At 38.1% G+C, this 576716-nt stretch overlaps 2 protein-coding genes across 2 annotated transcripts; one reads left to right on the top strand and one right to left on the bottom strand.

The window, feature by feature from the left end:
• Nucleotides 1-25164: 25164 nt before the first annotated feature.
• Nucleotides 25165-110275, top strand: CD226 (CD226 molecule; the record flags this gene model as incomplete). Its single annotated transcript, XM_082668278.1, has 6 exons — nucleotides 25165-25225; nucleotides 25519-25857; nucleotides 86513-86860; nucleotides 102606-102708; nucleotides 107311-107368; nucleotides 110162-110275. The coding sequence occupies exons 1-6, from the start codon at nucleotides 25180-25182 to the stop codon at nucleotides 110273-110275; spliced, it is 1008 nt and encodes a 335-aa protein (XP_082524404.1). The 5' UTR covers nucleotides 25165-25179.
• A 21138-nt stretch (nucleotides 110276-131413) lies between these two features.
• On the bottom strand, nucleotides 131414-539546 carry DOK6 (docking protein 6). Its single transcript, XM_082668201.1, has 8 exons — nucleotides 539466-539546; nucleotides 400334-400441; nucleotides 371378-371492; nucleotides 289857-289976; nucleotides 270234-270423; nucleotides 221266-221404; nucleotides 206421-206538; nucleotides 131414-131638 (listed from the first exon to the last, which is right to left on the bottom strand). Exons 1-8 carry the CDS (start codon nucleotides 539529-539531, stop codon nucleotides 131499-131501), a joined length of 996 nt encoding a protein of 331 aa, XP_082524327.1. The 5' UTR covers nucleotides 539532-539546; the 3' UTR covers nucleotides 131414-131498.
• Between the last annotated feature and the right edge of the window lie 37170 nt (nucleotides 539547-576716).

The raw sequence follows: 576716 nt of genomic DNA, 5'->3' as shown, positions 1-576716 counted from the left end.
TATTAGAGTTTGGAGAAGATACCTAGAAACAGAGAGAGAGTGATACCAAGCAACACAAACATCTTCAAATTGACTACTTAACACCCTGTTCAGGCTCCAGCATTGCTTGGGCTTGGATACCCTGCGCTGGGCGGGGCTGTGCTACTGTGCAAACGCTACCCCACGTGGCTCGGGCTCCAAGGCCACAGGCAGGGCTGCCCTGATCTCGGGTCCTGTCACCTTGCTCTGGGCGGTGCTCCACCCACCTCCAGCTTGAATGTCCACTGGCTCCCACACGTGGGTATTTCTGATTATACAGTGATCCTTCACCTAATTTTACATTTGGATGCCAAACAGTAATCACCAACCTCACTCCCTGAAGCATTTGAATTATGTGTTATTGTTCTCCAATCCAGTGAAGTTAAAGGTCTGTCTCCTCTCTGCTTAGAGCTGATACGAGCACAGATCAATTTAATACACTTATTAAATTGAAAAGAAAACAACTGCTAGTCTGCTTTTATTCCATACTTAGAGAATCGTATATCCCAAGTTCTCGGGCAACAGCCACTAATTTCCTTCCCTCTGCTCGATTAGTAGGTAAGACATTTCATATATCTGAATTCAGTATGTGTGCCTGTGTCTTGGGGACCCCTAATATTCTTCTTCTAGCATCTTAAGATGGCTAAACTTTTCTTATTTAGTCTTCAGACCTCCTTCTTATTTAGCACACCTTGTTGGTGCTCTATTTTATAGAATAGAAATGTTATTATTTATTGTTAGCTATAGGATGATCACTAAATTGAAAACACTTGTGGCAAGGACTTATGTTTCACTTTTACCTCTACTCAGTGATGAGCTAGTTCTCACTTCTGAGAATTTGAACCCACAATAAGATCTGTCTTCTGATCTTTCAAGGACCCTTTAGAAATGTAAGGTTTAGGGTTTGATTGGTGTTATTTTTGCTTTAGTTTTACTATAAACATTCTTCAGCTCTTTCTCCTGTGTACTTTCCCCAAGATGTCATATCACCCCTCTAACTTCAGTTATTACCTCTACTGGGAAGACCCTGGCTCTGCTTGTAAACCCTCGTCTCATTCTTACTGTTCCTTCTCACTATCCATATGCCTCCCTATCGGCCTGATTTCTCAGGTCCTTTTAGATCTAAGTGGCCGCCCGTCCAAGAGGAATTAAAGTTTCCTCCACATTCCATGCACTACATTGTGGAATCATCCAGTGGTTAACAGTTCCTCTTTGTCACTGTAACTGCAGTTTGTTCAAGCTGACATGACAGCAGTCACACAACCAAGGTTATTGACAGTCTCGGCAGGACATGTGCAGACTGCAGAGGATCGTGAAATGTAATATGGGGAAATTTTTGGTGTTCTTATACAAAAAATTTTATAATTATGGTAATTAAGGAATAATAAAGAGATAAATGATTGGCTTTGAAAAAGAATAAAATATCCTACTAGAAACTCATATTTATCTCTTCTAAAAATGTTTCCAAATTTTCAACAGACTACAGTTTTGCTCTTTCATATCCACTGACCTTGTCAAAATTACAGCATAACTGAGTGTGCTTTGTGATGGCTCCAACTACAACACTCTCAGAAGTGGTCCCTTCTTTACTTTCCACTCCCACTTCCTCTTCAAGGGCCTTAGATCATTAGATTCAGAAAACTGACCTGACCTCATTCTGCTGGTGGCTAAAATAAAAGGCATCTCAGTGCCCAATTGTGTCATCAGATCTATAATGTTGCTAGTATATTCATAGCTGTCCAAAATACTATAGGGAATGAGATCTAGAAACCAAGCTGACGGGGGTAGATAGGCTTGTGCTTGGCCACTCAGCTGTCACTGCTTCTAGACCCTTTCGGTGGACAGAGCCAGAAAACTTATTTTTAAATTTCATGAGTTTACACTGATAACTTTAATATTAGCTTAGGAACACAGAGTTCTTCTCCTTTTCCCATTCCATATTTGTATATCTCTTTTTCACAGTGAGAGCCCTGGTTCCCTACAACATCAGAATGAATATATCTACTCAGTTCCTCTATCCTCCAACCCCAGCAAAATAGTTTCAGAATCACTACATGAGTGATACCACCACCAACAAGTTGGTCCTACTTTACTGCTAAGTAAAGTTCAAATATTTTTGGGTTTTTTTTGCAACTGCAATTATTTTGTGTTTAGAATATAGCCTTAGTATTAAAGTTTATAGTCAGAGAACTGAGTTCCAAAGTGGCTGGAATTAATTCTTCTTCTTCTGTGTGGTTATATATTAGATGTACACTTAGGTTAATTTTTTTGTAGTCAATTTTAGTTTGATTTTTTAATCCTTTCATTTAATTGTTTTCTTTTGAATATGTAAAACATACATAACTCAAAAGTCAAAATCATATAAAGAGGAATAGCCAGAGAGGTCTCATTCCTATCCGTTTGCCTCCACCTGCTTCCCACCAACCCTACATATAACTATCATCCCTGGTTTATAACTTATCCCTTCTGTATTTCTTTTTGCAGTATATATATATATAATTATTCCTTCTTTCTTACAGAAAGGACAGCATGCTGTACACACTCTTTTGTACTTTTTTTTCATTTAAAATATATCCTGGAAGTCACTCTGCATGAGTTCAGAGGGCTCTTCCTCATTCTTGGTACTCCAGTATATAGATGTACCATACTTTATTCAACCAGTTTCCCATGAATGAGTATCAAGTTGTTCCCGATGTTTTGCTCTTATAAATAATGCCACAATTATTAAAAACCTGTTCCTATGTTGTTTTGTACTTGTAGAGGTGTCTGTTCAGAGCAAACTCCTAGAAGTAGAATTTCCAGATCAAAGCGTAAATGCAGACACAGTTTGTTGGCTCCTTCTAAATTCCTTTGTTGGGGTACCGCCTTGTCCTCCGCCCCACCCCACCGGTCCCAGGAGTGTATGTGAGGCCTTTCTCCCCAGAGCTGCTGTAGGAGATGCCTAATTTCTGGCCCACGTCCCCCCAGCTCCCCTGAGTCCTGCAGCTGCGATAGACAGTTTCCAGATCACTGACAGCTGCCCACTTCCAGCACCTGTGTCTCTCTCCTCATCCTGAGGGAGAAGCAGTTCACTAAACCCAGAGGGGAGGCCCGTTTCAATGTAAAAGCACAGAGGTTGAAAGAGAATGCTTTGTGTGAAGAACAGCTTGAAATTAACTGCTATGAATGTGACTGGAGTGTGTAATTTGGAAATTCATAAAGATCCATTGTGGACAAATTGTGAACGACACCGTATGCCATTTGCAGAGCACAGACTCAAATGAGAGTGTCTGCTCTGTGTGGGACCTGTGTTCAGAGTCCCATGGTCTAAATAAACTGCTTTCAATGCATTTTTATCTCTCTCAAATTGACTTTAGCAATGACTTTCTCTTCCTAAGAATCAAGCACATTCATATACTTTTTGTGCTCACCTATTTTCATTCAGAACATATTCAGGTCAATCAATACTTATTGAAGAGTTTGTCCGTATTTTCGTGGATTGTTTTACTGTAGTGGCTTATACAAGATTTGACTGCAGCACTTATTAATCCATTCAATAAATAATCATTCATTGCCTTTTTCATTTAAAACGTTCTTGTCTAATAATAATAATAATACGTTTTCATATGAAATATGTAAAATAAAGAGGTTCATGAATAAAAATATAAAGATTGCCTTTAAGGCACCAACCCACATAACCACTGCCATTTACATTGTGGTATCATTTTCATTTATTTTATCCCCCAATAAAGTAATTCCCTAGTGACAGGAACAATGGCACATTCATTAAAAAAATAATTCCTCCTTTATCAAATGAAGCCATGCTCATATTGTAGAGAAAAAAGAAAATATCACTCCTGTTCTACCTCCTACTCTATTCTTTCTAAGCATAAAGGAAGAAAATAAGACCCTTGCCACTGTTGTACAACCTGGTGTGGCGTCTTCTTTCACCTGTTAGTATTACCTAAGCTCCTGTATGCTGCCTAGATAATTCCCCTGCTTACCTTAAAGTTATGGGGAAGAGGGAGCTGCAATGTTTAGTATTTCCTATGCTACTTTATATCTATATCACAGTCTGTTAGAGGTGGGAAAATCACAGGCAGTGCATGAAATGTAACTGTCAAAAACCAAGTTAAATACCCTTTTTAAAAAAAAATTTATATTGTTTTTTTATACAGCAGGTTCTTATTAGTCATCAGTTTTATACACATCAGTGTATACATGTCAATCCCAATCGCCCAATTCATCACACCACCACCACCACCCCGCTGCTTTTCCCCCTTGGTGTCCATATGTTTGTTCTATGCATCTGTGTCTCAATTTCTGCCCTGCAAACCAGTTCATCTGTACTATTTTTCTAGATTCCACATATATGCTTTAATATACAATATTTGTTTTTCTTTTTCTGACTTACTTCACTCGGTATGACAGTCTCTAGATCCATCCACGTCTCTACAAATGACCCAATTTCGTTCCTTTTTATGGCTGAGTAATATTCCACTGTATATATGTACCACATCTTCTTTATCCATTCATCTTTCGATGGGCATTTAGGTTGCTTCCATGACCTTGACATTGTAAGTAGTGCTGCAATGAACATTGGGGTGCTTGTGTTTTTTTGAATTATGGTTTTCTCTGGGTAAATGCCCAATAATGGGATTGCTGGGTCATATGGTAATTCTATTTTTAGTTTTTTAAGGAACCTCCATATGTTCTCTATAGTGGTTATATCAATTTACATTCCCACCAACAGTGCAAGAGGGTTCCCTTTTCTCCACACCCTCTACAGCATTTGTTGTTTGTAGATTTTGTGATGATGCCCATTCTAACTGGTGTGAGGTGATACCTCATTGTAGTTTTGATTTGTATTTCTCTAATAATTAGTGATGTTGAGCAGTTTTTCATGTGCTTCTTGGCCATCTGTATGTCTTCTTTGGAGAAATGTCTATTTAGGTCTTCTGCCCTTTTTGCATTGGGTTGTTTGTTTTTTTAATATTGAACTTCATGAGCTGTGTATATATTTTGGAGATTAATCCTTTGTCTGTTGATTCATTTCCAAATATTTTCTCCCATTCTGAGGGTTGTCTTTTCATCTTGTTTATGGTTTCCTTTGCTGTGCAAAAGCTTTTTAAGTTTCATTAGGTCCCATTTGTTTATTTTTGTTTTTATTTCGATTACTCTAGGAGGTGGATCAAAAAAGATCTTGCTGTGATTTATGTCAGAGTGTCCTTCCTATGTTTTCCTCTAAGAGTTTTATAGTGTCCGGTCTTACATTTAGATCTCTAATCCATTGTGAGTTATTTTTGTGTATGGTGTTAGGGAGTGTTCTAATATCATACTTTTCCATGTAGCTGTCCAGTTTTTCCAGCACCACTTATTGAAGAGACTGTCTTTTCTCCATTGTATATCCTTGCCTCCTTTGTCATAGATTAGTTGACCATAGGTGCATGGGCTTATCTCTGGGCTTTCTATCCTGTGCCATTGATCTATATTTCTGTTTTTGTGCCAGTACCATATTGTCTTGATTACTGTAGCTTTGTCGTATAGTCTGAAGTCAGAGAGTCTGATTCCTCCAGCTCCTTTTTTTTCCCTCAAGACTGCTTTGGCTATTCAGGGTCTTTTGTGTCTCCATACAAATTTTAAGATTTTTTTGTTCTAATTCTGTAAAAAATGCCATTGGTAATTTGATAGGGATTGCATTGAATCTGTAGATTGCTTTGGGTAGTATAGTCATTTTCATAATATTGATTCTTCCACTCCAAGAACATGGTATATCTCTCCATCTGTTTGTATCTTCTTTAATTTCTTTCATCAGTGTCTTATAGTTTTCTGCCTACAGGTCTTTTGTCTCCCTAGGTAGGTTTATTCCTAGGTATTTTATTCTTTTTGTTGCATTGGTAAATGGCAGTATTTCCTTAATTTCTTTTTCAGATTTTTCATTGTTAGTGTATAGGAATGCAAGAGATTTCTGTGCATTAATTTTGTATCCTGCAACTTTACCAAATTCATAGATTAGCTCTAGTAGTTTTCTGGTGGCATCTTTAGGATTCTCTATGCATAGTATCATGTCCTCTGCAAACAGTGACAATTTTACTTCTTGTCTTCCAATTTCTATTCCTTTTTTTTCTTTTTCTTGTCTGATTGCCATGGCTAGGACTTCCAAAACTATGTTGAATAAGAGTGGTGAGAGTGGACATCCTTGTCTTGCTCCTGATCTTAGAGGAAATGCTTTCAGTTTTTCACCATTGAGAATGATGTTTGCTGTGGGTTTGTCGTATGTGACCTTTATTATGTTGAGGTAGTTTCCCTCTATGCCCACTTTCTGGAGAGCTTTTATCATAAATTGGTGTTGAATTCTGTCGAAAGCTTTTTCTGCAACTATTGAGATGATCATATGGTTTTTATTCTTCAATTTGTTAATATGGTGTATCACATTGATTGATTTGCATATATTGAAGAATCCTTGCTTCCCTGAGATAAATCCCACTTGATCATGGTGTATGATCCTTTTAATGTGTTGTTGAATTCTGTTTGCTAGTATTTTGTTGAGGATTTTTGCACCTATATTCATCAGTGATATTGGTCTGTAATTTTCTTTTTTTGTAGTATCTTTGTCTGGCTTTGGTATCAGGGTGATGGTGGCCTCATGGAGTGAGTTTGGGACTATTCCGTCCTCTGCAATTTTTTGGAAGACTTTGAGAAGGATGGGTTTTAGCTCTTCTCTAAATGTTTGATAGAATTCACCTGTGAAGGCATCTAGTCCTGGACATTTTTTTGTTGGATGATTTTTAATCACAATTTCAATTTCCTTACTTGTGATTGGTCTGTTGATGTTTTCTATTTCTGCCTGGTTCAGTCTTTGGAAGGCTATACATTTCTAAGAATTTGTCCACTTCTTCCAGGTTGTCCATTTTATTGGCATAGAGTTGCTTGTAGTAGTCTGTTAGGATGCTTCCTATTTCTGTGGTGTCTGTTGTAACTTCTTTTTCATTTCTGATTTCATTGATTTGAGTCCTCTCCTTGTTTTTTATGATGAGTCTGGCTAATGGTTTATCAATTTTGTTTATCTTCTCAAAGAATCAGATTTTAGTTTTATTCATCTTTGCTATTGTTTTCTTTGTTTCTATTTCATTTATTTCTGCTTTGATCTTTCTGATTTCCCTCCTTTTAGTAACTTTGAGTTTTGTTTGTTCTTCTTTCTCTACTTCTTCTAGGTTTAAGGTTAGATTGTTTATCTGAGATGTTTGTTGTTTCTTGAGGTAGGATTGTATTGCTATAAACTTCCCTCTTACAGCTGCTTTTGCTGCATCTGATAGGTTTTGGATTGTCGTGTTTTCATTGTCATTTGTCTCTAGGTATTTTTTGACTTCCTCTTTGATTTCTTCAGTGATCTCTTGGTTATTTAGTAATGTATTGTTTTTCCTCACTGTGTTTGTGTTCTTTACGTTTTTTTCCCTGTAATTGATTTCTAATCTCATAGCGTTTTGGTCAGAAAAGATGCTTGATATGATTTCAATTTTCTTAAATTTACTGAGGTTTGATTTGTGACCCAAGATGTGATCTATCCTGTAGAATGTCCCGTGCGCACTTGAGAAGAAAATGTAAGCTGCTGTTTTTGGATCGAATGTCCTATAAATATCAATTAAATCTATCTGGTCTATTGTGTCATTTAAAGCTTGTGTTTCCTTATTAATTTTCTGTTTGGATGATCTGTCCATTAGTGTAAGTGAGGTGTTAAAGTTCCCCACTATTATTGTGTCGATTTCCTCTTTTAGAGCTGTTAGCAGTTGCCTTATGTATTGAGGTGCTCCTATGTTGGGTGCATATATATTTATAATTGTTATATCTTCTTCTTGGATTGATCCCTTGATCATTATGCAGTGTCCTTCCTTGTCTCTTGTAACATTCTTTATTTTAAAGTCTATTTTATCTGATATGAGATTTGCTACTCCAGGTTTCTTTTGATTTCCATTTGCATGGAACATCTTTTTCCATCCCCTCACTTTCAGTCTGTATGTGTCCCTAGGTCTGAAGTGCGTCTCTTGTAGACAGCCTATATATGGGTCTTGTTTTTATATCCATTCAGCAAGCCTGTGTCTTTTGGTTGGAGCATTTAATCCATTCACATTTAAGGTAATTATTGATATGTATGTTCCTATGACCATTTTCTTAATTGTTTTGGGTTTGTTTTTGTAGGTCCTTTTCTTCTCTTGTGTTTCCCACTTAGAGAAGTTCCTTTAGCATTTGTTATAGAGCTGGTTTGGTGGTGCTGAATTCTCTTAGCTTTTGCTTGTCTGTAATGCTTTTGATTTCTGCATTGAAACTGAATGAGATTGGTAGAGTAATCCTTGCTTGGTAGAGTAATCTTGGCTGTAGGTTATTCCCTTTCATCACTTTAAATATGTCCTGCCACTCCCTTCTGGCTTGTAGAGTTTCTGTTGAGAAATCAGCTGTTAACCTTCTGGGAGTTCCCTTGTATGTTATTTGTCATTTTTCCCTTGCTGCTTTCAATAATTTTTCTTTGTCTTTAATTTTTGCCAGTTTGATTAGTATGTGTCTTAGCATAGCATGTTTCCTCTTGAGTTTATCCTGTATGGGACTCTCTGTGCTTCCTGTACTTGGCTGGCTATTTCCTTTCCCATGTTAGGAAAGTTTTCAACTATAATCTCTTCAAATATTTTCTTGAGTGCTTTCTCTCTCTCTCCTCCTTCTGGGACCCCTATAATATGAACGTTGTTGCATTTAAGGTTGTCCCAGAGGTCTCTTAGGCTGTCTTCATTTCTTTTCATTCTTTTTTCTTTAGTCTGTTCCGCCACAGTGAATTCCACCATTCTGTCTTCCAGGTCACTTATCCGTTCTTCTGCCTCAGTTATTCTGCTATTGATTCCTTCTAGTGTATTTTTCATTTCAATCATTGTATTGTTCATCTCTGTTTGTTTGTTCTTTAATTCTTCTAGGTCTTTGTTAAACATTTCTTGCATCTTCTCGATCTTTGTCTCCATTCTATTTCCTAGGCCCTGGATCATCTTCACTATCATTATTCTGAATTCTCTTTCTGGAAAGTTGCGTATCTCCACTTCATTTAGTTGTTTTTCTGGGGTTTTATCTTGTTCCTTCATCTGGTACATAGCCCTCTGCCTTTTCATCTTGTCTACCTTTCTATGAATGTGGTTTTTGTTCCACAGGCTGCAGGATTGTTGTTCTTGCTTCTGCTGTCTGCCCTCTGGTGGATGAGGCTATCTAAGAGGCAAGCTTCCTGATGGGAGGGATTTGTTGTCGATAGAGCTAGGTGTTTCTCTACTGGGCAGAGCTCAGTAAAACTTTAATCCACTTGTGTGCTGATTGATGGCACTGGGTTCCCTCCCTGTTTGTTGTTTCACCTGAGGCAACCCAGCACTGGAGCCTACAGGCTGTTTTATGGGCTAATGGTGGACTCTGGGAGGACTCACGCCACAGAGTACTTCCCAGAATTTCTGCTGCCAGTGTCGTTGTCCTCACGGTGAGACACAGCCAACCCCTGCCTCTGCTGGAGACCCTCCAACACTAGCAGGTAAGTCTGGTTCTGTCTCCTATGGGGGTCACTGCTCCTTCCCCTGGGTCCTGATGCACACACTACTTTGTGTGTGCCCTCCAAGAATGGAGTCTCTGTTTCCCCCAGTCCTGTCGAAGCCCTGCAATCAAATCCAGCTAGCCTTCAAAGTCTTATTTTCCAGGAATTCCTCCTCCCTTTTGCCAGACCCCCAGGTTGGGAAGCCTGAAGTGGGGCTCAGAACCTTCACTCCAGTGGGTGGACTTCTGTGGTATAAGTTTTCTCCAGTTTGTGAGTCACCCACTCAGCAGTTATGGGATTTGATTTTATTGTGATTGTGCCCCTCCTACCATCTCACTGTGATTCTCCTTTGTCTTTGGATGTGGTGTATCTTCTTTGGTGAGTTCCAGTGTCTTCCTGTCTATGATTGTTCAGCAGTTAGTTTTGATTCCGCTGCTTTCGCAAGAGGGAGTGAGAGCATGTCCTTCTACTCTGCCATCTTGAACCAATCTAAATACCCTTCTTGATGGCACCTAAAAGGTGAATGAGTCCCCAGTTCTGACTCTTCACAGAAGATTCCTGGCAGTGGGGCACCAAAGAACCATAAATGTTATGTTATTGCCTTCTCTCTTTATTTTCATTGAAATTTCATTGAGATAATTGTAGATTCACATGCAATTGTAAGAAATAATACAGAGAGACTCCATATATTTTTACCCAGTTTCCCCCAATGGTAGCATCTTACAAAATAGAGTACAATATCACAGCCAGGACATTGACATTGGTGCAATCCACCTACAGTATTCAGCTTTCCTCAGTTTTACTTGTACTCATTTGTGTGTGGGTGCATGTGTGTTTTAAGTTCTATTGTATTAAGCTGTATAAGATGCATAAGTATATCATGTTAATACAAGAATAATTGCATTAATTATATTAAGATCTCTACAGTGTTGTCCCCTGTGTAAATCTGCATATCTCCCACCACAGTCAAGATACAAAACAGTTCCAACATCATGAGGATCCTCTGTGTTGCCTGTTATGACAAATATTTCTTTCCCACATCACTCCCCATTTTTAACCCCTGGCAACTTCTAAGCTTTTCTAAAATTTCTAAATTTAAAAAAATTTGTCATTTCAAGAATGTTGTATAAATGGAATACATTCACTATGAAACCTTTGAGACTGGCTTTTTTTTTTTTTTTTTTTTACTCAGCATGATTCCCTGCAGATTTATCCAAGTTTTTGCATGTATCAATAGTTTGATCTTTTTTATTGTTGAGTAGTATCCCATGGTAGAAGTATACCAGACACCTAAGTCTTTTATTTTATTTGGAGTGATTATAAATGGTATTATGTTTTAAATTTTAGTTTCCCTATGATTATTATTAGTATATAGAAATACAGTTGATTTTGGGGTGTTGATCTTGTATACTGCAAACTTACTGAACTCACTTATTAGTTCTAGAAGATTTTGTAGATTTCTTGAGTTTGCTACATAAACAATCATGTCCTCTGCAGTTTGGCCTAGTTTTATGTCTTCCTTCCCTATCTGTGTGCCTTTTATTTCTTTTTCTTGCTTTTTTACAGTGGCTGGAACATCTAGTACTATGTTGTACAGCAATGGTTCAAGCAGACCTCCTTACTTTTTCCCCAGTCTTAAGAGGAGAGCATTCAGTCCTGGCTGTGGGTTCTTTGCAGATGATCTTGATCAAGTTGAGGTAATTCCCCTCCATTTCTAACTCATGGCTTTTATTGTGAGTGGGTGTTACATTTTTTTATCAAATGGTTTTTCTGTGTCCATCAATATGATCACATAATTTTTCTTCTTTAACTTGTTGATATATTGAATTACATTTATTTTTGATTCTCAAATGAGAAGTGACTTTGGACAGGTGAAGAAGGGAGTACACTATGTAAGACTTTGAAAATGAAGCCAAGGTGTTTAGATGTGAATCTATTGCACACCATTTTCCACAGTATGTTCTGATACGTATGCTAATAGAGGATACATAAAGATGTAATTTCACAGTCAAACTAGTTTGAGAAACAGTGGTTTAAACTAAATTCAGTAGGCTTCTTCGTTCCTGATTTTCTCAGAACCTTTAATATGCTGCATTGAATGATATCTGTATTTCCAAAAGGGGATTAAAGAGTGTAAAGTTTCCAAATCCAGTTTATCCACAAAATGCACATTTTCCATAATGTCTATGATAATTGGAAGATGCACTTTGGGAAACATTGCCATACGAAATAATTTTTTCTAATGAAAATTTCTGACCTGGGGAGTACCATAGAAGAAAGGCAGTGTGCTGCATTGGCTCACACATGGAACTTCAGGAAGGTTTCCTACCTGCTGAAAGTCCACTTCATTATCTGTTGAGTGGGGAAAAAACATGACTCCATGCGGGGGCAGTAGGATGTTGAGGTAAAGAGTGTGTGCTCTACAGTCAAACATCTGAGTCCAAATCCTGGTTTTGCTACCTAAAAGGTGTGGGGAACATTGGGAAAGTTACTTAATCACTCTGTGCCTGTTTCCTCACATGTAATGTAAGAATAGTAACAATTCCTACTTTCTAAGATTTTTAAAAGGTTTAATGAATAAAACATGTAAAGCCTTAGAGAAGTGTCAGGCAACTGGTAACCATTTAATAGTCATTACCTGTGCTGTTTATAGTTGAAGGATTAAGTGAGATGATCAGAAAAATACCTATCAATTTTATTACTCAGAAAGTAGTTATTAGGAAAGTAGATCCAAGGGCAGTTGTAGGATAAGTTAGAAGCAAGTGAATCTATGCTCCCATGTTGGATGCTTTGAGGACTAGGCCAGTGAGAGCACAGATGTAGAGATTGCTTTTTTAAATACTTTCTTTAACTCTGTAGCATTTGGTGATTGAATATGAGGGGTTGAAAAAGATGATCCAAAGGTGACACCAGTTTTCAGCCTCGGCATTAGGGAAATGGATATTGTACCCCCCATGAATGAAGAGTGTCCCGGGTATTAACATGTCAGCCAGATAATTTTAGCATTCTCATTAAAAAATAATAGATATTTTAATTTCTGGTTTTAATAAATGCAGGAAACTAAAGAGTTTCAGCCTGTTTATGCTAAACTATGAAATCTGATCCATGTTGGTAAAGGAACAATTTGATTACATAGCTATACTACAAGGAAAATTATGCCCGTGATGCAACTTTGAACTTTGAGGACATCTCAGCTTTTTATTTAGAGCACTGAAGTGGCAGAATGGTTCCTCAGAGGAAATTAAGAGAGAGAAAGGCATGCTGGTGCTCAGAATAGCAGAGAAGATTGAAATAAATGGGAAACGTGGTAAAATGACTGAAAATAAGCCAAATATATAAGATAAAGTTAGATCATAGTTATTGTTTATTGAACACCTGCTACATACTGGCCATCGCTTTTGGATTGGCCATCGCTTTTGGGTACAGTTAGTTACAACTGCCGAAGCCTACCTGGAACTGTCCTGGTTTTAGCACTGAAATCCCATGTCCTGGGAAACTGCTTGGCCTCAGGCAAACCAGGACAGTGGGTCACACTCAGCACAGCAGTGAACAAGGCAGTCTTTGCACTCAAGGAACTCACATTCAAGCTGGGGGATCCAGAGACAGACGCAAAGCAGATAAAAATAAGACAAAAGGCACAGTTTTATATATAGTGCAGCATCAGGTTAGAAGGAATGTAAACTATTTATATATTGGTTCATCTATTCATTTTGAAAAAGGAGCTGGCTCCTTCTATATCTAGTGTGGGAAAGAGAGGGTCACCGCAGGTCATAATTTGACTTTCAGAAGGATCACTGCTTACCCCCTCAGAGTGGATACACATGAAGTGGGTAGGCTCCCATTGCCCTGAGGGAAGGGAATAGAAGGACTGTTTTTCTGTCTGACCCAGCTTGCCCTTCACAGGACCTGGTGGAAAGTTTTCAAAGAGGCCACATGCACCGGGGAGAGGAGGATGGAGACTCTGGCCCTGCCTCCTTGAGAGCCAGCAGTGTTAGAAGCTTTATGATGGATAAGGGTAATCCTGATTGAGGGCTGGGTAGAAAAGACACCATAGCCTCCCAAGGTGACCAGGAGCTGACCAGGAATGAAGATGGGCTGGACCCAGCACCAGGACCCAGGTGGTCTTTGTTACTGCTGTATAAGTGGAGACCAACTATCCTGATTTGTCCAGGACTGAAGGGTTTCCTTGCTCATGGGACTTCAAACCCACAGCTAACTGAGGTGGCTTTTAAGATGACCTATTATCCAAACCAAGACACTTTTTTTTTTTTTTTTTTTTTTTTTTGCGGTATGCGGGCCTCTCACCGCTGCGGCCTCTCCCGTCGCGGAGCACAGGCTCCGGACGCGCAGGCCCAGCGGCCATGGCTCACAGGCGCAGCCGCTCCACGGCATGTGGGATCCTCCCGGACCGGGGCACGAACCCGCGTCCCCTGCACCGGCAGGCGGACTCTCAACCACTGCGCCACCAGGGAAGCCCCCAAGACACTTTTGATAATGAAATGGGAGGCTGTTAATAAACACACCAGTTCAACCAGGTGTATGTTGGAGCCATTCTGGGGAGCTCCAGAGAGAGATGGGACCCTATCTACATTAGACTACATTTATTCTGGATTCAAATTACAGGCAGATGTGGGGCCTTGTGTAGCTGAGGCAGCAAACCTTCCCTTATCTAGTTACCCTGCCATGGTGACAGGCTATGGGGACAATGACCTTGGTGTAATTGTTAACCAAACAGCTCAAATATAAGCTCCATTACTCGACTGCAGACAAAACTGTCCTCAGGGCACCAGCAAAGAAGAGGGACAACTATGACAACAAAAATAAAAGTTCAGAAATTTGCGATAACAATATCTATCAAGGACCTAATTTAAGTATGTATATGGTTTTTTAAATTGAGGTGTAGGTGATGTACAATATTACATAAGTTTCAGGTGTACAAGGTAGTAATCCACAATTTTTAAAGACTAGATTCCATTTACAGTTATTATAAAATATTGGCTATATTACCCATGTTGTACAATATATCGTTGTAGCTTATTTATTTTATACATACTAGTTTGTAACTCTTAATCCCCTACCCCTATCTTGCCCCTTCCTCCTTTCCTCTCCCCACTGGTAGTCATTAGTTTGTTTTCTGTTTCTTTTTTGTTACATTCACCAGTTTGTTTTATTTTTTACATTCCACATATAAGTGATAATCATACAGTATTTGTCTTTCTCTGACTTATTTCACTTAACATAATATCCTCCAAGTCCATCCATGTTGTTGCAGATGGAAATATTTCGTTCCTTTTTATGGCTGAGTAGTATTATAGTGTATTTATTTATACTACGTCTTCTTTATCCATTCATCTTTTGATGGACACTTAGGTTGCTTCCATATGTTGGCAATTGTAAATAATGCTGCCACGAACACTGGGGTGCATGTATCTTTTTGAATGAAGGTTTTGGGGGTTTGTTTTTGAATACCAAGGAGTGGAATTGCTGGGTCATATAGCAATTCTATTTTTAGTTTTTTGAGAAACCTCCATACTGTTTTCCACAGCGGCTGCACCAATCTACATTCCCACCAACAGTGTGCAAGGGTTCCCTTTTTTCCACATCCTTGCCAACCTTTGTTATTTATGTTCTTTTGATGATGGCCATTCTGACAGGTGTGAGGTAACATCTCATTGTGGTTTTGATTTGCATTTCCCTGATGATTAGCAATGTTGAGCATTGTATTCTTTGGAGAAACATCTATTCAAGTCTTCTGCCCATTTTTTAAAATTCAGGTTGTTTGTTTTCTTGAGTTATATAAACTGTTTATATATGCTGGATATTAATCCCTTATTGGTCATATCATTAGCAAATATTTTCTCCTAGTCTGTAGATTGTCTTTTCTTTTTGTGGATGGTTTCCTTTGCTGTACAAAAGCTTTTAAGTCTAATTAGGTCCCATTTGTTTATTTTTGCTTTTATTTCCTTTGCTTTAGGAGGCAGATCCCCAAAAATATTGCTACAATTTATATCAAAGAGTGTTCTGCATATGTTTTCCTCATATATTTAGGTCTTTAATCCATTTTTAGTTTATTTTTGTGTATGGTGTTCTGATTTCATTCTTTTACATGTAGCTATCCAGATTTCCCAGCACCACTTATTGAAGAGACTGTCTCTTCTCCATTGAATATTCTTGTCTCCTTGTCGTAGATTAAATGACCATAAGTGCATGGGTTTATTTCTGGGCTCTCTATTTTGTTCCATTGAGCTATGTGTCTGTTTCTGTGCCAGTATCATACTGTTTTGATTACTGTAGCTTTAGTAGTATACTGTAGTATAGTCTGAAGTCAGGGAGTGTAATACCTCCAGCTCTATTCTTCTTTCTCAAGATTGTTTTGGCTATTTGGGGTCTTTTGTGTTTCTATACAAATTGTAGGATTATTTCTTCTTGTTCTGAGAAAAGTACGCTTGGTATTTTTTTTTAATTTATTTTTTTTGGCAGTACATGCGCCTCTCACTGTTGTGGCCTCTCCCATTGTGGAGCACAGGCTCCGGACGCGCAGGCTCAGCGGCCATGGCTCACGGGCCCAGCTGCTCCGTGGCATGTGGGATCTTCCTGGACTGGGACACGAACCCATGTCCCCTGCATCGGCAGGCGGACTCTCAACCGCTGCGCCACCAGGGAAGCCCTATGCTTAGTATTTTGATATGGATTAGATTGAATCTGTAGATTTCCTTGAATAGTATGGTCATTTTAACAATATTATTATTCCAATCCACAAACACAGTATATCTTTCTATCTGTTTGTGACATCTTCAATTTCTTTCATCAGGGTCTTATCATTTTCTGAGTACAGATATTTTACCTCCTTAGGTAGGTTTATTCCTAGGTACTTTATTCTTTTCTATGCGATTGTAAATGGGTTTGTTTTCTTAATTTCTCTTTCTGATAGTTCATTATTAGTGTAAAGAAATGCAACATATTTCTGTATATTAATTTTGTATCCTAGCACATGTATGTTTTGTGCTGTTTTGGAAAGTAAAAAATTTCTTTAAAGTACCTGGGATGCAGCAGTATTGAGAGTATAAGAGGCCGAATAAAATATTCAGAGCTTTGTGTCTGAAATTCCCCATCTGGGTGGAGGGCACTTGGCTGGGATAACATGAGGGTGGGGTTTGCCAGCCTGGGTGCTCCACTGGGGCTGGCAGGGTCTTTGCTGTCATCAAAGTCCTGGGAGCTGGAGACCCCACGGCTAGTCCAAGATGGATCAGGATTTGAACATAAGTCTCTTTGCAAAGCCCATACTCTTGTTTATAGGGGAGTAACTCTCACTCTCTCTCACTGACTAACCATAATGCAGGGGGAGTGTTATCACATAGCAGCAGCACAGAGTAATGTGGGATGCAGAGGAGAAAGGAATGAGCTCTGTCAGGGGATGGCTGCAGAGAAGAGATAGTGAATATCTGCAAGTGCCCATCCGTCCATGGACAGTGGCTGTCTGCTGCTTCCTGGGGTCTTTAGAACCAATTCCCAAAGAAGAACTTAGTACTTACCCGGGCCTGATACTCAGGGCAGGAGTCCTGAAAGTGTGTGTGCAAGTATTTATTTCCTTGAAACCTTGAGACCATCAGGAGAGGGAAGGTTGATAAACAGAGGAGGAAGAAGAAGACAGTGGCCAGTGGAGTCCTGGGTGCTGCCTGCTGGGCCCAGCAATGCCACACCAGGTGAGGAGAGGGTGAGGGCTCCCAGTCTGGGTAGAACTTTTCAGAATGGCTCATTTGCTGTCTTATTTTTATGAGTGGACGTGTGTTGAAAAAAGTTCTTCACTTGGTATATTACAGACATTTTGCATGTCTAAATATAGATCTGCGTAACCATTAAAGAGCCGCAGAGCATCCCAGCCTATGGACTTAGTACAATTAATTGAGCCAGTCCACTAGAGAAAGGCATGCAGATTGTATCCTGTTTTCATTAATAGAAATAATGCTGTAATAAACATTTCCATTTTTAAACACAGATCTTTGCTAAATTTATTATTCTTTAAGATAACTATCTTGTGGTGACCGTGCTGGGTCAGAGGATACAATAAGTCAGATCTCAACTCTTCTGCATAGAAAATGTGTACCTGTGTGCATTTGCACTCACAGCATATGGCATTTGTGTTTCCATCTGCTCTTGTTAACAGTGGTCACTATCATTCTTTTCATTTCTATATTTACATATTTGACATGCAAAAATTAATTTGTCATTGTTTTCATTTTTATTTATTCATTCATTTCATTTATTACAACTGGTGAGATCAAATAGCTTTTTACATTTTTCTATCTCTAGTGCTTCTTATGTGAATTGATGTTTAGCATCCATTGCCTGTTTTCTATTGGGACATTTGTGGGATTTCTTTCTGTCACTGATATTTAAGTACTTTGTACTTAGAAAATACTGTACTTCTATGTCATCCCTCTCCCGACTGTCCTGCCTTTTGCTTTGTTAGTGTGTGATATTTGTCACGCCAGAGTTTTAAGTTTTTATGTAGGAAAAGCTGTCACATTTTCCCTGGCTTTGGCATTTTATATGTATGTGTGTATATATATATATATATATATATATATATATATATATATATATATATATATATATACACACACACACACATATATATATGCACATCTTAAAATGTGTACCTTAATATATTTATATATATACATTCTGTATGTATTTAATCTCAAAACCAAAAATCCATCTCTACCCTCAAGCTTATAAAATATATTCTCCCCTTGTTTAGAATATTTTTCTTTTTCAAATTATTAATACCTTTGAAATGTGTGCTGCTGTGACAGTTGAGTGTAGTGATCAGGGTCCTTAGTTGTACCTTTCCAAAGTACTTCTGTCTAAGGTGAGAAGGAAGCAACTTGAAGGGACGGGGACGCGGAGCAGGTCACAGAACGAATGGGTGTGAGTTGGGGGGCACCGGCTCCGTGCCACTAGGCCGGCCACAGTTCCCCCAGGGCCACCCCCGCAGGCCTGCGAAGACACCCCTGCAGCCGGCACAGGCCCTGCCGCCACTCCACGGGGACACCCAGCTCCCCTGCTGCTGGCAGAGCCTGTGTGCTGCTGTCTTGGGCATTGGTAGGGCCGCAGCCCTGCTGCCGTCTGGCCAGAATGGGCCCTGGGGCCCTGCTGATCCCCTGCTTTGACTCCTCAAGCTTTGGATTTGGATTCCGATGGAATAATGTGTTGGCAAGAGTCTAGGTCCCCCACCCAGGCACTAGCTGTGCGGGCCCTCTGGTGGGCGTGGGGAGGTCCTGCTGCCCAGGGGGTGGATGCCGACTGCAGCTTTTCCCAATAGGCAGTCACTTTCACTAACACCCTACAGTAGACAACGAGTTCTTTCCCTGCTGTGCTGAAGTGTCACTGTTGTCATATGCTGAACATCGGTAATTCTGTTTTTTAAACCCAAATTAATTCTGGGTTTATTAAAAAGAGGCTGACAACCTGACTTGCAGAGCCACCATTCACTGTCTACTCATTTCTGAAAAACCATTTTCCATGAGACCTGATTACACTTTATTTGATGCAACTTAATTACGGGAAAACATTTTACACGTATGTGAAACATCTACCCAATCCTGACCGACTAGAGCATTGGGTGACACAGGAGTTTAGATGTTAGTGTTGAAAAGATGGTAAACCATTCCCATAAGACAAAGAAAGCCCTTTTAGTGAAGTAAGAGAGTATTTCATGTCTCACAGTTGCTCAGAGCATCTTCTTCTCCTCCAGGAGGCCTCTTCCCTTTGCTCAGCCATATCCTTGATATTATTCCTCAGTGAGGTTGACTGACTTCTTGCATGAGCCGAGCTTCCGCCACAGATCTGGTTACTTCTTTCACTAACTCACTCTTTAGCCAGAGGGAACTCTGATGAAAAAGTTCTGTATTGGTTTCCTGCATGGTTTGTTGCTTATTATTATTTCAAGCCTGATTGTATCAGAATGGCAATGCCTGTGCAGATATTCTTGCTGTTACGAAGGAACGGAGCAGATCCCCCTCTGGTCCCAGCAGAGGTACATTTGTTTTGAAATCTTTGAAGGGATCCTGGTTTCCATTCAGAGCTGCTCTCTGGGCTGCATGAGATCAGTAAACCACCTTCATTTTTTAGGTAAGCAGCACCTTTAAGCCCAAACTATTAGGTGGGTCTGGAGTGAAGGAAGGGAGTGAGCAAAGATGTAAGATGTAAGACAGGAAAAAACAGCAGAGTTCAAGTGTATCTGGCCTCGTAAGTCAGTAAGAAGTTGGATATTCTTTTGAGGATGGTGAGGCCTTGAAGAGAGTGACACAAGTCAAGCAGGTGTTTTAGGAAGCTTCCTCTGTCCCACAATTAAGTGCTCAAAAGATATTTGTGTGATGCAAGGCAGCACTTCAAGGTCTTTTGCATGCTTTCAGGCATACACAGTGTGCAGAAGAGGCCAGCCCGAGTGTGTGACCTGTCATTCAGTGTTTGGGGCAGGTTAGCCCCCAGCAAGTGGCTTCTCTTCTGTCAGATGCCATCTTTTCTCCCCAGTATTTCCACGAATTGCATGAACTCAACTTCAGCCACAGCCCTTCATGGTGGTTTAACCTCCATTCCCTAGTACATCAAAAGGATGAGTAAAACTAACTCTGCTGTCCTCTGGAACAACCTAGAAACTATTTCATGTCTGGGACAAAGAAGCTGATAGACTTGCGGGGACGGTTCTTAGGAAACCACCAACTTTGTGTGCTTTTTGTGTCAGAGAATCAGAGAGTCAGAAAACAACACCGTATCTAGGAGGTAGGATTCAAATGCCCTGAGATATGGGCAGAGATAAGCTTCCTGCACTTCAGAGACTTCTGACTCTGAAGTGCTTTGATTGGCAGGAAAGCAGATGGGGAAGAAAAGGCAAAGTAACCAATTTCAAGTTTTTTGTGTGTAGTTTCAGTTCAGAGTTAGAACATTCACAGTGAAAGTATATCCTTTCAGACTGTAGAAGCTTAGGTGGGGCAAAGAGAAGGACAGAAGTATATCTGAGTTGGGAATGAGTCTGAGAAGCTAAAACGGTAAAGATGCTTCCAGAAGCAGGGACACTTCTTGACTGGTTTTAATCCTCCTTAGTGAAATATTAGTGATTTACTTCAGCTCCAACCTGAGGGAGCTCTGGTGGAGAGGGCATAGGACGAACGCCCCCAGCTGCTCCCAAGATGCAAACTAGGGGATGAGCACAGCCGGGGAGATGGCCTTGACCAAAAGGGGGTGAGGCCAAGAGGCCATGGTAAACAGGAAGCCCTTAACCAAGACACATACCGGGAAAGAAGAGTCAGAGCGAGCAGGGCGCTCACATCTCAAGGTCAGTAACCTTCTAGAAAAAAGACTGGGTGTGACCACGTTCACACTTTTAAAATTATTAGTGGGCAGGGAGTCGGGCTGTGGATACAGGAGGATGACCAGTAGGGAAAGCAGGAGGAGAGCTGCGGGGAATAGCTTTAATTAATTCGCAGAATGGTTGATCTCTGTGAACCTGTACGTTTACTGATGGGCATAGTATAGTAAAAGGGTGTTGCATAAAGTCCTTTTTCTCAGTCTGTTCCTGGGAAAATCTGGTAGTTTGGGTCTTGAGAATAAGAAAATTTAGCTCTTTTACCAGTGTCGGGCTATCAGGCTTAAACTACCTTCCTTCAAGTAAGCCTGAGCAGGGATGAACTTCAATAATAAAGGTTCGCTCTCCAGGTATAAATAACCCTAAGCAAGGGCTGGTGAACTTTTCTGCAAAGGGCCAGAAAGTTAATACTTGTGGCTCTGCAGGCCACGCGGTCCCTGCTGCAGCTACTCATAGTGGCACGGAAACAGCCACTGTCTACGTAGACACGTAGACAGACGGGCATGTCTGAGTTCCAGCCAAACTATTTCCAGCAATGGGACAGTGGGCTGGCTTTTTCTGGAGGATCCCCCTGAGGCTGAACTAAAATCTCTGCTTTGAATGGAAGTAAGTTTTTATGGCCCCTCAGCGGCAGTGGAACCTGTCCTGGGGGCAGGTCTGTGACTCGCCACAGGCCCTGGTTGGAAAGATTCTCTTAAGAAGATGCTGTGAGGCAGGGAGTGGAAACCTGGACCACCTGCACCCCCTGGAAGCAGGAGCCTCTGAGCAGCCCAGACCTCCCAGCCACGGGCACCATCAGGTCTGCCTCTAAAAACAAGGGAGGGGACTAAGGACCACACAGCTGTGACCCTTCCAGCCCAGCGGCTTGTTCTCAGGGCTTAGCCCAGATTTTCTCTTTCACAGGCCTCGGCTCCCCAGCATGTGGACAGTTGTCCAAGCTAGGGAGGAAAGATGTGGGAGCAGGAGCGGGCTCCCAGACACAGCAGGAGTCTCAGTGCGGGCTGGGGAATGCTGACTTGGGGAACCGAGTGGAGACTAGGATCCTCCGAGTTTCAGAAAGGGCCCCGGCATCCGGGAAAGCAGAACATCTCACAGAGGGCAGAGCAGTGCGTCTGAGGAGGTGGGGAAGGTCTGCAAGGACAGCCAGCAGAGGAAGCAACAGGTCTGAAGAGGGGCACCCAGCCCAGGCCACCTAGGGGCACCCAACCCAGATGAACTTGTGAGCAAAGTCACTTCTGAGGTTTGCTGAGACGTATTAACAGTAGAGAAATCCAGGAATATCTTGATTAATGTCATCCTTGAGGATGAAGCTCTTTTATACAGACAGCTCTAATAGAAGAAAAACCTTGAGCCAAAATCCCTTCATAAATCATGCAAAAAATGTCTGCCTACACAACAAAAATAGCTCCGGGCCAGTCTCTGTTTGCCTTTGGTTAGACGTTGATAAATAGGGCTCATCCTTAGCAAAGTTGTAACAGCTGAACTTTATCTTCAGTCCAGTGTCTTTCTGCACCTTTCGTTCACATCCGAGACCTCTAGGTCCTTTGAGTTTAGACATATCAGAATGCAAGTGCCCTTCTGCTTTCTTCATCCTTTAGCTACGCTGACTTCGGTGCCTTGCGAATGAAGGGGTTACTACTAGTTATTATCAATGAGCACCTGTTTTCCAGTAATCCTCCCACATTCCTGAGTCCTTACTCCCAGTGCGGGGGGCAGGCATTCACTGAGGGTCTTTCTGTCTTTCTGACGTGAAATATAATTTCCTTGACTCTGATTGGATCTACTCAGTCCACGCTTGGCTTCTTCACCTCCAGCCCCTGAATTAGTCATAGTTGTCAGTGGAATAGCTCAGATTTGTCATAATATCCCGGTGGTGTGGGAGAAATGGATGCCCAAACCAAAACAGGTTTTTGTTAGGAGTGAGGAGAGGGAAATGGGTGATGCTCAGCTCTCTAAGAATTTAAATCAGGTCATGTAATTCTGGTGCCTAAAAGCCGCCAACAGCTTCCACTTGCTCTTAGAATTGTATCAGAAAATCTTCATCCTATCTATCTACACAGTCTAATCTCTTGTCATTGTCTGTCCCCATCTCCTCTCAATGGCTCCAGCTACAATGATTTTTAAAAACAAGTTCCTCCTAGAGCTGTTATTGTTTATGCCATAGACACATGTCCCAGGAATCGTGCTTGGTGCTGGAGTGACAGATGTAAGCAAGATGTCAAGTTTCGGGGCTTCCCTGGTGGTGCAGTGGTTGAGAGTCTGCCTGCCGATGCAGGGGACGTGGGTTCGTGCCCCGGTCCAGGAAGATCCCGCATGCCGCGGAGCGGCTGGGCCCGTGAGCCATGGCCGCTGAGCCTGCGCGTCCGGAGCCTGTGCTCCGCAGCGGGAGAGGCCGCAGTAGTGAGAGGCCCGCGTACCGCAAAAAAAAAAAAAAAAAAAAAAAAAAGATGTCAAGTTTGAACTCCCTTATGGATGTTATTCAAGACAATTTCAAACAAGACCCAATTTCATTTTTGTCCCCTCCCACCCACTAGATGGTAATCACATCATTTCCTGAAAATGCCCCGTGTTTTGCACCTTTATCTCCTCTTCTTATTTGTCTGCTTGGAATGTCTCATTCAGGTTGGAAGGCCCAGGATGTGGTACACTTGCCTTTTTTTTTTTTTTTTTACAAAATGTTCCCCAAATCTGTTAGAATGAATTGTTCCTCTCTGGGATGTTGTAAAACTTGATCAAAGAAATGATCTAGTTTTATTATAATGAATTGCTCCTTTAATCTATCTGACCCAATACGTCATGCATGACTAGAGGGCAGAGACTGTGTCTTTCTCATGCTTGTGTCTCCAGGACCTAAGCAGGGTACCTGGTAGAGCTCAGTAAAATTTTCATCAAATTGCTTCATTAAATTACTTACAAGACAGAGATGAGAGTTACTTCATCTGACTATATCACAGAGCTGTTATAGGCACAGATAATATAGATGTGAAAGGTTTTGGAAAATAGAATGTTCTGTAACCATAAGGCAGCACTATATGTTATTATATGGACACATTATAATTTTGTTCTGATTATCATTACATTTTTTATTTCATATTTGATTTCATGTTTCCTGAGAAAGTTCCCACATTAGATACTGATGTTAAGGAGAAGACACCTGCTGGTGAACTTTGGGATGGAATCACATAGGCTCAGAGTCAGCATCAGGCAAAGTTGTCTTTAGTGGTGCCTGCCCCCGCTTTTCTCAATTTTTACCCTCTTTTATTTTGAACCTCTCATCAGGGGTCAGATGCATTCTTACATTGTTGCCTCTTGTTACAGAGGCAATAATATATTTTTATGCTGACGTGGTTATACGTTCCCAGCAAGTTCTTAGGCAACTGAACTGTTATTTTATAAGAGAGGGAAGGGAGCAATGACGTACCTACTAAGATTATATAAGACAGAACCATGGGGGAAATTAGGTGAAGGGTACACAGATCCTCTCTGCAGTATTTCTGCAAATTCCTGTGACTGTACAATTATTTCAAAATAAAAAGTTTTAAAAAATCAACGATAATTGTGGATTTGTATATTCCCTGAGCCACGATACTTTGGAATCTGGAGGGCCTTCAGCGGTCCCTTCATCACTCCCTAAGCAAATGCCTGAGGTCAGCGAAGAGGCAGAGGGGACAGGAAGGCCATGCCCCATGGGCCGTCCATGCTGGTGGAGCTGCAGGCCCCTTCCTGTGCCCTGTAGACTCTGCCCCAATCTCACATTCTCAGTGCAGACTTCCCAGCGCTCCTATCCATGGGGGAACACTACCACGCCATCCCGGTCCTGCTTTGTTTTTCTTCATGCACTTACCACCTAACTCTATTTTGTCCTTCTCTATTTTATTTTCTGCCTCCTCCCACTAGAATGTAAGTTCCATTATGGCAAGGATATATTTTTTTAATTAATTGCTGTATCCTCATCACCTAGAGCAGAGTTGGGCCCAGAGCAGGCACTCAGAGAATGTTTGTTCGAATGAATGAATCTTTGTAGAAAATGAAAGCTTGAAAATAAGCTATTTCCCCGAGAGAGAAGTAACTCAAATCTGCCCATCTTTGTACGAGAGCAAACCTGACTTTGAAGCTAAGACCTTTTTCCTGTGTTCATACTTCAGATAAAGAAGACACTGCTGATAGGATCTGAGAGGAAGGAAACAGTGCATCGTGCTGGGGCTCTCAATGTGACATTATAAATTGTCTTTCTGTAGACTGGCCTCCCAAACAGGTTCCAGAGATGGATTACCTTACTTTCCTCTTGGCTATTCTTTATGTATACAAAGGTAAAGATAATGTCTTCATTTAAAGAATTTACTCCTTTTTTAGTCTTATAGTGTGACATGTTCAGAATTTATAATGCCCTTAGTTGGCTTAGATAATTTCTCACTTGTTCAGAAAAGCTACAAGTTGTAAATACCAATTATCAGCAGTGGAAACCTTTTTAGACTAAGGTAGAAACTGTTAGCCTCAATTTTACTATCTTGCTAGGTCTAGAGTAAGCTTCAGATGTCTGTTTGATGTTTCAATCATCAGGTCTAATTGAATTCACATGATCACATTATGGTGTGTCTTTCAGCTGGATGTGAACAGATATTTTGGGACACAACTGTTAAACTTGCTAAGAATATGGCCCTAGAATGTGTGTATCCATCAAAGGACACTTTAACCCAGATGGAGTGGTTCAAGATCAAGACACTGGAGAGAGAGTCCATAGCCATTTTCAACCCTACTTACCGTGTGATCATAAGAGAGCCGTACGTTGATAGGGTTTACTTTTCAAATTCAACCACGGCCTCTAACGATATGACCTTGTCCTTCCATAATGCCTCTGAGGTGGACATTGGCTTCTATTCCTGCTTTCTTCATACTTTCCCACATGGAACCTGGGAAAAGGTGATACAGGTGGTTCCATCAGGTAAGTGAAATTTTTATTTACCTTTTTACCCATCTACAATATTTGTTTCTGTAAAGACCAAGTAGAAACTGTGAAATGCTTTATCATATTTTTGTGCCATTTTCCAATTCCATTTCTAGATTCTATATTATTGTTTCAAAGAAATTATACTGTGAATCAGTTCCATTTTTCTTAATGTGTTATCATTTCTGGGTAGAAGAAGCGTCTCATGAATTCGAATGTCATGGGAGAAAGCATAGGTTTTATCTTGTCTTAATGAGAACTTGAACCTAGATTAAGCTGATGTTGGCAATGTTTGGGTTCAGAGGTCAGACACCTCCTGTGACGTAGTCCCATTTCCTTTTGTTTCCAACCCTGCTTGTTCAGAGTCCTTTCTGTAACACCAAATCTGGGCTTATTAGTGAATCCTAGGCAGAGTTCAAGCACTGACTCTGTTTTTAGCTTCATCCAAGTTTCACTAGAGAAGATGCTTCAGAAATTGCAAGCTGTCATCTCAGAAAGAATCGAATGATCTCTTGAAGTATTTCCTGCCGTGTCTACCAGTGATTGTAGTTTGAAGCTTAGTTAGTTCTACAAGTAATAGCCACATGGATTGGGTGTGGTATGTTGGAAAAACTTGGGTTTTATAGCCTTTACTTCCTTTATAACCTTATATTAGCTGCTCAGTCCCTCTTAATCTCAGGTTCCTGAATAGTAAATTGAGTTAATAATACCATTCTCTTTGTTGAATGGTTTAGGGATCATATATGTAAGGAACTTGGCCCATGGTAGTCGGGGAATGGTAGGTATTATTATTACTGTCACTGTTATTATTTCCTAGTCTTTTGATACAAAATGACTAGTGATGAAATTTTTAGTTGTCAGAGATAGTCTAGGGAAGGAAATAATTTGGGACTGTGTGTTTCTTGTCTGGTGTCCCTCAAATTATATCCCAAATAGACATCCAGCAGAGCACATCATATACCACCTGATATAGTGCTTTCTTTTTAAGAAATCCATATTATAAAAGAACAATTTAAAGTACTATATAAGGAATATCTAATGGTCAGGAAGTAAGAAAAATTCCCATGTGTTGGTTTTCCCTTTCTGTTTAGGTGTAGCTAAGCTCAATAATAATTCTGTGTATATGGGTGAGGCTTACGGAGTGTCAATTAGCAAAATCTCTTTAGTTAAATACTTACTTATTACAGACTCCATTTTGCCAGGCAAGATCTCATTTGCTGTTGAGTGCAGCCACCTGTTAAATGCTGTTTGCAAGTCTTCAGTGTATAGTCCACTCTGATTAGCCATGCAAGTGACGGAGAGGATAGGAAGGGTCTTAGGGGTGAGCTGTTTGACACATGGCCTGAGCCACCATGGCCAGAAATACATGCCCTTCCCCACCCTGCCTCGTGTGGTGAGCTTTTGTAGTTTCGGTCCCAAATCAGGTTATTCCGATTTCTGTAAAGAACAACCAATTGAAAACAGGTACACCTGAAACTAACACAACATTGTAAATCAACTATACTCCAATAAAATTAAAATATTAAAAAAACAAAAATGTCCATCATGGCTAAAGAAGATATTGTACATATATACATATATACACTAATATGTATAAGATAGATAACTAATAAGAACCTGCTGTATAGCACAAGGAACTGCACTGTACAGTAGAAACTAACAAAACATTGTAAAACAACTATACCCCAATTAAAAAAAAAAAGAAGAAAAAAAGAAAACGGTAGAATGGTGGCTACCAGGGTGGGGAGGTGGGGAACGGGGGAGATAGATGTTGGTCAGAGTACACAGTTGAAGTTATGCGGGATGAACAAGTCTAGAGACCCAACGTACAGCATGAAGACATTAATGATAGTTAATATCATTGTCTTGAACACTGGAAATTTGCTAACAGAGTAGATTTCAGGTGCTCTTATCACCAAAAAATGGTAACTATATGGGGAGAAGATGTGTAAATTAGCTTGACTATAGTAATCATTCCACATATCATTTTGTTGTATATGCCCTAAACATAGGCAATTTTTATTAAAAGCAAAACAAAACAAAAACAGGTAGCTTGACCTCTTGTGAAGATTTAGGATAGAGGGTAGCACTAAATTATTGAGAACTAAATTATGGTTGCCACACCAAAGTAGGATTTTTAGCATCATGTATGAATGATTTTGGCAATATTTTCTTAATTTTATCATCCAGATTTATTTCTCCTGTTATTATTTTGAGGACAGGAAAAGGGAGAGCTCTGCCTCATGGGGCTTTTTCAAAAACAGTGGTGAGATTTTCAGTCAGTCACCAAGAAAGGGGCGGCCAACTCTCCATCTAGTTCAGATTAGAATCTGATGGTATTCAACATATTTTGCTGTTGTTTTTGATCGTTTATATTTTTAAAGAATAGATTGCATTAACCAGCCAGTGAGAGCATTTCATTCACTTTTGAGATTTGGAGAGCTTCATATTTTTTTAAAACTAAGAATGATAGTGAATTTGTAAAATATAGTAGCTGTATTTACATTAAATATACTTAACCTTAAATATACTAAATTAACCTTAAATATACTTAAATTCTTCCATTGTGCTTTATTAACAACATATTAGGATCTACAAATATCACATGCTTGTATAACATAAAGGGGGAGTTGATGATCTATCTAACAGTGAAAGATTGGACTTGGAATCCAGAAATCTTAATCTGTATAATAGATCGTTAAGATCTTCAAAAAGGTGAAGGAATTGAGCCACATGCTCTCTAAATATACTGATTTCTCCTGTGCACTGAAAGCTGATGATGTGTGAGGAACTTGATCAGTACCTTATCCAGGTCTTCTCGTTTAACGCCCCCTGCACACTTGACTGTGGACGTAACCTTGATTTTCGAGTGAGAACACTGAAGGGACGTAAGGTCCCGTAATCCGCTCAAGTTCTCAGACTTCGTTTGTGTCCACTGGACAGAGCTGCGATTACAGGATGGAAAGTGCCGGCCTGGGGGCATAGGAGCCGGCGGGGGCCTTGAATGAGGAAGCATCCATCATTGCTTGTCCTTTTGGCCTCCCTCCCCCTTGAGCTTTCAGCCCAGAGTTGAAGAGCAAATTGGATGTCTTATTCTGGATAAATGATACTGTTAATGCAAAATTATGGTAAAACATGAGTTACCTTCAGAACAGGCATTTCTTAATCAGTAGCTGATTTAGAGCATTTAATGGCAAGAATGGCTGCATTTATTTCACTGCCTCATGGAAAAATAGCTGAGGCGACTCGAGAGGTGACATTTCAAAGGCAGCCCTTTCATGGCAGAGTTTGTGGTGGAAGTGGGGTTGTGGAGAAAATTACCGTAACCCATGTGTCTCTGGCTTTACTAGTCACTTATGGCAAACGTAGTTATATTTATGGAAATGTCCCCCCAGATGTATGACGCACCCCCAAGACTCTGCTAGCTAACTCTGATTAGGTGCCTACTGTGTGTGAAGTAAATGCCTGTCCTCTCGTTTAATGCTTGTGAAACACCAGGCGGGAGATGAGCGTGCTCACATTATATAGCTGAGGAAACTGAAGTTCAGGGTCATTAATCAACTGAAGGTTGCTGAGCTGCTGAGCTGCTGAGCCGCGGCACCAGGATGACACCAGCTGGTGTTTCCAAAGAGCCAGAAATGAGAGGGAGGGGAGCTTGACACCAGCAGGGTGAACGTGAACAATTAAAAAAAAAAAATGAAGTAGAGTTGCTGTGCAGTATTATATAAGTTACGGGTGTACAATGTGGCGATTCACAATTTTTAAAGCTTATACTCCATTTATGGTCATTATTGAATATTGGCTATATTCCCTGTGTTGTACAATATATCCTTGTAGCTTATTTAATACATAATAGTTTGTACCAAGAATTTTTTAGCATCGAGAGACGGGTGTGAGGGAAGAAGAGAAAAGGGCGTCTCCAGGGGTACTGGTGGTGTGGAGAAGGCATGAGGAAGTTGGTTCACGCAGGGGACAGAGACTGGATGGTGTGCCTGGAGCACGGAGCTCTAGGAGGGGTAGGTCTCACCCGGGCTCCTGGGCCCCTCACTGCCTGAGAGGCAGCCTTGAGGGTGAGGAAGAAACTGTGACAGTGGGACCCTCTCTCTGCTCTTACAGCAGAGGTGCTCTGGGGCCCCAAGTAAGGTTTTATACAGTAGATCCTATGTTTAAAAAAGAAGCCGAAGCCCATGGGGCAAGAGAATGTCGGAGAAGAACTTGGAAAGATGGGACGGCCCCATGTTGCTGAGCCCAATGGGGTTGGAACTTGACCCTGCAGTGTAGACTGTGGGAAGTCTCTGAATGTTTTCAGATGCAGACACATAATGACCACTTTTTTTCACCACCTAGAAGCTTAAACTAGTTGCATCCTTACAGAAGGGGAAGAGTTTAAGGGGCAGGGTGAACAACTATTATTTTATGGATTGGAACACTTACCCACTGCTAGTAGGAGTGTACGTTGGTGGGTCTACTGTATTATTGGTATTGGTAATATTCAGAGTTCTCCAGAGAAACAGAACCAATAGGATGTGTCTGTGTATAGAAAGACATCTATCATGAGGAACTGGCTTATGTGATCATGGAGACTGCCGTATGGGCCAGCAGGCTGCAGACCCAGGAAAACCAGTGATGGTGTCGATGCAGGCGGAAAGGAGGCCAGGGAGGCCAGTCTTTTTGTTGTATTCAGACCTTCAGCTGATTGGATGAGGCCCACCCACCTTATGTAGGCCAGTCTGCTTACTCAAAATTCACCATTTTAAATGTTAATCTTATCCCAAACCACCCTCCAAATTAATACCTAAAATTAACCATCACATCTATTTTGGAAAATGACACTGCATTCGCTAGCTAAAGAACCCCATTCCTAAGACCTAATCATTCTCTCTATTGTATATTCTGGGGATTGCCCACATGTAGGAGAAATGCCTGAGAATGTTTAAGGCAGCAGATCACTGTGTTAAGGCAGCAGATCCAACAAATGAATGACTGCTCGCGAGGCTCATCAACAGGGATGAATTTGGGGAACGTTGTGTGAAAGAAAAAAGCAAGTTTCAAAACAACACGTAGGGGATGATTCCTTTCCTTTAAAGTTTAGAGACATGCAACTAAACAATATGCTATTTATAGATACAAACGTGTGGTAAAACTAAGGAAAGCAGATCTCCGAAGCACAGGCAGGAAGGAGATAGAACCAGGAAGGAATACAAGGGTCTTCCAAGTTCACAATCAGGTGTTTTTCTTATACAGGTGTTTTATTTCCCATCTGTCTTAAAAATGTTTTATGAAACTTCTCTCAAGTCTGTTAAATTTCTAATAAAAACAGTGAAGAAGGATACAGTTGCAATTTTGAGCAGTTCACAGGTAATTATCTAAGTTAAGGGTAAGATCTTCATTCTGATTTGGCTTGGAGGTCTGGAGGAGGGAAAACAAGGATTCCAAATTTTTATGATTCAGGGACTGAAAAATGATGGTTTCACTTAAAAAGATGGGAAATTAAGAGACCGGTTTGGCTTGGAAGAGAGTAAATAAGTTCAGTTTCAGATGCATTGAGTTGTAAGGTAGCCTTTGACCAGCTCACGGCTGAAATTATGGAATGACAAACGATAATGAGGTTCAGGACTGAAAATACCAATTCTGGAGTCATCTGGATGATCACCCAGCACACGTGAAGAAGATGGTTAACTAAGAAAGTACATGTACAGGGGACAGAAGCTGAGGCCGTGGCATTGAAGGGTGGTCACATCGAAGTGGGGGGAGCATTCGTGTTAAAGACTGGAGAGGGCATAGCGAGGGGAGGGAGGGAAGAAGCGGGGGAGACTCGAGATGCAGGACGGATGCGTAACTGGTGTAGGAGCCAGATGGGTTTCCTCCTAGCTCGTGTGTACAGGAGAGGGTTAGATGGTCCCCTCCACACATTCTGGTGCTCTGTGTTGCTGTATCACATAGATTTCTCACTCTGTGATCTTCCACACTCCAACCCCCTCATCTCAACTTTGACACGGGATGTTCCTCACTGTCTCCTTTTTAAGGTTTCATTCTTTCCTGGATGGGATGGGGCTCCCTGTGTGTCATCCATGCTCGGTCTTAGATGGGTCTTATCTCTATTCCCGTCAACGTCAGTATTTGCTTTTCTCTTGCCAGTTACTTTTTTTTTTTTCTGATGTTGGGGCGATCTCAGGATTTAAATTTTATTTAAATCTGGAAATGGGGGAGTGGCCCAGATCTGGCTGTAGAAATGGGTGTGCTGATTTGTGGGACCGAATTCACTTATCCATTAATTCACTCATCCAGTCTTATTGAGAACCTACTATATTCAAGATAATGTCTGTGGTGGGGAAGCTAGAAAGACATGATCTTAGCTCTAAACAGAATGCAGAGCTTTAGGGGAGGTAAAAGTTGTATATCACAAATTATAATGTAAAGCAAAGAGTAAGTGCTATTGTAGTTCAGAGGATAGAATTTACTTTCAACCGGGAAACTCAGGATAGATTCCCTGAAAGGGGGGAATTTGAAGTTTACCTTGAAGGAGGTAAGTCAGAATATTTGGACCTGGAGCTGGGCGGAGTAGCATTCAGGAGACTTGCTTTAAATATTATCTAAGAAATAGATAACTTTGGCTCTGCTTTAACGTACTGTGCAAGCCAACACATAGGACTGATCAGCAATGAATGCAGTTTATTCGGGTTTAAAATTCATGGTTTATTTCAACATGTTGACTTAATGCTTCAAAGGCATAGGGACCCAGATGGGTTATGCAATTATATTCTGCAACGTATCTTGAGAATATTTTCATACTCTCATTTCAGCTTGTGTGTTATCTATCCCAAATTCAGAAGGAAAGAAGAAAACTGCACTACCTTATATATTAGTGAAAGGTGCAAAAAGATGGAGGGGAAGCCTTTGTCTAAAAGCCTTCTTTGCCTGTCAGTGGAAATTCCAAACAGGGCTAAGAGGCCGTGGAAAAAGAGTCTTTCCTACTCTCCTGTTACATGGGTCACCAATACATACCAGCATGTTTCGTCCCTGCTGGATTCTTTCAGCTTTGCCCGTCAGATGCTTCTCTTTTGCTTTGAGGTTGGGTTTGTTTTTTGGGTTTTTTGCGGTTTTTTTGGCGGTACGTGGGCCTCTCACTGTTGTGGCCTCTCCCGTTGCGGAGCACAGGCTCCGGACGCACAGGCTCAGCGGCCATGGCTCACGGGCCCAGCCGCTCCGCGGCATGTGGGATCTTCCCGGACCGGGGCACGAACCCGTGTCCCCTGCATCGGCAGGCGGACTCTCAACCACTGCGCCACCAGGGAAGCCCTGTTTGTTTGTTTTTAAGTGAGGTAGAAGAATAAGAAAAAAATTCTTTCATATCTACTGTTTGAAGAATTAATAAATAATTATTAATAGATAACAATAGGTAATATTAATAAATAATAAACTCTCTTAAGGTCCATTCTTACAAGCTTAGAAATAAGTCATGAAAGTTTCCCCATCTGTATAACTGTGTTATACACATACATATATGAGAATAAAAAAGGGTTCTGTGAAATGTTACATTTCAGCAGTTTTTCATTTAAGGAAGAGAAAAGATATTAAGTAGTATCAATAAGAAATAGCCAACTGATGAAAACAAAAACAATTTTTTTTTTTTTTTTTTGCGGTACGCGGGCCTCTCTCTGTTGTGGCCTCTCCCGTTGCGGAGCACAGGCTGCGGACGCGCAGGCTCAGCGGCCATGGCTCATGGGCCCAGCCGCTCCGCGGCATGTGGGATCTTCCCGGACCGGGGCACGAACCCGTGTCCCCTAGCATCGGCAGGCGGACTCTCAACCACTGCGCCACCAGGGAAGCCCCAAAAACATTTTAAAGGCTGAGAAATCTCACTCCTTAATTAAATAAAATAGTACATAGAGAAGGCAAATGATAAAGAGCATTTTAAGACTCGTGGAAAGCAAGGTTATGGTCACTGCACTTCTCAAGGGTGAAATTTATGGGAATCTGAAAGTGGACTAGTTACCAGAACCCGGGCCAAGGTTGTTTTTATTGACTTGCTTTTCGTTTGCTAAGCCAGGGAGGAGATGCATGAGAGCACATATCACCACGAGATTCAGTGCTCAGGCTTTGGGGTAAAGCTCTGTAATAAAAAATCAGAAAGGGAGACATAAAAAACAGCTCTGAAACAAGGCAATACTGGATTGATATACAAAATTAGATTCAACAATTGAATGGCAGGTAAAGTTTAACGTACAGGAACAAATACCCATTTGGGTTTGGTGAGAATAGTTTTTTCTGCTTGTCCACCTGAGGGCACAGGCCTGTGTCCGCTGTGCTACCTCCATGCCCTGCGAGGCCGCCCAGGCTTTCCCACTTCTCAGCCGGGTCAACATCCAGAAGAGGACATTTTCCCTAGACCTGTTGGGAAATCCACTCAGGCGGTCCAGAGCAGGGGAGGCACCTGGCTGTGATCTTTGCCTGTGGTGGTTTTGTTTACTTCCACAAGCCCTACCCTTCCTTGAGCAGCTATTGTTATTTCCAAGATGACCATAGCGTAAGGGTGGCTTTGGCTCGAGGATGAATTACAGCTGAAGCAGGAGCCCCGGCTCCCCTGTGGCCCTCGGAGATGGTCTTCGTGCAGCGGAGACACACAGTTCTTGGGTTTTCCTCCTCCAGCCCTCAGCGATCAAGACAACACTTGTGACCACAAGTGTTCTATCACTGGTGACCACAACCCCCCTCTCCCCAGCACTCGGGCGGCTGCCAACCGCGGGCTCTGGAACATGCTTCCTCTGCAGAGTGGGTGCTGCTGGCCTGTGGTGTGAGTGCAGGGTGGGGATCGTGGCTTTGTGAGTAAGAACCCCTCCGGGTAATCGGAACCTGCTGGGCCCACGCACACTGAGACCCTCCCCTGGACCATCTCGGCTTCTAGATTCTTTAAAAAAAAATTCCTCTCATCAAAGGTTGAGAACAGCCCCGATGGAGCTGTGTTCACCACATCTTCTCTCAGAAACTTCTCGTAGGATTAGGGAGAGGCGTCAGGGACCTTCAAAGAGACCTTACGGGGATGTGCATCCTGACAGATCACAGTTCTGATGGAGGGTAAAAATGATAAAAAATTTTGTGAGTTAAAAATGCTGGATTTGGGAAATTTAAAAACGAAGAAGCGAAAGGAAAATAAATAACTGAAGAAAGAAGGAAAAAGGTCAAGCTCTCAGGACCAGAAGCTTAGGGCTGTGCAGCCCGCTTTCTCTTTGAGCCAATGCTGTCCAGGGGCAGCTGGTTTAGCGTTTATAGAAAGAAGACTTGTCTCTAAGCTCTGCTCTTGGTTGCTGGTTTTTGTTTTTGTTTGGTTTTTATAGGGAGTAGAGGTTGCAAACAGGATAGCTTTTCTGTTCCTTCGAGAACATTTCTGAAGACATTTAAGATTTTGAAACCGTTAAGAATTTTAAGACTATCAAGCCCATCCTTCAGGGATCAATGAGAAATCATTCCCCTGCGCACCATCTCTCCTACTTACTCCACGATAGTTTTAATTAAATAACTCAGCTGATGGGGCTTCTGGCACTTCCCTTGAGAGATTACTCACAATCCAATAAATCTCAATGTGAGAAAATTTTCCCTGACTTAAGCTATTTAACCAACCTACATTAAAAAAAAAAAAGTCTTCCGCATAATCTGCCCAGAGAGAAAGACCTATGTTCTGTAGAAGATTGATATAGAAAGCTTTCTAAGGATGGAGATGTGAGATGCAATATTCACATTTAATAGCACTGTAAATAGCTATACACGTCATACCTGCTGGGTTTAGTAGGGCCAATAAGGATGATGTCTGGGCATGAATTCTGTGAGCATTTATGTGCATTTAACTAGCAGAATACTTAAGAAACTTAATATTCTCATTTCAGCAAATTACCCCTTAAGAACATATTTGTTCCATTTCTTGACAGGCTACATGAAATCCTATATGCTACCAGCACTGACGTTTCCAGAACAGCTTACTGAAGGTGTATGCATATGTTTAGGATATTTCCTTCTTGACATATAAAGAACCCAAAACTTCAGAAAATTTTAAGTCATCCACCTAATTCATTCCACTAATGGAGAGAGGACATTTATTTCTCTTTACAAACTGGGTGCTACAATTGAAAGTATGTATACCATTTTTCATTTGAGAAACAGCCAGGGAATTCAATACTTGTCTCTGAGGCAGAGCTCAGTAACATTAGTGTATGTCCCCAAATGAGACCGTTTTGTGTCCCATTAGCTTGTGGCACCACAATTCTCAAATTATGTCCCTGTTATCTTTTAAAAAGCATAGTTGCTCATTTAAATAAGTCAGTAAATATAAATAAAGAGTATTTATTGAGCATAGGACTTGTTACTTCTTCCTCTTATTTTCCTTAAATCCTACAAATGGTTCCTAAAAGAATGAACATTTAATAAGATGGAAACATTTCCAATTACTGGTATTGTGTTTCTTTGAGCTGACAGTGTTTGAACTTTTATTCTTAACACAGTCTGACTATTATGTTTTCAGTGAAAATAGCAGAACTGAACCAAAGAGCAAATTATTATACCTTATTGTTCAAATGACACTTGGAGATGTTCTAGTCTTTTATTGGATGAATGTTGATAACAGTAATTAAAGAATTGTAAGCCCTTTCTAAATACATTGAATAGACATTTACAGTTTGCTATGAGGAGAAGAAGAAATGAGTAAGAAGGTCACTGTTTTTGAGACGTTTATAATCTAAGAGGGGAGGTACGTACTATACATTATGTAAACATGAGGACTGAGTAACCGTGATGTACAGTGGAACTTGATAAGTAGCATAGAACAATGTCTGGGGAGTTGAGAGTGGCAGAGGTTACTTCCGGTTTGGGGGACATTGAAAGGTGCCTGCACCAGGCTGGAAATCTAGGTATGATTCCAGAAAAAAAATGCTTCATGGAAAAAATCCCATGAAAGGGAAATGCTCTTTGCATTTGGGGCAAATGAAAAATACATTTGGTCACAAGCTTAGAGGAAGGGCAGTGGTGGAAGGTCTAGTTTTGAACTTCCTTGGTGGTTAGTAAAGTTTTCAAACAGCGGAAGTCACATGGTCATGTTTGCAGCCATTATTTGGAGCCATTACTCTAGCAGCTGCGTGTGGGATGATTTCGAGGTGGGGAAAAAGAAAGATGGGAGACTAGGAAACAAGGAAGAGGGAGCCTGCAGCCCTGAAATGCAGCCGGGGCACTGCCTCCAGGGCATGGCCCACCAATGCAATCTTCACAAAGTCTCTGCTTATCTTGCTAAATCACAGCCAAATGAAGCTTCCCCCTCCTCAAGGGCTTCCTTCCCATCCACTCCTAGCTTTCATTCAATAAACAGTTAATGAATGCTGGCTGTGTGCCAGGGGGCTGTGTGAGGTTGCGGGTACGTAGACACGTTCCAGTCTCTGATCTCAAGCTGAGGTCTCATTTATAATGCCATTCAATGCATGGGACAGTTGCTGGTTGCGATAGGATGGTGGTGGCGGCAGTGCGTGTGCGCGCGCGCCTATATGTGTGTGTTGGAAGAATGATTGTTTGGAGCGGGGGGGAGGTCATTACGGAAGCTTCAGAGAATAAAAGATGCTTGAGCTTACTCATAGAGGGAGATGCCAAACCTCCTGGGTTGAAGGATGATCATGCTGTTGGCGGGATGGCATGCCTGCTAGAGGGAACTCATGCTAATGCTACAGAAGCAAAGTGAGTCTGGTGTGCTTAGGAGCTAGCCTGCTGGGTAAAGCCTGAATGTAAATTAGTTTAAGTGGCTAGTGGTGCCAGGTGGCGAATCTGGAGGGTGGAGAGCAGAAAAGAACTTCATTATGCTTTCTACAGGGGCTCCAGATTTTTGCTGGGGAAGGGTGGGGTCAGTTTTCGGAATACTCGACTTGGAATTGTGTTTGCGTAGCAAGGCCTTATTCTGACTTAGATCGCATTTTCTTTGCAGTGGGGTGGGAGCTAATGTCCCCTCTAGTTCCATTTTGTGTCACAACCGTACACCATTCTGAGGTGATTTTACTTTATTTTAGGCAATGGGGAGCCATTAAGAATTTGGATTAGGTGAATGGTTTGCAATTTAGAAAGAGCAGTCAGACAAGACTCTACAAGGGGATTAGAGGTGAGGGACAAGTGACGGAAGTCCAGAGGCTGTTATGGGCTGAGTTGTGTCCTCCCAAAATTCATATGTTGAAGTCCTAGACCCCAGTACCTCAGAATGTGACTGTATTTGGAAATAGAGTCTTTAAAGATATAACTGAGTTAAGATGAGGTCATTAGAGTGGACCTTAATCCAATATGACTGGTGTCCTTATGAGAAGAGGACATAAGGACACAGACGTATACAAAGATAAGACCATGTGAAGACACAAGGAAGAGGTGGCCATCCAGAAGCCAAGGAGAGCGGCCTCAGAAGGAATCAACCCTGCTGGTACCCTGACTTTCTGCCTCCGGAATTGTGAGAAAATAAATTTCTGTTGTTTAAGCCACTCAGCCTATGGTACTTTGCTATGCCAGCCCTAGCAAAGTAATACAAAGGCTATAGTAGTGGGTCAGACAAGACAGGCAAAAGAATTAAACTGAGGCAGCACAGTGGGGATAAAGTAGAGAGGGGGTATATTCAAGATAGAATCTCTTTCTAGCGTACTTTTCATTATTTTGATTTCCTCTCCCCCCCCCCCCACAGATTCAGAAATTATATAAAAAACCAGTACAGTTGCCAGCACTTTGGCTCAGAAATTGCTGGAGCACGGCTCCCCCTGCCTTCCTGCTTTGTTGGGACTTTGTTCACAGCCACTCCTGGCTCTCATTGTCTCTCTATCCTAATTTACTCTTTTCAATGCACACCCTCTCCTCTCCCCAGACTAGGTACACATCGTTGTTTTATAATCTATGTCTGACATTCTAATATCAAAAGGCTCATTTCTAATATCTGTTTTCCTGCTGCTGATTCTTCCTCTTACTGCTTTATTTCCTTATGTTCTTGGCTTTTTTTTTTTTTTTTTTTTTTTTTGCGGTACGCGGGCCTCTCACCGCCGTGGCCTCCCCTGCCGCGGAGCACAGGCTCCGGACACGCAGGCCCAGCCGCTCCGCGGCACGCGGGATCCCCCCAGACCGGGGCACGAACCCGCGTCCCCCGCATTGGCAGGCGGATGCCCAACCACTGCGCCACCAGGGAAGCCCCATGTTCTTGGCTATTTTTGACTGTGTGCTGCACATCCCTCTTCATAAAGCATTTCTGGTTGTTCTTTGAGGCCCAGAATAAATGGACCTTCATTCACAGAGGCGTTGTCTTGGATTACTTTAAACTTAGGCTTTATGGAGCACCCCTGCTCTGGGAATTTAGACTGTAAATTCACATGAGAACTGACTTGTTCTTACAGCTACTCAAGGATTTTCTTTCTTTCCATGGTCTCCTAGGGATGTGAATGAGGGCAGGTTTACTTCCATTTCATCCTTACCATGAAGGTGTACCCCCAGATGTCTCAACAGGAAGAGGGTCTTCTCCTCCATTACCTATCGCAGGGAGGCCCTGGGCCTTGACACCCATGTCACTTGTGCTGTGTGAGGCTCAGAATCAGAGTTCAAGTTTGCTGAGATTGGCCAGGTGTGCTCAGGGCAAAAGTGGCTTCCCTCCATGTTCTCACCTCCCGAGTTTGTCACTTTCTCTTAGATTTCTCCTGGTGACTCCTATGTTGTCTGAAATTTGATGCTTTTAAATTGCTTTTAAGATATTTTAAATTGTTTAACATACATATTTAGTTGTTTTCTTTTAAACATCTTTATTGGAGTATAATTGCTTTACAATAGTGTGTTAGTTTCTGCTGTACAACAAAGTGAATCAGCCATATATATACATATAACCCCATATCCCCGCCCTCTTGCGTCTCCCTCACACCCTCCCCATCCCACCCCTCTAGATGGTCGCAAAGCACCGAGCTGATCTCCCTGTGCTATGAGGCTGCTTCCCACTAGCTATCTATTTTATGTTTGGTAGTATATATGGCCATGCCACTCTCTCACTTCATCCCAGCATATTTAGTTTTTAATAGGAGGTTTAGTGCTAATAACGGAGCCTGGTATTTTACTAGAAATGCAAATATCTACATTTCTAAACGATAAATCCACCCCCGCACACAATCTGTTCTGCGCCCAGTCTCTCTCATTTGAGTCAATATCCCTGCTTCTCAAAACCATAGAAGTCATTCTTTATACCTTGTTTTCTCTCATTCTTCCCATTTAAGTGGCTAGACTTTCAAAATAAATATCTCATCCATGTTATCTCAGCCTATATTGCAAAGCACTATTGTTTCTTACCTCTATGTATTTTTTAAAAAAGTTTATTCATAATCTAGATGCTTTTACGTGAAAGTTTGATCTGAGTAACATAGCCCATCAACCACCCAGAAAGACAACATCTGTTGCTCCGGTTTTTGGACTCTGGACCTGGTAGGACTATGTTTCTAGTTGTCTGTGTTCTACGTGCCGATAATAGGTGCCTGATTTCCTTCATTGTTGATCATCCCCTGATAAGGCAGGCAGTCTGCTCAGCTTCCACATTTCTGGGAATGGGCTCCAACAGTGATTATACAGCAGGAGAGTTGAGAGAGAAGATTTCATTTTGTATTGGGTGTTGGGTGTGAAGTAGAAGGAGGATTCAAGAGTGGTATCAGGTTTTTACCTGGGATCCTGGGCAGATGGTGCTATCATTTCCTGAACTGGGGTGTATGAGGTGAGAGGAAGGTCTAGGGTGGAGCTGAGTGGTTTAGTTCTGGACATCCACATGGAGCTCTCTCATAGGCAGGAGGATTTTTGAGTCTGAGCCCAAGAGGGAAATTGGGGTGGAGTGTAAACGTGCAGTCGTGAGTGTGCACTCAGAGCTTTGGCTGGTGGTCTTTTTTTTTTTTTTTTTTTTGTGGTACGCGGGCCTCTCACTGCTGTGGCCTCTCCTGTTGCGGAGCACAGGCTCCGGACGCGCAGGCTCAGTGGCCATGGCTCACGGGCCCAGCCGCTCCGCGGCATGTGGGATCTTCCCAGACCGGGGCACGAACCCGCGTCCCCTGCATCGGCAGGCGGACTCTCAACCACTGCGCCACCAGGGAAGCCCTGGCTGGTGATCTTTTGCATCAATAACTGTGGTTTATTGAACGTTTATTATGTGGCAGCCTCTGGGCAGGATCTTAAAGGCTTTACATGGATTCTTTTATTTATTCCTCGCAATACCCATATGAAGTAGTCTTATTAATACAGAATTTCGAAAATACATTCAAACAGAAAGTGAAGGACAAACCATGAGAGTGGAGGGAGAAAAAGAACTTAGCACATAAGGGTGACTTGATAAAACAGTGTTTAGTGGGCATGAAAAAACCAAGATGAAAGAGATGCTATTGGACCAGGAGAAGCCTCACTACCTAAACCAGCATTGGCAGGCCAGTTCTGGCCCCTAAGGACCACTCCACTTGAGCAGCCCATTTTCAGAACATTGGAAGGACTGTCGACATGGACCTGACCTTTCTGTTTGGCAGCCTTTTCTAGGCTGAGTAGCTGCTGCTTTTCCGTGAATGATACATTCGGAAGTTCTCCACAGTTCCCACTATTCCCTCTCGTTCCACCTTCTGGCTTCTGTAATTTCTGTTATCTTCCTGGAACCTCTGGGAATCTGACATTTCAATCCTTATCTACTCAATTCAGCCTAAATCTTGAAAAGTGCTTTTCCAGGCCTTCTAAGATTTGGTCCTTGTGTACATTCCAAGCTCGTCCCTTTGTGCATCCTTCTTTCAGCCAAAGCAGGTTAAGTTTTAATTCCCTAAACATCCTCTGTATTTCTGAATTTCATGTCTTTGTGCCTTTTCTTTCCCTTAAATATTCTTTCACTCCATACACTACTCATCCTTCAGGGCACGTCTAAGGAAACGTTGGCCCGTCTCTAAAATGGAAAACAGTGTCTCCTTCTCCACTCCCCAGACGTTGTTTGTGACTACTTTTAAATTGACTATAGGCTGGGACTTCCCTGGTGGTGCAGTGGTTAAGAATCTGCCTGCCATTGCAGGGGACACGGGTTCGAGCCCCGATCCGGGAAGATCCCACATGCCATGGAGCAGCTAAGCCCATGCGCCACAACTACTGAGCCTGTGCTCTAGAGCGCGCGAGCCACAACTACTGGTTCCACGTGCCCCAATTACTGAAGCCCGCGCACCCTAGAGCCCATGCTCTGCAACAGGAGAAGCCACTGCAATGAGAAGCCCGCACACCGCAACTGAAGAGTAGCCCCCGCTCGCCGCAACTAGAGAAAGCCCGTGTGCAGCAACAAAAACCCAACGCAGCCAAAAATAAAAATAAATTTTTTAAAAAAAGAAAAGAAACTTAAAAAAAGTTGACTCTATGTCATTTTCTTTGTATTCCACCTAGTGGGTACCATGCCAGTTTCTTCACTGCCTCCCCCATCAAAACCCTCAGATCCCTCCATTGAGGACCATCCCCCATCCCCCTCCCCACGATCCCAGCACACTTGGACACTGTGCTTTGCGCTTAGGAGTCATGACTCAATAAAACAGCAAAAAGGTGGGGGTGAAGGGAGGGGGGTGAATCTTCCATAGAAAATCGTCAGCATCAACCCCTGATCGGTACATAGGAAAGGTGTTATTTCCAAACACAATTAAGTGGAACAGAACAACCTCTTCTGATACCTTCCAGGAAGTGTAAAGTACTTTCCTGGGTGGTAAACAGAGATTTATAGCACATTATATACAAAATATAGTTTGAAGTATTTTTTGGTGTAGTTTTTTCCCCTAAATAATTTAATTATTTATACCTAACTTCATTCTAAAAGATAAGTAGAGGAGATTTTTTTTATCCCCTAAATATATTCCTTCCATTGGGCATTTATTAAAATGTACCTAACCACTTTTCTGCATACTTCACAGGTTGCTGAGATACCTTGGTAATTCACCCCACTGGTTTGTTATTTCACCACACAGAATGGTTTAGTGGCATTTGCAAGGTTTTGCTATGGATGTCTATTAGCACATTATTTGGGAATATATTGTGAGCTTAGTACACCAAGTTCACAGAATCATTATTCATAACAGCCAAAAAGATGGAAGCAATGCAGGTTTCCACTGAGGGATGAATGGATAAACAAAATGTGGTAAAGACACAGTAAATACTATTCAGCCTTAAAAAAGGAAGGAAATTCTTACACATGATATTATATGGATGAACCTTGAGGACATGATTCTAAGTGAAATGAGCCAGTCACAAAAAGACAAATACTGCACGATTCCTCTTATATGAGGTCCCTAGAGCAGTCAGATTCGTAGAAGCAGAAAGTAGAATGTTGGTTGTCTTGGGGCGAGGCCAGGGGATGGGGGGTGTTTAATGGGTATAGTATAGAGTTTCAGTTTTGCAAGATGAAAAGTTTTGAGGATTGGTTGCACAATGATGTGGCTGTACTAACACTACAGAACTGTACCATTTAAAAATGGTGAAGGTGGTCAATTGTATGTTAAATAAATTTTTCCACAATTAAATATAAATATAGAAAAAATATATATTAAATATATAATAGTGAGCTTAGTTACAGGATTAATTCATGGGAGATTTACACTGTTAACAATTTTCTTTTCAGAGAAGTTCTTGCTATCTATTGTGTTGCTTTTTGTCGTCATGACACTGAGAACAAAAATGGATTTGTTGGCAGAGAACTTTGAGTTCTGGTTCTGCCCTTCTTCCTAATAGTCTTGTGACATTTGGAAAGTTCCTTCATTTTTATCGAGCTTCAGTTTACTCATCTATAGAATGGGAATAATAATACACACCTTATGGGCAGGCTTGAGGATTAATGAGATAATGTATTCAAGACCCTATGAGGTCATAGCAGGTGCTGGGTACATGGTAGCTGCATTGGATTCCCTTTCCACGCTCCCTAAAAAATTGGATCTTCTTGTTCTGTGTCGAGAGTATTTCCACAAACACCAAGTAAGCAGTTACTAGTTGCCAGGCAGTCTATCAGGAACCTGAGATATTATGATGAGTGAGAAGATAGAGCTCCTGCCCTCATCCCTGTTATATACTAGTAGGGGAGAGAAATAGGTGGTACTATATCACAGTATGATAGGTGCTCTGAAGGGGATAAACGCCAAAGGGGGCCATCAGAGCCCTTAGGGTGACCCTTGTCTTTCCTTATTGTGCAACTTGTGGGCAGAGTGTCTGACAACTAAAGGAGGGCTAAGAGTTGGCCAAAGAAGGAGCCGAGTAGATGTATCTTCCACAGTAGGACCAGCACGTGCAGAGGTCCAGAGAACAAAGAGAGTGTGAGGTGCTTGAGGTGGGAGCCCATGAACCTGGAAGGTAAAACATGAGGTAGGGATGGGGACAGGTAAAAGGGAGAGGCAAGCAGGGGCCGTGCACTAAGTGGTTCTGTGTGCCATGCCAGGGACAGGGAGGTGATTGAAGGGCTTGGCCAGAGGAGAGAGAGTAGACTGACTGTGTCGTGGAGAGTAGTTTGCGTGGGACCAAGACTGGAGGGAGCTTGGGCCGGAGGCTATTTCAGGAACACAGGCTGGAGGGGGTGTGACTGGACTAGAACAGAGCAATGGGGATGGAGAGCAGGAGACATGTTTGACAGATATTTAGAAGGTACAACTGACAGGATCTAGCCACTGATTGCGTGAGCGTGTAAGGGAAGAGAAATTCAGCATGACACCGGGGCTCTGAACAGTGGGGAGAGTGGGATGGAGCCTTCTTGGAAAGGGGAACGTGGCTTTGCAATATCTGTGAATAGAAAGTGGAGAAAGAAGTTCTGGAAATCTAGATAAGTGTATCCATTGGCTCTCCTTTTCCACATCACTGTCTACTTAAGAAATTCTAGGAGGTGAGTTAGGTGTTGTTTCTCTTTGCAGATATCATGATGTAGTGTCCTTTCCCGTTTATAGCTGGTTAGGAACTAAGTGCTGTTCCAGCATATCCTCCCAGTTTTCTGGACAAGAGTGAGCCTCAGTGTAGTTAATTTTGTGACCTATCTAGAGCCCCCCTGTTGGATGGTGCCCACTGGAAAGATACTTGTTCTGAAGCATGGCCGCCATTCGTAAATATAAGATGCACGTTTTGTCAAACAAGCCTTCATCGAGCATCTGCAGAGAAACTTGAGTGGAGTTTCCCTATTCTTGGGGAGGTCATTTTTGTCCAGTTCCTGCGTTTGGTCAAGTGCTCATCATTTCTTTAGAGTAACATGTTACCTCTCTGTTCTAATGGGAAAATTTGGGAATTCCCTAATAGCTTCCATAAAGATGGAATCAGATCATTCCTTAAGTGTCCTTATTCTCGTTCTCTTTTTGTTCTCTGAAAAACTTGTTGGGGGTGCTATTTTCAAATGCTATCAAGTTTCTCTCACTCACTTTCTCTCTGATGTATTTTAAAACTTTTTGACATTTATTTTGCGGTCTTTTGCAAGATGGTTTTCAAATACTCTTTTGGCCTCATTTGTGCCTCTGGGCTTCAGCACTCTCTCAGTTGAATGATCTTTTGTTTTTTGGTGAGGCCTTCATCCTACAATGGTGCTTTCACTTTGCCAGTCTAACCATGAGTGGTTTTGTTTTAAACACCCAGACCTTTAGATCTGTAGCACTTACTTTCCCTGGACTTTCAAAAAGGTGTTTTTCAGTAGTTTTGGGGTTTCTTCTGGGATTTTTACTCTTTCAACTATATCTCTTATTTTTTTAACCAGAAAACATGCATTTTATTATCCTTTCTACATGTCATTATACAAAATTTCCAATTTTATTTTTTTACTTTGCTTTCTAGTTAGAATTGCCTTTAGTCATTTGGATCATGACAGGTGCTTCAAAGCACATAACATGTATCTATTCCATTTCACAATGTGATATAAATTTCAATGTATCTTTATTTCTTGTGGACTCACGGAACAGTTACATGTACAACCAAAGTGCAGGGGGTCAATAGTGTTTTCAGAGGGGGAATTCAAGATACAGTGTAGATAAATTTGAGTTCACCAGTTTAATTTTTCAGTCTGCTCCATTTTGCATAATATTTTCCTCAGAGTTTTATAATATTGGCTAGAAGGTCTAAAGAACAACCCAAGCTAGTGCCCACTTTGTAAAAATTTTAAGTTTCTGTAGCACTTGTCTATTTAGACAGTTTCTGTGTATGCTGTCCTTTTATACATGATGCTGTATCTATCTTCTAGAAACATTTTCTTTTGTCCAAAGGCACAAGACTCCATTGATTTTTATTGATTAACCTATTTCCACCCTGAATCAGATGTGTCACTTATATCAAGCTTGTCACTTTCTTGAAAGTTTCCCATTAACCCACTTAATTGTTTTAGGCCTCCAGGTTACATGGAGATAAAGTGATGGATTCCTATTGGTCAGTTCCCAGATAAGGGGGATAGAGATTTCACTAGGCAACAGCACATTTTAAGAAAGGCCAGAGTTGATGGGGCAAGGCAGGGATAAAGGAGAACATGTTGGCAGTTGCTGCTAAGAGACTTGAAAAATCAAGTGTTTGGTGGGGTTTGAATCAGTCAAAGCTGAGGTCCTCCTGTATCTACCAGCCCCTCATCCTCCAATCTTGTCTTCCTGCAACTTGACCCAGCTTCTCCAACATTATGCTGTATTTTGCCATTTTGCTACCATATTTCTGTTTCAAAACTACTCTCAATGCCTCTAACTTAAAACTGCTTGGAGGTGGAGGTGGAGCTGGGGGATGGGGCCGAGAGGGGCTCCCTTCCCAGGCTTTGGTTTTCAGCACTGCGTGTCCTAGTTTGGCCTAGGTCTGAGTTTTCTGACTTCATGAGATTAGTGCAGAGAAGAGTGTGAGGTTCTGTTGAAGTCTAACGTTTCTACGTTGGGTCTTGGGCTCTTTGACACCAATTGTTCCTTTGACCCTAGTCTATGTTTAGTGTAAAAACATGATAGACACTCAGCAAACACGCAAGGACTTTCATCTTGACAATGAAATGATTTCTCAATGAAATGATCCTTATTAGGCCTCTATTAATATTTGAAAAAGACTATCCTTTTTAGTTAGAACAAATGTTAAATTTTGCAATATATTTGCCGCATCTCCAATGTTGTTATTAAAAACCTTCTGAATGTTTACTTTTCCAGCTTTGTATACACCTTAGTGCTTCATTTAGTAAATGATAACTTGTTATTTTTCATGGGGAATTTCTTTTGTTTGATGGACCTGGTAATGATGGGTACTAAAAACAGTAAGGATTCTTAGTACTCTCTTAAGTGTAGTCATCCAAAGATGGAAATAGGATCTTGTTTTTAATTTACACACACACACACACACACACACACACACACACACACACACACACACCACCCAAACCAAACCAAAACCAAAAACCTGAAGAAAAGAAGTCTCTACGGTAATAAGAATAAAGAACATCATGGAGACAAATTATTCCAAACGGCACTGGGTACAATGTAGAGTGTGCAGGACATCTAATGTTTGTGTCCTTCACTTTGATGTACAGTTACATTGACTAATGAGCAGACAGGTCATGTGAGGTCATACTCAAAGATAAGGTAAAGCGAGGAAGACCTCATGAGTCTCCCCACCAGGCACACGTTGAACTTGACGTTTTCACAGGGGCTCAGCCTGGAGGGTGGGGTCGCTGGCATATTAAGGAGATTGGGTGGGTCGGTGAAAAGGCTGGTGCCCTCTGGTCTCACTGGACCGGAGTGGCTGAGGCCATTCCTGCCCTGGAGGTGCTCACAGTGTAGTGCACAAGAAGGTGTGTTAATTTCTGACAGCAATGTCTAGACGGGTGAGATACCAAGGTGAAAACTACCTGTGCAGTGAAGGCGGAGAAGGCTTTACAGAAGATCACCGTGGAAGAGGTATTCAGGAGGGTTCCAGCGGACAGAGCAGCCTGCACGAGGTCGCAGGGGAGTGGCTGAGAGCGTGGGCACAGAGGCCTCGAGTGGCGTGGTGAGGACGGAGATTACAGCCGCGGGTGGACTTGGTGACGAGGCGCTGAGGGCAGAAGAGGGACGACAGACTCTGCTGGCCCCGGGGGGGCTGAAACTGTGGGTTCGTGTGGCAGAGATGGTCGCGATCAGACTGACAATTGGGAAAGACTGCACTCTCGGGAGAAAGATGCATGTACGTCTCCATAGCCTCCGCGTGAAAAGCAAACGCATCTGAAGACGACGGTGACTGAAGATAGGAGGAGGGCACGTACAGCTGATTTCCACTGTGCACGGGGGCTGACGTTTTTATTTAAAAGAGCTCCAGAATCAGTAGTTTGTATAGGTCAAAGGAGGAACTATGGGACTCCCCTGGCAGTCCAGTGATTAGGACTCAGTGCTTCCACTGCGGGGGGCACGGATTCGATTCCTGGTGGGGGAATGAAAATCCCAGAGGCCGCACAGCCTGGCCAAAAAAAAAAAACAAAAAACGTAGGAGCTATGATGTGCTGTAAGATACACACCTACTATTCTGGTCCATAATGAGCCTTTGGTTCTTTCTGTTAAGAAATTGAATCACGTTTCAGATTCAAATACTGACTGTAGATTCAGTAGCCGCGACTTTGTTACCACACCTTTAAAATGAGGATAATAATAGTACCTTTAAAATGTAGGGTGGCTTTGAGATTCAGTGAAACACTCCGCAGAAAGTGTCACGTCTCAGGTCAAATTGTAAGTACTGAGTACCTGTTAAATATTATGATCATTAATTGGCCAAATGTACCACATCAAAAAGAATGCACCAAAGTTGTTTTCTTTTGAAGAAGAGTTACGGGTAGTGCTGTGTAGAGTGAGAGATACAGAGAACATATGTTCATGAAAGTAAAAGAGAGAAGGGTCAAGATTTTTCAAATAATATAATAAAAAAAGAAAGGGATGCATTCGTAGGACAATAAGGGCTGATATTCTTTTATCTCCTATCTGAATTGACATTTGAAAGTAACAGGGGTGTGTTTCCTGTGGGACATTCCTGTGTTTCAAAACGCAGGAAGTGAAGGTTCACAAATATGAAGGACAAGGAGACCAGGCCGCCTTTAGTCAGAACCAGTGGGGGGAGAGAGATAAGTTCACTCGCTGTATCTTTCCTAAGGCAAGGGAGACAGTGAAGATCACATTCCACGTTTGCCCGTTTGGGGTTAGAGTCTATGAGGGAAGAGTGAGAACAGAGCAGCTGAAGGTAAGGGGATAGTTCATGGTTCTCAAGATAACGAGTTGGATCTTTTCTGAAAGAACTTCATTTTTAAAATCCTCATGCAGTGTCTGCTACTACTCTGCAAATTACACATCTTGTTACTAGTACTGACCTATCAGTCATGATAAAACAGTTCTTTGCTGTTAGACTTGATGGTCCTGCCTTGCATTGTTCAGCAAAATAAGATAAAAATATGCTTTGCAGAATGCCATTTACTTCACACAGAGATAATATGCTTTGTTTCTTCACCATCTGTTTATTCCTAAAGTTTAACCTTCTTGCCTTCAGTTCTTTCAAAAAGTAGAGTCATGACTTTTCTTTTGCTACCAGACATTGGTTGAAGGGTTTTATCTACCTTCCAAATGGCCCTTTCAATTATTGTGGTGAAAATGAAATGTTTTTTCCTATGTGATAAAATTTCCTGGTTCATGGCTTCTTTTGTAATATTTTAGATATTCTACTTTAGTCATATAAAAGGTCAAGTTTTTTTCTTCTGTGTTTGAAAAACTTTCCCCAGCAGCTTTTCTGGAATGTTTGAATTACTCAAGTTTCTCCAGTATTCTTTCTCACCTTGAGCATGATGGAAGCAGAGAGGCCACAGCCAGTGTTGGGTCAGCCCTTGAGAAATGAAGCGGCAGACTGGCTGAGATAATATCCAGTACTCATTCGGTGCAGTGGTCGCAGCCTCTCCCGTCAAAACATTTACTATGTAAAGTTTCAGCCTTTTTGTGTGTTTGACATTTCTCTCCCCGTTGCTCTTTTCTCTCGTTTTGGTTGCCAGATCTTCCTGAAGCTACATGATTCCCAAGTCCTCCTTCATCTTTCAATTTCTAAGCCCTGGACAGGCTCTCCACCACCTCCTGCCTCCTCTGATGGCTTCCTGTGTCCAGAGAACGGCATCCAACTCACTCTCCTGCAGTATCACTACTTTGCCCCAAACATTCCATCTACAAAATTCAGCGTAAGCACACATCCAACATCCCAGGCCATTTTCAAGGTTTGAATCCAGGGCCTCCCGGCAATTATCAAGCTCTTTTGCTCCTTTTCAGAGTGTATCCAAACTACTCATTTTTTTTTTTCTTTCACTAAACCTTTCACCTGTGATCTCAAAGCATAGTGAGCAGTGGATGAATTATTACACTGGAGCCTCAGTCTTGGATAATTTTCAGTGACATTTTTTTTTTTTTTTTTTTTTGCCAACAAGTTGTATAAGGAATCAAAGATATGTTTATACGCAAAACTCAGGGCTTACCTGATGTTCTGAATGATGATAGAGAGGTAAAAGCCACAATTTGGGAAAGTGTACTCAAACTATCAAGACAAAATTGGGTAAGAAAACATGTAAGTCCTTCTGTTTTATTTTTAAAAGCCAACAGCTATAGCAGAAGCGTATCTGAGAAGCAGCACTGTGAATAGAGAGATAAATGTAGGTTAAAATATGGGCATAAACTGAGGGAGGGTGGTCTAATCTAGCGAGAGGAGTGCTACAGAAAAGCTTAACGGAAGGCTCCGCACCTGACTCCCAAGGCGGAGGCACAGGCAGGGCAGGAGGGGAAGGAAGGATGGAGCTGAGGGAGGGGCTGACCTCGTGTGTGCGGGGGATGGGAGGACCCAGAGCGAGCTCAGGGACAGGTGGGCAGTGGACCAAAGTTGAAGGTTGGCAAAACCAGGCCCATAAAGACTATGGGGATGCATTCAAGACTTTTAAACTGAGATCTACAGGGCCAACTTTGTGTTTTACCAAGATTGCTCTGACTCTATGATAAGGGATGGATGGATAGAAGTGGGCATGAATAGGGAGAGTCAGTATCAGGCTATTGCTACAACCCAGGGCAGTGGGGACGATAAGAACATGTAAGAGTGGGATGCAGGGAAGGGGCAGACTGAAGGCTTTTAGGGAGCATGAGTGACTGAACTTGGAGGTGAGTTAGATGAGAGGAGTAGGCAGGGGGATATTAAGGCTGGCTTCTACTCAGGTAACATGGCATGTGGTGATGCACGTACCAAGACAGAGACCATCAGGAGGATACCATGTCACAAAGGTTCAGAAGTTACATGCAGGAAGTAGGACTGCTCTTTTAACATCTCTTAAAGCAAAACTGAGACTATAATGAATGGTCATTAGGGACACATATTGAGTATAAAAATCTTCCCTGGTGTTCTCTTATACACAGATGGCATACACATCGTTCATGCCCTTAGGAAGTTTATACTTCAGTTGATGAACCATTTATTCATTCCAGAAGATGAAGCTAGATCTCTAGTTCCCCAGAAATGACTCATTACAAAATATTATTTTGTGGTTTGACTTTTGTCTAAAAATCAAGAAAATATACTTTTTGTATTATGCAATGAATCAAACATATGATGACTGTTTCTGGTTGAGATGATAAATGCTTCGAGTCATAGCTTTCTGGAAAACATTTTATTTCATACAGATTAGTCTGACAACCTAATTTTTTACCTTCTATTTTTAATTTTTTCAGAAGATATATTTCATTTTCAGAGTTGAAATAATATTTGGGGAGAGGGCAAGTGGAGAGGGTCAATGCCATACTAAATTATTCCCTAGGGCTAGCATATTCTTAAATTCTATTATTTAAAATTGGTTTTGGTTTACTTATCCTATATGATTTTATAAGTAACTATGCACTAAATCAATCTTTTCCTGAAATCCGCAGTGAAGGTTTTGGTTTTATTTGTGGTGTATTGCAAATAGCTCACAAATCATCGTCTTGGTGGTTATTTCTAGTTGCTTAAGCCACCAGCAATTTATTTATGTGCATCACTTAGATGCCTAATTTAAGCCCATGAGTAAATTATTTTTGCAGCTGAATACTACTGAATCTATTGACAGGCAAAAAAAGATGCTTTATTCTCCTATCTGTTACTCTACCTGATATACCTGTGAAATGAAATAACACGACTGTGATAAACCTCACCTTGATCGCAACACATTAGGGTATATTAGTAATCACCACCACTGGCTCTGACACATCCTGTGATTAGACTCAGATCCCCCAAGTTTACAGCTTTTTGTTTTGTTTTTAAAAGGCAAACCCGTAAATGTGATCAATGTAATTCCAAGATAATGGAGTTAGGAAGGCATCACTGAAGGCAATTTTAGAGGAAAATGGGAAGTGTAAAATGATGACTTTAAAAGATTTAAAGTTACAGAAGTAGAAATTAAATTGCAGACTTTGGAGGGAAATGTGTACTGTGCGGGGAAAAGGGAAGTCACCCCTAACTTAGAGGAAGAGTTTACAGCAAGACAGAAAAGCCAGGGAGATGGCAAACACGGAGTTCAGATATAACCATTTCAATTAGTTTCTGCTTTTAAAAAGTGACATGTAGCAATAGGACATACACATTCATAAGAGGCGTATTTATATGAGCTCTTTATGACCTTGTTTCAAACAGTGTGTTTGAGAACTAATGGTAATCTGAAAAAGAATTCTGGTTTTTTTTTTCTAGTTCATCTCTGCTTCCAGTGTTTACAAGTTTAATGTAGCTTTTAGATGAATTCTAGTAAGTGGAGAGTCACGGCACAACAGAAGGCACCCAGGGTCTTTGGTTAGTGACATTAACAGTGGATTCACTTATTAGACTGAAAAATACATCACACAGGCTCTTTGGTCACTTACTAACATGCCTATATGTGTCTATATATTTCCACATATTCTACTAATAAATTAAAGCAAGTAGCAGTGATTCTAAACCCTATTAGAGCCAATCTTCTCTTTCATAATCAATACTTTATAAATCCCTTTAACTATTTTGAAATCATATTCACAGATAATAAAACCTACCTACACATACAATTTCAAAAGAATAAACATAATGCTTTAAGTATAATTTCAAGGAGAAGTAACAAGAAATTAATTTATTATAAGTCTACATTTAAACATGTAAGTGTTCAGGCTTTGTTATGTGAAAAGACAAAAAGTGGTCAAATGTGTCCACTCCATCTAGAATCACTGTGAACCATGACAACATGTGCCATTGAAGATGCAATTACCCTGAGTGGTACTGTCACCAATGATGCTGTTTTCAAAATGAACAACTCCTGGTGAAGTTTTGATACTTCAAGGTGAAATCCTCCCCCATTTAAACTGACCAGGAATAGAATTCCTAAAACAAGTCAGGATATGCTAAAAGAGTTCAGAAATATTTTGTGGGCCTTTTCTTGTACCAAATTACTTTCAGATGAGTCAGGACCTCTTGCATTATTAATTGTAATTCCTTTGAAGATTGTTAGGTTTTGCCTCAGAACTCAAAAAACATCGTATTAAATATAGTAAGTCCTCAATTGATGGTTATTTGTGTGTTAGTTACTTTAGAGTGTGAACATTCCTATTTTATTGGGAGTAACAATGACAGCTGAATGCAACTGAAATGGTTTTGGTTGTCATTCTCAATTAGAAGAAGGGCCAAAAGTCTGTTCTGTCTTGCCCTTCCTTCTTTTTTCCAATTTCTTTGGGTAGAAATATTTTTCTAAAGGAGTGATGTATAGGACCTGGCACAAATATTGAACTGTACAGCTCTTCAGTGAGAAAATTGGAGACTGAAAGAGCCATTGCAAGGAATTGCCAATTACAGGTTCAAATCAAAATTGGAAAAGAAATCTTTTGCCCTGGGTCCATGGACACGATGAATATATTGATGTAGGATGTACACTGTGAGTTTCATTTCTTGTAGTGGTAATGAATTGGAACTAAGCTCCACTGGTTCTTCCTCTCATTGCCAATGGCACTAATATAAGGTGGTCAGAAACAGTTCAGGAAGATCTCATCAAACTCCTCGGAAGGCTCAGCAATGCAGTTGCTCTCAAGGCTTCTTAGCACATGCTCACCTAACACACTAAGGGCCACGGAGCTGTTTGAAATGTGTTGTATGGAATATTTTTGTGGAAAGGTAGGATTTCAGAGCCAGAAAAATTCTACTTCCTGATATATTTACAAACCCAACTCTTGGACAGTATTATAAATAATAGACACTTTGGATCATTGCTCTGAAATAACGCTAAGAAAATATGATCACCATAAGACAGATTTCCAGATTTTGGAACTGTCTCTAATAACAGTGATGTATTTTCCCCAACTTACTTTGTTTTCGGAAGCTTCATTAGGAACACTAGGGATTATAGAGAAGGCATGGGATGCCAGTTTTTTCCTCGCACACTTTGATAAGGAGCATCTTCTTTCCTTCCCTCTCCTTCCTACGGGTGGTCTATAACCCTCAGTTCTCTTAGCCTGTCTGAGGTTTCTCCTGTGTCCCTGGGGACAGTTCTTTGTTTAATGACAAGTATTTGACTAGGACACCTGAGCCGTGGGAGAAGCATTCTCTATCCACAGTGCCTCCTTCTGCCTCTGAGACCTGAGCTGGCAAAGGGATCATAACCACAGAGCAAGACAGGTAGAGGTTTACCAGTTTAGCTCTAAGGTGATCTTTTTTGTTGAATATTTACACTTTAATGCACAAGCATAGATTAATGAAATTCTGAATTTGCTTCTGGAAGTTTTCCATTTTAGAAAATAAAAAAAATTTTTGTTTGTTTTCCCGTTGTGGCCAAGCTAGTCCTTCTGCCACTTTGAGAAATGAGAAACTTAAATGGCAAAATAATCTGATCTGTGATCTATGACAATATCAAATCCTTTACGCATCTTCATCTCAATTAAGGCCTTGTTCTGTGGTCAAAACTCTGCCACTCTACTTTATAAAACGTCCTTATGTTCCTTTTTCTTTCTGTGATATCCTTGATATTCTCCAGATCTCTCTCTCTCTCTCATTTCTCTACTGCTTTTGAAAAGGTCATGAGGTGGAGGCTGGGAAGATGATTCTGTGGGTCCAGATAAGATGTTAGTGGTGAAGCTGGGCCAACCTTAAAGGCACGTCTGCAGAGGCAGCATGTACCACCTGCTGTGTGAGGGGCCTTTACCCATCAGATGTGATCTTTTCTACTGCTTCTCCTCTTAAGAAGCAGAGTGTCACTGAAGCCTGGGAGTACCTTATTCTAGTTATAAGAAGCCAGTGAATGTGACTCTTTGTTGAGATTGGTTTCTGAGACGCTCTCCATCTCCTAGCCTCTTCTTGTGCTGTATATGGTGACTTGGGAATATATTGCATTTATTACGAGTGGTAAGTTCAAATCCTGCCTCTTTCCCTTACTTTTCTGGCCTTAGTTTCATCATCTATAAGATGATGCTAATAATAAGGTATGTATATACCTTATTGGATTATTGTAAACACTAAAATGAAATACTATATGAAAAGCATTTAGCATAGTGACAAGCCAATAAGAAGTACTCTAGAAAGTATGGCTATTATTATTATTATTAGCTCAGATCCAGAGATTACATTATTATCAACCTTCTTGACAGGGATCAGGAAACATAGCCGAAATGCTCAGCAAATCAGGGTGACAATTGTAGCTCCAGTGGGGAGGATTTTTTATCCCAAATTTTAAACAATTTTATACACTAGCTATCTCAGTTTCAAAATTTATAGAGTTTTATTTACCCTTTCTCCAGACTAAGAAAGAAAGAGACATGTGGGTAGAAACAAAGAAAAAGTATAGAATGGGCACTGTTTTAAAAGTAGGCCGTTATGTCTGTCACGTCATGGTAACACCTCTGATTTTTGGGGGTCTGCTGGGTTTGCACAATATCCTTCCCATAACAGGGCTTGGCCATTTTATGTTGAAATGAAGAAGCTCCAAAAACACTTTGAATAAGCATAAGGAAATGAAGAATTTACTGCATTCAACTGAACAAAAACTTAAGAAGTTCACAGCTAAGAAATATGATTAAGAGATATCCTAATTAATATACTGGGCAAAAATTATTTGTTCAGTATATTCCTGAATAATTTCTATTTTATTTTGAGAAAAGAATAAAAGACACAGAAATTTTCAAATGTATGCCAAAGTAGTTACCTCTTTATCTTGATATAGTGATTTGGAAATAAATGAAAAACCAGACTGAGCAGTATGAGGAGTAGGTGAGTAAGGCGTGAAGAGCAGATGCCCAGGAGGAGATGGATCTGAGGCTCGTGGCTGCACTTCGAGTGGCAGCAGGTGATTTCCCAAACCCGGGTGGATGTCCTCATCTATGATGTTGGAGACACAGTGACTTGAAGGAATAGGTGCGATCATGACTGGTGGGCTGACAGCTCTGCCTCTCTCTACAAGCACTGATTTTAAGGCTGTCCTGGCACTGGGTTGGGAGAGACACTTATTTAGGGGTTATTTCCAGTTTGTTTTGGTCCCCGCTTCCGAAAAGGGCAGGCTCTAGCACGTGGTGAGCTAATTGGCTTCTAATAACTCATTATTTTAGTTGGATAAATGTCAGTATTTGGGCGAAAGATACTGGAGCTCAGCTGATTTCACTAATCTGCTCTGTCCTGCAGAGCCCAAACCTATCTCACTGAAGCTCTCTCTGAATTTTGACATTTATTACTTACTTTAAAAATTAGGACTAGCCCATCCTCAATGTGGTCATGTCTCAGAAGAAACAGAGAAACTTGTATTCTTAGTTAACAAAATGTTGGGCAGTTTTATTTTTTTTAATTTTTATTTTTTATCGCGGTATAGTTGATTTACAATGTTGTGTTAGTTTCAGGTGTACAGCAAAGTGATTCATATATATCCATATATATATCCATTCTTTTTCAGATTCTTTCTCCGTTTAGGTTATTACAGAATATTGAGTAGAGTTCCCTGTGCTATACAATAGGTCCTTTTAATATAATGTTGCTTTGTGTATACCAGCTTGTTGTGCTGACTCACTTCACCAACACCCAGTTTATTTCTGTCTGTGGGTCCACCTGTATCTCGTCATCATCCCTCTTTCTGAACCCCCTGAAGTGCAGCCCCAGTGCTCCCACTGTATTTACTCAGTTTTCCTTGTCTCACTCTAGATGATATTGGAAAAATATTCCTCTGCTCCACCATCAGTCTTGTCTCCCTTTCCTCTTCTAGGTTCCCAAATCCCACCCCTCTCTTTCTAATAAACTTTGATTTGGGAGTATTTTGGGGTTTACGGGAAAGTTGCAGAGATAGTCCAGAGCGTTCCCATGTGCTCCTTACCCAGTTTCTCCTTGCTAGCATCTCACATTACCGTGATATATTTGTTAAAATAAAGAAAATGAAATTAGTTTATTACTCTTAGCAACGCTCCAGATTTTACTGGGGTTTCCTCACTTTTACAACAAAGTCCTCCTTCTGTTCCAGGGTCCAATCCAGGGCACCATACTGCATTTAGCCGTCACGTCTCCCCAGCCTACTCTGCTCTGTGGCAATTTCTGTCTCTCCTTGGTTTTCATGACCTTGACAGTCTTGAGGAGTACTAGCCACGTATCCTGCAGAGTGTCCCCCATTTGGGCTTTGATGTTTTTCTCATAATTATCCTGGGATTTTCGGATTTTGGAAAGAATACAAAGAGGTGAGGTGCCCTTCGCATCAGATCATATCAGGGGTATCGGATATCCACACACTACTGGGAATGTTACCCCCATCCCTTGGTTGAGGTGTGTTTGCCACATTTCTCCACCAAAAAGTTAATCTTCTCCCTTTCTATGTTCTAGTCTTTGGACATGAGTCACCAAGGTTAGCCCACCTTCAAAAGGGCTCCCCTTCCTTTGAAAATAATTCCTTACACAACTCACCAAAACGATCAAAACAATATTTACAGAGGTTTTAGAGCATGAAAAATAAATAAATAAGAGAGCTCAAGATCCCATTCTCCTGTTTCATCTTTCCATTTCCTGTTCAATTCTTATTCATTGGCACACATATTTTATAATTTTCAGCAAAGTGCAGATGGCGTTAATACATTTTTTCTCTTTACATTATATCATAAACATTCCAACATGGATGCACTGACATCTTTATTTTTTATAACGCACTTAACCTTATTATGTTGCTGGATATTTAGACTTTTTCCAATACCCACTATTTTTTTTAACATCTTTATTGGAGTGTAATTGCTTTACAATGTTGTGTTAATTTCTGCTGAATAACAAAGTGAATCAGCTATACGTATACATATATCCCCGTATCTCCTCCCTCTTGCATCTCCCTCCCACCCTCCCTATCCCCCGCCTCTAGGTGGTCATAAAGCACCGAGCTGATCTCGCCGTGTGATGCAGCTGTTTCCCACTAGCTGCCTATTTTACACTTGGTAGTGTGGATATGTCCATGCCACTCCCTCACTTCGTCCCAGATTCTCCTTCCCCCTCCCCGTGTCCTCAAGTCCATTCTCTACGTCTGCATCTTTATTCCTGTCCTGCCCCTAGGTTCTTCAGAACCTTTTTTTTTTTTTGATTCCATATATATGTGTTATCATGCAGTATTTGTTTTTCTCTTTCTGACTTACTTTACTATGTATGACAGACTCTAGGTCCATCCACCTCACTACAAATAACTCAATTTTGTTTCTTTTTATGGCTGAGTAATATTCCATTGTATATATGTGCCACATCTTCTTTATCCATTCATCTGTCAGTGGACACTTAGGTTGCTTCCGGGTCCTGGCTATTGTAAATAGAACTGCAATGAGCATTGTGGTACATGAGTCTTTTTGAATTATGGTTTTCTCAGGGTATATGCCCAGTAGTGGGATTGCTGGGTCATATTTAGTTTTTTAAGGAACTTCCATACTGTTCTCCATAGTGGCTGTATCAATTTACATTCACACCAACAGTGCAAGAGGGTTTCCCTTTTCTCCACACCCTCTCCAGCATTTATTGTTTGTAGATTTTTTGATGATGGCCATTCTGACTGGTGTGAGGTGATACCTCATTGTAGTTTTGATTTGCATTTCTCTAATGATTAGTGGTATTGAGCATCCTTTCATGTGTTTGTTGGCAATCTGTGTATCTTTGGATAAATGTCTGTTTAGATCTTCTGCCCATTTTTGGATTGGGTTGTTTGTTTTTTTGATATTGAGCTGCATGAGCTGCTTATATATTTTGGAGATTAATCCTTTGTCAGGTGCTTCGTTTGCAAATATTTTCTCCCATTCTGAGGGTTGCCTTTTCATCTTGTTTATGGTTTTCTTGGCTGTGCAAAAGCTTTTAAATTTCATTAGGTCCCATTTGTTTATTTTTGTTTTATTTCCCTTTCTCTAGGGGGTGGGTCAAAAAGAATCTTGCTGTGATTTACGTCAAAGTGTGTTCTTCCTATGTTTTCCTCTAAGAGTTTTCTAGTGTCTGGGCTTACATTTAGGTCTTTAATCCATTTTGAGTTTATTTTTGTGTATGGTGTTAGGAAGTGTTCTAATTTCATTCTTTTACATATAGCTTTCCAGTTTTCCCAGCATCACTTATTGAAGAGGCTGTCTTTTCTCCATGTATATTCTTGCCTCCTTTATCAAAAATAAGGTGACCATATATGCGTGGGTTTATCTCTGGGCTTTCTATCCTGTACCATTTATCTATATTTCTGTTTTTGTGCCAGTACCATACTGTCTTGATTGCTGTAGCTTTAGCACAGTCTGATGTCAGGGAGCCTGATTCCTCCAGCTCTGTTTTTCTTACTCAAGATTGCTTTGGCTATTCGGGGTCTCTTGTGTTTCCATACAAATTGTGAAATTTTTTGTTCTAGTTCTGTGAAAAATGCCATTGGTAGTTTGTTATGGATTGCAGTGAATCTCTAGATTGCTTAGGGTAGTATAGTCATTTTCACCATGCTGATTCTTCCAGTCCAAGGACATGGTATATCTCTCCATCTGTTTGTATCATCTTTAATTTCTTTCATCAGTGTCTTATAGTTTTCTGCATACATGTCTTTTGTCTCCCTAGGTAGGTTTATTCCTAGATGTTTATTCTTTTTGTTGCAATGGTAAATGGGAGTGTTTCCTTAATTTCTCTTTCATATTTTTCATCATTAGTGTATAGAAATGCAAGAGATTTCTGTGCCTTAATTTTGTATCCTGCCACTTTACCAAATTCATTGATTAGCTCTAGTAGTTTTCTGGTAACATCTTTAGGATTCTATATGTATAGTATCATGTCATGTGCAAACAGTGACAGCTTTACTTCTTCTTTTCCAATTTGGATTCCTTTTATTTCTTTTTCTTCTCTGATTGCCGTGGCTAAAACTTCCAAAACTATATTGAAAAATAGTGGTGAGAGTGATCAGCCTTGTCTTGTTCCTGATCTTAGAGGAAATGGTTTCGTTTTTTCACCATTGAGAACGATGTTGGCTGTGGGTTTGTCATATGTGGCCTTTATTATGTTGAGGTAAGTTCCCTCTGTGCCTAGTTTCTGCAGGGTTTTTATCATAAATGGGTGTTGAATTTTGTCAAAATCTTTTTCTACATCTATTGAGATGATCATATGGTTTTTCTCCTTCAGTTTGTTACTATGGTGTATCACATTGATTGATTTGCGTATGTTGAAGAATTCTTGCATTCCTGGGATCAACCCCACTTGATCATGGTGTATGATCCTTTTAATGTGCTGTTGGATTCTGTTTGCTAGTATTTTGTTCAGTATTTTTGCATCTATGTTCATCAGTGGTATTGGCCTCTATTATTCTTTCTGTATGATATCTTTGGTTTTGGTATCAGGGTGATGGTGGCCTTGTAGAATGAGTTTAGGAGTGTTCCTCCCTGTGCTATATTTTGAAAGAATTTGAGAAGGATAGGTTTTAGCTCTTCTCTAATTGTTTGATAGAATTTGCCTGTGAAGCCATCTGGTCCTGGGCTTTTGTTTTTTGGAAGTTTTTTAATCACATTCTCAATTTCTGTGCTTGTGATTGGTCTGTTTATATTTTCTATTTCTTCCTGGTTCAGTCTCAGAAGGTTGTGCTTTGTCCATTTCTTCCAGGTTGTCCATTTTATTGGCATAGAGTTGCTTGTAGTAATCTCTCATGGTCCTTTGTATTTCTGCAGTGTCAGTTGTTACTTCTCCTTTTTCATTTCTAATCCTATTGATTTGAGTCTTCTCTCTTTTCTTCTTGATGACTCTGGCTAATGATTTATCAATTTTGTTTATCGTCTCAAAGAACCAGCTTTTACTTTTATTGACCTCTGCTATTGTTTCCTTCATTTCTTTTTCATTTAGTTCTGATCTGGTCTTTATGATTTCTTTCCTTCTGCTAAATTTGGTCTTTATGATTTCTTTCCTTCTGCTTTAGGTGTAAGGTTATGTTCTTTATTTGAGATGTTTCTTGTTTCTTGAAGTAGGATTGTATTGCTATAAACTTCCCTCTTAGAACTGCTTTTGCTGCATCCCATAGGTTGCACTGAAACCATAGGTTTTGGGTAGTCGTGTTTTCATTGTCATTTGTTTCTAGGTATTTTTTGATTTCCTCTTTGATTTCTTCCGTGATCTCTTGGTTATTAAGTAGTGTATTGTTTAGCCTCCATGTGTTTGTATTTTTTACAGATTTTTTCCTGTAATTGATATCTAGTCTCATAGTGATGTGGTCATAAAAGATACTTGATATGATTTCAATTTTCTTAAATTTACCAAGGCTTGATTTGTGACCCAAGATATGATCTATCCTGGAGAATGTTCCATGAGCACTTGAGAAGAAAGTGTATTCTCTTGCTTTTGGATGGAATGTCCTATAAATATCAATTAAGTCCATCTTGTTTAATGTGTCATTTAAAGCTTGTGTCTCCTTATTTATTTTCATTTTGGATGATCTGTCCATTGGTGAAAGTGGGATGTTAAAGTCCCCTAGTATGATTGTGTTACTGTCGATTTCCCCTTTTACGGCTGTTAGCGTTTACCTTATGTATTGAGGTGCTCCTATGTTCGGTGCATAAATATTTACAATTGTTATATCTTCTTCTTGTATTGATCCCTTGATCATTATGTAGTGTCCTTCTTTGTCTCTTGTGATAGTCTTTATTTTAAAGTCTTTTTTGTCTGATATGAGAATTGCTACTCCAACTTTCTTTTGATTTCCATATGCATGGAATATCTTTTTCCATCCCCTGACTTTCAGTCTGTATGTGTCCCTAGGTCTGAAGTGGGTCTCTTATAGGCAGCATATATATGGGTCTTGTTTTTGCATCCATTCAGCCAGTCTGTGACTTTTGGTTGGAGCATTCAATCCATTTACATTTAAGGTAGTTATTGATATGTATGTTCCTATTACCATTTTCTTAATTGTTATGGGTTTTTTATTGTAGGTCTTTTCCTTCTCTTGTGTTTCCCGTCTAGAAAAGTTCCTTTAGCATTTGTTGTAAAGCTGGTTTGGTGGTGCTGAATTCTCTTAGCTTTTGCTTTTCTGTAAAGGTTTTAATTTCTCTATCAAATCTGAATGAGGTCCTTGCTGGGTAGAGTAATCTTGGTTGTAGGTTTTTCCCTTTCATCACTTTAAATATGTCGTGCCACTCCCTTCTGGCTTGCAGAGTTTCTGCTGAAAGATCAGCTGTTAACCTTATGGGGATTCCCTTGTGTGTTATTTGTTGTTTTTCCCTTGCTGCTTTTAATACTTTTTCTTTGTATTTAATTTTTGATTGTTTGATTAATATGTGTCATGGCGTGTTTCTCCTTGGACTGATCCTGTATGGGACTCTCTGTGCTTCCTCGACTTGATTGACTATTTCCTTTCCCATATTAAGGAAGTTTTCAGCTATAATGTCTTCAAATATTTTCTCAGTCCCTTTCTTTTTCTCTTCTTCTTCTGGGACCCCTATAATTTGAATGTTGGTGTGTTTAATGTTGTCCCAGAGGTCTCTGAGACTGTCCTCAATTCTTTTCCTTCTTTTCTCTTTATTCTGCTCTGTGGTAGCTATTTCCACTATTTTATCTTCCAGGTCACTTATCTGTTTTTCTCCGTCAGTTATTCTACTATTGATTCCTTCTAGAGAATTTTTAATTTCATTTATTGTGTTGTTCGTCATCGTTTGTTTGCTCTTTAGTTCTTCTAGGTCCTTGTTAAACTTTTCTTGTATTTTCTCCATTCTATTTCCACGATTTTGGATCATCTTGACTATCATTACTCTGAATTCTTTTTCAGGTAGACTGCCTATTTCCTCTTCATTTGTTTGGTCTGGTTGGTGTTTACCTTGCTCCTTCATCTGCTGTGTGTTTCTCTGTCTTCTCATTTTGCTTAACTTACTGTGTTTGGGGTCTCCTTTTCGCAGGCTGCAGGTTCGTAGTTCCTGTTGTTTTTGGTGTCTGCCCCCAGTGTGTCAGGTTGGTTCTTTGGGTTGTGTAGGCTTCCTGGTGGAGGGGACAGGTGTCTGTGTTCTGGTAGGTGGGGCTGCATCTTGTTTTTCTGCTGGGCAGGGCTGTGTCTGGTGGGGCAATGCTTTTTTGAATAGGACACCAAAAGCACCAGCTGGCTAGCAATTTGGTGCTGGTTGTTGGTTGGAATCCTCAGTTCATGTACATATAAGCCTCTCCTAAGGCTGCTTGAATGTCCTCATGACATGGCATCCGATTCCTCTGTAAGCCTTGGGAGACCAAGGTAACGAAACAGGGAGAGCACAGAAGCACAGCAGCAGCCCTTCAGAGCTTTAGGAGGACCCCAGTATTTTAACTAATGCTTGATAGCCATCTTCATACATATACTTCTTTTAAAAGATTACTGCTTCCTAGGATTGATTTGTATATATTTTCTCTGACTTAGAAAGAACAGAAATTAAATGCTGAATACATATATTATTATCTCCTTTTACTACTAAACTTATCTTTTATACACATCCCAAATTCCCTTTTAAATCCCAAATAAATGACATAGGAACTCCTTGTTTCCCTCGTGCTCCAGTTCTCTCTGTCTCTTTCCTGGCTTCTTTCTTTTCTGGACAGATCTGGTGACTATAGCCACACTCACACTGTCTTTTCAATATTGTTAAGTCTTTAATTGTGGCTTGAATGACATAATTTCAGCCTCTCCTACCTTAACGGGTTGTGAGGAATACTGTTGCTCTTGCTGTGGTTGGAAAAGCACATGCAGCCCTTTGGTGAGAAGGTATTAAAGCTGTAAATACTGTGGTGCTGCTTGGTCTCAGTGATGTGCCAGGAGGCACGGCTCCTGTGTGTTCTTCCACTTGGCAAATCTGGGAATGAAGAGCCAAACTCATGGAGGACCTGGACTGGAAGATATTACCTTAGGTTCCTGGGATCTTCTGCTAAATTTATAATGTGTTGCCATCCTCAGAGATGGTTTCACACCCGTTTATTCTACAGCATTTATTGAGCAAGTTCACATGCCTGGCATTGTGCTGAGTGGGTGTGTTGAAGACACACTGTCTAAGGCCTTGATGGTTTCATATGGCAGGGTGAAAGAACAACAAATAAAAGACGGCACAATAGCAGGTAGAGAAGTAAAACAGAGGAGGGTGTGCTTTGTCTATCTTATGATGATCCTCCAAGAAGCTCGTGTCACTGTTGAGTTTTTCAGGGTAAATAGCGATTTTCCTCGAATGGGTGGAAGGAGTGTATTAAGCCATTTCAGGAGACGAGGTAGCTGGTGCAAGATCATTAAAGTGAATGCTGTTCTTGGGGGAAACTAGAGAGTTTGACAGATTCTAGCAGGAGATGAGACTGGAGATAAGAGCAGAGGGAAAATCATAAAGGATTTTGCTAGAGAATATGTTTTTGTCCTATAGTAGCAACAGGAAACATCTGAACCTTTCAAAGCAGAGATGTGGCATAATTTGCATTTTTAGCTATTGCACAGATTTCTCCAAGAACATGCTTAACTGCTACTGATGAAGTAAATGAATTAGCAAGTGTTTATTGATCATCATATATGTGTAAGATATTATGTGAGGTGTTTCCAGAGATTAAAATAAGTACAATTCATGGTGCAATTATGTTGAAAACTCTTGGAACCTGGTGGAGAAACAAGCAACAAACAAATATTCGAAAGATGATTTTTGCTTCCAAAGAACTCAGCCTAACCGAGAAAAGCAAGGTATAGCCACAAAAACAGGAAGCACAGCAGTTTCTATTTTGCACATGTAGTAATTTGTTACTAGTTAAATAGACGTGTGGAGTGAGAGTGGAAGCTGTTGGACTCTGTGGTGGAGAGGTTGCTGTGGGGAGTGGTGAGCAGGCCCTTCAAAAGGAATAAGACGAGCAGGGCCGTGAAGGGGTGATGGAATCAAACAGTGAAACAGTTTTCATCAGCTCCAGCCACGTTCCCGAAGAAGTCTTTTCGGTGGCCTCCTCTCCTCACACTGGTATAAGCTCAAATTCTAGGCTCCAAGTAAAATTTTGTAAAGTTCTGAAACCGTGCGGGCCTCAGTGCAACCCCTGAGGAGGACAGTGAGTGTGAAAGAAACCTGTTAGGAAGTGTTCCCAGGGAGAACACCCAGGGGTTGGTGTGCCCTCAAAGGGCAGAGGGGTCCCAGGGGATCTGCATGGAGTGCTGAAATCATGTGCCAGTGTCCATGTCAACCACCGCCCCTTCTCAAGTTTATAGAGCTCCCTGCATTGCAGGGGCTGTTCAGAACTCATTGCTTGGAGAGACCCAAGCAAGCAACCAGATCTTTCAATTCTCCCCCTTCATCATTTGCTTTTATCCCTTATGGAGGACACAAATGTCTGAAAGTCTAAGCTCCCCCAGAAACCCTAGCCTTTCTCAGTGATGGCCAGATACAGCATACGATAGTTTTCCTAAGTAAAATAGACTTATATTCAGATTTTCAAAAGAGAGCTGTAAGAGTGAACTTTCAGCTTGCTTTTCTTCAAATGCTGTTGCTATTATTAACTGGAGATTTTTGCAATGCCGAGGGAGACAAAAGGGCAGCAAGTTCCCCTTTCCTTATTTAAAATGTCTTCTGTTTCATAGATCAAGTCTTCTGGCTGTGGAATTTTGCAGAAATTGCTTCCACTTTCTCAGAGAAATTCTAATTGGATAGGAATCACGTTGGCAAAAACTGTGAACTCCCAATTTTCTGAGCAGTGTGTTTTAAAACTTAGTTGTGCAATTCAGTTAATTTTATTACATCTTTTCTTTCTGTGGCAGTTGAAGTAGGTGAGCCCTCAAACACGTGTTTATGTGATGTGTGTGTGATGGGTTGTGGGGATGTGCGTGTGTCATTTCTTCTTTCCCCCCTTTTAACATTATATCAATCGCTCCTTAGCCATTTTTCATATGTCATTCAACAGAAATCCTTTTTATTTGTTCTCCACAAAAACAACCGGAAATATTAAAGAAATGTAATGAAGTAGATACTAAACTAAATACTGTAAATAGTGATGTGCCAGAAAATGTGCAGTGAGGAAGGAAATTGAACTTGGGGTAGATGCTCTAAATGCATGAAGCTTAGTTAATCAAGCATCTTCCCTTTCACGTCCTCAGCAGATTTTCTTAGGGCAAATAACTTTGCATTTGGTCAAAGAAACTTTGACACATCTTGGTGAGTCCAGAGTCAGCCTACAGAATGGCTTTTAGTTGGCTGGGAACCAAAATCACACCTTTCCATCCCAGGGTTTCTGCAGACACAGAGCTTCAACGGACAATTTCCAGAGGCTCTGCTTGTGCAGTGACCTAGTTATGTGTTTCTCCACCCACTCAGAACTGTACCTTATTTGTCTTTTTTTTTAATCGAAGTATAGTTGACTTATAATGTTGTGTTAGTTTCAGGTGTACAGCAAAGTGATTCAGTTATACATATTTATCGATATATATTATTTTTCAGATTTTTTCCATTATAGGTTATTACAGGATATTGAATATAATTTCCTGTGCTGTACAGTAGGTCCTTGTTGTTTATTTATTTTATGCATAGTGTGTATCTGTTAATCCCAAACTTCTAATTTATCCCTCCCCCTTTCCTTTTCCCTTTTGGTAACCATAAGTTTGTTTTCTATGTCTGTGATCTGTTTCTGTTTTGTAAAATAAGTTCATTTGTATCATTTTTTTAGATTCTACATATAAGTGATTTCATGTGATATTTGTCTTTCTCTGTCTGACTTACTTATGTATGTCACTTAGTATGATAATCTCTAGATCCATCCATGTTGCTGCAAATGATAATATTTCATTCTTTTTTATGGCTGAGCTATATATATGTGTGTATATATACACATACATACATATACCACATCTTCTTTATCTATTCATCTGTCGATGGACACTTAGGTTGCTTCCATGTCTTGGCTATTGTAAATAGTGCTGCTATAAACATTGGGGGTGCATGTATCTTTTTGAATTAGAGTTTTCATCTTTTCCAGATATTTTCCCAGGAGTGGGATTGCTGGATCATATGGTAACTCTATTTTTAGATTTTTAAGGAACCTCCATTCTGTTCTCCACAGTGATTGAACCAATTTACATTCCCATCAACAGTGTAGGAGGGTTCCCTTTTCTCCACACCCTCTCCAGCATTTATTATTTGTAGACTTTCTGATGATGGCCATTCTGACTGGTGTGAGGTGATACCTCATTGTAGTTTTGATTTGCATTTCTCTAATGATTAGTGATGCTAAGTATCTTTTCATGTGCCTGTTGGCCATCTGTATGTCTTCCTTGGAGAAATGTCTATTTAGATCTTCTGCCCATTTTTTGACTGGGTTGTTTTTTTGATATTGAGTTGTATGAGCTCTTTGTATATTTTGGAAATTAAGCCCTTGTTGGTCGCATCATTTGCAAATATTTTCTCCCATTCCACAGGTTGTCTTTTCATTTTGTTTATGGTTTCCTTTGCTGCACAAAAGCTTATAAGTTTGATTAGGTCCCATTTGTTTATTTTTGCTTTTATTTCTTTTGCCTTGTGAGACTGACCTAAGAAAACACTGGTATGATTTATATCGGAGAATGTTTTGCCTATATTCTCTTCTAGGAGTTTTACAGTGTCGTGTCTTATGTTTACGTCTTTAAGCCATTTTCAGTTTATTTTTGTGCATGGTGTGAGGGAACATTCTAACATCATCGATTTATGTGTGGCTTATTTATCTTTATGTGAATAGTCAGTAATCTTTGTTGAATGAATGAATGACAAAATAGGTAAAATACCGTTGCCTCCCATTTGTTTTGTTTGTTTGTTTTTTGCGGTATGTGGGCCTCTCACTGTCGTGGCCTCTCCCGTTGCGGAGCACAGGCTCCGGACGCACAGGCTCAGCGGCCATGGCTTACGGGCCCAGCCGCTCCGTGGCATGTGGGATCTTCCCGGACCGGGGCACGAACCCGTGTCCCCTGCATCGGCTGGCGGACTCTCAACCACTGTGCCACCAGGGAAGCCCATTTGTAATCTGTCTCCCTGCTTATGTCTCCACCCGCCCCTTCCCTGCACTCACAGGTGCACCCTCTCCGCTGCCCTTTGCCCCCCCGGGAACATCATGGCCTGTGCCAGGCTGGCTCCTACCTCTTCTCAGTGTCCTTTGCTACAGCCTGCCTGTTTCAGGCCACTCACCTGCTTTCCTTCCACTCAGAAAGCAATCTAATGGACGATTTCACACCGTGTGTTGGCGCCTGCCAAGAGCTGAGGTTGTTATGTGCATTTTAACAAGGACAAGTAAAGAAACTGATTTCTAATTATAGGGTTTAAGGCATCATAAAATAAGATATTTAGAAAGAAGGGCTTCCTGGGAGCCTATTTTGCGTCTGTGCAATCTAGCCCAGTTGCAGGGTGGAGAGGAAAACTCTGAGTATCACATGTAGACCCTTCCCAGAGATGAGGGCCAGGGCGGCTCCATAAACCCCTGCCCGGGGGTCGGGGGGGACTCCCTTCTGCGCTGTCAGCCAGCTGGGAGACTCACCTCTGATGGCTGGTCTGAGGATTAAATGTGTTAGCACATGTCATGCATTTAGTGTGGACACATAATAAGGACTCATTCAAGGTTTATTATTTTGCTTTTAAAATATGTTAAAAATGTTTAAAGTATCTGAGACCAAATGCTTTAATGTAGTCTAGACAATTCACTAACGTGACATGTTCTCTAGTAAGGGATGATTAGGGTTAGTGTTAATCTCTGATTCTTTTTCTGTGAAACTCTGCCATGCAGAAACTCTACGTTAAATTTCCAAATCTGGGAGGTCAATTGCTAACATTTTAGCAGAAAACAAGCCAATACTCCTGGGAAGTATTGCCATCTATTGGTTTTATAAGACCTTAGAACTAGACTGTTTAAAATTCTTATATCCCATGAGTCATTTCTTTTTCTAGTCGGTAGAAATTGCAGAGTTGCCCAAATTTTAAACTTTTTCAACAAACCTTGTGCTACTGCCTTAAATAAAAAGCATCATTCTCATTGTACCATGACAGAGAGATTGCAGTGTTGTTCTTTCAACAATTAAGACCCATGAGGGTTAATTGGGAGATTGGGATTGACATATACACACTATTATATATAAACTAGGTAACTAAGAACCTGCTGTATAGCACAGGGAATTCTACTAAGTACTCTGTAATGGCCTCTGTGGGAAAAGACTCTAAAAAAAAAATAAAGAGTGGGCATATGTATATGTATAACTGATTCACTTTGCTATATACCTGAAACAACACAACATTGCAAATCAACTATACTCCAATTAAAAAAAAAAAAAAAAACATGAGGAAAATTTACAGTGTGAGAAGGCATGGTCACCCTTCCCACAGACCTCCTGGAGCATCTAGGAGCTCCATGAGACTTCTGGGGGCAGCTGGGCTCTGGACTGGGTGCTACAGCCACAGCAGCTGCTTTGAATCACAGGGAATTTTAATCACAAGTCCTTCCAGGCTGAGTTGCAAGCCTTTTACTCTTCGATGCCCAGAGTGGGTCATTGCATTTTGGACATGTTGCAAACCTTGTCTTACTGTATATTTTTTGGGCCGAATCTCTGACTTGCTATCCAGGACACACCTGCCTCATTCTAGTTACTTCTTTTGTTTAAACAAATGGCCTCGCTGGGCCTGCCTCCGTGATGACTTTGTTGGCCTGTGTTTTTATCTCTTGACGCAGCTCTCATTCTTCCCACTTTATCTGTGCTTTTCCATCAAGCAATCTATTAGCTTATTTTTATCTTGTTTGGCTCCTTTACCTCTTATTTGCACTTTAAATGAAAGACACAAAACACATGGGGAGAGGAGTTGTGAAGACTGCCCATGTCCCTAACCTGACGGCCTTGCTGCTTCTGATCAGTTCTGGCAAGATCAAGATTGTACTGGAAATTCAGCCAGTGAAGTCCTCACCCCCAGCATTAGTCTGCTAGGGCTGCTAGAACAAGATAACTGGCTGGGTGGCTTAGACAACAGCAGTGTATTACCTTGCAGCTCTGGAGGTTGGATGCCTGAGATGAAGGTGTTGCAGGATTGGTCCCTCCTGAGGCCAGGAGGGAGAATCTGTTCCATCCTCTCTCCCAGCTTCTGGTGGTTTCTGGCAATCGTTGGCATTCCTTGGCTTGTGGACACGTCACCCTGATCTCTGCCTTCATCTTCACACAACATGCTCCCTGTGTGCAAGTCTGTGTCTCAATTTCCATCTTTTATAAGGATACCAGTCCTGTTGGATCAGGGCCCATCCTACTTCAGCATGACCTCATCTTAACTAATTACATCTTCAACAACCCGTTTCCAATAAGGTCACATTCTGAGGTGCTGGAGCTTAGGGCTTCAACTTAGGAATCTTGGGGGATACAGTTCAGCCCACACCACCTGCAAACATCACCTGGGAGGATTCCAGCTTTTTGGAGAAATGCCGTCACTACTTTCATTGCTTTCTACATTTGAAATGGTGACTTCACAGGAGTCTGTGGGGTGGTCGGAGTGTGTAGTCCATACAGCTCACTGTGGGTGCTCTATTTCTGTTCTGCTTGAAGCTGCTCGACACCTCAGTTCTGTGTCACTCTGTGCCTGTCGCAGGCGGAGCTGGGGGGAGGCAAAGTCATACGTGGCAATTCGGCCTTCGAGTCTGTGTTCCTCCTTCCACCCGCAGCTTCCTCCCCACGCTGCCTGTGCCCTTTGAGCCCCACAAGGGCCACTGCTCTTCTTTCTGAACCTTGTGGCCTGCTTGTGATCAGGAATTTGTGTTTCTGTTTCTTTTGCTTGCCTTTTTCGCCTTTAATGAATTGATTTAGTATTGAGGTATAATTGACATATAACATTGTTAACTTCAGGTGTACAGCATAATGATTTGATATTTGTATACATTGCAAAATGGTCACCACAGTAAATCTAGTTCACCTCCGTCACCCTATGTATATAGATAGAGAATTTTAAATTTTCTTGTGCTGAGAAATTTTAAGATGTACTCTCTTAGCAATTGCTTGCTATTTTTGAGAGCTTCATCTCAGGTCACTTTCGAATACTTCCACAGTCCCATGCAGCCAACATTTTATTTTGCATTTGTAGGGAACACCTTATATTAACGAGTTTCTAGAAAAGTTCTCACCTGAGCACATACATAGTCTAGGCACAGCTGGGAGTGTGCAAAGCTACTGCTCCGATCACTTCTCATTAGCTGGTGTAAAAGCAGTGCTCCTGCAGAAAGCTTCAGGCAACTCTGGCTGCTTAATTTTTAGCCTGTTTTAAACATCAGAAGAAGAAGGTGTTGTCTCAGGCTTTACCCTGGGGAGAGGTCGCACTGAGCAGGGGCTGTTGACTTGGCCTTCCTCTGGAGAGCAGGTGGGATGACCAGGGATGGGGAGTGGAGTGGGGGGGAGCAGTGGAGTCCTGGCGGAACGACGGCATTTTAAAAGACCAGCAAAGAAAGAGGGACCCCTAAAGGAGACCGGGGCAGGTCAGGAAGGACGGCGGACAAGCAGGAAAGTGCAGTGTCACAGAAGCCAAGGCGTTTCCAGGAGGGCAAGATCCAGTTCTGAATGTCAAGAACATTGGTGACGTTTGCAGTGCTGGATTTGGCGGAAATGGTGCTCATTGCACTGAAGCTCATGTAAGAATTGATTAGGCACATTCAGGGGAGCAATGGGTTCCCTGCAGAATTATGAACGGATGGGGAAGAAGAGAGAGAGTCAGTGCCTGAAGTTGGTTTTCAGGCCTGGGAGAGATCCTATTCAGTGCTGAGGTGTTTTGAGTCTTCCATATCCCCAGGGACTGCTTGCCAGGGTGTCATCTGACATATTTCTCTGCTCTTGGTACTTCTGCAAATTGGTCACTAGATTTTGAGGCTTGATCCAAGTCAGGTTTGATGATTTGGGCAAGGCTACTACTTCCAATGTGGTGCTGTGGAGACATGAGTGCCTTTTTTTGTGAATTTGCTGGCATTGATGATTGTTGCCCGGAAACGTTAATTCGTTTAGGCATTACAAATGTGATTCTAAACACATTTCTTAATATTATCAATGGATACACATTGCATATTGTCTGCCAAGTGAAACTGCAAATTAATTTTTTATTAGAAAAATAGTGATTGATGTTTTACTATATGTCAAGCACTGTTCTAAGTCCTAAGGATAGAATGATATATAAACATCTATACCAAGGTCTGGGTTTATGAAGTTTATAGTAAAAAAAATCTCAGGGTTTTGTGAATTTGATGACTTTTGTTGCAGAGCTGCTCAAACTGCATGCAGAGCCAATGACCAGTGAGGACTGTGAAGGAGGAAGTGTGAGCAGCTGGGATGTGACGGTGGGCTGGGGCAGTGGCGTGATGCACAGGGTACCCAGGAATGTTTGTAGTAACCAGGGACTGAATGATGCTTGGAAAAGGTGATGAAGCACTGAAATAATTTTCAAAAATGATCTATTATCTTGCCAGAAAAATCACATTCAAAGTACAGAGGATTTCGTCATGTTATTCTACAACAAAATATCATGTGAAAACAACACACAGACAAACCTATTAGAATGGCCAGAATCCAGAACACTGACAACACCCAATGCTGGTGAGAAAGGGGAGCGACAGGAACCCTCATTCATTGCTGCTGAGAATGCAAAGTGGTGCAGCCACTTTGGAAGACAGTTTGTCAGTTCCTTACACAACTAAACAACCTCTTGCCATTCAATCCAACAATCATGCTTCTTGGCATTTGCCCAAAGGAATTGAACATTTATATCCACACAAAAACCTGCACATGGTTGTTTATAGCAGCTTTATTCGTAAGTTCCCAAACTTGGAAGCAACTAAGATGTCCTTCAGTAGGTGAATGGTACTGTGTTACATCAGATGATGAAATATTACTTAATGCTAAAAAGAAACAAGCTATCAAACATGCAAACACAGGAGAATCTTAAATCTATATTACTAAGTGAAAGAAGACAATATGAAAAGGCTACGTACTGTATGATTCCAACTATATGACACTCTGGAAAAGGTAAAACTATGGAGGCAATAAAAAAATCAATGGTTGCCAGGGATTGAGCGGAGGGAGGGATGATTAGGCAGGGCCCAGAGGATTTTAGGGTAGGGAAACTCCTTTGTATGACATTGTAGTGATGGATACATGTCATTGTACATCTGTCCAAACGCATAGAATGTACAACACCAAGAGTAATCCCTAAGGTAAATTATGAATTTTGTGTGGTTATGATGTGTTAGTTCACCCTTGGTAAAAAATGTATCATTCTGGCGTATGATGTTGATAATGGGGGAGGCTGTGTGTGTGTGTGCGTGCGTGTGTGCGCAAGGGCAGGGAGGTATTAAGTAAATTTCTGTACCTTCCTCTCAGCTTTGTTGTAAACCTGAAACTGTTCTAAAAAATAGTCTTTCAAACAAAACACAGCACAGACTATTCTATGTATGTGCTGTGAATTAATATATAACTAAATAGAAATATAAAATTAACTGCTTTTTATTATTTTTGTTTCTGTTTTTACAATTAAATCCTAATCAAACTTTTCCTTCCCTATTAACGATGACATTTTGATCCCTATTTTAAGTAGATTCCCTTTCCAATTCCAAGCACCTCCAGATGCCGGGTCTTCTTGTGACATGCGGTCTCTCTGGTTGTTGTTTTTGGGGTCATTTCATGTCACTTTACACGTGCCCAGCAGGGGGATCAGGTGGCCTGAGCATCAACGAGCATGCAAGGCGAGGCAGGTACTGCAGACCTCAGCTGAGTCTGGATTTTCCTCTGACACCAGTCGGCTATTCTGTTCATCAGGAGAGGTTAAGTGGGGTTACTCTGTGCTTCTCAGCCACCTGCTCCTGGGGCAGGGCCTGCGGCCTTCAGGTCCAGTCTTCGTCTGTTGACAGGTGGCTCGGGTCCTTACACAGAGCCTGTGCTGTGAAAGCCTCCCCGTACTTGCTCCGCAAGGGACAGCTCCACCTGAGACCCCCGAGCAAGACCCACAGAGGAAAACCAAACCAAACAAAACGAAACAGGTGCGTTGGCCCTGAAGACAGACAGCAAAACTGGGGCAAGGGCAAGCCTGCCTCTTATTTTCCAGGGTCCAGCATGGCTCACAGAAAATTTTGTTTCTCCTTCTTGTTAAAATTCTGTTTATGTTCTTTCATTTTCCCAACACAGTGTCCCGTATCTGATTTCGCCTTTTATTTATATTGTCCCACAGTTTCCTTCTCTTTTCTCATACCTTCCTTTCCCTGTATGAATTTTAATTTCTCATTCGTTTCCTTTAAGCTTTTATTTTCTTACTTTTTCCATTTCTTATGAGTGTTCTCCCTTTTCTTCTTCTTTTGCCCTGGTCTTGTCTCACCTTACTTAGAGATGAAATGTTTTCTGTGTGCTTGTTATGTGGGTGAAGTGTTAACTTTGGTAAATAGCTGTAAGGTTTCGGGTTGTAAACTGGAGAGCTGTGGTTTCTCTTTCCAGCATTTTGTCACATGGAACCACTTGCTGAAGAAAGGAAGCTAGTTTTTGGTAGATATGAGACTCATAGACACAATATTGTAGTTTAACACAGATAGCACGTCTTATCGTATTTTAAAATAAATTTTTTTCAAGGATGGTTTCCCTTCTCTTCTCCTCTCCTGTCCTCTCTTCTCTACTCTTTTTTTTTCTTTTTTTGAAGTATAGTTTACAAGCAACATTATATTAGTTTCAGGTGTACGACACAGTGGTTCCACATTTATATTCATTACGAATTGATCACCACGATGAGTCTAGTTCATCTGTCACCATACAAAATTAATACAATATTATTATTATTTTTTTGACTGCACCACGTGGCTTGCAGGGATCTTAGTTCCCGACCAGGGATTAAACCTGGACCCATGGCAGTGAAAGCACTGTGTCCTAACCCCTGGACCACCAGGGAATTCCCAGTACAGTATTATTAACTATAGTCCCCATGCTGTACATTACATCCCCGATATTTATTTTATAACTGGAAATTTGTATTTCTTAATCCCTTTCACCTGTTTCACCTAACCTCCCATTCCCTTCCCCACTGGCAACCGCCAGCTTGTTCTCTGTATCTATAAGTCTGCTTCTGTTTTGTTTTGTTTGTTCATTTGTTTTATTTTTTTTAGATTACTCATACAAATGAAATCATATGGTATTTCTTTCTCTATATGACTTATTTCACTTAGCAAAATACCCTCTAGGTCCATCCATGATGTTTCAAAGAGCAAGATTTCATTATCTTTTAATGGCTGAGTAATAGTCCATTGTGTATATATGTACCACATCTTCTTTATCCATTCATCTGTTGATGGACACTTAGGTTGCTTCCATACCTTGGCCATTGTAAATAATGCTGCAGTGAATATAGGGGTGCATGTATCTTTTCAAATTAGTGTTTTCATTTTCTTTGGATAAATACCCAAAAGTGAAATTGCTGGATCATACTGTAGTTACATTTTTAATTTTTTGAGGAACATCCATACTGTTTTCCACAGTGGCTGTACCAATTTATTATGTTCCCACCAATAGTGCACAAGGGTTCCCTTCTTTCCTCATCCTCGCCAGTACTTGTTATGTCTTGTCTTTTTGATAATAGCCGTTTTGACAAGTGTGAGGTGGTATCTTATTGTGGTTTTGATTTGCATTTCCCTGATGATTAGTGATGTTGAGCATCTTTTCATGTGTCTGTTGGCCATCTGTATATGTCTTCTTTAGAAAAATGTCTATTCAGGTCCTCTGCCCATTTTTATTTATTTTTTTTGCGGTACACACGCCTCTCACTGCTGTGGCCTCTCCCGTTGCGGAGCACAGGCTCCGGACGTGCAGGCTTAGCGGCCATGGCTCACGGGCCCAGCCGCTCCGCGGCACGTGGGATCTTCCCGGACCGGGGCACGAACCCGTGTCCCCTGCATCGGCAGGCGGACTCTCAACCACTGCACCACCAGGGAAGCCCTCTGCCCATTTTTAAATTGAGTTATTTGCTTTTGTGAAATTGAGTTGTGTGAGTTCTTTAAATATTTTGGATATCAGCCCCTTATCAGATATATCACTTGCAAATATCTTCTCCCATTCAGTGGTTGCCTTTTTGTTTTGTTGATGGCTCCCTTTGCTGTGCAAAAGCTTTTTAGTTTAATATGGTCCCATTGTTTATATTTGCTTTTGTTGCCCTTCTTTGCTTTTTTAATTGGAAGACAAGAAAGTGGCTCCCAGACAAGCCCTGAACAAATTTGTGACACAGGTAGAGGCTGTGACAGACGCTCTCACCTTCCTGCATTTCTTATGTGGAGTCTCTGTGCTTTATGACACCGTTACTGTTCTTTTTACTTAGACACTAGGTCAGAATTCCTTGTTGGCAACTGTGAAGCTATCAAATTAAAAAGGTGTTAATAACTACTATATAGATAGACATGTTACCATTCTGGGCTATTGTAATTTTGAAAAATAATTCCTGAAGTTTATTCTCTAGATCAAGTTCTTAAACTGCTTGCTCTCAGGATCCCTTTATACTCTTAACATTTTTTTTATTGTGGTAAGACCATTTAATATGTGATCTAAATTCTTAACAGGTTTTTTAGTATACAAGCAGTATTGTTACCTACATGCACTATGTTGTACAGCACATCTTGAGAGCTTATTTATCTTGCATAACTGAAATTTAATACCCATTGATTAGCAACTCCTCATTTCTTCCTTCTCCCAGACCCTGGAAACCACTGTTCTATTCTTTGCTTCTATGACTTGACTATTTTAGATACTTCATATAAGTGAAATCATGCAGTATTTGTCCTTCTGTGATGGGCTTATTTCACTTAGCATAGAGTCCTCCAGGTTCATCCCTGTTGTCTCATATTGCACAGTTTTCTTCTCTTTAAGGCTGAATAATATCTCATTGTATGTATATTCCACATTTTCTTTATCCACTTATCCATCGATGGACATTTAGGTTGCTTCCATGTCTTGGCTGTTTGAATAGTGCTGCAATAAATATAGGAGTGCTGCTTCTGGATGAATACCCATAAGTGGTATTGCTGAATCACGTGGTAGTCCTATTTTTAATTTTTTAAAGTAACCTCCATAATGTTTTCCATAGAGGCTGTACCATTTTACCTTCCTACAAACAATATACAAAATTTCCAATTTCTCCACATCGTCACCAACAACTAATTTCTTTCTTCCTTCCTCTCCCTCCCCTCTCTCCCTCCATTCCTTCCTTCCTTCCTTTTATATTAGTCATCCTAACAGATGTAAGGTGATATCTCATTGTGGTTTTGGTTTGCCTTTCCCCAGTGATTAGTGACATTGAGCATCTTTTCATGTATCTGTTGACCATTTATATGTCTTATTATGTAAATCAAGTCTTTAGTCCATTTTTTAAATTGGGCAATTAGTTTATTTTGCTGTTGAGCTATAGGAATTCCTTATATATTTTGGAAATTAACCCTTATCAGATATAAGGTTTACAAATATTTCTCTTGTTCTTTAGGTGTTTTTTTTCTCTCTGTTGATTTTTTCCTTTGCAGTTCAGAAGCCTTTTAGTTTGATGTAGTCCCACTGGCCTATTTTTGCTCTATTGCCTGTGCTTTTGGTGTCATATCCAGGAGATCATTACCAAGGCCAAAGTCATAATATGTTTTCTTCAGGAGTTTTGGAGTATCAGATACTACGTTTAAGTCTTTAATCCATTTTGAGTTGATTTTTATGTATGGTGTAAGATAATGGTCCAATTTCATTCTTTCACAAAGTGTATATCCAGTTTTTCCAACTACATTTGTTGAAGAGACAGTCCTTTTCCCATTGTGTATTCTTGATACTCTTGTTGAAGATCAGTTGACCATGCATGTGTGGATTTACTTATGGGCTTTCTAGTCTCTTTCATTGGTCTGTATTTATGTCTTTATGCCAGTACCACACTATTTTAATTATTGGAGCTTTGTAATATAGTTTGAGATCATGAAGTGTGATGCCTCCAGCTTTGTTCTTTTCTGAGATTGTTTTGGCTATTTGTGGTCTTTTGTGGTTCCATATGAATTTTATAATTATTTTTTCCCTTTACTCTCTTAAAGTTATTGAGGACCCCAAAGAGTTTTTTGTTTATGTGTGTTATAACCATCAATATTTACTGTATTAGAAATTAAAATTAAGTAAAACTGAAAAGACCAGAATTTATAAGCACATACCCATTAGCCATCAGAGCCTCTGAAAACATCAGTATCTTCTTATATGAGTGAATTTCTAAGAATATATATATATATTCTTGTATGATAAGAGTTAAAAAGGTAAATTAAATCTTAATATAACTATTAAAATAAGTTTGATTTTGCAGGTCTCAGAGGGAGATACAGAAACTCCCTGGGGTCTTCAGACCACACTATATGAACTACTGACTTACTTAGCTAGTGAATATTTACTGAGTGCTCTGTGCTGGGTATTCTAGCTGTGGTGGTAGGAAGGTAGGAGAATACTGGATGACCTTCTTAGTATCCAGGAATTCATATCACATGTGGGTCCCTACCCTATCTCTGCATAAGACAACTCATATATCTGAAAAATAAGTTTATGTATATATTCAATGAAAATGATTTTCTCTCTCTTTTACGACCATTGAAATCTTAGTCGGTATGATAAAAAGCTGGATATTTGATACTTAAACACTCAGTGTTTGAGTCACCAGCCCAGCATTACCACAGAACAGTACTGTGAAATTCAGCCTCTTGATATGATCACTACCAAGAAAAGCTCCAGGGGGTTCAATTATGTTTCTTATTATACAGTTAACAGAGTAAAAATTGAAGGAATATGGGTGAACAGTCATATCCTCTTCTCTATTTATGTTCTAGCCTCTTTCAAAAGCCTTTTTCTTACATAAAATGTGATATAAAGATATTTACAATTAGTGAAACTATGTGAAATAACATCACCAATCATTTTTTTAAATTAATTAATTTTTTTAACATCTTTATTGGAGTATAATTGCTTTACAATGGTGTGTTAGTTTCTGCTTTATAACAAAGTGAATCAGCTATACATATACATATATCCCCATATCTCCACCCTCTTGCGTCTCCCTCCCACTCTCCCTATCCCACCCCTCTAGGTGGTCACAAAGCACCGAGTTGATCTCCCTGTGCTATGCGGCTACCTCCCACTAGCTATCTATTCTGCATTTGGTAGTATATATAAGTCCCTGCCACTATCTCACTTCGTCCCAGCTAACCCTTCCCCCACCCCGTGTCCTCAAGTCCATTCTCTGTGTCTGCATCTTTATTCCTGTCCTGCCCTAGGTTCTTCAGAACATTGTTTTTGGTTTGTTTTTTGTATTTAGATTCCATATATATATGTGTTAGCATACAGTATTTGTTTTTGTCTTTCTGACTTACTTCACTCTGTATGACAGACTCTAGGTCCATCCACTTCACTACAAATAACTCAATTTCGTTTCTTTTTATGGCTAAGTAATATTCCATTATATATATGTGCCACATCTTCTTTATCCATTCATCTGTCGCTGGAGGTTGCTTCCATGTCCTGGCTATTGTAAATAGAGCTGCATTGTACATTATGGTACATGACTCTTTTTAAATTATGGTTTTCTCAGGGTATATGTCCAGGAGTGGTATTCCTGGGTTGTAGGGTAGTTCTATTTTTAGTTTGTTAAGGAACCTCCATACTGTTCTCCATAGTGGCTGTATCAATTTACACTCCCACCAACAGTGCAAGAGGGTTCCCTTTTCTCCACACCCTCTCCAGCATTTATTGTTTGTAGATTTTTTGATGATGGCCATTCTGACTGGTGTGAGGTGATATCTCATTGTAGTTTTGATTTGCATTTCTCTAATGATTAATGATGTTGAGCATTCTTTCATGTGTTTGTTGGCAGTCTGTATATCTTCTTTGGAGAAATGGCTATTTAGGTCTTCTGCCCATTTTTGGATTGGGTTGTTTGTTTTATTGATATTGAGCTGTATGAGCTGCTTATAAATTTTGGAGATTAATCCTTTGTCAGTTACTTCATTTGCAGATATTTTCTCCCATTCAGAAAGTTGTCTTTTCATCTTGTTTACGTTTTCCTTTGCTGTGTGAAAGCTTTTAAGTTTCATTAGGTCCCATTTGTTTATTTTTGTTTTTATTTCCATTTCTGTAGGAGATGGGTCAAAAAGGATCTTGCTGTGATTTATGTCATAGAGTGTTCTGCCTATGTTTTCCGCTAAGACTTTTCTAGTGTCTGGCCTTACATTTAGGTCTTTAATCCATTTTGAGTTTATTTTTGTCTATGGTATTAGGGAGTGTTCTAATTTCATTCTTTTACATGTAGCTGTACAGGTTTTCCAGCATCATTTATTGAAGAGGCTGTTTTTCTCCATTGTATATTCTTGCCTCCTGTATCAAAAATAAGGTGACCATATGTGTTTGGTTTATCTCTGGGATTTCTATCCTGTTCCACTGATCTATATTTCTGTTTTTGTGCCAGTACCATACTGTCTTGATTACTGTAACTTTGTTGTATAGTGTGAAGTCCAGGAGCCTGATTCCTCCAGCTCCGTTTTTCTTTCTCCAGATTGCTTTGAATATTTGGGGTCTTTTGTGTTTCCATACAAATTGTGAAATTTTTTGTTCCAGTTCTGTGAAAAAAGCCATTGGTAGTTTGATAGGGATTGAATTGAATCTGTAGATTGCTTATGGTAGTATAGTCATTTTCACAATGTTGATTCTTCCAATCCAAGAACATGGTATATCTCTCCTTCTGTATCATCTTTACTTTCTTTCATCAGTGTCTTATAGTTTTCTGCATACAGGTCTTTTGTCTCCTTAGGTAGGTTTATTCCTAGGTATTTTATTCTTCTTGTTGCAATGGTAAATGTGAGTGTTTCCTTAACTTATCTTTCAGATTTTTCATCATTAGTGTATAAGAATGCAAGAGACTTCTGTGCCTTAATTTTGCATCCTGCTACTTTGCCAAATTCATTGATTACCTCTAATAGTTTTCTGGTAGCATCTTTAGGATTCTCTATATATAGCATCATGTCATCTGTAAACAGCAACAGCTTAACTTCTTCTTTTCCTATTTGGATTCCTTTTATTTCCTTTTCTTCTCTGATTGCTGTGGCTAAAACTTCCAAAACTATGTTGAATAAGAGTGGTGAGAGTGGACATCCTTGTCTTGTTCCTGAACTTAGAACAATGCTTTAAGTTTTTTACCATTGAGAATGATGTTTGCTGTGGGTTTGTCGTATATGGCCTTTATTATGTTGAAATAGGTTCCCTCTATGCCCACTTTCTGGAGAGTTTTTATCATAAATGGGTGTTGAATTTTGTCAAAAGCTTTTTCTGCATCTACTGAGATGATCGTATGGTTTTTATTTTTCAATTTGTTAATATGGTGTATCACACTGATTGATTTGCATATATTGAAGAAACCTTACATCTCTGGGATAAATCCCACTTGATCATGGGATCCGTTTAATGTGTTGTTGGATTCTGTTTGCTACTATTTTGTTGAGGAATTTTGCACCTATATTCATCAGTGATATTGGTCTGTAACTTTCTTTTTTTGTAGTATCTTTGTCTGGTTTTGGTATCAGGGGGATGGGGGCCTCATAGAATGAAATTGGGAGTTTTCCTTCCTCTGCAATTTTTTGGAAGAGTTTGGGAATGATGAGTGTTAACTCTTCTCTAAATGTTTGATAGAATTCACCTGTGAAACCATCTGGTCCTGGATTTTGTTCCTTGGACGATTTTTAATCACATTTTCAATTTCATTACTTGTGATTGGTCTGTTCGTATTTTCTCTTTCTTCCTGGTTTAGTCTTGGAGGGTTATACCTGTCTAAGAACTTGTCCATTTCTTCCAGGTTGTCCATTATTGCCATAGACTTGCTTGTAGCAGTCTCTTAAGATGCTTTGTATTTCTGCGGTGTCTGTTGTAACTTCTCCTTTTTAATTTCTAATTTTATTGATTTGAGTCCTGTCCCTCTTTTTCTTGATGAGTCTGGCTAATGGTTTATCAACATTTTTTATGTTCTCAAACAACCAGCTTTTAGTTTTATTGATCTTTGCTGTTGTTTTCTTTGTTTCTATTTCATTTATTTCGGCTCTGATCTTTATGATTTCTTTCCTTCTGCTATCTTTGGATTTTGTTTGTTCTTCTTTCTCTAGTTCCTTTAGATGTAACCTTAGATTGTTTATTTGAGATTTTTCTTTTTTCTTGAGGTAGGCTTGTATAGCCATAAACTTCTCTCTTAGAACTGCTTTTGCTGCATCTCAAAAGTTTTGGATCATTGTGTTTTCATTGTCTTTTGTCTCTAGGTGTTTTTTGACTTCCTCTTTGATTTCTTCAGTGATCTCTTGGTTATTTAGTAACATATTGTTTGGCCTCCATGTGTTTCTGTGTTTTACATTTTTTTCCCTGTAATTGATTCCTAATCTCATAGCGTTGTGGTTAGAAAAGATGCTTGATATGATTTCATTTTTCTTAAATTTACTGAGGCTTGATTTGTGACCCAAGATGTGATCTATCCTGTAGAATGTTCCATGTGCACTTGAGAAGAAAGTGTAATCTGCTGTTTTTGGATCGAATGTCATATAAATATCAATTAAATATATCTGGTCTATTGTGTCATTTAAAGCTTGTGTTTCCTTATTAATTTTCTGTTTGGATGATCTCTCCATTGGTGTAAGTGAATTGTTAAAGTCCCCCACTATTATTGTGTTACTGTCGATTTCCTCTTGTATAGCTGTTAGCAGTTGCCTTATGTATTGAGGTGCTCCGATGTTGGGTGCATGTATATTTATAATTGTTATATCTTCTTCTTGGATTGATCCCTTGATCATTACATAGTGTCCTTCCTTGTCTCTTGTAACATTCTTTATTTGAAAGTCTATTTGATCTGATATGAGTATTGCTACCCCAGCTTTCTTTTGATTTCCATTTGTGTGGAATATTTTCTTCCATCCCCTCACTTTCAGTCTGTGTGTGTCCCTAGGTCTGAAGTGGGTCTCTTGTAGACAGCATATATATGGGTCTTTTTTTATATCCATTCAGCCAGTCTATGTCTTTTGGTTGGAGCATTTAATCCATTTACATTTAAGGTAATTGTCGATACGTATGTTCCTATTACCATTTTCTTAGTGGTTTTGGGTTTGTTGTTGTAGATCTTTTCCTTCTCTTGTGTTTCCTGCCTTCAGAAGTTCCTTTAGTATTTGTTGTAAAGCTGGTTTGGTGGTGCTGAATTCTCTTAATTTTTGCCTATCTGTAAATGTTTTAATTTCTCCGTCATATCTGAATGAGATCCTTGCTGGGTAGAGTAATCTTGGTTGTAGGTTTTTCCCCTTCATCACTTTAAATATGTCCTGCCACTCCCTTCTGGCCTGTAGAGTTTCTGCTGAAAGATCAGCTGTTACCCTTATGGGGATTCCCTTTTATATTATTTGTTGTTTTTCCCTTGCTGCTTTTAATATTTTTTCTTTGTATTTAATTTTTGACAGTTTGATTAATATGTGTCTTGCATGTTTCTCCTTGGATTTATCCTGTTGGGACTCCCTGTGCTTCCTGGACTTGATTAACTATTTCCTTTCCCATATTAGGGAAGTTTTCAACTATAATCTCTTCAAATATTTTCTCAGTCCCTTTCTTTTTCTCTTCTTCTTCTGCGACCCCTTTAAATTGAATGTTCGTGTGTTTAATGTTGTCCCTGAGGTCTCTGAGACTGTCCTCAATTCTTTCATTTTTTTTTCTTTATTCTGCTCTGCAGTAGTAATTTTCACTATTTTATCTTCCAGGTCACTTATCTGTTCTTCTCTGTCAGTTATTCTGCTATTGATCCCTTCTAGAGAATTTTTAATTTCATTTATCGTGTTGTTCATCACTGTTTGCTCTTTAGTTCTTCTAGGTCCTTGTTAAACATTTCTTGTATTTTCTCCATTCTATTTCCAAGATTTTGGATCGTCTTTACTATCATTACTCTGAATTCTTTTTCAGGTAGACTGCCTATTTTCTCTTCATTTGTTTGGTCTGGTGGGTTTTTACCTTGCTCCTTCATCTGCTGTGTGTTTTTCTGTCTTCTCATTTTGCTTAACTTACTGTGTTTGGGGTCTCCTTTTCACAGGCTGGAGGTTCATAGTTCCCATTGTTTTTGGTGTCTTCCCCCAGTGGCTAAGGTTGGTTCTTTGGGTTGTGTAGGCTTCCTGGTGGAGGGGACTAGTGCCTATGTTCTGGTGGATGAGGCTGGATCTTGTCTTTCTGGTGGGCAGGACCACGTCCGGTGGTGTGTTTTGGAGTGTCTGTGACCTTGTTATGATTTTAGGCAGTCTCTCTGCTAATGGGTGGGGTTGTGTTCCTATCTTACTGGTTGTTTGGTTAGGGTGTCCAGCACTGTAGCTTGCTGGTTGTTGAGTGGAGCTGGGTCTTAGCATTGAGACGGAGATCTCTGGGAGAGCTTTTGCTGTTTGATGTTACGTGGAGCCAGGAGGTCTCTGGTGGACCAATGTCCTGAACTCGGCTCTCCCACCTTAGAGGCACAGGCCTGACACCTGGGCAGAGCACCAAGACCCTGTCAGCCACCGGACTCAGAGAAAAGGGAGCAAAAAAGAAAGAAAGAAAGAAAAGAAATAAATAAAATAAAATGAAGTTATTAAAATGAAAAATCATTATTAAAAAGTAATTAATAAAAGAAAGTAAAAAGAGAGCAATGAAACCAAAAATGAAATCCACCAATGATACACGTGCTAAAAACGATACTAAACAAACAAACAAATAAAAAATAGACAGACAGATCCTAGGACAAATGGTAAAATCAAAGCTATACTGACAAAAGCACAAAGAAGCATACATACACACACTCACAAAAAGAGAAGGAAAAAAATATTATATCTATATATAAAGAAAAAGGAGGAAGAGAGCAACCAAATCAATAAACAAATCTACCAATGATAATATGCTCTAAGTACTAAACTAACATAAACATAAAACCAGAAACAAATTAGATGCAGAAAGAAAACCCCAAGTCTGCAGTTGCTCCCAAAGTCCACCGCCTCAATTTTGGGATGATTCGTTATCTATTCAGGTATTCCACAGATGCAGGTACATCAAGTTGATTGTGGAGCTTTAATCCGCTGCTCCTGAGGCTGCTGGGAGATATTTCCCTTTCTCTTCTTTGTTCACACAGCTCCTGGGGTTCAGCTTTGGATTTGGCCCCGCCTCTGTGTGTAGGTCACCTGAGGGCATCTGTTCTTTGCTCAGACAGGACGGGGTTAAAGTAGCAGCTGATTAGGGGGCTGTGGCTCACTCAGGTCAGAGGGAGGGAGGGGTATGGAATGCAGACCACGTAACGTTGCACCAGCCTGAGGCTCGCTGCATGTTCTCCTGGTGAAGTTGTCCCTGGATCACGGGACCCTGGTGGTGGCGGGCTGCATAGGCTTCCGGGAGGGGAGATATAGATAGTGACCTGTGCTTGCACACAGGCTTCTTGGTGGCAGCAGCAGTAGCCTTAGCGTCTCATGCCCGTTTCTGGGGTCCACGCTGATAGCCGTGGCTTGCGCCTGTCTCTGGAGCTCATTTAGGCGGTGCTCTGAATCCCGTCTCCTCACGCACCCTGAAACAATGGTCTCCTACCTCTTAGGCAGGTCCAGACCTTTTCCCGGACTCCCTCCCGGCTAGCCATGGTGCACTAGCCCCCTTCAGGCTGTGTTCACGCCGCCAACCCCAGTCCTCTCCCTGGGATCCAACCGAAGCCCGAGCCTCAGCTCCCAACCCCGCCCGCCCCAGCGGGTGAGCAGACAAGCCTCTCGGGCTGGTGAGTGCCGGTCGGCACTGATCCTCTGTGCGGGAATCTCTCCGCTGTGCCCTCTGCACCCCTGTGGCTGTGCTCTCCTCTGTGGCTCCGAAGCTTTCCCCCTCTGCCACCCGCAGTCTCCACCGGCAAAGGGGCTTCTGGTGTGTGGAAACGTTTCCTCCTTTCCTCCTTCACGGCTCCCTCCCACTGGTGCAGGTCCTGTCCCTATTCTCTTGTCTCTGTTGTTTCTTTCTTAATTTGCCCTACCCAGGTACATAGGGAGTTTCTTGCCTTTTGGGAGGTCTGAGGTCCTCTGCCAGCATTCAGTAGGTGTTCTGTAGGAGCTGTTCCACGTGTAGACGTATTTCTGATGTATTTGTTGGGAGGAAGGTGATCTCCACGTCTTACTCTTTCTCCATCTTGAAGGTCTCCTCTCCATCACCAACCATTTTGATAGAACTTTCTGGGTGGCTTCCGCCTTAGCATCCAAGAATTCGAGGACCGAAGTATAATCATTTGCTTCTTCTTTTCAGACGGTTTTGAGACAGCTGTGCCATCAAATAGCCAGACAGTCTCAGAACCTGGAAAAAACGTCACACTCACCTGCCAGCCTCGAGCGAAATGGCTGTTACAAGAAGTTACATGGGAGAAGATCCAGCCCCATCAGATTGACCTCTTAACTAGCTGCAACTTGTCCCAAGGAAGAAGTTACACTTCAAAGTACCCAAGACAGATACTGAGCAACTGCACCCAGGGAATGAGGAGGGCCTTCATCACCATGCCCCACATTAGGACCTCTGACTCAGGACTCTACCGCTGTGGCTTCAAAGCCAGCACAGGAGAAACTGAAACCTTCATGACGAAACTGATCGTAACTGATGGTGAGTAGGTGACAGATGCCTTAATGTGTCAAAAATGGAAAAAGCCAGCCACTGTGGATTGGTTTATTTTGTCCTTTTCATGACTTTATTATTCAAAATATCTTTAATGATTGAATTTTGTAAGTTGTCAGTTAACGAATGTTAGTGTTTATCTTGCTAATCCATCAATCACAGATTTAACAATAATAGATGTTTCCCATTTTTTTGATCTGCCACTTTCCTAAAATTAAAAAGAAAGATTCAGTCAGTCTGAAAACTACATGGTATCAACAGCCTATAAGTTTCAGCTGTATAATTTCTTTTTTTTTCAGCTGTATAATTTTTAGTTTTCCAATTACTTTAAAACTTTTTGATGGTGGTAACTAGGTTTTATAATCCTCGTGTATCCTCAGTAACAATAAGGTGTTAGATTGGTATTTGCTGAATCAGCATTGAGTAAAGGGTAATAAATGTTTAATAGTGTGGTTGCTACTTTGTCAGATCAGAGCTTTGGTTCCCTCAGTTTTCTCCAGAGCTGGGAGCAGGAACAGACTGGCCTTGAAGCTTTGAAACTGACCTTCAGGGCCTCTCACCTGAGCTGGCTCCTTCCAAGGCCCGGTACTCACTTTGTATTAGTTATTTGTCTCCTGTGTCATGATGAAGCCCTAAATTGTGTAAGCTTCAGGCTCCACAAAACCTGTGTGAGTGTAAGGAAAAGTGGTATTTCAGCGACTGATGGGCAGATACAGAGAGGCCTGTGTAGACCTGCATTCCAGTTGAGTGGGAGGAAGTCTGTCTCAGACTGCCAGCTCTGCTTCCAGGCAAGTTTTCTCACTGCAGAGGGACCTGTCAGAGAAAAGAATCTATATTTACTGATGACAGAAATTTTATTTCACTTTACTCTCACCCTCTTCTTCCCTCCCTCTTTTCCTTCCTCCCTTCCTTCCTTCCTTCCATCCTTCCATCTATCCATCTACCCATCCATCCATCTTTCCTTCTGCCTTTCTTCTATATGCTTCTAGCCAACTCATGTGCCTTGGCCTGTGTGTAGACTTTTAGAGGCAAGGCTTCCTAGGATGTGGCTGCCCGTTCACAGACTCTGCTTATACCGCAGGCTGAGATTCCCTCCTGCATCAGGAAGGAAGAAGAGGAGGTTTTGTATGTAGGGCAGCCTCCACTGCTGCCACTGTAGCAGCTGTGTGTGCTAAGGAGGCCCTTTGCCAGAGGTTAGCAGCTTTTGTACATAGTCACCTCTCACAGCATCAAAGCTTTCTCTACTCCTCTTGATGACAGAGGGAGCTTAGAACTTGATGAAAAAGAGGGTTGATGGAATATTGGGGGAGAGATATTAAGAGGTTCTTCATGTTGACTCCATTCCTTCAGACACATCGAGAAAATATTTCTCACCTTTAAAAAAAAATACTCTTGCATTATAGAAGTGTTTTTAAAACCTGGCAGGAAAAAAAGAGAGAATAAAGGTAGTCGCTAATCTTCTCTCAGAGACCAAGGCAAGAAAAAGTTCTATTCAGAAAATGTCATAAAGAACCATTTTCAAACACTTCTGAAATAAAATCTTGTCCATTATATGTTGAAAAAGTTATTAAAAACACCTTAAATCATAGAGGAAATGGATTCTTGGAAATATAATTATTTAGCTCTTACTAATTAATAAAAATGTCTTTCAGTTACCCAAACATGGCTAAGTTCCTTGCACAAAGCTGTTTCTTTTCCTTGTACATAAGCTATAAACAGTGTCCAAAATGAAGGTGACAGTGTAATGGTCAGCATTCTTAGTGTTCAAGTGTTTTGAATTCTTGAAAAATGGCTTTTTGACATTCAACTGACAGGTTGAAAGAATATCAACTCGGCCCATTAGTAAAAAGTTATATTTGATAGAAGATGACAGCTGTTTACTGTATGTTTTGGTTTAATTCCTTTTTAAAATAATTATAAGTAAAGATTGAAGATAAAAAATCAGATGGAAAGCAAAAATAGATCACTTGTGTTTCCCTGATGTGGTTCGATTATTTCAAGTCCTGAAGCTGTTTGGTCAAAAATCAATGTAGGGATTAAAGCAGAGAGACAGGTATAAGATGTAGAGCTGATTTAATTTATTTCAACTATCAAGGGAAAGGTGACTGTGACACAGGTTTTATAAACCGCTGTGCATCCTTTTGTTAGCTCCCATCAACTTCTTTTACGGGATCCAAAAGCAAGATTTTCAGGACTATCGTATTCTACACACACACACGTGCGCGTGCACACACACACACACACACACACACACACACACACACACGTTCTTCCCCTGATTTTGCCTGCCTGTGTTCATCTTCAGACAAGTACCAGGTACTGGGAGGCCACTGAAAAGACGACACGATGTCAACCAATACATCGTATATCCAGGCCTTGACTTATTTTGAACAGAGGGAGAAAGTGGCAGAAGCATGAGTTGAACACAAGTTTACTATTGACTTTCTTTGCTGAATGAAAAGAAATACTTGACTCCCCCTGTTTGCACTCAAGACCTGGAAGTAGTGTAAAATGGTTCCAGACTGAGTTTTCTGAATTTGAAGGTTGTCTAGACCGCAGGGACCAGGAACAGGGGAAAAATGCATGCATACTGACAGTGACCAAAATTAGTTTTGGCCCTTAATATCCTCTGGATTTTCATTACTTATGAGAAAAGTATTTTAAGTTCTACCAAAATAATTTGTGAAGTCTTTTAATATTAATTTAATGATGTGCAAACTACAATTGTTCAACTGAGTTTATTAATTATAAAAATAGTGAGGATCAGAGAAATGAAATCAGTCCCTCAGAAAGTTTCTGGAGAAGACTAGTTTTTAACTATATTAAGAAGTATAGGGCTTCCCTGGTGGCGCAGTGGTTGAGAGTCCACCTGCCGATGCAGGGGACACGGGTTCGTGCCCCGGTCCGGGAAGATTCCACATACTGCGGAGCGGCTGGGCCCGTGAGCCATGGCCGCTGAGCCTGTGCATCCGGAGCCTGTGCTCCGCAACGGGAGAGGCCACAACAGTGAGAGGCCCGCGTACCGCAAAAAAAAAAAAAAAAAAAAAAAGAAGTATAGTTACTCATGTCTTTCCCCAGTCATCTTCCACCAACGAGGCCACTCATCTGAACCATCAAGTTTCAAATACAGCTTTGATGATCAGAGCAGAGCAAAGGGACAAAACAGAGTCCGGGGATGTAAACAGTAAGCACGGGGTGGGGCAGGGGAGTTGTGCATGGGTGATTGCACTCAAATGACTAGGTTGGTACAGAGATTCTGAGTTATGGATTAATATAGAAGGAGGTAGGCTCAATTAAGTGATAACTTGGTGAAATACTAGATCTCATGTAAGAGCAATGAAAGCCACTATCAGTTCTTGATCAAAGATGGCACAAAGTAGTATTTAAGGAAGTAAGTCAAATAGTAGAAAAAGAAATTTGAGGCAGAGGAAATTAACTAAGAGTCAGTTGCAATAATCAGTACATGAATGACTGAGCTCTCAAACTAGGCTACCACTGTCACATACTGGGTCTTTCGGCCACAAAAAAGGAGCCCACTTCAGGGAGACAAATGACAAATGGCAGATAAATTAGAAAAAAGGTGCCCCTTCCTCCACACTGATGCAGACCCAAGCTGATGCACAGGCTTGGTGATGGGCTACAGGTCCCCTACCCACTTGGCTGGACACACAGGTGGCCTGGAGAAGGGGTAGGTGTCGTTGGTCAGATTGGAACGTCAGCTTGTGCTTGTCACCAATGCCACGTTCCTACTTTCTCCTATTCCCAACCAACTTACTAATTTTCACCACAGTTACCTTCTTTCCTTTAGGGTTTCAGTCTGATCTTACCATCTTCACAATCTTTTCACATTAGCTCAAACTGCTTCCCTGACATCGAACCATCAAGCATCTTGAATTTCTCAAATTTTTATAACTAGGAAACTGATACCCTTGAGTCATTTAATAACTGCGCCTATTTGCAGTGGTCCTGACTCTTATATTAGAAATTACTTGAGATTAAGGATTATGACGTCTCTGCTTAGAGCTGTCAATATATCTTTCCAGAATGTGCTTAATAAGTGTTCTTGACCGATTCTGTGTATGTTAATATTTCTGTATGTTCTAGTAGGGACTGTGTCCATTTTATTTCCCAGTTTTCTAGCTGGATTATTTCTAGATTTTCTTCATCAACACAACATTTGAGGTTTAGTGATTGCTGATCAAAGAAACCTGAACTCTCAGAACATCCACCACAATGTTTGGGGAGAAAATTTTCATGAACTTTGTTCACATATGTATCTTTCGAAAAGGTGATTTCCTTTTTTTAGTTCTCTTGTTTTGCATATTCTATATAAATGGTGTATAATTGCTAGTCAATAGACGCGGAGGATGGAAATTATAAATGGAGATTGCAGAAGTTTTCACTAGGAAATCATGGGGCCACAACCAAGAGAATCTTCCCATATCTTTCTTCTGTCAGGTATGGGGTCGACCAAGGGGTAACATTGAGGAATAGATGCTATAGGTTCTAAATCTTGCCTGTGCTGGCTTGGTAGAGATTACCGCCTCTGGACTCTGTGCTCCTGAGTTAGACCATGAGAATATTATGGAGGAGAAATAAACTTCATTTCTTTCTTTGGCCTTAGTTTCTGCTAAAATTCACTCATTTTTCTCCCAGGTGATTTGGATTCCTAAACATTTTGAAGTTGTCGACAAAATGTATATTTTTAGGGATTTATTAATCCAGAACCTTCTGTCCCACTCCTCTGAATTTATAATAGATGCAACTATTGTAGGCATGGCAGTTTTCTGAGCTGGTATGTGCTGGGCTGCCAGATACGTACATTTCCATGACCCGGTGTGATGAACCTCAGCCTTTTATCATCTCTTCCTACATAGAAAATAATGTCCATGACAGTTAACTTATATGATAGAACCGTAGGACCGGAATCCCAGAGCACTGGTGTCACTGTCTGGAGGCTCAAATAGCCTCTACCGATATGGATCAAGTACAATTTTTAGCCCAATTTAGTTATGTTATTAAAATTCTGGATGATAACTGGGTATCCAGATGAAACATACTGTTTCCAACATCACAAGTGAGTTGATTGCTCAATCAGGGCCTATTATGTCGTCGTAGTTTTACAGTTGCCTCTGCCCACATCAGTTCTTTTATGAGACATCTAATTAAAAAAAAAAAAAGCAAGCAGTCAGTCATTCTGTTTGTTTTGTGAGCCCACATGTTGATTTATTCATCTTTCCTAAGGCACACAATCCTGGAATGTTTGCCTGCAGTCATTGTTTATACGTTACCATATTTGTGCAGATAAACAAGGTATTGGATTGACAAGTTATTAACAGAGAGAAGGAAATGTTGAAAATCTAATGTTAAGTGGATTTGATGGTGCTCTTACATAAGGGACACTGATGAATGTGTATTGCTATCACTACTATAAACAAAGTAAGCTGGTGGTATTAGAAAGCAGCTAATCCAGGGAACTACTTTTCTTCAAGTGGATCTTTCTCCTCAGCCCGAATTTCAAGTAATTTTCATGACACTTTCCTCTCCTTAGGAACTTAGAGTACAGGTAGGAGTTCAAATTCAGAAAAATGTACTGATTTTCTTCCCACTTAAAATCCATGACCACACTTGTGTGAGAGACCTGCCTAATGACTCCAAAGGCAAAATAGCCCTTTGGACTCCTTTGTCGTGTGTGTGCTTTTTTCGTTTTAAAGCATCTGGGAATTGTTAACATCTTGTAATTGTCTCTGAGAGCCTTATTAGAAACTGAACGTAGATGACTGTGTGAAGTTTTCCCCAAAGGCAAGTAGAAAATTACTTAAAATTAAAAAAAAATTAGTTCTTCATATAAGATTAATGGCATTTCATTCTTAATAGCAATTCTAGCTTTAAGTATTGCAATTCAATCAGTCAGACAACTACTTCCAACTTCAACTGAGGTATTTCAAACAGGTACTGACCTGACCCTTGACAAATATTCAAAGGTGACCTAGTAGGTTTGCAGAGGGCTATGTTATTTAAAAGAACAAGAAATGAAGAATAAACACGGATCTGTCATTTGTAGAGATACATCTTTGAACCCCCATTTGTATCTTAAAGTTATTTACACTGAAACGATTCAGGGGTTTTTAAGAGTTATTTATTTAACAGAGGAGTATGCTTGGATAATTTAATAAAATAAATATTTTGTAATTCTCATTGGTCACTCTAAACTTCATTTCCAGAGTTAATTTGATGTATTTCACTTTGCCTAAAACTCAAAAATAACTATGATGTTCATAATCTTTTAAGTATAAGAGTAGTGTTTTATTTAATTAACCCACAGGAAGAGATTCTTCCTTTCACGGATGTAAGGTTGAACTGTTTAAAGCTCTCCATTGCACTGGTGAGGAGAAATGGCTTTAGCTAAGGTGAATAGTGAGTGAAATGAAAAATCCTTATCAACACAGTGATAGACACGGGCAAGTAAAGAGTAAATATTGAGATGAGAAACTACGTTAACAAAGGATGGGATATTTTCTGTGGCTTCAAATCAAAGAAGCTCAAGGACATGATGGATGTACAAATGACCCCCAAATTGGGGCCACATAAGAGGTGACTTTACAAATATAAAAAAAATACAGGCTTGCAAAGTATAACCATTATTCTGATTTTTTCATGTTTTATATAGAGCACTGAGATAAATTCTTCACTCTTTTAATTTGTATGTGTATATACACAAATTTTGTGAATTAAGATTACTGTGAATATTGTTAGGTGGGACAATCTGCCATATGGTAAACATTCAGTAAATACATGTGCTTGTGGGCAATTTTACACTCACAAGAAACACGCAAATCCCACTTTAATCAAAACAGGTTGCTTTGCTTTTATGCTGGCTACCGTCTCCTCTTCCTGGTCTAATAAGTGAAGATATCAGCTTTGAAATCCAATCGTGCAATTCCTTTTTTGTAATCACTGGCTATTTTAAAAGTGGAGAGATCAGATGGATAATTAAACTCTAGAGCATAAAGCTGCAGGTTTTGCAATTATTACCAGAGTGCTTATTTCTTATAGCCAGGCATTAGGTTTCACATGTTTTGTAGAGCACTTACTTTTTTAATTAAAATGTCTTAAGTTGGATAGAATATTTGGAGGTAAATATTCAGCCCAAAGCTTGCTGTCTGTTTCATATTCTGAAAATATCTGTATGACATTTATAGCACATTTATATATAGGCCTTTATAAATGCCATATAGTTTGCAGTATAAAGTTTTCTAAGGACCCAAGGGAAAAGTTATAGATAGCAGTTATAAGAACTAAGTGTCACAGGGCTTTGTCTTGGCCACTATATGACAAACTCACACACTATACTTATGTTTGTGCCAGTCACTCTAAGAATCTACTGGTAATTACTCAGTTGTCACAACAGCTCTATTATTATCTACATTTTATGGATGAGGAAAGTGAGGCATGGAGAGGTTAAGTGAGGCATGAAGCCTTATCCAAGGCGTCACAGCTAGTAGGGAGAGGGGCTGGGATTCAAAGCCATGCAGACTGGCTTCAGGGTTCTTTTTCTTAACTGTGGCACTATATTGCTTCTCCAAGTGGAAGGAAAAAATCATTACTGCCGTCAACAGCAATATCACAAGGGAAGCTGGCTACTGTGGAGTTCCACGACCTTGTGTCCATCCTTTTAGGAGGTTCATAGGTGCAATGGGTTACCTACTGAACCAGCACATAGAGCATCTGTAGGCAAAGGAGCGGGAGTTTGATCACCCGCTAGTTTCTTCCAGCTCCACCTGCTGAGGTCGCCCCAGGTGCTGTGTCTGTGGGTTCCCCACTGACTCGTCCCCTTTTCTGGGGTTTGCAGGCATCCTGAAGTCACGTGAGGGAGGGTGTTCACACAGTCACATGAGGCACAAGCAAAATCAGGTAGTAGATGTTAGGGTCTGGAGGGGAGTGCTGGTTGCTCATAAGTCATGTCCATACCAGGCACAGGCTAGGGCAACCTTAGGAGTAGCCTCCAGGCAAAGGCGAATTAAGGTCCTTGCTGGAGAGAACCGGTGAGAGCTCAGCTCTCACGTGACTCATTGGCTTTGCCAACACCTGCCCCCAAGGTCTTCACCAGACCCGCCCAGCAGAATCTCCCTGTGAGCAAGCTTGCTCCCTTGAGCAACTGCCCTGAAACTGGCTCAGAGTTCCCGAACACGCCCTCCTTCCGCCTTAAGTCCCTCCTCCTTCCTCTCGAATCCGGCTCTGCCTCCAGTTCTGGTAGTTGACTAATGACCATTGGACACAGAGCTGCAGTTATTAGCCCTCAGAGTAAGGACAGCAAGGACTTAGCCTTCACAATCTACCACGAAAAAACAGAAGTCTATTTTCTATATTAAATATCCTGAAGAGTTATATTCTCTCACATTTATGGACCTTTATCTTGAACAGCTAAATAAATAAATAATTTAAATGGTATGTTAGGCCTACTTATGTTTTATTGCATGGGTAAAATGTTCATCTTGATTTTAGCGGAACATTTGAAAAATTTCCCATTATATCCTCATGGATAAGCATGATAGTGACACAGTAATGTAGAGTTACACTTGGTTAAACAACAGTAATAACAACAATGTGTTGGGGAATTAGAATGGGAAACAAAATCTCCTCCCTACCCAGAAAACTGCTCCACCAAGGAAGAAGGGAAAGAAAACAATTTTATTGTTGAATAAGCATGAAACCAGAATTGTGATACGCATCACAGGCAGTCCACTGAGACACTGCAAAGACAGAAGGAAATCTTAACCTTTTGTAAAGCCTGGCAGATACAACCCATTATATGCATGTTCTCAAGGTAAACAGTAACTAGTCCTCAAGTAGGAGGACTTGATAGCATCATTTGTCACACACAGCTCATCCTAAATTCACCTGGTATGACCATCTATGTTAGCTAATTGGCTTCATCCAAAGGAAAAATGAGCTGCTTACATCTTTACGCCAGGAGGTAGTTTTGCACCTCGGAGCAAGGTGCCTTTGGAAGTTAGGCTTCTACCTTCCCACAGAATTGGAAGATACAGGCTCTCTCTTCTTTGATGATTACATTCCAAAGATATGGCTTTGATTTATTACAGCAAAAGGATACAAAGCAAAATCAGCAAAGGGAAAAGATGCATGCGGCAAAGTCAGAAGGACTAATTCCCAGAAGGAAAGCAGGTGTTTAGCATAAACCACATTGTTTGTATCAACAGTTTAGACTCAATAAACCACCCTAACAGTTAAGAAATGGTGAGAACACTCTCCAAATCCAAGTTCCCACACACTAGCCAGGAGCCAACCTTGTAAGCAGGCCTTTCTAAGGCCAGCAGTCTTCGGGCTGCTACATTAACTCTTTTCTGCACACTAATTCACCACAGAAGTGAGTAGGAAGTGTGCAGGCCTTGACATTCTGACTTGTGATGCATAAATTACAATCTCCTTTAACAAATAATATCTCTTTATGAAAATGGAGAAATATTTTAAGAAATAGAACGTAAGACTAAGGAATACTTGGGTAGAAAGGTGAGACATCTAATATGATGGAGTCAGCCTTGAAAATTTTCTCAACAAATTACCAAATCAGAACGTTCACCATCCTTGTGCCACATATGCTGACATGGGTACCCTTACCGTACTTCAGTCGCTGTAGAGCACTATGGTCCAGAGTACAGCCAGTGCACATAGTGACACCAGAAAATGTAGCTACTGCAGTCAGCCTATTGAGTAGTAGACTTTACAGCCTATCTTAGACTATGTGTTTCTCAACTGATGTAAAGTTTTAAAGTGTTTAAGTCACTTGGGAAACTATTTTCCATCAAGAGAGGCAAAACCATTGCAGCAAAATGTGTACATAAGATTAGAAACTCGCTTCCTCATTGGCTTGCTCTGTAATTACAGGACAATTATTTAGATTCTCTGCACCTTATGTTTCTCAGTTAAAATCTAATAATACTTTTATTTTTTTAATTTTATTGAAGTATAGTTGATTTACAATATTGTGTTAGTTTCTGCTGTACAGCAAAGTGATTCAGTTATACATGTATATATATACTTTTTTATATTCGTTTCATTATGGTTTATTACAGAATATTGAATAGAGTTCCCTGTGCTATACAGTAGGACCTTGTTGTTTATCAATTCTGTACATAATAGCTTGCATCTGCTGACCTCAAACTCCCAACCCACACCTCCCCCACCCCCCTCCCCCTTGGCAACCAGAAGTCTGTTCTCTATATCTGTGAATCTGTTTCTGTTTCATAGATAAGTTCATTTGTGTCATATTTTAGACTCCACATATACGATAATACTTTCATTTTGAGTAGGAATAGTTACTATTCACTCAGAAGAAAAATTAGAGGTTGATGTCATGGCCCTTTAATTCTCTGAAAATGATTTATTCCCTAGGACCTTCTTGCTATAAAACAGGGAAAGGTTTCTGAACTGCAAAGGATATAAAATCGGTCTGCACAAAGAAAGTCGACCTTTGAAAACTTGGGATCATATTACCATGCCTGTATTTCAGGCATACAGGAACGTTCAACAGACTTCAGACTACCATTTCTTCCAGTGGTCCTCCAAAGCTACAACCATTTCATACATGTTTATCAACAGCACTTCCGCCTTTCCCCAGAAAGGTGAATCTAGTTACAGGAACAAGCATCCTCTGTTATACATGACTAGTGCAACGTGGAATGTCAACGTGAAAAGAATAGAAATTAGTTATTTAACTCTAATTTTGAATGTGTGCGGACAAAACCTAAGTTCACTCTTAACAGCTTACATTATGTGGTGCTTAAATATGTAAATAAAGCCCCCCTACATGTTTTATCTCGAGCCACTCCCATGGCCACCCTTAGATTGATTGCATCATCATTTTGCAGTTGCCAAAAAAGTGTCCAGAAGATCAAGTGATCTCACGCCGGGGTCTTCCAGGGAAAAGAATTAGAAGATAGGACTTAGAACTGAAGGCTTCTCTCCTCCCTCTATTTTTTTCAGCAAATCAGTGTCTAATGTGGGACGAAGATTGGATATTTGCATTATACAGTGAGTCAAAAATTGGAATCAACCTGATAGTGCTGAGTCTGTCACCTAACACACATCTATCCTGTGGGAACATACACAGTGTGTATCCCATCTGTACATAGAGCGAAATCAAATATTTCTCTTCTTTTTAATGAGGTAAGACAGCAAGAATAACTTTTACTGGTATCTACCATGACTGCCCAGGGCTGGGTAGAGGGTCAGGATCTCTGAGTTTTTCTCAGCATGTTTTTTGGTCCAGATATGTAGGTTCTAAGTTGCTTGGTTTCCCCAGTCCCTAACCCCACCCCAGACTCTAATAAAAGATAAATAGTAAACATCAATGCCTGCTCTTACCCGCCTGGCTCTGAGGCAAGGACCTGGAAGCATTTATATCCCAAGCCTTTCTAAGGGTTTATAACTCAGCTGTAAATACTTGTCATTGGCAGAACGTAGCCTGGAGGTTTGCAGTCCTCAAGTAAGTTACTCATTTATATATCTCATTGATGTGCTTTAAATTGTTTTAACTGTATTTACCTTTCTTTCCTTTTTTAAAATAAATTTATTTATTTTATGTATTTATTTTTGGCTGCATTTGGTCTTCGTTGCTGCACACAGGCTTTCTCTAGTTGCAGTAAGAGGGGGCTACTCTTCCTTGCGGTGCGCGGGCTTCTTATTGCGGTGGCTTCCCTTGTTGCGGAGCACGGGCTCTAGGCGCACGGGCTCCAGGAGTTGTGGCACGTGGGCTCAGTAGTTGTGGCTCACAGGCTCTAGAGCACGGGCTCAGTAGTTGTGCACGGGCTTTGTTGCTTCATGGCATGTGGGATCTTCCTGGACCAGGACTCGAACCCATGTCCCCTGCATTGGCAGGTGGTTTCTTAACCACTGTGCCACCAGGGGAGTCCTATTTATCTTTCTTGATGGGAGGGAAAATAATGGCTTTATGGTTCACGACACTTTTGTCCTCCTATGAACCAACACCGCATTGGGATGAAGGTTGAAAAAAAATCGGCAAAAAAATGGCTGCCGAGAAGAGACAGTAATTCTTTCTTTAAGAGAGGGGCTTGAGGGCTGACGTCACTCAAGCTAAGATCTGTCAAAAGAATTTAGGAAAAAGTGAAGGTTAGAAACTATTGATTAACTCCCTAAAGCACCCACACCCATTTGCTTTTCCATTTTTTTTGGTTTTAGCCGTACAGGGCCCAGCAAGTTGGGTGCTTACACCAGCCTGGTCCAAGTACTGCTGGTTCACAATAACGCAGCAGAGGGGTGGGAAGCTGAGAAGGAGGTAACAAGTAGGATTGGCTATAGGCTGGGATACTCTGGATTGTAAGTGAATCTCTACCAGACTCCCATGCTTTTTTGCGGTGCCCACCATTTCATCTCTAATGCCAGGTACACAGTCTGCCTCAACACTATGTGTTAAAAGATGAGTGAAGAAGATGGATGAGTCCAGCAGGTCACCCATTGCTAGAAGAGGTTAAAAAGAGGCAACATATGTCACATTAAGGAATGCATCTGAAATTTAGATTTTAAAAGTGAGCAGTGTGAAACAAATGAAGATACTTTTCAGTGGTTTCTACTTAATTCATATAACTGAGAGCTTAGCAAAGAATGCCATCTTAATTCTTAAGGATTCTGAGTACACTTCTGCAAAGATGCTCTCTACATCCTGCACTTTAAATATAACCACGAAAAACTGGTAGAGTATTCTGCTTTAAGCATGCAGACCTTTAAATTTGTGTACTATTTTTTTCCGATTATTAAAAGCAATACATCATTTAGTACATCTGGAAAATAGCAAAAAGCTTAAAGAAACAATTGCTTTTAATTCTATTCCCTGAAGATCATCACTTTAAAAATTTGGCATGTTGCTGCCTGGCAGGCTTTTTCCTCCTAAGTTCTGTACTTGATTGAGATATCATAGCATGCACAACTGTGAGTTCCGGCTTTGAAATTTTACTTAACTTTCTATCTGGAGTCAGCAGTTTTCCATTTCATTGGGATTCTTTACACCCATGATCCTAATGTCTATAGCTGTGATTCTCTAGGAGGTGGCCCCAGACCAGCATCACACAGGAGCTGCAAATTCTGGGACCCACACAAACCTCCTGAGTCAGAAATTCTGAGGGGGGAGCTCAGCCATCTGTGGTTTCACGAGCCTCCCCCCATCCCCCTGCCCTGTGATTCTAATTACATTTGAGACCCTCAGCTGTGTCGTCTTACTTTAGAGTGCTGCTGGGAAAGAAGGATTTTCTTTTTGCTCTTATAAATGTTCCACAAAACTCTTTGTTCACATTTCTGAGCATTTCTTTAGGAAAAAAGTAATTAATCAAATGTACAAGAAGCTCGTGAAAAGGTCTGACGCACAGAGAGCGATTTCTTCCCAGAGGCAGGTTGCGGCAGATTTCTCTCCCCAAATGGAGCCTGAGGTCGTCCATCTTGCCACCTTCTTCCTTTCATGCAAACTTGCCTTTAAGCACTTTTGGTTAATAAGTTGTTTTTTATCTTACTTATTCTCTTAACATAGGTTTTTCTTGACAGCAAAGGTATGTTAAAGATACTAATTTTTTGCCTTTACCTGTGATGATTTTGACCTACAGATATTTTTCATTTTGACCCAGTCAATCCTATGTGTTTGCTTATTTGTATAAATTGGAAAGTCGTTTCTCATTACAGAGATTAAATAATACTCACTTATAGTTTCTTCTCATGTTTACATTTAAACATTTAGATCTCTGCAGTCCACCCAGATTGGCTTTTTTTTACTGTAATTTTTTACTGTAATTAAGATCTAAATTTCAAAAAACAGGTAAATAATTTCCCCAAAATACTGTCAATGAATTTTTTGATCATAACTTTCATTTTTTTCCACCATGCCTATTTAATTTAACCTTAGCATCTACTGTATTCAAATTATGTCAGCATAGCAACTGCGGTCCTTTTATAGGCCTGTGTTATAATGCAAATACTTTCAGGTATTTTGTTTGCTTTTAATAATGTGCCAAGAGCTTAAAAACATTAATTTCATATTTGACGGGGAAAAAATATCCTTGTTCCTTTTGCAGTGGTGGTTCAATATATTTTTGTTGTTGTTGTTCAATGTATTTTTGTTCTGAATAAGTTTCGCTTTCCTTCTCCCCATCGTATTTGGACAAAACCCTATCTTAGACACTACATACAAGGTCTTTAAAAGTGTTCATATATTTTTTCTATCTTTATTCACCTTATAGGTTAACAAATTTAAAACATAAAAATAATGTTTATTTTTTGACTTAGTTTCTTTTTGCAGTAAAGCTTGCAAAAGAATGAGTGGAGTAGACTTTGAGCTCTTATCATGAAAAAACTCTCAGCTATAGTGGGTCAGGAAGGAAGAAATCGATTCTGAGTGAAGGATTGGGAAGAATGCTGTGAAAAGTATGGTTTACAGGTTGCTGTGGGATTCCAGATAGCCTGGGAGTCAGGGTACAAGCGTTCGAGCTTTTATTTCAAGAGAGAGGGAAGCTGTGCTGTTCTCTGCCATAGCTGCCCCTTTCCTACAAATTTCCTGGGAAATTTGCTGCCTAAAGATATAGAGATGGCCATAAAGATGGCGCCTCGGGGCTTCCCTCGTGGCGCAGTGGTTGAGAGTCCGCCTGCCGATGCAGGGGACATGCGTTCGTGCCCCGGGACGGGAAGATCCCACATCTTCCCGTCCCACGCGGAGCAGCTGGGCCCGTGAGCCATGGCCGCTGAGCCTGCGCGTCCGGAGCCTATGCTCCGCAACGGGAGAGGCCGCAACACTGAGAGGCCCGCGTACCGCAAAAGAAGAAGAAGAAAAAAAAAGAGGGCGCCTCGGTTTCAATTCAATCCTGTTTCCATCAACAACACATACTGATGAGTTTCTTCTTCTTGTAAGGAGCTCTGTGGGTGGCGGTGGGTGAGGTGTGCAGTGGGCAGGAGGACATTTGAAAGAGGAAATGGTCTCTGGCCTCATGGGATCTGGCTCCAGAGGTGAGCAAATATTTGAATATTGCCTTATTAGCCTCTTATCACAGCTCTGTGATGTAATTAGAAGTGTTGTCATCACTTGACAGTTGAAGGAAGGCTGGCAGAGAAGGTTAGGAATTTGCTGGAGGTCAAACAGCTAAACAGTGAAAGAACCAGGATGAGAATTTTAGATTCCCTGGCCATAGCCCTTTCCAGTTAATCGCTGAGTTGGAAAAGTAACATGCTTTTCCTGATTATTTTTATCATTAACCGTAATTGAGTAGACAATATTTCTTGAACAAAATTCCACTTATAAACATCAGAGTTACATACTGTTGTGTCTTGGATGTACTTAATGCAATAGAACTAAGAAGTAATCTTCATTTATATACTATTTTGATGTGTTTTTTTCCTACAAAAGATTTCGTGTATGTGATCAGGAGCTCATTAGAATGAAGTGATATCTGTCTTGAATGCTTTCTATTCTTGGTCTCAATAAGGTGTCAAACCCACCATTAGATCCAGGAACTAGTGAAAATCTGTGAGGAGTCAGAAGTATTTAGGAGACTGGAAGAAAAATCTTTTTCCCCTATCTCATCCTATTTTTTATTGGAATCTTTGTTTTACATTGTTACCCTATGATGATTAATATACCCTTTCCTAATTTTCCCACTTCCCTTTCTTTTCTGGCTTTAGCTGAATTTCTAATTCCTCCTATAACTTTGTTTCCTCCTAGGTAAAACCAATAACCAGTCCATCCTCTTCGTGGCCGCAGGGACAGCTTTGTTGTTGCTGTTGATTATCCTAATTACCACCGTCATTGCCATTCCTTATAAGAGGTGAGTATTGCTGCTCCTCCTGGATCTAGTTTTCCCTGAGTAATTCTGATGCTGGAGTTTCTCCATTAATAACCCAGTAGTTGGTCAAGCTGTCTTACGACTCAGGTACTGAGTCCATGTACTTTGAGCGCTGCTCTTGTACGTAGCAGAGAAGGAGTTAAAGTTGGAGGAGGAGGCTAGAATGACTCATTTCGGAATTAGTAGGAGTGGGCACTGCACCCCTGCACTAACAAAGCCAGCCGCCTGGTGCCTCTGCTCTGTCTGCTACCCCGTCTCTCCTCTCCTCCTGCAAAGGAAAACGGCTGTCAGGTGAGGGGGAGGTATGTGTGTGTAACAGAGAGAGAGAGAGAGAGAGAGAGAGAGAGATGGATTCTGAGAGAAGATCAGGGTTGAACAGTAATAATGCCTTCATTCATTCATTCATTAAATATTTATTGTGGCAGTGGTGACTGAGATATAGTGGCATGCATATTCTAATAAGCAAGCAACGTGATTTTAAATGGTTCTATATTCTCTGAAACAATCAGTGTAGGTGCCTTTATTACAAACCATTGAGAAGAAAGGAGTTGGGAGGAGCTGCCCTAGAGAGAGCAGGTGGCCATTGGCCTCTTCTAAAGTTTCCTACCTTTTACCGCCTGTGGCACACTTGGCAATTTTCTAGGCTGTTCTTGGTTAACTCTTCCCTTCTTAGCTGCCCTATGTTCATCAACTCACCAGTCTAGGTATTTGTTGCAATCTTAACTGTAGTCATATTGGGTTGGAATCATTCCTTATACTTGTGATCCAACTAAAGTATTAAATTCTTAAGGAAAGAAGGAACCAAACTTTTGATGTCTACGTTTTGAATGTCCGACACATGGTAGGCACTTACTGTATGTTTGTTGAGTGAAGGAATACATCCATCTCCACTCTTCTCCCCCAGTAATGTTACCACTCACGCATGTGCGCGCGCGCGCACACACACACACACACACGCACACAGTCCTGCGTGCTTATTGACGGGGTTTCCCATCGGTTTCCCCATCTCATCGCCATATCCTCTTCGAAGGCTCCCCTCACTGCTCGCCTGACTTCAGCGGTACTCCCCCTTTCTAACCCATCTGCTATTTTCCTGGTTCCCCTTCTAAAAGCTAGACTGGCCACGTCGTCTCCCTGTTTAAGACCTGTTTATTGTCTTTCCACTGGCACCAGGATAACGCTAAGCTCATTAACCTTGTGGCACAGGTGCCCTTTGTTCTGACCCCAGCCCAATTAATCTGACCCCAACCTAATATTCATTCATATTTTCTACTCTACTTACTCCCCTGATATTGACAAAATGTATTAAAACTACAGCTTTTATTCTGTGAACACGCCTGACTCTTCCCATTTGTTATGACACCAAAATGCTGATTTCCCCCATATTTGGCCTTAGAATGATCTGGTCCTGCAGACCATTCAAGGTGTGGGATGCGTGTCCCCTCTGGGAGGGCTGTCCTGCTTCTCCCTCCCTACAAGTAGACATGATGTCACCATCCAGAATCGTGTTGCACTTCTTAACCACCACACCTCGCAGCCTGCTTTGTAGTTTAATCACTTCCATGCTTGGCTTCCCTTCTATTCATAATGGCAGGGATTACGTTTTACTCATTTTTTAGTGTTCGATAGCATTTAGCGCTAATCTTTCCAAATAAGGATGGTCCATAAGCATTTGTCTAATTAAATTGAAACATGAAACTGTCGTCGTTCCTTTCTGTCCATCATGGGCTGCCCTCCAGTCTTTCCCTGGTCAGAAATTAGCAAATTGAGGTAAGGATGTTAGTGACACTGAGGATCTCTCTCTTGCTTCACCTTGGTTGATTAAAAAATGCACCGAGGGCAGATACGACAGCAGGAGCACATGGGAACACAAGGAATATGGCTAGGAGAGAGTGAGTGACAGGACAGACCTCGAGAGGGTCACAGATATTGGACAGAAAGGATTTAGCTTCATGAAAATGCATCAATTTTACATGAATAGCTAAATTGAACTGTAGAATATCTTGTCCCACTTGGTTAAATGTGATAAAAAGAAGATCAGTGGACTTGAATGCATAACCATGGCCAAACACCACACAGCAAAAAGCACTTGTTCTTTCTACCTTGTCATTGGTATTGATTTGTGGTCGTTACTTAGAATGGAAACGTCTTGAAAAATGTCCCAAGGGACTAAACAATGACCTTCTGAACTCTGTCTTAGCAACTGTTTAAAATAATCCTGCCGCTTCAGCTTCAGATGTGCTGACCTAGAGAGAAGCCAAAATACATCACAGGGTGCCTGAAGGAGACTGAATTCTTCCTTCACGCCCAGCACCGGGGAGCCTGTGAGCACGAGGCCTTTGGAGCACAGTTGGTGTCATTTCCAGTTAGAGACCAGAATAGTGACCGTATTCAGTGAGCATGCCTAGGGGAAGGCATAGCACCAGTAAGCGTGACAGGAGCCGAGATACAGTCTAGGGATTGACACCTGAGTCTGTAGGAAGAAATGTAATATTTAGCGAGCAAATGTTAGGCACTTTTACCTCTGTTGTCAGCTTCGAGGTTCACAGCAAATAGGGTGTCTTGGTTTGCCTGGGACTTTCCCGGTTTCAGCGCTGATCATTCCTCATCCCAGGGAAACTCCTTAGAATCAAGCAAGCCAGAATGGGAATATGTTTACTGTCTTTATTCTACAGGTGAGAGGACTGACCTTTAGAGATGCAAATCACTAGTCAATTGCAGAGCACAAGTTAGACGCAGATCATCCCACTCTAAACTTCGTGTTCTCGTTGTATGATAAATAAGTGCTAGGGATGCAATCTACGACGTGGTAAATATCAAATTCTAAGGGTTCTCGTCACAAGGAAAATGTTTTTTCTATTTCTTTACTTTTGTGTCTATATGAGATGGTGGATGTTCACCAAACTTACTGTGGAAATTGTTTCGTCATATATGTAAGTCAGATTATTATGCTGTACACCTTAAACTTACACAATGCTGTATTGTATCAATTGTATCTCAATAAAACTGGAGAAAAAAATCATCTTCTCTTTTCCTCATCACATTGTATATGCTAAGCTTATGTTAAAAGTATATTTGTTGGGGTAGGATAGGGAGGGTGGGAGGGAGACGCAAGAGGGAGGAGATATGGGGATGTGTGTATACATATAGCTGATTCACTTTGTTATAAAGCAGAAACTAACACACCATTGTAAAGCAATTATACTCCAATAAAGATGTTAAAAAATATATTTGTTTATATATATAACACACATGTATATATATATATATATATTTGGACCTACTTGGGAAAGTTAATTCTATATTATGATTGTGAAGGATAATTTAACAAAGGATCAAAAGTCATAAATCTGTGTCTGTTTCTTCACTTGCGAAAAGAGGATAATAATAGTGTCTGTATCATAGATTTCTTATGAGGAATAAATAATTTATATAAAAGATCTTAGAAATATGACTTGCACATAGTAAATTTACACATAAAGTAAGTAAATAATTTGTTTAAATAGTACTTAATAAGTAAATACATAAATGCACATAGTCTGTGATTCTGTTGACATGGTAGGAGGATTTCATAGCAACTAGAAGAGACCATCAGAGTCAACATTGATTATCTGAACAACCTTTCCATGGAGAGAGACTATCTTGCCAGGTTTTCAAAATTTCTGTGAAGTAATTATAACCTCATCTTTAAAAAAAAACTCTACATTTTTGTATTTGACCCGTCCCCTCTGTGGTTCAATAAGAATCTTTTCTGTAGGGGGATGAAAAGAAATAGTCACCATCTCCCCATGATAACAATTTCCATACACTTGGATATAGTTATTTCATCTTTGCATTCAATTACATTACTCTCTTCTCTTGTATTTTCTTTTCAAAGATTCCTCCTGAAGTTAGGCTTTTATAAGTTTTGTTGAAACTGTGGAGAGTTTATTGAATATATGGTTTCGGATGGCCCGTTTTCAGCTGCAGCAATGTGACTGTAGAAGCAGTGAGCCTGGTAGTCAGGAAGGAGGGCTGTGAATTCAAATCCCGATTCTACTGATTACCAACCATGTGATTTGGGGCAAATTACTCTTCCTCACAGTGCCTCAGTTCCCCAGTTCGTTAAATAGAGAGTTTTTGATGAAATCGGAATAAAGTAATCCATACAGGTCGTTTAGTAAAACACCCGGAAGATTCCATAAAGCTTAGTTATATTGTCATTGTCATCCAAGAAGTTGCACTGTTAGCATTTAAAAGGAAGTTTTAATTGTGGGAAATCTCTAAGTCATTTATGTATCAATAATAACCCACTCTGCACCATTCTTTAGTAAACTCACTGAGATTAATTACTAAGTAACTGGCTGCATATCCGTTTAGTTGCCTTCACCATCTGTGAGCACACTGGAGAAGGTACGAAAAATGAAAAAATTTAGGACAGTGGAATTTTGGGTGAGTATGTATAAAACCGCTGTGGACAGCTGCTTTAACATAATCACTAAGGGCATGTGGGCTGCGGGTACAGGTGAGGTATTATAGAGCGTCTGAAATAATGCTGGTGCTGGAGTGTCATTCTTATTACCTCTCTTGTACATGTTTTCCCAGAAGGAGAAGGAGACAGAAAAGAGGCCTATTTAAAGAGTACTGGGACACACAGAATAGGGTAAGTTTTCTCAGAATTGTCATTCCCCCCCCGCCCCGTTTTGTGCATCATAAATGTAAAGTCAGTCCATCTGCAGTTAGCAATCTTCTTTTTTATTCTCCTTTCAATAACCTAACCAGTGCAGTTGCCTGTTTTTCCAGTATCAGCTATTTGATGAAATGGTTATTTTCTGAACTAGTCTCCTATTATTAATACCTTTTGAAACTGTTTGTTTTACATTCACATAAATAAAGGAGCAATTACACTAGATAATAATAATCAACATTGCACATTACCAAAATCTGTATTAGTTTCCTAGGGCTGCAGCAACAAAATTACCACAAAGAGGGTGACTAGAAACAACAGAAATCTAGTCTCTCACAGTTCTGGAGGATTAGAGTCCAAAATCAAGGTCTCAGCAGGATCAGTTCCCTCTTGGGACGAGACTCTGTTCTGTGCTTCTCTCCTGGCTTCCGGTGGTTGTTGGCATTCCTTGGCTTGTAGACACGTCACTCCAGTCTGTTCCTCTGTCTTCACATGGCGTCCTTCTGTGTGTGTGTGTGTGTGTGTGTGTGTCTGTGTGTCTGTGTGTCTGTGTGTGTGTCTGTGTCTGTATCTCTTCTCCTTTTATAAGGGAACCAGTCATATTGGGCTAAGAGCCTACCTTACTTCAGTATGACCTCATTTTAACTAATTACATCTGCAGCAACCCTATTTCCAAATAAGGTCACATTAATGAAGGTCTGGGAAGGACAAAAATTTAGGGGGGATGATATCTGACCCAGTACAGGGCATGATAATATTTTTATGTCGTGAGGTTATTGTGAGGATTAAATTAAATGTAACTAAAAGCATAGCAAGCACGTAGAAAGATGCAATGCAGGATATTCGTTATTGTTACGATGTTTGGATTAATTTATTAATTAACGGACGTTCAGATTATAAAGCTAAAGACCTTTTTGTTGGGCTGCAGGAATCGAGTGAACTTGACATTGTCCTCCTTATTCTACGTGCCCCTGCCCCTTAATGTTTAATTGACAGAGGAGAAATTCCCTTCTGGGTGTGAAGATAAGAGGGACACTTATTTTCGTGCTCATTGTCTCCACTATAGGTCAGATAGTCTCTTTAACACATACTATTGTGTTTACAAAATTTTACAATAAAACATTTCCCTGAGTGTTATCTAAAATTACATCCATATCTCTTCAATTTAATTATTTGCCATTGAATGCTACATGGCCCAAACCTCAAGTACTAAAAAGTTTCCGACAATCCAATGTGTGTGCTTCAAACTTCTTAATAATCTATCAGTCTAACTTTCTTCTTTCTGTTAGGTAGTTACTTTTTTGCAAAACAAAAAAAATTTTTTTTCTGAATATCTCATGGTTTGCTTTTGGGCACCAGGTGCGAAGGCTGGAGAAGTCTGGCCTTGTCTGACCTGCCATGGCTGCACGCGAGGAAACCGTGTTCTGTCACATGCAATTTCCGGATCCCTTCTCTGTCCTTAGCTGTTGTCCATTCAAGCCAATCCAAAGCCACATTTATTGCTGTGAATTTCAGAGGAGGAAAGGCGCTTTGCAACTTCCTCACTAGGTATTCAACTCTTCCAGGCTTTTGCAGAATAATGATAATTTGAGTGGTGATTAGAAAGTTAGACAGTAAGCTGGTCTGTGAAGTTAGACCTACTTGATTCTGCGGGGTATGTTTTTAGACAAACTACGTAGAAAACAATAGCACTTGAATTTTCCTTTTACTTTCTCCTCGCAAACACTGAAACCACACTAAATTTTCAGACTACTCACCGAAAGACCCCTCTCTCTCCTTCTCTTCTCCTCCCTTCAATTCTGCCCGGCCCCCGCTCTCTCTCCTCCTCTGTCAATTATGCTTACGTATTTTCTGTCACACACATACATACAGGTGGTCAAAGTGACCCAATTAAGGTAGAGAAGATTAATGATTGTATAACATCATCTTGAAAGTGAATGTGCATTTATTTTTGTAATTTTAAAAAAATTTATTTATTTTATTTTATTATTTATTTTTGGCTGTGTTGGGTCTTCATTGTGGGCTTTCTCTAGTTGCGGCGAGCAGGGGCGATTCTTTGTTGTTGTGCACGGGCTTCTCATTGCGGTGGCTTCTCTTGTTGCAGAGCACGGGCTCTAGGCGTGTGGGCTTCAGTAGTTGTGGTATGCGGGCTCATTAGTTGTGGCTCACGGGCTGTAGAGCGTAGGCTCAGTAGTTGTGGCTCATGGGCTTAGTTGCTCCGGGGCATGTGGGATCTTCCCGGGCCAGGGCTCAAACCCGTTTCCCCTCCATTGGCAGGTAGATTCTTAACCACTGTGCCACCAGGGGAGTCCCTGTAATTTTTTAATTGTGTTCAGTTGCTTATTTTTAAGCCAGCACACTGTGTACTTTAAAAATATTTATTTTTCCATTCAACAGAAATTAATGATTATCCACTGTGGGAAAATACTGTACTAGACTTTCCATATAAAAAATACAAATAATGGTTCTCTTCGAAATAGCCTAACATCAGGAGAGGGAGTTTTACATTTAAACAGGTAATTTATATCACAATATATCAAGTGATAATCCAGGCTAGGTCTCTGTTGTATCTCACTCACCACCCTACAAATCAAGAATGTGATTTCTCACAGAAGTTCAATACAGTGAAGAGAATGTTTTATAAAATTAACTGTAATAGAAATTTGACCTGTATCATGGTTGAACTGAGGAGAGATTTATGTTTTGAGTGTCTTTATTAAGTGCTGAAATGCAGTGAATTATTAACATCCTTTGTGTTTGTCTTTCTAGGCAACCAACAACTACAGAAGTCCTGTCTCTGCCAATCAACCTTCAGATGGTGCAGGAGAGGATATTTATGTCAACTACCCAACCTTCTCTCGTAGACCAAAGACTAGAGTCTAAGCTTTTCCCTTAATCTGAGCATATTAATGATGACTGTTATGCACGTGGATCTTTATACAATTTCTTCCCACTATTTAGTGTCTACCTTGGATACTGGTTGACCAAATTTATTTCATTTGACAGGAAAAATACTGCCTTAACTAGAGAGCATTCTTAACAGAAATGTTTTAGAAAACCTGACTCTAATTAGCTTACACATAAGAGGAAACTTATTGAATCCTGTAAGGGAACAATGAAGGGGAGATCAAGCGTCAGGCAAGGGTTATTTACCAGGGCTTAAATATTATGTCTAGAATTAAGTATGGATATAAGACAGTTTCTGCATGCCCTTTCACAGTGCTGGATCCACTTCCGTGGTGTTAGCCTAACTCTCATTCAGGCTTTTCCCTTGTGTTTCCAAGATGACTGCCAACAACTCTTGGCAATTCATAATCCTTGTTTCTGTCTGGTAAAGAGTTTGCTCTGATAGAGCAAACACATTTGGTTACTTGTCCATCATAAAACAGTCCTTATGACCAGAAAGGATGAAATGGCTTAAGTCAGTTAAGGGCTCACCTCTAGAGCTAGGTAGGAGGGGGACCAAAGCACACTACTGGGAAATTCAGAGTTTTATTAGAAGAAGTAAAGGGGAGCCTGGAAGCTGGGCTGGTTGCCAACAAATGCGGACTCTAATGACCTTCCAAGACATCTTCTGTTAGCCAGCTAAAAAGAGTAGGAGGGCAGGTCTAGGTTAGCTCTCTCCCTCTTCCCACTTCTAGAACCTACTCTGCCAGCTTGGTCCAGAAGAGTACTTGGCAGTAGAATGACTAAATGGTCAAGAGGAAGATAAATGTGGCAGGGAAATCTCTTCCTTTGCTACTCTCAAATAAATTCATTTCTGATTTCATATAGAATTTCACTATCCCTGGTTTAACCTTATGAGCAAGAGTAGTAGATGATCCAACAATAACTTAATTTTTTTATATTGAAGTTGTTATACTTTTGAGAATTATTATTATTATTTTATTTTTTTGCGGTATGCGGGCCTGTCACTGTTGTGGCCTTTCCCGTTGCGGAGCACAGGCTCCGGACGCACAGGCTCAGCAGCCATGGCTCACGGGCCCAGCCGCTCCGCGGCATGTGGGACCTTCCCGGACCGGGGCACGAACCCACGTCCCCTGCATCAGCAGGCGGACTCTCAACCACTGCGCCACCAGGGAAGCCTGAGAAGTATTTTTAATATATAATTTCTCTCAAAAGAGTCAGGTACCTAGGCATTATTAGTTTTTTTAAAAATAATTATGTGAAATTTAAATACGAGAAAAAGAATGATAGTTGGAAGTGGTGGTATAGGGTGGTAGGGTAGAAAAAAGAGGGGGCAAAGCACTGGGAGGGAGGGTTAGGGAAGGAGGAAAAGGGATCAAAGAATAGGAAGGTACAAAGAAACTTCTGTTGCTTCAAAGTTTGGCCAAAGACACAGTTTGGCCTAATGTTATGACTAACAGGGCAATTAGAGACCGTGCCTGCCATTATCCAAATTCTAGATGCAGGCAACAATGAAAAGTATTTGTGAAACTCAATAATGGTCATGGTCACCTTGAAACCATAATGGTTTGGTAATGACCAAATATAATGATCGTTTGTGTCTCTAATACTTATCTTTAAAAGATTCTTATTTCTAGGCAGTTCCCTGGTGGCCTAGTGGTTAGGATTCTGGGCTTTCACTGCCATAGCACAGGTTCAACCCCTACTTGGGGAACTGAGAACCTGCAAGTTGTGTGGCACAGCCAAAAAAAAAAAAAGAAAGAAAGAAAAAAAAGATCCTCATTTCTAAAAGGTTCATCACAATAGCTGCATTTAGGTTTCAAAGTTGCAGACTTTTCATGATAATCTAAAGCAATCCCAAACCAAATTCTCATACTGTCTAGATAGATTCTTAAGCTGTAACTGACAGTTTTAGCAGGCCAGTGGATATTTTATGGTTTTATCTTTAAATACATGCACGCCACATAGTGAAGTTATCTGTGAATTACAGAAATTGTGAATGCCCCTACCTATTTCAGAAGGGAAAATGTAAAACCGACCACTCCCAGTTGTACTTACGTACATGCAATGAGAGTTAGCTCTCATTTTTATTTTGTTTGCTTATAGATCTTTACATCTGGATTCAAGAAGTGTTTCCACAAATATATTTGTAACAAAGTTGGAAGGCAGTTTTACAAGAAAACCATCTACTGTTTTGTTGACTATATCAGATCAATGAAAGTTTCCATGGCTGAATCTATCAATTTGCATGGTGAAGCAAACTTAACATCCTTTAAAAGATAAATGACTTCTTTTCCCTAAAAGTTAATAAAAATATTACTTTCTAGAAGATTCTGATAACCAAATCCTCAATGACTAATGTAGGTAAGAAGTAAAACATTTCTACCATTACAATATGGTTTCAGGGAAGATTTTTGTGGCAAACCCCTTACGTGTTGCAAAGCCTCCAGAACACTTGAAACTCATCTCTTTTTCCGTGGGTGTTTTAACCTTTTATAAAAATCTCTCACTCAAAATACTTATGAGAACTATTTACTCTGTCCCTTCTTTTCTATAAATTCTTCCTCTGCAGGGCTCAGAATATTTTCGGGGATTTGGAACCTTCCTAAGTCCTGCTGAAATTTCTCTGATCTCCTCTACTGATCCTGCTACACTGTCAGCTGTTATGCTGATGAAATTCCATTCATTCATTTTCTTTCTTTGGATAGTCTATTTAACAAATCACTTTCATTGTAGTCTCTTTAATATTATACCTAACTTGCTGGAGTTATGAACTCTACCTAATATATATAAAAGACTATGCTTGCTCTCTCTCTCTCTCTCTCTCTCTCTCTCTCTCTCTGTGTATATATATATATATATATATATATATATATACACACACACACTATGTATGGTATCTATAGTAGGTATATGGTGTATATATAGTATATGTGTATATATATATGTACCTACAAACACACATGTATATATTTTTTCCCTAATCTGTTGTACCTACTATTCCAGTTGTTACTAAGGAAACAGATCAAAACACATCCACTGAATGAAAGGTCAGACTTGAATTAAATTATGTTTTAAATCTTTTTTGCAAGGTGTTATTTAGGAAACAAGATGCTTCCTAAGATTCTTTTTTACATATATAATTTATACTGATACATAATACATTAAATAACAATCTGTGTTTCCTTTGAATGCCCTTATTTTAGTATTTACATTAAAGTAACCAGTTACAAGGAATGCTGTGTGATGACAAGGTAGGTAAGTTTGTTGAATGTCATTATAGAGTACACAGTTTTGTCAGGGAAAGAATACATCTTATTAACCTACAATGATTAGGGTATTGATTATATTATCATCAGAGAGCCCTTGGAACATTATTTAAAAGCCTTTATGCATGCTGAGAAAATCGCATAGGAATTTCATTAGCTTGTAATCATGCTTATATGGGTGGGAGGCAGGTGGATGAGGTTAGCGTTTTCAGTTAGTAAATATTCACATTTATTCACAGTTTATTACTAAAATATTATACATATAAATTTAAAATACTTTGATTATCAATTTACAAGATAAAGTAAAATAAAAATAATTTAAATAGGTTTACTTTTATTGTAAACATACAAGTTATGTTTGTTTGTATAGAACTATGTTAAAAAATAACTACAGCTACATTACAGTAATTTTCCAAATTGGTAGAGTCCACATCGTAATTAGAAATCACTGTAATCAAAATGCTTCTCCTTGATTTTTTTTTTCTTCTCCTTGATTTTTAATAACATGCTGTATTTTGTACTGCTGGTGTGAATGTCAACAAGATTGAAGATAATGTAGAATACAGATGCTTATATAGTGAGAATGAAGGTGCTAAACAGTGAGTACAAAGTTTAGCTTCTTTCCACAGTAGAGTTAAGAAAATATCTTTGAAAAATATAAAACAATAGAAACATGTAATACCATTATTTTATTCTCATCATTAGTTAGGCCACTATTAGAATGTAGTGTCTAGAAAGTATTGACCTTCACATGCAGGTTTTTGCATAAATTAATACACTTTTCCACTGGTTTGTTCATTGGATTATTCTAAGTCAAGTCTCTAGGCTCTTATACATTTATGAAGTAAAAATAAGCATTTTTTTAAACTTTTCTATTGCTAGTGATCCGATAGGTAGAACTATGGCTTCTAGAATTAACTGCAATGCTTTCTTAAAAAATTTTACAAGTCTTCAAGGTTGGATTACATATTATGTTTTTCGAGATTTAAAGCACTATGTTGTAAGGTGTTGTAAGAAAAGATCTAATTTGGGGGTATGGGTGATAAATGTCTGGAATAATCCCCATTTATTGCCTATTGTCCCTGTTTGAATGATAAGTAACATAGTCACCCTCTTTAGAACATTTTTTTCCGGCTTTATATGTAATTTCAGACTTGGGTTTTGTAAGGCATGCAAATGTTTACCTTGATATACTGTATTCTGTTGTTTGAATGAATAAAATGTAGAGCTCCACGACTGTTAGTTTCACTTGTTATCAAAGAATATTAGGGGAAAATTCCTACAGAATAATATTAACACGAAGAGTTAAATGCAGAAAAAAATCAAACCAGTGATCCTTTGTAGCTTCTATCTCAATGCAACATTCAGTTCATTTTATAAGTGCATGTAGTTCAAAGAGTCAAAGTGTGCTGTTCAAGGGTTTTTTTTTTTTTTTGCAAAAAAATAGTACCCTGTCCTTCACATTTTCCCTCCATTGAGACAACAAATTTCACTTCTGACTATTTTTTCTACTTTTCTGAATAGTATACATATATCATTACTAGATTTTTAAAAATTTTAGACATTCTTTATTGATTTAGTTGTCTTGCTCTCCACGAACTCACCACACATGTATACCTTTCCCATGTACCCATCCTTCCAAAATATTTATATTAAAATTTTGATTATTTCAGTATTTGGTGTTTATTTTTAATGATCTTGCCAATACTCTTAGTTGAATCCCATGGTAAAAATGATTATGCATTCTCTCCTACATAACTTTTTTTCCTACCTAGAGTTAATAATTGTCTCTTTTTGTAGTTTACTATTTTTGTATTTACCATAAATTTATCTCAGACTCTTCACCAATGGTCTAAGGGATCTTTCCAGATCCTCTGACATGCAATAGATATTTAGTCAATCTCCTCCTCCTAAAAAATTACCCTAGAACATTGACTTGGGCTGATAAACAGTGATTCTTTCTGCATAGCTGTCATCCTGATGTCTCTCTTCATCCAGAAAAAAGCAAGAGAGGACAGTACATCCTGGAGTCAATTCGAGAAAAGTTCCCAGTATAAAAGGATACGAGGTGCCAGATTACAAGTATTTAAGCAGTACCCAGAAAACGGCACAATAAGAAGCCTGTTTTATTTGGGTTTGTGTCTGTAAAAGTTGAGGGTACTGGTTTTAAGCATTAGAAGCAGATGCTGACTATGTTATAGAAAAAACAGTTAATTTATTTGAGTGATATGGGTGGCTCATAGCAGTTCCAGGACACTGATGGAACAAGTTTAGAAAACAGAGAAAAAGTGGCAACTCCAGTGGTCCACAAGCAGGAAACCACTTTGAGCTCTGATAACTTTCTTTCTTCACTCTTCAAAATTTAACCTCAGCTGATTTTATATTTTTCTGCTAGTTCATTCTTTTTTTTTTTAACATCTTTATTGGAGTATAATTGCTTTACAATGGTGTGTTAGTTTCTGCTTTACAACAAAATGAATCAGTTAATTGTTAATTGTTTTGGGTTTGTTATTGTAGGTCCTTTCCTTCTCTTGTGTTTCTTGCCTAGATAAGTTCCTTTAGCATTTGTTGTAAAGCTGGTTTGGTGGTGCTGTACTACTTAGGTGTATTTTTAACTAAATATGTACAGGACCTGTATGCTTTGTATCCTATTAACTTGTTGTATTCGCTTGTTAGTTTCAGGGGTTTTTTTTGGTGGATTCTTTGGAGTTCTCTGCATAGACAACTATGTCTTCTGCAAATAAAGATAGTTTCATTTATTGCTTCCCAATCTTTATGCATTTTATTTCTTTTCCTTGTCTTATTGTGGCAGCTTGGACTTCTAGCAAAATGTTGAATAGGGGTGATAAGATAGTCCATTCCTGCCTTCTCTCACCATTAAGTATGATGTTAGCTGTGGGTGTTTTGTAGATGTTCTTTATCAAGTTGAGAACGTTTTTCTCTGAATTTGCTGAGAGTTTTTAAAAAATCATGAATGCACGTGGTATTTTGTCAAATGCCTTTTCTGCTTCAATTGATATGATTATATTACTTTTCTTTGTTAGCCTGTTGATGTGGTAGATTACATTTCTGAATTTTGAATGTTGAACCAGTCTTGCATAACTGTAATAAATCCTAGCTGATAACAATAATTATTTTTAGACATTGTTGGATTTGTTTTGCTAATATTTTGTTGATTTTTTTTTATCTAAGTTTATGGGAGATATTTATCTTTTTTTTTTTGGCAATGTTTTATCTGGTTTGATATTAGGATAATTCTGACTTCATAGAATGAGTTAGACATGATTTCTCTGCTTCTGTTTTTTGGAAGAGTTGTAGAGAATTAATTGGTATTATTTTTTTCCATAAATGTTTGGTAGGATGGTACCTTCACTTTGGAAGTTTATTAATTTTTGATTCAATTTCTTTAATAGATGTAGCGCTATACAGTTCGTCTATTTTTCCTTGTGTGAGGTTTGGTAGTTTATGCCTTTCAAGGAATTGGCCCATTTTATCTGTTATCAAGTTGTTAGCATAGAGTTGTTCCCAATATTCCCTTATTACCCTTTAACATCCAATTGTTTCTTCAATTGGCTATCCATAATTATGATCCTTCTTTATTTATGATAGTGGTAATTTTTGTCTTCTCTCTTTTTTTCTTGACTACCTTTGCTTGACCTTACTAATTTTTTTTTTTATCTTTTCAAAGAATCAGATTTTGGTTTCATTGATTTTATTCTGTTATTTTCAATTTCATTGATTTCTGCTCTAATTTTTATTATTTTCTTTCTTCTGCTTGCTTTAGATTTATTTTGCTCTTCTTTCTCTAGTTACCTAAGGTGTAAGCTTTGATTATTGATTTTAGATTTCTCTTCCTTTCCATTCTTGGCATTTAATGCTTTAAATATCACTGCATCCCACAAATTCTGGTAAGCTGTATTTTTATTTTTATCTAATTAAAATATTTTTGGATTTTTCTTGAGGCTTCTTTGACTCATGGGTTATTTTAAAATGCTTTTTAAACCTCTCTATATTTTTGGATTTGTCTTACAGAGTTCTAATTTAATTTTGTTGTAGTCTGAAAACATTATTTGTATGATTTCTATTCTTTTAAATGTATTAAGGTGTGTTTTATGGCCCAGAATATGGTCTACCTCGGAGAATATTTCATGTGAGCTTGAGAAGAGTGTGCATTCTGCTGCTGGATGTAATATCCTACAAATGTTCAGTAGATCAAACTGACTGACAGTGCTGTTCAGGTCACCCTTATTCTTTCTGATTTCCTCCCTGCTTGTTCTATCACATGCTGATAGAGACATGCTGCAGTCTCCAGGTACAGTTATGGATTTTACTATGTCATTTGCAGTTTTATCAGCTTTTGCCTCGTGTATTTTGGTATTCTATTATTAGGAACATACACTTTTAGGACTGTCAGTGTTTCTTGGAGAATTGACCACTTTGTCACATGTAATGCCCTTTTTATCCCTGATAACATTCCTTGTCCTGAAGTCTGCTTTGTCTAAAATTAAACAGGTGCTCCAGCTTTCTTTTGAATTGTGTTAGCGTGTCCTATATATCTCCAGCTATGGGCTTGGACCATGGCAGACATTGGATTGGCCCCCAGGAGTCCTCACTGTGGCCCAGAATGCTCTGGAAGTGTACACACTCTCGGCCCACACATGTGCAGTACATACCCCCGCCCTGGCTTTGGTCAGTCCTGCCCCTGTGTGTCCTTTGGCCCAGAGCCTGGTCCCCACAGCTGGCTGTGCCTTTGGGGTGAGACTTCAGCACACTGTGATTCTGACTGAGGGTTGGGAGGCCTTGACAATGATTGGGGTTTGCTTGAAAGATGGCATGGACCAGACTGCATACTGACAAGTCTGGAATAAGGGCCTCTGGCAACTGGGGCGCCCAGGTGTTTCCCATCCAAGGACTCTCCATCCTCTCCCCCACCCCAGGAACTCCTGAGATCAGAAGACATCGGGCTCGTTCTGGAATGAATGCTCCCGGCAGCATCTTGGGCATTTTCTGCTGTCCTCTTAGCTGCTCCTGCCACTGAGCACATCCCAGCCGATTCTCTGCCTGAGCCTTTACCTGGACCTGCACTTTACTCCCCACCCGTACACAGCCACATTCACAAAGTGCATCCTGAGAGCTTCGCATGTGCCCCCTTCCCTTCCTGGGAGACTTCACAAAGAGCAAAAAAGAAAAAAGTGTACCAAGTACTCCTAGGTACTCCTCAGAGAGATTTTCCCTCTTGAGCTCTTTTGTCTGCAGTCTGCTGTGATTATACTGGACCCCTACCGGTGTGATGGCAAGTGGCGGGGGAGGAGGGTGTTCTACTACTGTATGATTCAGTCTCAGCCTATGACTTTGTTAAGTTCACAGATGTTTCCCTGGCGGAATTGCTTTCCCTCTTGCCCTCTACCCCAATCCCTGGCTGCAGAGTTTCCAGTCTACTTCCATGACAGCCTGGCCACTGTTAACTATGTTATTATGATTATGATTTTTATTTTTCTTTCTTAGGTGAGACAGGAAGGCTGCAGGAGCTGGGACTAGGTTTGAGAACTGTGCTCTGACAAAAGTCCTTTCCTCTGGAGTGTAGGTCTCTGTTACCGAGAAGGCTCTTGGCTTATTTCACAGTAGTGATGCTGCCCCTTCCCTGGCCAGGTCCATGAGGGAATCTTTCTTGAATCCTCATGGTGAGACTCTGGTGGCTTTCGGGGTCCCTCTTAGACTATGGTTCCCATGAGTTTCTCACGCTTAGTCCTCAGTTATGTTCAGCAATTCATCCAGCTCACCATTTAGGTGTTCCTATTAGTTGATGGCCTCAGAGCTTCTGCTCCAGGTGAGGAGATATTAGTTGCTGTAGCTGTCTGGATGTGTCTGTCTCTGCAGATTTTGCAGTGGAGGTCTGCCTTGTGACCTCAGTTCTCTGATAGATCCAAGGAAAGTCACTGATTTTTAGTCTGTTCAGTTTTTTCTTGTTGTAATCATGGCCACTGCCAAGCTCTTTCTATGTTGGCATTAAACCTGGAAGTCCTTCCCCACATACTTGTAGTATATGTATTTTCTACTGTCTTGGTTTCTGGCCTGTTTCTTTGTCCTGATTTTGTGACGCTTCACTAGGGTGGCCTGACATTGGATTCCGACCCATCTGACTCTCTCTGTTCCATACTTATTTTTTTTTTTTTTTTTTGCGGTACGCGGGTCTCTCACTGTTGCGGCCTCTCCCGTTGCGGAGCACAGGCTCTGGACGCACAGGCTCAGTGGCCATGGCTCATGGGCCCAGCTGCTCCGCGGCATGTGGGATCTTCCCGGACCGGGGCACGAACCCACGTCCCCTGCATCAGCAGGCGGACGCTCAACCACTGCGCCACCAGGGAAGCCCCATACTTATTTTTGTCCCACTTTCACGGGCCACAGATCCACGTGACAAAATATTTATTGTCTATGAAAATTGAGCACAAATAAAATATAGAATACAATCTGAAGATTCGTATGAGGTCATATGATCATACTCAGTTTCCCTGACTGTTCAGATCAACATCAGGCCTTATCAAATTTTTAGTCCAAAAAGAAGCAAACGGTAGTAAAGAGACATACCATCTCAAGCCACAAGAAGAAAATAATGTGTCAAGTCTACACAGTCAGCACAAACTAAGTCAGAGGAACTGTCAGTTACACCCATCCATCCCAGAATACAGTCTGAGGCACCAGACTTCATGACTTTTTTTGGATGATGCTAAAATGGAATAAATGCAAGTCAAAGGAAAGTGTTTCCCTGGCTACATGTATTCAGTATAAATTTATTTTAAAGATTAGTTGCACAGGAGGTAAATGAGAATCAGAAGAATGCATGGGTAAGAGGAAACAAGGCACTAACAGCATGATCAGGGTGTATATATACATACGAATGTTAGGCTTCAGTGGAAGAAAACACAATGCAAAGCAAGATAAACAAAACAGAATGGCAACTTGAGAAAGGAGGTCCACACATCCTGAGGGCCCGTTACACCGTGCTAGTTATATGCTTTCATAAATGTGTGAAAGAGTCACTTTAACATGAACAATGGATCCAAGTCAGAGTAGCCCTATAGCTTCTTCACTCCATATGGCCATAAACCAGAACATTGCAAAGCTTTTCTGAATAGATCGTTGAACAATTTCTTCTCAAACTCTAAACTCTTTCTCTTTACATGTTAATAGAAGCAGTGTTGAAGTTGAACATTTCTATTAAGTTAGACTAAGAAACAATCCATTACTGCCCGAGACCTGTTACCATCACTTCCAGATTAGGGAACATCGTTAATAATAATCACCAGTTATTATTGTAAGAATCCCATGTCATTTAAGCTTCAAGAAAAGATGGTGTCTAGACAGGAACCAAAAAAGACAGATATGATCTCTTTTACTCGAGTTCTCAGCAGTGACCTGAATTATTTGAGAGCTCATAATGTTCTGATACATTAAAAATAATGCCCCAAACTCTACAACACACAGTTAAGTATAGCATAAAAATGTTATTGTTTAAAATGTCAAACATAATGATATAACATCTCTTTTGGGGAATAGTGCCTCTTGGATATGTATACATTTTACATCTCTGTTGAAGAGTTGGAAAGGACAAATGTCACACGAAGGATGGAATAATTACATTTTGTTCATGTATGTAGTGAATAGTTTGTACTATATGCAATGTTGATTTTACCTGAGATATCCAATATCACCCCCAATCAGTCTAAGTTGTGCACAATATTAAAAGTAGCTGTGGACAATCTTTCCTATATAATACCTAGTCATCCCACTTACAATTTCTAAATTTATGATGATTCATTTTAGTTACATTTCTTAGCTCTCTCAATGGTCCATGCAATTTAGGATTTAGAATGCCAGCCTCTCTCAGTATTGAGAAAGAGGGCCAGGTGGTGGGGAAGGAGGGTGGGGGATGCGGAGCTGAGCAGAACGTTCACAGTATATCCTTTGCGGCATTTTTACTTTAGATTATTTTGCTGACAGTGAAGTGGCTGTAGTTAGAGTGAGTGAAATGGATTAGTTCTGCTAATGGCCTTAATATTTATTGTTTTGGACATCAAGCTCTATCTATTTAGGTCTCTGAAATAGAATTACATTTGTTAAAAAACTATAAACTTCAGAAACAGCAGGCTACCTAAAACATATGTTTTAATGGATATTGGAACAAGAAAGGAATTTATTAAGTCAAGCAACATTGGCTGAACAGCGCTAGACTGGATATACCTACTTCATGACTTGAAATGCATACTTTTCCTTAAATGGTGAGTTCCTTAAAGGAGAATCTAAGTCTTACTCACTTTTGAATTCCCAGCTCTTAGAAGATTCAATTAATGTTTTTTAAATTGAATTTTGAAATAGTATTTTTTTTTCTTTCAGCTACCTTATAATCAAAGTTTGCAAATATTCAGAAGAGTATAAGAGATGTAGAACAGGTTTCTGTAATTCACACGTACATAGACAGTGATGGCGAGTCCATATTCGTCTTATGTACACGTTTGTGTCGAGAGGAATAGGGAATTTTAGAAAAACGGGTTTAACAAAATTTATACAATAGAAATAGCAAGAGGTAATTTTGGAGTTATGTTAGACTATGCTGCCTAATAATTTCCTGTGATGAAAAAAAGTGAGGCCTAGCTATTCAGAAAGAGAGAGAGAGAAAAAGCGAGGGATTGAGAAAGAAGAAGAAGGAGGAGGAGGGGAAGGGGTGGGAAGGGGGGAAGGAGGAAGAGAGAAATGCAGAGACAGCTTCGAGAAAGGGATTTAGGAAGCTCAGGAGGTTGGTCTCTCTTCCCTCCCTCACTCCTTTATTTTTGCCATCTCAGGTCTTCTGTGGAAAGCCACACAGCCTTTTGCCATCAGAGTGCCCTCCTGGCACTGCTGTGTATCCAAAGTAATTAAAAGGAGGCCAGAACAAGGGCCAAGAGATACCGGGTGCCCTCTACTCGCGTCTTGAAAATATCAAGCATTCAGTAAGTATTCAGCCACTGACTAGCCTTTGAGATCATATACATCAGCAGCCCGGTTTCCTAAAACACCTAGATACTAGGATAATTCATGTTTCCATGAATATTTAGGTACTGTATCCAGTTCTTGCTCAAACATTGATTTAAAATTTTACCATATGGATATCAAAATTAGGTATATTTGCCTACTATTTTTCTTGAATAACTTAGAAATAAAGATAGTAGTTTTGCCATTTTGGGGACTTATTTGATTTTGCTTTTCTTTGTATATTACAAAAATAGCATAGTAATTGCTATTGGGCCGTGCCCTCTGACATGCATTTATTAAATATCTTCTCTTATGTCAGCTCTAAACTTACACAAACCTTGCACTTTTCTTAAGGACCCTTTGCCCGGTAAATATAATCCCTGTGATTTTAACAGTGACAGAAAGGAAAAGAAAAATCCATCAAGTTCACATCACCAATTTGTTATGAAATTAGCACAAAAATGTCATATCCAGAATAAGCTGTATTTCATTCAGCAGTTAGAAAGAATGAGTGTTTGCATCATCATTGCCACTCCCTAAGTATTTTCCAACCTTCTACCTTCTGCACAGAATTGAAAGCACTCATACATTTTTCATTGCTTTCTTCAAATTCATGACCTTGTCCAGACCTGGTTGGAGCAGGACATTTTAGCACTAGGACTGACTGCTTGACCCTCACCCGTTTTGATTTCTCTGATATTATGGAAGCCTCACCCTTTCTTTAAAGATATGACTCTCTAAAAGGAAAAATACTCCCAACTAATTTGGTAAAGTAATAAGATATATCCAGCTAATATTTAAAGATTAAGTTTCAGGAACAGATTCTGTGGTCTAAATCCAAGTGACAAAGGTTCTATATCATGGGATGGAAAATAATAAAGAAGCTACTGGTATCTAGTACAGTCATGACCACACACATTTCACTTTGGATATTAAACCTTTGTCTACCAAATGTTCATTTTTAATAATTTTCTTTTTTTTATTAAAGGGTGAGCATAGTTCCAGAGGAAAAACTTTTTTCTAGTTGTGTGACACTGAGAAAGCCACTTAAAAACTTTGGGTGTGACTTCACTAGAAAATGTGTTAACCACCAATGTCATTTTCAGTATTAATATTCTATGATTCCACCAAACCAGAGTCAACCTAATAAAAATTATATTCTATTATCATAAGGAAAACACTGAAAATGCATAATAAATTCTCAGTAACCTTACATTTAATAAAGGGCCTTCTTTTACTTTATTTTAAAAATAGCAAGCCAATAAGTAAAGGAATAATTGACATTTTAAAGGTTAGCAGAATATGATTGCCAGAATTCTGTTTAATTATATAGTTACAATTCATCATTCAATAACAGAAATTAAGGAAATCATATAATATTACAGTGCCAACAATATTAAACAACCCTTGAGTAAAAAACCATCAAGTTAGATATTCAAAGTCTCAATCATGCAAAGTTGTCATGTAAAGTAGTAGTTTTGAACGGCTTTACCTTTTTTTAAGTGATGGGGGAAACTTACTCTTGCACAGTATAAATTTTCCTCCTGGTAGCAATATCATTTGTAAATTTCTTAGAATTATGAGTAAGACATTAATAAGTTTTATCTATTAAGGATTGAGATATAGAAACTATGAATTCAGAAAAAGGTAATTCTTGAACTATGCATTTCATGTATTTTACCAAGGGGGATAATCACACAGACAGATTTTAAAATAATTTAATTTCCTAATTTTATTATTGCCACATTATAATAATATTTTCTGTTCTGCCAGAAATTCACATTTAGTTTCCAGGGGCAGCTATTTCTTTGCATTCCCTTCCCAAAGGTGGCCCAATGAGTATTTAAGTCCAGACGTCCCCCAACTATTATTTATCTGGGATAGATTGTGATTAAAAATAAAGAATGTCAAATCACATATTTTCCAATAGAAGCAAGTTTGCAATGGGTATTTTATTTCTTAACAGGGGCCTAGCATCCAAAGTTATTTTTATCAAAGTACTCATAAACAATAAATTTAATCAATGACAATTGACATTTGTTTACAATGTACAGTATAAGACTTCACAAAGTATATATAAATTAATTTAAAAGAATTTATGGAAAGTAGACATACAGCACATAATTTTAATATATTTTGAAGATTCATAGGGATAAGGATTTTACAAGATGGGATAATTCTATGTGGACCTAGGAAAAAGAGTATTACAGTGGAATATATAGTGTAGGTAAATAGTCAAAAGTGTGTGTGTGTGTGTGTGTGTGTGTGTGTGTGTGTGTGTGTGTGTGTGTTAGGGCTTGTGTGGAGAGAGTAATTGAGGCCCCTGCAGACCCTGGGAGGTCTCCTGTCATCTTCAGTAAAGGTGATTCTGGCTTTCATGTTCATTTATTGTCAAAGGGTAGACTGATTTGTTGCTGTGATTTATACATTGCTTACTATAACTAAAATTATAGTGTCTTATACTGGGAAAGAATCTTCTACTTCAGGTCATCACAAAAATTTGGAGTTCCATCTCCCCCAACTCCACCCACTTATATATATATTTTCTTTTAGATAAGAAAAAGCATTGTTCTTTGAATTATGCAATATATATGTAAATCTCAATTTTATTAATCAAATTATTTCATATTGACCTATATCATATTAATTTCTGATTCATACTTAATATCAAGATACTTCTGTCATTTTCTTCTTCATTTTCCCTGCCTTTCAGCCTCAAAGAGTTAACGATATTGAAACGCCATAAAAAGCCTCTCATAACTCATAATGTTTTCTTTGAGAGAAATCATGTGGTGACTTAAAAAAAATTATTTTTAAATCATCATCTCAATTTTGTTTTTCTCCTTAATTTGGGTTTTTAAATTTCTGATTCCTGAAAATAAGCGACTCTTACAAGGCTGTGGATCACTTGAGTGTTAAGATAACAATCAAATTCCAACATGAACACAACTACAGGGACAGTGTGGAGACCTTGCTCCATTTGACCCATGATTCTGTGTCTACAAAAAGGATTGATTTTATGTTCTCATTAAGTCTCAAATTGTCCTAAAATCAGGGAGCAGACTGAGGAAGTTACCTGCATCAACTACTAAACTTCCCAAAATAACTATTAGAAAATTTTAATCCACTCATTCTTCTTAAAACCAGAATATGGAATATGGACTAGGGTAGCAGACATAGAAGATGAGGTAAAATAAAAACTTATTAAGCTGAATTATTAGAAGGAAGTTGGTATATTTCAATTAAAAATGTATTTTTCCTCTCCTTTAAATCTTAACAAGACGTTAAAATCTTCAACTGGGAAAAATGTCCTAAAATCGCAAGTAAAATGTGGTTTTCATATTATTTAGTAATTTTAACTTATTTATCTAAAGTTCATTTAAATAATTTTCTACTGAAGTGTGTAAGAAAAAACTTGATGTGTAAGGTATTTTAATGTAAAAAATGCCATTTCCCAAATTTCGATTGAAAATGAAAGCTTTTTGAGTTCACATGGAAAAAAATGTAGCTTGGATATTATTATCTAAGTTGTGACAAATGCCATAGATAATTAAACGAAAGTGCTACAGAATGATAAAGATCCTCAAAATAATAATCACAATTATAATATGATGAACTAGCAGGAATACAAAACATAGACATCTACTTAATTTTTTTAAAGTTGTTCAACTATCGCTTCAGGATAAATAAATTTGAATTTCCAACAAAGAACTCGAAGACAGTGTAGGAGTAATAAAACTTATCCTAATCATTCATGACCTACAGCCAGTCTAATGAATTGCCTTATCAAGCCTTTCTATTGATATCGTGGTGATGAATCCAGGAAGAGTGAGGAACATCTAAAAAACTGGAAGAAACCCTTAAATGTACAAGGGCCTATTTATTTAGAGACCATGTGGTATTTCTCGCTCCCACCATGCCTAACTGGGAGATGACATGGAGTCAAGGAAACATTCTTGGATTAGAAGCCTGGAATGAGGCAAAACTATTCCTGACCATTTTCTTTGCCTTTGAATAAATTACAATACCCACGGGTTTTGGTTTTCTCCTGAGCAGAACATAAAGCGGAAATTTTCTTGTACGTGACTGCTTTCAGAGCTAGCTAGCATTCCATCTATTTAGAAAATGTGTCCAACATCTCATGATACTTCCCCGAGAGTCTGTGAACTATCCCATGCCTCACCTAGTTGTAATAATTGTAGAAATGATACAACAAAGATTTACATTCTTGAGTAAAAATGGAAGCATTTGTGGTCGTTTCAGAGAAGAAAAGTGGGTGAATCTTTCGAATACATTGATAGAGAATTCACATGTGAGGCTGTTGACCTCTTATTTAGTCCCCAGCCAGTGTCACAGTGTCAACATCATGTTGAAACTCAGATGAGGTTGACCATACGAAACTGATGCTCGTGTCACTGAAGAGACATTTAACCATGGGTGTTTTGTGATGATACATTCTTTTGTGTGCAATAATTTTCACTAAACTGAAGGAAGCATACTTGATATGTGTTGTCTTTCTGTGGTAACTTCAAAACCTGATACAACCTATGTCTTCTTTCAATTGCATACTTAGTACGAGGTGAAACTAGTAAAGAAGGCCATGTCTGTGACATAGAACTGAGGTCAGAATATGAAGACAGCAGAGTCCCAGTGTAACACTGGACACTTCATTGGAGTTTTTGTAATTTTATCTAAACTGTTGCCCTAATGACTAGTTCCCTTCCTCTTGCTCTACCCCCTCCATGGGAAGTTGCACTCCATAAATTTCATAGGCTAGAAATTCATTTGTGTGGTGTATCACCTACTATAATTATTAACACAGGTCTAGTGGCAAAGTTCTATCTATTTTGAGAAGGCCAAGTTTCCGGGATTATAAAGTATAGTTAATGATTGATAAAGCAGTTTGAAATTGCAAGGTATTGACAGACATGATAGATTTGGAGAAAATGTATAATTTTCACTTTGAGCAGTTTTTAGTATAATGTTTGCTATAAAACACAAAGTGTTAAAGGCCTAAGCTCAGCCCCACTGAGTGTATACTGCCCATTTATTGTGCTGTATGTATTGTAAAAATCAAATCTGGACTACAATGTTTTTACAAGAATATAATTTTCTTAGCTTGTTTTCACTGTAGCATTAATGGTCCATTTTAGTAAGTGGCTCAAATAATCAAGGGAGTAGTGTAATCATGCTTTTTTACAGAGTTTTCTGAGATATTGGCCAAAGAATGAGGGGCAGACATCAATTTTTATGAAGTTTTTAATATCTACTATAAAGATACCACATGCAATAAATTGGATTTATAGAAACTACTTACAGTGTAAAGTTATTTATCAGTCCACTGCTTCTATACTGGACAGAAAGAATAAGTGGTTAACCATTTTATAGGTGATAAATTATTTTCAAACATAATTGCCCAATGAAGACAGAGGAAAATTGTACAAGATACAATGACTAGTACTATAGTTACTACTTGTTGGAAAAGGTGAGGTTTACTTTTAATAAATACGTTTCACTTTATTTCACATGCTCTATCAAACCACATCTTCCTTAATATATAAGTAAATATATATTTCTTATTTCATTAAGTTCAAATTGTGGCAGTGGCCAAAACCTATTGATTCATAAATATTTATTGCATAAACAAATTAGTTCTGAGTGCTAATCATCATCATTGTTTGATGACTAAGAGAAAGAAGTGTTTTCTTTTCCCTCCCACCAGAATAGTAAACCATTGGGTCAAAGTTATTTTGTACTTTTCTACATAAATATAATGTCACGTGTACAACAATTAATATTATCAGAACAAAAAATCGGGGACATAAAAAATAAACCCCTTCAGGTAATCTTTCCATGAAATGTGTACGTCTTCCAGGCTTTCTCTGCTCTCAGAAGATCCTTTATGACTTGTGTTGGGTTCCTTGACCACTGCTTTCTTCCAACCTGATATGGAAACTGTGACCATCATCGTCCGCCGGTCTAAATCTGGATGGAAAGCTGACTGGGTCAGTTTCAGAAGGAGCCGGAAGATGTCTTTGGTTCATAGCAGTCACTCCCTCACAATGAAAAAGTCACATGTATATTAAAGAAGAACACAATTTCTGAAGGGAGAAAAATGCTTGCAAAGCGTAGAGGCATCTTCAGTCAAAAACCTACAAGCTCGAGTGAGTTGGATACACGCCTATGACCACTCTACTTACTCCACTGGTGCTGGTTTTATGACCTTCCAGCAGACCGGTTCAGTAAGTTTTCATCTTTGGTTTTTGCAGAATATTTATCTGCTTGTCACTGATTACAGTGTGCATTGCCTTATGCCAAGTATATTAGGTTAATGTAAATTCTATCTGGTCATTTAGCAATTTTGACTTAGCTGCAATTTTAAGTATAGTTAGAGGAGTATGCTAGAATAAATCTCCAAAAATTTATCATGAAATCTTTTACAGCATTATTCTCATTGTGATGAGATTGGGTTAAGGACATGGGAAGGAAATTTCTCTCTGACTCTTTTTTATGACATTATTTTCTGAATGAACCGGCCCAAGGTTATGCCTGATCTTTGGGACCCCGTCAGTTACCCTCACTGGTAATGATCACAAGCAAACAGTGTTCTGGAAACTACTTCATGCGGGAATCGTGTCTCCCACCAAACAGACACAAGAGCAGACTCGTCCAATTAGCAGAATCCGCCCCTGGACCCGCTGTCTGTGCTTGGGCACATTAATAAAGCTGAGACATATACCAGGACCCCTGAGGATCTGTCCCCCTAAGTTCCATGTAGAAACTTGTGGTCTGTAAGCAACAACTCGACCGAGTGAGCCACAAGAGGCTTGCTTTGAGCGTGGCACCACTGGGAGCTGTGCTCAAATGGTCTCAGCTGGGAGTTGCTCTGGTGTGTTTCACTAGCGGCATTTCAAAAGCAAATGCCATGTGCTAAAGTAATTCAGAGGTGTTCAACCCCGAAAGCTGGGATTTCAGGGAAGGCTGTATCGTCGTCAGGAACCAGTCGTCTGCTATTCTGCTGTGTCAGCAAAATTCACAGTGCAGAGCATTTGAGTAATTTTCTTTTTATCCCTGAAAGCTTAGGATAATTATTTTTCACAGCCACGTTAACTCTTATGATTAGCATCTTGAGGGCATTTTCAGACTTATCTGATGTGTGGAAAATCTAGGCAGTTGATATAAGTGCAAATTTATCACGGAGGGACTGAATACCTCTTTTACCACTAGTAACTCTCCACAATGAATTGTGACTCTGCATTCAAGCTATGGACATGGATGAAAAAAAATCCTTATCACAGATCAGCAAAAAAGGTACCCTTTCAACAGACTAACTTTGAAAGCTTAAAAAAATTTTGATATTGAAAAAAAAAAATCAGGCTTTCATCTTACATGACCTGGGCTCGCCGTTCTTTAAATCCACCTTTGGAGTCTTTATGAGCTGACCGTCTTAGGCACGTGGCATCAGATAATTCGGGCAGAATGATTTTTATTTTTACTTGAGTAAACTCCAAAACTAAGGGCAAAAATATCTATGTTGACCCAAATTAGCCAAACTTCCCCAGTTCACGTGGAAATCACCACGTCCCTTTAAATCTAGTAGGTTTGTCATTAGTCTCAGGAATGAAAAAAACTTTTTTTTGGGGGGGTCTATTTTCTCTTATAATCCCAGCCAACCCATATCCAGTAAAAGGGAAGTAAAGCCCAGCCAATTCTGGTTACACAGTAAATTACAAGCCCCTGATGGCTCTCTGGGAACAGCATCTGTGACACATAAAATGATACCTACAGTCCTGTCCCTATTGTTGGTCTCCTGACAGCAAAATGTCTGATTTCATTTAAAGTGTACTTTTATCTCTTTCTTAAACAGATTGTCATTTAGAGTGCTTCTTTTCCTTGAGGTTAAAGGAAAGCCAATCGAGGATCACACCCAATCTTCCCCACGTAGCTCAGAGGGGGCCAAAGGGAGAAACATCGTCACCAACAAGGGATTACTGAACAGAAAGACAGTGCAGTGACGTGACGTGCAGGACAGCCAGACTGGTTCCTTCGCTTCTGAAGTGGTCCCCCTTTTCACATCGTCACCTACGTTTCTCACAGGAGCAGACATGACTACATAAATACTTTACTAATAAGAAGCCTTTTTTTTTTTTTACAGCACTATTTTAAAAATAGCTATTCAACTTAACAATCTTAATTTTAATGCACCAAATAACAGTTTTCAACAATTTAAGTGAGCATATGCTGTCACTCTCAGCACACATTGATATATACTTGTTATAGATGGATACAGCAATATCCATATCTATATTTGTCTACAGACACACACACACACACACAACACACACACACAGAGCACACACACAGAATAGAGCTACAGGGCCCTGCTTAAGAGTGTGTTCTAAATTTCGTGGGCGTGTTCCCTTGTCACTGGGCTTATTTATATGGAAAGTTGTGATGCCATTTGTAGAGCTTACTGGATTTGTCCCTGTCGAAACCCTCCAAGCCACAGAACTTGTGGTGGGTCACCTTTCTGTCTAAGGACAGACCTCTCCTCAGGTGGGACGACTGAGCCAGGAGGACAGGGGCAATGCCTTCACCCAGGTATAGTCCAGCGTGGGCGACTTCTCACCCTGCCCAGGCTTCTGCTACTGTCAGACTCAAAGGATTTTGTTTAAATGACTGTTCAGACGATTTGGATTCTATTTTTGTAAAACATAGACTCCCCTGCAAGAAATTCAATAAATAAAGGACTTAGCCACGGAATCAAGGAAGCAGAACTCCAGTTTTTAACCTTCCACTGGGAGCGGGGATAGACCCAACCCATTTCAATGTTCCCTGCAATTGGTCCTCCGCGAGGCAGAGGGCGTGATGGCCCCCAGGCAGGTCCGGAGACTGTCTCTCTGGTCTCAGCATCTCTCTGGGTGTCATTGGATGAGGCTGGAGCTGTAGCTGAAGCCGTAGCTGCTGGACCGGGACAAGGACGGCTGTGTCTCTTCGCTCTGCTCCGAGGCGTAGCTGGGAAACGTCTGTGCGCGTGACATCTTCGAGGACCCGAACCCGTGACCTGGAGAGAGAAAAAGGAAGGAGAGCTGTACCAAGAAACTGACTCCGAAAAGCACAAGGTGAGTAGGTAAAAATGGAGAAACGGCGCTTGGTTCCTTGGTGAGTTAAAAATGTATGCAGGGCTCGATAGTTTCCTTAGTGTGTCTTCTCAAAAATTCTGGATGCCAGAGAGCTAGGGATCTCAGACTTGTACTCTACTTCAACCTTTGGAACAAAAGCACAAAAAGCTTTTCCAAAAAAAAAAAAAAAAGCTGTTTTTGCTGGAGAGCCTGTAAGCGCTTTCTTTTCTTTGAGACTCACTTTTCAGCGTACAGAAGCAAATGACATACTTATAAAAACCTTTTGAGCAGGCAGACTACATTTTATCCTAACCCGTCGCCATCAATTATCAGGAAGAATCTTTCACAATGATTGCGTTCCAGGCCCTGGCTTCACCTGGAGGGTTTGTGAGTAACTGAGCCCACTTCATGATATGGTTAACCCAAACGATAAACCTTCATGGTTACTAAAATAGCCTCAAAGTTAAGTCTTATAGGAAATTTATTTTTGTGATTTTATAGTTCAGATGCACCCCTGCGACGAGAAATTTGTTTAATGCAAAATCCAGAAATGATTACTGGAAAACTAGCAGAATGCTAACAACGTAGGGAGAAAGGATGCCTTCTAGGGCTTCAGGTGAACTTCCCAGGGGTCTCCCCATCCTTCTTAATCAGTCAGTAATTGTTCTTCACACGTGAGAATGATTATCTAATGGATGAGCTCAGTGGGGAGAGAAGAAAAAATAGATACGGTGTGCTCTGCCCTCTCAGAGCTATTTCACTCAAAGCAAGAGACTATTGAGTTTGGTTTATATTTTTTCTCGTCTCTGTGGTGAGGAATCCAGGGAAGATGATTAACACAGAAACATCAAACATCTCCTCAGGCTCCTCAGGTGGGGCTGGCGTTCGCAAGGTCATGCACTAAGCCACTTTTCATCGTCAGGTGTGTTTGGTGACTCGGAATCTATCCGGGTCGAGTCTGAAGCTTGGGATCCAGGGAGGAAATGCAAATGCATTGGGCAATAAAAAGGTAATTAAAGTGGTAGAACCTCAGTGTTAAAAAGTCGTGAGAGCAAACTCTTGCTTTCGAGATAAAAATCATGTTAGTTTCACTGTTGGCCTGGTTCTTTCATTAAGACTCAGCGGGAGGTCAGGGAGGAGCGGCCCTTTCCTACTGAGGCCGTGCTGTCTGCTCCTGTGCTTGGGAGGAGAGGCCTGGGCATCTCCTACTGAGGCCGTCCCAGTCTGCTCCTGCGCTTCTGCCACCCAGCCTCCTGCTTCTGAGTTTCCAGACCTTTCTGCTCCCTTCCCTCCCTCTCCCAGGGTCCAGAAACCCCATTTCCTCTCTGTGCTCCTTCAGGCCTGAGGGGGGCAGGGCTGCCTTGCCGTTGCCATCTCTCACATCTCCTTACTGATTCAGTAATTGGACCGACAGCTGATTCAAAGGTCCAGGTGAATTCCATCATCAAACTCTCATAAAATCTCAGCTAAGTGTGTCTTCTCTTTGCTGTAGGACCCTGAGGAGGCAATGAGGAAGACGAAGCTGGGGGTAGGCAGGAGGGTTCGGCCGTTAGAGGCGAGATCAGCTTGGGGACTTAGGAGTTAGAGCTCTGGGCACACGTGCTGCCCCTGTGGCTAACTCGTTGTAACTGATCTTGAGAGACTTATTTGGTCTCTGGGTTTCGCAGTTTCCTTATCTGCACATTCTGGATGACAATGATGGTATAATATGGTGCTTTTGAGTATTAAATCAATGTGTATCCATTAAATTCATACATGTTAAATGCATCCCCACAGCAAGAGACAGATGCCATGAGGGACTCTCTCCAGCACGGCCATCCATAGGGGGCAGTCCATGAAGGCTTCCCTAAGGAGGTGGCCTTTTGACATGATGCTTATGTGACAGGATTGTGATACACTAATCCGATATGGGGAACATCACTTCAAATTTTAACAGTTTGCCTCCTTATCTCACCATTGACTTGCTGAATGATAGTTCAGTTCCCGTAAGAGGAGAGACTGGCGTTCATGAGCACAAACCAGTTGGAAATACTAATATTAAGACCATGTTCCTGGCCTGGGTTTTATCCTGTCATTTTAAAAAATGTTAGAAATATCTGAAAGAGAGCAATGCGAGAGCACACCTTTCATTCACATGACTTGTGGTCTAAAGGCTAAGGTTTGAGTCGTGAATATAGAAGAGTCCTTGTCTTTGCACACAGAATCTAGAATCTTGGGGGTAAAACTTCAATCATGCAACTAAAATTTGCCAAGCATCTACTAAAATAGTTCAGGACTCCACAGGGAAGACAAAGTAATAGAAGCCTTGGTTCCTGAGTTTCCAGAGTTCACAGGCTGCTTTGGGAATGATCATCAGACAAGGATAGATAACAGTAAACATCAAATGAAGGGTCCACACAGCCAGTGCTGTATGGGATCAGAGCAGGACGCCAGCGGAGCTTAGAAGAGCTGGTTACAGAGCTGTACACTTCAGTTCAACAGTCACCAGAGACCTCTGCTCCACGGAGTGTGTAGACACCACCACCAAAGACTCTGAAATTGCTGAGTCCAAAATCCAGCTCTACCGTCCCTTTCTGAGCCTCATTTTTTTGCATGGAAAGAACATACTTTCCTAAGGTATTTTGAGGGTTAAACAAAACAACATACAGGAAGACACCTGGCATGGTAGGTACCTAATAAATGTTAGTTTTTATCCCTTCTCTCTATGCTGAATGTGTCCACACTCTTGTCCATTTTCTTGTTCAATGTCTATACTCTGTATACCCTCGCAGTACGCTGTTCTCACTGTGACAGGTTTGGAATATTATTTTCCTTCAAGGTCATCTTGAAGATTTCTTCATCTCCTCTACAAACAATTTCTAGTCTAATTGGAGATTAAATGATGTTTTTTCTTACCTCAACCATTTCTTTACAGACAGTTCACAAATGATGCTGTTTCTGCTTATCACAAAAATAACATACCTCGATCAGAGCTGAACATATGAAGGCTTAATAAGTGCTGTTTGATTTTGGCAACAATGAGTATGAGAACAAAAGAGAGAAGTAATTAATCATTTTCTCAACATTTATTTGAATTGTGCCCTTAGGCACCGTTGCTGAAAACAAAACAAAACAAATCAACTTTGTGGCTTAAATTAAAAACTCGCTGGACTAGACCTGTTCATTCCACTCAACAGAGACCCTATTTAAATCCTTCCTAAACTTTCCCCTCCGGACCATCCCCTGAAAGACAGACTCTGGGCATCTGGGGAATGCTGCAATTTAAAAGTAACAAATTTGTTCATAGCCATCAGTCTATCTTAAACGTCCTTTTGAATTTTCATTTCTACTCCATTGTATATTCATGTCTGTTTTAATAGAAAATAATATTTTCTACCCATATATTCAGGTAACATTGACAATCTGGGAGAGAAACATATCATATTTACCTGGTGGTTTGAAGTATACTCTGAAATGACACTTCATACCGTCCCCTACCCCCTTCCCTCCATGGCAAGTATATGAGCCCCAGATGGAGAAACATGGGTCCACTCCAAAAGGAAGGACATGTATTGGATACAGAGGCATTTAAGACATTTGTTTATTCTAACAAAATTACATAACTTCTCCTGGAAACTGAAGAGTACCACGTGACAAGAAAGGTGAAGTGACTCTAGCCATAGAAGGAAAACTTCCTGCCACATCATGAAAGATTCAAACCGGGAATAAACTAGATGGAACACAATGCAGTAGAAAATAACTACCAAGTCGGAATGCAGGACTAGAGATTCACATCACACCTCGGAGAAAAAGTGAGGAATGGCAGGCTCTTGTAGGTATCTTCTCTTTCCTGAGGGATAAAGCAGTACTTTGCTGCCTGGTACAGTTACCACTGCTCATCCTCTTTCTGCCAGCTTCTAGTTTTCCATACTTACTAACACCAATTTTATTCTTTACATAAAATATAAAGGAAATTGTTTTGGAAGGAAGTCAGAAGATTCCCAAAGCATAAAACTTGTGGTCATTAATTGGTAAGAGGTGATGCCCCAGTAATGCTACGTGAATTTGTGTGTTTTATTAGTTTGTTAGAATCTGGGGGACAGGAAAGAGTGTCGTCCCTTTAAATAATAAAACAAAACAAAGCAGGAAAAAGCCCCAAATAGAACAGTTGCCTCCTGAGGAAGGGAGCAGCCTGGACCAAGGCATCAGCAACAGTCAGGACTAGGTGGACACAGCGGGGATGCTGATTCCCGAGGCTAGAAACCCCTTGTTAGGAGAGGGCAGATGGCAGATCAGGCCCGGATGCTGGAGGAGGGAATGGAAGAATAAGTTGGGGTACAAAGCAGAGGGCTTAAGGGCTCTCACTGCAGTGAATCTGGGGCCAGCAGGTTTTTATGGGATGTTTAAAACTTGTATGTTTACCTTGCAGCCAGGTAAAAGGTGAGACCAGACAGGAGGTAGAAGCAACAAGGGCCATCTCCACTCTCTTAGTGAAAACCTACCATGTATTAGTCATGCTTGGAAATGCTCAGGACCTGTAGTCAGTGGCTCTTCTATAAGCTGTATTTGCATTTTCCTCAGTTCTAATTACAGTCCAAAGCGGACTATGTTTTGGTCGATCTTTGTGCTCTCCTAGGGGTGTGCTCCAGAAATGCCTGTGAGGATTCCAGGGTCCCAGGAGCTCCATGACCCTTGAATAGATTTGCTGGGGGGAATTGAGGCTCGGTTCAGTGCATCTGAACCAGCGGGGAATGAAGACCATGGGTTTCAAAGCAGACAGAAAGTGATTTGGAAACGAAAAGCCATGATGGAATAACTACTGTTCATTGAGCACATATTTCTATGCTAACTACCTTAGAAATACTATTTTTAAAAATCCTCATATCAATTCTTTAAGACTGGGTAGCTTAAACAACAATATGTATTTTCTCATAGTCCCAGAGGCCAGTATGAGGTCAAGGTGCTGGCAGGGTTGGTTCCTGGTGAGAACTCTCTCCTGGGCTGGCAGGGGGTCCTCACTGGTGCTTTCCTCTGTGTGGACTTTCCTGTTAGATCTGGGTCCAACCCATAGGATATTATTTAACCTTAATTGCCTCGTTCAAGGCCCGATTTCCAATACAGTCATATTTGGAGTTAGGGCTACAGCCTGTGAACTTTGGGGGACACAGTTCAGTCCATAGTCCATTCATTTTATAATAACTAAAATTAATCAGGAGACATTAATCAGAAAATGTAGGTGACACCTTTTCTTTTGTTAGGGATTATTATTTTCGTGACCTTTTCTCTGGGAGGTATTTGTACTTGCTAGTGAAATTATGTAATTTGGCTTAAGATTACATAAAATGATTAAACATGACATGTAATTTTTCATCCTTCAAATTGTCAAAAAAAGAAAAATTTTAATGGTGGTTTTATGCCACTGTTTCTGATATAAACTCAATTTGCATTGCACTAGCTTACATTCCCACTTGGAGGGTATAAGAGTACTTTGTGTCTTAACATTAGATGATCTGGATATTAATTAGACTAAAAATTTTGCCAGGTTGAAGGATGAAAAATTGCATCTTATTGTTTAATTTCCTTTTGCTACATAAAGTATTTAAATTTTGTAGTCAAGTGTTGGTGTTCTGATTTTGTGTCTTGAAATAAGTCTTTCTTCATCACAAGATTATTAAAATATTTTCTTGTAAGTTCTTTTTATATTTTCATAAATTTCTTTTGCTATCTTCAGCTTTTTAATTTATTGGGAATCTCTCTTGGTTCATGCCCTAAGTTAAGGATCCTGTATTGTGTGATGGTTAATTGTGCTGGCTCTGAAGGAGGACGACTTGTGTTTGAGTTCCCACTCTGTCCCTTTACTGTTCTGTCCTTCGAGTTCCTCAAGTGTAAAATGGCAATTATGATAGTTTCTACCAATAGGATCATGTGTTCAAAGAGTTATTTCATAATAGCACAGTCTAATGGTGTATTACATTAGTGTTTATACAATACAATATTAATACTAAGAGCAGGGGTACTGTATCGTGGTATATGCACACGAGCGTGTGAGCACTACACACACACAGCCCACTAGTTCATTTAATCTTCACAACCTGCTAGTGAAGTAGAAACAAAGCGTTTGCAATAGTGCCTGGCATTGATCCTTTGTTATGAGGTTCATAATGATGTGTCATGGTGTTAGTATTTTTCCAAATACTTTATGAGATTTTATTTTTCAATCAGGGAACCAAGGTGTCTCATTTCTGGGAAATACTTCTGGATTATTATTATAATTTTTGTTAATTATTTCCCTTCCACCATTTTTCTCTGCTCTCTTTCTCCCACTTCTGTTCTCTTTCTCTAACCATCTATTATTTATATGTTCCAGTGCTGTTCTGATCTTATAATTTTCCAATCTTTTTTATTTTCACTCTCTTTTTTGCTGCTTTATTTTGTGGGAGATTTGAGGTTTGCTTAACCTTCTCTTCCAAGCTTACTAAATTATAAAAAAGATTTTCCTGTTCTAATTTTAATTTGCAAAAGCTTTCTTTTCCCTGTTCCTTTCCCTCTCTTGTTCTCCTTTCTTTAATATACATTCATACATATATTGTTATTAATAATGGCACCTTCACCCCTAAAACTATGGACCTTTTTTGCTTGTTTCATAAGTGGACATCTAAGTATCCTTTACTCATATCTTTAAAAATTAGAAATGTTTGAATGGGAAAATGCATATTATTTAATTCTGTGTAGTACCCAGCCTCCAGTTATAAAGAGCCTGGTGGGTTAGCAACCGCATTCTAATACTGAAAAATATCAAACACAATATAGTTTATAATACTTTAATTTGTTTTAAAGATGGTTTAATTTGATTCACACAGAATTACATTTTTAATACCCATTTCATCAATTCTCTGGACTAAAAATAGCCTTCTATCTATTATTCTGGTTGATGTAGCATTCATTTTTTTCCTGTTGCTTGCATTTCATTTCTCATGTATTTTAATTACCTATTGGGATATTAATTTACTACAACTGTGATATTAATTTTCTATAACTGATCTCTTCACAAAACTTAGCTGAACTCTTCACTGTTAGCAGAATGCATTTGAATAGTTGTGGAAGGTATAAGCAATCTGTGGCAGCTACTAAAATGGTAAATATTAACATGGGATAATCTAAGTTGAAACTGAGTAGAGAATACATGAAATAAAAATTCATCAGTGTTGCTCAACAAGAGGAATGGGAAAATATAAAAATTCAGTTTTTTGAGGAATGGGAAAATCTCATAAAATAAAAATTCAGTTTTTTATTTAGTTTTTGAGCTATAAATTTTTCATTGCTATTTTCAAGGGTTTAGGTATAAAATTTTGAATATAATGTTAATAAAAATAAGTTATATATTGATACATCTTTGTTCCCACTTATGAATATATTATTTATAGAAAGTTTTAGCAATCAAGGAACTATTCAGGATCGTGAAGTAGGGTGTGCCCAGTTCAGGTTGAGATCCCCAGAACTATAATCTGAGGTATTTTAACAAGTTTACTGAAAAGTCACGTTAATCTCCTGCAAATCAATAACAAGAATACTTTCCAGCTGATCGTCCTCAAGATGGTATCTTAGGGAGAAAGTGGCAATTTTTATTTGATATAATTCTTTTCTAAAGATTTTAAACGAATGCATAGAAACACTTTTCCAAGAGCATGGCACTTCCCTATGTAATGTATAGTTAGAGATTTGAGTTACGACAGAAATGTTATAGAAAAAATATTGAACGTCACATAGGTTTACATAGGAGGACGTTTGTAAAAAAGACTATGAGGAAGATTAACAAAATTATTGAAAATTTACTGTCAGGTTTTCATAGAATGTAGCACAGTTTTATTCTGCGGTAGATACAAGGTTAAGCTTGCATTTAGTCTGAGGACCTCTGAAATGAGTTTGAGGATAAGTGTCCAAAAATCTGCTTAGCACTTGACACATCTGATTTCATCTCATTCTCTGTAGAACTTTACCTAGAATTTTTCCTTCTAGTAATGACTAGGTTGATTTTTCAGAGATCTGGGAAACATTCTGATAATCACAAACAAAATTTTGTCTTCTTAGATTTGTAAATATTTTGTTTGTCAGTATAAGACCACAGTGCCCAAATGGTCATGGCTTTCAGACTCTGTATCTCACCATCAGGAATTAGGCCCTCATGATGCCAATGATGAGAGATAAAATTCCAGATGGTGAGTTGCAGCAGATGAGATATGGACGTGGGGAGGGGACACACCCTGGAGAGTCTGTTATATCTTATGAAGCCAATTGGATACTTTTTTAATGGATGATAGAAAACTTTTGAATGATTTAAAGATGAGTGATTGGATCGGATTTGCGGTTCAAAAGCTCGCTCATTCAGTGAGACGACAGAGGAGCTGTAATCAATCTTTTCCCACCATCACACATCTGATAGATTAAATTTAGCCCCAGATAGAACAATTTCTCACAGAAGGCAGTGCAAAGATAAAAAGAAGCCTCTGGTTTTATGTGCATTTCCTAGGGTTTACTTATAATTCTTCCTGATTTTCTCCAACTCATCAGCATTCTTCCAGGTCCAGTGGGAGCGTTGGAAACTGCCAGTACCGACCTAGAGAAGGATGAGGCCAGAATGGTTGGGTGTGGTGAGGAGTTGAGGACATTCATTGTCATTGAGAAAGACCTACAAATATCTCTTACTATAGTTAAATTCAATATTCTGCGTTCTCATTACACAATCAATAAACTGCAGTAATTTCAGAAGCTGGAAATCTGAAGGCTAGATAGTTTCTGGTTAGTAGCACTTCCTGGAAGGTGTCTGTATTGATATTGAAAATATCCAGATAAATAGAGAATAGGAGATCTGAGATTCCTGAAAATGGAGTCCAGGAGTCCAGGACACAGGACGTGTTCTGTGGACATTTCTTCTGTTTTATGAGAAACTGCTGCAAAAAATCCAAATTACTTTTCTAGGCAGGTTGCAAAATCCTTATTAGGCATTTCATCACCGTTGTACCCAGAGACAGCAGTGAAAATCATTTTAACCCCCGGTTAGCTTTTAATTTTTAATTAGTTATCTTTATTTTATTTTTACTCTGAGAGAGATTGAAACATATTTTCATCAGTTATTGTTTAATATTAAGTACTAATGTCTAAAGGCTAGAAAATGTTTGTAGAATTATTGCCATTTTACAATGTCACGTTACCTGTAATGATTTCACTGAAAACAGGCCAGGACAGGGAAGGGTTGAGAGCACAGGCTCTAAGGCGGGTCCTAGCCTCACCAGGTGACCTCGGGTGGGATGCAATCATACATCAAGTATCCGAGTGCTTGACTCATGATATTAGCGTCATTAATACTGAGCACTAACAGTGTACCAGGAAGTGTCAGATGTTTCACTTATGTTGATTTACTTAATCCACCTGGCAGCCCTATAGGATCAGTCCTCTTATACTCTCTCTCCTGGGTGCACAGACACCAGTGTTGGAGTCCAGGCTGCTGGCTTGAAACTCTTCACTCACCCCAGAAGGTTAAGGCTACCCCACAGCACAACAGAGAAAAGGGCATGATTTGGCAAACAAAAACATATTTTAGAGGCAAGGGGGCAAGCAGGCCTCATAACTTTTTCCTCTTTTAATTCCCTCAGTTATATTGATTTTCAGAAGAGCACAGGATAATCTGAATTAACTTTATTTCATGTTACTTGACTGTGAGAATATGGATATTCACTGTTTTTTCCAAGAGTCTTTATTTCTTTATATGTTTTACTTTGATTTTATAATTGTGAAAGTCAGAAATGTTAGTTTCTATCGTTTCTTTTTTTAAAATATTTAACAATCACTTAATAGAATAGAAGGCTAACTCTTAGGAAGTTATGGTCACTAATCCATCTGGATTGTTCTTGGATTATGTCCACGACAGTGAGTTGGCCAGTGTCACCAAATTCACTCAATTTCACTACTGCTGTAGCGTGTAATATTTTTATGGAAACCGTTTATGTTTACATAATTCATAACATTGACTTAAATTGGTAAATCATATAAAAATTAACATTTCCTAATTAACTAAGTCAAAGACAGAAAAGCTTTATGTTTCCTTGAGTCTTTATGCCGCTACATAAGTCTCTAGTTCTATCAAATTTTAAAAATTTCTAGTACTGGGACATTTGGCCAGCTCTCTGAGGAGACATATTAGTTTATATTCTTTCTTACACGATATATAAAGTAGTTCGAATTGGGAGATAGGAATGAAAGCAGCTGAAGTTAAAGGGTCATTTGCCATTTTTTGACACCAAGTCGAAAAGAATCAAATTCTGAGTTTTAACTCCTCTAAAGCCGGACAACATTCAGTCCTGTGGAGCCTCAATTTTCATGTGACCCTGTCAGGAAAGTGTTTATTAGCTACCATTTACATGTTAGAGAACATTTCAGCCTGGACTGATTCACTGAGGGGTCATGACAGTGGTGGTGAGTGGGCTTGAAGTGGTCAGAAAACTATTTTTGTTAAAAATTTTATTATATTTTTACTTAAGACGACTCTGCCCAATGTGAGTACATTTTCTATGTGCTTTGGTTGGATATATCATATATATAGACATATAATACACACATATATACACACACATGCATATGTATATACACACATACGTATACATATATTTCAGGCTGGTAGTACTATCATCTAATGATTGCAACTTTTGATCTTCAGTCATATGTATTTTACTTAAAACATTTTTTTTTGGTAGACAAGTCGTTCCAAACATAAATCCAATGAAATGATAATGAAAGAATCTCTCAGTCAAGATGAGTGTAGCAACTAAGACAAAGAACAGGCATCTCTCAGGAGCTAGAAATTCGGAATTCTAGAGAGAGGACCAGGAGGGCGCTGAGAAAGAGCATTTTTGCTTGACCTGAGAATTTGGTACCAGTGTTATATGAATTCGGCCATAGCAAATAGGCCCTCCTGTTCCTTTCAATCAGGAGATTGGAAATGTAATTCTCAGAAAGAAAATTGGAGGAGTTTAGCTGCGTAAGAAATGTATTCCTCTCAGTTGTGAAAGAAGCGCCTGGTAGACCAGAGATGGGACCTTGAGAACCGCTGATTCTGCCAGACACGCAGGCTTTCCTAGCCTTAAGCCTTGAGCAGTTATAACACAGAGAATTTACATGGTTTCAGCAGGTTTAGAAACAAGACTGAGACGGCAAAATACTCCACCTTTTAGAAGCTTTGAAGTGAAATTGTATGGGGAACACAGGAACGTTAAAGAATATAATTCAGAGTCCTGCCTGTAGCTGAAGCCTGAGGTTCCTCTTTATCTGTGAAATGAGAACAGTCCTAGGGACTCCACCTGAGCGGTGGAGATGCAGTGGGACGGTGTAACTAAACCAGTGCAGGGAGTAGATCCCAATATGTTGTAGTAATGCCTTCGTTTTGCTTCCCTTTTATTTGAAATGGGTTTCTGGATATTGTTGAATTTACTAAATAACTAGGCTCTGATAAATTGAAGAGAGAATTTATTTCTAAAAATGGAGGAGGGAAAGGTGAGTCGTTTTGGGGTTCCCGTTTGGGAAAGCCCAGCAGTTGGAGATCTGATCGCTGCAATGTTCTCTATCACCTACAGACAAAGAATGAGAGGCTTTTAAAATGGGGAAAAGCTTTGTGCCTCTTCAACTTGGCATTCATCAATTAAACAGGAGAGCATGGCCAGAAAACAAAAACCTGTCCATTACTGACAGGTGGTATTTCAACACTGAACCCACCATTCTTCCCTGCCCGATTTCCTGTCCTCCTGTACTTACTATTTCAGTGAATGGTACCCATCAACCCAGCCCAGGTCAGAGCACTGTGAGCCATCCTGGTCTCCGTGCTTTGCTGTTATCTCCCCTCCTGCCATCAGCCACTAAGTCCTGCAGTTTCTACCTCTTCAAAACCTCTTGAATCCACTTATTTTCTTCATGCTCCCTACCTCTGCCCTGAATCTCATCAGGCTTATGGCCATAGCCAGCCAGCTGGTCTTCCTGACCAGTGGTGTCCACCCCGCTGCACACCTGTTCAGGGTAAATGCAAACTCTCCCGCATGGTACTTAAGTACTTAAGGTTCTCAATGGTGGTGACAAGGGTATAATTTGGGGGTTCTTTACTCGACCCTCATGTACAAAATCCATCAGTTCCACTCCTCTCCAGTAAAAAATCCATGTAAAAACATTGCTTTGCTTACAAATACGGTTTCAAGACAAATCCTCCAGGGCTTCCTTTTAACCACATTGTTACCCTTAAACTCTTTCCTATATATATGTGTATAAATATATTGGAACTGCCCCTAAGGACTCTGATTTGAACTGTGCTCACTTCTCCAGCTCCAGCTTTTTCCAGCCTCCACCTCCACGTCTGCTTTCACGGCCTCTTTCTAAAGGACACACAGTTCCCAGCTAAAGAGGCTCCCTGACCTGTGGCATGGGCTTCTTTCTCTGCTTGGAATGTCCACCCTCACGCTCCACTGTGCTCGGCTCTTTCAGGCTAATTCCTGTTTTTCTTGAAGACTCCATCTTGGAAGGCTGGCACCATCTCACCCAGCCTGAGTCTGCTGCGCTTTTTTTTCATTTTTATCTTGTTTATTTTTGGCGGCGTTGGGTGTTTGTTGCCGCACGCAGGCTTTCCCTAGTTGCGGCGAGCGGGGGCTACTCTTCGTTGTGGTGCGCGGGCTTCTCATTGCGGTGGCTTCTCGTTGCGGAGCACGGGCTCCAGGCGCGCGGGCTTCAGTAGTTGTGGCTCGCGGGTTCAGTAGTTGTGGCTCACGGGCTCTAGAGCGCAGGCTCAGTAGCTGTGGTGCACGGGCTTAGTTGCTCCGCGGCACGTGGGATCTTCCTGGACTAGGGCTTGAACCCCTGTCGCCTGCATTGGCAGGCGGATTCTTAACCACTGTGCCACCAGGGAAGCCCCTGCTATACTTTCTTAGCACCTCCTATATACCTCTTGCTCATCTCTTAACGCTTCACCTTGGTGTCTCTTCTGTGAGCTTTTACCCTGAACTTGAGGAAAGGAAGCTTATTTACCTTTGTCTTTGGAAGCTTGTAAAATGCCAGGCTCACAGCAGGAACTCAGTAAATATTAATGAATAAAACTATGAAAAATGCATGCAGCAGCTCACTCTGTGCAGATAGAAGATACAGAGAGGGACCAATATCTCATCGATTGCCTCGCACGTCTTTGATGGTCAATAATTATTTTGTTGAATCAAAATAATTTAATGATGTCTCCTGGTCCGGGCTAATGGGGAAATGACAATCCTTTTTAAAATTAGAATTTTAATAACAATGTAAGGCTAAATGTGATTGTCAAATGTATGCTATAGGTGTAAATAGGAGAATAAGGAAATGATTATTTTTAGTTTCATTATAATACACTGACCCCAACAAATGTACCAATTGAAAACGTTTTAAAAGATCTGAACAGATGCGAGTTTAGTGAAAAAATGAGGAAGTGAAAGTTTGTTGGTAGGCGATCCTCCATGAGCCTCTTGCATCTCTGCATGTTTGGTGAGCACGGATGGCCTTCTTCTGAAAAATGGAGCAAGTGTCTCTGGAGAAAAGGGAAGATTTGCTTATGTCCCATGAAGTAAGGATAGTGTCTCCCTCAGGGACAAAGTTCAGGCTGTATAATCGCCCACTATAAAATACTGGGGTTCCCTATGCTTGTGGTTCCTCCCCTGTAACACAGCCTACTTCATATGTGGGTGTCACCTGACCTTCTTTTCATCTCCCTGTAAGAAATGGGACTCAGGAAACCAACATAAATGCAGATACTCTGGCCAGTGCTATTGCTGTGAGTAATAAAAGGTCCTTAGTCTCTGATCCAGGGGTCTCTTGTGTTCTGCCAGCATCCATGAAACTGCGGCAGGCTTACTGGCTAGCTGGCATGTGGGGTGAAATCTTAGACTGTCCACAGTTCTTGACAATGTTAATAAATAGTGATATTTAATGATTCTCACGATAATGGCAGTGACTTCCAGTTTTTGTTGGATTTTTACAATGACTTATTATTTAGTAAGACTCTGCTAAGTTTCAGTGAAATTCTTCATCATCTGAAATACACATCATATCTTAATGAAATAATTTCATGATAGTGACCAGTAGGACAGTTTCATAGAGAGAGCTGAATAACTCCATGACATGTGAGAAAGAAAGAATGAATACGGACATTCTGGAATTCTTACTAGAGAACAGAAAATTAGGTAAGCAGTTCTCTTACCACTCAAATTCATAGGATGGATATACTTATTAATCAAAATTAATTTCCAGTACAGTTCAGTCACCTGAGAATTATCCAAATTATTTCTTATAAGGCATATAGATTTTTGTTCCTGCTATTGTTTTGATGGGGAGAGTCTCTTCTTCAGATGAGTTTTTTTTTTAAACAATAGCATGCTGTCAACATAAAAATAAAATGGAGAAAAAAATCAGAGCCTTCATTTAATTGTCACAGGGAAGAAAGAAACATTTATTTTAGGACCAACACAACACAGGGAAGATGAATGATTCCTGCGGTTTTAGAATGAAGCTTTCATTCTGTTAGAGCCTGTGTTAAAAACAGTGAAGCATGTTTTAATTCTGAATATGGAAGACTGTGCTCGAAGATTTGCTGCCCTTTAAAATTGCTCTAGAAGATTGCTATACCGCAATAGGGTACTTTAAAGATAGAAAATAAAGAGATTATAGGGTAAATAGCTTACAAGCTGTGATGGTTAACATTCAGGGGATGATTAACTGGTGAATATATCTCTTACCAGAGTTCTTTTGTTAAGATAGTTTCATTTTGTCTCCTGTGACAGACAGTTAAACTGAACTGAGAAGATGCAGTCTTAGTGTATTTTAGAATATCCTGTTACTGCTGTTAGAACGTGGGACGGAAAGCAGAGAAATGTGGCTGACACAGGAAGTATGGTGTGGGGGGTTTTGAGAAGCCAGTTGACAATCGGACACGCTCTGTCTTATTGATAACTTTCAATTACCGACTTGCCTCACTATTCTCAAGCATTTTAACCACTACGTGTAATTTTCACAGGATGGTTGACACGTGAGTCTATTGGGAAAAAAATGTGTGTAGAAAATGAATGGCCAACGATTGTTATTCTGATATTTACAAACTTCTGAATGGTTTGCCTTTTTACTTTAATAAGAATAGGTTCTGGCAGTGTTTACATATTGCAGCTGTATTTTTAAATAAGTGGAAAGAGATAGGATATAAAAACAGTAAATCGAAGGTTTAACATCCTCCTAATCTTCATTGTCTGTGCTAACCTGTGCCTGGTGGAGCTAACCCATGCACAGAGGCAGCTCCCTTATTGCTTGGTGTGTGTTGAAGTGTGTACTGTTGGGAAAAATTCATCAGTGACTTGCATCATTACACGTGTATTCTGCCTTTTGCTTTCTACTGACAATCACAACTTTAGATAGATTCATTAAGTCTGCATCTATCTATATCTATAAATAATATATGTATATATGCTATATTTAAAAAATATTATATATGTTTTCCTTTGTGGCAGAAACTACAAAGCACAATAATTTTTGTCCATTCAGGTACTTGAGACTTGGGAGCTTAGTGTGGGGATGCGTGTGGGACACAGCTGGTGGTTAAGATCATTGTCTGAAATCCCGTTCAGTCTCTGGATATATGGGCTGCACTGGAATGAGAACTGGTCTTGGACAAGCTGCAGAGCTCCTGGGGAAGGGACAGCTCACACGGTCTCACAGCCAGGATCACAGGGTGGTCAGGAGCTGCTCGCTGCTTTGAGGGGCAGCAGGTGCACTGTAGACAGTATGGAAGTCTGCATCAATGGGATAGTTTTGTCTAGACTTTTTTCTTCACTTCATGCATATTCCTCACTCATTGAGAAACATACATGCTGAAATAGATGGCTATCCTCCTGAGACTAAGATAACGATGCAGATTAGATTGAGTGGCACCGGCTAAAATTAAGAAACACGGAAGTCAACAAAAGTAGCAGAGATGCAAGAGTTTGTTCCTGGTGAGATGGTACTGCCTGATGCCCCTGTGTACTTGCAAGAATATTTTTTTTGCTTTTAGAATAACAGGCAGACATCCTCTGATACCAACAGTGCTAAAACCAAGACTCTGTTATATGTGTGTAAAACTTTTCTTTTTAGTATTTTTCACATGCATTGTTTCATGAAGCCCTCGCAGTAGAGAACTACACTCAGATTTCACTGGGGGTTACGCCGTGGTGCCCGACAGCCCTCTATAGGGCGAAGGGGACGCCTGCAGGCTGGGGAGTCTTTCCTGTGTGAACCTGGCCGGGCCACAGACCCGGTTTTTATCAAACACTAACTGAGATGCTGCTCTGAGGTGTTTCGTAGGTGTGGTTAGAGCCCAAAACTAGGGAGATGATCCCAGAGAATCTGGGTGGAGCTGATTCCATCAGGTGAAAGAACAGCACTGAGGACCTCCTGGCGAAGGAGCAGTGCTGCCTGTGGATGGCAGCTTCACGCCCCATCCTGGAGCCCCCGCCTGTGACCTTGAACTTGTCCAGTGAGCCCCCAGAAGTACATAAGCCGATGCCTTGCATTGTCTCCATGTGTCTCTCCAACTGCCTCTGCTTCTCTGCCTGCGCCCTGATGGATGGATGCATGCAGCGGGGTGTCCACTGTAACTAAGTTCTAGTCTCAGAGCACATCCCTCCTGCTTGAGACGCCCTGGGGTACAGGAAACTCTGTTGCAAGTGGCTCCACAAACTGCAGCGGGTCTGGGAAAGCCGTAGCTGCAAAAATGGCCAGTTCACAGGCTGGAAATGCTCCATGACGTGATGGCATTTCAGGCTTCAGGAGGCTCCAAGGTCTTCATAGTTCACTGGTTCTCAGCTTGCAGGGGGGTCTTCAGTAGGTATTTGTGGGGGAGGGCTGTATATGGTGTTTGGTTTTGGATCCCAAGGCCTCTTTCTGAGTTCTCAGTTCTCTAAAAAACTCCAAACCTCAGAATTCTGATTTTGGCAGCCTTTCTTAGCTTAAATATGCTCTTGCTTCGGTCTGGATTTAGAACTCATAATTGAGGTGAGGGTACCCACTGAGTTTCCCTGAGATGCTGACATTGGTGTGGACCAGAGGCGGGATTCTCATGGTGCATCTAGACTGTGATGGTTGGGATCCTGGACTGAACCCAGCGGTTGCAGGACTGCTGTGGACTGAACTGTGTCCCCCCCAGATTCACTTGTTGAGGCTCTAATCCTCAATGTGACTGACTTGGAGATAAGGCTTTTAGGATGTAATTAAGTTAAATGAGGTCATAAGGGTGAGGTCCTAATCAGTGAGCGTTGGTGACTTTATAAGAAGAAGAAGAGAGAGATCTCTCTCTTTCCACACTCACTGAGGAAAGGTATGTGAGCTCACAGCAAGAGGGCAGCCACCTGCAAGCCAGGAAGAAAGCTCTCCCCAATATCTGACCATGCTGACGCCCCGACCTTGGACTTCAGCCTCCAGAAGTGTGAGAAAATAAATTTCTCTTGTTTAAGCCACTCAGTCTATGGTATTTGGTTATGACAGCATCAGTAAATTCTGGAGTGATTGATTTTAGGGCCAAAGATCCTTAAGGACCATTTTTATTATTGTCTTATTTCTTTTCTTTTCTTTTTTTTTTAAACTTATTTATTTATTTATTTTTGGCTGCATTGGGTCTTCGTTGCTGCACGCCGGCTTTCTGTGAGCCGGGGCTACTCTTCGTTGTGGTGCACGCGCGGGCTTCTCATTGCAGTGGCTTCTCTTGTTGTGGAGCACGGGCTCTAGGAGCGGGGGCTTCAGCAGTTGTGGCTCGCGGACTCTAGAGCGCAGGCTCAGTAGTTGTGGCGCACGGGCTTAGCTGCTGTGCGGCATGTGGGATCCTCCTGGACCAGGGATCAAACCCGTGTCCCCTGCATTGGCAGGCAGATTCCTATCCACTGCGCCACCAGGGAAGCCCCTCTTATTTCTTAATTAAGAAGAAAAATGAAGCTTTGTCACTTAATAAAGAGGGAACACATCTGAAATGATCAGCAGTAGTGATCATCGATGATCAGTTCAAGACAAACATTCACTGAATGGAGTTGTATAAGGCATTTCATGAAAGAAAGAAATAGATGAGTTGGGCTCATATTCAAAGAACGAAAACCTACTATGCAGCAACAGTTAAAATGTAACACTTTTAAAAGTTTAATTTGCACGTCCTTTGGTGTCTGTGGAAGCTGTGAGTCTACTGACTACCTCATGGGCAACAGGGACGTGTGAGAATTCTGCTCTCGTAAATACTGTGGCGAATGCAGAATGTTTTCCCTTTGGGGTTTTCTTCAGGAGTGTACTGGTGGACGCAGCTGTAACTTTTGCTGGGATGCAATCCTGCAGCTCTTGCTGAGGGCCTCTGCTGTGGCCCTGGCCTTCTCTGCCCCTCCCCGGTCCTCCTGGCATAGCATTCAAAGGTCAGGAACGGTTCCTAAACCAGCAGCTACAAAGCTGACCTCCTCCAATGTGGACGAGTTCTCAGGATAGAAAGTACAGTCGTATAAGTTTACAACTGTGGCGATTGCTTTTCATGCAAATATATTTAATCAATGAAACTGACAATGAAACCAAAAAAGAATTTTAACCAAATCTTGGAAAGTCTCAGGTTACATTACCTATCTATCCATCTATCCATCTATTCCAAATAGAAAGATACGATTGAACCCTATAATAGTTGTTTTTAGGTCACAAACTGTAAATTATCAGAAATTTCATGGAGTTCAACCTAAAATATACATACAGAACTTTAAAATGTGATGATTACAGTTTTATGTCATCTGTCAGCTTCATTTGCTTTTATTTAAATGACTTATTCCTGTAACTGTATTCTTACGTTTTAATATAGAAAGAGCTGCAGCACGAATCATATGAACTCTGTGATTGCTTCAGACCTTATTCCTAGCCCCAGTTAATGGCTTTGATGCTATTTTTAGCACACAACTCCATAATATCGTATTGTTTTTTATTAAAATTTTTTTCTTTGATGTGTTTCCAATCACAGAAGGAATGCATGTTTGTTGTAGTGAGTGAGACCAGACAATGTGAAGATGAACAAAAGTAAAGTGCATCTTCCCATCTTCCTTCAAACCCGGGCTAAGGCGTGGCTTTCTCTCTGTGTTGTTTTCCCCTGGGGGCCTGAGATCTCACCTGCCGCCCTAGCAGTGTCACACCAGCCCCCAGGTTGTTTCTCTGAGTACCAAGTGGGAATAATACCTGCCCTTTTCTCAGTGCCGTTTTCAGAATTAAAATAAGCAATTACATGTGAAACTATCTGAAGCCTGAAACCAACATATAAACATGGCCTCCCTCCCTCCCTCCCTCCCGGTGCTTTTATTTCCTGCCGCCTCAGCTAGACTTCCCCAGGTGCCCCGAGGCCTGGGATTTGCACGGAGCACATCTCCTTTCTGGTCGCAGCGCCCGGCACACGGAGGCCAGCTCACGTCCACTTTCATTCTTACGGGGAGGGGATCAGACTTTCAGATTTGCCTGCGATGATTGCAGAATTATTAGAGAAGAGAAACTAAAACCCAGCCCCGCCTCCACTTCACCTCCCCCTGTCCGGCCACTCGCCCTGCCGGCCGCGTCCCCGCAAAGGGATTTTGCTTTGTTTACCACGGCGCCACCTTTTGTCCCCTCCCATTTCCCCCCCACTTCAGGGCCAGTGTAGCCTTAAAAACACACACTTGTTGTTGTTGAGCTGCAGCTGTGTGATCAGGAACACCTCATCCAGCCTCTTTCACTTCTCTTTCTGGTTGGTACTGGTTTCTCATTGCCGGCCCCCGTATTTTTATCGTCGTCCTTTACGGGTTTTCTCAAGGTCACCCAGCTCTAGGTCACCGTCTGTCCCTTCCTTTCTCCTGGGGGTCCCTCCTGTCACTCCCCCACCTCTCTGCGGCGGTGCCTCCCTTCCGGGTTATACCCTCTCGGCCGCGGGCCGCATGCTTGCCCAAAGTAGTAACATGTTTATATGTGGCTTTCAGGCTTCAGATAGTTTCACATGTAATTACTTCTTTTAATTCTGAAAACGGCACTGAGAAGTAAGAGGGCAGGTATTATTCCCACTTGGTACTCGGAGAAACCACCTGGGGGCTGGTGTGACACCGCTAGGACCGGCCAGGTGCGCGTGAGGTCTACAACCCAGATTGCCCAGTTCCTGGTTGTGTGTTTGCTTCCTCGCACTGCACCCTGGGTGTCCTCTGGGCTCTGCTTCGTGGCTTCTGGAACATCAGCTGTCTAATGACAAAACTCTTTCTAAGTCCCCCTTCCCCCATTTCACTCCCCAAATGAAGTCCAACTCTGCCACTAAAAAAAATGCAATCATCTGTATGAACGGTGTAGGATATTCTTAGGGAAGTCAGGAGCTCTGAGGTTCCTTCTGACTTTACTGTCTTGTCACTCATAAAATGGAACAAAATGGGGCAGAGTTGCTTGGAATTTAAGCGTTCATCAGAATCACCCCAAGTGTTTCCTAAATACGGACTCCTGGGCTCCGCCCCTAGAATTTCTGATTTTCAGTAGGTCTGGAATTTGCATTTCTAACAAGTTCCCTCATAATGCTGACTTGGGGACCACACTTTAAGAACTGCCGGCCCACATAATTTCTAAATTCTCTTAACTTTTAACCAGTTGTGGTTGGGAGTGACAGTGGTCACCGTCAGTAAGCTGCTGATAAAACCATGTAGCTTGGCACTTTTTTGAAGATGGGAAACTAAGATGGAGGATGCTTGTAACGTACCCACCAGCTTCTCCTGACCAGGTCTGCCTAAAGCTTGATGTGAATCCAATATTGGTTCCCTTTTCCATTTGAACCTATGATGAACTTGAATGGCTAGTGTTTATGTTTTAGAAATTTGTAGAGACATCAAAGCCAATCTGCATGCAATTGGATTTCTGAATGACCTTGTCCTTTAGCATAATAATGTTATATAATAACCTGCCTAGTGGTATGAACCTCCAATGACCTAGCCCGCCTTGTAAAATACTGATCCTTAAGGTTGATGATCATGGGACTACAGTGATTGATGAATGGGATTTTATACTGTAACTCTGGGTCTCACCAAAACGGAATGTATTGGGGCTGTATAGCTAGTTTCTAGTCAGGGCAGCAGCTGCACAATTTATGTTTCTTATCCTTCTGCTAGGTTCATGGGATCTGAGGGAAACAATCCTATTTTCCTGCTTAATAACTATAGGGTTAAACTCATTGATTACACTGAGATTAATCTGGCGTTTAGGGCAGACACTAAAATGCACTGCATTGAGTATCTGACCTTTTACAATATCAACAGGTGGAACGGGCTAAAATTTAACATACAGCACAAGTCCAAATAGATTTAGCAGTATGCTCCTGATAATTTTTATGTTTCATTCAGCTGCCTTCCAATAAGAATTTATAGGCAGCAAGACCATCTAAGAAGACAAAAATAAAACTAATTTTCTAAACTATGTGGATACCATTAAATATATAATTTATTATACTAATTATACTAGAACAAGTAATTTTTTTTTTAAATTTATTTTTGGTTGTGTGCGGGCTTTCTCTAGTTGCGGTGAGCGGGGGCTACTCTTCGTTGCGGTGCGCGGGCTTCTCATTGTGGTGGCTTTTCTTGTTGCGGAGCACGGGCTCTCATGCGCGGACTTCGGTAGTTGTGGCTCACGGGCTTAGTTAGTTGCTCCACGGCATGTGGGATCTTCCGAGACCAGGGAGCGAACCCGTGTCCCCTGCATTGGCAGGCGGATTCTTAACCACTGCGTCACCAGGGAAGCCCCAAGTAATTCTCTTTGATTAGGGCTTTACTAGGTTAGAGAACTAAAAAAAAAGCCCAGATAAGAAAGACATTTAAGTGAATATAAGGCAAATTTCAATCTAAAATTTTGAAATACATCCAAGAAATCTTGAAGGAAAAGTAAACAGTAAAGTACACAACCTTTTTTTTTTTTTAGCACACACACACACAAAACATAAACTCAGTTTCAAAAACCAAATAATAAGTAAGTGAAATTATTATCTCTTCCCTTAATAATAAAATGAAAAACTTGTTTGAAAGGACAGATACAATTAATGACTTTTCTTCAGAGTTTATTCATATGTTTGTACCCTGAGAAGTTTCAGTTAAGCCTGTGAACCTTTGGTCAAAGCTTCAGGAAAATGTGTTATTGCTTGTTAATTGACAGTTCTCAAACATTATCACATATGTGCTTTATGTTAGATCAGAATTTGTTTGGGAGAAGATCTATTTGGAAATACTGTGGCCTATTTGGGTTTCTTCTTTTTTCCTCCCCGTGTGTATGAGCGGTATCTTAACAGTGTTATGGTTCCCTGGAATATTGAAAGAAGATTATTAAACTGTAGAAACAAGTTCAGTCAAAATTATGGCACTGCCTGTTTTGCGTGTGGCTATGTGTATTGAAAAAGGGCTTTGTCTATTTTATTTTGCATCGATTATTTCATCAGTAGTCTTATTTCTTGGATCATTACTTCTCATCACTCATTTCTTCCATGAAATCTTTTCAATGGCCTTCATACTCCCACCTTCATCCTCCCCCAAAGGACATAACAGGTGAAATAAAGCCACCATCTAAGTGCTCATAAGCTTTCCTCCTCTGAGGTGAAAATACTTTCTTCGGTAATGAGTTTAATGTCTCACCAGCACATATGCCTCCCTTAGATTATAAACCACAAGTGCAGGAGCTGTGTCTCTTTATGTGCTGTCCAAGTTCTGACTTTTGACGGCACTTAATCATAAGAATCATTAAATGAGTGAGTGAGAAACTGCTCGACCAAACGCCTCCATTTTGGCAGTAAAAGGATATGAAATAGAGCTTGTTCTGAAGTGCTTCCCTGAAGTGCTTCCAGGATGTAAGGCCTCACCTTCCTTTCTGAGCAGAAATGTATTTTGACCCTCCCCCTGTCGCTAAACTTCTCCATTCTTTATTTTTATCCAACTTTGCAGTTACTCCCTTTGGTAGATACCCTGCACCAAAGTCAGAGTTAGAGAAAATTTATGACACTCGTAGCACCAATGCCAGTTGGCAGTCTGTGTTAATATGTGAGATGGCAGAGCAATCTGTGAGTATGAGAAATCTTGGCTTAAGATTTTCTGAGGAAGCTTAAGAGGTACTTTGGGTTCCAGCTCTAAGATAAATAAGTTGTGGGGATGTGATGTACAGCATGGTGACTATAGTCAACAATACTGGATTGTATATTGGCGAGTTGCTGAGACAGTAGACGTTAAAGGTTCTCATCACAAGAACAATAATTTGGTGTTTAATAGCAAAATAAAAAACCAAACCAAAAAACACAGACAGGAAACAGTCTAAATGTTTGACAGTGGGAGTTGGTTGTATCTATTAAACTATAGACCTACTGCTTAGACTATCATATGGCTATTCTAAATGATGATGTACAAGGATATTAATGATGTGGGAGAATGCCCATGATATACTGTTAAGGAAAAGGCTGATTAAAAAGTATTAAAGATGCACTGAGTAAAACAATCAAACTAAACAAAAAGGCTGCACGTATCTTTATACCTAAATACCAACATGATAGTCTCTGGGAGATGCTTTTAAACATTTTATTCTCATTTCTCACTTTATTCTTAGTTCTTCTTTCTTTCCCCAAATTTTCTTCAATTCCCATACATTATTTTAATCAGAAGTATATGCACTTAAAAGATAGATTTAAAATAGTAACTTGCTTGAATAAATATTCTTGGAGAATTTATAATTTTCTAATTATATTGTCCTAAAATATGCCAGATTCTGTTTATTGCCTTGACAACTGCCCATTTGCCCTTTTGTCCTTGTGATAAGAAGCCCGGGTAGAAATCTTTTGATCTCAGGGAAGTTAGGGTTTTCCCTCAGGCAAGGAGATAAATAATGACTAGTAAGCTCATCACAGCATTTCCTTCCACTTTGCCAGTTACTTACTTTCCCAGCATTTCCCAGTGCAGACAGAGTTACCCATAATGTCAAAATTCTGGCCCATGAAATAGAAGACATCTGTGTGGAAATTTGGAAAGATTTCCTTCACTGATTAAAAATTAATAAGCCTCACAGTGGAGAAACTTTGTCTCTTCCTTCTGATTTGTGTTTTGAAAGTAAATGTGATGCCTGGAGCTCTAGCAGTCATCTTGTGAACAAGAGTTACAAGCATGAAGATGGAAAGGAAGCTTGCTAATAAGCACAATAGAACAGAAGCATAGAAAGACCCTGGATCCCCAGTGACGTCACTGAGCAGCTAAATCAACAAGAGGAGCCAAATGAGGCTTTTTTATATGATAAAGAAATGGACTGTTGGTGTAAACCACTGTCAGTTGGTTTTTAACTTACTTGCAGCAAAAAACATTCCTAATTATTAAATGAGGTCCACTTGCAAAATTAGATGGTGGGATTGTAACTATATTTAAAAAAAAATACTATTAGAACCCCCTTACAAATCGTTTGGAAAAAAGAGAATATTGTAAACAATGTAATTTAACAATATTTGTTGTAGTGCAGTTTGGAGTAGGTTCTCTTTCCTTTTTTTTTAAATTAATTTTTATTGCAGTATAGTTGCTTTACAATGTTGTGTTAGTTTCTGCTGTGCAGCAAAGTGAATCAGTTATACATATATGTATATCCACTCTTTCTTAGATTTCCTTCCCATGTAGGTCACCACAGAGCAAGGAGTAGGTTCTCTTTCCTAATAGTGGTCACTAAGATGTGGTTTCCCTTGAGATCAAGCAAACTTGGGGCTAACCTCTTTTTGCAAGGGGACGGAGGACAGGAGTTGGATTCCTGCTGTCCTCTGGTCCCTGTGTCAGGAGACGCTGACTCGTCCAGCTGTAGCACAGTAAGCCTTAGGGGTGACACTGGCCCTACGTGTGCTGCCCGCGTGAGGCTCAGCTGCTAGCCTCCCCCTCAGGCTTGAACTTTCAACTCGTAAATAATACAAATGTCGGTTTCGAAAAAGTAAAAAGAGAAAACTTGAGTGGCCTTTCTTAAACTATGAAAAAATATTTGTCTTTGATAGTTTCTTGGCAATTCAATTCCCAACTAGGCGGTACTTGAACAAGAGTCCGGTATTCTCTAGCATAGAGGTGACCCCAACTGTGCAGTGTTCTCTATGGATTAGCCCAAAATGTGATGAAAAGTAGAACAGCCAGAGAGTCAGAGATGCGGTAATAGTTCTGGGCACTTCTGTATCTAGTCGGATGGCTGTTTCGGTTTCTTACTGCTGCTGTAACAAATGGCCACAAACTCAACGGCTTAGAACAACACAGATTATCCTCTTGCAGTCCTGGAGGCGGGAGTCTGAAATGAACGTCCCTGGGCAGAATGGTCAGCAGGGTCGCGCCCGCTCCGGACTGTTGCCTTGCTTCTTCCTGCTCCTGGAGGCCGTCCCCATGTTTGGCTCGTGACCCCACCGGCACATCACCTTTGCCCTCTTCTGCAGCCACATCCCGCTCCTGCCTCCCTCTTAGAAGCACACTTGTGATGACTTTTAGGGGCCCTCAAGTGATGGGCGTTGTTGGGGGACCATTATCCAGCTCACCACAAGAGCCTTAGACAGTTAAGTAAAAACCATACTGATACTAGTTGAACCCACATTGTGTTCCACACACTATTTATTCTAAGGCCTGGAAAACAGGAGAAAAAAGTGAATATTTAAGAGGAAAAAACATTAACTCACTTAATATTTGTATCCCTATGTGATAGTACTAAAATTATTCTCATTTGACAGATGAAGATAATAAAGTACAGAGAATTTAGTTTACCTGAGATCATAATGCTTGTAAGGGGAGGAGTCCTAAACAAGAACCCCTCTTCTTCCTCTCCATGCTACATGCCACCTTGACCTCTTGGGACTGGAGTTTCACGGGTTGTTGGGAGGGTATAATAGAACTAGATGCACTCTGTATTTCAAGTTCTAATGGATTCTTTCCAACCCAAGGACGTAAAGGTATTTTGCCCAATGAGAAAAATTCCAAAGGTATGTTAGCTGTAGCAACAAAATCATTAAAATAAATGTTTCAGAGTCATTTATTATGTTGTTTGGAAAGAGTGTAGTGTAGGGGAAAAGTCATATTTCTTAAAATACAAACTTCATCAAGATATTAGTAATGACATTTCTAAGCTGGCCAGAATGACTGAACTATTCAGAGGTTGAGTCTGAGAGGCCAGATCATATAACAGGTACTGTAAAAAAGATACCCCATGTCTTTCAGAGGCCATTTTCATAAATGAATTTTAAAAATCTAGCATTCTGAAACTATTATGATGCCAAAATAGAAAAAAGTCTGGAGAAAAGAAGATATTCATGTGAATATTTTTTTACAAAATTATGAATTCTGACAAAATAAAGTAACAAAGCTTTTTGTGTTAAGCTAGGTCTATTAGACATGTATACAGGCAGAGTGCATGGGATGAATCATGTTCAATAATAGCACTTAATATCTTTCCCAGAACCGTAATGGGTAATTTCTGAAGCATAAGTGATTTCTGAAAAGAGGAACTAAACAGAGGCAAAATAAATGTTGACATAATGTAACTTCCTTGTTATAAGCAATTTGAAAATACAGTGGGGAAGAGTAGAATGTAATTGTAATATAGAATCTATTCTAACATCCCATTTAATGAGAAGCCATTTGGTAGGTAGTGTACCTAAAGAAAAATATTAACATACTTTGAAATTAGGGAAATTCATAGATTAGTGGTTTTAGATTTCATTTACTGTTTCAATGCAATAGAAAAAGGAAGCCAAATTGAATGGCTCCAAATTTTGTGTTTTTATAGCACATGCAGAGATAAAGAAAAACTAAAAATTGTAAAAATAACTCCATAAAGATAAGCTGAACTGTAAATGTTTCTTTCCTGCTGATTTCAATTTGTTGCCTTAAAATTGTATATGCTGGGAACTAACTCCCACCCCTTGAAAGACAGCCATCATAATTACTTCTATTTGCGTTTATATTAAAGTCAAATGGCTTGGAGAATGAAGCTGTGCGGCTAAGTTTAGAGGGTTTCCCAGCTGATGATATCTGAGACCGAACCAGTCAAGTGTGAGAAAAATGTAATAGAGGCTTGGTCATCAGGGCATCGTGGAAATGATGGCCTCTCAGGGCAGAATCACATCTGAGATTTATTATGCTGTGTCTTCCACAAATGACTGAAGCAGCCTGATTATTCAAGACGTGGATTCTACGTGATAAAAACATCACATTTCAATCCCATGGCCAAAACTTGTTGTCAAAGTAGTTTCATTTTAGAGCTAACTAGCTTATTGAGAGCACTTCATGATCTTGGATGCCCGTCAAGCAAATATCGGAGACATTCAGGCAATGCTAAGGAAGTATAGGTAGCTTTCTTTTTATATGGAAATTGATGGAAAAACACTTCATACCTTTTCCGATCTTTTTCAGAATGAACAATTTCAGTGATTTCAGATTAAGTGCTTCTCAAAGCCCATTTGTTGCCTTTTGGGCCATAGGCAAGCCAGAGTTAATGACTTCATTTTTTTACGAAACGAGGTTAGGTGTTCTCAGATTTAAAAATACTTAATTTTTCTCAGCTAGTTTGCAGAATATTGCTGCTGACAAAAAAACTTCTAAAAAAAAATAAAGAGTTTCTAATTTTGTGGTATCTTAATGGATTTTAGATGAACAAGATAAAAGGGTTAAAAATTCAAATGAAGAAATGTTTCCTTTTAGCTCACAACTCCAATTTCTTGCTTGCAGGTCAATATATTAGTAATAATAGTAATAATTAGTAATAGTAATAGTAGTAAATAGTAATAGTAGAAAAATCACAGCATTAATTGTAAGTTTACTATGTACTAGGATTTATGGTTTCTTTAAACACATTAAATTCTGTTTACAAGCCAGTGACTTCCTAGAAAGCTTTTTAGTTCTATTTTGCACATTAGGAAACAGACACTATGGTAGTTAAGTTTTCTGCCCATGATTGCATAGCTAGTACTCCAACAAGGTTGGTTTGGCCTCAGAACCAATGAATGCCCTCATCCCCTCTAGAAGCTAAAAAACATGAAGTGAAAATGGTTCTCTATAACCTAAAAACATAGAAGCAACAGTAAGTGGAATATTTCTCTCTAAATTTTATAACATTAATAATATTAATAATGAATAACATGATACTATTGTTTTAGTTTATTTAAGAGATTCCAAAAGTACACAAAACAGAAAACAAAAAAATTCTGTTCTAAAATCTGGTAAGATCGACTTCTGGCATTTTAGATAACTTGAATTTTCACAAAGATTTGAAGACATATTCTAATGTCCAAGTGTTATGTAATTAATACAGTTAATTTTTAAATTATGATTTTACTCTTTTGAGCAGTTTTAGCTTCGCAGCAAAACTGAAGGGAAGGTGCAGAGATTTCCCATAAACCCGCTGCCCCTACACGTGCACATCCTCTCCCCCATTATCAACATCATCCACCAAAATGTTACATTTGTTAACAACAGATTAACCTACATTCATACATCATAATCACTCAAAGCCCATAGTTCACTTTAGGGTTCATTCATGGTATTGTACATTCTATGGGTTTGGACAAATGTATGAAGATATATATCCATCATTATGGTATCGTACAGAGTATCTTCACTGCCCTAAAAATCCTCCTTGCTCTGCCTATTCATCTTCCCCTTGACCAACTTCTGGCAACTACTGATCTTTTTACTGTCTCTCTAGTTTTGCCTTTTCCAGAATGTCATATAGTTGGAATCATAAGTACATAATCTTTTCAGACTGGCTTCTTTTTCTTGGTAATATGCATTTGAGGTTCTTCCATCTGTTTTTATGGCTTGATAACTCATTTATTTTTAGCCTGCAATAATACTGTATGGCTATACCACAGTTTATTTATCCATTCACTAGGTTGCTTCCACGTTTTGGCAATTATGAATAGAGCTGCTATTAATATCTGTGTGCAGGTTTTTGTGTGCATGTAAATTTCCAATTCTTTTGGGTAAATATCAAGAAGCATGAATGCTGGATTGTACAGTAAGAGGATGCTTAGTATTGTAAGAAACTGACGAACTGTCTTCCAAAGTGGCTGCATCACTTTGCATCCCCAGCAATGAGTGAGGGCTCCTGTCGCTCCACATTCTCACCAGCATTTGCTGTTGTCAGTGTTCTGGATTTTGGCCATTCCAGTGAGTGGAATCCTGTTGTTTTACTTTGCATAACATATAACATGGATCATCTTTTCATGTGCTTACTTTCCATCTGTATATCTTCCTTGGTGAGGTGTCTGCTAAGACTATTGGCTCATTTTTAATCGGGCTGTTTCCTTCTGTTGAGTTTGAGTTCCTTTTATATTTTAAATGAGAGTCCTTTTTGGATTATCTTTTGCAAATATATTCTCCCAGTCTGTGGCTCGACTTCTCATTCTCTTGCCATTGTCTTTCATAGAGCAGAAGTTTTTCATTTTAATGAAGTCCAGCTTATCCATTATTTCTCTCATGGACCATGGCTTTGGTGTTGTATCGAAAAAGTCATCACCAGACCCAAGGTCATCTAGGTTTTCTCCTATGCTATCTTCTAGGAGTTTTATAAGTGTTATGTTTTGCATTTAGGTCTGTGATCCATTTTGAGTTCACTTTCATGAAGGGTGTAGAGTCTGTGTCTAGTTAAACTTTTTTTCGTATGTGTGTGCATATGGATGTCCAGTTGTTCCAGCACCACTTGCTGAAAAGACTATCCTTGCTCCATTGTGTTGCCTTTGCTCCTTTGTCAAAGATCTATTTCTGGGCTCTCCATTTTGTTCCATTTACCTATTTGCCTATTTTGCCAGTACCAAACTGTGTTGATTACTGTAGCTTTATAGTAAGTCTTGTAAGTCTTGAAGTTGGAGAATGTCATCCTTCAATCTTGTTCTTTTCCTTCAATATTGTGTTATCTATTCTGAGTCTTTGCCTCTTCGCATAAACTTTGGGATCAGTTTGTCAATTCTATGAAATAAGTCACTGGCATTCTGAATGGGAAAGCATAGAATCTCTACATCAGTTTGGGAAGAACTAGAATCTTTACAATTTGAGTCTTCCTATCCATGAACATGGACTATTTTTCCATTCATTTACTACTTCTTTGATTTTCTTTTTTTTTTTTTTTTGCGGTATGCGGGCCTCTCACTGCTGTGGCCTCTCTCGTTGCGGAGCACAGGCTCCGGACGCGCAGGCCCAGCGGCCATGGCTCACGGGCCCAGCCGCTCCGCGGCACGTGGGATCCTCCCGGACCGGGGCATAAACCCGTGTCCCCTGCACCGGCAGGCGGACTCCCAACCACTGCGCCACCAGGCAAGCCCTGATTTTCTTTATTAGATGTTAATGTAAATGGTACTGTGGCTTTAATTTCAGATTCCACTTTTTCATTGCTGGTATATGGGAATGCAATTGACTTTTCTGTATTAACTTGTATCTTGCAGCTTTGCTAATTACTTACTCATTTCAGGAGTTTTTTGGTCAATTCTCCCAAATTTTCTGCATTGATGATCATGTCATCAAAGAACAAAGACAGTTTTATTTTTTCCTTCCCAATCTACGTACTTTTAATTTCCTTTTCTTACTGCATTAGCTACTGTACTACTTCAGTATAATATTGAAAAGAAGTGTAAAGGGCAACATCCTTGTCTTGTACCTGATCTTACTGGGGAAGCTTCTAGTTTCTCACTCTTAAGTAAGTGTGATGTTAGCTGTAGATTTTTTGTAGATGTTCTTATTAAACTGAGCAAGATCCCCTGTAGTCCCAGTTTACTGAAAGTTTTTATAATAATTGGGTGTTGGATTTTGTCAAAAGCTTTTTCTGTGTCTACTGATATACTCATTTGATTTTTCTTTTTTAGACTGTTGATGTGATGGATTGCATTAATTGAGTTTCAGTTGTTGAACCAGACCTGTATACCTAGGATATAAATCCTTGTTGGTTAAAAACAGATAATTTTTAAAATTATTTTTAACCATTTTATTGAAAAATAAAACATAGATACAAAAAAATCACGTGAAACAAAAGTATAGTTTACTGAATTATTATAAAGAGAACACAATTAAAATCATCATTCAGGTTAAGTAACATAACTTTGTCTCCCACCCAAAAACCCTTCTATTTGCCCATCCCAGTCACAGTCCTCTCTCTCCTTCCAAAATAACCACTATCCTGGCATCTATAGTAATCACTTCCTTATATTTCTCTATCGTTTTACCACTCAAGCATGCATTCCTAGACACTAGTTCATTCTTGCCCGTTTTAAAAACTTAAGTATATCTTCTATGTCTCTTTTAATCCACAGGTTCTCTCTTTATCACTTTATTGACCTTACAGTTTATCTGTTAAAGATACTGGACTGACCGACCTGTAGGGCTGAGTCGCCCACAGGCTGGATTCACTGTTGCACATTTATGGTGGTCAATATATTCTGCTCCTCTCTTTGTTTGCTGAAAATTAGGTGTATACAGAGACTTGATCAGATTTCAGCTTTAAAAATGATTTTTGACTGAGATGCCAAATCAACTCAATGGGGGAAATGAAGTTTGTTTTTGAACAGATTGTGCTTCAATAACTTTAGTATCTATATAGATTTTCAAAATCCTCTATTCCTACTTCACTCCATGTAGAAAAGTCAATTTGAGGTGAATCAAATACCTAAATGTAAAAGTGACACCCATAGAGCTTTGAGAAGAAAACATAGAAGCCTATCATTGTGTTCTTGAGGTAAGCAACTTTTTCTTAGGGAGGACTTAGTAAAGCACAAACCTTTGAAGAAAACAATGTGAAATCAGAGTTTTCCAAAATTAAAATTTTTTCTCCACAAAGGACTCCATTAAGAAAGTATAGAGGCAACCCATAGAAAGGGAAAGAATTTGCAATACTTTTTTTTTTTTTTTTTGCGGTACGTGGGCCTCTCACTGTTGTGGCCTCTCCCGTTGTGGAGCACAGGCTCCGGACGCGCAGGCTCAGTGGCCATGGCTCACGGGCCCAGCCGCTCCGCGGCCATGTGGGATCCTCCCGGACCAGGGCATGAACCCGTGTCCCCTGCATCGGCAGGCGGACTCCCAACCACTGCGCCACCAGGGAAGCCCTGCAATACTTATTTTTGACAAAAAACTTATACCAAGAAAATATAGAGAACACCTACAAAACAAAAATAAGACCTAAAACCCAGTTTTGAAAAGAGCAAAAGCCTTGAACAGACACTTTAGAAAATTAGATAGACAGTGGCCAATGGGCACATGGAAAGATGTTCAACTTTATTACTCATGTCAATGCAAATAAAAAAACGAGAGAGAACAACACACCTGCTAGTATCACTAAAGTTAAAATCTTGAAATACCAAATACTGACTAGGATGGGAAACAACTGGAACTACACTCCCATCTGAATGGCTGACATAGAAGAGACTGACAACATCAAATGTTGAAGAAGCAACTGGAATTCTCACAAGTGGTTGGTGGGAATGTAAAATAACAACGTTTGGGAGTTTCCTACAAAGTTAAACACACATCCAACTTATTACCTAGTGATTCCCCCCCAATAATTTAACCAAGAGAAATGAAAACATGTGTCCAAAAAAGACTTGTATGAGATTGTTTTTCACAGTCTCGCTCATGATAATGAAAACTGGGAACAATCCACAAGATGGTCAGTAAGAGAGAGGATTAACAAATTGTGGTATATTCATACAATGGAATAATATTCAATGTTACTGGACAATAATGGGACAGTATTCAGTAAACAGAAACAAAGCGCTAAACCACACAACAATACAAAATAAATGTCAAAAGTTTGTTGAGAGAAGGAAGCCAGACACAAAATAATATACAATGTCTGATTGCATTTTTAGAAGTCTAAGAACAAGTTAAATAGATTCGATGGTGATCCGAGTTCAGGAAGGAGTTGTTTGGTGGTGGAGAATTTGACTGGAAAGATTCACAAGCGAACTTTATGAGGTGATAGAAATGTTCTATATCTTGTTTAGGTGGTGGTTACATGAGTAATTTCAAACCTCAAAGACGTGAAATTAATGATCTATAAATATTTATCTTATTGTAGGTAAATTATAACTCGATAACAAGTTAATATGGGAAAACAAAAATAAGTCAATCAAGTTGGCTTATTATATGAGTCTGTATAAAACTCCAGGGTATAAGCTGTGATGAAAATCTGAGTCAAGAATCATATTTAAAGAGGAAAATTGCATGGAGGCAGCAACCTTATTTTTCTGGTTTACTAATGCCTGCTTTAATAAACATTTGATGAAAGAATGAAAAGAAGAAATGAATATAAGACAGTGATAGTCACTGTGAGGAAGTAAAAAGATACTGCCCCTAACTACTAGAGAACACACCATTTGTAATACAAACTATGAAACAGTGTCATATAAGAAAGAAATGTGACGGCAGTTCAAAAAAGGAAGAAATTATACCCAGTTGGGGGAACCAGTGGTACAGAAGGCCTTAGTAGAAGATAACTTATTTATGGAAATATTTATTAACAACTACTTGTATCATTTATTTTTTATATTCTTTTAAAAATTAGTATATTAAAAAATTTGAGCTATTTTTCCCCTAGCACTAACAAAATAGAAGATTCTTGCCCTTGTTTTGGTTTACATTCTTTTTTTGGTTTACATTCTTCCTTAATATATACAGGTATTTTTTAAAGGTTAATGTCATTTCAAGATGTTAGGATCCCAAGGTGACATTCTGACATTTTTATAGTTTTCCTGAATGAAAATAAAAAAGTTAAATTAAAGAGGCAACTTAGTAAATGAGACACGGCTTATATAGCATGTGGTAGTTTTCAGCTAAGTGGAACAAAAATGTGAAAAAATGAAAGTAAAGCAAGCAATGATACATATTTTCCTAATTGTTTTATTTTTTCACATTTAATATGTGGTTGGTGGGTGACATTATCTGACTACAGTGATGGTGGCATTTTATTCCTATAAAAAGGATACAACTCTTTTTTTAGAGAATCTTAGAAGCATTATACCACAGCAATGCCACAAAGAAAATCATGTCTTCTTCCTTTCAATTGCTGAGAAGACCTGTCCCTTGGGGTAGGTTTTGTGCAGGTGTAAAGCATTGGTTTCTAATTCATTTCTGGTAAATATAGGCAAGTCTATCAGGAGGTAACATAAAAATTGAAAATAAATCTCTATAAAATTACTGAATCAACAGGTGCAATTTCCAGAAAGAGTAATCACCATAGCCCAGCTGAGTTGTCATGAGACAAGAGCTGTTTTCAAGAATCTTACTAAAAAATATTCACACGACCCAGGATGCTTTTAATCTGAACGGTACCTTCTGCTCAAGACACCACCCTCAGGAGGAGTCATGCAACGTCGAATAGCTTCAGTAGTCTAGGCTGCCCCAAACTAGGCTATGGGGATGACAAGCCATTGCTACCCGGAGCCTTGTAGCTGGCTTGACAGTCTGGGGTTCTGACTAGGACTTCCTGCTCTGGAATAGTGCTGAGGCCCTATTTTGACATGTACATTTCCTAAGCGCATTCATGATGGGGAATTTCAACAAGTTGTCAGTGACTTTAATTTTTCTATAAACTTTATTTTGGGAGCAAGACGGGTCTGTTTTGAAGTTGATTTGTGCCATGTACTGTGCTTAGCAAATTCTACTTTTAAGGATACGTGTGTTCATATTTCAGACCCTCCCAGGCTGAGAAAGTTCCCTCAGAGATGGTGGTCTTACGTTGTAAGAAGGCTGGTGTACAGGTGAAAGCTGACAGAAAAGGCTGTCATTTCTGCCAGATCCACGTGTTAGACTTACATAGAGTAAAATAAATTAATTAGAAGTGAGGGAAAGGGTGCGTATCATCAGAGACAAATTCACAGTGACAAGTTTTTCATTATGGGGATTGGTAGGATTTGGATTAGAGAAACTGGGAATGTGGGTCCCAAACATTCCTGAAAAGCAAGCCATGCTCATTTGTGTGTTTCTAGGACCCTTCTCTGGATTTCTTCTCCTGCTTCCAATAATCCTGTTACGAGGGTCACCTTGAAGTGACAGGGATTCATCTCTGTCTAATCCACTAGTTGGGACTCTGGCCACAGCCAGCTTTCCCTACACTGTCCACCGCCCAGACGACTGCTGTGACATTCCCTTTCTCTTCTCTCTCAAAGAAATACTCAGGCAGAAAGTTCATTCTTCTAGAAAGTGCCCCAGGCCCTCAGTTCCAGGATGACTGCAGTTCACAGTTCGGTGACCAGCTCTTTCCCTACGTGGTCCAGGATGGCCTTCCACAGTCTGATTACTCAGAGGAAAAATAAGCCTGGGCAGATACATGGAGCTGTTTCTCTCTTCCTTCCCACTTGTTAGGAGGTAGTTAAAAGCAGATGAAACTTCTCATTAAAGACCTTTACTTTGAGTGCAGCAAGACTTTGTATTTACCCTGCCTGCCAAATGGGTAAAATTCCCAAACCGTGGTGTCATTAAGTGAATCAGTTTGTATATTAAGGAACTTCGTTATACAGAAGACCTGGCACTCTGCCTAGTGCACAGTCAGTGCTCAGTAAACATTTGTTAAATGAATATAAGCATTAGAGTATTGGACCCCTGTTCTCCCGTTGCTCAAGCGCAATGTTGTTCCGAGCTAGTTTATCTTTATTTCTGCTTTCTCTGGTGATCAGGTCGTGCTGTTTTTCGGTGGATTGCTATTAAATTTTGCAAATGTTTGTACCCGCTGTTTCATACTTAAGAATAACTTCTTAGCTCCAGGGAACTATCCCCATATCCTTCATCACACGTTTAAAGAGACTGAAGGATTTCTACAGCCGTTGTTAAGCATATTCTGAGTGAAGTAGATTGGAGGGCTGAGCACGCTAAGCTTAAATGACCTTGGCTACATCTGGTCCGTATTTCACAAGAGAACTCTACAGTTCAGAGAGGGTGATCGACTTGTCCAGGGTTGTACGAGAAGCTACGACCGAACTGGGATGAAAAGCCAGGTGTGTCGACCTCAACAGGATCTGATGACAGTAGGGTCAGAGAGTATTATGTTACTCAAGTTATTTCGCATACCTGTTCTGAAATCCTAGAGCTTACATCTCAGTCTTAAAATACGACGTGCTGTCACTACGTCTACTGCCAGTAATCTTAAGTACCTCATTTGAAGGAATGGTATCACTGGTTTTTAAAGCTGAAAAATCAAAGTGATGGGGAAAAAAGCATATTTTGGTGGATCTGAAAACAGACATTCACTTTCCAGAGAATAACTTTCTCCTTTGCCTAACGACGCGTACCTCTGCTAGGGAGATAATGCTTACTCCGGAACACCACAGAAAATAGATACTTTTGCAAAAGCCAAGTGAAAACGTATTGGATATCTGATAAAGCTATATGCTATTGAATAGTACTGGCCACGTTTGGGGAGCTAGAAACGAAGATGGAACCAAACTGATATGAAAAGTGGGCAGGAGCCCAGTAACCACAAGACAACCATCTCTTACTTCTTTAAACAGAACATACTAATGTTCAATGGAGACCATTCTAGTTTTTCTATAATTTGCATCATTTTAAAATTATTTCCCAGAAGGATTATTTACCAGATGATCAAGGAACACAAAACCTAAATGAGCATGTAATGTGTTGTAATTACAGAGCTCAAAGAATTGAGTGCTTTTATTCTTGACGGGTCAGAGTCCCTCGCATACCAGGATCTGGTTCACAAAGGCGATGCAGCACACCGCGTGACTGCACATATGCTAAATATAGACAACCAAGATCTAGATATCTTCCACATATTTTTAAAGGAATTTAAGACATTCTTACATAGAATGTGCTTCAGCTAGATAGCACAATCAGTTATAAACATGTTCTAGATTTTATAATGTAATTCTCAAAAACAACTTTTTAAATAAATACATTTATTTTTAAAAAAAGATTTGCATGCATGTCAACTCCTCTACCACTGTGCCCCCTCCCCCAGGGCAGGAGGCTTCTCTATATCCACTGTGCCTGGCCCAGGTGGAAAGTAGGACGTCTGTAAATGTTTTTTAAATGAACAAATCCAGATAGGGCATCCACCAGCGCTGGAAATACCAAAATACAAAATTAAAGGCACCACAGACAAACGGACAGATGTGAACAATGTGAACACCTTATGTCTACCATTGGCTCCCCGGTCCTCTGCTCCAGACACTTCGTTATCTAAAAGCTAGATGTTCAATGATCTAGGCCATGGCTGTCAGCTTGGTTCTGCGTGTGGAATGAAATAGGAGGGGAGAGAGAATACGGAGGCCCAGATAGGAGGGCCGTGGAAGGTTTGGGGACTGAAATGGAAGTCCCAGCCATCCAGGTTACAGGTTTACACAAGAGAGAGCCTGGCTGCCTAGACACCTGAGAAACAGCAACTGTTTAAATGGCAGAGGTGCTCAGTGCTTCTTCAGCCGCATTAGGAGACATCCTCTTCTTTGAGAGCATCCCTGATCACGGGTAACAGAGGGCTTGGGGTGTAACCTGTGCTCTGCTCAACTCTGAGGACATGGGGCTTGTCATTCCGCTGCAGCAGCAAAGGGAAATTAGTGGTGCATTTCAGTAATAGGCAGATTATTATGTCACAGGGGATGTGCAGTGTCTTTGCGTCTTAGAAACAGTCTCTTCAGACTCACACTGCAGCCTCTGCTGATGTGCTCACAGCTGTGTAGGGCCCTCAGTGGCAGAATACCTGCTGGATATTCAAATTAGGAAGAAAGTGTTGAAAAATTTATTTTGAACTTGAGATTCAGGTAGTGCCAGCTGAAATCTTAGTGTTTAGCCATAGTAGCTACATTTGGAAAAAACTAGGTTTAATATATTTAACCTGGTTGGATATTACTAGTAAATTGATACATATTTCAGCAAAAGAAATATTGCAAAGTACTTTTGTATAAATGTTTCTAAAAATGCTTTTTGCAACTCTGACAATCCGTGTGTGTTCAGTTGCACACCCCACCTCTACCACAGTGCAAAACAGGCACGGTTACACTTTCAGTTATAAAAGAATAAGTTTTGGGGATCTGATGTACAGCACGGTGATTATAGCTAACAATACTGTATTATGTACTTGAAAGTTGCTAAGAGAGTAGATCTTAAATGTTCTTACCGCAAAAAAGAAAGGCTATTTCCATACGAATTGTAAAATTTGTTCTAATTCTGTGAAGAATGCCATTGGTAGTTTGATGGGGATTGCACTGAATCTGTAGGTTGCTGTGGGTAGTATAGTCATTTTCACAATACTGATTCTTCCAATCCAAGAACATGGTATATCTCTCCATCTGTTTATGTCATCTTTGATATCTTTCATCAGTGTTTTATAGCTTTCTGCATACAGATCTTTTGTCTCCTTAAATAAAAGGTATGTTTATTCCTAGGTATTTTATTCTTTCTGTTGCAATGGTAAATGGAATTGTTTCCTTAATTTCTCTTTCTGATTTTTCATTGTTAGTGTATAGGAATGCCAGACATTTCTGTGCATTAATTTTGTATCCTGCAACCTTAACAAATTCATTGATTAGTTCTACTAGTTTTCTGGTGGCATCTTTAGGATTCTCTATGTATAGTATCATGTCATCTGCAAAGAGTGACAGTTTTAATTCTTCTTTTCCAATTTGTATTCCTTTTATTTCTTTTTCTTCTGGTTGCCACGGTTAGGACTTCTAAAACTATGTTGAATAAGTGGCGAGGGTGGACATCCTTGTCTTGTTCCTGATGTTAGTGGAAATGCTTTCAGTTTTTCACCATTGGGTATGATGTTTGCTGTGGTTTTGTCATATATGGCCTTTATTATGTTGAGGTAGGTTCCCTCTACGCCCACTTTCTGGGGAGTTTTTATCGTAAATGGGTGTTGAATTTTTTCAAAAGCTTTTTCTGCATCTATTGAGATGACTGTACGGTTTTTCTTCTTCAATTTGTTAATATGGTATATCACATTGATTTATTTGTGTATGGAAACACAAAAGACCCCAAATAGCCAAAGCAATCTTGAGAAAGAAAAATGGAGCTGGAGGAATCAGGCTCCCTGATTTCAGACTATACTACAAAGCTACAGTAATCAAGACAGTATGGTACTGGCACAAAAGCAGAAATATAGATCAGTGGTACAGGATAGAAAGCCCAGAGATAAACCCACACACATATGGTCACCTATTTTACAACAAAGGAGTCAAGAACATACAATGGAGAAGAGACAGCCTCTTCAATAAGTAGTGCTGGGAAAACTGGACAGCTACATGTAAAAGAATGAAATTAGAACACACCCTAACACCATACACAAAAATAAACTCCAAATGGATTAAAGACCTAAATGTAAGACCATACACTATAAAACTCTTAGAGGAAAACATAGGCAGAACACTCTATGACATAAATCACACAAGATCCTTTTTGACCCCCTCCTAGAGAAATGGAAATAAAAACAAAAATAAACAAATGGGACCTAATGAAACTTAAAAGTTTTTGTCCAGCAAACTATAAACAAGATGGAAAAGACAACCCTCAGAATGGGAGAAAATATTTTCAAATGAAACAGTAGACAAAGGATTAATCTCCAAAATATAAAAACAGCTCATAGAGCTCAATATCAAAAAAACAGTTCAATTAAAAAATGGGCAGAAGTCTTAAATAGACATTTCACTAAAGAAGAAGACATACAGATGGCCAAGAAGCACATGAAAAGCTGCTCAATGTCACTAATTATTAGAGAAATGCAAATCAAAACTACAATGAGGTTTCACCTCACACTGGTCAGAATGGCCAGGGTGTGGTGAAAAAGGAACCCTCCTGCACTGTTGGTGGGAATGTAAATTGGTACAACCACCATAGAGAACAGTACGGAGGTTCCTTAAAAAATTAAAAATAGAACTGCCATATGACCCAGCAATCCCACTACTGGGCATATACCCTGAGAAAACCATAAATCAACAAGAGACATGTGCCACAATGTTCACTGCAGCACTATTTACCATAGCCAGGACGTGGAAGCAACCTATATGTCTATCGACAGATGAATGGATAAAGAAGATGTGGCACGTATATACAATGGAATATTACTCAGCCATAAAAAGAAATGAAATTGAGTTATTTGTAGTCTATGGACCTAGAGTCTGTCATACTGAGTGAAGTCAGAGAGAGAAAAACAAACACCATATGCTAACACATATATATGGAATCTAAAAGGAAAAAAATGATACTGATGAACCTAGTGACAGGGCAGGAATAAAGACATAGATATAGAGAATGGACTTGAGGACACGGGATGGGGGAGGGGGAAGCTGGGGCGAAGTGAGAGTAGCATTGACATATATACACTACTGAATGTAAAATAGGTAGCTAGTGGGAAGCAGCAGCATAGCACAGGGAGATCAGCTCAGTGCTTTGTGATGAGCTAGAGACGTGGGATAGGGAGGGTGAGAGGGGAGGCTCAAGAGGGAGGGGATATGGGGCCATATGTATGCCTATGGCTGATTCACTTTGTTGTACAACAGAAACTAACACAGTATTGTGAAGCAAGTATATTCCAATAAAGATGTTTTTTTTAAAAAAAGGGTAATTATGTAAGGAGATGAGGGTGTTAGCCAATGCTATGGTGATAATCATTTCTCAATATAATGTGTATCAAATCAATACACACACCTTAAACTTTTACGATGTTATATCTTCATTATGTATCTCATATAAAAAATTTAAAACTAAAATAAATAAAATGAAAACAGGTGTACAGTTAAAATTGATGGTTTCTTATCTTCAGTCATTACAAGACGAGAGATAATAATTTAGTTTCTTAAAACTTTTAGTTACATCACACACACGCACACACATACACACCTGACCAAATATAATGGTCACACATCCACTGTTTAGAGTGTGTTTTGTGAAAACTTAGGGAGCTATACCAATGTAATGTAAGCATTTTTAGAATGGAAAAATTAAAATGGAACAAAAGAAAACTAAAAGATAGGTCCTATAAGATTACATGGTTTACTTATAAAACCAGATTATATATATATAATAAGTATAAATATATATATAATGTATTATTTGACAAACATTTAGTAATTTACATAAATCCTATTGATAAATACTATATAATTACTTGAGTGAATGAAGGGATTCAGAATCAGGAGGGTGAAAGCTGTACTGCCTTAATTTTTCACAACTGTCACATTCACTTGGACTTTTATGATTGTGTTTGTAAACAAAATATATGGGCTTGGGTTTTATTTGGCAGATTTTTTTTTAAATAGCAAAACATTATTTACCTTTAAGAACTACATCAAAGGTTGCTACTTCCTGTTTTAAGGAGATGTTTAGCGGGCATGCCAACCTGGTTCAAGTGAGGTGAAGTGAGGGACTCTACTGTATTATGAGTCACATTATTTCTAGACTTCAGTTATCCGTAGGAAAACATTTCCATTATTTCATGAGATAGCCTTAGCCTTGCCAGAAGTGAAAACACAGGGAAGCAAAAGCAGTTTTTTACACTCCTAATTTACAAATTGGGACATACTACCGAAGTAAATGAGATTGCTATTTCCGATCAAGCAGTCCACCTTCATCACCTGGCGGCGGCTCCGTTACCGACATGGGTACCCTGAGGAGGCAGCATGATCACAATCTATACATTCTGACTGCACATGGCGTGGAATTTTATGCCAACCCCTTTTGCCAGCGTTCTAAATGATCAGTTAGGACCCCTTGGACAGCTTTATTCACTGTTTCAGTGCCAAGTTTAAATGGATCATATGCTTAACATTACTTTAATGTTGGCATTTCTACCTACTCCTTCATTTATTTGCAGAACATTGGAAATTTCCATTCTACTCCTCTGTTCCTCTACACTATGTAAGTGGAACTGAGGCCTCTAATTTCTCATTACAAGGAGCCCATTTATGCTTGTAAGTTGTGTCCACCCCCCACAGGAGATCAGTCATTACTCTGTGTTTCTGAACTATGCGGTTGTTTGGGTGAGTGAGAGAAGGGCCTGGGAGACGTCTAGATTCCTGCTGATACTGGCACATACACTGGTCGTGCGTGGTTCTGCTCCCTTGGTGGTGGTTTGTTTAAATGGCTTTGGGAAGAGAATTCCACGGCACTCGTTTCAATTCAGGAGAGACCCAGATTACCTTCAGTTACTCCAAAACTCGTTAGCATTTTGGAGTGGAGAAAATAGAAGTACAAGACAAAGTACTGATGTTTTGAGATTTGAGGGGTCCAGACAAGGGTCCTCTCCCATTTAACCCATGTCCCTTTAGTGGGTCCAGGAGGGCTGTGCCACGGGAGGATTTCAAGATATCCTAGAGGTGCCTGGTGACGCGGCAGCTTCTTCAGAAACACTCCTTAGGATGCTAAACATCTGTTAATGCAATAAGTAAACGAGAACCAGGGTATGGATACCCTCAGAAGCAAGTTTAGCTCTGAGGCTGAACGTATTTAAGCTAAAATGCACATGGATTGAAAAGGGAGGAGAATAGAGATTATAATGTTTAAAGGTAATACTTTAGAGATACTTTGCTCTTTTACTGGGCTGATTTGCGTTTTCCCCCAGAGCCTGTAGGCACCCAGATTCCCTCACCTCTGCTCATGTGGCCGCCTTCTGCAGAAGAGTTTGAGAACAGGTCCTGAATGATACTGGAACCACTTTTCAGCTGGAGGTCAGTGAGTAGCATAGCCCAGGTTCCCACTACCGGCAATGATGGAGGAATGGGCGAAATTTACTTCTTGATTATAAACAACTATAAAAAGTAGACACACTATATAAAACAATTGATTTCGGACAACAGGCAGCACAAGGCTGTGACCCCAGGCAGAAGTAAAACCTGCGAGGCCCCCTGTGCATCTTCGTCTCTGCACATCGATTCCACTGTCTCTCTCACCTCCAGAGGTGGACCAGGGCAAGAACATGAATGGAGGCCCACAGCCCACCTCTCTAAATATTTAAAGGTTATGAATAAAGCTAATACGTTGTCAAAGGAAAGATGCTGTACCCCCCCTATTTTAATATACATCATTACAACAAAAGAAAAGTATATTGATCTTGCTGCTGGTTACAAAGGTATTTTCAGTTTGAGAAAATCAACAAGTCATACGTTATGATCTATGTAGTTTTCTAATTAGGTTGATTCCTATGAAATTGCTTTTGGGCTACAAAAATGGTGATCACGCAAATAAAAGTTTAAAGTATTTATAAAATGGTGATCACATGGTTCAACTTTGTATATATATGGTTTTTATATGAATAAATGTCTGCAAAGTATCGAAGTTTACTGATTTTAATGATTGAAATCATCCCAAGTATCTTTTAACACAATGTAATGAAATTAGGTATCAATAAGGTAATGAAAATGGGAAAATTTACAAACATGAAGACGCTAATGTACTCTTAAGGAGAGTGGGAATGAATAACAAGCTTGCTTTTTTAAATTGTTTATGACCTATTGTGATGTGTTTTTTAAAACAGAAATGGTTAAATGAAACACAACTTGATCTTTCATCCTGGTACAGCTAGCTTCTAAGATACTTTCTTCAGGGAGATGGATGAAGCTTTAGAAAATCTTAGAACACATGAAATTTCCAGATAGCTCTAGATTTAAAAAAATTCTCTAGCCATTGACAGGAAAAGAGGAGCTCACTCGTTCAAAATGTCTATTCTTTCTGTAGTCTCTAGGTGCATTTATTCTCTCTGTAATACCTCCTTTTTTCCCATAGTAATTAAGATGCTTTATTAACTCTGGACCATAATAAAACTGCTATATTATTCTTTCTGATCTCTTATTCATCCTAAGCGACTTCCATATCACAAATGTGAATAACACACTGCCCAATTCTGGAAAGAACTCTTTTTCTCTAATGAAACCTCTCTCTCCGGTTAGAAAATATGTAATTTTAATTATTTATAACAAAGTTTTCTTTCAAAGGTAAATACCACGTCAAGGCAGTCATTTAGATGAAAAAAGGTCATTTTTACTTTGATAAGTTTGCTTTTGACAGAGGCAATGTCACCATCCTAGAAATTTATGTTCCAAACTATTTTATTTGTATAAATTGACAGGATGATTTCAATCACATTTATCTGTAAAGTTCAATTGAAGTGACCATTACTATTAATATATAATCCCATGTATTACCACGTTAAGTGCACTTTTTTTCTTTTTTTTGTTTTGAATGTTTTAGTCAAACAAGGACCATTATTACAATAGTAAATTTAAGAACTATATACGAAACTATCCTAGTGCACTTTTTAGCCTAGCTTCTCCATCTGTAATGGAGTCATTTATTTGTAGAATACAAAAATATCTATTCAGTTACAGTGGTAATGGAGTATTTTTCATAAATTTTACCTATATTGTAGTTTTACTTTCGCTGAATAATCATATGTTTAGGTGATAAGTAAATAATAACATCAATAACATTTATTTCTTATCACACAAAACATATCTCTGATTAACAGTGATGATAACACTAGAGCTAGTTTATTTCAAGCCAGGGATAATTTTCCCAGTAAAAGTATCACCTGTGAACAGAGGGTGAGTGATGGCTTACATAACCAAGGGTATATTTTCTTCAAGAAATCTAGGCAAAGTCACAGGAGAAAATGTCAACAGTCAAGCTTACCCACTAAGACTATACTCCTCCTTTGGAAAACACATCTTATTTTCATAGCACTAAAGAAAACATTCTCCCATTTCATAGTGCACATTATTTAAGTTAAGGAAAATCTTCTGACATCCTGCTCTGAACATTCTGAAGAGGACAAGCAAATGATCAGTTGGAATTCGGAAACTATTCTCAAAGTATTTTCTCCCGTTAGCTGAAAGTGTTTGCAGGTACAGCAAAGACACAGTGCACACCATAATATTTCCAACAGACGGTCATCTGTCACATGAACAGAGAAATCCATGGAAACCTCACTTGGCTAAATTAATTCAAAAAGAGTCATGTACCACAATGTTCACTGCAGCACTATTTACAATAGCCAGGACATGGAAGCCACCTAAGTGTCCATCGACAGATGAATGGATAAAGAAGATGTGGCACATACATACAATGGAATATTACTCAGCCATTAAAAGAAACAAAATTGAGTTATTTGTAGTGAGGTGGATGGACCTAGAGTCTGTCAGACAGAGTGAAGTAAGTCAGCAAGAGAAAATGGGGAGGGGGAAGGGGAAACTGGGATGAAGTGAGAGTGGCATAGACATATATACACTACCAAACGTAATGTAGATAGCTAGTGGGAAGCAGCCACATAGCACAGGGAGATCAGCTCGGTGCTTGTGACCACCTGGAGGGGTGGGGTAGGGAGGGTGGGAGGGAGACACAATAGGTAGGGAGTATGGGGATACATATATACGTATAGCTGATTGTGTTATACAGCAGAAACTAACACAACAATGTAAAGCAATTATACTCCAATAAAAATGTTAAAAAAACAAATCCCATAGTTACCACATGTGGCTCTACAGTAGACAGACCAATAAATAGCCACATCTTTGTGGCGCCTGAAAAACAAACTGACCCGAAACACAGATCTTTTCTCATCCTTTTGTGCTTTCAGAAACACAAAACACAACTGCTTGGTTTTCAGTGGAAATCTTGGCTCTATTTTATAATTTTCCCTGACCATGGATTCAGTCTTATAATAAACTCTGATACATAACAGGAGATATGGTTTAATGTTCTGTGCTGTATGTAAACAGATTGTGTCTGCCAAAATTTTTTATTCTATATTACTGACACATAACCTTCATTCCTAATTATAATTTTAGAAATATGTTATATATTTAAATACAATTATAATACATATCAATATTAATAAAATATATATATTTCAGAAATTATGTGATATGTATTTTTTATTTTAAATGTAAAGGTGGGTCCACATTTTCATGTCCTATTATTTATACAATTATACAATCATTTGTACAATTCAGATTAAAATAAGCTATTTTTTCCCCAGTAAACAGGATGCTGCCACCGAATTCAGATTATTTTTTACAAAAATGTGAAAATATGAAAAATATGTCAAATGTAGATTCCCAAGACAGAAAAGGTGAAGTTCAGGTTTAAAGGACACTGCAGGAGTTACCAGCCCACTAGCATCGTGTACCGAGAAGAAAACCAGAAGGGCCTCCTAAATATGAAGTCAGGTGAACTGTGGTACAAGGGCAGGTTACACACACACACACACACACACACACACACACACACACACACACACACACACACACACACACACACACACACACACACACACACACACACACACACACACGGAGAGAGGGAGCGATGGGGAGAGGGAAGGAGTAGGACAGTGAGAGGGGGGAGTGAAACCGAGCAGGACTCTGTGGGGCTCCTGGGCACAGAAGCCTTTCCGTGTCCCCCATTTCTTGTTTGTAGGGAACAGCCTCCAGCCTCTATGACCTTCCCTGAGTTCCAAAGGGCATATGTGAACAGTTGCTAATCAGGGAAGGGAGGGGATGCAGAGATAAGGGAGGAACAGTCAAGAAACAATAGTTCAGGGGCAGGTCCTGGTTCCCCCTCAAGGGATACACAGAACAATATCTTCAAGCCCTGTACGGACCTAAAACCCCCAACAGATGGATGATGTCAGCATTCTCCATTCCAGATTAAAGGAACCAGAGAAGCCCTTCGATAACACCACCTGAGGCCAGATTAAAGGAACCACAGAAACTCATCAGATTACCTGAGACCAGATTAAAGGACTGCAGGCCCTGCACACACCCTAATCTAATCAGCAACCCCCTCCTTGAAGGGATTGCTGTCAAACTCCTCACCAAATCCCCCTGGTTGGGACACACAGATTTTTAGGGGCACAAGCCCACTGTGTCCCCCTTTGCCTGGCAAAGCAATAAAACTATTCTTTTCTACTTCACCCAAAACTCTGTCTCTGAGATTCGATTTGGCATCTGTGCACAGAGGCTGAGTTTTTAGCATCAAGAGGGAGGGAGAGGGATGGGGGGGAGGGATAGAGGGAGGAGGAGAGGGCAAGGAGGGAAACAGGGAAAGGGATGGGGAGGGAGAAGTTGGGGAAGAGGGGGGAGGGGGACAGGAGAGGGAGAGGGGGCCACTGCCAAATCACCTTTCACTTCTAAGAGCTGAGAATACAGCTGACCCTTGAACTACACAATGTTGAGCAAGTGTGTGTGTCCACTTAGGAGTTTTCAATAGAAGTACCAGGGTTAGTTGAATCCTTGGGTGCAGAACCGCGGATACAGAAGACTGACTATAAGTTATACGTGGATTTTCAACTGCGTAGAGGGGTGGTGCCCCAACCCCTGTGGTGTTCAAGGGTCAACTGTATTTTTAATTTTTATCTTACAAATTAGAGCCAAAATAACTTGGGCTGCATCTTCTCTCCATGGCAAAACTTCTGTCATCATAAGGCAACAGAATTACAAGAATTTAATGAATAGCAGCACGACAACATGGGAATTTCTTGCCAGAAACATACTGCTTTTCGTATAGATAAGATCAGCCCGAAAGCCTTTTGTAAGGCACTCTGCTGGGTAGGTACAAGGGAAAGCGAAGGTATTTTCTACTTTGACAACCTAGTGAGCAGGTAGGGGTCTATTTGGAGAAAGATACGATTAATTCACTTTTATCTGGACCTCAAAGTACACATAACAAAGTCACTAGTACAGACAGACGTGGAAAGGACGCTGGATGGAAGTTAGTACCGGGTTGGCCACAGCGTTTGCTCAGGTTTCTCCGTAGGAGATGGCAAAACCCGAATGAACTTTTTGGCCAACCCAATATTAAAAAAGAGAGTAAAAATGGGAAAGTGCATTCCCACTTGGGACAGTTACATCCCTGGCATGAGATTTATGGAGGGAGAAAATGCTGTAAGGATAGGAAAGGGCAGAATATGAAACACCATTACTATTGTTAAAGGAAAGTCTAAGATTACAGTGGCGCACAGGTGGGGTGCCACTCCAGGACCCTTTGTGTGAGGCCTCCTGTCCAGCAAACAATTGATGTCTCTGTCACTGTCTCCAGGCTCTGTCTTTGGTCTCAAGTCTGGGCAACTATAAGGCTTGCAGATCTTCAGCCCAACACAAGCACGAGGTATTTCTAAGCCAACGTCTTTTTTGAGCACATACAGGATTCTAAAATAAATACTCCAGGGCCATAGACAATGACTATTCCTCAAATATACAACAGAGAGGCAACTTCCCAAATTCATTTGGAAGAATGGGATTTTCTGACAGATGGAAGGATAAGAAGTGTAATTTCTCTCACAGAGTTGTGATGTCAGTGAGAACATTCTGTTCTAAAGTCACATACCTTTTATCTTTGAATATATACGTAAAAGACATATTATGTCATTTAAAGTTTGGCATTGAATTTCTTTTTTGCATTATGAATATTTAGACATATTAATAAAATGGAGGTTCTAAATTCCCTACCAAACCAATGTAACATAGCAATGCCAATCAAAAATTTCTAGGAACATGCCCAAACTATACTGTTCTTCCTGTGTTAAAATACAGACGTTAAAACATAAGTACATGTTTTAAATTCTTAACATAAATTTCTCTCATGTAACCACGCTCCTAAGTTTTAAAATACTGGCTGTTTGAAGTCTGAAGTAGCAAACACTGAGTTAGCATCTGTTATTCACAGGGCAGTGGGGTAAGTGCCAGAACTTCACTGAAGGCCACTTCTGGCTTAAATCTACATGAACTCTGCAGTATAACTTTAATGATGCTAATTTCTGATGTTTCTCATCTTTTCTTATTCTCCAATCATTATCAAGTCTCCAGATGTGATGCTCTCTGGCAGACAAAAAAAAAAAATAAAGGGGAAGATGTATGAAATACAATTTTTAAACCTAGAACTAGGGATTGGGTACATTTAGTTGAAGAGCCAGAGGTAGAGATGAGGTTAAAAAAACAGAAGTCAGGAAGAAAAATATGAGTGAATTTTCTCCTCTCAACGTTCTTCTATGTAGTTTATCATTTGTGAAGTGTAGCTTAATAGGCTCATTTCAAGGGAAGTGACATATGGTGAGACACCAGTGAGCCAAATGGTCCTGTGTGTGTACATGTGTGTACATATGTATGTGTGTGTACGTGTGTGTGCACATGCACATAAATACATGATGACAGCTGACCTTCTGTCATGGTTGTATTAACCTTTCCCTGAGCTAATGTTATGTACCATATTTATTCCCTACTGAATCAAAAGGAATATATTTTTTCCATAAAAGTTTGATCCATATAGAACTACATGTTACCTATTATATTTAGAAAATTGCATGGGGAAGCTTGATGGAGAAAAATCAAGTACAGAGACCAAGTTTCAGGTTTAATTAATTGTGTTAAGCTACACTTCACAAACTATAAACTACATAGAAGAACCTTGAGAGGGAAAAAAGTTCACTTGTATTAATATTTTTCTTCCTGGCTTCAGTTTTCTGAAATTGAAATTTCAATTTCAGGTTTGAATTAAAGAGAGTGAAGTGATTTGTTTGAATAAGGTCATTGTTAGATTATACTAATCCAATATAATATATGGAAACTCTGGGCCTTTTAGTAACTACTTTTATGCGTCTAATAGACAATGATTAAATGGCTGACTGTTGACATTTCACACTGAGTTACCTTCAGATTTTTCATTGTGCTATGTCAGGAGAACTTAATTAACAGTCTGCATCTTGGCTTTCATCTCTGGTCCAGCCATGATAAAATCAGCTTAGTAGTAATGGCCTCAAGCAAACCTGGTCTACCTGAGGAGAGAGGTTGGGGCCTGGTAAAGGAAGTTCTCAGGTTACTCAGGAGTCAGGGTGATGAATCAGCAAGAATTGACCTTGGGTGGGAGGGTGGGCTGTGGACACCTCTTCTACACTGAGCTGAATAAAGTCATTCAGGAATTTTGCAACTCCACGGACTGAAAAACAGTGTCCCGTTTCCCTTGGGCTACATGGACTGAGTGATGTAAGGCTTGGGAGAAGGGGTTCATCTCTTTAGGGGGCAATGTCTTGTTTATACTCACAGATGAAAGAAAAAAACAACTGAAGACTTAACCCTGACATTTTGCCTGACATTTTTTTTTCTTGCATTAAAAACGTAGGGTTTGGGGCTTCCTGGTGGTGCGGCGGGGTTAAGAATCCACCTGCCAACGAAGGGGACACGGGTTCGAGCCCTGGTCCGGGAGGACCCCACATGCCGCGGAGCAACTAAGCCCATGAGCCACAACTACTGAGCCCTCGCGCCACAACTATCAAGGCCCGTGCACCTGGGGCCCGTGCTCCGCCACAAGAGAAGCCACCGCAATAAGCCCGCACACAGCAACGAAGAGTAGCCCCCGCTTGCTGCAAATAGAGAAAGCCCCAAGGGCAGCAACAAGGATCCACTGCAGCCAAAAATAAAATACAATAAATAAATTAAAAAAAAATTCTAAAAAGAATGAAACAATAGTATGACTCAATTAAAAAAAAACCAACTTAGGGTTAGGTTTAGATTTAGTTTTTCTCGAACTTTAGAAGCTAGAAAACCATTTCTATATATATATATTTTAACATCTTTATTGGAGTATAATTGATTTACAATGGAGTGTTAGTTTCTGCTTTATAACAAAGTGAATCAGCTATACGTATACATATATCCCCATATTTCCTCCCTTTTGTGTCTTCCTCCCACCCTCCCTATCCAACCCCTCTAGGTGGTCACAAACTACCAATCTGATCTCCCTGTGCTGTGAGGTTGCTTCCCACTAGCTATCTATTTTACATTTGGTAGTATATATGTCCAAGCCACTCTTTCACTTTGTCCCAGCTTCCCCTTCCCCCTCCCTGGGTCCTCAAGTCTATTCTCTAAGTCTGAGTCTTTATTACTGTCCTGCTCTTAGGTTCTTCATATCCTTTTTTTTTTTTTTTTAAGATTCCATATATGTGTTAGCATACGGTATGTATTTTTCTCTTACTGACTTACTTTACTCTGTATGACAGATTCTAGGTCCATCCACCTCACTACAGATAACTCAATTTCATTTTTTTTTATGGCTGAGTAATATTCCATTGTATATATGTGCCACATCTTCTTTATCCATTCATCTGTCGATGGACAACTGGGTTGCTTCCATGTCCTGGCTGTTGTAAATAGAGCTGCAATGAACACTGTGGTACATGACTGTTTATGAATTGTGGTTTTCTCAGGGTATATGCCCAGTAGTGGGATTGCTGGCTCATATGGTAGTTCTATTTTTAGTTTTTTAAGGAACCTCCATACTGTTTTCCATAGTGGCTGTATCAATGTACACAATGAACCCACAGTGCAAGAGGGTACCCATTTCTCCACACCCTCTCCAGCATTTGCTGTTTGTAGATTTTTTGATGATGGCCATTCTGACTGGTGTGAGGTGATACCTCACTGCAGTTTTGATTTGCATTTCCCTAATGATTAGAGATGTTGAGCATCCTTTCATATTTGTTGGCAATCTGTACATCTTCTTTGGAGAAATGTCTGTTTAAGTCTTCTGCCCATTTTGGATTGGGTTATTTTTTTGATATTGAGCTGCATGAGCTGCTTATAAATTTTGGAGATTAATCCTTTGTCATTTGCAAATATTTTCTCCCATTCTGAGGGTTGTCTTTTCATCTTGTTTATGGTTTCCTTTGCTGTGCAAAAGCTTTTAACTTTCATTAGGCCCCATTCGTTTATTTTTGTTTTTATTTCCATTTCTCTAGGAGGTGGGTCAAAAAGGATCTTGTGTGATTTATGTAATAGAGTGTTCTGCCTATGTTTTCCTCTAAGAGTTTTCTAGTGTCTGGCCTTACATTTAGGTCTTTAATCCATTTTGAGTTTATTTTTGTGTATGGTATTAAGGAGTGTTCTAATTTCATTCTTTTACATGTAACTGTCCAGTTTTCCCAGCACCACTTATTGAAGAGGCTGTCTTTTCTCCACTGTATATTCTTGCCTCCTTTATCAAAAATAAGGTGACCATATGTATGTGGGTTTATCTCTGGGCTTTCTATCCTGTTCCATTGAGCTATATTTCTGTTTTTGTGCAAGTACCATACTGTCTTGATTACTGTAGCTTTGTAGTTTATTCTGAAGTCAGCAAGCCTGATTCCTCCAGCTCCATAGAAAACCATTTCTTAAAGCGAGATTTTTATAAAGTGCTTAGAACAAAATTCTTCATGCAGAGTGGAAACTCTATAATAATATTTTAAAGTTAACAACTACAAAAAATTGTAGTAGGATATACAAGGGAATCCCCATAAAGGTAACAGCTGATCTTTCAGCAGAAACTCTGCAAGCCAGAAGGGAGTGGCAGAACATATTTAAAGTGGTGAAAGGGAAAAACCTACAACCAAGATTACTCTACCCAGCAAGGATCTCATTCAGATTTGACAGAGAAATTAAAACCTTTACAGACAAGCAAAAGCTAAGAGAATTCAGCAACACCACACTAGCTTTACAACAAACGCTAAAGGAACTTCCCTAGACAGGAAACACAAGAGAAGGAAAAGACCTACAATAACAAGCCCAAAACAATTAAGGAAATGGTAATAGGAACATACATATTGATAACTACCTTAAATGTAAATGGATTAAATGCTCCAAACAAAAGACATAGACTGACTGAATGGATACAAAAACAAGACCCGTATATATGCTGTCTACAAGAGACCCATTTCAGACCTAGGGACACATACACACTGAAAGTCAGGGGATGGAAAAAGATATTCCATGCAAATGGAAATCAAAAGAAAGCTGGAGTTGCAATTTTCATATCAGACAAAATAGAGTTTAAAACAAAGACTATTACAAGAGACAAGAAGGACACTACATAATGATCAGGGAATCAATCCAAGAAGATATAGCAATTATAAATATTTCTGCAACCAACATAGGAGCACACCAATACATAAGGCAAATACTAACAGCCATAAAAGGGGAAACCGACAGTAACACAATCATACTAGGGGACTTTAACACCCCACTTTCACCACCAGACAGATCATCCAAAATGAAAATAAGGAAACACAAGCTTTAAATGATACATTAAACAAGATGGACTTAATTGATATTTACAGGACATTCCATCCAAAAACAACAGAATACACTTTCTTCCCAAGTTCTCATGGAACATTCTGCAGGATAGGTCACATCTTGGGTCACAAATCAAGCCTTGGTGAATTTAAGAAAACTGAAATCGTATCAAGTATCTTTTTTGAACATAATGCTATGAGACTAGATATCAATTAAAGGAAAAAAATCTGTAAAAAATATAAACACATGGAGGCTAAACAATACACTACTTAATAACCAAGACATCACTGAGGAAATGAAAAAATACCTAGAAACAAATGACAATGAAAACACGACGACCCAAAACCTATGGGATGCAGCAAAAGCAGTTCGAAGAGGGAACTTATAGCAATACAATCCTACCTTAAGAAACAAGAAACATCTCAAATAAACAACCTAACCTTACACCTAAAGCAATCAGAGAAAGAAGAACAAAAAAATCCCAAAGTTAGTAGAAGGAAAGATATCATAAAGATCAGATCAGAAATAAAAAGAAATGAAGGAAACAATAGCAAAGATCAATAAAACTAAAAGCTGGTTCTTTGAGAACATAAACAAAATTGATAAACCATTAGCCAGACTCATCAAGGAAAAAAGCGAGAAGACTCAAGTCAATACAGTTAGAAATGAAAAAGGAGAAGTAACAACTGACCCTGCAGAAATACAAAGGATCATGAGAGATAACTACAAGCAATTCTATGCCAATAAAATGGACAACTTGGAAGAAATGGACAAATTCATAGAAAAGCACAAACTTCCGAGACTGAACCAGGAAGAAATCGAAAATATAAACAGAACAATCACAAGCACTGAAATTGCGACTGTGATTAAAACTCTTCCAACAAACAAAAGCCCAGGACCAGATGGCTTCACAGGAGAATTCTATCAAACATTTAGAGAAGAGCTAACACCTATCCTTCTCAAACTCTTCCAAATTGTAGCAGAGGGAAAAACACGCCCACACTCATTCTACGAGGCTATCATCACCCTGATACCAAAACCAGACAACGAAGTCCCAAAAAAGAAAACTACAGCCCAGTATCACTGATGAACATAGATGAAAAAACCCTCAACAAAATACTAGCAAACAGAATCCAACAGCACATTAAAAGGATCATACACCGTGATTAAGTAGGGTTTATCCCAGGAAAGCAAGGATTCTTCAATATACGCAAATCAATTAATGTGATACACCATATTAACAAATTGAAGAATAAAAACCATATGATCATCTCAATAGATGCAGAATAAGTTTTTGACAAAATTCAACACCCATTTATGATAAAAACCCTCCAGAAAGTAGGCATAGAGGGAACTTACGTCAACATAATATAGGCCATATATGACAAACCAACAGCCAACATCATCCTCATTTGTGAAAACCTGAAACCATTTCCACTAAGATCAGAAACAAAACAAGTCTGCCCACTCTCACCACTGTTATTCAACATAGTTTTGGAAGTTTTAACCACAGCAGTCAGAGAATAAAAAGAAATAAAAGGAATACAAATGGGAAAAAAGAAGTAAAGCTGTCACTGTTTGCAGATGACATGATACTATATATAGAGAATCCTAAAGATGCTACCAGAAAACTTCTAGAGCTAATCAACGAATTTGGTAAAGTTGCAGGATACAAAATTAATGCACAGAAATCTCTGGCATTCCTATAAACTAATGATGAAAAATCTGAAAGTGAAATTAAAGAAACACATTTACCACTGCAACAAAAAGAATAAAATACCTAGGAATAAACCTACCTGATGAGACAAAAGACACGTATGCAGAAAACTATGACACTGATGAAAGAAATTAAAGATGATACAAATAGATGGAGAGATATACCATGTTCTTGGATTGGAAGAATCAACATTGTGAAAATGACTATACTACCCAAAGCAATCTATAGATTCAATGCAATCCCTATCAAACTACCACTGGCATTTTACACAGAAATAGAACAAAAAATTTCACAATTTGTATGGAAACACAAAAGTCCCTGAATAGCCAAAGCAATCTTGAGAAAGAAAAATGGAGCTGGAGGAATCAGGCTCCCTGACTTCAGACGATACTACAAAGCTACAGTAATCAAGACAGTATGGTACTGGCACAAAACAGAAGTATAGATCAATGGAACAGGATAGAAAGCCCAGAGGTAAACCCACGCACATATGGTCACCTTATCTTTGATAAAGGAGGCAAGAATGTACAATGAAGGAAGAAAAGACAGCTTCTTCAATAAGTGGTGCTGGGAAAACTGGACAGCAACATGTAAAAGAATGAAATTAGAACACTCCCTGCCACCATACACAAAAATAAACCCAAAGTGGATTAAAGACCTAAATGTAAGGCCAGACACTAGAAAACTCTTAGAGGAAAAGATAGGCAGAACACTGTATGACATAAATCACAGCAAGATTCTTTTTGACCCATCTCCTAGAGAAATGGAAATAAAAACAAAAATAAACAAATGGGACCTAATGAAACTTAAAAGCTTTTGCACATCATAGGAAACCATAAACAAGACGAAAAGACAACCCTCAGAATAGGAGAAAATATTTGCAAATGAAGCAACTGACAGAGGATTAATCTCCAAAATTTAAAAGCAGCTCATGCAGCTCAGTATCAAAAAAACAAAAAACTCACTCCAAAAATGGGCAGAAGACCTAAACAGACATTTCTCCAAAGAAGATATACAGATTGCCAACAAACACATGAAAGGATGCTCAACATCACTAATCATTAGAGAAATGCAAATGAAAACTACAGTGAGGTATGACCTCACACCAGTCAGAATGTCCGTCATCAAAAAATGTACAAACAATAAATGCTGGAGACAGTGTGGAGAAAAGGGAACCCTCTTGCCCTGCTGGTGGGAATGTAAATTGATACAGCCACCATGCAGAACAGTATGGAGGTTCCTTAAAAAATTAAAAATAGAACTACCATACGACCCAGCAATACCACTACTGCGCATATAGCTGGAGGCAACCATAATTCAAAAAGAGTCATGTACCACAATATTCATTGCAGCTGTATTTACAGTAGCCAGGATATGGAAGCAACCTAGGTGTCCATCGACAGATCAATGGATAAAGAAGATGTGGCACATATATACAATGGAATATTACTGAGCCATAAAAAGAAACGAAACTGAGTTATTTGTAGTGACGTGGATGGAACTACAGTCTGCCATACAGAGTGAAGTAAGTCAGATTGAGAAAAACAAATACTGTATGCTAACACATATATATGGAATCTAAAAAAATAAAAAAACCAATGGTCGTGAAGACCCTAGGGGCAGGATGGGAATAAAGACACAGACCTACTAGAGAATGGACTTGAGGATGGCGAGGGGGAAGGGTTAGCTGGGGCAAAGTGAGAGATTGGCATGGACATATATACACTACCAAATGTAAACTAGATCACTAGTGGGAAGCAGCTGCACAGCACAGGGAGATCAGGTCGGTGCTTTGTCACCACTTAGAGGGCTGGGATAGGGAGGGTGGGTGGGAGGGAGATGCAAGAGGGATGAGATGTGGGGATATATGTATATGTATAGTTGATTCACTGTGTTATAAAGCAGAAACTAACACACCATTGTAAAGCAATTATATTCAAATAAAGATGTTAAAAAATGTAGTACGATAGCATGCTTCCCTTTTCTGGGAAAGAAACTTCTTACTGCAAATTTAATATTGACAATGGTTAGTAATTATGGAATCTTTATACCTTATGTGGACGATCTTTAAGCGCTGTGATAGGTACCATTATCCTCGTTTTAGAGATCAAGAATATAAGGCTTAGAAAGATTAAGTAAGTAGCCCAAAGTCACACACGTTAGCAATGGTAAAGTTAATATTCAAACTCAGGTTTACTTAACTCTGAAACTCCCGATTTTAACCTCTGCAGACAGAGCCTCTTCACAATGACTGAGCCACCAAAATTTAGCAGAGCCACGGGGATAAAAACATCATTCAAAGTTGCTACCTCAGATCATCCAAACAGAAAATTAATAAGGAAACACAAGCTTTAAATGACACAATAGACCAGAGAGATTTAATTGATATTTATGAGACACTCCATCCAAAAACAGAAGATTACACTTTCTTCTCAAATGCGCATGGAACAATCTCCAGGATGGATCACATCTTGGGTCACAAATCAAGCCTCAGTGAATTTAAGAAAATTGAAATCATATCAAGCATCTTTTCTGAGGACAACGCTATGAGATTGGAAATCGGTCACAGGGAAAAAAACGTAAAAAACACAGACAGGGGGGATCTTGAAGATGGCGGAAGAGTAAGACGCGGAGATCACCTTCCTCCCTACAGATACACCAGAAATACATCTACACGTGGAACAACTCCTACAGAACACCTACTGAAGGCTGGCAGAAGACCTCAGACCTCCCAAAAGGCAAGAAACTCCCCACGTACCTGGGTAGGGAAAAAGAAAAAAAAAAAGAAAAAACAGAGACAAAAGAATAGGGACGGCACCTGCACCAGTGGGAGGGAGCTGTGAAGGAGGAAAAGTCTCCACACATTAGGAAGCCCCTTCGCGGGCAGAGATTGCGGGAGGCGGAGGGGGGAGCTTCGAAGCTGCGGAGGAGAGCACAGCAACAGGGGTGCGGAGGGCAAGGCGGAGAGATTCCCGCACAGAGGGTCGGTGCCGACCGGCACTCACCAGCTCTAGAGGCTTGTCTGCTCACCCGCCGGGGCGGGCGGGGCTGCGAGCTGAGGCTCTGAGGCTTGGGTTTCGGTTTCGGACGGAGCGCAGGGAGAGGACTGGGGTTGACGGCGTGAACACAGCCTGAAGGGGGTAGTGCACCACGGCTAGCCAGGAGGGAGTCCGGGGAAAAGTCTGCACCTGCTGAAGAGGCAAGAGACTCTTTCTTCCCTCTGTTTTCTGGTGCGTGAGGAGAGGGATTTAAGAACGCTGCTTAAAGGAGCTCCAGAGACGGGCGCGAGCCGCGGCTGAAAGCGCGGACCCCAGAGGCGGGCGGGAGACGCTAAGGCTGCTGCTGCCGCCACCAAGGGGCCTGTGTGCGAGCACAGGTCACTATCCACACCTCCCTTCCGGGGAGCCTGTGCAGCCCGCCACTGCCAGGGTCCCGGGATCCAGGGACAACTTCCCCGGGAGAACGCACGGCGCGCCTCACGCTGGTGCAAAGTCACGCCGGACTTTGCCGCCACAGGCCCGCCCCACACTCCGTGCCCCTCCTCCCCCCGGCCTGAGTGAGCCAGAGCCCCCGAATCAGCGGCTCCTTTAACCCCGTCCTGTCTGAGCAAAGAACAGACTCCCTCCGGCGACCTACACGCAGAGGCAGGGCCAAATCCAAAGCTGAGCCCCGGGAGCTGTGAGAACAAAGAAGAGAAAGGGAAATCTCTCCCAGCAGCCTCAGGAGCAGCGGATTAAATCTCCACAATCAACTTGATGTACCTGCATCTGTGGAATACCTGAAGAGACAACGAATCATCCCAAATTAAGGAGGTGGACTTTAGGAGCAAGATCTATGATTTTTTTCTCTTTTCCTCTTTGTGTGAATGTGTATGTGTATGCTTCTGTGTGAGATCTTGTCTATATAGTCTTGCTTCCACCATTTGTCCTAGGGTTCTATCCGTCCATGGTTTTTTTTTTAAATTTTTTCTTAATAATCAATTTTAATTTTAATAATGTTATTATACTTTACCTTCTTTCTTTCTTTCCTTCCTTCCTTCCTTCCCTCCTTTAGACAACGAATCATCCCAAATTGAGGAGGTGGTCTCTGACAGCAAGATTTATGATTTTTCCCCCTTTACCTCTTTTAGTGAGGGTGTATGTGTATGCTTCTGTGTAAGACTTTGTCTGTATAGCTTTGCTTCCAACATTTGTCCTACGGTTCTATCCGTCCCTTTTTTTTTCTAAATAAGAATTTTTTAATTCAATAACTTTATTATACTTTATTTTATTTTTACTGTATCTTCTTTCTTTCTGTCTTTTTTCCTTCTTTCCCTCCTTCCTTCCTTCCTCCCTCCCTCCCTCCCTCCTTTCTTTCCTTCTTGCCTTCTTTCCTTCTTTGCTTCTTTCTTTTCTTCCTTCCTTCCCTCCTTTCCTTCTTTCTTTCCTCATACTTCTACTAATTCCCTCTACTTTTTCTCCCTTTTATTCTGAGCCGTGTGGATGAAAGGCTCTTGGTGCTCCAGCCAGGAGTCAGGGCTCTGCCTCTGAGGTAGGAGAGCCAACTTCAGGACACTGGTCCACAAGAGACCTCCCAGCTCCACATAATATCAAATGGCGAAAATCTCCCAGAGACCTCCATCTTAACACCAGCACCCAGCTTCACTCAATGACCAGCAAGCCACAGTGCTGGACAACCTATGCCAAACAAGTAGCAAAACAGGAACACAACCCCACCCATTAGCAGAGAGGCTGCCTAAAATCATAATAAGGCCACAGACACCCCAAAACACACCACCAGACGTGAACCTGCCCACTAGAGAGACAAGATCCAGCCTCATCCACCACAACACAGGCACTAGTCCCCTCCACCAGGAAGCCTACACAACCCACTGAACCAACCTTAGCCACTGGAGACAGACATCAAAAACATCAGGAACTACGAACCTGCAGTCTGCAAAAAGGAGACCCCAAACACAGTAAGATAAGCAAAATGAGAAGACAGAAAAACACACAGCAGATAAAGGAGCAAGATAAAAATGCACCAGACCTAACAAATGAAGAGGAAATAGCCAGTCTACCTGAAAAAGAATTCAGAATAATGATAGTAAGGATGATCCAAAATCTTGGAAATAGAATGGCCAAAATGCAAGAAACAGTTAACAAGGACCTAGAAGAAATAAAGATGAAACAAGCAACGATGAACAACACAATAAATGAAATTAAAAGTACTCTAGATGGGATCAATAGCAGAATAACTGAGGCAGAAGAACGGATAAGTGACCTGGAAGATAAAATAGTGGAAATAACTACTGCAGAGCAGAATAAAGAAAAAAGAATGAAAAGAACTGAGGACAGTCTCAGAGACCTCTGGGACAACATTAAACGCACCAACATTCGAATTATAGGGGTTCCAGAAGAAGAAGAGAAAAAGAAAGGGACTGAGAAAATATTTGAAGAGATTATAGTTGAAAACTTCCCTAATATGGGAAAGGAAATAGTTAATCAAGTCCAGGAAGCACAGAGAGTCCCATACAGGATAAATACAAGAAGAAATACGCCAAGACACATATTAATCAAACTGTCAAAAATTAAATACAAAGAAAGCATATTAAAGCAGCAAGGGAAAAACAACAAACAACACATAAGGGAATCCCCATAAGGTTAACAGCTGATCTCTCAACAGAAACCCTACAAGCCAGAAGGGAGTGGCAGGACATACTGAAAGTGATGAAGGAGAAAAACCTGCAGCCAAGACTACTCTACCCAGCAAGGATCTCATTCAGATTTGATGGAGAAATTAAAACCTTTACAGACAAGCAAAAGCTGAGAGAGTTCAGCACCACCAAACCAGCTTTACAACAAATGCTAAAGGATCTTCTCTAGGCAAGAAACACAAGAGAAGGAAAAGACCTATAATAACGAACCCAAAACAATTTAGAAAATGGGAATAGGAACATACATATCGATAATTACCTTAAATGTAAATGGAATAAATGCTCCCACCAAAAGACACAGATTGGCTGAATGGATACAAAAACAAGACCCTTATATATGCTGTCTACAAGAGACCCACTTCAGACCTAGAGACACATACAGACTGAAAGTAAGGGGATGGAAAAAGATATTCCATGCAAATGGAAACCAAAAGAAAGCTGGAGTAGCAATTCTCATATGAGACAAAATAGACTTTAAAATAAGGACTATTAAAAGAGACAAAGAAGGACACTACATAATGATCAAGGGATTGATCCAAGAAGAAGATATAACAATTGTAAATATTTATGCACCCAATATAGGAGCACCTCAATACATAAGGCAAATACTAACAGCCATAAAAGGGGAAATCGACAGTAACACATTCATAGTAGGGGACTTAAACACCCCACTTTCACCCATGGACAGATCATCCAAAATGAAAATAAATAAGGAAACACAAGCTTTAAATGATACATTAAACAAGATGGACTTAATTGATATTTATAGGACACTCCACCCAAAAACAACAGAATACACATTTTTCTCAAGTGCTCATGGAACATTCTCCAGGATAGATCATATCTTGGGGCACAAATGAAGCCTTGGTAAATTTAAGAAAATTGAAATTGTATCAAGTATCTTTTCTGATCACAACGCCATGAGACTAGATATCAATTACAGGAAAAGATCTGTAAAAAATACAAACACATGGAGGCTAAACAATACACTACTTAATAATGAAGTGATCACTGAAGAAGTCAAAGAGGAAATCAAAAAATACCTAGAAACAAATGACAATGGAGACACAACAACCCAAAACCTATGGGATGCAGCAAAAGCAGTTCTAAGGGGGAAGTTTATAGCAATACAAGCCCACCTTAAGAAGCAGGAAACATCTCGAATAAACAACCTAACCTTGCACCTCAAGCAATTAGAGAAAGAAAAACAAAAAAACCCCAAAGCTAGCAGAAGGAAAGAAATCATAAAAATCAGATCAGAAATAAATGAAAAAGAAATGAAGGAAACAATAGCAAAGATCAATAAAACTAAAAGCTGGTTCTTTGAGAAGATAAACAAAATAGATAAACCACTAGCCAGACTCATCAAGAAAAAAAGGGAGAAGACTCAAATCAATAGAATTAAGAAATGAAAAAGGAGAGGTAACAACTGACACTGCAGAAATAAAAAAGATCATGAGAGATTACTACAAGCAACTCTATGCCAATAAAATGGACAATCTGGATGAAATGGACAAATTCTTAGAAATGCACAACCTGCCAAGACTGAACCAGGAAGAAACAGAAAATATGAACAGACCAATCACAAGCACTGAAATTGAAACTGTGATTAAAAATCTTCCAACAAACAAAAGTCCAGGACCAGATGGCTTCACAGGCGAATTCTATCAAACATTTAGAGAAGAGCTAACACCTATCCTTCTCAAACTCTTCCAAAATATAGCAGAGGGAGGAACACTCCCAAACTCCTTCTCCGAGGCCACCATCACCTTGATACCAAAACCAGACAAGGATGTCACAAAGAAAGAAAACTACAGGCCAATATCACTGATGAACATAGATGCAAAAATCCTCAACAAAATACTAGCAAACAGAATCCAACAGCACATTAAAAGGATCATACACCTTGATCAAGTGGGGTTTATTCCAGGAATGCAAGGATTCTTCAACATACGCAAATCTATCAATGTGATACACCATATTAACAAACTGAAGGAGAAAAACCATATGATCATCTCAATAGATGCAGAGAAAGCTTTTGACAAAATTCAACACCCATTTATGATAAAAACCCTGCAGAAAGTAGGCATAGAGGGAACTTTCCTCAACATAATAAAGGCCATATATGACAAGCCCACAGCAAACATCATCCTCAATGGTGAAAAACTGAAAGCATTTCCACTAAGATCAGGAACAAGACAAGGTTGCCCACTCTCACCACTCTTATTCAACATAGTTTTGGAAGTTTTAGCCACAGCAATCAGAGAAGAAAAGGAAATAAAAGGAATCCAAATCAGAAAAGAAGAAGTAAAGCTGTCACTGTTTGCAGATGACATGATCCTATACATAGAGAACCCTAAAGATGCTACCAGAAAACTACTAGAGCTAATCAATGAATTTGGTAAAGTGGCAGGATACAAAATTAATGCACAGAAATCTCTGGCATTCCTATATACTAATGATGAAAAATCTGAAAGTGAAATTAAGAAAACACTCCCATTTACCATTGCAACAAAAAGAATAAAATATCTAGGAATAAACCTACCTAAAGAGACAAAAGACCTGTATGCAGAAAATTATAAGACACTGATGAAAGAAATTAAAGATGATACAAATAGATGGAGAGATATACCATGTTCTTGGATTGGAAGAATCAACATTGTGAAAATGACTCTACTACCCAAAGCAATCTATAGATTCAATGCAATCCCTATCAAACTACCACTGGCATTTTTCACAGAACTAGAACAAAAAATTTTGCAATTTGTATGGAAACACAAAAGACCCCGAATAGCCAAAGCAATCTTGAGAACGAAAAAAGGAACTGGAGGAATCAGGCTCCCTGACTTCAGACGATACTACAAAGCTACAGTTATCAAGACAGTATAGTACTGGCACAGAAACAGAAAGATAGATCAATGGAACAGGATAGAAAGCCCAGAGATAAACCCACACACATATGAGCACCTTATCTTTGATAAAGGTGGCAGGAATGTACAGTGGAGAAAGGACAGCCTCTTCAATAAGTGGTGCTGGGAAAACTGGACAGGTACATGTAAAAGTATGAGATTAGATCACTCCCTAACACCATACACAAAAATAAGCTCAAAATGGATTAAAGACCTAAATGTAAGGCCAGAAACTATCAAACTCTTAGAGGAAAACATAGGCAGAACACTCTATTGACATAAATCACAGCAAGATCCTTTCTGACCCACCTCCTAGAGTAATGGAAATAAAAACAAAAATAAACAAATGGGACCTAATGAAACTTCAAAGCTTTTGCACAGCAAAGGAAACCATAAACAAGACCAAAAGACAACCCTAAGAATGGGAGAAAATATTTGCAAATGAAGCAACTGACAAAGGATTAATGTCCAAAATTTACAAGCAGCTCATGCAGCTCAATAACAAAAAAACAAAAAACTCAATCCAAAAATGGGCAGAAGACCTAAATAGACATTTCTCCAAAGAAGATATACAGACTGCCAACAAACACATGAAAGAATGCTCAACATCACTAATCATTAGAGAAATGCAAATGAAAACTACAGTGAGGTATGACCTCACACCAGTCAGAATGTCCGTCATCAAAAAATGTACAAACAATAAATGCTGGAGAGGGTGTGGAGAAAAGGGAACACTCTTGCACTGCTGGTGGGAATGTGAATTGGTTCAGCCACTATGGAGAACAGTATGGAGGTTCCTTAAAAAACTACAAATAGAACTACCATATGACCCAGCAATCCCACTACTGGGCATATACCCTGAGAAAACCAAAATTCAAAAAGAGTCATGTACCAAAATGTTCATTGCAGCTCTATTTACAATAGCCCAGAGATGGAAACAACCTAAGTGCCCATCATTGGATGAATGGATAAAGAAGATGTGGCACATATATACAATGGAATATTACTCAGCCATAAAAAGAAACGAAATTGAGCTATTTGTAATGAGGTGGATAGACCTAGAGTCTGTCATACACAGTGAAGTAATTCAGAAAGAAAAAGACAAATACCGTATGCTAACACATATATATGGAATTTAAGAAAAAAAATGTCATGAAGAACCTAGGGGTAAGGCAGGAATAAAGACGCAGACCTCCTAGAGAACGGACTTGAGGTTATGGGGAGGGGGAAGGGTGAGCTGTGACAGGGCGAGAGAGAGTCATGGACATATACACACTAACAAACGTAGTAAGGTAGATAGCTAGTGGGAAGCAGCCGCATGGCACAGGGATATTGGCTTGGTGCTTTGTGACCGCCTGGAGGGGTGGGATAGGGAGGGTGGGAGGGAGGGAGACGCAAGAGGGAAGACATATGGGAACATATGTTTATGTATGACTGATTCACTTTGTTATAAAGCAGAAACTAACACACAATTGTAAAGCAATTATACCCCAATAAAGATGTTAAAAAAATTAAAAAAATAAAAGGCAAGTTAGGAAAAAAAAACAAAAACACAGACAGATGGAGGCTAAACAATACGTTACTAAATAACCAAGAGATCACTGAAGAAATCAAAGAGGAAATCAAAAAATACCTAGAGACAAATGACAATGAAAACACGACAATCCAAAACCTATTGGATGCAGCAAAAGCAGTTCTAAGAGGGCAGTTTATAACAATACAATCCTACCTCAAGAAACAACAAACATCTCAAATAATCTAACCTTACACCTAAAAGGAGTGGAGAAAGAAGAACAAACAAAACCCAACGTTAGCAGAAGGAAAGAAATCATAAAAATCAGAGCAGAAATACGTGAAATAGAAACAAAGAAAACAAGAGCAAAGATCAATAGAGTGAAAAGCTGGTTCTTTGAGAAGATAAAATTGATAAACCATTAGCCAGACTCATCAAGAAAAAGAGGGAGTGGACTCAAATCAATAAAATTGGAAATGAAAAAGAAGTTACAACAGACACTGCAGAAATAAAAGGCATCCTAAGAGACTACTACAAGCAACCCTATGCCAATAAAATGGACAACCTGGAAGAAATGGACAAATTCTTAGAAAGGTATAACTTTCCAAGACTGCAACAGGAAGAAATAGAAAATATGAACAGAACAATCACAAGTAACGAAATTGAAACTGTGATTAAAAATCTTCCAACAAACAAAAGTCCAGGACCAGATGGTTTCACAGGTGAATTCTATCAAACATTTAGAGAAGAGCTAACACTCATCCTTCTCAAACTCTTCCATAAATTGCAGAGGAAGGAACACTCCCAAACTCATTCTATGAGGCCACCATCACCCTGATACCAAACCAGACAAAGATACTACAAAAAAATAAAATGACACACCAATATCACTGATGAATATAGTTGCAAAAATCCTCAACAAAATACTAGCAAACAGAATCCAACAGCACATTAAAAGGATCATACACCATGATCAAGTGGGATTTATCCCAGGAAAGCAAGGATTCTTCAATATCTGCAAATCAATCAATGTGATACACCATATTAACAAATTGAAGAAGAAAAACCATATGATCATCTCAATAGATGCAGAAAAAGCTAGTGACAAAATTCAACACCCATTTATGATAAAACCTCTCCAGAAAGTGGGCATAGAGGGACACCTACCTCAACATAATAAAGGTTACATACAAGAAACCCACAACAAACATCATTCTCAATGGTGAAAAACTGAAAGCATTTCCTCTAAGATCAGGAACAAGACAAGGATGTCCACTCTCACCACTATTATTCAACATAGTTTTGGAAGTCCTAGCCATGGCAATCATAGAAGAGAAAGAAATAAAACGAATACAAATTGGAAAAGAAGAAATAAACTGTCACTGTTTGCAGATGACATAATACTATACGTAGAGAATCCTAAAGGTGCCACCAGAAAACCACTATAGCTAATCAATGAATTTGGTAAAGTTGCAGGATACAAAATTAATGCACAGAAATCTCTTGCATTCCTATATACTAACGATGAAAAATCTGAAAGAGAAATTAAGACAACACTCCCATTTACCATTGCAACAAAGAGAATAAAATACCTAGGAATAAACCTACCTGAGGAGACAAAAGACCTGTATGCAGAAAAGTGTAAGACACTGATGAAAGAAATTAAAGATGATACCAACTGATGGAGAGATATACCATGTTCTTGGATTGGAAGAATCAACACTGTGAAAATGACTATACTACCCAAGCAATCTACAGATTCAGTGCATTCCCCATCAAACTACCAATGGCATTCTTCACAGAATTAGAACAAAAAATTTCACAATTTGTATGGAAACATAAAAGACCCTGAGTAGCCAAAGCAATCTTGAGAAAGAAAAATGGAGCTGGAGGAATCAAGCTCCCTGACTTCAGATGATACTACAAAGCTACAGTAATCAAGACAGTATGGTACTGGCACAAAACAGAAGTATAGATCAATGGAACAGGATAGAAAGCCCAGAGGTAAACCCACGCACATATGGTCACCTTATCTTTGATAAAGGAGGCAAGAATGTACAATGAAGGAAGAAAAGACAGCCTCTTCAATAAGTGGTGCTGGGAAAACTGGACAGCAACATGTAAAACAATGAAATTAGAACACTCCCTAACACCATACACAAAAATAAACTCAAAAGGGATTAGAGACCTAAATGTAAGACCAGACACTATAAAACTCTTAGAGGAAAACATAGGCAGAACACTGTATGACATAAATCACAGCATGATCTTTTTTGATCCACCTCCTAGAGAAATGGAAATAAAAACAAAAATAAACAAATGGGACCTAATGAAACTTAAAAGCTTTTGCAAAGCAAAGGAAACTACTAAGAACACGAGAAGACAACCCTCAGAATAGGAGAAAATATTTGCAAATGAATCAACAAAGGATTAATCTCCAAAATATAGAATCAGCTCACGCAGCTCAGTATTAAAATATCAAGCAACCCAATCCAAAACTGGGCAGAAGACCTAAATAGACATTTCTCCACAGAAGACATACACATGGCCAAGAAGCACATGAAAAGCTGCTCAACATCACTAATTATTAAAGAAATGCAAATCAAAACTACAATGAGGTATTTGACCTCACACCAGTTAGAATGGGCTTCATCAGAAAATCTACAAATAACAAATGCTGGAGAGGGTGTGGAGAAAAGGGAACCCTCTTGCACTGTTGCTGGGAATGTAAATTGATATAGCCACTGTGGAGAACAGTATGGAGGTTCCTTAAAAAACTAAAAATAGAATGACCATATAACCCAGAAATCCCACTACTGCACATATACTCAGAGAAAACCATAATTCAAAAAAACACAAGCACCCCAATGTTCATTGCAGCACTACTTACAATGTCAAGGTCATGGAAGCAACCTAAATGCCCACTGACAGACGAATGGATAAAGAAGTTGTGGTACATATATACAATGGAATATTACTCAGCCATAAAAAGGAACGAAATTGGGTCATTTGCAGAGACGTTGATGAATCTAGAGACTGTCATAGAGAGTGAAGTAAGTCAGAAAAACAAATATCGTATATTAACCCATATATGTGGAACCTAGAAAAATGGTACAGATGAACTGGTTTGCAGGGCAGAAGTTGAGACACAGATGTAGAGAACAAACGTATGGACACCAAGGGGGGAAAGCGGCAGGAGGTGGTGGTGGTGTGATGAATTGGGAGATTGGGATTGACATGTATACACTGATGTGAATAAAATGGATGACTAATAAGAACCTGCTGTGTAAAAATATAAAATTCAAACATTAAAAAAAAATGGAAAAAGAAAATGTAGATTCACCATAAAATAAAAGTTGCTACCTCAGAAGCTAGTAGAAGAAACAGGTTTATAAACACATAGATTGATATATTAAAGCTATACCTAAATGTCTGGGAGCTTGGCAGAGGGAGTGATGGATGATAACTGTGGGGTATGAAGGACATTTCACACTGAGAATATTTGGAGCGTCTTTTTGGTGTCTATCTTGGGGAAGCAACTGTTTCATTCCTCTCTGAAAACTGATATCCAGGGAGGCACTTTCTGCCTTTGTCTTCCCCTTCGTAAGGTAAGGATATGCAGTACATGTTCATAGAGAAGGTTTGATAGACACAAAGTGTTGATTCTAAAAACCGGCTCATGTTTTCAGGTTTGTTGCCGAATCGCCAGAAGCAGGGTCGGGCCTTATGGACAACGTGGGATGTATTGGCTGCTGTGGACCCACAGTGACCGATTCACCTGACAACATGTAGATCAAATCCTGGGAAGATGGGAGCGTGAACACGTGCAAGCTCCTTTTTACCACTGGTGCAGATTTCTCTGTGTGTGTGTGTGTTACTTGCTACAGGAGGCTTTTATTAACTTTGCAATTTGGAAAACATCATATCATGAAAATTTAAACAGAAGATCTCAATGGAAGCAATTTGAAAACCATGCGAACTTGAAATTAAACAGGCAGTAAAGAAGGACAGAGGGTCAGAGCTGAGCAAAGAGTGAGTAAATCCTTTGATTTACCTCCTTCATCTCCGCCAGAACTCTATTTACCGTTTTCCAAAGGTTATCTCTAATTCTAATTGCCTGTTTGCATCCTGCCCTTCTGAGAAATTGGAGCAGCAGATGCCCTTTCGGTGAACATAACATGCCTTCTGTGTAATCAGGTTGGCTGCTGTGCTGACACCGGGGGTCTGGAGCTAATTACAGATGTACCACGGGCGGAGGGAGCAGACAGTTCAGAGCTGGCATCTGAATATTAATCAGTTTAATGAAAGCAGAACTCCAAAAGTTGTCACCTTTACAAACGGCACCCCCAATCGTCCTTAATTCTGAGAGCGAAGTTGTTCAGGCTGTTCAAAAACGAGTCCCAGCCTATCCCATGTAGATTTGTGTAAAAAATAGTAATTAAATGTATCAGGGAAAGTTTAAAGATAACACACAGTCTCATAAGGCGGCACGTGGGGATCATTTCCAGCTCACATTCTCGATGCCCCCTTCTCATCACTGTAGCTTGTGCAAGAGCTCATCCCGGATGGAAGCATCAGGTGGAGAGGCAGAAACCCACCACCTCACAGTATCTCCTGTGCTACCAAAGGAAAGACCGGCAGCAGCAAGTGTCTGTGTTCACTAACAACAATCCTAAAGCAAGGAACAGACACGCCAACAAAGGCCTGAGCCTGTGCACAGAGAAGGGCTGCTGGGACAGTGGAGTGGACGTGGTTCCTTTCGCGACACTGGTTGAGAACTGTCCTCAGAGAAAAGAGTGGTCTCGACGCCATCCCCTCCTTGTATCCTTTATAATGCATTTTCTAATACATTTTTGAGTTCATTGAAGACTCACAAGTGCCTCCCGTGAGCGAGCTTTGGTACCACCCATGGTCTTTACTAGTTTGATTTGTCATCTTTAATAAATGCTCTTGTCATCTTCACAAATCCCACTTTAAAGACCCTGCTCTATAGTCCATCATCTAAATAAGTAGAATGGCAATTAAAAGTCAAGGTGAGAGCCTTAAGTAAGAAAAACTCTGACCTCCTTACTGTAAGCAGCTCCTTTGCCCCCTTTCTGTTTCTTCTTCCCTGTTTTCCTTAGACCCTAGTCATAAAGATGAATCAGGCAACATGTAACACAGCTCCTGGTTCCTGCTTTTCTAAATATACACAACACCTTACCTAACCTGTTGGTCCCTTTCCTGGATGAGAACGAGTAAGAATGAAGAATTAAGTAGTTAAAGAATGACTGACTCTCTACCCCTAGCTTCTTCCCCTTAGCAAATTTGCGGGTGGACCCTGCAGGGGCAGGTAGACCCCGTGGGCAAGACGCATCCCAAGGAAGATGGGAAGGATCAGCAGGCCTGCACACAGTGGAAAAATGATGAAGAATCTGACCTCCTGCCTTAATGATTAACTGAGATGGTTTCCCCTTTCTCCCTTTAAAAGCTGTCATGGCTGAGCAGAACCTTGGGAACTGGTCTCTGGACATGAGTCCACCATCTCCCCAGATTGCCGGCTCTTCTGAATAAAGTCCATCCTTCTCTACTGAAATTGCCTCTCGATTTATTGGCTGTTGAGTGGTCTTTTTCTTTCTTTTCTTTTCTTTATTTCTCCTTCCTCCCTCCCTCCCCCCCTTCTTTCTTTCTGTCTCCTGCTTTTTTTGACTGTTCCTCATCCTCCCAACACTTCTTCTGCTGAAGGCCTTGGAACTAAAATCACAGTTATATCACTAGTAAAACGAATGCTGTGTTTTGAGCATTCACTTTTGAGTCAAGAGTTCAAGATCATGTTTCCTTCCCTTTAACAGTTTATGTTTCCCTGAGTCTAGAGATAACATCTCTAGAATGTGTTTGTTTGTTTGTTTTGCGGTACGCGGGCCTGCCTCTCACTGTTGTGGCCTCTCCCTTTGCAGAGCACAGGCTCCGGACGCGCAGGCTCAGCGGCATGTGGGATCTTCCCGGACCGGGGCATGAACCCGTGTCCCCTGCATCGGCAGGAGGATTCTCAACCACTGCGCCACCAGGGAAGCCCTAGAATGTGTTTTGACACAAATGTTTTTCATAAATGCAGAAGTTAGAGAGACATAAATAAAAAATTACTTTCTAATACAAATCAATCATCCCGATTACCTGGTAAAAATCAAGAAAAGGAAAAGTCTTTATTAACGACTTCTCCAGGAAGAGGTGACATAACCCATCGCAGCCATTTAGGGATAGAGATTTTAACAGCAGCGGCCTCGTACTTAGCTAGTGTGTACTTGTTAAAGAGGAATCATTCTGTTTCCCAATCTTTTTGACTCCAGAGAGCTAGAGCACACTGGGGAAACCATAACAGCTCATACTCTCAGAGCGCTGTTCTGGGAGTACCATGGAGAGATCTGATATTGCACCTTTCTTCCAAACATTAGAGCAAACAAAACGCAGGATGTCAGTATTGATACGTCAATCTTTTACAGTGTATATTGCCTCTATGGTTATAGACTGGATGACAGAAGTGAATACAGTAAAACCAAGTAAAGTGCAGTTTTGAGGGTGAGTGGCAATTGAAGTTATGGGGAAGTCTTTATGTGTAATGGATTTGTTTGCACACCAGGAATTTTTTTTCTGTTCCACTACGTGTGCTGCTTATTAATGAATTCCAATCTATTAAACTCTAAGCATATAAAACTTTCCCCCCTTTACCTTCTGAATGAAAGCCTGTTGAATTTAATTCATATTGATCTCAGCTTCACAGTTAGAATGTTAACAGTATGGTGAAAAAATTCTAACGATGGATTTTTATTCCTCAATGCTACCTGCAGTTTACTTGATGATATATCACCCACCAACGCCAGAGTTTTCCTTTGACTCTGGAAGATCAATGATGATAGTTGCTTGACTATGTTCTCCTCTTTGTAAAGAAGAGGTGATGCCACTTCAAGGAGCACAACTGAGGGAGATGCAAAATAACCACTTTTAAATGTAGTTTAGTGAAAAAATGCACCTGTGCGTGAAGGGGTGATGAGGTGGTTTCTATTTTGATTTTTCTTGATTCAGTAGTTTTATTCTGCCCTAATTCCATGAGGGCAGAGCCTGAGGAGATTACACCCCAGTAAAAACCATGGTCAAAGGCTCTGCCCCTCCACCTCTCTCAGCAGAACAAAAGGAGAACAAAACAAATCATTGTCAAAGTATCACTAACAAATTTACATCTATATTGACCTATATATCGTCTACCTACCTACAATCTATTTATCTATCTGTATCTCTATCTATATGATATAACCATAATATGAGGGGTATATAAAATGGCAAAATGTATTGCTCTAAGAAGTATGCAACACAAAAATAAATGCACAGTAGAGTGAAATGTACTCTACATTGAGTATATTCTATATTTATCTGACTTACAGTAATGACCCTAATCAATGCATATTTTTTGTTACATAAAAACAACAACTAACGACCAAAGAAGAATGTGACATTGACATTGAAGGGGTTCGGAATGAGCCTCCCCAAAATGTGCCACTTTGGCGTGTGGATTATTTTGAGCTGAAGACAGTCAAGGTCCAAAAGACTCAGGAAGAGCTTTAACCTCTCACTTAATCGCCTAAAAGAATTCCGACAGGGGGTCTGGCTCAGACACAGAGATAACTTTATCTGAATGACCGATCAGCGTGGCAGGGCAAACAGTTAATTACCAAACATCTGCTCTTCTTATCGTCCTGTGACTTACCTTCCTCCCCTTGGAAGCCCCAGGCCCCTGTCCCTTCCCTTAGCTCAGGATATGCCATATAAGCCTCGGTTGCCAGACTTGCCTTTGGCTCTCATGGGACTCCCATGTATATATAACAAATTGTTTTTCTCCTGTTAATCTAATGTCAATTTAATCATTAGACCAGCCAAAGAACCTGGAAGGTTAGAAGGTAAATTTTACCTTGCCAACAAGATCATATAAATAAACAGTTCATCGTAATCAATAAGGCATTTGAAACCTGTAACTGGAAATTAATATTTGTGACATAAATCATAGAGAATTCTAATTAGTTATTGATTCTATTTTATTGTGTAAATCAATACTGTCCTCCAACAAGTCTCTGGCAATGTTTTCAGAAATTTAATGCATTCTGGTATTTTTTGTTGGGTGCTTATGACATTATTTCTGAAGTTGTCAGTCTAAATCTTAATGCTACCTTCGGAGAAAAGTTTTCTGTATGTTACCATGAAAACCACAGTCTTTTATTTGCTGGGATTACAAACCGACACCTTGTCAGAACCCAAAGTTTTCAGTACAGTGGTTCCAACCCATTTCCAATCTATTTGTATTAACATCTCGCTTTCTTTTTGCTTAGAAATTTAACTGTTTTTATTCTCTTATTCAAATATTCCATAGTTTTAGTTTTCTTCTATTGACTATCAATATTTACATATATATGTTTACGTTTAAATAAAAACAACCTTACGTTAAAGGCATATTTTCTAATTTTTCTAATCCCCGGAACAAGCAAGATTAGCTTCATAAGATCATGACTCGGGCGATTTTAGTGTGTGGTCACTGGCATTTGTGGACAGAAAAAAACAGAATGGAAGCACGTCTCCTCTTTCTGACAAATGAAACAGTCAAAGCAGTTCCCCTCCTTTTCTCAATCCTCTAATCCTTGTGCCATTAAAGATTTTCTCATACAAATAAATAATACAAAAAGATAATAAGGATCTACTAAATACAGGTAGTCAAGTTGGTGATAAGAGGGTTCATTTAAAATATCAAATGCAATTCTGTAAGTGACTAACGTGGTTCTGACTGCTTTTCCTTGCAGAATGTATCCTTAATCATTCATTCCCACTCATCAAATCCCATTATTCTAGCTTTGAAACTCTGGCAAGCAAATACTGCTTTAAAAATACACTTTCAGTTTGCTTGTTACAGAAATTTTTTCTTTTTTTGTCAAAACATTGAGTATTGTTAATATGAGCAAAAGTTAATGTATGAAAAGAAAAATATTCTGAAAGGTTATGATGGCCATTCCTTCACCAGGTGTTTATTGGGTACCTAGGATGTTCAAGCCTATTATGCTCAAAAAAGGTTTGGTGAGTGTTTTCAGCTGTGTTTTTTTAGCCTTATTTTTCCTAGTTCCTGCTTCCTCCTGTCTTGGTCAGCTGTTAGTTTCTTGCAGCTGAATATTTTATCTGAAGGTTAAGTTTATGAATTTAGGACAAAAGGGAAAAAACAGGAAGAAAACCAGGGAAACTGAGTTCTGCTGCTGTCGATCAAATACCTGCTCTCTGTTCCTCTGATTCACCTGCCAAGCAGTCAGTCAACGCCGTATCGTTAGGAAAACTACAGAAGCAACAATACTTACACCTGTCTCCTTCTGCCCCGCACCCTCCCATATGGTTTCTACGTCAAGGCTTTGGCTAAACCTTAAAACTATGAGTAGGTTCATGCAGCATTTCATCACAGAGCTGGAAGTCAGCCTCCTGAACTGATATTCAATCCTATTACGGCAACAAGATGCTAAGTAAGAAATCCTTTGTAAAACACAGCATGAAACAGACCCTGGTATTAGCTACTTTTAGCTTCTGATAATATGTTTTGTATAATGTTTTAGTCAAATTCCTGTGCGAAAGGAGGTCCTCAGCCCTTGGTGATCTTTGGGATAATTTTTACCATGAGTCTATGAAATGATACCTTTAGCAAAGCCACGGTAAATCTCAGAGCTCCCACTGTGGCCAGTGACAGCTGATAACTGGCAATGGAGGGAAAGCGAGCAATGCAAATACAAAGCAATTTGCGCGGCTGGTGGTCCACCTGCAGGAAGCTAAAGCAGGTGCTTTACGGTTACTTGCCTTGCAAACTGTAGATTTCCCCAACGCTGTTCTGACGGGTGATGTGATGCCAGTATGCACTGCGAGGAAGAGATATTGATTTGGATAACGTCATTGGTTCAGTCAAGCTTGTCTGAAGCTAAAAGAAAAAGATAACGTGTGTTAGGCTTTATTTAAAATAGTAAACTGAAATGTGTTCTTTTAAAAGTTCAGCGTTAAACGTGGGTGACATATGATATAATGTTACAGATTCCTGCATTACCTGCTGTTTCAAGATACCATTTTGGTTTTTTTGGAGGGGGGTGCGTGGTGCGCCGTGCGGCTTTCAGGATCTTAGTTCCCCGACCAGGGATTGAACCTGGGGCCACTGAAATGAAAGCTCTGAATACTAACCACTGGACTGCCACGGAACTCCTAAGATATCATTTTAAAAAAAGGAAAATCATGACTTAAAAAATATGAAATGAACACTTGTAAGCAATTCATCTCACTCATTAATTAAGAAGGGAACAAAAAGATGGTCGGCTGATTCCAAGGAGAATTCAAAGGGCTTCTAGCTGGTCAGGAATGCCGTAAACAGCCACAGCAATAATCAATTACATTCCATCAGACACGTTTATTTGCATTTCTGTAAGCAAGAATTACCTGCATTACTGATACTATCGGCTTTCTACAATTTATTGAATTGTAAAATAACTCAAAAAATGGAGGTGCAAGCCCTTTCAGAAACAGATACCCCCAAATGGTGCCAGACACAAGATACCATTTCTTTTTTTTTTCGGTACGCGGGCCTCTCACTGTTGCGGGCTCTCCCGTGGCGGAGCACAGGCTCCGGACGCGCAGGCTCAGCGGCCACGGCTCACGGGCCCAGCCGCTCCGCGGCATGTGGGATCTTCCCGGACCGGGGCACAAACCCGTGTCCCAAACCCGTGTCCCCTGCATCGGCAGGCGGACTCTCTACCACTGCGCCACCAGGGAAGCCCAAGATACCATTTCTTTTTCACCCATTTCATTGTCTGTTGGGCTGCACCCCACAAGCCTACAAGCCCTGTGCTTGCCCAGCTTCAAGACCGAAGAAAGAGCCCGGAGCTGGCAACAGAGACATCAGTGGTTTAATGGATGGAGGAGCTTACATGTCTGAAGCAAGGTCCTGGAGTGACACCGTACCATGTGCCGGCGCAAGCCAGGCAGGATGTGGCAGGACCTGGCGGCAGTCTTTGCTGTGGGAGGGGGATTGCCACTTATATGGGGATTGACGTCAGGTGGACTCATTAGTTACCAGGGAAACCAGCGGAGGGACTGCACCTCCCCGCCCCTTTGATAAGAACAATCACCAGCTGGGACCTGGGGCAAGTACGCAGGAAGGTCAGTCGTATGCATAGGGTGTAGGTGAAGCAGGCCCTGGTCGGGCAGGGGATAGACAGAGAGCAAGAGAGCAGCCATCCTGAGTGGCCTGAACATACAGCGTCTTACAGTTTTTCCTGACACCCGCTCCCACCCTTACCCAATGGCTCTTTCCTCAAATAGATCTTTTTCCTTGCTCCTGCAATAGGAGTTTGTACATATTAGAAAAAGTGTTTTCCCTGAGAAGTTCTGTGATAAAAGTGTGGTATGTTTTCTTATTTGAAAGATAAACTGTAAGGTTAGCTACAGAGATCCACACAACATCCCATCAGGTGATGCTCAGACACGTGATTAGTTCAAATAGAAAAATACTTTACATTGCATTTTCAAGAAAGAAATTTATTTTTACTGATTCACACTGTTTTTTAAAAAATATCCAGAAATGGTTTTGTTTGGCCTTCGTGCACATTTCTCTGATGTAATCTGAGAAAACGTGCACTTTCTGACAGTGGGCAATCCTCTAATTAATAACATCTCAGGGCTTCCCTGGTGGCGCAGTGGTTGAGAGTCCGCCTGCCGATGCAGGGGACACGGGTTCGTGCCCCGGTCCGGGAAGATCCCACGTGCCGCGGAGCGGCTGGGCCCGTGAGCCATGGCCTCTGAGCCTGCGTCCGGAGCCTGTGCCCCGCAATGGGAGAGGCCACAGCAGTGAGAGGCCCGCGTACCGCAAAAACAAACAAAAAACAAAACAAAAAAAATCTACACATCTCACAAAGCCCACAGCCCAAGAGGATGATTTTGGCCCCAAGTGTGCCCTATGGATATTCAGTTAATACCTTTATCTGAGCATCATACAGATAAGAGTTATGCTGTCTTCCAGTGGATAAGAAAGGAAACCCCAAAGCAAACAACCTCATATTTAGAAGACTCTTAAAGATATAAACAAGGGTTGGCAGCTTCTGCTCACTCCCGTTTAGGCAATATGTAAATATACAGATGTCAACATCTGATATGAGTGTACGATCTCAAAGAGGAGATCATTTCCTGCTGCAACCCGCTTCCCTCCCCTTCCCTAAACTTCAGAAAACTCTTTTGAAAACGTTTGGTTGAAAGGTAGTTGTTAGGAAAGAATTCTTCCTGGGCCACTCGTGGTTCTGCATTTCTTGTGACAACTTTTGTTCCTTACTATTATTTGCTTGTGCAGCAAACAGGCCTGGAAGAGAGTGTCTTTCTCCAGGGCGGAGGACATATTTGTTTCCTGACCAGGAAAATACAGATACTGTCTTCTTCCACGTTGAAGGCTGGGCAGGTTTGCTAGCGGCCACCTTATAAAATTAGGAGTTCCTATGAAACCAAGCAGGACCCTGTGGGGCCCTCCTGGGTACCAAAGCCTTTCCGTGTCTTGTTTGTAGGAAAAAGGCTTTCGGTCTCCTAGACATTCCCTGGGTTCCAAAGGGCGGATGCAAACGGTTACTAATTAGGCGAGTGAGGGAAGGCAGAAACAAAGTAAAGGCAGTCCAGAAACAACAGTGCAGCCGTTCCCTCTACCGAACTACCTAGCATAGGCCCTGTTTACTTACATGCACCTGGACAAAGACAAAGGACGATCTCATACCCCAATTTATTCAATATATCCACATTGAAAGGCTTTCGAGTTGTTTCTGCTCTTTTGATACTAAAACGAATAGATCCCAATATTAAAGAATTTTGAGAAACTGTAGAAAAAAACATTTCAGTCAGTATTCCATCCAAGGATTTAGTATGTACAAGTGGAGTTATGATCGTGGTTTCCCAAAGAGTCTCAGTGCTCCTAATATTATTTGACATTTACATTTTTATTTAAAAAAGCATCAAATTCTCTTGGAGCTTAAAAGGAATTTTGCCTGTTTTTTAAGTCCTTTCATGTCGCCAACTTACATACTTGGGTTTTAAAATTTATATAAAGAATTTATATTTTTCAGTTTTTCTTATATTTCCTTATACGTTGCTTTTATCCTAATTACCTTCCACCTTCTGTCTGTCTTGTTTTCTTGGTCTTTTCAATCTTTTCAAGTTGAATATTTCCATTTCCATTTTTATTTGTTTATTAATGAAAGCATTTCCTTCCAAATGCCACTTTGTCCACATCACAATGGCTTGTAAGTAGAATAAAAATCATCCTTTTCTAAATTATGTAATTGTGGTATTATTTCCTATTTTATATGGGAGATTGCTTGTGTACATTTTGTTGAGATATTGCTTTTTTGTGCATATTTTATTAATTTTCATTTAATAATGCATTGTGGTCAGATAATATGGCCTGAGTAGTTTCTATATATTGAAGTTTATTTTTATCTAATATATGACAATTTTTGTAAATGTTTCATAGGTACTTGAAAAGATGCACAATGAATGTAGAGTCTTCCTCTCTCTACACACACTATTCACTCAATTTCCTTCTCCATATATTCAAAAAAAACTAAATCTACTTTATCAAATATGAAGGAAAGTGTTAATTTCGAATTACTAATTAACATGTTTCTGTCCATTTCCTCTTGTATATTTAAGTACTCTTATAAAATAGTACTTAATGAAAACGGTATTTTATTGACACACAAAGCTTCCTGACTGTTTTATGGTTCTTTAACTTATTTTCCCATTTTTTAGCTATATTTTAAAACTCCACTTGCAAAAGTTCTCCCTGTCCCAGGGTTCAGCCTAACCTCCGTCTTTTCACCTCCACTCTTCCACATAAATGGGTCAGTAATCTCCCCTTCTTTCTTAGCACGTCTGGGCTTCTTTTCCAAGAAGTGGTGTTGTCCATCATCCATTCATCTCTCCTTTGTTTCATCTGCACTTGGTCTACTAGAAATTCCTAGGCATTTACAACATATAGATAATAACACCACTTCCCTATTTTCAGCCAAATTCAAATATTCGACACCTTTATCTTCTTTCAGTCATTTTTCCTGGCATTTGGCCCAGAGATCATTTATTTTATCTAGTCAAATCCTCATAAAATTTTTGGGAGACAGGAAAGGGATGAAATATCCCTCTTTAAAATGAGAGGGGGCTGAGGCTTTGAGGTATGACCTGACTTTTCTAAGGAAGTGGAAGCATGAGACTAGAATCGTGCTTCTGCTCTGTCCTGTGATTTTTCTGAGCATCAAGAGATTCTGTTTAATGACTTTCAAATGAAGTTTCATCATAAGTAATATTAGATACTGCATTATTTTTTGTGGAGGATTGAAGATGGCTTCAAATTCTTGGAAAGCCTGCATTCAGAAATAGGGCATCTGGGTTCCAGACCTTTACATCTGGGCTTCTGGACTGGTTGGTGACTGCTCTGATTAATAACATCTGGTAGACGTGACATTTTGTTTGTTTCGGCCATGCCCTTTGAGACCTTTATGGCCGTTTCTCCTTCTCTCCCTTGTTCTGAGTCACCATGTGAGTCACACTGCTCTGAGGCTGCCATGGTATGAGGAAGCCCAAGCTCACTGTGTACACTGGCCATGTAATTCGAGGTTAGACTCTTTCTTAGAGAATCCAGCCATTTTCATCTTACAGATGGAAAATCAAAATCCAAAAAAAAATTCAAGGATTTGCTCAAGGCAAAATCCTAACTCCAGAAGCTCCAATAGAAAACAGTCCCCTTGACTTTTGAGTCCACTGCTCTTTAGACTCCAATGCTGATCTCTCCTGGGAAGATGAGCTTCCTCCCCACATATGACAACGTGTGACAACACAGCCTTGTACTTTGACAGAACCTGTGCTGCCAAGAAGCAGCAGGAAGGGCCTGACAACTGCTAGAATTTCTGTGAACACACAGGCTACCAGCACCTCTTCTCGCTTTTACCACAATCGTTATCCAGGTTATGCTACTGCCTTTTGCAATTTCCCTTTGCTGTTTTGGGACTCTGCTGGCCCTTGTGATAAACCTTAATGCTAATTTGTGTTCACCTACATAAAATTCATATGTATTAAAAAAATGGTTCAAAAAAATCAATTCTGGGGAATTCCCTGGTGGTCCAGTGGTTAGGACTCTGCACTTTCACTGCTGAGGGCCCCGGCTCGATCCCTGGTCGGGGAATAAGCTGCGTGTTGCGGCCAAAAAAAAGAAAAAAAGTATTGAAAAAAATAATTAAAAAATCAATTTTCCTTTTGCTCTGTCTCTCCCTAATTATTGCCTAGAATTTAAAAAATCATTTTAGCACTCAAGACACAAATCTACATAATTGGGAGAGGAAAAAGTCAGCATTTATAGATTAGCGTTTATGAGTCATTCTCTATGGGCCTGGCCCTGTGCAAACTGGTTTCATAGGTTATCCCATTTAATATCCACATAAATTGTCAACACATATGCCATCTGAACTTTACAGACAAGGAAAATGAGGCTCAGAGGGGTCACATAATTTGTTCATCCTGCCATAGCCAGTGGGTAATGTTTCTGAGGCTCGGAGCCCATGACGTTCTTCCCTCTTTACCGCACTCACTGTAAAATAAATTATTGGAACCCTCTATTCAAAGAGCAGGTTAGGTGAGAATTACACCAACTGGGTCTATTCCACTGGATCAAGGCCGGAATGCGAGTGCCTCTTTGCTATGTTCAAGACAGAACACCACAATCTGTGTGGCAAAATCACGGAGTTAAGTCCATGGGCTTTGCTGTCAGCGACCTGTTGTCAAATATCAACCCCACAGCTGCCTAGCCTTCTGACTTCAGGAAAGGTACTTAAACTTTTTTTTTTTAAGATTCAATTTTTCCTTATCTCTAAAGTTAATATAATGTGCCTTAAGTGTTGTTATAAGTATTTTATAAGATGATGCTTTTAGAGTGAAAAGCACAATGCTTCTCATGCCTGAAGTGCTCAGTAAACACAGCTGCACCTTTCCTGCTGCTACTGCACAGAGAGGTGGCTTAGACCAGTGGTGTCCAAGGCTCCATGTGGTCAAGATGTGGAGATTTGTCCAAAATGAGCTATCAAAGGGACGACAAAGGAGGCAGAGGCATCTACTTGGATCTAAGTCTAAAAGCTTAATAGAAGTAAAAAAAACTAGTAATGTGAGTCAGGAATAGGTGGTCAGTATGGGCAGGTGGGAGGGGTGGAAGACAGAGGGGAGACAGGTGAGCAGAGTGCATGTATGTTTGCACATACGTGTACTATCAGCTGGGAAGAGACAGACACAGCTTTTCTGTATGAAGAGAGTTAAAGAATGCCTCATACAGGTGGATGTGTCAACATGGGCCCTGGTTTGTCTGAGACAAGAGAAAATGGGCTGGGAAACACACTGTAGGTAAGAAGCACTGCAAAAATACAGGTGGTTGGGAAATATGTCAATGTGACATGTGTGTCAGTGTAAGAAAAAACAGTGCTGCTTAATAAGGAAATGCTCAACACCAGTGCACTCCTGGTCGAGAACATTTAGTTTTACTTGTCTTGGAAAACAGCTCATGAAACTTGAAAACTGTATGGAAACAGAAGCCCAGGAGAGCATTAGCCAGCCAAGCTTGGACTGGCACTGTTTGGATTTGTTCAAACAGTCCTCTGAAGTTGGAAGGTTTATGGACAATTGGCTTCTCACAGACTTGACTTAATTTTCCATAGGGGACACCTTACACTTAATCTTCCATTTTATTCAAGATAAATGGAAAAAAAAAAAAAAAAGAAGATATCTTGCTGAGTTTGTACCAGACTAACAAATAAAATGTAGTTCATATAGTCATGTAGTGGAAGTTGCTAGGTGACATTTAAAATTGGACTTTGTAGAATATCATTTTCATTAACTTGAAACAAAACGGATGTCATTATTATATATTTTAAACCATGTATTGACCAAAATACTTTCATAGAGTGTGAAAAAAGCTGGATTTTGGAATAACATCAGAAATTATTACAAACATCTACATAAATACTTTAAGTATTAAGTACAGGTATATTCTTACCTGTACTCAGTAATGATTTTAAGAATATATATTCTCTATCTATCAATCATCTGTCTATCATCTGTAAGCAGATACATTTACAGAGACACCCTTTTAATATAAGGAACATGATGAATACATATTAAAGCATTAAATTTCATAAATAAAATTTTTGCTGTCATTTGATTTTGAAATATATAAATATCTAGAGGCTATAATAAGGTTTATGTAATTAATTTCCAATGTCTGCATATAATAAAAACTGGGATGAACTTTAGTGGTGGTTATACAATTTTACCCATTTAAAATGAAAGGTTCTTCTTTTGCCATTTTATGAATTAGCTAATAATTATTGACCTTTTACTAAAGACCAGGTGGCATTCTAACACTCTGAAGTAGATATTATTGATACTTCTTCCTCTTTTAAGAAGAGGTAGCTAAGGCACAGAGGAGGTAAGTGACTTGCAGGAGGTCACACAGCTCTGCTCGTCTTTCCCTAGAGTCTTCCTGCTTACCCACCATGCCATGCTGCTTCCACCTAATGTGTATGCATTCACTGAATACATCCCAGAATGTGAACTATGTTCACATTCTTTGAAAGCATTCTTAATTATCTTTCCATGCAATGCTTACATCAATTTCTTAGATTTTAGTTTGACCACTATTGGCCTAAGTGTTTCCCTATTTTACAGCACTATGCCAAAGAAGAGTCAGTCTGATTCTTTGGGTTGTATGTGTATATGTCATATATGTTTTTATGCTGAGTCATCTTGATTGACTTTTGACATCTGTTTTGTTTTTTTTTTAAGGAAATTATTCTTGTAATTGCCAAGAGCAGATTGTATGACCCTCAATAAATAAGATTACCACAGTTTAAAAGTAAATTTTTTTTTGTAATTTCCTTACTATTGTTCCATTCTAGCAGTACAAATAAAAGAAACAAAACTGTATTTTTTTTTTTTTTTTTTTGCTGTACGTGGGCCTCTCACTGTTGTGGACTCTCCCATTGCGAAGCACAGGCTCCGGACGCGCAGGCTCAGCGGCCATGGCTCACGGGCCCAGCCGCTCCGCGGCATGTGGGATCTTCCCGGACCGGGGCACGAACCCGTGTCCCCTGCATGGGCAGGAGGATTCTCAACCACTGTGCCACCAGGGAAGCCCTATTTTTTAAACATAGCAGTTGAAATTTTTAATGTTGGGCACTCATTTTCCTTATACATTATCAATTCTAATCAAGTTGATTAAATATTATACATAAATATTATATATTGATATAATGCTTTTTTTGAAGTGACATCTAGAGTATCCACAACAAATTTTAAGGGAAAAAAACATGATCTAAATAAAATATTTACTATTACACTGTGTCTCAGCAGCACGTATTAGAAAAATTACACATTGCCTTCTCGTCATTTCCATCTCATTTGTGTATTTATTGCAGACAGAAATGTATATTTTCTTTGTTCTTGTGTGTTTGTTTACAGACGAAATTTCCTTCAGTGTTCCGAAACATTAGGAACACAGGCCCACTTTAGTTATCAGCTATAATAACTTGTTCTAATTGAGTGAGCTTGTGTTAGTTTAATCAGTGTCTGTCAATCAGTAAAAGAAAATTTCACAAAAATGCTAATGGCATTTCCCAGCAGGGAACTGGTCATTGTCAGTAATAATAAAGGTCTTGTCTTTTGGTTAATAATTGATAATACTGAGCAATAGAATCAAGACTAGAACTTTGAAGGATGAATTCATTAACGGATATTCCTATATATTGGATATAACATACCACTTGCAATCACAAATCATACGTTTAAACTTCTCCTAGAATTCTGTAAACTTCTATGAATATACCTAGAAGAGAGACTGCAAGAAGTGTTAACATTTTCGTGTGTGTGGCTCACGAGATTATGATGTTTCCAAATTCTTCACCTTTTCAGTATGGGAAAACTAGTTTTGTTTGTTTGTTTGTTTTTTCCCCATAGCTGATAGAGATTCCTGTAAAATGTGGGTATGAAGAATGCGGTCACTCAAAAGGAAGCCAAACTACCTAGGATACATCCCATTCTGGAAGCTTTCTTATTCCTTCAAAAGTTATAAATGAGCACATAGTGCTCATGGTCTTGTTAGATATACTTGAAAGGAACTGAAAGATATAATTTAGCTACAGTTGGGAATAACAGCTTAGTGTCTTCAGAATACTCACAACAAGTATTATGGTATTTTATACACTCTAAGATGCCATCATTAGAAAGCCAACGTGATTTTATGTAGCACTACAAAAGAACAGTGCTGCTAATTAAACTGTAACTCCCATCTGACTAGAGAGATGTTAAACTGTGAAAAAGATGTGCATCTTGGAATTGATGCAGTGGAATAGCATTTCCTCGTTCATGCAACTATTTAGACAAAAAATAATTTCATAGGCTGGTAGCAGTCAATACTCGGGTAAGATTTACGATCAAGTATAAATCTAGAAGGGCAAATACGCTAATTTCGAGTCGCAGTCTAAGCTAGTTGTACATAAAGCCAGCTTTGTTCTCTCTCCCCCTCTCCTCTTCTCTCTACTCTGCCCTCCCCAGAGACAGGGAGGCATTAGACCCACCTCCATGCCTACAGGGCAGTAGGTAGAGTCAAACAATGCTGCTTCCTCACCAGAAATTTCTTTTCATCTTACATTATAAAAGGAAATAAGATCATTTGTTTTTAAATGATTACTGTTCAAAAGGTTTATTGTTTTGGGAACAGTACAAATTTTTTAGTTTGTTAAATGTGCGAGGTTACTTTTGTTTCTTGTATTTCTAGTAACAAGGGCAAGTAAAATGACAAATCTTAAAGAAAACAATTTGTTTTCCAGGGAAGAAGTTCTACGTGAGACTCTGCTATTTGTTTTTCTCCAACCACTAGAGCTTAGGAAAACCAAAGAACTGACTGACAGCTTTGGACAGCAGTGCCTTCAACAAGTCTTGCCAGTGTTGTTTTTTAGGCATTAGAAGTGGGTTTGCTATCTTGCAGGTGTTTCAATAACACTGAAGCTATTTGTCCTTAAATTGTGTCCAGAGCTTTTCTGGTGACCAGGAGGCAAGAATTACTGGAAACAGGTGCATTCCAGACACTATGCTTTTAAAGGACACACTGTAATTCTTGTTATGGGAGACCGTTCCCTTTCAAATCACTTACAATATTACAAAGGTACTAACGACCCCCTCCCCCACTTCCTTTACTTATTTTTGATAAGATATCAGGAAAAATCTGTGTTTTAAAAATTACATTTATGTCGTGGACCTGTGCCCTGTGGACATTTCATAATACTTGTAAAGCTTAAAAACATAAAAAGCAAATTAAAAAAGAAGTTTCTTTTGTATTATTTGTGTTTGTTTTTGTGTGTGTGTTTGTGTTGTGTGTGTATGTGTGTAGAGATCCACGGAAATCCAAAATTAAATTATTTCAGCTCTTGTTGAAGATGAAATCAGCCTCCACTCACCCTCAGGGGGCTAAGCCATGCTGGCACATTTGCAATGTGCTTTCTAATGAATGGCTGTTCACCAAGACAACGAAAACTTTCCTCGATAATGTTGCATGCAAGGCAGAGCACCTGTAAATGCTTTTGGCAACAGAATTCGAAGAACTTGGAGGGTTCTAAGAACATGAGCTTTATGAAATGGAAACAAATTCTAGACATGCCATTTGTTTAACTATCTAGTTTTAATAATTTCCTCAAATATTTGAATCTTAGTAATCTCAGACAGAGTTCCAGTTTAAAATTTATTATCGTGGCTTAATTCTCCCATGTACCCCCTTACAAAATTCTCTTTTAAAATAAGGCTAGTTTTGAGTTAGTAAGTAAAGAAAATATAGGACTATTTAAGATCACTCTCTGTTACTATCATGATCATTTTCCCTTTCTTATCTGGACTTAAGAGTGAGAAGCTGAAGCTTTACATCTGAATGGAAAAAGGAAGAGTGTCTTCTTGTACTGAAGAAATCATTCTCCATGGAGCTTTGACTGAGGACCTTCCAATAAGTTGATTATCCAAGAAATCAATCAGGCTCTACTGTCATGACAACATAAACAAGACCAACTGGTGTTTTTAGTATAGTTGAATCAAAATTTTGTAATGGCATTTCTTAACCATCTGATTTAATTAGTTACATTAATAAAGCATGGAAAACTTGAGATTTCAAGGAGTAAAAGGAAAAAGATAAGCTTACTCAAAATTACAAAATTTTGATCCCACAAAATTCTGGGCCACTTGAGAGAAGGAACATTGTTGTCCTTTTCTTGTTTTCCCTACCACCCCGCAGCGTTTTGAGCACGGAGTAATAAATGTATTATTTACAAACCTGTGAATGGAGTTAATAAATGGCCAACTTCTCCTTTAAAACTTCTTAATGGAGTCAGTTAATATTCATTCATTCTTTCAATATCTTTCTCAGTGAAGGAAGTGTAAGTACACACCTCTAACAGCCTTACCGATATAGCGATTCTTTTTATCCAGTTCTCCACAGTGCAAGTGAACTGTTTTATGCACAATGCTTTTCTAGGTATCAGATTCTTCAAACAAGAATAGAAACATTGCCTAACTCAGATTATAGAGATATATCAAAATATGTTTATTCATGTGTTCCCTAGGAAGGATGGTGATAAATGGGGCAAAACAAAGTTTTACATGCATATGATGCTGAAAGATATATTGAATTCTTTCTCTTATAGTTAAGAAACGGTTGTTGAGACATTATTTCTCATTCAAGTTTATCTATAAAGCCAGTAACTCTCTGAAATCATCTCTTTTTTAAAGGATGAAAGTAAATACTTCAGTTGCCTGAACGATGATGTTTGGGGGAATTCATTGCTTGTATAGCTTCTTGGTAATCTTGTAAAATCTTTTTAATAACATTAAAAATGTATAAACATTTTCTATCTGATCAATATTTATCTTCCACGGCTTGGTTTTAAAACTGGAAAGCCAATGAGCAGTGTTATCTTCTTATTTTGCAGTGAATACATAATAAACAAAATGCAACATTTTTATATCTTAGGTAGGTTTTCCGGTACTTTTCCAACTCGCAAGTTACACTATTGCCTATTTTATGGCACAAACCTTTGTTTTATTTTGTATAAATCAATTAAGAGTTAGATAGAGGGTATTTAAATTCTATTCCATACTTGTTGGAATTTCTTTTTTAAAAAGAGATTTGTGCATGTAGAGGAGGTCTCTTAAAAGAAAAAGAAAAGGTATCTGGGAGACCTGGAAATCTTTGCTTACAGCCCTAGAATTTGGGGAATTGGGGCAGTTCTCAAGTTGTGGTAGCATGCCCTTGGAAAAGCATCATTAGTTCAACTTATTCTACAGAATGGACTACCTATGGAGTAATTTAATTAGTATCAATATTATCCTTCAGAGAAAAGCATAGCTTTGCAATCACTGTTGAAATTAAACCAAAGACTCCATTTACATGTATGCACCAAGCTGATGGAGTCTCTGATTTTGTGATTTTCAGAAACATTTGGTTTCTTTGTTAAGCCATACTGAGCCTGCTATTTAAACACCTGCGCCCTTTCCCTTCCATCTCCGAGCACCCAGATCCACGGTGTACCCAAATCCTGGCTTTCCACTGCCTGAGATCTTAGTAGGTGGACCTACCATCTCTAACTCCTTCACAGCAATTGCTTCACTCCACTCCCTGGACTTGCTTCTTAGTGGCACAGGATAAGATAAACATACAACCACATCAAAAGCAAATGTAAATTGAATTTTGTTTTGCAAATGTTTTGGCACAAGATTGTTAGACACACTTGTAAAGGATTGGAAGACATTACGTAGCTATAGTTGGGAATAAAAATTTAGTGTCTTCACAAACATTGCAAGTCTTATCATTATTCAACATCACCATCATAATAATGAAACTTTCATAGTACTTTCTGAGTGCCAGGTCTGTTCTTAGCACTTTATATATGTTAATGCACAGATACCTCATTGCAGCCAAATAAGTAGAACTCTTGTATCCCCATTTTACAGATAGAGGAAAATGAGACATTTAGAAGTTAAATAACTTGTTCAAGATTATACAGACAGTGCGTGGTAGAACGGGGATGGGAACCCAGTACACTGAGTGCTCTCCTTACGGCAGACAATCACAGTTGCGTGAAAGAGCTCTTGAAATTCCCTTTATGAAATACAATTTAAATGACTCACTTATGAGCATTTTGCCCGTTCAGAACAACTAGAAGTAAAGAACTACCGCTGTTGACTAACAGCAAGTGACATCACAGTTGTTCATTTTGGCTGAAAATTAACATCAGCAGATTGTAAATATGGGCTGATAATGAATGTTCAAGATTCTGAAATAATTTGAAGTGTGGTAGTTACATTTTTTTCACCCGATTTAAGCCACTAGAAAAATGTCATATTAATTAGATAATTGTTACAATAATTTAAATTTAACCCAAATCTTTCTAGAAGACGAAATCATACCAACCTCCTACTGATGCTTCATCAATTAACCCCATAGTCTCATGTTAATAATCCTATTAACGTTCAAGTTACTCTTTCACCCCCACTGAAGGCCAGATGTAAGCCTGATTTGCACTTGCTGCCCTTAAGTATTAGGAGGACTTTTTAAACCATACCCTAGATAGAGAAAAATGTGTATGTAGTATTGACAAAATCTGAAATGTATTAAAAATAATGTAAAATCATTTGCTAGACTATTTTTTCTTCTTACATTTAAAAGATAATTTTATACTTCAAAATATTATGTATTTGAGAATTTTAAAAGTCAAAACTAAAATAATGCTAGATAGAAAGCCCCATAGTCTTAAAATGGAATAGAATTATGAAAGTTTTTCTGGGTAGTGACCCACCTATTTCCCAAAGCTCCACTTGTCCTCTCATAGATGGAATCTAATGCATCCCTATAAATTCTGAAGAAAGAGAATATTGACCTATTAAAATTAGAGCCGATAATAATTCCATTGTTTGCTTTTCAAAGAAGTTAGTAGTAAAGCTTATAATTTTTTTAAGCTACTTGTAAAATTTGCTATTTCAGATTCTTTATTAAATTATTTCTTAGCTTGACCCTGAAACTATAGCATAGTTCCATGACAGGATAACAGATAGCTGGTAAACAGTATAAGCTCCTTTTGCAAACATTTTAGTATCGACTCTGAAACACGGACAGAAAGAGCTGGAAGTTTCAGAGAATCTAGGATAAATACAAAGACAAAAAGAAAAGTGTAATCCTTTCTGGTAGAAACCTATTTTCCTCATTATTTTGGGTCCACATTTGCATCTCTGATTGTCCAACTACATGTGGAGAGATGCAGAGAGCACTGCTTCTTGTTTCACTCTCTGTGCACTCCACTCCTCTCTGGGTAACTGTGGTAACAGGTCATAGGTACATACACGAAGTGCATGGCTAGCGGCCACAAATAGCTTCTTTCGTCATATGCTGAAGAGGATATTAGAAAGATGAGGTTCAGTAACTGGGACAAGCTCTCGGGGCTGGGATGGGGTTGGACGCTGGGGCGCTGTCATGAAAGGACCCACATACACACGATGTGCATCAGACCTCGGTGACATTCATTTCCAAGCTGTTAGGTTACCAAGGAAGGAGCCTTACCCGGGCCTTCTGCTCCATTTCTAGCATTAATCTTTCATGTTGCTCAGCTATGGCCAGTGTCGCAGAATGGACCTTCTGATAGATCATTTCTCCTTCCCTTGTTTGAAAAGTGAATAGTCCTTCTCCTGTGTCACACATTCTGTGAGGATAGAGATAGGGAAAGAGATGGGTCTTCATGTGTTCAAGTGCGTAACAGTTCTCCATGTAAAAGATGCCCTCACCCTGTCATCCCCTCCACCTTGATTTTCATAGGAGCAAGTGAACCAGATTCATCCTTGACCAAACCAACCAAGGAACCAACCAACCAACGCATCTTTAAAAGGTGCATGAGAATGAAACTAAGGGTGGAAATCCATGCACATTTGGATTTTTAAAGATGAAGTGTTCACAACAGTGTGAAGAAACAGACAAAAATGCTGTCAGTTATTACAGTGCATGTCTTACCAATATTTAAAGAATCAAAGCAAATAGTTGTTTTCTTTAACAGCCTTCACTCTGATATCATAGCATTGTCTCCTATGACTCGATAGCTCTTGAAACGTTAAGAACTTAAGAAAAAATCTGCAATTTTATACTCATGTAGTAGGAACCAAGGAGAAGATTTTTTTAGTTTAAGGATTTGCATACATAGTTTGAAGCTTTTACTTAAACTGAGGAATCCTTATGTAAATCTCAGTATAGCCTAAGAAATAACATGGCAGAGAGGAGACTCCGTTTGGATGTGAGAGTATTTGTCTGAACTTGGCCCTGCCACTTACCAGCAGTGTGACCTGAAGCAAGCTAACCTGCCTGTACCCCCTTCGCACAATCTCTAACAGGAAAAATAACAGTACCCAGCTCATCAGATCCTTACGACAGTGGAGAGACTTGATACAATATTTATAGTGTTCCTTAGCAGATATTAAGTGCTCAAAAATGTTAGTTATCATTCTTTTCATCATAGAGAAAGTATGGCACTAATCTCAATATCCACCATAGAGAAGTGCTTGGCTTCAATATAATATTTTTATCTGATGGACTATTATACAACTGTTACTATGTCATTTCTGAGAGCATATAACATGAAAACATTTTTTTGGCCATGCCACAGGGCTTGCAGGATCTCAGTTCCCTGACCAGAGACTGAACCTGGACCACGGCAGTGAAAGCCTGGAATTCTCACCACTAGGCCACCAGGGAACTCCCTAAATTTCCTATAATGTAAATTCAAGAGGAAAAGAAAATCAGAATACAAATTCCTTTTCAATTATTTAACTATAATTACCTTTTAAAACATAGTCTTTTTTATTGGATTAAAGCCACTGACAATTTTTTATTGGACTAAAGCCACTGACAATTTCTCAGGCAACAGGATTATGGTTAAATTTTATTAATAAAGACATTCTAAAATAAAACATATTTTAAATTAATATTTTAAACCAGCTTTTAAAAATAATTGGAGGCCTTCAGAAAGACCCGCTGAATATCAACATGATGTTCCCAATCGGAAACTGGACCTTAACTGGACTGCTGTGTTGTTGTTTTCAGGCTACAACACCAAAAGATTTGCACAAAGGCCAACCTCATGAGGCCAACCTCTGTCTTCCAGCACCAAAAAGATTTTAGATTCTACCTTATGATTCTCCAAGGAGTTTTAGTAGAAAAAGAAGTGTCTCAAGAGGCTTCAGAAATTATAGAGGCTGTGACTGCCATCCCTCAGGGCTCCATAGAGCCAGCACTTAACTTCTGTGAAAGAGATCTTAATAAAATTCACAAAGCGTGAAATGGAAAGTCTGAGAGAAAAATGAAGAGTTTTCACAAAGTGAAACAAATGAGCTTTCTTTGTTGATTCAGAGGGGTAAAAAACTCCAACAGCGGGAGCAGGCAAATCATTGATGAGTGGTGAGCCCATCTTGTTTTAGGTTAAGTTTTGTTCATTGTTATCGGAAAAACACTCCTTATGAGCCTTCGGAAATGAGATAACGAAGACACAAATTGTTATTCCATACTCAGTCACTGAGTTGCAAAGGTCTAACACTTAGCACTTCCTGGGACTTAACTCTGCCCAGTGAAGGAGTCTGAAAGCTTACAGAAGGGTTTTATTTCCAGCCTCTGAAATAAAAACTACTGTAAACTTCGTCCATCGATCAAGAAACCAGGAATTAGAACATGCTAGCATAAAAAGCAAAGAACTTTTAGGTAGAAGGGGCTCTTTTTTAAACAATAGGTACCTAAAGCCAAGCTGAAATCAAACTTCTTCAGTGTAACTGGCTCAGATTTATGACTTCTGTCAGCAGTGTTGGAAGAAACAGTTTAGGTTTTTCCCAGTTATTGTTTAAAACATGTTCTCTCAGGAGTGGTAAGGAACAGATATCGAGATTTTTCTTATACGTCTAAAGAGTTTTGTGGTAGCGAGCCAGTACTAGAGAGGACAATGGGAGGAGGCATGAAATCATTCTGACAGCTATTGCCCCGCCCCTCGATCTGGTCCCCAGACCAGCAGCACCTGCACCTCTGGGAGCTGTCCAGAGTGCTGAAGCAGAATCTGCGTTTGACAATATGATTTGTACGCACATTGTAATTTGAGAAGTACTGGGCTATAGAACTCTTTCCACAGGTCACCATTTCATTCAAGGGAGTGGGAGATTATGCTTGGGACCCATAGGAGGACAAATTAGAAGCCATATTTGTGCAGCTTAAGACTTTGACATAACAAACTGAAGGTTAGAAAGGAAGAAATGTGACGAAAAGGACAAAAACACCTCTAGAAGAATCCTTTCCTTCATTTGGAGAGAGCTAAGATAGAGGTGCTAGTTACATTTGAATATCCTAACCCCTCACCACTAACATGCACATTCCTCAACTGCATTGACTTGAAGAATAAGTGAAAATATGGACAATGTATGTTTGTCCTGACTCCAAACTAGAATTTTATCGAAATGTATAGACAATTACAAATGATATCTCTCTTCATACTTAACATGGTATTTGCACAAAATTAATACTTCTTCTTATCTAAAATAAAATGTTAAAGAGTAGAATCTCTAAGGTCCCTTTCAGCTTTAAGGAATAATCTGGGGCTTCATAAAAATTCTAAGAAGTAGGACTGACACATTTATTTCCAGGTTTTTTTTTTTTCTTTTCTGACATTGTGATATAAGGGACATTATAATAGCATAGACTATAATAGTACAGTCAAAAGACTAAGGGTACAAATTTCAACAATCATGTTATGGCCTGTCATATTCATTTATCACATACTTATCTAGTACTATAAAGCCAGGCTCTGTCTTGGGCCTGGGGATAAAAAGGAGGGAACAATATACATGGCTCATTGCCTCTGAGGCTTTTTAAATGGTGGGGAAGATAAGCATTGTTCAGAAAATGACTCACTCACTGTGGTAAATGCTAGCAGGAAGAAGTACACGGCCAAGAGGAAGGCCATGGAAAGTTACTTCATCTATTTACTCCTCATGTACAAAATGGGGGTGACAAGACCTTGTCACAAGATTGTTTTTATTTTTCTTTTAATCAAATGAAGTAAAGTATGTGACAGTGGGCAGGAAAGGATTAATTCAGCAGGCCTGTGTTGCTCAAACTCTGCACATCTCGAAGAAAAGTCTGTTTGGGGGATGGTCCCTTGGAGGGTTTCTGGAATGCAACCCTGGAGCCTTTGTTATATTCAGTCTGATAAGAGTGTCTCTTGTGCCTGAGGCCTTGAGCCATGCTGTATCGGTCTGACCAGGTAAGTTTATCCTAACAAGGTGGTTCACCATGAATGCCTCTTTTGCTCTGGTGGTGGCTAGGGTCTGAGTGACTGAGGTTGTTCCTGGACCCTGAGGACACTGCATGCCCACCTAGCTGACCCTCAACCAAAACCTCAGACACCAAGGCTCGTGGGGGGCTTCCTGGGTTCACAACACCCTACGCTTACTGTCATGTATCATTGCTGTCCCCGTGTGACTGCACGGGAGGGTGTCTGGAGGCTCGTGCCTGGTCCTTCCTTGTCTGCATCCTTGTGTCTTTTCTCTTCGCTGATTGTAACATGTACCTTTCACTCTAGTAAACCGAAACTGTGTGCATAATAGTTTTTTTCTGAACCTTGCGAGTCTTTCTAGGGAATCATTGAGCCTGAGGATGGTCCTGGAGACTCCGCCACCCAAGACAGCCAGCAGGTGGTAGGTTGTTAATATATTTTGATATAATAAGAATATTAAAAATCCTAGTCTTTTCCTTAAATGGCTCCTTTTCAAATTCCATTCCTCTAGGGATTTAAGAGGGCATGCTCTCTTTCTTTATCCCACCTCACCATTCCCTTCCAGAATCCCTTGAAATAACAGTACTGCCAGTCTCGTCTCTACTGTGTTCTAACAAGTAAGAAATAACTAGAGTTCCCTGTGAATGTCTGTATTCAGAGGAAACTAAACTCCATGGAGGCACTCCATTATGTATGGGTCTCAAAGTTCCCTTCAAGCGGAGAAATAATCCTAAAAGATGGTGCCACGGAGGCAACGTCACTTGAGGAAAAGCCCCTACCATGTAATCGCTAGACCACTGCCCCCCTTTTCTTGTCCATACGTCTCAAACTTAGCGCTTTAGGAAGGACTGGCATCAGAATTCCAGCCTTTCTTCCAAATGGCAAGCAAAAGAAATTTACCAAGTGAGAAGTTAAGGAAACAGTTTAAGAAATGAAAATGGATACTTTAAAATAATTCTCTGGGGGTCTTTAGACATAATTTCGCTGCAGATGAATTTGTAAACCTCTGGCAATTTTGTCCGTCTTCACAGCGTATAATTTCACCCCTGCAGTGAGTTTTGCAGTTTTGTATGTATATTTAGTGATCAAATATTTATCCTCCACGCACATAGAAATTTTCAACTCTCAGCAATGGTGTAAAGCAGGAGCACTTTCCTGAAAGCCAGTGGTGTTTCTATTCATTATTTACAATTTAATGTTTAATTACAGAAAGTAATGAAATTCTTAAAAGCACAGCTCTTCTGCAGAGCAGTGAAACCCAATTAACAATTCTTTCCTGATAACAGTTTAATCTTTATTGTCATTTAACAATGCTAGCATTTTACTTTTTTTTAGCAGCTTTAAAAAGGCTGAAGTTTCTGTCTAAAGCTCTAGTGAGTCAGACGTTGATCTGTAGTAAAAAATTACAAGCAAAATGGACAAACAGACGAAAGCAACAGTAAAGCAAGTCCAGAAACAGACCCAGTTCATATGGGAGTTCAATATGTGGTGAAAGTGTTGTCTCAAATCTGTGAGGGAAAGCTGGACTAGTCAATAAACCGTGTTTGGACAACAGCCATCTGGAAAAATATTTGGATCCATGTTTCTACCTCCCCTGATATAAACTCCAGAGAAAGCAAAAACAAAACCAAAAAAGTACCAGAAGAAAGTAGGAAAGAATTCCTATATAAACTCAGAAAATGGAGGGGGTTTCAAGCTACGATCCAAGGCAAAATGTGACAAAAGATTGATAAATCTGCCTGTGAACAATGAACAAAATAAGTAAGAAATCATAAGATAGCAAATGGCAAATTCAAAACTAGGAAAAATATTTGAAACTCACAACACTGATAACTTCTGATACCTGTAAGTTAGGTATAATATCAGTACTTTTTTTCATTGGGTTGTTTGATCATTAAATGGATTAATATATGTAAATATTAAAACAGTGTCTGTAACTTATTAATATGAAATAGTACTTCTGTTATTATTACTACTACCCAAATAGTTAGATACCTAAAACATAGTGCTAAGCTAGTAAAAAACAAGGAGAATATAATGTATATAGTGTGCTAACAGTTTTGTAAAAAAGTATGTGGGGAAGAATTTATATACATCTTTGCTTATATGTACATTAAACTCCGGAGGAATGCACAAGAAACTAGTAACCGTGTTATTTGCTGGGGGGGAAGTGAACGTGACAGGTGGTCTATGAGTATGGGAGGGACACTTCTTGCTGATTCTTCTTTATGTAAACCATCAAATTAAATAAAGGAATGCTATGGATTTATTAATTGGATTTAATTAACTAAATTAAACCACATTAAAATTTAAAGTAAAGGTCTGAGGACCCTCACAGGGTTTTTGTGAAGATGTAGTGTTTATGATGTGCCCAGCTCTGTCTCTGTCCCTTAGCAAATAACAGGCTGCCCTCGGTATTCGCGGGGGACTGGCTCCAGGGCTCGATAGCAGAATCCAAGGACGCTCAAGCCCTTCGTATAAAGTGATGTAGTACACTTGGCCCTCAGGATCAGTGGTTCTGCATCTGCAGGTCAACGCTCAGTTGGTTAAATCTGCAGATGTGGAACCCACGGATACTGAGTGCCGACTGTACACTTTTACTGTTAAACTTATACAACACTGTACTGATGATTTAAGGGCCTCCCTTCCAGTTTAAACACACACACACACACACACACACACACACACACACACACAGTATATATATATTTATATACACATTTAATCTCTTTCCAGTGTAGCACAGGCATCTGATCTGATTTTCAAGGGACCAGGATTATGGAGAGTTCTGGTTTGTAAAGCATTGAAACAATACCCACAGCAATGAGGAGAATGATAACAGCTGGCTTTCGGGGAGCACCTACTAGTGCCAGGCATGGTGATAAATGCCGTGTGTGCATTACCTCACTGAGCTTCACAACACCCTACAAAGCTCTCACTGCTTCCGTTTTACAGAAAACACCATGCTAAGGAGGCTAACAGATTTGCCCAAGGTCATTAAAATTGATGTGGTCGAGCTGTGATCTGAACGTAGCCGTGTGATTTTGGAGCGTAAGCTCATCATCACTAAGCCCAGTTGCATTCATTCAAGATAAGAAGCAGAAAAGCACGCATAATTCTTTCATTATGAACATTTCTGTAATAGGGAAACAGAGCTAGGACAGGGTTCGGGATAAAATATTTTGAAAGCTCTCTCCTTCTTTGCTGCTGTTCCTTTTCTGTCAAATCAGGTTCCCAAGACATGTACCTCAATGGCATATGTGCACCCTTAAAATGCACATGAAGGTAAGTCAATCAAAATTGTTGAATTGGACTCAAACATGCCCTGGACTCCTAACTTCAAGTCAAGTCCTTCATAAGGAGGAAGATTTAGCAGGACATCTGCCATCCTCTCTGCCTCCTGACTGGACTATGTTCCTAAACACTTAATGCATATGGTGCCTGTTCTTGCTTATCTCACTGTTGGAACCTTAGGGCTACAATGCTGTCCCTCAAACAAGTTGAGAGACTCGATCCTACAAGGAGATCTTGATTTTAGTCCAGGCTCTCTGAAAATTAGCTTGAAATGCCATTTTGATCCTTTATAAAATTGAGTTTCAATGAAAGAATTGATATAAATGATCTCTAATGTACAAATTTCTTCCAAAATTCTACAATTCCTCCACCTGTGTACTCAGTGATGAGTACAAATTATAATCACATTAATTAAAATATCTCCATCTTTACACATATTTTCCAAATTTTCATATTGTTCTATTTTATTTACTTTTTCTTACTGCCAAATGTTCTCTTTTGGTTTTTCACCTCAATGAAAAAGCCAGTTGAGTCTCCCTGAAGCAGTCTGAAGTTCTGGTTTTACTAAATCCTTGAGAAAATATACATATAAGATGTTCTTCTCCTTACCTTCCTTCCTGCCTCAAAAATTGAGAATTGAAAAATCCACCAGGTGAAGATGTAAATAAACCATAGGACTTTAGTTGCTATTTAATTACCTCAAAGCATGATCATAAATTATTAACATTATCATTCTCATTATACTCTTACATTGTGTTTATGAAGGTTTAGTGGGGAAAAAAAGCATTTTAAAAGGGTTACAGCTAATTTTATATGCATCCAGTGGCTTTATTGTAAAAATATTGCATACTCCTTGAGGATTAGGAGTTTTAACATCTGTAACCCCCAAGTGTCAACCACAAAAAGCACCCGACGCACTCCAAAAATGTTTGTTGACCGAAACGACTTGAAAATTAGCATTATGATGGCTTCCTGACAGGTAATGAAATTGTAGTTCTGGATAGCAAAAAAAAAAAAAAGCAAAATAAAATATCAAAGAAAGAAATTTTCTTTGAAGAATGACCCCATAGTGTTAACATTTTCTTCTGAAAGGAGTAGACCAAACAATCCAAAGGAAAACAGAGCTGATACGTTCTTATGTTCCCAGCTGATACACACTTGATCTGTCTTAATATTGTGTGAGGGAGGCTGTGTGTATATCATATGAAACAACCCAAACCTATTTTTGTAGGAAGAGCTAAAGACAAAACAAGTCAACCAAAAGTTTAAATTCTGTCATTTAGAAATTATATTCCCTTTTTAAAGTGAAGTTGCCAAGTTACGACTGGAAGATTTTTTAAATTATCAAGCAAGTTACTAATATTTAGACACTGAATTGCAAAAGAAGAGTTTTCCTTCTCTTACCATTTTGAGGGGAGCCTAAAAATGAAATAATTATATTCCCTTAGAGCAAAAGAGCATGTAATCAGGGTTTAAAATTACATTTTGTTCTCTTTTTGCTCTAAATATAGTTAATTAAGGTAATTTTTAAATTATTTGAAAGATACTTTTGTTGTCTCAAGTGACTACAGAGGAAAGTGTTTAAATTATAGCCAAAATAAAAAAAAATTAAGACTATACTTGATTTTATGATGGTTATATTGCCTTTTCTTCTTCGCTTATATTTATTCATTCATTGATTTTTTTGGACATCAGCCAGTAATGCGTCAGGCCCTGTGTTAGCTTCTAGACTATATTTAAAAAATAATTAAATAATAAACATTAACTCATGAATTGCATTTGCTCTCATTACCTGTCTATCTATCTACCCATCTTTCTATGTGTTTACTTTTTCATTTAAACACTCAGTAAATGAGTAGATGGCTATATGAAATACCTAACATAATTACACATTTTGAAGAATTGAACTGGTTATCCTTATTGTGTTAAAATTTTCTCTAGAGGTTTTAGGTTGACAGATCACTGATAGAGTATAACTTTTACTCTTTTACTGCCATTACCAAAACAAACCACCTGGTAAAATGGTACAAAACATATCATTCTAAGGTAGAATATTACATCCTTTGTAATACCAATCAGGGAGAATACTGATTGGTATTACAAAGGATGTGGGCATATGTGTCTACTACAGCTTTTTCATTTGTTTAGAAACAGAAATTAAAATTAATGCCATAGTAAAAAATGAATATACTTAAATTTAAAAAATTAAAGAATTTCAAATGCAATTACTTAGTTTTTTTTTTTATAATTTCAAATGTCATCATTCCAGGTTAGTAAATTTTAAACCTTAATTTTTAAACTTCACTTAAAGTTTAAATTGTTTTCTTTAAAAGTATCTGAATTGAACATATAGTGAACAGACAATTTGAATCACCTTCAAAGTAGAACCCGCCTGCCAATGCAGGGGACACATGTTCGAGCCCTGGTCTGGGAAGATCCCACATGCCACAGAGCAACTAAGCCCATGTGCCACAACTACTGAGCCTGCACTCTAGAGCCCACGAGACACAGCTACTGAGACTGCATGCCACAACTACTGAAGCCTGCGTGCCTGGAACACATGCTCTGCAACAAGAGAAGCCACCACAATGAGAAGCTCGTGTACTACAAAGAAGAGTAGCCCCCACTCGCCGCAACTAGAGAAAGCCTGCGTGCAGCAATGAAGACCCAACGCAGCCATAAATAAATAAATAAATAAATTTAAAGAAAACAAAGAATGAAATTTAAAAAAATCACATTAATTCAAAAAGCTCCTCAAAAATCTAGAGACAAACGAGATACAAGTCATCATTCCTTAAAGGAGATGACTCCTGGGAATACATTCCTTTTAATGTTTGAACAGGTTTTCAATCTCCACCTCTGATCCATCTTCACTTCCAGTCTACGTCAAAGTCTCTAGATTCCTACACACATCAAGTCATGGGACGATGCAAATGACAAAAAGAAACACTGATATTGAAAGATGTCAAATGGAAGTTGTATAAATGAAAAAACTTATTAGTAATCCTTTTCTTACCCATTTTTGAATGTCAGTATTCCTGTTTTTAAAGTAAGAAGGTTTGGCTAACTGATTGTTAAGATCCCTTTCAAATACAGAAGCAGTTCATAACTAAGCTTACAGATCCATTTAAGTGGTTAGTTAGCTTTAAATTTCATCTATTTATGCTTGTATTTCAAAAGGCAGCCAGTGTCTTTAAAACATGATGTACTGTGTTGTGTTACCTTAGTCGTGCCTTGGGTACTTTTCCTTTTCCTGCTTAACAACTTCTAGGTAAGGGAAAAGAGAATGGAGTTAATCAAAGTCATCTTGCTGTCCAGGAGTTCATGAGACAGGGATGTGCAGAAGATCAGCATGAACATATAGTTCATATTAAGGTTCATTTACACCCATCTCAGATCCATTCAGTCTATCATTTATCGAGCTCTAACGTCACATGGTTGCTCTTGGAAATTCTCACGCAAATTCTCTGGCTTACATCCTGATATCACCTCTACAGTCAACAGCCCACTCTTTAAGGCAAGTACGATGGATAATTTTTTGTCGACTTGGCCAGGCTATAGGTGCTTAGACATTTGGCTAAACATTATTCTGGGTGTGTGTGCGAGGGTGTTTCTGGATGAGATTAACATTTGACTCAGTGGACTGAATAAAGCAGATTGCCTTTCCCAATGTGAGTGCACCTCATCCAACCCATTGGAGGCCTGAATAGCCCAAAAGGTGGGATGTCTTGAATGACATCCACAAGGGAGTTCAAACTTTTTTTTTTTTTTTTTTCTTTTTTTGCGGTACGCGGGCCTCTCACTCTTGTGGCCTCTCCTGTTGCGGAGCACAGGCTCTGGACGCGCAGGCTCAGCGGCCATGGCTCGCGGGCCCAGCCGCTCCGCGGCATGTGGGATCTTCCCGGACCGGGGCACAAACCCATGTCCCCTGCATCGGCAGGTGGACTCTCAACCACTGCGCCACCAGGGAAGCCCTATTTTACTTTCCTTAATGGTCAAAGCCCTTGGCTGGTTACTGTAAATACCTATCATGGATCAAGCTCCATGTGCTCATTTGAAACGCTATCTTCGCAATGAACAAAAGATCATTTGCTGCTAAGTAATATCTATATGATTCCAGTTTTCTTATCACATATAAGGATGTTACAGAATCTCAATTATATAACATTCTGTGTTGCTTTGCTGTCTACCGTTCTAAATGCTTGAGCCATAGAGTTATCTTATGTTTATATAATTCATACTATTTTTTTCCATCTAGGGATTGATGACTGGTTCCAATTCCCAAGGATTGCCTGTCTTGCTATTTTCATTAGGATTTTCCACAGATTAAAGGTGAGAAGGAATTAGCAAGGTACCAAACAAGGGAGGATTGAAAGGCGTATCTCCTGTTTCTTTTCAATTCGTGTTTATGTCAAAGGAAGCAGTCCAGGTTTTGGGATCAGGGTTAAGAGCCCCAGCAGCCCTGGGTTGCGTGGACAGCGGTGGATGGAAGCCACAGGGGTAAGATGATGCCCTGGGCAGGCACCCAGGATCCTGGGGAAGCACTGAGGATCCAAACAGCTCTGGCTCAGCTTGGAGGCCTTGGAAAAGTCACCTGACCCCTAAGTCTTCAGCTGCTCGTCTATGAAACCATTTGGCTTACATACCTTATAGGATTGCTACGAGGATCAAAATGGGAAAGCATCATGAAAACTGTCAAGTACTACGCAATGAAGGATATTATTAGTGTGATTATGGGAGCTGGTTTGGCCAGGGCACTCCTGCATCCGGAGAGCTCCAACTTCCTCCTTAGCGACGCCTCCTGGCTGCTTTTGAACATCACCAACCTCTGCTCATCCCCCGATGATGCTGCTGCATTTTCCATGTTTGGAGACGGCACTTCCTGTTCTCAAACTGTGACCTGTAAGGCCTCTGGCAGGCCCAGTCGCGCCGTCGCGTGCACTCAGTCCAACTAGCAATTGTCCCTGTGGGAGAATCTGCCTGTGAAAAACGGCTTCCTCTGGTAAAGTGGCAGCTTTCCATGGGGGAAATCGGCCTTCTGCTTTCACCAACACAGACAATGTTGGAGAAGGGAAGGAAAAACACTTTGTTATTTCATTAGCTCATGTAAAGGTCATTTGTCAACCTGTTTCTCCTGCAGTGGAAAGTTTTGATTATATAGCTCTAGTAATGTTGCCTTTTTTGGAAATTCATTTTTGTTCTCAAGGGCTGTGTTGTCTTCCCCCTACACCGAGTTTCATTATATTTAGTGCAGTGTGTAAATGATGTAGTTAGAATTGCAGGCAAAATGACCCATTACTATACCTATTGTCAGCTTCCTGCATATTTAATAGAAATGCAGTGTGTAAAAACATGTATAGGTCATCGCGACTGGCTTGAACGGAAAGGCTTAGTTTCTATTGTAGATTTGGTGACTATGTATTTTTCTCTGGGGTTCCATTTAAAATACGGCAATTTACCTTGGCATGAAGAGTAAGAAAACAATTTCTTTTAGTGAGCATAATTTCTTTAGGGTTTCTAAGTTATTGTGGGGTTCATTTTGAACCAGTTTTACAGGTAAATAGACCAACGATATATATTTCCTCAGGATACTATGTTGTCATTTTAGATTTCAGTGCTAAATATTTGTTATTAATATTTTAATGAACATAAATGTGATTGAATTTAAATTTGGAAATATCAAGTATTTGGCTCTTCATGCAAACACATGGCAAAGGAAATAATAATTTACCATTTAAATCTTCTAGTTGAAAAAAAAGCGTTCTGCATTCAGGCTCTATAGTGACAGATGTCTTCTCTGGATGTGCTAAAAATGACTTATGTGACCTTGAATGTATTGACTGTTCTCTACTTGTACCCTGATACCCATTCTCTATCTTTTTTCTAACGTGTCTGTCTGGCATTGTGCCCTGGAAAGCTGACTTCTGCAGGCTCAGGCTTACTTGCCTCCTGGTTTGGCCAGAGGAGGGTGTTGACAGAAGACAGTAGAACTGGAAGGAGAACAGAGGTGTTTTTCCACCTGTCCTTCCCGTCTCAATGCTGTAGTTTTGACAGTGTACCTTCTTCCAAGGATCTAAGTTCTTTCTGGGCTCTGGCTTCCTTGCTCCTTCAGGCCTGGGGTAGGGACAAGCTTCTCTGTTACTAGTCTCGGGGTGCTCTACCACCCCGTGTTTGTTCCCTAATCATACCCTCACCTTTTAAAATAATTCCTACCCTGGATTCTTCTCAAACCCTTTGAGTAGGTCACTTCTTTATTGCTGGGTCTAAATTTATAACAAGTTTCTTCATCTCTCTGAGTCTGTTCTCTCATTTATAAAAGAAGGAAAAGAATATTTATCCAGTACATCTCAGAAGACTGTTATGATGAGCAGGAATAAGGATGGAGATAGTAATAGTGATAATAATAATACCCGGCCTGCACTATGTATCTACTGAAAAGCCTACCCTCTACCCATGATACTGTTTCCTGTGGAATGGAAAAACGGCCACAAACTACTTCCCATCCCGTGTTTGTGCCCTTGCCACGTGCCGTTAATACCCTTCGCGTCAAAGGTGGCATTTTCATACATCCTCTGATTCTCTGCCAGCCTGTGGCTTGCCTTGGCCACTGGTAAAATGAGATGCCATCAGCAGCTGACATTGTGCTTCCTTGCTTGCTGCTTTGGAACCTTGCCACCGTGTGAACAAGACCAGGAAGGCTGCTGGATAACAAGAGACACAGGTCCCCATCATGCTCATCTGGTCACGGATCCCCTAGACTGGTAGGAGACACCTTATTAGGTCATCCAGTCTCCGGCCAAGCTGCTAACTGACTGCAGGAGAACGTGCAAGCCAGCCAAGATCAGCGGGCCTGGACCCGTTGAGCAGACTGATGACCTACAGACTCATGGACATAAATGGCTGTCGTTTACCATTAGAGTTAGGTGAGTTGTTACACAGCAACAGACAGCGGATAGAACCATTCTTTGCAAATAAGAAAAATATGACAGTTATTTTAAAATATTATGTTATATAAGTGAGTGACTTGTATCATACATTATTATAATCAGTATGTTATGATGGCAGAAAAACAGGTGCTCCAGGAAGGTCTTGGGGTGCTGTGCTTTTTGGAGTCTCTACAGCAGCAGACCAGAGCACCAATGCAGGCGCACTGGAAGTTAAGCAGAGGGAAACTGTTTATCATCTGAGTTTCCAAAGCATGCTGGCCATGAGTGTCAACAGATGATGTTGCATATTAGTTAGAATTAGAAATTAAAAAAAATTATATGATAAAAACCAAAAAAGAGAGAATTAGATGGCAGAAAAGAAGTAAGTTTTGTGGACTAGAGTCTTAGGAGAGAGAGAGCACAGGATTCAAACACACCAGAGCCTTGGCTTAGAAGACGTCTCATGCTGGGTCAAAGAGTGTATCTGGATGGAAGCTAATGCCACAGGATCTTGTGTCTGGGACAGGAGGGTTAGCCTCAGCTCAAACAGAATACGACAATAGAGGTTATCCAGATACTCTTCTATCCCGAGGCATGACTGCCTGGGGAGGAGGCCCTCAACTGTGTGCAGTCCTTAAGGATCCTTCAGAAAACTGCAGTAATGACCATGCAGAGAAGTTCAAGAGTTGCATTTTTAAAAAATGGATGCTTGGTACATTCAAAATATCACGCTTGTCCAGTCTGTGTCGAGTCTGAGAGAAGTACCAAGGAGAAGGGCATTTTGGGGAGAAGACATGGTACTTGTCTCTGAAGCTGGGTCACCAATGTTCTCCGAGCTTTAGATCAAAGGCTGAGACATGAGGCTGACATTGGTGCTGATGCCTGTACATCAAGGAGGAGTTGCTAGGCTCTTTGAGGGTACTCATTTGAAGATAAGAATAATAACTTACTTGGATCACACCCTCTCATAAATACGGACTGAAAGTTCAAAGGTGTGTGACTATGTCCCTAAAGAACATATTAAGAGTAGCACAGCTTTCAGCAGTGACCCAGACCCAAACCTATGATTTCATTGTATTATGTGGAATTAAATTAAGATCTCCACTGAAAAGAGGTATAAAACAACACCATCTCTTTTTTGAGGCAGATTTTCATTTCCCCCGAGTTACCATAATATTCCAAATCCATAGCTACCCTTGAACTGACCATTTTTATTCAAAAAATTCTCTTATAATTTAAGCCTCTTTGTTTAAAGACAGATCAAACATGTTTTCCAATATATCCATAGCTCTCACTATAGAGAATAAACTTTCAATGATCCTTTGACTTCATTCTATTTAAAAAGACAACACTGTTTACATTATTTATATTTTTATGTTGTCTTTTGTAACCACAAGAAAAATCATTCTTTGGTGGTTATTTTCTCTATCTTTTTTGTTCTCATCAATAATGTATGAAATACATATTTTAAGTAAATTCATAATAATGCTTCCACTTCATTCAAAAAATTCCTTCCAAGGGAGCCAGCTTAGGAAAGCTTTTTTTTTCCAAAAAATTTTTGGAAGCTTTTTTTCCCCCCAAAATTAGCATTTTTTGGTGGATGACTAGTGTCAAGACAGAGAGATGAAACTGCTTATTGCAATTAGAGAATACACCTGAATGTGTGCTGCACGCAACAGCACCACGCGATGGAAGAAAGTAAATTAAATTTACTTTTTTGTTTTAGATAAGCAAAGCATTATATTTCCAAGTTTTATAATTTATATTGTCATAAACATATTTCTGTTGAAAACGTCATCTTTATTTCTGTTTAAAGTTTTGGCCAGATCTATAACTAGCTACCTTGGAACCACTGGTGAGGACTTCATGGAGCCCCTGCCATTTGAAGAGGAGGTAAGTTAGAAAAAATCCCACTCTTCAAGTAAATATTTGACTTAGGCTACAAACATCTTCAAATAATCAAGCAAATATATTTTTTTTATTTGCCTACTATGTCCCAGGAATACATATGGTTGTTGGCAAAAAGAAAAGTAGGTGTATGCTCTACGATACTTACTGAAGTGATCTTCTAACAATAACACAGGAAAGAACATTTTAATCTAGACATTTGCATAATATCCTAGGTATGTGAAGACCTCTCCTAATTCATGGCCTGATGAAGGCAAGCTTTGGAATTTACGTGCAGTTTTTATGCTGGTGAACACAAGTAACATTAAAGATGAAAATATAAGAAAGTCAAGATTGAATATCAAATACATTTTGGGGGCAGGCTGTATATGGGGCATTTCTAAGATGAAAATTCCTCCTTTCAGGTTGTATTTACTCTTTTATACAGGAATTCACTTATTCAACCTTTTTTAGATTTTAAAGTGTGTTCATTTGATTACAATTGTCACTCTTGATGGACTGCCTTACAGGAAATCTTTTGAAGCTTTGATCTCATGAAATAGATTTTTAAGGGAATATAATCATAAAATCACCATGTTAACTATATTTCAAAAACCAGAACCCAACAACTATGAAATTTTGTGACTATATGAAGAAGTAAATGAATTATTATATCCATGTAAATATCCTGAAATAGAATGCAGAAAATTTTGATTACTAAAATAACGAATTTCTTAAAAATATAATTTTAATTTTCATATTAAGTTTTTAGTTACGAAGAACACATACAGAAAATGAGATAAAATAAAATATAAATGTAGAGCTCGATGATACATCAAAAGCAAACACCAGTAAAACTACCACCTAGTCAAAACTTAAAACATAGTTACCATCTTAGATGTTTGTCCCTCCCAATCTCACACCTTCCACTCTACACTCTGATTTAACCAGATGTTTATGGCAATAGCATTCTGGGTTTTCTTTAGTTTTTCATCTAATTATGCATACACAAACATCGTAGTTTAGTCCTGCTAATTTGCCAGTTTCATTCTTTTGTGTTTGGTTTCTGCTTACTCCAAATGATATTTATTAATCCACCTGGGCATGTAGAGTGTAGGCCATTCATTGTTCTTGAATTATCCTATTGTTGATTATGCTACATTACTTTTCCATTCTACTGCTAAAGCCTATTCAGGTTATTTCCATGTTGTGGCTCTTACCAAATACATAAATACTAGAATACATGTCTCTTGGTGGATACATGCGCATTTCTATTGGGTATATATCTAGAAGTGGTATTGCTTGGTTGTGGAGTATGCGTATGTTCCTATTTACTAGGTAAATCAGATAAACTAGTGATTATACAAATTTCACTCTACTACAGTGAATAAGAGTTCCAGTTGCTTCACATCCTCACCAACACTTGGTATCGTCAGTCTTTTTTACTTTATTTACTTTATTACATAGAGCAGATATGAGCCCTTTATCAATTATGTATGTTGCAAATGATTCTTTTCACACTATGCCTAATTTTCATGCCTTCAATGATCTTTTGATGAACAGCATTAATATTCTTAATTTTAATATGGCCCAATCTACTGATTGTTTTGTTAGTGTTTTATTTAAAAAGTATTTCTCCTTTGAGTTCATGAAGATATTATCCTCTGTTTGATTCTAAAAATTATATTAATTTTTCTCTCACATTTTAAATCTATATATACTCTATCTGTAATTAATATTATTAATGTTTATATATCTGAGGTTGGATCAAATTACTTTTTATTCCCTATAGTTATCCAGTTGACTCAGCACCATTTATTTAAAAGACTGGCTATCCTCCAATGTTCTCCACTACAACCTTTGCTATAAAACAAAAAATCTATAAAAGAGTTTCTATGCTTCTTTCAATGGGCAAAGATCTATTCCTCTGCTAATGCTACACTGTTTAAAATAGTTTAGCTTTATAATATGTCTAAAAATCTGGTAGGGTTGCCTTCTCAGATTGTTCTTCAAGAATGAGTTGGTAAATTCATATAACTTTTTCCATTTTCATTTCCAAACACCTTTTAGAATGAGCTTTTAAAGTTTCACATTTTTACTCTTTTCATTTATCTTTATTCAATATTGCATTTCTAATCTTCTATGTGGGAACAGTTTCCTTTGGCGTGAAGTATATCTTTTTGTAAGTCTGTATTTCCTTTGGTGAAGGTCTGCTGTCCAGTTTGGTTTGTATGAAACATTTTAATTTTGCATTTACTCTCGAAGAATATTTTTTCTAAGAATAGAATTTTAAGTGACAGTTATTTCCCTTTAGTACTTTATAGGTTATCATTCCATATTTTTATTTCTGGCTTTCGTAATTTCTGTTGAGCTATTAGCTGTAAATTACACTGTAACCTCAGAAAGTAACCTATTTCTAAGTGCGGTTTTCTTTTTATTTATCTATCTTAGATTTAGAAATTCTTAGAAATTCTAGACTCTGTGACATGATGTCTTTTGTTATTTTTGAAAATTCTCAGCCATTATATCTTCAAATTTTGCACGTGTCCAATTTTCTCTGCTCCCTTCTGCTAGGGCTCCAGTTAAACATGAAATTCTTTGTTTCTTGTAGTTCTCTTCCAGCCTTTTGTCTCTCTGTGCTTTTTTTCTTTTCTGGATGTTTTCTTCTGCTCTTTTTTTCCTCATTAATTAGTTATTTCTTCAGGTATGTCTAATCTGCAGCTATACACATTCAGTCAGTTCATAAAGTTTGTCATTGTACGTGCTGTATGGACCTGCACATTTTCTGACATTGCTTCTATCAAAAGAAGGCATCTTATTCCCATTCTATTGAATTTGGGCGTGCTCAGTCATCCACTTCTAGTGAATAGGATGCAGTAGAAGTGACACTGTAAGACCTCCAATTCTAGGTCATAAAACCCAGCTTTCACCTGAACCCCTCTTTCTTGAGGTGCTTGTTCCTGGAATTCAGCCATCAGGCTTTGAGGAAGCCACACTGAGGGGGCTATGTGTAAGGGTCCCAGCTTACTTTCCCAGTGGAGATCTAGGTCTAGGTGATGTCAACCCAGACATGTCAGTAAGGAAGCCTTTGAGATGATTTCCTCTTTAGCCTCCATCTGATTGCAAACACATGAGAGAACTGAATGAACAAGAACTGCCAGCTGAACAAAGTCAACTCTGAGAATTGTGAAAGATTGTGATGATGACGATGATATTAATAATGATAGTAATAATGATTTTTCTTGTTTTACATCACTACATTTCAAATAGTGGAAGGGGAACTGAAACATTATATTTATTAGCCCTGAAACCTTCATTTGCTCAATTTTTAAAAATAGTTTCCAGTTTTTTGACTAAATTCTCAATGTGTTCATTTATCTCTTGAAATATTGTAAATGTACTTATCTTGAAGTCTGTACTGATAACTCCAGGATTTGGTATCTCTTTGGGTTTGTTATTATTGCCTATCGTTTTTTCTAGTTGTTCTTCATGTCGTCTTAACTCGTGTCCTGATTATGTTTTACTGTGCAATAGACTTTTTAGTGAAATTGTCTGAGGCTTAAAATGCATATTATTTTCCTCCGGAGATAATTTATGTTTGCCTTCTCCAAGATCCTGCCTTTGTAACTTCTGCACTTTGAATTAGAATTGCTGACAGAATGACTCCGTAGATGAAGGACATCTTAATGAATTACAGCATCAAAACTTGTAATAAAAGCTGTAACAGAAGGAGTATGCTGTACCAGGAGAGTTCTGGAAGGCTTGGACCACAATGACTATTGAAGGAGTTACCTGTAGAGAGGTGTGGGGAAAGGAAAAATACATGCTGCACGGAAACTGCCTGTTTTCCTCAGCTTTCAGGCAGTTGCTGTGTGCTCTCACTCCAGGAGTACTTACTCTTTCTCTCTCTCCATATAGGTATCTATTTATCTATCTATCTATCGAGAGATCATTCAAAAGTATAATTAGAGCACTATAACATCTTGCAAAGCCAGTAGCTATTATGATGCTTAATAATTAAATCAGGTTATAACGTGTATATATAAATACCATCAATACAAGTCTTGTGTTTGCTAAATCATGGTTCCACACTTAACTTTAAAGCATGGTTTGTTCGTATTAATGTAGACCACCGATCAACCACACGGAGCCTAGGACTTCAGGTGTTGATTACATTTTGCTTTCAACAATTTAATTATATTCTTTGCTCTTCTAAGACTAGACAATTATTAATGTCCAACCATTATTTTGTACTCCCAATGTCTTAGCTCTTTAGATTTTGAGCAGACTCCAGTTTTCCTTTTTGTCAGGGTCTAGCATATTCGTGTATCCCTTTGGATGGTTATCCAGGTTCTCTTTTCGAGTGCTGACCTAGGTCAATGCTATCTTTGGTCTCAGTAAAAATTAGAGGCAAATAGAGTACTAGTGCATTGGAGATGAAGTAGGTGTTCATATTGAATAGTACTGGGCTTATTTGAGTGGTAGAACTCATGGCTAGTATAAAACACCAGGCAAGTTCTCCTCGATGAGAAGTAAAGCGATTAATACAATAGAAAGTGATGAGCATAGCATAAAATATGCTTCCTTTTTAAAACTAAATAGCGGCCTCATCATAATAGTAGAGAAACAATTTCTGTAACAATTTTACTACCTTTTTACTTCCAAACCCTGTTTGGAAGTCATAGTTCCTTTCTTGATAAAATGTGCTCTATTGTTACTCCCAACTCACAGAGTTCCTGCTTTCTGAATAGTGGATTAAACGACTCAGCACTTCCTCTCGCTGCATGGAAATTGCCGGTTTCCCTCAGCTTTCAGACAGCGGCTGCGTGCTCTTACTTTCCTTCCACCCACCCCAGATCACTTCAAATGCACCAAGATGCAAATCTACTCCTCAGTGCCTCCAAGACTCAACGTGGACCCCTCGGGTTCCTCTGCCCTTATTCCCATCCTCTGGACTGACATGGAATTCTGCAACTTCCTATTGATTGTAAAGACCACAAAAAGAGTTACATTTCTTTTTTTTTTTTAATACATTTATTTTACTTATTTATTTATTTTGGCCGTGCTGGGTCTTTGTTTCTGCACATAGGCTTTCTCTAGTTGTGGCGAGCGGGGGCTACTCTTTGTTGCAGTGCACGGGCTTCTCATTGCGGTGGCTTCTCTTGTTGCCGAGCACGGGCTCTAGGCACACGCGCTTTAGTAGTTGTGGCACGGGGGCTCAGTAGTTGTGGCTCATGGGCTCTAGAGCACAGGCTCGGAACACGGGCTTAGTCGCTCCGCGGCATGTGGGATCTTCCTGGACCAGGGGTCGAACCCGTGTCCCCTGCATTGGCAGGCAGATTCCTAACCACTGTGCCACCAGGGAAGCCCAAGAGTTACATTTCTTAAAGGAATACACTGTAAAAATATATCACTGTATTCACCGTATCTTTATTTTCTGTGTTCTGATGCTTTGACATTTAGGACCTTGCTGACCTTAGAGAGACAGCCCCTCCCAGGGTTGGCCGATTCCTAGAGATGGTAAACTCACCTGCCCTAATCAGCCCAGGGTCAGTACCATACACCCAGGGACAGTTCCTCCACCCCAGAACACCGTGAAATGATTCAAACTCGCCAATCCTAAGCCTGCTCACGCTGCCTCACCAGGTTCACAATCAAGGCCCTCGCTTGCATTTCCCTTTCTCCCTCTGCTTCCTGGTACTTCCCCTGTGGCCCCCCCTGCCATGGCGGGCCCCCTCCTCTTTTCTTTTCTTTTTTTTCTTTAGTGAACTTTTTATTGAAGTACAATACACTGTCCCACTATTGCATTGGTAACAGGTTTGACTGGCAAGCAAACTCATAAGACACAGTAGCATTTGATCCAGCACTTGGTTTGCTTAGCTTTTTAGAAGGATTCAGGACAGGAAAGAGCATGCACAGCCCTTCAGTCTCAGTGGAAGCCAGCAGTTCTCCATGTGCATCGATGCTTGGGTCTCTCCTTTCTTGCCTAGAGACTTGTATATAGTTGCTGGTGATGAGGCCATGGGGTGTGGGGCTCATCTTTTTGTTTTTTTAATTTTTGAATTTTATTTATCTTTTTACACAGCAGGTTATTAGTCATCCATTTTATACACATCAGTGTACACATGTCAATCCCAATCTCCCAATTCATCACACCCCCCACCACCACCACTTTCCCTGCTTGGTGTCCCATACGCTTGTTCTCTACATCTGTGTCTCTATTTCTGCCCTGCAAACCAGTTCATCTGTACCATTTTTCTAGGTTCCACATATATGTGTTAATATACGATATTTGTTTTTCCCTTTCTGACTTACTTCACTCCATATGACAGTCTCTAGATCCATCCACATCTCTACAAATCACCCAATTTCGTTCCTTTTTATGGCTGAGTATTATTCCATTGTATATATGTACCACATCTTCTTTATCCATTTGTCTGTCGATGGGCATTTAGGTTGCTTCTATGACCTGGCTATTGTAAATAGTGCTGCAATGAACATTGGGGTGCATGTGTCTTTTTGAGTTATGATTTTCTCTGGGTATATGTCCAGTACTGGGATTGCTGGGTCATATGGTAGTTCTATTTTTAGTTTTTAAAGGAACCTCCATACTGTTCTCCATAGTGGCTGTAACAATTTACATTCCCACCAACAGTGCAAGAGAGTTCCCTTTTCTCCACACCCTCTCCAGCATGTGTTGTTTGTAGATTTTTTGATGATGGCCATTCTAACTGGTGTGAGGTGATACCTCATTGTAGTTTTGATTTGCATTTCTCTAATAATTAGTGATCTTGAGTAGCTTTTCATGTGCTTCTTGGCCATCTGTATGTCTTCTTGAGAGAAATGTCTATTTAGGTCTTCTGCCCAGTTTTTGATTGGGTTGTTTGGTTTTTAAATATTGAGCTGCGTGAGCTATATATATATTTTGGAGATTAATCTTTTGTCTGTTGATTCGTTTGCAAATATTTTCTCCCATCCTGAGGGTTGTCTTTTCATCTTGTTTGTAGTTTCCCTTGCTTTGCAAAAGCTTTTAGGTTTCATTAGGTCCCATTTGTTTATTTTTGTTTTTATTTCCATTACTCTAGGAGGTGGATCAAAAAAGATCTTGCTGTGATTTATGTCAAAGAGTATTCTTCCTATGTTTTCCTCTAAGAGTTTTATAGTGTCTGGTCTTACATTTAGGTCTCTAATCCCTTTTGAGTTTATTTTTGTGTATGGTGTTAGGGAGTGTTCTAATTCCATTCTTTTACATGTAGCTGTCCAGTTTTCCCAGCACCACTTATTGAAGAGACTGTCTTTTCTCCATTGTATACCCTTGCCTCCTTTGTCATAGATGGGCCCCCTCCTCTTGAGAACCGTCAGTGACCAATTATCTTTTCAATGGCATTCATCTCCTGATATGTAGGCCTCACCACACTTAACTAATAATAAAACCTACTGAAACAATTACCCATGTACTCTAATTTTTTGTTTTGAGCACTTATTAGGTGCAATATGGAATATATTTCCCATTTTTTCTATCATTTTCATAAAATATTTTTTAATTTTTTAAAGTTTATGTTTTATTCACAGAGAAGTATGTTTTTAAATGTGGCTTCATACATACTTTTACATATTATCGTTTGCATTACAAAAGCTTTCTGTCATGAGATATTATATTGCATAGGGATTCAAATTTAGTAATATGTCTACATTTGGATTCAAGAAATTCATGGGATGAGTCAATCTCTCTGCCTGTGGTGCAGAAAGTGTGAGAGAATCTTCCTTAAAAGCAGAGATCACTCGTTTATGTGAAGCAAGAAACTACAATATGTAAACTTCTCAACTGGTGAATGGATAAAAGAGTTCTAGTATATTCACACCACAATGAAGAGGAATGGACTCCCGTATATGCAGCACCACGGAAGAATCTAAAAAGGCATCATGCTCCATGAAGGTAGCCAGACATACACTTAAATGGCATTCTGGGAAAAAGCAAAACTATAAGGATAGGAATCGGGGGCTGGGGGTGCGGTGGGTGGTCATGCTTGCTTGGTGTCCGTTTGGAAATTAGAAATAATGCGCAAATGATTCTTAGCAAAAATAGCAGAATTTAAAACACCACTCTAGGGCAGGAGTTACAAGTAACCAGAGGAGGGTATTTTCGTCAGTTCTGTAGAGTCTGTCGTCTAAAGCAACTTTGAGCAACTGTAGGCACAGTCTGAGCTTTTCTTTCAATGGCAATAAGGGTCTTATAGGAAAAGCACAGTGTGGGTGTAGCACAGAATCAGTGAAACCTGTACAAATAAAGAAAGAAAACCAAAGAAAACTCTAACAGGTTAAGATTGTCACCATTTCTGTAGGGAAGAGGTAATAGAAACACTCGTATTAGAACTTCATTTATAGTTTGTCATTTATAATCGCAACAGGTCAGCGGTCTATTAAAGTGCCCCACAGTTCTCATCATATGGTGCCACCCTCAGCCCAAAGTTTCCAGTTAACTCCATGGACCAAGTGAGCTTCAAATAACGAATCCCCTCAATAATCAGATAGGTAGGAAAGAGACACAGTTTCATCTGTAAGAGTTCTTTCTGTGTTCACTCTGACCTCCCCAGGAAGAGAGAAGCTAGTCTTTAGCCTGCTAAGCAAGGTGTGAGGAATATCAATGAATCCATTTGAATAGAGGTGGGATTTGGCTGCTGAAATGACATTGCTAAAGAATTCCTTTTGATTAGACCTGATATTCACAAATAAATTAGTTAATTCCAGCAGAATCACTCATCGTTTGTTTTCTTGCTCTCTGCTGAGTGAACCAGTTACTGCAAATTGTCTTAACTGTAGTACAATGAATGCAAACGTAGTAGCCTCAAAAATCACGGTGCGTAAGTAAGATGGGTTCAGAATGGTAATAGGAAAGCAAATAGACAGTCAGTGGGGACTTTCAATGCCTACATGACCAATCCAAACCCTGATTTGACTTGTTGCAAATACAGTCCCTTTACAGATGCAATGGAGCATGAGTCGTTCAAATGTAACATCAGAGAGTCTTTTATTTCAAAGACCGTGAGATTGGAAGAATTCATTCACCTGCAAAGCCAAATGTCAAATGTGCTTCTCATTCCTCACCAGCCCTGCGGTTAACAATGCACCTGACTGACAGTTCTGCCACTCAGAACAGGGTGTGAGGGGTGGGCAACTGACACCTTCAGCTTGGAAATTTGTGAGGCCACGGGCTACCTTGTTCATTGGCATGCGTGTGCAACACTCTGGGATCTGGTTTCTAATTTCTCTTTTAAAGTATAAAACTCTAGTGTCCTTTAAGTTCAGATATTGTCTTAAAATTTTAAAAGACATAATACGTCTAATTAATAATAACTGGGCTCCTGTATACTGCGTGTCAAACACTGTCATAATTTCTTTATAAGTAGCACTTTTCCATTTAATTCTAAAAACAACCCCATGGCCTCGGCAAAATTAATCTCCAGTTTTCAGATGAGGATCTGACATTCAAAGGAGTTGATTCGCAAGAGAAGTTTAATCCAGAATCGATTGCCTGAGATTTCATATTCTAGTCTAAACCACTTCATTACATGACCTTAATGTGAGAAATTTATAGCGTCATGGTGCCAAACTTGGTCATATAAAAACTTGGTCACGCATATTATTCATATCAAATCCTTCTTCCCTTGGAGTAATTCTGTGAGCCAACGAAAGCATAACTCAACTTACCTAAGTTCTTTGTATGTTGACAAATACTCTCATCATGTTTTGGAGAATGTCACTGGATACATAAAGTATTTATCATATAAAAATATCCCTAAATATTTAGATGAATTGCCCTGCAAAATCTCCTTCTCAGTTCTTTGTGTCCAACTAAGATGGTACCCTGGTATTAACGTCTATTTGAAACGTCTTTTTTATTTATTAGTTTTTCTTTCGACTAAAAATATTTACATTTGCTAAAAACATTTACATTTAGGGATTATTCATTTATAAGAAATATTAATGGATCATAATGTCTTTCTGAATGTATTTAACTTATTCCCTGTCAACCAACTGTGAACATGTTGGGGATGGGCCAATCCAAAGGGTCAGACTGTCAAGAGATTTTACTGAATGTCAAATTTTACCCCAATCAAGAGGTACAGACAAGGCAGGAAAAGGACTGGGCCGTCGAGAGCAGCTCCTCAGGACCTTCCTTCTGCTGCCGATGTGCACTATCTTCCTCAGATTACATGAGTTCTCTAAGTGACATATGCGACAGGCACACCCGGCAGGGAGTCAGGAAATGCATATTTTTATTTTATATCCCAAACATTTAGTTTAGGTGGCATTCTCTAGGGAGCACTGCCTTATAAGTCCACCACAGGACTGTTGACCAAAGGCAGTCTTAAACCAGGAGCATCCTGCTAAGGGCATTCTGTACATAGGGAATCTGTTCCCAGCAATATCCTTAATCTATTTACCAGAAGGTCACTCAGCATGTTTACAAGACTATACACTAGACCACTTGCTTTCCTTCTGTCCCCTGGACATTCCTTTAGTGTTACTCAGGAGAAAAATGGATCACAGACGAGGAGCTTTAACTCTTTTCTCCACAGTGGAATACACTGTTGAACTTATAATTTTTTAGAATCATTTTGCTTGGAGTACTGATGAAGCTTAGGGCAAGATGGGCAATTTAATTTCTACGTGATCCAAGCAGCAATGATTCTTGGTGAGGAACCAGGACACCAGTGCAGGCCACCATCTTGGGAGTGAGTTTTATTAATTCCATTTGGAAAGGAGGGGGTATGGAAAAGGTAGATATGTTTACAGAAATCCAGCACCCTTACTGGTGAAATAAGTCAACAGATACAAGAGTGATCAGGTATAGATCCAGGTTTTTGTGGGGCCCAAAGCTTATAGAATTTTGGAAGTCATTTTACTGTAATAAGAAGAGTAGAAAAATACTGTACATCTACAAAGTGATGAAAATCATTCAGCACATATGCAAATAGGTTGCAAGGCCCCTGTTATTAGAGAGGGGTCCTGGAGACATAGATCACAGGCATCTCAGTAAATCTGCCTGTAGGAGAATATGATATTTATGCCAAAAGAATTGCATTCAATAATTATGAAGCTCTGGAAAACACATAAAATAAGTAGAAGAAATATGCCATAAAAGATTTTTAGTTAGAGGTAAAGCAGAAATAAAAATTTACAAAAAAATGTAGAGGAGGAAAAGAAACTATAAACATCTGTACAGGGTCTACTGCAGGCTACTAGTTATTAAACATCTTATCATATGTCTGCAGGCCATTCTACCCCCGACAGCATTAGTTTTCCAATGTTATCGTGTTATAATGAGAGAAATAAACATTTTCTGACTTCTTAGCTGCCTGTACACTTCTAAGTCTTTCCTTCCTTGACTCACCAAGATATATTTATGAATTTTAGATCTTATTAAATTATAGTCATAGCAAGCACTCTTCGTCATGCTTTCCCCAAACCAGGTTAGTCATTCTAGGGATAGATTGTGAGCTGGGTATACTGTATATCCCTTCAAAGAGTAGGGACTCAGTGACCATTTATGGACGAGTAACTGACACATTTTAGTCTCGATAACCTGGCGTGCAAAGTATTTCTAAATTTCTCAATTATAGTTTTAATTTCAAGGCGAATTTGGTGTGTTTTGAAAACACTATTCTTTAACATGTTTTCAATTTGTATAATTGAATCAGGAAAAAAAAACAGTGCTATACTTAGCACTTCATTTATTGTGAATTTCTGGAGAAGTGAGTTTCCTATGCACATTTATGGCAAGGTAATTGGCATGCTCAAAGACTTTGGTAGAATATATATATATTCTATGTGTATATAGTATCCACAAAGGATTAAAAGTCAAGAAAGCTTTGTTCCCCAGTATTTCTGACATGAACTGATAGTCTATCTTCTTTTCTACTTGACTCAGCATAACCTTTACAAAATAGGATGAAATTAATCGCTATCTGGCAATATTGATGAGCGATTAAAACACATCAGGTAATGAATGGGAAAGTAAACATGTGAAGCCTTAAGGAGTACTTGGACAAACATCAAATGAAAATGGAGGATTCAGAGCTTCAAGGAGCAAATGTATTTTCATATTAAAAACAGTGTAACAACAGTATATTTTCCATACCCAATAATTGTAATTCAAACAGTGTTTTTCAAAAGAAATGACTCAGAGGATACACAAGCTCATTGGTTAGTTTTTAACAAATATGAAAAATAAAATTCTCATGATAGTGGAATCTTCTAATGTTTAAAAAGGTAACAGATATTCAAATCAAATCATTCTTTTATCTGTGATTTAAAGATCACTATTTACATACAGTTGTTAAAAATAATTTAGTTCATAGATCATTTACTAAAATTTATGTCCAAATGTAATCAATTCTCTATGTGTTAATTTCCTGCTAATTCTACTTGTAAATTAAAGATATCTATTTGGAAATAGACTTGAAGGAAATCAGATCATAAACTCAGGGACTCCATTCATTTATTTTTTTGCTCCTCTTAAATGATACCAATTTGAGTTGTCTTATTGAGATACTGTAATTTATAACAAGAAATACATATTTAGTCTTAGTTCCTGGCACAGAGCTCCTAAACACCTTGGCATTTTAGGAGAAAACCTAGATGACCTTGGGTATGATGAGGGCATTTTAAATACAATACCAAAGTCATGACACATGAAAGAAATAATTGATAAGCTGGACTTCATTAAAATTAAAGCCTTCTGCTCTGAAAAAGACAATGTCAAGAGAATGAGGAGACGAGCCACGGACTGGGAGATCATATTTGCAAAAGCTACATCTGATAAAGGACAGTTACCTAAAATATAGAAGAACTCTTAAAACTCAACAATATGAAAACAAACAACCCAGTTAAGATGGCAAATAGGGGCTTCCCTGGTGGCGCAGTGGTTGAGAGTCCGCCTGCTGATGCAGGGGACATGGGTTCGTGCCCCGGTCTGGGAAGATCCCATATGCCGTGGAGCGGCTAGGCCCGTGAGCCGTGGCCGCTGAACCTGCCCGTCTGGAGCCTGTGCTCCGCAACGGGAGAGGCCACAACAGTGAGAGGCCCGCATACCGCAAAAAAAAAAAAAAAAAAAAAAAAGATGGCAAATAGGCATATGGAAAGATGCTCCACATCACGTATCACCAGGGAAACGCCAATTAAAACAACCATGAGATACCACTGCACATCTGTTGGAATGGTCAAAATTCGGAACACTGACAACACCAAACACTGGAGATGTGGAGCAACAGGAACTCCCAATCATTGCTGGCAGGAATGCTGAACGGTGCAGCCATTTTGGAAGATAGTTTGGTGATTTCTTACAAAACTAAGCATACTCTTAGCACACAAGCCAGCAATCACACTCCTTGATATTTACCCAAAGGATGTGAAGACTTATATCCACAAAACAACCTGCATATGAATGCTTATAGCAGCTTTATTCATAATTGCCAAAACCTGGAATCTAACAAGATGTCCTTTAGTAGGTGAATGGATAAATAAACTTGGTACATCCAGACAATGGAATATTATTTAGCACTAAAAAAAATGAACTACCAAGCCATGAGAAAACACAGAAGAACCTTAAACTGCACACTACTAAGTGAAAGAAGCCACTCTGAAAAGACTACACACTGGTATATTTCCAACGATGTGACATTCTGGAAAAGGCAAAACTACAGAGACAGTAAGAAGATCAATGTTGTAATTAGAGATTAAGGGTGGGGAGGGATGAATAGGCTGAACACAGAGCATTTTTAGGGCAGTGAAACATCTCTGGATGACACCACAATGACGGATGCATGTATATTTGTCCAAACCCATGGAATGTACAATACTAAGAGTGAACCATAATGTAAACTCTGGATTTGGGGTGATTATGGTGTGCCGGTGCAGATGCATTATTTGCAACAAATGCACCCCTCTGGTGGGGCAGTTGATAATGGGGTAGTCTGTGCACGTGTGTGTTCAGGTGATATATATGAAATCTCTGTACCTTTGCTGTAGGTTTGCTGTGAACCTAAAACTGCTGTAAAAATATCTTTAATAAAACGGTAATATTGTAAATTTTATGTTATGTATACTGTACCACAATATAAACTAACTGAGAAAAAAAGAAAGTGAATTTTTTTTCTGAACGTTTTTTATTCTTCTTAAAGTTAGTAGACTTAAATTTCAATTTAGGGCCTTGTGGCTTCACATATAAATTGATGTTACACACTCTTCTGCTTCAGGGATTTTTAGGAGGTCTATTTCACATGAAAGTTTAAGTAGTTTTAGGAGGGAAGCTTGGAGAAAGTTTGACATTTTGGAGGGACTGGATCAGGATTTGTCAGGTAGAAAGGAGACAAGGAAAGCAAAACAGAAGCCGAAGTAGATAATATTTATTAAAAAGAAGGAAGAGAAAGGAGCAAAAGGGGAGGGGTGAAGAGGAGTTGGCAGAAGGGGGGAAGGGGGCGTCTGGAGAGTAGAGGAAGGGGGAGGGGGAAGGAAGAAGGGGGAGGGGGAAGGAAGAAGGGGGAGGGGGAAGGAAGAAGGGGAGGGGGAAGGAAGAAGGGGAGGGGAAGGAAGAAGGGGGAGGGGAGAGATGCATAAGAAATCTCTCACACCACGGGAAGCGTAATTAGGAAAGGATGACACAGGAACGTCTTTCATTCCTGCCAAAATCGCCCTCACTTTAGGGAACAGGAATATGTTTTGACCGTATCTGGAGACGAATACACTTGTTATTTAAGTCACAGACACCTTAGACACAAAAGAAATGAAAAATAATACTATTCCCTCACCTTTAACTTTTTCCTGATTTATGATGCTGCTTCATTCTCAGATTTTGTTATAATAGGATCCTTCATTCCTATTAAGTGAAGAAAATACCGGACAGTTGGAAATCATTTCTGAGGTTTTGTTCTCACGGCTCTGCCTCATACAGTAGCATAATTGTTGGTATTACCTATGCTGTCTCATTAGAGTAGAAATAGCCTAAGAGACTTATTTTTTCCTGCTTAACCTGAGTGATTAAGAGAATCTTAGAACTGGTGCTGGGCTTTGGGGTCTTGCACATGACACTGCCCAGTTCCTCTGGGGCTGGCAGTCTCCCTCACTCGTGTGTCCTGTCACTCATTTCACAGACTTCTATGGCAGATACCAGGCAGGCTGCTAGAAAAACATCTCCTCTTAAAGGACTCTTAGGGCAGTGTGGGGTCTGACGAGGTGTGTAGGGCTTTGCAATCAGTGTGTTCAGTGCTATAGTGTAGAGGTTCTGTATACGTCATTATAGGAGCATCTAAGTTAAGGAAGGTTGAACGGTTGTGTGTGTGTGTGCATGAGATGTGAGGGGTGGGGTAGGGGGAGGACTATTCCAGGTAGACAAGACGGCATGGACAGATGTAAGTAAGTAAGAAGGATCCTAGCGAGTATAAAATGACGGGAACCAAGGATGTGTGCTGGAGGGAGGGGGACACTTCAGAAATGTTCAGATATTTGGGGAGCCTGGGAACATTATAAGTAGGAGCACAGTAGAGGCAGGCTGCAGCACCTCGAAGAACCCTCACAATCCCCACGTACAGCCACTCCGAGTGCAGAAGAGGGACAATGGCAGACGTGGGTGTCTGACGTGGGGAAGTACAGGAACCTAAGCGCCACCCGGCTCACCTGTGGGGTGCAGAGAGGGCCTGAGCCCCACTGAAGATCTGAAGGGCAGAAGCCTGGGAGAGTTTGGAAGTAGCACTGGGTGATGAGCCAGGAGCAGAGGAAAATGGATGAGGCCACAGATTCGGCTGGCGGTTGCGAGAACTCTACTTTGGTGTTAACTGGCCATCTTACTCTACTTCTGTGGTAGGTTTACTCACCCAAACAACCATATTATACCTTCTCTTGCATCTAATATTGAATACTTTTTCCCTCTAGCCTCATGGTCAGTTACCCTGCTTCGTACTTCACCAAGAAAACAGAAACTATCAGGAGACAACTTCCACATGCCTCTATCGTGAGCCCCAAACGCCTGCCTCCATTTATATCATCCTCCATTACACCTTCCTGTTTAAAATACATACATACATACATACATATATATATATATATATATATTTATTTACTGTAGCTGCTCACTTGTTCACTAGATCCCATTTCCTCTCATCAACTCAAGGACATTGATTAGGGACGTTTCCCTCCTTCTTCTGCTTTATCATTTTTTCCCTCTGTATAGTATGACTCCTGTCTTCATGCAAATGTTTTTTAATATAGCTCATCTTCAAAAAAAAAGTTTAACCTCACATTCTTTTCCAGCTACTTCTCTATTTCTGTTATCTTCACAATAAAATTTCTTGAGTCATCGTCCTTGCGGATTCTGATTTCTCTCCTCTCACTCTTGAACTCACTCCAGTCTTTTGCCCCCATGACTCCACTGAAACAGCTCTTTTCAAGGCCATCGGTGGCCTCTGATTTGCAAAATCAGCATGTTGCTTCTCAAGCTTCATCTTACTCATCTTCTCTGTAGTACTTAATATGGTTACTATTATCTACCACTTGAAGCATTTTTGCCCAGGAGTAAGTAATGGATGTTTGTATCTTCTCTTCCCATAAGTGAGGCATTCAGGTATATAACTTAAAAGGAATCTACTTGCTGGTGACTCTTCCCTGATATCCAGATACGTATACGCAGCCACCTCCTGAAATTCCCCTTGGTTGTCCACAAGATATCTCAAACTCACCCTGTCAGAAAACAAACTGGATTTTCAACCCAATCTTTCACCCTTTCAGTATTCTACATTACAGTAAATGGCATCTATATTTTTCTGGTTGCTTGGTCCAATTCTCAAAGTCAATGGTTAATTCATATGGTTTTTTTTCACATCCCACATCTATTCAGACTCTAAATTTGATAGTTTATCCTCTTCTCCCCTGGTAAACTTTGGTCCATCATCACTTGTCTGGATATTGCAACAGGATCCTAACTGTTCTCCTTGCTTTCATCATTACTTCCCTACAGTCTGGTCTCCATACAACATCTGGAGTAAATCTCTTTTATAATATAACGGAGGCTGCATCTTGCTGATCTAAGTATCCCAATGGCTTCTGAATCCAATCAAAGTAAAACCTAAAGTCCTCAATAAGCCTCAGAGGATGCTACTTAGTCGGGCCCAAAGCATCTGTCTGGTGTCATCTCCTAAACCTTCCACACTCACTCTGCTCTGGCCACATTTTCTACTCTTTAAATATAAAGCGCAGTACTGTCCCTGGCTGGGTCTTTGGGCTTGATACTCCCTCTTCCAAGGGTGTTATTTCTCAAATAACCACCTACAAAGCTTCTTCTTCACTTCCTTTAGGTATCTACTGGAATATCACCTTAAATAAGATGTCTTGTTTGACCAACTCTATCAAATAGCATCCATCCCCATCATGCCTATACCTTTACTATGTTATGTTTTTTCTCCATAACACTCATCAACACCTGATGTATTATTTATGTTTATCCTAATGTGCTTACTTTGTTATTGTCCTGCCTCAACAACCTATAAGCATCATGAAGGCAGAGACCTTTGTTCTCTGAGTCACCCAAGCACCTAAACAATGCCTGGCATATAATATGAACACAATAACTACCATATTTTGTCAAATATAAAACACCAAGGATGATAAGAGTCACCCAATTTTATGTATCACAGTTATGTTCTTATACAAAGTTTTTTTTAATCTCTTAAAAATGTATGTATTATAAGACTCAGGCTCACTTGTCATACATTATTATATGTTACTTTTATATATGCATAAAAAATAAGTAAAATAAGTTAACAAAGGAATTTCTAAAACGTTTGCACATACAGAGTCCAACTCTTCTGAATCAATCCAGAATTACCAATGTCCTTTGTTTTTCTTTTTTCACAAAATATTATTTCATTTGCCATCAGGAGTGTTAGTGGTACACAGTTCTTTATTAAAGAGTATGCTGCTTTTGACTTTAAACTTTTCTTCTAAACCACTGACACCCATTCTACAAGTTTTATGCTGGCTGGTGAATACTTTATCTACAAGAAGGTGTTCACAATCAGTTTTGTTTTTCTCAAATGTTCCTAAAATGTTTCTTGAGTGAAACACTGAAGAGTTGACATTAAACTGAAATATAATTAAACTCAAGAAGTGAAGCACTAACATTACATGTAGCTTCTATTGAAGGGATGAAAACATTGGCATCAATGACCAAGGCTGTGTGCCTGCAGGTAACAGCAACTACATTGCTAGCACCACCTGGCGGCCACCATCGAATGATGCCATTCAATGTAAATGCCATAATAGTAACAACATAGATCTCAATTCCAGACATGTGAAAATATGTGCATCTTTTGAATGAATCAATCAGTCATTAATAAACAAATGATTCAAATGTTCTAAAAAAGCCAGCCTGGATTAGTCTCCTGTGAGATGTAAGTCTCATTGGTGGAGGTGGAGACCTGCCACATCCAAGGAGGAGATCAAACCAGAACTTCCATCTCTTTCCATTGATTCTCATCCTCTCGATTCCAGCAATCGTTCCTTGATTTAATGACTATTACTAAAGTTTAGGAACTTTTTGAAGGAGAAGTAAAAAACCTAAAAGGAAGGCCAAAACTGTCATTGGAATCCCTATAGACCAATTAATGAAAAGCAATTCACATTAAAGTATGTATGGGTTCAATAAAAATGTACTGAACCTTAAAGTTAATGGAGCAAAAATTAAGATCAGAGCCTCCATTTCTTGATAAGAATGGTTTCCTAAGTCATTTAATTAATGTTTTATCCTAGGGGAAAAAATTAGTCCCAGTGTTGTAGTAGCAAGAGATTTACCAAATTAGGCACACACACAAAAGACACTAAGTTCCTCAAAGGCTTTGTCTTAATATTAATTCTCTGGAAGTAAAGGAAAAGTTTACACAGACATAGGATTTTTTAACATCACATATATCCGTGATGCAAATTTTTCAAGGAAGAGGCCTTTCTTATTCCCTATACTATGTAATTGAAACTCAATGGAACATGATAATTTAAATCTTTTTGTGACATTGAAAATCCCATTAATTATGAGATACTTTCAATCATTTGTCAAATACCATGACGTTTTAGAGAAAGAGAGATGACTAAATAATCCCTGTCTTTAATGCGCTCATAGGGTACTTGGAGAGACAGATGGACCAATGGTTATGATATAAAGTAGGAATTGTAATAAAAGAGATTTAGTGAGTAGGTACTGAAATCACAAAAAGGTTATGGATTAGGAAAATTAGTTCACTTATGCTGTGTAATTAAAAAAATAAGAAAGGTAACTTCGAACCTCAATGGCTTAACACAACAAATGTTTATTTCTCACTCAAGCTATGTCTGATACGTGTCTGGGCAAATCACCAGGGCAAACTGGATTCAGAAACCCAGGCTCCTGCAACCTTGTGGCTAAGACATTTCAGCAATAGACCACTTCAGTTGCACAGTGGCTGAAAGTGTTGGAAAATTCTTCAACAGGCATGCTCTAGACTAATTGTACACCCCCCCTCCCCAGTTTATATACTGAAGCCTCGAACCCCAATATGACTATATTTGCAGAAAGGGCCTTTCTGAGGTAATTAAGGTTAAATGAGGCATAAGAACGGGGCTCTGATGCAATAGGATTGGTGTCCTCATAACAAGAGACACAGGAAACTTGCTTCCTCTCACTCCCTTTCCACCATGTGAGGGTACAGTGAGAATGTGGCTGTCTGCAAGCCAAGAAGAGAGCCCTCACAAGGAGCCACTCACCAGCACCTTGATCTTGGACTTCTCAGCCTCCAGAACTGCAAGAAATAAATTTATGTTGTTTAAGTCTCCCATTCTATGGTATTTTGTTACGACAGCCCAAGTTGACTAACACAAGACATTCAAATACTCTGGCAGAGGCAATGCACATTAGCCCCTTGTCCAGAACTGTGTCTCACGGGGCCCACCTAATTGCAAGGGGAAAGGTAAATACAGGGGAGTCGGTGGACTGCTTGGTAAGCACGACTATCTCTGCCACAATCATCACTTCTGGTCAGCAAAGATCCCTTTCCTCTCTTTTTCCTACACACTCAACCCTGCCCTAAAGGAGACAAACCGAAAAGCAATTCATCCAGCCCTTGATTCCAGCTCCAGGTCCAGAATCTGCAGGTGATATGCAACAGTATCTAAATCAGTTCCCGATATGACTTCTCTTGATTCCAAAAGAATGATCTAAAAGGAATTTTTCTGCTTTTCCCCACCTAATGAACAGTGGTTCAAGAGGGTCAGGAAGCCCAGCACTGCAGACACTCCCCTTTAAGCAGAGGGAATAGGAGACATGCGGAAGGCGGGACTGGCCCTGGTCATTCTGAAATGCTGCTCACCAGGTAACCTGAGGTTCCTTACTCTAACTAAGGGTTAACAGTGATCCTTGACCCTCATTCTGTACCCACCATTTTGGATTTTTTTTTTAAGACGTACTTCTCAGATTTGCTATAATATTTTGTTTCCTCTTCCCCAAACCTCTCTCTTTTGGTTTAAAGGTGCTACCTTGACTTTGTCAAGTTCTGTAGGAGCACCACTCAATCAGTCCTTTACCCTCGGTCATCTTTTATAATTAAAAGATTATCCTAGGCACCATACTCTTAAGCTGCCCTTTACCTCGAACGCCTTTATCGAGAGGTTTTAGCAATAAATGTGGAGACTATACTCTTATTCTGTTCTTTTTCTTGAGGCTGTTTTAACTTATTTTTGTCACTTAAAAGACTTTCTTAATTTTATCTCCTTACTCTTTGGTGACTCAACATACTTATCTTTTCCAATTTTTCAGGGGTTTGATTTTTTTCAAATCCCTTTCATTTTTGCTTGCAAGTTCTCAAGTTTTCCCTGAGATCCTTTCTTTGTAGTCTCTTGCGAGCCAACAAACATTTTGTTTTCTAACTTCTTCCCTAAGATGTTGTTAGGAAATACAGTTAAAAGCAAAATCTTCTTCCAATCTAGAAATCCTCTCCACAAAAGTAATAGAGAAAGAAAATACTCTTGATATCTTATTCATATTAAACCAGAATGTGATGCACATCACAGGCAATCTGCTAAGAGACTGCAAAGAAAAAGACATCTCGCCCTTTTCATAGTCACAAGCAGATATAACCCACTATGTACATGTTCTCAAGATAAACAATAACTGGTCTCAAGTAAGAGGATGTGACAGCAGCATTTGCCACAGAGTTCATCCTAGATTCACCTGGTAACTGAAGTGACCACCTAGATTAGCTACTTGGTTTTATCTAGAGGAAAAACAAACTTCTCACACCTTTATGACAGGAGGTAGTTTTGCAATCTGGAGCCAAGCACCACTGACGTTAGGCTCCTACTCTCCCACAGAAACTGGGGGTGAGGGGCACTCTCTCCTTTCATGTTTAAGAAGTGGTTCCTGAGTCCGAGAGAGAGAGAGAGAGAGAGAGAGAGAGAGAGAGAGAGAGAGAGAGAGAGAGAGAGAGAGAGAGAGAGAGAAGGGCACTCCTGGTTCTTAAAGCTGACAAAAGACCTATTTCACTTTCAGAAGGATTTATATGCATTTCAGATAGAAGAAAGTACTTACAATTGTACATTTTCTAAAGTAAGTAAGTTCAAAGAAAAAGGGAGGGGAGAGCAATCTTTCCACCCATTTTCAACAGAGAATGAAGTCTCTTAATTTTAATTTGTATTTGGTCTTACAATCCAGAAGCTCATTACACATGCAGTTGGCCTGGAAGGTTATCACACATTTCACCCAGAGGCAAGAGCTCTGTCAGCATCTCATCAACTGCATGACATCTCTTCTCCAGCTCCCACATCCCTCTCCTTTATCCCCGACACAACCGTGATTTCAGTGCCACAGATCTTAGGGCTATTTATTTATTTATTACTGCAGCTGGCGCTCTTCCTGCTATCAATTTCTATCAGGATCAAACAGACTTATCCCTAAATAACAAACAAAGTGTCAGTGGTTTAATGCAGCAGGAATTTCTCATTCATACTAGTCCACTTTGGTTCCGGGCATCTATCCTGGGCAACCAGGACAACATTGGCATAAGAAATAAGTGCATTAGCTTAAACACAGATCACTTCTGTTCATAACCTTTTGTTGGGAGCTAGTCAGATGGCGCCCCAGACTGCCCTGGGTGTTGGGAAATGTAGGGGAGCAGGAGATACTTGGAGAGCAGTTCTGTTTGGGCAAAAGGCCATTGAATCCGATTTTAGGGACTTAGGAGTTTTCCCGAAGGAGACGATCTGCTACTGGAATCATAAAAGATGAGTTGGAACGATTTGAGCTAAAGTGGGAGGACAGTGGGAGATGGCAGGATGCTCAGGATGGATGGACGGCACAGGCAAAGCTTAGGTGACCTTCATTACGTGTTATTTGATGCTGGAGTTTAGAGCAGTAAGCAGGACATAAGCAGAGAGTTTGTTGAAAAGGCAAATAAAGCACAGAACCAGGAGTGTTTTATAGGCCATGCCAAGAAAACTTAGTCTTTATGTTACAGGCAGCAGGGAGGTGCTTTTAATGCATGAAAGTACACATAGATTTAAATTTTAGATATTATCTATCTAGTGACGTTGTGGGCTATCTTTAACCAGGTGAATAATTTCAAATAAACAGAGCAGCAGATGTCTTGGTCCATTTTGGGCTGCTTTAACAAAATATCACAGACTGGGTGGCTTATAAACAACAAAAATTTATTCCTCACCGTTCTGGAGGCTGGGATGTCCAAGATCATGGAGCTGGCAGATGTGGTGTCTGGTGAGAGGTTACTGAATCATAGACACTCTCTTTTCACCTGTTCTCACATGGTGGAAGGGAGAAGGAAGCTCTGTCCAGCCATTTTTTGACTATTTTTTAAAAAAATTCAGGTACAGTTGATATACACTAACAATAAGTTTCAGGTGTACAACAACACAATGATTCACAATTTTTAAAGGTTATATTCCATTCATAGTTACTATAAAATACTGTCTATATTCCCTGTTTTGTACTATATATCCTTGTGGCTTATTTATTTTATACACAGTAGTTTGTAACTTTTAATCTCCTACCCCTATCTTGCCCCTCCCCTTGCCCTCTCCCCACTGGTAGTCACTAGTTTGTTCTCTATATCTGTGAGTCTGTTTCTTTTTTGTTATATTCACTAGCTTGTTTTATTTTTTAGGTTCCACATATAAGTGATATCATACAGTATTTGTCTTTCCCTGTCTGACATATTTCACTTAGCATAATACCTTCCAAGTCCATCCATGTTGTTGCAAATGGCAAAATTTCATTCTTTTTTGTGGTTGAGTAATATTCCATTGTATATATATACCACATCTTCTTTATCCAATTATCTGTTGATGGGCACCTAGGTTGCTTCCATATGTTGGCAATTGTAAATATGCTGCTATGAACATTAGGGTGCACATATCTTTTCAAATGAATGTTTTGGGGTTTTTTTTGAATACCCAGGAGTGGAATTGCTGGGTCATATGGTAGTTCTATTTTTAGGTTTTTGAGAAACCTCCATACTGTTTTCCACAGTAGTTGCACCAATTTACATTCCCACTGAGTATAAGGGTCCCTTTTCTTCACATCCTTGCCAGCATTTGTTAGTTGTGGTCTTTTTGATGATAGTCATTATGACAGGTGTGAAGTGATATCTCATTGTGGCTTTAATTTGCATTTCTCTAATGATTAATGATGTTGATCATCTTTTCATGTGCCTGTTGGCTATCTGTATGTCTTCTTTGGAAAAATGTTGATTCAGGTCTTCTGCCCATTTTTTAAAAATCGTGTTGTTTGTTTTTTTGATGTTGAGTTGTATGAGTTGCTTATTATTTTGGATATTAACCCCTTATCAGTCATATCAGTTGCAAATATTTTCTTCCATTCAGTAGATTGTCCTTTTGTTTTGTTGATGGTTTCCTCTGCTGTGCAAAAGCTTTTAAGTTTACCTGTAATTAGGTCCCATTTGTTTATTTTTGCTTTTATTTCCCTGGCTTTAGGACACTGATCCAAAAAAATATATTGCTACAATTTATGTCAAACAGTGCTCCACCTATGTTTTCTTCTAGGAGTTTTATGGTTTCTGGGCTTACATTTAGGTCTTTAATCCATTTTGAGTTTATTTTTGTATATGACATTAGAGACCATTCTAATTTCATTCTTTTACATGTAGCTGTTCAGTTTTCCCGGCACCACTTATTGAAAAGAGTGTCTTTTCTCAATTGTATATTTTTGCCTCCTTTGTCATAGATTAAATGACCATAGGTGTGTTGCTTTATTTCTGGGCTGTCTATTCTGTTCCAATAATCTATGTAACTATTTTTGTGCCAGTACCATACTGTTTTGATTACTGTAGCTATGTAGTATAATCTGAAGTCAGGGAGCATGATTCCTCCAGTTCTAGTCTTCTTTCTCAAGATTGTGTTGGCTATTTGGGGTTTTGTATTTCCATACAAATTTTAAAATTATTTGTCCTATTTCTGTGAAAAATGCCCTTGGTGTTTTGATAAGGATTCCATTGAATCTGTAGATTGCCTTGGGTACTATGGTCATTTTAACTATATTAATTCTTCCAATCCATGAACACGGTATATGTTTCCAACTGTTTGTGTTGTCTTCAATTTCTTTCATCAGTGTCTCATAGTTTTCCAAGTATAGGTCTTTTAACCCCTTATGCAGATTTACTTGTAGATATTTTATTATTTTTGATGTGACTGTATGTTGGGCCACTTTCATAAGCTGTGTGCCTGTAACAGCAAGAGCTTTGAAAGCTATCAGATGTAACACATTTACAAAAGATGATTAAATTCATCAAACACCTATTTCACATGCCCAACACTGTACACGGCAATACTGGTAATCAAAAAGGATCCTTTGCTTTGAAGAAATCAACATTCTTCTATGAAAAAAGCTAAAACACCAGGACATGATTTTATAGTATCAGCCCAGAGTGTAATTAAAAAATAGAGACTGTATTTTAACAAACGTGCTGAATATAGACATACAAAGTGACTCTTTCTGGGGAAGTGGTCACCTACAGAGGAGATGCACATATCACTGTTAATTGCAGTTTCTTAGACTGGCTTATGAAAGCTTTAAGAGGAATTTTCCAAGTGAGTTAATGTGCCACTCCAGACCAGTCTTATGACTTCGGGTTCATTTATTTTAATGCTGGTGATAACCACAGGCATAAGCCTCAGGACACTGCGAGGCTAGAAATCCACCAGTGAGCACAAGCATTGAGTGCTGAAATGATTATTTTTAATTAAATAGCCATAACCTAAAAAAATTCCCATACAAATGAAAATATTTTAGTCCTTAATTAGTCAAATGAGTAAACCTACCACTCACTCAAAGGACAGCGAATTCATCAGTATCTTTACCTGTTACAGGCACACAGCATATTATAGACACGTGGTCATGCTAGTAATTCGTGAGTGCATTTCAGCTAAAGCTGTATTTCACTAAACTTAAAAAATTCAGAATTATCTTTTTTTTAGCAACTGTAGAAGAGTACAGACAAATAATACTTTACATGTTGTGAAGGAAATTGAAATTGTGTCAACATCAGCTGTTTCAAAACATTTTTCTTTCATATTTCTTTAGTTTTTTATTTGCTTAGATTTTCACCATCTTATTATAGCTTACTGACCATCTGACTTTTAAAAAAACTATAACTTTATTAAATAATTTCAATTTTCATAAATAAAAGATAAGAAGAGATTTTAAAAAGGGGGAAAAAACTAGTATTTTTTGAGCACTGAATACATTCCAAACCTTGCCTAATTCCCAGACATCACAAAGGGCTACAAAGTAATATTTCAGTCCTTGTGGTCACAAATAAAGGGTATAAGATACAAGAATGAAAACCAATTTGGCCAAATACATAGAAGAACAAGTATTTTAACCCAAATCTAATAGTGCTGCAAAAACACATGTTCTTCCATCTTCATAGAGCTTTGCTGATGTGTCTCATGTTTCATGGCACAGTCAAAGGAAATATCTGTGTGCCGCATGTCCGTTGTTTCCAGCCACAGTTACAGTTGGTCCTTCAAATCCATCCTCCAGGATGCAGAACCCAGTGGATACAGAGAGCCAACTGTACTACACCATTTTATACGAAGAACTTGAGCATCCTTGGATTTTGTGATGCACAGGGGGTCCTGGAACCAAGCCCCCACAAATACCGATGGACAACTGTACTAATAGATGATAGAAATTTATCATACTGTTACAAGGTATTAGATTATAGGGAACAATAGGTGTGTAAAATTTAGAACAAAAATATATTCCAACACTTCCACATACAAGATTTATTTTTTCCAGCTTTACTGAGGTATAAGAACAATAGAAGTTGTATACATTTAAGTTATTCAACATAACTTTTTTTTATTAAGACCATTTTCTGGTGTAGTTTTTAGTTTCATAGCAAAATTAAGGGGAAAGTACAGAGATTTGACAACTACTTTCCCCTACACGTGAACAGCCTACTCCATTATCAACATCTCCCACCAGAGTGGTACATTTGTTTTACTTAATAAACCTACGCTGACATCGTAATCACCCAAAGTCCAGAGTTTACATTATGGTTCACTCTTGGTGTTGTACATCCTATGTGTTTGGACAAATGTATAAAGATGTGTATCCATCATTATGGTATCATCCAGAGTATTTTCACTGGCCTAAAAATTTTCTGTGCTCTATTTATCCTCTACCATCCCTGAACCCCTTGGCAACTACTGATCTTTTTACTGTCTCCAGTTTTTCTTTTTCAGAATGTCATATAGTTAGAATCATAAGGTGTGTAGCTTTTTCAGATTAGTTTCTTTCACTTAGCAGTATGCAACTTAAGGTTCCTCCACATCTTTTCATGACTTGATAGTTCATTTCTTTTTAGGGCTGAATAGTATTCTATTATTTGTATGCAACACAGTTTATTCATTCACCTTCTGAAGGACATCTTGGTTGATCCCAAGCTCTGACAATTATGAATAAACCTGCTATAACCATTCATGTGTAGGTTTCTGTGTGGACATAAGTTTTCAACTTCTTTGGGTAAGTATCAAGGAGCCTGATTGCTATATTGTATGGTAGGAATATGTTTAGTTTCATAAGAAACCACCAAATTGTCCTCCAAAGTGGCTACACCAGTTTGCATTCCTATGAGCAAGGAATGAAAAGTCCTTTTATTCCACATTCTCTCCAGCATTTGCTGTTGTCAGTGTTCCAGATTTTGGCCATTCTAGCAGGTGTATAGTGGTATCTAATTGTTATTTTAATTTACATTCCCCTGATGATATATGGTGTACTTATTTGCCATCTGTATATCTTCTTTGACGAGTTATTTGTCAAAGTCTTTGGCTCATTTTTTAATTGGGTTTTTGCTTTCTTACTGTTGAGTTTTAAGCGTCTTTGTAATTTTGGATAAAGTCCTTTATCATACGTATCTTTTTCAAATATGATCTCCCAGCCTGTGGCTTGTCTTTTCATTGAGAAGTCTTTTGCAGAGCAGAAGTTTTTAATTTTAATGAAGTCCAGCTTATCCGTTAATTCCTTAATGGATCATGACTTTGGTGTTGTATCTAAAATGTCATCACTATACGCAGGGTCATGTAGGTTTTCTCCTATGTTATATTCTAGGAGTTTTATGGTCTTGCATTTTACATTTAGGTCTGTGATCCATTCTGAGTTAATTTTTGTCAAGGGTGTAAGGTCTGTGTCTAGAATTATTTTTAGCATGTGAATGTCCAGTTTTTCCAGCACTATTTGTTGAAGAAGCTAGCTTTTCTCCATTGTATTACCTTTGCTCCTTTGTCATAGATCAGTTGACTTTACTCATGCGGCCTATTTCTGGGCTTTCTATTCTGATCCACTGGCCTATTTGTGTGTTCTTCACTAATACTACACTGCCTTCATGACAGTAGATTTATAGTTATGTCTTGAAGTCCGGTAGTATCGGTCTTTTCACTTAGTTCTTTTCCTTCAATATTGTGTGGTCTATCTTAACCGTGTTTAAGATTAGTGATATTAAATACATTTATAATATTGTGAAACCATCATCACTGTCCATCCCCATAACTCTTTTCATTTTGTAAAATTGAAACTGTATACTCATTCAACAATAATTGTCCATGCCCTCTCCTCCTAGCTCCTGGCAATCATCATTCTACTTTCTGTCTCTATGATTTTGACCACTGTAAGTACCTCATGTAAGTTGAATCATACTGTACTTAACTCTTTGTGGCTGGCTTATTTCACTTCGCATAGTGTCCTCAAGGTTCATCGATGTTACAGCATGTGTCAGAATTTCCTTCCTTTTTATGGCTGCGTAATAATCTTCATTGTATGTATATATCACATTTTAAAAATCCATTTATCCATTGATGGACACTTGAGTTGCTTTCATGTTTTAGCTCTTGTGAATAATGCTTCTATGAACATTAGTGTACATATATCTTTTTGAGACCCTACTTTCAATTCTTTTGGGTGTATGCCCGTAAGTGGAATTGTTGGATCATATATGGTAACCCTATTTTTAATTTTTTGAGGAACTGCCATACTGTTTTCCACAGGGGCTCTACAGTTTTACATACCCACCAACAGTGCACAATGGTTCCAATTCCTCCACACCCTCACCAACACTTATTATTATTTTGATAGTAGCCCTCTTAATGGGTGTGAGTGGCATCTCATCACAGTTTTGATTTGCATTTCCCTAAAAATTAGTGACGCTGAACATTGTTTCATATGCTACTGACTATTTGTATATCTTCTCTGGAGAAATGTCTACTTAAGTCCTTTGCTTATTTTTTAATTAGATTGTTTTTTGTTGTTATTAATTTTTAGAAGTTCTCTCTATATTCTGGACATTAACCACTTATCAAATATATGACTTGTAAATATTTTCTCCCAATTCGTGAGTTGCCTCTTTACTCTGCTGATATTGTCTTTTGATGTACAAAAAGACATATGATAATTACTGTGATAATTGATCAATCATATGTCTTCTTTGGTGAAGTTTCTGCTTGAATCTTTTCCCTATTTTTAAAATTGGGTTGTAGTTTTTCTTATTTTTGAGTTAGAAGTTCTATATATGTTTTGGATACAAGTGCACTGTCAAATATGTGACTTCCAAATATTTTCTCTAGATCAGTGTCTTGCTTTTCATTCCCTTAAAAGTGTTTTTGCAGAGGCAAGTTCTTAATTTTGCTACAGTCAAATTATCTTTTTTGGGGGGAGTAATCATGCTTTGGTATCACATTTAAAAACTGTCTGCCTTACCTTTTATTTTAACTAACTGGTCATACATTAGAGAAGGAAGGATTTATCTCTGTATTACTGATCAAAAAAGGTTTAAGGATAAAATAAGCCTCACTATGACATCACGAAATCCTTGATTATAGCACATAGAGCATTTGCTTCCATTAACCATCTTCCTATGGGAACCGTATTGTTTTATATTTCCAATTGTTAAAAATCTGTAACCAGATTTTCCCCAGGCTTCTCAATAAGGATAATATTATCAAAGTTAGTAAGACATATATTTTAAGCACTGATTGTGTTATATTAAACATTGTGCTGAATAGGGAGGTTATGTTTTGAACAATCATTTTATAAAAAAGGATTCGGGGCTCCCTTGAATTTTGTTATGCAGGCATTTGAGCTCATCCTTAGTTTTGCTTACAACATTTGTGAGGTTATGTGAAGTGAAAAAGCCACATCAGCAGTTAAAAAAGTGGTTTTGTCTCTCACAGGATAAAATTGCACATAATCACGAATCCTATGACTTCCTCTGCAGGTTTGGATATCTTTTTTGATTTTTTGATTAAATAATCTTGCATGACACATTGGTAGTTTTCACTCTTAAAATACAAACTTAAAATCTTTATGGTAAAAGAGCAATTCCTGGGACTTCCCTGGTGGCTCAGTGGTTAAGAATCCACCTGCCAATGCAGGGGACACGAGTTCGATCCCTGGTCCAGGAAGATCCCACATGCCGTGGAGCAACTAAGCCTGTGCGCCACAACTACTGAGCCTGCGCTCTGGAGCCCGCGAGTCACAATTACTGAGCCTGCGTGCCACAACTACTGAAGCCCACGAGCCTAGAGCCCGTGCTCCGCAACAAGAGAAGCCACCGCAATGAGAAGCCTGCGCACCGCAACGAAGAGCAGCCCCCACTCGCCACAACTAGAGAAAGCCCGCGCAGCAATGAAGACCCAACGCAGCTATAAATAAATAAATAAATAAATAAATAAATTTATTTTAAAAAAAAGAGCAATTCCTCTGAGCAGGCAGGGGGCCATGACTTCACCTCCCCAGGCTGCGCCCCTTTGAGGACAGCTCCCAGTGAACGCTTCCCGGCCCCCGCTCTCTTTCTGTTCTCACATGTATGGGGTATGAGTGTGAGGATGTATGAGGTAGGCTCCTCCAGAAAGAATGACCTTGCTCCACTTTTACTGTTTATTCTTATCTTTTATCGGTACAGTAGAATTTAAAGTGCATTTTGGAAAAAGCCTGTCGGTCGAAAAAGGACTATTTTGGCATCCAATTTTATTACATTCCAGTACACGCAGTAGTATGAATAAATGGCTAGAGACTGCTTCCAAACGATGTGCCTTGTGCAAAGAGCTAGTAACATAAAACGCAGAAAACGTCATTCTTCAGCTCAAGGTTCACTAGGAAGACAGGCCGGGCCTTACCTGCCAACTTTTCCTTTAAATTGTCACTTGTCATCACTCATGCCATTCCCCTCCCCGCTTCTCCCAGTCCTGACCTAGGGAACACAGCGTCCTGCTTTCATTTCTCTGGATCACACATGGACAAAACCTTCTGCCCTTGGCTACCTTTAATCAGAGTGAGATCTTCTGGAATTTACAAACTAGACACACAGAATAATGATCAATAGCCCAAATATTAAAGGGCAAAGGACACCCAAATTTCAAAGAAGTAAAAACATAGAAATGAACACAAGGACACACCTCCAAACATAAAGAAACAAAGGAGAAAAGAAAAAAAATAACAAGATATCCAAGTCCTCTGTCAAAATAGAAACATCCTAAATCATCATTTTAATGCTGTGGTTATGGGGTCAAGAAGAGCACTCTCTTTGCACCCTTAGAGGGTGTGTGAATTGATTTTACTTCCCTTGAAGGCAATCTGCTATATTGTGAAGAACCTTGAAAATGTTCACAGCTTTTGACCCAGTAATTCTTGAAAAAGGCTCTGCTAAGAAAATGATCAGATATTTGCACATCTTTTCGCAGATGGTCGGTCAGTGTGGCTTTATTTATACTAGTTCATTCTGGAAACACCCTAATATTAAATTAATGATAGTACAGCCATATGTTCAGATACCATATGACCACAAAAATCTTGATTTTAAAGGACTCAGAGATTACTTCTCAATATAATGTTAAGTGAAAATATGCTGATTTTAAAATATATTGGAAAGAAGTAAACCAAAATATTAAAAGCCATTTTCTCAAGATGGAGAAATTATGAGTGATTTTAAGCTTTTCTTTCCAATTACTCCCTCAAAAGTTTGGGTTAACTCTTTAATCAGACGATATAAAGTATTAAAAAACGGAGATTTACAAGAAAAATGTAAAAAGTGCAAAGCCTGCTCAGGTTATGAAAACATACTTCTGACTTTACTGTGTCTACCTAGGAATAAAGGCCCGGCTGTATCTCACAGCTTCAAGACCCCCTCTCCAGAAAGACCCCCTCTCCAGAAAACGCTTGGGGCTCTCTCCCCTTCCTTGGCCCCATTCCTCCTAGAGGAAGTGTTTTGTTGTAAAAGTAAAAAATGCTCACTGTCAAACCTCAAACAGTGGGAAAGTATATAAAATAAGAATAGTAAATCCCCTCCAACTTTCTTTCCCCACTTTTTCTTTTCACATTAAAAACACTGGGGGAGAATTTGCATATAACGATGCACACCAATATTTATACACAGTTCCGTGGCTCTTGACAAAAGTCAGGATACAGGGAATTTTCACCACCCCCAAAGTTCCTCTGTGTTTCCTGGAGTCCATTCTCTCCCTATCCCCAATCCTAGGCAACCATTCATTTGCTTTCTGTCACTGTAAATTAGTTTTGTCTGCTGTAGAATTTCCTACCGATGGAATTACACATAATGCTTACAACATTGTTTCTGAGATTCATCCAAGTTGTGTGTCATGGGTAGGTAATATTCTGTTGTATAACTATTGTAATTTATCTATCTAGTCACATAGTGACTTCACTGTAATTACCTTATAAGGCCACAGATTCATTTCTAGAATGTGATAAATCATGTCCCCAAGTGTGAATACATTAAACATCTCTTATAGAGAATCCCTAAACCTAAGTCTTGTCTTGGATGTGTGACAACAATATCACAAAGGGGTCAGAGCATAATAACGTTGATTCAGTTGGTTGAAGCTCACGTCTAAACCCGTACCTGTGAATAATGATTGTGAAGCAAGCACATTTTAGACATTCATTTTAGACATTTATGGATTCCAACCATATGCTGTGATCAAGAAACCAATGTATTTGTCTTGACATACTACATTTAAAATCTGAATTACACATTTCATAAACTATGGATTTGCCAACTTTTTTTTTCAGTCATTCTGAATTAATAATAATTAATGTTATTAACATAAACATCTGGGTAAATGAATATTGCATTAACTTATCTCAAACCTAAAAGGTAGTATTTAAGCAATTTTATATAAAACTCCTTTCAAAATATTTTCCTTTAAAAAACCCCCACATTTATAATGCTGGCAAGGACATGTTGAATTTTATGGAGATCCTATTGCACCAAAAATATAGGAGGATGAACCCCAAATATAATCTTGTAATAATTTCACAAAGATCTTGTACGATAAAGATAATTATGAAACTGGTTTGATGCCAGAGTAAGAGACGGGAATTATTTTGAATGGGGTACTTAACCTGCCATAGAGTTAACACAATTTTATTCAGATTATCAGTAAGAATGTGAAGAAATTATTGATATATATTTGGTGCTCTCTACCCTTCATGGAAATGAAACGGCCAGCCTGGGCACTGCGGGACAGAACCTTTGCCTGTGGCTTCTGCGCTCAAAGCTTACCTTCCTGACTCAAACGTGAACCATGTTGAGTCCCGCCCGTATCTCCTCAGTGAGCTGAGAGGCCACATGACCAGCTTGACCTTGGCATTGTGGATATCCCAGAGATAGATATTCTCATGAGTGATCTGCATTGTGCATTCGCCATAAATGTCCAGGTTTGGTGTAGGCATAAGATACACGTTGAATCGCTCTGCAAAGAAACAAGGAATGGAGAAAATGAAGCCAAAAGAGGTGTAACTTTTTATGGCAGCACTGTATGAATTTGTATACCTACCTACAGCCTTCAGAAAGTGTTACTGTGTCCCTTGGTGACATCGATATATACTGCGAAACACTACCTTTTTCTATTGTATGGGAAAAGGAGTTAGAGTATTCTTAATCATTAATCCATTCACTCATTCTTCAACTTTTTGTTGCATGCATTCTCTATGGTGGGGATTAAATGGTTAAATTGTACAGTGGGAACATAAGGGCAGAAAACTAATTGGAGTCTGCCCAAATGCCGTAACTGTCCGCTTCTTCAAATAGTCTTAAGTGGATGTCATAGAAATAATTTCTGCGAGGAATGTCTTCTTTAACTTACACAAAAACGTACTCAATTTTACCTTTGAGGCGTGAAGTATTTAATGCCCACTCAGACTGACTCTCAAAGCACAGAGCATTCACGGTCACATTCAGCTTGTGATAATTGCAGATATTCATTACTGCCTTCGGCAGAACTTCAGACATTGTTTTGGTATGCAAAATAAAAGCACATAACTGTTTCATTCCTGGATAGTTTGAAATTGAAAATCTGATTATTAGCCAATGATTCCAAACTTCGCTTTACAACCTTTCATGTATCTCAAAGGTTACCGCAAAATCCTGCAGCCCCTCATCCCCATTAAAATGCATTAGATGCACTTTATTTTGAAAAATAAGGTTAGTTGGTAAGTTCCAGGAAGTAAAGAACTTGGTATGACCTACAAAGTGTCCTATGAAGTATCCTTAGTTCCTAGCACCATATTCTTGGTTTATAGTAAATGATCAATAAATATTAGTTAATTGTATGAATGAAATAAATATATCCCACGATGAATAGGGGCTGCAAGAATTGAGGAATTACAAAAATATAATGAGTCGTGATAACGAAAAGTTTAAGAATTACTGGCAGATACATTTTTGTGAGTTTGAATTTAATTGTGAATAGTTCTTTAAAGGCAGTGCTGTTGCATGAATTATTTTGAGAGGCATAATGGTGCAGCTGCAGTTTGTAAAGGATTGAGATGTTTAGAAATGTGCTATCATCCATCATGATGCTACAATCTTAAACACTGTATGTTTGCTGGTACTGAGCTCGAATTGTCTGTATAATAGAAAGAATCTTTTCAGTGGCAGGTATTTTGTAAAGCAAGGATTTTCTGATGCAAAATCAGTTATATTTAACTTAAGCACGACAGCTTGAAACTTAGTAGCCATATGGTCAATATTGATGTTCAAGTGCCTAGATATTCTGGGACCAAAAATAATCTAATGATTCAATATTCTAGTTGTTGACCCATGAAAGTAATATGTATATAGATTTCACAATTATTTCCCAAAGAAAAGGCAAAATGAGATAAATTCTGTAGCTGAAAAATGAAGAACATTGTCCCATTAATTATGTGCAATAAAAGGCTGTATCTATGTCTACATAGACACGTACATATTCCATAAACCTTAAAATTCTTGTGTGCAAGTATCTACGTGCAGCATTAAATACATCCCTCACTTTCCCAGCACAGTTCCCTCTCCAATGGGATTACAAGTAAATCAAAAGTGTATGATCTAATATGAGAATAGAAATGAAACTTGGACCCAACAGAGTGACTCAGGGCTATAGTTAATGCCTGAAGAGCAATATTCTTTTCTTTGCTCAAGACACTTCTGATGAAGTTCAGCTTCTACATTTGGAACTAACCATGTGTCAGTGGCATCTGTTGTGCATAGGGAAAATATTGCCATTATAAAAGCGGAAAGTGAAACAGTCCTCTAGATTTTTTCCTTTCCATCAATCCCGGAGTCTGAAGAGAGCATCGGAAGACTCACTGCCAAAATGCCAAGAAATAACAACACTTTTTAAAAACTCCTGAAATAAATAAACATCATTAAACAATCTTACTGTTGCTTAAGACTGCACTGACCCTTGATATTCACACCCACTGTTTGTAACTGAAAAAACGGAGCATACAAAAAAATGGTCCTGACATGGAGTGTCCTTCGAACGGATGTTCCGTGAAAGGTTGCACATAATCTACAGAGTACTTCAGAGGACCCAGAAGAACCATAACGTTTTCACAGAAATGTCCGCGTGCTCTAATGTTAGCAGGTAAAACCTAACAGTAATAAACACAGAAAAAGGACAGTCATCACAATGGCCATTGGAGAAAGCTGGAAAATAATTGATACGTGAATTTATTATGAGCCACATGACACAGGGCTCTACACACCAAAGTCTTTGAGGTGCATTTACGAACAAGTTCAAAGTGATGGGATAACTCCCCTAAGGAGTCCTTCCAGGGCCGCCTCTAGACAGCACAAAGCAGGTGAACCTTACCTGCATCCCTTCCCTCTGGCCTGCCTTCTACTTTCCCACTTTATTTTTTTTAACCTGGCTACTCAAGTAACCCCTTCTTGTTATGGTTTAGAATGCTCCTACCTTCTTTTTGATGCTATTTCTTCTATCTTAAGAAAGGAATTACCCTAAACAATTTTATTTTCAATTTTTCAATATTCAAAATTTATCTTCCTCTAAGGGCTAATTTCCAAGGATCTGAGATTCAATGAAAACGTAGGCTAATTCATCCAGCAGAAAACCAGGCACATAAAGATAAGGGCAGCACATCAAGTCATCTAGCAAATTACACTTCTTTGAATTCCATTTTAACGGAAGGAAGGTTTCTGCATTTGCTATGAAGAAATTATTTTATGCCCTTAGTAACATAAAACACATTGTTTTACTTAAACTTGTTATGTTTGCCATTGGGCCATTTCAATACGAAATAGTTAAAACTGGTTCCAGTAAAATGACTTTTAAAAATATTTACCTCTGTGAAATAATCCTATCAGGCAGGTTTTTTAAACCCATCTCTGATCATGTCACCTTTTTATTTAAGAAACTGCGTGTGGGTTTCACTGCCTAGAGTACTGGTTTTCAGGTTTCAGTGTGCATCAAAATTACCTGGAGGGCTTGCTTCAATACAGATGGCTGGCTTGCCTCCACCGTTATTGTTTCTGATACAGTAAGTCTACCCCAGGGCTGGCTAATTTACATTTCTACTTGTTCCCAGGAGATGTTAATGCTGCTGCTCTGGGGACCACACTTCGAGAAGTGTCAATTTGTGAAACTCATTTAAAAATATTGCCAAGGAAGTAGCAGCATCTGAGAAACCATGAGGAATGCTTTTGAAAAGTGATGCTATGTTCCAGTAGAGCAAATCAGCACATTTTATTCAAAATTGTTTTCTAATCTCTGCTCAAATCAATTAATTCTATCTCAACTGACTCACGCCTGACTTGTCAAGAAAGAGTTCTTATGCCAATTGGAATAAAGAAGGGAGAGAGGCATAGAAAGAAAGGGGGTATATGAAAGATAGTTCACAATTCAGCAAGATATGTATATCCCAAGTATGTCCTTTTGAGATCATCAACAATAACAATAAAAACACTATAAAGAAGCACTGAACAGCAGAGTTCCAAGTAGCCAAAAGAATTAGAAAAGAAACTAGCTGTCTAAATAATGATAATAATATCCTGAAACATGAATAAAATATAAAGTCCTGTGAAGACTGGTGAATGTGTGAAGAAATAAATTTTTGAAAGGTTATGTAAAAAATATTAGTTTTAAATGTGTTCACACATATAAACTATAGAATTCTAGAGCGAAAAATCCCAAAGACATTGCCCATAAAACTGTATTTTGGTAAAACTTAGGTTTGTATAATGGCTGATAGATATACGAGAAAACATAATCTTATTTTAAATGGCCAAAACAATAACAAGGTGAAATATTTATAAGATGAATTGTTCTGTCCAACAAAGATGCTTACTGTTGCTGAACCTGCAGTTGCGCTTACCAGGGCAGTTTTACTCTAGGGCTGGATTAAGAGGTCCAAAGGAAGAGACCATGCTCCAAATGGCCTTGACACAGGGTTAAGGTCACAACCACAAGAACAGTCTCGAGGGGGCTACAAAACAAGGTTTGGTCAAATTGAATTGGACAAGATCTGGCGAGAAAGGGTAGCTACACTCAGGAGAAATGGTCCTGGAAAAGGGACAGTGAGACCCCAGGTGATATGTGGGAGACCCTGAGAAGGACGGAAACCTTCCCTTCTCAGCCAGTGAGGTTTTACATAGATCTTGTTTAGGGCAGGAACTAACCCAATATAATATTAGCTGGAGCCTGGCAAGTGGAGGTAAGTGGAGCTTGCAGGTGCAGCAGGAAGCAGAGGATCACTGATGACGTTTCTGACATGAAGCAAAATACCCTCCAGTGACTAGAAATAAGTGAACAGAAAACAAAAGGATGATGAGCTCTTCAACCAGTTTCTTGGTAATTTCCATCTTGTAACAGAAGAGACGGAACACTGGTTTTAAAGGAGAACCATGCTAGGGCTTCCCTGGTGGCGCAGTGGTTGGGAGTCCGCCTGCTGATGCAAGGAACAAGGGTTCGTGCCCCGGTCCGCGAGGATCCCGCGTGCCGTGGAGCGGCTGGGCCCGAGAGCCATGGCCGCTGAGCCTGCGCGCCCGGAGCCTGTGCTCTGCAGCGGGAGAGGCCACAGCAGTGAGAGGCCCGCGTACCGCAAAAAAAAAAAAAAAAAAAAAAAAGGAGAACCATGCTGAAAAACAGACATATAAGCTCAGCTAAGTTTCCTTGGTAATAAATTGAAATATTAAAAAAAACAGACTTCTGGAATTTATGTATTGAATAATTTTGTGAATCTACCTCATAGTAAACAGTGTCTGTGACTGCATGAATATAAAACACATCTTGTGTATATTAGCTGATTAATTAAAATAAATTTGGGAAATGTCTATTGGATGCCAGTCCATTCTTTTTTCAAAGAAGGTCCTGTAAGTTTTAGCTGTTAGCTGATTCCTGAGCAGTCTATCCCCCTCTGTCCATCTCACTTCTCCTGATACTTCAGAAGTTGTGGGTTTGAAGGTTGGGTCAAAAGAAAGGATGGAACATGGAACTAAGTATTACACCTAAATATCTGAAAAATAAGAGCTTCATAAATATTAAAACTGTCAGGTTTTCCATGGGGAGAGGTTAAACTTTAAAATAACTGCAGTTAAGTGGGTGAGTGTAAAGTCATACTTTCACCTTCTCTTCCTAAAATCCAAGCATGGCTCAAAAGGAGAAGCCCCACAATAAGAAGAGTGTTCTTTAGCAATCTGGTGACATCCCTAATTTTCTGAATTTCAATTCCAGGGTCTTCCATATAGTAGAGACTTAAATATTTGTTAAAGTTCATTAATTAAAATATTTAGGGATTATTAAATTAAATAAAGTAAATATTTATATGCATATATATGGTTATGTAATGATTAATAATAGCTCTAAATGATTGGACAATGTATAATTTTGAATTTCACGTAGTTGTTTCTATCAACCAGTGTTTCCATAAAGTAAAACTCACTCTACATACAACTTACTGGTCAAAATAATTTTAAAGATTTAACAAATTATTTTATAGCAAGAGAATTCAATTTTTATCTCAAAATTTCATGTGATCAGAATATTGATAGTTACGGAAGACATCTTTTCAGTTAAATTTATTACTGCAGCTAATTCATTAAAAGACCCAAACTTATTTGTCCCATCAAATGTGGAAATGAGCGTTGTCCAGTTGGTGACCTTTATCTCCTTATTTAGCCACCATGAACAGCTGTGGCTGCATCCTGTATCCTGCTCGCAGATTCATCATGGTGAGAAGAATAACCACTACACCTCCCAACTCAGGTTGTCCCCCGTCCTCTCTTGCACACTGCTCTGGTACCAGCCTGGTCAGGACTAGATGATTCTGCAGCTCTGCTAGCCTGGGTGAGAGATCAGCCTCCTCATCTGGAGAACAGTCCAAATTCTATGAGTGGTTCTCTTGCCTTTCCCCCTTCCTCGTGCTTGGAGGGGGACAGACCCCCTCCTTTCTGCTCTTCTCCTATGAGAGAATTCTCCTCAATTAATCTTCCAGCCTGCTCTTTAGAATTTCATGGTGCTTTTCCCACATGATCCACCGCTCTGGGGCTGCAGTACCTTTCTGACACAGCAAGAAAGTCCCACTCTAGGCTCTATATTTAACAATTGTTACATACCAATTCCAAACATGAAATTTCAATATTAATACTAAATTAATAAACAGTCTACTAAATGTTATTTAGTCAAAGGACCAGAGTTATTGGTCTACTATTAACCACTAATTAGTAAGTCCACAAGAATCGGGTGTTTGAAAACCTAAATGCATGCTTGGGAGTGTTGGAATTTGTTAATGAGAATTCATCTCAATTTCGAATCTAGGTTCACCCCACTGTTTGATAAAATATGCTTTGTTTTTAATGGTCATATGAAGTGCCACAAAATTCAATAGAACCAGATGTTACTCAGAAAATAATGAGATTTTCAAGATCATTCTGAACTTTACATTCCTGTCTCCAAATGGCTGTAATATTGGGATATTGCAGTGGTCAGCCTTCAATTTCAGCAGCCTTAGAAATGGAGCCACACTGGGAAAGCAGATATTTGCACATTTAGACACATCCTGAGATCTGTATAATGCAATTAAACCAGCAATGAAACAAAGCATGATTGATGCTTGTCAAAATTTGTGGAACTCTTCAGAAATTGTGACTCCATTTCCACCAGAGTACTGAAATTTGTCAAAATTTATTTTATTATAACGTGGCAATAGCAATAAATGCAGTTGCCAGGTGCCACCTGCTCAATGGACACTGTGAATTGGAATCCTTGCAATTCTTGTATCAAATGGCAGCACTTAAAAAAAAAAAAACCAGGGCTTCCCTGGTGGCGCAGTGGTTGGGAGTCCGCCTGCCGATGCCGGGGACACGGGTTTGTGCGCTGGTCCGGGAAGATCCCACATGCCGCGGAGCGGCTGGGCCCGTGAGCCATGGCTGCTGAGCCTGCGCGTCCGGAGCCTGTGCTCCGCAACGGGAGAGGCTACAACAGTGAGAGGCCCGCGTACCGCAAACAAACAAACAAAAACAGTAATATCTTTTAATCCCCCAGGAACTAATTTATTTTTTTCCTTCCTTCTTTCTTTCTTTCCTTTTCTTTTTTTTACAAAAAAATTACTGTTGACAGCATTTTATCTGCATTTCCAAGTAAATCATGTTCATTGTAGTAAATACAGAAAATCATTAAAAATTCAACTGCTATTATACCGTATAGAGATAATCTGTTAAAGTAATGTGTATCTTAATATACAAGCATATTCACATATATTGTACTTATTATCATACAGAATGTAAAGTACTGAACCCTTTATATTGCCTTTACTATAGTATAAAATTTTCAGGTGCTATTAAGGATTCCTTGGGGATACAATTTTAATGATTGCATAATATTCTACTGTATAGCTATGCCGTATTTCATTTAATAATTATCTATTTGATCAATATTGAAGTTAAGTCAACTTCTGTCTGATATAAATTAGGCTATAAGAAAATAACCAACTTTCAGCTTAATTTGCTAAATAATTCACTCATTTTATATTGAGTCATAGGGTTTACTTTATTCTTATATATACATTTTGGATCATTTTAATACCCTTGATTATTAAATTACATTGGGTACTAAGATCTGAATTATTGGATTAAATGCCATAAACTCTTTTAAGAACGACACATTACCAAATTGCTTTCCAGAAATTCCGTACCAATCCATATTCCAATTAAAAAACATATTTTATATTTTATATATTCATTTTACATAAATGTCCCCGGCCAGACTTTTAAACTAGCTTTACTATTTCTCTGTTGATTTTAAGAATTCTATATACTACAAATTTTTCCTATCATGTTTATGACAAAGACTTCATCTCAGGTTTCCTTAATTTTGTTTATGGTATTTGTGGCCAGAAAATGGAAAATGGTTTTAATTTTTCTAATAAGTCCTTTGTTACTGAAAGGTTAAATATTATATTACCCGCTCATAGCAGTTTTAGCATTTTATTTTTTACAGTAACTGGTATATTGAAGCACAATGAAATGTTCATATCTTATTTATAACATTTATTCAGTTTTGACAAATGCACAAGACACAACTTTTCTGTCACCTCAGAAAGTTCCCTTATGCTATTTTCCAGCTGCCCATGGCCCCCAGAAGCAACCACTGATCTCATTTCTAACACTGTAGGTTATTTTTGTCTATTTTAGTAGCCTCCTGTGAGTCAGAAGCTCAGCACGTCACTAATTTATTTCCAGTTTGTGGCATTCCATTTTTATTTTTTATTTCCTTTTAACTTTTTTTGATGGTGTTTTTTGAGGAGCATAGGTTTGAATTTTGATGAAGCCCAAATTATTTATTTTTACAGTTTTTTTCAGTGTTTTATATAAGAAATCTTAGCCTATCCTAAATTTGCATCCACCTTAAATTGATGTTTGAGTATGGTGTGAGGTAGGGGTTAAGGTTCATTGTTTCCTATATAGATATCCAGTCAGTCTAAAACTATTTATTAAAGAAATATTCCTTTTCTCATCGAAATGACCAATAAGCTTATGAAGAAGGGCTTTGGTGCCCTTGTCAAAAATTACTGATCCATATATGTGGATCATTTTCTTTCTGTTCTGTTCCACGGACCTATTTGTCTATCCTGTCCTGATTACTGTCACTTATAATAAGTCCAGAAATTAGAAAGGGTACACATTCCAACTTGGTTCTTCCTTTTTGAGATAATTTGGCTAGTGTTGGTCCTTTGCCTTCCAAATACACTTTAAAATTAACTTGTCAAGTTCTAGAAAAAATGCCTGGCTTTCAGGATTTTTATTGGAATTGTGTTGAATCAATAGGTTACTGTAAGGAGAACTGACATCTTAACAATATTGACTATTCCAATCATGAATGGCTTATCACTACATTTATTTAGATGTATTCATTTCTCTCAGCAGTATTTAGTTTTCACGGTAGAGGTCTTTGCTGATTTTATCTCTGAGTATGTGATTTTTTTAAATGGTATTATAAATGATACTATCATATTTGTAATTGTTCACTGATAATATATATGTGTGTAAATGTTATATATATTTATATAGATAAGTTATATCTATATAATATTTACACACACATATACATATAAATACGTACATATTAACTTTTTATCCTGCAACATCACTGAATTCAGGTAGCTGTAGTTGCTTTCTCATAGATCCCTTAGCGTTTTCAAGGTACACTATCTTAACCTCTTATTTTCTTACTAATTTTTATAATTTTAGTTTCTTTTCTTGTCATATCACACAAATTAGGACCTTAAGTAGAGTAAGTAGAATATTGAATAGAAGTGGTGAGAGAGGATATCTTTCCCTTATTCCCAATCTCATGAGGAAAGCATTCAATATTTTACCTTCAAGAATTCTATTTTCTGAAGGTTTTACATTGATGTCCTTCATCAGTTTGAGAAAGTCCCTTCTATTCCTAGGTTTTTGAGAGTTGTTTTCATAAATGCATATTGTATTTTATCAAATGCTTTTTATGGATCAATTGTAATGATCATATGATCTTCTCCCTTGACCTATTAATGTAGTGACACATAATGGTTGATTTCTGGGATTTTTTTGCATTTCTGGCACACATACCAATATTGATCAGAGTGTATTATCTTGTTAATACTTTAATATTCCATTTTCTAATTTTTAAAAGGATTTTGTACTTACAGGCATGAAAGATATCTGTCTGGAATTTTATTTTCTTGCATTGACTTTTTCTGGTTTCAGTATCTGGCTTATAGTGGCTTCATAAAATGAATTGTGAAATCATCTCTCCTCTTCTGTTTTCCAAAAAACTTTGCATAGGATTGATATTATTTCTTCTTTAAATAGAATTCAAGAGTGCAACTGTATGGGACTGGAGTTCGTGTATGGGAAGTTGTATAATTTTTTTTTTTTTTTTTTTTTAGCGGTACACGGGCCTCTCACTGTTGCGGCCTGTTGCGGAGCACAGGCTCCGGATGCGCAGGGTCAGCGGCCATGGTTCATGGGCCCAGCCGCTCTGCAGCACGCAGGATCTTCCCGGACCGGGGCACGAACCCGTGTCCCCTGCATCGGCAGGCAGACTCTCAACCACTGCGCCACCAGGGAAGCCCCTGGAAGTTGTATAATTTTAATTTAAATTTCTTGAATGGACATAGGGCTCTTTGGGTTTTCTATTTGTTGTTAAGTTACTTTGGGTAATTTGAATCTCTGTTAAGTAATATAAAATTTTATTTTATTTACAAAGCCTATAATCAGAGATAATATTTTGATTTTTTCTTTTATGGCAGATGGAAATTAAAAAACATTTCCCCCGACACTTTTCCCTCCAATTTTAACATTTATTATATCCTAATCTGAGCTCTGGGACTGTTATTACTACAGTTAGGATTTTAAACTATGCTCAAAGAAAAATGTAGAGCTTTGCAAAATATATTTTTTAAAGTGAAAGGCTAAAATTTGATGCTCTCAACATCTACCTCAAAAGATTTGAAAAAGAACCTGCAATTAAATCCAAAACTGTGGAGCAACTGAGTGATTAGTCATAGTGAATGAGAGCAGAAATTAATACATTTTAAAACATACTGAAAAAAAGGTTTAATAAATAGGTAAATCTCTGATGATGCTGACTATGGGGAAAAAAAGGCAAAAATAACCTATATGAAGTAAAAAAGGAGCTATCACTACAGTGTAGACAGGTATTAAGAAGATACTACAAGGATATTGTGATTAAATTTATGTCAGTAATTTTGAAACTTTGTAAGAAATGCAAGAAACGTTGCAAGAAAACTTTGCAAGAGAGTCCTAAAATCACTGGTAGATGTTTTGAAGCTGATTATAATCAACAGTTTATTACACTGAGTTTTCAAACTTTAGTGCATGTTAGGTCCCTGGGGTTATTAAAATACAGACATCTGGTCCCACATCCCAGAGATGTTTGTTTTAGAGTGTGGCTGGGGGCCCAGAATTTTCTTGTCTAACACACACTTGATGTGAATGTGACAGAGACATGCACAATATTCCGGAGAAATATGGACTTTCCTGCTAGGCACTGTGCTACTCGCTTTGCATGCTATATTTTATTTAATCCTTACAACAATCCTATGAGACGTGTACTATCAGTATCATCCCAAAGAGCAGGAATCTGAGATTTAGAGCATTTCAGTCTCTTGACCATGGCCCCAGAGCTTATGAGAACTGGAACAGAACTTGATGATGTACTAAGTTTGTTTGGCAACATATGTTCGTCAGGCTACAAGTTTGACTTTCAAGCTGGACACCATAGTTTTACTGTAGCAGGAACAAAATGGATCACCAAAAGTTGGGTATATCAAAAGTGAAATCTCGGCCCCTGAATGCTTATACTGGTGGGAGGGAGAGGAAATGGAGCTCCCCGGACTGAGCCAGAAAGTTGCAAAACTCATTCAAGAAATCAGAGTTTGAGGTCCGAAAAACTCAGTACTTACTGAAATATCCAGGAGGAGAAATATAAGGTTTTATTCTGCCGGTGAAAAGGATGGAGAGTCTAATACAGTAGAAACACAGGATTAGACAATTGGAGTGAAAGAAGAAATGCAGAAGACAAGTACAAGAATGGTAGGAAACACTCCTACCTACACAAAGGGAACTCACAATATCCAGGAGGTCCATGAAGAGAAGCCCTAGAGAAGCTAATTTGTACTACTTGAATCTAAACAAGCTTTGGTACGAAAGTATAATGGACCACATTAATGCTCTGAATTAACAGAGCACAGAAGAGTGAGACAAATTTGAGGTCAGCGTTCTTAACTGTTTTTGAGCCACAAACCACATTAGCAGTCTGGTGACGCCATGCACTTGTCTCAGAATTATGCTTTTAAATGTATAAAATAAAATTCATAGCATTACAAAAGAAAAAAAATGAAATCTCATTAGTGTATACTGAGGTTTTCTTTTCTTTCCTCTTTGTGTGTGTGTATATTTGTGTTTGTTTTCTGTCAAATGAGGACTCATTTAACCCAGTTTCTGATCAAAGTTCAATCTTTGAGCTTCCTCCTCGTTTCATCCAGGCTGATTTGAAAACCCCCGGAACTGATATAGTCCCAGGTGTCAGCAGAGGAGACACGGTCCTCTTATCTGGTTCGTATGTACCCATCTCCCTGTGGAGTTACTTCACTTGCTTTCCTGTGACACAGCAAGTCCTGCTTTCAGAGAGTATCTGGGGTCCAGTGGGGGCCAACAGGAAGCCTGGGCACCCCATCCATGCCATATCAGTTTTGAGACAGTTGAGGTGTAGCTTTATCTTGTTACACCTTGCTAGGCTCTGCTGACATCTCTCCACCACATCTCTCCATCTCTTCCTAGGCTTGTCATCAAACTCCATGCAGAGAATCAAATTCTAGTCTTTGTTCTTGTAGTAGCCTCCAATTTACATGAGGAGATAGAAGCATGTGTCTGTGTCCACTCAAACTCCCAGGGAAAGGGTATGGGCAAGGCATTACCTTATTTTCAAAGTCCTTCTTTTTGCCTGTAGTTGGGAGATACCAGTAATTCTGGACTCAGCATTCTCCCCAGAACTTTCTCCTTTCATATAATTACAAATGTTTCTGAAATTTGCATCTTTGTTATTATTGTGTTTGTATAGGGCATGTTTCCAGGGCAAAGCAAACAGGACAGGTCCTTTGGTGTTTCAAGGTATTTCTCCCAGTATGCATCTCACTTTGTAATGATATGGCCAGAGTTAGACAACGGATCACTTAGATTTGGCAGTGTAGGCAGGGAAGCACTACAAAACACCCTTGATTTCCTTGAATCATCTATTTCAAAGAGAGGTAGAAATATTTATGGCATTGGCCTTGATTCCATTGTAGTGCATACTGAGGACCAAACGGGAAAAGTGGTGTTTTGATCTAGTTTATTGATTATATGCAATCAAAGCAATCAAAGCAAAAAGCAATCAAAGCAAAAAGTCGACAGCAATCAAAGAATGGAATTAGCAACACAAGATAAGGTGAGGAGGCACATATTTAGGGCCCATTCAGGACTTTGTGTTATATCCATGAGTATCATCTTATTCTTGCCAGGATGGCTGCTCCCATCACCATCATCTTTCAGCTTTCCCTGTAGGTAAGCACCTCCACTGGTTATACTGGCATTTCCCAACCTGTTTCATGGAACAGATAGGAATATCCACAAGCTATGGACAGGGGTTATGCGTAGAAAAAGACAGGTAGGTAAAATGAGTATGGGAAATGTTGCATTACACAACGGTAAAAAAGGCCTTCATTCTAGTACAGCTTTATTCAGCTCATGCGTATGGTGACCATCATATAGGGTTGGTATTAATTTCCTAGGGCTGCTGTTACAAAGTACCAAAAAACTGGGTGGCTCAAAGCAACAGAAATTTATTATCTCATAGTTCTGGAGGCTAGAAGTCTGAAAGCAAGGCGTTGGCCAGGCTAGGTTCTCTCTGAAGGCTTTAGAGGGAGAATCCTCCCTCATCTCTTCTAACTTCTGGGGTTTGCTGGCAATCCTTGGCCTTCCTTGGCTGGTAGATACATCACGCAAGTTACAGGGCCGTCTCCTCTCCATGCATCTTCACATCATCCGTCTCTGTGTCCAAATTTCCCCTCTTTATAAGGACATATTGCATGTCATATTGGATTAGGGCTCTTTCTAACGAGTTTGTTTAAACTTGGTTCTCTGTAAAGATCCTATTCCCAATAAGGTCCCATTCTGAGGGTTAGGACTTGGACATCTCTTATTTTGGAGGGGAACACAATCTAACCCACAATAGTGTTACGTAATATTACATTCACTCTGCTGATTCCCTCACTGCAGAAGGCGTATAGTAGTGGTAGGAGCAGTATTTCCTGGAACTCACTTTGGGAAATACAGGAGTGTGTGGATGGCATTTGGAAGCTCAAACATAGGTATGCGAAATTTCTTCTCCCCATGCAAAAGTGTGTTTTGCTGAGTGTTATCCCAGGGACAAAAAAAATTAACCTGGAACACTCTTTCATGACTAGTCATAAAGTATGTGTATAAGTGTGAATATGGCTTACCCCAAATCACTTTTGAAAAGCTGGGGAAAAGATCCTTAAAATAGAGAAAGTTTTACTGTTACGGGTGTTATTGTTTTGTCATTAACTGGCCATTTCCCAAACGAATAAAGGCCTGCTAATACTGGCTTTAATTACTGATGGACATTAAGAATTTCAGACTTCCTGCCTGACTGAGACGGTTATTTAGAGGAATAAGAAATAAGTTTTTTTTTAAAGAAAGGTAGGCTGCTCTGATTAGAACTGATCATACCTATACACAGCACTTCTATTTTTATTTTAGCATGTAGATTGTATCATTTATCTCGATTCTTCACTTCCTCTCCACATTAGATCAGACTTTCTAACTCATGTCGTGGCCCCACAGGTGGGGTGTACTTTTGTACCCCTTGACTTTGGGCTTGGCCATAGGATTTGCTTTGGTCAATGAATGTCAGTGGACATGACAAATGCAGAGACCTAAATTATGTTGCAAGTTTGGGCTTGATCTCTTGCCCTAATGTTTTTGTTTTGGGAACATGCCTTAGGTAGCCGTTAGTGTCAGGAGGATGAGATATACACGGAGGAGATGCAGACATCACGTGCAGCTTGGAGCCAATCTCAGCATTACCCAGCCTAAAACCAATGAACCCTAGCCAACCCACCTATGCATGAATGATAAAGACACACTTCCAGGTCTGTGCTATTGAGATTCTGTGTGACCAAGAACACAGCAGTATTTTAAAAAACATTGATCAATACACCTTGTTTGTAGGTTTGTCTCCCTCACTATTCTGTGAGCTTTTGAAAAGTAACGGCCCTATTTTACATAATTCTACATTTCCTCAGCTTAGTTCTTGCATAGCATAGTCTCGAAAATGTTTGATGGGTGAAGAATGAATGAGTGAGTGACATACAAGGGACTCTGAGTGGAATGTAGGGAGCACGGTTACTATGGCAACCCAAGTAAATAATTTAGAAACAACACTGGAATACCGCTTTGCTTCTGCAGAAAGGTTATACACACATTCTTAGGCTAAAAGTAGGAATTCATGACAATTCTAGACCATTCATAAGCAGGGACTCTTGGTCCTGGAAAAAACTAAACCCTCAAATCTGACTCTGCATTAACCCGATGGCAAAGTCTGAGGTTATTTTTCCATTTTGTTTTGGATAATGATCTCTTGTATCAATAGCAAAATGGACATATCCTTGAGTCTACCTCCAACTGCAGCAGCAGGAACTTCACACAAGTGACTCGCTTCTTGGCTGTGATGCTTACTTCTGCTATTAAAGATTAACACGTAACATCTGTTTTCTAGAATTGCTATTACGTATTGTGACTCCTTTCTAAATAACTATGATTATAACACCTTACATTAACATTTTCTACATAGGCTTTTTTCTTACATTAATATTTTCTAAGGTCAGCATAGGTTATCTTAAACACAACTGAAAGATGTGAAGATTCTGCAAGTTGTAAGAATTTAAAATTCAACATGTCTACTTAGTATGCACTCTTTTGTGGCAGTGTTATCTGAAGTCCAAGAATAAGTTTGTGTGTGTGTGTGTGTGTGTACTTGTGTTCCCTTATTTTCACCTATACTATGTGGGATTCTGAATCAATAGGAAAACAGCTGACAGCACTAGATGAAAAATGATTATAGCAAAGAATTTAATCAATAACCACTTTTATCTTAGCAACATACATACACATGTAAAAATTAATTGCACGAATGTTTACTCTTTGCTAGTCTCAGAGTAAATAAGGCCAAGCTGTTTGAAGAGTCAGAAAAACACTAGAGGAGTAGTAGCAATTTTGAATGTCAGAAAAAAAGTGCTGTGGTTAGGACTGAGCAATGAGTCTTCCCTTGATGACGGGATACCACAAGATCACCACAAGCCACCGTAATGTAATTTATTACATCAATTCTGCACGCATGCATGTGTATCTCATCTCTTAGGAGAAATTTCAAACTAAATCCCAGCATATCACTGATAAAACATTAAAATAATGTTTCTGATGAATAAGAAATTATAGAATTTAGGGCTTCCCTGGTGGCGCAGTGGTTGAGAGTCTGCCTGCCGATGCAGGGGACACGGGTTCGTGCCCCGGTCTGTGAGGATCCCACATGCAGCGGAGCAGCTGGGCCCGTGAGCCATGGCTGCTGAGCCTGTGCGTCCGGAGCCTGTGCTCCGCAACGGGAGAGGCCACAACAGTGAGAGGCCCGCGTACCGCAAAAAAAGAAAAAAGAAATTATAGAATTTAACACTAAAATGCCTTAAGGAAAAAACCTAAATCTGTGATGACAAATCTTTCATAAAGGATTGATTCCAATCTGAACATATTAATGACTTAAAACATGTATTAGGAAGTTAAAGAATTTGTTTATATTAAGAGGTGTTATGATTGAAAACTATGGAAGGACAGCTTTAAAAGATAATATTATTTTTTAAAATACTTTAGTTAGCTAAAACAACAAACATTTTCCCTACATGCAGTAAAATGAACAGGGGTGTCCCTAAAGCGATCCTGGGGCTCAAGGGAGAGGGTTCAAGTTAGCTAAAGAGCATTCTCAGTCTTTAGCATAGGATTTTATAGACTACTGGTAGTTATTTCAGGGCGGACTTAAAATGGAATTAGCATGTTTACGGGAGAGGTCTACTGATTAGGAAGTGACAAAATCGGGGAATGCAAGTAACAAATTGTGCCAATTTGTGTGTGTGTGCTTCTCTTCCAGGCAGCATGTAAACACACATTCACTGGGATTTTTGAGCTGGCAATAGTAGAGTCTGTAATTTAGACATTCTGTCAAGATTTATGCCTTTCATGTTGTCCTTTGGTATAAATTATTCTTTTAAAAAGTTTTAGCTAGTTCTCAATGGCCAAAAGAAACAAAGGAAAGATGTTATTATTTGGACTTGAGGAAGCATTTTAAAGAAAGTGTATGTAACTCGAAGAGCTTGGAGCAATGGCTATGTCCATGGCCTTGGACTCAAAGAGAGAAATTCACCCACGTGGAAGGTACTTCCTGGGGAAAAGAAATCCTTCCAGCTAAGTTTTTCCTTTTAACGCTAAACACTGAAGAGTCTCAGTGATCAAGATTGTGTGTGTGTGTGTGTGTGTGTAAGACTGCCAATTTCCTTTATGGTACCATGTACTTTTAGGGGGTCATTTAAATGGATCAAATACTACCTTCTTTAACTAAATAATTACTATATATTAAAAGCACATATAACCCTTTTTATCAATTTAGGATTATTAAACAAAATAAACCTAAAAGAGCATTGGATGGCATTGGATGTTATTATAATTTCAGGTCTTCTCTAAAGTATATGCAGGAATTAGTTTTTGATTTCTTTATTTTTACTTGTGCTTTAAACAAACAAACTTGTGCTTTTTTAAAAAACTGAGCTAGGCATGAGAGTTAGTCTTTATTTTATATTATCTCATGTAACCATCATGACAACACCATAAATTGGTATTAGTTCATTTTCACACATTAGCAAACTGAAATTAGAAGAGCCTTAGGAACTTGTCCTAATTAAGGGGTGTAGCCTACATTCAAGCTGCATCCTGAAAAGTTTGCTTGTTAGGCTACATCTGCTTGTGCTTCTTATAGAGCTCTGGCATTTAACTCCATGTTTGTCCTATCCTAAAAAGTTTATGTTAAAGTTTTCCCTTTATATTGTAGGTAAGTTACTTTGACATTATCATCAAATTAGAAATAGAAATTATAATAAACCAAAGGAGTACATTATCCATTTGGATGGAAACGATATACAACCCCAGATCTTTAAAGTAACAGCATACAATTCACACCAAGTAAGCAGCACACAGTAACGCTTCCACCCACAGGCCTAATTTATTCACTTTCTTCATATTTTCTTTATGTAGTACTTGACGAATGTTTATCGGTAAAGAGTTTTTTTTTTTTTTTTCTTTTCTTAAACTGAGAATGAACAGCATATTTTAAGCAGCACAATTATGGGCGTTCTGTACTTAGCACAGTTCTCAGAAACTAAATTGGAGAGATGAAATCCAAGAAAGTGTGGGAGAGAAACTGGAATATCAAAAGGAAGCTAGAAAAAGAGCCACAGAAAGGCCTTCCTGACTTTCTGAAACTACCAACACGGGCAAAGTTGGTGCCCACGCATGTTTATAATCAGGTCGTGGGGAAAACATTTTTTCAGTGTAGCAGAACCCAAAAAATAATGTCTTTGATGGTCTATGAGACAGTGATGGTTGTTAGAATATTATTACTTATAACAAAACCATTATTGCTAAGTATTATCCTGATGCATTTTACTGGTGCTGTCTACAGTATAAACCACAGATAATTCCAGAATTTCTTTTTAATAAGTAGTGTCAACCTTCACCAACATCCCTCAACCTTTTAAAAAACACTAGCCATAGAAATTAAGAACATTGGAAAGTTTCTGTTTTCATACTACTAGATCTTCTGGTGATAATGATAATTATTTTTTAAAATGGAGGGAAAAAAAGCTCATGACATTACTCTGATTTCATTATTTAGAGATGTTAGTCAAGAAGAGGCAGCATAACTTCTTAAGAGACATCAGAAATGTTTAATTAGAGAGCAGTGCAGTAAGTAAATAACATGTCACATAAACCTCAATTTTGTTAAACCCTGAGATTCCATGCATTGTACTTCCTTACGTGTAGTATGCTATGGACTGAATTGTGTCCCCCTAAAATTCACAGGTTTAAGCCCTAACCCCCAAGGTGATAGGATTTAGAGATGGAGTCTTTGGGAGTAATGAAGCTTAGATGAGGTCATGAGGGTGGGGCCCTCATAACGAATTAGTGCCCTTACAGGAAAAGACAGGAGAGAGCTTATTCTCTCTCCCCCTCTGCCACGTGGAGCCACAGCAAGAACTTGGCCTCCAGAACTGTGAGAAATTAATTCCTGTTGTTCAAGCCACCTAGTCCATGGTATTTTGTTATGGCAGCCTGAGCAAAGACATACTATTAGCCACATTCCCTAAAATCTATGGAAAAATAACACAATAAGCCAAACTTATTTATTTAGACTCCAAATCTATAACAACTATCAAAGAAGAAAATGTAGGAATGCTGTCCATTCAAAACCTTATATATAATGAATAAACTTATTGTTGAGGTAACTTATTTATTGAGATAAATGACAATGTCACAGAGCAAGAAGGCAGGAGACCTGGATTGTACCTTAGTATTTTTCTAGTTGGTATGCAGTCTTGAGAAAGTCCCTTAACAGCTGAGGTTGATCAGTTTATTTTCCCTTAAAAAGGATTGGTCTGAAACATTTCTGAGGTCCTTTCCACTTTCAAAGTTCTATAGCTCCCAGTGCACTTTAAAAGAAAGGAAGGATGGAGACGCACTTACCATTCTGTTCCCGCTGCACTCCTGCCGCCAAGAGATCAGGCTCCCCGAGGCTGATGTCATTCAGCCTAGTCCCCAGACACTCCATGCAGAGATGCTTGCACCACTCCTCGGCCTCCAGCTCTGAAAATGAGCACATGCCATGGAAGTCAGGCAAGGCTACATAGGAATGATGGAGAAGGAATGTTTCCTGAACCAGTTTCCCAGGTAAGTGGTGAGCATTAAAAAATCTACCTTAAGAAAACTAAAAAGCTATATTTAAGCAGTGAAATAAAACAATCTCCACAATTGTTTCCCTTGACATTATAACATTGTATTTTAAAGTTATTTTAAGTTATGCCAATGTACTTTATCTTATTTATAAATAATAGACTGAGATTTGTTTACTATCCAGTACATTTTAGATTGATTTAATTGGAGGAAAGAATTTACTTGGAAAAATTAATTAAATACAAAATAAAAATAGATAAGTGAATAGCTGAAAAATGTCGAACTAGATTAAACACATGACTGTCCTCCTGAATGTAACTTGGATGTGTGTGGACTGAAGGTCTGATCCCCGTCATTCTGAACTGCAGTGGATCATAGATCAGCAAAAGAATGTGATCGATTTCCTTTTACAAATCTCAAAAGTAGACCATCCTCACTTAAAAAAATTTAGGGAGAAGATATTAAAAATAACTTTCCCCTTTAGAAAACTCCAATTATCTAAGATATTGATTAGATCACTCTCTTTTTATTCCCATTACTTCCCGACTTCTCTATATTCGCGGTTTTTCTTTGCTTGAAACCTCTGAATACCTTTCACCTACACAAAATCTTGTAGTATTGAATGCTTTCACAAACATGGATGAATTTGATCCTAATATAAGCCCTCTGTGCACGAGATGACTAAGGATTAGTGTCATGACTGGGTCTCATATCCTATCATGGGTCAGCACCAAGACAGAATTGGAACCCAAGCCTTCTAACTATTTTTATATGCAGAGATCCGAAAGGTTAGAAATTTTGGGCCAAGCCCCCACATCACTGCACAGAAATTGGATAAGAGTTTTCCACTGACACTCATCCAGAGAAACTTCTGACTTTTTCACATAGCATAAGTCTGTACTAGAGCAGTTTAATATAGATTTCCTTCGAATCTCTTGCTCCTCTCTGTGGATGACATTTCCACCTTTGCCCTGGCATTTTAAACTCCCCATAAAAACGTTATCTGTGACACGTTTTCTTGACTCCAAGGATATGAGTATCAACTGCTCTGCTCGACAGCCAACGTCATCTAACCTGGGTAATGCTTTCTCCCTGTGCTCAGTCACACCGCCTTAGCATCAAAAATGGGTTTGATCAATGAGATGTCAAGCCATATTTGTCACTTTTTCTTCGTTTTATCAAGACCATAGAATGTTGTTAGAAAATAAAGAAAAAGAACATGCAGTCTCCCACGGAGTACTATTCCGACAAAAATAACGCTTCCAACGTTCAAATCACAAAAGTGATTTTTCCTTGCAAAAGCTATGGTTTGCATCCTTCAGGGATTGTCCTCTGTGGTGTCAGACACAGCATGCGCCCAAGGAGAAAGCAGATTCTCATGTGGGCCAGGCCTGGCTCCTTGTCTGGCTGGTGGGCTTTTCCTCATGAACCTAGAAAAGCATCCCTTCTGATCACAGGGCCTCTAATACAATAAAAAGGCATTGCTGAGGCTCACAGCTTTCTAAAAAAAAAACACGTTTTTTCTTCTGGTGAGGGAATGCCAGCCTTCACAGAAAAATTTTACACAAGCAACAACAGCATATATTGAAAATAATTTTCATTAGATATATGAATTTTGACTTCCAAAATTTATGAAAGGTTTGAAAGCTTTTCTAACAACAGATCAAAAGCTTAAGCCAATTTCCACGCCGTGTCTCTAGAAATCCTTGACATTTTTGCTAAGGGAGACAATATGGCTATATTTTTTCTTTTTACATTTTGATGTTGTGACTATTTCTCAGAACTCCTCGACCTTCAATCATCAGTGAAATCACATGCAATTAACATCTCATCTGCATGACTCTACCTGCGAGTATTTCCAGGACCCCATGGATGGAAAGAAGAGTATCTGCTATGCTATGTGTGGTAAAATTAAAAGTGTGAAATATGACAAAGCACCTGTGTCACAACGTCCCCTTTAAATACTAAGTCAGCGCATGCCCAGAGGTTAAAGAAACATGTCCCCCTCTCCTTCTAGTAACTCTTTTGTCCTAGGATTGAATGAGATAAAGAAAACAACCACACAGTAAAGGGCTTCTAGGAAGCTCGCGCTGACTATTTTGAGTAGAACTCAACTTGGCGTTTCTGTAAGGACCAGAGCCAGCGGGCTGCCTCCACAGCAATGAGAGGGGCTCCTGGGCTTCCACCAGCAGGTAAAGATGGCTTTTGCAGCCAATCTTGAGAATTGCAACGCTTCTGCATTTTAATAGTACAGCAGCATGTATGAAGAGAAATAGCAAGAGTAATACAATAAGACTAGATATAGTCACGTTAAAGACTGAATTATAAACTATTTCAGAAAGAAACAGAGAGAGAAGGAGAGGGAGAGAGAGAGAGGGAGAAAGAGAGAGAGAGAGACATCCCTGCAATTCAGCTCAGAAGAATCAGATCAGATCAGAATCATCAAGGGTTCATTTCTTTATTAACAAACATTTTCTCACTGTAAGCCAGGCACTGTGCTAAGAGGATATGGAAAAACACAGTTTCTGTTCCCAGTAATCTTAGAGTCAGGTGGGTGGGCAGGAGAGTCTGGTGTGTGGTTCTCTGGAGGGCTGTGGCTTAGCTGGTAGGAGCTGGGGCACCAGGACAAAGGCTGAGCAGCTCAGAGGGAATCTGATCAGGGACCTGCAGGGCGAGCAGGAAGGGGAGGGAGTGTGTGTGACTGTGTGTATCGGTGTGTGTCTGTGTATCAGCTTGTGAGTGTGTATCAGTGTATGTGAGCGTGGGACAGTGTGCATATGAGCATGTTAGAGCACATCAGTGTGTGACAGTATTTGTGAGTGTGTGTGTGAGTACATGGGACTGTGTATGAGTACGTGAGTGTGTGAGGTATTTGTGTGAGAGTATGAAGGAGCGTTACGTGTCTCTGTGTGAATGTGCTGGAGGAACCAGGCTGCACTGAGGAGGGTGGTCAGGGCTGAGATGGAGAGGCACATCCAGGGCAGCGACAGTGACACCTTGTGACCAGCGGGGGACAGCCCTGAGTTCAAGGAGTAAAGTCTGAGAAGCAGTAAGCACTCTGTCCATCCTCTTCCCAGTTTTGTAGTATTTAGTTCAGTTAGATCAGCCCCAAACCTTCACCTCAAAAGTACTAACCTTTGTAGTCTGCATACTTGATCTAACAGTTTTGCTGCAGACAAGCTGAACTTGTTTATTATACAAGGCTTTGTTGCTTAAAATCTGTTTTTGACAGTCACCTTTCAAATAATTATAGCTGTGCTTTTTATTTGCTCTTTTCTTTGGCAAACTCCATGTATTGAAATCTTTAATATCTTTTATTGCATGTTAATTTACTTTGTCCCATCATTATTTAACTAGTGTTTTTCTCTGAATTACCTTACATCTTTCACCTTTCCATTTTCTGTGTTTACAGAACTGAGGAGATTAAATATGAATGCAATAATCTAATAAACCCACTGTATCTTTAAATATTTATTTTCCCATAATTTCAGTGCCTTTTGTCTTCTGTTTTATCTTTCAAGCGTCTACCTTGGTCTACACATAATGTGTAAATGATTAAATTTCTTTATGGAGGAATGAAGGCATAAAATGTTCTGCAACGTTTTCTATGTTTTTCTCTTTATGGTGGAAGTGCTTTCTCATTTAGATGTCTTTTTCGGATAGCTTGCAGCTATGCTCAAATTCTTAATTCAGGTCAATAACTTTTCTCTAGAACAGAAACCCAAATAATGTTTTCACTATGTATAGGATCAGTTAAATGAATAAATTTGGTAACTCCCAAAAGAAAAAAACCCTGAAAGATGTTTGGGAATAACAAGACAAAGAGAAGAGAGACTAAACTAAATTATGAGACTGTAGGGAAAATGATGATCAGGGACCCTGCAAAGTAGAGATACAGTCAAAGATGGACGGCTGTTCCTGAGTTTCTTTCCATCACTTCTTTGCAGAATTCTAGGGAGAATTTGCAGAATTATGGCTAGATTCATTTGAATAAGAAGAGATCTTTTGGGCTTCCCTGGTGGTGCAGTGGTTGGGAGTCCGCCTGCTGATGCAGGGCCCGTGAGCCATGGCTGCTGAGCCTGCGCGTCCGGAGCCTGTGCTCCGCAACGGGAGAGGCCACAACAGTGAGAGGCCCGCGTACCGCAAAAAAAAAAAAAAAAAAAAAAAAAAAGAATTCCTGGTTTTGTTGATGACAAAACAGTATTACCTTACCTACATTTTCCTAAGATTATTAATAAAAGCCAAATCCAATGAGGACTAAATACAAAAGTTTATTATTTCCACACAAAACTAGTCTTGCCTGCATCTTACAGCAAATTACCATGAAACTGATTCAGTGCCATTTTTAATTCTGCTATATGATTTTAGCTGATAGCCTATTTTCCGTAGATGTGCTGACCCTTTTTTCACTGTTTGCAAATATAGCTCCTTTTGGATCATTTAACTTTCAAGTCGTCATCCTAAGGCCTAAATTTAGTGAAAGTAATAAAGCTTAAATTTAATCATTTATTCAATAGGCATTCTTAAGAGTCTGCTATGTAAAGATCTCTTTTTTTTTTTTTTTTTGCGGTACGCGGGCCTCTCACTGTTGTGGCCTCTCCCGTTGCGGAGCACAGGCTCCGGACGCGCAGGCTCAGCGGCCATGGCTCACAGGCCCAGCTGCTCCGCAGCATGTGGGATCTTCCCGGACCGGGGCACGAACCCGTGTCCTCTGCATCGGCAGGCGGACTCCCAACCACTGCGCCACCAGGGAAGCCCAAAACCGGGAATTCTTAAGCGTATGTAATTCTTATTTGCTGGGCAGATTTGCGATGATTTGATGACAAATGTTGTTTTTATATTTACTGAAGTCTTAAATACTCCTATTTGCTGGAAAGTGAAGAAAAATGTCTCCCGATGTAGACTGTTGCTACAAAGATCTCTTATTGTCATTTGAAATTTATAGAGCTATTAAAATATACGATATTTTGACGACATGTTTCATTCTTGAAAATTGGCACCTACTTCTTATTTAACTGGCCTTGTTGATATGTTACGGACTTTTCTTTTTCTCTTACTTTTTCTGTAGTAGGAAGACAAGAGACCAGTTAAACCCTAACTGCATGCTTCAGCAAAGACGGGAAGAATGTTTAGCTCACAGGAAAGAGCCCTGTCTGTCGAAGTCAGATGGGTAGGAACGTTTAGTTTTCTTTTCTAAGTAAGAGGCACGTTTATTTCCTGTCCCTGAGGTGCCTTAATTTGCTCCTTTCCACATTCCCACACCTAATAATCCTTTAAAACTTGTTTCAAATATGCCTTTCTCTGTTTAGTTCCTTCAGGCCCAAGTTTGGATTTGACGTCTTTCCTCTACATTTCCATTTCACTCTGTCTATACTTTGATCATAGTCTCTATATCCCTAAGTTATTTGTCTGCCTTTCCCAACCAATATATTCTGATACTAGAGTCAGGGAGACATTGATTTAGTCAGTCTAGAGCCAGTGCAGCACCTGGATATGGAAACTAATAAATAAATGTGGAACAAGTAAGTAGATGTGATTTGCAGTTGATTCCTGGAAATTAATACACATTCTAGAACCAAATGAAAATAACTTGGGAAGTAGTCACTTGCTGGGTGTTTTGAAGTCTTTATTCATCCCCATTTTAAGTGGAGATTATAACTTCTACTCTTCACAGCTGGCTCGTCTAGATAAAACAGATCTTTGATTAGGAAGGGGAAGAGAGAAATTTCAAATATGATTCTCTATCAAACTTCAGTAATTCTAAAATATCTCACATTCGAAAGGTTTCTTATTTTAATAGCTGTCTTTTTCTTTTAGCCTCATTAGTGGTATTTATGCCAAAATGGAAGACTTGTATAAATTCCTTTTAATCCTATATATGATAAACACTTGACAAGATTTTTATTTTCTACAGAGATATGGCAATGGAAGCTTAGAAAAGGTCAACTGTGAGCCAAGGAAATGAGTTACCTAAGTTTATTTGATCTTTTATGCACATAATCATAACTTATTTTCCTTAATTTAACAGCAGATTGATACATCACATTTTTGGATTCAATATAGCATGTCTTATTCTGCCATTCTCTCCTTTTGTGAATTAGAGGAGTGAGGCGGGGCTTTCAGATGTGGCCAAAGAGAAAATCGCTCCCGTCAGTCTTCCAAAGTAACAAGGGACAAACAGCAAAAAACGATAGAACCATCGAATGTGCTGCTCTTTAGCCTGACAAGAATTTGCTGCAAAATGCTTTAATATGGAGGTTAGTCAGTGACACAGAGCTTAAAGCAAATCAGAGAAAATAAGAAAGAACTCAAATCAACACTTGTAAATAGCCTGAGAATGATGGGAAAATGATGTCAAGACGTTACAAGAAAGCAAGGTGGAAAGGGGTCCTTTGCACTAACGCTGAAGGTCAGCTCCAGAGTGAGTGCATTTGTGATAGAAAACCAGCCCCAGGAGGAACACTTTCCAATCTGTGGAATTCTTACTAGACACCGACTGAACACTTGATGTACGTGCCTAAGCTTCTCATAGGAACTTTTGTGAAGCAGGGAACTTTTTGAGAAAGAGGCACCATTAAGAGCTCTTAATCATGTTCTCATAAGGCCTGAAAGCAATTGCTTTCTACGCAGCAATCATGAGGTACTTGGGAGTAGAAAGGAAAACCCGAAAGAGGAGAGCTCTGTGTTGCAATATGGAAGTGTTGCCAGTGCCGTGGTTAGATCTCGAAGACTGCGCCCGAAACCACACAGAGCTCTGAAACTGTTTCTCTATACAGAGCCAAATTTATGACAAAAACCTTTGACAACTGCTCAGAGTACGGAACTGAATGTGGCCAACAACCCCAATAAGCCTGGGAGTGTATTATCCTCAGAGCTTCCAGAAGGGAGCACAGCCTTGCCGACACTTTAGTTTTTGCCTGGTTAGACTCGTGTTGGACTTCTGTCCTTTAGAATTGTAAGATGATAAATTTGTGTTGGTTTAAGCTGCTGTGTGTAGGACACTTTTTTATGTCAGAAACAGAACACCAAAACAAACACAGAGGCCAATCAGCCTCTTCCTCTCTACCAAGAAAACCTCCAAGCAAGCAAATGAATTTAATGGGATGTGATCCATGAAAAATTAGGAAGGTATACAGATATAGATGGAACATGATGTGAGTAAATCTGCTTGAAGCTTAAGAAGTAAAATAATTAGGAAAGACTTCCTGGTTAACGCCGGCGGAGGCGGGGGGGGGGGGGGGGTCGGGGAGTCTCAGAACAGAGAAAGCAGGAACTGCCAAGAGCTAACCAAGAAAAACAGCAGGGGGTTGGAGGAGGGATGCTGGCAAGACGACTGAGGAGAGTTGGAGCAATCACCAGAAAGATGAGCTGCAGCTTGAATCTTAGGATACTAAGAACGGACTGGGTAGAAAGGGACATGATCTATAGGGAAGGAAAGGATGCATGATCTAAAGGACCGGATGTCATATAAAAGGTAAATGCAATTTAAAGGGACACACTGGGTTTTGAGGAGCAAGAGTGATTTTTGTGGAGTCTTCCAGTTACACAGCCTTTAAGTGAGAAAAAAAAGGCAGAAAAGAAGAAGAACCCTTCAGCAACTGGATGGGGGAGGGGAAAAGAAGAAAAAGTAGAAAATTTAGGATCCTGTAGGACAAAAGGATGCCACATTTCAGAGAATTCACTCTCTCCCCCATCACCAAAGCAAACAAACAAACCCTTGCTATGCTACCTGGACCTTGTTAAAAGGACAGAAAAGGGCAGAATTAAACTAGGACTCTTAAAAACACCCCAATGTCATAAGAATCAACAAAGGAAATAAAAGTCCATGGAGAACTATGGCAGAAATTCAAGACACAAAAATTCACACAGATTCAAATCAGTTTAGGAAAACTGCCTCTCACCTCACCCCATTCCCCCAAAATGATAACATGAAGCAGAAGAACACTGTAAGCGTGCACTCCAAAAATAGATGAATACATTCAAATAAGCATTTGTGGATATAAAAATTCAGTTTGAATTAGAAATTCAAAAACTAAGAATGGAAATGAACAACAACAACAAAAGTAGGTGAAATGAAGAGTGGAATGAATCTAGAAAAGAAGTGAAAGAAAAAGAGAAAATTAACTCTGAAATGACAAATTATAAAATGCTTAAGAAAAAAGTCTCAAATGAAAACTTACTAAGAGGCATTGACCAAAGTGAGAAAATAAAACTGTCATGAAAAAACAAGTAAAAAGGAGAGAAGTAGTGGCGATGGGTACCAGGCAAAGAATAATGGTGGCTTGAATGGATGGACCAGTAGAGTGGGCATAGTGGTGATAAGAACTGTTAAATTTAGAATATATTCATGAAAACCTATGATATTGGCAAGTTTGAAATATTTGCAATATTTGTAGCATGAGGGAAAGAGAGAGATTAAAGATGAACACAGAGGGACTTCCCTGGTGGTGCAGTGGTTAAGACTCCTCCTGCCAATGCAGGGGACATGGGTTCAAGCCCTGGTCTGGGAAGATCCCACATGCTGCGGAGCAACTGGGCCTGTGTGCCACAACTACTGAGCCTGCGCTCTAGAGCCCACGTGCTACAACTGTTGAGCCCAAGTGCCACAACTACTGAAGCCCTCATGCCTAGAGCCTGTGCTCCACACAAGAGAAGCCACCACAATAAGAAGCCTGTGCACCGCAACGAAGAGTAACCCTCCCAGCTCGCCACAACTAGAGAAAGACTGAGTGCAGCAACAAAGATCCAACACAACCAATAAATAAATAAATATATTAATTAATTAATTAAAAAAAAGATGAACAGAGTTTTTTGCTTGTGCAACTTTTCACTAAAAGTCATGGAATTGACTTTCAGTGAAAATGTGAAAGACTGTGGGAGAAGCAGATTTGGAAGAAAATAAGAGCTCAGTTTCAGAAATAAGTTTTAGATGCTTATTAGATATAGAAGTGGAAAGATTAGTAGGCAGTTGGATATATCAGCCTGGTGTTCAGAACAGAGGTTTAGACCGGACTTATACATGTGGAGTCAACAGTGTACAGCTATCATTTAAAGGTATGTATGCGCGTGAGACCACTAACCAGCTTGAGTTGACAGAAAAAAAAAGACATTTAAAGGCTGAGACCTGGGACTCTCCCACAATTAGAGATCTGGGAGGTGGGAAGGAGGCTTAGAAGTAACAGACATTCAAGGAAGAAGAAACTAAAAAGGGTATATTATGCTGGAAGCCAAGGACAAATAGTGTTTGAAGGAGGGGAGCATGACTGTTTCATTTTATAGTTTTTATCTGTTTTACTGAGGTATAATTGATGAATAAAATTGTAACATATATAAGGTGTACAACATGATGATTTGAGATACACACACACACACACACACACACACATATACATGTGAAAGAATTCCCGCAATAAAGTTAATTAACACTTCCATCATCTTACATATTTAGGTTGGTTTTTGTTTGTTTGTTTGTTTGCTTTGGTGAGAACACTTAAGTTCTACTCCTTTAGCAAATTTTGATTTTACTATACAATATTATCAACTGTGATCAGTTGTGATCTAATGTTGTACATTAGATCCTCAGACCTTATTCATCTTATAACTGAAAGCTTGTACCCTTTTACCAACCTCTCCTCCTTTCTCCTACCCCTCAGCCCCTGACAACCACCATTCTATTCTGTTTCTATGAGTTCAACTTTTTTAAAAATGTCCACATATAAGTGATACCATGCAGTATTTGTCTTTCTCTGTCTGGATTATTTCATTTACCATAATGCCCTCAAGATCCATCCATGTTTTTACAAATGGCAGGATTTCCTTCTTTTTAAAGGCTGAATAATATTCCATTTTGTATGTACCACATTTTCTTTATTCATTCATTTGCTGATGGACACTTAGGTTTTTCTATATGTTGGCTTTTGTGAATAATGCTGTAATGAACATGGGAGTAAAGATATCTCTTTGAGATAATGATTTCTTTTTCTTTAGATATATAACCAGAAGTAGGAATACTGGATCATATGATAGTTCTAGTTTAATTTCTTGAGTAACTGTGTAGTCTGTACACCAATTTACATTCCACTGACAGTGTACAAGCGTTCTCTTTTCTCCACATCCTGGCCAGCATTTGTTATCTCTTGCCTATTGCATTCATGGTCAATTAATTTTCTAAAAAGGCACCAAAAATACACAAAGAAAAATCTCTTTCATAAATGGTGTTGGGAAAACTGGATATGCACATGCAAAAGAATGAAACTCCACCCCTATCTTACACTATACATAAAAATCAACTCAAAATAGATTAATGACTTGAATGTAAGACCTGAAATCATAAAACTCTTAGAAGAAAACAGAGAGTAAGCTCCTTGATTTTTACGATTTGATACCAAAAGCACAGGCAACAAAACAAAAATAAACAAGTGGGATTACATCAAACTAAAAAAGCTTCTTCACAGCAAAGGAAACCATCAACTAAATGAAAAGGCAAAATATGGAATGGGAGAAAATATTTGCAAGCCACATATCTGATAAGGGGTTAATATACACAATGTACAAGGAACTCATAAAACTTAATAGTAAAAAAAAAACCAAATGGCCCAATTAAAAAATGGGCAAAGGACCTGAACAGGTATTTTTCCAAGGAAGACATACAAATGGCCAACAGGTACATGAAAAGGTACTCAACAACATTAATCATCAAGGAAATGCAAATCAAAACTACAATGATATCACATGACCAAGGGCTTTAAATACCAGCAAAGCTCAAATCTTGACTACAAGATTCACCAATGTGGAGGGCATCCGTTTCCTTAGTAAGGAGAGTTTTTGATTGACTGATAGAAATAAAAGGCTAATCGAACAGGTACAAGGAAAACTAGGAGAGAAGAGACAGAAATTGGAGTCAGAATATAGGTAAATATAGACAACTCTTTTCAGAAGGTTGTGTCTGTCTTTTGTAAAAGACAGAAGCGCGGTGGCACAAGCGAGGTGGAGGGAAAAGTGAGATAAGAATTTTAGAGGGTATCTATCAGGATTTGTGCAGGGGTGTGGGAAGGAACTACAGTGCCATATACAGGCCTCCATGGTGATTCTGGACACAAGAGATGACCAAGAAGAATGAGCTTCTCGTGGTAACTGACGTGACGGAGATAAAGGGCATTTGAAATTGATCCTGATGGCCCCGTGCAGACAGTACAGCGATAGATACAGTGAGTGCCGAGCAGAGAAAGGGACGGGAGGTCTTTCTGGCAGCACAGTTCCTGGGGCTTCCTGGTGGCTCCTGCTGATGGAGTTGGAGCTTGCAGATTGCCAGACGTATCCCAAGGCAGTGAGAAGCTTCCTCTTCACTGCAGACAAGGCCTCCCTGGGTCCTTGTCCTGCAGAGCACGCAGACTGCCTGCCGTCTCAGCCCCACTGACAGCGGACCGCACAGGGCTCTCTTCCCCTTGACCTTTATGGAAAGAGATCCTGGGTCACCAGGAGGCAGCTGTTTCTTAATCTCACAAATCTTGGGGTCATCTTTGACTTCTGTCATTTAACTCACTCCATACTTTCTATCTCATATCATCCAATGCAATCAATCAATATTGAGCCCCATTATGTGCAAAGCACCGTTTAATGTCCCGGGGATAAAGTCTCTGCTTTCTTGGTTCTTTCTAATGGAAACAGGCAATGAAGCAGCAGAAAGACCTAATTTAGGCAGTGACAGAGTCAGGCGTTTGTGGTGGCTCTTTTAGACAGTGTGGTCAAGAAAGTCTTATTTATGGAGGCAACAGTGTCAAATGTAACATTAAAATATTTCTCACAAGTCGCTTCTCCCCATCCCCACTGCTACCATTCTTTGTTTCCTTCTCTCTGCTGGACTGAGATGAAAGCTACTTCATGGACCTTCCTATAACAATCACCCCTACATCTAATCCATCTGAAACACTTTCATGCACAAAACAGATGCTGTTTTGTGCTATTTCCCATTTTAAGCCTCTTTATGTTTATTTTAATATTTATTTTATTATCCTATCTTGCCTGGACTACAGAACACAGCATACTAACATGTTTCTTTGTCTCCAGTTGCTCCCTCTGTATCAGTCTTGAGTGCTATTCACCCAATTTTTTGGTTCTTCTCCTTAGGGCTTGTAGCATGATGGCATTTCTTGCACTAGTAACATCTGGTTTAGTCATTGGTTTGACCAATGAATTATGAGCAGAAATTCCTTGTGACACTTCTGTGTGAAAGCTGTAATAGCTGGGTGTATAATTCTTTACACTCCCTTCCCACTGATGCAGTGAGGTGAAAGGAAACAATGAAACTGTGCTTGTGTCAGTCTGGATTCCTGATGTCCATGATGAACAGAGCCATTCTACAGACTCACAGGGTAAGCAAGGAAAAAAACGTTTGCTGGGTGAAGGGATTGAGATTTTAGGATTGTATGTTATGGCTACATGTCTCATGTTTCCTAATTAAAAAAAAATAGAAGGAAAAGAAATAGAAGTGGGGTGAATCTATCACAAAAACTTAAAATGTGTCATTGTTGTGGTGGTCAGTCAGCAAGGAATAAGGAAACTGTACCCGGATCCATGTTGATGCGTATTAGGAGGTGGTGAAATATTTGGTTAAAATGTCACCTGCAGTAACTTGGTGAAGGAGTTAGAAAATAACATGAAGTAGGGAAAGGAACTGAAAACCAGAATATTAGCAGCAAGTGTTAGTTGCTATAGGTTGCATCTGACAAGGTATAAGGAAAATAATCGGTCAGTTTGCACATAAAAGGATTTAAAGGAAGCAGAGTATATGCAAATAATTAGAGCCTTTCAAGGCTGAAAAAGGCAGCTGCTTCTCAACTCCAAGTCAACCCCAATAAAAATAAAAATGATAAGGCTTTGAGCTATAGAATCCCTTCTTGAAACCTTTGAATGGCTGAAAGTTCCTTGGAGTAAAGGTCCAGCCAAGGGTGTGATGGCCAGTGTATCTCTTCATTCGGAGAAATAGCTCAGGAAGAAGGTACCAAGGGGGTGGGTCTCCCATCAAACGTGACCTCTCAAGGTCTGAAGAAGGCCTTGCAGGAGGCCTAGAATTCAAGAGAAGTGTTTCTAGAAAAGAAATGGGGGCATAACTATTGGCACACGGAACTAAGTAAAAATCAAATAGATTAAAATGGCTACGTATTCAGGAACAGAAATCTGCTCGAGAAAAAGTTAATGGTTTTTGGAGCTTGTATACCACCCTTGAGCTTCTAGGGCAGAAAGCTGTTGAGAAAGTGTCTCAGTCCCTAAAGAAGGTATACACGCCCATGTTCACTTCAGATGTCAAGTTGAGGCAGAGAAAAGAAAATCAGCAAAGTCCCAGAGACTGGAATCACAGGTTTCATATAACAAAGGACAGGTGACCCTCTTCTAGGGAACAAAACTGGTACCTAGTCAAGTACAAGACCCCATTCCACACAGCAGGGGGCCTCTGCACAGTATTTATTCTGTCTCTGCCACAGTGAGGAGAAGCATAGGTTTCTACCAGGAAAAGCCACATCTGGACGTCCTCCAGCAACAACCGTGCATCCGACTGGATGAGACACCGAGATTGTGTCTTTTAGAAAGGGGTGAATGTATTTTTTGTTTAGGAAGAAAAGTGAACAGATGTTTGGTGACCAGAAGTGTGGATGGTATATACCCTTTACTTGGTAAACTGGATCTGAAGCTTCTTCTTTCAGGTTCATAGTTAGATGGCATTCTCTCCCCTTGGAGTTAGGTGCCTGGCACACCGAATATTTGTTGAGTGAATGAGAAAGTAATACAGTATCACGTTCCCTTTAAGTACACACAGTTTGAGTCACTCTAAGAGCACACAGGAGGAGCACTGCCTGCAGTTAGGAGATGGGATGAATGTCATGAATATCTTTTTCTTTTTTTTATCTCTAAGAGGAGATGGTTTTGCCCATAATGCCTGCTGGAATTCTTCTTTCATTCTAATCATACATTCAGAAATGAAGAAAGCATGGGGACCGCGAGGAGTATAAAAATGATAATTATCCTGGTAATTTACAAGATGATTATTAACATTTATACATTCGTTTCACATGATCATAACTATGTACACCTGACAAAGATGGCTTTTCAAAAACTAGTATCAGACTGAGAATATATAATAAATACTATGTTCAAATTCATTTTCCATTCACTGGGAATAAAGATAATATATTATCCTCAGAGAAGTACTCAGATGAGTCTGAAAAATTATTTCTTAGCAATTTGAAACCAAAATGCAGAAATAATGAAAACAACCCAACTGATTATTTTAAGTTCAAAAAACGACAAGAATTTAAAATATCAGATCCTGAAATGAATTGTATGCACTTCTGATGCATTAGTATGCTTTAAATTTTAATCTTTACTTTTATATCACCTTTGCGCCCAATCCAAATATTACATAATAATTTATTTAAAAATGTATTTGTGGACCAATCATCCTTTAAATTAATGGCTTGTGAAATGAGATCAATTGGAAATGTGTCTTCATATATTTCAGAAATATTTTATTAAAGTAAATTTTATAATACCAGTAAACGAGATTTGTCCTCTTGGGTTTAGATCCAGCTACAGCTACCACCTGAAAACAGCTAAGTATCCTCACATTGGGAAAACATTCTACAGAGCCACCATACTCACTCACCCAGGACCTGAAGCTACAAGCGTGAGACCAGGTGGCTGCCTTCACTTGCAGCTCCTTCCCGTACATCGGCTGGAGCAAACCACCACAACCACGGAAATTAAAAGCAATGATCTGAGTTCCTAGGAAAGTACCATGGAAATTCCCTTCTCTAATTCTGAAAGAGAGGCATGAAACACCCTATCTCAAGCCACGGGACGGTGTGTTCTTGTGCATCTCAGTGTGTATGTGTGAGGGGAGGGGAGAGTGAGTGGTGAGAGAGCTTCTCCTACACACTGGGGGTATCAGGCTATTGGTTTCACTCCCGGGCAGGGAATCTGCTTATTGAACTTGCTGTTCTGCGTACTTGTCAATTTGATGAGGGGGAGGGGAAGGACTGGACAGAGACCAAGAGGTGGCATTGGTGGCAGGCCGGCATTCACAAACACAAGACGGCAAAAATAAAACTTTCGTGTGTCCCAAGTGGACCCTGCTGAAGTCCAAGAGGGCTGCATGCTGGCTGAGGGCTGGATAGGGGATCCCAGCAACAGAAGTTCTTGCACAGACCCTGGTGGAGGCCGCTGGACAGGGGTCAGCAGAGACGTGCGTGGGTCGATGGTCGGAGCATGTGTATGCAGAGCCGGGTCTGTGCAGGGAGGCGGCCGTCTTCCCAAAGAGCTCCCGAGTCCCACCTGAAGAGAGCCTTCGGCTCGGAGACCACGAAAGTCCACGGAGGCCGGCACCCATGCTAGCCGACCGAACAGGTGTCGGGGTCTCTTCCTCTTCCTCAGATTTTCAACCTGACTATAAAAAGTCTCATTGTAAACCAACTGATGCACCCTTATGCAAAATTTGGTTTGATTAAAGTGAATCAATGTGAAACTGTATAAAAATATTTTCTATCTGTTCAAAGGAAATATCCATCTCCCAACAAAAACCTGAAGACCAAAGACCCAAACAGACAAGAAGGACAGAGCTTCAAACTTGGAGAATATAGTTTGGGTAGAAGAAAAACATTTTCAAGGAGAGACTCTCTTTACAAGAAATGGAGGTAAAGAAAGCAGTAAGTTACATCAGGAGCAAGCATTCTAAAAGTATCTAAGATAAATGTACATCCTGGTTAAAATGTGAGCGTCTCAAGACAGAAGTGTGGGAGAAAGAGGAGAGGAGAAAGGGAAGAAAACAAAGGTTCACCCCTGGAATTCTGCATCAAAACGCTGTGGGGAGATTAAATTCTGGGTTTATTTAGAAGAACTAAGTTGAAAACAGGCTAGCTGTCTCTCTCCTCATTACTATTTGTTTCTGTGCTAAGCCCAGAAGTCAGCTTCTCAGAGTGGTCACAAGGTGGGTATAATTCAGATTTCCAATTCGGACAAACAAGTAAGAAGACGTCTGTAATGTGCATTTACAGTTTGGGGAGATTGGTGACAGTCTATGTCATGTATTTTATGTACTCTTTCTAGTTTTCCTTTACACTGTATCTGTATTCAGTTTTAAAAATTAATCCAGTAAATTAAAGTTATAACTTAATAAACAGCTATTTTAGGTAGGAAACCAAAATTAACTAGACAGTCATTAATCATGATGCATTTTGATATTCTTTGATAAGAATAAGCTGAATTTTAGAACCATTATCCCAACGACTGCACAGAAAAGAACCTTGATTTATTACTACATAGTATAATGGAAAGGGCTCCACTTTTCTGTTTTTTACCTTTTGACCCCCTCCCCTAACGTGGACCTCTAGCACCATGAATCTGTTCTCTCTATAAGCTTGGTTTGTTTCTTTTTGTTTTCTGTTTTTGTTTTTTTAGATTTTACATATAAGAGATCATAAGGTATTTGTCTTTGTCTTATTTCACTTAGCACAATGCCCTTGAGGTCCATTCATGCTGTTACAAATGGCAAGATTTCATTATTTTTTATGGCTGAATAATATTCATATATATATATATATGCATATATACAAACACACAAAACAATTCTTTATCCAGTCAACCATCAATGGACACTTAGGTTGTTTTTATGTCTTGGCTATTGTAAATAACGTTACAATAAACATGGGGGTATGTATATCTCTTTGAATTAAGAGTTTTCATTTTCTTCAAATAAATACCCAGAAGTGGAAATGCTAGATCTTATGATGGTTCTATTTTTAATTTTTTTGAGGAATATCCACACTGTTCTCCATAGTAGCTACACCAAGTGACATTCCCACCAACAGTGCACAAGGGCTCCCTTTTCTCCACACCCTCGCCAACACTTGTTATTTCTTGTCTTTTTGACCATAGCTGTTCTGACAAGTGTGAGGTGGTATCTTATTGTGGTTTTGATTTGCATTTCCCTGATGATTAGTGATCTCAAGTATCTTTTCATGTGTCTGTTGGACATCTGCATGTCTTCTTTGGAAAAATGTCTATTCAGACTTCTACCCATTTTTAAAAAATAAATCTATTTATTTATCTATTTATTTATCTATCTATCTATTTATTTATGGCTGCGTTGGGTCTTCATTGCTGAGCACAGGCTTCCTCTAGTCACGGTGAGCAGGGGCTACTTTTTTTTTTTTTTTTTGCGGTACGCGGGCCTCTCACTGTTGTGGCCTCTCCCGTTGCGGAGCACAGGCTCCGGACATGCAGGCTCAGCGGCCATGGCTCACAGGTCCAGCCGCTCTGTGGCACGTGGGATCTTCCCGGACCGGGGCACGTGGGATCCTCCCGGATCGGGGCACGAACCCGCGTCCCCTGCATCGGCAGGCGGACTCTCAACCACTGCGCCACCAGGGAAGCCCAGGGGCTACTCTTCATTGTGGTGTGCGGGGTCTAGATGCTCAGGCTTCAGTAGTTGTGGTGCACGGGCTTAGTTGCGCCGCAGCATGTGGGATCTTCCTGGACCAGGGCTCGAACCCACGTCCCCTGCACTGGCAGGTGGGTTCTTAACCACTGTGCCACGAAGGAAGTCTCTCTGCACATTTTTTTTTTTTTTTTTGTGGTACGTGGGCCTCTCACTGTTGTGGCCTCTCCCGTTGCAGAGCACAGGCTCCGGACGCACAGGCTCAGCGGCCATGGGTCACGGACCCAGCTGCTCTGCGGCATGTGGGATCTTCCCGGACCGGGGCACGAACCCGTGTCCCCTGCATCGGCAGGCGGATTCTCAACCACTGCGCCACCAGGGAAGCCCTCTCTGCACATTTTTAAATTGGATTGTTTTTGTGCTGATTTGTATGAGCTCCTTATGTATAACCATTATCAGACATATCATTTGCAAATATTTTCTCCCATTCCATAGGTTGCCTTTTTTGTAGTTTATGGTTTTCTTTGCTGTGCAGAAGCTTTTTAGTTTGATGTGGTCCCACTTACATATTTTTGCTTTTGTTGCTTTTGCTTTTGGTGTCAGATTCAAAAAATCATCACCAAGACCTACGTCAAGAAGCTTACTGCCTAAAATTTTCTTCTTGGAGTTTTATGGTTTCAGGTCTTATGTTCAAATCTTTAATCCATTTTGAGTTTATTTTTGTGTATGGTGTGAGTTAGTGGTCCAGTTTAATTCTTTTGCATGTAACTGTCCGGGCTTCCCAACACCATTTATTGAAGAGACTATTCCTTCCTCATTATAAAGGGGTCCTTCATAAAATTTTAGTTCTGATGAATGTATCACTTGAGAAAGAAACATGAAATTATTTTAGTGATTACATTAGGACCAATCTCCCCGCAAATGTCACTATCCTGCATTAGCACACCCCATCCTAAAACAAACGATGAGAGAAAGTGGCCAGCCTCTTTGAGATTTGTATATTGGAGTCAACATTTACAAGTTGGTGGAAATTTTACATTCATTAATTTTTTTTTTTTCTTTTTTTTTTTTTTTGCGGTATGTGGGCCTCTCACTGTTGTGGCCTCTCCCGTTGAGGAGCACAGGCTCTGGAGGCACAGGCTCAGCGGCCATGGCTCACGGGCCCAGCCACTCCGCGGCACGTGGGATCCTCCCGGATCGGGGCACGAACCCGCGTCCCCTGCATCGGCAGGCGGACTCTCAACCGCTGCGCCACCAGGGAAGCCCCATTCATTAATTTTTAATCAAATAAATAGACAGAGACACGTGCATCCTACTACTCTCCATATAAAAAGTAATACATTTAGCAACTGATTCAAGTCTGTGTCCCCAGCTATGAACAACTGATGCACCTTGCAGGCTGTCGTGCACAGTGTCTGTTTCAGAAGCACAGAAATCATGTAGAAAAGATTTAAAAGTGGCCTTCAGGAAGGAAGTTGGGGCCCTGTCAGCCTGCAACATGCACATCTGTTTCTGACATGCAGTACAGCCTGTTCCAAATGGACCTGGGGATGTGCAGAAAGTGAAGCATGCCACAGCAGAGGTTCCTCCTCTCCTTGCACAGCTGGGACACCCTGATCCTTTGCGTCAACAGACTTAGTCCTACCATTCACTGCTTAGAGTGCAACACAGGATTTCTGACTGTTCATCCAACAATGTTTAAAAACTAGCACTCATTCAATGTCCAGAAGGATAGTGTCCTAGCAAATAACCACAGGTCCACCCAGATTAAGGTCTTTTTTAGCCATTCTCGAGACACGTCAAGACACACCATGGCTGTAAAACGCTATATAAACATCTGATCTTCTCACTCCAGTCACCACGTTTAACGACCTGCTTGCTCCTGTCCGCAGTGCCCTTGACTTTATCTCAGGCTGCTTAATTGACAAAATTCTGCTGGTAAAGGTAAGCAGTGTGCAATTTCTCAGGGAATTGATTCCTAAATAAAAACACAAAGAAATATATCATGCAGAAACACATTATATTACATGATTATCTTCTTTTGCAACATGACAGCATGTAGCCTTCTTTCTCGCGTGTTCCTGGTCACTTCATCTCTTTCTTATGGACAATATTTTTTATGTTTTGCTGTGCCTCCTTTGTAAATAATCACCTTTTGTAATAGGAAAGACCAGATGTTGCTAGTTTCTTCTGAACAAGTCATAGAGGAGAGAAAGCACAGGTGGACACAGGAGGTTAGGAGTTGGAGTGGTGGGAGCCCCCTTTATGTCTGGGATTCAGGGGCAGCAGAACCAAATACAGCGATTAAATGTTTAGAGTACTAACATTCGAAATTGCAGGGTGTGAAGGAAGTTTTCAAACTGTGTATATTGGCTTTTAATATGTTTTCAAATGTTCAGAGTAGGAAAAAGTATCTCCTTAAGGGAACCAGACAGAACCATGTTGTAACTCTTAAGGGCTGGCCTTTGCCAGCTGAAGTCTGTTAAGGAATAGTGTTTTATTAGTATATGCAGGCTAACTGTTACAGCTCCTATAAGAGTCGATCAGGAATACTGAAAAATGAGTTATTGGAAACCCAGTTGCCAATTAACGTTTTCCCTTCTTGGAAAAAGAAAGTTATATATGCGAACAATAAGCATGTTGAGGTTATTAGTTTGTGCTCTATTCTGGAATAATGAAAAAAGACACTAGAAAAAACGATGTTTCCATTTGTGAAAGAAATGGAGGAATACAGAGGAGATACTGGGAGATCAAAGTAGTGCAGCCAAGAAAGCAGAAGAACCCCTTTGCTCTTTTATTTTTCTTTACTTTTTTAAAATTCTTATTAGTCATTCATTTTATACACATCAGTGTATACATGTCAATCCCAATCTCCCAATTCATCACACCACCACCCCACCCCCGCCACTATCCCCCCCTTGGTGTCCATACGTTTGTTCTCTACATCTGTGTCTCAATTTCTGCCCTGCAAACAAATTCATCTGTACCATTTTTCTAGGCTCCACATATATGTTAATATATGATATGTTTTTCTCTTTCTGACTTACTTCACTCTATGACATTATCTAGATCCATCTACGTCTCTACAAATGACCCAATTTCGTTCCCTTTTATGGCTGAGTAATATTCCATTGTATATATGTAACACATCTTCTTTACCCATTCATCTGTTGATGGGCATTTAGGTTGCTTCCATGACCTGGCTATTGTAAATAGTGCTGCAATGAACATTGGGGTGCATGTGTCTTTTTGAATTACGGTTTTCTCTGGGTATATGCCCAGTAGTGGAATTGCTGGATCATATGGTAATTCTATTTTTAGTTTTTTAAGGAAACTCCATACTGTTCTCCATAGTGGCTGTATCAATTTACATTCCCAGCAACAGTGCAGGAGGGTTCCCTTTTCTCCATACCCTCTCCAGCACTTGTTGTTTGTAGATTTTCTGATGATGCCCATTCTAACTGGTGTGAGGTGATACCTCATTGTCGTTTCGATTTGCATTTCTCTAATAATTAGTGATGTTGAGCAGCTTTTCATGTGCTTCTTGGCCATCTGTATGTCTTCTTTAAAGAAATGGCTACTTAGGTCTTCTGCCCATTTTTAGATCGGGTTGTTTGTTTTTTTAATATTGAGCTGCATGAGCTGTTTATATATTTTGCAGATTAATCCTTTGTCCGTTGATTCATTTGCAAATATTTTCTCCTGTTTTGAGGGTTGTCTTTCCATCTTGTTTATGGTTTCCTTTGCTGTGCAAAAGCTTTGAAGTTTCATTAGGTCCCATTTGTTTATTTTTGTTTTTATTTCCATAACTCTAGGAGATGGATCAAAGACATATCTTGCTGTGATTTATGTCAAAGAGTGTTCTTCCTATGTTTTCCTCTAAGAGTTTTATAGTGCCCGGTCTTACATTTAGGTCTCTAATCCATTTTCAATTTACTTTTGTGTATGGTGTTAGGGAGTGTTCTAATTTCACTCTTTTACATGTAGCTGTCCAGTTTTCCCAGCACCAGTTCTTGAAGAGACTGTCTTTTCTCCATTGTATATCCTTGCCTCCTTTGTCATAGATTAGTTGACCATAGGTGCGTGGGTTTATCTCTGGGCTTTCTATCTTGTTCCATTGATCTATGTTTCTATTTTTGTGCCAGTACCATACTGTCTTGATACCATAGCTTTGTTGTATAGTCTGAAGTCACGGAGTCAGATTTCTCCAGCTCTGCTTTTTTCCCTTAAGACTACTTTGGCTATTCGGGGTCTTTTTTGTCTCCATACAAATGTTAAGATTTTTTGTTCTAGTTCTGTAAAAAATGCCACTGGTAGTTTGATAGGGATTGCATTGAATCTGTAGATTGCTTTGGGTAGTATAGTTATATTCACAATATTGATTCTTCCAATCCAAGAACATAATATATCTCTCCATCTGTTGGTATTGTCTTTAATTTCTTTCACCACTGTCTTATAGCTTTCTGCATACAGGCCTTTTGTCTCCTTAGGTAGGTTTATTCCTAGGTATTTTATTCTTTTACTTGCAATGGTAAATGGGAGTGTTTCCTTAACTTCTCTTTCAGATTTTTCATCATTAGTATACAGGAATGCAAGAGATTCCTGTGCATTAATTTTGTACCCCTGCAACTTTACCAAATCCTTTGATTAGCTCTAGTAGTTTTCTGGTGGCATCTTTAGGATTCCCTATGTATAGTATCATGTCATCTGCAAACAGTGACAGTTTTACTTCTTATTCTCCAATTTGTATTCCTTTTATTTCTTTTTTTTCTCTGATTGCCATGGCTAGGACTTCCAAAACTATGTTGAATAATAGTGGTGAGAGTGAACATCCTTGTCTTGTACCTGATCTTAGAGGAAATGTTTTTAGTTTTTCATCATTGAGAATGATGTTCACTGTGGGTTTGTCATATATGGCCTTTATTATGTTGAGGTAGGTTCCCTCTATGCCCACTTTCTAGAGAGTTTTTATCATAAATGGGTGTTGACTTTTGTGGAAAGCTTTTTCTGCATCTATTGAGATGATCATATGGTTTTTCTTCTTCAATTTGTTGATATGGTGTATCATATTCATTGATTTGAGTATATTGAAGAATCCTTGCATCTCTGGAATAAATCCCACTTGATCATGGTGTATGATCCTTTTAATGTGTTGTTGGATTCTTTTTGCTAGTATTTTGTTCAGGATTTTTGCATCTATATTCATCAGTGATATTGCTCTGCAATTTTCTTTTTTTGTAGTATCTTTGTCTGGTTTTGGTATCAGGGTGATAGGGGCTTCATAGAATGAGTTTGGGAGTGTTCCTTCCTCTGCAATTTTTTGGAAGTGTTTGAGACGGATGGGTGTTAGCTCTTCTGTAAATGTTTGATAGAATTCGCCTGTGAAACCATCTGGTCCTGGACTTTTGTTTGTTGGAAGATATTAAATCACAGTTTCAATTTCGTTTCTTGTGATTGGTCTGTTCATATTTTCTGTTTCTTCCTGGTTCAGTCTTGGAAGGTTATACCTTTCTAAGAATTAGTCCATTTCTTCCAGGTTGTCCATTTATTGGCATAGAGTTGCTTGTTGTGGTCTCTTAGGATGCATTGTATTTCTCCGGTGTCTGTTGTACCTTCTCCTTTTTCATTTCTAATTTTATTGATTTGAGTCCTCTCCCTCTTTTCCTTGATGAGTCTGGCTAATGGTTTATCAATTTTTTTTATCTTCTCAAAGAACCAGCTTTTAGTTTTATTGATTTTTGCTATTGTTTTCTTTGTTTCTATTTCATTTATTTCTGCTCTGATCTTCATGATTTCTTTCCTTGTGCTAACTTTGGGTTTTGTTTGTTCTGCTTTTTCTAGTTCCTTTAGATGTAAGGTTAGATCGTTTATTTGAAATTTTTCTTGTTTCTTGAGGTAGGCTTGTATATCTATAAACTTCCCTCTTAGAGATGCTTTTGTTGCATCCCATAGGTTTTGGATCGTTGTGTTTTCATTGTCATTTGCCTCTAGGCATTTTTTGATTTCCTCTTTGATTTCTTGGTTACTTAGTAACGTTACTTAGTAACGTATTGTTTAGCCTCCACGTGTTTGTGTTTTTTACGTTTTTTACCCTGTAATTGATCTCTAATCTCATAGCATTGTGGTCAAAAAAGATAGTTGATATGATTTCAATTTTCTTAAATTTACTGAGGCTTGATTTGTGACCCAAGATGTGATCTATCCTGGAGAATGCTCCGTGCACACTTGAGAAGAAAGTGTAATCTGCTGTTTTTGGATGGAATGTCCTATAAATATTAATTAAATCGATCTGGTCTATTGTGTCATTTAAACCTTGTGTTTCCCTATTAATTTTCTGTTTGGATGATCTGTCCATTGGTTTAAGTGAGGTGTTAAAGTTCCCCACTATTATTGTGTTACTGTAAATTTCCTCTTTTATACCTGATAGCAGTTGCCTTATGTATTGAGGTGTTCCTATGTTGGGTGCATATATATTTATAATTCTTATATCTTCTTCTTGGATTGATCCCTTTATCATTAGTTAGTGTCCTTTCTTGTCTCTTGTAACATTCTTTATTTTAAAGTCAGTTTTATCTGTTATGAGTATTGCTACTCCAGCTTTCTTTTGAGTTCCATTTACATGGAATATCGTTTTCCATCTCCTCACTTTCAGTCTGTATGTGTCCCTAGGTCTGAAGTGGGTCTCTTGTAGATGGAATATATATGGGTCCTGTTTTTGTATCCATTCAGTGAGCCTGTGTCTTTTGGTTGGAGCATTTAGTCCATTCACATTTAAGATTATTATCAATATGTATGTTCCTATGACCATTTTCTTAATTGTTTTGGGTTTGTTTTTGTAGGTCCTCTTCTTCTCTTGTGTTTCCCACTTAGAGCTCTAAGCTCCTTTAGCATTTGTTGTAGAGCTGGTTTGTTGCTGCTGAATTCTCTTAGCTTTTGCTTGTCTGCAAAGCTTTTGATTTCTCTATCAAATCTGAATGAGATCCTTGCCAGGTAGAGTAATCTTGATTGTATGTTCTTCCCTTTCATCACTTTAAGTACATCATGCCACTCCCTTCTGGCTTGCAGAGTTTCTGCTGAGAAATCAGCTGTTAACCTTATGGGAGTTCCCTTGTATGTTATTTGTCATTTTTCCCTGCTGCTTTCAATAATTTTTCTTTGTCTTTAATTTTTGCCAATTTGATTACTATGTGTCTCAGCGTGTTTCTCCTTGGGTTTATCCTGTATGGGACTCTCTGTGCTTCCTGGAATTGGGTGGCTATTTCCTTTCCCATGTTAGGGAAGTTTTCAACTATAATCTCTTCAAATATTTTCTCGGTCCTTTCTCTCTCTCTTTTCTTTCTGGGACCCCTATAATATGAATGTTGTTGTGTTTAATGTTGTCCCAGAGGTCTCTTAGGCTGTCTTCATTTCTTTTCATTCTTTTTTCTTTATTCTGTTCTGCAGCAGTGAATTCCACCATTCTGTCTTCCAGGTCACTTACCCATTCTTCTGCCTCAGTTATTCTGCTTTTGATTCCTTCTAGTGTAGTTTTCATTTCAGTTATTGTATTGTTCATCTCTGTTTGTTTGTTCCTTAATTCTTCTAGGTCTTTGTTAAACATTTCTTTCATCTTCTTGATCTTTGCTTCCATTCTTTTTCCAAGGTCCTGGATCATCTTCACTATCATTATTCTGAATTCTTTTTCTGGAAGGTTGCCTATCTCCACTTCATTTAGTTGTTTTTCTGGGGTTTTATCTTGTTCCCTCATCTGGTACATAGCCCTCTGCCTTTTCATCTTGTCTATCTTTCTGTGAATGTGTTTTTTGTTCCACAGGGTGCAGGGTTGTAGTTCTTCTTGAACCCCTTTATTCTGATCAGGAAATTTGGTAAATAAAAGGCAATTCTTGACTGCAGTGTGTTTTCTGTGGTCTGAAATGAATGCGCTTGTACTGTAATAATAATAGCAATAGTAACAGTAGTTGTTATTGTTCTAAACTTTAAAACAATGTTTTCTATTTTTAATATATTTACTGTGTGCCAAATATTATGCTAAGAAATTTACATTACAGTATTAAATCACATACACATCCCATTAATGCTATGAGAGAGTCACTGTTAGTATCCCAGCTTTACTGATGACGTAACTGAGACCCAAGCATGTAAAGAAACTGCCCGCCCACACCTCCAGCATGTGAAGTCCAGGGGTCACACCCAGCATCCAGCCCCAGAGTCTATTCTCTTTTGCATAATAGAAGAGTCCAGTAAATTTTTATTTTATGTCTGATAGAATTCCAACCCAATTCCAGAATTATGAACTGTAGGTGAAAGTCTTCCATCATGTTGGTGAATTTATCATTTATTCCCCTCATGGTTTGGGTCAATTTTCTTCCTGTCATGTTATCAGCATACAGCCTTTATTTTGAGACTATTTTATTAGGTGTATAAGAGCAGAGGACTATTACACTCGATTGCTAATAAATAATTCAACTTAAAAATCTCATTCCATTACACCAGTTTCCTTTGGTTTGTGTTGTTGCATTTTTTTTCCTGTATCAACCACCTTTTGCTTAGATTATGCTGTGGTAAGAAACAGCTCTGCAGTCTCATGGGATTTCTGTAACAAAAATGCTTCTTTCTTCTCCTGACCTTGCTGGATGCAGGTCAGCTTCAGCTTTGCTCCAGGGTTTCTCCTTCTGGGACCAGGATGGCAGCCTTTATCCCAGGCTCAAGATAAAGGAGATAAAAGCAAAGATAGAGCCGTGCAATGCTCTTAATGTTCAGATGTGGCATGTGTCACTGCTCCCTTATTTCGTTGATGAAAGCAAGTTAAAGAAAAAGCAGACTCAATAGTATAACAGAGAGAGGTAATGATGGAGAACAATCATCTACATGGGATTTATCTTTTCTCATTCCTTTTCTTTCTGTCACTCTGGGTCTTAACTTTTGTGTGTGTTTATCTTGTAAGAGGCATATAACCAGATTTTTAAAAACAATTAGAGATCTCTTTAAAAAACAGCAGATATTTACATTCATTTGGATTTTTATCTACCATTTCAAGTTTTCCACTTGTGACTCCACCCCCGACCCCCCCCCCACCTTTCCTTGTACTCGTCTCTACCAGAGGTTCTCAGACTTTGCTATGCCTTCAAGTCACCTGAAGAGCTTGTTCAATGGGTTCTTGTACCCCCATACACAGAGGTCCTGATTCAGCAGGTCTGGGGTGGGGCCGGAGAATTTGCATTTCTAACAAGTTCTCAGATATGCTGGTGCTGTTGGTCTGGAGACCACAGTGTTCTATAGCATTAGCTGCATTTTCTTTCTTTTCCACCTTCCCCGTGTAGAAGAAGAAAATACAATGATCTTAAAACACTTCAATAATTTCCTCTCAGTTTTGTACCATATTATTTTCCAACATTTTATTTGTAACTTATATGAAGTCTCTTATCTCTAAAATCCTAAAATAGTTATTATTTTTAGCATTTTGTATCGATTTTACTTCAAATTTAGCAATTGCTCACTTATATTTTTAGTCAACATTTATTGAACTTGTACTATGTGCCAGTGCTTTGCAAGTATTGACTTGTTTACCTCCCATAAGAAACATGATATAATTGCTACTATTATTTTCATTTTCATTTTATACGTGCAAACTGAGGCACAGAGAGGTAAGTGATTTTCTCTTAGTTACACAGCACAGGTCATTCTGGCACCCACATCCTTAACCACCCTCATCACTGCAATTTGCATCCTTCTTTCTTTCTGCTTTTAGTTTCCTTTTTGCTAAAGAACATATTTTTAGTACTTCCTTCTGTGAAGGCTTAGGTTAATACATTTCCTTAGTTTTCTTATTTCTGAAATGTCTACCTTCACTCTTGAATGATATCTTGACAGTTATTTTTCTCCAGCATTTTGAAAATATTTTTCTAGTGTCTTCTGTCTCTTGTTGCTGATATTGGGTCATCTATTCATCTTCTAAAAGTAGTTTGATTTTTTTGGGGGGAGTTGCTCTTAAGATTTTTTGCTTTATATTTAATTTTGCACATTCACCTTACTGTGTCTACTTGTTGGTTTGATGTAACTCTTGAAGACACATATCTTTCTTCAGTTCTGAGATTTTTTTCAGCTATTATCATTTTGAGTTTTGGCTCTCTCTTATTCACTCTTGTTTCTTACCTTGGAAATCCTGTCAGATATATGTTGGACATATGCTGGATATTCTCATTCTTTCTTATCTTAGTATCATAAATTAATATTTTTATCTCTTCATATTTTGTGCTGCCTTCTTGATTTCTTCAGGTTCATCTTCTAATTAACTAGTAATCTCTTCAGATAGTCTAGTTTATTCAGTCCTTTCCATTTCAATGACTTAAAAAAATTTAGAAGTTCTACTGGTTTATTTTGCCTGTTCTGTTTCCATATCATTATGCCCTTCTAATGTGATGTCTATTTCTTTCTTATCATGTTTATTTTTTTAATTTTATTTTTTAATTGAAGTATAATTGATTTACAATGTTGTGCTAGTTTCACGTGTACAACAAAATGATTCAGTTGTATACATGTGTGTGTGTATATACACACACACACACACACACACACACACTCACACACGTATATATATGTTCTTTTCCAGATTTTTTCCCTTATAGCTTATTACAAGGTATTGAGTATAGTTCCTGTGCTATACAGTAGGTCCTTGTTGGTTATCTATTTTATATATAGTAGTGTGTATATATTAATCCCAAACTCCTAATTTACCCCTCCCGCCTTTATTTATTTTAAATGCAAGTATTTAACATTCTTTTTTAACTTTTCCTATTATTTCTGGTTCTTGGAGTGCTAATTTGCCGTTTTGTATCAGCTGACTTTCTCTTGTGACTTTTTCATGTGGCTTGTACTGTTTTATTGTAAGTTCATCTTCAGAAAGGTTTTCTCTCCTCTAGAAATATCATAAGCCTGCTATTGTTAAAGTCTCTGAACAACACTGTTTCAACTTTGCCTCCTTCAAAACCCTACTGCAGTGAGCAATTCTGTATACATTCTGAGCTTAATCTCAGCTTGGGATTCTTTCCTTATGCAAGTAGCTTATATTAATACATTATATTCATATGTGGAGCGAGCCTTTATTTGGGTGACTCATCTCCAACCCCACTCATCTCCAACCCCCCCTCTCTACAAGCCCTGTCTGAGACAGATGTCAGCCCTCACTGCCTTCTCAATCCTTTGTTAACCAACAAAGGAATCTCTCTCCTACTTCACAGAGAAAATAGAAGTCATCATTACAGAATGCTTCCCATTACAAAATGTACAAACATCTGCATTCATCTTTTCTACTAAGCATCCTGCTATAACAGAGTAGCCAAAAACAGCAGTAGTAAAAAAAATAATGAAGGGGCTGGAAGATGAAACAGAATGTCAATATTTTATAGATAGTAAAACAAATAGACCAGGAGGTAAAATTAGAGGCTGCAAAAATAATTACTCTCTATCAAGGCAGTCCAATACGCTATTAGTAGAACTTCTAAAATCTGTGGAATGAGCAAAATAATAGAAGAAATTATCAAACAAATAATATTTTTAAAAAAACTTCCAATAATGAAGGGCAGGAATCAAGTGCCCTTTTAGAATACCAAAAATAAAGTGATGATTCAGAGATCTTTCAGTGAGAGAAAAAGACTATGCCACATACAGGGATCACCTATCAAAAATGGCCTCGGATGTCTCAGCTGCAGCATTGGAAGCAAGAATGCAATATAAAAATGTCTTCAGAATTATAAGATAAATGACTATCAATCTCGAAGTCTATGCCTAAATGAATTATGGATTAATATTAAAGGAAAACCAACAGTTTTTCCTAATATATATCCTCAATCAAGTTCCCAAACAGTCAAGCATCTTTTGTGAACTTTTGCATTCTGGTGCTCTCTGTCACTGGTCTATTTGTTTACTCCTTTACACCCAAAACAAGTTTTAATAACCATGACTTCTTAATACATTGTAATATCTAATGGGACAAGTCTCTTCCCCCTCATTTTTTTTCAAAATTTTACTGTTTATTCTTGAATGTTTTCTTTTTTAATTTCGGTAAGAACACTTAACATGAGAGCTGCCCTCTTAATTTTTTCAGCGTACAACACGGTATTGTGAACTGCAGGCACATTGCTTTACAGAAGATCTCCACAAGTTATTATCTTATATAACCAAAAGTTTATGTCCATTGAACAGCAAGGAGCTCTTCCCTTCATTGGATATGGTCATTTTTGATCCAGTTTTACCAAAATATCACTGAAAATTTGAGAAGCCAAGACACTTAAACTTGTGAAAGGCTTTTCAGTTTTCTATTATTCTATATTAGATACATATCAAGCAATATCCAGGCATTTTATGCACTGTTCCTTCCTATTGAGGGCTGGCATGGCTCACCCGGGATTGGGAGAGATGAGTGGGTTGCTGTCCACTCTCTGTAGCGGATCCTCTATTAACAGCGCCTGGAGCCCTTGCTCAGGGCAGGAGGTATCCTAATCCTCTTGTCACTTCTCCTAGCTCAGAGACTGAAACTCTCATTTATTAGTATATTATGGTCCAAGACCCACCCAGAAGAAGTAGTCCTTGTATTTTCTTTATAGATACATAAAATCAACCACTGCTGTTTTTTCTTTTTTTTTTTAAACAAGAATGGAACATCATATGGAAATTTCAGAAATTCCTGTCCGACATGTACCTATCACATTGACCTACCTTACCCAAGAACAAGAGACAGTGGGCATAGAGTGTTAGCCCTACGTTCCTTTTCTCAGAAAGGAAATCCATTACATGGTGGTTTTGGAGCATCTAAGCTTCACATAGGGGACCTTAAAGGGGTGTCTCTTGAGAGATCTATGTTAGAATTAGTGGTCATTTTTTAAAAATTGTTAATTATTACGGTTCCATTGCACGAATAGATGAATATAGGAAGATTAGATATAATTTATATTCTATAAAGATTTACATATTTTTTATTTAGGTTTTGCATATTTCTCAGATTGTTTACTATTATGGGGATTTCTGTCATTGGAAATAAAGTCATTTGTTTCCATTACCTTTTATAAATATGTATTGCTTCTTTGTAAGTCCTTAATTTCTGTATCTTGATCTTTTATCAAGCCACTTTACTAAACTCATTAATTCAAATCCATTTTCGATTGATGTTATTTTGCATTTTCTAGTTATACAATCAGAATTTGCTGTGACTCAACTATTAAAAGAAACAGTTATGCAAACAAATTTCCTCATGCAATATAAATTAACTGCCAAGCTCTGAGCGTATCTATTGAGGCTGATAACTTAAGTTTCTTCATCCTAAGAGAAGTGGGCAAACCCTGGCAGTGAAAGGGATGTAACCACAGGATGTACCCTAAACTAAGACCCCTTTTCTCATTAGTACCATGGACTTGTGCAAATTCAGGCCATTCAATGAAGGGTGTCAGTTTTTAGATCTCTGCCCAGGACACTTGGTTTATTTGGTCACAAATTCTTTCTCTGAGAGTTTTGTTGTGACTATTTTAAAAATGAACATAAAGTTCATATTTTTCTTTTCTCTAATGAGATGAGCATTTGAAATATCATGAGTGACAGGTATTGAAAAAAATACTAGCCCTCCTCACATGCCTGAGGTTTGCATGTATTCCTACAGAGAGAAATAGTCACAGACCCTCAAATGGGAACTCCTGTGGATAATGAGAGAAGTTAGGGAAACTTCGGTACCAGGAAATGATTAGGACTCAAGAATATGCCATCTGGATGCTACGCTCTGATAATGTCATATCCAGTGGGATTGTGTGCTTAGTAGTACAAACCTTGTCTCTCTCTTTCCTTTCTTTTTTTTTTTTTGGTAAGATTCTGCTCATGTTCTGTCTCAATTTATACATTTTAAAAAATACTGTACATCTGAAATTGGCCAGGGATTTGACCTTCTGCATAGAAAGCAAGAAATAAAAAAGAATTTACTACTGTTCCCAATTGCATGAACAGCTACTTTAGTGCTGATGGGAACAGGGGGCTGTTCTGATTATTTTCTACAAGCCCTGTCTAGGCACAAGCAGAATGTGTATTGGCATTTAGCCAAAGAAAACCTGCATTCTCAAGACTGCTGAATCCCAGGCACTGAGGTGCCACCTACCAGTTAATACGGGACATTCAGTGCACACATTCCCACACCCTCACATCTTCTAATTCTCAGTCCTTCTGCTAAAGATATTAGAGCATCACAGCAGTGTGAGATGCTCCCTTTGTCTCTTCCCTTCAATCTACAACCAGTAAAACATCCATAACTCTGTAACAAAGGTGCCTCTGTCCAACACACCAGGATTCTGGAAAATTGCACACATCTGTGCACGTGAAGGTGGGGGGACTGGAACACACAGAGGAGGCAGAACCGTGGGAACAGTGAGCGTGGTGCCTACAATCCGGACCCAGCGATGGAGGCTGAGTCCACAGCCCCAGAGAACTTGGCAGCAGCAAGCGAGGCAGCGCACCTGACACCAGCCTTCTGGCTGCAGTGGCTCCACAGCCACAGGGAACTGAACAGCAGTGGCAGTGGAGCGTATGACCCCATCCGTCCAGCTGCAAAGGCACTAGCAACTCTGCCCCCCCTCGCCCATAGTGGCGGCTCCTAGGAACCCGACAACCCTGTCACAGCAGAGACACCTGTGACCCGGCTCTCCCATCCCCACTCTCTTTCTTTTCTGCAGCAGCAGAGCTTGTGACCCAGGAGACCCCAAATGTAGTGGAGGCGCCTGTTATCCCTGTGCCTCAGGTGGCAACACCAGGGACACCTGCAGCAGCAAGGCACCAGCTACCCAAAGGCACACGCAGTGACAAGAGTCTCAAATATAACCAGAGGCAGCCCAGGTGAGGCACCAAAAACTTGTGTGTAGCGCCACCTACTGGAAAAGAAAAGAAAGGCCCCTAATCACTAACCTGTTGAACCATTATAATCATGTTAAAACAAACAAACAAAAAACCTTTACCTAAAGAAGAAAGGTGTTTGCTACTTCAAATGCACCAGCAAGAGGAACAACTCATCCAGCACCATTTAGAACCGTGGCAACATGGCATTATGAAAAGAAAACGACAGTTCTCTAGAAACCAAACAATGTCACAGAAGATGATGATCTAAACTGATAGAGAATTCAAAACAGCAGTCATGAAGAAACGATGAGCTACAAGAAAACGCAGAAAGACAGTGCAATGAGCTCAGGAATAAAATGAATGAACACAAGAAATACTTCACCAAAGAGATTGAAACACTAACAAAGAACCAAAGAGGACTTCCCTGGTGGCACAGTGGTTGAGAATCCACCTGCCAATGCAGAGACACAGATTCAAGCCCTGTTCTGGGAAGATCCCACATGCTGCGGAGCAACTAAGCCTGTGCACCACAACTACTGAGCCTGCACTCTAGAGCCCGTGAGCCACAACTACTGAGCCCACATGCCACAACTACTGAAGCCCATCCGCCTAGAGACTGTGCTCCGAAACATGAGAAGCCACCAAAATGAGAAGCCCGTGCACCACAACAAAAGGTAGCCCCTGCTCGCCCCAACTAGAGAAAGCCCACACACAGCAACGAAGACCCAATGTAGCCACAAATAAATAAATAAATAAATAAATTTATTAAAAAATAAAAAACAACTGAAGAAATTCTGGAGCTAAAGAACTCAATGAGATGAAGAATGCATTACAAAACACTGGGAGAGACCTTCAAGATGGTGGAGGAGTAAGACGTGGAGATCACCTTCCTCTCTACAAATACATCAAAAATACATATACATGTGGAACAACTCCTACAGAACACCTAACTGAATGCTGGCAAAAGACCTCAGACTTCCCCAAAGATATATATATTTTTTTTCCTTTTTCTCTTTTTGTGAGTGTGTATGTGTATGCTTCATTGTGTGATTTTGCTGCATAGCTTTGCTTTTACTGTTTGTCCTAGAGTTCTGTCTGTCCGATTTTTAAAATTACTTTTATTTTTTTTCTTTTTAATATATATTATTATTTTAATAACTTTATTTTCTATTTTTCTGTCTTTCTTGTTTTCTCCCTTTTCTTCTGAGCCGTGTGGCTGACAGGGTCTTCATGCTCTGGCTGGGTGTCAGGCCTGTGCCTCTGAGGTGGGAGAACTGAGTTCAGGACATTGGTCCACCAGAGACTTCCTGGCTACACATAACATCAAATGGCAAAAGCCCTCCCAGAGATCTCCATCTCAACACTAAGACCCAGCTCCACTCAACGACCAACAAGCTACAGTGCTGGACACCCGATGCCAAACAGCTAGCAAGACAGGAACACAACCCCACCCATTAACAGAGAGGCTGTCTAAAATCATAATAAGATCACAGACAACCCAAAATACACCACCAGATGCAGTCCCGCCCCACTGAAAGGCAAGATCCAGCCTTATCCACCAGAACACAGGCATCAGACCCCTCCACCAGGAAGCCTACACAACCCACTGAACCAACCTTAGCCACTGGAGGCAGACACCAAACACAATGGAAACTATGACCCTGCAGCCAGCGAAAAGGAGACCCCAAACACAGTAAGTTGAACAAGACGCATCTATATGCTGCCTGCAAAAGACCTACTTCAGACCTAGGGACACATACACAGAGAAACTGAGGGGATGGGAAAAGATATTCCATGCAAATGGGAATCGAAAGCTGAAGTAGCAATTCACATATAAGAGAAAATAGACTTTAAAATAAAGACTACTACAAGAGAAAAAGAAGGACACTACATGATGATCAATGGATCAATCCAAGAAGAAAATATAACAATTGTAAATATTTATGCACCCAACATAGGAGCACCTCAATACATAAGGCAAATGCTAACAGCCATAAAAGGGGAAATCGACAGTAACACAATCATAGGGAGGACTTTAACAGCCCACTTTCACCAATGGACAGATCATCCAAAATGAAAATAAATAAGGAAACACAAGCTTTAAATGATACATTAAACAAGATGGACTTAATTGATATTTATAGGACATTCCATCCAAAAAGAACAGAATACACTTTCTTCTCAAGTGCTCATGGAACATTCTACAGGATAGATCATATATTGGGTCACAAGTCAAGCCTTGGTAAATGTCAGAAAATTGATTTCATATCAAGTATCTTTTCCAACCACAATGCTATGAGACTAGATAACAATTACAGGAAAAAAATCTGTAAAAAATACAAACACATGAAGGCTAAACAATACACCACTTAATAACCAAGAGACCACTGAAGAAATCAAAGAGGAAAGCAAAAAATACCTAGAAACAAATGACAATGAAAACACAATGGCCCAAAATAAATGGGATGCAGCAAAAGCAGTTGTAAGAGGGAAACTTATAGCAATACAATCTGACCTAAAGAAACAAGAAACATCTCAAATAAACAACCTAAACTTACACCTAAAGCAATTAGAGAAAGAAGAACAAAAAAACCCCAAATTTAGCAGAAGGAAAGAAATCATAATGATCAGATCAGGAATAAATGAAAAAGAAATGAAGGAAACAATAGCAAAGATCAATAAAACTAAAAGCTGGTTCTTTGAGAAGATAAACAAAATCGATAAACCACTAGCCAGACTCATCAAGAAAAAAGGGAGAAGACTCAAACCAACAGAATTAGAAATGAAAAAGAAGAAATAACAACTGACACTGCAGAAATACAAAGGATCATGAGAGATTACTACAAGCAACTCTATGCCAATAAAATGGACAACCTGGAAGAAATGGACAAATTCTTAGAAAAGCAGAACCTTCCAAGACTGAACCAGGAAGAAATACAAAATATAAACAGACTAATCACAAGCACGGAAATTGAAACTGTGGTTAAAAATCTTCCAAAAAACAAAAGCCCAGGACCAGATGGCTTCACAGGTGAATTCTATCAAACATTTAAAGAAGAGGTAATACCTATCCCTCTCAAACTCTTCCAAAATACAGCAGAGGGAGTAACTCTCCCAAATGCATTCTAGGAGGCCACCATCACCCTGATAGCAAAACTAGACAAAGATGTCACAAAAAAGAAAACGACATACCAATATCACTGATGAACAAAGATGTAAAATCCTCATCAAAATACTAGCAAACAAAATCCAACAGCACATTAAAAGGATCATACACCATGATCAAGTGGGATTTATCCCAGGAATGCAAGGATTCTTCAATGTATGCAAATCAATCAATCTGATACACCACATTAACTAACTAAAGGAAAAAAACCATATGATCACCTCAATAGATGCAGAAAAAGCTTTTGACAAAATTCAACACCCATTTATAAAAAACACTCACCAGAAAGTAGGCATAGAGGGAACTTACCTCAACATAATAAAGTCCATATATGACAAACCCACAGCCAACATCATTCTCAATGGTGAAAAACTGAAAGCATTTCCTCTAAGGTCAGGAACAAGACAAGGATGCCTATTCTCACCCGTATTATTCAACATAGTTTTGAAGTTTTAGCCACAGTAATCAGAAAAGAAAAAGAAATAAAAGGAATCGAAATTGGAAAAGAAGTAGTAAAGCTGTCACTGTTTACAGATGGCATGATACTATACATAGAGAATCCTAAAGACGCTACCAGAAAACTACTAGAGCTAATCAATGAATTTGGTAAAGTAGCAGGATATAAAATTAACACACAGAAGTCTCTTGCATTCCTATACACTAATGATGAAAAATCTGAAAGAGAAATTAAGGAAACACTCCCATTTTGATTGCAAAAAGAATAAAATACCTAGGAATAAACCTACCAAACGGGGCAAAAGACCTGTATGCAGAAAACTATAAGACACTGATGAAGGAAATTAAAGATGATACAAACAGATGGAGAGATATATCATGTCTTTGGACTGGAGAATCAACATTGTGAAAATGACTATACTACCCAAAGCAATGCACAGATTCAGTACAATCCCTATCAAACTACCAATGGCATTTTTCACAGAACTAGAACAGAAAATTTCACAATTTGTATGGAAACACAAAAGACCCCCAATAGCCAAAGCAATCTCGAGTAAGAAAAACAGAGCTGGACGAATCAGGTTCCTGGACTTCAGACTATACTACAAAGCTACAGTAATCAAGACAGTATGGTACTTGCACTAAAATAGAAATATAGATCAATGGAATAGGATAGAAAGCCCAGAGATAAACCCATGCACATATGGTCACCCTTTCTTTGATAAAGGATGCAAGAATACACAATGGAGAAAAGACAGCCTCTTCAATAAGTGATGCTGGAAAAACTGGACAGCTACATGTAAAAGAATGAAATTAGAACACTTCCTAACACCATACATAAAAATAAACTCAAAATGGATTAAAGACCTAAATGTAAGGGCAGACACTATCAAACTCTTAGAGGAAAACATAGGCAGAACACACTATGACGTAAATCAGAGCAAGAGCCTTTTTGACCCACCTACTGGAAAAATGGAAATAAAAACAAAAATAAACAAATGGGACCTAATGAAACTTAAAAGCTTTTGCCCAGTAAAGGATACCATAAACAAGACGAAAAGACAACCCTCAGAATGGGAGAATATATTTGCAAATGAAGCAACTGACAAAGGATTAATCTCCAACATATACAAGCAGCTCATGCAGCTCAATATCAAAAAAACAAACAACCAAATCCAAAAATGGGCAGAAGACTTAAATAGACATTTCTCCAAAGAAGATATACAGATTGCCAGCTAACATTTGAAAGGATGCTCAACATCACTAATCATTAGAGAAATGCAAATCAAAACTATAATGAGGTTCACCTCACACCGGTCATAATGGCCATCATCAAAAAATCTACAAACAATAAATACTGGAGAGGGTGTGGAGAAAAAGGAACCCTCCTGCACTGTTGGTGGGAATGTAAATTGATATAGCCACTATGGAGAACAGTAAGTAGGTTCTTTAAAAAACTAAAAATAGGGCTTCCCTGGTGGCGCAGTGGTTGAGAGTCCACCTGCCGATGCAGGGGACGCAGGTTCGTGCCCTGGTCCAGGAAGATCCCACATGCCACGGAGCGGCTAGGCCCGTAAGCCGTGGCCGCTGAGCCTGCGTGTCTGGAGCCTGTGCTCTGCAATGGGAGAGGCCACAACAGTGACAGGCCCGTGTACACCCCCCACCAAAAAAAAAAAACAACTAAAAATAGAACTATCATACGACCCAGCAATCCCACTACTGGGCATATACCCTGAGAAAACCATAATTCAAAAAAAGTCATGTACCACAGTGTTCATTACAGCTCTATTTACAATAGCCAGAATGTGGAAGCAACCTAAGTGTCCATCGACAGCTGAATGGATAAAGAAGATGTGGCACATATATAATGGAATATTACTCAGCCATAAAAAGAAACGAAATTGAGTTATTTGTAGTGAGGTGCATGGACCTAGAGTCTGTCATACAGAGTGAAGTAAGTCAGAAAGAGAAAACCAAATACCGTATGCTAACACATATATATGGAATCTAAAAAAAAAAAAAAAAAAAAAAACAGGTTCTGATGATCCTAGGGGTACAACAGGAATAAAGAGGCAGACATAGAGAATGGACTTGAGGACATGGGGAGGGGGAAGGGTAAGCTGGGACAAAGTGAGAGAGTGGCATGGACATATATACACTACCAAATGTAAACTAGATAGCTAGTTGGAATCAGCCACATAGCAGAACGGTATCAGCTTGGTGCTTTGTGACCACCTAGAGGGGTGGGATAGGGAGGGTGGGAGGGAGATGCAAGAGGGAGGGGTATGGGGATATATGTATACCTATAGCTGATTCACCTTGTTATACAGCAGAAAGTAACAACATTATGAAGCAATTATACTCCAATAAAGATGTTAAAAATACAAAAAAGAAAAAGAATAATACACAGCCTTCTTAAAGAGATGTCTGATTTCTAAGTGGTTGTTTATTTTTATGTTCTTGGAAGAAGACAATATTTTTTCATGTCTTGTTAGCCACTAATCAAATAAACTCTGTCACTTTCTTTAGTAAAGTTTAAGAGTCCTGATTCTACAAATGCGGAAGCCCGTCTACAATCCAACGGCCCCTTCTATCCCACTGCTCAGTCTCTTCCTCTCTTTGTTCCCAAAGTTTGTTGTTATTGCTTCTGTCACTCAGCTAACAGGTGGTGAAGCTTCTTCTCTGAGCAGGGGGGTTTTTCAGTTGCTTCTGGCCATCGAAAAATGAACTATCACACTGCTCTAGAAACCATTCTGCCAGTTTGGAAACAGAGACTCCAAATGGCTGGGCGACTTGTCCAATCGCATTGAGTGGAATATAGCATAGTCCACATCTTTCTGATTCCACAGTGCTCTTCTTATACAACTGTGCCTCTATGAGATGAAAATGAGACAAAAATTGCTTACCAGGAAAAAGAAACTGATAAGGAAGCTTAAAGGCAGTGAGATTCTTTTTGAGATAGCATTTGAGAGCCCATTTCAAAGAATAGGTAGAGAATTCACAAGGGAAAGAATGGGAATATCAGAGTGGGCATGTCTGTGAACAGTGATTTCTCAGGCAGTCGGTAATAAGAGAATAGCACTGGGTAAGGCCAGAGAGTGAGTCTAGCTTGGCAGTCAAAGGGCTTGAGGGCCTTTTTTTTTTTGCGGTACGCGGGCCTCTCACTGTTGTGGCCTCTCCCGTTGCAGAGCACAGGCTCCGGACGTGCAGGCTCAGCGGCCATGGCTCACGGGCACAGCCTCTCTGCGGCATGTGGGATCTTCCCGGACCGGGGCACGAACCCATGTCCCCTGCATCGGCAGGCGGACTCTCAACCACTGAGCCACCAGGGAAGCCCCTTGAGGACCTTTTATTAGGCAATATGGAAACATCAAAGGCTTTTGGTTATTTTCTTTTTTATTAGAACTATGCTATACGTTAATCTGGCATTTTCATTTGCAACAAATTGAGCAGAGATGCTGGGGTCAGGAGAACTAGGTGAAATGATCAGTAAGAGCAGAAACATTTGCTCAGGGCACTCATGGTCACCTGGGAACCAGCAATTGACCCTCATCATCAGTTAACAGGGTCATGATTTAGCTACAAAAATCAGAAGAGGACAAGGGACTCTGGAGATGATTCTACTCTAGTTTAGGGACAGGAAAGAAACAGGAATCTAATGGGTAGAGATACTCAGATATTTCCTGATTAATAATGATGATACGTCTCATGTGCTCTGTTGATATTCACCTTTTTTCTTTCTTTTCTCTCTCTTTCTGTCTCTCCTTCCCCTCTCCACCGCCACCCCCCTTCTTCCTTATTTCTCGTATTCATTCAGTCACTTATATGCATTAGATGCTGTGCTTTGGTTAGTCCCTAACTGGTTGGGAATAAAGCAGTAAATAAGGCATCTCATTAGGATCCTGTAGTGTCTTATATGAGAGCAGAATAAGAAAGGTGTTATGAGGACCAAGGCACACAGGGATGCAAAGCTGTTGTCAGAAGCTGTGAAGAGAGCAGCTGGGAGGAGCCAGTTTTGCTGACTTCACAGGAATCCCTTTTTCCCTAATTGCCCAAGTTCTCCTCTTTCTCAACCCCCTCCCACATCCCCATCAAGCATGGGCTCTTGACCTTGTTTTCTCAAGTTACAGAAAAGGGTCCTCCACGGCTGTAAAGAGTTTGCACTAAGACAGTCACAGGATTGGAAGACACTTAGAGAGACTTTTTTTGCAAATTTGTTTCTTGATTTCCCAAGAAGCGGCTCCCAGGAGTCTTGGATTTCCTTCTATTCACACAGTGTTGGAGAAATGGACGCTGTGATTAAACGTTTTTTCTTGGTTCATGTATGTTTCTAGCTTCTGTTATTATCCTTCTTTTCCTCCCACCTCCTCGACTGTAGGAGAAGGGGCACAGAACTTGAAATATTAGAAGTCCCAATTCCATTTACCAGCTGTGTGATTTGAGCCTCAGTTTCTTCAGTCACAGAATGAGGACAAAAGACCTACCTCCCGGGATTGTAAATGTCAACTGAGAGTAATGTGTCTTGTCAATGGTGCAGTGGCACATTAATGCTTATTACTTTTAAATTGCTTTATAAAACCTCATTTCTAACTAGCCATCACCTTTCTTGTGATATCACATATATATCATCTATATGTGTATATATATATATATATACACACACATATCTGTATATATTTTTTACATTTTCTTAAGTAGGCATCTGGTCCTGTAGAGGACGATCCTGCATCCTTCTCTGAGCTATTCTAATTGAAGAACCGCTAAAGAACAAGGCATAAATCATTTAAGAGTTCACATAGCAACCAGGAACATAAACTGAACCACAAATCAATAATATAAGTCAAATTAATCTACTAAATCAAATTGAAGCCAAATATTAAAGTCCTTTTGACTCAACCTTGACCTGATATGTTTTAGAAAAGTTATTATTAATCAGTTAAAACTGGAAATAAACATTTGTGGTTTTCTAATATTACAAAGCAAGAATAACTATACCCTAGATCAGTGTTTCCCCAACTTGTCCCTTGGAAAAAAAAAAATCACCTGGCATATTTGAAAAGCATGAAGATTGCTGGGCCTCATCCTAAATTAGAAGCAGAAAAGAGACAATGGAATTTGTAGTTCACCCTAAAGGCCAGGTGACTCTTATAACTGGGCAGGTGTATGACAGAGGGCATTATAGCAGCAGCTGGCCCACCATAGCTTGGGCACCAAATCAAGCCTGCTCCATGCTTCTGTAAATAAAGTTTTATTGGAACAAAGTCACACTCATTTGTATGGTCAATTGCTGCTTTCACACAACAATAGCAAAGTTGAATAGTTTCAACAGAGACTGTATGACCCATAAAGCCTAAAATATTTATTATCTGGCTCTTTATAAAAATAGTTTGCCAACCCCTACTCTAGAGAAACATCAAAGGCAATAGGAAGGTTATTGATTAGGGAATTAGGAGCTCCGAGTTTACAGTTTACAGTCCCTGTTCTACAAAAAACAGTGGGCCTCGGGTAGGACATTCAATCTTTTAGAAACCAAAGCATGTGATCTGTGGGTAAAACGTAGATCTTTCCTTAGGAGATGATGGAAAGAAGTCATTTTTTTCTGAGAACTTAAAAGTTCACCAACTAAAATATCATGATCCTTTGATATATTACTGAAAGTATTACTAAACCACCAAAATAAATATGTAACTCACTTAATCAAAGGCTCTGAAAACTGGCTATATAACCCTTTGCTGAACACAAAAGGTGAGGGGCTTCCCTGGTGGCGCAGTGGTTGAGAGTCCGCCTGCCGATGCAGGAGACACAGGTTCGTGCCCCAGTCTGGGAAGACGTCACATGCTGTGGAGCGGCTGGGCCTGTGAGCCATGGCCACTGAGCCTGTGCGTCTGGAGCCTGTGCTCCGCAACGGGAGAGGCCACAACAGTGAGAGGCCCGTGTAACGCAAAAAATAAATAAATAAAATAAATAAATAAATAAATAAAAAAGGAGAAATCATTATCATTTATCAAGTGATTGGTAGAATACTTCTTTCAAAACTTGCGGACATGGGAAGAAGTTAAAGTAAAATGGTTTTTTGTGATAAAATGTTTGAGAACCACTAAATTAGATATTCTCCAATGTCCCTTTGAATTCTAAAATTCTGTGAACACAAATGTACCACATGGATACTTCAAAGTTATTATGATCACTTCTCTTTACTTTTTTTTTTCTCCCTGAATGATGATAGGGCCAAGAAGCATTTGGGGAGGGGGGATGAGTGGTTAAAACAAAGATAAAACGGAGTTATGTAGGCATGTAAGTTTGGAAATTGCTGAACTGAATAAGGATAAAAGTGTCATTTTATTGCTTTTTTACTCTCATTTTAAAGCCTTTAATATGTAAATGTGCCTGATGAATTTTCAAAAGGGGAGACGAATTGTATTTCCCAAACTCACAGAACCATGAAGACTCATTTTTCTGAACATCTCTTGTGACCTCTTTTCTATAGAAAACACTGCTTTAAATAATGATGCTCAGTGGGCTGTTACGTAGATTTATGACAGAATAAAGCTGAACGGCAAGAGTAATTTGGCTATAAGATCAGGAGAATACATGGGGGGCAGGTGGGGGTGCTTTCTCCTGAAGGCTCCAGGTAATGGCTCTGGTGCCAGGCAGTGGGTGCGTCACCGGAGTGAGGAGCGGGGCTCTGCCATTCAGGGCTAAAAAAGAAACTGCTTTAAAGTCCACAGACACCCAATCATCCTAGAAGCGTACTGTCTCCTAAACTGAAGTTACTTCACCTACTACACCCTCACTTCCCAGGCTGCGTTTTTGCCTTTCCAACCTTTTTTGGTTTTTAAAATGATTTTGAACTTCTCTGAACTGGACTTTGTTTGCATAAGCGATTGTGTTCTGCAGAACTGGAACACAAAATATGACTTACAAGCACAGTATCCCTGGCAGCCCTGATCACTGGTTCAGGAAAACACTGACAGTTATAAAGAGTGATAAAGTGACTTAGATGTAGCAAAAGGTAACAAGGAAGTGTCTTAGCTTGTGTTACCCCCGGAAGCAGAGGCTGAGACAGACAACTGAGGTCACTGAGAAGACTTTCGTTCCTCTTGTCCTTCAGAGTGTGTGAGTGGAGTTGTCATCCCCCCTTGGCTAGCACAGCCAGGTCCGGCTAGCTAACCCGTGAAGCATGCCTGAGTTGTTTCCATCTTCTTTTGTTGGTTGCAGAGAATTCTTCACGAGGCCATAGCGAAGGGGTGAAAGAAAGATGCCAAGGCACGGAAGATACAGGATGTGGGGCTCTATGCTACCTGTTCTTGTGAAACCTTGTGTCTTCTGTACCTGTTAGGACTTGATCCTGAGTATTTCCATTGTACAGTGCATCGCTGCTGTGTCCACCTGACCTTGAGAGTTGGAAGGTTTACTAATGACCAGCTCACAAAGGGTGGCTCCTATCACATCGGCACTCAGTGCCCCATGGCCCACTAATTATTCCCTACCAAGGCCAGGACCATGCAAGGGGAGATTTTTAAATGGAGAGCAGTGCTCCATAGAGAGACGAACTCTCTGAGATCCCTGGGTCTCTGCACACAGGCTTCCTGGGGGGCTTGCTAGGGACCCCCATCACACTCTCACACATCACAGGCACCAGCAGCGCCACAGGGCTACTGGGTCACACGGTTCCGGGGACAGGAATGTCTTCAACACAGCCAGGATACGCTGAAGAGTCCTCACTTACTCACAAGGCCACTGACAACTGGCAATCTTCCAAGTAAATCAAGAAACGGCTTGGAAAAACATTCTGAAATATGATATACATTGTTTCCAAATTTAAAGAAGCCCTCCCCCAATGCTGACCCTCTTTCTTGGCAGTTGGAGATGATGCCGAGCGTAGCATGGTGTCCTCCGTCTGGGTGGGGAGTCCAGACGTGCAGTCACTAGCAATTCTCATGCTCCCCTTCCACCTGTGCCTGCTCCCAGCTCCTGACCAGTGCAGGTCTGAGTCGCTGAGATGCTACTGCAGGCCAAGAGAAATCACTCCGCTTATACTCAAAATCTGATCCTGCTTCAGGGGAGCAATCCAACGCCCAAAACCTATCTGAGGGTGTGCTGTCTACAGCCATTCCTGGTTCCGTGGCAGCACGAGCAGCGTGGAAAAGCAAGGCTCGAAGCAAAGCCATATGTGGTCCTACTTCACTAGAAAGTACAGTCACTGAGGGAGCAGTGAGGGGCTAGGGAGAGAAGGGAAAGCCAATCTAAAGACGTGCTACCAAGCTGGCCACCTCTACGTGCAAATGGGTTCTCAGTCTGGCAGCGTTGTGTTGTGAAATGCCACCAAAACCTGTCTCCAGCCCATCCACCTGGGGAGAAAAAGAACAATGCACGTGTTCACATTTAATCCCTAGACCCCACCTCCCACCGGGGAAGGGTTTACACCAGAGCTTTGAATTTCCCATACACCTTCTAGCTGCCCAAGGGTTAGTGCCAATCAGGATCCCATAGTATTTGAAGACTTGGGGTCAACAGGACAGCCACGGAGACAAGTGAGAAGCACACAGCGTGTGCATTGTAAGTTTGCACCCGGTGGGTGTCAGCTGGAGCCCACCTGGCGCTGGTAGCCGCAAGAGTAACTACAGCAGTGCCTGAGACAGGTGTGCCTGAGCCATCAGAGGCAGGAAGAAGCCAGTGAACATGGAGAAAATAAAGAGGGGACAATCGAAGGATGAAATTAAACACATAGGTTGAGGGGATTTTTTTTAAAAGGGAAGAAATATTAAGAAAGAAAAAATTACAAAATATTGAAACGTAATGTACATAAGATGAAAGATGTTTAATTTTATCAGTAATGTACTGGGCAAAGTAATCTGCTAAGAATTGGATAGTTAGAGCATTAAGAGTATTTCAGCTTTGGAACACCTGAGGTGGACGGCGTGTTAGGAAATCGTTACAAAATGAAGCAGCAGTAAGGATCTGGCTGAAGTTAGAGCCACTTTAGTGTGATTCTTTGACTCTTCTCAGCATTATGCCCTCAGCAGAGAATAGATAAAGCTGCTGCTCTGGGAAAGTTAGGTTTTACTGCTGGTACAGCGTGCAGAGCATACAGAAGGCCAAGGGGATGAAGGAGCTGAGAGAGCTTCCATCTTGAACCGTGGTGGTCAGATATGACCAAGAAAACCAAAGCAGTGTTGATAAAAAGAATGTTGGAAGGCTTAGACTACCTGATTTCAAGACTAACCATAAATAAAACTCTAAGTAATTAAGACAGAGTGGTTTGGGCATAAATACAGACACATAAGATCAAAGAGGCAGAATAGAGAATCAATCCATAAAGAGACCCACACATGGATGACTGATGGATTATTTTTTAAAGCACTAATGTATTTCAGAGAGTCGGTAGTCTATTTAAAACATGATATTGGAACAACTGCATATCTATATAGAAAAATGAACCTCGACTTCTTTCTCACTCCGTCCACATAAGTTTACTTGAATGGATGATGGACCTACAAGCAAAAGCCCTGTGTCCACACCTCCAACTACTCTTCCCCTCACTCACTCATCTCCAGCCACACTGGCCACCTTGGTGCCTATGCATGTGTGGTTTCCTCTGCCTAGAATCTCTAGCTCTTCCCATAGCTTATTCCCTTGCTTAATTCAGGTCTCTGCTCAATTGTCACCATTTCAGCGAGACCTTTCCAGAACACCTCACTGAAAATTGTCTCTGTACCCTCAGCTACTTCCCAATCTCTTACCTTGCCTTGTTTTTGTTCATTACACTTATTATTATCTGAAATTACACGTTCACTTGTTTCCTTGTTTGTTGTCTGTCTCCCCATCTAGAATGTCCTCTCTGGGTCTGAATTTTATCTGCCTTGATCCCTTGTCTAACCCCAAGCAAAGAGTAGGCAGCCTATAATTATTTATTGAATTAATAAATACCAAAAAAATTAGTTCTGGTGAATAATATTTTCTCCCCCTTGTTACATTATATTTAATTTATAGAAAATGAATATAGCTGTCCTTCCGTATCTATGGGAGATTGGTTGCAGCGCCTCCCACAGATACCAAAATCTGAGGATGCTCACGTCCCTGGTATAAAATGGTGAAGTCTTAGCACATGACATGCACACATCCTCCTGTGCACTTTAAATCATCTCTAGACTGCTTATGATACCTAATACACCGTAAATGCTATGTAAACAGTAATAAATACAATTTGAACACTATGTAAATAGTTGCTGGTGCATAGAATTCAAGTTGTGGTTTTCAGAACTTTCTGAAAATTGTTTTTTTTTTAAAAAATATTTTCCATCCTCGATGGTGGAAATATGGATGCAGAAACTGTGGATATAGAGGGCTGACTGTACCTATCAGAGATCCCCTTGTCTAATGCACTTATAGAAGAGGAAATTAAACTGGACAACTTATGACACACTAAAGTTACAGCTTAGATTGTAAAATAACTGGGACTAAAATTCAAGTTATCTTAACAACCACTCTGCCAGATTCCCTGTACATGGTAAAAACATTACCAGTTCTTTGACTTTTCTGTGGCAGGGGTAGGGGGTATAATTTTAAAACGGTATACAAAAGTACAATAAAATTTAGAGTGTCCAAGAGTTGTCAAAAGAGAAAATTTCACTTTATGATCACCATGATATATAGGTGAAAGAGGCATTATTATTTCCTCATTAAGAGACAAGCCTAAATGTCTAACTGGCTCACCCAAGGTCGCACTACTATTTTGTGCAGGACACAGTACTGAACTCAAGTCATCTAACTCCATTTTCAGATATTTTATTCTTGGACTTATTTTTCAAGTGGAGAAGATACCATATTGTACTTTTTTTGGCTGGGAGATAACTTTCTGGTATTCCTCTAGTTATGATAGATCCAAGTCACTGCTAAATTAATAGTCTATTTTTTCTGTCTTCTCATGCAAGTCTTTCAATATTACTTTCTATTATTTATTCTTTTCTTTTTCTCCTAAAGCCTAAAACTGTTGAGCCAATGATGGCCATTTAAAATTTTTCCCATATTCAACATTCACTACAGAAATTTTTGTTGTTTTGAGTTAAAATATTTGTTAAATGGTCTCACAATCATCCTTCCAATATAAACTACTCATTGTGACATGTCTCCACTTTTGCCAGAATTCAAGAGTGATAAATGTTATTGAGTTGTATGAGCTGTTTATATATTTTGGAAGTTAATCCCTTGTCGGTCGCATAGTTTGCAAATATTTTCTCCCACTCTGTAGGTTGTCTTTTCATTTTGTTTATGGTTTCCTTAGCTGTGCAAAAGCTTGTAGGTTTGATTAGGTCCCATCTGTTTATTTTTGCTTTTATTTCTATTGCCTTGGGAGACTGCCTTAAGAAAACATTGCTAGGATTTATGTCAGAGAATGTTAAAACAATAGTTCTTAACAAATCGATGAAAGACATAGAAACACAAACTAGAAGAAAATGTCAGGGGATTCCTGGATTCTCTAACATCCATACATGAACTGTATATGGAGAATCTCTGACCTAAAGCTATAAACTTAGTAACTGCTGGTGAATGAAGGATAAACATGGCTGGAATTAATGTAAATCACAATGCTTCCAGAACATTCAAACTGGGCACTTGGTGGTGGCCACAGAGGATGGCATCTGACCAAAAACAGTTTCTATGGTTAATTATGTCTTATACATAGAGTCAAAAAAAAATACTAGGGGAAAGAAAACATTAGATTACCGTTGCTTCTTAAAGTAGCTGGATTCGAATACATGTTTCGTTTTGCTCCAGATGAGTGTCTTTGTATATTTATTATATGAAACTCTGTACATATTTGTAGTTATAAATTTATCAATAAATGCTGTTTTTAAAGAAAATAGTAAAAAGTGGCTCACCAAAACTGTTTATTTCTAAATATTTCTGTGTATTTCTAAATATATTTCTAAACATATCTAGGGAGAACTTACTTTTGAATATCCTGCTTCCAGATAAGATGATTCTTTCTACTGGCAAAATCATTTTAGTTTTCAGAGGCCGCAAGGTGACTTTAATATTTAAAATTTATATCTATGAGAAGATGTGTCTCCAGGTTCTATCCTATATACGGCATTCTGACACAATGGTCTTTCAGTAAGAAAACAGACTACCATAGTCCTAGAATTTAGAAGATTATTTTCATAATATTTTAGAGAAGTTGAATGCAGGAGTTTTGGAAATTTTAGAATAATTTTTTTTTTTTTTTTTGCGGTACACGGACCTCTCACTGCTGTGGCCTCTCCCGTTGCGGAGCACAGGCTCTGGACGCGCAGGCTCAGCGCCATGGCTCACGGGCCCAGCCACTCCGTGGCATGTGGGATCTTCCCGGACCGAGGCACGAACTCATGTCCCCTGCATTGGCAGGCAGACTCAACCACTGTGCCACCAGAGAAGCCCTAAAATAATCATTTTTATTACTCAAATGGAAATTCAGAACATAAGGAGAGAGAAGTATATATTAAAAGACTAGAAAATGCAAGAAAGTATGCCTGAGCTCCACATACCAAGACACCTAAGTTTGATTACGTTATACACTGCATTCAAAAGTTCTACTATCTATTAGCTAGGACAATATGTACTCCTAAGACAAACCAATTCTGTTTTTCAGTGATAAACTGCATATACCTTTTATACTTTACTGCAAGGTCATCAAGGGAAATGCAAATGCATTTATTAAATTACCAAATAATGGTAAAGATGTCTTAACCTTCAATGATAAAAATTTAGGGTTGTGGACAATGGCATTTATTCAATAGTCATGCGGTCAGGAAGATGGGTTAATATTTGAATACTGAAGACACAGAATGAATCAAAGTTTAGTCATGCAACCAACATAATAATTTTCAAATTGAGTAAATATTAGTGAGGTGTGATAAAAAAGGATTAGAGGTAAAAATAAACAGGCTTATATATACAAGAGTATTTTCAGGAAAGAGGCATGTGAAATCAAGAAGGTGTTGCTTTGATTTTTGGACAATATGTCTATTCAGATGTGCACATTTGCTCTAGCAGTTGTTTTCAAATCAGATGATTGTATCTAATACTGTGGAGAAGTGCATCTAGATAATCCTAGATAGTCTAGCTACACTGAGAGGTGGCCACACTGGCCAGTGTGTTGGTTGGGTGAGTCCTTCACTCGGTGAAGCCTGAGTCTGGGGGTGGGAGGAGGAGTGGGTGAGGCACGAGGTGGCTGGAGCGGGTAGCCCCTGTGTGAGATGTTGGAGTGCACAACAACCCAAGTGGCCAAACTGAGGCTGAGCAGTGACAGAAGATGACGAGAGCTGGGGGTTCAATTTGGTTGCAGTAAATTATCACGCTCTTCACTGAAGGTCTCCGGTCCCACATTATCTGTCAATGTCTCAAATTCAACTTACAAATTACTGTCAGGACTTCGTTGGTCAGCAATTCTTTGGGGTATCCAGAAGCCTCAGAAGACACTGGGTTTATGCATTAACAATTATATCTTCTCCAAACTCCTAGTCATCAGATTTTTTCATCCAAAGGGACAATTAGCAAACATGCTTTCCCAGATGTCTCTGGTGCTTGATCAAGGAGGAATGCTGTGAAATGCATCTTCAACTGCGAAGACAAGAGCTGCATTTTCAAAGCAGATTTAGCTAGAAGTTCCTTATTAGAACAGGAATAATTTCCTGGCAGAGAAATGCATGCTAATTCGACAATGGACACACCCTCCTGGATGTTGATTATTTAGCGATTTGAGCTGACTCCTTCAGGTTGCAAAGCTCAGTTACTTGCATTTCTAAACGCTGAAAGCTTCTTGGGGGCGTCTACCTTTTATAGCTTTAAGAAACTACCTTAAGAAAAGGCCCATACATTTACATTTTTCTGAGTAACACAAAAAAGTGTTCGGCAATACCCAAAACATTTTACAGAAGCACTTCACGGGAATCTGACAAAGAGTTGTAATGTACAATGCGATACATGCAGTCACAGTATAATCTGACCATTCAACAGAGAACAAAGAAATCCAAAATAACGCCTGGAGCTTTGAAAAGAGAAATGGATATAATGATGAATGCTTTGTGAGACTTGGGGGACATTTCCTCGGGAAGAACAATATATCTACTCCCCATTATTAGGACTTCATTTTTTTTACGGCACTTTACATGGTAACAGCGAGCCTCTTAGTCTACATTCAGCCCTTTGGCTATATCCTGACAGGGAATCTGTGCTCTGATTTCATGAATAATAAATGACTGAAGGTGAAGAAATATATAGCTTTCCTCACTCATGCAAAAAGTTTTAAAATAAAATTCAAAGGAACAAAATTTGCCATTCTTTTTTTTCCCCCTCTCATTCAAAAGATGCAGAGCATAATACAAAAAGCAACAGAGTCAAGAAACCCAGAATCCATTTTCTACTTGGTTTTGGAAACATCTCCATTAAAATGATCAGGGCTTGGCTAGACCTTTCAGGTCTTTCTTGAATCCTTGCCATTTGCATGTTGAGATAGGCCAGGTGGATATGTGTGCAGGGTAAACTTGCCTTACCTAATAGGTTTTCACTAGGAACTAAGAAATCATTAAAAATTACTAGCAAATGCAGAGTCAACTGTGTATTACAGTTTCTCCCGGAATTGTGCTGAAGAGCTGATGGTACTGAAGACCCAGTGCTGAAGGAAGGTTTGAGTTGGGATGCAGAGTCCTCAGGACCAGCACATCACCCCAGGATCAGTCCTCCAAGATGGAAACGACAGACTCCAATCATTAACTCTACGGGGACAGGATTCAACAACCTCCTTTTAAACGTCTCACTTTCTCTTCTTACTGTCGTGTTGACATGATTTACCTAGTCCCATAGGAATTCTCAAGTTAAGTCTCTAGGTGATGGGAACAGTGTTGTCCCCAATGAGCCATCCAAACAGACACTCGCAGAGGACAATGGGTTTATTGCAGTTGGCAGTTATAACAGAAAAATATTAACTAGCTCCTCAATGCCAAGTTCTCATAATGGTTTTTATCCCACTTGTAAATAAATTAACAGTAAAATAAACATATTGCAAATTTCCCTTTCAAAAAGAATGACAGATGCTGGAAGGGAGAAAGACAAAGGAAAAGGGCCTGTCAGACTGCCACTCTTTTAATTGGGTACAGAATGTGGGATGTGAAATATGTCAGGAGCAAGTCTAATACATGACCATCTAGCATGATAGAAAAAAATAAGCAACACTCATTTTTGATATCTTATTCTAAAGCTCAGCAAGCCTCCACCTGAGCTCTTGTACACTGAGCAAATTACAGAAATACTGCCACTTGCTGTGTCCCTAAAGACTACAGCACTCTTCTGTATTGCTCCAGGGGAACCAGGCTGTAAAGACCATGGAATGAAGCTACTGGATAGATCTGGAGCTGCCTGAACACTCTCGGAACAGCTGCCAGGTTAATTTGGCAGGAACCATAATTCTCAAACTGGCAGACTCTTGACATTCCCTCTGATTGGCTAGGAGACCTTAAAATATTGCAGCCTTTGTGAATAAATCAGCAATCTTTTTCCTACTATAGGATCATCCCTCCAGCCAGGGGCTAGGTGCCCTCTGGTACCATGAATAAGCACTTAACCTTGATGTCTGTGGCTTGCACATGGCTTCACCACCAGCCCCAGTTGACCTCAGCCTTCAGTGAACTCTTTTTCTTTTCCTTTTTAGTGTTCTTTTATTTATTTAAGCATATTTATTGGAGTATAATTGCTTTACAATGTTGTGTTAGTTTCTGCTGTATAACAAAGTGAATCAGCTATATGTATACATATATCCCCATATCTCCTCCCTCCTGCGTCTCCCTCCCACCCTCCCTATCCCACCCCTCTAGGTGGTCACAAAGCACCAAGCTGATCTCCCTGTGCTACGTGGCTGCTTGCCACTAGCTATCTATTTTACATTTGGTAGTAGCCCACTGAAGTCCTGCTCTGATCCATCCAAGAACCTCTTCTACATGAAGGTGTGAATTACTCTCATACTTAGGTCAACGTCTAAGACGTTCTCAAACCAATAAATGTAATAATTCTTTCTATATGTCTCCACAGAACTTCAGTTCAGAGATATAGTCAGAAGTTAAAAAAAAAGGAAGTCCATAGTCAAAAATACATTTAGAAAAATTTCATTTCATATCTGTTTCTCAGAGAGGCACAACTTACCATAACGTATTAAATGTTCTGCGTTCTATAGCAAGCGAAGTTGTTCAACTCTGTTTAATCCAGTATTCCTCAAACTTTTGATCACTCAACTAACCTCTCTTCATTAAATTATTAACCTTGCAAAAAATCAATGGTCTACGATTTGGGAAAAACACTACTCTCATGTAAAATTAATTTCTTCAAGTATTATTTACAAAAGAATGAAAGTTAAATATTGATTCCATAGGAGCACTTTTAGGAAACAACTTTTGTTTTTGTACATTATGTATAAAGTTCATCGAAAGGGGCAAAATGTGTATCTTGAATTCTTCTATTTTATGTGGTCTTAGGAAGTGACAGCTCTATGTTTTACATACAAATGTAAGTTGTGGGGGATTAATTATACTGAAGAAAGAGTGTTCTCCCAAGGATAAACTCCATCAAGTTACAAGGATCCCTACTTTTGCTAAGTCTCCTTCATCCTCATACTTGATTGACTTGACACCCAGGGTATTTGTGCTTGAAGACCACTGAAGAGTTTAGGAATCTTAATTATTCACAAAATATCACACAGGTATCTCACTGGGCAGTAGAAAACACTCTCTAATGCACCATATATATTGCTCCAACTTCTGGTTTAAATGCGTCTGCTGACACTTTTCAGTGTCTGTGTCTGCTCCTTACGGCTGTCATGGAGGCTGGATCCATTTGTAGTTGTCGACTTGTTGTCAGCTGAGCTTTCCTCCTTGTCTTCCAACACCACTCAACTCTCCCCTATCTCAGTTGCCCTCACCCCTTCTTCACTGTCTCCCTTTTTGCTCCCGTGTCCTGCTTTTTCTCAGCTGTTGAAATGTGAATCAGACCATGACACGGTTGGCCCACACCCTCCAATGCCTACCCATCTCACCAACTGCAGTCTTTACCATGTCTACAAGGCAATCAAGAGTCTTAATGTGCTCCTCAGCTGGACTCTAGGCCTCTGACCTCTCACTCACCACTGCCCTGATTACAGAATCCAGATGGCCTACCCACAGAGGTCCCTCTCTCCCTTTTCTTAGAGCATTTACTTTGCCGTTTCTTAGGAGTAGGTTCTTTTAAGAGCCCTGTTGCCAGTTTTGCCTCCCAAGAATGTCCTGGCAGCCATCCCTCTGAAATGGAACCATCAAGGAAGACAGCACCCCATCTCCCGGTGTCTGTGGGAGGCAAGGAGCCTCACTTCCCTGGATGCCTTGCTCCAAGCTGTACAGCTCCCTCCCAGATATGAGCAAGTTTACTTTTCCTATGGGTAAGGCCAGTTCTTCCTACTTCCTGCTGATTTTCTTTATAGCACTCACCACCAACTTATTAAACATTTTACTTATTTATTGTGCTTATTTTCTAGTCTCCTCCAACTAGATTATCGGCTCTTTGCAGACATGAATTTTTCCCTGCTTGTTCACAGCTGTATCCTTAATGTCTGGAACCAAGCCTTTGCATGGTTGACATTTAATAAATATTTTTTGGAATTAATGAATAAAGAAAGGAAGAAATGCAGAAAGGTATATATCTATTCTTTTCTCTGGCAGTCATCAATAAAAATCAATGTAGATGGATTGAGTGAGGATTTAAAGTGATAAGGGGAGAAGGTAAAGGGCAGAGGTTACATTAACTTGTCTTTTTAATCAGGGGTGAACAGTGGAATTAGGTGTTATCTGAAGTCAAGTGTGTTAGAGGCATCTTTGATATGAATCCTAACATAGGGTTGATGTTCACTCTGTCTAGGAATATAGGTAGGGGTCACATTTTCCTACTCCACATCTCAGAATTCACTTAGTTCTATCCCTGAAAACACTAAACCTTTTTGTGACTCTGTTTTCATAGAGATAATATTTACAAATTAAAATTTTGAAAGTAAAATTAAACAGGCTTCAAAATAACTGAGCTGAGTCTGTGAAGATTTTCTCATAGAGTTCCAATATTTGATGGGGCCTGGCCCAAAGAAAGCATATAAAAATGGTAATAGTGCTGCTACTGCTGACATGGAAAAGAGCTTAATGATTTGCATCTTTTCTGAAGCTAATTAAGAAACCCGCTTGAAAAAAATACTTCTTAAGCTTTGACTACTTTGTCCTATCTTCAGGATTTGAACTTACACATATAAGCATGTCCATCTGACCTTAAAACTATGAAACAAAGATAAATGTTTATTATCAATAACAGACACAATGAGTCTGGTGTAGGGTTGGCTAGGTATAGATGGGCCCTCGTTATGTGTATTACCTACTGTAACATTTATTCTTAAAAGCAGAGTCTCAACCAAGGCAACTGAAGGTGAGTCGCCCTTCTGACAAACACTACCTGAGAAACGGATCAAGCCATAGAATTTATCTCCCTGACAAATTAAGAAACAAACTTACTCTCTGGCCATAAAACATGCTCCTCTTAGGATTCTGACTCATGAAAATGTAAGAAAACCACTCTAACTTGTTACCTTAAAGTGAATTCTAATTTGTTCTGGACACCAATAGTTTACTGCTTTCTTAGGTCACCTACTCACACTGCTTTATAGCCTTGTAAATGGCATTTGGAGCACTTACCTACGTGATAAGGACATGGAAAATGCTAGAAAAAAATGGAAGAAAACTAATTTTCAGATCTTCTCTAGAGTTGCCTTGTCGAGCTGTTCTAGAATGCATTTCAGCCTTCAGTATATTTTAATGACTTTGAGAGCAGTACTTAAAAAATAAAAATTTATAGGTGATATCCAGTAGAGTGGGAGGTAGAGAAGCTTCAAAACAGCACTGACCTCCAAAAAAGTTTGGAAAAGCATAGGAGAAAAAAGGACCATACTAATAAGATTAGGTATAACCTCTGTACCATAAAGTAAAAGAATGCACAAAAACACTATTTTATATGTGCAAGTTGGGAAGAGACCAGCTTCTAGTATGTATGCTAAAGTGATTCAAAAGTCAGGATTCATTATAAATTGAAGAGTGAAAAAAAATGGAATGAAAGAAAAAATACTTAGGAATCAGTTAATTAATTTAAAAATATGCCCCTAAAAATAATCAGAAAGTAATTCTCTCGTGAAATTTATCCCTGGCTAAACTTTTGTTTGGTTAATTGTATATGGTTTAGGGATCTAATGGGATGACCAAAGATTAAAGGGAGAGACTTCATACTGCCCTGGTTTCCTATCTGGTTTTAGATTACCAACGGATAGAACTTGAAATAGAACCCTGCTCCTGACATTTGTTATAAAAGTGGCTACAAAAGCTTTGCTATATTTTAAACATATGTTAGGCCATTGTCCTTCTCAACTGATAGGCGATAAAAGTAAAAGTTATAATGATTTGCTAAATCTTCTGGCACCATGAGAGGACGAGGATGATTGGTGACAGTGATGATGAAATAGCTTTAAACTAACCTCTTTAAGGATAGATTCAGAAAAGGGGTAGAGAATTTCAGGGGCCAACAAATAAAACAAATTCATTTCTAAACTGTTTTTAGATTTATTAAACATTATAAGTCCCCAAATAATGAAATGGCACTGGTCCTTTAGGCTACATCAAAAATTGATAGAAGAAAAAGAATTGATAGAAGAGGTAACTATCTGAGCCAAAAAGTGATGGTTAGTTACCATTCACAGTGAGCTTACTCTATGCTAGGTGCTTTATATCTGTGATGTCTATTTGTTAATAGCACTATAAATTATTCCTTTTTGCAGACAAAAACACCAAATTTAAAATATATGTAATGCAGCAACTAGGTGTGGCGTTTCCAAATGCACATCCTGGCTCTAGCACTTACTAATTATGGGCATCATGACAGCTTCTCTGTGCCTTTATTTCATCACCTCTGAAATGGAAACAACTACCTACTACGAGTTTTGTGAGAATTATTATGAGATTAAAATGAAGTCATAGTGTAGAACACAGTGCTGGAAACACATTAGTATTTGATAAACATTAGTAACCGTCATTAGAGGGATTTCATATTTTGCCTAGAGTCACAGAGCAAATAATTGGCTGAACGGGATTCATCTGTTTCCACTGCTTTACTGTCTTAGAATATGGAGAACTTTTCTTGGAAATATGATTAGGCACATTATGAGCCAGTATTAACAGGACAAGGCAGATGTTCAATAAATAATTTAGACCTAAGTTGAATTTTACTCTCCCAGTTACGCTTTAAGTAGATTTTATCTCCTTTTCCATGCACTAGAAAACTTCCCCAATATAATACACGGAGTGTTCACAATAATTATCATAGTATATAAACAAAGTGTTGTGGAAATAGGGAGATGGCAATTCCAATGCAAATGGGTTTATTTCACTTTCATAATGATTCAGGAGCGGTAATGATGAACATGAGTAATTATTTTTTTCTCTTCCCAGTTGGGTACAAACCTATAAATTCTTATCTTCCTGAAATTCCCAAGTGAGAACTGGTCTCAAGGTCACTGATTTTTTTTTTTTTTAGTTTTTACACTTGTATCCCTTAAACAATAATAATAGTTGTTGTACCTACCAGTTGTTTGAATCCCTGAATCTCAATTTTCTTTGTGTCATTTTGCAATTTCCATTCAACGCCTGTAAGTTCTTTACCTAAAGAGGCCGTGGTGCCTCGCATTAAATCTAATTTGCTGCTTTCATCTGCCCCACCATTTATAAACAAATTCAGTATGATGTAGTGAACCACAGCTATGTTGTTAGAAGTAGTACACTTAAAGAGAAAAACACAGCTTGAAGCAAGTGGCAACAGGGTACTTAAACCCAAAATCCTATTGCTTATTTCATAGCATTTTTAGTGACACACGAAAGAAAAATGCTGTTGGCTTCAGACATTAAAAGGCAGCTTTGTGATATATTCTGCCCAACAAATTAGACTTATCAAAACAAATAAATCCTGCAGATGTCAATGTGATGTGCTTCCATAATACAAAGCTTGAATTCACAGGAGACAAAGGTTATCTATCACACTGTGGCCTGAAATATAATTCTCAACTCCCCATATTTTCCCCTTATAGAGCTGGAGAACGTCATAAAAATAAGGCAATGGGTTTATAAGCTTAAAAGAAGGTGTGTTCCTGGAAAACACAATAAACAGAAAGGGTTTGTTTAAAAAATTCAATGGGATTTCCTATGAGACATTTCTTAGCATGGTACCAGGCTCAGTGGATGTTACATGTTTCTGGCATCTAAATCTGTTGAAAAGTGAAAAATTCAAAAGGGAAATTAACACAATATCTGTTACTGGACTTAAGAGTATTTGCAAATCATAAAATTAAAATATTTCCTTGTAAAAATCAAATCCTCCCAAGAAAGCAACACAAGAAGTATAATAGAATGAACTTTTAATTATATTATTTTAAACATATTTTAAGGTCATTTTCTCTCTTTCAAAACACACGATTGGTAACAACCTACATTTTGTGTGAAACTACTAGGTGTAAAGCATCATCTTTTATTATTAAGGAATTAACTATTTCCCGTAGGAACATTTCCAAATAACCAAACTGCACATCTTTCATTAAAACTATCTTTACACATTCCAACCTCAGACCAGCACCTCTTATTTTTTCGGTTTACTCCATTGAGTATCTCAATTCCAACGCTCCTTGAACTCCATCAAGACCACTAATCCACTGCTGATCCCACTTATTTTCAAACTCAATCACCCCTTGATGTCCCCACTCTCACTCGTATCCAGCTTAAACTCTACTGTCAACCATAATAATCACCCCCAGGCCCCCAAAATCAACTTCCTTGACTCTGCCCCTTGCTTCTTCCTATTCACTTACCAAAACAAGACAAAAAAATATATACATTCCGGGGCTTCCCTGCTGGCACAGTGGTTGAGAGTCCGCCTGCCGATGCAGGGGACACGGGTTCGTGCCCCGGTCCGGGAAGATCACACATGCCGCGGAGCGGCTGGGCCCGCGAGCCATGGCCGCTGAGCCTGTGCGTCCGGAGCCTGTGCTCCGCAACGGGAGAGGCCACAGCAGTGAGGGGTCCGCGTACCGCAAAAAAAATAAAATAAAATAAAATAAAAAATATATATACATTCACACATTCCGAAGCACTCTGAATAGTTTAGAAAGAGAAGGACACACAAGTACATAGTCTTAGTAATGAGAAGAGAACTATATAAATGAAAGGAAATTAGAATCAGAAGTAACATAGTAATGAGAGCTAACACTGACAAGCACTTACTAAGCCCCAGTCACCCTAAGTGATTAACAATTTTAGTACCTTCTGTAATTGTCCTTTTAAAGGTGACAAGGCCAAGGTTTATGGAAGGGAAGTCACCTTCCCCCAAACACACCACTAGGAAGTAGAGAGAGAGCATCTGAACCCAGGCAGTCGATGACGGAGGCTGTGGTCTTGCCTGGTCAGATACAAAGAAATCTGAAAACCAGGATAAAGTGGACAGTGCTCCAGGAAAATAAAATGACCAGAATGCTTGCATATGGGTGCAGAAAGCCTGCTTGGCTGTGAGGTCTACAAACAAAGCACTATGGTTCAGAAGCAACATGGAAATACTATTTCATTTGTTATATAAACCACTGGATAGTTTAAAAAAAGGAACACTTGGACATTCTTTTTATGAACATTGACAATATCCTATGTCAAACCCTGTCTAGGAAAGTACAAGAAATTCACAGACCTGCCTCAACTGTGAATATAGTTGTAAAAATCCTGTGTTACAATTGAACTTAAGTCTATCAAGAATAATGCTTCAACATGCCCGATTGGGATTGACCCTTGAAACATTTGTCAAATGCTTAATACGTGCCAGGCATTGTTCTTTTGACTTTAAATCTTTACTACAAACCCATGAGGTGAAATTGTTATTGGTCCCTTTTACAGAGGAGGAATCAGGGTGCAGGGGGGATCTGAATTCAGGCAGTGTGGCTCTACAGTATGATCCAGGCCATGACTTTGCAGGAAATATATTGACATAGCTTATCCTATCAATCGTTTGAGGGAAAAGAACCTTGTAATTATACTGCCAACTTTGAGTGAATCTACATATTTTAAGGATATGACTTATCTATCAGAAATAAAGCATAGTATAACACTGTAATGATATAAAATGAAGGAACTAGGGCCATATTTACCAAAGAAGTTCACAAACGTGACAATGAGGAAAACAGCAACTTTCCAAAGAATAGAGTATGATTATATATTTATTCAAATTTCAAAAATATGTAAAATAAGCCATGATGCTAGAAATAAATTATAATAAAATTATAAATCACAAATGTTTAATAAATTACACAATTATAATAACATTTTAGGGATTATATAATTATAACAAAAGCACATATCACATATTTATACTGTATCTGATTTATTTATTTCTTAAGGTGGTTGATGGGGTCACAGGTGTTTGTAATACTATTATTTATATTATTATCTATCTATCTATTATCTAACTTTTCGAGTATAAAGTTATAAAAAGAACATCACTGCTATTCCTTTACCAAAGCAAAGTCATTGATATGAATTTTCAGTACTTTATGCTTTATGACACACAGATATTTGTGTGTATGTGTGCGTGTGTATATATATGCCTGTATGCTTGTGTGTTTACACACATGTTCAAAATATTGTACCTTATAGTACATTTTATGAACTGCATTTTTCACTTAATAAATGATCTGCATCTTTTCAAATTAATAAATACAAATTTACATCATCGGTTTTAATTGGTGCAAATTATTTTATCTTTTAAATCAATGACAAACTAGTGGACAATTACTTCATTAATTTTTCTGTTTTATAAAAAGCACTGTAGTGATCTTCCTTGTACATTTTCTAACTTTTATCCATGGTGCTTGTTTGCTTATGATTTGGTCATCTTTGCTAGCAAATCCCTATTTTAGAAGTTGCCATGGGAATCCTGAGAGGTATGTGTTGCTGAAGGAGAATTACCAATTCTGAATCATTTTAGACAAATTCCTGGGCTTGTGATGTCCAGGATCATAAAGGTGGTATAACGGCACAAAAATGCCAGCAAGGGCAGATATGGGATTGAAGTTTTCAGAAAAGTCTAGCCTAGGAGAGGAAGTCTCCTAAACATTTTTCTCTGCTGGCATTTGAATTTGTTTTTTCTTAATCACTTTTTACTGGAAGCTTTGACTTCTGTTTCCCCAACCGGCAGGAGCCCAGGCACTGTCTGTTGCCCTGCAGGCACAGCTGTGAAGATGAATGCATGTCCTGTGTTCATTACACAGATGAACCAAGGCTCCCGGGTCCAATTCACTCCTCTGGAAAGCTTTCTCCTCATGTCATCTTTTTGGTGACACTTCCGTTCTTTCTTGGAAGCTGAACTATGCACTTAAATGTTTGTTATATTTTACTTAGTACTTACTTCTAAGTATTTTCAGTACATAAAGCAGCCTTATTTTTGGAAACAGAAAGCCTGTATCCCTTTGATAATCAGAAAGAAAACGTAAAAAAAAAATAACTTTAATTTGCTCCATTTGTGTTCAAAACAACATCCAAACTCTCAGCTATTTCCACTCTTCTTCCTCTGCTCCCAAAACTACTTTGAAAACATGAAGGAACTTCTTCAGTTCTTGTTTGCATTTCTACATGGAATTCGTTTTTCTCTCCACCCACCTGTTGAAAGCCATTCAAAGTCCTCCATAAATGACCTATTTTGAAAAAACCTGATCTGGAAGAGCTCTGTATTAGTTCTAGGACTGTCATGATTAATTTTCACAGACTGGGTGGTTTAAAACAACAGAAGTTTACTCTGTCACAGTTCTCTAGGCTGGAAGACCAAATTCAAGGTGTCAACAGAGCTGGTTTCATCTGGAGGCTCTGAGGAAGGATCTGTTCCGTGCTTCTCTCCTGGCATCTGATGGTTGTTGGCAATACTTGCCATCCCTTCACTGTAGCTGCGTCTTTCCAATCTCAGCCTTCACCTTCACACGGCTTTCTTCTCTCTCCATGTTTCCTCTAAGCCTCTGCATCCAAATCTCCCTCTCCTTTCTCTTATACACACACCGGTCATTGGATTTAGGGGTGACCCTAATCGACTATGACTACATCTTGATTTGATTGTATCTGCAAACCCTGTTTCCACATAAAGCAACAAGGGTTGGGACTTGAACATATATTTTGAGGGGACACAATGCAACCCACTATGAGCTCTTTTTTTTATCATATCACTCTGTTTTGCTACTAGAGCATTTTATGTAAAAGCTTCTTTCTAATCTGTTTATGTTCAATCTTATACAAATATATGAATACATAAGGGACAAGTTGGCAAAAAATAAATTCAGTCTTGAAGTCTATCGCACTGTTGAATATTAATTGCTTAAAAGATTTTCTAGAAAGCTTAAATTATAAAGTCTTACATATTTTTAAGCTAGTTTACTGAGATGAGTTGCCTCTTTAAGAAACATACTCAATTTTTAGTCTTCATTCAACACTTCAAATTAAAGGCTTTTTTTCTGAATAAAAATATTCAAACCACTTTTCTGCTTCAAAGATTTCAAAAGTCTGGCACCCAATTATAGATGGCTTGATATCTTAGAAAAGAACAGTTCTGTATAACAGAATAACATATGGTACAATTTTAGAGTGACACATCAAGGGTAATATTCTTTATGTAAATACTGAAAATAAAGCAAAAGTACATTTTCTTAATGTGCAGGAATACGGAATAACAACAATGCTTCCCCATCTGACCATTTTCCAGCTGACACTCTATGGTAATTGTTCATAAAGCTTGAAAAATATTTTGTGCAGTCTTGCCCAGAGAGCAGTTAGTTCTAACTTTCTGCAGCTTGATTGACTTTTGGGGAAATCTACTTGGTTGGCTCCAAGAAAGAGCACAAAAGTTAGCTTCATTGTGTGAAACGATGGGCAGAAAACAATGCAGAGGCCGCCTGGCTGGAAGGGTGGCTTACTGGACGTGAGGATGGAGTGACGGGATGATACAGGTGCTGACACAGCAGATGGCCACTTAGCTACAGCTCATTTTACTAAGTTCACAAAGTTCAAAGGCAGGGATCTAAAGCAGGACCCGGGTGAAAGTGAAAAAGTAACCAATAGAATTGGAACTTAAACAGAAGACTCCAGGGATATGTAGTAGATTTTATTCTCCAGTCAACAATTTCTAGAGTTTATCAGTCTTTAGTGAGTGTTTAAACCAGGATATATCAGTTTTATACATGTTACACTTAACGGTGTATGCTTAATTTAATTGTTAATCAGCTTATACATTGTCCTCTCATAGTGAACTAATTCATCTTTGTTTCCAATGTCCCAATCAACGAACCTCTTTCAGGTGATGGTGCATTAGCCCCATTCATCCTAAATGGCATCAACTCCCCTCGGCCACAATTTTGGTGCCTAGGTAGGGACTGCTCTGGACTGAACCTACCAGACAGCTCCACTTACCTCCAGTACACGTCAGCACCTGGACCCCGTAAAGTAATAAGTCATAAAATTTTGCTCCAATCAGTTCTGTCTCTGATTTATTATCACACCAACCTCATAAAACCATGCCCAAATTTTACCAAACTAATTTAGTCTTGCTATGAGAGGGTGCAAATGCAGGTTGGGTATTTTTATTCAATGTGAGTCTGAGAGGAGCATTAAACATTCAAAGTCTCATTACACTGTCACTGCTACACAGCATTTCACTTTCTCTAAAGAAATAACTTCAAAATCCCAACACATTTCAGATCACATAAGGCCACTAGCTTCTGTTTTTTAATGATTTCTTCCAAATCTCATAGCACGATAGCTAAGAACCAGATGGTTATAAACTGGCAATTCTATCCCACAGTGACTGAGTCAGCTAGAAATATAAGTTGTTACAACCTCATTCAAGTTGTCTTTTGTATTGAACAATCAATAAACAGAAAAGTCTCCCATTATCCCGAAAGTAAATAGACTGCTCATAAAAGTGCTGGGCTGACATCACTTGAACCTGAATGAGTATGTTTATCCACAGACCATGTAGCTGAGCAGCTGCAGTGAATTTTTTTCTAATGTCACACCCTGATTTGACTTCTTAAATGTCATAAAATTGATTTCCCCCTGCATACGGGATATATACCAGCTGTTATTTTGAGTTATACAAACTATATTTTAACAATTTAGAGTCACATTTGATTATGAACTGAACAATCGTTAGAATTTGTTAGTTGTTTCACTAGCTTACTTTTATCGAATTAACTTTAATACTACACACTTGAAAAGTTCTATAATCTGTGCGGCATACTTGGAGTATAGAACCTTTATGAGCGGACTTTCCTTCATTCTTAAGCAGAAGTTCAGCCCTTCCAAAATTAAATAATCCACATGGTTCAAAGGATTTCTTAATCAGCAAAGAGGATTTTCTTAATCAAATAAAAATCACTTTTGGTGAAATTACACATATTTTATTATAAAATTAGTGAATAGTAATGGTACTTTACAGTAGGTTCTATTCACCTAAGTCCAAGAACAGGCTCCTAGTCCAGCATATCTTAACGATTTAGTGCAGATGCTTAACCAGTTCATTTCTAATGTTTAAAGGTTCTAGGCAATGGGTGGGAGCCAACACAGGTTTTGCAATTGCATATATAATAAAAATGCTAATCAAAAAAGGCTTAAATATATGCCTATTACCTTTCAATCTAAATTCAAGAATGATTTTTGATTGCATTTTTTTTGGACGTATTTGTGGTAGGAAAAGATTATAGGAAACCTGAGAAGCAGAAAAACATAGAAAATCTTCTGGAAAAAAATACTTTCATAAAACAATCAGTAATAAAATTTAAGATAAAAATATATCTTACTAATATAAACAATTACCAGGAAAAGAGGTTATATTAAAAAACAATATTCTCTTAAAAACGAAGATATAGTAATCCTCCAAAGAATGGGAGGGAGGAGGAAATTGAGGGAGTCTCATCTTAGCTCAATTCCAGGCAGAGGAAACACAACATGCAAAGGAATGAAACAGTAAATGGCATGGCATATTTGAGAAACTATATTAAAAAAAAAAAGATTAGGAACCAAGATAGCAGAGTAGAAGGACGTGCTCTCACTCTCTCTTGTGAGAACACCAGAATCACAACTAGCTGCTGGACAATCGTTGACAGGAAGACACTGGAACTCACCAAAAAGATACCCCACATCCAAACACAAAGAAGAAGCCACAATGAGATGGTATGAGGGGCGCAATCACAGTAAAATCAAATCCCATAACTGCTGGGTGGGTGACTCACAGATTGTAGAACACTTATACCACAGAAGTCCACCCACTGGAGTTAAGGTTCTGAGCCCCACATCAGGGTTCCCAACCTGGGGGTCTGGCAACGGGAGGAGGAATTCCTAGAGAATCAGACATTAGTGGGAATTGATTGCAGGACTTTGACCGGACTGGGGGAAACAAAGACTCTACTCTTGGAGGGCACACACAAAGTAGTGTGTGCATCGGGACCCAGGGGAAGGAGCAGTGACCCCAGGGGAGACTGAACAAGACCTACCTGCTAGTGTTGGAGGGTCTCCTGCAGAGGCAGGAGGTGGCTTTGGCTCACCGTGGGGACAAGAACACTGGCAGCAGAAATTCTGGGAAATACTCCTAGGCATGAGCCCCCCAAGAGTCTGTCATTAGCCCCACCAAAGAGCCCAGGTAGGCTCCAGAGTTGGGTTGCCTCAGGCCAAACAACCAACAGGGAGGGAACCCAGGCCCACCCATCAACAGTCAAGTGGATTAAAGTTTTACTGAGCTCTGCCCACCAAAGCAACAGTCAGCTCTACCCACCACCAGTCCCTCCCATCAAGCCTCTTAGATAGCCTCATCCACCAGAGGGCAGAGAGCAGAAGCAAGAACTACAATCATGCGGCCTCTGGAACAAAAAACACATTCACAGAAAGACAGACAAGATGAAAAGGCAGAGGGCTATGGACCAGATGAGGGAACAAGATAAAACCCCAGAAAAACAACTAAATGAAGTGCAGATAGGCAACCTTCCAGAAAAAGAATTCAGAATAATGATAGTGAAGATGATCCAGGACCTCGGAAAGAGAATGGAGGCAAAGATCAAGAAGATGAAAGAAATGTTGAACAAAGACCTAGAAGAATTAAAGAACAAACAAACAGAGATGAACAATACAATAACTGAAATGAAAACTACACTAGAAGGAATCAATAGCAGAATAACTGAGGCAGCAGAACGGATAAGTGACCTGGAAGACAGAATGGTGGAATTCACTGCTGTGGAACAGAATAAAGAAAAAAGAATGAAAAGAAATGAAGACAGCCTAAGAGACCTCTGGGACAACATTAAACGCAACAACATTCGCATTATAGGGATTCCAGAAGGAGAAGAGAGAGAGAAAGGACCAGAGAAAATATTTGAAGAGATTATAGTCAAAAATGTCCCTAACATAGGGAAGTCATCCAAGTCCAGGAAGCGCAGCGAGTCCCATACAGGATAAACCCAAGGAGAAACACACTGAGACACACAGTAATCAAATTGACAAAAATTAAAGACAAAGAAAAATTATTGAAAGCAGCAAGGGAAAAATGAAAAATAACATACAAGGGAACTCCCATAAGGTTAACAGCTGATTTCTCAGCAGAAACTCTACAAGCCAGAAGAGAGTGGCATGATATGCTTAAAGTGATGAAAGAGAAGAACCTACAACCAAGATTACTCTACCCGGTAAGGATCTCATTCAGATTCGATGGAGAAATCAAAAGTGTTACAGACAAGCAAAGGCTAAGAGAATTCAGCAGCACCAAACCAGCTCTACAACAAATGCTAAAGGAACTTCTCTAAGTGGGAAACACAAAAAAGAAAAGGATCTACAAAAACAAACCCAAAACAATTAAGAAAATCGTCATAGGAACATACATATCAATAATTACCTTAAACATGAATGGTTTAAATGCTCCAACCAAAAGACACAGGCTTGCTGAATGGATACAAAAAGAGGACCCATATATATGCTGTCTACAAGAGACCCACTTCAGACATAAGGACACATACAGACTGAAAGTGAGGGGATGGAAAAAGATATTTCATGCAAATGGAAATCAAAAGAAAGCTGGAGTAGCTATGCTCATATCAGATAAAATAGACTTTAAAATAAAGAATGTTACGAGAGACAAGGAAGGACACTACATAATGATCAATGGATCAATCCAAGAAGAAGATATAACAGTTATAAATATATATGCACCCAACACAGGAGCACCTCAATACATAAGGCAACTGCTAACAGCTATAAAAGAGGAAATCAACAGTAACACAGTAATAGTGGGGGACTTTAACACCTCACTTACACCAATGGACAGATCATCCGAACAGAAAATTAATAAGGAAACACAAGCTTTAAATGACACAATAGACCAGATAGATTTAATTGATATTTATAGGACATTCCATCCAAAAACAGCAGGTTACACTTTCTTCTCAAGTGTGCACGGAGCATTCTCCAGGATAGATCGCATCTTGGGTCACAAATCAAGCCTTAGTAAATTTAAGAAAACTGAAATCATATCAACTATCTTTTCTGGCCACAACGCTATGAGATTAGAAATGAATTACAGGGGAAAAAATGTAAAAATACACAAATACATGGAGGCTAAACAATACATTACTAAATAACCAAGAGATCAGTGAAGAAATCAAAGAGGAAATCAAAAAATACCTACAGACAGATGACAATGAAAACACGATGATCCAAAACCTATGGGATGCAGCAAAAGCAATTCTAAGAGGGAAGTTTACAGTTATACAATTGTAACTCAAGAAACAAGAAAAAAATCTCAAGTAAACAACCTAACCTTACACCTAAAGAAACTAGAGAAAGAAGAACAAACAAAACCCAAAGGTAGCAGAAGGAAAGAACACATAAAGATGAGAACAGAAATAAATGAAATAGAAACAAAGAAAACAATAGCAAAGATCAAGGAAACTCAAAGCTGGTTCTTTGAGAAGATAAAATTAATAAACCATTAGTGAGGCGGATCAAGAAAAGGAGTGAGAGGACTCAAATCAATAAAATTAGAAATAAAAAAGAAGACGGCTTCCCTGGTGGCGCAGTAGATGAGAGTCCGCCTGCCGATGCAGGGGACACAGGTTCGTGCCCCGGTTCGGGAAGATCCCACATGCCGCAGAGCGGCTGGGCCCGTGAGCCATGGCCGCTGAGCCTGCACGTCCAGAGCCTGTGCTCCACAACGGGAGAGGCCACAACAGTAAGAGGCCCGCGTACCACAAAAAAAAAAAAAAAAAAAAGAAAGGAGAAGTTACAACAGACACCGCAGAAATACAAAGCATCGTAAGAGACTACTACAAGCAACTCTATGCCAATAAAATGGACAACCTGGAAGAAATGGACAAATTCTTAGAAAGGTATAACATTCCAAGACTGAACCAGGAAGAAACAGAAAATATGAACAGACCAATCACAAGTAATGAAATTGAAACTGTGATTAAAAATCTTCCAACAAACAAAAGTCCAGGACCAAATGGCTTGACAGGTGAATTCTATCAAACAATTAGAGAAGAGCTAACACCCAGCCTTCTCAAACTCTTCCAAAAAATTGCAGAGGAAGGAACACTCCCAAATTCATTCTATGAGGCCACCATCACCCTGATACCAAAACCAGACAAAGGTACTACAAAAAAAGAAAATTGCAGACCAATATCACTGATGAATATCGATGCAAAAATCCTCAACAAAATACTAGGAAACAGAATCAAAAAACACATTAAAAGGATCATACACGATGATCAAGTGGGATTTATCCCAGGGATGCAAGGATTCTTCAGTATACACAAATCAATCAATGTGATACACCATATTAACAAACTGAAGAAGAAAAACCATATGATCATCTCAATAGATGCAGAAAAAGCTTTTCACAAAAGTCAACACCCGGGCTTCCCTGGTGGCGCAGTGGTTGAGAGTCCGCCTGCCGATGCAGGGGACACGGGTTCGTGCCCGAGTCAGGGAAGATCCCACATGCCACAGAGCAGCTGGGCCCGTGAGCCATGGCCGCTGAGCCGGCACGTCCGGAGCCTGTGCTCCGCAACGGGAGAGGCCTCAACAGTGAGCAGCCCGCGTACTGAAGAAAAAGAAAAAAAAAGTCAACACCCATTTATGATAAAAACTCTCTAGAAAGTGGGCACAGAGGGAACCTACCTGAACATAATTAAGGCCGTATATGACAAACCCAAAGTGAACATCATTCTCAATGGTGAAAAACTGAAACCATTTCCTCTAAGATCAGGAACGAGACAAGGATGTCCACTCTCACCACTATTATTCAACATAGTTATGTAAGTCCTAGCTATGGCAATCAGAGAAGAAAAAGAAGTAAAAGGAATACAAATTGGAAAAGAAGAAGTAAAACCGTCACTGTTTGCAGATGACATGATACTATACATAGAGAATCCTAAAAATGCCACCAGAAAACTACTAGAGCTAATCAATGAATTTGGTAAAGTTGCAGGATACAAAATTAATGCACAGAAATCTCTTGCATTCCTATACACTAATGATGAAAAATATGAAAGAGAAATTATGGAAACACTCCCATTTACCATTGCAATAAAAAGAATAAAATACCTAGGAATAAACCTACCTAGGGAAACAAAAGACCTGTATGCAGAAAACTATAAGACACTGATGAAATAAATTAAAGATGATGCCAACAGATGTAGAGGTATACCATGTTCTTGGATTGGAAAAATCAATATTGTGAAAATGACTGTACTACCCAAAGCAATCTACAGATTCGATGCAATCCCTATCAAATTGTCAATGGCATTTTTTTCCAGAACTATAACAAATCATCTAAAAATTTGTATGGTACACAAAAGACCGCGAATAGCCAAAGCAGTCTTGAGGGAAAAAAGCGGAGCTGGAGGAATCAGACTCTCTGACTTCAGATTATATTACAAAGCTACAGTAATCAAGACAATATGGTACTGGTACAAAACAGAAACATAGATCAATGGAACAAGATAGAAAGCCCAGAGATAAACCCATGCACCTATGGTCAACTAATCTATGACAAAGGAGGCAAGGATATACAATGGAGAAAAGACAGGCTCTTCAAGAACTGGTGCTGGGAAAACTGGACAGCTACATGTAAAAGAATGAAATTAGAACACTCCCTAACACCATACACAAAAATAAACTCAAAATGGATTTGAGACCTAAATGTAAGACTGGACACTATAAAACTCTTAGAGGAAAACATAGGAAGATCACTCTTTGACATAAATCACAGCAAAATCTTTTTTGATCCACCTCCTAGAGTAATGGAAATAAAAACAAAAATAAACAAATGGGACATAATGAAACTTCATAGTTTTTGCACAGCAAAGGAAACCATAAACAAGATGGAAAGACAACCCTCAGAATGGGAGAAAATATTTGCAAATGAATCAACACACAAAGGATTAATCTCTAAAATATATGAACAGCTCATGCAGCTCAATATTAAAAAAACAAACAACCCAATCCAAAAATGAGCAGAAGACCTAAATAGACATTTCTCTGAAGAAGATATATAGATGGCCAAGAAGCACAGAAAAAGCTGCTCAACATCACTAATTATTAGAGAAATGCAAATCAAAACTGCAATGAGGTACCACCTCACCAGTTAGACCAGTTAGAATGGGCATCATCACAAAATCTACAAACAACAAATGCTGGAGAAAAAGGAACCCTCTTGCACTGTTGGTGGGAATGTAAATTGATACAGCCACTATGGAGAACAGTATGGAGGTTCCTTAAAAAACTAAAAATAGAATTACCATATGATCCAGCAATCCCACTACTGGGCATATACCCAGAGAAAACCATAACTCAAAAAGACACATGCACCCCAATGTTCATTGCAGCACTGTTTACAATAGCCAGGTCATGGAAGCAACCTAAATGCCCACTGACAGACGAATGGATAAAGAAGTTGTGGTACATATATACAAAGGAATATTACTCAGTCATAAAAAGGAATGAAATTGAGTCATTTGTTGAGAAGTGGATGGATCTAGAGACTGTCATACAGAGTGAAGTAAGTCAGAAAGAGAAAAACAAATATCGTATATTAACACATGTATGTGGAACCTAGAAAAATAGTACAGATGAACCGGTTTTCAGGGCAGAAGTTGAGACACAGATGTAGAGAACAAACGTATGGGCACCAAGGGGGGAAAACCGTGGTGGAGTGGGGGTGGTGGTGTGCTGAATTGGGCGATTGGGATTGACATGTATACACTGATGTGTATAAAATTGATGATTAAGAACCTGCAGTATAAAAAAGAAACAAACAAACAAAACAACTAATACTAAACTTTCTTTGGGTATTTGTATGGAAATATGTTAATATAATTGTTTCAGATATTACATGAATTTTCTAAAAAAAAAAACAACAACAAAACCCACAAAGATATAGGATTTGGGAAATACAATGTGAATAAACTGAAATGTGATTAACTGATATCCAGGGATTTCAGGTACAAAGTAACACTTATGCAAAACTTTTTAAAAATTTAATAAGTTTATGGATATATTGTGATTTGGCTTTTGCCCAAATAGTTTTCATTTTTAATGTTGGGCAATTTATTCATGAATATTCCATTACAAATTTCAAATGGGAAAAACTATAGAAATAAGTTCATTATATTACAGAATAAATTCAATGTTTCAAATAATTATTTAGGAAATTAACCAGGTTGTTCAGACTTTAAATATTACTTGCCCTGTATTATTTGGAGATCTTTTCAGATTTCATATACTGACAAAAGATAGACATAGCTGAGCTCTTCCTTTCCTTTTCTCTTTTCCTTAATGAAGGTAACCGAATCTATTACCCAACCTCTGGGTTTCCAACATCTAAGCCATCTGTTCCTTTATTCACTAGGCATTGAACATAGTCCAAAAAAAAAAAAAAAAAAAAAAAGAATGAACATGGGCTCTCTTTTCAAGGAATGGCAGAATGCAGAAATGTTCATTTGTATTCAAGAATGTTTTATTCATAGTTGTTACAGCAGACCTGGTGGGCCATGGTGATTTGCACACACAGCACACTGATCACCACCCCCCACTTCCCATCACAACACAGAGCAATCTGTTATTTGGCAATTTAAATAATTTTTCCTATGGGGCAGTCAAATTAGTCTCCCAAACTTGTTTTGAAAAACAATGATCTCTTTGAAAAACGAAGATGATAAACATATCATTATAACAAAACTTAAGTATAAACTTTACTCATTCATTAATTCAACAAATTTTTATTAGCACTGTGGTGCTGGTAATTCCAGGAGGAGAAAGACACCAGGGTTATGTCTTCATTGAGCTTAAAATCCTACAGAGCAGAGAGGTTTTGAACAAGGTACATGAAGTCCAAGTTCCAGTGCTATGGGGGAATAGAGCAGAGGTACTAAGATGAGGGGCTGGAAGCATGAGATCCTACACTGAGGATGGAAGGAAATGTAGAGATGGTTGGTTGAAGTGTGCAGGGGGCATACTAGGCTGGGGGAGCTCATACAAGGTCTACACATTAGAAGGAGCAAGACACACACGTATGTACGCGTGCACACGTGTCTTTGTACTCATGAATCATACATAAGGTACATAGGTACACATTTAGGATTAGTTTTGTTGTTTGTTGTTATTGCTGTCAGTTTCTTTTTAGCATGTTAGACTATACAACTTTTTATTTCTGAAATTCTTTCTCTGATCTGTCTTTTAACTTAAAAATACATCATAGTTGACCTTACAGATAACTGATATAGAGTTAGTATTTTATTGCAAGTTTTACTGAGATAATTGTAGATTCACTTGTAATAATAAGAAATACTACAGAGAGATCCTGTGTATATTTTGACCACTTTCTTCTCTCTGACCCCAATGTTAATATTTTGCAAAATTATAGTACAACATCACAACCAGGATACTGACATTGGAAGTCCACTGATTTTATTCAGATTTCCTCAGTTTTACTTGTACTTATTTGTGTGTGTGTTAAATTCTACACAATTTATCACCTTGTGGATTTGTATGTGCACCACCACAATCAAGATAACTGCTCAGGTCCAATACAAGTTTGTGTTACCCTTTTATGACCATACACTCCCTGTCTCCACACCCCCAAACCCCTACCCTAACCTCTGGCAACTAAACTGTCCTCCGTTTGTAAAATGTGTCATTTCACAAATGTTGTATAAATGAAATCACAAAGTATATAATCTTTTGGGATTGGCTTTTTTTCACTGGGCCTAATTCACTTGAGATTCACCCAGGCTGCTGCATATATCAAACATTTGTTCCTTTTTACTGCTGAGGAGTAGTTCACGGTATGAGTATACCACAGTTTGTTGAAGGACCTCTGGGCTCTTTCTAGTTTTTGACTATTATGAATAAAGCTATTATGAACATTTTTGTACAGGTGTATATGTGTGTGTGAACATAAGTTTACTTTTTTTTTCCCTGAGATAAATGTCCAAGAGTGCAATTGCTGGATTGTGTAATAATTATATATTTAATTTTATAAGAAGCTGCCACCCACTTTCCACAGTGGCTAGACCACTTTACATTCCCACCAGCAACGTATGAGTGATCCAGTTTCCCTGCAACCTCTCAAGCATTTAGTGTTATCACTATTATTATTTTTTTAATTTCAGCCATTCAGATAGGTGCACAGTGATACCTCATTATGGTTTAATTTGCATTTCCCTGATGATTAACTTTTTAAAAACTTGCATACATTCATGGGAACGTTCACATAGGCATAATTTCATATAAATGGGATATTTTATATATACTGGGTATTTTCTTCTGTTCATTTTATTTTCTTACTTCTTCTTTTTGCTTGCCTTTTTTTTTTACCCAACTTCCTTTCTATCTACCTTGTTATCATCTCCTCCTTGCCCCAGGTAATGCTTGTTAAAAGACACACTCTTTCAATTTTTCTTTTACAAAATGGGATTATTCACTACATACTTCTCTGCTGGTTGTTTTGCTTGAAAAACTACACTTCTTAGAAATGTCTTCAGGTTAATTGGGTTAATTAGAATTCTTCCTATTGATTGCATAATATTTCATGATAAGGATATACCATAATTTATTCAATGATTTTCCTCATAGGCATTCACTTGTTCCCAATTTTCTTGTCATTACACATAATGTGTAATACACAGGATATGTTCCCAAAAAGGTTCACTGAGTCAAGGGTATGCATGTTTATAATGGCAGTTGTCAGTTTTCTTGAAAAAAATAATTGAAACATTCTCAATGGCCATTATGAGAGTACATTTTAATCTTCATTAGAAGTAAATGTGAGAGATCCTTTTAATCGTGGCTTTAATCTTGTTATTTTAGTTTTGACATCTGACTGCTTTTCAGTTTGAGTCTGTTTTCCATGTAATTTTGTCATTTTATTAAAAGATATAGACTACTCCATCTTAATATCTATCTGAAAAACATAATTTGCAAGAAAAAATACTCAAATTCCTTGTTTTTAAGTACTTCCTTTTATCCCATTGGCATGCCACGAAGCTAAGACAATTTTAAAAAATTGTGCCATGGCTTCTTAAACACTTTTACTACCATCTAAAAGCAGACTGTTACATCTACACATAAAAACATGGTTTAAAAATAAATAATACTTTCAAATTAATCATAATTTAAACTAGTTGAAAACTCTTTGCAAGAAATGCAAAAAAAAGCCTTCTTCATTTTTACACTTAGATCTTGCCACAGTCTCACTGTCAGGATATTCTTCTATTAAAATTTAAGGCCATTTTCTTTTAAAGAAGAGCCTTTCATTTCTCAAAAATCTTACATGAACCATGAAACTACCACCACTGCCAAAAAGGAAAACAAAAGCTTCCAATTTCAGACCTGTGGGCTACAACTGTGAGTCTAAATTTCAGAATTATGTAGAAACTCAATTCAATATCATTCTTATCTGAAATAAGACGCTCTGGTATTGCTATGTACCCACAACACAATTCAGTACAAATAAAAATTGTAAAACAACAGTGAAAATTGAAACATACGAACAATAAAGAAAATGCTCTTTTATCTGTTTTGGAAAACCAATTTTCTGGTTGTTGTTAGGGTTTTTTTTTCTTTTTTTTTAACATCTTTATTGGAGTATAATTGCTTAAAAATGTTGTATTAGTTTCTGCTGTATAACAAAGTGAATCAGCCATATGTATACAAATATCTCCATATCCCCTCCCTCTTGCGTCTCTCTCCCACCCTCCCTATCCCACCCCTCTAGGTGGTCACAAAGCACTGAGCTGATCTCCCTGTGCTATGTGGGTGCTTCCCACCATCTATTTTATTTGGTAGTGTATATATGTCAATGTCACTCTCTGACTTCGTCTCAGCTTACACTTCCCCCTCCCCGGGTCCTCAAGTTCATTCACCACATCTGTGTTTTTATTCCTGTCCTGCCCATAGGTTCTTCAGAACCATTATTTTTTTTTAGATTCCATATATATGTGTTAGCATACGGTATTTTTCTCTTTCTGACTTACTTCAGTCTGTATGACAGACTATAGGTCCATCCACCTCACTACAAATAACTCAATTTCATTTCTTTTTATGGCTGAGTAATATTCCATTGTATGTATGTGCCACATCTTCTTTATCCATTCATCTGTCGATGGACACTTACATTGCTTCCATGTCCTGGCTATTGTAAATAGTGCTGTAAACAACATTGTGATACATGACTCCTTTTGAATTATGGTTTTCTTAGGGTATATGCCCAGTAGTGGGATTGCTGGGTTGTATGGTAGTTCTACTTTTAGTTTTTAAGGAACCTTCTTACTGTTCTCCATTGTGGCTGCATCAATTTACTTTCCCACCAACAGTGCAAGAGGGTTCCCTTTTCTCCACACCCTCTCCAGCATTAATTATTTGTAGATTTTTTGATGATGGCCATTCTAACCGGTGTGAGATGATGTCTCATTATAGTTCTGATTTGCATTTCTCTAATGACTAATGATGTTGAGCATTCTTTCACGTGTTTGTTGGCAATCTGTATATCTTTTCTGCAGAAATGTCTGTTTAGGTCTTCTGCCCTTTTTGGATTGGGTTCTTTGTTTTTCTGATATTGAGCTGCATGAGCTGCTTGCATATTTTGGAGATTAATCCTTGACAGTGGCTTCATTTACAAATATTTTCTCCCACTCTGAGGGTGTCTTTTCGTCTTGTTTATGGTTTCCTTTCCTGTGCAAAAGCTTTTAAGATTTATTAGGTCCCATTTGTTTATTTTTGTTTTTATTTCCATTTCTCTAGGAGGTGGATCGAAAAGGATCTTACTGTGATTTATGTAATAGATGGTTCTTCCTATGTTTTCCTCTAAGAGTTTTATGGTGTCTGGCCTTACATTAAGGTCTTTCAACCATTTTGAGTTTATTTTTGGGTACGGTATTAGGAAGTGTTCTAATTTCATTCTTTTACATATAGCTGTCCAGTTTTCCCAGCACCACTTATTGAAGAGGCTGTCTTTTCTCCATTGTATATTCTTGCCTCCCTTATCAAAAGTAAGGTGACCATAGGTGCTTGGATTTATCTCTGGACTTTCTATCCTGTTCTATTGATCTATAGTTCTGTTTTTGTGCCAGTATCATACTATCTTGATTACTGTAGCTTTGTAGTATAGTCTGAAGTCTTGGAGTCTGATTCCTCCAGCTCCGTTTTTCTTTCTCAAGATTGCTTTGGCTATTGGGGGTCTTTTGTGTTTCCATACAAATTGTGACATTTTTAGTTCTCATTCTGTGAAAAATGCCATTGGTAATTTGATAGGGATTGCATTCAATGTGTAGATTGCTTTGGGTAGTAGAGTCATTTTCACAATGTTGATTCTTTCAATCTAAGAACATGGTATATCTCTCCATCTGTTTGTATCATCTTTAATTTCTTTTATCAGTTTCTTATAGTTTTCTACAAACAGTTCTTTTCTCTCCTTAGGTAGGTTTATTCCTAGGTATTTTATTCTTTTTGTTGCAATGGTGAATGTGAGTGTTTCCTTAATTTGTCTTTCAGATTTTTCATCATTAGTGTATAGGAATGCAAGAGATTTCTGTGCATTAATTTTGTATCCTGCTACTTTACCAAATTCATTGATTAGCTCTAGTAGTTTTCTGGTAGCATCTTTAGGATTCTCTATGTATAGTATCATGTCATCTGCAAACAGTGACAGTTTTACTTCTTTACCAATTTGGATTCCTTTTATTTCTTTTTCTTCTTTGATTGCTGTTGCTAAAACTTCCAAAACTATGTTGAATAATAGCGGTGAGAGTGGGAAACCTTGTCTTGTTCCTGATATTAGTCGAAATGGTTTCAGTTTTTCACCACTGAGAACAATGTTGGCTGTGGGTTTGTAATATATCGCCCTTATTATGTTGAGATAAGTTCCCTCTATGCCTACTTTCTGGAGGGTTTTTATCATAAATCGGTGTTGAATTTTGTTGAAAGCTTTGTCTGCATCTACTGAAATTATCAGATTTTTTTTGCTTCAATTTGTTAATATGGTGTAGCACATTGATTGATTTGCGTATATTGAAGAATCCTTGCATTCCTGGGACAAAGCCCACTTGATCATGGTGTATGATCCTTTTAATGTGCTGTTGGATTCTGTTTGCTAGTATTTTGTTGAGGATTTTTGCATCTATGTTCATCAGTGATATTGGCCGGTAGTTTTCTTTCTTTGTGACATCTTTGGTTTTGGTATCAGGTGATGGTGGCCTCATAGAATGAGTTTGGGAGTGTTCTTCCCTCTGCTCTATTTTGGAAGAGTTTGAGAAGGATAGGTGTTAGCTCTTCTCTAAATGTTTGACAGAATTCATCTGTGAAGCCATCTGGTCCTGGGCTTTTGTTTGTTGGAAGATTTTTAACCACAGTTTCAATTTCAGTGCTTGTGATGGGTCTGTTTATATTTTCTATTTCTTCCTGGTTCAGTCATGTTAGGTTGTGCTTTTCTAAGAATTTGTCCATTTCTTCCAGGTTGTCCATTTTATTGGCATACAGTTGCTTGTAGTAGTCTCTCATGATCCTTTGTATTTCTGCAGTGTCAGTTGTTACTTCTCCTTTTTCATTTCTAATTCTGTTGATTTGAGTCCTCTCCGTTTTCTTCTTGATGAGGCTGGCTAATGGTTTGTCAGTTTTGTTTATCTTCTCAAAGAACCAGCTTTTACTTTTACTGATCTTTGCTATTGTTTCCTTCATTTTTTTTTTTTCATTTATTTCTGATCTGATCTTTATGATTTCTTTCCTTCTGTTAACTTTGGGGTCTTTTTGTTCTTCTTTCTCTAACTGCTTTAGGTGTGAGGTTAGGCTGTTCATTTGAGATTTTTCTTGTTTCTTGAGGTTGGATTGTATTGCTATAAATTTCCCTCTTAGAACTGCTTTTTGCTGCATCCCATAGGTTTTGGGGCATCGTGTTTTCACTGTCATTTGTTTCTAGGTATTTTTTTTTATTTCCTCTTTGATTTCTTCAGTGATCTATTGGGTATTTAGTAGTGTACTGTTTAGCCTCCATGTGTTTGTATTTTTAACAGTTTTTTCCCTGTAATTGATATGTAGCCTCATAGCATTGTGATTGGCAAAGATACTTGATAAGATTTCAGTTTTCTTCAATTTACTAAGGCTTGATTTGTGATCCAAGATATGATCTATCCCAGAGAATGTTCCATAAGCACTTGAGAAGAAAGTGTATTCTGTTGTTTTTGGATGGAATGTCCTATGAATATCAATTAAGTCCATCATGTTTAATGTGTCATTTAAAGCTTGTGTTTCCTTATTTTTCATTTTGGATTATCTCTGCATTGGTGAAACTCGGGTGTTAAAGTCCCCTACTATGATTGTGTTACTGTTGATTTCCCCTTTTATGGCTGTTAGCATTTGTCTTATGTATTGAGGTGCTGCTATGTTGGGTGCATAAATATTTACAACTGTTATAAATTCTTCTTAGATTGATCCTTTGATCATTACGCAGTGTCCTTCTTTGTCTCTTGTAAGAGTCTTTTATTTAAAGTCTGTTTTGTCTGATATGAGAATTGCTACTCCAGCTTTCTTTTGATTTCCATTTGCATGGAATATCTTTTTCCATCCCCTCACTTTCAGTCTGTATGCGTCCCTAGGTCAGAAGTGGGTCTCTTGTAGACAGCATAGATACATGTCTTGTTTTTGTATCCATTCAGCCAGTCTATGTCTTTTGGTTGGAGCATTTAATCCATTTACATTCAAGGTGATTATTGATATGTATGTTCCTATTACCATTTTCTTAATTGATTTGGGGTCACTTTTGTGGGTCTTTTTCTTCACTTCTGTTTCCTGCTTGGAGAAGTTCCTTTAGCATTTGTTGTAAAGCTGGTTTGGTGGTGCTGAATTCTCTTAGCTTTTGCTTGTCTGTAAATCTTTTGATTTCTCTGTCGAATCTGAATGAGATCCTTGCCGGGTCGAGTAATCTTGGTTGTAGGTTTTCTCCTTTCATCACTTTAAATATGTACTGCCACTCTCTTCTGGCTTGCAGGGTTTGTGCTGAAAGATCACCTTTTAACATATGGGGATTCCCTTGTATGCTCTTTGTTGCTTTTCCCTTGCTGCCTTTAATATTTTTTCTTTGTATTTAGTTTTTGATAGTTTGATTAATATATGTCTTAGCGTGCTTCTCTTTGGGTTTATCCTGTATGGTACTCTCTATGCCTCCTATACTTGACTATTTCCTTTCCCATGTTAGGGAAGTTTTCAACTATAATCTCTTCAAATGGTTTCTCAGTCCCTTTCTTTTTCTCTTCTTCTTCTGGAACCCCTATAATTCGAATGTTGGTGCGTTTAATGTTGTCCCAGAGGTCTCTGAGACTGTCCTCAATTCTCTTCATTCTTTTTTCTTTATTCTGCTCTGTAGTAATTATTTCCACTATTTTATCTTCCAGGTCACTTATTCGTTCTTCTGCCTCAGTTATTCTGGTATTGATTCCTTCTAGAGAATTTTAAATTTCATTTATTGTGTTGTTCATCATTGTTTGTTTGCTCTTTAGTTCTTTTAGGTCCTTGTTAAATGTTCTTGCATTTTGTCTATTCTACTTCCAAGATTTTGGATCATCTTTACTATCATTACTCTGAATTCTTTTTCAGCTAGACTGCCTATTTCCTCTTCATTTGTTTGGTCTGGTGGGTTTTTACCTTGCTCCTTCATCTGCTTTGTGTTTCTCTGTCTTCTCATTTTGCTTAACTTACTGTGTTTGGGGTCTCCTTTTCGCAGGCTGCAGGTTTGTAGTTCCCATTGTTTTTTGTGTCTGCCCCCGTGGGTAAGGTTGGTTCAGTGGGCTGTGTAAGTTTCCTGGTGGAGTGGACTAGTGCCTGTGTTCTGGTAGATGAGGCTGGATCTTGTCTTTCTGGTGGGCAGGACCACATCCAGTGCTGTGTTTTGGGGTGTCTGTGAACTTATTATGATTTTAGGCAGTCTCTCTGCTAATGGGTGGGGTTGTGTTCCTGTCTTGCTAGTTGTTTGGCATAGGGTGTGCAGCACTGTAGCTTGCTGGTCATTGAGCGGAGCTGGGTCTTAGCATTGAGACGGAGATTTCTGGGAGAACTCTCGCCGTTTGATATTACGTGGGGCCAGGAGGTCTCTGGTGGTCCAATGTCCTGAACTCGACTCTCACACCTCAGAGGCTCAGGCCTGACCCCCCGCCGGAGCACCAAGACCCTGTCAGCCACACGGCTTTTGGGAAGTCTAAGATCTTCTGCCAGCATTCAGTAGGTCTTCTGTAGGAGTTGTTCCATATGTAGACATATTTTTGATGTATTTGTGGGCAGGAAGGTGATCTCCACATCTTACTCCTCTGCCATCTTGAAGGTCCTCCTCTGGTTGTTGTTAGTTTTAATATGCAACATTGTTTAAGAGCTCAGAGAAAAGTGAGCTTGTGCAGTTGTAGACAATGAACAAGAAGGCACAATCTTAATATATGATACCAGCAAGTTTGGGATGGGTTCTACTACCACATGGGGATTTATATTACCAGTTAACAGACTTGTAGGCAACCGCCAAACAGACATTTTTTGGGTTTTTTTTTTTTTTGGCAGTATGTGGGCCTCTCACCGCAGTGGCCTCTCCCGTTGCGGAGTACAGGCTGAGGATGCGCAGGCCCAGCGGCCATGGCTCACGGGCCCAGCCGCTCCGCGGCATGTGGGATCCTCCCAGACCGGGGCACGAACCCGTGTCCCCTGCATCAGCAGGCGGACTCTCAACCACTGCGCCACTAGGGAAGCCCCCAAAAGACAGTTTTTAATGATGGAATGAGGTCAGATGACTAGTGAAGCAAGGTACATAAAAGGAATAAAGGCATTGAAGGAAAGAGGAACACTTTGATACATTCTAATTCAATTGAGCAAAGCTAAGATAAGTGTAGGTGAAGAGGTATGAGCAATTTATTTAGGCAAAGTGACTTTATGTTTTTGAATAACATAACCCGGTAATAAATATACCTATAAACTTTAACTATAAATACAGAAACTTTACTCCCTTTTAAAAATTACTCAACAAAGCTTCTCCTAAAGACTCATCTATTATTTGAAATTCACATCTTTCAAACTCTTAGTGCTTTTTTGCTTCCACACATTATAAAATGAATACACCATTTCCCTGAGCAAAATCTTTAAAAAACTATAATAAGCCAACTAATATATTACACAGCACAGGGATTCCAAAATCAAAAACACTGCAAGTTCCAACAATAACCTGCCTTGTGACTCAGTAATGCCAGAGTGTTTTATGAACTGGGATGCTAAAGTTCAACCTGAAAGGTATTTCACTGTAATACTGAGAATCCATGAAGGCAACCAGTCACTCAAAGGTCTGTTTTGAGATGTTTGGGGACTGCGGCTGTGCCGTGCCACACTCCTGCACAGCAGCACTGTTATCGTGCTACCAACTGCCTCCAGCTGCACACTCAGCAAGGACCAGAACACACAGCACGCGCTTGCCCTAACGGCTTCTCACCGGCATTGTTTATTTAGTTCTCCGAGCTTGAAAGGAAACCTCAAGAGTCCTCAGACCACCTGGGAGCAAAAGCCCGACACATAATAAACAAGCACCCAAAACATCTGTAGAAATAGATACACTGAGCTTCTTACTAAAGCCTTCCACAGCACATTCTCATCACAATAAGCCATCCTATTCAGTGGTAGATCTTAATCCATCTGGGCTATTGTCTCAGAAGCAATTCCATATCTTCAAGCTGGAGACAAGGCTATAATTGCTTACCTGACTCACAGGCAAATGTCTTTGACGTTTCATCATGAAAGATAATTGCCACTGCATGCTTCTTTGTCTCTCGAGGCAGCCTGGTTATATTTTTGATGTTGTGCAGTTCAGTTACCTTGAAAGAAAAATATTTTTAACTTAGTGTACAGTACATGCTATATATATATCGGTGATTACACAAAATGATCAGTTATTACTGTCTTAAGCCACTTTCCAATGGCTATTTTTACTTGGTAGCCAGGTATGATGTACTGGGTGAAAGGAACTGCTGTAAATAGGCCTTTAGTCATGTGGTGGTCAGGTGTAGGCGAAGGGACGTGTTCCACAGTCCTGTCATTAGGTCTCAGTCTTTCGCGAGCCTGTGCCTCTGGACTGTGAGCTTAACAAGTGTTTCTCAGTCCTCCCTAACCATAGGTGGGAGAGGATGGCTAGAGTGGGCAGAAACTGGGTATTTACCTTGTCTTTAACAAGGGTACCAGTTTTGACTTGATCAATGTTCAATGCTTTCACTTTATCACACATTATAACTGAAAATGAAGGGTTTTGATGAAGGGAAATGATTTAATTCCATTTATGATTCACAATGCCATCCTAGAAGCACTATCAATCACTAACTAGTGTTCTAAGTGAAGAAAGATAAACAGATATATATTTAAAAAATTTTGCTCCTCCATTTGTGAAGATGATACCTCTGATGTTGATTAGGATATACTAGTATAAAAATAGTTTAAATGACCAATTCATAGCTAAAAATTGTACTGATGACACATAATATCTGTAAAATAAAACTATGTGGCTACTTGTTAAAGAGCTTTATGCTTTTTGTCATATTTCCTTTTAAAATCTGTAGTGATCTAGACTTCTAGCCTCATAAAATAACATGCTTATCACTCAGTGTTGCTGTGTAGGCTGTCCATAGGGGCCCTTTTGTTCTTTGTCACAATGAATTTACAGTCTACTGTCTACATTCTACATTGCAGGAAAATTCATTTTAATATATCTTCTCTTCATATTTGTTTTTTTCTCTCTCCTCGTCATTATCTCATTTAAGATTAACATGCAAAATTAAAATGGGTAAGATAAGTGATTTTAAGTTAAATAAACTAAAAATTATTTGCTTCATATATATGCATATATATAAATACCTATATGTATTGATTTGTGAATTATACATATACTATATCTATCTATCTATCTATCTACCTACCTACCTATCTATTTGGAAATACTCATTTTCCCTTCCAGTAAAGAATAATTAGACACTAATATCTTACAATGTCTGAGGTCTAATACTCTGGGGAGAAAGATGAGAATTTTTTTTTGGAACAATGATTTGCATATTATATTTAAAGTACATTAAAGCATGTTCTCAATGATAAATTCTTGAATGTTTAAACGATTTGATAACTGACTCAAGTAATATTTAAGCCAAATTTTTTTCTAACATAGTAAGTTAAAGATTTTAAAAAGAGATATTATTTTCAAGCGTTATTAATTTTAAATAAACAAATGATCTTAATAAAATTAAATAGAGACTAAAAGCAATGAAGATTATGTGTTGCTTAAGAACTGATGCAATTTATGTCAGGTGAGCATGAAGTGATATGCTGCTATGTACATTATATATAATATCTAGTTGTACCAAACAATATCATAAAAACATTTACTATTCTGCTCAAAGGTCTTTCCAAATATGTTTATTTACAAATATAAAAGAATATTGGAACAGATATCGTAGATTACATCTTTTTTTGTCACCTCATGGCAAAAAATCAACAGAACAAATTAATAAATACCCTAGCAAAATGCAGCAAGCACTAGAGATCTAACTTTAGTGCCTTAGGCAATCTGACAGATGATGTAGTTCAAACAAAGTGTTTGCTCTTCTGTAACATTTACATTTAGAAATGCAGAGAACCTCTTCAAGCAGACATTGTTACACTGGTTTCCACAACAGTGCAAGGCTTTTTGTTGTTGATCAATAGTGCGATGCCACCCACTTCAGTGTGTGCCCTAACACACTGAAGAGATGCCAGAAAGCAAAATACTCATGAGGAGCATAAAATTCCACTTCTCAGATTGTCTTGGTTAGGAAATTCAAGTGTTATACTAGATTATAAAATGTTACAAAATCATACCAGAAGGTACCAAAATCATACTTCGAAGATTTTCTAAGGAGTTGGTATACCTTTGGAATTTGATATATCTTTAATTCAAAATATATTTTAAAAATATTTAAAATCATAACAATTTACGTCAAGATATATTTGAGTCTCCTGTCCTCACTTTTCACTCTCAGTACTATATGATTTTACCATCCAGTACAAAACTATTTGTATTTTCTTACATGAAGACAATTTTTAAAAGAATGTCTTTAAATGTTTTAAAATAAAAATGTTTTTATTAGTCTAAAACCTAACAATGTGACATAAAAGTAATTATGAACTTTTATTAAGATTGTGAAATCCTAGAGCATTTCAATAAAATATATCAATAAATTATTACATCAATTAACAATTCAATCCATATATCTGAAATATTGATTTTTCATATTGCTATAAAAGGACAAAATTTTAAAGTTTAATAATAAAACATTAAAATAATTACTTTAAATATGAAATCAACAGAATTTAATTAAAGGAAAAATTACTTGAAAATAATTCTGGTTGTTCAAGTCTAAGTCAATAAATGCCACAGTCAATAATTAAAATATTGAGGTCTAATAAGTGATAGAAGTAAAGCCTAAATATAAACATACCTAAATGATGACTTTGCTACCTGGTGTTATTTAATATTTATTTCAAGGAGCAATCCCCAAGGAATTCATAGTGATAAGAGTCAGAGGTAGAGTGTTCAAAGAAAAAACACATAATATTTTTCTGTAGGACTTCATAACATAGTTGGGGCGATAATATTACAAATGATGGTGATAAACCCTGTGATAGCCAAACACAGAAGAAGAAAGTCTGTATTTCTGTAACCAAGTTGTGCATTGGTCACCTGTACCAATCAATGTTACAAAAAAACCTGGATTTTAAAGCATAAGTTAAAAAAGTATATAGACAGCTTACAACCTTACTCTCCTGCCCTATTTTGTTCATGTGGCTTATATCTATTAATGATCACAATAAGAAATATTAGTACTTATAAAGTATTCAAAATTTTTTTATTAATATGTTTAAAACTAATAATAAACCATTTTATGATAACACGAGTACTATTTTAAAATTTTAAAAATTTTCTTAAATAGGCAAAGAGTGTTAATGTTTTTACATTTTTGCAAAACTCAATATCTGGCTTAAGAGAAGACAGCTTGATACTCATTTCTGCTTCTGAATTCAGATACATGGTTTTGATTACGTATATACAGAAAATAAGTCCTCACACAGACATGAAGTTGCAAAAGGGAAGAATAGTTTAAGAGCATTTTCAGCCAACTGTAGATATTCTTCAATTCTGTCTCCAAAGTTGACATATTTCTTTTAAAGGTTACTACCACGGGGGGTCTGACATAGTGTCATACACGTTTTACAATCTGTTGCATTAAAATCCATAGGTCTCTTTTCACCTTTGACTGATTTTGGGTAAAACACTGGTTCACTGAGTTATGAAGATCTTATAAATGTCAACATATTTCATTATCAATATAAAAAATTCATCAATATCACCCTTGGTTTCCCCAAAAAAAGTCTGTAAGTTTTGAGAAGTTGTTAAGCTCAAGAATGCAGACACAGTAGGTGTCCAAATTTTAATTTTCATCTGAAAATTTAAAATTTAGCTTTGTTAATAAATACTGTCAATTGTTTTCTTTGAAGACAGGCTCATTTAGTTCATTTTTGAGAAAATGTCTGAGAATTACCCAAGACTGAATAACCATATTTTTTCTGTCAATCACACTTTCATTAAAATAGATGTTCTGTGAAAAAAAATTTTTGCCAGTTTGCTTGTAATTTCAACAATCACACAAGTGCTCCCCCTGGAGATAATCATTTCATGTCAGTATGTAGCAGATGTGTTTTATGGGTTCTTACCATTTTTTCACATACAGTATTAAAAAGATGGACTTAAAGGTCTAGATTTAATAAAGTTATTTTTATTGTTTCATCAATATGATCCCTAAGTAAAATGAAAATACAATTGAAATATGTTTTGTTTGTTCATTTGCTTATTTGGGTGAATATATGATGGTAAAGAATACAATGACTTTAGTTGCATTTATTTTTACTGCTTTGCTTAAGCCTTTGGTGTCATATCCAAAAAAATAATTGTCAAAACCAATGTCAAGGAGATTTTCCCCTATGTGTTTTCCTAGGAATTTTACTGTTTTGGGTCTTACATTTAAGACTTTAATCCATTTTGAGTTGATTTTTGTGTAAGGTGTAAGAGAAGGTTCCAATTTCATTCTTTTGCATGTGCATATCCAGTTTTCCCAGCAACAATTATTGATGACACTATCCCTTTCCCATTGTCTCCCCTTGGCACTCTTGTTGAAAATTAGTTGATGAAATATATATATATATATATATATAATATATAATATATATATATAATATATAATAATAATATATATATAATATATATATAATATAATTATATAATATATAATTATATATATATATAATTTCTGGGCTCTCTATTCTGTTCCACTGGTATCTTTGTCTACTTCTATGCCATTGTCATACTGTTTTGATTACTATAGCTTTGTAATATAATTTTAAATGAGGAAGTGTGATTGCCTAAAGCTTTCTTAAGATTGCTTTGGCTCTTCAAGGACTTTTGTGGTTTGATACAAATTTTAGAATTGTTTTTTCTAATTCTGTGAAAAATGCTTTTGGAATTTTGATAGCAATGGACTGAATATTGTATATTGCTTTGGGAAGTATTGATGTTTTAACAATATTAATTCTTCAGTCTATGAACACAGGATATTTCTATTTATACCTGCTTCAATTTTTTTCATCAGTGTGTAATAGTTTTCAGTGTACAGGTCTTTTACCTCCTTAGTTAAATTTATTCTTAAGTATTTCATTTTTTTGATACTATTGTAAATGGGATTGTTTTCTTGATTTCCTTTTTGGAGATATCATCACTGGTATAAAAAAATGCAACTGATTTTTGTATGTTGACTTTTTATCCTACAGCTTTACTGATTCATTTATTATTTCTAACATTTTTTATGGAGTCTTTAGGTTTTCCATATATAGGATCATGTCATCTGCAAAAAGCAATAATTTTACTTCTTCCTTTCTGATTTTGATGCCTTTTATTTCTCTTTCTTATCTTATTGCTCTTTCTATTACTTCCAGTACTATTTTGAATAGAAGTGGTGAGAGTTGGCATCCTTGTCTTTACCAGATCTTAGAGTAAAAGCTTTCAGTTTTCCTCCATTGATTATGATGTTAGCTGTGGGCCTTTCATAAATGGGCTTTATTTTGTTGAGGAAATTTTCTTCTGTACCTATTTTGTTGAGAGGTTTTTTTAAAAATTATGAATGGATTTTTGACTTTGTCAAATATTTTTTCTGCAGCCATTGAGATGATCACGTTTTTTATCTTTCATTTTTTAATGTCGAGTATTTCATTGATTGATTGATGTGCATATGTTAAACCAACTTTGCATCCCAGAGATAAATCCCACTTTGTCGTTATGTATAATCTTTTTGATGTGCTGTTGAATTCAGTTTGCTAGTATTTTATTGTGGATTTTTGCATCCACAGAGATATTGACCTTTCTTTTCTTGTGGTTTCTTTGTCTTTGCTTGCCTTTGGTATCAAGGTGATGCTGGCCTCATAAAAGGCCAGCGTTTGAAAGTAATTCATCTACTTCTGTTTTTTAAAAAGTTTCTGCACAGCAAAGGAAGGAATCAATGAAATGAAAAGGCAACCTACAGATTGGGAGAAAATATTCATAAACCATATATTTGATAAAAGATTAATATCCCAGGGCTTCCCTGGTGGCGCAGTGGTTGAGAATCTGACTGCCAATGCAGGGGACACGGGTTCGAGCCCTGGTCTGGGAAGATCCCACATGCTGCGGAGCAACTAAGCCTGTGAGCCACAACTACTGAGCCTGCGCGTCTGGAGCCTGTGTTCTGCAACAAGAGAGGCCGCAATAATGAGAGGCCCGCACAAAGTGATGAAGAGTGGCCCCCGCTGGCCAGAACTAGAGAAGGCCCTCGCACAGAAATGAAGACCCAACACAGCAAAAATAAATAAATTAATTAATAAACTCCTACCCCCAACATCTTAAAAAAAAAAGATTAATATCCCAAACATATAAGGAATACATGTACAATACTCAATAGCTAAAAACAAAACCAAACCAAATAACCTAATTAAAACATGGGCACAGGACCTAATAGATGTTTTTCCAAAGAAGACACACAAATGGCCAACCAACATGAAAAAGGTGTCCAACATCACTAATCATTAGGGAAATGCAAATCAAAACCATAAGGAGATATCACCTCATACCTGTTAGGAGGGCTGTTATCAGAAAGTTAAAAGATACGTGTTGGAGAGGATGTAGAGCAAAGTGGTACACTGGTAGTGGAAATCTAAACTGGTACAGCCACTATGGAAAACAGTATGGATGTTCCTCAAAAATTAAAAATAGAACTACCACATGATCCATCAATCCCTCTTCTGGGCATATACCCAAAGGAAATGAAATCAGTACATCAAAGAGATATCTGCGATCCTATGTTCATTGCCGCATTATCCACAATAGCCAAGATAGGGAAACAATGTAAGTGTCTGTCAATGAATAAATTGTGATATACATATAACATATAAAATATGAATATTATTCAGCGCTAAAAGAAAGAGATCTGGCCGTTTGTGACATCACACATGAACTTGGAAGACACTATGCTAAGTGAAATAAGCCAGACAGAGAAAGTAAAACACTGTATGATCTCACTTGTGGAATCTAAAAAAGTCGAATACATGGAAGCAGAGCAGAATAGTAGTTAATGGTGTGGAAAGTGGGGAAATATTGGTGAAAGGATACCTAGTTGCGGGTATGTAGGGTGTTAAGTCTAGAGATCTAATGTACAGCATGATGACTATAGTTAATAATACTATATTGTATTATGTATTGTATTGTGACCAGATTTCAGGTGCTCTCACCACACACACACACAGAGACACACACACACAAGGTTAACTATGTGAGGAGATGGCTATGTGAATTAGCTTGATTCTAGTCATCATTTTACTATGTATATGTAAACCAAAGCAGCATGGTGTACACCTTAAATATACACAAATTTTACCTTTTAAAAAAGAATACAGTAACTACTACTATTGTTTGGAGCCATTGCCTTGATTTGTGCTGCAGTTTTACCTATTATTGCCTTTGCACCAAAACAAAGTGAAAATGACAAGTAATATATTAGTACTATGATGGAAAGAGTGTTGTCTTCATGGGCCACTCTGAGATCCACTGCTCCAAATATAGCTTTGTCCCAGGCCCACAACACCTGCTCTGTCATAAAACTCTGTCAAAGTCTACTTCATGAGCTCTCTTACTCCTTCCCTTCCACAACTTCACTACTCATCCAGACTCTCACTCTTTCTCATCTTAAATATTTCCATTATTTTTCCATCAGCTGTCATACTCTTCATCTTCCATTATCTTGTTCACACTGATTGTAGACTAATATTGTTAATCCAAACATTTGATGCTGCCCCTCACGGCCTTAAAACCATTTAATAACACCTCAAAATTAAGTTCTCACTCCTTAGCAAGGACTTGACAACTTTAATGACTCAGTTCCTACCTGTACATCTAAACTCATCTTTCTCTACACCAACTCTGAACACAAGTTGTGTTCCAGCCATATACAAAATCCTTCAATTTTCCTGAATAGAAACATGCTATTGAAAGGTTAGGTAGTCTTTCACAGAATAATCTTCTTGGGGTTCCCGGTTCCTTCATCTTCCTGTCAAGCTCACAATCATTCATCAAGACCAATGGCAAGCCTCCCTTAGTCTCTCCTGAATGACTCATGCATGGTTAATAACTTATCCCTGTTGGTGATGGAGGGGTGGGATGTTTCTCAAGACCTTGACAGCTTGATCTGAATTTAGATGGCTCCTTGACTCATTATGAAACCTGGTTGTGTTCTTACACTGGACTCAGTAAGTAAATTATTGAGTTGTTCCTTTACTAATTCATGTCATTTATTTATTAATTCTTTAACATAACTAGACTTCAACATAGGATTTTTTTTTTTTTTTTGCATCTTGACTATATGCTTTTCACAGTGAAGACCAGTAGGCATCTGTTAAGTGATTATTTCTTTCATATTTGATGAGAGAAGAAAAGACTAAAGATAAAGAAGAGGATAGCATACAGCTGCGTTGGGCTATATGTTCTGAAAGGGAGGGCATACTTCTATGTATAACTTATGAGGTAAGTCAGAAAGAGAAAAACAAATATTGTATATTAAGGCATATAAGTGTAATCTAGAAAAATGGTATAGATAATTTTATTTGCAAAGCAGAAATAGAGACACAGACATAGAGAACAAACATATGGCTACCAAGGGGGAAGGGGGTGGGTGGGATGAATTGGGAGAATGGGACTGACATATATACTCTACTATGTATAAAATAGATAACTAACGAGAACCTACTGTATAGCACAGGGAACTCTACTCAATACTCTGTGGTAACCTAAATGGGAAGGAAATCCAAAAAAAGAGGGGATATAGGTATACGTATAGCTGATTCTCCTTGCTGTACAGTAGAAGCTAACACAACATTGTATAGCAGCTATACTCCAATAAAAATTAATATAAAAGAGAACAAACATCAGAGAAGCTGCTTCACTTGTACATCAAAATGGTTAACTAGATTTTACTTGTTCTACTATTACTTAGTTTGGTAGAACTTTCAGGAAGAATTTGATATGGTTTGAAGGACATAGTGATATTTTTTCCAATTAAGCCCAAGTTTTTCAGAGGGATTTTATTTGCATACTAGCAACAGTTAGAATAAACAAATTAATGTTTATTGCACAATTTAAAAATCATCATACTTTTTATGTTATATACCTTTTCCCTTAGCATAACTGTGCAAATTAAACTAAATATTAGCATTCAATGCAGATCTTACAAGTATAAAATTAATTTTCACTATTTAGTACACAGATAAAAAGTTGAAAAAAGCATATTTACTGAAATTATTTTTTGCTTTAAAGTGTCTTATCAATTTACTGTCATGACAATTGAGATCAGATACTGCCTATTTAGGCACTCAGTTTCTTTCTTTAAACCTAATCTTATTTTGAAAAGTAAAAGACATTAACTTTCAGATTTTTTCAAGTATATTTAAATGAATTTGAAAATAAATTGCACTCCTCTTTCTTATTAATCTTACTAATAATTCTTCTCAATCCTGACATTTTACTAATCTTCTATGGTTGTTCTAATTAAGTCAGAGTTTTGAGTTTTGAGAATAGACATCTTTAGGAGCTAGTTTAATAAAATTCACTTTATTAGGATAGAGAATATTGATTTTCCAATAAGAAAAAAAGGTGGAAGTTTTACTGAAGTTTTAACTTATTACAATTAATACATATCAATCTCTTTTGAAAGCTTGAGTCCTAAGTTTTCATAATGCTAATTTAAATATTGGTGTTATCCTATACACTGTATACTTCAATATTCTGGTCATAATATTTGCATAGAAATTTTATAATTGCTTCCTTTCAATATAATTTGTATCAATTTTCCAATAGCTGCTTCCTTACATTTGTCTCCTGTCACTGAATAATATGAATGTGTACCACTGAAAAACTCAATATAACTCATTTTTTAAGCTCCTTGTGACAGATATCATGTACTCTGATACAGACCTCCCATGCTTACTATTTGACAATCCCAACATGCTCATAATCAATAATTACAAGTTCAGTCTTTTAAATCTTTGAAAGACTTAAGGTCTCTCAAATATTAAACTACATTATGAAATGCATCTTCTAGAAAAAAATAACTATGGATAAAATTACATTAGAATTAAAATTAACTATAGTAGTCACCATTGGCTGTCTACTCAGCATCCAGTTCCAGTTCCTTCATTCATAACAGAATCTGATTTTTTTCAGTTATGCACCCCTACATCATGCAGCCCAAGTGCCCTGGTAGGCATCTCTCACCCCTAGTATCATGGTGGAACTTGTTACTCCTAGGGTCACAGTCTCCTTGCTTGTGATTAGTTTAAGAAAGAGAACATGACCTGAATATAACCAATGACTTGTGAACAGAAGTCTTCTGGTGGCTTCGGACAAATGTTTTCTTATCTGGAGGTAACCTCCAGATAAAACTAGCCCCCTTCTCCAGTGGATGTTGTCCTGTCTGGATGTCATAATTCAGAGATGCTACAGTTATCATTCTACTAGATCGAAGGTGAAGGCAACTCTAAGGATGGCAAAGCAGAGATAGGAAAGAAAAAAAACGAACCCAGGTCCTTAATTTTCATTCTTAAGCAGAATCAAGAATGAACCAAACCCTGAAGCCATTTTCTTTTTCTGGACATGCTGTAATATGAGAAAATGCTCTTCTTTAAGTTGTTTGAATTGGGGTTTCTGTTATTTTCAGCCAAAAACATTCTAACTTATAAAACAGAGAGCTAAGCTTTCCTCATTTAACAATGGGAAATTGCTGTCCCTGTCTGGGTGGCCGTCCTACAGTTAGAGTGATGACCAGAATCAGGGCCATGCCTCCTGCTTCTCACACTAGTGGTCTTTCCACCAACTTATGCAATAGCTATTGCTCTGAAATTCATGCTATTTAATAATGGCAAATAATGGCTAATCGAGAAGTTATTACAGGAAGGAGAATTCAACTATCAAAGAGACCCAAATTGTAGGAATGATGAAAGGAATCCCAGAAAAACTCATTACCTTATTACCCCAAAATATTTTGAGGTTGTCTATTATAAAAAATAATAAAGATAATCTATTTTCAGGGCTAAGAAATGCAGAACATTAGTACAAAGGAAAAATAAGCACTAAAATAGGAAATGTACATACGTCTTTCTCTCCTCTTCTCTCCCTCCCTCTCTCTCTGTCTCTCTCTCAACATGTGTAAATTTAGTGTCTAATAATATGTTTCACTAACTTAAGAACAAAAAGGCATGAAACAGCTCAGTCAGCCCTAGCATCATTCTCACTCTGAGAGGCACAGCTTTGCTACACAGATACTAACAGAGACTCTACAGCTTCTAGGACTTTACTTACTAGATGCACAATTTAAAATCTTTTAATTACAGTAATGGTTGAATAGCAGCCCACTAAAAGACATGTCCAAGTCCTAAGCCCCAGAACCTGTGAATGGGACCTTATTTGGGAAAAGGGTCTTTGCAGCTGTAATTAAGCGAAGGACCTTGAGAGGAGATCACCCTGGATTCAGTGTGGGCCCCACAGCCAATGACCAGTGTCCTTAGAAGAGCAGAGGGAGCTTTGAGGCAGGACACAGTGGACATGGTCACGTGAGTGTGAGGGCAAAGGCGGAAGCGATGCTGCCGCAAGTGAAGGGGTTCCTGGAGCTACCAGAGGCTGGAAAAGGCAAGGGAGGATGCTCCCCTAGAGTCTCTGCAGGGATGCAGACCAGCCGACACCTTGATTCCTGACCTCTGGCCCCCAGAACTGGGAGAGAATAAACTTCTGCGATTTTAAGCCAAATTTGTGGTAGTTTGTTAGGCCAGCCTGGGAAACTAATACGATTATACAGTACTATTTGAAAATGAACAGTCCAATTTGTGTTTTAAAGTCAGTAGTCTTGAATGAAGGTAAAATGACAGAAAGAAAATGATGAAAAATTTGTATATAGCCCTGTTTCTCTAATAAGATATTAGTTTCTTAAAAAGCAAAGAATATATCGGTATTTATTTTGAGTCACCTAAAGTATGGTTAACATCAGGAAGTGCCTAAACATAGGTCTCAAAATTGACAGACGGCATGAGAAAAATCACATGGTTACCTCAGCAGATTAAAAAAATAATATAATTGATAAAGTTCAACACCTTCTATGAGAAAAAACCCCTCAATATATCAAGTATAGAAAGGATTTTTCTTTAAAGTTTATTACCAAAATTTATTGTACTTCATGCACAGTCCCTTTAGTACTGGAAACTTGGCAAGGATACTCTCTGCCAGTGCCTCACTGTAACATAGGTCCTAGACAAGAAGTTAAGAAAAAGGTTAAGAAAGGAGAAGATAGAACTATCACTATTTGTAGACAATATGATCACTGACATGTAAACGCTAGCAGCATTAATAGAAAAATAAATTATTAACACAACTAAAGTATTCAACAATACTGTCAAATACAGTCAACACAAAAAGTCAGCAGGACTTCTCTACACTAGCAAATATTAACTAGAAAAAATAGTACCTTCACAATAACAAGAAAAGCTGTAACATACCTAGGGATTTCGTTGGAGAAAATTTTAAACCTTAAAAGAGGAGCTGAGTAAAAAGCATATTCCATGTCCTTAGATAAACTGCTAAGGTAACTTTAGAAAGTAAGAACTGAGCGTGTTTGGGGAACAATGTTCCTAACAAATGCCACAACATCGTGTGATCGGTGGTTATTTAAGACAAGTGGCATGTTAGTGGTACAAGAACAAACAAGCAGACAGTACAGAGTAATCAGAGAAAAACATATGTGTGTGAGTATAAGATCTATGCCACCACAATACCTGAGAGGATAGCTCATTTAACAAATGGACGAGTGATAACTGAGTCCCTAAGTATTAAAAAAAATAGATTTCTGTTTAATGTAGGACTCCACAAAGTGAACGGACAGAGGTGAGAAATTATTTACAACATCTAAAATTGAAGTAAGACTAGTGTTTAGAATAGACAAGAAAACATTATAAAACAGCCAGAAAAATAAACGGCCCCCAGTATGATATGGACTAAAGATATGATCAAAGAATTCGTGGAAGAATAAACTCAGAAAGCAATTGTGCATAGGAAGAATTTCTCAAATTCACTGGGAATAGAAAACTGTATGTTAAAACGCAAATGAATATCACTTTACACCCATCAGATTTGGAAAATAAATGACTAATGGAAAGTATCAATAAGACTGTGAGCATACAGAACCCTCAGGTGCCCTGCGGATGTGCAGAGTGAAGCTGCTCTCTGAAAAGTCATCTGGTTGTACGTACTTAAGTACTCACATATCCTTCACGCAACGATCTTATTCTTTTTTATATATGCCAGAAATTTTCTCACATTGGGGCATAAAGACACAGAACAAAAATCTTAATTACTTCATTGTTTGAGGTAATGAGAAGTTGCTGGCAATCCAGTTTCTATCACTAGGAAAATGGAAAAGTAAAATATAATGGATATAAACTATGGGGTATCATGTAACAGTTAGGTGCAACTGGCAAAATGGAGACACAGAAATGCAAATAGGTCTAAAAGTCATAATGCAACATGAATTAAAAACAAACATAGTAAGTTATAATACAATATTACCTAAGTGAATTAACAAAGCAGGACATGTTCAAAAAATCAACAGTATACATTTATAAGATTCACATAAAGTTTCCCATCAAAATCATTATAATGATTATGGAAGCAGAGAGATGAATGGGATTAAGAAATGGGAATAAAATAGATTAATCAAATATTATAGAGATGAATGATGATAGCATCCATTAACTTAGCAATAATGATTAAATCAACCTTTGCAGCTGCCTTCTATCACACTAGAAAAAGAAAGAGGAAAGAAGGAAGGAAGAGAGGGAGGGAGGGATGGAGGAAGGAAGGAAGGAAGGAAGGAAGGAAGAAGGAAGGAAGGGAAGGAGGGAGGGAGGAAAATCCACTTCCTAAAGAAAAGTCCACTGAATGATATGTGAAATTGTAGCAGGTCAACTGCTATTAACAATTATATGGCTATTACAACTTTTCAGTGTTCTGAATTAGTCTTCAGCTCAGCTCTCTATGGCTTAGTATGTGGTAACTCCTAACATAGTAACTAATGGGCACAATTATGTTTTGCTAGTAAAGGACACAGAGTGGAAAGAGTATTGGTATGATCATTAATGTATATCAATTCCAAAGAGTATATATATAAGAAAGCTATAAGAGACTCTGGTTACTTCCCTATGCTTATGAGACCAACTCTAGGTGAGATCCATGACTTAACTGCGAATCATGTTTAGCTTGTTTACCTATATATACTTACAGCATCTAGACAGGATATCCAGCATTATTTATATCTTTTTATTTAGATTAAAAAATGCATAGCTTTAAGTAACAGAAAACTCGAATATCAGTGATTGAAATCTGTGGTAGGCAAACTATGGCCTGTGGGCTGGATTTAAATAAATTTTGTAAATAAAGTTTTATTGGAACACAGCCATTTGTTTACGTATTGTCTGTGGCTATTTAATGTACTACAAGGGCAGAGTTGAAGAGTTGCAACAGAGACCTTAGCATCTGCAAAGCCTAAAATTTTTACTATCTGGCCCCTTACAGATAAAAGTTTGCTGGCCACTGATTTAAGCAAGATTTTTTTTTCTCACATAATAACTTAGAGGTAGGCAGTTATTGGTGTTAGTTTAGCAGTTTGATAATATTAGAGGCAACAACTCAGGCCCAAATACAGGTATTCCCCACTTTTCAAAAGTTCTCTTTAGACCACTTCCCATTTATTAAAGACCTACATCAGCACCTGTTTTCGCCAGCATTTCTCTCAAGCTCATCTCCTCAGGGCACAAAATGTCTGCTGCATTTCCCGCTATCATGTTTTCAATGTAGAAAAAGGGAATAAGGGACATTACTGGCTATATCAGAAAATATAAATTCCTTTCTAACCTTTTAGTAGGCTTAAAATTTTTATCTCATTGGCCAGAAATGTACCTCCATAACTGCAGGAAGTGTAAAAAGTGATCATCTAGCTCTTTCAGTCTCTATATTGAAGATGGGAATGGAAGAAGTGAGTTACAAATGGGTGGATGATGAGTTAGCAATTAATTCAATTAAACCCCATGCCTGAACTGTCAGAGTTGCATCATGTTTTGCTTCAAATACAGTACCTATCTTGTGTATACCTCCTACAGGCTATGAGGGAAAGGGGATACTCTCACTTTTGCCAGACCAAAAACATCCCTTCCCAAATGAAGATAAACAAAAATTTAAATAGTACACACTAGAGTTAGATCAAAACACAGAGATACTCCAGGTCACCTGACCTAGTCACGGGAGCTTTTTCTCCAGCTGGTCGTAGGAGAGACAGAGATTCGAAGCTTGAGAATGTCTTGGTGTTCCACTGCTGTCTCAGAGAGGGAAAGAGCCACATAAGTCAAGGATTTCGGGCAGCCTCTAGTTGCTGAGAGCAAACCTTCTTGACAGCCAGCAAGGAAACAGGGACCTCAGTCTTACAGCTGCGAGGAACTGAATCAGCCAACTCCAGAAGGAGCTTGGAAGCAGGTTTTTCTCCAGAGCCACCAGATAAGAGCTCAGTCTGACTGACCACTTGACTTCACGCTCACGGAACCCTCAGCAGAGAACCCAGCCATACTGCACCTTACGACCTACAGCACTGTGAGCTCATAAATGCCCGTTTTTTGAGACCCTGAGTTGGTGGTACTTTGTTACACAACCATAGTAAGTGAAAGTTATATTCCAATTATTTGTCATTAAACTGCATAAAAGATCCAAGTTTGGGGATAATAATGAGTCTGACCACGTGAGTTTATCTGCAAGATGGAACTGGAATAAAAGACAGGAAAGTTGACTTTTACATCCACCATCAGAGAGTCAGCTGTACTAACTCTAAGACTAGGAGAATATCATGTAGCCCTGAGCTTAGCAGGACAATTTCCACTACACCAAGACAACTTTTTATGAAAGGGTAAAAAGGAGAATAGTGGAGAATTACAGACTACTGCAAATCCAATTAAATTTTCATTTTATAGTACCCTGGATTTCTAAATATGATTAACTTGATTCAAAGACATAGAAAAGGAGAACTGGGGTGGGAATAGTTGCATAAAACTTACAATCCCTCTTTCTCTTTTTCTCCAAATAAATGGGGGAAAACCCCTAACTTCCCTGAATATTGTATAGCAGGAATTTAATCATTTCTTCAGGATGTCAAATTATGTGTGAAAATAATTCTGAGTAGAACAAATTCAACACTTATTTCACTGAATCTCAAAGCCTATGGTTCCCTAAATTGAGAACCTGTTCTCTAATCAACAAAATCAGTTTAGTGGCTACTATTGGTTTGTAACCTAAGATTGTTTAATGGGTAATGAAAATTTTACCTTTTGTTATTAGAAGTATTAGATAACTCTGCAATGACCTATATGGGAATAGAATCTAAAAAAAGTGTGGATATATGTATATGTATAACTGATTCACTTTGCTGTACAGCAGAAACGAACACAACATTGTAAAGCAACTATACACTAATAAAAATTAATTAAAATAAAATAAAATGGCCACTGGGCCAATGTAAACACACACACACATACAAAAAGAAGTATTAGGTGTAAAAAGGACTTATAATTTTTAAAATATTATATAATTTGAAACAAATATGAAACAGCGTTATTTATAAAATAAAAGATGCTACATAGATATTTATAGCAAGGTACAAAGTAATAATTCAAGAATAAAGTCTCACTAAAATATTCTTCAAATTTTAAGTTGTAAATGAATATGTATTCATTACTTGAAGTATAATATATAACTTTCCATTAATGGTAGAAAAACAATTTATCCTCAGTGAATATTATGCAATTAGCTTTTCCCTTATTGCATCTGTCAGATATTATACAACTAAGCAGACTTTGTTAATGGGTAAGAGATTTTTAAAAATCCAAAATACATTGATGATATTCTGAAAGAATAATTAAGGGCACTGGATCTAAATCCATTAGATAAATGTAACAATGCTTCAGAAATCATGGAAATAATGTCATAACAAAATTGTGCTGTTGAATATTCTTTCTCAAATTTACTATCTGATTTACCACGGAAAATGGCTTGTTTGAAATTACAAGTTACTTTATCATGCAAATTGGTCTCAAAATTTTTCTAACGTTGGTATGAATTATGTCTCTGGTTTCAAAGATGCAAAATCTGAGGCTGAAATGACTTGCACAACCATAACTGTTTTAAGTTTCACATTGTCTTACCTGAAGCTGTCATCTCACTTTCTGAGCTATGATATTATTTGCATTTTACAGACAGGAAAGTGAGAGAAAGACATTGTTTAAAGCATACTATGTCTTCCTGATGTAGCCCCACTGCAGAGGGTTGCCTCCTACACACACAAGCGAGTAGTTTTAAAAAGTGAATAAAGACAATAATTTTCCTAACATAAATCATATTGCTGCACACTCTAAGTCAAGCCCAGATTAATCATACAGATATTTTCTAAGAGTCTGATTCCATATTTCTCAGCGAACAGGTATCTGTCATAGAGCAATAGGTTATAAACAAGTCCTGATTGCTGAGTGATTGCTTTTCCATGGCTTTCTTAAGCCACACAGAATGATTCTTATTGGAGATATCTTAGATGTTGCAAAATTTCAATTGACCTTGACTCAAGTATTACAAACATCAAGTCTAACTCTGGGAGTTCCCTATTATTTTGAGATCACAGCTCCATAAATCCCCTCCATCCAAAGGTCTTAACCCATGGTCTCTCCTGCTGATCTCTGAGAGCTGTCCACTCACAGCCCATCCATCTCTGTCAGTGAAGGTGCATCCAGCCTTAGGCATTTCTCCCCTTCATCTTATCCTACATAAAACCAACTTTTCGTATTCCATTTCTATGAGTCTTCCCTGAGTGACTAGCACTAGTGCTCAGATATTATGAGACAATTAACAGATGATCATGGATTAACTGTGACTGTCACAGGAACCAACGTGTGTGTCCATAGGAGCTTCTGTTCAAGAAACTGAAACGTCTTCAAACTAAGAGATTACAGCTAGATGAATGAATGAATAAATACACAAATGGATAAGATGCCTCAACCCAAATAAATGATTATCACTCTGGGAACTTCTGGTGGGTATTTCAGGAGAAACCAAGCCTATGCTCACTCTTCACATCGCACCAAGTGTGTGCTCATCCAAGCATTTAGCCATTTCTTCAGGGAATCAAAATGAAAACGTTCAAGATACCACACTGTACACATGTGCTGTTTCTACACTTACCGATGCTTTTGCTTCTAGCTTTAAGGACATGCTATGTTTATAGGGGGCTGTTTTTCATAAGGACGCCTTCATCCTTTCCCAAATTCTCTCAGATGTTTACTTTACATATAGATAAACACGACAACTCCAAATAGGAGTAAAACAGAATAAAACAATGTTTTTAATGTCAGGTTATAGGGAATTTAGAAATAATATTGGTCTCAATATGGCCATCGCTTTTCTGGCATCGAGTAGAATGGGAACTTCACACAGCACTATCTTCATTCATCCTTCTAAGGGATTTTATTTATATTTTCCTCACTACAGAAAGCACTCATATTTACTTTATTAAAATTTCTATAAACTGTTTCTTTTTCATCTGCTTTGAAAATTAAGGAAAATTTATTAGCTGATTCTATGTAAATTGCTTTAGTTCAGTTTTCATTGAGGATAAATGTGTTTTGAATATCTGTTATGACAATTATATATAGCTACATTTTCAACCCTAATGCATTTTTAATAACTTCTTTCAGCAGCTAGTGATTTGAATTTCAAATTTCTTTCTACCAAGAAGTAAAAAAAAAGTATATACCGTTTTATAGCAGTTTCATATAAAAAAACTGATTTATGCAGCAAGATCTCTCTCACAGTAAACATATCAAATGTCTAAATGAGATCAGTAATACTCATAAGCTTTATAATATGTACGTTTCAGCTAGAGTATAGCATTAAAGTTGGTAAAAAAAATAATTGTATCCTTAGATTATTTTGCAGAAGTCCTTCACTTAGGTTGGAAACATTTTGTTCATTTGATTGATTATTTTAATTTATTGCTATTGAGCACTACAGCAGATTTTAGGGCATATCAAAATAACCGACTAATCAGAAGTTTAAAGTGTTTAAACGTTAACAAATAGGACAATTTGGGAAATCCATAATGGTCTACTTCTTTAAGCCATCTTGAAAATGAAGTATTTTTTTTCCAATTCTGGAGATCCAATATTTGGACTGAGCATTAATTGTTCAAGGGAAGACAAAGATTTTAAATATGTCAGCCTTTTTCATAAAGAGATCTTTCTTTATTGACCTGATCATCAGAGGGAACTATGGGAAATTTAGAGCTTTGCCATGTTCACATCTGAAAAAAAGGATTCATAATTCTATAAATGGAAAAAGCCATGGGAAGTGATAGTTCAGTCTTTGATTTTGAAGAAGCGAAAGTATATTTCAGGATAAAAATGTCACGAACATCTGTGATTGTTTTTATTGCCTTGATGGCTGGTTGTCCAGGCCTTGGACAAATTAACCCCATCTGACCCCTGGGGTGGCCTTCTGGACACTAGCTACACCCGCCCGCCCTGTCACAGGGAGGGGCAGCCCCAGAGCAGAGCAGGACTCACACAGTCTCCAAAGTTCTGTCTTCTCTCTTCTTAAAACTCTTTGCAAATGTCAGTATTTTTAATAACGTTATGGTAAAATTAACAATTATCTCTTTAGAATTATTACATTTTTCAGCTAGGAGTATATTTAAAGAGTCTTGGTAATTACTATACAGTTTATAAATTTTACTGGTGAGGATTTTCATGTTTATTCTACTAGCATTTCCTCATTTAAATGGGACTTTTCATAATTTTCTATCATTCCTTGAATTAGCTGGTGTTTTTTTCAGTCAAGTATCAACTTTTTGATTTGTAACTCTCAATAAATTTATAATTGAAATACCTGTGAAATATCTTGGATGTCACCATAAGGCTGGAACTAAGGTCAGTGTCTTTTATAGAAGACGGTTTCATTTTACACTGATCAGGCTTTGACAGAGAAGTGTTGACATACATCCACCTTCACATTAATTCTGTTCAGTAGATTTCCTGGGCAGTTTCACTACAAACTGGCTGTACTTCTAATTGTTTAATGAAATATATATGTGAATATACCATACATAAATACTTCAAAATCTAACATGTCAAGAATCACCTTTTTTTCACCCAGTCTCGACGAACAGCACGACCATTCATCCCTCACCCAGTCCTGAAAAGATATCGTCTTACTCCTCTCTCTTCCATTTCGCCAATATCCAATCAGTTACTAAGTCTTCTTAATTCTACTGACTGTACCTAGAAAATATCACCCAAATCTATCTCCTCTCCATTCACTTTACCCTTCTCCATTTAGGACCCTGTTGTCTATTACGGGGAAGTGGAAATAATGATACTATAATATTTAATTATATTGTTTTTCTGTATATAGTCTATTATCCCATTCATTTGATGTGATGTCACGCAAATTATTTTTTTCTGAATACGTATTTGAAGATATGAAAAACCATTTAAAACACTTCACAACTGCTCTATTGCTCACAGGATAGAGGTTAAACTCATGAGGAAGGTATTTATGACCCTTCACTTGCCTCACCCACTTCCTTTGTGCTTATTTTCCACCACTACAGCCCTCCTTTCAGAGTTTGCCAACACCAGATTCCTCAAATTTTCTTCAACTCACCATGCAGTGTAGCTTCAGTACTTGTAATCACCCTTTTTCTTCCTCATAGAATGCATCCCTCTCCATTATTTTGTTTTGTCAAAACAGAGTAATCTTAAGAAGCCCTTTGGAAAGTCCTGATTTCCAAAGGTACACAAGTGTTCCCTTTTACTTTTATTACTGCACTTCATCATACTTCATTGTAGTTAGCTATTTATAACCTAGCTTTCTTGTATCGTAAGATCTTAAAACAATAATGATAATAACTCTTAACATTTTTTGACTGCTCTAGACAGTCTTTAAAGAGTTCACATGTAGTATCTTATTTACACCTCTTGGAGGAGTAGGGCAATTACTGTCACTATTGGAAAAATAAGAAGAGTATCTCATCTCTTCATCTTCTGAGCCTCAGTGTCTATCTAGTCACTAGGTATCACAGTTTCACAAAACTATATATTATATTATATTATATTATTAAAATAGTCTTTTCTCTGTTTTCTTGGATTGGGTTTGACAGTCGGATCCCAATATTCAGGGCGGGGCTCTTTTCCTTTGTAGCACAGCAGAAGTTACTCTCAGTGGCAAGATGCACCTGTGTGTTACTTGTGGTACCCAGTGAAAGCAAATATTTACATGGAAAGTTTTTCCTTTAATTTGAGCAACATCAGAGTTGCCCAATGGTAATATAATTTTGGTGGCTAGGGAGAGCTTTATCATGTGTGAGTGATAAAGTGTGGCAGTATTGAATAATAGAAGAGATGATAAAAGAGAATTTGAATAATGCTAGCTGTACACGCTAAGAAAATAAAGAAGCAAAAATCAGTGTCATAGAGCTAGTTAAGAAGAAAAGTAGTGAGGTTGACACAAATATTTTGGTCTGAATGCCAAAGAGACATTTCAATTTTAACATATATAAAGTAAAAGCATGTGATTTTTTTTTTACCCAGAGCCTATAATAAGACAGCCAGTGAAGCATTAGGCAAAACTTGCTAAAATAGTATCAAAATAAGAGAAGAAACCATTTACATATTTTCTTGAAAACAACCGTTAAGATTTCTTATTATTGATGAATCATGATCAAATTATTCTCCTTAACAGAACTGGTCTAACTTCATGGTTTTAATTCACAATCACTGAGGAAAAAAATAAGATAAAATTCCTGAAAGGAGATTTAAATCACTAGGAAACAAAATTAGCCTCCCAACTGCTGGGAATAATAAGTTGTAATAATAAAAACCCTGAATCTCCAAAACATTGCCATGAGAAAAGTAAATTTTAGCTGTCACACACACTGAATCTAGTTATTAAAGTGCTTTAGGAAGTTTCAAGTTACAGTCAGTGATATCTGTTCACTTATTTATTGAAAGATGAACTATTCCTATTCTCACTGAACTGCACAGGATCTTTCATGACTTAATTTTCACAGACTGGAGAGACAGCTTACACACATAAAGTGTGTATGTTTTGAAAGCGTTAGTCATAGTTTTCTAACAATTTTTATTTAACCTACTTATATCTGCAGTCATTCTTTTCCTTCTTTTTTGTTAAAATGAATGCTCTCTGGTTCTGTTAAAAGACCAAACCCTATTATACACAAGAACTTTTTAATCATCACAGTTTCTGTCTACTAGATTGTTCCCTTTGGCATATAGGTGCATTACAATACATGTCGTATTTAAAAAACATATCTGCTCTATATATTGGCTCAATTTTACAGTGAAACATCTTGAAAAAAACTGCCTGAGTAGCTATTCGTTCCTTACCCCTCAATCTCGTGTAAGCTACTCCAGGTGAAATAAGTCCCCATGTTTCACTGAAATAGCTCTTGGCAAAGCCACCGAAGACCTCCATGTTGTCAGCCCCATGGTCCCTTTTCTGTCACCTTTCTCAATCTCTCAAACTAGACACAGATGACCATTTGTTCACATTTTTAGCACAGTTTTCTCTTAGTTTCCAATGGTTTACCCTTAGTGTTATTTTTCTCATCTTACTGCCTGCTGTTCTCAGATTTCTGTTCTGGCTCCTCCAGCTCTGCTAATCCTCTAAGTGTTGGAGTGTTATCTCCTTTTTCTTCATTCTTTCCCAAGGACATTTTATCCAGTGCTACAGAATAAAGTGCTATCAGTATGCCAATGACAGTCAGATAAATAACTTTATCAGTGACATTTCCCCCACCCGAACTCACATTTGTTTATCTAATTGACTACTTGACATTTTGGTTTGAATGCTTAATAGACATTTCAAATTTAACATATGCTAAGTGAAACCTTGTGATTTTTACTCAAAGCCTGCTCTTCCGTCTTTCCCATCTTCATGAACTGCGCCATCCTTATCTCTGTTGCTCAAGTCCATGAGTCCTACCTTTCACTTACACTCAACATTTAATCCATAGGTACATCCTGTCCATTTTCACAAACTATATCCAAAATGTGTCCTTTGACCTCCAACTTTAGTATAAACACATTCATTGGAGTTACCACCACATCTAGGCTAGACAAATAACGCCTAACATTTTCTAAACTAACCATACACCAAGTAAGTAGTTATATGCTTAGCTATAAATTTTCCTTTGTTAATAACAACTAATTATATTTAATCTCGTTGTATGTCTACAGTACCATTCATTCCTTACAACAGCTCTCTGTGGTAGGCACTATTAAAATCTTAATCTGTCAGAGGAGAAAAATTAGGTACATAGAGGTTAAATAACTTATGCAATTTCACACAGCTGTTAAATATGGAAGCTGGATTCCAGAGCCTACACTCTTACCCACTGTGTAATGTGGTTAAGATTCTTTTTCATTCCAACTTTATTACTGCCATGTCATTGACCCATAACATTGTGTAAATTTAAGGTGTACAACATAATGTTTGGATACACATATATTGTGAAATGATTACCACAATAAGGTTAGTTAACATCTCCATCACCATTGGTCAAAGGGTAAGATGCATAAGTTCTGAGGAGCTAATGTACAGCATGGTGATTACAGTTAACAGTGCTGTATTATATACTTGAAAGCTGCTAAGAGAGTAGATTGTAAATGTTGTCACCACACAGACTCAAAAGGGGTTAAGATTCTTGATCTTTCTCAACAGTCTGTTTTCCAGGGTGATCTTTTTCCTTGTTAAATTTATTGAAGAATGATTTATACAGAGTAAGTTACCGCCATTTAAAGTGAACAACTGAATGAATTTTGACCATTGCATGTACCTTTTAAACCACCACCACAATAAGAATAAAGAGCGCTTCCATCATCCCCTAAACGCCTTAGGTCCTTTTGCAGGCCAACCTTCCGTCTATACCTCCCTCAAAATAGGCAACCAAGGGGCTTCCCTGGTGGGGCAGTGGTTGAGAGTCCGCCTGCCGATGCAGGGGACACGGGTTCGTGCCCTGGTCCGGGAAGTTCCCACATGCCGCGGAGCGGCTGGGCCCGTGAGCCATGGCCACTGAGCCTGTGCGTCCGGAGCCTGTGCTCCGCAACGGGAGAGGCCACAGCAGTAAGAAGCCCCCACGTACCGCAAAAAAAAAAAAAAAAAGGCAAACAAGGATATGATTTTTTTTCTATAAATAAGAATTTTGTTACTACAAATACAAGGGTGAAATTATATAATATGTATTATTTTGGGTCTTCTGTCTTTCAGTCAGCATTATGATTCTGAGATTCATCTGTTATTATGTGTATCAGTAGGTCTTTCCTTTCAATCATTCAGTGGTTTTCCATTGATGGATGTACCACAATTAGTTTATTCATTCTCCTGTTTGGGTTGTTTCCACTTGTAGGCTATTTTGAATAACGCTACTATGAACATTTTCGTACATATATTTATTTGGACATGGCTATTCATTTGCGGGGAAGGGGAGTAAATTTCTAGAAGTGGAATGGCTGGACAGATGTATGTTTACTCTTTTAAAGAAACTGCCAACTGTTTTACAAAGTGCTTATAAAATTTTACATGTCCATCAGCAATTTATGAGTTCTACAACTCTGGTTAGTTTCAATCTTTCTAGTTTTAGCCATTCTAATGGACGGACAGTGTTACTTTGAATTTAAATCTTGCAGATCACTGGTGATGTTGAGCATTTTTTCATGTTCTTGTTTGCTGTTCATATATCTTATTTTGGAAAGTATCTGTTCACATCTTCTGTTCAACCTAAAATACTTTTGTTCAACCTAAAAATATCCTATTATTGAGTTCTAAGAATTCTTTAAGTATTCTGGATATGTGTTTCTGGTCAGAGACATGTTTGCATGTATTTTCCCAGACTTACCTGCCTTTTTATTTTGTTAGCTAGATCACTTGAAGAGAAAAAGTTTTAAATTTCAATATAGCTCAATTTACCAATTTTTTCTTATGGTTTATACTTTTTGTGTATATTTGCTTATTACAAATATTTGCTGAGAAATATTTGCTTATTACAAAGTGGAAAAGGTTTTCTTCTATACTTACTACGGGGAGTTTTATAGTTTTGGCATTTAAATTTAGACCAATGATCTGCTCTGAGTTTATTATGTGTATAATGTGATGTAAGATCAATGTTCATTTATTTACAGAGACATCTAGTTGTTCTAGCACCATTAGTTGGAGAAAGTTTCTTTTCCTATTGACTTGTCTTCATACCTTTGTCAAAATGCAACTGGCCATATATGTATCAGTTCATTTCTGACCTCTCTATTCCCTTCCATTGATCTATATAAATATCCTTTTGCTAAAATCATAATATCATGATTTGTCACTTTATAGTAAGTCATGAAATCTTATAAATTTCCAACTTTGTTCTTCTTTATTAAAATTGCATTGGTTAATATAGGTTATGCAAATATCCATATAGAATTAGTTTGTCAATACCTACAAGAAAATATTCCTGGAATTTTGATAAGAATTATGTTACATATCGATTTAGGAAGAATTGACATCCTAACAATATTGAATTGGTATCAATCTAAGAATATTTTATTTCTTGCCATTTATTTAGGTCCTCTTTAATTCAGCTATTTTCCATAGTTTTCAGTGTAGAGATTGCACATGTGCTTTATAATTATTTGTTGGCACTACTGTAAATTGAGTTTTTTAAAAAAAATTAATTTAGCAAGTGTTAACTGCTACTATTTAAAATGCAAATGATCATAAAATGTCATTCACTAAATTCATTCATTAGTTCTGGTATTTGTTTTGAAGACGATCATGCATTTTCAACAAATGATTATGTCACTGAGCATAGAAACAGAGTTTTCTTTTTCTTTTCTGTAGGTATTTGTTAGATGCTTTTTTTCTGATTAAGGAAGTTCATTCTGTCCTTGATGTTCTGAGGGTTTTAAATCATAAATGGATGTTGAATTTTGTCTTTATATGCATACAGAACTGTCTTTCTGTATACATTTAAAGGATCCCATGATATATTTTCTCTTTATTTCTACATTATTACATTGGTCGATTTTCAAATGTTAAAACAACCTTGCATTTCTGTCGTAAATCTTACCTGATCATATGTTATCATTTTAACATATTGTTGAATTAGATTTCCTAATATTTTGTTTAAATGTTCTGATTTGTAGGGATACTGATCAGTCCCTTTCCCCTAGTGTCTTTGTCTAGTTTTGGTTTTCAGATATCAGTCTGATAAAGTGAGTTGGAAAGGGTTTCCTCCTTTTTATATTTTCCTTAAGTATTTACGTGGATTAATTTTTTCCCTTTAAATATGTTGTAGTATTAACAAGTGAAATGATATGGACCTGAAGTTTTCTTGGTGGGAAAGTTGTGAACTATAAGTTCAAAGTTTTTATTAGGTCTTCAGCTATTGAATAAGACTGGGTAGTTTGTATCTTTCAAGGAGTTTGTCTATTTCCTTTAAGCTGTCAAGTAGAATTTGTAGTGATAACCCCTCTACTCTTACCAGCCTTTGATTTTTCTTATTTTTTTCCTGATAAATTCGGTTAAGAGTTTATCAAGTGAGTGATTTTTTTTGTAAAAGAAACAGCTATTGACTTTACAAAATTTCCTGACTGCTATTTTGGTTTCTGTTTCATTGATATTTTCTCCTGCATTTATTGTTTCTTTCTAATGTAAGAACTCATAGCTATACACTTCCCTATACTCACCGGTATAGCTCTATTCCACACATGCTGATATTTGTGTTTTTATTATCTTTGAGTTTAGAATACCTGCCAATAGCCTCTGTGACTACTACATTGCCTTGGAATTATTACCCCTTAGACTATGTTAATTACCAAATATTTAGCATTTACTAGATAACATTGATTTCTAATTTAAATAATTTATGGTCAGAGAACACACTCTTTATGACCTCAACCCTTTTCAATTTATTAAGACTTGTTCATATTGAATCAAAATTATCTGCATATGTGTGTCTTTTCCTCTGGAATACAAGCTCTTTCAGGGCAAGGACTGTGCCTCACACATGTCCTCGTGCCCCCCAGTGCATCGTGTAAAGCAGACAGCTTATACTTATCTTTGTCTAAATTATTAACCCTTATAGGTGGTTATAATACTGCTTATAATGTTGCCATTTTGCAACTAGAAGATGGCTGAATCATGAGTACATGGACTCTAGGTGCGCTGGCTAGAGAGCGTCCAGCCAGGGTACAGCATTGACCAGCAGGCAGGCGTTCTGACCAGGAATCCACAGAATATATACTATGCTCAGTCTTCCAAAATTTTACTCAAAAACTAAACATTACAGACTTACATTTCACGACCTGGCAGTTTGTCATTAAGTCAGGCTTAAAATTATTGCCATGGTCATCATCATCATACAAAATATCAATATGACTTCAGGCTGCAAATAATTTTTCATATAGTAAGAACCTGCATCACTGTGTTGGTTGTTATTTGATACTCTATCTTAAATAGTCTTCAAAAGAGACATGTAATATTACAATTTTAAAATCCATGTCCTCATGAGAAAACCAAACTACTATGAGCTTGTAAGTGGCTGGGCAGGAACTTGAACTTGGATTCTCTATTAGTAAATCTATATTAAAATACAGAATACCTCATAGAGAGTTAAAGAAATTCACATTTTAAGCCTTATGATATAGGTTCAAATCTAATACAAAAGATTGCTAGTTATTTGTGTAATAGGATTGGTTAGCATATTACTGCTGAATAATCTATTTTTAATAGACTTTAATTTTTAGAGCAGTTTTATGTTCACAGCAATATTGAGCAGAAAGTACAGAGCTTTCCCTTATGCAACCTGCCCTCACAAATACATAGCCTCCCCCATTATCAATATCCCCACCAGATGGTACATTTGTTATAACTCATGAATCTACCTTGATACAACATAATCACCCAAAGTCCATATTTTACAGTAAGGTTCACTCTTCGTGTTGTACATTCTATGGCTTTGGACAGATTTATAATGACATACATCCACCATTATAGTAGCATAAAGGGTAGCTTCACTGTCCTAAAAATCCTCAGTCCTATGCCTATTTATCCCTCCCACCCCCCTCATCCCTGGCAAGCACTCTATTTTTAATAAAAGAAGAAATTAGCACTGTACCTCACATAAAATAAATTCCACAGACTAATGACATTATTCAGGGTAACTTACTCTATGTTACCACCAGTGAGGAATTACAGTCTTTCCTGAGCTTATGTAGGCATTCTATCAAAAAAGCAATGCTGTTTCACAATTCTGCATTCTGATCATGAATCTTCCACATTACTATCAAATACTTAACTCTTTTTTGACATTATCACCAGAGATAACTTTCAGCAGCACATTTAGCATCATTCTAGGGCAATTTCTTACATACTTTTAATTCTTAGGAAATTGCTATTTCATTCATAGGATTTAAGTCACGTCTCTACACATCAGCATACATGATGATCGTTCTTGTTATGCTGTAAAGAGCAAATGCTTTGTACATTAACAGTGTCATTAACACTGCTAACACCAGCCTCAAAAGTTTTATCTCCAAAACATTGCCCACGCTTTAAATCAAAGTAAAAAATGAACAATTAACCTGAAAAGAGGGAAAATGCCTACTCAGCACCTTGGGAAATGATCTGGTTGAGTTATGAGTCATCTCATTTTGCAAAGTAGCAATAAAAATGAGTCTTTCATTTTGCAGAGGTACCACTGGCATTTATAGCAGATGATTAAAATAAAGGAGAAAAACAACTTTTGCATTTTATCAGTGCAGGGACATTTTATCCTGGCCATGCATTTTTGCCTCTGCAGATTTCATCTATCAAAAGAAGTGTCTCCACAGTTGTTGCCAAGGGTACAGTTATTCCCCAGAGATTCCAAAGACCGTGACTTACCTTATGAAAGTTTCTGAAATATGCTGCCTTTTCATCTGGAAATTTTTCTAGCCTTCTGGGTCCTTTACTAGACGCCTTCTTAAAAACCAACCAGCAACGTCTGAAAATCTGAAAGTAAATAAAGGAATCCCATTATGTCTTTTGTACGTGAGTTTAGTAGCATCAGGGATTTATCTATTCAACTAATCCAGGGGGAATAAATTGTTTTACATGCACTTATCTTACAGAGAGAAAAAAACTGGGAATTCAGAGGCATGCTATTCTTTAAAATTATAGCAAATTTTAAAAACAATATTAAATATAAACATAAATTTTATATGAAAAGATTTTATGCTATGAGATTTTCAGTGCACTGGCTTCAATCCTCTTTAATCTAACTAAATCATCTGGGTATCAACACCATATAAAGGATTTATTCTCACCATCCTGGTGACAAACAATTCTGTTTTCCATGATAATGAAGTAAAAATTTACTAAGATTAAGCACTTTCATAATGTTCAATATTCTTTGGAAAAACATCACATTTAAAAATTAACTTATAGTGTTCATTATAAAAAATGCTCATATACTCCTTTAGAAAATGAAACAGATTTTATAATGGACACATCTGTCACGCCCTTCTATGCTTTTATAGCACCTACTATTTACTAAACACTTATTATGTGCAATACATTTTAAAATTTATAGACACATTTAATCCTCATACCTACTATATGAGGTAGGTTGTCTTCATTTTAGGATAAAGATAGTAAGACAGTAAGAGTGTCAGGATTTGAACACACATCTGTCTGAACACACATCTCTTCAGCTTTGTTTAAAAAAAAAGTAGGGCTATATATTACACAAACACAGGCCCTTCTTTCTGGACTCTTCCTGATTTTACAGGAATAATTCATGTTGGCTCTTACAATGTCACCTGATGCCCACCTTAAAACCCTCCATCCACAGGTATGTTTAAGTCAAATCAATAAAATGAAACTTTTTTCAATAACTAAAGAGGTCTAGAAATGCAAATTTATTTCAAACTTTTATAGAAATGCATATTTTTGCTGGAGTTTACATTCGCTATAGCCAGAAACTAAGATCACTGTATTTCTGTTCTATTTCTTTTTTTTATTTTTTAAATTTATTTATTTATTTATTTTTAAACATCTTTATTGGAGTATAATTGCTTTACAATGTGTGTTAGTTTCTGCTTCATAAAAAAATGAATCAGCTATACATATACATACATCCCCATATCTCTTCCCTCATGGGTCACCCTCCCACCCTCCCTATCCCACCCCTCTAGATGGTCACAAAGCACCGAGCTGATCTCCCTGTGGTATGCAGCTGCTTCCCATTAGCTATCTATTTTACATTTCATAGTGTATATATGTCCATGCCACTCTGTCATTTCGTCCCAGCTTACCCTTCCCCCTCCCCGTGTCAAGTCCATTCTCTATGTCTGCGTCTTTATTCCTGTCCTGCCCCTAGGTCCTTTAGAACCATTTTTTTTTTTTAGATTCCATATATATGTGTTAGCATACGGTATTTATTTTTCTCCTTCTGACTTACTTCACTCTGTACGACAGTCTCTAAGTCCATCCACCTCACTACAAATAACTCAATTTCATTTCTTTATATGGCTGAGTAATATTCCATTGTATATATGTGCCACATCTTCTTTATCCATTCATCTGTCGATGGACACTTAGGTGGCTTCCATGAACTACCTACTGTAAATACAGCTGCAATGAACATTGCAGTACATGATTCTTTTTGAATTATGCTTTTCTCAGGCTATATGCCAAGTAGTGGGATTGCTGGGTCATATGGTAGTTCTATTTTTAGTTTTTAAAGGAACCTCCATACTCTTCTCCATAGTGGCTGTATCAATTTACATTTCCACCAACAGTGCAAGGGGGTTCCCTTTATTCCACCCCCTCTCCAGCATTTATTGTTTGTAGATTTTTTGATGATGGCCATTCTGACGGTTGTGAGGTGATACCTCATTGTGTTTTTCACTTGCAGTTCTCTAATGATTAATGATGTTGAGCATTCTTTCATGTGTTTGTTGGCAATCTGTATATCTTCTTTGGAGAAATGTCTATTTAAGTCTTCTGCCCATTTTTGGATTGGGTTGTTTGTTTTTTTGATATTGAGCTGCATGAGCTGCTTATAAATTTTGGAGATTAATCCTTTGTCAGTTGCTTAATTTGCAAATATGTTCTCCCATTCTGAGGGTTGTCTTTTCGTCTTGTTTATGGTTTCCTTTGCTGTGCAAAAGGTTTAAGTTTCATTAGGTCCCATTTGTTTATTTTTGTTTTAATTTCCATTTCTCTAAGTGGTGGCTCTAAAAGGATCTTGCTGTGATTTATGTCATGGAGTGTTCTGCCTATGTTTTCCTCTAAGAGTTTTAAAGTTTTACATTTAGGTCTTTAATCCATTTTGAGGTTATTTTTGTGTATGGTGTTACGGAGTGTTCTAATTTCATTCTTTTACATGTACCTGTCCAATTTTCCCAGCACCACTTATTGAAGAGGCTGTCTTTTCTCCATTGTATATCCTTGCCTCCTTTGTCACAGATTAGCTGACCATAGGTGCGTGGGTTTATCTCTGGGTTTTGGGTTGTCGTGTTTACATTGTCATTTGTTTCTAGGTATTTTTTGATTTCCTCTTTGATTTCTTCAGTGATCTCTTGGTTATTTAGTACTGTATTGTTTAGCCTCCATATGTTTGTAATTTTTACAGATTTTTTCCTGTAATTGATATCTAGTCTCATAGCATTGTGGTTGAAAAAGATACTTGATATGATTTCAGTTTTCTCAAATTTACCAAGATTGATTTGTGATCCAAGATATGATCTATCCTGGAGAATGTTCCAAGAGCACTTAAGAAAGTGTATTCTGTTGTTTTTGGATGGAATGTCCTATAAATATCAATTAAGTCCATCTTATTTAATGTATCATTTAAAGCTTGTGTTTCTTTATTTTCATTTTGGATGATCTGTCCATTGTGAAAGTGGGTGATAAAGTCCCCTACTATGATTGTGTTACTGTCAATTTCCCCCTTTATGGTTGTTAGCATTTGGCTTATGTATTGAGGTGCTCCTATGTTGGGTCCATAAATATTTACAATTGTCGTATCTTCTTCTTGGATTGATCCCTTGATCATTAGGTAGTGTCCTTCTTTGTCTCTTGTAATAATCTTTATTTTAAAGTCTATTTTGTCTGATATGTGAATTGCTACTCCAGCTTTCTTTTGGTTTCCATTTGCATGAAATACCTTTTTCCATCCCCTTACTTTCAGTCTGTATGTGTCTCTAGGTCTGAAGTGGGTCTCTTGTAGACAGCATATATATGGGTCTTGTTTTTGTATCCATTCAGCCAGTTTATGTTTTTTGGTTGGAGCATTTAATCCATTTATGTTTAAGGTAATTATCGATATGTATGTTCCTATTACCATTTTCTTAATTGTTTTGGGTTTGTTTTTGTAGGTCTTTTCCTTCTTTTGTGTTTCTTGCCTAGAGAAGTTCCTTTAGCATTGCTGCAAAGCTGGTTTGGTGGTGCTGAATTCTCTTAGCTTTTGCTTGTCTGTAAAGGTTTTAATTTCTCTGCAGAATCTGAATGAGATCCTTGCTGGGTAGAGTAATCTTGGTTGTAGGTTTTTCCCTTTCATCACTTTAAATATGTTCTGCCACTCCCTTCTGGCTTGCAGAGTTTCTGCTGAAAGATCAGCTGCTTACCTTATGGAGATTCCCTTGTGTGTTATTTGTTGTTTTTCCTTTGCTGCTTTCAATATTTTTTCTTTGTATTTAATTTTTGATAGTTTGATTAATATGTGTCTTGGCATGTTTCTCCTTGGATTTATCTTGTATGGGACTCTGCGCTTCCTGGACTTGATTGACTATTTCCTTTCCCATATTAGGGAAGTTATCAACTATAATCTCTTCAAATAGTTTCTCAGTCCCTTTCTTTTTCTCTTCTTCTTCTGGGACCCCTATATTTCGAATGTTGGCGCATTTAATGTTGTACAAGAGGTCTCTGAGACTGTCCTCGATTCTTTTCATTCTTTTTTCTATATTCTGCTCTGCGGTAGTTATTTCCACTATTTTATCTTCTAGGTCACTTATCCATTCTTCTGCCTTAGTTATTCTGCTATTGATTCCTTCTAGAGAAGTTTAAATTTCATTTATTGCATTGTTCATCATTGTTTGTTTGCTCTTTAGTTCTTCTATGTCCTTGTTAAACGTTTCTTGTATTTTCTCCATTCTATTTCCAAGATTTTGGATCATCTTTACTATCATTACTCTGAATTCTTTTTCAGGTAGACTGCCTATTTCCTCTTCATTTGTTTGGTCTGGTGGGTTTTTATCTTGCTCCTTCATCTGCTTTGTGTTTCTCTGTCTTCTCATTTTGCTTAACTTACTGTGTTTGGAGTCTCCTTTTTGCAGGCTGCAGGTTTGTAGTTCCCATTGTTTTTGGTGTCTGCCCCCAGTGGCTAAGGTTGGTTCACTGGGTTGTGTAAGCTTCCTGGTGGAGGGGACTGGTGCCTGTGTTCTGGTGGATGAGCCTGGATCTTGTCTTTGTGGTGGGCAGGACCACAGCCGGTGATGTGTTTTGGTGTGTCTGTGACCCTATTATGATTTTAGGCAGCCTCTCTGCTAATGGGTGGGGTTATATTCCTGTCTTGCTAGTTGTTTGGCAGGGGGTGTCCAGCACTGAAGCTTGCTGGTTGTTAAGTGGAGGTGGCTCTTAGAGTTGAGATGGAGATCTCTGGGAGAGCTTTCACCATTTGATATTACATGGAGCCAGGAGGTCTCTTGTGGACCAATGTCCTGAACTCTGCTCTCCCACCTCAGAGGCACTGGCCTGACACCCAGCTAGAGCACCAAGGCCCTGTCAGCCACACAGCTCAGAAGAAAAGGGAGAAAAAAGAAAGAAAAATAAAATAAAGTTATTAAAATAAAAAGTAAAAAAATTATTGAAAATTAAAAAAAAAATAGATAGCAATAAAAAAGAGAAAGAAAGAAGACAGCAACCAAACCAAAAACCAAATCCAACAACGATAACAAGCACTAAAAACTACCCTAAAAAATAAAAATAAAAAAGGACAGACAGAACCCCAGGAGAAATGGTAAAAGCAAAGCTATACAGACAAAATCACACAAAGTCCACTGCCTCAATTTTGGGATGATTCGTTGTCTATTCATGTATTTCACAGATGCAGGTACATCAGGTTGATTGTGGAGCTTTAATCTGCGGCTCCTGAGGCTGCTGGGAGACATGTCCCTTCCTCTTCTTTGTTCGCACAGATCCTGGGGTTCAGCTTTGGATTTAGCCCCGCCTCTGCATGTAGGTCGCTGAGGGCATCTGTTCTTCGCTCTTTGGGGAAGTCTGAGGTTGTCTGACAGCATTCAGTAGGTGTTCTGTAGGAGTTGTTCCACGTGTAGATGTATTTCTGATGTATTTGTGGGGAGGAAGGTGATCTCCACGTCTTACTCCTCCGCTATCTTGAAGGTCTCTCTTCTGTTCTATTTCTTTAATTATACTGTAAAGTTTATTTATACTGTTTTTTTAACTAATATAGGCCAGATACTATAATTCCTCTGGAGTGTGCACTGTCTATTATTCACTAGAAGACAGTGTTTCTCCTGTTCAAAGGCACTCAGAACAATCACAGGAAGACCTCTCACCATAAAAGCAGAATAAACAGAATAACAGTACAATCACACAATTTCATATTACTCTTGCTACCTTTCCTAGCTCCATACTGGTAGCTTCGAAAAGCACATGAAGGACAGCCCTGAGCTTTCAGCACACGTGGATATACCTCTCTTTCTCTACCCAGGTGGAGACCCATCTCCTCTGTCACAAGATTTCTAACCACAGCCCAGGACATAAGGAGTTATGACTACTCCTTCAGATCTCCTGGTGTTCTCTCCACACACTTGTGTTCCACACACTGTGTTCTAGTTATTTATTTATTTTTTGACCCCTTACTGATCTCTGCCCTCAAGGTAAAACAACCTAAAAAAGGTAGTATAAATATTGATAATACTATGATATCAGCATATGGTTCGTTGGATTCCTCACCCCCAATGTGATGGTATTTGGAGATGGGGCTTTAGGAGGTAATTAGGGTTAGATGAAGTCATGAGGGTGGGGCCCTCAGGATGGAATTAGTGTCCTTATAAGAAAAGACACCAGAGAGCCTGCCTTCTCTCCATGCTCTCACAGAAAAAGAGGTCATGTGGACATGCAGTGAGATGCTGGTCATCTGCAAGCTGGGAAGAGGGCTCTCGCCAGAACCTGACCATGCTGGACCTTGATCTTGGACTTCTAACCCCCAGAACTGTGAGAAAATAAATGTCTGTTTTTCAAGCCACTCAGCCTATGGCATTGTGTTATGGCAGCCCACGCTAAGAAAGATACTTTTTTAGATTTTGTTTTTATTAGTGGAGTAGTAGTATTAACAGTAATATTGTGGAAGTGAAAAATAGTTACATGAATCTGAGTAGAAATGTGAGAGATCCAAGGCAGATAAATAAACATATCATTTGCAAAGTATATAGATTATTAATATTTATCTCCTGATTATTTTAGTGGATTTGGAATTCTAGTTGAGGTAGGAAGACCCTCTTTGAATGCATTTGAGACCAAAAATCCTGGTAATACAGTTTCTGTTCTTTCCTACAGAAGAATACTTTTCCCTGTACCCTGTGCACTTTATTGCTCAGGAACCATGGTGATATTCAATGAAGCCTTGTAATATTCATGGAAGTAAACAAACATACTCCCTGACTGCAATGTCTCAGCTTGTGTGACAACATTATTTTTAACTAAATAGTGAGATAAACATGAGTCAGAAAGCAAAAGTGTTTCCATTTAGGCACTTGATATTGCTATAGAATAAACCTGATAATGGATAATGAGGAAAAATAGACTTGGTATTTACGATAGCATCTTATCTCTTTGCTATTACATTAACAGAGGCAACCACATATAGATAAAACTGATTGTTAAAGACCTGATGTAACAGACTGTTTACCAAGCCAAGGCCCTTAAGTTATTATTTTCTTGTTCTGGGATAATTTTAGATTTATAAACACTGGCAAAAATGGTGCAGAGATTTCCCAAAAAGATTTTACCCAGCTTCTCCTAATATTAACATCCTAAATAACCATGATACATTTTTCAAAACTAAGACTTAACATTAGTAAAATACTATTATCTAAACTACAGATTCTATTCAGAAGTCACCAGTTTTTCACACCAATGTCCTCTTCTGTTTTGGGATCCAATCCAGGTCACCACGGTGCATTCAGTGGTCCTGTCTCCTAATCTCCTCTGATCTTTGACAGTTTCTCAGCCTTTTTTGCTTTTCATGACCTTGACAGTTTTGAAGACTACTGGCCAGGTATTTTGCACAAAGTTCCTCAATTTCTGTTTCAATTAAATTATTTTTGATATTTCAAAAGCCTAATGAAATCTCATAATACACTTATTAAAACAAAATAATTTATTGGGGAAAATAGTATGAATTATCATGACTGTGGACTAGTTATATTTTGATGTCTAGTTGAATTTTTTAACTTAATTATTTAATAAATGCTAATAAATGCAGAGTTTTGTTTTCCGCCTTGCTTTTTTTTTTTCAAAATAGTTTGCTTTGTGATGGTAGTAAAAAGGGACCTGGTGCAGAGAATTTGGAAGTGTCTTTCTCTGTCAATGTGAAGTCAAATTCAGCATGAGTCAGCAGTCTGAAAGCAACCTTCGTACCACAAGCATACAGTTAATAGGAGCACGAGGAAATCACCTCCCTGTTACTCCTCTTCAAGTGGGATTTTAACAGTGTTAGTCTGCTTTAGGCCCTGGAACTGATGCCTTATATGAGTATGTTGGAGAATTCTGGAGATGAGCAGCAAAAAGGACCGCTTGAGACCAGGAAATCACTCCTTTGAGAAGAAAAAATAAAGGAATAGGTTTTATTTTGCTTATAAATGAAAAATACAAATTTTTCGAGTGACTGAAAGAGAACCACACCAATTAAATTAGGTATTTTTAATTAGGTATTTTTATTAATTTAATTTAAATTAGGTATTTTTACTTTTGTTCTAAGAGACAGGACATAAATCAGTGCCCTTCTTTAGCAGTGTGTGGGAGGACAGGGTGCAGTCTCTTCAGACACTGCTTGGCTCTTCAAGGGCATCTGAAGATGCAGGGACAATTTGGCTAGTTAGCAACAGAACTTATAGGTTGCAGGAAGATTCACCTTCTCCCGAGTCCTGTCCCTTCTCGGATGACATGCCTGCCTGTCCCATCACTGTTCAAGATGCTGCTTCACTCTCTCCTGAGGAAGTAACTGATTTCACCTTCTCATTCAAAGTTATCTCCTAAACATGCCAGTTGTCTCACCAAACAGGCTCCTGGGTACCCTTCAGATTTTCCTTCGAGAAAATTCCACGTTGTTGCCAGGACTACAGAAATCCCCAGGATGCACAGCTGCTCCACACCTCAGTTTTACACTGCATCAGCCAGCCAGATCGATTGCCATAATTAAATACCCTCTTGATTCCCTTCCATCTGATGAAAACCTTTTACCTCATAGCAGTCCCTTTTCTTCAGTGTTTTCTCCTTTTCAAGGAGATTTTACACAAAGGGCATCCTTTTTCCATTTAAGACTCACTGTGATGTAGATGGTTTGATTTCTTTGCTTTAGTTCATAGCCATAATGACGTTATTTATCCAGCATCCATTCCCAAGATTTAACTTAACCAAAAGTCGGATTTAATGGGCCTGTTCCATCATAAGATGTTGACCTAATGAACTTTGTTCATGTACGATTTTGGTTAAAAACTTGGGAAAATTTTTAATTATAGGAGTTGTCAAACCTGAGGATCCACTGCACTAAAAGGAGTCACACAAACTTCGTTTCCAGAGATTTTAGAGAATATAGAAGACAGTGGCATATCTGGAGCATCTTATGTTTGTGTTCCCTTCTTTTTTTTTTAAGATTTTTTTTTTATGTGGACCATTTTTAAAGTCTTTATTGAATTTGTTACAATATTGCTTCTGTTTTATGTTTTGGGTTTTTGGCCATGAGGCATGTGGGATCTTAGCTCCCCAACCAAGGATCAAACCCACAGTCCCTGCACTGGAAGGTGAAGTCTTAACCACTGGACCACTAGGGAAGTCCCTGTGTTCCCTTCTGAAAGCAAGATACTGTATAAATGATAACTTGGGGTATGGGATTCAATTGTTTATAACTGTATATAAGATGAACATATCAAGACAACAAATAAATAAACACATAAGCAAAGACCATTCAGGAATGGTTATTGCAGGCTTATGCTATGAGTAAATTCAATTACTTAGTCCTGAGTCTTTCTCCTCTCACAAATTGTGTATGGTACTATTGAAAGACACTCTGTGTTTGTGCAAAAAGTGGTTAATACAGAGGATTAAGCTTCATGCACTGATGAATTTGGCTTTAGCTATCTTTTTCAATATAGATATGAACTTTCAACACTGGCTTATATTTAATTGCTGTCAAATATATACCGATACCAGAATCACTCTTATCTATTCCATTTGTTCAAAAAATATTTGAGAGCTCTTTGTTCTGTGGATACAGTTGTAAAAAAATGCAGATAAAAATAATAATAATAACAACAACAAAAAGCACACAAACTTTCTGTCCGTGTGGAAACAAAGTTCCTGCCTCTTGGAACATCCATTTCAATTGGGTAGACAGATGATGGCAAATAAATAAGTGTATTTGTAAATTGTATTTTTTTCAATGGTGTTAAGTGCTATGGAGGGATGGTGAGGGAAGGCTCACCCAGCAGCCTACATTTCAGTATTAGAGGAAGTGAGAGAATGAGTGGTACAGACATCTGGGGAAAGAGTGCTTCAGTAAGACAAAATTGCAAGAGCAAATGCCCTGTTGAGGGAGCCTGCGTGAACTATTATTCCAAGAACTGCAAGGAGGCCAGTGTGGAGGGCAGTGAACCACAGTAAGGGTGGTGAGAGATAAGAGAAGAAAGATATGGGAGAGCCAGGTCAGGAAAAATCTTGACTTTAAGATTTCAATCAGATTCATCAACTCTTTCTCTAAGTTACGGTAGATGTCCTTAAGTAAACTGAAGTCTCAGAAAATTTAGGATTACAGATTAAACAAAAGTCGCAAATGAAATGAAATTTTAAAAATAGTGGTATAGGGTCAGGAATATTGGGTATTTCAGGTTGATTTCTTTTAAATGCTTAGATTTTTCAAGGCACATGTCATCTCTAAACTGTAAGACTTGCAGCTGTCAATTGCAATGTCTACAGTCCTGTGGCTTCTGTATGCCCAGGAGTAGACTACTATAATCAAATATATCCACTACGGGTCCTCCTTTGTACACACCTGCAACTCTGGATATAGTTCACAGCCTGCTGACATAAATGCAGTGGCTCTCTGATAAATGTAAAACCCAAAGGGTTTTTCTCCACCTGTGAATTGATTAGAAATACTTAAGAATACAAGAGCAATGAAAAGAGATGAGCCAGAGGCAACTTTAAAGGTGTTATAAGGGGCACCAAGCAGCCCCCACTGTAAACAGGCAAAGAGTATATTTCTGGGGATGGAGGATGTAAATACATTTTCTTAAATATCCACAAGTCTAAATACATTTATTTTTACCTGTAACTTAATTTAGCAAAAAACTAACTAGTATCTCAAAAAATATAAGAAATCTTATCACTAATTCAAGGATTGTTTTTACTTCATTGTTTTAAAAATACTTCTACTGGCCATTTCTGTTTTAGGTTATATAATCTGCAACCGAAAAAGCAGAGGTCATTAAGGATGAAACAAAACAAACAAACAAAAAAAGGATGAAATGGAGTAGAGGCAGGCTATCATTTTATGTGTATATGGCTATCCATTTATATTTATATATAAATGCATTTGTCCTTATATCTATTTGACTTTTAAATTTCAGTTTATATACATATATAAATAATATACATAAATATGCATGTCTCTGTATAAACACTCACCTATTTAAATATAAACCACAGAACCAAAAAATTAAAAACTTATTTGCCTTCTCCTCAGACCATAATTTAAGTTCAATTTTAAAAGAGAAAGTTCTCACCAATTTTGTTAACTCAAGAGCTTTGCATCATTCACCACTGTTTAATGCAAAATATAAATATTGCTATCCATTAACATTGAAAAAATGCTTAAAGCACAATATGTATATCTCATTTTTTCTCGTTTCATGGTTGGAAAGACCAAAATAAATGTGTTCATCTTTTCCATTTCTATGATCCTGCTTTCTCTTTATCTTAATAACCCAGAAAAACAATTGGAAATTCACAAAAGGAAAACAATGATTCCCCAAATCTCACCATTGCCAATTTTTGAGGAGGCCAAGTGTTTTTTGTTTTTCACCTGAATATATATAGTTCTCTCTACTGCATTTGTCTACCAGGCCATCAATGAAATACTGGGAAAGAATACAGACATGGTTTAGAGTCACAGCCAGAAATGAAACACTTCACAGCAGCAGCAAGTTTTAGGTTGAGAGTGTGAAACTGTCATGAGACAATTCATTATCATGAGAATGAAAACCAGTTGTAGAGCAGACCTGCAGAGCAATAACCCAAGCAGGTGGCAATCTTTAGAGACAATCACAGCACTGGAGGGAGTCTTACAATTACTGTCTTCCTGCTCCCTGCTTTCAAAGAGCCCAACACTGACATGACACAGAACAAAATATCCTATCTCTTTGCTCAAAATCTCCAGGAAAAGAACCATGTCTTCTGGGTTTTACTTTCTCTAAAATCGAAGTATTCTTTAGCTCTATATCAACTTATGCTTTTGAAATTGACAATATTTTATTTTCATCAGTCAGTTGTAGAGGCATAACTCAATAATCACTGAAAACTCTATTCCCAGGTACAACCAGCATGTTTCTATTTTATGGACCAAGTTACTATAGGGTTCAGTAAGTGAAAGTCAAATGTCCAAATCAAAATATTTCCTCTTCGGTTTACTTCTCCTTCCAGGATTTTTATTTCCTCTTTTTAGTCACATACGCTTCAAATCTTGGTGTCTTCATTAATTTTTGCCTTTACCTGCACCATCCAAAAATCTGTGGGCAAAATCCAAAAGTGAGATGCTCCTGTGATATATAAGACTGGGGAGCAGCCGCATAGCACAGGGTGATCAGCTCAGTGCTTTGTGACCACCTACAGGCGTGGGATAGGAAGGCTGGGAGGGAGGGAGACGCAAGAGGGAAGAGATATGGGAACATATCTATATGTATAACTGATTCACTTTGTTATAAAGCAGAAACTAACACACCATTGTAAAGCAATTATACTCCAATAAAGATGTAAAAAAAAAATTCTTTTTCATATATGTACTGCATATCACATATTATCTTAAAGTTGATGTACATCCTTCCAATCGAAGACTTTAATATATCTACTATATCTTTATACCTTTATAAGCAATATTTATTACTGTTTTTATATTTCAAATTTTGCATAAATAGTATAAAACTTCATGTACAAAACATTATAAAGCCTAATTTTCACTTTCAATTATATGATAGAGCTTTATACATGTTGATAGACTATATTTGTTTTTTGTCCTTTTTGCTGTTGATTTGCAGAAAAATTTAAATATATTTTACTTTAAAATCCTTTATCAGGTAAATGTATTGGAAATACCTTCCCCTATTTTGTAGTTTGACTTTCACTTTTTTATAATTTAACTTTTCATGCAGAAGTTTTTCACTTTAAGATAGTAAATTTGTCAGTTTTGCTTATATATTTATGACTTCTGTTTATTAAAGAAATGCATAATCTATTTACATTTATGTGGTTACTGATATATTTGAACTTTTCACCACCTCATATTTGTTTTTTTTTTTTTTTTTTTTTTTTGCAGTACGCGGGCCTCTCACTGTTGTGGCCTCTCCCGTTGCGGAGCACAGGCTCCAGACGCGCAGGCTCAGCGGCCATGGCTCACGGGCCTAGCTGCTCCGCTGCATGCGGGATCTTCCCAGACCGGGGCACGAACCCATGTCCCCTGCATCGGCAGGCAGACTCTCAACCACTGCACCATCAGGGAAGCCCAATAAGTGATTTTTAAAAAGATCAAGAATAAAAGAAAATGTCAAGATCTAAACTAAATGGTATTTGAGAGTATGGGCTCCTTGAAGGCTTAAGCACTAATCCACGCTCAGTAGCTGAACAGAAGCTTCTCTCCTCAGAGCATAAAAAAGACATGAAAGCTTCAGGAGTTCGAAAGCCCAAGGAAGAAATAGTTTCAAGTGTGACTGATTTCAAATGTATAGGGAGACGCAAGAGGGAGGAGATATGGGGATATATGTATATGTAGAGCTGATTCGCTTTGTTATACAGCAGAAACTAACGCACCATTGTAAAGCAATTATACGCCAATAAAGACGTTTTTTAAAAAAAGCTCATTTTGAAATGAAACACCTTAAGTGAGAGGTTTTACTCAGAAAGGAAAATTAATTTCTTAGCAAAAAGTACACAGTGTTTCTTATCTACTTTACATTTTTATTTCTCTCATTTTCCCTAATTTAATTTTGGCTGCTGTTTCAAAAGTGTACTGGCTTTCTGTTTAGAGCTACATAATTAGATTTGGATGCTCTATATTTGTTTTAGTATTATTTTAATTTTGTGGTTTAACCTGACTTTTTCCTCTTCAGTCAACATTTTGGGCATTGCTTCAATCAGGTAACAGTAACAATCTTGACTTTCAATACTAATAACTAGCATCTTAAGTTCATATTATGTTCCCCACTGTAATGAGGAACTTATAAATATTAACGTAGTTTAAACCACACCAAAATCCAATAAGGTGGGCAATATAATTATCATTGTTTACTATATGGGACACTCAGGCATAAAAGTTAAGTAACTTACTCAAAGTTTGGCACAATTCTAAATTATTGCTATGGTTTGCTAAGTTGGCCTCCTACCTCTGCTTTCTCTCTAAACTATTCTGTACACCACCATCAAAATAATCATGCTAATGTTTTCTTATGGACCACTGTGAAATGATCACTACAATCCAGCTAATTAATATATCTGTTACCTCATATAGCAAATTTCAAGAGTACAATACAGTACTGTTAATTATAATCACCATGAAATACATTCAATACTTTCTTTGTGCTTCCAGATGTCCTGACATCTGGTCAACCTGATTAACTTTTCCTATCAATGAGATACTTAGGTTTCAAGGGAGCAAACTTTGGGCAGATTGAGCTTGCCTGCTCACAATAATACCTCCAGTCTCCACTTTCTTATGGTCTCCGCAAATGGGAGAGTTATTATAGCCTTCTTTGTTTTGTGACTCAGTATAAATTTCATTTCTCTCATTGGAGCCCATGCTTGTTGAAAGTACAACTTTGTATATTAAACAGCTTCTTGCATAATATATTCTTATAAGGGCTCAATATATATTGGTAGAAAGCATAAACTCGCCTTAGATTTATAAAGAACCAGTATAATCATTACAAACTTAAGTAAGTGCAACCACAAGCTTCAGTAACACTTTAATACTTATTCCCAATAAAACGTCTTTCATAAATGATTGGAAATGGTTGTTATTTAATTTTTGAATGTAACTTAATGTCTTCAGTCCTGTGGATAATATATTGATATATTATTTACTCACAGGTCTCACCCATTGCCACCTCCTTGACACAAGTCTTATATATTCAGTCATTATGAAGGGCATCAATTCCTACATCACATGCAAGTAAATATATCTACTTAGGAACTATTCCAGAGCATGACAGCAAATTACAGTAGGATACAATTTTAGAGGCTTCATTATAATTCAAATTGCACAATGAATGAATGCTGACAATGTGTAAAACATTATGCTTACTATGGGAAAGAGTAACACTCATACTTGTCTTAAAGGGATAACCAGTTTGGGGAAAGAGAATCACAAATAAACATAATATCAGGTGAGTTAAGAAAAGGGCAATGATATATGTGCACTAAAGGATAAAATATACACTCTTCTCTGCCCTTTCCCCCCATCTCTCAAATGAGCCCAGGAACCAGCATTATACTTAAAGGAAAAACACATCATTAGATCATTTCTGCCAATCAGGATTACAACAAAGATACCCTTTAGCAACACTAAGATTTACAAGGTAGCAGAAATATTATCCAGTGCAATTACAAAAAAGAAAGAAATTAGAGATAGGAATATTAGAAAGTAACAGCTAAAACAACTTGTAGATGAAATAACTATATATTGGGAAACTCAGAATCCGCTGAGATCTATTACAGAGCATAAGGGAATTCATTTCACTACGGTAAAAGTTTATAAAATCATCAGAAGTCAAAAATCTTAAATATAACAAACAATAATCATTTAGAAAGTATGATGGAAAACTCCATTTATGGTGGTCACATAAATGTTAAAAAAAAATCTAGAAATACACTCAAAAGAAATGTTAAGACCTCAAAAAGGAACATTAGAAACCATTTCTGGAGGACATCAAATACGACTTAATGCAAAGATGCCCTGTGATTGTCATAGAAAATAAATTCACCTCTATTAGTTCATATGTTTAATGTAATAAACCTTAAATTACTCTTTCATAACTAGACACACTACTTAACTTATGGTAAAATAGGAGATAGCAAAAAAAATAACCTCAGAAAAATAAGAACAATAGTTGGGGAGACCTAACATGTATTAAAGCATACTATAACACCCCAATAATTAAGACAGTATGGTAACGGCACCTGAGCAATCAGACCAATAGAAAAGAATAGAAATTCTGCAAAGACCATGTGACAATAAAGGTGGCATCTCAAATCAATGCAGAAAGGATAACAAACATTTTAAATTTGAAAACAAAAAGTATAAAATTTGCATACATGACTTTGACCCAGCAGTCCCTCATTTTAAATTTTACACCATCAGCTCATCTGCATTCATAACAATGTTATGTGGATAAATCATATACTGCAGGATTGTTGATAATAGCAAAATAACCCTCATACCTGCTGATAAGGAACTTGTCAAGTAAACTATGGCACACCTACACAATGGAATAAGAAAGCTTTCTATGTATGGAGCGAAAATACCTCCAGGTTATGTTTATGTGTAGGAATAAAAACAAGGTTTTTTTCACACACATATGCCTTTTGTACGAGAAAGAAAGAAATTTAAAAATATATAGCCATAATTTCTTGGATCTCCATAAAGAAACACTAGAACTGTAAAAAAGAACTTTAAAAATTGGTTTCCACCACAGAAGTGAGGGGTAGGGTTTACCAAGATGAGGGCAGGAGAGAAACTTCTCAATTCATGAATTATGCACCAGTTATATTCCTTACCTACCTGGTAAGGAATATTAAAATATGATCAAGTGTTTAAAGTTTCACAGAGATATTTTGGCTTTTAAAAGAAAATTTACATGGAAAAACCCTGAGTCAGGGAGATCCCTTAATTGGCTTTACTTCTACAATAGCTGACATTCAGTAAACAATTTTGTTATGCCAAGCACTCTCTCACACTCAACCCTCAAACCGAAACTGTGTGGTAACTATCCCTATTATTTCCATTTTACAGATGAAGCAACTGAGGCTCAGAAAAACTGTCTACTAGCCTTGGAGGACCAAGGACAGCATTTTGCATGGGGGAGGGAAGAGAGAGGTTAGAGGAAGAAGGAAGCAGGGGAAGATGGACATTTAAAGGGAAATAGAGAAAAGGGATTCCCAGGAAGACAATCAGAAAGGTAACAGGAATAACGAAGGAGTTAATACCCAGTAATTAAGAGAGTAGGAATATAAGGGCTGGTATAGTCAAAGGCAAATCATCTAAGGTGCCTATTTTAACTATTCTTATTGGGGAAAATAAAAGGCAATGTGTAGCCTGCTTGAAAGAAATGACACTAAAAACGGGACACGAGGTCCACAGCGGTCTCTGCTGGGACGTAAATGCTATAGGACTTGCTTATCTTTTTCCTTACTCTTTTCATATTTATCTTCCACGTAGGTTCTCATATACCAAAATAACATTTCTATCCTCAAAATGCATTTTTCCAACCATCAAGATACATGGGAAAAGAGCCTATTTACCTAGTTTTTCAATAAAAATAACGATAGCCCTGTAACTTCACAGTAGTTGTCATATGTTACAATAGTAAAACATCAAATTGAACATAGCAGGTTTATTTTAAAATTTCTGCTTGGATACAAGTCCTTATAAAAGACCTTTCACTCATTCCTCTAGAAAAATAACAATACAAAAAGCTTTCTAAGGAGCTTATTTTTACTAGAAGCTCTATCTCTGATACATCTTGGGACACTCTGGACTATACTGTCAGTGCACTTTTAAGACATATTGTTGTAAAAATCATATAAAAGGAGAAAGAGTTCCCTCTGCAAAAGCGATTTTATCGGCATCTTGGCCAGGTAACTACAGATGATGTCTCTGAAATGTATTTGCCAGACAGAGGTCATAAATTATTCCTTATTCAAAAGCATAAAATCAGAACAGAAGTAGAAGTTTGCATATTTGTGTAAAATTACCACACTCTTCTAGACATAAAGGAAGACTCCAACTCTTATCAGTATGTCTTAGTCATAGCAAGTGCTCAATAATTAGCTGAGTGTACAGATCCCCAAATGCAATTCGATCAGTTCAACAAATATTCACAGACCACTTAATATACGCCACTGTGCTAGGCACCAGGTAATACGATAATGGATGGACCCTGGCTTGAAGGAACTTGCAGGCTGCTGGGGCAGGCCAGCATGCAAAAACTAATTTCAAATCCCTGAAGAAAGCACCTTGATAGTGGTACTCTCAGTACCCTGAGACAAAGAGGAGCATCTGACACAGCCTGAGAAGGAAAGCTGAATGACGGAAAGCTGAGTAGAGTGAGACTGAGTTAACCAGGCAATATCAGAGGCAGGAAGCAAGTTTTTTACACAATCAAAGTGAAATCATCTTAGGAATCATTTAACTATGATTACTTGAATAGGATTTAAATACTTCTTTCTTGTATGTTAATGTGTATTATTCTTTGTCTGTATGACAATTTTGATGAATTAATTTAAGATATATGAAATTGCTCCCTCATTCATTCAATCGTTAACAAGCTAAGTGATACTGGACAGCTTTCCGAACCACTTGAGCTTACTTATTCTCTCCTGTAAGATGAAGGAGTTGAACTAAATCACTATTCAGAGTCTTTTTAAAACAAAAATATTGTGATTTATTGTGGATATATTAATACATGTGAATACATAGGCTATATCTCTACCATTCATTATTCAAGTTTAAGAATGATTAAGAATAATGATGTGAAGGATTAATCTCCAAAATATATAAACAGCTCATGCAGCTCAATATTAAAGAAACAAACAACCCAATCCAAAAATGGGCAGAAGACCTAAACAGACATTTCTACAAAGAAGACATACACATGGCCAAGAAGCACATGAAAAGCTGCTCAACACCACTAATTATTAGAGAAATGCAAATCAAAACTACAATGAGGTATCACCTCACACCAGTTAGAATGCGCATCATCAGAAAATGACAAACAACAAATGCTGGAGAAGGTGTGGAGAAAAGGGAACCCTCTTGCACTGTTGGTGGGAATGTAAATTGATACAGCCACTGTGGAGAACAGTATGGAGGTTCCTTAAAAAACTAAAAATAGAATTACCATATGATTCAGCAATCCCACTACTGGGCATATACCCAGAGAAAACCATAATCCAAAAAGACACATGCACCCCAATGTTCATTGCAGCACTATTTACAATAGCCAGATCATGGAAGCAACCTAAATGCCCATCAACAGACGAATGGATAAAGAAGATGTGGTGCATATATACAATGGAATATTACTCAGCCATAAAAAGGAACAAAATTGAGTCATTTGTTGAGACGTGGACGGATCTAGAGACTGTCATACAGAGTGAAGTAAGCCAGAAAGAGAAAAACAAATATTGTATATTAACGCATATATGTGGAACCTAGAAAAATGGTACAGATGAACCAGTTTGCAGGGCAGAAGTTGAGACACAGAAGTAGAGAACAAGTGTATGGACACCAAGGGGGGAAAGCCACAGGGGTGGTGGTGGTGGTGGTGTGATGAATTGGGCAATTGGGATTGACATGTATACACTGATGTGTATAAAACTGATGACTAATAAGAACCTGCAGTATAAACAAACAAACAAACAAACAATACTAAACTTTCTTTGGGTATTTGTATGGAAATATGTTAATATAAATGTTTCAGACATTACATGAAATTTCTGAAAATCTTATATGTTCTGGTATAATGTTGTAAGTCATAATTCTAGTCATTACTTTAAAATGTATATCTCAGAAATAACTAAATTTCCTTGTCAATTGCATTATTATGAACTTTCATCAAATCTTTAACCGTGGTCATTTTTAAGTCTCTTGTCATTTATAGACAGTTCTGGGTGTACTCTGATGCTTTTGCAAATATGTTCCTAAAAAAGGGTTTCATTTTCAAGGAATTCATGGAAAAGACTGACAAATACAGGTTTCTGGTAACTGACTATATTGCTGAACTGAATGAATAAGCATTTTCAGAACTCTAATGGAAAACTGATGAACTCATAAAAGTGCTAACAAAAGATCAAGATGAAAAAAAAATTAATTACACCGGACTGAGTGAACTGATGAGGATGATTATAATTTTTGTGAGTTTGTGTTTGAATAAAAAAAAAAATCCCACAAGGACTCAGAGGCAAAAAATATACAAATCAATTTTCACTACAAAGTAAAGGAGCTGTTACAGTGGAGGATTCCTGGACTGAATGTCAATATCATGACATAGTATGAGTGTGTTTCATGTTTGGTAATTGCAATCATTGTTGCTTTTGTTGTGGCCATCCATTTACAATGCTTGGTGTCAGTCTATTTATCTTTTGTAAAAATAAAATACAGTGTGTGTGTGTGTGTGTGTGTGTGTGTGAAAAAAAAGAATAATGTGATCATTTTTATAAAAATCATGATGTATATAGTAATTATAAAAATTTCAAATACCATAAAAATGCAAAAAAGAAAGTCTTCTATCAATCATAAATAACTATAATTAACAAAGTAACCAACATTTTATATAGATTCTCTCTTCAATATACTAGCATAAATGGATGGATAATCAGAGATAATTTTACAAAAATGAGATGTTTAACAAAACTATATTTAATTTAAAAAGAGCAAAACATTCATATTACCTTTCTGTTTTAACAATATATATTTAACAATATATATGTTGTATTTCATTAGTCATATTTTTATATATCAAATTCTATGGCATGTAATTTGTACTCTGCTAATAACTGACTAAATTGTCTAAAGATAAATGTATGCAATGCTTATTAGATTATTTTACCATAGGTTCTCTATTCCTGAGGTAATTATTCCTATGCATTTTTCAGTGGACCTAACTTTATGGCCAAGTTATTTGTTCTAAGAAAGGTCTGTAGGTATATTCCTTGAATTCTTACTTCCTTGAATATTGTCACATGTCTTCTTTATAGTCATTGACTATTTGGCTGGATTAAATTCCTTGGTAAATGCGTGATCCTTTGAGACCTTACAGACATTGTGCTAATTACGTAGATGCTGAGTCTGGCACTGGTCCTTTCCTATGTCATCTCCAATTATTTTTTGGCAGGATTTTATACTTCTTTATTATTTTTCAAGAATTCTTTCTAGATGTTATGGTTCCTAAAATATATCATGTTTAAGAAAGTAAGTCTATTGCACTGACATTCGGATAATAATTTGGCCAAGTACAATATTATTTTGGATAACATTTCCAAGCACCCAGAACTTTGTAGGTATCCATATATTATTTTCTGGAATCCAAAGTTTCATAAGAAAATTTTAGACTCATCTGTATAATCCCATTGTAAGTCATTTTCTTTTCTGTATGGAAATCGGAAGAACTCTATTTTTTAATATAGTCTAAGAAAAAATAGAAACACTATATTTAATAACAAAAGACAGAGGTAATAATACCTTTTAGGTCAGGAACATGATGAGAATGGCCGTTATCATATGTATATTATATATAATTCCTAGCAAGTTCATTAGTCAAGAAAAAAGAAAAAGTATATAAGGGTTAGGAAAATGTCAAAGAGACAGGAACTATCATTATTTATTGAAATTAGATTGCCTACATTAAAAAAACAAGTGAATCCATGTCAAATTCTTAAAATTATAATTTCAGTAGGTCAGCCAACCACAAGAGCAATATACAGTAATCAATTGCTTTCCCATTCACCAACAAAGATGTAGAAAATGTAAGAGGAAAATATAAGTTTTACAGTGGTACTGAAAATATAAAACAAGAATACATCTAAGAAATAAAAGTGATTAAGAGTAATATGGAGAAAATATCTAACTGTTTTGGAAGACATTAAAGTACTAAGGAAATGAAGAGATATATGAGCGATATAATGATTCACACTGATTCTCTTCACACTAATCTATTAATGTAATTTCTACCAAAACCCCTGCATGGTATTTTACGCAGCTTTGCAAACCTAAAATCAGGGCAGAAGCTAAAGAAGACTTATAATGGAGGTATAATAATTAAGACTAAGTGGTATTGACACAGAGACAGATAAAGGGACAAGTGGAAACTATTAAGGGTCTCATCGACTGACAGACAAAATTGTGGAACACTGATGCATGACAGAGCTGGGATTTAGATCAATGGAGTAAAAGACTTCTCAATAAATCAATAAATGGTACTGGGAAAACTGGTTATTCATATGGAAAAAACAATGAACATGTTTTATTCCAACGTCTCACCATAAACAAAATCAGTTCCTGTGGATAAATATAGTATTAATAAAATAAAAAGCAATGCTTAAAAAATTTTAGAACCAAATACAGGGTAACATTTTTGTTACATGTTTGAGAAAGATTTTTTTTAGACTGTATGTCAAATGCACAGGACATAAAGGTAAAGATTGAGAAACATAACTATATTGAAATGTAAAATGCTATTTGTCAAAATATATCATTAACATGTTTTAAATTCCCAGAGATGATATGTGAAACAGATAAGAGATGACAACATGTACCTGACTTTTCACACAAACCTGGATATTTTGAGTGAAATCTAGTAGTAAATCAGGACATATGAAGAAATATACAAAGGGTATTTAGTTGCAGGTAAAAAATTCTTCTTAGACTTGTTGGCGCATATATAAGTATTGATTTTTTTTTTTATTCCTTAAATCTATGAGTAGTTTAAACATTACATAATAAAGACTTTGAGAGGAAAATTTTAAATTTATTCAGTTCACATTAGAACATTTCATCATTCTAATTCCTGCTATCTCCCAAACTTGGGAAAACAAAATATTATTGCTTATAAGTATATGGGAGTTTCCCTTTCTCTAATAAGAATCAGGAAGAGCCATGATTTTGTTAGAATTTATTGTTCTAATGGGATAGCATTAATGCACCAGAGATTAGTTGATTAGTGGAGTTAAAATTCAAGGCATTCAATTCAAATTTTACAGCATGTAGCCAAGGTACAGCAAAGAATCACTGTTAGGTTGAATTAGAGCCTGGGTTGAAGCATATACAAATAAGGACTACGGTTGGGAAAAATAAGAGAAGAATGCAGTTTCTAAAGCAAAATGGGAAAGAGCAGAGGTCAAATATAACAGGTGTTTCAAAGATAGAGTGCAGAAACATTAACACAGGTTGGCACTAGATTCTATAAGTCTTCCCATTAAAAAGTGAGACAGTTTTATAGTTCTTCATACAATGTACATTTTTGATTGGTTAATTTAATTTTTATTAGAAGTAAAATGTCACACTTAAATGATGAACATTTAATAGCAATCATGAAGAAAAATTTTTATACCTAAAATATATACAGTGATATATAGAAGCTATATGGGTTGTACACCAATACAACAAAAATGTATATAATTCAACTTGAAGATTAAAAATTGTATTATCAATGTATTCATATTAACACATTGGACCAAATAAACAGAATAATGCAATTTTTCTTGCATAGTTCAGAAGACAATTATCCACTATGTCAAATCTATTTGATGCCAAGCCTACTGTTAGAACTAAAGAAAGATAAAGGAGTCCTTAGCCTAGAGGGAAACATTATATTTCATAACAAGCTTACTTCTTCAATACTGTCTCTAAAGTATAATAAAATATCACATCCATTTTGGATCTGCTTTGGTTCCTTTATTTTTAAAACACCAATCTACTGATTCACAACACACCTGGTTAGCCTTCTGCACAATGGAATTTCTCAATGGTAAGAGCAGAAATGAAGAAATATAAAAACTTCAAGATCTTTAGATTAAAAGTTTAAAAAGTATGTTAGATAAAATTTGTGGTCATTATTAGTGAAAAATTAGGAATTTTCCAATTATAAACAACTGTTGGCATCTTTAACATACTCTGGAATGCAGAATGATTTTACAGAAGAACAAAAGGAAAAGCTGATTACTCCAGCTAAGCCTCTCCCACAGCTGTGGGACCAGACCAGGGTCAGGTGAGTGTGGCATCATCGTGCTGCTTTCAGATTTAGTTGTGGTCACTATAAACCAGCCAAGTGGAGTGGTATCAGCACTTGAAACTGTCAGCATCAAAGATCCAATGAGCCCTTCTGTGTAATTACAATCTGATATCTCTGAATTCATGTATAGGATTAAACATCTTATTTTCTTTTTGTTACAGAGAAATGTAAATTTGGAGAACAGAGAGACATAGAGCAGAGCCCGAGACCTGGGTTAAAAATGCTACTAAGAGCAGCAGGACTTGTAGGTTAGTTACTTACTATCTCTTCAGTTTTGCTAACTTCAGGCACAACACAAGGATGAGTCATCTCATCCACGGACAAATTCTCTGGCCTGGACAGTGAAGCCAAGAAATAAATAGAAGGCATCAAAATTGGGAAGGAAGAAGAAAACTGTCTTTATTTTCAGATAACATAATTTCGTCTTTTAAAATTCTAAGAGCTGTCTAAAGAACAGCTAGAGCTAACAAATGAACTATCTTGAATATATAAACTATACTGAAGGTTTAAAATACAAAGATAACTGCATTTCTGTATACTAGCAACTAACAATTGGAAAATAAAGTTTAAAAAGTAAAAGAATATAAAATACTTAGAAAAAATATACCAAGATCCAGGAAAGACCTCTATACTGAAAACTATAAAACACCTCTGAGAGAACTTAAAGAACACTCATACAAATGGAGAGATGTACCCTGTTCTTTCCAAATTCCTAGAGATTCAATACAATCATAATCAAAATACTAGCAGACTTTTATAGTAGACATTGACAAGGTGATTATAAAATTTATATGTAAGTGCAAATGACCCAGAACAGCTAAAACGATCTTTAAAGAGAGATAGAATTCTAATATATTGCTGGAAATAGTGTAAAATGGTACAACCAATTTTGAAAACAGGAAGTCCTTTTTAAAGTTAAGCATTCCCAGGGACCAGCAATTCTGCTTGTGTGTACATACTAGAGATTACTGCGGTAGACAGACTGAGAGAGAAGGCAGAACTCAAGCAGAGAGGAATAAAAGAGGCGCAGATTCCCAATTCATTTAGAAGCAAATATGACAGGAATTGCTGACTTGGTTGTGTGCTGCTGGGGAGATCCAGAATTCTATATTTAGTTAAAGCCTAATGGTTAAGGCACATACATACTATTTGTATCCTAGATTTGGTCTTGGCTCTATAAATATTCTAGTTACAATATGAGCTGTAATTTATTTTATTCTATTTAAAATCAGCTTCCTAAGTGCCTTAGTTATACCTAGGTATTACAAACTACCCAGAATGCAGTGAGGTAAGACCATTCTGTGTGAGTACATGTGTCTTTCAGTATATAAAAGGGTTAATGAGCACATATAAATTTGTTAAAAAAACTGTATTCCATCCTACCCCAGTTTTTCCCTTGAAGGGATTAGGCATACATATTCTTAAATAAATAAATTTGATTGTTTTATACTAAATATACAAGCATTCATTCAAAACCAACTAAATCCAAGACGCTGGATATTCAAACAAGGGATACACAAGGCTTGGTTCTATGCAGATCAGCTAAAGTAACTAATGAAATAATACAGCTGCTGTAATCTAGGTATACACAGCAAGATACAAAACCACAAATGTTGCATTTTGTTCAACTGCTTTTCTGTCCAATTATTTTAAGTCCTTCTAAGTAACTGGAGAACAAAGGTCTTAAGCGATACGTCTCCTTAAAATAATCTGTCACATTCAGTATATCCATAGTTCATATTTACAGGCAAAAGCTGACTTCCTTTATCGTAGAAAACTTAAAAGAATAGATTCATACAAGGCTGATCTGATTGGATGAGTAGTTCTATTCAATCTCTTGTTATTTGAAAACACACATACACACAAATACACGCACAAAGGCATTTATGGTGTAATTTCCCCCCGTCCTCCAGTCTCCAAACATCTGCTGGTAATCAAACATTTCTATCAAAGTATAAAAACCAGTGATTTAGGAATTATAAAAAGAAAGGTAATTTCCTTAATTTTCAAACCAAGGGAGAAACAATTAAAAGAGAAAAGTGAAGCAGTTTGCTTTATAAGAATCTAAACTCATAAAATTTAAAATTTATTACATAATAAATTTAAGAACTTTATTTTTTTATTGAGCACTGAAAATAAAATATTGAATTTGTCCATATGGAATGTATTCTAATATGCACTTTTCATTTAACTAAAACAATTACTGAAGTTCCTTTCCTGCAGTTGTCAGGTTAATGTTTATATTTACTTGTATAATATGAATCTATTCTATTTTTTACTTTTTTCAATGCATAATTCCTAGTATCTTATTTTTATTCAATTTGATTGAATAGAAATATCTGTTGGCATAATGTTAGACATGCCTTATCCTGTATTATAGAAGGCACGACAAGACACACTAAAAATAAATTTTTAGAGGATAATGAGGATACAATTGAAATGGCTGAAAAAAAAGGAAAGTTGTCAGAACTAATTTTGAGTTAATATCGAAATTACATTAGTAATAAGCAATATCGTACATATGTTCGTTTAAACATATGCAGTTTACAATGTAAAATAAAATTGAAGCCATTTCCCCATTAATGTAGAGGACTGAGTGTTTGTTTCAGTAATTAATTATTTTTTCTGAGGGAGGATACAATATTGGGTTAACATAACTAAACATGGGATATCTTTTTTTTAAAAGAACCTACTTGCACTGTTATTTCTCCTTATTTCTTTTAGGATATCACAAATGTCACCTTTCAAAATGACTGTATGCATTTGGTCCCAAAGGAACAAACTTTGAAACTGATGGTTTCTCATAAGGTTGTTTGCTGAGAAAACAACACTTACTTTCATGAATATTTAACCACCACTGAAGTTTTATTTTTAGAACAATTTTAGTTCCATAAATATCTTAAAGCTATTGACAGTGAATACGCATTTAAAGTATCACCTAATGTGTTAATAAAACTATTACCTGACTTAGTCAATTACAGTTTTGAACGCTTAAATACGTTCTGACCAGAACCGACAGGAAAAACCTTTATTTTCACTTTTTTATAAAATGAGAAGATGTCCCTTCTTTGGATATTGTTTCATGCAGAGTCATAAAAGTAGTGCTGTGAAGACTGAAAATGATATTGAGAACTCTGCCAATGTCTTGAATAAAGCTCTTCTTCCCCAAGTTATTAACCGTAAAACTGAAAAGGGACAAGAGCTCTGTTTCAATAAAAAATATCACTGAATTTTGATAGAAGTCTATGAGATGTCCTTTCAAAAGTAACACCTAAGTGTTTTTAACATACAGGCATAACCTTGTTTTATTGGGCTTCCCTTTACTGTGTTTACCAGACACTGCGCTTTTTTCCAAATTGAAGGTTTGTGGCAACCCTGTGTCAAACAAGTCTATCAGCAGAATTTTTCCAACAGCATTATTTTTTAATTAAGGTGTGTACATTGTTTTTTAGACATAATGCTATTGCACACTTAACAGACTACAGTATGGTATAAACATAACTTTTATACTCATTGGGAAAGCAAAGAATTTCGTGTGACTTACTTTATTGCTTTATTTGCTTTACTGAGGTGGTCTGGAACACAATATTTCCAAGGTATGCTTGTAATGACAATATTTTATTTATTATTTTTTATTGAAGTATAGTTACTTTACAATATTTGTTAGTTTCTGGTGTACAGCAAAGTGATATTCTTTTTCATATTTCTTTCAATTATAGTTTATTACAAGATATTGAATATACTTCCCTGTGCTATGCAGGAGGACCTTGTTTATTTTATACATGGTAGCTTGCATCTGCCAACCCCAAACTCCTCTAAATTATCCCTCCCCTGCCACCACTTTCCCCTCTGGTAACCACAAGTTTGTTTTCTATGTCTGTGGGTCTCTGTTTTATAATTAAGTTCATTTGTACCATAGTTTAGATTTCACATGTGATATTATATGATATTTGTCTCTCTCTCTCTCTCTCTCACTTCACTTAGTATTACAATCTCTAGGTCCATCTATGTTGCTGCAAATGGCACTATTTCATTCTTTTTTTACAGCTGAGTAATAATCCATTGTGTATGTGTGTGTATGTATATATATATGTATGTGTGTGTATATATACATATATATATATATGTATACAAACACACACACACACACACACAAACACACATCTTCTTTATCCTTTCATCTGTTTACAGACATTTAGGTTGCTTCCATGTCTTGGCTACTGGAAATGGTGCTGCTATGACTATTGTGGTGCATGTATCTTTCGAATTAGAGTTTTTTTCCAGATATATGCCTGGAAGTGGGATTGCAGGATCATATGGCAACTCTATTTTCAGTTTTTTAAGGAACCTCCATACTGTTCTCCATACTGGCTGCACCAATTTACATTCCTACCAACAGTATAGGAGGGTTCCCTGTTCTCCACACCCTCTCCAGCATTTATTATTTGTAGACTTTTTAATGATGGCCATTCTGACCAGTGTGAGTTGATACCTCATTGCAGTTTTGATTTGCACTTCTCTAATAATTAGTAATGTTTAGTATCTTTTCATCTGCTTATTGGCCATCTGTATGTCTTTCTCTGGAGAAATGGTAATGACAATATTTTAATGAGAATGAAAATACTATGGTCTGAGTGAAGAGAGAAAAACAGATATAGATGGGTGATGTCCAGGGGCTTAAATTATGAAATGGTGTAGAAATTTCATGAGAACAAAAGGAATGAGAATCACATTGGAAAGACGGCGTACAGACTGAGAATTAAGATGATCTGGAATACATGTGCTCAACTTCATGTAATGGATTTGGTATCGAAAACATATGTGATAGAAGAAGCAAAATAGGGAGTGAGAGAATTACTGAACTCACTATCTTATTGAGAAATTATCTCCTTTTCTACCAATGAGGAAAATGCTTAAAATAAGCACAGACAAAATAAAATTCTACAATACTCTCCATTTCTATTTTATCATAAACCAAAACTCTGAATTGGAAACAATTATATGGACTCATCTCAAATCTTCTAAGATAAATTTCCATGTAGCTTCTATTATCTAAATCTACTTATTAAATGATACTACAGTTTAACCTATTTAAGTTGGGGACAAATAGTAGGGCATACATTAAAATCACACAGAAAATTAACAAATTTTTATGTGTTTATATATCAAACAAAAAATTATTTTGTTTCCTTACCAAGTTATGATAGGTATGAAAGTTTTGATTTTATTAGTGGTCCATTAGGAAACTAGATTTGGCACACATTTCCAAGGGCTCAGCTTAAATTAATATTAAACTATGAAATCAGCAGATTATTCTGATGAGTGCCATTAGCCTACAAAAGTACTGCCTGATGAAACTTGGCTGCCTAATGAAAAATTCATTTATAAAATTCAGAAATCCTTAAGAAATAAAAGGTTACACTTATAATAACTCTTCATGACTGGTAATGCCCTCTTAAAAGAAATTCTCAAATAGGAAAATTAACCAATGGATTTACCCGTTTATTTGTTAAATACTTGTTAGTAACGGACTTACTTTTAATCTGTAAAGACTAGCCAATTAAGATTTCTTAAGCAAAAATTAAAAAGGAAAAGCTATTGTATTTTTCAGAAATTTCATTGTAAGGTACAATATTAATTTTCTGCTTAGTCAAAATAAAGATGAAAATGTTATTAACATGCTAGCATACATGTATAAATTGTTTTCATCAATTTATAATTATTTATCAGAATCCATCAAAAAGTTATGTTTTTATTACTTCCTGTCATTATCTTCCACAGAAAACATTCTACACATACCTGGACAATTTTCTCATTAACTCTGAATAACTAGTGTAAGTAAAATCTAGGGGTCTAGATTGAATCTCTCTGGGATCCCTCACAATGAAGGTAAACTAGTGAACTAGCTATCAACACACAACCTTCTAGGGCAGTGGTTCTCTAAGTGTGGTGCCCAGACAAGCAGTTTCAGCATCACCTGGGAACAAATTATGCATCAAAATCCCTGGGGGTGAGGTTTCAACAAGCCTTCCAAGTGATTCTGATGCACATGGAATTCACTATTTAAGAATGTACTTTAAATAGAACATTAGAACATTCTTTAACACCATACACAAAAATAAACTCAAAATGGATTAAAGACCTAAATGTAAAACCAGCCACTATACAACCCTTAGAGGAAAACATAGGCAGAATACTCTCTGACATAAATCACAGCAAGATCTTTTTCAATCTGTCTCGCAGAGTAATGGGAATAAAACCAAAAATAAACAAATGGGACCTAATTACACAGAATGGGAGAAAATATTTGCAAATGATGTGATCAACAAGGGATTAGTCTCCAAAATTTACAAACAGCTTATGCAGCTTAATATCATCAAAACAAAAAACCCAATCAAAAAATGGAAACTAACACACCATTGTGAAGCAATTATACTCCAATAAAGATGTTAAAAAAAAAAAAAAGGGGGCTTCCCTGGTGGCGCAGTGGTTGAGAGTCTGCCTGCCGATGCAGGGGACCGGTTCGTGCTCCGGTCTGGGAAGATCCCACATACCGCGGAGCGGCTGCGCCCGTGAGCCATGGCCGCTGAGCCTGCGCGTCCGGAGCCTGTTGCTCCGCAACGGGAAAGGCCACAACAGTGAGAGGCCCGCGTAATGCAAAAAAAAAAAAAAAAAAAAAAAAAAAAAAAAATGGGCAGAATACCTAAATTGACATTTCTCCAAAGAAGACATGGCCAAGAGGCACATGAAAAGATGTTCAATATCGCTAATTATTAGAGAAATGCAAATCAAATCTACAATGAGCTATCACCTCACACCAGTCAGAATGGCTATCATCAAAAAAATCCACAAACAATAAATGCTGGAGAGGGTGTGGAGAGAAGGGTACCCTCTTGCACTGTTGGTGTGAATATAAATTGATACCGCCACTGTGGAGAACAGTATGGAGGTTCCTTAAAAATCTAAAAATAAAGCTACCATATGATCCTGAAATCCCCTTCCTGGGCATATATCTGGAGAAAAACATGGTCCAAAAGGATACATGCACCCCAATGTTCATTGAAGCACTGTTTACAATAGCCCAGACATGGAAGCAACCTAAATGTCCATTGACAGAGGAACAGATAAAGATGGGGCCCATATATACAATGGAATATTACTCAGCCATTAAAAAAGAATGAAATAACGCCATTTGCAGCAACATGGATGGAACTAGAGATTGTCATACTGAGTAAAGTAAGTCAGACAGAGAAAGAAATATTGTTTGATATTGCTTATATGCAGAATCTTAAAAAAATGATACAAATGAACTTATTTACAAAACAGCAACAGACTTACAGACTGAGAAAAGGAACTTACGGTTACCAGGGAGGGAAGGGTGGCAGGGAGGGATAGTTAGGGAGTTTGGGATTGACATGTACACACTGCTATATTTAAAATGGATAACCAACAAGGACCTACTGTATAGCACAGGGAACTCTGTTCAATATTAGGTAACAACTTAAATGGGAAAAGAATTTGAAAAAGATAGATACATGTATATGTATAACTGAATCACTTTGCTGTACAACTGAAACTAACACAACATTGTTAATCAACTATACTCCAATATAAAATAAAAAGTTTAAGAAAAAGAATGTATTTTGTTTAGTAATAACTTGAGCAATGATTTAAAGGAAGAAAATACAAAGAGTCTTTGGGGCAGAGAGGGTACTTATGTTGTGGTGTACTCACGGTGATATCATGCAATTATTGCCTTATGTAGCAGAAGCTGGGACTCAGCAAATATTTGTACTCCTTTCCAACTCAATGTCACAATTCCTTAAATGAGTTAGGTGCATAAATAAATGAAGATTGCAGAGACTGCAGACAGGGAAACTTCTTTGGAGAACACAGTTTGGAGTGCATTGAGAAATGAAACCAAGGTCTGAGATGAAGGTATAAAATAGTGCTGATTATGGGAATTTAAAAGAATTAGCCAGTGCAAAAAGTCATAAAGCAATGAAAAGAATTATTGGTTAGTTGGATAGGGCAGTAAAGGAGAAAGAAATCAAAGGGGAATTCCAATTATTAAACAAAGACTGGAATGGAATTTATGGAGTTCTCGATAATGCCTGGTGTATTACTAGGATTCAGTTTAGGTGGTAGGTAATCTAATTTATTATATAATTTCCTTTCATTGCAGATGGTGAGGAGGATATGCATAGATATGTGGAGAAAGAGGGAGAGAAAGAAAACAAGAGAGTAGGAGGGAAAATGAGTACTAAACCAATATCTAATACTCATTGCAAGATCTGACCACAAAAGATACAAAAATCCAGAAATGCAGGTGATTTTTCTCTGGTGATTTATGCAGTCCTTGATCCCTTTTATACTGCTAGATCCACTGTTTTTTGTTCTTTGGACCTGTCAGGGCAATGGAAATTCACTTTTGTTTTCTTCTTTCCTGGAAAGAGGTGATAGTGAGTACCACAATGTAAGCACTGCCAGTTGCTCTAAAGCAGTGCTTGTTTTAATAGTTTCCAACCAAGAGAGATGTTGAGTAATGTTACATATGTCATGATTGTGCTAAAGATTAATTAATGTGGCTCAGGCAGAACTACAGCATGAATGATGGATACTTAGATTATGGAGATCCAGTTTTATTAAACCTTACATTTAAATAGAAAGTCTAAACAAATAAATGCTGGAGCGGAGGACTATCTAGCACTGTATAAACTGGCAAGATTACAGCCTTCCTTGGGAGAAGTATTCTTATCAGCAGTGAGTTAGGCTACAATTCAGGGAATCTCCTGGATTAATGCCAAACACAAAGATCTTGTACTAACTCTCCTTGATTCAGAAGTTTAATATGCTATCAGAACCTCTTGAGGAATTAAGTATTTGTTTATTTCAAAGTTATTTTCCTCCTTATACTAACCCTAATTATCTTAGAAAATTTTAAATTCTGAAAGGAAAATGATTAGAGAATATTAGATAATATTGTATCTGAGAGAATATAAGAAAAGAACATTCTTCCTAGAGTAGCCTGAATGCTAATCTGGCTCCACCATTAATTTACTGTGATATTAATAATTTATGTATCTAAGTCTTGCATCTGTAAGTTGAAGCGCCTGTACTGTAATATAGCTTTACGATTATGCTTACAACTAAGTTTAAGGTTCATTAATGGTGACTATTATTTAGGTATAGAAAACAGAATCACTACTTTTTAATGTATGAAATCAAATCAACAAAGGCTTGGCATTTGCCCTTTAAAAGTAGGCTCGATGGAATGTAGAATGTGACTAAATAATATATTATAAATGTCTGAAACAGCCTCACTGATGTGGGTAAGGGAATAGGTGGTGAATTAAGTAACTTTGGAAATGAGGTGAAACTGTGAGATTAACAGCAAAAACAATTACACAAATGCACAGAATCTTATGGACAAAGCTGTTTCCCAAGGTTAACAATTCTGAAACTACTATACTTGTAACCTGGAGTTAAACAATTAGGCAAAGATGGTGGATGGTAGGAAACAAGTTTCCCACTGTTGGAGTGGGAGGTCACAGAAAAGCAAGGGGAGGAGGCTAGAATGATCCATGTGATGATGGATGAGACATGGAGACATCAGTAGGAACTCAAGTTTCACTTAATATAGAGATGTATGTTTATAGTTATAAATATTTATACATCTGCATACATACATGGGTTAGGAAACACCCATATATTTCCTTGCTCTCTCAGCAACTTTATGTACAAAATATACATTCTTCTCAAGTCTACATGGAACACTGTCCAGGACAGACCATATGCTGATCCATAAACAAACCTAAATAAGTTTAAAAGGATTGAAATCATACAAAGTATGTTCTAAGGCTACAATGGAATGAAATGAGAAATCACTAATGAAAGAAATTTGGCAAATTTCTGTATGACTCAGCAATTCCATTGCTAGGGCTATACCCAAGAGAAATGAAAACATGTCCACACAAAAATCTGTACATGAATGTTGACAGTAGCATTATTAATCATAGCCAAAAAAGTAGAAACAACCCAAATGACCATCACATGATGAATGGATAATTAAAATGTGAGATAGCCATACAGTGGAATATTAGTCAGCAATATAAAGAAATGAAGTACAGATACATGCTTCAACACTGATGAACCTTGAAAACATAATACTAAGCAAAAGAAGTTAGTCACAAAAGACCACATATTGTACGATTCTATTTGTATGAAATGTACAGAATAGGCAAATCAATAGAAATCACTAACCAGTAGTTGTCTAGGGTTGCAGGGGAATTAGGAGAAAATGGGTAGTGATGGTTAATGGTGATGGGATTTCTCTTCATGGTGATGAAAATGTTCTAAATTTGACTGTGGTGACGCATGAACAATTCTGTGAGTATACTAACAACCATTGAACTGTGCCATTAAAGGAGTGAAATCATAAGATATGTGATTCATATCTCAACAAAGCTGGTATAAAAAATACAGTAAGGAAAGGAGGAGTATGTGTAAATTGATTATAAAATGATATACTTTTATAAATATGACTTAATGAATAAATTTTAATTTGTGTAGATTTTCAAACTTCATGTGGCCCATACAAAAAAACAGACAACAGGCCAGATTTATACATAACTCAAGAACCAAGAATGATTTTTACATTTTTAAATGATTGAAAAGGTAAATGAAGATTTTATGAGAGGTGAAAATTATATAAAATTCATATTTCAAGGTCCATAAATAAAGTTTCGTTAGAACCTAGCCATGTTCATTCATTTATGCATTATCTATGGTGGCTTTTATACTACAGTGTGTCAGTTAAGTACTTGTGACTTTATGGCCTACAAAGAAGCCTAAAATATTTACTATCTGGCTTTTTGCAGAAAAAAAACTTTGTTACATTTCCCAGTCACGATGAGGAGCCCAAAGAAAGGAAATATATAGCCAAGTGTAGTAGTCTGTGCCTGAACTAATGCAAATGCAATGAAGATTAAAAGGAGATACTGGATTCAAATTAAATAGAACGATAGAATTCATTACTCATTGATCTTTCTTCGCTCCGTAGTCCTCACCACAAGCAGAATCATCATCTTTCTATAGCAATTATCTCCTTACATGTCTTTAGTGATTACCTAAACTTTCAATACAAAATAGAAATCCTCCAGAAACATGCAAAATCATTCATGATATACTTCAAAAAAATTTTTACATAGATTTTAAGGTTAAAATTTTTAAATATAAAGAAAAATACAAGTTAAACTGAAATTTAAAAATCTAAATTTTTGGAACAGAATGATTTGGCATTTGAGGGTAATGCTAAACATTAGATAAATCACAGTTTATTATACATAATGAAGAAAAATTCTAGAGTATTATGAATTTTTCCTTCAAAAATAGAAACGAATATTATTTGCAAAAATAGTTTCCCATTTCTTATATAGTTTTAAAGAAGTTTCAAAATTTAGTCATTTCTACTTATCTACCTAAAAATTGTAAAATACGGCATTTGACTTAGTTTAATTCAGATAATAATTTTATATACCAGTATATATGTAATATATACCATGAGAATGAAGGTTTCTTTTTCCACTAAAAAGCCTTGTTTAATAATTAATTTATTCAGAACAGTATTCTCCTCTCTCCAGTACACTTGTGAGCACAGCATTCAAAGCTGGTCTAATAATTGCAAAAATATATGACTGAGAAGAGAAGAAAAAAAAAATTAAGTAATACAAATTGATATAAGAAAAAACTTCCCATTTATTTTTTAAAACAAACTAATCAAATTATTTAATTAATTTTCATTTTCAAAACTTTGCTTAATAGTTTCACGCTAATGCATGAGTACGTGCCTGATTTTTTTTAAAAAAGTGGAAATTCTTCATAACCAGATAAAGCCATCATGTCTGCTGCTTCAAAATGAATGGTTCTCCATTGGGCCAGTTGTAGGCTCGGTTGCAGACCACCAAAATAAAGCGAATATCGCAATAAAGCGAGTCACATGAATTTTTTGGTTTCCCAGTGCATACACGAATTACATTTACACTATACCGTAGTCTGTTACGTGTGCAGTAGCATTATGTCTAAAAGAACAACATATATACCTTAATTTAAAAATAGTCTATTGCTAAAAAATGCTAACCATCATCTAAGCCTTCAGCAAGTCATAATCTTTTTCCAATAGTTACATCACAGATCACTGGCCACCATAACAAATACAATAATAATAAAAAGTTTGAAATATTGCAAAAAGTACCATAATGTGACACAGACATGATGTGAGCAAATACCATTGGAAAAATGATGCCGATAGACCTGCTCAATGCAAGATTGCCACAAACCTTCAACTTGGAAAAAAACGCAAGATCTGCAAAGTGCAGTGAAGCAGAACGCAATAAAACAAAGTATGCCTGTAAAATATCACATGAAAGTAGAAGGTTTAATAAAACACACCTTCTGCTAAGAGACTGTGACACCCAAAACATTTGGAAAGTATTGCTTGGTTCATTTCTTATGTTTAGGTTGCTTAATCTATAGAACTTTCAAGTTTTTACCTTTTAATAATTAATTCACTGCGTAACCTCAATTCTTATGCAGAACTGTCCAATTTGACTAAAATAATAAATGTGTTCCTAAAATACAAAATAAACACAAAACATCTCATACATTCCAGGATACAGAAGTCACTGCATAAGGCACAAACGGGTGTGGATAAAATCTCTGGTAACAGCATTAGACTCTGCACCTGTGCATCACCTCTTCACTCTCCCAGCTGCTGAAAAACTGAGATGGAAGTTGGAAAAACATTTGGGACTATAAATTTAAGAACCAGGAATAACTTTAGATCAATTTTCAAGCCAATATTTAACTTTTAGATCACGTGGACCTAATGCATTTGCAAAGTCTGAGCAGACATTTTCTTAGGTCAGATGACCATAACCATTACTGGAAGGAACTGAAGTTGCACGGAGTTACCAACAGCACAAACATCATTGGTGCTGACAAAGCAGTTCTTCCTTGGCCCAGTTACAAAAACACATAAACAAAACAAATAAAACCAAAGAGATGGGGAAAAAACGTCACGTAGAGAAAAAAAAATGTTTTTCTCTGGTAGCAGATCAATATCTACAGTGTCTGAAAAAAACATTTAAAGTGAAAATATTTTCAGTCATCAAGTAAAGCATCTGTTTTTCTTTGTTTTTGTTGGGTTTTTTTTTTGCGGTACGCGGGCCTCTCACTGCTGTGGTCTCTCCTGTTGCGGAGCATAGGCTCCGGACATGCAGGCTCAGCGGCCATGGCCCACGGGCCCAGCCGCTCCGCGGCATGTGGGATCTTCCCAGACCGGGGCACGAACTCGTGTCCCCTGCATCGGCAGGCGGACTCTCAACCACTGCGCCACCAGGGAAGCCCAAGTAAAGCATCTGTTTTGAAATCAAAATGGAAAAGCTTGGATAAACCCAATAAATCATTTCTACAGTATGTATTACACTACACCAATCTTAGAGAGTTTAAATTTAGATTTCTTTGCAGGATAAATGAGGCAATATGTTATTTTTCAAATGAGGTTTATATTATTCATATTGTTTAATTTTCTAAAAAATAATTGGGAACTACTCATGGAACATAAACATTAAAATATGTTCATCGAAAATTTTCAAATTGCCTCATTCCTTATCCACATTTCATAAAACACTAATTTAAGATCAAGTTGGTGGCTCTCTCTGTGTTCTGCTTCTACTGTTTGCCTGTGTCAATCGTAGAAGATGAACTTTATTGAATCAATACTTAGAAATATGGAGATATATGTATACATATAATTATAAAGCAATTATATGCCAATAAAGATGTTAAAAAAAATATGGGCTTCAGTGAAAAATTCGTGGGAAACTGAGACGCTTTACATCACAAACCACAAAATAAACAACTCAGTAACAAATTTATGTCACACGTTTCCAATCACTCCAAAGTCCAACTTTTGCTCTCTCCTGACCATTGCCTTGTGAGGCCTCTACATTGTGCTTTGCTGCCTGACTTCCTAGACCCTCTGTCCCAGCTTCCTTCTTCTCTCTCTCCTTCCCTTTCAGAGCAATTAACCCCTGTCTCATTGCCTCCACTGCTACCCATCATATCCATAAGCATGCTCAGAAAACAAGACAAGCTCCTGTTGCCATGATTTACCTTCCTTCAGAAGCAGAAAGGGAATTGAAAAGAATAGCTTTATTTTCCTGTCACATTTTTGAACTGTAATTCAGTAAGTTTTCAAAGGTTAGAAGATAATTCAATAACATGGAACAATACTCCGTATCACAGTAGATATCATAAAAGCTAGATAGAATAATATCTATAAATTTTACATGAGAACTATTACTTTTGCCCAAAACAAGTCAGTTACAGACATAAAAAATTTTATATTACAACAAATTATTTTAACTAATAAATCCAGAATGCAAATAGTCAATAATTCTATTTCTCTGAGAAAGAATAATTTAGTTTTGCAAGTAACTACTTATTTTCTCCTATAAGAATTAATAAATAAATGTCAGTTGTAAATTCTTCTTTCATAGAAAATTTTGAGCCTCAGTGTTTTCTTCTCATTGTCCATTAAAAATGTACTTAAGGGCTTCCCTGGTGGCGCAGTGGTTGGTAGTCCTCCTGCCGATGCAGCGGACGCGGGTTCATGCCCCGGTCCGGGAGGATCCCGCGTGCCGCGGAGCGGCTGAGCCCATGAGCCATGGCCACTGAGCCTGCGCGTCCGGAGCCTGTGCACCGCAACGGGAGGGGCCACGACAGTGAGAGGCCCGCGTACCGCAGAACAAACAAAGAAACAAAAAATGTACTTAAAACACTAGGTTTGACTTTAAACAAAATGTCCTTTCTTAAAGGTTTTTGCAAAGATGGAAATAAACATTAATTCACAAGTTTAAAAAATGACTGTAAATTTCAAGATATTAGACACAGCAAACCTTCTAAAAGAATTCAGAACACTGCCAAAATAATGACTTATGATTTGATTGGTTCTTTGTCTCACCTGAATTTTAAGATAGAGAATGTAAATTACATATACTGCCGAACATAGTGTGAGAGATAGGTATATATTATTTAAAACATGCAACACTAAAATAAAATCTCAGACTCATTTATTTCTGTAGATTCTAGGTGTTTAAGTAAAATTCTATAATATGTATAAATATTTAAGTAAAATTTTTAAATCTGGAAAATCAGGTTACAACTACAGTGATATCTCATGTATCCAAGAGTTATCTTACCAGAACAATCCATTAAAGACTAAGCTTTTTGGACTAATATCTCTTAACCAGTATATTTATTGTTACTACTATCCCACATTCCACGTTTCATTAGTTGATTTTACATCCTACTTGTCAAAACATGAACAATGGAGTGAAGGCGGCTTGTCTTTTTAATCATTATACACACACACTTTAGGTAGGACTTCGCATATTTCATAGTGGTGAATTGAACTGAACTGAATTGAACCGAACTGAATTGAACCGAAAGAAAATATTCAGGCTGACCCCACCCTATTACATAGTTTTCTAAAACAAAAGCAGGAAAGATCTGAACAATCAGTGATTCAAAGAAAGAAAGAAATTAAGATTTAAAAACTAAAATTAAGATTCAAAGAAAGAAAGAAATTAAGATTTAAAAACCAAATCTACTGACATACATAATATTCAAGTATATTTAAAATTACACAAAGAAGATGATATGGTTTAATCACTTTGGCTTACACTAATAACACCTTACCCAAATCCAATAGTGTAGTAACTATTTTTAATTAGGGCAATTAGTAATTGTTTTAAATAAGTAAATATACTTTCTTTAAAAAAAATTCATTTTTAAAGAGTCTTCAGAAACATGATTGAGGGTAACTGAAATTGCAAGTAACTATAAAATGCATAAATTATCCTTAATATAATAAACACTGTTTTTATATACAATGAATTGAGATTAGAATTCAGGGTATTCAAAGTTATTTTACCTGCATAGAAGAAAAAAGTTTTATTTATTTTAATACTATTATTTTAAATTAAGCTGTTCAGACTAACAGTGTCCTAGACACTTTTTAGCAGTGTTATTTTGTGCAATTAAATAATAACAAACAATAAAACTTCCTTTTAAAATAGGAAACTAAAAAAACAAAAATACTGCACATTAAATTATCTAACCTTCCTGCTGAAGGATCTACTGACAATGCCAATATGACAGTTTACAATTATAAACATTAACATCACTTTTTTTATTATCATGTTTTATGCCATGTTATGCACAAGATTTATTACATTATTTCAAACACTTTCAAGAAAACTTTAATTGTAAAAGTAATATAATGCCATTATTGAAAATTTAGAAAAGTAAAATTTACAAAATCATGTATTTTAATAACTACTCCCAAAGTAGACTCTTTTAATATTAGTATATTTTTCCAGATTATCTATGTTTACATTTTTCCAAAATTGTGGAGCTCCTTTTCAATGGGCCTTTTATGCATACCATTTTAATCAACATCTTCCTAAATATCTAAGTAGTCTCCAAAATCTCAATGTTTAATGACTCTGTACAAATCCAATATATGGATTTAATTTATTTAAATTTTGCTTACATCTGTGGAATTTCAGTTAATTCTTTTGTATGTATGAATAATGAAAATAAAGCATTCTTGTATCTGAATTACTTTCTTCTGCTTCTTTATTGTGATTGCCCTAGTTTAACTAGTAAGTGAATATAAATGTAATTGGCAGTTGAAGGTTTTTTTTTTAATTCAATAGGAAATATTAAAATATCCCACCCCAAAGTCTGCACCAATATACATTTATCTTCACAATTTGTAATTATGTTCAACACAATTTATCATAACATCAATATTTGTACAATATTTGCTTTTGGTGTCCAATACAAAATCTGTGAGGTTGAGCCTAAAAATGAGTTAATACTCCTAACTCTTAAATTTTTTAATCCTATTTTTTTGTGTTTTCTCAAGAAAATTTCTGAAAGCCAACTACAATACGCTGTTGCTAAATTTCTGCATTTTCTTTTTTAGTTTATGTGTAACACAGACAGCAGAAGGAATTTCCATTGTCAAATACATGGTGGCCATTACAAATGTGACTAGGAGAAAATAACTTCATGCATCTGACAATCTTTAAAACTATTGTTATTTTAAAATCAATGGTAAATTTACCTTCCACCATGTATGTCATTATATCTAATGAAACTCAAATAGATAATTTTCAGAGTTATAGTGAGTCAATGTCTTCCACTGTGTTCATTCTATCAAATTATCCTTTCTATATAGCATGGTTTTAATTTTTACTCCTACCTTTTATTTTTTAAGACATTTTCTGTTCTCTTTAGCCAAAAAGATGATGCTCTGGAAAGATTATCCACATATTACCTTGCCTAATATCTATGCATTTTCTGCTGCTGCCTCCTCATTTAATGTTCATATAAAATTTTCAAATTCAGTCAAACGCCTGACTTACAGTAATGATGATTTCAGGCAAAATGAACAATGTTGCTACTGAATTTACATATTAAAATGTTTAAAACACAATGCAGTATTTTATAAGTAAGTAAAGTGCTGTCTCATAAAAGAGCATAAAAAGGAACATGCCTAAGAAGGAAGACTAATAAGTAGACAGACAGACAAGGAGGAGACCCAACACTGGGGCAGGACACATCAAAAAATAATAATAATAAAAGAAAAAGGGAAGAGGAGGAGGAAGAGGCCTGAAAGTAACACACATCATTCTCTTTTCAGGCATTTTGTGTTCAGCTGTGCATATTTTTACCAGCAGAATCCTCCAAAATTTTAATGTTTTGAAAACAATTTCTCAGTTTACCAGAGCAGCAATGCTTTCCCAAAATGAAGGAGTGCTGATAAAAATCCTTTCTTTCTAAGTAATTCTTCTCATACTTATGGCAGGTAATAATCATACTGTGAATTAATAAAGGAGTCATTGGGAGGCACAAATGGAAACTAAGCCGCCAGCGGCTAGCAGGCAGAGTCACCAGGGACGAGTGAAAGGCCACGCTCTGCCAGCTGATACACAGGACAGAGGACAGCCCAGGCCTTATGATCAACACAACTCCATGGTTGACATTTGCACATTCTTGTTATTTACTGCTCAGAATTCAACATCTCTAAGAAAAGGCCTAGAGATGGGAGATTTAAAAAATATAAAGATTCAAGCTACATAACACAACTCTCAAATCTGGTTGAACTCAACTCAGAGGCATCTAAAGTGAAGTATCCTAAGAATTAGGGACAGGGTCGTTAAACACTCAGTTGAAATTGAAAGTAATACATTTAAAAAATACATAAATGCAAAACAACCTGACTTCTAGTTACAATCAATAAATACATACAGTAGTCCCGTCTTACCCAGGAGGAATATGTTCCAAGACCCCCAGTGGATGCCTGAAGACACAGATGGTACTAAACCCAGTATATACTCTATTTTCCTATACACACATACCTATTGATACAATAAAGTTTAATTTATAAATTAGGCACAGTATAACACCAATAATGAATAACAGTAATTATAACAATATACAGTAATAAAAGTTATGTGAATGTGCTCCCTCTCTCCCTCTTCCTCTCCCTCTCTCTCCCTCTCCCTCTCTCTCAAAATAGGTTATTCTACTGTACTCACCCTTCTTGTGATGATGTGAGATAATAAAATGCCTACGTGATGAGATGAACTGGGGTGAATGAGGTAGGTGCTGGGATGGAACATTAGGCTACTGTTGACCTTCTGACAATACATCAGAAGAAGGATGATCCTGGATCACTGACCCACGATGATGTCAACGGTTACTGAACTATATGAAACCTGACGTCGGTCAGGAACAGATGTCAACAGTTGGAGATCCTGGGGGGATTGGAACAGGGAGAGATTTCACCATGATACTACTCTGAACAGCACAAAATTTAAAACTATCAATTGTTTATTTATGGAATTTTACCTTTAATATTTTCAAACTGTGGTGGTCCACGGGTAACTGAAACCTCGGATAAGGGGGGACTACTGTACTTACATAAAAAGGGGTCTTGCAGAGACATGGTTTGCAAGAGAGAGTCCCAGGGTTCTATGTAGTCTGTTCAACTATTCAGAGAGACCCTGGAACTTCTCAAGTTTAATGAACATAGTCAAGGATATTCCTCAGAAGCCACAAATGATGCAAACTGAAAAGCTAGTAGTACGAATAGAATCTAGAAAATACATAAGCAAGACAGCAGCTTTTTCTTTATGCAGAAGTTAGGTGGTCTCACATGGTGACAGGGACATCTAATCGATCCAGGCATCATATCCATATAGTAAATATGAAGGTAATAATCTTCTAATGTTTAAAAACTTCAGTTGTTAATCTCTGCTTTGATTCTATTCTCATCTAGTGGCCTTGAGATAGTATTTTAAGTTTTTATTTATTTACAAAGAGTCTCCAATGTGTTTATATCCATAAACAGAACAAGAACATAAAGATTCAAAAATTACAGCCTCAATTTTCAAAGTTTCCTATTTAAAATGGTGGAATCTCAAAATCTTTGTAGATAGATACAGAGGATATAGGTGTACTTTTTTATGTGAAAATGCAAATGACCTAGGTTGGCCAATATAATATTAAAGAAGATTAATAAGATAGTGTATTAAATTACAGAATAAAGTCAATATAAAAAAATCTTTGCCTTCAGAGAAATTATTGCCTAGTAAATATTAATGAGTTTCTCATTGTTTCTTGCAAATTAAGTGTTTTGTGATTCTATGTCTTCGCTTACACCATTCCTCAATCTAGAATATTTCCTTCTCATCTTCACCTGGTGAAATAACAATTTATCTTTATGACTCAGTTTAGTTGTCATCTGGACAAAGCCTTCCCAGTTCCTCCAGGCACCTTTGGTTGTTCTCTCATTTCAGCAAATAGGACTTTATTTGTACCTGTGCTGTACCACTAATTACTTATATAATGGTTATGTGTTTGTATTTCTGCCATTCTTGCTAGACCAGGTATTATTTTAAATTCATAGGAAAGGTAACTTCTTAATCCCCAGCATATTGTATAATGCCTATAATTTAAAACTTTCTTGGGTGAACTGTACTTTGTAAAACATTATGGACACACCAAGACGTATAAGACATAGCCCCTACTCTCAGTACATTTGCAGATTTCTTGTAAACTTCTCTGGAATAGAAATTTAAATCATGTCGGGAATTACAAAGCTTCAGAAAAGTGAGAATTGATCAGTGTTTAGTAAACAATGAAACCGAAACAATATATGCTAAAGTGAGTATTGGTGAAAATTAATTGTGGTCTGAAGAATTTGGAAATGCATAACCATAATCTGTTTAAGAACTTTATAAAACATATTAGCATGCCTTGACAGCTCTACAATGATGAAACATTCTCTCAATTATAATAAAGGAGGCGGGAATGTACAGTGGAGAAAGGACAGCCTCTTCAATAAGTGGTGCTGGGAAAACTGGACAGGTACATGTAAAAGTATGAGATTAGAACACTCCCTAACACCATACACAAAAATAAGCTCAAAATGGATTAAAGACCTAAATTTAAGGCCAGAAACTATCAAACTCTTAGAGGAAAACATAGGCAGAACACTCTATGACATAAATCACAGCAAGATCCTTTCTGACCCACCTCCTAGAGTAATGGAAATAAAAACAAAAATAAACAAATGGGACCTAATGAAACTTCGAAGCTTTTGCATAGCAAAGGAAACCATAAACAAGACCAAAAGACAACCCTCAGAATGGGAGAAAATATTTGCAAATGAAGCAACTGACAAAGGATTAATCACCAAAATTTATAAGCAGCTCATGCAGCTTAATAACAAAAAAACAAAGAACCCAATCCAAAAATGGGCAGAAGACCTAAACAGACATTTCTCCAAAGAAGATATACAGACTGCCAACAAACACATGAAAGAATGCTCAACATCATTAGAGAAATGCAAATCAAAACTACAATGAGATATCATCTCACACCAGTCAGAATGGCCATCATCAAAAAATCTAGAAACAATAAATGCTGGAGAGGGGGTAGAGAAAAGGGAACACTCTTGCACTGCTGGTGGGAATGTGAATTGGTTCAGCCACTATGAAGAACAGTATGGAGGTTCCTTAAAAAACTACAAATAGAACTACCATATGACCCAGCAATCCCACTACTGGGCATATACCCTGAGAAAACCAAAATTCAAAAAGAGTCATGTACCAAAATGTTCACTGCAGCTCTATTTACAATAGCCCGGAGATGGAAACAACCTAAGTGCCCATCATCGGATGAATGGATAAAGAAGATGTGGCACATATATACAATGGAATATTACTCAGCCATAAAAAGAAACGAAATTGAGCTATTTGTAATGAGGTGGATAGACCTAGAGTCTGTCATACAGAGTGAAGTAAGTCAGGAAGAGAGAAACAAATACCATATGCTAACACATATATATGGAATTTAAGAAAAAGAAATGTCATGAAGAACCTAGGGGTAAGACAGGAATAAAGACGCAGACCTACTGGATAACGGACTTGAGGTTATGGGGAGGGGGACGGATGAGCTGTGACAGGGCGAGAGAGAGTCATGGACATATACACACTAACAAACGCAGTAAGGTAGATAGCTAGTGGGAAGCAGCCGCATGGCACAGGGATATTGGCTCGGTGCTTTGTGACTGCCTGGAGGGGTGGGATAGGGAGGGTGGGAGGGAGACGCAAGCGGGAAGAGATATGGGAACATATGTATATATATAATGGATTCATTTTGTTGTGAAGCAGAAACGAACACACCATTGTAAAGCAATTATACTCCAATAAAGATGTTAAAAAAAAAAAAAGAATTCCCAATCTTACTTGATCGTAGATCGAGAAAGAGAGAGATAGAGCCTATTATTACTCTATGAGCCTAGTCTTACACGAAAGGTTTTATTTCCCCCCCCCAAAAAAAATGTTGATGTAAAGTTAATCAAGGAAAGTGAAAGTGGAAACATTAGTACCATATATTTCTCACATGCATGTTATTTCTCTATGGACTTCTCTGGTTTTTTTGTCCCTCCTTTGTCTCATAGATATGTGTTTATTTTTTCAAATCCATTCTATTTTTGTTTCATCTGAGCTGTAGCAGAAACAAAGAGTATTAAAAGTAGCTTCTGTGTTCTTTAACTCATGCCTGCATCCCTCATTTAATCAGTATGTCACTGGCTTTGTGGTAATGATGCCCTGAGAGGGCTCAAAAACAAAGGGAAACAAGACAAATGATTGACCAAGCAATAACAAAAAAGGGAGGTTATCTGGTGACTATCAGAAAACATTGAAGCTGACAGGCTGCTGTATTTATTATCAGGTTCACGGTAGAATCAGAAAAAAAAGTTTATCTTTCCTTTTATATGCATTAGAAAGGTTATCTGACCACAAACATACGGGAAATCTCTCTTTAGTTACACATATTTACACAACGCTTCCAGTGCACTCTTGCCTTGGTGGTCTAAAAGAAGTCTCCGAAGAAACGGCAGACATGATAAACTGTACACAATTAAACATGCTGGATAAAATAATTTTGGCGGAAAAATATTTGTTTCATCTCATGTGTTTTAAATATTACCGTGAAAATAGGGTAAGCATGTTTTAAAAAAATAGAACAGAAGACTTACATTATTCTGACCTTAACAAGAGCATCCCACATATGAATAGCCAAACCAGTCATTAAAAATTCGCCATCAATCATTCTAACAGTTTCCCACCATGTCATCCTATTAATTGAGCAGAACTTCTAATTAGTCTGAGATTACGGACAGAAGACACAGCTGAGTGTTGGGTTGAATGGCTCTACCTACAAACCTCAAAGGCACACACTGATGGCCTGTGTCTTCCAAAAAATGGAGAACTCCAGCCATGAGTGGTCTTGCAGGAGAGGGAGCACACTGCATAATTACATGGGAGGGCTTTGTGGGTCCTGCTGGTGAGAATTATGATCTAATTTCGAAATAAAAATGGATTCTAAAAAAACTACCATAATTTTTTTGAGAAGAAAGATGTGTGAAAAACTAATACACTTGTTGCTCAAACGACATCAGGCATGATTCTGTTCACAATCTAAGTTAATGAACTAAGCCCCTACTTGTTTATTAATCAACAAGCGTATCTATTATGAGTTGTATGGACTCTGTTTTCACTTTAAACAGAGTTTAAAATGTATTACATGGTTTATTCATTCCATTTCAGGATTCAGTCAGCTATGTGGCTAGTAAACAATTTTACAACAAAATATCCTATTAAATTTTTTAGGAATGTCACTTTTTCCCACCTCAGAAATTTAGCACATAGATATTTGAAAATAGATACAGAACACAGGTAATTCTTCAAAATGATAGCAAAGGAAGAAATTTTTACAATATTCCCTTTTTTCCTTCTTCCCTCCCTCCCTCCCTTCTGCCACCCTCTCTCCCTCCCCTGCTTTTCTCTCTTATTTTCTTGTTTCCTTCGTGTTTTCTTCTCTACTCATTTATATTCTTATCATATATTTGAATCAATATTTTGATCTCAAAATGATCAGTAAAAAAGTACATGGACAGGGGCTTCCCTGGTGGCGCAGTGGTTGAGAGTCCGCCTGCCGATGCAGGGGACACGGGTTCGTGCCCCTGTCCGGGAAGACCCCACATGCCGTGGAGCGGCTGGGCCCGTGAGCCATGGCCGCTGAGCCTGCGCGTCTGGAGCCTGTGCTCCGCAATGGGAGAGGCCACAACAGTGAGAGGCCCTCGTACCGCAAAAAAAAAAAAAAAAAAAAAGTACATGGACAAATCAATAGTGGACTAATACATACATATATACTTCAAGTATTTACATAGGAGAGGTAATCAAATAACTGCAAGAAGATTTCAAGAGGAAAAATTCTAAATGGAAAATGATCTTACACTTTATCCTTTTTGCATATATTGACTCTTGAATGAATGTTACTTAATATCTTTAAATATACATTCAATAAGTTATATGCATTGACAAAAAGTTAAAACCTAACCAGAGAGAATATGTATTTTAACCTTAAAATGGACTTAGCATTTATTAAATTTTAATCTGTCAAATGTTACTGTGAAATGAGAATTATATTTAATTACAGAGAGCTTAGTTTCTAGAAGGTGACACAATTATCTTCTAAAGATAAAATATTTCATATTTTCACTGGTTTATATTTTCACTGGTTTATTAGCTTTTTAGATAAAATTATAGTATTGCTGTCCTATAATACTAAGAAATATGTTGATCTCTTGGCAAGTAAGAACTATTTATTCATTGCAGTTTTCATTGCTAAGCAATTTAGCCCAACTAAGATCTCACAATTAAAAAACTCTACACTGCCTTTACATTGCTTTGCTGCCCTAGAATTTTACCATGATGCACAAATTGCAAAAAATCTCTCCTGTTACGCAAGATTTTCAAATGATAAAAAGGTCTCTATGCATTTTATCAGAGAGTGAAATGTAGCATTGAACCCAAAAACAAAATACTATTCTTCACCAATATCAGATTGGTTAGAAAAGAAACAGTTTTTCTCTGGAGATTACTTATTGCTGGAAATCCCCATTAGCGCAGTCCCCAAGTGACTGGAACTTCCCACAAGCACAGTATGGACCCAATGTGCTAGGGTAGAATGTACCCAAAGGTGTGTGTATGTGTGTGTGAACATGCACACGAATGTATGCAAGTGTGTATGTCTGACAGAGTTACATACATGCAGTCAGGCTAGGAACTTAATTTAAGCATTTGACAGAGGGATAGAAATATAGTTGCTCCCTAAAATAAGGCAACAATCATAAAATCTTAAGAGCTTATTCTTCATCTTGCTTTTAGACAACACCAAAAATATTTTCTGCCATGATTTTTTTCAGTGCAAACAAATGAACAGAGATCAGTACAACTATTGTTCAAATATAAAATATCAAACTAAAATATGCATCAAATTTAGTGAAGAGATTTTATTGCTGTATTTTAATTATAGTTGTAGAGAATGAAAAAAATAGGTATCAGAATTTTACCTTATATATTTAACAAAATCAGATACTTGCAATGTTTAATGAAAATAAGGGTAAAAATCTACCTGGCATTTACCTCCAGTGATACATATTCACACTAGAAAATAATACATGAGCTATAAGACATCTAAAATATGAGACAGCGAAAGGAAATTTGGACCGTTGGGTGCATATATCAGGGTTTTTTAAAAATGATATAACCATTTTTAAGGGATAATAATCATAGAAACCATTGACTTGGACCAAATCCTCAATTTTTTAGATGGGGGCTGAGTCATGGAGAGATTGGTTGACTTTTCAAAGATGATAACCCTTATCGATAGTACAGGAAGGACTCAGTTTAATACTCATTACATTACATTTTCTCTCCCTAACCCCACTATCAAAATAAACTCTTCCATGGTAGTTTAAGAAGCAAAGTTCAAGGGGAGATTCTAATAGGCTTGGCTTGGACTAAATGCCCACTTTTGCATAAAATACTACTATGTGCCCAAGAAAGGGGATATCTTGATTGGCAAGGCTTAAGCCTTGTTTGCAAGGGGTGAGGTTTGGGGAGCACTGAGGCAAGATCAGAAAATGTGGAATGTGATAGAGGAATGGATAAAGAAGATGTGGTACCTATATACAATGGAACATTACTCAGCCATTAAAAAAAGAATGAAATAATGCCATTTGCAGCAACATGGATGGACCTAGAGATTATCGTACTAAATGAAGTAAATCAGACAAAGACAAATATCATGATATCACTCATATGTGGAATCTAATTTAAAAATATGATACAAATTAACTTATTTACAAAACAGAAACAGACTCACAGATTTAAAAAACAAACTTATGGTTACCAAAGGGGAAATGTAGGGCGGGGGGAGGATAAATTAGACGTTTGGGATTAACATATACACACTACTATATATAAAATAGATAACCAACAAGGACCTACTGCAGAGCACAGGGAACTCTACTCAATATTCTGTCATAACCTATATGGAAAAAAATTGAAAAAAGAATGAATATATGTGTAACTGAACCACTTTGCTGTACATCTGAAACTAACACAACATTGTAAATCAACTATAATAAAATTTTAAAAAGAGAGAGAATGCTTTTTAAACCAAAAGACAGTGGAGGGGGGGAGGGCGATGGAGAGAGTGAACAGAAAAATCAACTAATATCCACTATAAGCAGCATTACTGTGATTGTCAGGATAAACTCAAATATCAGCCCAAGCATTACACAGTGGGTACCACCAAACAAATCTCTCTTCCATTCTACATCCAAATGGTACCAACCCAGCATATTTCTCAGGATTATCTAACATTCTGCTATGTGTTATGATAGGTGCAATAATTTTAGTCTATTGGACACAATTTGGAATAAAAATTAAATGAGCCACATTCTAGAAAAGATTTAGTGAAAAATGATATTAAGATAGTTATATTTTATAATTAACAAGGCAAATTGTTTAATATTTTGTAGGAAATTCCCTAATTTTAACGTTAAATATGGATTAGGTATGTCTGTGGTAACCATTAATGGGATCAACAAATTAAAAACCTTTAATATGTCAATTATATCAACATGTGCCTTACCCAAATATTGCTACTATTTACTGTGTTATAAAATAACAATAATAAATTGGAAAAATGACAATGTGCCTATGTGTTTAAGTCTCCATCTCCCTTAATGAGTATCTGCATAAGAACGATAAAATTGGAGCAAGGTTTTATGGATTTTGAAGATCTCTTACTCCTTGTGTTACCTGAGTCCTTCAAGTATTTGTCCTTAATTCCTAGGTAAGTAGTTATTAGAGCTTAACTCCCAAATGAAATTAAGGTTGAGATAAAGAGAGTTGAAAAGAAACACTCGCACAATCACAATATTACAGATCTGTACCCTGTTTCTCATTTGATGCAATGCATTCCCCCCCCCAAAAAAAGGCATGTCATAATGTGTCAGAGGAACGTGCCAAGATAAAAACAGCAGGTGTTATGGGAGAAAGATGGTTCAAGGTCATGGAGGGTTATATAATATTACAATAATAGGGTGTGAAAGATATGAATGAAGTAATTTTTAATATAAAGAAAGTAACAAGGATGGAGTCATCTGTTTTCTTAAATCATTTCCCTCTTTAAAACTCATTTCCTCTGCTAAGTTTTGTTTTAATTTTACTCTTTTTTTTTGGTAAATAAGATAGTGTTGCCAGACTTATTTGTATTCTTCCTCAACTCACCCACTTAACTTCACTTATGATTTGGTAACATTTATAATTTGGACCAAATACAAAATAATTTTGACAAAGAGAGAGAAGGGTTAAGAAAAAAGAAGAAGAGGAGAAGAAGAGAAAACAAAAATCAACAAACTAAATTAAAATAATTTTTTAAATTACTAAAATAATGTAATCCTTTGAGTTAAGATTAGTTGTTAAATGTTTTTATAAAATGACAGACCAAATTTACTAAATCAAACCTGATTTCCTTTCTGTTTTATACCAATTTAGAATCATAACACTTTTTGTATGTTGCAGTAAAGGTAACTTGAAAAATGCTAATACCTTGTATTGTTGCCAAACTACAGATATATAGATCACTTTGGATAGAATACAAATTTGTTACATTCACACTGGTAATTTCCATTCAGAAAACCATAAAAAAAATTTAAAATAATTGGCTCAGTGTTTGATATTTAAATGTAATAAGGTAAACAACAAAACTCCAACTCATGTCATTCATTAAAAAACATATTTGGCATAAATATTTTAAAAGCAATTAGTGAAGAACTTTAAGATAAAACCAGTAGTCCATAGTCACAACAGCAAAATTGATGGTATGATCAGTAAGAGGCAAAGTATCCTGTCAAGTGATTAAAAATGTTTTCATTATTTAATGGTGGATATTACCTAAAAGCAATAATATACAATTCCAACAGCACCAAAGAGAAATATACTAGTAATAATTAAAAAGACAATACGCAGCAGCTCCAATTCGGTATAATACATTTACATTTTATTGCTTTCTGTGCTTAATAAGAATTCTGGGATTCATTTGATTCAAAGAATTTTCAAATTTTAGCCAAAATGATTCTAAAATTATAAGCTCACGAAGCACAAATAAAGAGTATTAATCTCCTAGGACGGTAATCTCAGGGTAAAATTTACACTGAATCGCCATTCTTCCATTAAACTTCTGTGCTGCAACACTGATTTAATAAAACTACCATCCAGACAGAGCAGTTCAATCAAGTTGAACACTGCTAGCAAAAAACTGTTGCCGCTGCTGCTGTTTCTATTTTGAAGACAAAATAACGACAGCATATCACTCCCATTTACTGATGCATAAACGCACAGCACCCTGAGAACATCAACAGCATACCTGCAATTTAGTTTTGTTTGCCCAAGAATAAAATCCTATGGGGACTGCTTTATTTAAATAAGAGCAGTCATATTTTAATTAAATATGAGCTTATATATTAAGTGAACAATTTGGGAACATTTTATTGGAGTGAAGGAGAATTAAAATATGCTTTAATCAAGCATTTGTATGTAAAAATATAAGAAGATCTAGCTTCAGTCTGTGTTATGTAATTTCATATTCAAAGTCCTCAACTTTTCATTGTAATAAAATTGAGACAGTGGTGAAAATTCGGGAAAATATTTAAATGATTCGCACGTGGAATATCACAAGCCCTAGATCATAAGATTTACAAATAACCTTTAAACTTTTAAAAAATTTATCTTAATTACTCTTGTGTCTTAAAACATATAGTAAGTGCTAAACTATCATAAAGTGATATTTCTTATATTAATCATATGTAAAAAAGATGTTACTTTTATTTAAGAAAGAAAAATATTACTTAGTGAATCGATTACTAAAGAATATGTACTTATATAAATATATTTTTTATAAACATCTTTATTGGAGTATAATTGCTTTACAATGGTGTGTTACTTTCTGCTTTATAACAAAGTGAAACAGCTATACATATACATATATCCCCAAATCTCCTCTCTCTTGCGTCTCCTTCCCACCTCCTTATCCCACCCCTCTAGGTGGTCACAAAACACCAAGCTGATCTCCCTGTGCTATGAGGCTGCTTCCCACTATCTATCTATTTACATTTGGTAGTGTATATATATATGTCCATGCCACTCTCTCACTTCATCTCAGATTGCCCTTCCCCCTTCCCGTGTCCTCAAGTCCATTCTCTACGTCTGCATCGTTATTCCTGTCCTGCCCCTAGGTTCTTCAGAACCTTTTTTTTTTTTTTAGATTCCATATATATGTGTTAGCATACGGAATTCTCTTTCAGACATACTTCACTCTGTATGACAGACTCTAGGTCCATCCACCTCACTACAAATAACTCAATTTCGTTTCTTTTTATTGCTGAGTATTATTCCATTGTATATATGTGCCATATCTTCTTTATCCATTCGTCTGTCGATGGACACTTAGGTTGTGTCCATGTCCAGGCTATCATAAATAGAGCTGCAATGAACACTGTGGTACATGACTCTTTTTGAATTATGGTTTTCTCAGGGTATATGCCCAGTAGTGGGATTGCTGGGTCATATGGTAGTTCTATTTTTAGCTTTTTAAGGAACCTCCATACTGTTCTACAAAGTGGCTGTATCAATTTACATTCCCACCAACAATGCCAGAGGGTTCCCTTTTCTCCACACCCTGTCCAGCATTTATTGTCTGTACATTTATTTTTTCTTAACAACTTTATTGGAGTATAATTGCTTTACAATGGTGTATTCGTTTCTGCTGTATAACAAAGTGAATCAGCTATACATATACATATATCCCCATATCTCCTCTCTCTTGCATCTCCCTCCCACCTTCCTTATCCCACCCCTCTAGGTGGTCACAAAGCACTGAGCTGATTTCCCTGTGCTATGCGGCTGCTTTCCACTAGCTATTTTACATTTGGTAGCATATACATATCATTGCCACTCTCTCACTTCGTTCCAGCTTACCCTTCCCCCTCCCGGTGACCTCAAGTCCATTCTCTACGTCTGTGTCTTTATTCCTGTCCTGCCCCTAGGTCTGTCAGAACCATTTCTTTTTTCTTTAGATTCCATGTATATGTGTTAGCACACATTATTTATTTTTCTCTTTCTGACTTACTTCACACTGTATGACGGTCTCTAGGTCCATCCACCACACTATAAATAACTCAATTTCCTTTCTTTTTATGGCTGTGTAATATTCCATTGTATATATGTGCCACATACTCTTTATCCATTCATCTGTCAATGGACACTTAGGTGGCTTCCATGTCCTGGCTATTGTAAATAGAGCTGCAATGAACATTGTGGTACATGTCCCTTTTTGAATTATGGTTTTCTCAGGGTATATGCCCAGTAGTGGGATTGCTGCATCCTATGGTGGTTCTATTTTTACTTTTTTAAGGAACCTCCATACTCTTCTCCATAGTGGCTCTATCAATTTACATTCCCACCAACAGTGCAAGAGGGTTCCCTTTTCTCCACACCTTCTCCAGCATTTATTGTTTGTAGATTTTTTGATGATGGCCATTCTGACTGGTTGAGGTGATACCTAGTTTTGATTTTCATTTCTCTAATTATTAGTAATGTTGAGCATCCTTTCATGTGTTTGTTGGCAATGTGTATATCTTCTTTGGAGAAATGTCTATTTAGGTCTTCCACCCATTTTTGGATTGGGCTGTTTGTATTATTGATATTGAGCTGCATGAGATGCTTTATATTTTGGAGATTAATCCTTTGTCAGTTGCTTCATTTGCAAATATTTTTACCATTCTGAGGGTTGTCTTTTTGTCTTGTTTCCTTTGCTGTGCAAAAGCTTTTAAGTTTCATTAGGTCCCATTTGCTTATTTTTCTTTTTCTTTCCATTTCTCTAGGAGGTGGGTCAAAAGGATCTTGCTATGATTTATGTCAAAGAGTGTTCTTCTTATGTTTTCCTCTAAGAGTTTTATAGTGTCCGGTCTTACATTTAGGTCTTTAATCCATTTTGAGTTTATTTTTGTGTATGGTGTTAGGGAGGGTTCTAATTTCATTCTTTTACATGTAGCTGTCCAGTTTTCCAGCACCACTTATTGAAGAGGCTGTCTTTTCTCCATTGCATAGTCTTGCCTCCTTTATCAAAAATAAGGTGACCATATGTGTGTGGGTGTATCTCTGGGCTTTCTATCCTGTTCCATCGATCTATAGTGCTGTTTTTGTGCCAGTTCCATACTGTCTTGATTACTGTAGCTTTGTAGTATCGTCTGAAGTCAGGGAGCCTGATTCCTCCAGTTCCTTTTTTCGTTCTCAAGATTGCTTTGGCTATTCGGGGTCTTTTGTGTTTCCATACAAATTGTGAAATTTTTTGTTCTATTTCTGTGAAAAATGCCATTGGCAGTTTGATACGGATTGCACTGAATCTGTAGATTGCTTTGGGTAGTAGAGTCATTTTCACAATGTTGATTCTTCCAGTCCAAGGACATGGTATATCCCTCCATCTATTCATATCATCTTTAATTTCTTTCATCAGTGTCTTATAGTTTTCTCCATACAGGTCTTTTGTCCCCTTTGGTAGGTTTATTCCTAGGTATTTTATTCTTTTTATTGCAATGGTAAATGGGAATGTTTCCTTAATTTCTCTTTCAGATTTTTTGTCATTAGTATAGTAATGCAAGAGGTTTCTGTGCATTAATTTTGTATTCTGCTACTTTGCCAAATTCATTGATTAGCTCTAGTAGTTTTCTGGTAGCATCTTTAGGATTCTCTATGCATAGTATCATGTCATCTGCAAACAGTGACAGCTTTACCTCTTCTTTTCCGATTTGGATTCCTTTTATTTATTTTGCTTCTCGATTGCTGTGGCTAAAACTTCCAAAACTATGTTGAATAACAGTGGTGAGAGTGGACAACCTTGGCTTGTTTCTGATCTTAGAGGAACTGGTTTCAGTTACCATTGAGAACAATGTTGGCTGTGGGTTTGTCATATATGGCCTTTATTATGTTGAGGTAAGTTCCCTCTAGGCCTACTTTCTGGAGGGTTTTTATCATAAATCGGTGTTGAATTTTGCCAAAAGCTTTTTCTGCATCTATCGAGATGATCATATAGGTTTTTTCTCCTTCAATTTGTTAATATGGTTTATCACATTGATTGAGTATATTGAAGAATCCTTGCATTCCTGGGATAAACCCCACTTGATCATGGGTACATGATCCTTTTAATGTGCTGTTGGATTCCTTTTGCTAGTACTTTGTTGAGGATTTTTGCATCTATGCTCATCAGTGATATTGGCCTGTAGTTTTCTTTCTTTGTGACACCTTTGTCTGGTTTTGGTACCAGTGTGATGGTGGCCTCGTAGAATGAGATTGGGAGGGTTCCTCCATCTGCTATATTTTGGAAGAGTTTAAGAAGGATAAGGGTTAGCTCTTCTCTAAATGTTGACAGAATTCGCCTGTGTAGCCGCTGGTCTGGTGCTTTTGTTTGTTGGAAGATTTTTAATCACAGTCTCAATTTCAGTGCTTTTGATTGGTCTGTTTATATTTTCTATTTCTTTGTGGTTCAGTCTCAAAAGGTGCTTTTCAAGAATGTGTCCATTTCTTCCAGGTTGTCCATTTTATTGGCATAGAGTTGCTTGTAGTAATCGCTCATGATCCTTTGTATTTCTGCAAAGGTCAGTTGTTACTTCTCCTTTTTCATTTCTAAGTCTATTGATTTGAGTTTTCTGCCTTTTCTTCTTGATGAGTCTGGCTAATGGTTTATCAATTTTGATTATCTTTTCAAAGAAACAGCTTTTAGTTTTTTTGATCTTTGCTATTGTTACCTTCATTTCTTTTTCATTTATTTCTGATCTGATCATTATGATTTCTATCCTTCTGCTAACTTTGGGTTTTTTTGTTCTTCTTTCTCTAATTGCATTAGGTGTAAGGTTAGGTTGTTTATTTGGGATGTTTCTTGCTTCTTGAGGTAGGCTTGTATTGCTATAAACTTCCCTGTTAGAACTGCTTTTGCTGCATCCCATATGTGTTGGGTCGTCATGTTTTCATTGTCATTTGTCTCTAGGTGTTTTTTGTTTTTGTCTTTGATATTTTCAGTGATCTCTTGGTTATTAAGTAGTGTATTGTTCAGCCTCCATGTTTTTGTATTTTCTACAGATTCTTCCTGTAATTGATATCTAGTCTCATACTGTTGTGGTCAGAAAAGATACTTGGTATGAAATCAATTTTCTTAAGTTTACCAAGGCTTGACTTGTGACCCAAGATATGATCTATCCTGGGGAATGTTCCTTGACCATTTGAGAAGAAAGTGTATTCTCTTGTTTTGGGATGGAATGTCTTATAAATATCAATTAAGTCCATCTTGTTTAATGTAGCATCTGAAGCTTGTGTTTCCTTATTTATTTTCATTTTGGATGGTCTGTCCATTGGTGAAAGCAGGGTGCTAAAGTCCCCTACTGTGACTGTGTTACTGTCGATTTCTCCTTTTATGGCTGTTAGCATTTGCCTTATGTATTGAGGTGCTCCTATGTTGGGTGCATAAATATTTACAATTGTTATATCATCTTCTTGGGTTGATCCCTTGATCATTATGTAGTCTCCTTCTTTGTCTCTCGTAATAGTCTTTATTTTAAAGTCTACTTTGTCTGATATGAAAATTGCTACTCCAGCTTTCTTTTGATTTTCATTTGCATGGAATATATTTTTCCATCCCCTCACTTTCAGTCTGTATGTATCCCTAGGTCTGAAGAGGGTCTCTTGTAGACAGCATATATACGGGTCTTGTTTCTGCATCCATTCAGCCAGTCTGTCTTCTGGTTGGAGCATTTAATCCATTTACATTTAAGGTAATTATCGATATGTATGTTCCTATTACCACTTTCTTAACTGTTTTGGTTTGTTATTGTAGGTCTTTTCCTTCTCTTGTGTTTCCTGCCTAGAGAAGTTCCTTTAGCATTTGCTGTAAAGCTGCTTTGGTGCTGCTGAATTCTCTTAGCTTTTGCTTGTCTGTGAAGATTTTAATTTCTCCATTGAATCTGAATGAGATCCTTGCTGGGTAATCTTGGTTTTAGGTTTTTCCCTTTCATCACTTTAAATATGTCCTGTCACTACCTTCTGGCTTGCAGAATTTCTTCTAAAAGATCAGCTTTAAACATTATGGGTATTCCCTTGTATGTTATTTTTTGCTTTTCCCTTGCTGTTTTCAATATTTTTTCTTTGTATTTAATTTTTGATAGCTTGGTTAATATGTGTCTTGGTGTGTTTCTCCTTGGATTTGTCCTGTATGGGACTCTATGCACTTCCTGGATTTGAATGACTATTTCCTTTCCGATATTAGGGAAAGTTTTCAACTATAATCTCTTCAAATACTTTCTCAGTCCCCTCCTTTTTCTCTTCTTCTTCTGGGACCCCTATAATTTGAATGTTGGTGAGTTTACTGTTGTCCCAGAGGTCTCTGAGACTGTCCTCAATTCTTTTCATTCTTTTTTCTTTATATTGCTCTGCGGTAGTTATTTCCACTTCCAGGAAATAACTGGTTATTTATCTTCCAGATCTTTTATCTTCCAGGTCACTTATCCGTTCTTCTGTCTCAGTTATTCTGCTACTGATTCCTTCCAGAGAATTTTTAGTTTCATTTATTTTGTTGTTTACCATTGTTTTTTTGCTCTTTAGTTCTTTTAGGTCCTTGTTAAATGTTCTTGCATTTTGTCTATTCTACTTCCAAGATTTTGGATCAGCTTAACTATCATTACTCTGAATTCTTTTTCAGGTAGACTGCCTATTTCCTCTTCATTTGTTCGGTCTGGTGGGTTTTTACCTTGCTCCTTCATCTGCTGTTTCTCTGTCTTCTCATTTTGCTTAACTTTCTGTGTTTGGGGTCTTCTTTTCACAGGTTGCAGGTTCATAGTTCCCATTGTTTTTGGTGTCTGCCCCCAGTGGCTAAGGTTGGTTCAGTGGGTTTGTAGACTTCCTGGTGGACAGGACTGGTGCCTGTGTTCTGGTGGATGATGCTGGATCTTGTCTTTGTGGTGGGCAGGACCGCATCCGGTGGTTTGTTCTGGGGTGTCTGTGACCTTATTATGATTTTAGGCAACCTCTCTGCTAATGGGTGGGGTTATGTTCCTGTCCTGCTAGTTGTTCGGCATAGGGTGTCCAGCACTGTACGTTGCTGGTGGTTGAGTGGAGCTGGGTCTCAGCATTGAGAGGGACATCTCTGGGAGAGCTTTCACTGTTTAATATTACATGTAGTGGGAGATCTCTGGTGGACCAATGTCCTGAACTCAGCTCTCCTACCTCAGAGGCACAGGCCTGACACCCAGCCGGAGCACCAAGATCCTGTCAGCCATACGGGTTTTGGGAGGTCTGAGGTCTTCTGCCAGCGTTCAGTAGGTGTTTTGTAGGAGTTGTTCCACATGTAGATGTATATCTGACATATTTGTGGGGAGGAAGGTGATCTCCATGTCTCAATCCTCCACCATCTTGAAGGTCTCCTCATAAATACATTTTATATTTGAATATTATTCCTTATATCCTCTTTACTCTTATAACATTCATTGGGTGAAAAATGTTTACTACTGTGTATAGTAAGTCCATCACTCAAGGTATAAAAATAAATTAGCAAACCTTAAAACAAGCACTAACCAGAGGCTAGGGTCAGATAATATCAGGCATGTGTTTCAATATTAAACTCTTTATATACTTTCTATGCCCTCTTTAGGTTAATTTCATGAAAAATTATGTTTCTGAAGAAAGAGTTGGTGTGTCTATTTTAAGCAATTGTGATGTCATCCCCCTGCCCATAGTTTGTTAAATGAAATGAGATATTTTGGACAGTTCCAATTAAGACAATAGAAATTTAAACTTAATAGAATGTTTTTGACCACACATATTTCTAAAAGACTTTTTTGGAGAGTAACTACTCATCTACCTACCAAGATTAAATGACTGTCCTTTGCATTAGCATACAGGCACCTCACTAATTCTCAGACAGGTGACTATCACCTAGATTGGTAGTTTAATATTTGCCATGGAAACCTATCATATTGTAAGTTTCCACTATGACTCAATGTGGAGGATATGACTAAAGATGTTTTATAAAACATCATCTAAGTCACTGAGAGCCCTCAGGAATTCTTTACTTCTCAAAAGGTCTTTCTCTTGAAACAATGTTTTATACATATGAATATAACATTTCTCCTACTGTTCAGGAAGAATAGTGACTCTACTCATTCTTTTTTCTGTCTCTGAATAACAAATATTGGTTTAAAAAATGTTATTCAATACAAAATGACATCTGTCAAATTTTATTAGACACAGATTTATTAACCAAAAGGAAATTAATTCCTTTTTAAAAGTGCCACATATATTGAAGTGAAAAACAAATATTTGTGGTATTGTAAGACAGTCTAACAAATTTACTGTTTTAAAGTCTATGCTTTTAAATACTTTTGCCTTCTTCACTCTTACATGAAGGAAATTTAACCATACTTACTATTTATCAAAATAGGAGGCTACACCAGGCAATGAGAATGGAGACTGTCAACTTGGGTGTTTCCAGCACTCTCTGGCCTCCCATCTTCTCCTCAGCCAATCGCCAGTAGATTTAGGCTTCCACAAAAATACTGAACTTCTTCTGGCACAGATCAACCACAGTGAAAATTCCAATGGTCAATTCTGTACTCAGCTCACTGGGTCTCTACTTAAAACCGGGATGCATTTTGGTTATGCTCAACTCCTAGCTTCTTCAGTGTTCGAGGTTCCTATAATTATCTTTTCAGTTTAAACAAAAGAATATCTCAGACTGAAATCTCCCCCACAGGTAGCTAGTTATTCATTAGACAAATAGTTTTAGCAGGGAGACACAAAAAGAATCATACAATCTATTTTGCAGATTCAAAGAAATCCCAGCTATCCAGAAACTATAGTTTACATTAAGGTTCACTTAAGAAAAATGTGATAATACTCTGTGGCCATGATTCAGTTAAGCCAAATCCTTGGAATCCTCAACCAGACACAGGCAATCTGGAGATCAATCCACAGACTGCATATGGCAGAACCTTCTATTAGAAGAAAAAAGAATTTAAAATATTTTAGCAAGTCTATCATCTCTTGAAAATCACTAGCTTCACTAACAAAACTAATTTTTTGCATTATTATAGTACTTTATAAAGTCTGTGTTTTGATTGATAAATTGCCAGGACAACCACGTGTAGGTTCTTTCGGAGTGTGGGATTCCTCATTCCACAGAAAATGCATGGAATTAGAGGCTGTGATAGGACAACTGATCCATCCCTAGGGTTAAAGTAGCCACTGCAGAGTATTACATTGTCAGTGCTTTAGTATTTTCTAGCCAATTAAAGATACTGTAACAACCTTTCCTTTGCATCTGACACTGAGGACCATTTGCTTCTCGAAGTGCTGTCTCCTTGGGATCCTAGATTCTAACCTGAGATTTTCTGTTTTTGTTTTTGTTTTGCAATTTCACCTCTGTCTTCCTGAATTATTTCTCCTTTTTCAACTTTTAAAATATCAGTGACTCCCCTCATTCTGCCCTCAGCATACAGTTTTTCTCTCAACAATCTTTCCTTCAATTATCTCCTCCCCTTTCATAAATTTTTGTATTCAGAGTCTTGAAATTTCATCTGCTGGATATATAAGATGTTCAAATTCAACATCCTTCTTAATACAATAATCATGTCCCACCAAAACAGCTATGATAAATGACAATGCTATAACTTCAAGGAAGTTAGCAAATTATGCAGCTGTTTACTTAGTGCCAACCCATCTTAAGCACAACTTACCACTATAAAAGTCAATCTAATGGCATTTTTTAATTTTAGTAAGACCAACAATTGTAATACTAAATGGAAGCAATTGCTTCTGAAATAACAGCTCTCTTAGTTCTTCTGAAGATATCAAAGGAGAAGTGTTATTCCATTGTTATAGAGAATTGTTCCAAATCTCCTGTTTCTCTTCCCCCTAAAATAAATACAATGGGAATTTGATTCTGATAACAATGAACTTGGTGTTTCATATCTTTTGTATTTATTAAAATCTTAATTGAAGATTTAATATTCTAGCATTTATAAAATATACTTTAAGAATCTAATACAAGTATAAAGCATTCTGTGTTTTAGTGGGAAATATTTTAAATTAGTCATTACATTGACTGATGTGTTTCTTTTTTGCCTTATGATGATATGCATGGTTACAAACCTGTCAGAAAAGCTAAAGAGGTACCATGCGTCCTAACTGTCATCAGACATTTTTCAGCAATCATTATATATTAATTATGCAAATTTAAAAGCATGGAGACCACTAAAATATCATTCATCTAACACACAAGTTCACTGAAACCCAAGATTATATTTTGAGAGTGATGACTCTACATAGTGACTCTTCCTTGAGAGGAACAGATGTTGACTTGGTGCTCATGGCATTGCTGCATTAGAAAACTCACACTGAAATTACACCCTTAGATGGAAAGTAAATTATTTGAGGATATTAGGTTCTGATATGTAGTATGTTTCACCCATAAAATAAATTTTAAAAATTGTACTTTTTTCTTCTAATTACCTAGTGAGCAGCACACACATATTAGCTCACTAACCAGTTAAATCAGTAAAGTTAGTATGAAATGAATATTTTTCAAGATCATTTTCAAGATCATCTTGAAAAATGAATATTTTTCAAGATCATTTCATAGTGATAAATTTGAGAATTCACAACTGTTGAGAATTCACTCTACTATGAAATTAGTTCTAAAAAGCAACATAGCACAAGTCTAAAGTACTGTTTACTTCTGTTGCTAGTGAATATGACATTTTGGATATTACATGGGAATGCTATTGACCACATTTATTTCAGTTTATTTTTCTCATCTCATGTTTTGGTTGAATACACCATTTTTAGGGCTGTTTTTCACTCTGGAGGATTCTTTTCATAAAAAGTACAGAAAATGCAGCATTCTAACACACTTTCACACAGAACCCAACACCAAAAGTTGCTAGCATTTCAAATTTTACTAATTCCAAGTACATGCATTAAAATAATTTATTGAAGGTGACTGCTAGAGTTATGAGCATGGTGGTTTCATGCTACACAAAGTTTAAATATTAAATATTTTTCATACTTGTCAACCTATATTGACTAAAATTAGCTTACAATTCCAGAGTGATACAAGATTGACATATTACAGGAGTCTCCCCTTATCCATGGTTTTGCTTTCCGAGGTTTAAGTTACCCATGGTCAACCAAAGTCCAAAAGTAGTAAATGGAAAACTGCATAAACAACACAGAAGTTTTAAATCTCCTGATGTTCTGAGTAGCGTGATGAAATCCTGCCCCACCATTGCCCAGGACGTGAATCATCGCTTTGTCCAGAGCATCCTGCCCGTTAGCCACTTAGTATCCATCTCAGTCATCAGATCTACTGACATCACAGTATCACAGTGCTTGTGTTCAAATGATGCTTATTTTACTTAATAATGGCCCTCAAATGCAAGAGTAGTGATGCTGGCAATTTGGATACGTCAAACAGCAGCCGTAAAGTGTCTCCTTTAAGTGAAAAGGTAAAGTTCTCAACTCGTCAGAAAAGGAAATAAATCTCATGCTGAGGTTGCTAAAATCTATGGTAAGAACAAATATCCTATCTGCAAAATTGTGAAAAGGAAAAAGAAAATTATGCTAATTTTGCTGTCCCACCTCAAACTGGAAAAATTGGGGCCACAGTGTGTGCAGGATTAAATTTGTACAATAAGATATTTTGAGAGCGAGAGAGATCACATTGACATAACTTTTACTACAGTGTATTATTATAATTGTTCTATTTTATTATTAGTTATTGGTATTCATCTCTTACTATGTCTAATTTATAAGTTAAACTTTATGGCAGGTATTTATGTATAGAAAGAAACATAATATTTAATATATATAGGGTCCAGTACTATCCAAGGTTTCAGGCATCCACTGGGGCATCTTGAAATGTTATCCCCCATGGATAAGGGGGGTTACTCTTGTTTAAATAAAGGTGAACACATCGATCTATTCATCTATATCTATTTTAAAAATTGTTATCAACATTATCCATTAACATAATGTTTAAATTATTGAACTCTCAGCAATTTGCTCATTCAATAAATATGTATTAAATTACCCTCTACAGGTGCTGGGGTAACAGGCAGTGAACAGAGGAGCTGGATTCCTTGCCCCCATCTAGTTTATATTCTAGAGGAGGTACTCATCATGTAGTGACTGTGGCTATTAAGGCAGGGTTAGGAAGCTGAGAGCCAGTAGCATGGGTATATATCTGTGCATTGGACAAAACTGATCATTATTAACTGACTGCTGCTCCTCTGCTTAGTTGCTTTGTCTAGTGCAATAGCTCTCAAATTTTAGCATGCATTAAAATCGGCCAGACTGATTATTACAAAACAGTTTTTGGTGCTTCACCCCCAGAGTTTATGATTAGTAGGTCTGGGTGCGGCTGGAAATTTGAGTTCTAACAAGTTCCCATGTGATGCTAATGCTGCTGTTCCAGGACCACCATCATAATTGCTCTTTGGCATTTAAGGAAGTGACATGTCTAACACTGTTTTCCATTGTGTATGATAGCCATAAGTATAAAACCAATAATTGTATGTCACCATACTCTCATGTAACCAATATTGCGATTTTTATAGCTCTTATTGTACAATTTCAAAAAAGACAATGTATTATTCTTTCTACAGGATGTATTTCCCTCTACATGAGATAATCAAAATTATAGATGCACACCACTCATCTCTTCAGTTTTCTATCTGCTGCTGGCATATGATTATCTCTGCACAAAAAGAGATAGATTTGGGAATGAATACTTTCTTACAAATACAGCCATAATAAACCCATCTGAGCTCTCAATTTGGAGATGTCTGTTCTTAATATTCCTTTGGTTTTCTTCTGCACATTGATTGCCATTTACTGAGTGGTAATGTCGAGTCAGTTGGCAAAAAACAAAAAAACCCCGATGATTTATATATTTAGATAGCATGGTACATTTCTGAAACATGCCTAGGCAACCTATTGCACACAACTTCAAATTCAACAGATACAATAAACAACCTCTAAGGCCAAAGCTGTATGCAAAATAACAGGCTGATAAATGATTATGGCAATTTAGAAAACCCTCAGTCATGGCTGGAATTAATATTCAGCTCAGATTCTTAGTTCTTCCTTAGGAAATGTACCGATAACAAGCTAAACATTTTGCTAATTTATGATCATAATTACATCACACAAAGGACATACAGTACAATAATGGGATCAGTGAGATAATATTTCAGAATCTCAAATTTAGTCCCATGCAGTTTTACTGAATTTTTAGAAAACACTCTTTGTACACCATCAGCTATTTTCAGAAGACACATCCAACAACACATAAAGAAACCTATTATATTATGTACACAAAATGTATTTATTGTGTCAGAAAATGATAGGCAATATAATTCTTCACTAGTTATCTTTCTGTCGTGAAGGGCATTTGAGCCAATCAAGAGAGCAAAGTGCAAAAATTATGCATTTCCTCTAGAAATTAGTCAAGAAAAGTATTCACTAATGATCTAAATAAACTCAGTAGATGTTCTATACTGATAATATTGTTCAGTTAATTTAAACAATTTCCATTTCACTGTGGTTAATATTAACAGCTGATATTTACTGAGTGTTTACTACATGCCATGCCATGTGTGGTGATTTTATATTTCAACAAACTTTTTATTTCAAGAAGTAGAGAAATACATACATAATGTTAGGCCCTTGCTATACAACTGATTTCAAAGGTCTTGTATAAATTTATACAATCACTAATAATGTATAAATATACGAATTTTTGCACATTCCTTTCAATATTAGAAATTATGTATATAAATTTTTCTTACCTTCCAATATGTGTTCTCATACGTTTTGTGGAAGAAGAAAATTCTTAGGTGATCTGTTAATATTGTTTCAGTGAAATAGCTAACCTGTATTCCTACCTTAATTAGTATATACACCCAAGCAATTTTGTGAGTAACCCCAGAGGTATCATTTTTATAAAGAAATACCTTTAAAATATTGAATGTAACTAAACTACTGAACACTGAAAATTATAAATATACAGTGCCAAATATATTATCTAGACATATGATAGGCTAAATTTGTCCACTAAATTAGAGGAATTTTAGGACAGTAATGTTTGCTATTTGTTTAAAAAGTAAATACAAAATAGAGAAATAATTTTTTTCAATGATGATTTTAACTTTCTTTAGTATATATTTGTTGTATTTCCCAATTTTTTTACAATAAATATATATTTAATTTATAGTCAGAAAACACTTAGGCATGTAAAGCTTATTCATTGGAACCAATGAGCTGGAGATGACTGAGTAAACATCTACTCCAGTGATCAATCTTTTCTGCAATCATTTATTTCTTTCAAATAAAATATTTCTTGGAACTCAAAATGAATAAAAGCATTCAACAGGCCCCTCCAGCACTGCATATTTCTGTGGTTTGTGAAAAACATTTCCTTACTTGTAGAACCTCTAAACATTTCTGCATTCTGACAAATACCACTGAGCTCCCTATCCAAACATGCTTTCCAGGCCTCCTGATTTCTTGGTCGGGCTACTGTCCCATCAATTCAATATGTGAAGGCATCGAAATTAAAAAGAGTAGCTTTATTTTATATGACACTTTTTGTCTCCTCCAAGAAAAATATAAGGTGTTGAGGCCAGGTATGAGGAAGAATCATAGGCTCTCCTAGGAGCAGAACGTGTTGAAGGCAATCTATTCAACTGCTCCCTCACCACTCACAGTGGGATCAAGAGTCACCCCGTGTCCCCATACTATTCACAGGAGGCAAGTGTAACTCAGTTCATCACAATGATACATACTTGCACGTATTAGCAGTATGCAAAATCAACCCACTTGGAAACCAGGGGATGCAATTTGCTAAAGTTAAATATAAAACCTAACATAAGACTTCTAAATAATCATAAATGCTTCATGATTTTATCACTTTATATTTATCTCAAAATCATATTTTTTACTTTAAGCAAAAAAATTAAATTTAAATAGAGCCAATTGTCTTTTTTTTTTTTTTTTTTTTTTGCTTGCTCTAATTGTACAAGACACTTAACAAAGCATTAAATTAGTATATAGGTGGTCACAGTTTTAGTCTTTGGCCTCAAGATTCTTTAAGTAAAAAATCTGTATTAAATGATACGAGACTTATTTTCTACTTTAAGTATATGCTACCAGGCATATATTAATAAATTAAATTTCTCTAAAATATATAAGAATTAAAAGAACTCATAACAACTACTTCTTAACTGGAAACATTTTTCATATTTTCTTTGTATTTCCACAATCCATTGTGGAGGTTTTTCCTCTTTCTTTCTGAATTTTGCATATTCTATCAACCTCACTTATTTACATGACATTTTAATTGTAATGAAATTACTCTTTGCATGTGGGGTATCAAGTTTGCCGATGAAAACAGCATGGAACAGAATAGCCTCCCATTTGTGCTGTGAGAGGTAGCTGCTGTCTAATGATACCACTGTGAAAACTAGTGTTTCGTCACTTATAGGAAGTCACAACGCATGCAAACACAGAGATCGCCCATTGGGGCAAAAAAAGTCTGTGTTGTTTTAGAAATTTCAAGCTCCTTAAAAATAGAAAATATATGATCACATGATACAATTCTTTTTCAAAATTTAGTTCTCCAGCAATCTGAGCTTCTGGACTAATTAGCATGTTCTGTGAATATTTAGAACTATGAAAGAGCAGCCTGCAATAATGCATTATATATACCAGAAATTTGTTTAGAAATCCATTTATGTAGAGACAGGCTTTCCAGAATTATTGTTCAAAATATATGCATGACCTCAAAATTGTCCCTCCCAACATTTTTTCGGCAAAATATATGACAAAAAAATAAATAAAGTACCGCTCTTTTCACCTTCCACTTCTAAAGGTGTATTAATTTGTATGGTAAAACAACTCAGACTTTGTAAACCAAGAATTAGTAAAATATCTATTTGAGATATGCCAAAACATACACAAACGGACTTATGGAACACATGGAAATCTGAACAGGACTTTCTGTATGCATTAGGGACAGAAGGATAAGGAAAAACTCAAAAATGTTTGCTTTATTATGTAAGAAATAGGAGAAAAGAAACCCTGACTGGAATAAAATGGTGATGGCAATGGGAAGGGGGAAGCTGGGCTGATCTCTGGGGTCATGGGAAGAAAATAAATGGGATGACCAAGGAGTTGATATGTGATCAATATTTTTTAAAGAAGGTCCTGGCCTCAGCTCTCAATCTCTGAAAAAAATTCTCTGCCCTTTTTGCTGCCAGTTTCCTGAAAACTTTGTAGCTGTAATGTCTCTATTATCATTCCTGCATCTTAGTAGTGAGAGGTATCACTGTGGGTGTGTGGTTTGGGGAGAGGTAATGGCGACAATTCAGGAGAAAAGCGATTTCTGCCAGGGCTACCTTCAGAGTGAATAATAATGACAATAATACTGTGTGCTGGGGACTATACATTATTAATTTAACTTATATGTCAGCCTCACAGTAACTCCAAGCAATAAGACTCTTGGTATCCCATGTCACACGTGAGGAATCTGAAGCAAAGTGACAGTCACTTGCTGAGGCCAATGAGTCCATTGGCTCCAGAGCACATATCTTATCCAGTAGCACATGCCACCTACGTCATTCCATGGAGAGGTACATGCTCAGCAGACAAATGATTACCTGAAGAGGGATGGGATTGGTATTGAAACAGGGGCAGGAGAAGAATCTCTCAAGAAGATTCCGGTACTTCTGTTTAGTAAAACAAACAAATAGGTCTTTATGGGCTGACCGGGGAATCTGAGCTACAGTTTAGATTTCCCATGGTTCTTAGTCTGTGATTACCCTTTAATCATATATGTTAAAAATGTATATATAACCTGTTTTATACAAAAGGCTGCTACTTTCTACATATGAGTGAAAACGTGAAATATATTTTTTAAAAGAGGTATAATATACATGATGTCAAAGCTACAGAAACTGCTCTATATCTAGAGTAGGTTCAATGTAAATCATGTTAATGAATGATTAGAGGTACATTTATAACTTATTTTACTGATATAGTTTACATAGTTATTGATATGATACTTGCCTGAAAACAAAATCTGTGTGGAATATCAAGTTTTTTGCCATTTTGCCAGAATTTTATGTTAAGATTCATTTCTGTAAAGAAAATACCATAACTTCCAATTTGATGTGCTTTAAAAAATATTTTTCCAAGAGATTTTATATTGCATAGAGGTAGCATTTTGGAATAACAAAATATTGTAATTATGAAAAATATACTTTATTTCTTAAAAAGGATACATTTTATTAAATAGGTAGTAGGGTGATATCTGTAAACTTCCTCCACATCTTAATTCACTTGTTTTTCATCCTTATTGCTGGTCACACTTCCATAACCACCTTTCACTCAGATATCAAGAAAGGGCATTGCTATTACACTAGACGAAATAATTTATGAGTGTCTAAGTGTGTATAACTTACTGATTTGTTCCCTAAATACTAAAATACCATTTTAAAATAATTTCTTTCTGTGTGTGTCCTCTCTCACTAAATGGTAAGCTCTTCACTGGTCTTCAGAGACTTTCAAAGTTTTCACTCACCTGAACCTAAATTTCCCATAAACATTTAAACTCATAAATAAATCAAGTGCGAGGGTAAAGTGAAGAAAGATTCAGAAAACAGATTGTTGGGGAAGCAGTCAGGAAAAGTGTCCTTGTGGGATTTCAAGGAGACAGGTGTGTACTGAGTGAGAAAGCATTAGAACACTCCCAGCGGAGACAATGGCTGAAGGAGAGAATTTATGTACCGACAGTCCTTGACTTACAACGGTTCGACTCCACAATTTTTTGACATTAGGATGCTGTGGAATCGATAGGCATTCAGTAGAAACCATTCTTCCAATTTTGAATTTTGATCTTTTCCCAGGCTAGTGATACACACAGTACGATCCTCTCTCCTGATGCTCCTGGGCAACCACACAATCATGCTGGTGAAGAACTGACACACTTAAACCATTCTGTACCCAGACAATTATTCTGTTTTTCACTTTCACTACAGTATTCAATAAATTACATGATATTCAACACTTTAGTATAAAATAGGCTTTGTGTCAGATGATTTTCCCCAACTGCAAACTAATGTGAGTATTCCAAGAATGTTTATGGAGGGCTAGGCTAAGCTGTGATGATCGGTAGGTTAGGTTATTAAATACATTTCTCACTTACAATATTTCCAGTCCAGGATTTGAACCCAGACGCCACAGTGAAAGCACCAAGTCCTAACCACTGGACCTGCACGGAATTCCCAGAATAGATTTATTGGAATGGATGTAACCCCATGGTAAGTGAAGGAAGATCTGTAAATTCCCAAAAGAAATGAGCATGAAATGTAAGCAAAAGGCAAGGAGGCATGCAAAAGTTCCACCTTAGGAATTGGGGGGAACAGAGATAAAAATGACAATAAGATGGTGTGGCATCTTATAATAAAAATAGATATATACTGTGTGTACACCTCATGCTAATGACGTAGGGCTTGTCTAAGGGTAGAAAAGAATAAAAATATATTTCACAAATGATTGGCCTTAACTTAACACTTGAGACTTACAACAGGGAGAAATTTCTCTGTGGGATTTATTCCTTTATTTCTCTACTTCCTTGTTGAGTTTTTCCAGCAAATCGTTCCCTGTTTCCTTCAAAACTCCCAATGTTTCTATCCCTTTCACTCATATCAGAAATGCTGACAATAAATTAAGAATTTTAAGCCCTCAAAGATGACCCAAAACCTATGGGATGCAGCAAAAGAAGTTCTAAGAGGGAAGTTTATAGCAATACAATTCTACCTCAACAAACAAGAAACAACTCAAACAACCTAACCTCACACCTAAATCAATAAAACTAAAAGCTGGTTCTTTGAGGAGATAAACAACATTGATAAACCATTAGCCAGACTCATCAAGAAAAAAAGGGAGAAGACTCAGGTCAATAGACTTAGAAATGAAAAAAGGGAAGTAACAACTGACACTGCAGAAATACAAAGTACCATGAGAGATTACTACAAGTAACTATATGTCAATAATACGGACAACCTGGAAGAAATGGACAAATTCTTAAAATGCACAACTGTCCGAGACTGAACCAGGAAGAAATAGAAAATATAAACAGAACAATCACAAGCACTGAAATTGAAACTGTGATTCAAAATCTTCCAACAAACAAAAGCCCAGGAACAGATGGCTTCTCAGGTGAATTCTATCAAACATTTAGAGAAGAGCTAATACCTATCCTTCTCAAACTCTTCCAAAATATAGCAGACGGAGGAACACTCCCAAACTCATCCTACGAGTCCACCATCACCCTGATACCAAAACCAGACAAAGATGTCACAAAAAAAGAAAACTACAGGCCAGTATCACTGATGAACATAGATGTGAAAATCCTCAACAAAATACCAGCAAACAGAATCCAAAAGCACATTAAAAGTATCATACACCATGATCAAGTGAGGTTTATCCCAGGAATGCAAGGATTCTTCAATATACGCAAATCAATCAATGTGATACACCATATTAACAAATCGAAGGATAAAAACCATATGATAACCTCAATAGATGCAGAAAAAGCTTTCGACAAAATTCAACACCCATTTATGATACAAACCCTCGAGAAAGTAATCATAGAGGGAGCTTACCTCAACGTAATGAAGGCCATATATGACAAAACCACAGCGAACATCATTCTCAATGGTGAAAAACTGAAAGTATTTCCACTAAGATCAGGAACAAGACAAGGTTGCCCACACTCACCACTACTATTCAACATAGTTTTGGAAGTTTTAGCCACAGCAATCAGAGACGAAAAAGAAATAAAAGGAATCCAAATCGGAGAAGAAGAAGTAAAGCTGTCACTGTTTGCAGATGACATGATACTACACATAGAGAATCCTAAAGATGCTACCAGAAAACTACTAGAGCTAATCAATGAATTTGGTAAAGCAGCAGGATACAAAATTAATGCACAGAAATCTCTGGCATTCCTATACACTAATGATGAAAAATCTGAAAGAGAAATTAAGGAAACATTCCCTTTACCTTTGGAACAAAAAGAAAAAAATATCTAGGAATAAACCTACCTAAGGAGAGAAAAGAACTGTATGTAGAAAACTATAAGAAACTGATAAAAGAAATTAAAGATGAGACAAACAGATGGAGAGATATACCATGTTCTTGGATTGGAAGAATCAACATTGTGAACATGATTATACTACCCAAAACAATCTACAGATTCAATGCAATCCCTATCAAACTACCAATGGCATTTTTCACAGAACTAGAACAAAATATTTCACAATTTGTAAGGAAACACAAAAGACCCCGTATAGCCAAAGCAACCTTGAGAAAGAAAAATGGAGCTGGAGGAATCAGGCTCCCTGACTCAGACTATACTACAAAGCTACAGCAATCAAGACAGTATGGTACTGGCACAAAAACAGAAATATAGATCAATGGAACAGGACAGAAAGCCCAGAGATATACCCACGCACATATGGTCACCTTATCTTTGATAAAGCAGGCAAGAATATACAACGGAGAAAAGGCAGCCTCTTCAATAAGGGGTGCTGGAAAAACTGGACAGCTACATGTAAAAGAATGAAACTAGAACACTTCCTAACACCATACACAAAAATAAACTCAAAATTGATGAAAGACCTAAATATAAGGCCAGAAACTATAAAACTTTTAGAGGAAAACATAGGAAGACTAGTCTATGACATAAATCACAGCAAGATCCTTTTTGATCCACCTCCTAGAGAATTGGAAATAAAAACAAAAATAAACAAATGGGACCTAATGAAACTTAAAAGCTTTTGCACAGCAAAGGAAACAATTAACAAGACGAAAAGACAACCCTCAGAATGGGAGAAAATATTTTCACATGAGGCAACTGACAAAGGATTAATCTCCAAAATATACAAGCAGCTCATGCAGCTCAATATCAAAAACAAACAAACAAACAAACAAAAACAACCAATCCAAAAATGGGCAGAAGACCTAAATAGACATTTCTCCAAAGAAGATATACAGATTGCCAACAAAAACATGAAAGTATGCTGAACATCACTAATCATTAGAGAAATGCAAAACAAAAACTACAATGAGGTATCACCTCACACCAGTCAGAATGGCCATCATCTACAAACAATAAATGCTGGAGAGGGTGTGGAGAAAAGGGAACCCTCTTGCACTGTTGGTGAGAATGTAAATTGATAGAGCCACTATGGAGAACAGTATGGAGGTTCCTTAAAAAACTAAAAATAGAACTACCATACAACCCAGCAATCCTACTACTGGGCATATACCCTGAGAAAACCATAATTCAAAAAGAGTCATATACCACATTGTTCATTGCAGCACTCTTTACAATAGCCAGGACATGGAAGCCACCTAAGTGTCCATAGACAGATGTATGGATAAAGAAGATGTAACACATATATATATAATGGAATATTACTCAGCCATAAAAAGAAACGAAATTGAGTTACTTGTAGTGAGGTGGATTGACCTAGAGTCTGTCATACAGAGTGAAGTAAGTCAGAAAGAGAAAAACAAATACCGTATGCTAACACATATATATGGAATCTAAAAAAAAAACAAAAACAGTGGTTCTGAAGAACCTAGGGGCAGGATAGGAATAAAGACGCAGACGTAGAGAATGGACTTGAGGACACGGGGAGGGGGAAGGGTAAACTGGGACGAAGTGAGACTAGCACTGACAAATATACACTACAAAATGTAAAACAGATAGCTAGTGGGAAGCAGCCGCATAGCACAGAGAGATCAGCTTGGTGCTTTGTGACCACATAGAGGGGTGGCATAGGGAGGGTGGGAAGGAGACGCAAGAGACAGGAGATATGGGGATATATGTATACCTACAGCTGATTCACTTTGTTATAAAGCAGAAACGAACACACCATTGTAAACCAATTATACTCCAATAAAGATGTTAAATAGAAAAATTAAAAAGGGCTGACTCAAGGCTGGAAGGCATGGGAACCACTGGCTCTGCCCTGAAGGAGGAGGGAGCTGCCTGTTGCCTGACACACCTGATGGCTTTTCCACTTTGATGCCCTTGAGATTGCTTTGTAGAATCACTTTTTTTTTTTTTACCCTAAAGGAAGAAGTTTTTAAAAGGAAAAAAAAAAAAGAGAGAGAGAATATTAAGCCCTCAAATCCATGTAGTTTCTAAACTCTCTGAATCACTCTCTTTGCCCTCAACTCCCCACCCTGACTCCAACTTCTGTCTTGAAGGAGAATATCCAGTCTGCCTGTCAAGGATGTTGTTCACTAGATCTTTTTCTAACTTTGTAGAATCCTCAGCCATCATTTTCTCTTGACTAGCTGTTTCCAATTTGAATGTAACAAGGCTTCTCATCCCTCCTCAAACTATCCTCTGACTCTCTTTCACCTTTAGATCTCCATTCCATCTCGTTTCCAGTGTTGCTCAATCTCTGGAAGAATTCATCTACCCTAGCTGTTTCCACTTGCTCCTGTCTCTCAGGTGCCCTTCTCAATTCCCATCATCCTGACCATTTTACCGTCCAATGTGTACAATGACCTCATGATTTCCAACTTCCACAGTCTTCATACTCCTCAGAATCCTTCAAAATCAGGCACTATACACAAATAATCACTTCTGCCTGACTCTTGTTGGTGACCATTAGTGCATTAAATTTAACTTTTGTATTTTTACAGAAGGAAATTTTAGTCAGTTTTATCACAGACTGAGGTATACATTTATATTTAATCACCAACACAAATATCCAATTGATTATAAACTAAAGAATAATATGAAATGTGCCGACTACATTTGCAGCTACATTAATTTTTGTTGTTTGTGCTGCAAGCCTAAACATAAATTTCCCAGCTTCAGATATATCCAAAACAACAGCCTATTACATAAGTAATAATATCCAAGAAAACTGTTATAAATTGTGTTTTTCCTAGTCATCATTTGAAAGAACAGAGGTGGTATGCTGCAGCCCAATGATATGGGATCGCGAGAGCTTACTGTTAAGTTTTTAGGAATTCTGTGAGCTGTTGTTAAAACACTGATAGCTTGAAATCAGTACTGTTAAGAGTACTGGTATTTTGGCTTGCTGACCAAAAAAAATGTTTTTGAAAGCCCAGATTGTAGATTGTAGCATTTGCCGATTTCTGTGGTATAAATACTTCCACCACCATGGCTGATTCCAGCTTATTTATGTGAAGTCACTGAAGGTACTCAGCACATGGGACTAGTGGGCTTACCCTCCCTCCCCCGTCCATACCCAGCTTAGGAGCATGTCATCGGAGGTGGACCACCTACCCCTTACGTAAGCAAGATGGGGATGGAGCAGATGGACCTTGAGTATTTGTCTTCACTGATTTATAGTGAGTCTGAGAAGTTTTCTGGAAAAAGATTTTGAAACACTGGGATTCAGAACTACGTAAATATTTAAATTGGACAGGGTGGGTAGGGCAGTAACATGCAAACAAATAACAAAAGCATTGTTAGGATTTCAGAGACAATCTCACCGAATAAACTTGAGTTCTTGAGTTCAGTGCTGGTTTTTCACTGAACCACTTTCAGTGCACTCAACTTAGTCTCTGTTTCTATTTAGTAGAAAAGTTCTATGTGTGTAAAACTTAAAAAGCTGTAACACTTTGGACCCTGTGGACCACATCAATAAGAGCTGATCAAAGAGCTAGGCTCATTTCTCCATTACTTTTGCTATAGATTGATGAGTACAGGCAACAGTGACACTGGCATTGATGAGTACAGGCAACAGTGACACTGGCATTAAGGGAGGTGTCACACAAGATGGACAGCACAACTGACTCACAACCAGATGGATGAGCCAGCAACAGTGAGACCCAGATGAGCTGAGGCCATTGGTGGTGAGGTCAGTGGCCTCAGTAGAGAGAGGGACACATGATGATATGGACTGAATGGTTGTGTCCCCCACAAAATTTATATGTTGAAGCCTTAACCCCCAATGTGATGCTATTTGAAGATGGGACCTTTGGGATGTAATTAGGTCCAGATGAGAGCATGAGGGCGGGGCCCTCCTGATGGCATTAGTGCGCTTATAACAAGAGACAGACACCAGGGAACTTGTTCCCTCTCCCTCCCATGTGCACACAAAGAAGTCACACGAACACACAGGAAGACGGCGGCTACCTACAAGCCAGTGTAAAAGCCCTCATAACGACACCTCCTTGCTGGTACCCTGGTCCTGGACTTCCAGCCTCCAGAAAGGAGAAATACATTTCTGCTGCTTAGTCCACCCAGTCCATGGCATTTTTGTTATGGTAGCCCAAGCTGACTAAGACACATGGGCTCTATATGAGTGGATTAAGAGTCTGTTTCAGGCCCCAAGGGAGCATAGAGTGCGCCTCCACCACAGGGAGTTTGGGTGGAAGCATTTGGGGAGTAGCCTGAGGGAGTGGGAAGCAGCAGGCAGGAGGCTGGGGAGTCAGGCGCGGAGTCAGCCCTCAGGAAGGGCAATCAGGCTCCGGGGTGCCAGATTAGAGAGAAACCAAAGCAACCCACAGGCAACAGTGGGGGCCCTGAGGTGAGTTAAGGCAACACCTTGGCCAGTGACTCAAGAGACAAACTGGACTGATTTATAAACACAGTGAGATCCTTCCTGAAACTCTACAAATTGGCAGAGACCATCAAAGTGGGGAGAAGCCGAGATCTCACAACTCTAGAATTGGTGAAGATCTGTAAGTACAGGGACATTCCAGCTGATGAGATATCCTATCACCCCCTTCTCTGACTTTACTCCACCCCGAAGTTTTCTAGTGTAACTCCTACAAACATCTATTGACATTCAGCAATTCATTCAACAGAAGAGGTAAATCTCTAAAATCAGCACAACAAGCCAGGAATAAGAAATATTCCATACTCTGCACACAAAGACCCTGCTTGTTACTGGAACTCAAGTCTCCTTTACACCTATGAGTTATCCTATTTTCTCTGTTTCACATGTGTTTTTCACCCAAGATGTGACATATAAAGACAACAGAGGATGAGGAAATAATATTTACAGACTAGGGATATTTTAATAAAGATAATATATATTAATAAGGAAAATAAATAGGTTTAGGTGATATTGGTATATTTATGTGAACTTAAAATGTCTGAAGTCTGCAATGAGACAAATAACTATATCCAAAATGGTTTGACTGAATTCTCTTCTTGTTAGACAGAGCTGTCTGTGCCAAAAGATGTCTATGCTGACATTCTTCCTAGAAAAATCTGTTCTCACAGTTTCCTACCAACATTCTTTGAGTCCATTAGATAGAAGACTCATCTCTCCTCAAACTGAGACATATATTTGAATGATTTAGCCTCTGTTCTCTAATCTTAATTTAAGGCCCATTTCTGGAATTTCCTCCTGGAATCCAGGTGGACCCTCTGATTGCCTTGACCAATATGACAGAATGACGTGGTTCCAGTCCCAGGCACAGCAGTTAATGGTCTGAGAACTTCTGCCCCTGTTGGTTGAAAGCCAGCTGGCACGTGAAGGTGTGACTGCACCAGGAAAACCAAGCTTGAGAAGCCTGAGTCCCAGGAACAGGCTTTGGAGTTGCGGCTGCCTGAGGAGAGGGAGAGGAAGCAAGGAGGAGCCAGACTTGTGAACCAAGAAACCAAATGTCTTGGAAATAGATCCCCAGCCTCAGTGACTCCCACTGACACCCCATTCATCAGGGACAAGCTACTCAGCAAGCCCTTCCCAATCTTGGTAAAATTTGATGAAAATAAAACGATTGTTTCTAGCTTCAAATTGTGGGGTAATTTATGTGGCAGCAACAGATAAGCAAAATGTTGCTTTCTTTCTAACAATTTTGTGTTACCTGAGGCTATCTTAATTTGTCCAGGCATGAACTTATAAGATTACAAACAGTTCCATGTGGATTAATTTTTCACGGCATATGGCCCAGCAGCTCGGTGTCTCTTTCCTGTTGCCAAAAAGTTTGTCCCAGGCGTAAAAGAACTTGGAGCTTGGTAGTGTACAAAAAAGCATCAGCAACTGTTTATTAGTCAATGTGCAAAAGAAAAAAGCAAAAAAGAAGTTTAAAAATCTGAATCTTTATCTGGTTGCCAAAATCATTCATCCTACCTTCTTATATACAATTTCTATCTATAATAGTATATTTTGAGTTTATTTCTAAACATTTTTGTGATTCAATGTATTAAATGCATACTTGAGAAAAATAAGAGAATTCTAATAGATGTTGAATATAAAACTATTTTCCTCAAAGGTAAGAGGAAGATTAATTTATTTATCAATTGATTTTCATCCACCTTTAGACTTTCAATCTGCAATGTATCTTAAATATCAAACAATGGAAACAAACCTGTTTCACGGGGAAATAAATGTCAGAGGCTCAAACAATTCATTGACAGTAAATCATTTAAATCATTGACAGTAATTGACAATTGTCAATTGACATTGACAGTAATTTCTGTCAATGATTTAAACTTCACTGTCAAATATTTACATAACATAGTTTAAATGAAAGTAAAAACTATGCACTTAGTATGAATGGAGTGGCATTTTCCCAAAGGATAATTCTCTTTTAAGAGCTTGTTCAAGACCTACTATGGATCCTTTAATAAGATTTCATTATTTCAACTCTTTTGATCCATGCTTCTATATGACATTTCTACATTTTTACAGTTCCTTTTTTAACTATGATATTATATATAAAATTTTATACCTTCTGTATTCACTATGAAAATATTTATTACTATAAAATTATTAAACTACGAGTATCCCCTGCTTTTCAAAAGTTCACATTATGCCACTTCACTTTTTTTTTTTTTTTTTTTTTTGCAGTACGAGGGCCTCTCACTGTTGTGGCCTCTCCCGTTGCGGAGCACAGGCTCTGGACGCGCAGGCTCAGCGGCCATGGCTCACGGGCCCAGCTACTCCGCGCCATGTGGGATCTTCCCGGACCCGGGCACGAATCTGCGTCCCCTGCATCGGCAGGCGGACTCTCAACCACTGCGCCACCAGGGAAGCCCGCCACTTCACTTTTAAAAAGATTTACATTTGTAACTGTTTCGATAACCAAAAGAAATCCCAAGTGGATTTTTGCTTTCACTAAAGGTGAAAAGTGAAAACAGCATTCAGCGTTTGTCTTGCAGGGGGCTATTACTGAGGCAGTGCCCACCCGGAGAGGAGGGCTAGACCTGCCAAGGCTCCTTCCCCAGAAGTCACTCAGCATCTCAGCATCAAGCTGCCATAGCTTTGAACTGTGTCTGTGAGCCTTTGTGCTTTATCTCGATTTATTTTGTGCCTCCGTTAGCAAGATGTGTCCTAATGTGACTGCTTCTTCTCTTTACACCATTTTGGCTTCTGAAAGGTTTCATAGGAATGCTCTACTTTCAGATAGTGTGGGGAACCTGTACCATAATTTATGCTCTTTCAGTGATTAAGACCTTTATTTGCCATCACTGAGTTTTTCATAAAAAACCCGACTCTCACATATATAATTATATGACATTATAAATTGGCAAACTTAAGACTAGAATTAGATGATTAAAATACTCAAACATCAAGTAAATGAGAAGATATTTATCACAAGTGGATTCAATTGCTAGTCCTTCAAACATATATGTTCTTATATTTTGTTGAAATTGCAGAGACTCGTTGACAAGAACCTCAAATTCCATCTTTTTATACCATATATTTCAGACTTAATTCAATGATAAATATGAAGTGGGTTCCTGTAAAATATCACTGGTTTTCAAGTGATTCTTCAGTAACAAAGTTTTTTTGTTTGTTTGTTTTGGGGGGGAAGGGGGCAAGAGGAACAGTAGTAAAACCCTCCGGGGAAGGGTAAGCTGGGACGAAGCGACAGAGAGGCATGGACATATATACACTACCAAACGTAAAATAGGTAGCTAGTGGGAAGCAGCCGCATAGCACTGGGAGATCAGCTCAGTGCTTTGTGACCAACTAGAGGGGTGGGATAGGGAGGGTGGGAGGGAGGGAGACGCAAGAGGGAGGAGATATGGGGATATATGTATATTTATAGCTGATTCACTTTGTTGTACAGCAGAAACTAACACAACGTTGTAAAGCAATTATACTCCAATAATGATTAAAAAAAAAACAAAAAAAAAAACTTCTTCAGAATTGCAATGAACCAGATGAGGTTATCTCTTTTTTAGGGGACTGAGGCTGGGGATCAGCCATATTCCTGCCCACTTGATCTCCTTCTCCTGTTGAGATCACTCCCGAAACACTTCTGTAGATGTTTAGGGCTGGAAGCATACCATTTGAAAACCAGTGAACTAAGTCAGCATCACTGAGGAAAATCAATGTATCTTTTGGAGCGAACAGTGAGTGAGTTTAAACGAAACGTCAATCAGAAAAGTCATCCGTACTTGCTCGGCGCCTTCGAGCGAAACACAGGGCACACCGTGAGCTGAGTACTAGTGGAAAAACATTGTCAGATTATAAACAGTGTCCATTCTTTGACACAGGAGAGACCATTTACCAAGCATTCTGGCTGCTCTCCCTACTTCCTGGCCCTTTGCCCTTAAAGGAGTCACATCGGGACGCATCTGTAACAGCAATGTGTGTCACCTTCAGCTCAGGTAGGGAAAAGCCCATGCAAGATTCCGCAGCCCCCTAATCTTCTGTGGTGGCAACCAAGGAGAAGACCTGTTTCCAATGGTACATTCACAGCACGGTGGTACTTTCATCAGATGGCTTCCCAGTGAACATACGGAGCAGGGCCCTGACCAATCCAACAAGTTTACGCTGCACATTTGCTTCGACTCTTCAAATAGAGAAGTGATCTTCTCTCCTAATTACATCCTCCTATTCTTTCACTACTTTTTGACAATGGGACCCAGGGATTGCTAATCAGCCATCTATCTAGCAGAGCTTTTCAAGAGTGTGTCTGACCTAATCATTCATTGGAGTCATCTATCTCCTCCTCAAAGTACTGCACAAATTCTCTATTTCTCAATATTTATATATATTACTGACTATAGGTCTTGATAGAAATTGTTTTTTTTTAATTTAAAAAGCTACTTTGAAGAATCAGTGACTAATGAAATCATTCAACAAATACTTATTGAACAAATCCTGAAACATGGAAGGTTGTCATTCAATATCTGTTGTAAATTAATGAGTAAAAGTATTTGTGAAACGATTTGGGGCTTGTGAATATATAAATATACATTGTGCATATATGTGTATATATTATGTGAACACATATGCATATATTATATAAACATATATGCATACATACAATATCTTTTGTAAATATTTCCCTCTAGAGGTACAGAAAAAATTTGAGGCTTCATGGGAATATTTCTAAAATTATGAAACTTATTTTTCTTTTGTGTTATAAGAGGCGGAGGAAGAGAAAAATATAATGGCTGTCACCCTCTGTTTAGGAAAAGATAAGCAGTATGTTTGGGTTTACAATTTTCAGTAGAATCAGAGAATATTTTGTCTGATCACTTAAACCAGAGCAGAAAAATGTTTTTATTTCTAGAGAATTACCAGTTCTATCTTCCTAAGAAGGATGAACCAGATGAGCCGTGGTCAACGAGGCCTTTCTTCACTCTTCTGAAGGATCTTAGTACTAAATGATGCCAGAAGGGTTGCCCTCATGTCTCAGACATAGACTTGGGGGGGGAGGGATCACTAGTGGCGGGTGACAATGAGGCTTAGATTACAGGACACCTGCTGCCCTATTCGCTCTATATTCTGGGCCAGTGGGACAGCTCAACAACCACCTGCAGCCATGCCTCTCCAACTGTCTGGGGGAAAGGATCCATTTTTTTCTTTTTTTTTTTAATCTCTTACCCATTAAGAAACTTTATGAAGTACATTAAAAATGAATATCTTAAACATATTTACAACATAGAGACCCATTTAAAAATGTAATTAAATAAAAATGTAATTAAATTCAACAGATCTGAAAGCACTATGCCAAATGACTACAAGGTCTTCAAGCCTGGATCTCACTTTTGGCCCTGACTCACCTGGACTGCGGATGTGAGCAGCCCCGCTGGCACAGCATGTGCTGAAGAGCTGATTTTAAAAAGCCCCAGGGCTTCCCTGGTGGCGCAGTGGTTGAGAGTCCGCCTGCCGATGCAGGGGACGTGGGTTCGTGCCCCAGTCCGGGAGGATCCCACATGCCGCGGAGCGGCTGGGCCCGTGAGCCATGGCCGCTGAGCCTGCGCGTCCGGAGCCTGTGCTCCGCAACGGGAGAGGCCACGACAGTGAGAGGCCCGCGTACCGCAAAAAATAAAAAATAAAAAAATGAATAAAGAGCCCCAAACCAAACCTTAAAGGATGTGCACCGGATACGCTGTGCAGTACAGCTGACCCTCATTATCCGTAAAGTCTAGCATTTGAGAATCCATCTACTCATTAATATTTTTCATCATCCCAAGATCAACTTGGATCAACGATTGCCCACACGTTCCCAGCGGAGGTCTTACAAGACGATGCTCCATATTCTTTGTTTCAAAGCTCTTAACTATAAACTAGTGTCTTTTTTCATGTTTTCTTTATTTGCCATGTTTTTCACATTTTTGTGCTTTTTGTTGGTGGTGTCACTGTTTAAAATGGCCCCAAGCACAGTGCTGAAGTGCTAATATCCCTGAGCACAAGAGGGCTGGGATGTGCCTTAGGGAGAAAATACACGTGCCAGTTAGGCTTAGCTCAATCATGAGCTACAATGTTACTGGTGTGAGTCTAATGTTAATGACTCCACAATATGTGTTAAATAGAGTGCCTTTAAACAGAAACACACTTACAACAAATCTATGTATTGATTGCTTGATGAAAACGTTGTGACCAGAGGTTGGCAGGACCCAAGTCTGTATTTCTCCTAAGAACAATGGTTCAGTATTAGCTAATTCAATGTTCTTGTTTACTTTATAGGACGTAACTACCATGAATAACAAGAATTAACTGCATATACAACTCTTTCCTCAAATGAGTGTGGTAGAGTCATTTTTTTTCAAGTCATGCTAGAAGCTGTTTAAAAATATAGTTAAAAATACACTTATATGTTTAGTTTTTCATGGGTCACTAAGAAATAAAAATATTTTAAAACATATTAACTGAGGATGGACCAAGCTTAACATCCTCTAGACTTAGCTATATTAATTCTTTAATTCACTAAAGAAATACAAAAACTGAAAACGTCTAGAAGTATTTTAGGACTGTACTGTCAAAGAAAGATAGCTTCTAAATTTAGGCTTTGTTCCCGTCACCAAAAATAAATCAACTGAGTATCTCCATGCATACTTATGAAGCTGAGACATTTATTTGGACTCCTTCTATAAAATAAATATTTCAGTTGCTTACAGAATAGAGACTGTGAATTTTTTTTTACAAAGCATACACATATTACATATAAATCAGTTTGTCAAAGTGTCTTACAAGAATATTTCAGCCAGTCTTGGTTTATAGAAACCTATTGAGTATTTAATTTACCTTTTGAGGTAAGACTCGGGCCTTAGGGTTTATAAATTAAGCAAACAGAAATTCAGTGTATGCTAAGGTCACAGGATGTCAGCAAAGAGCAGAAAACCCTCAACCTGTTGGCTGATATTGTAGATAAAGAAAACATATGGATTAATTCTTAAGTAGTTTAATATTCTTGTTTATTTGAAAAATCTAAAAAGATGTAAATAATCAAATAAACCCAATTTGGCATGCTGATTATTGGACAGAAACATTATTTTAATCATTAAATAAAACAATTAACTTTTAAAAGGAGGTCCATAACTAGTATGAATAAAACACAAAGGCCAATGTCTTTCTAATGCCTTTCTTTAAATTTTATTAAGTCAAGTATGGGTAAAAGCCTGCAATCCTCAAGCAAGTCTACTCTGCACAGTTTGTTACAGCAACCTGGAGAGAAGCGTTTCTGCAGGTTTGAATGTCACCTGCAGTTACTGAGGAGAAAGGAGTGGCAAAGACTCTTATGTTACAAAAGTTCAGGGACAGGAGTAGCTAACAGAAGCAAAGGAGAAGAAATCAGCACGGAAGTGATGACTCCACAGACCGTTAAAATTCTACAGAAGGGTGAAGGCCCATTCCAGCCAAGCAGCCTGAGACACCTTCCACGAGGGGCCTCCAGAATTCCACTTTGTACACAGAACAAGTCTCCTAAGACTGAGGGGAACCTCAGGACAAAGTGACTACGTTTCATCATTGAAAGACAGCAATTACTAAATACGTATTTAGAGGGTCTTTTAACTTATTCATATTTCTTATACAACTCTTTGATTTTATCCCTTTCGTAAGGTTCCTTAACTTCTAGAACAATTTTCAAAACAGAAAAATATTGCTAGCAGAGACATGCATATGCTAAGGAAACCAAAACGTTTTAAATGAATTCTTTTCATACTGATATGAAATACATATGTTTTTTCACTTCTATCTATAGGGAATACCTCTTTCTGACAATGATGCATGCACTCCAACAGGTTCAGCCCAAGAACAGAATCATTCCTTCCATCATATATGTAACAGTCATGTTGAATGTTCTGAATGTGTGGCACACAAACATAAATGAATTGAACTTTTCTCCCAATTCTTTCCCCAAATGTGCAATATTACATTTTTCACGTCCCATTCCATTCATAACACTTGAGTGGACCACCTGATTTTGGATCATTTTTGGTTGTGAAGAGCTGAGTTCAGCACAGTTTAAAAATCCTCATCCCACCTCCCATCCGCTCTCAAGCAGGAGCCTGGAGGGATGAGAATGAAGAGGGTGTGTCCGTCCCCACTCCTCTCTCAAGCACCGGGCGGGGGAAGCTGTGCTCTGGTATGGGCTGGGTCCTCCCAGTCATCAGTGCCTCACTGCACAGGTGCTGAATACTAGGAAGGAAAAGAGCGGAATAAGGGGAAATTTCTCTCCTCTTCACCTGCCACTCTGGAAGAAGTGCTTCTGCAGCTGAGGTTGACCGGCCACACAGATATCTCAGGCCTGTGTGTGAGTTCTTCACCCTCACAGCTCCCTGACATGGGACCACCTCTACCCGATGCAACTGCCTGAAAATTAAAAACTTGTACCACGACCTCAGTTACATCGAAATGATGTAATTTACCTTACCCATAGGTAAATTCATGGCTAAGACACTTCTTACTACAAGATGCTTCTAAACAGTACAAAGGTCTAGTCCAATAATAGCATGTTTGGGACAGATGTCCAAAAACGTAAAATAAATACAAGCATTTGTTTACCTGTGAAATTTCTTACTGAGCTCTTCACTTACCTTAATGTTGTTTGCCTGTTTACAAGCATCACTGATTTACATCCCAGATTTTAAAGGCTTTGAAGTTAAAGTTCATATCTATTTACCTTGATATCTGTCCCTAAGTCACACATTTGTAAATAAAACTGATAAATATATCTTAATTAACTCAAACAGGTTAGATACATTACTAGCCTTAAATAGTTTGATGATATAAATTCAGAGAATTACATTAATTATATGAGAGGCTATAGAAATGTTTTAAATGAGCTACCTCATTTCCATAAAATAATTTAGTCAAGGATGTACAGCTAACAAATGAAAAATGTGTTAGATTCTTGTCACTACTGTAGTCTATTAATATTCATATCTTTGAGACTCATTTTACCATATCAAAAGTTAGATAAAATTGGGGTAAAAAAAAGAAACAGAGGGCTTCCTTGGTGGCGCAGTGGTTGAGAATCTGCCTGCTGATGCAGGGGACACGGGTTTGAGCCCTGGTCTGGGAGGATCCCACATGCCGCGGAGCAACTAGGCCCGTGAGCCACAACTACTGAGCCTGTGCGTCTGGAGCCTGTGCTACTCAACAAGAGAGGCCGCGATAGTGAGAGGCCCGCGCAGGGCTATGAAGAGTGGCCCCCGCTTGCCACAACTGGAGATAGCCCTCGCACAGAAACGAAGACCCAACACAGCAAAAATAAATAAATTAATAAACTCCTACCCCCAACATCTAAAAAAGAAAAAGAAACAATTTCCCATGTGAATCATTTACAAGTTTTAATCTTATAAATTACACATCAATAAGCATATTTAAAATAAGAGCATAGCGCATAAGCTACTTCTGAAAAGCTAAACTTTATAATTTATTTTAAAATTAGTTAAAATTATTTTGAGGTAAGTTATCACTACTATTAAAATATATTTTACTATTTCAATTAATATGTGATTAATAACAATGTATTCAGCTATATTAATATGTCAACAAGTAGACTCTAATATCACATTAGTTTAGATGCTAAAAAATTAAATGTTTTAAGTGTGCCAATTTATTAATAACTCCCGAAGTTGACCTTCTCCCTCCTGATTTATGTCTAAATTTATTAGGGCTTCGATAATTAAAATCAGGTCATTACCACATACTCACAAGAGACTGAACAGATGCAAACGAAATGTTTAATCATGCTAGTGTCAACCTTCATTCAAAATACTTTGTGAATTTTAAGCATTCCCTTAAATTATTTTTATAACTCTATTTAAGAGTGTTAAATACTTTTTTTTCCTCATGGAAAGAAATTATAATTCCATTCTAACTGATACCATAGATAACAAAGGGTATTTCATTTTTTTATGAAAATGTGCCAAAATTAATGAATAAATTACCTGGAGAAGAATGTTTTAATTTATATATATTAACTTTTATTAATGGGCCATTTTTCTTCCAAAGAGTTCACAATTAAATCTCTAAAAATGTATTATGGTTGCTATAGTACAGAAAACATATCTGCAATGAAATACCAGTGTAGTAAAACATTGTACTCCTCTAATCCCCAGAACCCTGCAAAAGTTGCTTCTATATTTACTGTCACCTATCAACTGGCTTAATATCCATTATATATTGAGGGCAAGGTGTGGGAGTCATATTCTATAATTCTTCCAGCTCATCCTGTTAAATGTACTACACATGTTGCTACATTGTACACCAACTTATGTTATTCCATCCTCTCTGGGTTACTCCAGAACCCTTTATTGAATCCCATTCTCACATTTTTATCTTCTGACTGGAACCCTTCTAAACAAAACTGTCCACTATGAAATCAATAGTCCCACCCCACCCCTCCTGCTAACTAATCCCCTGTTCTTTGTTTATTCTATTTTTGTTTATAGAACCACAGGTCACTAGAATAGACGTCGTGCATTTGTCTTTCAGTTATACTTTTGCTTACCTCCCAACATAAGCACCATTGAGCAGACTAAACACTCAGGAAATAGTTGAGCAAAAACAAAACTAACAAAATATCTAAACTGGATATATACCAGAAATATAGCTTAGCTGAATTCTATACCATAATCTGGTAATCTTTTCCTATAATTGAAAAAAGCTCAGGCAACTGAAGAAAAATAGACATGTGAAATGATATGAAACCAAAAACTTCTGCACAGCAAAGAAAACAATCAACACAATGAAAAGACAACCTACTAAATGGGAGAAAATATTTGCAAACTGTATCTCTGATAAGGGCTTAATCGTCCAAAATATATAAGAACATATAAAACTGCAAAAAAGTGAACAAACAACAAACAACCCAATTTTAATCTTATTTACAAAATAGGCAAAGGACCCAAATAGACATTTTTCCAAAGAAGACATACAGATGCCCAACAGGTACATGAAAAGATGCTCCACATCACTAATCGTCAGGGAAATGCAAATCAAAACTGCAGTGAGACATCACCTCACACCTGTCAGGATGGCTACCATCAAAAAGGATAGAAGATAAAAAGTGCTGGCTAGGATGTGGAGAAAGTGGAAACGCTGAGCACTGCTGGTGGGAATGTAAGCTGGTGCAGCCACCATGGCAAACAGCATGGTGGTTCCACAGAAATTTAAAAATAGAATTACCATACAATCCAGCAATCCCTCTTTCGGGTATATGGCCAAAGGAATGAAATGAGTACCTTGAAAAGATATCTGCACACAATAGCCAAGATACGGAAACAACTCAAGTGTCTGTCTATGAATGGATGGATAAAGAAATTGTGACGAATATATCACACATATGTGTGTCTGTATACATACACACAATGGAATGCCATTCAGCCTTAAATAAAGGAGTGTCTGTCATTTGTAACGACATGGATGAACCTGGAGGATATTACGCTAAGTGAAATAAGCCAGACACAGAAAGATAAATGCTGCATTATCTCACTTATATGCAGAATCTAAAAATTTAAGGTCAAATACATAGAAGCAGAGTAGGACGGTGGTTACCAGAGTTGGGGAGGTGGAGAAAATGGGGAGATGTTGGTCAAAGGGTACAAAGTTTTAGTTATGTAGGATGAATAAATCTAGAGCTATAATGTACAGCAGGGTAACTATAGTTAATAATACCCTATGGAACACTACCAATTTGCTAAGAAAGTAGATTCCAGGTCCTCTGTCCACACAAACACACAAAACTAGTAACTGTGGGAAGATACATTAATTAGCTCGACTACAGTAATCCTTTTACTATCTGTATGTGTATCAAATCATCATGCTGTGCAACTGAAATATATACAATTTTTTATTTAAAAATAAATAAAGGGAGGGAAAAATCCAAAATAACTTACCAAAATTATTTCACAAAAAGATAGAAAACTTCAATAGCTTTATAAATGTTAAATCAAATGAGTCAAAAATAAAATATTTTCCCTCAAAAAAAGAAAAGAGAAAGAAAAGCAGTATTCAATATAAGCATTACTGAATGTAACGTAGTATTCCTAATGGGATCCTGGACATTGGTGGGAAAGTCCATAAAATCCAAATAAAGAGTCAAGTTTAGTTAATAGTAGTGTACCAATAGTGGTTCTCGGTTTTAACAAATACACTATGGTTTATTAAGATGGGAACATTAGGGGAAACTGGATGAGAGGTTATCTTTGTGACTTTTCTGTAAATTAAAAAAAATACTGCAATATAAAATCATTGTGAAAATAATTATAACAAGCTCTCTCACAAACAATATTAGTCTTATATGTCCGAAGTTGGTACATAATTGATATACTGGAAATAAAGTGATGGTTATATGAATAAATATGTTATCAGTAAAATTAGAAAACAAAAACACTAATCTTACAAAAGACATACAAGGAATTTATTCCTCAAAGAAAATCATGAAACTGACTAGGTTGTAATCAGGAAACTAGGATATTAGTTATTATTGTCAAAACTTTTTACATTAGGAAATAAAAGATAATTTTCAAAGTGACTGTTTTCCAATAATGATCTCAAGAAAAAGCAGGAGGAGAAAGGAAAGGAGGATCGGAAGGAGGCGGCGGGAGGGGAGGAGCACTGAAACGGGGACAAGAAGGTAGCTGAGGGCTTCCCTGGTGGCGCAGTGGTTGAGAGTCCGCCTGCCGATGCAGGGGACGCGGGTTCGGGCCCCGGTCCGGGAAGATCCCACATGCCGCGGAGCAGCTGGGCCCGTGAGCCATGGCCACTGAGTCTGCGCGTCCGGAGCCTGTGCTCCGCAGCGGGAGAGGCCACAGCAGTGAGAGGCCCGCGTACCGCAAATATCGAAGGGCAAATTATGCTAAATCTAGTATCAGAAACAGCCCTGATTTGAAAAGCTGGTTCTCTCTCTCAGCGCAAAGCAAATGAAAGTATAAAGTAAGAACACATATATCATTTGGGGGTCCCTTGTGAATCACAGATCACTTTATCCAAGTGACTGGCATGCTTACTTGAAAACTCAGTTTGAAGTAACATGAATGTAATTTCCTATATTTTAAAGGAAAAAGATGTAAGTTTTCTTTACTGTTTGCTAATGATAATACTTTTTACATGCATTCACTATTGATACATTTTGTGATAGTTTTAGGCTAAACGAAATTAAGGCTAAATCCTCAAATGCTAAAGTAGTGATCTTTTTCATAGTTATGTTTATAAAGAAACCAAATGTGGAAGGAACACAGCAGGTTTGAAAACATAGTTTGAAGGTCAAATTTATGCTAATTTGTACAGTTATCATCTTAGCTGTTGAGCTGATTAATGGACATTGATCATTCAGGAGGGGCCAAAGCCACCACCAAAGTTATCAATGTTCAAAATTTTTCTTTGAAATTCCTATGAAGTCATATATTATACCTTTTCCTGTGAAAAGCAGGAATTAGGTCAGCTTTGAATTATAAAACACATATAGATTAGCCTACTTCAAATATAAAACAAGTAATAATGTTTTAGAATATAGATACAGATGCCATTCATTGCAACTTCAGGATTTAACTTTTTTTTGGAGTATGGAGGAACTCAATAAATATCTGTGGAATAAATTGAATGATACAATTACACTCTCTTGCTGTAAGCTATCCAAAGGTATGAAAAACAACAAAGATAATATGAAGCATAGTCTCATTTGATTAAAAACAAGATAAAACACAAAATTTTAAATCTAGAGCAAACTTAGGAACCACGATGCTCGTCGCATTTTTAAGTCATCACCTCTACCTTCTCTACCTGCCAGTATGGCCTACTGACACCAGAGACTCCAATAGGACGATCTTATCTCAACAATCCTTGAGACTGATGCTTTCATTGGAAATGGTACTGTGAAACCTGTTTCTACACTTGAGTTGATAGGACTCCCCCAAAGATGAAATTCTTCTAAATTTTATTTCAAACTTTAAATTCATATTTCAAACAGCATTGTCACCATTGGGTTATCACGCACTCTATGAAACACACAGCCATACACCGTCATCCCTACACCATACCCATCTTTAAATGTTCCCGTGTTACAAGCAGCCTGTTTTGAAGGCTACAATGCAAACAGGTTCAGTGATGGGGTCATTAACAGGACTCATGTCCTCACGACCTCCACTGACTAATTCAAGTAATCTCTTACTGTGTTCATAAAAATGGGAATTATACATTCCACTGGCCCCTCCAGAGTCCCCCACTCTCACTGTGCTCTGGCCAGCTCTGCATCCCAGAAGCTGATCTATATGGACTACAGAGCAAGTCCCTGTGCTTCCAGCTGGTTCCAGTTGGGTTCTGACAGAGGAAAGTTCCAGCGGGAAATGGGAGTGAGGGGGATGGCATTGCAGTGTGTGTCCCTTCACTCCCCCCTCGGGCCTCAGAGGGCACCGCTTCCCCCTGCCCAGGCCCACTCCCTTGGGCGGCCCCTCTGACACCTTCGGCTCCAATCTGGTCATCAATCCCTTCTCTTGTCCTTGAGGCCTGGGGACGGCAGAGCTGACTCTTGCTCTCTCCTACCTTTTGTTGGTTTCCCTTAACCTGTCCATTACCCATCTTGTCCACAGTTAAGATTTCTCTAATCATTCCTGCTGAGAGGGGCATCTGTTTCCTCCAGGAACCCCAACTAACAAAGTGACGACTATGTGTGTCTTCCAAGAAACCCTCTGATTGCTATCTCACTCTTGAGAATATAAAATAAAAATTCATGAGTTCTCAGATACTTATATCCCTTATGACACAAAGAGTTTAAGAACATCCAGCAAATTTCTTGCTCTTATACATATTTTCCACATTTAAAAAATTCACAACGTGCATATATCTAGGGAAAAAACTACCCCTGTGTGCTAAAGAAAAATGGTTCAAAAGATGAAAACTCTAACAATCTATAAGTGGATCAAATCAATTATACTAGAGTCACAAAAAACTACCTGTGGAGAACTGCATTTAAAATGTCAGGTACCAGGCTAAGACGCTCATATTGTTAATGCTTGTTGAGTACAACTGGAAGGTCAGCATTTATAAAACAGAATGGAGACAAAGTTTTTCAGGTGGGCAGCAAGACAAGAATAGCTGTTACATATTTAGTAGAAGAGCTAATACGTCTAAAGGAAAACAATTAATTTTCAAGCAGATATACAGCTCAGTATGATACCACTAAGACCCAAGCTTCCTTACTTTCAGGAACATAATTTCAGGTAAAGCCGGGACAGTTTAAACGAGGGTTCACCTAGGAAGGCGTCCAATGCAGCGCTCAGCAGCACAGCAAACGCTGAATTTCTCTCTCTTCAAAATTTTCAATTATTTGCCAATTCTGTGATAAATGTTTCCTGTTTTTTTTTTTGTTTATACTTCCAGTTTCAAAGTACTTTATTTTTTACTCTCTCACTATGGGCAAATCACAAAATACTAAGTAGGTATTTGTAATCAATACGAGTGCATTTCCACAGGTTCTAACCTTAATTCTTAGTTTTACTTTATGCCTTGTAAATAACTTACTCTTCGTAAGATCAATACTTCTGTTTTTCCAACCTTCCCAGTGAAAATAAGATTCCAATGTTATCTTCTACTTAACCACAGTCTCTTTCTTTTTTCTAAAATCGTCGTATATGTTATACAATTCCCTTTTTATGTTGTGCTAAAGTAGATTAAAATACTGAGGTATACAATTGCTATTCATTAACTACATTATTTCTAATGGAGTGATTTGTTGACTTTTCCTTAATATGTAAAAATCAATAAAAATGTGCCCACCTAGAACTCAAAAGTGAAACATCTATCTAGTTCAGGATTTATTTGGGGACTTTGATAATATTTAAATTTTATCCAAGATAACATTTTTTCAAATATGTAGAATAGATACATTGGTGTTTAATAAACCATTACATTCTGCCATACATTTTCATTTGGTTCGAGTTTTTACTTACAGATAATTAATATTCTTGTCTGTAGTATTTCTGAAGAGATTGTTACAGTTTTGTTATTGAACTAGAATTACAAGACCACATTAATTTTTGTTTTTGACAAAAGTTACCCTAGCTCTGGATACACTGATTGGAAAATATTGCATTGGGAAACCTTTGGAACTATTTTAGTTATGCTGTGACCAAAGGCTTTCTTGCCAAAGAAGGCTTAGGCAGTTTCAAAGGGAGTTATAATATACGTTGGTTTAAAAATGAAAACTGGCATTAAAAAGAATTTTGACACATTTTCTAATAAATTGGCTTTTGAAATATATTAAACCTTATAGAAACCATGTCAAGAGTCAAATCAAATTCCCCGTAGGGAAAAATTTTATTTTAAAGATCTAAGCACACTTTGTGAATGAGTCTAAATAAAATGAATGTTTCTCATTTGTATTAGAACAAAACAGCCTGAATTTGCTTTATATCTCAAAAGTCAGCATCAGGTTCTTTAACCTTACAAATGATTTTCTGCTTCTCCAATACAGAGGGGCCATACTGCTTCTGTGCTTATGTGCACACAATTACACAGTTGCCAAAAAAAGAAAGAAAAGAGAGAAGAGAGTGCACGTGTGCCTGCATGACAGAGAGGGAAAAAGGAAGGAGGAAGCCCCCCCCCCCAAACCCACACACACATGGACTCACAGCATATTACCCAGCAAAGGCATGGGAGGGTCTGTCACACAGACCTCAGTGAGGGTCTAGTTGACCCCAGAGCAGAGACTCACAGTAGTAGGTCCAGGACTGAGGCCAGATGCAAAACAGAGTGATGTGGGAGTATCTTCAGTGGTGGCAAGAACTGGGGTGAGTCTGTGTTAACAGGGACCAAAGGACGTGACCACGGCAGGAATTATCCTACCTACAGGAAATACATCAGGGACCATCACTTCATTACTGTGATTACGTAAACTAATTTGAGACATTTTAACACCTCTTCCATCATTTGGCCTTTAAACTTTTAACAAAAAATAGTTTTATAATTAAGGTTATAATTAGGGTTGCCAGATTCAGCAAATAAAAATACAAATACTGCATGGGACTTACTCATACTAAAAAAACATCATTTTTTATCTGAAAGTGAAATTTAATCGTGTATCCTGTATTCTATCTGACAGGCCTACTTGTAATTAAGTGGCAAGTTGGAACTTTTTCTCAAACTTGGGAAGCATGATTAGCTACATAAAACATGCAATATTACTTTTTCCCACCCAAGCCTGTACTAGTTAAATTTTTGTTGTACTATATAAGGTAAATATAAAATGTGCTTTCCCTCTGATTTATAGCTTTAACACTGCTGTAAAACAAAAGAAGTAAATGCCAGCAATTATCTTTGAAGAGGTTTCAAATAGTATGAGATTCTCCAACACGGATCAGAACAGGGCAGATACGAATAACCTATGCTTGAAATTCTTTGTTTCTTAAGAAGGAGTTCTTGAATTGGATAATTTGTTTGCCTTTAGGCCAGACATTTTGACTGAGACAAATGGAAAGGAAAAGAATGTTTCTTTGAAGAAATAGTGGGATCAGACATGGGTGGGTTTCTCCCCAATGGGAAAGAAGACGAAGAAAAAACGGTTCCAGAAATAACTGACGAACCTTTTTCCTCCTGGGCCTAAGTGAGTCCCAGAAATCTGGGAAGGGGGAGAAGGCAAATTCCAAGGCAATGTAATTAAGGGAGCCCAGGCAAGAGCTTCACGGACACCTTAGCCCCAAAGGCAGGAATAATACCTGCATCCTTTTCTTCTAAGGACTGTGAGTCCCTTGGGTCAGGTCGGTGGGGGGCGTTCTCAGCATGGGGACCGAGGGCAGCTTCGCAGGAGGAATGAGGAAGCTGCATCCGGTGGGCAGTGCTGCTTCCCTGAGTTCAGTGTCAAGCTCAGAATCTGGCCGAGATAATTAGCGATGCTCCACCTGTGTTTGCCTGTCTCCTTAGCTCCAAATGGAGGGTTTTCTGATACTGATTTCTGGCTTTCCCTAAATAGGAATTGGAGGAACCATTTCTTAGGTGAGGTTTTGCTTCAGTTTCCTTATATGTAAAAGGGGGACACTTATGTCACCTAATTAATAGGGCTGTTTGGTAAAATGATATGAGATAATGCGTGTAAAAGACTGACCACAGTCCCTGCTTAATAAGTAAATGCAAACTAGTACAATAATAACTTGATATTGTGGTGAAATGGAGGCAACATGAGAATAAGAAATTTGCAATGAAAAATGGGGTAGAACAGAATTCTCAGTAAGAGCGTAGACAGGTTTCATTAGGTGCTTTGAAAGTTTATTTCCTGCTCAACCGAAAACTATTCTGTTTGAGATATCAGAAGCAAAAGACCATTCATTCATTCAATATTTACTGATTAGAATTTTCTTTCAGATGATAATATTGTAACAGCATCTTAAATGGTCTCCCTGATTTCTTTCCCTCCTGTCCCCTCTAACCCTCATCCACTTTTAACATAGCAGCCAGAGTGATCTTTAAAATACATAAACCAAGTAAGGACAAATTCCTACTTAAAACTATCCAGTAACTTTTCAGAGAACCTCAGAGAAAATCCAAAGAGCATGCCATGGTTTACAAACCCTGCTTGGTTAATCTCCTGCCACCACCTTGGTTAATCTCCATTACTCACCTTCATTTTTGGCTTCATTTTGTTTCTTAAATACACCAGGCCTGTTCCCTAAGTTCAGAATATCCTTCTTGCGTCTCCATTTGTATCACACTTTAAAAAAATTCTTAGGTAGAACTTATCTTCATCTATTTCTTTGCTTATGTGTTAAATATATATTCCTCATCGCCATCGTCTAAAGCAAAAACTCCATGAGAACAGAACTCAAATGTTCTAGCCCCAGCACCCAAGTCAAAACAACTATTAGTTGAATGAATGAAAATGTCTTACACTTTGCTTTCTACTCCTTTACTAACATCTTTTCCATGCAACTTTCTGGAGTAGTTCACAAATTGTATGTATTTTCAAAACAACACCCTCCCCAAATTAGATTACCATCTCTACTCATTGCTTAATTATCTTCCCCATCCTTCAAAGCCAACACACAAAATTAAAATGATTTGGAATTGAAAATACTGTATTATTTAAATTAAAGGATAAAATGCTTCATTATTTAAACCTGTATAGCTGATTTACTTCCTTGTACAGCAGAAACTAACATAACATTGTAAAGCAATTATTCTCCAATTAAAAAAAAAACCTGTATAAAACTAAGAATTAAATAAACAAATAATAAGAAAGCAAATTCAGCAAAATCTACTTGCTTTACGAAATTATCAGTATTAAGCAGACACTGGAGACTTATGAATGTCTTTCTAGTTCTGATGCACTGGGCTCTTGGCCCCCCCAATTTCTGGGTGCCTTCCATACTGCTTTTCCTTTTTCAGTTGAAGTTATTATAAAGAAGAGGCAACCCTGAATTCCTACACAAACCCTACCTTTCCTTTAGCAGAAGCAGCACTATCCTCAGATATGGGATAGAAAAGATAGCACCTTCAAAAGCAACTCCTCACCTACCCTCCTTTGTCCCAAACATCCAAGTAGTTATAAAATCCAGATTAGCTTGCTCTGAAATATGCAACAGTTTCTTCCTCTGTTTTTGTTTCAAAAAAAAATCCCCATTTTTATCCAGAGCTGTGTTTGTCTCTTGGTATCCCAGCTGGTCTCCATACTCCAAGTTCTTTCCAGTCCATCACCCATGAATTGCTTGAGAAGACACTCTAGTCCATCTTATACGCAGCAGTAGTTAAATGGTTCAAACCTGTGGCTAGATCATACCATTATCTAAGTCTGAAACCTAAAACGGCCCCAGATCTTATTGTATATTAGATTAAACATGAGATATTTAATGTCTTTCCGCTTCTCTTTCTCTTTCCAGCCTCATCTCTGCTTCTCAGATACAACTATAATTATAATATATACAAAAAAATATATGCAGTATATATAATACATTCTATGTGTGTATATATATATATATATATATATATATATATATACACACACATTCATTTTGTATGACACAAAATGCAGTAGAAACCCCATCTATTAAGCCACTCATTCCTCAAGGGTACAGATACTGCCTGTGACCTCTCATAAGACCTGGTGCATACTAAACCATCAAAATTATTACGTGTGTTATTGACATGCTGGTTTAACTGAGTTTCAAATTATAAGCACAGCAGAATTTAACGGGAAAATCTGCTCAGTGGACATGTTCCTATTTGTTAAAGAAGTACTCATAATTTGCTTCCTGAAATACAGAAGCCTCCTTTACTGTATACAAGGAAAGTAATTCCATTGAAACGAGAAATATCAAATTCCCACCATTATACAATGGCAACTGTGTATATAATACAAGTCAGGCAGTGATACATGAATCATGATAATCACCTAAGGAGGATAAAGTGTGAATTAATAATGAGGCACATAGTAAGAAACAGGGTGGATTTTTCATTTGAAAATGTAATAAAATAACTTCAAAATTAAATCATTGCCTATCACATGGCATACGGCTGTTCAGAAATGCAAGCTGTTTTTCCATGCTATTACTTGCAGTAAATTAGGGAGTCACCATACTCTCTAAATCATTTTGATAACTATGTCACCCATCACTTCTAATACAGAGAGCACAACAATAATAATTGTAAATACCAAGACTAGCGGTTAACGTGTACCTCATAAAAATAAGTAACACAAATGATAGAGGAAACTGTATACTTAGACTTTTGGTTAATTCTGGTATAGTGTTTGATTATCTAGTGGAACATAGAAGGATATGTTTTTTTAAAAGGACCGACTTTTTCAGTACATAAGAGACATGAGAAATTAACTGATTTGATAATATCCAGAGAGCTTCTAGAAAACACATGCTAAATTATTAACTTAGACAATATTATGAGTCCAATACAGATTCGCTGAATACAGACTAGGAAGGAAAACTCTGCATTTCCTTGAAAAACTATGAATTAGTGTTTGAAACCACTCATGTTTCAATCTATCTTACTTCTTCTAGAACAGGACCAATTCACATTCCTGATTCAAAACAAATTCTTACTTGATTCATTACCAATTTTCACTCATGTTAAATATTTGCTTTCTTACATTCGCATTCACCTTTTAAAAATGGTCTTCTGATCTTAAGTGGAAATACCAGTATCTTTAGAAATTAATTTGTAATTTGCTATTGCCATATTACTTCATCTTTTAGCAGCTATAATATAGTATATTTTAATCATTTCTTTCAAATATTTATTAATCTTATCATCCTCTTTACTTTATAACATTATTAAATAAGATAATGGGCTGACTAACACTTTCCCTGTATTAAAATATGCAGACAGAATTGTCCTTGCCAAAACAAAATATTCAATAATAATAACCAGTAAGGTTAAAATGAGTTATGGCTTCTTCGATGTTGTTACCTATCCTCAGCACTGAGTGCCTTCATGGTCCCTTCATCCTTCCTACTTAAGAAAAAAGGGGCAGGGAAGGAAAGGGAATCCTCATTTTCCTTGGTATCAATATAAAAGTAACTTGGATCAACAGCTTACTCATCAGAAAAGGATATTTCATTATGGACAGAAGGCCCTGCCTTCCTTCTCTCCCTCTCCTTTCCTCTCTCTCGGATCTTTGGGATTTTTGTCCACGTAGTATTACATTATGTATGTGGTTAGCTAATCATTGAACAAATAGAGGATTCTCCCTTCTTCATCCTGCTTTCTGTTTTTGAAAACCTTTCAAAGGCAGGAAAATATGGACAATTTTATTTTAAATTTAAAGGCCAAAAGAACAATTCTATTAGGAATTTTGCTTATTCTTTTACAGTCACATCACAAAAATCCAAAAAGTAAATTCAGTTCCTTCTGTCCTAAATGAAGATATATGTTTCTCAATATTGGCTTTCCATGATTTTAGTATTATTAGAAAACTAAAGGTCCTCCGATCCAGGATAGAAATCAAACATGCCGCACAACAAAATGGGTGAATTGGTTTCCAGTTCCACGTGCATGTATGTGTCTGTGCACATGCATTTAACAGCCAATTAAGTTATATTAAAATGCTGCAAGGAAATATAAATGATTTGAAATTTGAAGTACATGTGAAGAGCATTTACTATAAAAAGTATGATCTGTAATTTAAAAATAGAGATTATTTGAGGTTTTATTGTTGTTCTTAGAAGCAGATCCCTCAGGCCCTGATTAGTTTTACATAATAATATTATATATCTTTAAAGGCATTCCACAGTTTACATTGTTTATTAATTCAGACTGGCTCTGCTCAAAATTAGCCCAAATCACAAAGGTTTTATGACCAATAGAAGACATCTACAGTGTTCCAGCTACTGAATTGTATGGATTATGTTTCTACAGTATCTTATACATCATTTTCCTTCACTAATTTGTCAGAGCAAAATTCTTCACTAAATATCTTTTTCTCACCCTGGAGATGATGAAAGAAAAGTATCAATATGCATTCGCTTCAGGCTCTCATAATCTACTAGAAAGTCCCATTAAAAAAAAAAATCAAACTGTTGTCATCAAACTATCAAGATGTAGACAACTCTGGCAATAGGTTTCCCCGTAAAGAATAGGAAAGTGGACCTTAATAACTAAAGTTTAAACAGCAAAATAAACATACCCCCTCCACTGTGACACACACCCTTACAGTCTGCTGAGCCTAGCCTTCCGCTGAAAAGGTGTTTACCAAATGCCAATCCCACATCAGGATTCATGACAAATTACGGGAATTCACGTTGATTAGATGATTTCTTCTCAGATGTGAGTCTATCATTATGCAAACATGTATGAAAACAACACTCCTGCTGTTAGGTTATTATACTCATTAAGTGTGCTACAATGTACGATTACATTTGAAGCCCAGGGCTCACTGTGCACTTTAAGAATTGCCAAATCTTTAGATGGCCCAGATCTTTATGCTTTAGGTCCAGAGCTCAGAATCCCAGAAGCACAGGAGGAGGCAATTTAAGTAACAAAGTATTGACAAAAGTCTATAGTAGATATTATTTTCAAACAAAGTAGCAATAACGACAATGATTACAGTTTAAGCTTTACTTGGTGTCAACAGGATGCTGTGCACTATCCTGGTGATACAGATGCAGTAGCAAGAAATCTAAAGAGAAGACACAATGAAGATCATAAGATACACACGCACGCATGCACACACGCACAGGATGAGAGATGACAGGGAAAGGCAAATTACTTGTAGCACATAAAACTGGGGCATGCTCTGTGAACGTCTTTATCAAGTGTCTTATTCAGGCATAAGTTAGTTAAACGTTTCAGTTAGTTTAATGAGAAAACTTCAGTGTTTCATGTAACCGAACACATTCTTAAGAAGGAGGGGGAGCCCACGAGGCCAACGGTACGTAGCAATGCTACAGACACTGCTGTCCATCTCTACCTGCTGGGTGTTGACCAAGTCTCCAGAGGACAGGGGACCAGGAGGGAGAGTGGACAAGGCGACACGGATTCCACAATGCCAAGCCAGAGACTAACTTCCAAGCAACAGGCTGAAAAGAAATCACTGCTGAAGGTAATGAAACACAGGCAGAGCTCCCAGTCAGCCCTTCAGGCTCACAGAATTTAAAAGGCAAGGACGGTTCCTAAGGACTCGAGTTACTTGGGTACAGAGCTAAAATAATTGCTCAAGCTCCCGGGAGAAACCACCTTTCCAATGTCTAAATGCTATTACTCTGGATTTGTTGAATTCTGCACAGATTTGAGGGTTTCTGTAATCTTCTAGCAGAAGGATTAATCAGTTAATACACTACATGAATGCTCTATGAAAACATTTTTTTAAAGCCGAAGCAATTCATTGAAGCTTTTAATAAAAATAAAGACAAAAAATCAAGCACAAATAGGACGGGATTTTTCTCTCATTTACAAGAATATGTTGAATAAATATACCTTAAATACCCATGACATTTAGAATTTTTAACACTGAAATGGAAAGAAGCAATAATGTAATCAAAATATTCACAGAAAATTGATGTTTGAAGGTACGTTTTGTAAATACTCTTAACCATCATAGCCCAAGGAGAGGTTTCAGGACACACACACACACACACACACACACACACACACACACAACAGTCTATGCAAGAAGACTAATAACTAACATTTCATTTTTAAAATGGTTAGTGAATAACCTCTATCTGCCAAGACCTGTGCTAGATCTTGAGAACATGTGGTTAAAAAACACACATGATGCTGGCTTTCATAAACCTTATGGTTAGTGGGAAATACCAACAAATAGACAGTTATAATATATTATGATCAGTGATATGGGAGCAGCCAGGGTGGACACAGCACACTTTGGAACATCAAGGAAGATATCCTAGAAGAAGAGGTATGAAAATGTTTCGCAGGAAAAACATGATTAGCAGGCTACCCAGACAAGAGAAGGAAAGTGTGCAGGGAGAAGTTTTCAAGGCAGAAGGAAAAGCATGTGCAGGAGTCTTGAGATGAGGAAGAGTGAGCAACAAACTAAAGGTGAACCAGAGTCTGTACACTGTGGACAGAACAGAGCTAAGTGGGAAGCAAATCAGAAAAGACCTTACAGATCACAGTAAGCATTAAGGATTTGAGGTTGTTCTTAAAGGGCTGAAGATAGAAGGCAAACCCACGTTTTATAAGAAGACTTAGTTGGCAAGATGGTTGGAGAGGACTAAAGGAGATGATGAATTGCTTGGTCATTTCTAATCAAACTAACATATGTGTGTGTGTGTGTGTTGGTGAAATCCTTTGAAAAAGTCACTTATAGGGAAAAGACAGGTCTACAACTGTAGGAGAATATGAGATCAAAAATGTTTCAAAGTTTGTTTTTTAAAGAGAGTTTTAAAAAGATGTTTGTTTATTCCAGTGGGAATGAAAGTGGGGAGAGAGACTATTTAAAGATTGTGGGAAAACAATTTTGTGAAAACCTACCAATGGATTAAATAGCGTGGATGTTATTCAGAGAAAAGCTGGAAAGAACTTAGACCAGAGTCGGGGGGTATGTGCTCCATTATAACCCAAGGGGATGAATCAAGGCTATTTAGATACCAGTCAGACTGTCAGACATTTACCAGGCAACTGAGAAGCTACTGTTAGGTATTCTCAAGGTGGACGGGCAGTAAGGTTACTTGCCCTGAGTGATGAGGAAGATGGTAGGTGAGAAGTCAAAGGAAATAGAAGGTTTAAAATAAGAGCAAACAAACTAGTAAAATACAAAAATAATTCTAGGAGGCATTTCTGAGTCAGAGGAGTTGGAAAATTTTTTCAGTAAAATATATTAAATGTGTGTGCGTGTGTGCGTATACGTGTGTGTGTGTGTGTACCTGTATGTCTGTGTGAGACGGAGAGACTCTGAAATACACTTATTCATCAGAGCCAAGAAAGAAAGTTCTGGCATTACAATACCACACTGCTATTACTAGTAATAATAATAATAATGATGGTAACAATGCTATCTTCAAATATTCAGTACTTCCTATGAGCAAAGCTATAAGGAAGGCACTTATGGGAAATGTAAGTCAGTTTAGGGCTTTTTTGTGCTTTCCTCAAGCATAATTCTGTTCCTTTTTGCATGCCTAGGCACGTGCACACACATATACGTGCACGCCGCGAGAGGTTAACAGAACCAAATGTGAAGCAGAAAGTGTTGCTACTCTAGGAATTCCAAAGTGAGCATGGACGGGCTGGAAATGAGACTTCAGGAAAGACAGAAGTGGGCTTTTAAAACAATAAAAATATGGAAAGAAGAAAATACATTTTTTAGCATAGATGTCAGTTGTTTACAAGTTAAAAAATAATAGATTCAGCAGCTTAGTTAGAAAATCATAAATTCACAAGTGTCAGGTAATATAAATTTCTCATACTGCCCATGAAAAGGTATGAGTGACTTCACACTTACTGTTTCAGAATATGTAACATGCACATAGAAACATTAATAAATTTATGTACAAATATACTGACCAAACCCATCTAGTAGTTTTATAATATAAAGCATGATTGTATATTTAGTTTTACTTGCATAAAAACTTACTGGTATCTTTCTAATTGGTATTTTATATATAATATAAATATACTATATCAATACATTTATGTTATTAACATATTATTACCTCATTGATATGTTATATATGGGCTACAGGCCCATCTAGGAGTTTTATAATATAAAGCATGATTGTATATTTAGTTTTACATGCATAAAAACTTACTGGTATCTTTCTAATTGGTATTTTATATGTAATATAAATATACTATATCAATATATTTATGTTATTAACATATTATTACCTCATTGATATGTTATATTATTTTGACATATGCATCTTCTTGTTATTGCATTATATCAGGATATAGTAATAATCACTGGACCCATTCCTGGTGATATTAAGTTTTATCATTTAAGTTGTGAATATTCTCTCTGTTAACTATTTTTTTCAGTGGTTGATGATGCCAGAGGGATTCAATTACTACTTTAGTGATTGTAAAAGAATATTTTTTCTATATCACTCATTTTGCAATTTTATTGCTCATTTTTTGGTAAAGAAGTTTTTGGTAAAGAAGTTTTTCCTCCTCTCCCCAACACCCCTTATATACTGTGCCAAAAAGTAGGGATGTGCTTCACAGCTTATGGGGAAATGGCAAGAAGACACACAGAAACAAGCTGGAAGAGGCTCTCATGTGCCACATTGGGGTCAATTTAAGTATCAAAGTAAATAATGACAGGAACTGACTACAAATTCATTTTTTTAAAAGAGTCCATAAATGATACTATAGAAATAAGAGAAAGTCATTTTTAAACACAAATAACATACCAATAGGAACGTAACTCCTTTATTTAATGAACTTTATCCATAGATACATCAAAGTAGTTACATTCTTTAATAAAATTATCTGAAATATATATCTTTATATCAATTATATATGTTTAAGCCAAGTATCAGATGTAATGAATATATTGCTTTCGCATTTATAGTGAGATTTCTTCCCAAATGTGAAGTACCAAATAGTATTCACTGTGCTCAGCGACAGGAAAGTTCTAACTACAGTGGCAGAAGCTTAGTCATGAAGAACATAAATATAGAAACAGAAGACAGTATGCTCTGCAATAATCGCCATCAAAAGCAATAAGCAGAATCGTTCTGAGCACAGGTTCTGGAGACAAGGCTGACTAGGCCTTAATCTTGTTTTAGAATTTGCTCCTTACTTGCCAGATGCCTGACTTTCCTCAAATATAAAAAGAAGTGAGTATTAAATTATTTAAAAAGTAAAATGCCAAAAACATGGACACGTTTCAAGTACGCAGTAAAGGTTGGCCATTAATCATTACTGGTGTTATCAACTTAATAACATGAGGACCAACAAAGAGGGCGAGAAGAATTGTGGAGAGTAGATTCAAAATAAGAAAAAGTGCAAACCATTTAGAAAAACTGGCAAGGCCTAGAAAGTATAAAAGGCAAATTTTAGTTGTTATGGATTATAATAAATTAAAGGGTACTTTAATGAAATAATTTATTTTGAAATGTGTTCCTGAAGAAAAACAATGTTTTGGTATCAATTTCTTTTTTAAAAAGCACATTTTGATGCAGTAGATATGGTGCTTCATTATAATGCTTGAATGAAAAATGTTTTGTTTGTATATGGCAGAAACAAATTTGAAATCTTGTGCCTCCTCTATTTCTTTAATCCCTTCTTTAAATTCTCATTTTTAATCTGGATACACTATAGTCATGTAAATCTCTTTAAAGAATTGGCATTTCAAACTAGTTGTTCATTCTTTTGGAGAAAAAAGATTAATGTTGTCATTATTTGCATGGATTTTAAAAAGATAAATGAGTTCAAATTGCCCATAATTTAGCTTTTTGAATATAAATGATAAGTCGTTTGCCAATACAGCTGCAGGTAATTTTACTGAGAGAGAAGGATTGCCAATATTTTACATTTTATGCTGTGGCATTTACCCCCAAAATGTTCTGCGCATCTCATCTGCTGTCAATTAAAACCCTGAGTCTCTATGAATCTTACTCCCCATTCCTATGTAGAAACAAACAGCCATATTGATCAAATTATCTCCCAAAATACAATTGTGACTCTGCACAAGTCTAATGAATATGCCACATATACCAAAAGGAGAGAAAGCACTTGGAAAGGAACTCATTGAGATATTCTGCAGTATGAATTATTCATATATGTGAATAATATATGAAAATATATAACATATATGAATATATAATATACATAATATATAAACATATATTTCTATTAAAAACAGTTCAAGCTACAATCACTTTACATATTAGAATACATGCTACACACACACACACACACACACACACAATTAATTTACAAACACTCAGTGCAGCAAAAGTTTCCTGTTGATTGCAGAGATAAAGTAGATCAAATGACTTTTTTGACAGCAAGAGTCAAAATGGAGTTCAGGGATCTGCTAAAACCCTGTGAGGCCTTATTGTTCTGGGGCTTCCCTGGTGGCGCATTGGTTAAGAAACCTCTTGCCAGTGCAGGGGACACAGGTTCAAGCCCTGGTCTGGGAAGATCCCACATGCCATGGAGCAACTAAGCCCATGTGCCACAACTACTGAGCCTGCGTGTCACAACTACTGAAACCCGCACACTTAGAGCCCGTGCTCCACAACAAGAGAAGCCCGCACACCGCAACAAAGAGTAGCCCCCACTGATTGTAACTAGAGAAAGCCCATGCCCAGCAACAAAGACCCAACACAGACAAAAATAAAAATTAATTAATTAATTAACTTAATTTTTTTAAAAAGAAGCATATCTACTAGTTTCTACAACACCATTTGTTGAAGAGGCTATCCCTTCTCCATTATGTATTCCTGGCATCCTTGTTGAAGATGAATTGATCATGTAATTGTGAAGTTATTTCTGGGCTCTCTATTCTATTCCATTGGTCTTTTGTCAGCACCGTACTGTTTTGATTACTGTAACTGCACAATATATTTTGAAATTAGGAAGTGTTATGCCTCCAGCTTTGTTCTTCTTTCTCAGGATTGATTTGGCTATTTGTGGTCCTTTGTGATTTCATATGAATTGTAGGTCTGTTTTTTCTGCTTCTGTGAAAAAATAACTTTGGAATTTCCATAGGGATTGCATTGAACCTGTAGATCAATGGGGGTAGCATGAACATTTTAGCAATCCATGAACATCGGATGTATGGATAGTCATATTAAAAGAATGAAGGTGGGGCTTCCCTGGTGGCGCAGTGGTTGAGAGTCCACCTGCCAATGCAGGGGACACGGGCTCGTGCCCCGGAGCGGCTGGGCCCGTGAGCCATGGCCGCTGAGCCTGCGCGGCCAGAGCCTGTGCTCCACAACGGGAGAGGCCACAACAGTGAGAGGCCCGTGTACCGCAAAAAAAAAAAAAGAATTAAGGTGGACCCTTATTTTACACCATACACAAAGATTAACTGAAAATGGATTAAAGACTAATAAAAAAAATCAATCAATTCCACATTACTGTGTGTTAAATTACTTTTTTACAATAATGATACAAAAGTTTATAACGTAATGTCTGCCATAAATTTGATTATTCCCAAGTGAGAATGAAAAATACTGTTCATAGATGTATTACATGAAAAGCAGACTGGTCCTGCACCCAACTCTTTAGCAACAAGCCCTTTGCACAGCTGCATAAGAATAACAAAAATTACTAACTAAAGACCACAAGGGACTAGACCATAAGTCAAATTTATCAATCACTAGAGAGAAAGAAAGAATTAGCCTGATCATATATACTAGATAGGCAAATACAGTCCAGGTTACATCCTGAGTTCCTGACTGGTTAGCTCTTCTTCTTACTTTCAAAGTGTCCAGATTTTGATGGTGAATTATTTGCTTACCCTATATACAGTTTGTATTTTGTATATTCTACTTTTTAAAAATGTGGTCATTGATATAGAAGGCCCTTAACTGGTATTTGCTGAATGCATATTAAATGTCACTTTTCATTATCCCTAATATTTGACTTTAAAAGATAACACATTTCCTTTTCATTCAGTACTCAAAAATATATTTAATTATCTCCCATTAAGAGCCAAGCACGGTGTAATCAACTGTTAACAGCCAATAAGGAGTGACATCACCAAAATGGCAGTGTAGGGAACTCCAGGGCTCCACCTTTGCACAAAAGCAACTAAAACACCAGGAAAACTATCAGAGTTAACTTTTGCAGAGTTCTGAAATCAAGCCAAAAACTCACAACGACCAGGGTAAAATTTACTGAGAAGGATGCTGCTGCATTGCCGTAAGAGACAGCTGTGACGTTTTTAATTGCCTGTATACCGTTTCGCATTCTCCAGATTATAGTGGCTAGCGAAACAAAAGACCACACTCCTGGTGCAACGCTGCTAGTGCCAAAAGGAACAACGTGGATGTTATTCTCAAAGAACTGTGGTTGTGTTTTTTGACCTGACAGCTCCCTGAACAACCACTGTGAGGGCTTACAGTTAATTCATTTGAATCAAGGCATTCCCAGGCTGGGGTAGCATTTTCCAAAAGCATTTAAAGGCAAAAGTATTGGCACAGAAGGCTGAGGCAAGGCATAACAGTCAGGAGAAGCAATAGACTAAAAAGCCAAGGAAGAAGAGGTTGAGAAAGGAAATATGTGGGAAAATAAAAGCTTCTAAAGGATGAGTGTATAATGGGCAATTGAGAAGACCAGGCACATGCCCAGAGCTGTACACCTACTCTGAAAAGAGCTGAGGAAAACCTAGGCATTCACCTCTCTCTCACCTTCAGGGTCCATGCCAGCATAAAGTGAAGGCTAAAGCAGAGCTGTAAATGGCCTGGGTAAGTATTGAAGGAATGCAAAAGAAAGGAAATTATAAAGTTTAGCGCAGAGATCAATGAACTAGAGAACAGAAAAACAACAGAGAAAATCAACAAAACCTAAGGTGTATTCTTTTAAAAAAGATGAGTAAAATTGACAAACTTTCAGCTAGACTGACCAAGAAGAAAAAGAAAGAAAGATTCAAATTACTAAAATCAGAAATGAAAGCGGGGACATTACTACAGACCTTATAGAAATATGAAGGATTATAAGACATACTATGAACAACTGTATGCTAAAAAAATTAGAAAATCTAGATGAAATGGACAAACCCCCAGAAGCACAAACTACCAAAACTGACTGAATAAGAAATAGAAAATATAAACAGATTTACAACAGTTAAGAGACTGAATCAGTAACCAACCTCTACCCCTAAAGGAAAGCCCAGAATCAGATAGCTTCATTGGTGAATTATGCAAATTTTTCAAAGAAGAATTAACACCAATCCATTTCCAACTCCTCCAAATAATAAAAAAGGAGGGAACACTCCTATCTCATTCTCTTAGGAGAGAATAATCTTGACACCAAAGCCAAATAAAGACATCATAAGAAAACTATAGACCAATTCTCCTTATGAAAATAAAGGCAGAACTCTTCAACAAAGTACTAGAAAATTGAATCCAGCAGCATATTACAAAATTACACACCATGACCAAGCGGGATTTATTCAGGAATACAAGTGTGGTTCAACATACGAAAACCAATCAAAGTAACACACCACAACAGACTGAGGGAAAATTCATGTCACACGATAATCTCAGTTGGTGCAAAAAAAGCATGTGACAAAAGCCAAAACCCTTTCATGATAAAAACACTGCATAAACTAGGAATAGAAAGGAACTTCCTCAACCTAATAAAGGGCATCTATGAAAAACCCATAGCTGGTATTTTACTCAATGATAAGAGACTGAAATTTTTCATTCTAAGATCAGGAACAAGACAAGGATAACCAGTTTGGTCACTAGTATTCAACATTGTATTAGGAGGTCTAACCAGAACTCTTAGGCAATTAAAAACAAAACAAAGGCGTCCAAATTGGGGAAAAAAGTGAAAGTATCTCTACTTGCAGAAAAACTAATCTTCCATATAGAAAATTCTAGAAAATCCACACACAAAAAATCATTAGAGCTGATAAACAAAATCGGCAAAATGGCAGAATAAAAGATCAACACACAAGAAAATCAGCTGTATTTCTATACACTGGCAATGAATAATCTGAAAATGAAATTAAGAAACAATTCTATTTACAATAACATCAAAAATATAATATTCAGGAATAAATTTAACCAAAGAGGCACAAGACTTGTACACTGAAACTATAAAACATTGCCAAAACCAAAACCTTTTTTAATTACCTCAATAAATGGAAAGACATCCCATGTTCATCAATCAGAAGACTTAATAGTGTTAAAATGGCAATACCCCAACACCTACAAGTGATCCTCATAATCACTGCAATTCCTATCAAAATCTCATTAGCCTTTTGCAAAAATTCATATGATTCAAAATACACATGGAATTTTAAGTAACCCCAAATAGCCAAAATAATCATGACAGAGAACAGAGTTGGAGGACTCACTTCCCAACTTTAAAACCTACTACAAAGCTACAACAATCATAACAGTGTCCTGCTATCATTAGGATAGACATGTGGGTCAATGGAATAGAACAGAGATTCTAGAAATAAACCCATACATCTGTGGCCAGTTGATTTTCAACAAGGGTGCCAAGACCATTCAATAGGGAAAGAATAATTTCTTCAATAAATGGTGCTATTACAACTGGAAATCCACACAGAAAAGAATGAAGTTGAACCTCTAACTCATACCATAAAAAAAATTAACTTAAAATGAATCAAAGACCTAAATGTAAAGTTAAAGCTATAAGACTATTAGAAGAAGACATAGGCGTAAGTCTACATAACATTGGATTTGGCAATGGAATCTTGGATATGAAGTCAAAAGCACAAGCAACAAAAGAAAAAACAGGTAAAATTGGACTTCATCAAAATTAATTTTTTTGTGCATCAAAGCATATTATCAAGAAAATGAAAAGAGAGCCTACAGAATAGGAGAAAAAATTGCAAGTCATATATCCGATAAGAGTCTAGTTTCCAGAATATATAAAGAAACTTTACAATTCAACAACAAAAACAAACAACCACCGCCCCACAGTCAAAGGACTTTAGTAGGCATTTCTCCAAAGATATACAAATGTCCAACCAGCCCATGAAATGATGTTTAACATACACGTTCAACAACAGTCATTAGAGAAATGAAAATCAAAACCACAGTGAGATACCACTTTATACCCACTAGGATAGCCATCCTCATAATCATAATCACAACAACAAAGAAAATATCAAGTGTTGGCAAGGATATGGATAAATTGGGATCTTTATACATTGCTGATAGAATGTAAAATGGAGCAGTCATTGTACAAAACATTTTGGAGTTTCTTCAAGAAGTGAAACAAGGAATTACCATATAAGACAGCAATTCCACTCATACATATATATTCAAAATAATTTTAAAAGGTATCACCAAAAACTTGTACGCAAATGTCCATAGAAATACTATTTACAATCACCAAAAGGTGGAAAAAACCCAAATACCCGTCAACTGATGATTGGGCAAACAAAATATGGTATATTCATACAACGAAATACTATTCAGACATAAATGAAACATACATAAATGACACATGCTAACACATAGATGAACCTCAAGAACATTATGCTGGATGAAAGGGCGAGACATAAAAGTTCACAGTATATGATTTCATTTATATATTCAGAAGAGTTAAATGCATAGAGACAGAAGCAGATTGGTGACTGCCAGGGACTAGGGGAGTATGAAATGGGTAGTGACTGAGTATGGAATAGAGATTTCCTTTGGGGTGATGAAAATGTTTTGGAACTAGATAGACATGACGGGTGCACAAGGCTGTGAATGTTATACTTTAAAATGGTTTATTTTATACTAAGATGACTTTTGCCTCAATAATATATTTTTTTCTTAGGAAAAAAGAATGAGTACGGCAATCAGTGCTGAGGAGACAGCAATACGTATGACACAAATTCTTCCCTGTGAGGTTTTTAACCAAGTAAACCTCAAACAAACAATTACAAAATAGGCATAGCTCATATGTAGGGCTGGATAGCTGGGAAATGCATTCTTGGAAAATGACCACAAATTGAATCAACTCCATACGGTGCCCTTTCGGCATAGTTGTGAAGGCAATGAGTTCCTGGATCAGATATTCACAACTATTCTTTGACTCTTTAAATACCCAGCCATCTTGATATATCTGCAATGATGGTACATTGCAAGTGAGTTGGCCCAGGCTGCAGTGATGCATGCCATACACTCCAAAACTTCAAAGGTTATTAAAAATTGCAAATTGCCTACTGAACTTGATCCTAGATTAGCGCAGCCATTTTCCTGAAGTCATCTAAAGCTATCTTAAAACTCACATTTTTAATTCCCTGCTTAATATCCTTCCCGGCTTGCTTTGCAGGCTACAAGAAACAGATAAGGATTCAGAGTTCTCCAGCTTAGGAAGAGTAACCCCTGTCCTAACAAGAGCTGTGGAGAATTGGGTCTCCTGGTATTTATAATAATATAATAATTACACACACTTTTATAGCACTTTACTTGTATCACTTTTCTAAACGACTTACATGATTTAACTCACTTACTCATCACTCCAACACTACTTTGCAGAGGAGGAAACTGGAGAACAAAGAGGAGACAAATATCCCCAGGTCCCATTGCTAGTACGCGCTGGAGCTGGGTTTCAAGCTGAGATAATCTTGCTCTAGAATCCATACACTGAACCAATATGTACATTCTCACAAGGTCTCTTGAAGGCTCTGTCCCTAGTTGCTTGCTGAGCAAGGAGCTATGCATTCAGCAGGTAGTCAAGTTTCACGTTCAGACACTAAAATCATTCTTTAAATTAAACGACGGTTTAAAATCAACATGTGAAAATCATGTTCTTAACTCCAGATTCTATATAAATATAATTTTTTACTTCAAAAGAAATTATTCAGGCCCTGAACCTACCGATGCATTCATTATGAGGTAGAATACCTCTTTACACCAAATGAAAAAATTTGAGTCATCTTCATTATTTTTAGATAAAATAAATGTGAAATAACATTGATTTCCCCACCATTTATTAATTCAGTATTTTTAAGCACTGGCTATGGGTCAGCCTTGTGCTATGAGAATGTAGTGAGATATAACAGCAGTGGTCTTTAACCTCATGGAACTCACAGTAAGTGGGAGAAACACTAAAACAGTATTCATACAGATATATAAAGATTATGATAACTATTATGCTGGGAAAATGCAAGTGGCTTAAAGATAATGATCAGTATGTAAAAAAGGTCTCAAACAGCACTTAAATTTCTACTGCTGAAAAATAATTTGCAAATATATTAGGAATCCTGAAGGATACTTAAAAATAAAAAGCACATAAAAGATAATTCCAGATAATTTTGTTAATATTCGTAAGATGAGCAAATTTATCCTATTTTAAGGAAAGAACATAAATCAAAAATGACATTAACGGTGAAATTTTAAAAAATAAAACACAAGGTAAAGAAAGACTGATTAATTATGCAAGGATTGTACACAATTCAGGATTATCCAAATCCTCTGATCCTTTATTTTGTTCTCTTACCCTATCTCTGTATATCCCAGGGTAACCATATTTTAATCCCCAGCTTAAACGTAATCTCCTTTCTAAAATATCATTCTGAACTCTGCCCTCCTTCCAGCCAGCACAATTTGTTCTTTTCTCTCAGTATCCAAAATATTGTGTCTTTCTTAAGGTGCTCAAAACATTCGGTGTTGCATTATGAATATCAAAACATTTGGTGTTGCATTATGCATATCAGGGTTTTACCTCTACCTGAGCCATCTCTTTATACCACAGAACACCTGTAGTGCTTTTCACACGCAACAGCTATTGAGAACAATTATTCTGTCATCCCCTGGTTGTTGATATTTCTATTATAAAAAAGAATAACAGATTTGTAGCTACATTTATTGCTACATTGTCCAATGCATATTCTGGTGGACCAAACGATATAATTCTCTGATTCAGAAATAACTGGTAAATTTAAGTTATCTTAGCCATATTTGAATGAGTCATTGGGGAGTAGGTTTGGTACAGCTTTGAAATTTTTTTATAAGAAAAATAGTTCACGACAAGTAATTCATATTAAGTTGTACAACAGATGTTATGTACAAAGATGTCCTATTGAATTTATTTTCTCTTATCTTCTAATGTCATCCATTGAAAAAATTTTTCAAAAAGCAAAAAAGAATTTAGATCCTGAAACACCTACCACAAAATAGTACGATGAACAGAACATAATTTTCAATTTCAAAAATTAAGCACAGCTATAATAGAATAATTGGCATACTTTTATACTATTTTTGACAGTAACACAGTATTATAATAATAACTGCAATGAAATAGTACTTTAACTTCATTTGGTACTGACATAAGGTTGTTTTTTTTTGGTTGGCTATTAGTTCTGATTTAACATAATTTTTTGTTTTAAACACAGAATTTACCGGAAATAGGATATACAGAGAATTGATTTTTAAAGTTTAATTTCCGTGCTTTTCTATTGTAATTTCAAAAGCTTAATGTAGTCACTTTTTTAAAAATTAGCCCATTGACAATCAGAGGGATTTGAAATACCTCAAGAAGCTACTGAATTTCACTACCCACATACTCAGTACCTTCAACCATACAATGTACAGTTGTTTTTCTATTCAAAGATCGCAATTTTACACAAGTCCATCATTTTTTGTTTCATGTTTTTCATAGTCAAGGCAAACAAAATATATGCTTTTAATAAGAATGTAAATCCGAGAAGAAAAAGCAATTTGTATAGAAAGTGAGATAATTGAGAAACCAAATTCTGCCCCATTAGAAACAGTAATGTTGGAAGACAGTGAAACAATGTCTACAGGCGTCTCAGTGAAAAAGACTGTAACCTGAGTAATAGATTTGGCTACATTTTCACTACATTTATTTAAATGTAGCTCAAGTTATCTTTCAAGCAAAAAAGTACCAGGCAGACATTCCCAGGGATGCAATAAGTCAGAGAACATACAGGCATACCTCGTTTTGTTGCGCGTGGCATACACTGCGCGGTTTAGAAACGGAAGGTTCCTGGCAATTCTGCCTGGAGCAGGTCTACGAGGCGCCATTTCTCCAGCAGCGCCTGTTCACTTCACATCTCTGTCGCGTTGTAAATTCTCACGATATTTCAGACCCTCCACCAGCAAAACGATTACCCCTTGCTGAAGGAGTAAATGATGGTTAGCATTGTTTAGCAGTAACTTATTTTTTAATTAACGCATGTGCATTTTTTAATACATAATGTTACTGCTCACAAGCTACAGTGTAGCGTGAACATAACTTTTATGCGCACTGGGAAACAAGGAATTCGCGGGACTCACTTGAATGCAATATTCTCTTTCTGGCGGTGGTCTGGAAGGGAACGTGGGATGGCTCCAAGGTATGCCTGTACTCATGACTACTCTTAACAAGTTCTCAAAAACAACTATTTAATGATACAATCCAGCTAATCCAGATATATTTCAAAATAAAGGACTCAAGAACAGGGAGGCTGTGATGGTGCATATCACACATTTAAATACAGAGCTAAGGTGTGAAAATGTGTAAGAATTATAATTATAAAACAGGATGTAAACATGGAAAACCCTAACAAGTTAGAATAGTATGCAAAAATCAGAAAGAAGAGAACTCTAAGTGTGCTAACATTATCGATTTTCATTGAGAGAATAAAGAGAGATTATCTTAAATTATCTTAAATATTATCTCTATAAATCTAAAGAGAAGCACATATGAACAAAGAGAAGCTATACCTCAGAGTGAGGAAAAAATACTCATTTTAAACTGAAAGAGGGAGGAAAAAATACTTATTTAAAGATATATCTATATAATTTTCCTTGAATGCCAATAATATATATTCTTTGAAAATAAAAGAAATAATAAATTGCAAATAATTAAGGCAAAAATAAGCATACAAAAGTATTGTCAAATACATTCATTAAAGTGCAAAGATAATATTTAATGCTATTCTGCATCTTGAACTTCTTACCATTTCACCATCAATCCAGACTTATTGAAACAAAACCCCAATTCAAGATCCACCTCTTCAAGGAATCCTTTCTCACTTGTCTACAAACTAATGGAAATACCTTTGTCTCTACCCCCATAAGCACAGAACAAGCAAATGTAGCACCGTTGCCAGCAGTCAGTATTTAGCCAAACTGTGAATAAGATTCATTTTACATTTTGAAGCCTTGTTGAAATACAGAAACATGCATATCTGTTCCCTCTTTTCTCAAAATAGTATTACATTATGAACAATCAGCTTAAAGGTTTACTCTTCTCAGTCAGTTTATCTATGTGTTTGGTATTTTTTTACACATTTCAGAAAAATTGCAGTATTAAAATTGTTTAGGTTAATTTTCAGAGAAAATTTTCACTGATTATAAACTATATTATGGAATATTTCAGTGTTTATAATATATTTTCACTTTTTAATTTCCTTTTCTATGGTTATTATAATTTACATAGTTTCTTATAATTAAATGTCTGTGGTTTAAAGAAACAATGTTTAAATGCAGGATGCTACCTGTTTATAATACATAAAGTAAAATTGAAAAATAAGAGAATTATTCTATGCTAGGTAAGATGTTAACCTAAGAGAAACCTGGATGAAGGGTATACAGAATTCTATTTTTGTTACTTTGATGTAAAATTATCTCAAATTAAAAAGTTACAAATTATATGACTTTGAGCCAACAATTCCACTTCTACGATATTATCCAAGAGGTGAGGGGAGTCCAACAGTAGCAAATTTGTTAAATGAATTAAATAATATTCACAAATCATACCCACTGAAAATTGTGGGCCCCCATTATTTATTATGAGAAAGTAAAAATTATCTTGGAGTGCAAATTTTGGTCCTTCTATTCACTGGGCTGTAGTAAAAGTTCTGCTCTATATTTTATAATCTAATCATTTGTACAATACAAAGCAGAATAAGCTAAGGTTCCAGGAAGAATTCTAAGCAAAGTAAAAACAGGTTTAAAAGTAGGGTCAATACATTAGGCTGGAAGGGATCAGGAATGACTAGATTCAGAAAAGGACAATAAATAGAATGTGAAATATCTCATAATCCGTAAAGTGAATAAAGTGGTATGAATGCTGATTAAAATGATCATCTTTGACACTTTTTAAAAACAATTCATTGTATTGACTTCATATTTACTTTTCATAGATTTTCTGTTTTCCATTTATTATTCTTATTATTTGTTAAAAGTCCAGTCAAGGGGAACTAGCAGTGGACTCTCCAGCCTCTCCATTCCAACCTGAACTGCCGATGGGAGAGTGGCTCCCTTGCAGAGCCACCCTCCTCCCTGTCTTTTAACAGGTGTCTCCTGCAGCCCCCCAAGTTTAAACCCACAGGTGTGTACCTGCAATGGGGCTGATATACATGTACACTCATCAGGGAACTATGACAACCGGGCAAAGGAAGTGCCAGAAGAAGGAGAGCCTTGGCTTCTCCTGTGCCTTTGTGAGCTTTTCTCATCCGTGTGAGTCTACCCAGGGGTCCATTGAGGCCCGGCCCTCCCGCTATAATCCAGGCTCACACCGCGAGGTTGCTTTTCTTTGAGATTGTCAGGGACAGGCGGTTCCTGGCTTGGTATCAGCTCTCCCCTTATGCCTGCTGAGGCTTATTTCACTTTTTTCCACTCTGGTGGTCCCCAGGTCTCCTGATGCTCAAAGCCAGGCCATTCCCATTGAGCTAGGCTGCCAGGTCAGAGTTCCTTCTGCATCATCTCTCATTAGCATCACACTAAGGTCAAAATCAAGTACGTGCAGAAGCTGGAAATCAAATCCATTCAGCCATTCAGCAGATAACATTTTTGTATGTCCTTCTCAGAGCCAGCCACTGGGCTGAGCCCGGGGGGGGGGGGATGGGGATGGGCAAGAGAGGCAAGGTTCCTGTCCTCCTGAGGCTTACAGGGATCAGTTCCCTCCACTTTATTACTTTTTAATGGTATAGACATGATCTATAGTGTTCAGTAAATGGTCCAAATTTGAGTCATTTACATTTTCTCATAGAAATTTAGACTCAAAATGGTTTTTACAGGTAATCTGAATGTACTCCTTTGGGCTCCCATTTCCATATTTGTAACATTAAGGCATTGAAACACAATGTCTAAAAGTCATTTATAATTGCATTTCCAATATTAAAAGTCAATGAAATGAATTAATGAATGAATTAAATGAATGAATTAATAAATGAATTAATGAAATGAATTAAATTCTCAGCGAAGTTTTTGATGCAACTTAATAACAGATCCCAAAATGCAAATGACAAAATAAAGGATTAAAAGATCCTAGAAAACTTTGCAAAGGAAGTGTAAAGTAGTTGTAGGTGAAGAGGGCTTTCTAGGCTCATTACACACAAATACACAATGGGACAGAACAGAGAGCCCAGGTACCACCCACACATATATAGAAACTTGATCTATGAAAAAAGTAGCATTGAACCTGAATGGAAAAGGACAGACTATTTAACAAATAGTGATGAGAAAATTGGCTGAACTTTTACAAACATAAATCTGATCATTATCTCACACTAACCAAGAATTATTTCAGGTGAACTGAAAAACCTACATATGAAAATTAAAATTTGGAACAGTTAGAATAAAATGTACAAGAATATCTTTGTGATAGTAGGTCAGGGAAGAATTTCTCCAAAAATAAAAAAAGATAAATATATGTATCTAGTTATGGTGTGCTAAAGCTAAAATGATCTTAAAGATAGCCTTGCCCAATGCCTTAGTATACAGACAGAGACATAAAATCAAGGGGGACACAATCAGAAAATTAAGTATATGTTTAACAGTTTAACTTAATTTTCTGATTGTCTATCCCCCTTAACAGTTTATGTGATTTCTTTCATTTTAATACGGAAACAGTTTTTCAACTTTTTAAATCAGAATCACTTTGTATCTGATTAGAGATTGCTTGAAGAACTGCAATTTTTAAAAATTCTTGTTTAAAAATAAGAAATTGCATTAATGATAATTCAATGAATAAAATAAAATACTGTAAAATAAATACAAATTTTCTTACATTTTAAAGACCTTACGAAATAAATGTGATTGTGAGATAATTGAAAAATTAATTTCATGAACAAATAAAGTGAAAAGCAGGAAAACAGTACATAAAAGGTACAAGCAAAGCACTTTAAATAACTGAAAAATGGAGGTGGAAAACCATGTATTGCTTAGAAATTATGGGAAAAGCTTTGTAAATGAGGTGACTTTTTAAATGGTCTTAAAGACAGGTAGCACTGTGACAAGCCATGATAGTGACAGCAGAACAAATACTATATATCATATTATATACAGTAAGTATATACAATCAAGAGGCCAGAAGTGGGAAAATTCACCCATTTCACAATACACAAAAGGCACTATGACAGCAATGCCCTTCTCTATTTTTGCTGCCTATACTGGCTCTTTCTTGCATTTTTGGGCTTAATTTCTATATAGCATCCCCACTTCCAATCTTGACCATGCCAACCCACACCTCAAATGCACAAATATTACTGTATTACTCCCCTGCTTAAAACTCCTCTTCTAAAATCCCAATGAATACACATCAGGGTTGTAACTTCCTATAACTTTAAATGTCTTCTAAAATCTGACTCTACTCTGGCACACTTTACACACAAGCGGTTTTGGGGTACTTATGGTTCACAAACGCAGATATTCCATGACCTCTGCCCTGCCCAGGTTACCCCATCACCCAATCCTTCCTCCACACCCACTTAATGAGCCTGCCTCATCCATCAGAACAAACTCAGTCACCTCCATCCTGGTGCCTTCTTGGTTCTCAATGGCAAAGTCCCCTCCTACTAATCTCACCATCTTCCCTTGCAAAAGGCACGTATAACTCTGCATGGCAACTGTGTGTTTAATTTTTTGACCCCCTTATGAGACGTGCTCCTTGAAGGCAAGGTTCATGCTCTTTGCTTTGATGTATCCTGAGCACCTACACAGTGACTGCACAGAGCAAGACATCAATATATTCAACATTCAGTTAGATACAAGTTATGCAAAAACAATAACTTTCCTATAAATCAGTATCAACCAATTAGAAAATCTAATTTTAAAAGATTTCATTCAAAATGACAATAAAAACTTTAAAGTACATTAAGAGTAAATACAACAAAATGTTGGAAATATATGAAAACATGAAAAATTGGATCTGTTTCACAAGCTCATGGGTAAGAATACTTAATAAATGAAGGTGAAAAAATTGGCTCTCCATAGGGAAACAAATAAGATTACAAATGTAAATCCTAAAATGAGGATTAATTACAGGTTGATTAAAGATCTAAGTGTATAAATAAATGCATGAAAGCAACCGACTAAAACAGAAAAATAGCAGTTTTATACTACCGTGTGGAGTAACTTCTTAAATAAGACACAAAAGGTATAAGCCATAAAGAGAATAAGTTTGATTTCATTAAAATTTAAAGTATCAGTAAGACACAGGAGACCATAAGCAAATTTAAAGGCAAGCCATAACATGAAAGAAGATAATTGTAAAGTTTATTAACTGCATAAGAATCGTCTTCAAAATACAGAGAGAACACCTATGAACCATTAAGAAAAAATATCACATAGAAAAATAGGCAGTGGAACTGAAGAGAGAATTTATAAACCAGGAAAATCCATTGATCAACAAACATATGAAAACGTGTTCAAACTGTAGAGAAATATAACTTTCACACACCCATTTATCCAAGGAAGGAAAAAGTCTCATCTGAAAATATAAGACGTTGGTGAGGAAGCAGAGTAAAAGGGACTTAAATTCAGGGGAGAGTGCACTTGGCTATACCATCTGGGAAACGATTTGGCGATATCTAGTCTGTGCCAACATATGCCCAGAAAATCCACCTCTAGGCATATAACCTAAAAACAAACAAAAAACTCCTGCACATTGCACTAGGAAATACAAACTGTGGAGTACTTATACCAAGGAATAGTGTACAGAATAAAATGAATAAACAGAAACTCCATCAAAATGATTAAATCTCAAAAAACATAATCTTGAGCAAAGTCAAGTATGTTTCAGGAAGTTACAAAGTGTATGATTCCAGTTATATAAAGCTGAAACTATGCAAAGCAACAGCACATATTACTAAAATAAATATAAAAATATAATAAATATAGAAAAACTATGCATAGAATTATAAACGTAAGTTTACTTCTGAAGTTACTGTGTTGGGGCTTCAACTTTACCCATTTTATTTGTTTTTAAAAAGTGAAGTAAATATAGCAAAATGTTATTTTTAAGACAGTTTTACGTTCTCTGCTTGAAATGTTTCATAACTTAAAGAAATATGGCAATATCAATTGCTTCTAAGGATGTGATATAAGTTCTCCCATTTCATTGGAACAACTGGAACAATTACTTGTGAGCAATCTGAAAACACCTAGTAAAGTGAAAATGCACGTATTTTAAAAACTACAATTCTAATTCTAACCACATACCTTGGAGAAACTTGGATACATAGGATCAAGAGAATTATATAAGTGTATCTGTTGAAGTATAGTTTATAATAACAAAAATAGAAAAACCTCATTGATGTCCATTAACAGAAGAAGTATAGTTTATTTATGTAGTACAGGACAATACAGCCATTGAAATGAACAAACTGGATATATGTAGTAACATAGATAAATACTGAGTACAATTGTTCAGTGTGTTACTGTGGTAAGATTGGTAAAATATGGGTAGTCTGTATGTGGCAGTTTGTAATACGATTCTATATAATTTCCAGTATGTTTGAAATATTATGTAATTAAAAAAACCTAAATGAAACAATGGTAGATAGTGTCGATAGCTTTGAATTACAAGTTTTAGTTTTAATTATTACTCTAGGTAATGAGAAACCATGGGAAAATTCAAGAGGGGGAATTATATGTTTCAAGCTGAAATTTAGGAAAATTAATCTGGCAGAAGTACAAGGGTAATCGAGCTGGCAGTAAAAAGAACTGTTGGAAAATCCCACCAACATTTGAGCCTGAAGTTATAGAAGCAGAATTTCAACTGGAAAGAGACCACAGAGGACAAAGACGTTTGCAGGCAGCACCAATAAGATACGGCATTTGGTTGTCTGTAGTGAATCAGAGAAAGGGAAGAGCCAGTATGGTCTCTAAGATGTGGTAGTCATCTTGAAATGACTGGTAGTGTTAATAGAAATATCTACTTATATATGTTTATATGTGATGAAGTGCTCTGTTTAGCCTCGTTGCATTGGGGTGCACTATGGGTATTAAGAAGGAAAGCTTTCATAAACATTTGGGCATATGCCAATCTGGAGATTGGAAGTGAGATTAAAATATCTACTTTAGATAAATCTTTTGAGAAGTAGGAATAAAACTGTAGGGCTCAGGACTGAAAAAGGATTCTAAGAAAAAGAGGTAAGAGTTTAAGAAACAGACCATCAAGAGGAGTCTTGCAGTGGTGGGCACGGGGAGGGCAGGAGGAGGGGAGGAAGCCAGTGAAAGATGCAGCTGAAAAGGCAGAAGGACGCACAAATGTAGGGATTCCTCGCCTTCCACACAGACGTGACACCAGCTATTAGAAACAGAACACGTGCATTTAGGGCTGGAAATTGGTAAGGTGTATACAATGGAAGGCCCAGAAGTGGAGGGCTTCCTAGGTGATACTATGTGCTTCTATTAGCTGAAACGAAGTGACGGTCGAAAAAAAAACATCAAATAACAGAGAAGAGCTAGTCAAGCACAGCCCAGGAGGCCCAGCACTCCAGGTGAGGAAGCATGGCAGCCCCGATGCAGGTGTGGCCAAGGCGTGATCAACCCTAGCCAACTTCACTCTGGTCACCATGCCTTCACTTACATCAATCCATGCACATCATTTTGCCAGACTAAAATGTCTAAAACACCTTTAATCAAGTAATTGCTCTGGATTAAAATCCTGCCATGTTCCCACTTTGCATCAAACATAAAACCCAGTGAAGCGTGTTGCCTAAAGCAAAGAAAGAGGTACTGTCCCAAAGGGGTGAAATATATAAAATACTCCAAAATGGTGATACTGCTTCACTGTGGCTAGTCAAGTCCGTGTCTGTTGTTTAGAAATACCACTATCAATAGGTAAAAGTCGTGCAGTCTACCATGTTCCTGCACTTCGAATATTTTATCTTATTTACAGCTTACAGTAACCTATGGAATAGCCTTTTGGCATGTGACTCTCTATTTACAGATGGGGTACAGAGTTGGAAAGTCAGTGGAGTCAACTGAAGCTCTTTCTTTCCAGAGCTTTTCCTCCCCACTATACTGTGCTAATGCTTGAAGCTTGGAACTCTTGAGTTGAGGCTTAAATCGTGTGAATAATCTGAAATACTGAGTTTTCCTGAAGCAGAGGTTTGTGGAGAGTCGTTTCAGAGACAAAAAGAATGTAGTCATTGCTAGAAGAGGGATAGCCATCAGCTCCATCGAAGTCATAAAATCACATATCATAAAAGTCAACATCAATGAGATGGAAGAAGACATTTCAGAATTACACTTTTGCATATAGGACTATTTTGGTAATGGTTTTCATGTTTAAAAATAAAGACAAGTGAGAAAATTTCATAATTCTCAAACACATTTAAAGCGACGCATGGACCTAGGTTTCAAGGCCGGCAGATTACACGCAGCAAAGGGAAAGTGTCAAAGAGCTCTGAGGACCCACTGGTGACATTATCTTTGAGATTAAGAATTGAGACACAGCAGAGACAAAGCACTACAACAGAGATATTAAATGGCTCCAATCTATATTGGGAGGAAACCTACATAAAATAGGTTATTAAGAAAAAGTATACCATGTCCTAGTCAAGGATGCCATATCAGAGGGCAGCCTCTACTGGGGTAAGAGTGAAATACATTGTCATCAAAATGTGTGCAGTAGTTAGCACAGGTATTCTGAGAAGAAACTAGAAATGAATGTAAAAGAATGAAGCCTTCAGACTCAGTGTTATCTTACCTCCCTTAAAAATCACAGTCTTCCTCTGTAAAATAAAGATGATATCTGACCTACCCACTGAAGAAGGTGCTATTTTAAAGGGGGAACTGGGCTTCCCTGGTGGTGCAGTGGTTGAGAGTTCGCCTGCTGATGCAGGGGACACGAGTTCGTGCCCCGGTCTGGGAAGATCCCACATGCCGTGGAGTGGCTGGGCCCGTGAATCATGGCCGCTGAGCCTGCGCATCCGGAGCCTGTGCTCCGCAACGGGAGAGGCCACAGCGGTGAGAGGCCCGCGTACCGCCAAAAAAAAAACCAAGTTGTTGGTATGACTCTTAATGGAAAATTCCTCTTGCTCAAAAACAGTTATCATAAGGTTCTAATTCATATACTATTTGAAATTTCAAAACCAATATTAAAAATAAATATATACGTAAACAGTCAAAATAGCAACTGAAACAAATACAACACAAGAAATACATCTAATGTTATAGAACTTATTTTTTTTTTTTAATTAGGTAGCCTTTACAGAAATAGAGACACAGATGTGGAGAACAAATGTATGGATACCAAGGGGGAAAGATGTGGGGTGGCAGGAATTGGGAGACTAGGATTGACACATATACATTATTGATACTATGTATAAAGTAGACAACTGTTGGGAACATACCATATAGCACAGAGAACTCTACCTAACGCACTGTGGTAACCTAAATGGGAGGGAAGTCCAAGAGGGAGGGAATATCTGTATGTGTATGGCTGATTCATTTTGTTGTGCACTGGTGTATACCACAACATTATAAAGCAACCATTCTCCAATAAAAATTAATTTAAAAAATTTAGGTAGCCTTTAAACAAAACTTATGCAAAACAAATGCACTTTGGGGGTTTTTGTTGTTGCATGGTGTGTTCTTAGGGAAGCTAAATTTTAGTGCTTTCTCAAAGAATTTTCAGAAAGTGTCTTGAGGTGAAGTTAAAAAGTATTATAAATTGAATAACATCTTTAGGTAAGATTTTTTTTTTTTTTTTTTTTTTTTGCGGTACGCGGGCCTCTCACTGCTGCGGCCTCTCCCGTTGCAGAGCACAGGCTCCGGACGCACAGGCTCAGCGGCCATGGCTCACGGGCCCAGCCGCTCCGCGGCATGTGGGATCTTCCTGGACCGGGGCACGAACCCGTGTCCCCTGCATCGGCAGGCGGACTCTCAACCACTGCGCCACCAGGGAAGCCCTAGGTAAGATATTAAGACATTTTCTAGCTGATATATCGCCTATTATAGCCTTTGCATTGCAATTCAGTTGATAATGCTAAAGCTAATTATGAAGAGGTAAATTACAAAGTGCCTCCAAGACAGCAGTGCCCTCCTCTATGTGTCAATCAAAACCCTGATAGTGCAGTTCTGAATATAAACTGATTCAACAATTCAGCAAAGATTTATTGACTGCCCGCTTCTGTGCCAGGCTAAGCTAGTCTGACATTGGTTCTTACCCATTGCTGTACCCCCTGTGCATAGTACATACTAGACTTGCAGGTATTGATGCTAATTTTCCTTTTCCTTCCTTTTACTGCTTCATCTTGATATATTTCATATTAATATACCCTTAATTAATACTAATAATTCATATTAATATACCCTTAATGTTAATATACAGTAACATAGTCTTGATATTTTTAATTGAAAAACGTACCAAATATGTTACAGATTCTAATTGCGTAGCAAAATGATTATTTCCTTCACCACTGATTCTGAATCCTAAATGAGTCAGATACCCAAATGCCTCAGGTGTTAAGCTATTTTTTAAAAGCAATTTTTCGGTTCCCCCTTCACTTTCTATCCAGGTACTGAAATTAACCTGTCATCAGAGAGCATAATAACTGAAACGTGTTCCTAGAGGCTGTATTTGGGACTTCATTTATTTTGTATTCTGGGCAGTTTTATTATCATTTAAAAAGGAGCTGCAACTAGGTATCACCTTGAGAATCAAAACAGATAATGGCACTTTTTGGATGGGAATGTAGCCAAGTGATCTCTTACTGGAGATACAAAATGAAATTTCATTGAATTGTTGCTGAACTTTATCTTCTCAGTAATGACGTTTTCTAAAATTTGGACAAGGTGGCTCACTTTGAGCTCAAAAGCAAAGGTAGAGAAGTTTGCACTGCTGTTTGTCTCCAGAGTCAATGGAGTGTTCAAGCCGCTTGGCTCCTAGTAATTAAGGTGTCCTGTGGGCAAATATAGCTGATATAAAATAAACCTCATTTCACAGAGAACACTAATGTGCAACTGCAAAATAATCAACATTTATATTTTCAAACTAAAAAAACTTCTGCACAGCAAAAGAAACCATCCACAAAATAAAAAGGCAACCTATGAAATGGGAGAAAATATTTGCCAATCATGTATCCAATAAGGAGTCAATAACGAAAATATTTAAACAATTTATACACCTCAACAGCAAAAAAAACCAACAACACTCTTAGAAATGGGCAGAGGACTTAAATAGATATTTTCCAAAGAAGACATACAGATGGCCAACAGGTACAGGAAAAGGTGCTCAACATCACTAATCATCAGGGAAATGCAAATCAAAGCCCCAGTGAGACATCACCTCACACCTGTTCGAATGGCTAACATCGGAAAGGCAAGAGATAACAAGTGTTGGCAAAGATGTGGAAAAAAGGGAACTCAGTGCACTTTGGTGGGCAGGGGAGTCAGTGCAGCCACTATGGAAAACAGTATGGAGGTTCCTCAAGAAATTAAACACAGAACTACATAGGATCCAGCAGTTTCACTTCTCAGTACATATTCAGAGAAATTAAAATCAGGATTCTAGTAGAGTTATCTACACTCCAAGGTCACTGAAGCATTACTCACATAAGGCTTTCTTTGCTTATGGGACCCCAATTCAAAAGGGCTGCAAAGATGCATATTCCTTTTCAAAGGGATACACTTTCAGTAGCTCTGTCAAGGACTTTGAGCATCATAGACCAAGGTCTGTTTCAGATCTTGTAAACTACAGTTATTTAACGTTAACAAAGTACTATGAGGTTGGTATTCTTATCCTCATTTTACAAATAAGAAAAGTGAGGCTCAGAGGTATCACATTTGTAAAATGGGGCTACATTTTGATGCCCCGCTTATTTTTTTTTTTTTTTTGCGGTACGCGGGCCTCTCACCGCTGCGGCCTCTCCCGCCGCGGAGCACAGGCTCCGGACGCGCAGGCCCAGCGGCCATGGCTCACGGGCCCAGCCGCTCCGCGGCATGTGGGATCTTCCCGGACCGGGGCACGAACCCGTGTCCCCTGCATCGGCAGGCGGACCCTCAACCACTGCGCCACCAGGGAAGCCCCCCGCTTACATTTTTTAATTAAACATTTTTGAGATAATTGTAGTTCCACGTGCAGTTATGAAGAATAATACAGAGTGACCCTGCATTCTCTTTACTCAATTTTCTCTATGGGAACATCTTATATAGTCCACTATTACAACCAGGATGTCAATTAATACGGTCAAGATACAAAATATCCCCATCACCACAAAGATCCCTCACATTGCCCTTTTATCACCCTATCCACACACAAACTCCACTTGCTCTCCCCTGTCTATAACCTCTGGCTACGACAAATCTATTCTTCACTTCTATAATTTTGTATCTCAAGAATGTTATATAAATGAAATCACACAGTTTATAACATTTTGGGATTTTTTTTTCACTCACTCAACATAATTCTCTCAAGATTCATCTTTGGGAATTATCAGTTGTTTAATCCTTTTTATTGCTGAGTAGTATTACATGATGTGGATGTCCTACAGTTTAACCACTCACCCAATGATGGACATCTGGTTTGTTTTCAGTTTGGGGATATTTCAAATAAATCTGCTACAAACATTTGTGTATGGTTTCCCTGTGAACAAAAGTTTTAATTTCTCTGGGATCGATGTCCAGTGGATGGTACCGCTGACGATCGTATGGCCACTGCATAATTAGTTTAATTAAGAAACTGCCACATTGTTTTCACGAGTGTCTGAACCATGTCACATTCCCAACAGCAACATATGAGTGATCCAGGTTTCCTGCCTCTTGCCAGTATTTGCTGTTGTCACAGGTTTTCATTTTAGCCTTTCCAATAGGTGTTTACTGATAACTCATGGTGGTTTTAATTTGCATCTCACTAGTGGCTAATAATGTTGAACATCTGTTCATGTGCTTATTTTCCATCTGCATATCAACTTTTGCGAAGGATCAGTTCATTTTTTTGCCCATTTTCTAACTGGATTATTGTTTTTTAAATTTAACTGCAGCATTTTAAGAGTTTTTTATTCAAGTTCTCTGTTAGAGACATGTAGCTCGTAAATAATCTCCCCTCCCGCAATAGCTTTCTTTAAATCCTCTTCACAGGCTCTTTCATAAAGCAAAAGTTTTTCATTTTTATGAAGTTATCAAGTTTTACTTTTAACATTTAAATCGCTAATCTATTTTGAGCTATAAGGTGTGAGGTTTATGTTGAGATTCATTCATTTTGCCTATGGATGTCCAATTGCTCCCAGAACATTTATTTGAAAGATATCCTTTCTTCACTGAATTGTTTCTGCACCTTTGTCAAAAATGTGTTGCGTACATTTGTGTGGGTTCCTCTTCTAGAACAAACTTTTTCATAATTATATAGGGTCTGAATGTATGCTTCCATTAAAGCTCCTAAACTTCTCCATGGGTGAACAGAGTAATTCACTAACGATGCTCTATACGTCCACATTAGGAGTGACCACAACAGAAAATGAATTCTAGTGTCTACATATTGTTAAGGACAATTGTTTAATAACCATTACTCTAAAAATTAGTTATTTTAGTATATATTTAGTATACATAGGATTTTAGTATATTTTAAAATTTAATTGCATCACTTCCAATAATGCCATTTTATCCATTGGATGTATTAGTTGCTATTAGTTGTAATCAAAGCTGACAATGGCTGACTTAGATGGAAAAACATTTATTCAATTTTTCATTACCTCAAATCAGGAATAGAGGCTGGAGAACCAGGTTCAAGACTAAGAAACCATAAGTGACCCATTAAATTATTAAAGTTTCTTGATGAAGCTATTGCTTTTGGACAGTTTGCATTGCTTCTACTTTTGCATCAATAAATTAATCCAGGAGAAAGGACTATTCTGCGTGCCCTGTGAAGACTTCTCCACTGGGTTGCCTCTTGCATCAATAACTCAATGTCTAGACATGTAATTGGCAATACTAGCTCATTTCTCATACCCTAGTAGCAAGGAAGATGAGGAAATAATATTTTTGGTATTTTATCTTCTACAATGTGAGCCATTATTTGCTATCTTCAACATCCATAATGTGGGATTATTCTCCAAATAGTTGGAAGAACATTCAAATGCTGGGTGAAAAAAATAAATGATGGATGTCTGAACTGTATTGTTAATTGGTTTAGCTACTTCTTGAGGTATATTATAAACTATTTATCCTAGTTCAGTAGGGTTCTGTGGTAATATATAGTGATAAATAGCTTGCTTTGAAATTATTTTCTGGTGAAAAGTACTTCACTTATGCTAGAATCACTTGGGTAGATTAAAACCAAACCAAACAAATACAAACAAACAAAAACAATTCTACTGCCCAGAGATCAACTAAATAAGCCTCTCTGGGAGCCGATCTTGTCATTGCATTTAGTAAATATTAAAACAAACAAACTCAAAACCCCTCTCCTAGGATTGCAATGTGTATCCAGGGCTAAGAACCATTGCTTTAACAGGCAGAACTATTTGGCCTTGTTCGTTAAGTCAAACCCTAGAGCAGGCTTAGAATCCTTGCCTTGTTTTCCCTCCATTTTTATACAGGGGCAGGTTAGACCCACGTACACTACCTGCAAAGTTGTAGTTAGTCCTATCACTTAAATATCTTCATTTTTCTTCAACTTCACTATCACAAACCCTAGTACTAATGTGGAGGTAAATAACCTGTTGAAAACATTTCAAGACAAAATTCCCACAGGGAAAGGGTCTCACTACTAGGGAAGAGCTACAGCTGACCCTCTTGGCTCTCAGTGGAGTTCCAGAGGACCACATGGCCTCTAGCTCTCACAAAGAAATCACTATAAAACTCAACCAGCTGGGACTGCTCCATTCCTGTTAATGGTGGACCAGGTAATTTAGGCCAGCCTTTCTGCTGTTGATTAGAAATGCTGGACAAATACAAAAATCATCTATCTGAAGGCACTGAAGACTACCAAGGATAAAAACTGAGAATTTTTAATAGGAAATTCTAAAAATTAGAATGAAATGAAAATCCTAGACCTGAAAAAATTACTTAAATTGATAATAATGAATAGGTTTAACAGTAGATTATTCACAGCTGAATAGAAAATTAGTGAACTGGAAGAAATTTCAGTAGAAAATATCCATCCTGAATCTTCAAGACACAAAAATAGGGAAAAGAAAAGGTATAAAGGCACAGACGTATGGTACAAATGATCTAACATATGAGTAAGGAGGAAGAGAAAAAATGGACAGAACTGATATGTGAAAGAGTAATAGTGGATAATTTTTTAGAACTGCAGGAAGATATCAAGCTAACGGAATTAAGAAGCACTATAGACCCCAAAATAATGAACAGAATAAAAACTACACCTCCACATATGACAGCAAAACTCCTGAAAACCAGGAAAAGAGAAAGTTACAAGCAGCCTGAGGAAAAAAAGGCTAATCCTTTTCAAAAGGTAGCAATATGACTGACAGCTGACTTCTCAATGCAAACAATAATAGGTTGAAGAATTGTTTGTTCTCAGTGCTGGAAAAAATACTTCTACATCGGCGATTCTCAATCAGAGCTAGCCACTAGAATTACCAGTGCCTTTTCTGGATACTAACACCCACTCCTATTTGGTCTCCTTGCCAAAAGTCCTACCTGACTACAATCCTTTCTACACACCCGAGATTCAGGGATGTTGCTGACTTGAGAATGAACATTTGACCTTTCCTGTAAACACATCAGTGACTTCCTGGATTCTCAGGACAGAGCAAGCTCCTTTATTCTGGCCCTTTACCTCAACGTTCCACACCCATCCCAGGGACTCCAGCATGCAGTCCCTCACAAATATTGAGAATCTTTTTTTAATAGAGGGCTAAGTAATGTAGAGAATTATGCAAAATATCAGGATGCAACAGTATGAGTGTTAAGTAGCCTTTGGAGCGTTAAATAGTTGTTATGTTTTAAATGTATAGAAGAGTACATTTCATACTTATACATAAATTTGGTACCTTATAGCTAAACATCATGATTTGGCACTGGATGTACTTTTATTTAGAAGAATTACATAGCTAATACTTAAAGATTCCAAAGTGTAATGAAGTTTATAAAAGCATCAGTAAAATGACATGGGTCCTTTCTACAGCATAGCCCCAAGGGTCCTTAAAGCACTCAGAGAGATGTATTCCTTTTCCCTAGTAAGTTAAATGAAAAGGCATAGTTTTCTAAGCAAGTTCAAATATGTCAAAAGTATGTTTTTGTTCTTTTTCTTGAATAGTATGTGAGAAGTTTCACTAGAGTTATGTAGACAGAGATAAATACAGAATTTTCTCTTACTGGTTGCCACCCTTTAAAAGTTATAGTTTTTGAAAGATACACTAAATTTCAATTTTAGACTAATATCAAATATTTTTTCCAAATAAAGTATAATGTGAACATGTAACAATTTACATTTTAAAAAGTGTGCTAAGACATTTTGTGCACATTTTCTTCTCCTGGAGTTGGGCTAGGTGCTTTTACAGAGTCAGGAAGGATAACAATTCAGCATGAATGAGGACTAACAGACCATTTGGAGATATATACATATTCTATTTAATATATAACATATATATCACATTATATATATGCATGTATCTATGTATGTGTACATATGTACACACGTATACACAAACACACATACATGCATATTCAAAAGGATAGTGAATGGTCAGGAAAAGTAATTTCATATTTACAAAGAAGAAATCATGAGGAGAAAATTAACTACACGTTTACACACGCAATACATCTTATATAAAAGTTTACAAATGTAGGTGACAAAGGCATATAGCCAATTTAGAAAAATAAGGAAACTAAGGGGAAAAAAAGGAACATCATTTCGGTATACCTATTTCAACTCCTGCCACTTAAGAGTAGCAAGCCACACAAATAAACACACAACCCACCCCAGCCTCTCAGAGTTCAGGGTATACTTCAGTGCTGCCTGATATTAAAGCAACAGGGTAACACAATCACACTTTTTGCTGCATAACTATGTCACCTTTTGTGCCAGATCCCAGTAAATGTTTATTATTTTTTTACTTGTGTTTTTCTTTAAATAAACTCACTTTTCATTAAGTTCATTCAAACATAAGCTTTTATATGACAACCTTAAACAAAAGATAGCTTTTCATAAATAAAGATAATGGTAAAATAAATAGATTTAAATATTTTTAAAACATTTTAAATTCTACCAGGACACTGTAGGTTTTTGAAGCCTGTTTTCCTTTCGTAAAAGAAGAGATTAGCTGAGTTTTAGACGGTACAATGAAAATGAAATCAAGGCCATTCAAGTGGCCTGGAGAAATATCTGTACAGAACCTCCTTACTGTGGCGTATATTCTTTCATTACATAGCTCTTTTTTTCCCTCTTTTTTGAGACATAATGGACATATAACTTTGTATAAGTTTAAGGTATACAACTTAATGATTTGATATGTATATACTGTGAACTGATCAACACAATAAGTTTAGTTAACATCCATAACCTCACAGAGCTGCAATTTTTTTCTTGTGATAAGAACTGTTAAGATCTACCCTTCTAGCAACTTTCAAATATACAATACAGTATTGCTAACTATAGTCACCATTGTATATATTACATCCTCAGAACTTATTTATCTAATAACTGAAAGTGTGTACTTTTGACCTCCTTCACCCATTTCCATCACCTCCCACCTGCCAAACACACTTTTATATGCAATACAGTTAGCTTAAGGCTAAGTTAATGATAATATTTGCTTTACACTATGTTACCAATTAAAGAAAACACATTTACTTCGAATAGTACACATATCTGTTACTACCTGTCCACATATTTTGCAAAGTGGAAACTGTTCATAGTAGATATAACACTGAACTTGAAGTTATAAAACCTAGATTTGAGTATACGCACTCACACATACAAACCCAATCTGTATCTCTGTAGACCTGGCTGATTCATTTTACTTCTTTTAAATTTTAGCTTATGTATAAAATGGGGTTAAAAACTAAATATACTTTCAAAAGTATGCTGGGAGAATTATAAAATATACGTGAAAATTCTTTATAAGCTGTAAGATGCATGGTACACCCAATGCAACATGATTATGTTACTATTATACAGTCTCAAATTAGGGCTTCCCTGGTGGCACAGTGGTTAAGAATCTGCCTGCCAAGGCAGGGGACATGGGTTCGAGCCCTGGTCTGGGAAGATCCCATCATGCCATGGAGCAACTAAGCCCAGGCACCAGAGCTACTGAGCTTGTGCTCTAGAACCCATGAGCCACAACTACTGAGCCCGCATGCCACAACTACTGAAGCCCACGTGCCTAGAGCCCGTGCTCTGCAACAAGAGAAGCCACCACAAAGAGAAGCCTGAGCACGGCAACAAAGACCCAATGCAGCCAAAAACAAATTAATTAATCAATTTTTTTTAAAAAGTCTCAAACTTCACTGTATCAATTTTTTTAAAAAGTCTCAAACTTCACTGTATTTGTCCTCCAAGTCATTTTACTGTTAAGCCAAGCTTTATGCAATGGAGTCAGTAAAATAGCAGGCAAAGCACTTTGCACATGTTCAAAGATTACAACCACCATTCATTTCAAATAACACGAAAATAGTTTTCTTTATTAAATGAATTGCTGTTCTCTGCTCATAACAAAATATCATTCCTTATTCCATCCAGTTTGACTGACAGGTGCAATATTCTCAGTGGGAAATAGTGTTATAATGTAAAAATGAATTACTCAGAAGATAATCCTGCCCTGTATCTTAAAATAAAAACTAATGGCCACCATTGTAAAGCAATTATACTCCAATAAAGATGTTAAAAAAAAAAAAAAACTAATGGAGATTTATGCAGAAAGTTAACGAAAATGTTCTCTACCTAGAATTCTTGGCCTCTCTGGACAAGTTACCCAGAGCTTGAAGAATAAAGAAAATACCGTGAGTAAAATGAAGCAAAAGCTATAAACTGAAGGCAAAGAAACTATAGTATACTCTATTTTAATTAGTTTGTCTCAATTGGTAGAAATTACTTTTTCCTTTAAACTAGCACTTCAAAATTTACAAAATCTAGAGATGATCTGTAGATGGTGGGAATACAGGTAGCTTTTATTTGTATTGCTTGCTTTTTAAATTCTACAGTGTCTAAAACAAAGTGGATGGAAACAGAAACAGACCAACGATAGGAATACTCAATAGTCTTAGTAGTAGTCACATGGCTTATTATGACCCAAATAGAACAACACATTAGAATAAAAATACTTCAAAACAATGACACCGATTTCAAATACATATGTTATTTTATACTCATGTTATTTTATACTCATCCCCAATGTCAACCATTATCGAGCACTTCTGAAATACTTTTAAGGAAATTGGGAATGTAAAACTTACAAAGATAGTTGACCACTGTTTGATTACGCTATTTTCGTCCTTTAAAAGATTTCCCTGAGTACTGAGTAAAATCTTTGTTATCTGAGGGAATGCCAGCTTTTAAAGTTCACCTTGACAGCAGTCATCTGTAAACCTAGCAAGTCAAAAACTGAGATGTGAACTCTTATATCTCACACCTGATTTAATGGCTTCCCCCAGGTATTGCATGGGCATAATCATTTACTATCAAAGCCAGCAAAATGTCTGGCTTTGGTTTTTACAGTTAGGCTTACTTTTATTGTCTTTGCTTTTGGCTTTAAGTTTTGAAAATTCAAAGAAACTCAGGCATGTCCATATGCATACATAGGGATGTTTTAAAAAGGAAAAAGTCTCACTAATTCAGATAATAGAATTTCTTTAGAATAGCTAAAATGTCATATACACAAACATACGGTTGCAAATAAATTAGTATAGAGAGATTGAATAGAAGGTATACAAGACCATTTTCTACTCTAAAATTCTAAGAACAAGTGATTTTTGCAGACATATATATAGATACAGAAATAAGTGGTATGTACACATGTTAAACGTATACATAATAGCCACCATAAATAAAAATCTGAAAGAGAAAGAGAGCTCAAATAATTAAAATTTTTATACATTCTAAATCCATATTTAATGAGAAAGAGGTAAATGATAAATCACCATGGATATAATGGATCCATTTCAGAAAGCAAAATGCCCAGGATATACAATATTCACAAATGGGTAAAGATTTAAAGGCACCCAATACAACTTCTACATCTTAAATACTTAAATTGAGAACTCATATCTGAGGTAATGATCCTGAAAGTACTTTTGAACTTTTGAATGGTCAGAATTATTGTTATTTATATATCTTATCTTAAATACATTTATTGTATCTAATTCTTGGCAAATTGGTAATGCATTTCATACATGATATAATCGCTCTTCACAAAATAGTTTCTAGAGATTTGGGAGACCAGAGAAATTTTCAAATGCTCCATGGACCAAAAACGATGCAAATGCACCCACAAAAATTCCCATTCATATTAATGAGGGAGATTCTGTAACGGGATAAATTTTCAAAAACATCTCTCATAAATACTCTCTTCCATCATCAGATAAAAGCTGTTTGTAAAAGGACAGGAAAATTCAGAAGAGTTTACGAGAAGCAGATAAATAATCATCAAACCAGGTATGGGGGTGTCTCAAGGTTTTAATCAAGGAGGGAGAGAGGGCATGAGATAGATGAATCCACAATAATTGTTAAAACAAATGGAGACTATGCAAAAGAGAAAATCCTGAATAGATGATTAGCTCATAAAGTTGGTGCTCATCAAATACTCCAAAATTGTGCTCTATATTTCCCTGCTTCCCTTACAGCCAGGTGGGGACAAGGAGATTATTACTGACCTAGTGTACCATGAGCGGTGGTGATATAGGAGGTATCCACTGTTAACAACCTTGACTTAATACAACATGACTCTGGAATATTCACACACACACACACACACCCAGTGTACGCCACCTGATAAACAGGAGATGCTCCATGATTTGACCATTTGTTGCACATGTAATACCACCCTATCCTGAGACACTCCTTCAATACCCACACATACCAATCCAATCTCTCAGCTAACTTTGAGTAAGAACTAGAAAAAAAAGCTACATAAAATACTACTTGTCTATGCACAACGTGCCTGTGAATATTCACAATGATGTATTTGAATAGAATTCCTTGAAAACAATGATGTGACAGTCTAGAAGCAGTCAAACTGCAGAATTACTGTAGACTATTTGCAGGCTGGAATTTGTACACTGGTGGCAATGATGGTGATGATATGGTGATATCACTGCATAATGCTGCATTTACTTTTGCTACATTTATAGAGTCAATAAGCCCCATATAAAGTTAGTAACAGTTTCAGCAATTGTGTTCTTAGTTTATCTGCAAACCAAGAACAGGTTGGATATTTTGCAATATATGCCTTGCTGACTAAATTTAACCTATTAGAGGTCAGAAGAAGAATAGATAATAAAGGCTAAGAGATAAACAATATTGACCAAAAAGCATTTGCTTTGTTTTATATTTATTAGAGTTTTTAAGTACTCTTTTCTTAAAAAAAAAAATACTGGCCACCATGGTATCTTGTGAATTATAATATAAATCATGCAACAGATAAGATGGTGAGAACTAAACTACAGTAAGCGCTTTTAAATCCTGCAAAAGGAAAACAATATATTTATAGAAATGGTAATGTAATATAATGAAAAATTAATAGAGAATTTAAAGAAATGATTCTTTATAAGAGTCATCATTATACTTTTAATGATTTAATACCTTCAAAAATGTAATGACTGGGACTTCCCTCGTGATGCAGTCGTTAAGAATCTGCCTGTCAATGCTGGGGACACGGGTTCCATCCCTGGTCCGGGAAGATCCCACATGCCACGGAGCAACTAAGCCCTGCGCCACAACTACTGAGCCTGCTCTCTAGAGCCCGTGAGCCACAACTACTGAAGCCTGCGCTCCTAGAGCCCGTGCTCCGCAATGAGAAGTCACCGCAATGAGAAGTCCACGCACCGCAATGAAGAGCAGCCCCCACTCGCCACAACTAGAGAAAAGCCCGCGTGCTGCAGCGAAGACCCAACGCAGCCAAAAATAAATTAATAAATAATGACTTAACAAGCATATTTTTTAAAGGACAAGAGTAAAATTCAGGAAGATGATTCTATTTTTTCTCAAAATTATTTTCCTAAATGGAAGAAAAACTGATTAATGATCCAAGACAAATTTGAAAGCAAACAACAAAAAAAAAGTTTAACACTTACTACTTCACCCAACTATTTGGCTAAGGAATTATCCTCAACAGGTAGCACTAGGTTCTGTAAAAAGACACAGGGCAGGGGCCCTTTCAAACACTTTGACCTGGAAGCACCTCTGGAAGGGGTGCCCCACTGCCTAGAGGGCAGGAAATGCTTTTCTGCCCTCATTCAGCATAATAATAAGCACTAACTTGTGAGAAGTAAAGGGCACATTAAATATTTTATCTCAAAATATATTTTCATGTCATCATTTTCATCTCTGATACAACTGGCCTCACAACCAGGCCTTCTTCTCCCTTAGAATACTATAAAATTTGGTTCTTGAAAGCATGCATTCTACCCATACTAAATCAAATATCTGTGCATATTTAATTAGAATTATTTTTATTGTGAAATTTAATTTTGAACATAACCCATAAAAGAACCATTATGTATCCTCTGAGTTAAAAGTATTCTTTTATTTAGAAAAGTTCATAGTTCTGAGCCCATAAAATTATGAATATGTATTATTAACTAGGAAAACTATGCTTAGATAATTCCTATAACTGATTCCTATCATCTAATGCTTAGATAATTCCTATAACTATGATTTTGGGTATGATTATACATTTTCATTTTTAAGGCACATGATATTCACTTAGTGTTTTACTATCTTACGGGACCCATTTAACTTATTAAGCTTCACAGAATCATCTGTGTGAAGTTCTGTCATTGGAATTCACCCTTCTGAATACTAGCATATTCTGAATAGAAAAGTTGCTAAAGTTTTTTAAAATAAATAATATTCTCAAAAATAGTCAAGGTTAATTTAGTTTAATATTTTGATATTAAAACAATGCAAACTGTTTCAACATCAAACTCTGAAGTAAACATGCTTTTATTGTTTTCTGTGAAGGCTGTCCTTTACACATGCATAGCTCTAAACAGTGGGTGTGGAAAGAGATGCTTTGGAAATGAAATAAACATCTGCACACATCTTTAGGGGGGAAACGGTGTATGGTGTTCTAAAAGGGCATTTCAAAGGCTGTAAATGCCATAGTTACCCAAGAAACATTCAGTGCTCTTTCCCTGGATCCTATCTTATAATTAAGATGCAAATTCAGTTTTAATTATATGAAATCCTGGAAAGCTCTGATGGGGGAGGAATCCTATAGACTCCAAGGCCAAGTGCGCAAGGCGGGGTTCTCAGCGTTCTGTTCCTTAGTCTGATTTTCACGTACACGGTGACTGTGGAAGCAGATGCACATCTCCCCGGGGGACTTAAATCATCCATTAGCTTATAGCGTGTGAAGTGTCAGACACAATTGAGATTTCAAGAAGACGCAAGAGCGAGAATGATGAGCAAGCATCCCGTGGGAGAGCAAAGGGCTTCAAAGGTCAAGTTCCTGGAACAGTTCTTACCCCCCTCTCCGCCCTCCGCGCCCCCAAGCCCTAGCTCCGCACCTCCTGTCTTGGCCGATGGCTGTCAGGGTGACAGATTTGAGCAATACGTCCGGGCCGCGAGAAGCTATCAGCCTGCCGGACAACTGCAGCTTTTCACGAGGGTTCTTCCTTCACTCCCTGGGAAAGAATGAGGCGCATTCTTCTACCCAGGAGCGGCCCTTGAAACCCGGCCGAGGGTCTGCACGCCGCGTCTGCCCTCTCTCGCCAGGCGGGGCGCGCAGCAGCGCACCGAGGCGCCAGGCGGGGGCGAGGGGAGCTTTGTCCTCACCCAGGTTTGTGCTCCCCACTTCTACAGGTCTGCTGAAGTTGGAGAATGGGTCCCGTGTGTCCTTGGGGTACAGTCTGCATCTCGAACGTGAAACCCAACGGGGGCAGCACAAAAAGGCAAGTCTGCCTGTCCCCTCCCTCCTCCCCCAACACCTGTGTCCACCAACTCGCGCAAAGCGGCTTCTGGGTGCGAGGTGATCCTTCCTCTTTTAGGGACTCTACCCCACCTTAGTTTTCTAACGATACGTTTAGCATTTATTTTCTTCCTTTCTTTCTTTCTTTCTTTCTTTTTAATGAGAATAACGAAGTTCTCCCTCCTTCTCTTTCCCTCTCCAAGTTAGAGTAATTCATCCATTCAGCAGGGAAGGCAGCGAATGTTCTCGTTCAAGGCCGCTTTGCCCCAGGATTCCGGAGCTCCGTAGCGTGAGGTGGACATCCAGGGAATCCGGAAAGCGGGCACTTTGGCCCCCAGATCGAGTTTCCCTCGCGTTCTGGACAGGCCCACCCAGGCCGGCCTCGGGTGCCCACTCCCCCAGCGCGCGCTCCCGCGGGGACCTCTGCCCGTCGCTCCGACCGTCCCCCCACGTCTGCTCACTCTGGCGTCTCTCGGCCCAGGTGCCCGCCCTCCCCTCCCACTCCCTGCAGCCCACCTCCCAGGTCCTCTAGGGCCGTCTACGCGTTCCTCTTACCTCCTCATCCGGTCACTGGAGAAGTTTTAAACCCTCGGGGGTCTACACTGTTTCTCTCCCAAGTCGGGCAGAGCATATTTCAAAAAACCAAGAGAAGGTCTCCCTAAACTTTTCTGTCGTGAACGCTCCCGTGTCAGCGGCCGTGAGCACACACCTGCGTGCACGCGGACTTCGGTCCACCTGTCCGGGCGCACTCGCGGCCAGGGAGCCTGCCGGTGGGCAACTGCTCAGGGAGCACGAAACTCGCCGGCAGTCGCTGGCAGGGACGCGGGGCGCAGGCAAGGCATCAAAAGTGAATTTCGAAGCGGGCTGGGGAAGCGGGGAAAATGGTGATTCTAAACGCACACACACACACACCAGAGCGTGTGTCCACGTCCTGCACACAGAGCAGTTGTACCCGAAGGCACACACTCCTGAGAACAGAGCATTGTGGATTGCTCTGAATATAAACCCCCTCTGGGGCGCATTCATCTCGGAACTGACCATCCCTTTCGCCTACAAGACTTCTTAGTCTGGGTCTAAACCAGCGCCGCGCACATGAGGACGGGGACCCAGGCGCTCCCGGAGCCCTCAGCCGGGTCTGCAGAGCCCCCCGAGGCAGGTGCGGGCCCCCAGCCCCGCCGAGCAACAAGCGGGCCGTCCGCGGGAGAGCCGGGTCCTTCTTTGCCTCTGCCCCCGAGTGGGTCACCTCTCCCCGCCCCGCCCCCCATCGCCAGCTGCGCCAAACGGGCGCAGGGGAAGGAGAAAGCCTAGCGAGCGACTCACCCCCAGCTTCCTGCTGCGGATTTTCACGTAGCCCTGCTTGACTATGTCGTTAAAGTTGGAGGCCATGGCCAGCGCGTTCGGCTTCCCCGAGTCGAGAGCTGCCGTCCGCCACGGGGTCCGCGCAGGTCTCGCATCCAGCCGGCCGCCGCCAGCCGCCGCCCGGTGCCCCCGAGCTCCCGCCGCCGGGGACGCAGGCTGGGTGGCAGGGTGACCGCGGACGGGGAACGCGGCCCGGCGCCGCGAACAGCGCCCGCCCTGCGCGTTCCGGTCCTCACCTTCGCCCCCCGCCGCCGCCTGCTGCTGGCGCCCCCTCCGCGCAGCCGGCGCCCCCGGTAGCACCCACGGGCTGGCGCCTCACTCGGCGGCGCACAGCTGGCCGGAGTGCACCATCGCGGCTCCCCAGCGCGGGGGGGAGGGGCGGAACGGGGGGGGCGGGCCGATTCGCCGCCCGGCTCCCTCCCCCTGGCCCGCGGGGTGGCTGGGCTAGAAGATACTCGGAAGACGCGCCCCATCACTCGCGACTCGGGCGGGGAGCTCCTCCCGCCACCCGCGCCCTGGGTCCCGCTCCCACCCGGCTCCCTGTGCCAGCCACGCTCTCCCGGGTGCGGGATTCCTGAGGCCACGGCTCCTCATTCCCGGGCTCTTAATCTCCGCGCCCAAGCTGGACACCGGGGAAAGGGCGGTGGGGATCCTCCCAGGGAAGAAGGCCAACGGGAGCTAGGCAATTGTTTATTTCAATGGCCGTGTTTTACAGTGCATTTTTATTCCTAAGCGCACGCTCGCGCTCCAGGTCTTTGCCCCGTTAGGTTAGGAACTGTAAATCGACGCCAAGCCCTTCCCGGTGCACACAAAGAGACCAATCGTGCGCATGTGTCTAATCCCTCTGCTGCTGGAAAGACTGGAGCAATCAGGCGAGGCCCCGGTCTCCGACGTCCTCTCCCGAAGAAGCCGTGAGCGCTGGAGTGGAGTGATTTATGCCCGCGTGTTAGTTAACTATGACTAAAAGTGGCTCGTGGCTTTTCATCTTCTAGGGGAAATGCAGACCATAGCAGTTACCGGTGGATGCAAATGATTTATGGAAATGTTCCACTCGTAAAAACAAAACAATGAAGAACTCTGACCCCTTTATGTAGGAACGCGTGACATTTAGAAGTAGGCTATTCTCTGTTGTAAAGAAATTTTAATCTAAAAATTACATCCGTTTGATAAGATTCAAGGAAAAATGAGGGAGTATTAAATGTTGGTTGGGGACAATATATGGATTTTTGCTATAGGGAAGGATATTTAATACATAGTAAGGATGTTTCTAATTAAGAAAAATAATGTATAATGATTGAAAATTTTCTAAGTGACTTCTTTATAGAGTCTATGTTTAATAAGAGTTCAAAAGATCGTGTTTATTTCTGCTTATTTTGGTGAGCAGTATTTTTCCATGTTCTCAGTTTAAATTTCTTAGCCCTATTGGGAACATAACAATAGTAAGAGAGAAAGGAAACTACTTGATTGAGGCGAGAAAAATATCAAAACCTGCAGGATAAAGTAGCATGCCCCTCACCCTACCAAATGGACGCCCCAAAGGTGATTTTGGTCCCATCATTAGCAAGTCTCTATGCAGAGCCCATATAACCCAACGGCAACTCTAACCTGGCTGAACAGCACACTATTCCTATCCATTCATTTATTTAGCAAGCATTTGTTTGGATATCCGCCATGCAGAGGGCCAGGTGCCGGGGCAGACATATCCAATCACATGGCAAGATTCCTTAGGCTGCCACTCAGAATGAGTTCAAATTCTGATACTTGCAGAAAACTTGCGTAAACTCCCTGTTAACTTGGTGTGATTCCCCTTCTCCAAATACGTGGAGCATGTGGTCCAGCCCACACATTTGTTACTATTTCGTACACTACATGGCTGTTATTTCTTTTCTTCATGTGAAGACTGTTTTAGATTTGCTGATACTTTAAATACATTATTCAATTCAGTCCTCTTTGCAACCCAAGGATATTGGCTATTTAATAGATGAGGAAACTGAGGCTCAGAGATGTTCAGTTTCAGAGGCACAATTTCAAGATAGGTTTTGTGTCCACAATAATTTCCCTGACCACTAACTTCCACCATCCTTTATATAATAATCGGTTTCCACAAATTGATTGTAAGCTGTTTGAAGTCAGGGATTAATTTTGTCTCAGCAACAATCTTAAGGCATACCCAAGGATAAGGTAAGGTTGGTAACTCTGGCTTTTAAAGATTATGGAATGATTTTGCCTTTGTTCATATGCTTATGTAGGTCTTTATAATACCCTAATACGATGTAAATATTACCCTATATTTGTTTGATTCTTATATTGCTGGTATAGCAATTTGTGTGTGTGTGTGTGTGTGTGTGTCTATGACAAAATACCCTCCCCCTCTTTTTATATTGTTTGTTAGCCTCTTGAAAACACTAGGTTATGTAATATAAATTTGTCATGTAAATTCTTCTAGGTCTGGGTTGGTTGCTTGTATTCTCATGGCATAATTTATTTTAGTCACCTAAGCCCCAAACTAGTAATGTGACTTAGACATTTGAGTACATTCTTCTTTTTGTTTTCAGGAATAATTGATGAGGTGCTGTATATATCCTACTGAATCACATCAAAGCAAACAAAATGTCTGACTATCCCACTGATGAAAGGAATCAAGTGTTGTTATCCTGATCCATACATTACAAAATCCTCCTCCAACCTTCCACCTAATCGTTTTTGCAGCCCCTGATGACCATTGTTTAGATACATTGTTTTATTATGGATTGCAACATTTTGATTTTCTAATTTGATTTTATTCCTGCATTTATAAGCTCGTTTCTTACAAAACAAAACTTTCCTTTGCAAACTACAGGATTGCCCTGAAATAGATTCCTTGTAAGAAAGGCAGGGAATATGCTTGATTCTCAACCTTTATCAACCATTTTTCAGAAATATTGAATGGGTTCTAGCAAACACAAAAAGGAAACTCTGCTCCCTTTAAAATATCATCAAAGATAGAGTTTTGTATATGTGATGTATTTCAATCCATCACAGTCCTTATTCTTTTTGCTGTTTGAATTGCTCCATCCTTGACCAAAAGGAACTGTTTCAATAGACATTTTTTGTGTTTCTATCACAAAAAAACCATGAACCTTAATAGCTTTGCTGTGATCACTCACAAGATATCCCGGGCTCATCTTGTACATTTCCAACTCAGGACCTGGAATCCATTATTTCTTCTGGGAACCTTGTTCATTTTAATGGGAAATGCATTTCCCATTAATCTGGTTACTAGGGTGTTATTTTTGCTACTGATTCTAAGCTTTTCAGTTGTCAAGAAATGAAACACTTTTCTTTTAGAAATATATTTTAAAAGAGAAAAATTCTGTTTTTACAAATATTTCCAATTCAAATTAATGTTGACAGATTCCATATCTAAGGACTGCTTCTTTTCTTTTGAGCTTTCATTATGTGAAATACTCACATATTTCCAGAGTCAAACCTACCAAACAAGTTGCATTGACAGATACAGCTTTGATTTCTGTCCCTTCCTTCTGCTTTCTACTTCTTTTTAGGAAACCACTTTTATTAGTTTTGGGTTTATGTTTCCATTGCTGCTTTTTGACTATATAAGACACATATGTGCTCCTATTTCTATTTTACTTACCAAAAAAATTGCATACTATTCACACTTTTATCACTATAGTACACAGTCTCTAAACCGGGACCCAAAGATCCCCAACTCTTGGTACGATGGCCCATGTAATCCTCCTTCTGAGTCTGGCTTGGAATTTTTTACTAACTTCTAGTGAACAGAATGGCAGATGTGATGGAGTGTGCTTCCTAGATTAGGTTATAAAAGACTGTGGCTTCTCTCTTGGGTGATCTTTTTTGGATTGCTTGCTCTGGGGGAAGCCAGCCGCCACAATATGAAGCAATCCTGTGGAGAGGCCCATGTATATCAGCCTGGAGGTAGATCTTCTGAGGCTTTCCAACAGCTGTGGGTACCCTCACACATGGATTTTCCTCAGTGAAGCCTTTAAGGACTCTACCCTGGCTGACACTTTGAGAGAGAGACCCAGAGTCTGAACCAGCCACCTAACTTGCTACTAGTTGTTTCTAAATAACAGAAGACACACTTATTTTCATCTGCTAATTTTGGGGATGACTTGTTATTGTTATGCATAAATGGTATGTGGAAGTTGGGTACTGCCTCAAACAAAAACTGTAAAATTTGGGAATGGCTTTGGAATCCATCAGTGGTCTTGAGAAGAATACTGGTGAAAGCATAAAGTAACCTGCATACACTGCCAAATTGTGAAGACTGAGGACACTGTGAGTGAGATCTTACAAAAACTGAGAAAAATATTATTGGAAATTGGAGGAAGGAGCATTCTGGTTATGTATGTAGTGAAAGGAAACTTAGCAATACAGCTTCTTGCAACTATATAGAAACTAGAAAATGTACCTAATAAACTGTCATGAAGATAAGAATATTTCCAGGCAAAGTGTTGGTGGGGCAGCCTCTTTCTTCTTGCTATTTAGTAAAATGAGAAAGGAGAGAGATAAATTGAGGAATGGACCATTAAAAAAAAAAGAAGCCAACAACTGATGTTTTTTAATATTCTCAGCCTTTCCAAGCCACAACAGTGCCAAAATTAAGAAATGGCTTCTGAACAAAGATCTAACCTTGGGCACTGCTCTGAAAATTTGGTCTAAAGATACAGCCAAGGGTGTGACTGTAAAATATGTATATTTTTTTAAGATTTCAGAAAATTAATGATTTTACAGTCACATCCTTGGCTGTATCTTTAGACCAAATTTTTATGGCTGTGCTCTAATAGAATAAAGAGATTCACAAGAAACCCACAAAGCTCTTAAGAGAGTTATATATGCAGGAACATTAACAGACAAAGATTACCCAGAATGAGAGCCCCTTGGACTCCCAATATTCTGCTAGCAGGAAGCAGTTTGAGAGAAAAGCTCAGCAGAAAAACAATCAAACAAACAAAAAACTACCTTTTGGGCTTCCCTGGTGGCGCAGTGGTTGAGAGTTCGCCTGCCGATGCAGGGGACACGGGTTCGTGCCCCGGTCCGGGAGGATCCCACATGCCGCGGAGCAGCTGGGCCCGTGAGCCATGGCCGCTGAGCCTGCGCGTCCGGAGCCTGTGCTCCGCAACGGGAGAGGCCACAACAGTGAGAGGCCCACATACCGCAAAAAAAAAAAAAAAAAAAAATGTAGCTTCTCAACGTATCCACCTGAAGACATTCTGTGATTTACCTACTAAATTGGTTCTGGCACCAATTCGATGTGAGTCAGGTTGGGGGAGGGGAGGTCCTTACACCAGCTCGCAATACTCGGGACACCAGCTGGGTGTCCTACAACTCAACTCAGTTCTGACACTATCTACCCAGAGATACCATCAATATCCCACAGGTTAAGGAATCTGATTCCTACAAGACTGCCCCTCAACCATCTTCAGGTGTGAGATGGGTGGTTACCTGTACTTCTGACCAACTGGCTTATGCATCAGAGTTTTCCAAGGCCCCCTCCTGCAGTTTGATTGGATTCATTTGCTAGAGTGGCTCACAGAACTCAGGGAAGCATTTTACTTACTAGATTACTGGTTTATTATAAAAGGATGTAACTCACGAACAGCCAGACAAAAGAGATGCATAGGACAAGACATGGGGACATCTCTGCAAGATCCCACTGCTCTCCCAGCACCTCCACATGTTTACCAACCTAGAAGCTCTCCAAATCCCATCATTTGGGGTTTTTATGGAGGCTTCATTACATAGGCATGATTGATTAAATCATTGACCACTGGCAATTGACTTAACCTCCAGCCCCTTTCCTCTCCCTAGGAGGTCAAGTGGTGGGTCTGAAAATTCCAAACCTCCAATTACAGGGTTTGTTCTACAGGCAAACAACCCCCACCCTTAGATGACCTAGGGGCATTCCAAAGTAACCTGATTAACATGACAAAAGAAACTATGACCTTCTCGCTACTTAGGAAATTCCAAGCGTTTTAGAATCTACACTAGAACCAGGCAGAAGACCAAATATACATTTCTTGTTCTAAGTCAACATCACTCCTACTCAGGTCTCCTCCTTTCCTAATATTTGAACCTTCTTTCCTTCCATACTGTTAGAATTCCTCTCCTGGTTCACTTTTATTCTATTCCCAATAGTTTTTTTTTTTTTTTTAGGCTCTGTCTTTCAAAGAGTACCAAGGCCCAAGTCACTTCACTTATACCGTTACCTACATCCTCATATACTCCATGAACTTTGGAATATCTGAACCTCCAACTTTTTATCTATTGTTTCTTCAGTTGTTCTCAGATTGGTCTGCCTCACCCTCTACTCTGAGTGGGGACCCTTGAAAGTGTGCTGTTTGGGTGCATTTTGGGGTTTTTTTATTCTTAGATCCAAGATCCTTCTTTTCCTCTTGTTTCTCTTACACAACCACTCTTTTTTTGTTTTGTTTTGTTTTTGTTTTTTGCGGTATGTGGGCCTCTCACTGTTGTGGCCTCTCCCGTTGCGGAGCACAGGCTCCGGATGCGCAGGCTCAGTGGCCATGGCTCACGGGCCCAGCCGCTCCGCGGCATGTGGGATCTTCCCAGACCGGGGCACGAACCTGTGTCCCCTGCATCGGCAGGCGGACTCTCAACCACTGCGCCACCAGGGAAGCCCAACCACTCTTGTGTTGAGACTCTTGTTCCTGTTGGTGACGGGATGTACCCTCTCATTGTAGATTCTGTTGTCCATCTTGTCACCTAGTTAAGGAAACTGTGTATAGATTTTTTTCCCTTTCTACCCTGGTTGCCATCTTTCTTTATGTGAGAGGATTGGTATATTCAAATTATGTTCCTTGCCCACACCAATACCATGGTACAGACATCTACCTCTACCTTTATAAATCATTTATAATTGAAGATTTTTATATACAAATTTTAATCTACTTAGGTTTATTGGAGGGAGTGCTAATATGACTATATTTCTTCTAATGTTTAATCGTGCTTATTGAATTTGAATTGCCCCAATATTATATACTATAAAGGAATATACATCCCTTTCTGTTTTTGTACCTCCTATTCAACAGAACAGAATAGTCTATATTTATTTTACAACCATGAAATTTTATTCATTGTGTCCTTATAATGTGTATTAACATCTGGCAGTGCAAGTCCACTCTTCACCCCAATGGGTTATTTTTTTCTTTATCAAAATTTGTGATACTGAAGTGCTATTCTCCTACAAATTTTGCCACCAAATTTCTCACTGGATTTGCTTGGAATTTTGTAAATTTTTTCAGTGAAATTCGAGGGACTGTATATATTTAAAATATTGCATTTTCCCACTTAGAAACATGACTTTGCTTTTTCCTTCCACAAGTCACACGCCTTGATAAAATTTTGCAGTTTTCTTTTATAAGTATTATATTTATGCATTTCAAGTTCATACTTTGGTTCTTTTATTTTTGGCTGTCATAAATATTATTTCCTTTATTAAACTGTATAACTGATCATTAGATTATTAGAAATCCTCTTATAGACATATCACTGAAAGCTCTTATTATTTATAGATCATTTAAATTTATTCTCTTGCAATTCTTATTCAAATAAAAATAATTTTATGTCCTGTTCAATATATATATATATATATATATTTTTTTTTTTTTTCTTTTTCTTTTTTGCGGTATGAGGGCCTCTCACTGTTGTGGCCTCTCCCGTTGCGGAGCACAGGCTCCGGACGCGCAGGCTCAGCAGCCATGGCTCACGGGCCCAGCCGCTCCGCGCCATGTGGGATCTTCCTGGACCGGGGCACGAAACCCGTGTCCTCTGCATCGGCAGGCGGACTCTCAACCACTGCGCCACCAGGGAAGCCTCAATATTTTTACTACAATATTTTTCTTATTTTGTTGCAATGGATATAACTTCTGGAACAATGTTAAAAGATAAAAGCTAAAGCAGTCACAAAAATATTTTTGATGTAAACGAGAATTTGGGGAGGGATTATAATTCAGATGTTGACTGTTGATTGAGATAAAAGTAGTACTTCTCAATTCTTATGTTATGAAGTGTTCCTTACTCAAAAAAAATTTATTAAATTTTACTAAATATGTCTTCATATCTATCAAGATCATAAAATATAACTTGTATCTCAAGTATGATAAGCTAAGTATATTAATATATTTATGAGTATTGACCCAAGTTTGAATTTCTAAAATACAGCTTATTTGATCATATTTAATCATTTATTTAATAAAGTTCTCAATTTGATGGGGTAGTAACTTACCATTGATTAGTGTGATTAGCTTGTACTTTTGTGTAGCTATCCTATGTGTCTTAAGAAAAAGATAAGAAAGTTTTACTCTTCTTTGTGCGCTCAGAAACATTTTAAATATAAAAATTATCTGCTCTATGCAAGTTTGACAGCATCTTTGGTCTCACAAATTTGAAAAGTTAATTATTTTATCACTTTAAATGGTTTCTGATTTTAATGGTCTCTCCAGATATGCTAAATCTTTATCTGACAATTTTAGTGATTTATATAATACATCCCAAATATATTCATGATTTTAAATTAATATTTTGTGTTATGTGCACAGTTAAAAAATCTCTTTGGTATTTGTGTTTCTAGTCCCTTTCTTGTTTCTAATATTTTGAGTTCCTTTCTTTTGATTATGTTTACTAGATGTAGGTCTATTTTTTTTTCTAATTACCTGTTATTTTTTGGCATATCTTTAGCATATAGCTGAAAAAGTAGGCCAAAAGGCTTTATAAATTCAAATACTGGTTTCCAGCTTATATCTTTATGTCGTCCCAGTCCCTATTTCTAGAGTCAACCATATTTTCAAAGTCTTACGTTTAGTAATTTGAGGGTTACTCCAAATTAAGTGATAAGCTTATACTTCTGTTTCTTCATTTCTCAACTTTAGAATTTATCTGGTGTCGATTTTTTTCAAGGACAAATGAGTATCTGGCTCCAGTTACACCACACGCCTAACACCTCTCCAAATGTGAATACTTCTTTCACTCTTTTTATTTCACTATTGCCTCATTATGTGTTATGGGCTGAACTGTCACCCCCACCAACCCCCCCCGCACCGGCCAAATTCATATATTGAAGTCCTAACCCACCAGTGCCTCAGAATGTGACTGTATTTGGAGATAAAATCTTAAAAGAAATACTTAAGTTAAAACGATGTCATTAGGGTGGGTCCTAATCCAATATAGCTGGTGTCCTTGTAAGAAGAGGCAATTTGGACAGAGATGAGTTGAGGGAAGGTGATGCGAGGGTGATGTAGAGATACGAGGAGAGGACAGCAATTTACAAGCCATGGAGAGAGGTCTCAGAAGGAACCAAGACTGCCAACACCTTAGTCTCGGAGCTCTAGCATCCAGAATTGTGAGAAAATAAATTTCTGTTGTTTAAACCACCCAGTCTGTGGTACTTTGTTATTGCATCCTTAGCACACTAATACACTGTTACTTTAAGTGTTTATAACTTTTATTGTAGTGGTCTTTACATATTTCTTTAAATTTATTTTTTGATATTTGACTTTTTAAAGCCAATGTAAGTGGTATTTTTTGAAATTTAATTTTCAATTTATTTCGTTTTTAGGATATAAAAAATATAATTGCTTTTTTAAAATATTGACCTTGCTAGATTTACTTTTTAGACATAGTGGTATATTTGGAAATTATTTTGAGCTTCTACATGTTCAATCATGCCATCTCTAAATAAAAATAGTTTTACTGGGCTCCCCTGGTGGCGCAGTGGTTGAGGGTCCGCCTGCCGATGCAGGGGACACGGGTTCGTGCCCCGGGCCGGGAAGATCCCACGTGCCGCGCAGCGGCTGGGCCCGTGAGCCATGGCCGCTGAGCCTGCGCGTCCGGAGCCTGTGCTCCGCAACGGGAGGGGCCGCAGCAGTGAGAGGCCCGCGTACCGCAAAAAAAAAAAAAAAAATAGTTTTACTCCTTCCTTTCCATTCTTGTGCCCTTCTTCCTTCCCCTCCTCCTCCTCCAATTCTTATTCTTTCTCTGGTTAAGACCTAGTTCAATAATGTTTAATAGAAGTGATAATATTGAACATCCTTGACTGGTTGTTAACTTCAGGGAAATCTTTTAATATTACAATATTAACTATGATGTTAACGTCATAAATAGTCTTTGTTAAGGAGACCCTTCCATTGCTGGTTTTCTGTTTGACTTTACCATGTAGAGATGTTGAATTTTATCAAATGTCAAATGTTTTTAGGAACAGACAGTGTTTGAAACACTTGCAAATCTCCAGTTGGTTACACAGGCCCCATGTAGTTACAATTCCTCTTGATTCTCAATTCCACAACCCTGGCCCATTGCTGGAAGCAAAGAAAAAATCTTAGTTTCTCAGTGGACCTCTGTAGCCAAATGCCCCTAGGGAAGGAATTGCTTTCACTTTCTCTATTGCTTTAAACACTCGCCCATTGTGTTTTCAAAGATCTGGCAACAATGACATTTTGAGGGAGTTGCACGCTAGTTTTTAGAACTTTTTGGCTTTACCCTTTAAATCATACTGCATAACTTGATTTTTCCATTTCTTCATTTTTTGGCTCTCTCCTCTGAGACATTCCTTGCACTTGATCTTTCAGACCGTAAACTCATTATCATCAGTAATTTTTGCCCTAAGCCACTTTCTAGATCTTTTATTGGGAAACATGTTTATATCTCTTGAAATTATTTTGCATGAGTTCAGAAAGTTGTCATTCGGATGTTCTCATGTGTTCTTTGCATTATTTTATCTGTATCCATCTCTCTTCTACAGTTGTGCTTCCTGTGCTTTGTTTTGATTGCTTTGCCTGATCTCATTGGCTTCTAGACCCTTCCACTCTTTCTGAACGCCTCCTGTCTACATGTTGGGAATGATAACTGGAAAGACTCTTGCTTTGATAGAAAGCAAAGTGTTCTCTTCCGTGTGAGCTAGATAGGTAGAGTTAGGATAAAACTGCAAAATATTCCAAAAACGTGTTGTATATATTATAATAACTAAAGGAGATAAACTGAAGCACTACCTTTTGATTTTCTTCTACTTCAGATACAGTTTATCTAACTTTTACTTTTTCCAGTTTCTACCCTTTCCACCTAAATTGGGCTTAAAACGTAAACTGGGATTAATTGGTTATTTGCAACATATTTCTTCTTTTTCAATGATATATTTAATAGTTTGTCAAATTTATGATCTGATTTATTATTTAAATATAAAAAAAGTAATTTCATTCTTTTCAAATCATATAAGAAAATATTTGTAAATCTCATTTCTAGTTCCCATTAAAACAAGTAAATAGGTTCAAGGTATTAAATGATGACTATTAAGCTTAATTTGGAATTTTTAAATCTCTGTTAATTAATTGGCATACTTATTAATATGTAATGCTGATGCACATAGTTACAAGACATGTAATTCACGAAAAATAAAATTATTGAGTCAGCTGGAGTTGCAGAGCTATCTTCTTAGTTTTTAGCTAGAGATGCTCAATTTCATAAAACCAGTAGCTTGTTTTCAACACTCTAGGAACTTTTATTTTAATCCAAAGATTTTTCCTTAATGGAATGATATATTAAAGTAGAGCAGATGAAAAGGAACCAAAATCTGGAAAAGTTATTTTTCAGTTAGGAAGTAGAATGCACACTGTTGACAAAATTAATCAATAGTCAATCTAAGGAAGAAATGGAAAATTTTATTTGATCCAAACTGAGGATTATAACCTGAGAGACAGTCTCTCAGAGAGCTCTGAGAACTGTTCCAAAGAGGTAAGGAGGGAGGCCAGTATATTTTTCATTTTGACGAAGGGGTACCGTGCAGTCAAGCACACATCCCGGTAGAAGATTACTGCTATTCGTGAGGAACAGATAGTTAACCGTTTTAGTGCTTTTCTAAGTAAAAGATGCAAGAAACTGGGTTCCTAAAATTTTCTCCTAAAACTACGTAACTATCTGAGGGCCAGTTCTGCCAGTTTTCCTAGATCACAAACTGCTTCATCCTGATCTTCACGCTGAATTCTTTTCATGGCATACTGTCCGTCAGCAACTGCAGTAGCCAATGACTTGATTCTTGTAGGACCGGATGGTGGGCAAGACATTCTTTATGCTACAATCCCTTCCCTTTGGTCTTAATTTCGACCAAAGTTTGAGAGGCATTTTGTGACCAGTTTGTCTCATGGCACTAGGAATGCTTATTCCCAGTTCAGGTGAGGATTTTGCTGATAGGCCACTCAATGTACTATTACTGTATTAGGCTCTGTTAACAGTAACCAAAGTCTCTGGACCACCTGTCTTACTAGTCTGTTATGATCCAGGAAATGGTTCTCTCTTGTTGCTTCTTCCCATATCTAGAGTGACCCTATGACAATTATTGATCTTATAGAACAATATATTCGATCAATTGTTTCAAGTTGCCTTATTATCATTATTTTTATAGGAGTTTCAGTCACACATTTGGTAATGCAAGACACGATAAAATATCGTGTAAAATATGCAGAGTATAAGTAATATAGCTAGTAACATTAATAAGGTCCTAAGTATTTAAGTTAAGAACTTCCATTAGGTGTGGACCAATATCTCCCCAGGTCATCTGACCAGTCATTTCTGCACCATTTAAGGGAAATGATACATTGGCATTGTACATAAAGCTCACCAAATATGCCTACACATACAAGGCGAGTGGTGGGTTACCGTTACCCCTTACAGGATTGAGAAAGGAGTGGTATCTTCTAAGGAGTTACATGGCTGGTGTCAAAAGGAGAAAAATTGATCTTATGGTTGAACAGGTTTTCTGCCATTGGTCCAGTTAATGCATAACACAGATGCACAATGCACACTGGAGGGGAGGGAGGAGGCCCAAATGGGAAGAGAAAAATTTTATGTTCAAATTTTCCTTGTCTTGCCTTAAAATATGAATTTTATTTCATAAACATGATCCCTTAGAAGAGAAAACATGAACAGGAATAATGGGTGGGGAAGCTCCCGTGTTGGAGTTCCACAACCCCTGAGGCTGACTGCCCATTAGGACTTGGGAGATACTTGCAAATCTGTCTTGTCCATGATAAACATTTAACACTCCTGTTCTGCCTCTAAGAGCTTCTTAAAAAAATCTTTGATGCTAACTCTTTCATATGATGTTCAGCTTCTCTGTTTTTTAAAAACATCATTAATCTTTGCCACTCACATTTCATCTCCGAAAACTTATTTGTTGTAGAAATAGCAAGAGCACCAGAGCAAGACAAATTATAACTTCCATGAGCCTCAGTTTTTTCCCAATTAACCAAGGTGAATATCAATGATTTAGAGATGTCTATTAACATTAGGTAATATGATATCCCTGACACAGTGCCCATCCCACAGCTTATATAAAATCAATATCAACTGTCTTCTTGTGTCTTGAATAATTGTTTTGGTATAAGGGTTTTAAGGGTTTAGCCTCTCCATATGTCTAGGAACATTATATCTTGAACCACAGATAATCAATGTCATCTGCATGTATCACAGCTATCCTAATTATTTTTCAACAGATGAACTTTTTAAAAGTAGCTTATTTACTTCAATCTTATGACCAGTCTAAATATACAAACATACATAATTGAATAGGCAAAGTGTATAACTTACTAATTAGAGTCAAAATGGTTTTTCTAGTTGATTCACAGATATCGTATACTCAGGTATTTTAATGTTGTATATGCATTATTTACCAACATTAATATAATAAATAAAACATTTAATATCATAGTTCATTGTAGAGCTATGTAATGCTTAAAATGACAATAAATCCAAAAGAGAGGCAATTTGTAACTGAATATAGACCATAGGATTTGAAGTCACATGCTCTCATTTAGGGTCTTATTTCTGCAACCTATAAGCTTTGTGAACTGGGAACGTTTGGAGAATCATTCACCTTTAATGACCTTAAGTTTCTTTGGTAAAATTAAAGTGAGTATCCAATACAAACAAAATGTTCCAAATAATTGGTATGCTCATCAAATGACAGATGAATGAAAGCAATATAACCTTAAAGCACATTATAAATATAAATTACATTACCCATAACTCCAGTTACTACAAATCATTTGAAAAATATTTAGACGATAGAGGAAAAAGAACATTTACTTCACCAAAGACTGCATTTAACTCTCTAAAGCAGACTTAGATAAGTAACACAGATATTTTCTTGTTCATGGTGGAGAAAAAATTCAACATATCCAATATGGAATATAGATAGCCATTTAAATAAATAGAAGTAGTTACTGAATTAAAGTATGCAAAAGTGACTCGTAGAGGGTATTTACAACACATTTTTAAAATAAAGAGAATATTGATGCTAAATAAATGACCTATTGTATAAAATAGAGCTGGATAAATTAAGGAAAGAATGTAAATAAAAGATGGAAGTTTAAAACCTTCCTCTGAAAGAACAAAAGTCAGAATCATCAAAAAAGAAACTCCCATCAGTGACAAGAAGTTTATTCTTGAGGAGCATTTAAAAAGTGAATAGGAAAAAGACAATGGGAGGAGTTTTTTTGTTCCTCTGAGGATATCCCAACATATACTAAGGCTTGAATAACAGCCTCTCTGGTTTACTGAGTCATGGAGATTTTATAGACCACGAGGACCAGACAAGGCTCTGGGTCAGTCATGACTCAGAGAGGAAATTTCTCACCAAGGTTCACAAACCCCAATGATTCATCAGTGTCTTCCTTCTTCGGTCCCTTCTCATTACCATGGCAATTCATACAGCTCAAGAGAGTCAGAAAAGGTGTCAGAGCTTATCTCACTCCTATTCCCTGAATTTTAAATAACCATTGGAGCAAGTTTCTATCAGAACACAGGTAAATATCAGGTGTATAATATGTCATTTAATTTAGGCAACAGCAAGGAAAACAGGATAATTGGAAAGTATCTGTGGAACTATCTGACCGTTTAAAAATATTCTGCATTTACGCCGTAATAGCAGATCCATGGCAGATGATTAGGGAAAGAACAAATGCAAAGCTTTCTGCTTTCTTGAGTTCACTTCAGTGCTGTTTGAATATTAGATCTTAAGATTAATTTTAGGTCTTTATCATCAGTTCTCTGAAAATGATAGGTTAAAAATAGTCTATACAGCAAAGACAGAAGATAAAAGGCAAGGAATCACAAGAAAGGGAATTGTTTTTAAAAGATAAAAGAATTAATGCAGAAAATGATGGCTTGGAAAGTAGAAATCTGGAATGTTTCACTAACTATATATCATATAAACAGGACATACAGTTTATATCTTATAAACCCACAATGTATCTATTAGACATTTATGATTCAAATGTGATTATATTCTAGGTAATGTTAAATGTCTCAATTTCAAAAAAGCAAAAATGTATAACAACATTATAGGACATGAAACTATCAAATTTCAATGAACCTGCAAAAAATAGACAAAAATAAATAACATTTTACAATAAGTAGTAACAAAACTATATAGTAATTGTAAAGCACTAAAATCCCAAGTACAATTCTTTTTGACAACTATTCTATTTGAAGAGTATTTTGGTCAAAGAACTAATTAAAGTTCAATAGATTATTTAAAATATGTAATGAAGGGACACTATATGAAAATATTATGGATCATATATTCAAAGCTTTACTAAGATATAAATCCATGGTTGTAAATTATATCATTGTTAAAAAATAAAAGGTAATAAATTGAATGGAAATATTGAATGTTCTTTGTAAGTTAGGAAATCTTCTAAGCAGTCCTTCATTTAATCCTTATGGATGCCCTGCAAGGTATTATCACCATCCTATTGATGTAAAAACTCAAGTTCAGAGGGGTTAAGTAACCTGCTCCAAATACAGTTTCTATGTATCTTAGTTGTCTGGATCAGGAGTTTGAAATTTTTATCTGTAATTTTCTTTCTCAAGAATAGAAATAAAGAAACTAATTGTTGAACTAAAAAACATTTTAAATTAAGAAAATGGAAGAATTACTATACCAAATATAAGAACTTGTAAACAAAAAAATAACTAGGTAGTAAAATTGATGAGCCCGGGAGTTTATTTTCCAAAAACACTGATCTAATCATCAAAAGAAGATAAATTATAAATAAAACTGGAAATGAAAGAACAAAATACATAATGATTTTTAAATGAAAAGAAAATAGTATGACACAGAAAGTTATGCTGAACAATTTAATGAATGGAAACATGTCCTTAAAGATACATGATCAAAACTGTTTTTAAGGTTATTCCTTCACAATTCAACAAATTAATTAAGCTGTTAATTAAAACAGCAATTATACCCTGGTGACTGTCCTAAGCACCAAGACTATAGCTATGAATAAGACAGACATGACCACAGTGAGATATCACCTCATGCCGTTTAGAATGGCTGCTATCAAAAAGACAAGAATAACAAGCGTTGGCGAAAATGTGGAGAAAAGGGATCCCTTGTGCACTGTAGATAGGAATGTAAATTGGTGCAGCCACCATGGAAAACAATGTGGAGGTTCCTCAAAAAATTAAACATAGAACTACTATACAATCCAATCCAGCAATTCCGTTTCTGGGTATTCAGCTGAAGAAGATGAAAACACTAACTGTTAAAGATATAGGCAGTCCCATGTTCATGCAGCATTATTTACAATAGCCAAGATATGGAAACAACCTAAATGTCCATTAATAGATGAATGAGTAAAGAAATTGTGACATATATATATATATTAATATTATTCAGCCATTAAAAAGAGTGAAATCTAGCCATTTGCGGTAACACAGATGGACCTCCTGGGTACTATGCTAAGTGAAATAAGTCAGACAGACAAAGACAAATCCAGTACGATTTTATATGTGGACTCTTAAAAAGAAAAACAAGCACTAAACTCATAGACACAGAGAACAGGTTGGTGGTTGCCAGGGGTGGAGGGGTGGAGGTTGGGAGAAATGGATGACATTTTTTTTGTTTTTGATTTGGTTTAAATAAGTTAAAAATTAAATTTAAAAAAGACAAACACAGTTCAAGCCCCTCGTTTTTTTCCATAAGATGTTATGGAAAAACCCAAACGAACTTTTTGGCCAACCCAATTTAGTATCAAGGAATAAACCAACCATCACAGATGAAATTGAAAAAATTAAAAGTTACATTCCAGTAAGTTTTTGATGAAACCAATAAATACTTAAGACCTGATAATTTCTTGGTACATTAAAGAACAGATTATTCATATATTACGTACTGTGCTAGAGAAAATAAATATAAAAACATTAATTTTATATAGCCACCATAACATTTATACAATCTGTAAAAAAATAGTAAGAAAAATAATTAAAGAGAAACTCACGGTGAGACTGGATATCCTGTCTCCAACCTGCCCCTATTAGCTCTAGTGTTTTTACTGACCTTCCAACACGGGTCCTTCTGGCTGGTGTGGCTTGTGCCAAAAGGAGACCAAGTTCGGTTCAGAAGCAAAAGAAAGCTTTACTCTTACATTAAAGAATGCGAGCGGCTCGAGCTCGAGCTCTAGAGCCCACGCTCTTCCCACAGGCGGTGGGTGGGGCTGCTTTGCAGGGATCTCGTGGGGGAGGCAGAGTTCTCGCGAGGCAGGCAGAGTTCTCGCGAGGCTGTGCGCTTCGGATCAAAGCGCCCGGCGCAGTGTCTCTGCACACGGCCAGCCGTTGCAGTCATTTTGAGCTGTGTCGTGCGCGGCGCTTCTGCACACAGCCCAGGAGCTGAGGTGTCCGCAGCCATTTCGCACCCGGAAATCTGGTCTGAAAGGATGGGTGAGAAGCCTCTGCACGCGCCACCCTCTGCGCAAGCGAAGCCAGACTAAACCCAAAGGAGAAAAAAGGTTAGACTTTATCATCCAGATTCTATTTTTATTTCCTGGGAATTGTTAATGGGCTTTACTGGTGACAGTGTAAGCCCATTGGGGAAATTCCTCATTGTGGAGAGCTTTAATAAAATTGGTATTCCCAGGGGATACCTCCCACTGACCTCTCAAGGAAAGTCAAGGTTCCCAGACCCATCTGCCAGGGCCCTGGATCATCAAAGGGACAAGCACATGCTACAACTGGGCCAAAAGGCATTCCATCTGGGGACTTTGTGTCTTGAGAGAATGTCCCGAATGGGAAGGCACTTTGGCCTCAGAACAAGCTCACTCCTCTTGTGGGCCACTGGCTGTGACTTGTCTCACCATCAGAGCTCCTTTGTTTCTGTCCTAAAGTCTTATTTCAGTCTTCTGACCATTCTGTGTGTCCCCAGTATCCGCCTGACAAGGTCCCCGTAGCTTATCTAGAGTTGGCTTTTGTTATTTGCACATAATAATACCAACTAGCAAAATATGAACATGAAATTTCTAATTAAAATTCTAACAAATAAAATGAAGTTACAAAAATTAAAATATTAAACACTTTTTTTAATCTAAAAAAATTAGAATGGGTTATTGGGAAATTCTTCTCAGTGAACACAGAATACATGCATAGATATTTCATTAGAATGTGAAAATCTGTTTGGTAAAATTCAATATCTATACATTTAATAAAATCCCTTCCTAACTGGAGGGTTCATTACTTTTCACAGCAAAGAAAGTCTTTTCTTGTTTGGTAAATTCTTTTCAATTTTAACCAGTTTTGTTTTTTTTTTCATAATGAAAGCAATTGTACTTGTAGAAAATCCAGAAAACAAACAGGAAATTATCAGAAGATTAATTTACATAAACCTTTTTAAGCAGTTGGAAAATATGTGTGGTGCTGTCAGCTTAGATATGCATTAAACACACTTAGGTCACAAAAATATCAATCATGCAAGACCCCAGGATCCTAAATCCAGCTGAGCCCAGAGCTCCTGATTGTAGGGTGGGCTTGTTGCACTCAGGACTTCCCTTTTAACTTCAGCTGCATTCCAAATACAGCATGATAGCCATCTGATTGATAGAATGAATCACTTAATTGATATCTCATTTCCCATAGTGTCCCTACTAACCATCTCCCAGGTTCAGTTTTTTTTCCTTCTGTCATTCACTGATTCATTCAACAAATATTTGTGGAGCACTTATAATGGGACAGCCTATTCTAGACACTTGGGGAAACAGTGGTGAATAAGATAGACAAGAATTTTTGCCCTCATGGAACTGGTATTTTAGTGGAAAAAATGGAAAACAAAATAATTAATGTATGTAGCATTTTAGATTGTGAAAACCCTAAGTTTAACTCTAAGCAGAAGGAGGCAAGCCATTCGACCTATTTCTTCCAATATCTTTATAGGGGTTGCTAGATGGTTGTTGCTGCAGATACGAAGTCGGTACTGTATTTATGCTACAGATGAGAAATTAGATTCACAGGGATTAGACAGCTGCTACAGGACACCTGACTTGTGCGGCATTCAGCACCAGGCATCTAAGAGCTGAACCGAGGGTATATCATATTTGCATTATACCAAACTCAGCATTTCCTCACATAGGGTAAATTTGAACTGTCTATGAGAATGAGTTCTTTTTTTTTTTAACATCTTTATTGGAGTATAATTGCTTTACAATGCTGTGTTAGTTTCTGCTGTATAACAAAGTGAATCAGCTATACATATACATATATCCCCATATCTCCTCCCTCTTGCATATCCCTCCCACCTTCCCTATCCCACCCCTCTAGGTGGTCACCAACCAATGAGCTGACCTCCCTGTGCTATGCGGCTGCTTCCCACTAGCTATCTGTTTTACATTTGGTAGTGTATATATGTCCATGCCACTCTCTCACTTTGTTCCAGCTTACCCTTCCCCCTCCCCATGTCCTCAAATCCATTCTATACGTCTGTGTCTTTATTCCTGTCCTACCCCTGGGTTCTTCAGAACCATTTTTTTTTTTTTAGATTCCATATATACGTGTTAGCATACGGTATTTGCTTTTCTCTTTCTGACTTACTTCACTCTGTATGACAGACTCTAGGTCCATCCACCTCACTAAAAGTAACTCAATTTCCTTTCTTTTTATGGCTGAGTAATATTCCATTGTATATATGTGCCACGTCTTCTTTATCCATTCATCTGTCGACGGACACTTAGGTGGCTTCCATGTTCTGGCTATTGTCAATAGATCTGCAGTGAACATTGTGGTATGTGTCCCTTTTTGAATTATGGTTTTCTCAGGGTATATGCCCAGTAGTGAGATTGCTGGGTCATATGGTAGTTCTATTTGTAGTTTTTTGAGGAACCTCTATACTGTTCTCCATAGTGGCTGTATCAATTTACATTCCCACCAACAGTGCAAGAGGGTGGGAACGTGTTCTTATAGGGCAAGTAAGAACAACAGATCTTAAGAATTGTGAGGACACTTTGCTTATGTCTATAGGATAATGAACTAATATAGGTGATGTTTGGAGAATCATTACTGAGGATAAGGAAAGTAGCTGTATATCAACATGATTTGTCCAATTTAAAGATTTGCTTTTTTCCTCGATGGCAGATCTATGTTATAAAAAATCCAACTACTACCCTTTCCTGGGATCTCAACTAAAATGATTTATCTTCTTGAGGCTGTTTCTGACATCTCCATGTTTTCAGACAAAAATCAATAATTTCTTTATCCTTTATAATAAAAGTAATGAATATTCTTGAAAAATGCATGGATTTAATATATTGTAATGTAATCATTGACTTACATGTCCAATATAATAAACTGAGCACTCCATTACAATAAAAACAATTTCTAGTATCCTTTTCATATATACAGTTTAACATATTAATGTGAATATGATAAATGCTCAATAAAAAATTTATAGGATGAATCAATGTAGTAACAAACTTTACAATCAGGAAAATAAGCAATAAAAAAGAAATATAGGGCTTCCCTGGTGGCGCAGTGGTTGAAAGTCCGCCTGCCGATGCGGGGGACACGGGTTCGTGCCCCGGTCTGGGAAGATCCCACATGCCGCGGAGCGGCTGGGCCCGTGAGCCATGGCTGCTGAGCCTGCGCGTCTGGAGCCTGTGCTCCGCAACGGGAGAGGCTACAGCAGTGAGAGGCTCGCGTACAGCAAAAAAAAAAAAAAAACAAAAGAACAGAAATATAAAATGTGACTGGAATCCTTGTAAGAACCAGAAAGTTTTGAAGATAAATGGTGGACTTTAATTTCTTGTTTTTACGTGAAGCTGAAAATTGACAAAGTTTTAAAATAAAGCGAATAACACAACTTGGCTTTCTGGTACAGTTTAGTGTTGAATACATTGATTCTGCTCCAGGGGCAGATGACTCTTGTGAAGATTTAAAAAAAGATTTATTTTCCTTGTTTTATTTATTTCATGATAAGGAATTTAAGCTTAAAAGGAGGGGGAGAAATAAATGATCTGATATTATCTGTAATATTGGTAGGATGAAGGAAATCTTGTCTGTCAAGTGATAAAGAAAATCAGTAGAAGGAAACCTCAGCAGTTCTTGGGAGAAATTATTGTAAAGTGTGTCAGAAATGATGTTCATGACCTTGGATGGCACAACATACGGGTCAGAGAGAACATGAACTTGAAATTTCAATCTAAGTAGAAAAATGCAATCACCAAGGTATCACGAAGTTCTGAGAGTTAGAATAGGGGCATGTAGAAATGTACATTTTACCAAAGGAACATGTCTAACAGAAAATGTGCCAGTTATTGATTGCCATGGATAGAAAGGCATGTAACTCTGTACACCTTCATATGCCTAAGAATATAAGCATGGTAGAGTACATGTGAGTGAGGAAGAGAGAAATGAAGAGACAAAGAAAGAAATGAGAAGGAGTCGGAAAGAGAGACGTAGACACAGAAGGAGAGAGGGAAGAAAGAAGAGAGATTGCAGAAGAAAGAGAATAAAGGAAAGAGAGAAGAACAAACGATGAGAAAGTCAGAGAAAAGGAGAGTGGGTACTGAGGGAGAGAGGGAAGGAAAGAGGAAGGTGGGGAAAAGCAGGAGAGAGAGAGAGAGAGGCAGAGAGGGACTAAAGTTATTCCCGTCAGATGGAAAAGAATAGATGATCTAAACAGATGATGTTTGTGTCTCCAGTAACAGTCTGTGATATGGAAGGCTATATTTTAAAAGATGTGTTTGGATGAGTTCCTCTACTAAAGTAAGAATTATAATTATCTTCAAGTAAGTATTTGGAGTGAGTGTTTGAAAAAGAGACTGAAATTTTTGTGGTGTTCGAGGATAAAACTGGGATAAATAGATGGAACGTATAAGAAAGGATTTTTTTTTCTTCATTTACTACAGTCATTTACAGTTTGAGCTATTCAGAAACAGTGCATCGTATTTCATGAGGTAGTATTTTCCCACCACAAGAAGTTTTAAGAAACTGAGTCTTTCTCTTGAATTCTGAAGAAGAAATGCATACATTTATCAGGAGGTTGTTTCAGGCGCTTCTAAGATCACTTACAGCCCATGAATTTATGGAACACCTCGCTAAAATCAGAGATATTTCTTGTGTGTTTCTCCAATCTCTGTGATTACCTTGTATCTTCATTCATCGTTTCCGTCATGTTTCCCCCCGAGCGAAACGTCCCTGCTGCTTATCAGATATTTTTCTCCATCTGTGCTCCTCATTTATCCTCTTCAACCTCCCTGCTGATCCTCAGCTTACCCCTATTAACTTCTTCTAATTCACCCAAAAATATACCGGCTTCTACTGCCTTTTAAAAACATTCTCTGAGGGCTTCCCTGGTGGCGCGGTGGTTGAGAGTCTGCCTGCTGATGCAGGGGACGCGGGTTCGTGCCCCTGTCCGGGAAGATCCCACATGCCGCGGAGCGGCTGGGCCCGTGAGCTATGGCCACTGAGCCTGCGCGTCCGGAGCCTGTGCTCCACAACGAGAGAGGCCACAGCGGTGAGAGGCCCGCGTACCGCAAAAAAAAAAAAAAACATTCTGTGAGATTGGTCAGTGCCTCAAACCAGCGCGCCATTTCTCTCCTACTTCACCGCTAGCTTCTCTTGCTCCCAGACCCACACCACTCACTTACTCCGAGTCTTTGCAGTTTGGTTTCTGTTTCAGAAGTTAAATGAAATCTATTTTTATAGGTCACAGTTGACTTACTAATTTCAGTTGTATAATCTTTCACTGATTAAGATGTGACAGGGAAGAAGATTCAGTATAATATCGGGAAGAGATTTTTTTTTTAATTAGATAAATTCAGACATAGAATTGGTTGCATTATAAGGAAATAATTTTGCCATCACTGGTGTTTCTGGTAATGTACACAGTCTCCCTTCCCTAAACTATCTGCTTTTGATAAGTGTTCTCCCCACTGTGTATTCTGGATGATATACCAGATGAGGAGCCCTGAAGGCAAGCAATATGAACACTTTCTCACTAACTCAAGTATAGTGTGATTTATTGGAAAGATCTCGAGGGCTCTGGGAATTCTGGGGGTCCTAGTAATGGTTAGGAACCAAGGTGACGGGGGAGTATAAAGTACAGTACTGCCTTAGTGAGAACAGGCTCTTCAGTCCCTGCTCCTCAGATTAATACCTTTCCTTTGGTTTTAGCAACACTATTTCAAGGTACGATGTTTTTCCAGACTTGGAGCTAGCACACAGCCTGGCTCCTTCCCTTTCCCATTTTAAAGGAAGATCTGACCCCTTCATTTCCTATAAAGGAAGATAAGAACTTGGATTTGCATTTAATAGGAGAGAGTTTTTTAAAAAGCCACACGTAAGAAACTGACTTGCTATTATGAAAGGAGAATGTATGGTAAGCAGGAAAAACTGACAAATGTCCACTTCAGAAACAGAAAAAGTACCTTTACTCTTTCCCCAGTTAAAACCTGACCTTGAGTAAGACAAAGTGTCAGAAAAATGGTTTTTAAATAACTACTAATGACCTTGGATCTCGTTGTAAGCCTCATTAGGCAGGGTAAACAGAAAACTCTTTTGTCAATCCCAGAGGTTCTGGGAACCACTATACTATCACACTTGGTCTTTTGGGAAAAGCTCACCACAAATAATATGTATTACTGTTGTAGTATTATGTATTATGTAGTAATATATATTACTGCCCACCTCTGTATGTTTCCACTCTGTTCTCCCTTCACTGTTACTCATTTTACGTCCCTAGTGATGTGAGCTTCTCACATCACTGACCCTGCGCCAGTCTTTGCCACAGCTCTGGGAATCACTGACGCTGCTAATTCTCAGCTGTGGCACACATTTCTAATGCACAGTGTGTAGTTTTGTGGTTGCTGCACTAACTGCTTCTCAGCATCTTATCTAGTACCCTTAGCTGGAGGCCCAAATATTTAATCAACGGCCTTTACTGTTGCCTCACGTTATACCTCCTGGTCTTAGGTTTTTCTTCCTCTTCTTCCTTTTATGACTTTTGCTGCCAACTCAGTCCATTCCCATAAAGCAAGGGATGGACTGAACATTACTTCCCTAAGGAAATGAGAAAGGGAAAGAAACTATCAGTCATTGAGTGCCTAATTTTCCCAGATCCTTCATGTATGCCTTTGCATTCAGTTATCCCTGAAATCTTATAAGAAAAGTGTTATTACTCCAAACTAATTGATAGGAGAGTAATAGAACCTGGGTAATAGAACCTTTTCAAGGTCTCAAGTTGTGTACCTTACTACACACTACCTGATTTCCTTCCTGTCACACTGTCCTTCTAAGCGAACTCACTCTGGGGGAAAGAAGGTTCATGCTAACCTCGGCTGCACGGCATAATGCAGTCCAGAGGTCTTCAGAGGCGTTGTGCAGGGAGGCACAGAGAAGAGCTGCCATTCGTGGTCGTTTTGCTCTCTGATTCCTGAGAGGAAACACAAAGCCAACTGAATCACCCAGACTTCTGTTGTTTATGTGAATGATACTTCTGTCTACCTCCTCCAGGGGAGAGGGACATTAAAATCCATTGTTGAGCTTATCTAGACCTTTTACTTTTGTGTGAGAAATCATGAAGCTCATTGCACTCTTCATAATTTTTGTTGAATATGACCTCCCAGGAACACTTCTTTATTTCAAACAAATGTAATTTTTTAATTAAAAAAGCCATATAAGTGTAGCATGGATTTTTGGAACCAGACAAAAGAAAAAAATTGCATTAGCACTTGCACATTTGGGAAAATCTCAGAGAAGTGGATGTGATATTAACTGGGACACAGGCACCAATGCACAGGATCAAGGTTGTGTTATCAGCAGAGATTCGAAAAATTGTATTTCCAGATTCTCAGATATAAGATTAGAGAATTCAGCATGTCAAAGTAGAGCAGAAATTAGCTAGGACAGTAAAAAGACATGAACAATTTGGTGATGGTGATGGTGGAGGGGAGCTGACATACCTTCTGTTTTTCACTGACTTTAATTAATTAATTTAAAACATTTTTATTGGAGTATAATTGCTTTACAATGCTGTGTTAGTTTCTGCTTTATAACAAAGTGAATCAGCTATACATATACATATATCCCCATATCTCCTCCCTCTTGTTTCTCCCTCACACTTTCCCTATCTCACCCCTCTAGGTGGTCACAAAGCACTGAGCTGATCTCCCTGTGCTATGCACCTGCTTCCCACTAGCTATCTATTTTACATTTGGTCGTGTATATGTGTCCATGCCACTCTCTCACTTTGTCCCAGCTTACCCTTCCCCCTCCCCGTGTCCTCAAGTCCATTCTCTACATCTGTGTCTTTATTCCTATCCAGCCCCTGGATTCTTCAGAACCATTTTTTTTTAGATTCCATATTTATGTGTTAGCATACGGTATTTGTTTTTCTCTTTCTGACTTCACTCTGTATGACAGACTCTAAGTCCATCCACCTCGCTGCAAAGATCTCAATTTCCTTTCTTTTTATGGCTGAGTAATATTCCATTGTATATATGTGCCACATCTTCTTTACGCATTCATCTGTCGATGAACACTTAGGTGGCTTCCATGTCCTGGCTATTGTAAATAGAGCTGCAGTGAACATTGTGATACATGACTCTTTTTGAATTATGGTTTTCTCAGGGTATATGTCCAGTAGTGGGATTGCTGGGTCATATGGTAGTTCTATTTTTAGTTTTTTGAAGAACCTCCATACTGTTCTCCACAGTGGCTGTATCAATTTACATTCCCACCAACAGTGCAAGAGGGTTCCCTTTTCTCCACACCCTCTCCAGCATTTATTGTTTGTAGATTTTTTGATGATGGACATTCTGACTGGTGTGAGGTGATACCTCACTGTAGTTTTCATTTGCATTTCTCTAATGATTAGTGATGTTCAGCATCCTTTCATGTGTTTGTTGGCACTCTGTATATCTTCTTTGGAGAAATGTCTGTTTAGGTCTTCTGCCCATTTTTGGATTGGGTTTTTTTTTTTTTTTGATATTGAGCTGCATGAGCTGCTTGTATATTTTGGAGATTAATCCTTTGTCAGCTGCTTCATTTGCAAATATTTTCTCCCACTCTGAGGGTTGTCTTTTCACCTTGTTTATGGTTTCCTTCATTGTGCAAAAGATTTTAAGTTTCATTAGGTCCCATTTGTTTATTTCCGTTTTTATTTCCATTTCTCTAGGAAGTGGGTCAAAAAGGATCTTGCTGTGATTTATGTCATAGAGTGTTCTGCCTATGTTTTCCTCTAAGAATTTTATAGCATCTGGTCTTACATTTAGGTTTTAATCCATTTTGAGTTTATCCTTGTGTATGGTGTTAGGGAGTGTTCTAATTTCATGCTTTTACATGTAGCTGTCCAGTTTCCCCAGCACCAGTCTTTTCTCCATTGTATATTCTTGCCTCCTTTATCAAAAATAAGGTGACCATAGGTGTGTGGGTTTATCTCTGGAACTTCAGTACTGTTCCATTGATCTATATTTCTGCTTTGGCTATTCAGGGTCTTTTTTGTTTCCATACAAATTGCGAAATTTTTTGTTCTAGTTCTGTGAAAAATGCCAGTGGTAGTTTGATAGGGATTGCATTGAATCTGTAGATTGTTTTGGGTACTATAGTCATTTTCACAAAGTTGATTCTTCCAATCCAAGAACTCCCCATCTGTTTGTATCATCTTTAATTTCTTTCAACAGTGTCTTATCGTTTTCTGCATACAGGCCTTTAGTCTTCTTAGGTAGGTTTATTCCTAGCTCTTTTATTCTTTTTGTTGCAAGGGTAAATGGGAGTGTTTCCTTAATTTCTCTTTCAGATTTTTCATCATTAGTGTATAGGAATGCAAGAGGTTTCTGTGCATTAATTTTGTATCCTGCAACTTTACCAAATTCATTGATTAGCTCTCGTAGTTTTCTGGTAGCATCTTTAGGATTCTCTATGTATAGTATCATGTCATCTGCAAACAGTGACAGTTTTACTTCTTCTTTGTTAATTTGGATTCCTTTATTTCTTTTTCTTCTCTGATTGCTGTGGCTAAAACTTCCAAAACTATGTTGAATAATAGTGGTGAGAGTGGAAAACCTTGTCTTGTTCCTGATCTTAGAGGAAATGGTTACAGTTTTTCACCAATGAGAATGATGTTGGCTGTGGGTTCGTCACATATGGCCTTTATTATGTTGAGGTAAGTTCCCTCTATGCCGACTTTCTGGAGGGTTTTTATCATAAATGGGTGTTGAATTTTGTCAAAAGCTTTTTCTGCATCTATTGAGATGATCATATGGTTTTTCTCCTTCAATTTGTTTATATGGTTTATCACATTGATTGATTTCAATATATTGAAGAATCCTTGCACTCCTGGAATACACCCCACTTGATCATGGTGTTTGATCCTTTTAATGTGCTGTTGGATTCCTTTTGCTAGTATTTTGTTGAGGATTTTTGCACCTATGTTCATCAGTTATATTGGCCTGCAGTTTTCTTTCTTTGTGACATCTTTGTATGATTTTGGTATCAGGGTGATGGTGGCCTTGTAGAATGATTTTGTGAGTGTTCCTCCCTCTACTATATTTTGGAAGAGTTTGAGAAGGGTAGGTGTGGGCTCTTCTCTAAATGTTTGATAGAATTTGCCTGTGAAGCCATCTGTTCCTGGGCTTTTGTTGGTTGGAAGATATTTAATCACAGTTTCAATTTCAGTGCTTGTGATTAGTCTGTTTATGTTTTCTGTTTCTTCCTGGTTCAGTCTTGGAAGCTTGTGCTTTACTAAGAATTTGGCCATTTCTTCCAGGTTTTCCATTTTTTTGACATATAGTTGCTTGTAGTAATCTCTCATTATGCTTTGTGTTTCTGCAGTGTCAGTTACTTCTCCATTTTCATCTCTAATTCTATTGATTTCAGTCTTCTCCCTTTTTTTCGTATTGAGTCTGGCTAATGGTTTATCAATTTTGTTTATGTTCCCAAAGAACCAGCTTTTAGTTTTATTGATCTTTGTTATTGTTTCCTTCATTTCTTTTTCATTTATCTCTCATCTGATCTTTATGATTTCTTTCCTTCTGCTAACTTTGGGGTTTTTGGTTCTTCTTTCTCTAATTGCTTTAGGTGTAAGGTTAGGTTGTTTATTTGAGTTGTCTCATTTCTTGACGTAAGATTGTATTGCTATAAATTTCCCACTTAGAACTGCTTTTGCTGCATCCCATAGGTTTTGGGTTGTCATGTTTTCATTGTCATTTGTTTCTAGATATTTTTTGATTTCCTCTTTGATTTCTTCAGTAATCTCTTCGTTATTAAATAGTGTATTGCTTAGCGTCCATGTGTTTGTATTTCTTACAGATTTTTTCCTTTAATTGATATCTAGTCTTATAGCGTTGTGGTCCAAAAAGATACTTGATACAATTTCAATTTTCTCAAATTTACCATGGCTTGATTTGTGACCCAAGATATGCTCTATCTTGGAGAATGTTCCATGGACACTTGAGAAGAAAGTGTATTCTGTTGTTTTTGGATGGACTGTCCTATAAGTATCAGTTAAGTCCATCTTGTTTAGTGTATCATTTAAAGCTTGTGTTTCTTTATTTATTTACATTTCAGATGATCTGTGCATTGGTGAAAATGGGGTGTTAAAGCCCCCTACTATGATTGTGTTACTGTCAATTTCCCCTTTAATGGCCGTTAGCATTTGCCTTATGTGTTGAGGTGCTCCTATGTTGGGTGCATAAATATTTACAACTGTTATATCTTCTTGGATTGATCCCTTGATCGTTATGTAGTGTCCTTCTTGGTCTATTGTAATAATCTTTATTTTAAAGTCTATTTTGTCTGAAATGAGAATTGCTACTCCAGCTTTCTTTTGGTTTCTTTTGCCTGGAATATCTTTTTCCATCCTCTCACTTTCAGTCTGTATGTGTCTCTAGGTCTGAACTGGGTCTCTTGTAGACACCATATATATGGGTCTTGTTTTTGTTTCCATTCAGCCAGTCTATGTCTTTTGGTTGGTGCATTTAATCCATTTTCATTTAAGGTAATTATCGATATGTATGTTCCTATTACCGTTTTCTTAATTGTTTGGGTTTGTTATTGTAGGTCTTTTCCTTCTCTTGTGTTTCTTGCCTAGAGAAGTTCCTTTAGCATTTGTTGTAAAGCTGGTTTGGTGGTGCTGAATTCCCTTAGCTTTTTCTTGTCTGTAAAGGATTTAATTTTTCCCTTGAATCTGAATGAGATCCTTGCTGGGTAGAGTAATCTTGATTGTACCTTTTTCCCTTTCATCACTTTAAATATGTCTTGCTCCTTCCTTCTGTCTTGCAGAGTTTCTGCTGAAAGATCAGCTGTTAACCTTATGGGGATTCCCTTGTATGTTATTTGCTGTTTTTCCGTTGCTGCAGTGGTGGGCTGCACAAGCTCCTCGGAGGGGAGGTGTGAATAGTGACCTGTGCTTGCAAACAGGCTTCTTGGTGGCTGCAGCAGCAGCCTTAGTGTCTCATGCCCGTCTCTGGTGTCCATGCTGGTAGCCGCAGCTGGGGCCCATTTCTGGAGCTCGTTTAGGCAGTGCTCTGAATCCCCTTTCCGCGTGCACCCTGAAACAATGGTCTCCTGCCTCTTCGGCAGGTCCAGACCTTTTTCTGGACTCCCTCCCGACTAGCTATGGTGCACTAGCCCCCTTCAGGCTGTGTTCATGTAGCCAGCCCCATTCCTCTCCCTGGGATCCTACTTCTGAAGCCCGAGCCTCCGCTCCCAGGCCGCACCCGCCCCAGCGGGTGAGCACACAAGCTTCTCGGGCTGGCGAGGGCTGGTCAGCATCAATCCTGTGTGCGGGAATCTCTCCACTTTGCTGTCTGCACCCCTACTACTGCGCTCTCCTTCGTGGCTCCGAAGCTTCTTCCCCGCCCCACTAACCCCTGTCTGCACCAGTGAAGTGGCTTCCTAGTGTATGGAAACTTTTCCTCCTTCACAGCTCCCTCCCAGAGGGGCAGGTGCCATCCCTATTCTCTTGGCTCTGTTTATTCTTTTTTCTTTTGCCCTACCCAGGTATGTGGGGAGTTTCTTGCCTTTTGGGAGGTCTGAGGTCTTCTGCCAGCGTTCAGTAGGTGTTCTGTAGGAGCTGTTCCACATGTAGATATATTTCTGATGTATTTGTGGGGAGGAAGGTGATCTCCATGTCTTACTCCTCCACCTTCTTGAAGGTCTCTCCCTTCACTGACTTTAAAAAATGTTTATTGTTTATAAATTAATTCTGTACATTCTAATTAGCAAATCAAAATTGATGCTGGAATATTCTGTCATGTAATAGGAATTCCATAAACATTTATTTAATTCAACCCTTATTCAATGTCCTATACAGAGGTGTTCAACACTTAAACATTTTATGTGAATAATTCTTATGTTAGAGGCATTAAATTGTGGTAGAAAAAAGAGTGCTTTCATTTTGCTAAATATTTAAGTGCTCTCTGAAGCTTGATTCTGAAACCCTATTCCAGGTCTTTAAGAGAGCAGTAAATTGTGAACACATTTAACCTTGTTGCTCTTCACAGTGAAAATATGATCAAAGGAGTAAGGCATTCCATCTTTTGGTTTATGATGAGGATTAGGATTTGTCCTTTGGCTAAAGTCAATGTGGAAAATAAATTCTAGATGCCACACTGCTTTTCAGAAAATTGTTTCTGCAGTATACTGTTGCATGCAACCCTTGCTGTACAGGAAATGGAAGAGTCATGTTAAAATAAAGAACTTTGCAATGTGTGTGGGGGGGCCGGGGGGGCAGAAACGTGGGGTTATTGAACTGAGAGTTCAGGAGAGGTCCTGAACTAGAGGGAGACTCTTTCAGGTCAGGAAAAATTGTGAAGTAGGTGTTTTTACTCACAACAGTATTCAAATTATGTGCCATTGGAAATCATATGTTCAGCTGTCCCTGAGTCTATGCTCTCCCAATCTATCTAAAACCTATATGAGGAACCCACTAGAACAAAAGCCCCGCCTCTTCCTCAAAGTTGCTGTAACAAAGTCAAGGTATTCATTATGGGAAAAATATTTGGGTGTAGGAAATTTCTCATAATAGCCTTTAAATCATGTGTGTGACCATACTGGATAGCAAACATTATTCCTAAAAACCTTATTTTTACTCATCTTTGTGTTCTGTAATTGCATAAAAAAGGTATTTTCATACAATAGGCATATGTGTTGAACGAAATTCCTGGGACCCAGATTGAAGAGGACTAAGACATGGAAACAAATGAATGTAAGACTTGAGGGGTCCTAGAGGAAGAGATCAGGTGTTAGAAATAGGAAGAATGTGAAAGAGTGCATGGTAGTTACCAAACACTGCTTCCTGGGTTAGTCTGCTGATTTCCTCTCCTGCTATCTGTGAATAACTTGCCCATGCTTTGTCTTTCTTAGACTCTGGGAGGTTCTTGCTTATCTTTGATCCTCAGTGGTCTAATCTGAAGTCGATGATGGAGAGATACCTCATGGGGCTGGTACAGGCATGGGACAGAGGGTAACTAAAAATTAAACAATCACAGTGTTTGTAAAGGTCTGTAATTTCTGTGGCAGTACAACTTCCTCAAGCTTTGGCAGCCTTCATGTCTATTTGCTTTCAATAAACTGTACATGAAGTTAATCAGACATGTTGTTTTGAAACTTGATGAATCTCCTCTTTTATTTACTGGAGCTCTTGTTTGCACATCTCTCTCCCCGTCAATTTAATGGCAATTACCTTGAGGCCATGTAAAATAACAGACTTGGGGAAGAAGGAGATACCCTTAAGTAGGTTGGTACCATTGGGCTGGCTTGTATTAGAAAATCATCTCTCTTATTTCTTGGGTTACACATACAGTTGGCTTTTCCAATCCTGTAAAGCTGTAAATTATTGGGCTCTCAGCCATTTTAAGTGGCAGTCCATAGCAGAGAGAGCTTCCTTTAGTGAAATTATATTCTCTTTTATTTTTCTTAGTATTTGGCCAACTCACACCTCAGCATATCTCCTGATATCTTGTTAAAAGCATCAAGAAGCAGCTGAGGTGTATCAATATTGTGAATTTTTTCCACCCTGTTAGCTACAGACTTATTAGGCAAAGTTTATACTCCCAAATTCTCAATTTAACTCTATCAGAAATTCATTTGAACTCTTCCATCACCCTCATATTCCATCATGTACCATGTGTAACATATTTTAATTTCTAATTACTTCTCAAATGCCATAATAATTTCCTATCTCCCTATAACCATGTGGTCAAGCTCTTTAGAAGAATGCTGACTGGAGGCAGAAATCATTTAGAAAATAAATTATTTTTTTGACAAACTGTATTCAAATGATAATCAAGCAGTGACTCTATATCATGAATGTGTGGTTAGTTGAAAATACATCTGCATTAGTTATTTCCCAAGGCTGATATTCAGCTGTATGAAATAGAAGAATAATATACTAATCTGCATAAAATATATCCTTAAATTGAGAGATTCTGTAATTTCTTTTATTTAGATCCTAAAAGTGTCTACTAATGTCTTCCTGTATGATCTATGGCAGTGAAGATAAATAGGTTTTGATTGGTTAATTTAACAAATACTTACTTTTGTGTATTGTTTGTTCTGCACCCACACTGTGCTGCATCCTGAGAATACATTAGGAAAGACAGACAGGGAGGCAGGGCCTGATAGAAAGATGGATTTTAAAGTGATAAAGACACATCTGGATTTATAATTACAAAATCAGAAAAGTGTTACGATAAAAAAAAGAGGATGCTTGACATCACCGAACATAACAGAGAGGAAGATCTATTTCAGACTGGGTTATCAGAGCAGGCTGATCCAAGAGAGTGCTGTTTAATGCACTTTATTTGTTTGTTTATTTTAACTTCACATTCTTGTATTTTATGGACATGCATTTTGGAATCCATTTATTAGAACAAGCATATGAGATATATTCTAAACAGGTTAAACAGAAGTTTCAGTGTAACTGCTTTGCATAAAAATTTCAGAGGAGTCCTATAATATTAGGAACTCATTTCAAAATATTTTCATAATCCAAATAATTGCAAAAAAAATCTTACACTATTTTTCATTATACTTTTCTCTCTGCTTCTATCTTTGCCTTCTCCAAACCAAGTCAAATCAAAATGTTTTTTGTAATATTTTAAAAATCACATCACTCCTCTGCTTAAAGCTCTTCAACGCTTTAGTTTGAACTCAGAATCAACCCAAATCCCTTTTTCTGGGCTACGAAATCTCTTGTATGATTTCTGTCCATCTCCCTCCAATCATACCTCCCCATTTCTTCTCATATGCTTCTCTAAGAAATGTGATTAACTAACACTTGGAAAAAGTGTTGGAGAAAGCAATCTGGCTGCATATATTAAAATTAAAATTGTATAATCATTTTGACCCACTATTTTTCGTTTATGGAAATGTAAAAATGATGGTACTGGTAATAAAAGCTATGTACGTGGATGTTTAATACAAAAGTTGTTTGTTACAGTAAAAATCAGTTAACAAACCCTGAAAACAATCTTAATGTTCATCAATTTGTGAAAGACTCTGGAAAATTATTTTAAGGAAACCATTGTTGCCAACTATTAAAAACATATTTGGCATTGATTTTAGAATGCATTTTTACAGGTATCTGAGAATGAATTTGTCAGGACAAAGATCCAGTGCTGTATGATAGAGCGGAGTTGTCACACTGGAGATGAGAAAATGTCTCTGGCAGATCCGTATCAACTAGACACATGGTTTTCCTCCATTTCCTGAGTCTCCCTGCTAGCCAAGCTGAGTGTGAGCTAGTGGAGAAGGTAATATTCATTCCAGCTTGAGCTTGGAAAGAGAAGTCATGAGAGAAAGATGAGAAAAGGAAGAGAGAAATGATAAGAAATAACCTGTTAGAGAAAGAATGTTAAAGTAAGAGACGCATGCTTTAAAGTGTCATACAGAGTGAAGTAAGTCAGAAAGACGAAAACAAATACTGTATATTAATGCACATATGTGGAATCTAGAAAAGTGGTATAGATGAACTTATTTGCAAAGCAGAAATAGAGGCACAGACATAAGCAACAAACATATGGACGCCGGGGAAAAGGGGCGGGGGTGGGATGAATTGGGAGATTGGGATTGACATGACATATGAAGTTTTATTTGGGCATTCAGCCAGTGATTCTGGATGAGGGCTGTACATCATCAAATTTGATAAAGAATAATGACAGGCTACATACTAAGATTAAAATTAAAGTTTAGAAGACTATCATAGCAATTCTGTAGATAAATAAAAGGCAGAGGTATGGAAGAGCCTTATTTTTTGTGGGTTCAATGTAGTGTTTAGAAAATCAGGTCAGAATAGTAGCTCAGATACACAGATTTCTGCCAGGGAGTTCTCTGTCAGCTTTGTTTGGGGGCTACTAGAGCCTTCTGACAATATTTGTGCTGACAGTTTTCTAAGGCTTCAGCTGATTTTTAAGCTGGGAAAGTTCAGTTCTTTCTAGACTTTTCAAAAGTCAGCCTCATCTGTGCTTACAGATATACTTCTATATTCCACAAGTGAGTTTTCAGTGTAGTTGTTAAGACATAACCACTTATTCGTGGCTGTTTTTTGTAGAATTTCAAGATGAGGGATGACAAGCTTTTTTTTAATTAGGAACGTTGTTAAATGCATTAATAGAATTTTAACATTGAATGCACATAATAAAATAATTTTAAAATGATTGTGTATCCAATTATGGCAAGTGTTAACTTCCATTCTGGAGCTAGCTTTTTTGAGGCAAAAATTTGATTTAGGATTTATGTTTTTTGAAAAAGAAATACTTGGGAAACTATTGCATTAATATGATGAAAACAAATTATCTCTGGTTGCAATGATCTTATATGTAGAAAATCTTAAAGACTCCACAAAACAAAAACAAAAACTATTATAACTAATAAACAAATTCATTAATGTTGCAGGGTACAAAATCAACATACAAAAATCAGTTGCATTTCTGTACATTAACAATTCACCTGGAAAGAAAATATTTAAAAAATTAATAAAATTAAACAAAGAGTGAAAGACTGGTACACTGAAAACTATAAAACATTGATGGAAGAAATGTTTAAAAGATAAAAATAAATGGAAAGATATCCCATTTTCATAGGTTGGAATGATTAATATTGGTGAAATATCCATTGATCTACAGATTCAATACAATTCTTACCAAAATCTCAATGGCATTTATTACAGAAATTTTTTAAAAATCCTAAAATTCACATGAAACTTCAAAATACCCTGAGTACTAAAAACAACTTTGAGAAAGAACAAAGCTGGAGTCATCAGACTCCTTGATTTCAAAATATATCACAAGGCTGTAGTAATTAAAACAGTACTTTACTGGCATAAAGACAAACATGCAGACCAATGGAACATTTGGATGATCCAGAGCCATTTCACTGTGAGAACAAAATACGAAGGAATATGTTGAAAAGAAATATCCCTGTGCATAAAATAAAGAAAATATTAAAGGAAGGAAAGCAGTCATTCTAGCAAAACAAGTATAAAAATATCCTACATGTATTAAAGAAGGAAACAAACAAAGTTAAAAATAAGTTTGAAATTTCAGGAATCCAGATGAACCCTCCTGAAAGGAATAAGACAATGGCAGAAGGAGTTAATTGTGAGAGGAACTTTCCATGACTGTAGAAAAAAAGCAACGTAAAGTAATTTATGCTTCAGCGCTTGGAAGATTCAAAAACTGGATAAAAATACACATATTAGGGCTTCCCTGGTGGCGCAGTGGTTGAGAGTCCGCCTGCCGATGCAGGGGACATGGGTTCGTGCCCCAGTCCGGGAAGATCCCACATGCCGCGGAGTGCCTGGGCCCGTGAGCCATGGCCGCTGAGCCTGCACGTCCGGAGGCTGTGCTCTGCAACGGGAGAGGCCACAACAGTGAGAGGCCCGCGTACCGCAAAAAAAAAAAAAAAAAAAAAAAACATATTAAAGAGAACATGCACAAATAGTGGTTCTTATAGGTTCCTTCTGGAAAAGGTTTCAGAAGCATCAAATAGCAGCCCCAGATCATGAGTCTGAAGGTGATTTTCCAACTAAGACAAGTAAAGGGATGAAGAAGAATCATTTCTAAGAGTTGAGTCTTGTGGGATTGAAGTTTTCCTAAATTAAGAGGCAGTGGAACCAGCCACTGTGGCCCAGGAACTTGAAAGGTTGCTCAGAAAATTAATAAATCATGCCTGAGAAAGACACTAACCTCAGTGTAAAATTGGATCAGAAAAATGTGAGTCGGGATAAATAGCAATTTCTGCTTTTGGTTGTAAAAGGGAGACACTTCAAATATGATCTGCAGGGAGACCTTCAAGACCTTCAAGATCGCAGAGGAGTTAGACGTGGAGATCACCTCCCAACAAATACATCAGAAATACATCTACATGTGGAACAACTACACAACACCTACTGAACGCTGGCAGAAGCCCTCAGACCTCCCAAAAGGCAAGGCATTCCCCACATACCTGGGTAGGGTAAAAGAAAAAAGAAAAAACAGAGACAAAGGAATAGGGTCGGGACCTGCACCTCTGGGAGGGAGCTGTGAAGATGGAAAAGTTTCCACACACTAGGAAGTCCCTTCAGTGGTGGAGATGGGGGTGGCAGGGGGGAAGCTTTGGAGCCACGGAGGAGAGTGCAGCAACAGGGGTGCAGAGGGCAAAGCGGAGAGATTCCCGCACAGAGGATTGGTGCCGACCGGCACTCACCAGCCCGAGAGGCTTGTCTGCTCACCCGCCAGGGTGGGTGGGGCTGGGAGCTGAGGCTCGGCCTTCGGAAGTCAGACCCCGGGAGAGGACTGGGGTTGGCTGCGTGAACACAGCCCGAAGGGGTCTAGTGCAACACAGCTAGCAGGGAGGGAGTCCGGGAAAAAGTCTGGACTTGCCTAAGAGGCAAGAGACCATTGTTTCGGGGTGCACGAGGAGAGGGGATTCAGAGCA

Source organism: Grampus griseus (genome assembly GCF_964374135.1).
Source record: "Grampus griseus genome assembly, chromosome: 12".
NCBI lineage: Eukaryota > Metazoa > Chordata > Mammalia > Artiodactyla > Delphinidae > Grampus > Grampus griseus.
This window is presented reverse-complemented; position numbering and strand designations above follow the sequence as displayed.

Excerpts from the sequence above, each read along its gene's own strand:
- DOK6 (XM_082668201.1), bottom strand. The coding sequence starts at position 539,531 with ATGGCCTCCAACTTTAACGACATAGTCAAGCAGGGCTACGTGAAAATC. Across the intron at positions 371,493-400,333 it reads ATTTCAGAAACTTTCATAAG|GTAACTGAACTGCACAACAT; the intron begins GTAAGTCACGGT and ends TTTTCTTTCAAG. Across the intron at positions 131,639-206,420 it reads GGAAATCTACAGTTTGCAAG|GTCACGGGTTCGGGTCCTCG; the intron begins GCAAGTAACCGT and ends TTCTCTCTCCAG.